At 45.5% G+C, this 462616-nt stretch overlaps 16 protein-coding genes across 28 annotated transcripts; 8 read left to right on the forward strand and 8 right to left on the reverse strand.

Moving 5' to 3' along the window:
- Positions 1-39593: 39593 nt before the first annotated feature.
- Positions 39594-170419, forward strand: LOC131103740 (uncharacterized). 3 transcript variants are annotated; one of them, XM_078797109.1, is made up of 14 exons: positions 39594-39755; positions 43421-43505; positions 43780-43808; positions 43885-44010; positions 44178-44355; positions 97705-97805; positions 103815-103893; positions 135184-135313; positions 159965-160062; positions 163062-163120; positions 163560-163673; positions 163778-163857; positions 168649-168913; positions 169897-170419. In XM_078797109.1, the coding sequence occupies exons 10-13, from the start codon at positions 163081-163083 to the stop codon at positions 168724-168726; spliced, it is 312 nt and encodes a 103-aa protein (XP_078653235.1). In that variant the 5' UTR covers positions 39594-39755; positions 43421-43505; positions 43780-43808; positions 43885-44010; positions 44178-44355; positions 97705-97805; positions 103815-103893; positions 135184-135313; positions 159965-160062; positions 163062-163080; the 3' UTR covers positions 168727-168913; positions 169897-170419. The 3 variants fall into 3 exon arrangements, with proteins under 3 accessions (XP_078653235.1, XP_078653236.1, XP_078653237.1); XM_078797110.1 differs by lacking the exons at positions 39594-39755; positions 43421-43505; positions 43780-43808 and having other exon boundaries at positions 43867-44010; XM_078797111.1 differs by lacking the exons at positions 39594-39755; positions 43421-43505; positions 43780-43808; ... (4 more) ...; positions 135184-135313; positions 159965-160062 and adding an exon at positions 160879-160952.
- Positions 82452-95968, reverse strand: LOC131103738 (neurexophilin-1). Its single transcript, XM_058050235.2, has 2 exons — positions 95636-95968; positions 82452-83240 (listed from the first exon to the last, which is right to left on the reverse strand). Exons 1-2 carry the CDS (start codon positions 95687-95689, stop codon positions 82467-82469), a joined length of 828 nt encoding a protein of 275 aa, XP_057906218.1. The 5' UTR covers positions 95690-95968; the 3' UTR covers positions 82452-82466.
- On the reverse strand, positions 141934-163666 carry ngfra (nerve growth factor receptor a (TNFR superfamily, member 16)). Of its 2 annotated transcripts, XM_058050234.2 has the most exons (6): positions 163368-163666; positions 161341-161506; positions 153253-153615; positions 146749-146992; positions 145701-145927; positions 141934-142442 (listed from the first exon to the last, which is right to left on the reverse strand). In XM_058050234.2, exons 1-6 carry the CDS (start codon positions 163404-163406, stop codon positions 142390-142392), a joined length of 1092 nt encoding a protein of 363 aa, XP_057906217.2. In that variant the 5' UTR covers positions 163407-163666; the 3' UTR covers positions 141934-142389. The 2 variants fall into 2 exon arrangements, with proteins under 2 accessions (XP_057906217.2, XP_078653233.1); XM_078797107.1 differs by lacking the exon at positions 163368-163666 and having other exon boundaries at positions 161341-161601.
- Positions 169567-173390, reverse strand: LOC131103453 (GTPase IMAP family member 8). The gene is made up of 5 exons (XM_058049745.2): positions 173366-173390; positions 172312-172974; positions 171398-172102; positions 170696-171295; positions 169567-170471 (listed from the first exon to the last, which is right to left on the reverse strand). The coding sequence occupies exons 1-5, from the start codon at positions 173388-173390 to the stop codon at positions 169855-169857; spliced, it is 2610 nt and encodes an 869-aa protein (XP_057905728.2). The 3' UTR covers positions 169567-169854.
- Positions 173391-175272: 1882 nt separating this feature from the next.
- LOC131103739 (migration and invasion enhancer 1-like) lies at positions 175273-176881 on the forward strand. Its single transcript, XM_058050236.2, has 4 exons — positions 175273-175437; positions 175598-175695; positions 175826-175902; positions 175996-176881. The coding sequence occupies exons 1-4, from the start codon at positions 175406-175408 to the stop codon at positions 176077-176079; spliced, it is 291 nt and encodes a 96-aa protein (XP_057906219.2). The 5' UTR covers positions 175273-175405; the 3' UTR covers positions 176080-176881.
- Positions 176882-178845: 1964 nt separating this feature from the next.
- On the forward strand, positions 178846-187010 carry slc4a1a (solute carrier family 4 member 1a (Diego blood group)). The gene is made up of 23 exons (XM_058049343.2): positions 178846-179025; positions 179486-179592; positions 179670-180126; positions 180672-180742; positions 180848-180903; positions 181695-181792; positions 181868-181914; positions 181989-182154; positions 182695-182830; positions 182910-182979; positions 183039-183081; positions 183156-183340; positions 183423-183630; positions 183706-183909; positions 183983-184131; positions 184205-184399; positions 184469-184714; positions 184786-184875; positions 185006-185172; positions 185244-185485; positions 185676-185845; positions 186096-186269; positions 186359-187010. Exons 4-23 carry the CDS (start codon positions 180716-180718, stop codon positions 186434-186436), a joined length of 2751 nt encoding a protein of 916 aa, XP_057905326.2. The 5' UTR covers positions 178846-179025; positions 179486-179592; positions 179670-180126; positions 180672-180715; the 3' UTR covers positions 186437-187010.
- Positions 187011-187439: 429 nt separating this feature from the next.
- On the forward strand, positions 187440-197225 carry ubtf (upstream binding transcription factor). Its single transcript, XM_058049344.2, has 22 exons — positions 187440-187967; positions 188456-188589; positions 190099-190155; positions 190316-190488; positions 190570-190653; positions 190979-191134; positions 191209-191273; positions 191351-191477; positions 191547-191657; positions 191832-191965; positions 192055-192196; positions 192271-192312; positions 192547-192657; positions 193152-193307; positions 193378-193515; positions 193590-193700; positions 193786-193877; positions 193954-194143; positions 194219-194266; positions 194345-194398; positions 195169-195306; positions 195388-197225. The coding sequence occupies exons 3-22, from the start codon at positions 190122-190124 to the stop codon at positions 195511-195513; spliced, it is 2232 nt and encodes a 743-aa protein (XP_057905327.2). The 5' UTR covers positions 187440-187967; positions 188456-188589; positions 190099-190121; the 3' UTR covers positions 195514-197225.
- A 316-nt stretch (positions 197226-197541) lies between these two features.
- atxn7l3a (ataxin 7 like 3a) lies at positions 197542-202670 on the forward strand. Of its 4 annotated transcripts, none has more exons than XM_058049457.2 (14): positions 197543-197821; positions 198262-198304; positions 198398-198497; positions 198575-198707; positions 198785-198956; positions 199040-199146; positions 199224-199246; positions 199330-199375; positions 199673-199710; positions 199795-199866; positions 200147-200190; positions 200539-200610; positions 201641-201780; positions 202011-202670. In XM_058049457.2, exons 3-14 carry the CDS (start codon positions 198447-198449, stop codon positions 202235-202237), a joined length of 1125 nt encoding a protein of 374 aa, XP_057905440.2. In that variant the 5' UTR covers positions 197543-197821; positions 198262-198304; positions 198398-198446; the 3' UTR covers positions 202238-202670. The 4 variants fall into 4 exon arrangements, with proteins under 4 accessions (XP_078653314.1, XP_057905440.2, XP_057905443.2 ...); XM_058049459.2 differs by lacking the exon at positions 197543-197821 and adding an exon at positions 197914-198048; XM_058049460.2 differs by lacking the exon at positions 200539-200610 and having other exon boundaries at positions 197544-197821.
- Positions 202671-203328: 658 nt separating this feature from the next.
- Positions 203329-205476, reverse strand: tmub2 (transmembrane and ubiquitin-like domain containing 2). The gene is made up of 3 exons (XM_058049461.2): positions 205369-205476; positions 204048-204630; positions 203329-203935 (listed from the first exon to the last, which is right to left on the reverse strand). The coding sequence occupies exons 2-3, from the start codon at positions 204611-204613 to the stop codon at positions 203545-203547; spliced, it is 957 nt and encodes a 318-aa protein (XP_057905444.2). The 5' UTR covers positions 204614-204630; positions 205369-205476; the 3' UTR covers positions 203329-203544.
- An 820-nt stretch (positions 205477-206296) lies between these two features.
- asb16 (ankyrin repeat and SOCS box containing 16) lies at positions 206297-208939 on the reverse strand. Its single transcript, XM_058049455.2, has 7 exons — positions 208711-208939; positions 208220-208554; positions 207884-208151; positions 207028-207436; positions 206884-206967; positions 206590-206703; positions 206297-206530 (listed from the first exon to the last, which is right to left on the reverse strand). Exons 2-7 carry the CDS (start codon positions 208542-208544, stop codon positions 206345-206347), a joined length of 1386 nt encoding a protein of 461 aa, XP_057905438.2. The 5' UTR covers positions 208545-208554; positions 208711-208939; the 3' UTR covers positions 206297-206344.
- A 193-nt stretch (positions 208940-209132) lies between these two features.
- Positions 209133-212465, forward strand: hrob (homologous recombination factor with OB-fold). Its single transcript, XM_058049452.2, has 10 exons — positions 209133-209313; positions 209473-209523; positions 209889-210899; positions 210963-211046; positions 211156-211290; positions 211370-211478; positions 211540-211625; positions 211710-211832; positions 211911-212049; positions 212118-212465. Exons 1-10 carry the CDS (start codon positions 209302-209304, stop codon positions 212168-212170), a joined length of 1803 nt encoding a protein of 600 aa, XP_057905435.2. The 5' UTR covers positions 209133-209301; the 3' UTR covers positions 212171-212465.
- A 1791-nt stretch (positions 212466-214256) lies between these two features.
- On the forward strand, positions 214257-368155 carry asic2 (acid-sensing (proton-gated) ion channel 2). Of its 3 annotated transcripts, none has more exons than XM_058048318.2 (11): positions 214257-214717; positions 214946-215566; positions 354227-354377; positions 357198-357325; positions 362793-362943; positions 363233-363289; positions 367006-367159; positions 367446-367537; positions 367611-367690; positions 367767-367835; positions 367912-368155. In XM_058048318.2, the coding sequence occupies exons 2-11, from the start codon at positions 214994-214996 to the stop codon at positions 368011-368013; spliced, it is 1557 nt and encodes a 518-aa protein (XP_057904301.2). In that variant the 5' UTR covers positions 214257-214717; positions 214946-214993; the 3' UTR covers positions 368014-368155. The 3 variants fall into 3 exon arrangements, with proteins under 3 accessions (XP_057904301.2, XP_078653648.1, XP_057904300.1); XM_078797522.1 differs by having other exon boundaries at positions 214263-214359; XM_058048317.2 differs by lacking the exons at positions 214257-214717; positions 214946-215566 and adding an exon at positions 302781-304429.
- Positions 368156-374296: 6141 nt separating this feature from the next.
- mpp3a (MAGUK p55 scaffold protein 3a) lies at positions 374297-383804 on the reverse strand. Of its 3 annotated transcripts, XM_078797518.1 has the most exons (20): positions 383697-383804; positions 382075-382138; positions 381771-381889; positions 381566-381643; positions 380983-381063; positions 380577-380714; positions 380426-380507; positions 380054-380139; positions 379918-379992; positions 379546-379742; positions 379221-379285; positions 378652-378672; positions 378246-378287; positions 377183-377248; positions 376667-376822; positions 376434-376514; positions 376268-376361; positions 376089-376197; positions 375867-375998; positions 374297-374689 (listed from the first exon to the last, which is right to left on the reverse strand). In XM_078797518.1, the coding sequence occupies exons 2-20, from the start codon at positions 382109-382111 to the stop codon at positions 374510-374512; spliced, it is 1839 nt and encodes a 612-aa protein (XP_078653644.1). In that variant the 5' UTR covers positions 382112-382138; positions 383697-383804; the 3' UTR covers positions 374297-374509. The 3 variants fall into 3 exon arrangements, with proteins under 3 accessions (XP_078653644.1, XP_078653645.1, XP_078653646.1); XM_078797519.1 differs by lacking the exon at positions 377183-377248; XM_078797520.1 differs by lacking the exons at positions 377183-377248; positions 378246-378287 and having other exon boundaries at positions 383697-383803.
- A 1948-nt stretch (positions 383805-385752) lies between these two features.
- Positions 385753-396456, reverse strand: LOC131102783 (uncharacterized). 2 transcript variants are annotated; one of them, XM_058048315.2, is made up of 14 exons: positions 396098-396456; positions 390488-391375; positions 390323-390427; positions 390152-390250; positions 389966-390075; positions 389843-389901; positions 389636-389769; positions 389417-389551; positions 388187-388229; positions 388084-388121; positions 387923-388010; positions 387529-387745; positions 386524-386556; positions 385753-386348 (listed from the first exon to the last, which is right to left on the reverse strand). In XM_058048315.2, the coding sequence occupies exons 1-14, from the start codon at positions 396147-396149 to the stop codon at positions 386220-386222; spliced, it is 2130 nt and encodes a 709-aa protein (XP_057904298.2). In that variant the 5' UTR covers positions 396150-396456; the 3' UTR covers positions 385753-386219. The 2 variants fall into 2 exon arrangements, with proteins under 2 accessions (XP_057904298.2, XP_057904299.2); XM_058048316.2 differs by lacking the exon at positions 386524-386556 and having other exon boundaries at positions 396098-396447.
- A 21875-nt stretch (positions 396457-418331) lies between these two features.
- Positions 418332-428421, reverse strand: LOC131102781 (zinc finger protein 281-like). Of its 2 annotated transcripts, none has more exons than XM_078797517.1 (7): positions 427491-428421; positions 425389-425795; positions 423502-423600; positions 421211-421334; positions 420734-420817; positions 420525-420643; positions 418332-420439 (listed from the first exon to the last, which is right to left on the reverse strand). In XM_078797517.1, the coding sequence occupies exons 2-7, from the start codon at positions 425758-425760 to the stop codon at positions 418964-418966; spliced, it is 2274 nt and encodes a 757-aa protein (XP_078653643.1). In that variant the 5' UTR covers positions 425761-425795; positions 427491-428421; the 3' UTR covers positions 418332-418963. The 2 variants fall into 2 exon arrangements, with proteins under 2 accessions (XP_078653643.1, XP_078653642.1); XM_078797516.1 differs by having other exon boundaries at positions 421211-421337.
- Positions 428422-430101: 1680 nt separating this feature from the next.
- On the forward strand, positions 430102-441072 carry kcnj19a (potassium inwardly rectifying channel subfamily J member 19a). The gene is made up of 3 exons (XM_058048321.2): positions 430102-431101; positions 438195-438411; positions 440312-441072. The coding sequence occupies exons 1-3, from the start codon at positions 430436-430438 to the stop codon at positions 440959-440961; spliced, it is 1533 nt and encodes a 510-aa protein (XP_057904304.2). The 5' UTR covers positions 430102-430435; the 3' UTR covers positions 440962-441072.
- The last annotated feature ends 21544 nt before the right edge of the window (positions 441073-462616 follow it).

The following is a 462616-nucleotide window of genomic DNA, read 5'->3' on the forward strand; positions in this document are numbered from 1 at the left end:
CACACCATCTCCCTTTTCCTGGTTGCAGATTTGATGAGCGCTCCACCAAGTGCCCCCCTCTCTCTCTCTCTCTCTCTCAACTCGGCTCGCCAAGACGGTCCGGCTGCGGATGCTGGAAAAGTTCCGACATGAGGCCAGCTGGCCCGGCGTGGATGCAGCGAGCGGAACAGATGTGTGCGGGACTTTGATGTAGGTGAGGCTTCTGGGCGTGCTCAGTCTGTCTCGCTTTTAATGAAGTAGAAGAAGGATGCCGAGAGACCGATGATGGGCTCTGAGTTTTAGGGACACTCAAAGACTGGACGAGACTGGACTGAACTAGAATGGACTGGACTGGACTGGACCAAAATACCAAGGTTGAAGATGAATTCATATACAGATGAATGAAGTACATGAAGTAGTAGTATACACAAAAATCATCCATCCTTATCCTCACTAGTGTTGTAGAGGTATGCTGGAGCCTATACCAGCTGACTTGGGTGACAGGTGAAAAACGAATTTTATCTATCCAATTAATCCCTTCCCGGAACCCAAAAGTATTTCCAAAAAATGTTAAAATCAGAAAAATACTAATAAAATAATCTGTAAAAAAATATCATATTGAAGAATAACATCAGCAAATATTCCTGCCAGGAAGTAATTTGAATACAATTTAATCCCTTCCAAGCTACTAAAAGTATGGAAAAAATACTTAAAATTAAACATAATAAAATTCATAAAATATAATTGTACAAGACAATAAAATATTTTCCAGAGAATTATAGCAAAATAATTCAATCCTCTTGAAGCGGCTCTCCCGTTCATCCTGTCAAGGTGGGATTCTGTACTCAGGTTTATTTAAAACATAAAAATAGCCCCCCATCATAGAAAGGCAAACCTTGCACTTTTGCATGGCAGTTAACTGTGCCCAAACATGGCCGCTGTTATGACTGGTTTTTCTTTACTGCTTATGTTTTCTTGTTATTATTATGCTAAAAGATTGGCTGTCAAAGAGCCTTTAAAAGCAGCGATGATGATGGCAGCCTGACTGACAAATGTTGGTTTTGCGTTTGGGTGAAGGTGAAGGGGAGAAGGAATTGCAAACAAGTGATGTTTGAAGTGAGGAGGAGAAGAAGAAGAAGAGCGGAGGTGACGGAGGATGAGGGCAACCTGCGGGGGAACGTCACGTTACATCAAGACCAAACTGACACCGGATCAGGTAAAGCAGAAGTTTCACCTTCTTCTCGGCCGCCATTCAAGCGCAAGCATCAGGTCTTAGTCAAAGAGCCGTCAGGCGACACGGGAGGAAGACGATACTAATGTCGTATGACCGTCTAAGCGTTGTGTCAGCCCTCCGCCGTATGTTTGCCGTACATCGCAAGAACGCTCTGTAAATAGCGAAACACACACACACACACACACACGTGTACGTTTACAGCACCTAATGGGTCCCTTAATGGCGCCATGATATCCGGATGTACTCCTCTCTGACCCGGCAGTGGCAGCCAATTTGCGGTGGCAAGCGCGTCCACCTCGTCGTTAGCTCTGATGTGATGCGGCAAGCAACTGTCACGCACACACACGTGCACGAAAAAAAGAAATAATAAATGAAAGCATGGCTGTCAGGAAGCGCCCCGCCCCCGCCTCCGCCTCCCCACCCCTCCCCTCGCTCACACCTGGCCGATCCACTTAATTGATGCCACTTCAGATCAGCCGAGAAGAGACGCGAAGGCGATGAGGGAATTAGCTGACATACAGGAAGTGACCCTGAAACGGATGATGTCATCACCCGACTGGAGGCTGGAATGAAGCAATCGTCCTTTCATTCCGCAGGAGACGCTCGGTGCTAAAAAACATCCCTGCCGTCATTTCATTCAGGACTGAAGCGCAGAACCTTTTCCATGGATGACCTGCTACTGCTGCTGCTGCTGGGAGATTTATTCAAATCAAATCTTTATTTATATCTACATAGACAAATCCTTACAAATGATTACAGATATAAGTTTATGCAACATCACTTTTAGACTTCACTTCATACCATGACGCGGCATCGCTGAGGATAGCCAATGGGGGGGGCACAGTGATGCGCCCAAATGAATTTTGGGAGGACGCCACTTTTCGGAGAAGCAATTTTTGTTTTCGTATTTTGAATGTTTTTTTTTGTCGTGAAAAGGGATGGAAATTTCTTCAAATCCTGTTTCATATTTGGATGTGTGATCCAAGATGGTGGAATCAAGTAGCGACGTCTCTGTTTTCATCTTTCCTTATTCCACAAGATTCAGCCGATCAAATGTAAAAAAATATGACACTTTTCCAAAACTTCCAAAACCGAATCATGCGAAAACTGGGGGCGTTCAAAAACGGAGGTTTAACTACCATTTTCATCAGGTATGGCCCCGCCTACAAATCCCCTTGGGAGCCATCACGCACTTTGCTTCAAGGCTCAAGGTACATTTAAGACAAAGTAAAAAGGAGTGAGGCTGCAGTGTGAATGCCAGGCCACTAGTGGGCGATGTTTGTAAAGAAACTCTGCATTTTCTCTGAAACGCTCTTACGGGAAAGTAAAACCATCACAACCACATGTTCATTTGCCAAATAGTGCGACTTAAACGGCCCCTTGGCCCCTTGACTCCGCCGCCGCCTCTTCTTCCTCGTCATCTGGCGTTTTTAACGTTCCTCCGTTCCCTTCCCTCGCAGCGGCAGACAGATGTGACAGCTGGTGGTCCATATGCGACAAGGCCTTTTAGATCTTTTACGCCTTAATTATTCCCCCGCCGCCGGCACAATATTGACATTTGAGGTTCTTAGCGCTCAGACCCGGGGAAAGCGGTACGGTGGCGGTTACGAGTCTCTCGGTAGCGAGCGCCGACAGGGTTGCATGGTAAGTGCGAAATAAAAAGCAGCGTTCACACATCAAGGGTGTTTACTGGCGAGGGGAGCTGAGTCACAGCTTCCGTTTTTATTTATTTGTATTCATCTTTACTGCAAAGGAGAATCCCTGCCAGGCTGCCGCTGATTAACGACTCAGCACGTCCAATTAATGAACGCAGCCTGCCCGTATACGACGCTCACGTCCTGTACCTTTACAGGGTTCCCTTTTAAAGACACCCGCATCCCACACACGAGTACGCCGTGTTTGGAGGACGCCTCGTTGCTTCATTAGCTAATTAGGTTGCTTTTTCCGTGCAATCAGGATTACCTCACAACCGCTTTTACAATTTGACACAAAGTTTGTCCAGGGGTGGATCATGGCGGAAGCACGAATCCATAACATTTGGGGGCAGATCTGTCAGATACAGTATCACACCTTTGTGGTGTAGTATTACTCATACAGATATAGTATTCTTCACTGGAGCCTCGTTATTACAGTATTTTCCGGAGTATACGTCACACTTTTTTTATAGGTTGGCTGTTCCTGCGACTTATACTCCAGAGCGACTTATAAATGAAAAAACTGTTTATGTTACATAAACACTAGACACCTTTTGTGTTCATGTTTATTTTTGTTTTGTTTATTTTTATATGTTAGCATATCTCACACCTATTCAGCATGTTCTCTATTCTTTTATTAATGTTAGAACTTGCCCTCCAAGATGGTATCATGTCTGTTTTGGTCAAGTAGTTTGTGAAATAAATTACCCGCAAAAAATACTACTTATACTCCAGTGCGACTTAGGTATGTTTTTTTCTACCTAAATATGCATTTTTGGCCTTGTGCGATTTATACTCCAGAGCGACTTATAGTCCAGAAAATACCGTATTAACACAATATATTTGATCCAAAAACTTTATCAATTAAAAAAAGTTATCATCCCAAACTTTTTCAGCACATATTCTGTAATTTATTTTTTTTTTTGCAATTTGTTTGTGCCGTATTTTCTGGACTATAAGTCGCACAAGGCCAAAAATGTATAATTAGGTAGAAAAAACTTAAAAACTAAAAACTCGCACTGGAGTATAAGTTGCATTTTACTTGACCAAAACAGACATTACGTCATCTTGGAAGGCAAGTTCTAACAATAAAAGAATAGAGAACAGGCTGAATAGGTGTAAGATATGCTAACATGCTAATGGTTATTCAGCTACACAAAAAATAAACATGAACACAAAAGGTGTCCAGTGTTGGAACATAAACAGTTTTTTCATTTATAAGTTGCTCTGGAGTATAAGTCGCAGGAACAGCCAACCTCTGAAAAAAAGTGTGACTTATAGTCCGGAAAATATGGTGTATATATATATATTTTTTTTTCTTCATGGAACAAAAGTGTTGCAAGGTACTTGGAATTGTGAAGTGCTCGTGAAGTAAGAAAGGCGTGCCCTTTAAGGGGTTAAGGAGTGATAATGTGAAAGGGCGTCTGATTATCACGGCCAATTAGACAAAAGGTGGGCCCTCGCCATGGCGACTCCCTTCAAAATGGCAGAGGAGGCGCCAAAGAGGAGGCGCGGCGCTCCAGCTTTGATAATGCCAGGCGGGCTGAGGAAGACGAGCTGATAAATTATAGCGAGGACCGGCGTCGGGTCACTTCAGCTGCTGATGCTTCCAGATTCACAGCATTGACGCCAAATGTCACCGCGGGCGCGTGTGAATGTGTGTGCGTGTGTGTGTGTGTCCGCGGTATGTGTGTGTTTATGGCTCTGCTTTATCAGTCTGGCATTTCTTGCACTTAGACGCCAGCGTAGCCGCAGCAGCAGCAGCAGCGGCGGCCATCTGATGCCCTCACAGAGGATTTAGAGACCGCCGAAACAGGAAGTAGAAAGCTTTGCAGGATAATGGGAGATATTTGTGTTTACTTTTACCAATAAAAGCAGCACCTCCGTCCCCTAACAGTGTCCAGGGAAGTGGACTGGACACTTTTGTATGCCGCTAATAAGCCGATACCAAAGTCCAGGATGCCATCGGAAACTGTTGCAGGGTCAAAGTAAAAGCCTTGTTAACCGTATGGGCACGGACCTTTTTTAGCTCAGGATAATAGCATTCAAGGTTTTTCCCATCTCGCGCCAGGAAGCTTTGTTTTCATGGAGTTAGCGAAGACTCTCACCAAGACTCTCCCAATGGAACCGAAAACTCCATTTGTTGACAAATCTGGAATGGGACAACATGAGGCCTCAAACTCTGATGGCCCCCTTGTCTTTCCCTGTCCATACCCACAAACTAGTTATTGTCAAGGCACATTTCAAAAAAAACAACAGATTTTCCAATCTCCTATTTGTCAGTGTCAGCAGTGCTTGGACACATCCTGACTCCCGGGAGAAACACTGACTGCGTTTCTGTCAAAGGAGCCAAAAGCCATGCCTCTTCTTGGAATACTTGAAACACCCTTTTGTATGGGTACTGCTTTTGAACACCCTTTTTTACCCCAAATAGGGTGACACTTTAACGTTCAAGTGTTACATTTTAAAGATCGTACAAGTGTAATAATAAGTGAAGCCATTGAACGCGAGTCGGTTGACATAAAAGCCAAAGACCAATCAAAACCAATGAACAGGTTTAGTTCTGGGTAAGAGATGGGGGTGAGGAACTCACAGTAGAGCCGCCCCTCCTTCACATGGAGGGGAGCCGGTTGAGTTGACTCGGGGTTCTGGTCCGGAACATTCAAAATGTTTAGTTCAAATTCAGACTTTAGGTTATATTGCATAATTATGACTTCTGTTTCGTTAGATTCCAACTTTGCTTCAATATTTTCATTTAATTCTTGTAAAATTTGGAATTTTTTTATTAACTCCATAAGGAAAAAGCCGAAAGAAACAAACAAACGAAATGATATATTTGGGATGTGCCACCCCCCCATTAGAGTTCTATATTTCCATTTCATTTCGACGTAAGCTAAGCACCGTTTGTTTTTGCAACTTTTGAGTGAGCCAAGGCGAGCCACCCTACGCAAGCTGAGCTACTACGCCTAACAATTGCACCGGGCTTTCATTTTCTGCATTTTTAAGCAATCCTTTCCTAAAAAGCCCCCCCCCCCCCAAACCCACAGCAGCGTGTAAAACACACTACATACACCCTGCAAATACGTTTCTACTTTTAAATTATGCATAATTAGCAATCCATGCAGTGTCTGCTCCACAGTGAGTCATTAGTACTTTTGGGTTTGGAAAGTTTCTGGGGTCCAAAAAAAATAAAATAAAATAAAAATATACGCTTTGACGCTTTTTGCTCATTTGCAGCCCTCCATGTTTAATGCAGTGAGATGTAAAGTATGGAAAAGGTGAGGAGATCACCTTAGGTTTGGAGGCAAAAAAATGCAATCTTTTATGAATTTAATGGGGGCATTTAAAATCTCCTTGTGTGTGTGTGTGTGTGTGTGTGTGTGTGTAAGGTGGTAATTGGGAAGCGGAGTGACGTCGGGGCACACGGAGGGGTAGCCCCTGTCGTATGGAGTGCAACCAGTGAGGAGAAGTGAACTTATTAGTGCAGCGATAGGTTTTTTTTTTTTTTCCTTCTTTTCCCACATGTTCTGCTGAAAAGAGCAAAGCGCCGTGTGCACCGTGAGCGCCCTGCACTCCTCCACTCCTCCACATGCCGCTGTCAGACCAAGACCATCATTCCATTGGCTACACGGACATGTTGTGCATCAATACCAACCTGACATGCTTCCACTAACAACACAGTGGACTGTTGTGGGGTGACGGCTCCAGTCAGAGTTGGTAGTATCTTATTATTAGCACGTACCGTGGGCCCCCCAAAATAGGGGACGGCCATGGGACCACATTTTGGACATCCCTGCTTTATGAGGTTTTACAATGTGGAATTCGACTAACCCAAACTTTGATGCGTTTTGTCAGCAACGGGATTTTCTTTGTATGACTGCTGATACCATAAACACTTTTTATTGGATCTTGGCTAACAAGATTAGCCAACAAGAAGCCAGAAGAACACGGTCAAGTCATTGTTTGTTCTACGCAAACCCGTTGACGGCCTAAGGTGTTGCCCGACACCCACGCACGCACGTGCATCAGACAAGCTTAAGATTGAGCTAAAGACGGACTTTGTTGTGGTGTTCTCGGGTGCTGCAGGCTAATTAGCGAGCGGTGTGCTCCCGGCTAAATGTGTTTGAAATCCACTTGGCTGGGGATAATTGAGCTGGAAATGTGTTACACGCCAATGTCACGCTGAAGGACGCGCATTTGTGTGTGGCTGTGAAATAAAACGGCCGCATCTTTGTCCGCACGTTGTTTGTCCGTGTTGTTTGCTGAGATTGAAGCATCAGCGTCCTCTTACGATAAGGATGTTGTCAGACTGCTTTTTAAAAAAAAAAAACAAAAAAAACTTTTCTCCTCGCTGCCGTAATTGCTTCAAGCCGGCGAGTAAACACTGCTAGCTTAAAAAAAAAAAACCACGGTGGTCCAAATATCTGAGAGCCGAGGGCCACGCGTGGCCGAGCGGGCCTTTCTAGTCTCACTTATTTCACTTTTTTGCACACATGTGGAGCCGAAAAACCTCCAAATTGATTCCAGCGCCTGTTATGAAAACTCATTTCCCCGCCCAGCTCGTGTACACGGACGCGCGCCTGAGACGGGACTCCCCCGAGAGTGAAAACAAGGTTGTTCTATTTGCATTTTAATTATAAAGCGCACGGTCGGGCGGGGTGCGGCGTCATCCATGGCTGCCTGGCCGGTGTCGCCTCCGGCTCGGTTCAGGTCAGACGTGTGACTGGCGGGTGGGGAGGCGGGTCATTCAGCCTTTACGCCGCCCCGCAGAGTCTGGCTTTTCTTTGAGATTTCTCCCTTTTTATTCCCATATGACGTACATGCGCCTTATCCTTCCCCGGGAAAAAGCTCTGGTACTTGAATGTAAAAGTTCTGTTGAGCTCGCCTATGCGGTCTAATCCCCCATTTTGGCAGTCGCTGCCATTCATTTATTCAGAAGAGCATAAAAATACCTTTTGCGTTTTACCTTTTGCTAAATCTAGCTCTAACGCCGGCTTTTCTCTCTGGAGAAGGACAGCAGAGACGAGCAGCTTCCCCCGCTCCTTCACGGCGAGGTGGCGTTCAGGAGCGCCTCGTGTATGACATGTTTAGAAAGTCAAATGAAGTGCACCCGTGAAACTCGCTTGCTTTGTAGCTTGATCCGGAAATGTCACCCCGAAGGCCAAGATGCCTTGGTTCTTCGTTTCATTCATTCATTTTCTACCGCTTTTTTCTCACGAGGGTCGCGGAGGTGCTGGAGCCTATCCCAGCCGTCTTCTAGCAAGATGCGGGGCGTTTCAGGGTAACTTCTCTTCCGAAATGGACTCCACTTAATTTCCTTCTGGAATAATTAGCATTATTTACAAGATTGGATTCAAATCAACAATGAAATCAGTTTTGTAGATCTTTCTAGATCTTCCAGAATCAGCACCTATTCCAACGGTATTTCCTTGGATTTCCAAAACTTTATTCCACCCACGGGCCGCCTCTGGGCACACCCACTGCGCTGTGATTGGTCACACTACGCGCTAACACGGTGAACTCTTCAGTGCAGTGGAGTGGCGGGAGGGCAGGTCTACGGCTTGTACCCGGGCACACCCATGTAAGGAACTTCTCTCAGGACTCAAAAGTGGAAAAAGCATCATTTGTATAATTTTCTCTTCATTATGTTTACCCTATAGGGGTGTTATTCCATGTCAAGAGAGCTCTAATGTTAAAAAAAGCATTTAGAGAGTGATGATCTTACTATAAAAACTTTATAAATTGACCATTTATGAATTTGCTTATCATGGTTGGGTCTGGATGCAATCAATGGTAAACGAGGGACGTAGCAGGTGTAGATGAAGGCGGGGTATGTTTACCGCGGAGAGGGTGGAAAGTCAAGAGGGCTGGCAGATGTTAGAAACAGACCTTTCCACGGAGTCACGCAGCCTGGTGTCGGAGCAAAGCTGCAATATTGGAGGATCAGTGAGGATGAGGAGGAAGGTGTGAAGGGGAAGGACCAAACATGGACTCAATCCTCTGGCGCTCTCGTCTCCGTGTGGTGAAATTTGAGGCGCCAGGGTTGAAGAATCACACGACACGAATCTCGGAGAAAGTCTTGCTAGATTGTAGCATGAAATGATCGCCGCCATGTGTGATGATTGCGTGTCTTTGTTTGACAGGAAGAGGTTCAATCCCTCTCATGGTCACATGCTCCTCCCCATGCCCTTTTATGGCAAAGCTGATGACATGGCGCTAGCATGACTTCCTTGGCAGTGCGGAGGCACATCGGATTCACGTACAGATTGGCGTCACGCTCAAAGGTGCGACACTCGGTGACGTGGTCTCAGCATGTCGTCGGTCTTTGTGCCGCTTTCAGCTCCTCGCCGCCTGTTGTTGGCGTCCAAGGTGACCCTGGGAACGCTGCGGTCCGTGTTTGCCGTGGCCGATGTTTGGGCAATGTGGCGCTGATGCCACTTTTAGTGTGGACTCTTGTGTCCGTCCTTTTTATTAATATTGCTGTCAAGAGAAAAAAAATACCATAAAGAAATATTAAAGAGTAAAAATGTATTTTTTTTCATAATTGTATGAGAAACAAGGGCCAATTTTAGGAAATTTAGGTTGGCTAAAAGCTATATTACAATGATAAAGTCAAAGTATTACAATATACGATAAAGACATCAGATGAAGAGCAAAAAATGTACAAACAAAAAGTTGCCATTCCAAAAAAAATACCATAAAGAAATATTAAAGACTAAAAATGTAATTTTTTTTCATAATTGTATGAGAAACAAGGACCAATTTTAGGAAATTTAGGTTGGCTAAAAGCTATATTACAATGATAAAGTCAAAGTATTACAATATACAATAAAGACATCAGATTAAGAGCAAAAAATGTACAAACAAAAAGTTGCCATTCCCAAAAATAAATCAAAACAGAAAAAACAGTGCGTTTTTGTGGTGCGTTCAAGGACCGCTAAATCTTAAAACTCCCTCGTCTCTAATTACCCATATGCGTCTCTGCAAAGTGAAGAAAGTCCATTTGTAATACAAATAATACAAATACATATTTGTTGTCATTTTCATGTTTTTTACTGGCTTTGTTTCCCACAACGTCATTACTCTTACAGCGTCTATTCCAATGACGTAACGTGCAAATGCATCAAAGTGCTGGGGTGCACCTGAAGGGGTCGTAGGTGTGAACCTGACCGGTACGTGTACATGACCTGACTTGGCCTTTGATGATGCAAGTCTGCATTAAAAAAACACGCTGATGATGTCTCACTCCTCCAGATAATTAAGAACCAGGTAACCTGAGGTGATTTGCATTGCAAATGAGTGCAGCGTTCTTCTCCCTGTTTATTTGATTTAACTGTAAAATGCCACCAGTGGGTTTTTTTTTTTTTTTTGCTTATCTCAAACCGAGACGAGCATCTCCACTCTGCTTTCCCCAGATCCTCTAATAAAGAGAGAGGTCTCTCTCTCTCTTTCTCTCTCTCTCTTGCTTTTTAGCTGCGCTCCGTATTCTGTCACTTGGACCAACGGCAGATTTTTCTGGTGCGGAAACTTCTATCCCGCTCAGTTGGCCGCTAATTAGGCAGGCGAGTGGAAGTGCGGAATGTGCAGTTTGGGAGAGGGAAGTCTCAACCTGAGACCTGCTGATGACGGAGAGGATGCAACTGGCCAACATGAGAGATTTAGGCGGCTTTGAAGCTCCCGTGTGTGTGTGTGTGTGTGTGTGTGTGTGTGTGTGTGCTGTTTGTTTGTTCCAACCATATTTTCCCTTCCAGGAAGCCGCCGGTGTCGCCAAGGAAACGAAACGGGGGGGATAACGAGGGAGTTTTGGCATCTTGAGGATGCCAGCGTAGGAAAACATCTCTGACCTTACAAAGCTGTCAACACTGCATTTATGTTTGTGTGAATGGACAGACGGATGCGTGACGTGACAACCTAATGGGATGTGTGTGAGTAGGCGGCGGATGTATGGCGGCCTTAAGACAGGAGCAATGCAGTGTAGACTGTAAATGACATTTGTGGCGACCCCGACGGAAGACTTGTTTCTTTTATGGCTAATGGATGGTTTTGGTTAATGGCGGCCATTTGACACATATGTGCTTGTTGGGCTCTTATAGGTGTGAACCAGATTAGAGTTGGTTGTTGGTAGAGCGGTGTGTGAGAAATCTCAAGTCATTGTATTCTCAGGGCATTGTTGACACGTGGACTGTTCCTTTAATGATATCTACAGTATCGGGATCGATCAGGATCCATTTTAAGATTCTCTTACTGTTTTTTAAATGTTTTTTAAACGCCCTTGCACCTTCTTATTTATCTGATCTGCTTTTACCATATCAACCCTCCGGCACTGGCCTTTTAACAATACCAAAACCCACGGTGAGGCAGCATTTAGCCACTACGGCCCCCACCTGTGGAACAGCCTGCCGGAGGACTGCAGGACTCAGGACTAAGACCCACCTTTTTATTCAGGCTTTTAACTCATATTTTTAAACTTTTCTTATGTTTTTATCTTTCCAGTCCTATTTTATGCTTTTTGTTTTTAGCTTTTAACTCCAGTATTTTCTCAGGTGGGGGTCCTCCGCACTGGGGGCTGTGTCGGGTCTGCTGAGGGGGTGCCATCCTTGGGTCCCTTCGTTTGTGTGTGTGTGTGTGTCTAGTATGGAGGGAGGGGCTTTCTTAGTATTTGTTTTTTCCTTTTAATTGTGGTAATTGTTTTTAATTCTGTAAAGCATTTTGTGTTGCATGTCTTTGCGGGAAAAGTGCAATACAAATAAAGTTGATTTGATTTGATATAAAAATATGAGTGCAATTCCGACCTCGTCCGGGGTTTGAATGTTACACATTTTCCGTCAATTTTGATCACATTACGATGGATTAGCGAGGCGGAGCCAGCCAACGTATAATATCATTATTATTATTATTATAATTATTAATATTATTAATATTATTATCAGCAGATGTGGCTGACAGAAGGTCAGTTGGGATTGGTGGCAAATAACGGAAGGAAGGAAGGAAGGAAGGTCTTTCAAGTAGATTGAAAGAACATAAAATCCACGTAGAGATGGTGCATCTGTGTGTGTGTGTGTGTGTGTGTGTGAGGGCAGAGCGGCAGCTGGAGATGAAGTCTTGACCTTCACTCTGAGCCAAAGCAGCCCGGCTGGAATGAAAGAGCGGGCGTGATGCTGCGCTCCGCTTCTCTCCGCTTCTCCCACGTGCAGATGAAGAGAGGAGATCACAGCATCATCACAACGTTGTCTGTCATCCACGTAGCCGGACATGGCCGCAAACCAGCGGCGCCACCTTTGTTAAAGGTCCCACATGATGACATGTGAACAGCTGTGGCCGTAGGCAACCTCCTGATGCCGTTTTCATGATATCGTCTTACTTGTGTTGATGTGTGTGTGTGCACGGCTTGTTGACAAGCGTAGCGTTTGTTTAAGAAGAGTCTGGTTGTGGCAGGTTTGTCTGTCTGGAAAGGTGACGGCGTATCGCGGGATGTTTGTTCGGAGGCTGTGTGAAGTGCAGCCGCGGCGTGGCTGTTGAAAGATAAAGAGCGTCATTTGATGATGTCTTTGTTTCATCTCGCGCACGTCCTCGCAAAATTGTTGTGGCTTTCTTGTCGTCGCCCGCTTTTGTTGTCCGCATTTATTAAGATGAAAGCCTCAGGAAGGCTTGAAGTCGCAGATGAGCAAACAACACTTAGCCATACGTGCGCTGCAGGTAATATGTACATAAAGAGCCCGGAGCCGGCGCTTTCTTCTTCTTCTTCTCCCGCGTCGCTGGCCAGGCCGCCTTCGACCATGACAGTTACGTTACATACTACATCATGGCACAATGCAGTGTGCTGCAGAATTGCACATAAGACATCACACACTGCATTACACAAGAGCAGGCTGCATTACGTGTGTGTGTGTGTGTGTGTGTGTGTGTGTGTGTACACACCAACGGGGATGAAAGAACAATAAAAGAAGTGGTTTCATTTTGACACAATGCTAACGGCTGGCTCTAAAAGTGTCTGGGAGAGAGGCATGACTGCAGCCTCGGGTTCAAAGCTCCAAAATGTCTTCTGCCCAAATTAGACACAAATGCTTTTTTCAACATTTTAGAGAAACAAAAATAACATTTCAAAACACCGGACTTGTCATCGCGTCACTTCCTCACCTTTGAACAATTTAGACTTTTTGCGGTGATTGTTGTCTGGTGGAGTTTGCCTCACCGTAAGCGTGCCTGCACCGCATTTAATGAGGGGCGTCCAAAATGCTATGCACTGTAGCTACTGCCATCGAGGGCTCTTTAGGCCAGTGATTTTCAACCACTGTGCCGTGGCACACTAGTGTACATTGAGAAACCGTCAGGTGTGCCGTGAGGAATTATCCAATATCACTTTTTATAATTAACATTTATTAATATTATGGACCCAAATATTCCAATTGCATTTGCTTTATTTGCTCAAACGGAAAGAATTGAACAGGGATGGAATATTCCATTCCCCAATCCGATTGAGGTATCTTGTACCCGCTCAAACGGAAAGTTGTCAGGGTGCCTTCTTCTTCGTGTTTTTCTTCTTCTGTTGTTTATTGACGGTTGGCAAGCAGCTTTCTTGCAAGCAACGTTCTTCACTTTTAAAAATGGAGGCCAGCAATCGGCACTGGACTAAGCAAAGTTTGTTTTTGATTCAAACTAAATTTCAAGACTGGACAGACGAAAAACTGGCAATACGGAGTTATTCCAACAAGTGAAAGAAAAACTTGGGGAAGTCAAAGTCACGTGATGTTGATGTTTACGTTTTACTGGGCATGCCCTATTGACTATTCTGGTTGATTTTCACGGCGCATGTAGACAAGCGATCTTTGCTCTTGTTTTCACCTGTCAAAGTGACTCGTGTCGTTACTTCCTGTTTCACGTCCTCCTTGTTTTTGTCCTTTTTCCACGGCGCCGTACTGGAACTCTTTGGGATCTTCACCTGAATGCCCATAGCAGATCAGCTGCCGATATCAGTAATGCCGGGGAATATCGGTGTATATAGAATATTAATATCGAGCATCTTTAATTTTGGCTAACGCTACCGTAGATGAAAAGTAAGAATTAATTGAGCAGCGACGTGAGGCGCCGATATCTCCGTAGTTTTGATTGAAAAGCAAACACGGATTGACAGAGTGTCAAAGTTTCCAAATGAAAAAGTGACGTGTGACACCTGAGTCTCGGGCGTGTTGAACTTGGTAAATATTGAAGCCGAGGAGTGTGTCCAATACCCCCCGAGTGTGTCTAATAGTGTGAGCGCTTGATTGCCATACGGGCCGGCGCCCCCATCCCTTTTTAAGTCAATTTATAATTCCACGTAGCGTGGGGCAATTTTCATTTTAATTAAAAAAATAAAGTCCCCACCTTTTTAGGCGCCTCGTCGCGCTTGATGAATCGGAAATGAGCGCGCCTCTGAAATTCCGGCGTTTTTGGTTTTTAATTAGGTTGTGTTGGGAAAAGCAAACTTGAATGGGATTGAATTAGCGAGGAGCAGATGTGACTGCTTCCTGGTTATCAGGCGTTCTGCTGCCGCCGCCCCGCGGCACATCGTGCTGCACGGGGAGCAGCGAGGAAGAGGAGGAGGAGGTGTTTAAACGGGAGGTGTATCCTATGAAGGGGGGGGCGACACCCTCCTCCTTCCCAGTACCCCGTGGCGCAGTATGTGTAGAAGCAGTGTTGCCGACTGAGCTGGATTTAGCTAACATCCACAACACAACTGGGCGCCGCTTTCTGTTCCGTTAGCACCCTCAACCCTTGTTAGCTTCCTTGTTAGCTTCCTTGTTAGCTTCGTCTCTTTTTCTGGCATTTTTTCTCACTTGGTGCTTTTATTTTGTCACGCCCGTTTCCTGTTTTGGACTAAATGTATTACCTTTACTCTGTTTAGAGTTAGCTGGGGAGCGCACCTGTCTTGGCTTCATTAGGGTTGTAGTTCAGCTTCCTCGGGCTTTGATGAAACTTTTCTTGCTGTTTCCACCTCGTTTTATTTATTTTTATTTTTATTTATTTTAGTTTTATTGATTTATTTTTTTGGTACTTTACCTTTTTGGCAGCCATCGTTTTATCAAGACTTTATTGAACCTTGCCGTCGCCATGTCCTTGCATCCTGGGGTAATGAGACACCAAATAATCGCAAACTGTTTTTATTGCAAATGTTGATCCAAAATCAGAGGAGGTTATGCTAATTAGGTAATAAATGAGCGACTGCTAGCTCCTTCAAGGACAGCCAATCGCTCATCCTTAGTGAGGAAGTGGTGGTAGGAGTCGCAGATTCGGCGCTAACAAACTTGTGAGTTTGTGTATGAATGATGTTGTCCTCGGTGTTAAGATGGCGGAGGGGTGTAATAAACAGACATTTGACTTCCCTGCTCGGCCATTTGAGAGCGTCGCCCCCCCTCCCTCCCCCCTCCAAAAGAGCGCTGAGAAGCCTGCATGGCGAGTGAAATGAAGAGGATCTCATTTCCTTCATCGTCTCCGTGCTCGCGTCTCAAGGGGCTCTCAGCCGTAAATGGCGTGCGCTATGTCGCACGGCACAACTCCAATCTCCCCACAATCCCCCCGGGGGGAGCGGCGGGCCCTCCACTGTCACGCGCTCGGACTCGAATGCCGTCGCATCGGAGGCAGTTTTAGGGAGCGCTGTGCGATTGTGGCGGTAAAGATTGCTCTATTGGTTCCGGATCATTTAGAATCCAATTTCATTCAGGTCTGTGGCTACAAAAAAAAGGGCGGGCAAATAAAAACAAAGTGCCTTAATTAAGAAAAGCTGAGTGGCAGTGTAGTGTTTGTGGTGGCGGCGCCCCTCGATGCATCCCACCGGGGACATTTTGGTTCATGGCAGCGCCTTTCTCGTCTCAAGGATGAAGGATGAAGAGGAGGATGAGTAGATGTCCACATTGTGTACACGCCCACACGGGGAACACGACACACAACAATATGATACACTACACAATCACATAGTACACACTACCATACATGGCACATTTCACCGTACTGCATTTCAATATAATGCATTAAATACTAGACACTACACTACAGCATGGCACAGTATACTACACGGCATTACACTACACTACAGCATGATACATTATACTATGTGACATTGCACTACTGCATGATACATTATACTATGTGACATTACACTACACTACACTACTGCACTGTACCGTATACTACATGACATTACACTACACTACAGCATGATACATTATACTATGTGACACTACACTACTGCATGGTACATTATACTATGTGACATTACACTACACTACACTACTGCACTGTACCGTATACTACGTGACATTACACTACACTACAGCATGATACATTATACTATGTGACACTACACTACAGCATGATACATTATACTATGTGACACTACACTACTGCATGATACATTATACTATGTGACATTACACTACACGACTGCTTGATACATTATACTATGTGACACTACACTACACTACTGCACTGTATCGTATACTACACAACACTACACTACAGCATGGCACAGTATATTACACGGCATTACACTACACTACACTACAGCATGATACATTATACTATGTGACATTACAATACACTACTGCACTGTATCATATACTACACGGCATTACACTACACTACTGCACGATACATTATACTATGTGACATTACAGTACACTACTGCACTGTATCATATACTACATTACATTATACTATGTGACACTACACTACTGCACTGTACCATATACTACATGACATTACACTACACTACAGCATGATACATTATACTATGTGACACTACACTACTGCACTGTACCATATACTACACGACATTACACTACACTACAGCATGGCACAGTATACTACACGGCATTACACTACACTACTGCATGATACATTATTCTGTGTGACATTACACTACACTACAGCATGATACATTATACTATGTAACACTACACAACACTACTGCACCGTACCATATACTACACCACGTTACACTACATTACAGCATGGCACAGTATACTACACGACATTACACTACACTACTGCATGATACATTATACTATGTGACACTACACTACAGCATGGCACAGTATACTACACAACATTACGCTACACTACTGCACTGTACTGTATACTACACAACATTGCACTACGCTACTGCATGATACATTATCCTGTGTGACATTACGCTACAGCATTACACAGTATACGAGACTACACAACATTACACTACACTATTATACTAGAGTATATGATTGTACACTCCAGTACAGCATGACGCATGATACTTTACTACATCACACTACACTACAGCTTGAGACGCTATAGTACACTACATGACCTGAGATTCCACTACACTACACATGCATGAAGCATTATACTGTACTACGTGACATTACACTACAGCACTATACACTATACTACACTATGTGGCATCACACTGCACCACAGCATGATACACTACATATACTACAAAGTGGTAAAGCTGAGTGTACGTTATAGTGATGTGAAGTACGGAAGTACGCCCACTTAGACGATGTTCATTTCAGCAGCTGCTTTATTTGGTGAACGTTAGCCCCGGTACCAATGTGTACCCAAGTGTTGGGATGCTGTAGCGCTAATGGAGCTCTGCTATTGGTCCGTTTTTACCCAACCAGATAATATTGATGTTAGCAGAAAGGATGTCAATAGTCATGTTTGTGCTGACACCAGCTTATAGAGCGTTGTCTTCGATAGCCATTAGGTCTTCTTCTTCTCCGAGAGACGGCGGTGAGCGCGCATCGCTAATTGGACCACCACATCAATGTTTTTTTTTTTAAGGGGGTGGATGCTAGCACGCTGTGTGGGCGTTCAGTGGCGGTGGGTGTGACGCCTCCTTCAAAGTGCGAGTCATGAAGGCCAGATGTGTGACAGGCAGCCGAGTTGGTCTTGTGACGACCTTCTGGCGGCGGGCGCCAACTGCGCTCCTCTGACTAGAATATGGATGCACTGCTGCCCGCTTTGGAACACGCTGGCGTCGCTCCCGCTGTCTCTCTGCCTCGTCCCCGTCTGCAGCCCGACCCTTTTTTTTTTTTTTTTTTTCCTTCCCACTTTCACTCGTCACCTTCACTCCTTCTTTGGAAGGGTGAGAATGCTGGCTGCTTGCTGCCTGCAAAGCATCAAAGTGGAACTTATAGACCTGAAAATCTCTGCTCCTCATTGATTTGCATCTACTGGGCGAGCTTTCATGCTACAAGGCCAAGGATGTATTACATTTTCTATAGAAGAAAGTATCTGTACATACTGGAAGACTAATACTAGCATCCAAATTGCAGCAGCTCTTTAGTCCATTACAATACGGAGATGCTGCATTCAGGGTGTTCGTTATCCTCGCGCTTTAGCTTGCATATGCTGCTATTCCTTCTTTCCCCCCTCCGGCTTTTGCCATATTTTGCACATCACTTCCAGCTCTTGTTGGTATTCTGGCAGAGCGGTCGCCCCCCCACCCCATCCCCGCCAACCTCCCTCGCCATCTTGTCCCGGTTCAGCGCGAAAGCAAGCGCCAGGCTTCCAACCTGAGTTTGATTCTCTGCCAGCGTTGCTTCCTGATGCCCCTGCTGGAAATGACACACATGGCAGCACGTCACTGTCACCCCCCCCCCCCCCCCCCCTTGTTGCTGTCAAACTCACAGCGGATTCTCCGGTCATGCTGCCGAAGGCACCAGAGGAAGTCATCCTCAATATCTTGATGGTCTTAGCAAACACTTTTAAAGGCAGCTAAGATTTCTTAAAAGAAGACATTTCTTCACATTGAGTGTACCTGGCCACAGGGGGGCAGCGCCGAGCACAATTATTTAATTTTCCAAAGCAGCTGGGCTTTGAACAAGAGCGAATATGCCGTGTTTTGTGTATTTGCAAGCGTTTTGCACATCAGCTTGCTAGGGAGGGAATCGACTCCCAGGGCCTCCCGCATGAGCGCTGCTGGGAATAACCACACATGTGCTGCACTCGCCGCATCAATCCCCCTTTCCTCTGGCTTCCTGTTTGCTCACTCACTGGGGAGACTTGAACGCGTCGCTTAGATCCGCCTGCAGACTTGCTCGCGGTGGGATCGCCATCAGAGAAGGGACTGTATTACTGACCTGGTCCTCTTTTAAAGGAGCTCGACCTGACATTTGCTCACACTTTCGTCCCCCAGTGGGATCCAATGTCATTTTACAAAAACCTGAAATCAAGAGGGTAAAGACCCCTTGAACACAACGTCGCCGTCATTCACTTTGATTGACGTCCAGTGCAAGATGGCTGTAGCGGAGGTTAAATAAGTGCAATTATTATTTTAAAAAATATGACAATAAAGACTTTAGTTTTTAGGTTATTACTGGCTAGGGCAACAAGTGACACCCCCCCCCCCACCCCCTAAAAGAAGCCATGTAATGTGTTTTTCTTTGGGTATTACAGATAAAATGACCACAATCCCCAATCTGATTGTCTGGAAATGTGCAGGAATTATCCTCGCGTTATGAAAAACAAGGATGCTATCGCCGCCTTCAAATTGTCTGTGACGGCGGATTGTGCGGTGGGAGACGCTTTCTGTTTTGGTGCGTTTTCAGGGAATTTGTCTCCGCTCAATCCAATTATCACCGACGCATGTTTCACTCTGATATCTGGGACGTGGTCTTTGTGAGCGTCTCCGTGACGTCTGCCAAATCTATGAAAAGACCCGATTCGTTAATTACGGTGGGAACTTTGAAGTGAAAGCACACCCCCCCCCATCCCATTCCACCCCCCCACGGAAATACACCTTTAAGTTGCAGCTTGAATCACAAGAGCTCAGTCTGCTAGCATCGTATGTTTGGCGTTTTCCTTTGGCTTGGTTGTCACGGAAAATAAGCCGACTCCCTTCTTTTTACACTTTTCCCACGGGAGCAGACATGGATATGCATCCCACAAGGATTCCTAGCTGGTGAAAATTATACCCCCCTCCCTCCAATCCCTTCTGCTAACCTAATGTTGATGTTCTGCTTCCGTTTAGGACCAACTGTTGCAATACAAGTGTTATTATTAAATTCTCTCTTTTTTCTCTTCAATTGCCGTTGTGCAGTCATCACACAATCGAGGTTTAATCCCTAAATATGCAATCATATTGATTAGCTATAAAGTGTGTAGCTTCTCACCTCTAATGAATGATAATGGGAGAGGATCCATGAAGAAATAGAAATGGGAATCACGGTGTAACCTTTAGCCTGGTCAGGGTAGCACAAGCTAGCAAGGGTCGGGAAGTTTTGGCATTTTTAACTATTTTTTATATATAATATATATAACGCTGAATACTGCGTAGATAAATGTGGGCATGTGCGGGAATACGCTGCAACATTTCAACATTTTCATCAACATCTGCTTTAATTGTATTTTTACAGTGTGCTGCGGGCCAATAAAAAATAGCTGCAAATGGCCCCCAGACCGCAGTTTGACCACTCTGGCTTTAAGGTTATTAGTCTCCCCCGGTGGTGATTGTATCGCCTTCTAATGGACCGGCCAATGACACGTCCACTGCAGCCTGACGGAGCAAATCCACTTTTTTTTGTTGGTCTAATTAAAAGCCGAGCGGAGGCTGGAAGTCCTGGAAGTCCTGCAAAGGCAACTATCTCAGGTGTTTTCTCGCCTTTCTATGACAAGTAGCTTTAATTTGCTGTTCTCTGGGCAGCAGCTGTCACCCCCCCCCCCACGTGTAAGTCACGGTGCTGGATAGGTGGCGCTTCTTTTGTGTCTTGGCACAACACAACCCTTGCCACCGCTGTCACAGATAATTGGCACTGCATAAACACATGATAATTGGGCCGCTTTCATCCACACATTTTCTCACTTTGTGTGGCCAAGGAGCTGCGCTTCATGCTTATCACTCGTCTTTATGTAGCCCACGGAGTGAGACCGCCTTTTCTTTTCTTTTTTTTTTTTTTTTTCTCTTTTGCATCTGAAGTGTTAAAAGCTCCCCGCGGGCGCCACTTCCTGTTTCCACGCCCGTGACTCATAACAAACTTTGTCTTTCAGGCACATGCGGTCATTATGAAAGCGTCCAAATGTTTTTCCCCTCGTGTGTCTGTCATCCTTCTTCGCAGCCGCTGCCTATTAGCGTCGTCACCGCTATTGATTTATTGATACCATCACACAAAGACAACAAGCCCATGACAAAAGCTCTTATCCTGGGAAGGCGGTGCGCCGATGACCAGACGATGGTAAAATAACACAATTAATTAAAAATGTCTATTTCTCACAACATGACACACGGCTAGCTCCAACATCCCGATACCGTTCATGTTCTCCTCTTCTCTCTTCATTTACCATTGCTCACTCACGATATCATCCATGTTTAATTGAATGCTGAATCATGACTGTGCAGGATCTACTATATTGTTATTATCATTACTAATCACCGTACTAGTAGTAGTATCAACATTTTGTGTGTTCTGTGGCAGAAAAACATACATTTTGGACAAATTTGTGGGCTGTGTATGCTGAATTGTGACTGTGTGGGGCTCCACTGATCCACTGTATTATTATTAGTTACTATTATTATTATTAGTAGTAGTAGTAGCATTATTATTGTTAGTAGTAGTAGTAGTATCATCATTCAGTCTTTTGCTTTCTTTGGTAAAAACAGGCTCGGTGGTACGGCGGTCTAGTGGTTAGTGCGCAGACCTCACAGCTAGGAGACCAGGGTTCAATTCCACCCTCGGCCATCTCTGTGTGGAGTTTGCATGTTCTCCCCGTGCATGCGTGGGTTTTTTCCGGGTACTCCGGTTTCCTCCCACATTCCAAAAAAACATGCTAGGTTAATTAGCGACTCCAAATTGTCCATAGGTATGAATGTGAGTGTGAATGGTTGTTTGTCTATATGTGCCCTGTGATTGGCTGGCCACCCGTCCAGGAAAAAGCGGTAGAAAGGATCCAATGTATTGTTTTTATTGTTATTGTTTTGTTATAGTTTTATGGCATTGGCATCCACTGTGTACTGTATCGGTATGAAAAGCATACTTCTCCTCCTGGTTGAGTATTGCCTCATCTAATAAGACTGAATTATTTCATTTTCATCATTTTTGAATCATTGTGGTCGACTCTAAATGCTATTCAATGCTCAACATTTCAAGGCGTCATCTGCATTTCAAAAACGTTTGCACTCAGGATGCAGGAAAATGGTTTTCTTTGCTATGTTTTGTTTTTGAATCAGCATATGATTTGGGTTCATCGGCGAGTCGACCAGGATGTGTTCCGAGTAGGAAATATCCTGAATGCAGTAACAGAAAAAGTCAGTAGTATCGTCTTTGTAAGTGTCTTGTACACGCGTGCATGTCCGGTGTCAGCGCGGTGTTTTAGCCGTCATGCACCGTCAGGCCTCCGTGTCGGCCCGCCTCACGGCCACGCCGCCTGATTGTCATTCCGACGGCGCGCCCGCTCGCCTTCGCCTCCGTCTCCTCTGATCCGGAGCAGGCTGCTGCTCCTCATTCCACATTCCCCTGTTGTTTGCCGGCTGCAACACAGGGGGCAGCAGAGGTCAAGCGTCCTCTTTTCTCGCCTGGTCACGGAGGGCAGGCCGGCGGGTGTCGGGGTTGTGGGGATTGGGGGGGGGGTGAAGGCTCGCGGCTATGCTAATGCCTCACTTGTAATGCATGCGGCCATTAATGTTTCAAAAGCGTAGCGGCGGCTGTTTCAAACAATCCTAATTAACCCGGCGGGTACGCGGGAGGAACGTGTCTTGGAAGTTTTTATTTCAAGTCCTTCCAAGATGGCCGTCATGGCGCTTTGGTGGGAGGAGCTCTCCAGGTGTGTGTTTGCGGAGGCGTGTCTCGTTGGGACGGCGTTTTAGAGGATGAGGCGCTGGGGCTGAATGGGCGGCGGGAGACGCTCATGAGAGGGGGGAGGCGGGGTTCTCCTGGGTGGCCGCCCCCTCCTCTGTAAATATCTGGCACGCTTGGCTGAAGAACACGCCAGATGAGGAGGAACGTCATTTCAAGCACTACCACATGTCCCATGGTTTGAATCCCGGAAGCGCAGGCTCAGACATGTTTGACAAAAATACAAAAAGTTGAATAGAAGAAAGGTAACGTGTAAAAAGGTTGAGGAAAATTCACTTCTGGGTGTACCAAAAAAATATTACAAAAAATGCTCACCACTGGGGATAAGTCCAACAAAGCAAGAGTACAGGACAGCATACCTGAAAAGTGATTTTTTTTATATCTTATCAAGGGACATGGCCATAAAACATAATTGATTGCACTTTAGAGTAGTCAGTGTACAGCTGTTTTGTCCAAACAGGTGCCGATAACTGTGATAATTAGTGTGCACGAGTGCTGCATGCGCTCATGATTAAGGCGGAGATTGATAAGCATGGCGCTCGTACTTTGGACATGTTCTCTAGGAGTTGTACTCACTTGTGTTATTATTATTATTTAGCCAATAATTGCTGTGTGTTGACTCATTTCCAGTAAATATGTCCTGCAGTACAAGCCGTACACTGACTTCTCTAAAGTCTACTTCCTGGGGTGTTGTCCTTTGACAAAATATAATGAAGTCCTTGATGAAACGTGGGGGTTGTTCTCACATTTGGGAGCTACTTTAAGTATGTGCAGGTATGCTCCGACATGTGAGAAGAAGCAGAAGGAGGGGGGCATTGGGGTGGGTGTGTGTGTGGGGGGGGGGCAGCTGAGTACGCAGCCAGTTGAAGTCAGAAGTGGGAGGCAGCAGGAGATGAAAGAGGATGAGATTTGGGTTTGAATGGGAGATGAAGGGAGGGAGAAGAGAGGAAGCGGAGGAGATGACAGAGGATGAGGAGGGAGCGAGGAAGGGGAGAGGGAGAGGGTGGGCTCGGGGGTTCTCTCAGATGCAAGACGCGACCATCTGGACGAGAGCGACGCCAGGTCTCTGACAGTAAACACTGGGCCTGACGTTCGCACGCCGCAGAGGAAAGGACCGGCAAAAAGAGACTCGAACACACGTACCTTTCCTTGCGGAGCGCCGATAAGTGTTTTGGTGGGGTCACGCTCAGGGTGGGAAGGGACATAAAAGTGTTCACATCATGAATGCAACCAAAATATGATATTAGATATTATATATCACCTTCGGCAGCGGCGTCATATTGAGCGGGAACGTTGACTTCCACTCTTCTTCTGGGACTTCCTGACTTGGAGAGTTTGGCATCCTTTCATTTAAGGACGAAGGTTCACATACAGTTCAGGTTCATTAAGGTACAGGACTAGTACTACTAATCTGAGATACAGTTTAGAGTAGTCAGTGTACAGCTAGTCCAGAGATACAGGACTTGATACGGGATCCTCTCGGCTTTTTATCATGTTGGAAAACTACCATTCAGCCCAATGTCACAGTACAAGCTGGAATTCTTTCCCTTTGAAGAACCGCAGCTCCGCAGTGCTGGCAGCACTCAGACGGCACCAAACGATGAGGTTTTGTTGATTCTCATGCTGTCCCTCAGTAAGGTTCTCTGGAGCTTTGGCGTAATCATGACTCGGTGACTAACAAACGGTGGGTCAGGTCTGCAAGTCCACTTGGGGAGAACCACTAATTCAAATCCCGTCCCTCTTGAAAGGGAGTCTCCGAGACCAAGACCGGACCACGTCTGCAAGCATTTAATGAGGGAATGTAGACTTGTTGGTGTCTTTGCGAGCGACAACAGCTTCCACTCTTCTGGGAAGACTTTCTACAGGATTGAGGAGTGCGTCCGTGGGAATAGTCTTCCTTCTTTTCTGCCTTGCAGGCTGCAGCCAACCTCTCCTTGAGAGAAGGTGAGCTCATCGTGAGCTCGTGCTGCCGATGCGGTGGGATGCCGGGCGGCATCCTGGGAAATCTCCGCCAGTTTGCGTGGCGCTGCTTTTTGCCTGCGGGCGTGCGGAGACACCGCGGGGGTCACGAGTGTGGGAGACTGTTTTGACGGAGTCTTGGGAAAAGATCCAAGCTTGTCTCTTCGTCGTGATGAAAAAATAACAGCTGAAAAGTAGGAGTGGTCCATCTTCTTTGGTTTCTATCACCTTTTTGGTCTCGTCCGTGCAGGACCGTGCTAAGCTAATTAGAATAAATGAGGATGATATGAGGACCCAATATTAGTATATGAGGACTATATGAGGATGCCATGGTAGACGTGATGATGTAATGATATGAGGATCATGTTGTGATAGCCATATGATGATGTCATGAGAATATGAGAATCAAATAATGAGTAAAGGAGGATGCAAAGATGAGTTTATGAGGATATGAGGATATGAGGATCCAATAATCCAATATGCTATGTTAAATATGATATATTTGGATCCAAAAGTATGAGTATATACATAAGTATGATATGATATGAGACTCAAATATGAGAAAATGAGTATGTAGTGATGAGTATGAGGTTGTAATGATATGACGATACAATAGAATGATGAAACAAGGACGTAATGGTTGGATGATCCAATAATGGGAATATATGAGGATGCTATGATGATGTCATGATATGAGAATCAAAGTATAGGAGTGCATGAGGATGTCATGATATGAGTTACCCCCATTTTTGCTACTTCAGCAGAAGGGTGCCAATGATGATGATGTAATGATATGAGGATCATGTTGTGATAGCCATATGATGATGTAATGAGGATATGAGAATCAAATAATGAGTAAAGGAGGATGCAAAGATGAGTTTATGAGGATATGATGATATGAGGGTCCAATAATCCAATAATATACAGATGCTATATAGTAAATATGATATATTTGGATCCAAAAGTATGAGTATATACATAAGTATGATATGATATGAGACTCAAATATGAGAAAATGAGTATGTAGTGATGAGTATGAGGTTGTAATGATATGACGATACAATAGGATGTAATGGTTGGATGATCCAATAATGGGAGTATATGAGGATGCGATGATGATATCATGATATGAGAATCAGAGTATCGGAGTGCATGAGGATGTCATGAAATGAGTTACCCCCATTTTTGCTACTTCAGCAGAAGGGTGCCAAAAAGTGGTACGGTCCGTTTGGTACCCTCCATCCCTTTTAAAAATGGTGAAATTGTCATGGTGTGTTGATATGTGATGTTTTCTGTATGGCGGCGGCCTGGTGGCGAGCGCGCGGAGCAAGGAGGACAGCTGATGATGACAAGATTGGCATTGATTTTCCCCGCGTGCTTGCAAACACTCCCTAAATGGAGGAGCGGGCGTCTGATTCGCACATAAAATGGAGGCATGAGAAAGTGCTTTCAGGCGGTGCCATTTTTTCCCCCCTCCGTTGTCTTGTTCTTCTTCTACTGTCTTTCCGATTGTTTTATCTCCCGAACATGAATGCAATTTACTGTAATGCATCGCCGGCGCTTTTTCTTTCCTTGTCTTTCACCCCGGGAGGCGACGGCGGCACAACGAATGAGCGGGACGCCGGCGTTCATCTGTTTCCTCCACTCGCTCAGCGAGTGAGCGCTCCTGTCGGTTGGTAAGCACTTTGGCGGCTGACAGCGGCCATCCTTCACGGGGGCCTCGCCATATGCCGCGGCGCTGTCAGAGGAGACGGGGTGCAGATGCTCCAGCTGCTCCCTCCGTGCGCGCCCTCCACGTGCACACGCCAAATCACGGCCCGCCTCGTCTTATTTATTTGGATTCACCGTAAAGACGCTTGTTTGTCCTTGTCGCTCCACTGAAGCTAACATATTCATGCGGTGTTCGGTCCAATGCATGCTGGGAGATTTTGTTCACCTTTGACCCCACCTCCCTCGCCATGTTTGTCGCTGGAAATGTGGCTAAAACGGCAACGCGGATGAGTTGAATGTGACTTCACGGTGACCGCGCCGTTCTCATCTGATAAGCTGCTAACTCTGTCGTCGTCGCTTGGTCGCTAATTGTTGAAGAAAAGGGCGATAGAAGCCGTTGTTGTCGGCGCAGAACGCAATCATCACCATAATAATAACAGCGGACGGCCATTAACTGCTTTACAGCCGCACCACAATGGAGAAAACAGCTTGGCTGTAATGAATTAATCTTTTTTTAATCATTAGCTATTGTCCTCTGAGGAGAGCGTGTGCGCCGCCACTATTTTAAGATTCCTATCTTTCGCAGCGTTGGGAGTCAGGGTTTGTTTATCTGTGACGGGAATAAATGAGATGGGGCTGTAATTATTCTGCCGCTTTTTAATCAGATAGTGTACCTGGCCAGGCGGAAGAACCGCTTCATGACGTTGGTTCGCTCCAGCGGCGTCCTCCGCTGCGTACAGTGCAGCTTTGAAAGACACAGCTGTCAGATTTTTTACTTTATTAGAGCCCTCTGGACATGAAATAACACCCCTATAGGCGCTTTTTACGCTTACTGTTACTAATGGCACGGACAGGAAGTGAGTCTTAGTTAGGTTACTTCGCGGGTTGTGGGATTATTCGTACCTGGTTTGTTCTCCTGGCGATCAAATCTGGTGCTTGTGCGCCTCACCGAATGTTCCTGTAGCATCACTGACACCTAGTGACCAGTTTAGAGTAGTACATACTGTACCATCGTCTTTGAATGCGTCTTCTGCATGCCACGTATTTGTGTTTTAGTTCATTTAGGCATTTTTAGACTTGAAAATGCGCAATTTACGCCAAAAATACACATTTTCTTAACAATGCATATTTCTTGACTAAAAACAATAATAGTAAAAATAGTAAATAATAATAAAAATTCAAAGCGAGTGGCGAGGATATCGCTTCTCAGCAATTATCTGCGTGACTCCAAGTAATTATTTCTGAGGTGTGATATTACATACGCATTCCAGACGCTGTAGGCCCCTCCCCTCCCCAATACACACACCTCTTTCATACATAGCGCTTTACAAAATTTACAGTTAAATAATTTGAGACTGCGGACATGCTAAGCTAGCAAGGGTGCTGATATCAAATACCCGTATGATCCAATATCTCATTTTAACTTCCCTAAAAATAACATTATGAGTCGTGCTGATTGTCAGATGTCTTTGCGGCGTTGTTGACTGCAGTAGAAACCGCTCCAAAAAAAAAAAAAATGGGGGGGGGGGGGGATAAAAGATGCAGAGTCAGTAACAAAGATTGATGAGATATGAATGTGAACAGATGGCCCGCTTGGTGCATTATGGGTAAAATCCCCCAGCAGCCTCGCCCCTATAGCAGCGTGAGGCGAGAAGTCAGCGAAGAAACTGTGATAAACATTGCAGCCGAGGACTGGAAGTTCTGAATTCCTGGTTGTCTCAAATGCGGCATCACGTACAAGGCCATGCGGTAACATTGCTAATTATGTGTTAGCTATTAGCAGTTAGCTATTAGCTATCACTAATGTGGCGATGGGGAATCGTCCAAGTACAGTGCATGCTGACGAGTGTGTGTGTGTGTGTGTGTGTGTGTGTGTGTGCAGACAACTACAAGAGAAAAAAGTCACACAGGAAGTACGTTAAGTAGGAGTTAAGGTTATGAATTTCATTTGATGGGAGTTGTTATCTTTTGCGTGTTTAAAGTAACTGAGGCATGACTAAACAGCCGCCATCCATAAACAAACACACAACAAAAAGATTGATGCAATACAATAAATCATGCACGAGCCAATATCTGGCACGCGCCGCCCGGAGGGATGAGAGCGGAGCTTAGCGTCGATCCATCTTTCCCACCAAGTAACCACCAGGCAAGCGCTTAGGCTCACCCCGCACTCGTCCCGCTAAAGTTAATTACCACAACAAGCTATGATTGCGCTGATAGAAGCGCAATAATTCTTCATTATTCTTTTGCCTTTTTACCTCGTTCAGGCATCATCATCATCATCATCATCATCATCACGCTGCAAAGGAATCGGATCGTGGTTCTTTCTTCACCTCGCTCCGTTTGCCCATTTCATGAGGCATGAGTGTCATGAGTGTAGGAGCAATCAGGAGGATGACATTAGGATGATGACTAGACCTACTGGATATGATGATGCAATGATATGAGGAGCCACTAACATGAGTATATGAGAATGCAACAAGTATATGAGGACGTATGAGGATATTATCATCATGTAATCAACAAATATAACCATATGACTATGATTATGAGAATCCAATAATATGAGTATATTGGGGTATGATAAACATGCGCATATGAGGTTGCAGTGGTCTGAGGATCCAGTAATCTGAGTACATAAGGATGCACTGATGAGCATATGATGAAAAAAATGACATGAGGGTCCAGTGATATGAGTATATGAGGATAGAATGATGAAGATATCCAATAATAATAATAGTATATGAGAATGCAACAAGTATATGAGGATACTATGATCATGTAATGAACAAATATAACAAATATATGCTCATTGATGAGCATATGATGAAAAAAAATGACATGAGGATCCAATGATATGAATATGTAAGGATGCAGAGTTGAGGATATGATGATGTAACGATATGAGGATCCAATGATATGGATGGAATGATGAAGATATCCAATATTAATTGTATATGAGGATGCAACAAGTATATGAGGACGTATGAGGATACTATGATCAACCATATGACGATACAATGTTATGAGAATCCAATAATATGAGTATATTGGGATATGATAAAAATGCAGATATGAGGTTGCAGTAGTATGAGGATCCAATAATCCGAGTACATAAGGATACATTGATGAGCAAATGAGGAAATGATGAGGTAACAATAAAAACAGATCCAGAATGCATTGATGAGGACATGAGGATGTCATGATACTAATAGGTGAGGCTCCAGTGATAAGAGGATATGAGAATGCAAAGTTGTGGCAATCTAAAGATTTGAGTGTATGAGGATTTGATGCTGAGGATGCAACGCCATGAGGCCTGGGGGGGGCGAGGATCCCATGATATGAGGCTATGAGGTTGCATTGAAATTACAAGAAAAGGACGGGATGATCCAGTAGCTGAGGATGTGAGGACACAATAATGGAACACAATGCGGCTGCACGAGAATGTTCACAAGTGAGCTAAGGATCTAGGATGCAAGCCTACGAGGACGCAAGGAGGCGAGGACGTAACGATGAGAGGAGGTTGACAAAGAGCGAAGATGACAGTAATGGCGTGACGGGCGTCTAGCAAGCAGGTGCGCTCATTTCCTTTCTGGCTGGTTACGTCCAGGAATAATTGGCCGAGTTAGCGCCTAATTAGACCAGTTCTGCCACACGGCGTCTGAAGGCTCCGCCGTGCTAATTGGACTATTTATATAGAAATAACATGGACCCGCTCGCACCCGCTTCGCTTTCCAACTCCCTACTTTGCTTCCTTGTTTGTTCGCTCAGCGTGCTTCCTCATTGGTCATCTCTTACTGGACGTCTGTCCTTTCTTTGCGTCCATCTGTCCGTCCCCCTCCCGGGAACGTCTGATGGGATGCACGTCCTTCAGTCATGGCTCTGAACCGTGACTAATGGAGGCAGCTGCGGATGCAATGCTCGGAATGCCGCTTCCTTCACCAGTCACATTCCCTTTCCGTTTCCACCCAAACACTTTGCTCGCATTCGCTCCTGCCTTTGTGCGATGCCCATTCCTCCCCCTCTGTCGGCGTGCGGCCGCCCATCTGTATTCTCCGGAAGGTTTATTATCCATATATCTTCCCCTCGTTTCTCCCGCTGCCTTTTCACTTTTTATCATCCTTCCTTTTGTCTCTGCATCCCCTTCAGGCAAACACTCCAAGCTCCGTCAGGAGCAAACAAGAGTCCTTGACATTCAATTTCCTGCTTGCCTCGCACTTCTGCATTGTTCACGCCTTCTTTTCTGCCGCTCTTTTTGTGCTCGCTCAACGGATGGATGCGCGTGGTGTCAGGGTGTGGAGGATGAAGGCTTTTTATGTTTTTGGCTGCGATGCCGTGGCGTTGGGCTCTTGGACTCGATCTTATAGACGGTGCTCCCAAGTCTGGGATGAACGGTCATGGCGCCGGTCATCGGTTGTGGGGAGGAACCTTTACAATGAATTTGAATGATGATTCGCTTAATGTACACCATCCTGCTTTGGTTTAGGTACCTTAGGTGTGGAGACCTCATTCATTGGAACCAGTGACTTTGGTCCTTCACATGGTACCTTTGAAGAATCTCTGTAGTACCATTCACTCACCTGAAGAACATACCTGCAAGGTTTTGGTTGTCAATCTGGGTACTACCGGTAGTTGCTATATATAGATCACACATTTAGGTTCTTAGCTTCCATTAATAGTTGCCCAGACGTCAACATTGTCAACCACCTGCTCTGTTCCTTATGTATTGGTTAACCAAACCTTGGTCACCTTGATCATAAAGTTATACGGGTACAGTTCTCCAATATTCCGATCATCATGTCTCACGACGTCCATATTGCCATACAATGAACCAAAGAATGACTTCATGTTCATCTTTTCCATCCAAAAGGCTCCTTCAGTTCCAAATGTCTGGTAGAAACTCACGGCATTGAGTCGCGACTCAACTCTAGCCAAGTTTGAGCTGTCCTATCTGGTCTTTGAGCATGAAGTGATGAAGGCTGCTCGGATGATAGGCGAAGCCTCTTCTGCACGGGGGGCGAGTGGTTCGGAGCTAGGAGACCTGGGTTCAATCCCTGTGTGGAGTTTGCATGTTCTCCGCGGGTCTTCTCCGGTACTCCGGTTTCCTCCCACATTCCAAAAACATACTAGGTTAATTAGCGACTCCAAATTGTCCATGAATGTATGGTATGAATGTGAGTATGTGAGTGTGAATGGTTGTTTGTCTATATGTGCCCTGTGATTGGCTGGCCACCAGTCCAGGGTGGACTTCGCCTCTTGCCCAAAAGACAGCTGGGATAGGCTCCAAGCGGTAGAAAATGAATGAATGAATGAACGATTTTAAAATGGTTTCTTGTGAAATGCAAAGCTATTTTGCCTGGTAATTAGTGTGTTTGTGTGTGTGTGTGTGAGTGTGAGTGTGTGTGTGTGTGCAGCGAGTCCTGCGGTGAGATAAATGAGTCTAGTTGATATTGTCTGGAGCAGGTGGTGAAGACGGTAGGGAAGACGACACACACACACACACACACACACACACACAATGAAATGAGTAGCTTGTGTTTATTGAGTGTGCGGCGTTCCTGCATGCACAATATTTACCTGCGAGTGTGATGACTCCATGCTGAAAAGAGAATACACTAAAAGTTATCACGAGGACAAGAAGTGGACGATGTGTCCATGGTGATGAAGAAAGGTGGGGGAGCCCCCCCCGCCCTCCCGCCGCCCCCCCCTGCTGTTGTCCTGTTCCCACACACCATGTGGCACATTTCTAAAGCGCTAACACGACTGACGCACGTCCAACAAGTCCCTGCAGGCGAGGCATGTGACCTTTGACTTGGTGAAAGTTGTCGTCGCCATGGCGACGGTTGACAGTTGGTATTGAAACGCGTACATAGGCACGCACGCACGCGGAAGCCGTGTTCATGATGCTCTGCTGCGCTTTGTCCTTTGGTGATCCCTCTCCTGGTTCCCGTGACAACGCTCCTGTCTGTTAATCACCCAGGAGACCAAGGGACGAGTGTGTCAGGTGATCTGCGGAGCGACAGCACCAAGATGGCACGTTTCTCCAAAGAAAGCACCGAGATCTGATATGGACCATGACTGAGCAAGAACCTTATTCTTCTTGGATGGTGTCCAGCTCCACGATGGAGCCGAATAGGTACAGGGTTTTTTTTTATTGGCCCACGGTATATTCTAAAAAATACCATTTAAGAAGAAAACAAAATCTACAGTCATTTTACAAAAGTGTAGCCAGAATATCAAGAGAAAAAGTAAAAAAAAAAGTTTTTTTTAATTTGTAATATTATAATTACTCTGGGGAAAATGGAATATTCATGAAGAAAGTAGGTGGAAAATAAAAAAAACAGCTGGTTTACCCTTACTGTAAACCATGTCTGTAAATGACCTTTGACTGTACCATTACTTTTTTTTATTTTGTTTTTTTTTGACTGTACCATTACTGAGAACCCTGCTGTTTTGGGTGGGTTCCACCACAATGCAAAGACGGGGTGGGATTTAAACAGCACTGCGCCTGAACACGAGACTCCCACCAGGAAGCATGAAAACAAGCTAACCAAACAGAAACACAATGCATCCTTCACAATAAATGTCCCAGGAAATGGAGTATGCGCAAAAACACAACAAAGAACCAGCAAAACTAAACATCTCTCTAATTAAAAATCTGAATCAGGTGTGCTCCCAGCTACTACTAATTACAGTAAAGGTACTGCATACGGTGCCAGACAGGAAACAGAAATAACAAATAAAAGCACCAAACAGGAAGTAATTGTAGAATAGACAGAAACAAAACCGAGAGTTTAAACTGTCATGCCGAGTGTGCCGCAAACGTGGAAAAGGAAGCTTGTTTAGCTAGCGCCTCTCGCCCCCCCCTCCCGGTCCCATGTTTTCCTCACCCCCTCCCTCCTATTGCTTGCAGCAGTATGCTTTCAGAACAGTAGAGCCGCGTCACATAGATCCGCTCCGTGAGACCGAGTGCCGACTGACCTTGCCCACGTGTTCTCAAGACGGGATGAGAAATGGAACGAGGATAACAAGCGGTGACATCAATCAGCCTATCAGCCGTTGACGGCGGGTTAATAAGATGTTAATAAAACATCATCACCATGAAACATTTGTGGGACTTCCATCGCTGGTCAATTAAGCTGTCGTTAGCGCTAATTGATGAGCGCTTACCTCGAGCGGCTTTGATGAAACCATGAGATTGAGGATGAGGTCGGCTCCTTGGTGACCTTTGGGTGATGGCACCTTTAGATTTTCAACTCACAACTTGTTTCCTGTGTCTCAGACCCGTAGTCGTGGATTCTTAACCTGAGCGAGGTGGAAAGCAGGAGAATCCCAGGAACACGAAAACTGCAACCCCTGCTCCATGGTGAGTTCATGTTATGTTAGCATTAGCTGTGCCTCGTAGCATACTTAGCTACTTTGTGTGAGCCGATCATTTCATAAGAGACTTGCCTTAAAGGGCCGCCATGCCAACGTTGACCCAAATAATATCACAACGTGACCCCCCTTTTATTGTCGGATGTCAACAACTTTTTCGAGTGACGCTTCAGTCAAAGGTCAAAATCGGAATCATTTCTGTCACCGTCGTCTCATCACCGATGGACGTCACGTTGTTTGAAATGCGAGGAGTTAGCTGAAAAGTTAGCTGCTCCCTGTCAACAACACCAGCATTTTCCCCAAAGGAAGCCCGGGGGGGTAGTGGGGGGTGGGAGCGTCAGCCGCCGACTAACCCTCTCCTCGCGGGAGGAAATTGAGACGTTGTGATGATTGACGTCTGAGAGGTCGTCACGAGTGCGTCAGACGTAGACGTAGAACACACCTCCAACTTTTTTCTATAAACGCTCTGAGCTGACGGTCTCAGCGTTATCAAGAGAAACATGCTTTTAAAGTTTTAAGATGTGTAGTGAAGCCTGAGCTTATAAACAACATGGGCTCACGTAGGTCGGGGGAAGAGACTTCACTTCGGGACCCACGTTACTGTTACATCATCATTAAAAAGTCACTTCAGCATTAAAAAATCGCACTCTTTTGAAAAGAGTGTTTGATTCCGGGGCTTTAGGGACACGTGTTACTGTTAAAAAGTCACTTTAGTATAAAAAGTGGAGCTTTTATTAAAAAGCGTGCAAGTAAATGCCGCCGGTGAATGCCGGCGTTTTTGTGTCTGAGTGGGAATTGCTTTTGTGTGCTGTGTAAATGCACGACTTCAATAAAGTTGGCTGAATTTATTGTCCTGTTAGTGGCTGAAATAACAAGCCCCCCCTCGACCCCCCCCCCCCCCCCCGCCTATTTCCAAGAACTTTGTGTAGAAGCCGATAAATAATCCACAGAGGGAATGGCGAGGGAATCAAAAGAGTAAATAAGCTCAAATATTGCGCCAGGGTGAAGTCATGTGACCATCTGCATGTCACAGCGTTGGGGGGCGGGAGGATGGGGGGGGGGACCCAATTGGTTTCCTATTGATTGCAGCATTCATTAATGACTCTTTCCCGCTTGCCCGCACACTGCAGTGTTTCCTGCTGCCGGCTCATGATGGTCATCCGCCCGCACCCGGGCCCCAACCCGCCACCCCATACCAGCACAACTCTTCAGGGGCCGGGGAGTGAGGGGTACATTTTTTCATTCAATACCTTGTCTTATTTATGCACCTCATCTTCCACGGATTCCAATATGTTGCTTACCTTAATGAGCTACAGGGGGGGGGGGGGTCGAGCTATTGAGCCATCACAATGATGCCTTACATGATTATTTCCCCCCCCCCCAGCCAGCGGGCTAATTTGCGAGATAAGATGCTAATTGCTTTAGCTTCAGAGCCAGACGAAGATGTGCGGCTTTTTTTTCACGCGGCGCACACAAAAGGCTTGCTTTTCTTTTTATGCGCCCTTTGTGTCGCTCGTGTGGGCACGTGTGCGACGCGCAGGGCCCCTTTTCGCCTCGCACGCCCCCCCATCTGAGGGGAGATTGAACCCGGGAGATTTCCCCGTCATGTCAGCGGAATATTGATGCCCGCAGCGGCTCAAACAGGGAAATTATAACGCGCGGGGCCCGGGAAATGCATCTTAATTGCTGTTTAAGTGGGCGTCTTCATCAGAAGCAGAGAGACGGCGGGCCGCGTCCCAATACGAGGAGGCAGATGGATGGGTTATCAGTCCTCGGCAGCGCTTTGCAGACAAATGAGCTCATAAAGAAAGCGTCTAATGGAGCGCTGTGAATAGACACTGTAACTACACCACTCTTATTCTTGTTGTTTATGAACGCCTACGTCGGCAGCGCTGACGGAAGCCATGTTGTTTGTAGTCACGTGACTCCTCCATTGATTTGTCTTTGTGACCGTGAAATGCTACCGAGCAAAAGGACGTAAATGCGTTTCCTCATATGGTGGCCATGTCTTTGTTTACTCAACATCCGAGCATACCGGGCGCCCTTGGGCGCAGCTTGATGCGCGTGGATGGCTTGAGGCGGAATTGTACAGAAGAAATAGGAGAAATGGCGTCCTTGTGTTCCGATCAATAATGCTGACTATGTTATTGTTAATGTTGTGATTTTAGTGAATTCCGATTACATTCATTCATTTTCTACCGAGGGTCGCGGGGATGCTGGAGCCTATCCCAGCTGTCTTTGGACGAGAGGCGGGGTACACCCTGGACTGGTGGCCAGCCAATCACAGGGCACATATAGACAAACAACCATTCACACTCACATTCATACCTATGGCCAATTTGGAGTCGCTAATTAACCTAGCATGTTTTTGGAATGTGGGAGGAAACCGGAGTACCCGGAAAAAAACCCACGCATGCACGGGGAGAACATGCAAACTCCACACAGAGATGGCCGAGGGTGGAATTGAACCCTGGTCTAACCACTCGACCACCGTGCCGCCCAATTCCGATGACATAATTTAGGAATGTTATTCAAATTCATTGTCCTGTATTTTGTGGTTCTGGCTGATCTCTCATTCATTTTTAGATGTTTGCACGGTGGTGGAGTGGTTAGCATGACGTCCACCCAGTCAGGAGATGGGTGGTTCATTCAGTGGTTTTATTGAAGTCCGAGAAATATATTTCCTATTCTGTCCCGACGAGTAATACGGTGCGTTACTGTTTACTGCAGTATGCAATATTTCAGTACATCAGGACGCGATGATGTCATGCTGCTAGCTTAGCGACGCACTGTCAGGATTGACCCCCTCCAACTGGACATCCCTGAGGGACGCGGCAGGCAGTGATGCTGCAGAGATTTTATCGCCTCGCGTCATCTTTGTATTTTTTTTTTTTGGGTGAAAAAGCTTGTTTGTGTGCCGGCAGACTTCACACCCTCGTCGCTAATCTACCAAAATACGAGTCTATTCCTCGCAAGACGCGCATTATCTTCCCAAACAATCTCCATTTTTGTTTGCATTGTTGGGCCCGACGGTGACAATACCCAAATGTTGTTATCTGCATAAAAAGCAACTGTTGCGTGGCGCTCTCAGACTCTGCCTCCATTATGCGTCCGTGTTTACGCGGCTGTCGAGCGGGCCAGAGTTGACGCAAACGCGCTAAGCTGTCGCTGCACCCGGACTGACCCCCGCTAAGAAAAAAAACGCCGGCGGTCACCGCGGAGACGATAAAGCGCCGTCGTAATTGCTTTAGCGCTTTGTTGTGCCCGCGGGCGGCGGGGGAGAGTCGCAGGTTAGCGTGGCGGCCGAGACGCAGATAATGCCTACTTGGCGGGCTGGCTGAGCTAGGATTCATTCTCAGGTCTCATCTGGAAAGAATCAAATAAATGTAATAGAATGTATTTGTGGCGGGACGTGCTCTGACTGTACATGGCCGCCACGCGTCCCTGAACAAGGTGACTGACTCGGGCTCTGCATTTGAACATTCAAACAAAATGTCTGCAGGATTGCGTGACTTTAGCGACTTTCAGCTGACGTGTGTGTGTTCATGTGTGTTCGTGTGTGTGTGTTCTTCTCCTGCTCCCTAAAGCATGTGGAGATAAATGACGAGGAGCCAGATGTCCTCAAAGTGATGATCAGCCACATCTGAGCATGCGACGCCCCCGACCTGGACAAGATGGCCGACGACCCGCTGGTAGCAGCTGATGAGATCTCAGGTGTGTGTGTGTGTGTGTGTGTGTGTGCGTGAGAGTACATCTGTTCCCACACTAGGTGGACACTTGATGAGGTACCCCTGCACTCATTAGATCCAACAGAAGAAAGTCAACTCTTAGTTGATTATTATTATTATTATTATTATTATTATTATTATCCCAACTGGAAGGTTGTCGGTTCGATCCCCCATCCTCCTGTGATCGTGTGGAAGTATCCTTGGGCAAGATACTGACCCCCCTAGTTGCTCCTGATGCTGCGTCATGTGCAGGTCAATGTGCTAACAGTGTTAACTGTTAGCAGTGTTAAGAGTTAATTTTGCTAAGCTGCTTAGCTAGCACTTTCCATTTCATAGGAGCACATTCACCAAGTAGAAGTAGGAACGTTGGAAGTCAAAACGGCGTGACACAAAATGTTGTAAGATGAAGCACAATGACAGAAAATATCCGCATCCACAAAATATCTCAACCACCTAATGTTGTAAATATGAAACGTTGTAACACGAAACAAAATGCTGTTTCCTGAAATGTTCTAACTCGTAACGTAGTAACCACAAAAATCACCGCAAAGTAACATAAGTGTTGCAACCTAAAACGAATGCAATTTGAAGCATGCCCACGAATTATCGTAACCACAAATTGTTGTAACTTGAAGCATGCCCACGAATTATCGTAACCACAAATTGTTGTAACTTGAAGCATGCCCACGAATTATTGTAACCACAAATTGTTGTAACTTGAAGCATGCCCACGAATTATCGTAACCACAAATTGTTGTAACTTGAAGCATGCCCACGAATTATCGTAACCACAAATTGTTGTAACTTGAAGCATGCCCACGAATTATTGTAACCACAAATTGTTGTAACTTGAAGCATGCCCACGAATTATCGTAACCACAAATTGTTGTAACCTGAAGCATGCCCAGAATTATCGTAACCACAAATTATTGTAACCTGAAGCATGCCCACGAATTATCATAAACCACAAATTGTTGTAACTTGAAGCATGTCCAGAATTATCGTAACCAGAAATAGTTGTAACTGGAAATGTTGTAACTTGAAGCATGCCCAGAGTTATAACCACAAATTGTTGTCACTCAAAATGTTGTAACTTGAAGCATGCCCAGAGTTATCATAACCACAAATTGTTGTAACATGAAGCATGCCCAGAATTACCGTAACCACAAATTGTTGTAACTTGAAGAATGCCCAGAATTATCGTAACCACAAATTGTTGTAACATGAAGCATGCCCAGAATTACCGTAACCACAAATTGTTGTAACTTGACGCATGCCCAGAATAATCGCAACCACAAATTGTTGTAACTTGAAGCATGCCCAGAATTCTCATAACCACTAATTGTTGTAACTTGAAGCATGCCCAGAGTTATCATAACCACAAATTGTTGTAACTTGAAGCAGGCCCAGAATAATCGTAACCACAAATTGTTGTAACTTGAAGCATGCCCAGAATTCTCGTAACCACTAATTGTTGTAACTTGAAGCTTGCCCAGAGTTATCATAACCACAAATTGTTGTAACATGAAGCATGCCCAGAATTACCGTAACCACAAATTGTTGTAACTTGACGCATGCCCAGAATAATCGCAACCACAAATTGTTGTAACTTGAAGCATGCCCAGAATTTTCGTAACCACTAATTGTTGTAACTTGAAGCATGCCCAGAGTTATCATAACCACAAATTGTTGTAACTTGAAGCAGGCCCAGAGTTATCATAACCACAAATTGTTGTAACTTGAAGCATGCCCAGAATTATCATAACCACAAATTGTTGTAACTTGAAGCATGCCCAGAATTATCGTAACTACAAATTGTTGTAACTTGAAGCATGCCCAGAATTATCATAACCACAAATTGTTGTAACTTGAAGCATGCCCAGAATTATCATAACCACAAATTGTTGTAACTTGAAGCATGCCCAGAATTATCATAACCACAAATTGTTGTAACTCAAAGTGTTGTAACTTGAAACAAAGGTAACACAAACATGTTGTCACATGGTAACATGCAGATGGCATGTATTTGGTGAAACCTCTGGTTGAGGTTTATATACAGTATATTCTCTAATCAAATGCAGCAGAAACCGTGCAGCCCCCGCCCCTGCACCCCCACCTTCACCCCTGACGTGCCCCTCATTGAGTCGCCGTCCGTTTTGAATGGCGTCACACGGACACGTTTTGATGGCGCCTCTCTTTCCCTAATTCACTTTCACTGCTGCCTGGTCTTCATCCTCGCCGCACACAATGTGGACTTCATCCATTGGTGAGTTATGACACGCGCTGACATCATCCGTCTTCAGAAGGACTCACTTGGGCAAACTTCTCACACACACACACACACACACACACACACACACACACTTGGCGCACCATAAAAGGAAGTCATTAATTTTCAGTGGGCGCAATTTTTGTCTCCTGAGGAAATTTAATTAAATCCCCAGATCAGAGCATTTCGCTGGCGTATTCTATTGGGCCATTTAGCAATAAACCTCAGCTGCTCATGCTAATCATGCTCCAGCTAGGACGTCGCTCATTAGCATGGCGACGTACGGCCGCACATTTCACTGGTGGCTTGGAAGAAAAAGGCTAAATTCACAAAACATTCTATTTTATGTATCCCGGTCTACCTCACACTGGAATCGGGACTCATGACCTGTCAATCACAGCGCTGACACGTCACACCGACCAACCGTCGGAGTCTTCAGTCAAATGTAAACAAGACAAGTTGAGTCTACATGGAGCTAATCATGTATGAATTTTTGGCGTGTTCATCCGGTACCTGGCCAGTGGATGTCAAGATGCGGACCCGCGTCCCGACCTGAACCTTCTTATCAGGACGCTAAACTGCAAGGAAGCTGAGCTGATCATGACAGGAAAAAATCACCTTCTCTTTGTTCATTCATCTGGCCGCCACCTCCTCCTCCTCCTCTCCTCCTCCTCTCCTCCTCTTCCCCCCGTTACCGGAGAGCTGGTGCGCCTGAAGGTTGCTCACTGATGCAGATTCCAGCGCCTAATCCCGGTCATTAATTGTTGTTATGGCCGTTATGACAGTTTAATTTGCAACAGCGGCGTGGCGGCGCTGGCGAAATTGGCCACGGGGGACTTGTGGCCCGGCAAAGCATCATCACGCTGCCTCCCGCGGCGGACACGATCGACAGCAAAGACATCAAGAGAAAAAAAAAAAACAAATCAATTTGGAGGATGAACATAGAACAAGAGGCAACACGGGGGCGGAGCCAACAAACACACCCTCTCCATCCCATCGGAGACGTCTTCATACATTCGCCCTTTTTGGCATGGACGCAGACGCATCAGGAAGCTAAAATCCACGTTCGGATTCACCTCAGCTTCCTCATCCTGGAGGTGTGTTTGAACTCATCATCGGAAAACCCAGTTTATGCTTCACAACGTCACCGTCCATGTTGGAATCCCTTTTCCCTCTCAATGACCCACAGCTCCCCAAAGCCGGTAGCACTCATGCGTGCTGACAAAATTACTTTTTTCCTGTTCCGGAATGCAAATTGGTATCTACGCTGCATGCTATGCTATCATCATAACATTTTATTCCAAGAATATTCTGTTGGCCCTGCAACTGCCCCTGTGCCGCATGTTGAACACACCTGGTCCTTGTGTTTTTTTTTTTTTTTGTCTTTTCTTATTGAGATTTCCCAAATATCTCGCATGCATCCCAAAGACGGATATGGATGAAGGATTGCAATTATTCCCGCCGACTGGAGGTCAAAGGTTAAATCTAACAATCCAGCCTCCCTCCACGGCCGACCTCCTTGCTCCCTCTGCCTGCTGCCTCTCCACAGAGACCGGGTCTTAGGTCAGTGGTTGGTCCAGAGCTGACACACACACACACACACTTGTTTGCTTACACTGGATAAACATGACAAATGTCACTAAAGGCCAACCGGGGGTGTGCGTGATAGTGCAGCCCAGCACCCCGAGGGCATCGGGAGGGTGACGAGCACCACGGGGGGGTGGTCCACTGATGCAGGAGGCTGGAGGACGATGATGACCACAAGCAATTACGAGAAGATCACTGATGTGGAAGGCATCTATCATCGCCCGGATCTCTCTCTCTCGAGGACCTCCGACATCACCCGTGCATCCCAGACACATCCCGAAATCTTTCTTTTCTTCCATGTTTACTTCCTGTAGGAGGGAGACGATCACAGTTGTGCAAAGAAGCGATGCTAAGGCTAAGTAGAGAATGACAAGCGGCCCACTTGTTGCTGAGTGTTTGTTTGGTCCACACAAGACACAAAGTAAACAACGGCTCAGCCAGCTGCTTTGAGCCAGCCTTCACGTCTCATTTGCAGACGGACCCCAACAATTCTTAACGGCTTTAGTCAGTCAGCTCGATTGCTTGCACGTTTAAGTCAAAAATGATGCAGCTGGAGATTTTCCACAGGCCTCATAAGCTTCTAAAAAAATTCCAAACTCTACGCCTCCTCAGGACTAGACGCTACATAGACGCAGCCGAGTGTTGTTTTTCTGCAGATATGTTAGTTTGGTCTTGTTTTGCTGTCCCTTCCTCCCCGCCTCGCCTCCCCCATCATTCACTCCGCTTCCCAAAGAAGGGCGAAGACGTGGCGGGTCAACGCCGAGACGTCCCTGTGCTGCGCCTCCTGTCAATGTGCCACCACTGAGGAGGAGGAGGAGGAAGAACTGGCGGGACTACTCTTCCGTGCAGATCAACTCAAGATCTCTGGATTTTCCTTTTTTAGACACCGTGAAATAATATTCCCATTGTCATTTTATGTCTGTGTTTTTATGTTTTTTATGTTTATGTTTATGTTCCCAAGAAGGCAAGTAAATGGGTAAAACGCAGCAGGCTTCCAAGGTGGCCCGTTGTACAAAACTAGCATCGGTGGAAAAGTGGGACATGACATGACATGAGTTACCATGGAGATTTATTCTGTGACTTAGCCTGCTCCAGATCAGGCTACGGTCCAGGATCTCTTTAATCTCATCCCTCGTCCCAGTCAATAGTCACCATAAATGGACGCCAATAATTATCCCACTGCTTCGCCAATGTTATCGCATTCAGCTGCACCCACTGGCGTCATTTCAACATTGTCATCATTCATTTCAATCATTGTACATAAATCATCAGCAGAGCATTTATAGGGTCATTTACACATCCCAAATGAATACAGTCTGATGGAGTTCTATTTACACAGTTTCACCTACAAAATAAAAGGATCCATAATCAATTACAGTGCGACCCCTGTTGGTTAATGTTAATGTGTACTACATTACCCAGAAGCCTTCGGGCTCGAGGGGAACCGGAAACTTTACGTGCTGTGGATGCTACTAGCTAGTAATTGTGGTATGCTAATAAAGCCAACACACATAACATTAACTATTTCGATTTTAATTATGGCGATTCCAGCGTAACAGTAAGTGTGTCTTTGTTCACTACTTCCGACCAAAGTATTGCAAACCGTAAATACTTCGCCATTGTTTCTGTTTTTGTTATGCTGTCCGGAAGTTGCCTCTCTTTTATTGGCGCTTCTAAACCGCTGTGAGGAGTTCCGCTGTTGCGTCATGGATGGGCGGGGTCTATTTAAAGAAGCCGCGTACTAACGCTAATTAGGGAATTGGTTTCACCTGGTTTGAGTAATTAGCGTCTGCTCCTCTTGTGTTGGCCATTGTGGAAACCAGTTAAGCCGAGACGCTACTGCTTTGGGCTGCTTGAGCCCCCCCTTCTTGTCCTAGTGGTTTGTCCTGGATGTCTGAATCCCACCTGTACTGTTCACCCTGCTCCATGCAGGTAAAGAATCCACAACTAGTTAAATATACTAAACAAGCGACACTGATAGGTGGCTGCTAGTTTAGCACCGTCTTCATATGCTTCATATCATTGTGTTGATATTGTTAACTGATGTTAGTAATACCTGTTCATCGTCTGCCCAGGTGGAAACGCCCGGTAGTCTCAACACCTTCGATACCTGATGCCCCGCAATGAGCAGCAAGAAGGACCACAGCGAATGAAAATCAGGTACTCCATGAAACCCAGATGATTTATGACATGAAATGAATTGACTTCAGATAAAAGGACATGGAAACATCATGAGTGAGCTTTCAAGGTTCAAGGGTGGCTGCCGCTTTGACAAATACGCACTTGACTTCATTAAAACCGCATCTCAAGAACTCCTTGAGGAAATTTGTTTGTGTTTAAAAAAAACAAAAAAACAAAAACAGGATGAAAAGGATGGACTAATTAGATTCTCAAAAGGTCAAAATGACACATCAGCACTTCCTTTTTTTTCCAGAACTATGAGAGGACAAAGTTGGCAATGAAGTAAGTGATGGCATTTGTCTACGTAGAAAGGTCACAGCCTCCTGCTTGGCTGCTAATAGAACGTCTATTTGTGCAGAGCATCCATTACTTGAAATGAGTGTTTGCAGCAAGAACACCTTCCACTTTAGTGGGAACATGCTGCTCATAAAGGAGTGTCCTGTGATTCAACATGGAGAACCGAGGGTCCGACCCAGCCCGGCAAGTTATTGTTAAATATTCCTGTTAATAGTCCATAACGCATAAGCGTCTATGACGACTTCATAAATGTTCCAATTTCACGTCTATTTGTCAGCCTCTGTGAGAAGCCATTAGAGATACGCGGCCACGCATCCATCACGCTAACCCAAGTCATCCTCTGGTGTTTGACAGGTGAGGGGCGCTCGGGCCTTGGGGCGGAGGAATGGCGCGGAAACGGATGGATGGCGCTATGAAGAGTGATCGGGGTGTCACGGAGGCGCGTCGGGGGCCCCCGACAGATAGCGAATGAAGGAGCGACGACGGGGAGAGATCGCTCTCGTTTGGACTCAATTTGTCACGACCGACTGAGGTAAATCTTTAGAAGTTTTTTTTTTTTTTTTTTTTAAATCCAGACTTGATTTAGCCCTGATACTGTACCTGCTCCCACATGCCGTTTTTGGAGTTTCGTGGAGATTAAGGGATAGGCACAAACAAAGAAAGAATAATCCGCCCTGAACTGCATGCTAATATCGGATGCTGATATTAAAGGGAAAGGCACACACACACACACACACACACACACACACACACACACTGGGGCCGCTAATTGCTTTGTGTGCGCCAATCCGTCCTGAGAATGTGCCGGAGCGATATTGCGGTGCTGTGGGTGTTTGCGCCTCGTAACTGCAGACCAATGTGGCGGAGAAAGCTCATATATTAAGATAACCTCCAAACGGAATGGAATTGTATTTCCCTGGCGGTTCAAACGACGTCCGTGGTTGTAAACGGATAGCGGATGAGATTTGGCTTTAATGAAGCAAGACTTATTGTGCACAATGCAGCAGAGGACACGGCTGGAGGTGTGGGCTTGGTTCTGCTCCGGCGTGCACGTGTTGGAGTGTCCGGCGCCGCTACGGCGTGCCGCTTTGCCCGCTCATATATTCATATTTGGTTATTTTTTTGTCTGAACTATGATTTACGTGGGCCAAAATAATCATCCGTGGACCGTGGGATCGGTCCTCAAGGTTGAGTGTGTTTACGTGCGGGCGTGTAAGAGCGCCGTCTTCATCTGTTTATTAAAATGTGCCCTGCCGGCCTTCCCGTAATGAGACTTGTGCTGCTGCCGAGTGATGGAGTTGCATCGGGATGCTACTCATTAACAGATGGGAGGACGGGATGGAATGGGGGGGGGATGCCAGGTGATGCGAGAAGGACCAAGGTCACGTCTTAAGGCAGACGACAACAAACAGGTGGTGTCGCTAGGCGGCTGCCATTATCTGCACTGTGACTGATGCCGCCTGCAGAGCCAACATGGCGTCTTTAAGTCGGAAGTTGACCTTGTGGAGGGGTACCTGTTGTCGGGAATGTAAGATTTTCCTAGTTGAAATGATCCCAAATGAAGCACACGGCATATTTAAAAAATCGCATGCATGTGGAGTACAACAAATGAGTACATGTTGGCAGGTCTGCATTAACATTGGAAGTACTCCCCTGACAGTTCAACCTGGGGGGGGGGGAGGGGGATTCATTTAGAATATGCTTATGCTTAAAGGCCAATTTGCTTAAATATGCATTTTTTGGACTAATTTAACTGCATGGTGGAGGAGTGGTTAGCACGCAGGCCTCGCAGCTAGTAGACACGAGTTCAATTCCGGCCATCTCTGTATGGGTTTTTTCCGCGTACTCTGTTTCCTCCCACATTCCCAAAAACATGCTAGGTTAATTAGGGACTCCAAATTGTCCATAGGTATGAATGTGAGTGTGAATGGTTGTTTGTCTATATGTGCCCTGCGATTGGCTGGCCACCAGTCCAGGGTGTCATGATGGAGCAAAAGACACGGCTCCTTGAAGATGGCTGTGAAAGTGAGTCAACAAAACGATAAAATATTGACCATAACCTCCTTTTTAAAAAAAAAAAAAAAGTGCCCCAGCTTGAATGAATTTGGCCTGAGTGAGGTCCCCTGGGGAAACATCGATTGGGACCAAACATGGCGCTGCACCATTTGCCAGCCGCCCACTGCTAAAATGGAAGCCTTTCCTTGTGCAGCCTCGTTAAGCGTGATTCACGTCCTCGGCCGTCCCGCCTGCGTGCCGCTGAGTTAAAATTCGCCCTTTTTGAGTTTAGAGGCTCTGTTCTTATACAGTAGGGGGGGGGGCGAAAGGTTACGGTGCACTGAGACTCCCCACGGCCATGCCTTATTTATTTAGCCCTTTACCTCGTCTGCTGCTGGGAGCGACTGCACATTCATTGGCTACTTTTAATCGTCCTCATGTGATGTGTGTTAGGCTGCGCCATAAAACATGTATTTCCGCTCTTTTAGGTGCGCCCATAGAACCAAATCGGCATGATTCCCCATCAACGGTACGTGGTGTTAACATGTTCCACGGCTATAATCCTCCATCCTTCCTGTTTAAATGAAGCTGTGATGTTTTATGGAGCGAAAGCGCCGCAGTTAAGGTCACATTTAGGCACTAAAACATGACATTGGCCGTTGGCATCAGGAATTCCACTTCCTTCTACTCTGATGCTGCCTAATTTCCATTAGCGCCTTGGGGGAGGTAATATAAACTGTCTCGTCAATAAGGTGAAGCAACAATCTGACAAAAAATAAAGTCAAGTAATACGTTTTTAATTTTGGGCTGCACGGGGTCGAGTGGTTAGCGCGCAGACCTCACAGCTAGGAGACCAGGGTTCAATTCCACTCTCTGCCATCTCTGTGTGGAGTTTGCATGTTCTCCCCGTGCATGCGTGGGTTTTCTTCGGGTACTCCGGTTTCCTCCCACATCCCAAAAACATGCTAGGTTAATTAGCCACTCCAAATTGTCCATAGGTATGAATGTGAGTGTGAATGGTTGTTTGTCTATATGTGCCCTGTGATTGGCTGGCCACCAGTCCAGGGTGTACCCCTCCTCTCGCCCGAAGACAGCTGGGATAGGCTCCGGCACCCCCCGCGAACCTTGTGAGGATAAGCGGTAGAAAATGAATAATTATTTAAGCATTATTAGAGCCCTCTAGACATGAAATAACACCCCTATATTGACTCTTAAAATTGTGAATAAAATGAAATAAAACCCTTTTCAGGGCTTCACAAATGCTAGACCAGAGTTCAATTCCACCTTCGGCCGTCTCTGTGTGGAGTTTGCATGTTCTCCCTGTGCATGCTAACAAGTTAGCTTCCGATTGATTTGTTTGAAACTTGAGTGTTTCAAATGGAAAAGGGAAGGGCAAAGCGGGCCAAAATGTACCACTTCCACACGTGATGGGAGGGAAACTTTTTTTTTTTGACATGCCATGGCTGAGTCATGCAATGTTAATTCGCCAAGTCATTGTTTATTGCAAGCTAACAAGTTAGCTTCCGGTTGATTTGTTCAAAACTTGTGTTTCAAACAGAAAGGGGAAGGGCAAAGTGGGCCAAAATGTACCACTTCCACACGTGATGGGAGGGAAACTTTTTTTTTTGTTTGACATGCCATGCATGTATGTATGCATCTAAAATTTCCAAAGTCAGTCCAATGCTACTTATGGGAGTGAACAGGAAAAAAGACGGTATAAAGGTTGCTCTAAAGAGCTAACTGCGCTAACCCTGCTGCAAAGAGACCACCGTGACTGCAACAGGATTGCAACAAGATTGAACTTTTTCATATTTATTTAAAGATAAGCACACTCTCATCCACGTCATGTTTAAGGCCCCACAGAGATGAAGGCCACAGTGGTTTGGACCTCCAGGAACTCCACTAAGAGTGTTGAGTTGACTTCTAGGCCTTGACCTTGGCGTGCCTTTCCTGTCATTGGCTGCTGAAGGTTTTCCCTGAGGAGGCGTCTGACTTGGCATTCCTCTCGCCTCTGATAAATCCAATTTCCCCCCACGCTTTCTGTTCTTAACACCTCGGTTTGCGTGGCACCCATCCTCGCAACACCCCCACCCCCCACCCTCGTCTGCCTCCGAGATGATCTCTCCTTCTGCGCCCTCTCAGCGTCTGTCGTCGTTGGCCTTTTCTCTGCAGCTGAGCCGTCCCTCCCCGGAGCCTCCTTCATCTTCATTCAGTCGTCTTTGGCTCTTTTCTTCGCCCGTCTCGATGGCGGCGCAGGTCCAGTGAGGTGTAATTGGCTCGGGCTGCCGCTTTAATCTTTAGTCCGGCTGAAAATGTAAAGCGAAGCCCGGAGGCTTCCGGAGGCTTTACCTCTTCCTCCCCGCACGCGCTTTGCATATTCACCTTCCTCGGCGAGGGCCATATGCGTGCATCACATGACACTGGAGGAGCACGGACTCCCACGGCGCTACGCTCGGTCCGCGGTATTACGGCTCTCCGGGTGGCGTGTCGGCGAGATAATGTGCCTGGAGCTAATTGATTGGGGCTTGTAATTAGTGCTTAGCTGTCCCTGATTAATCACAGTACGCTACTTCCACAGTTATCTCCTCTTTGGGGCCCCGTGCCGTTTCATCACGTGTGACCCCCCCCCTCCCCTCCCCTAGCCGCTCCTGGGTCACAATCCGCTGTTTGTATTAGAGTATGGAAGCTTCCTTTAGCATTGTGTCTGAACACACTGAGTGGGTAAGACCAGTGGGGTCGGATGTTGGCAAGATGATTAGTACAGTCCTGTGGTCCCACGGTTATTTGGTGGGAAGGACAAAACGGCCCAAAATGTACCACTTCCACACGTGATGGGAGACATGCCATGGCTGAGTCATGCAATGTTAATTCGCCAACTCATTGTTTAGTGCAAGCTAACAAGAAACTTGAGTGTTTCAAACAGAAAGGGGAAGGACAAAGCGGCCCAAAATGTACCACTTCCACACGTGACGGGAGAGAAACTTTTTTTTGGACATGCCATGGCTGAGTCATGCAATGTTAATTCGCCAACTCATAGTATATTGTAAGCTAACAAGTTAGCTTCCGGTTGATTTGTTCGAAACTTGAGTGTTTCAAACGAAAAGGGGAAGGACAAAGCGGGCCAAAATGTACCACTTTTACACATGATGGGAGGGGAACTTTTTTTTTGAGTCATGTATCTAAAATTTCCAACATCAGTAGCTACTTACGGCAGCTTTGTGGCGTTTTTAGTGTTTCATAGCTTCATTACATTCCTATTTTTGGTGCCATAGCGACCTCTGACGCAATGGACGTTCATGTTGTTACGGTGGTAGCTTTCCTCCCGCTCCATTGTTTACACTCAGGAGCAGCTGTTAGCGTTGAGCACCCCTAGGCTACACACGATCGGCGATACGGAGGAGGAGAGGCTGCATAGCGGGAGTGAACGGGAAAAAAGACGGTATAAAGGTTGCTTTAAAGAGCTAACGGCGCTAACTCTGCTGCAAAGAGACCACCGTGACTGCAACAAGATTGAACTTTTTCATATTTATTTAAAGATAATACACTATTTTATTTCGGCGTATGAGCTATCAGATTGTTTACATTTTACTAAAACCTTGCACGATTATGATTTAGACTTTTGTCTAAATTCACTTTTGTGGACAAAATATTAGTTTAGTACATGCATGTATGGATATTCAACCTAAATACATCTCAATATGACTTTTGGTCTCTGAAATTTCCTGCATGGCGAGCGTGTTCCAGCCCGCATGTCAGGCCAGGTGGGGGTGGGCCACAAAATCTCTCATTTGGCGGGCGTGCACAGCAACGCCAGCGTGATGTATGAGGTCGCTCGCCCTTCAACAGGCTTTACTCCGCCCGCTCTCATCAGACGTGGCGCTAGCTCGCTCGCTCGCTCACACACACACACACACACACACACACACAGTGTGGCAAACACTCCCCAAAGGTCACGCTGAGGACTGTTGGTCCATCACTTAAGCCAGTCGCCATGAAATGGCCGTTAGCCGCCAGACGCATCTTTCTCTTCCCTGCTTATATTCCTCAAACGCAAACGGGAAGTCATCCCAAATCCCCATCACGCCTCAGCCCGGCGAGATTGTGTGTCAGCGCTCCTCTTCTCGAGTGGGTCGCACCAAAAAAAAATAAATAAGAAAGCATCAAAAGCCTCAAAGCTGCTTGTTTTGTTTTTATTTTATGTTCTCCTGCTTTTCCTTCTTGTCTTCCTTTTCCTTCGGCTTCCCGATTTCACACCCCCTGGGATTTGTCCTTAAAGTTTCTTTCTGTGGTTTTCTGCTGTGTGCTGCTGCCTCTGGAGGGGGGGTGCAGGTCGGGGTGGGTGAGGACCACTTATGTCTCCATGGGGGAGTAAATAAAAATATCTCTGCAGAGCTAATTAGTTGCTGCTTCTGTTGAACCTTGATGTCTCCTGTTCACTTTTGGACCAACAAAAAGGAATCGTTATTATTATTATAATAATTGTGGCCATATAAATACAAGTATATATTAGCTTGTTTTTTAAAATTAATTAAAATAGTCAGGCTGGGTTGGATGTGTAAAACGGAGCTTTGGCTTATGTTGGTCGTATAATTGATGTTCTTTCCGTCTTTTTTTTTTTTTTTAATGTGGGAGGGAAAAAAATGTAATCTCCTTTTGAATCCCGTCTTCATAACAAACAGCAGTAACCTCCCGCACGCCAGCGCGGTCGGGGAGAGAAAGTAGGTTGAAACGCTGGCAGCCGCGTGTCTGGCTGCTCCAGTGGGAATCCATTCACAGCTGATGACGTGAGGCGCATGATAAACAAGCGGCGGCGTGGGAGCGTTGATTATAATGAAGGACTTTGCACAAGGCACTCAGACGCTTCTCAGGATGGCGCGTGTCCAAAGGAAGAATTCATACTGTGACTTGGAGGGCCGCTTGTCTCCGCCGCCGTTCCTTGGCGAGGGAAAGATGCTCGGGCTGCTTGTGTGATCTGAAATCGGCATGGGTGACTTACTTGGCGGTGGGGGGGGGGTCACTCAGGGATGTTTTAACTGGAATGGGGGTGTATCATATGTATAATATCCACATCCTTCTTATATCGCTTTTGGCTGAGGTTGGGTAGAATCTGGCACATGGAATCATGGCGGTCAAACATCAACGCCATCGATGCCAGATTGAGTTCATTTAGTTGGTCTTTGTGCCTGATCGGAACTCAAACCGGATTGGATTTGGATTGTTTGGGTCAAAGTTGTCGGCTGACTGTGTACGTTAGCATACCTATGACTATTATGAATGGCCTCACAGCTAGGAGACCCGAGTTCAATTCCACCCTCTGCCATCTCTGTGTGGAGTTTGCATGTTCTCCCCGTGCATGCGTGGGTTTTCTCCGGGTACTCCGGTTTCCTCCCACATTCCGAAAACATGCTAGGTTAATTAGTGATGTTTGATTGGCATGAATGTGAGTGTGAATGGTTGTTTGTCTATATGTGCCCTGTGATTGGCTGGCCACCAGACCAGGGTGGAACCTGCATCTCGCCCCAAGACAGCTGGGATAGGCTCCAGCACCCTTGTGAGGATAAGCAGTAGAATATGAATGAATGAATAAATATTGTGAGCGGCTTGACCAGAAACGGTTGTATGGCGTCAAAACCAGAACGATATTGGTGCACACTGGGGGGGTCTGGGGTATTTACACGAGGACCAGGAACGACGTGAGGAATGCTGCCGCAGGCTTGTGATGAGCAGCGAGAGGAAGATATTAAACTTGAACCTTTTTTGTTAAAGTCAACCTTTTTGCCATCTGAGGTGGCCTCTCATGTAAATAAAGCCGGAGAAGGACGGAGGATGATTGGGTGAGCGGGCGACCCGCGGCAGTAGGAAGGCTTAGAGTGGTAAAATGTCAGTGAAATATCCACAGAAGATGGGTGCAACAAAGAAATCGAGAATTCACAAGCGACACCGTGGAAGATGAAACGGCGAGGCCGTGCAGGCCAGCGGCCATCTTCACGTGGTCGGTCAAGTGATGCTCTGCTGCCTTGGATGCAGATGAAGCTCCTCTGCAAACAAATGAATTCCAATTTCTTTTAATGCCAACCGACTGGAGCAGGACCTTCTTCAAATGAAGGAAAGAAAATCCTGAACTTGAGTATGAAGACCGTTCTTTCATATCCTGGCCACATTATCCTTGAGGGTTCATGCTCTGAAAGCTGTGAGCTTCTTAATCATACCGAGGTCCAAATGGAAGAAAGAAACTTATCATAAATACAACAATAGAGGAGGCAAGAATGGCTGCTTTTAATATGTTCACCTCCATCCTCCTCTTTTCATGCTAGCGAGAGGAAGCCATGTGCTCACATCTCATCTTCTCGGCTAAATGACGCTGCCATGAAAATTGTTTGCAGCCCTTTTTTTTTTTTTTTTGCTTCTCTCCTCCAGATGATGCTGCCTGGTTCTTTGGATGCACGACCGCTGTATTTGTTTGACTTTTGGAGTGTTTTTTTTAAACTAGTATGACATTAACCATGATAGTTGTGAAGATTTCTGCTTGTTTTGGACCCCTGCAGAGAAGATGGACATAAAGGAATAAAGGGGGGTGAAAAAAGACCAACTGTCTGTAGGAAGATACCACTGGATGCCATGAAAAGGTAGCATAGCAAGGCAATGAAGGGACTATGTACACTATGTACATACCAGTATGTATGAGCTACTTTACTGCACTAATAATAATAATAAACTTATTTATTTAGCATGCTGGTTCTCCAACTAATGATTATTCTTTAGTTGATTACGTTAAAGCTTGCCCGGATGAATGGAGTCGTTGGTTAGGCTTTAGTGGAATCAAACCCAAACATGCAGCATAGCAGAAAATGATTTAATTTCATTTGAACATGCATCAGATTACAATTGAATGCATCCCATAATCAGTTCCCAGTTCCACATGTCCAAAAGGAGTAGGAAGAAGCAAAGCTTATTAAATCATCTGGTACTTTTTACAATCACTGTTACATTTGTTCACTTCCTGCTTTCCTAATATAGTTGAAGGTTTTTTTGTGTGTTTTTTAATCACGTATCGAAGTATGAGGTGATATGACCATACAATGACATAATGGGTACCATAGTATATTGACAGTATCACCTCGTACTTCGGTACGTGACAAAAAAGAAAATAAATTAATAAAATAAAAAAAATATTCATTCATGAATGAATATTTTTTTATTTTATTTACATTTATTTTAATTTAAAATTATTCATGAATGAATGAATATTTTTTCATTTTATTAATTTATTTAAATCTTTTAAATATTTTTGTCACATACCGAAGTACGAGGTGATATGACCATATAGAAGTATTGGATAACATTTTTAGCCAATTGCTTATTTTTAGCCTTATGCATTATTTTAGCTGTTTGAAGATGAACTATATCAGCAAGTTTTTGTGATTTTAGAAATAAGGAGTTAGTATGTTCTCTGTAGGCGGCATTATGAATTATCCTTACTGACCTTTTTTTGCAGTACATTTAGCGAGTTAAGATTGCTTTTATATTAATGCTAACGTGTTTGACGGTTTGGGAGGCGGCAACTACAAAATAAAACCGGTCACTAAAGTTTTTTTTAAATGATGAAATTGGACATTGGTCCAGCCGCGTAGCGATGGTAGAGCATCACGTTGACAAAGTAGTCCGTTTGCGATGCTGTCATAGGAGCCCCCCCCCCCCCCTCAGTGCTTCGTCTTCAGTACTCTTGAGTGGAAGTGACCAATCTTCCTGGCGTCTGGACCTCAGCAGGAGGTCACTCACCAGGCCGCGAAGGTCATGGCACGCCACCGCCGCTAAAAAAGCGACGCACGGTCATCTCCACGCCGCTAATAGAATTAGCCGGCCATCTGTTTTGCCAGGCGTGCCAGGCCGGAACCCCTGCTAATTACATCCTAATGTCCCATTCGGCGGCAGCCGTGGCTTTAATATTCCCCCAGCAAACACTCCGGGGGCTGGCTCCAATAAAAGCAGGTGGCTGGAGACGCAGAGATGCAGAAACTCAAACCCACACGCGCTCTCTCCTAATGAAATAACAGCAGCTGAAAGTGTATCTCTTAGCCGAACTGGGAAATATGTTTTTGGAGGCTGAGCCATGTTGCCAGGCGACCGCTGCTGCTTGGAATGGCGGCTGCGTCTGCGGTGACAGACAGATGGAGGCAGGAAGGACGTGACGGAGCCAAAAGGCTGGAGATGCTGTCCAAATGTGTGTGCGTGTTTGGAAGCGGTCCTGGCAATGCTGTTGCAACCATGTTTGCGGTGAACACATCCGGGGAGGTGCCCCCCCCCCCCCGAATCAACATCGGCCACGACTGGTGCTCGTGTTGACAGAGCCTTCGTCAAGCATTATTTTACGCACTTTTCCGACTTTTGAGCATGAAAGCTACTGTACACTTTGTCAGTTCATGATAGCTATTTGGCAAAGTTTAGCCACTCACATTGGTTGATTGAATGTTTATCTGATTGTAGCCATGAATCATCTCCACTATTGCTAACCTACGTCTTGCTAATTGCAAACATTCCCTTCTAATGTGAGCGAGCTACACGGACCGTTTTGCGATCCCGGCGAAAACGGCGAAGGTGTAAATGAATATGAATACGAAAGTGGCGGATAGGAACGGGCTTTGGTCTGACGCCTGTCTGTAATTTCGGATTGCGGCACAAGCGGGAGGGGGTGTGGTGGATTAATTGACAAGTCTGATCCCCCCCCACACACACACACATTTGCATATTAATGAGTGTTTGTGGCAGGTGGCAAAGGAAGGAAGAAGTTTGATTTCTGTTATTTTTGGGATATTTACTGCTGTTGCGTGTGGCGAGCCGAGGTCAGTGTCTGCTTTTGCATCAATTTGCATTCATTTCCATGAGAATTATGAAACGTGGATTTGCTCCGCCTCCCTCCTTTTTATCGCTTGTCTCCGTTTCACTTTTTCTTATTACGGCTTAAAGCAGCTACAGTTTGATTCCTGAGCCGAAATAGGAACCTTTAAATGACTTAATAGATACGGCGTGAATGAGGAATGTTGCTACTTCATCACGGAAACGCCCGCAGGCGCTCGGATTTGCGGGAGACGTTGAAAGCGGGAACATTAGGGAAAGCCTCCACAAAGTGAAAAGTTGAGAGCGTGACCGATTAACCGACTCCACATTCGCATTTTTTTTTTTTTGCTTTGGTCTTCGCCCGAGGATATGGAATAAAACATTGTGAACTCCTCCCAATTAGGGCTTTATTCTGACTCTTTGAATTGTGTTGTGGGGAAAAAACTGCCTTGTCATCACCAGAGGCCTCATTTGTAAAACTACGCCGTTCCAATCCCCAAACAGAGCGTACTCGCAGTACGCACATCATTTGTCTATAAATAGCGTCGTTGGCGGTGAAACGTTTTTATGCGCATTTCAGTTTTTTGTGTGCAGCAATATTTCAGGTTCATATCTGATGTAAAATGGTGGAAGATGGGCACTGAAGAATGACCTTTGACCCCATCTAGTGTCCCTACTGTAGAGCAAAGTGTCGCTTCAGCATCCCCGGGGGGGGGTGGTTGTTTGTTCTTGGCGGCGTCCCGGGGTAAATCAGCGTCAGGTCGCCGTCGGGTCCTCCTGCTTTATGGGCCATGCGGACACAACATTAAGCTCGGCGCTCTTTTGTAAAGGTTGTCTGCCTCTTAAACGCCGTCGCCCCTTATTGATGCCTCGTCTCCGTCCCGGCCCCGCCCCGCCCCGCTCATCTCACGGCCAGAGATTTAAATTCACTTCTCCAACATGAGCTGTTTGTTATGTCAGGCAAAGCAGAAGTGGAGAGGAGGAATGAGGATGTGTGGAGGTTGGCTCCGGGAGTGGGATGACGGCCGTATATATCCCGGCGTGAAAGCGTCCAGCAAATGAATGTGTTCCTGTCTGAGATTGCAGCATCGCTCACGCCGTCACATGGCGCACACGCTAGCCGTCACGCCGGGAAAGGCGGATTCAGAGGCAACCTGCCAAAAAGAGAGCGCTCCTTTTTCGCAGATGACCATAACATTAGGTACACCTGTGCAGTCGGTCTTCATGACTAGTTACGTTTGCTGCCCCCCCCCCCACGGCTTTTTATATCACAATTCTTAGGAGTAGAAGAGTTTCCCCACGACAGGAGCTGCTTGGTAATTCTGCTGTTAACATGTTGAATGTTGAAGACTCAGTCCAAGGTCTATCCCCTTTCTCACCCAAGCCGCTGATGAGTGCTAATTGTGCTAACAGCAGGAGGCGGGCCGTCCTAAAAAGCGGATGTTGCCCACTGAGCCGAGGCTGGCACTGCCATCGCTCATAGCCCAAACCTCATGACCGCCCTCGTCTGTCGCTTTGGTCCAGCTGGACCAATATCAGCAATATCACCAGTATCATTAATATAACCAGTATCAGCAACATCAGCAGTATCACCAGTATCACTAATATCACCAGTATCGGCAGTATCACCGGTATTGGCAACATCACCAGTATCACCGGTATCACTAATATCACCAGTATCGGCAACATCAGCAGTATCGGCAACATCAGCAGTATCGGCAACATCAGCAGTGTCACCGGTATCACTAATATCACCAGTATCGGCAACATCAGCAGTATCGGCAACATCAGCAGTATCACCGGTATCACTAATATCACCAGTATTGGCAACATCACCGGTATCACTATCACCGGTATCGGCAACATTACCAGTATCACCAGTATCGGCAACAGCAGCAACATGACCAGTATCACTAATATCACCAGTATCGGCAACAGCGGCAACATGACCAGTATCACTAATATCACCAGTATCGGCAACAGCGGCAGCATGACCAGTATCACTAAAATCACCAGTATCGGCAACAGCGGCAACATGACCAGTATCAGTAATATCACCAGTATCGGCAACAGCGGCAACATGACCAGTATCAGTAATATCACCAGTATCTGCAACATCGGCAACATCACCAGTATCACTAATATCACCAGTATCGACAACATCGCCAGTATCACTAATATCACCAGTATCGGCAACATCGGCAACATCGGCAACATCCCAAGTATCCATAATATCACCAGTATCACTAATATCACCAGTATCGGCAGTATAAAGGAAATCTTCAATATGAAACACTCGATGAAGGTAATCATCATCAAACGTATTAGTGCACCAATCATCAACGTCACACTCTGTCTCCTCTCTGCTCCATTCTTGTGCTTGTGAGGCGTTCAGGCGCACTCGTAATTGTGAGTATTAGGTGCTGATTTGGCATGATTGGAAGAGGTGTGCCATGATCGGTCATGCATATATCCACTGCACCACTGAACCATTTGACAGTCATGTGATTGTAATAGGAATAAATATCAAGACTCTCAGCTGGGATAGGCTCCAGCATAGAGTGACCGTAGTGAGGCTAAGTGTGAGGCTTTCAATGGTCCAATCCCACGGCGTGCTTTCCTCGTAATGATGGCTACCAGCTTCCACACCAGGAATAGTCAGGACTAGTAAAACTGGGAATAATCCAGCAAGTCTGGGAAATTGGAACAATACGGCACAAGCAAAGGAGCCGCCTTAAGAACCGCTAAATGACCGTCCAAGACCGTGAGAGGTAGCGGAGGTCAAAGGTTGGATTAGTCCGTGGCCGTTCACATTTAATTGACTTATTCCATTTGGCCGCCGACTCAAATGGTAATCTTGGTGTTGGAAGGCATCAAGCAGAAGCTAAAGCTCTTCTCTATTTCATCCCGTTGGCTCGCCTGCTAAATCCTCTGCTAAGCTCCGTCCATCCCGTCATTCCCGTCATTCCCGTCCATCCTTCAGCTCCATTCTCCAGTTCTCACCTCGCCAAATCCTTTTTCCTTCTACGTGGCTCAGGACTTCACTGGACCTATGCATCCTGGGGCGTGTCCCCGCATGGCAGGTCAGACGCTTTGCTGCGATTCAATGACTAGCCCCCCGCCCCCCTGGCCCCCGACCCCCTTTTTTTTCCTATGACGAAGCACATTCTGTTCCAAATAGGATTTGGCAGGGGAAGGAAATGGCCGACCTGTTTCTTTCTTTGCTCTTGTCTATCGTTTCATCTCTCACCCCCCCCCCCCGGCCCCCCCATAAAACTCCTTGCATCAGCAGCATCCCAGCCCCGACCCCCGGCATTTGAATGTTTGACAATAAAACTCACATTTGTGCACAAAGAGCAATTTTTACTTCTTCACCATCAAAGCACTTAGAAACGAAGGAGTGATGGTGGAGGCCAAAGAACCTCTGAGAAACAAACCATAGACCTCGGATTTGGGTGGTGGATCAGATTGTATGACCTTTTTGCGGCATTTGGAGGAACTGCTCTACCTGCTCTGAGACGCCCTCCTCTGCAGCAGATGGCTAGCTCTGGATGGTGCAGGTGACAGATGCCTCCGTGACCTCCATCACGCCCCACGACCCGCCTCCAGCATCCTCTGACCCCAACCTGAACCTTCTTACTCCTCCTTCAGCCCCCAACACGCATACCTCCAACCTCTGCCTGCGTCTTGTGTGCCTCCCTCACTTTGGTGAACCGGGTTCCAGAACTTGGCCACCTCACGCCCCCCCACCAGTGGTGCCAGGCCTTCTGGATGGAGCAGATGGTTGGAGAGGGGTTGGCCTGGAAGAGACGTCCTATAACCTTGGATCCCGGCCAGACTCCATCAGACCTGCCTAATGGACCTATTCTAGTCCCACAAGGCATCGTCTCGTGTACTTTTTTTTTTTTTTTGGACTTTCTACTGTCATCCTGAGAAGTTCTTCTAATTATTTGGGTTCCTCAGAACTGAAAAGGTTCTCTTGGAGGACCACAGAGTAGTCAGACTCAGTTTTTTGGTCTGGAAGGTCCAGTTGGGATGGATTCAATGTCCAGAGATTACAATAACATGATTGATTGACAGGCACTTATTTTGGTTACCTGGTTGGACTTTGTGCCGGGGTCAGTACAAGTGGGCGACCCCACTCCACTACCCCCACGTGAATAAATAAAATGTTATCCAGCAGCCCCTATTTTCATGACTTGGTCTGGTCCAGAAGTCCTTTCCTGTGTTATATATTAATATCTTCCATTTTGATCCCGTCCCAAGCATCTCCATCTCCAATGCCCCCAAATGTGACATAATTACTGCGTTGGCTCAGATGACACTTTCATGTAATCACAAAGTATCTGTTTCCATAGTAACGCTTCCACTGTATGCGACTGGCTGTTTTGTATGTGGGTGCTTGTGTACACAAAACACAAAGCCAATCTCCACGCGCGGCTTAGGTTGATCCTTGGAAGTGCACGGCGTGATGGATGTGTCGGCCGGAGAAATAGATTGAGATGAAAGAACACGTGTCCCCGGAGGACCGACGTTTTCCACTTTAGCAGCCGGAGAATTCATGTCTGCGTGTCTTGAGTTTCCTTGTCCCGATGAAGTCTGAGCGGTAACGCCCGGCGGGTGTCCTCTGGGTTCCGAGTCCATACCGAGCGAGGAAACGGTCCCCGCTTCCCGTTACGGAAGTACTAACGACTATTGTGTAAAAATCATTTAAAACGGATGAATACCGCAGGGACGAACCCGATGAGCTCAGCCTAGTTTCCTTCATTTGCCTAGCAAGTCCAAACGGATTGTTGTTGTCGTCCCCCGACGCCGCTCCCCTCCAATCACCTCCCGTTATTAAATATTCAAATCTCCGCCGCAATCACTCTGTTTAGCGGAACGCCTGCGGGATCTCGCCGAGTCTATTAACGCGGAGATTATTGCCACGCTTTGTTTTTCTGGGGTCCTTGATTATGGCTGGGGTGCTACACACGTGTGGCCGTTATGTGTACTCTTTACATGCATCGGGATATTACATGCATCCATCGCTGCTGCTGGGACCGCCGCGCCCGTATGGGAAGCACACTCGCATACTTCATCTTTCTCGTCCCCTTTTGAGTGACGGGCTTCTTTAATGTAGCGGATTGTTTCTCATAGCATCTCTGGTGTCACGCTGCTTTCTAATAAGCACCGCTGTCATTTTTCACCGTGGAACGCCACCACCACTGCCGCCATATGTGTATGTGTGTGTGTGTGTGTACCCAGGAGTTGATGCTAATGGTAGATTTTACCTACATTTCCTCCTTTCCTCCCGTTCCTCGCCTCCAGTCCCAGCGGTGCAGCAGATATGAGCCCAGAGCAAACACAGGCCACTCTCATTAAGACACCAGTGCTGCTATTAAATTCGCTGTTATTAGAGAGGCCTGCTTTCATTTCACTGGCACAGCAAACCACAGACACCCACAGGACACTCGGGGCAAAGACTGGATTACACTCGCACACTCTGGTGTGTGTGTGTGTGTGTGTGTGTGTGTGTGTGTGTGCGTTTCCAGCGATAAAAGGGTTGTTTAAGCAAACGCCTTTGCGTCCTTCTCCAAGCGTGGAGAATGATGCATAGTCAAATATTGAATGCTATGCTAATGGTAGGATATTTTTATGATGAATGATTTAAGCACAATACTTACAAAATAGTCTCATTGTTTTGGTTTGCCTGCTTGGTCTGGAATAGGTATGGGCGGGTATAGGTATGCCCCAAAATCCACTTCTCTGTCATCATAAATTATGCTTTTGATAATTGTCTTGAAATTGTCGCTAATCAATATTAACATTTTTGAGACAATTCTGTCATTTTTCAAGGGTATTTAACATTGGAATTAGAATGTCAAGAGTTTTTAAATCAATTAAACAACATAATAAATAAAACGGCGATTAACAAAAATTTAAACACACCCCTTTTTATTCGGGCTAACAGAAGAATAAGAAACATTTGCATTTTAAGGCTCCACCTGATTGGTTCCTGCCGGCCTGTGACTGCCTGTGGGCGGGGCGGCCAGGTCGTATTTTGCACAAAATACGTGCTTTCACTGTTGAGTCCCCAAATACATCAAATAAAACACGATAAGAATGTTTACTACTACTAGACTACTGTTTGATATTTTTTTTTTTTAGATTTTACTGTTTTTAGCACGGTGGTCGAGTGGTTAGTGAGCAGACCTCAGAAGCTAGGAGACCAGGGTTCAATTCCACCCTCGGCCATCTCTGTGCGGAGTTTGCATGTTCTCCCCACGCATGCGTGGGATTTCTCCGGGTACTCCGGTTTCCTCCCACATTCCAAAAACATGCTAGGTTAATTAGCCACTCCAAATTGTCCATAGGTATGAATGTGAGTGTGAATGGTTGTTTGTCTATATGTGCCCTGTGATTGGCTGGCCACCAGTACAGGGTGTACCCCGCCTCTCGGAAGGCATCACCCAGGATGCGAGCGACCATTTGGCAAAGCAGTCTATACTGTGAACGCACCACAGGTGTCATGGTCGCCCGCACCAGCAAGAGTGTGAAAACGCAAACAAACATAATTAGGTTTGATTTACGGCTCCAGGCCTGCGCCATATTGGAGGTGGCGTTTTGCAAATGTAGCAGTGAATTTTTCATGAAAGCGCCGTGACCGACTCTGTAAAGCACAGCCGAGTGTTCAGCTGTGACCGAGACTCATTAGAGGAGCAGAGGGTCCGCTATGGTGCCGGGCTCTGCTGCTCATCCAGCGGGGGACCGGGGAATAAATGGGCGATGGGGGACCAGCTTTCGCCCTCATCAAAAAAAAAAAACCCTCCATCCTTTTATCCTTTTCTCTCTCGCCTCCGTCCTCTTCAGCGCGCCCCTTCCGTCTCTCAACAGGGGTTCATCAGCGCTGATTCGCTGGAGCCCATTATCGGGTCCTTGTCGTCCTCCCGCCCCGCCCCGGCCTGGCCCTCTTCACGACAACAACAACACGGAACCACTCGAGAGGGCTGCTGGCTTGATTGATGCTTATCACGGGATCGGTTGTTGACCCGTGTGGCCAGCCCCGCCCCTCGGCTGTCGGCGGCGGTCTGAGATGATGTTCAGCTAGTTGTCCTGGTCTCTCAGTTCCGCTACTCTTGCTACATCCGTCCATCGTACATCCATTCATCCATCCATATATTCTCTAGATCAGTCTGACATCTACAAGCCATCCCTACCTGGAACCCCAGCATCCAACGGTCCCATCTCCATCATGCTGATAAACCTTCGCCCATCTACCGGATGTCCTTGTCTGACCATCTACCATCTACTGTACGTCCTTGTCTGACCATCTACCATCTACCGGACGTCCTTGTCTGACCATCTACCATCTACCGGACGTCCTTGTCTGACCATCTACCATCTACCGGACGTCCTTGTCTGACCATCTACCATCTACCGGACGTCCTTGTCTGACCATCTACAATCTACTATACGTCCTTGTCTGACCATCTACTGTACGTCCTTGTGTGACCATCTACCATCTACTGTACGTCCTTGTCTGACCATCTACCATCTGCTGTACGTCCTTGTCTGACCATCTACTATACGTCCTTGTCTGACCATCTACTGTACGTCCTTGTCGGACCATCTACTGTACGTCCTTGTCGGACCATCTACCATCTACTGTACGTCCTTGTCTGACCATCTACTGTACGTCCTTGTCTGACCATCTACCATCTACTGTACGTCCTTGTCTGACCATCTACTATACGTCTTTGTCTGACCATCTACCATCTACCGGACGTCCTTGTCGGACCATCTACCGGACGTCCTTGTCGGACCATCTACCGGACGTCCTTGTCGGACCATCTACCGGATGTCCTTGTCGGACCATCTACCGGACGTCCTTGTCGGACCATCTACCATCCGTACATCCCAGTAATGTAAACATCCACCAGTCCCATTAGCACTTCATTCATTCACCCATCCTTCCATTCTCAGTCTGGTCTTGTTAGCCTATTCATCCTTTCATCCTTTCATCCACTCGTCCGCCTGTCCATCAGGGTGTTCTCCACTCATTCTGTTTTACCACACCATCCTTTATTTGGTCTCCACCCCCCCCCCCTTCGCGGCATCCTCCCAGCTTGTTGTCTTTCATGTGCTCTCTCCTCCTGCTCCTCGATCTCCTCCCACTAATATTTCCTTTTCCAATCACTACGTCTCGCACTCCTCTTCTTTTCGCTGGCCTCCTTTTTTTGGCGGCGTGCTGGGAGACAAACAAGCCAGAGGGATGCGGGAACACAAAGGCCATGTTGACGCACAAGAGGATGTGGCGTCTGAGAGGCCGAGGGCCCGCCTGGCGCTCAAATGAGAGAGGACGTCGCTCATTTCCAACTTCAAATTGCCTTGCTCTCGTTTCTGACCCTCGCTTAACGGGCTCATTGAGACCATTCATCGCCCCCGCTTACACACACACACACACACACACACACACGTGTGATAGGAAACAGTCAACAAAGCGTAAACACACGTTTTAATGCGGCTGTCTTTTGTGGCCTTGAGCGGCGCATGTGTTGGCGACTTAAATCTGTTAACACCCATTACAAAGATCAGGCGGCCATTTATATCCCGTGCCCTCTGGGCGGGACCTTGTCTCCATGGCTACAACATCGTGTTGACCGGCTATAAAAAAAGCTGAAAAATAATGGCTGCCCGGCAGGCACGGTGATTGATCGCGTTGGGTCGCTGGGGAGGGCTCCGAGAGTTGTGGATGTTCTTCAGCGCTCCTGAGACGTCTAGTTGACATTTCACCTCGCGGGCAGAGATGATGCCGCCGTTTTCCTCGCCGGCTCCTGTCAGGTCGGCTCGCGCTCGTATAACTTCATTACTTTTTAATGCGGCCGTAATTACTGCAGCAGGCTGTAATTGGACAGATATGAGGACAATAAAGGATGTCGGGACACAGAACAGGATTTTTAATCGTGGGTTAATGATATTTATTTTTGCCACGTGCTTCTTATCGTCTGATGCGGCGCAGGCTAAGTGCTGGCGAGTGAGACGGAGCTTTTTGTCGCAGCCCGGCAGCGAATTAACCCAGGATCAGATTAAGAGTCGTAAACGAAGTCGAGTCGAGCTCCTCTGGGCTCAGATTAGGCTCCACCTCTGAACAGAAGATAATGAATTTATATTTATCAGCTCCATTTGCCCCCCCCTCCCCCACCTCAATGCATATACCCCCTTGTGTGTTGGTGGGTGTAAACCGCCGGAATTGGAGATAAGAAACGGTGGCTGTAAACTGCAACAACATTCATTAAGATGTTGAGATATTGCATGCAGTACTTGTAGAACAATATCATTGCGCAACATATTCATATTCATATTTTACTCCAAATTGTGTATAGGTGGGAATACTGGTTTTAATGTACATGCACCAGTCCGCCTAGCTTTGTAAGTTAGAGCGCCGGGCTTGGCGTTCATGAGGAACAGGAAGTGGAAAGGAGAGTTGGTTTTATTCAAGGAGCAGATCTCCATCCGTCCATCCATTTTCCTCCGCTTATCCGGGTCCGGGTAGTAGGGAAGCTCAGACTTCCTGGTCCCCGGCCACCTCCTCCAGCTCCACCTGGAGGACACCAAGGCGTTCCCAGGCCAGCTACCATCTACTGAGCGTCTTTGTCGGACCATCTACCATCTACTGTCCATCTACCATCCCGTAATCCATAGACCCAACAGTCCCATCTGTACATCCTCGATGCACCAGTCCATCAGGTCTGACCCTCCCGCCTCCATCCATCCATCCCAGTAATGTAAACATCCACCAGTCCCATTAGCACTTCATTCATTCACCCATCCTTCCATTCTCAGTCTGGTCTTGTTAGCCTATTCATCCTTTCATCCTTTCATCCTTTCATCCACTCATCCGGGAAGTCTGGGCTTCCCCGGCCACCTCCTCCATCTCCACCGGGAGGACACCGAGGCGTTCCCAGGCCAGCTGTGAGACATAATCCCTCCAGCGTGTCCTAGATCTGCCCCGGGACCTTTTTCCCGGCTGGGCATCCCCGGAACTAGAACATGTCCGAACTAGATGCCCGAGCCACCTCAACTGACTCCTCTCCATGTGGAGGAGAAGCGGCTCTACTCTGAGTCACCCTCACGGATGACTGACTGAGCTCCTCACCCTAAGGAGCAGATCTGTCGAATACGAGTAAAAGTGGCACAATTAATCTCATTTTACCCGCTTTTTTTAAATTTCGCTAGCAGCAGCAGCAGGAGGGTAAATGAACGAGTTAACAAAGAAATACCCGCGAGTCCCGCTTCAGTAAAGAGCCGCTCTTCCACCTGTGGCGTGCATACTTAGTGATTGGAGATTGGCAGGCAAAAAGACAGCAGAGACGCCACGGCCGCTAGATTAATATCCTGCCGCGTGAGACGTTAATATCCTCTTTTCTGCCTTATTGTGTTAAAAAAAAAAATATATATATATATATAAAAATGGGCCTATGCTTACAGGCGAAGGATGGAAGAAAGGAGAATGACCTCCTCTGCCTCTTAAGTGCCGCAGTTCACACGGCCGCCGGTTCACCTTTCAACTTTTGCTTCTGTCCTCCACGGGTGTGATTGATTGGATCTGTGGATGCTTTTGCCACTCTGTGTGTGTGTGTGTGTGTGTGTGTGTGTGTGTAATGACACGCTTCTCAAAGTTCTATTTGATGAAATGAGAACGGCGCCGCCGCAGCCAATGAGAAAGCCGATCCGGCGCTCCTACCTGCAATATTATCAGGTAGGCAGATGATTATTACGGAAGCATCTCCGGGTCCACAACGCTCCGCGCCGCCTAATATTTGGTGGAAGCTCACAGGAGACTTAGGAGATGAGGAAGCAAGTGGACTGTGTAGGATGAGCTGCTTGACGCAGTCAATTGTAAACCATGAATAATTCCAAGACAATTGCTCATTATGCCGCACTCGGAATTCCAATCAAGGCGAAGCGGTATGAGCTGTTGCTTGGTTGTCACGGTTACCATTTCAACTCCATCCTATACAGGTAGGGGGTGTATGTTTTGGCGTGGAAGAGTTCAACCACAGGATGGATGCCATCATTCCAAGTCCAGACATAAAGGGGGGCGGAATTCCGGATCCCGGATGCCGGCGATACTTCATATCATCTTCATTATCCGTAGCAGTTTGTCTCCTTGTGTTTTCATTTCGCTTACACGGGCTTTTAAAGTGCTTGTTTTCCCATCGTGCAGCGGTTATTTTCCCAGCCGGGCTCCCTGGGAGTCATCCCGCCATTCCGCTCCGGCTGGATCATTAGTTAGCTGCCATTGTGAATCTTCTCCCTTATTAGGGATGCAGGAGGCTCCATGGCAGCCGGTGGCAAACACTCTATCAAAGCTCGGCCTTAATCGATCGGCCTCGCGCTCAGCCCGCTCCGGACCTCGTAGTGCCGGTCCGCCTCGCCGCTCTGACATCGTTTCTCTCATGCCCGCTCGTGCCGCCGCGATGGTGTCCCTCAAATGTCACAGCAAATGAGGCGGCCGCTTCCTCCTCCTCGTTTGTTTCCGCCACATTTCCAGCAGCGCCCGTCTACCGAGACGGGGATTTTTTTTCCTGACATTTTTTAATTTGGGAAAAGAAGAATGTCTTTAAAATTCAGGTGCTGGGAAGTAGCTATCCAGGGTGCTGATCCAGAGTAGTGTTTGGTCTGGCCGCTACTGAGTCTTACTCTTACTGAGTTCTTGTTCTTTTGTATACTCTCGTCATGCTAGAGGTACAGCGAGCCAGAATGAATGTGTGACCTATTCATGGACATTCTAAGTGCATTCCCAACATTCCCAGTGCATTCCAATATTAAGGCCAGTCCGAATATTGCGTGTGCTAAAAACATTCATTCATTCATTTTCTACCGCTTTTTCCTCACGAGGGTCGCAGGGGGTGCTGGAGCCTATCCCAGCTGTCTTTGGGCAGGAGGCGGGGTCCACCCTGGACTGGTGGCCAGCCAATCACAGGGCACATATAGACAAACAACCATTCACACTCACATTCATACCTATGAACAATTTGGAGTCGCTAATTAACCTAGCATGTTTTTGGAATGTGGGCGGAAACCGGAGTATCCGGAGAAAACCCACGCATGCAAACTCCACACAGAGATGGCAGAGTGTGGAATTGAACCCTGGTCTCCTAGCTGTGAGGTCTGCACACTAACCACTCGTCCGCCGTGCCGCCCGTGCTAAAACAGTAAATCTAAAAAAAATATCAAACAGCGTTCAAAGGTAGTCTACTAACGTTCTAAACATTCTTATCGTGTTTTATTTGATGTATTTGGGGACTCAACAGTGAAAGCACAGATTTTGTGCACAATACTACCTGGCCGCCCCGCCCAAAGGCCAATCAGGTGGAGCCTTAAAATGCAAATGTTTCTTATTCTTCTGTTATCCCGGATAAAAAGGGGCGTGTGTTTAGATTTTGTTAATTAATTGCTAAACTTTATTAGTAAAATGAAGTGGATTAACATACAAATTGATAATTATAGATAAGTACCAAGATAAATAAAATGTCTTACATATAAACTCACTCAAGCCTTTCCATCAGCGCTGCAGTCCTGGCAGGTGGGCTCCCCCGACGGCCCCTCACCTCGGGAGGCGTCGTTGGTGGGCTACCGGGCCCTTACAGGCCATTTTAAGCACGTCAATTAAGTCGGGATTTGTGCGGGACAGAAAGGACGTCGACGCCGCTACCCGCTCACGTTGCGACAAGTACTCGAAGAGCCATTGATCGGTCGAGCTGTTGGGCCCTCAGACGGATCGATGATGCCACTGGGCCGGGCCTGGTAGACGCTCATTTACCAGTTCCCATGGGAACCCCCCCCCCTCGCATCCCGCTGGAAATAACACCTCCAAACCTCTGCAAGCGGCTGCACTTTTACTGTATCAATCCTTGGGGACGTTTACTTTGGTGTCAAACAATAAACACTTTAATTGGGTGGAAAATCCCCGCCGTGCATCTTGGTTATTATTGGTTAACGTTTTTTTTTTTATCCGTGTCAGATGATAGAAGCGCTACGGCAAAATAATGAATTTCTTTTGATTAAAGTTCTCTCTTGGAGAAAGTGATCCAACTCTATTGATTTCCATTAAAATTCATCAAACTTCTCATAGTGGTGGAAGGTGCTGCATTTTTTTTTTTTTCCTATCTCGGTTTGAAATGACCAACCAATCGGCAGCAAAGAGAGGGAATCGCACCATTCATCAATCAACTCCGGGGCGCTGCGGTATCAGCTGCTAATAGTCTGAAGCATTGGCGGGGTATTGCAGGAGCCGTGAAAAGTTTAGAGCCGCATCTTCTGATTCATCAATCTCTCAGCCAATAGCGCCGTGTTGTCCCCGCGCTCCAGCCCCGAATTGTTTCAACCATCAATCTCGCCTCTATTAGATCGGCGCTGTCTGCTCGATGGCCATGTCGACGCCTTTGGAGTTATGACGGCGCGGCTGATGGAGACGCGTGGGGAGGTGGGGGGAGGATCGCCGCGAGCTTGAGGCTGGAGATGCTCTCGCCACGTGGATGATGGGAGGGGCGGCGGCGGCGGCGGGTGATTGCGTGTGTCATTTTGATGCTTTCGCACGGCCGTCTCGGTCCACGCCATCTCGTCGGCCATAAAGAGTCCAGCGAGGCCCTATGTTCCGGCCGTAAAACCGAATTAAAATATTAAATCTGCCAGGGCCTGTCTCGTAAATAAAGCCATATATTACTCCCCCCCATCCATAAAAGTGAAAAAGGGTGGAGGCATTTTAAGAGGAGGATCTGACGGCATCGGGACAATGCATCACCCCCCCCCTCCCCCCCCACCTGTGGACTGAGGTAATTACTCAGCGAGTGACGCCTTAGCTGCTCCTTAGACGATAGGTTTGGCTTTGTCCGGACTCATTTTGTGATGACGCTGCAGCGCTAGTAAAGTCCAGCAAAAGTTGATTTGTAGTAAAACTGGCAACCACAGTCATTATCGTACACGGACACGTGCTTTTCCCGTTCGCTGATCCACCACCTGCCGAATATTGTAAAGATCCCGTAGCGTCAAAGACTCGCCAGCCAATAAAAGGTTACGATATCCGTCTGCAGAACCATCGAGTCCTGGAACACTCACCGGGACTCAGATCCTGAAGCTTGGTCTCGATGGGTCTTCCAAAAGTTTTCGGAAAACTGACCTTTTTAAAATCACCTCCAAAATTATTATTTGAGACATGAAGACATACTTTCATGGAAGAAACTAAAGGTACCATTGGTTCTACAAATAGAGTGAGAACATAAATAGCTCATTAATCTCGTTAAGCGCTTTTAGCTAGCCATTTCTATGCTAGCTTTAGCTATAGCTATGGCATTGTACTGCCGCAAATTGTGCTTTTAGGCTTCCCTGTTGTCGTGTTCATTGTATCCCTCAGGTAACATATGTATATACCTGTAGTGGTACCAGCCAGTAAGTGCGTTATAAAGATACACAAACAGATAAAAAGTTCAGAATTCATCTAATGCGACGGGCACAGCGACATTTGTATTATTATTAACATTGTTCCGTTGATCAGATTGTTACGGGCATATTGATACCTTGCCACATCACACATGGCCGGCTAGCTAGCTAGCTAGCTTGATTTTGTAAAATTTCTATGTTCTATGTTGTGTCAAGTGTCAAGGTTAAACGTTGAAAGCGGACTGACTCTTTAACCATCGTATGTGTGGATGTGACCCCCCCCCCCCCTTACCCCCCTTCCAAAATGGATGTTCTGCAAACTGACGTTTCTGGAAGGCTCAGTGAGTTCCCCTGGCGGTGCGCTCCAGCGCTCCCTGAGATCAGAGCCATTAGCTTTAGCAGCTGCTAGGAATGTCGGGCCGGGTGTCCAGCTGCTCCATCCCGGTTCGGCTAATTGGCTGGCAGGTGGCCGGATGGTGGGCAGCGGGGGGCGGGGGGGGACGGGCGAGGTCTCCCTCCATCTTGGACATGAGACATCTCTCACATTAGCCTTATCTTCTCTACTCCGTCTACTTTGCCACGGGAGTCACGTTTTCATTTTTATGTCCGCTGAAACGTACTATTACTGTAGTACTACTGTAGTACTACTGTAGTACTTTGTTGTCCAATCATCTGGCAGTAAACATGCTGAAAGGCGGCCATACTTTGTTATTCTTGTGAGGGAAGTTGTATAACCAACGTAACCTTGGCCAGCCCGCTAGATGGATGGACCTCGGCGCCGCTTGGCACCGACTCTTCATTACGCTCGCCGACAATCCACGGGAGTCGGCCTTGAGATTCTCGTCCTGCCTCGTTGACGTCACGGCACTTCTCCTCTAGCTTCATCCTCCTCTTCCTCTCCCGGCCCTCTCTCTCCTCCCCGGCTTAATTAGGATGTGGGGGAGATGCTTGCCGCTCGAGTAAGCTCGCTATCAAATGATTAATTGCTACAGGGGGGATACAGCAGCTCGGGGGCCGCCATGGCCGGGGGACGGCAAGGTTGCAGGATGGTACAAAGCACCCTCAACCCCCCCCCATTTTCTCTCTTCATCTCTGTCTTGTTGCCTCTCCTGCACCTCTCCTTGTCGTTGCGTTGTAAACAAAAGCTCCTCGTCTGACCGACACGTGGCGGAGGTCCCGCCAGGGCTCTCCTCGGCTTTAATGAAGACAAATGGCCGATGGCGAACGGACGGCGTCGCCGACCAGCTGTTCATCGGCGCCATGATCATCGCCTACATGTAGTCATTAACGTGCCTCGCATTATGAGCCCCCGTTTTGATCTGAAGAGGTTTCGGCGTCACTCGGGTGCCGCCACGACCTCGTGTCGTACCGCGGCCGTGAGTAGCTCGCAAGATACGCCGGCCCCCGAATGAGGTCGGCCAGAGGGCAGAGGATCTATTACGTGATTGGTACACTGGCACCGCATCAAGCGGGGGCTTTGTCTGGACTCTAGATTTAGATTAATGGGTGGGTTGCTGCAAAAGTTTGTAATTAATAGCGGTGACCTGCAGGGGTGGCTGCTACTGCTGGAGCCTGACTGGAGGGGGCACGCCTCAATGACCCCCAAACCCTCAAACAAAGGAAGCATATTCAACTTTGCCGCCCAAAAGTGTTGACATGAAAGGTCATGGGTGGGCTGGGTAAGGGCATGCCAAGGCACCAGGGGGCAATCTGGAAGAAAGATTTCCAGATAAAGTATTTGGGGGACGGGGCGCCATGATGGAAGAACACCCACAGCCTTCTTCTTGCCCTCCTCCACCCTTTGTGCCGGAAAGCGTCGGCGTTCCCTCCCGGGATTATCACTTTCTCTCTCCATCCCCCGTCACCCCACAAGGCCGCCCTTCCCTCCCTCCATCATAGTGAGATGTCCGTCCAGGTGGGGGCCGGGGTCTCTTTGTCTGTGATGGATGGCCGACGCGCAGGAGGAGCGGCCGCCCTTAATAGACACGGCCGATTGAAACGTAGGGGAAGTAAATGTTAAGGGCCTCATAAAACATCCATTCCCCCGCCCCCCCCCCCCGCACTGGTCCTCGACCACCCTCAGTCCCCCTCCAGCCCCCACATCGCCTTATCAGTCACCTGCGTGTATTTGTCTTTCGGCGCCTCTGACGCGGATGTTTGCAGCTTGCAGTGGGGGGGGGGGGGGGGCACAAACGTTGAAGTTGTACATCAACTTCCAGGAGTGACCCGTCATGTTCCTCAAGCGAGCGTGGCCGCCCTTTGGCCCCGACCCCGGATAACGCTGGGTGGCTTGTACAGATGTTGCTAGGAGATTAGCTGGATTTATAACCGGCTGGCGGCAAACAAAGCAGCCGCGCAAGAGACGCCATCAATAAGCCGACTTCGTCCCGGTGTATTTGTGGGGGTCAGCTTTTAAAGCGGGGCCTCTGAACAACTCAAACCCCCCCCCCCCCACCCCCACCAGGTACTCGGGGCAAGAGAAGTCAAGGACAGTGGAGCCACAGCGCAGGCGGGAAAGTCAATTCCAAATTGAAGGGGAGGGTTTGCTGTTTGAAATGGAGCATTGACCCCGGCTATTATTTCTGTTGCCTGACAGCCCCCCCAGCCCCACCCGTAACCACCCCCCCCCCCCCCCCCCCCCCCCCGGGTAGCACAGTGATGTGTTGTGTGCATCTTCACAGGCTGACCCGAAATTGAAAACATCTCACAGAGATTCATGTTGGCATCTGACAAGACGAGCAGTAGCCCATCACGCGCCGCCATTTATCATTGGAATGCAGGGGGGGGCTCCGACACGCACCCCCCCACGCCATAATTGAAAGCCCAAATAGAAGTTATAGCGCCATGCGTGGATCATTAAGGTGAAGGTCGGCACATTACGGGGGCCGGTAAGGCGAATGGCACCTGCTCCCCGGCGTGTCGTCATTCCCTGATGGCTTCATTTCCCTGGCAAGGCGAGGGGGGCGGCTTCCAGGGGGGCGGCCTCCAGGGGGGCGGCCTGACGTTGAGCAACTTCAGAGAAGGAGTTGAGATTTGGAAAACCGACGACAACGATAAACGTTTTGTTGGATTAATTCCACTCTGACATTTAATACTGTTCTTTCATTGGATGTTGAATTACGGAAGAAGTGGTTGCATCCTTTCAATCCCAAGTATTCTTGGGAAAGTCATATTCCACCATTTTAAAGTGAAAAAATAAGCTCCCCACCATGCGGCCCCTCCCCAGTTAATAATTTTGTACATTTATTTAATGGAACTGTCCGTAGTGCTGCCATCTGTAGGTCCATTTAGAACAAAGGGGGTGGGCCTGGGGGTCCTTGGCAGCCCACGATACATTCAAAATCAGGGGTCTCCCCTGTAGACATGACAAAACACGACTATAGTCACATTTATACTTTTTTTATTTACAACATATTGCGCAACTGCAGGGTCTTGAGACACATGCTAACTCGCAAACTAGAGAGCTAGCAACCTAAACGGTAGCCTTAAAGTTATTTCCTTTAAACTTAAATAGCCAAAAACTTACCACTTCCACACGGATAGGGAGGATAACTATTAACAGTTATTTAACCTTTAACATGTACATTAATCAAATGTAATCATTTTTTCTGGGTACATGATACCATACAGCATCCATATCAAACTTTCCTCATTGGTTGTATTTACCCGAGTGGTGGTTGGGGGGGGGGGTGTTTGGACCACCCTGCTTTCAGAAGGATGGTCAATAGGGTTGGGGTCTCATGCGTCTCTGTCAACCATTAGTGGCGTCTTCCTGGCAAGCTGTCCTTGTTTGTTGCACTCCAGCTGAGATAAGACGTTGACAAGGAAGCAGCAGCAAATGAAGACAAATACGTTTTGCGCGGCGCTGAGTCGGCACTACTCGGGACTCGGAACACGGGGCGGATGATGGTGTGAAAACAAAAGACTTCCTGTGGTATCTTTGAGCAGGCAGCGCGGCTCGTTTGCTTGGCGTGTTTTATGGAGGAACGTTTTTATGTGGCGTCTTCGAGCTGGAACGCATCACTGGCGTGGATTCCGGACCACAAGGTCCTGCCAGTGTGCGGCCCGTTGGGATGGCGAGCGGAGCGGGGCATCGGTGCGAAGAACGTGCAAAGGGTTCTTTGAGGTCGACGGCGGCAAAATCCATCAGAGTGACGTTTTTGAAGGACAGCTTCCCGACCAGCGTCTCATCCCATCAACCCCTGGGCTCGGCCCTGTCTGGCCTCGGCGGGGGAACAGCTGCCCCCCCTCCCCTGGAGACCGCATGTTGCTTTGAAGGTTATGAAGTTTTAAAAAAAAAAAAAACCAAAGAAACATGGCGGCCACGGCGAGGTGGAGTTAAAGCTGCCTTTTTTGTTTCTGGTGTTCCCGCTTCCCTTTCATGGGCTGCTTGGATGAACACTCTCGCTCCCCTCTGAGGCGTTTGGCATAAACACTTCTCAGCTACATGAAAAGAGGAGAAACTGTAACATTTCACACCTCCATCACCCTAACGCACACGCCAACACGATGAAAGCACGCCAGGCCGCACGGGCTCACACACACCTAAGGGGGGAGGGGGGAGAACATGACGTCTCCAAAGGGCGCAACTGCCACGCGCTTTTCCTCATTCTTCATCTGATATTTTCCACAAAGAAATATTCCCACGCAAAAATTAATTAGTCATTAATCATTTAGGTGATGCTACAGGAAACGGACTTTCGCTTTGACCGACTGATGGCGAGCATTAAAGGTCTTCAACATGGTCACAGGATTGAACCAGCAACTCTTAGGGTCGGAGACGACCACCCTACCACCAGAGCCCCTTGGGCTTCACCCGGTCTCCCATTGGTGCAAAACCGTATGGATGCTTTGCTGTGGAAGAACAACATTGAGACTGTAAACCAGGGGTCTCAAACTCAATTTACCTGGGGTCTACTGGAGCAGGGCTAGGCCGCATCAGGTTTTCAAAAAAAAAAACGCATTTATTAAAAACAGAAAAATATACAAACTTTTTCAGCACTTTGGTTCCGATTTTCTACAATAAAAGCTCTGATAAAACATTCCACTGTTTTCTGCACAAAATAAAATGAAAAATAAACAAACAAATCAAGAATAAAGAAAATCAATCAGTAATAAATAAATATAATAATAATAATAAAACTGCAAATTATAAAAACTTAAGAAACCACATATAGTTGGTGGGTAGACAAATGATTTTTTTCAGATTAAAATGAACAAAGCATTATTAGAGCCCTGTAGACATGACAAAACACGACTATAGTCACATTTATACTCTTATTATTTACAACATATTGCGCAACTGCTGGGTCTTGAGACACATGCTAACTCGCAAACTAGAGAGCTAGCGACCTAAACGGTAGCTTCCAAGTTATTTCCTTGAAACTTAAATAGCCAAAAACTTACCACTTCCACACGGATAGGGAGGATAACTATTAACAGTTATTTAACCTTTAACATGAACATTAATCAAACGTAATCATTTTTTCTGGGTACATGATACCATACAGCATCCATATCAAACTTGACATTAAACTTTCATATCAAGGCGGGGGCCTCAAACTAGTGTCCTGCGGGCCACATTTGGCCCGCGGGCCGCATGTTTGAGACCCCTGCTTTAAACCTTGTCCTTCCACTTGTAGTGCCTAACCCTCGCCTCTAGGGGGCTCCAATGGTAAACATTACCAACTTTTCTATGGAAATATTGAATTTTTTGTGGTTTGTTTTGTTTTAAGTGCTATACACCAACAAAGACTGTATTATTAGTCGTGTGGGCAGTGTAGTTGTTGTCGCTTACAGGAGGTGACCCAATACTTTTGTTCTTGCCAGCTTCGGTAAAGAGTGCGGCGTCTTCATCGCGGCCTCCAGCCGATGTCGCCACATTGCAGGTCACACTGGCGTTTTCACATGGCGGGTGACGCACAGCACAGCTGGTGGCTTTGATGGAGTCCGGATCCGTCTAAGCAATTCTTGGTTTTCATCTTTTAAAAACTCTTTGGTTGGGCGTTGAGGCGCTGAAGCTGGTTGTGGGTGAATAGGTGCCATCTTTGGTAGTTCAGTCCTGTCTTCATGCCTCCTTCCGCCATGTTGCTGCCCGAGGGCCATCTGTGCTTTCTCGTCACCTCCGTGGGCTCCTGCTGCTTCCTCACCACCACGCTTTTGTGTTTTGTTTTGTTTTTGGCATCCAACTGATACACAGCACCTCAATGGCGTTATTTGAAATAGGCCAAAATAGGCCATTGCGTCTTTTTTTGTCCAAAACACATTGGTATTAACAACTGTGGCTGTAGGTAACCTCCCGATGTAGTACACATGATGGTGTATTGGTCCTGCGTTGGCATCACCTTATTTAATAATACAATGATACATTATAGCACGGGGCTGCACGGTGAATTAGTGGTTAGTACGCAGACCTCAGCTAGGAGACCAGGGTTCAATTCCATAGCTATGAATGTGTGTGAATGGTTGTTTGTCTATATGTGCCCTGTGATTGGCTGGCCACCAGTCCAGAGTGTACCTCGCCTCTCGCCTGAAGACAGCTGGGATAGGCTCCAACCCCCCCCGCGACCCCCCCCCCCCCCGCGACCCTTGTGAGGATAAGCGGTAGAAAATGAATGAGTTGTTTACTAGATTTATCACTTTTTGGACCGACTCTCCTGCAACGTCTTCTTATTCTCTATTCATTATAATGTGTTTTTGAGACATTATAGCACCACCTGCAGGACTGGAGTGGAAGAGCGACGACCTTGCACTTTCCTCCATTAGCATGCCGCTCCAGGAAAGCCGACACATCCACCTTTTTTTGGAATATTGGGATAAGGAATATGGAATATTCCACCCCGTAGTAAGGGGACGACTGCGACGGCTGTAATGTGAAAGAAGTAGAAGTATATTAGCATTGGGTGGCGGCGAGGTGAGCTATGATAAATGACATCCGGATGGAGGCGGTATCCAGGTAACAAAAGCTGGTAATCAGTTTCTGTACCCGCCGACACGAGCAGGAAGTAGATTCTTTTCATAACTGCGACGCCAAGCTTTACTTGACGTAAAACACACACACACTCAAGCAATAAATCCCTCATTAATGAGGACTAATTGTTCTTTGAGACGGATGCCGGTTTATTTAAACGGTCATTTTGGAGGCGGTGATGCGGGGATGGGATTGGACCTCCGCATCGTGGTGCAGGGGTACCTAATGATGTGGCCTGTGTGAGTCAGCAGGATGAGATATGCACCTTATTAATATGCTTTGGTGCCCTCTAGCATTCATACGCCTCGGAACGATTCATTTTTAAAGGTGGGGAAAAGTCCCCGAAAGTGCTTTCATGCAATAATGAGTCTGTGGAAGCTGGCACCATGCAGACTAATGAAACGTCCAGATGCGGGGTGACCTATCACGCCTTCATCATATTGGGGAAAGCGGCGGATTGGGGGTCGGGGTGGGGGGTGAAGCCAGGCGTTAACAGCTGCTCGTGGCGGTTTATGAATTCCACAACATGGCGGTAGCTGCATTTGGTTAGCATCCGGCGTCTTTATTTGTTTTATCTAAAGTGCTGTAAACCAACAATGACTTTATTCATCGTCGTGTGGGCAGTGTCGTTGTTTTCACTTACTGGAGGTGACCCAATACTTTTGTTGGGGAAAAAAAAGCTGCTTATGGTTTTTTATGAATTCCACAACATGGCGGTAGCTGCATTTGGTTAGCATCCGGCGTCTTTATTTGCCTCTGTATGCGACTTTATTCATAGTCGTGTGGGCAGTGTAGTTGTTTTCACTTACTGGAGGTGACCCAATACTTTTGTTGGGGAAAAAAACGCTGCTTATGGTTTTTTATGAATTCCACAACATGGCGGTAGCTGCATTTGGTTAGCATCCGGCGTCTTTATTTGCCTCTGTATGCGACTTTATTCATAGTCGTGTGGGCAGTGTAGTTGTTTTCACTTACTGGAGGTGACCCAATACTTTTGTTGGGGAAAAAAAACTGCTTATGGCGTTTTATGAATTCCACAACATGGCGGTAGCTGCATTTGGTTAGCATCCGGCGTCTTTATTTGCCTCTGTATGCGACTTTATTCATAGTCGTGTGGGCAGTGTAGTTGTTTTCACTTACTGGAGGTGACCCAATACTTTTGTTGGGGAAAAAAAAGCTGCTTATGGTTTTTTATGAATTCCACAACATGGCGGTAGCTGCATTTGGTTAGCATCCGACGTCTTTATTTGCCTCTGTATGCGACTTTATTCATAGTCGAGTGGGCAGTGTCGTTGTTTTCACTTACTGGAGGTGACCCAATACTTTTGTTGGGGGAAAAAAAACTGCTTATGGCGTTTTATGAATTCCACAACATGGCGGTAGCTGCATTTGGTTAGCATCCGGCGTCTTTATTTGCCTCTGTATGCGTTGGAAAAGCCTTGGTACGTTTGTTGTACTGTTGTTTACTAATTCCGGATGAGCGGTTTGCGTCCTGCCAGTATTCCAACACCGGAATAGCGTTGTGCAATATACTCAAGGGCCCTACCACCAGAGCCCCATGGGCTTCACCCAGTCTCCCATTGGTGCAAAACCGTATGGATGCTTTGCTGCTGCCACAACATTTGTTGGGGGGAAAAAAAAGCTGCTCATGACGTTTTATGAATTCCACAACATGGCAGTAGCTGCATTTGGTTAGCATCCGGCGTCTTTATTTGCCTCTGTATGCGTTGGAAAAACCGTGGTACGTTTGTCTTACTGTTGTTTACTAATTCCGGTTTGCATCCTGCCACTATTCCCACACCGGAATAGCTTTGTGTAATATACTCAAGGACAGGCAGGCCGACGTGTCCGGGTGGAGAGTGACCCGCCACCTCGGCGATATTACAAAAAGATGCCGAGCTGAGCAAATAATTCCCAAAGTGGATTAAATGCACGCGAGGTCGTTCCTCTGAATGTTTTTTTATGAGTCGCAAACTCATAAACTGATGAGCTCCTCTTTTTAATAAAACCTCCCATCATCGCCAGGCTTCGCCTTCAAAGGTGCGAGGAGGCAAAGCGCGGCGGCGGCGGCGGCGAGGCGGTCTGTTTGCGCGGGGATGATGCTGCCGAGTGCAATATCTGCCACGGGAGGCAAATAACGGCGTTATGGCCGCCTTGTTATTCAAAAGCCGAGCGCTAACAATGAGTCAGCGCCGTCCCTTCTGTCTTCTCCCACTCGTCTTCTCTCCTCCTGCATATTTTCTCCACTTCTCCCAGACGCTAGCTTCCACTTCAAGGTTACTTTTCCGTCATGTCAGGCTGTGCACGCTTGCCCCCCCTCCCTCTCCCCCCCTCCCACCGTGCAGCGACTGGTTATTTTCTCAATTGACTGCGGTCCAGCTCGCCATTACTCACGCCCAAATGCCCTTTTCCCTCCACGAGAGACAACTAAAAGCTTTGGAGTTGGCCGCGGCCGCCCTGCTCGCCGCCGCTGCCGCGCTCCGCTCCAATTAGATTCCTCTTCTGCATCTTTTGGCTTCCCTTTCATCATGTGCAGCGAGGTTATCCTCAGGCAGGCCTGGCGTTCCCAAACAAGGGAGGATAAGGACTTGGGAGGGCTGCACGCCGCCGCCGCCGCCGCCGCCGCCGCCGCCGCCGCCAGCCACGCCTTAATCGATCTTGTTTAAAGCAGAGCTGAACTCCTGTCTCAGATTTAATTAAGAAGTAAATTGAATTCAATGTCAGTTAGGCCGTAAAGCGACGGGGGATGCAACAAGAAAGGCAGAGGAGGAGGGGGGGGGCTAATTAGGAATTGTATTCCTGCTCCCCTCCAGTCGAAGCATTTCCTGCCTGCCCCCACCACCCCACCACCACCACCGCCCCCGTTTCTCTTCATGTTTATCTGCCTCAGCCCTTGGCAAACGGCGGCGTCACGGAAGAAGCCGAGACCGCCGGCTTCCCAACACAAGCAGGCCATTTTCCAGCAGCCGGGGAATGTTTTCAGCACTTTAATGTCGGAAAAGAAGCACAGTAAATGCCATCGTATCATCCGTACAGCATCATCATCATCATCGTCAGTCACATGACAGAGAAACAAAAAAAGAGCCCACATTTAAATACAACTTTATTCAGTCTTTATATATATTCATATATCTATTGATATTTCTATATGCATGTTAATAGTTACTATCCTTTGCTGAGGTGTTGCAGTCTTAAGGCCAAATAGATCCACCGGCGACAGGTCTGTTTAGTCACTACTCGTGGGCGGAGTCTAAGAAGGCAGAGTCTCAGAGGGGCGGAGCCTCGGCGGGAGGCTATTGCTGTTAAACGTAGCCCAGTGGAGGCGGGGCTACATCCCGGCACTAGCGCGTCCTGGTCGTAACTCAGCGATGCCAACATCGGGGAGGTGGGGCAGGAGGCGGGGTTTTGTGGTTCCTAGGGGGGCGTGCACTTTCCTTTCGATGAGATTCCCGACCCTCACAATCCGGGGTTTTATCTAAGATGCTTTGAACAGGACGAGACTTTGGGACCGCTTGTGCTTCCATGGTAAGATGGAGATAACGAGACAGGAAACGACAAGTTCCCGCAGCCGGCGTGCGCCGTTAAGCTCGTTGAGATTAGCTGGCTCGGCTCAGATGCTCACGAGAGAGTGGGCGGGACAGCGGCGAGGGAACGCGGTTCACGGGCGGGGTAAGGGAGGCACTGTGAGGTCGGGGTTGGGGGGGGGGTGTCAGAGGAACATGCAGACATCAGGTGGCGGGTGATGGACGCTAATGCACCGGTGCAGCGCTAGTCGAAGCTGGGGCTTTTATACCACCCCCACCCCTCGCCCCCAATCTGATGTGCACTTCTAACGACTATCTTGAGCCCGGACCCTGGCGTGACATTGCTGACCTCTGACCTCTCAACATTCATTGGATCACATTCGTGTTTTATGGTTTCATCCATTATGGGTACCCCCAAAAATGTGTGCTCCTTCCCTCACGTTGAAGTAGACGTTGGTCATTAAAATTACTTGCTTTAGAGCAGGGGTGGGCAAATATTTTGACTCGTGGGGGGGGGGCAGAACATATATTTAACACACACGCACTAATTTATGCTTACAATTTTCCTTGAATTATTTGTCTAGTTTTATCTGTAAAAGTGTCCCGTTTTTTAGGACCACTTTTAAACATCAGTTTTACACTTTTGTTGCTTTATTTTTATAAAATAAAATAAAATAAATAAGACATCCAACTTTGTTTGTAAAAAGTTGAAAAACATAGAAAGTAACTGGCGGGCCGGATTCATACACTTGGTGGGCTGCATGTGGCCCCCGGGCCGTAGTTTGCCCACCCTTGCTTTAGAGACTGGGAAGAAAAGCTGCAGTGCCCCCCCTCACCCCCCTCGTGTCACCAGTATGATACACGTGGTGTAGACGGCCAAACTGCTGTTTTACGGAAGCCATGCCCCCTCGTCAGGTCACATGACCAGAAGTGAGCTCTGGCAACAGGCCAACGTTGATTGACATCACTCACCCCCGTTTTTTTTTTTTTTTTTCCAAAATGACTCCCAAACGTAATTCCACTGTAGATGAGCATGTAGTTGTGTTCTTTCTTCTTCTACAGTTTGGTGTTCCGTCTGCGTGTACCCTACGGATTACATCGTTTTCACTCAGTGGTACGTTCCCATCTGAATGCAACTCTTTCCCAATCATTCCAAATTGGATTTTCCTGTTTTCTGACCAAACTAAAATGCCAGGAGGGCTTTTAATTCCAGCTAAAAGCCTTTTTTTTTTTGTTTATCTCACCCCTGGAACGCCAGGAGGGCATTTTTAGGGAGCAAACACGGCAAAGGACAAAAAGCTCCAGTCAGCACACCCAAATTTATTGGCTTCTTCCTGGATCCATGCATCATACTCGGCTTTTTATGCTGACACCCGGAACACAAAGCCCGCCTCCAAACTACTACCCCGTAAACAATGGAAGCCGTGTAACGCTGATAGAAGTCGGGCTAATTAAGAAACCGAGCAGTCAGGATGTCGGTTTCGACAGTAAAGCTCCGCTAATCAATAACGGCTCTGATGTGGATGGAATGAATGAGAAACGAGGCTAGCATCAAACACCCCCCCCCCCCCCAATTAGCAATTTCCTAATGATTAGGTTAATTTGTGCATCTTTTCTTCTTTGATGATGTCGGGAATGGGTGTCCGCCAATCGAGGCCGACGCTACGTTACCAATTAAAAGCTAGCGTACTCGGCCCGCTCGTCCACTGTGTCAAAGGTCAAGCTAATTGATGACTATTGTGACGCTATTGTTTACAAACGCAACACGAGACGGGCCAGCGGCGCCCGTTTATCCTAACCAGGGCGTTTAACTCCGACCGCGTCCGTTCCCGCATCCGCCGGCTTGATGTGGAGGAATGCAGCGCGTTCGGGGGAGGGGGGGGGGCTGAAAGCGTAATTACTTCTAACGCAGATTAAATGATACGCAATTATTATGATAATATTTTCATTTCTCTGCAATAACTGCAGCAAGCGGCGTGTTTGTCGGAAACAGTGAAAGTTATCAAGCCGTGAAATCAGGAATCCTGGCGGCAACAGAATGTAATCTTTTATCTTCCGCTACCGCCCCCCCCCCTCGTCCCCAAAAGACGGCACTGCAGTCTCCGCTGCATTACAACTTCAATTAAAAGATCTTGTTGGCTGTAAAATACTCAGTATGGTGTATTACATATGGAGATACTTCTTGTTTTCGTTTCTGGGCACCTGACCTGGGAAGGTTTACTCATCCAGACTCAATCAGGGAATCCGGGTGCCGGGTGGAAACCTCAAGTTCCTCAAGCAAACCTGTTTGGATTTGTAAATATCAGTTAGGGGTTCCGTGCCTTGCTCAAGGGTACATTGGCAATGCTCGGGAAAACCAATCCTAGTGTCAGGACCACTTCAGGTTCATTCGAAGGTTCTGACAGACCGAGGTAATGTTTAAGCCAGGAAAGTCCATATTTGGTAGGACCGGCTGTTTAACTACATGATGGCAGTTCTAATCGGGTTTGATCTGGTATTTTATCTTTGTGGTCTTCCCTCAACATCAACATCAACCTTATAGGCCGTAGACCATAGACCACGTCTCGGGACAACCGGAACTTTGTGTTTAGCTTTACATTCAACCGTTTGGACGGAAGTCAATAACGGAAAGAAGTTACGGTCTACACGCTGAAATATTTCCTAACTTCTTGACGCACACCGGAAGGACGAGGGACTCAATGGGGGGCAGACGGATTCGGTTTCAGGTAAGAACTTATGCAATGTCCTCTACCGGTCCACTCCACATGACTGTGGTGTGCATACTGGTGTTTTGGTTTTGCATATATATCGTTCCAATCTGCCTCCGGTCAGGCTACACAACGGCACCCCCCCCCCCTCACGCCGTCGCCGACACTCGCCTCCCCCAAAAGTCCGCTAACCCGACGGCAAGTAGGGCATCTCGTTGTGGTAGTTGTAGTCCGGGCAGACCTTCTGAACGAGGCGGTAGTCCGTGCTGTAAAAGGAAATGTAGATGCAGATGACTTTAAAAGGCTTGGAGCAGATCCAGGACACGTGGCTTTGGATCTGCTCCTGGAAGCAGGTCTTGGACGGGTCGTAGTTGCAAAGCGAGGTGCGCTTGCTGCGGTCCACCTTCTCGTAGTCCACGCGGCAGTTGAAGATCTTGGAGTCCTTCGGGTAGACCACGCTTTGGCGCTCCAGGTCAAACTCCACCGCCTTGACGGGCGGCACCAGGCTCACCGAGATGTTGCCCTGCCCCGTGGAGTTGTGGCGGAAGTAGACGCTGAACGTGCCGTTGCCGTGGTCTACGATCTTGCCGGTGATGAGCAGGTTCAGCCGCACCGTCTTGATGTTGGAGTAGAAATCTCCCCAGCCAAACATCTTCTTGAACTTGCCCGTCTTCACGATGGGCCGCCGCTTGACCCGGGAGCCCGACGTGTCGCTTTTGAGCAGGTCGCTGCCCAGCATCTCCCAGAATTCCTGTTTGGAAAACTCCTGCTTGGAGAAAGCCGCCGGCGAGCGGTAGGGCAGCTCCATGGAGGTGGCGTTGGCCGCCCGGCTTCTGCCGTGAAGCATCCAGCGGCTGAGAGGCGACAGGGGAGACTGGCCGCTGAGGAGCCCCACCGTCTTGGAGGGGTCTCCTGAGGCGCTCTTTGGGCTGGAGGGGTGCTCCTCCTGGCTTAGGGCCACCTGGAAAAAAATGGAAAACGTGGTTATTAGCAAGGGGGTAAGAAACCTGCTGTGAAAATGTATTAGAGCTTTAATCAATATTTAATTTACCGCCCCCCCCCTCCCGCGCTAGCGAGCGTGACATTTCATCAATGTATACAGTGTAGCGTGTATAACCGTTACAAACTTCACAGGTATTCCGCTTATTTCATTCTGGAATTAAAAAACAAACCCTCTCTGGTGTGAAAGTTATTCCCAGAGCGCACCTCTGGTAATGGAAAGCTGGAGATGCCGGAGGGATGGAGTCATCGATTCCAAACAAAAAACCCCAAACTGGTGAATTCAAGGTCCGCTGGCCTGGCGGTTGTTGGCGGTCGGATCGATAAATACGGGAGGGGGGGGGGGGGGTCTGGGGGGGCAGCAATGCTGTTAAACAATAAAGCAGCGCTATTAAGCTGCAAACGTGTTTGTCTCGCATCCATGAGGACAAAATCAAAATGGATGCAGTGACCGGCACTTGGAAATTCTCACTGCTCCGTAGCTTGGGTTTTTGGTTAAACTGAACTCTGGGGACGCAAACCTGAGGTTGTGATGGTTACTTCGTGTCGTGTACTCGTGGGAGTAGAGGACGTCTCTGTATGAGCATATTAGCAACCCACGGTAGACAATAGCTGGCTAAATATCGAGCCGCAACTGTCCCGATTGGCTAAGGGAGAACCCGGACGTCAACAATCTAGTTCCTGGCGTTTCCTGTTGTGCTCAATAGTCGCTAGCAAACTAGCTTAATATGTGAGCTGCTTGCTAACCGACAATAAAGAATAGAAGACGATGCTAACCGGCTAAATTAATCTAAATTAATCACAAACACATCGAATAATTGGGCTAAATTGGGCTAATAAAAGGGCTATTTTTGGAACCTACCCCCCCCCCCCCCACGATAAACCAAGGAACGCTGTATTCACATTTGGGAAGCTGAAACCAGAGGATATTTACATGTTTAAATCCACAAACATTGAAATAGATCATGAATTAATCATAGATTAATTCTTATCGATCAAATATATACTCCATCCTCCACAGCTGGGGGGGGCTGGTGGGTTGTTGTGCAACAGGATAAACTGTTGGCCACACACACACACACACACTCTGTGTTGGATGGACTATATGTTAGATCAACAATTAATCCATGATTAATTCACGATCCATTTCATCCACAGCTGGGGGGGTGGATTGTTGTGCAACAGGATAAACTGTTGGCCACAACAACCCATCACACCCCCCCCCCCCCCGCTGTGGAGGATGGACTATATGTTAGATCGACAATTAATCCATGATTAATTCATGATCCATTTCATCCACAGCTGGGGGGTGGTGGGTTGTGCAACAGGATAAACTGTTGGCCACAGCAACCCATCACCCCCCCACTCCCAGCTGTGGAGGATGGACTATATGTTAGATCGACAATTAATCCATGATTAATTCATGATCCGTTTCATTGTATGTGTATTTAAACGTGTAAATATCCTCTGATTTCCGTGCAACAGGTCTAAACGACACGTTTCTCCTTTCCTGGATAGAAACTCGTAGTTTAATCGTGCGTCATGAGGTGAAAGTGAAAGTACGGAGGCGCCGCCGCGTGTATTTAGAGCTCAGCAACTTTTAAAACAGCATAAAAAAAATAAAAAAAAAAACGTAATCCTGCCTCATTAACTCGCCGTGGCGCCGCGTCCTGCTTTTGTGCTATTAGCCACCGCTGAGTTGCGGCGGCGGCGGCGGCGGACGTGTTTGTGTGTTTGTTTGCTGGGAGAAAACTTTTGTGTTGGCGGTGGCGGCGGCCCCAGAAGGTCGCGTGAAGATCGTCTGAGGACGGAAGTTCTTACTCGCACTCATCTTAAAAGAAACAAACTTCAGGCTTTTTTTGAGGGGGCTTCTTAAGCAGCGTGGTGCGGCGCAGGGGAAGCCGTTTATTGCCTCAAAATATTTGGTTGGAGCATCAAAGAGATGTTAGAAGAGGGGCTGAGATGATGGAGGGGGGCGGGGGGGGCGAAAATACAAAAGAATTAAATCTAATGTCCAATTAGGACATGCAGTGTTTTAATTAAAGAGAAACCACATGCACGCCGCCTCGCACAAAGCTCATCAGATGTGCATTGGGGGGGTCCTGGGGGGCGGGACATCAGATGACAATGCTGTGTGCCCAGCAGGGTGAATGTGGGAGTAATGGTCGATTATTCTGCTGTAATCGTCTATTAACGGGTGGTTGGCCTCATGTGCCATCATCCTGGGGTCCTTTGGGATTAGGACACACACACACACACACACACACACACTTTGTGTCCATTTTCAGCCAACCCATGAGCAATGCAAATCCAAGCAGTGTGTTTGTAGTGTGTGTGTGTGCGTGTATGTGTGTAAACCCGCAGAGACGCCGCCGCCGCCGCCATGCATTATGCATGCGTGTCTGTCTCCGCTCTGTTCGTCGACTGTCCTGACAGCCGGGTCTTCCTCACGACTCGGGATTATTAACTCCCAACTCATTTTCATTCCGCTTCACTCCGGCTATTCAAGCCGCGCCGGATTTGTTCCCTCGCTCCGCAGTCAGTGGGAGGTATCGATTTTCCGTCTCAACCAAAACTCGGATTTTCCTCTCAGAACGCCGAGCGCCGCATTCCGACGACTTGCCAAGGCGAGGATTCCCGCTCGCGTGGTTGACCGTTTGGTCACAGATGAGAGGATTCCCATTTTTTTTTTTTTTTTTGCCCTTAATCTGGATTCCTGAGCTGCCAATCAAATGTCAAAATCTCGTTCATCGTGATTAATCGGTTCCAGACCCGACAGTGATAAGTGAATTTTTGAGGGGAAATAAATTTTGGACCTTCTAAATATGTTTTTTTAACATCATTACGGCGGTCTAGTGGTTAGCGCTCAGACCTCACAGCGAGGAGACAAGGGTTCAATTCCACCCTCGGCCATCTCTGTGTGGAGTTTGCATGTTCTCCCAGTGCATGCGTGGGTTTTCTCCGGGTACTCCGGTTTCCTCCCACATTCCAAAAACATGCTAGGTTAATTAGCCACTCCAAATTGTCCATAGTTATGAATGTGAGTGTGAATGGTTGTTTGTCTATATGTGCCCTGTGATTGGCTGGCCACCAGTCTTGGGTGTACCCCGCCTCACTCCCGAAGGCAGCTGGGATAGGCTCCAGCGACCCTCGAGAGGAAAAGCGGTAGAAAATGAATGAATGAATGAACATCATTAGAGACCTCTAGACATGAAATAGCACCCCTATAGTCACCTGGACACTCCTACTATGCAGTATAGTTGACATAATAAGAGAAAATAAGACTTGAAACAGTTTTATCTAGTCAACCAGTCACTGAGGTTTTAGGCCTGCGTGAAGGCCTCGCTGTACTGGGGCCGACCCGGCAAGTCGGAGCTGTAATATGAAGACTGCTTTTCCTCGGCTATGCCCTGGAACATCCGTTCCGGGCTCCGTCGGCGAGTGAATCGTGATGAGCTCCCAGCGTTTGGACTCGGAGTGTGAAGCGGCGAGCAAACAGTCTGGCAGTTAGCGTATTCTTGGTGGAAAAAGGGAGCCGTCCCTTCGCTCTCTCGCTCGCCGCCTCTTCATTAGCGTTGTGCTTTAGAGGCTGCGGGAGGGAAGTCAGCACGGCGCTGTTGCACGCACCATTTAAGCGTCTGGCGCGGCTGGAGGTGTCATATTCAGCCTGATTGCAAAAGACAAATGTTGGAATGAGCTCCACGCCGCGCTGAGGCAAGAAAAAAAAAAAAAGCATGTGCTGCAGGACGACGCGGTCGTTTCCTTCGACTGCATTTGAATAAGAAGCCGCTGCTTTTGTCTTTATGGTTCATTTGCAAGCCTTTGAAGACTTTGTGTCCCCGTGAAATGCTGAGTCATCGGTCGCTGAGGTCATGTGACACGTCTTTTGTTTTTTTTAGAATGGATATTATTGAATATTACAACAAGCTTTACATTTATGCGCCTTCCGGAAAGACTGCATAGCGTTACAACTTTTTCGCTACTTTGCATTTAAGTGGGGGGGGGGATGGGGGGGTATGAGGTTGTTGGATTTAACAATCCGTACGCGTTCTAACTTTTACTTGTGCAAGGTAAGCACAATTTGTGAATAAGATACATGCTCTTCCACCCCGGTCCTGTAGGTGGTACCACTAACTGCTGCACCTGGGGGGGCCCCAATGCAAGTGGACTATCTGTGCAAACACATAAAAAAAAATGATGACTTTGTTCCAGGCTGTTTTTTTTTTTTTGTCCAAATGCAAGTTAGTCACTCAGTGAACACCAGGCCGCCCCCAAGCCCCTCAACCGGGGGTCCTTCCTTTGCATCACAATCATAACATCTGGATGCTGATCTTGAGGGGACCACCGAAAGTGTTTGAACAAACGAGGGCACAAACTTTTATCTGGCATCGGCTAACCTTTGCATGCATCTGTTTAATATGTGTTATTATATGTATTATATAGTTAGCAGGCTGCACGGTGGAGAAGTGGGTAGTGCGCAGGCCTCACAGCTAGTAGACCCAAGTTCAATTCCACCCTGGTTTTCATGCTAGGTTAATTAGCGACTCCAAATCGTCCATGGGTATGAATGTGAGTGTGAATGGTTGTTTGTCTATATGTGCCCTGTGATTGGCTGGCCACCAGTCCAGGGTGTACCCCGCCTCTCACCCGAAGACAGCTGGGATAGGCTCCAGCACCCCCCGTGACCCTTGTGAGGATAAGCGGTACAAAATCAATGAGTTGTTTACTAAATGTATCACTTTTTGGACCGACCTTCCTGCAACGTCTTCTTATTCTCTGGCAGACTGGCGTTGAGTGTGTCAAAATAAATAAATAAATTGATTGTTTTGGAATTGAGATGCCTTATTTGTCTGGGAGGGTTCCTATCACACGGACACGGTCGTGGTTTAACATGCTAACACGTGGAGCTAATGAGTTTAGCAGCGTACGCGTGTGGCTAATGTAGCCGTCAAAGGAGGCGAGGAAGGGAAATGGGCGCATTGAGGCTGACAGTCAGGCCTGCGGAGAGCTCGGCGTGGCGTTGGGGGGGGCGGTTGGGCGGGCGCCGGTGCCGGGGAGTTCAATAAGCACTCGCTTGTCTCCTCTGTTGCGCTGAAATCTTCATCTCTAATACGACATCAATTTTTAATTAAAGAGCGGAGCGTCTCAGATGTCTTAAGTGTTCGCCGGTGCTCGCTTCGTCTTTCTTCCCGCTCCCGTCTGCACGCCTAATAAGCTCGCCGCGGGAGGCTCTGTTGTTCCGCCATTCAAGTCTGGAAATGCCTTTGCCCTTGCAGCTAATTCTTCTTCTCCATCGTGGAGACAAAGCGGAAGAGAAAAGGTAATTCTGCACCAAACATACCAATAATTTACTCATGTTTTTTTTTTTTTTTTTTTTTGAGAGGGGGGCCATCACTAGACCTTCCACGCTTGCCGCCTTTTTATTTGGCTTTCCTCTATGTGCTTCACGTGTGTGCGGTCCCTCGAGACGCCATTCTTTCTGCTCAGACCACACCGCCTGAATTGGCTATCACGCTTCTACATTATAAGATATCGACAAGTTGGCGGCGGCGGGGAAGGAGGAGGAGGAGGGGTCATCCCCCGAGGGGCGCCATCCCCCGAGGGGCGCCTCGCAAAGCACAAGCTGATGGCAAGGAGCTCTAAATGATGCTGCACCTGCCTGCTAACTGCTGAAAGCTATGTTGCATATACTTTAGAGAAGTCTGTGTACAGCTTGTATAGCATATAATGGTTGTTTGGCTATATGTGCCCTGTGATTGGCTGGGGACCGGTCTAGGGTGTACTCCACCTCACACCCGAAGGCAGCTGGGATGGGCTCCAGCGCCCCCCGCGACCCTCGTGAGGAAAAGCGGTAGAAAATGAATGAGCATCATTAGAGACCTCTAGACATGAAATAGAACCCCTATAGTCACCTGTACACTCCTACTATGCGGTATAGTTGACATAATAAGAGAAAATAAGACATAAAGCTAAGTTGGATATACTTTAGAGAAGTCTGTGTACAGCTTGTATAGCAGTGTGTACTGTCCACTGTTATTTCTATACAGCTGGCAACAATGAATGGCAAGAATGATGCACGAGTGCTGTCGCCGCAGAGGAGCTGCGGTTTATTGAAAGGAAATGATGAATTCCAGCACGCACTGTGACATTGTGACTAACACCACCGAGTCAGCAGATCTTCAGAATGTCACTGAGTTCGTGTTTCCCCTCATTGCACCGCAGCACTCGTGCAGCCCCAGGTCATGATGCTCTACCACCGCCAAGGTGGCAGATCTTCACAATGTCACCACAGGTTGGGGTTCATGCTTCTCTGAATAAATAGCCGATTCTCTGTGCCGGCAGCACTCGTGCTACCCACTTGGGATTTTGTATGATTAAAAGATGGACCGCATCTTTTGATCACTCGAGCGTCTTCCGAATATCCATTTCCGTTTTGTACAATCGGACTTCCTCTGCAGGAGCACAATGGCCGCTGTGAAGTGGACCGCGGAGGACGACTAAGGCGGACTTTTAAAATAATTGTCCTCCGTAGGCCGCTCTCCCGTACAGAAATCCCTCAGCTGGTCTAGAAGTCATCCATTCACTGAGTTTAGCCCCACTGTTTGATCCCCGTGGCTGTGCTCCGCTTTAATTGGAAAAGGCTCCCTTTGAGGCGGGCCCCGATGGCGCCGCTCACACCGCCTCGACGGCCGAGTGCTTCCTGTTTAGTGTTGTCGTCACAGGCGGCGACGCGCTCGCCGTGGTGTCGTTGGTGGTATAGCGGGAATGAAAAAGATCCGCAGTGGACGTTTGATATCCTCCAAGAGAGAGAGCGCGATTCATCGGGATTGCCTGGAGGCATTTTACACCCACTCCCCCCCCCCCCACCCCCCCCCCCTCCCGAGGCAGAGAGGCGTTGCACTCAGATTCACCCTTCGCTTTGCAACACGGCTTCAACGAGATGCCTCACCTGGACTCCGTAAATCATGACACCGCAACGTATCCATAAATAATTATTAATTATTAATTACCTATGAACACCCTGGAGGTGCGTTTTGTTAGGATGCTCATGGGGGGGGGGGGCGGTTGGAAGTACGATGTCTGTCAGTCATCCCTCGTTACTTCATGCTACGAATTGTGCAACTTCACTTTATCACAATGTACAATTTATAAATTATTAGTATGATAATATAATATTATTATGAGTATTATTACATTTATTATGTAAATATGTACATAGTTTTCCCATAAATTAAAATGACTAAATGACGTCCAATCCAAATGTAAGACTTCTGCCAAGCGCTATAGTCTCCCATATTGGGATTCAGCCCAAAATGATCTATATATTTTTGAAAATATTTGAAATTATTTTTAATAATTTTTTATTTTTAGTATTATTTTTACCATTTTTTTGCATAGATAGCAAAATCTATAAATTTTTTTTTAAACATTCCTGGATGCAGACGGTGATCCGCATCATTCCCAAAATGTAATCGGTCCTTCCATAGTCCATTTCTGACATTTCCTGAAAATTTCATCCAAATTTATACAAAACATTTCAAGTTATTTTTAGAACACAAACCACGAGGAAGCCAATGTTGAGTGTGATAGTTGTCTTATATATGTCTTATTTTTTCTTATTATATTAGGAGTGTAAAGGTAACTGTAGGGGTGTTATTTCATGTCGGGGAAGCTCTAATGTTAAACTCCTGTAGAAGGTTGCACGCAGGTAGTATGTGCTATCCAATTCATAAATAGTGGAAATTCACTTATCACAGTTGAGTTTTGAACCAATGAACCGTGATAAACGAGGGAATACTGTATTTTTTTTTTTTTGCTGATATCAGATCTGATATTGGATATCAATATCAGGACCAGTTTAATGAGTGGTTAGCATATTTTGCTGCCGTTTTGTTAGTTCATGTCTTTCCACTTTCTCATGCAGTCCAAATCATGATTATAATATGATAATGAGAGTTCCCATTTAGGAAATGACTCCATCTGTCCAATGATTGTGTGCTTGTAATGAACTCCCCATCCACTGTGCTCTTTAGCAAAGTAAACGACGTAGCGGCTATGATGATAGCCTTTACGCTAATGCGATCGGGCTAACGAGTACGAGGAACACGGATGTCCTCTTTTGCCCTTCGCTGTTCTTCCTCGACGCTTCACGCGGTCTTTCCAGGCGAGGGTGCCGACACCCGTCAGCACACTGACACCGAACTTGACTGGGTGTAAACGTCAGGTAAAAAAAAAGCTGGGTGTCGACCCCCCTGCTAGGGAGCCCGAGGCGGCCAGGAGTCAGCAGGTGGAGGCTCCACTCGGGGGAGGAAATGGGAAGGCAGGGTGGGCAGGGGGGGGTCAGCTCCATGGTGGTTGTGCATGACTCAGACAGTTTTAGCCTGCAGGCAGGAAGTCTCTATTAGAACAGCGGCAGACGAGCTCACATGCTGATTCTTCCTGGCGGTGGGACTGGATTTGGCTTGCGAGTCTTTTGAGAAGAGGAGGCGTAGATAAATGTCACTACAGTGTGCTGTGGGGCATGTGTGTGTGGGGGGGGGGGGGTCTGAATTGAGCAGGATTTTGTATTAATGGCATTCATATTGCAAAGAAAACCACTCAACCACTTGGGGAAGTGGGAAAGGGGGGGGGGCAGTTTATGCCAAACACCACCTACTTCGACTCACACATCAATTGCAGCTTAGGTTTACAACCTCTGCAGCCCCTTGTGGAACCCGACCACTCGGCCCCCCACGCACACCCCGGGGATGCATAGATAAGACTTAAGCAGCGCTAGCCGACGAGTTAAAAGCGTTGGAGTGAGGATTAACTCTCTCACGATGTCGCCGCCCCCCCCCCCCCGCCCCAGGCCAAATAATCTGAAGGGTTTGTGTTGCTAGCATGGTTGGTCCACGGTGCTGGTTTATTGTTTTTCCGGTTATTAAGGTTGACTTTTCCTGATGTAAACAAATAGAAATGACGTTCGATTCCATTGACCTGCAACAGGTAGCCGCGCTGTTACGACATAAGCCACAAGGTGGCGCAGTGGTTAAAAGTTCTCCGTACGACTCCTTGGAATCAAGGTGGAATTGTGTAACAGGAGAGGATCTCAAATGAAATGATATCGACAACATTGCGGTCTAATGTTGCTGCCCATTCACAGTCAATTAGCGCTAATATTGTAATGGGCTGTTATCAGGCAGGAAGCATATTTCTAAAGAAGGCATTAAAAAAGAGACGGCCAATGCCTCCATTCATCAAGCATAATGAAAAATAACACATTTTCATTCAAGTCGCACATTTTAAAAAGAGTATTTGGATGTGCGACCGGCACGCAGGTTCTAATGGAGGCAATTCAACATCATGCAGAATTTGATAGACGGGATGATTTATTAATACATTTCTCTCTTCCTTTTTATTTTAAACCAGCGAGGAACTCATTTGCAGCTTTTGCAAACAGTGGGACCAACAGAACAGTTTGTACCCCAGCCAAGCGCTATTTTCATCAGGAATCAAACCAGGCTTTAATTGAATTTGTTGGACTTGTTTGAGTTTATCACAAGTTGCAGCCACAGTTAAAAGATATATATTTTTGTGTTTTTTTTTGTGATAAATGAAACCATATTAAAAATATGCCTTGGTGGCTTTGAGGAGCGAGCGGAGCGACGGCGTGGATGGATGCAAAAAGCACATTAGAGGCATAAAACATTCAATGAAGTTGGCTTTCTGTACTTCCTTGCTGCAAGTTCACTTTGGGAAACTTTCGGTCGGGTGCCTCGGGTGTCGCCTGCAGGACTGCTATCTATATGTGGTGGCGGGTTGTCGGGGTGCATGACGTCTAATTTGCATAATTTGCTATTTTTATGCCGGGTTTTTGAACACGAATGAACATATGAATGTAGATTTGTCCCTCGATACTTTCACTGCTTCAGAATAGATTCATAAATGGATTATGCTTGAATAAAAAATATTAAAATGTAAGCAGATTAGAAGTATTTTACCCAAATTAAGGCTAATTTAATGGCTAAATGTAGTAAAATACACATAAAAATGATGATCTGTAGTATTCTACAGTGGTCACTAGGTGTCAGTAATGTTACTGTAGCATTGGGTGTTGAGACACACAAGCACCAGACTTGACTGCCGCCCTTTATTGTACCTTGGAATGATGTCACTAATCCCTAATATGGGATTAAACATGCTGTTGTTGTTTTTTTTGGCCTGTGGGGCAGTTTTACTTGAGCCCTCTGAACTCTGCCTAGCAACAAGTGTCTGTGTGATTTGGGGGGGGGGGGCAAGCAGTCGTTATCTTTGCAAAACATAGATAAATATGATTTTTCATGGTAATCTACTAAAAGGGTAAAAAAAGAACATAATCTCAAACTGCGTTCCTTTTTACTGGCAATGTCAGATAGAGGTCACGGCTCAGGTGAACACTTCCTTACGTTTCCTTTTCATTGCAGCACGGCGAGGCAGAGCCGTGCGACGCCGTCGGGACACACGACGCTTTAAAAAGTCCAAAAATCAAAGAGGATCATGTGTGGAGTTTGAGCGGGGATCACATGAAGCGGAACGCCGGGAGCGAGCGCCACTTAATTGTTCTCACGGGGGACGCCTCTTCCGATGGCGCACGTGTGTGGGCGGAGCTCCTGGTGTTGAAAGAAGAGCGTGATGCTCGTTGGCGTAAGATTTTGTTGTGTTACCACCAGTCCATCGTGACGCCACCGCCACTGAACATCAACCAACGTCAATGAAGGACATGGAATGAGGGTTCACTCTAGGCTTTGGTTTCAGCACTTTGGTGCGTTTGTTCCATAGAAGCGCATTGACGGTGGGTGGAGGCGGGGCCGCTAGCATACACACAGAGTGCGGAAAGGGAATGGATAGATTTCAATGTATGGGCGTACTGTAATGTTCAAATCTAATTTCAATTATCATTTTAGTAGCATGGATTTAGGTTGGGGAAACACTAATATTACTGGGATGAAATATAAATATTTGGAATAACATGGGAAGAAAATGTCAAAAAAATGGGAAATGGGAGAAATGGGAAAAAAAAATTCTCGGTGATAACGTGCCGCATCCAGTATCTCACAAAGCTGCCGTTATGTAGCGCCCCCGCCCTACACGGACCAAATCCACAAACAATGCAAAAATGTCCGTCACGGTTTTCCCAAATATTCAGGCGATGATGTTGATTGTTTTGGAATCAAACCCGATGTACGGACCAGCGGAATGATGAGCTCATGGCTTGTTGCCGCTCTAGGACGACCGCTTAAAGCGAATGAAGGCGCTCTCACACGGGGGGGGGGGGACGTCATGGCGCAGGTGTACCTAATGAAGCGTCCGGCGAGTGATAGCAGTTGCGGCCGTTTGCAGAAGGTCCCGGGAGGCGACTCGTAGCTTCCTGGGAATTTGGCGGCGTGGCGACAGAAAGTCGGAGGGAAAGATTGAATATTAAACGGGACGCTTTTTCTCTTTTTTTGTTAAAAGTTACATCATTCATTCATTACTGCATCATTTATCAATATCGGGGGGGGGGGTAATGAATTACCCATGATTCCCTGCTGGGGGGCTTCCTTCCACCCCCGTTTTCCATACACGGGGAGGGGAAAATAACAAAATAATGCCACAAGACGGGGAGAGTTTTAATCCTATTATCGCACCCCTGCCCCCCCCCCCCCCACTTTTGGACTCAGCGGGCGGTCTCCTGTACCACGATGGGGGGGCCCTGTACCGCAGCCAAGGGGTCAGGAAGGGGCGCCCCAGGACATCAAACACCCCCACCCCACCAACACTCTACTCTCACCTGAATATTTGCAAACCCCCTATCCCCCTCCTTCAAACCCCGCCCCCCCCCCCACCAACGCCGTAATGAGGCAGCCCAGCCGGCGGGCTTCCGAGCAGGAGGAGGATGTTTTCAACTTCCCTCGTGTGAATTAAAGAGCTGATTTGTCATGAAGGAAGCACACTTGCTTCTCTTTGTTGGTGGAGCTTGAACGGGGGGGGGGGCTGGCTGAGCCCCCCCCCCATCCCCCTCCATCGCCCCACGGAAGTCAGGTGTTCATTAAACACAAGAAGTGAATATGGTCTAAAAGTATGACATCATCATCATCACCTGCAGCCAGTGTGGTGAGTTTAAGTACATGGAAATGTTAAGGAAAAGCCAGCGTTTACTACTACTAATTACTACTAATGTGATGGGATGAGCCACCATCTTTGAAAGTTTGTATTATTGTTGTGGGAGGGGCTCCACTATAGTAAGTAATAAGTTAGTGGCAGAGGAAGTACATCTTCCTCTTTTTGGGTACTTGCCATTCTTTTCCATGTGTTGGATGTGTGTCATGTGACTTTGGCAGACCTGAGACGCGTCCTTACCAAACAAGCGGTTCCGTTGAGGAGCAGCAGGATGAAGCGGCGGTCGGGGCGCATCGTTCCCACGCGTCAAAATGCCACAACTCACCACCCCCCCCACTTCCTAATTTAAAAAACAACAACAAAAAAAAATATATAGAAACTCCTTGGTCTTCTTCAGGAACGCCGCCTTCTTCCTGCGACACCGGGTCCCTCCCGTGCGGCGCGGCGCGGTCCCATGTCCGATTTGGCCCACCTGGGCTTCCCGCCGCCTTTCGGTGTTTGTTCAGAGCTTTTTTTTTTTCCTAAAAAGTCCAATTACCTGCGGTGTGGGAATTCCATGTTATCATCCATGAAGGAGCAGTGTGGGGGGGTTGGGGGGGGCTGTGCGTGCATCCCAGCAAGGATGGAGGGATGATGGAGCTGCAGCCTCCTGCTCGGACTGAGCGCTGCTGAGCTTGAGAGGAGCCAGCACACGTTTTAACAACTCTCTCTCTCTCTCTCTCTCTCTCGCCCATCTCTCTCTCTCGCCCATCTCTCCCTCATCCTCTCTAGTCTCATTTCCCTCCACTCTCATCCTCCCCTCCCCTCCTCTTCCTCTTCCTCATGCCGCTCTCTTCTTCACCTACTTTCTCACGTTCATTCCAAATGCAACACACTGAACAGCGTCTGCTCTCCCGCCTCGGCTCTTTTCAAACATTCCTGACACCTCTCATCCAGCTCACGTCTCAGAGGACACTTGGCATCATGGTTGGTCACCATGGTTGGTTGTCATGGTTGGTCGTCATGGTTGGTCGTCATGGTTGGTCGTCATGGTTGGTCGTCATGGTTGGTCGTCATGGTTGGTCGTCATGGTTGGTCACCATGGTTGGTCGTCATGGTTGGTCTCCATGGTTGGTCTCCATGGTTGGTCTCCATGGTTGGTCGTCATGGTTGGTCGTCATGGTTGGTCACCATGGTTGGTCGTCATGGTTGGTCATCATGGTTGGTCGTCATGGTTGGTCGTCATGGTTGGTCACCATGGTTGGTCGTCATGGTTGGTCGTCATGGTTGGTCGTCATGGTTGGTCGTCATGGTTAGTCACCATGGTTGGTCGTCATGGTTGGTCGTCATGGTTGGTCGTCATGGTTGGTCTCCATGGTTGGTCTCCATGGTTGGTCTCCATGGTTGGTCTCCATGGTTGGTCGTCATGGTTGATCGTCATGGTTGGTCGTCATGGTTGGTCGTCATGGTTGGTCGTCATGGTTGGTCGTCATGGTTGGTCGTCATGGTTGGTCGTCATGGTTGGTCGCCATGGTTGGTTGCCATGGTTGGTCTCCATGGTTGGTCTCCATGGTTGGTCGTCATGGTTGGTCGTCATGGTTGGTCGTCATGGTTGGTCGTCATGGTTGGTCGTCATGGTTGGTCGCCATGGTTGGTCACCATGGTCGGTCGTCATGGTCGGTCTCCATGGTCGGTCTCCATGGTCGGTCTCCATGGTCGGTCACCATGGTCGGTCACCATGGTCGGTCACCATGGTCGGTCACCATGGTCGGTCACCATGGTCGGTCTCCATGGTTGCTCACCATGGTCGGTCTCCATGGTTGCTCTCCATGGTTGCTCACCATGGTTGCTCACCATGGTTGCTCACCATGGTTGCTCACCATGGTTGCTCACCATGGTTGGTCATGCCGCCCGTCTAAATGGAGTCATTGTCATCAGGGATGCTCATCGCTGGGAGGAAAATGGGAAGTAGTTTTATTTTGAAGGTGCAGGTAGCAAAATTTGGTTTTGGAATTTGAGAACCATTTGGTTTTTGTGGTTGGTGTTGGAAGTACATTTGATCCCCCCCCAAATGACGATCGATAGAATAGATGAATCAGTGTCACGGGCTAGTGCTCCCCCCACCCCCACCCCTTCGGCTGCTGGTTCATCCCAGGCGATCCAAGTTGGTCTATGTCATCCACGCTGCTTCAAGGACTCTCCATCATATATTAACCGGCGGTCACTTTGCTATTAATTCAGAGAAACTGTGGTGGTGCATTCAAGGACTGCTCGACAGTGTGAAATCTCAATGTTTCATGAAAAAAATTCATGTTTTTTTCTCCCCATAGTTTCTCCACAAAGCTGGAAGAACCTGACAAGATGATGACTGAAGATTCGGGGCCAACGAAGGACTCCATCGATCCAAAGAGGAGGCTTATTCACGTCTTTGGTAAGTCATCTTTCAACACGTTAAGGATCTTTGAGATGGTCAGAAGTCGGAACCTCCATAAAAGTCTTCCAAAACCATCCTCATGTTTACTCCTGTCTTGTAGCCGACGCTAATATGCAAGCTTTTCCTTTCCATGTGGGTTGCTGCCTCGCTTGACCCCGATGCAAGCGGACTTAATGCGGCCTTGATTATCAGAATCAGCATATTCTACGTATAAATGACTTCCCCAAAGTATAAACTGTCAATTTATGTATTGATTTGGCTTCTTCGGCTCAGTAGAAAGTTGACTGAAACCCTACTTGGGGGCGTCACAGGAGAAGAATATTATATTATGAGAATATTATTTTATTGGCATAAAAATGACACATGTGATCATACAGATCATTTTTTTTGGGGCCGGATCCTCAAACTGCGTCTTGCTTGGTAGCTTAGCTCCATCTGGAATTATTGCTAACTTTCACCTTTGGATTATAAATAAAATACTTATAATGATTGGATTAATCTGGATTAATCTAATCTAATATCACACCTCAGGAAGAGTCACACAGCGTTTATATAAAAGTATCGTATTAGTCCGCCATTTTATACTTGACTTTGTTCCCATACGGATTTTTGTGAAACGTACATAGATAGGTGGAATTGTTTGCAGTTTTTTCCAGATTCACCCCCCCCCCCCACCTCTACTTCCTCCACATAGATTATTTCTGCTGGTATTGAGGATGAAATGAAGTAGAATGCGTGACATTTGGTGATGTATCACGCCTGTCAGATTGCCATCAAAGGGTCTCGGAGGCGCCGTCTTGGCGGCATGAGGGGACATCGTAGTGCGGCGCTCGGCGGGCTGTGATTAATAAAGACCGCCCCTAATAACGCAGTTCATTAGCGGCAGGTTAGAGGAGCCAAGGCATCGCTACGCCGCGTCCGCTCGCTCTCCCAGTGGCTCCGTTGGCGCCTTGATTAGCGTCGCTGATGGCCTTTGTTTGGTCTCGTATCGTAGCGGCCGGGAGCGTGTGGCGCTTTGAACCGTCGGCTGCACAGAAGGATGCTCTTGTCTCCCATCAAAGCTTTTTGCACCTCACGGACGGGTGCAGGTGGGGGTTAACGGATGGGGGTTCAAAGGTTAATTGGCTCAGCAGAGGAAACGCTCAGGGACGCCACCCCTGGAGACCACGGCCGAGGGCTCGGGGTCACATACACGCTGCTGATGAAAGATGCCAATCATCTCCGCGGCCTTCCTCATCTTGGTACTTTTCCTCCTCTGCCTCCCCTGGTCCGATGCTAACAGAGGCTAAGCGTGTGTCGGAATAATTCCATCCCGGCTCTCGCCCGGCCCGGGATTCGGGGAGCTATTTGGGAGCGGAAACAGCACCCCATAAAGGGAGATGAGCTCCCCGGCCCGCAATTGGAGGCAAAAGCAACCATAATAAAAGGCCTTTTAAAACGCCTCACGTTCTTTCCACACCCCCCCCCCCACCCCACACACACATAATCATGAGGCCGTAACTCACACTGGGCGCCCTCCAGGGACCCGCACAGGCGGCGCATGCTAGTTTTCCGCTCACTTGCAAAAAGAGAGTATGTGTGTGTGGTTGCTTAGCCCCCATCTCACCCCCACCCACCCAATAATGTGAGGCCTCCGCATCAACTTATCGTAATCTCGTTTCACGTACCGTGATAAAGCGGGCGGCGCCGCGTTTTTGTCCTTTTCCTTTTCCAAGAAACGACAATGGTGCAGCATCATTGCGTTGCTCCACACGTAATCCAATCGGACACACTCTTCAATGGCTTTCAATGGCAGGCTGCCGGCCTGGAACACTGCCCTCTGGTGGCGTAAGGGAGACATGCACCCGGGCGGTGAAGGCGAGCAGAGGCTGCCATCTAGTGGCTGCTTCTGGCTCTGTAGTCAGTATTGAAAAGCATGTGTGTGGACATACTGTATACTCGATACTCAATACTGTATACTTGTAATATATATATATATATATATATATATATATATATATATATAATGCCTTAAGCCACACCCTTCCTCACTCTTCATCTAATATGCATTTAGTAGAAATTTAGTCGAAATTTTTTCTCATAAAATTGAGACTTTTTTTCTTGTGAGAATGCAACTTTTTTTTCTTCAAATATTTTGTCTTTATTGTCCAAAGATTACAGTTTTTTAACCATTCCTGCAGGTTTTTTTCAAAAATATACTAATTATTCCCATAATAGTTTGATTATTTAAGCCTTACTTTTTCCTTAATAAAATATTTTGTCTTTATTGTCGTAAGGTTACAGGTGTTTTTTTTTTGTTTTTTTACAATTTCTGCAGGTTTTTTTGAAAAATATATACCATTTATTTCCATAGTAGTTTGATTATTTAAGCCTTACTTTTTCCTTAAATTAATTTCCCTCAATTTACATATTTTTTCATTATTTTCTTTTGCACAATATTGTTTTCGTTTCTTTACTTCAAGTTAATGGTGGTAAAATGGGAAGGCACAGTAGAGACGTCATATTACGTTATATTTGTAAAATTACAGCTTGTTTTTGTTACATTAGGAATTTTTTCCACTGAATATTTTGACCGTATTCTTGGAAAATTGCTGCAGATTGTTCAATTTTTGCTGTTTTTAATAGTTATCTAAAATTATATATTTGCCATTTGCCAGTAACAAACATCTGCATAAGGTCCCAGGTACCCATACTTTAAATCCTGACGTGATTATCGGTGAACCGTCTGCCATGAGCCAGCTTAGGTGTACCTAATGAGGTGTTCATAGCTGCATGAGGATGCATGGTGCGATGGCAGCCACTAGAGGGTGCTGCAGCCAAGGGAAAGGAGCACAGCTAAGCTATGCCATGAATGTCACGTGCATCCATCCATTCAACTTGAGTCTGAGGAGGAGGAGGAGGAGTGGATTATTTCCAGACACACAGCCTGTTTTCATGCTAATGCTTTTTAGCTACACTTGTTATGACTGCAGGGGTGTGTGTGTGTGTGTGTGTGTGTGTGTGTGTGTAAGCACACGGCAATCCAATATACCTGCAGAACCCCGTCTTAATCAAGGCGCTGGCGAGATGTTGACTTCCAGTCTGCAGGCTGCAAAGATGGATGCTGTATTTTAGCATCTGTTTTGGATTCCCCCGACTTCTCCGCCGTTTTCCTTTTCCTCCTGCATCATCCCGTCTCGGCGCTTTTGGTGCTCAGTGTTTTTCCAGATAGCAGACCGTCACTGAGTCAGGGCTTGACGGGGGCCAAAGATCACTATCACATACAAAACCGCAGTTGTCGTCGTCACCGGAGAGCAAAGGAAGAGAAAACAGAAACCGACTGGAGGAGAAGTCGTCATTGGAACGTTTAAAGATCAAACACACGCAACCTTGGCTGCACACCAGGGATCTTCTAAAGCGACGCTCACCTCATGAACTTGAGACACGATAAACTAACAGTCGGATGAGCGCTGTGATGCTAAAGCGCTAACATCACTCTCATGTTCATAGCAACGTCATGCTAAGTTAACAGAGGAGGCGTTCAGGACAGGACAGCAGCCTGAGGCGTGGATCCGAGGTCGCCATGTTTGTTTGGGTTTAGGCCCCGGACACCTTGCAATGTTTGCCCTCCCCCTGACATTGGAAATAAACTATTCCCACAGCCCAGAGAGTCTCCTTCAGGGCTCCCTGCTGAGCTCTCCTCTGCTGTCAATCACACAATCACACACTTTCATCCAACCTTTGACCTCACGTACGCCTTTGGCGGGTCCTGGCGTAAACATTTGGTGGAGCCAAGCGTGACCGTGCGACACCTCCAGGGCTCCGGGGAAGTCGGTTCACCTTCGAGAACAATAACACCTTTACTTGCTTGTTGGGGGGGGGGGGTGACAAAGTAGCGTAAGTCTAAGGTTATCATCACTATTTATTTTATTCATTGGGGTTGGTGTTCCTTGGTTAGCATGTTGACACGAGAACATCTCAACAAGGTGGTGGGTGGGGGGGGGGGGTCGATGCAAGGTTTCTTCATTTGATCCGACTTGATGGAAATTTGTTTATCATGGTCGGGTGAGGAACCAATTAACTGTGATAAACGAAGGAATTCTGTATACTTTTATTTTGAAAAATTGAAATTAAATCTTACCATAATAATACATATTTCAAGACAAATCAGAAATGTATGATCACAAAAATAGCAACAAATTCCCCCTTAGATTGCACTTTTTTGCTAATTTTTCCAATTTTGCATTTGATTAAATTAAATAAAAAATAAACATAAATAAAATTAAAAAAATAAAAAATAATTTAAAAAAATATTTAAAAAATGCAAATTATATCAAAAAGGCAGGAGGTGAACAAATGTAACAGTTACTGATTGTAAAAGTGCCAGGGTGTACTCCGCCTGAGGCCCAAAGTCAGCTGGGATAGGCTCCAGCATACCCGCCCCCCTGGTGGGGATAAGATGGATGGGAATTCATCCAGTGATGTTGGGATATTTCCTCAGGATAATTCCGTCTGCGTTAGGACCCAGGAAGCGACAGCACCATCTTTGTGGTCTCCTCCAGATAAGATCATCTACCAAAGCATCTTCTTGGGTCGGGGTGCAGGTTACACCATCAAAGTGGAACCGCCATCAGAACCACCGGGTGGGTCAGCTGCCAGGATGGTGTCCGACTTCAAGGGGAGGTTTGGTGTGTTAGTGGGGGTGGGTGGGGGGGGGCATCATCCGCCATTGTTATGACGAGAGCGGCCGGCCTCAGGGGCTCAAAGGACAACGCCGCCTTTGAAGAGGGCGGGTTCCCGACTCGGGCCAATGGCGGAACCCCACCCGATGTCCACACTTCACATATGGACACCCCAGGAGGAACCACCCCTGGGAGCGCAACCTGATACACCCCCCCCCCTTGTAGCAGCCTGTCAGGCCCCCTGATGGAGACTTCCCATTGGTCCACACTGGACTGGAAGTCGGCGTGACCCCTCAGAGCCCCCCCACCCCACTCTCCCACCCCCACCCCCAAGGCTGGGATACGTCTCCTTTAAAACAGTGACAATTGGATTAGTGTCTTTCCAGCCCAGACTGCTTGGAAAGTAGATGCAGCGGGGTGGGGGCAGGCGATGGGGGGCCCCTGTACATCCTTATGTGTCTTCTTTAGCCCCCCCCAGACAAGTTTTGAAAACACCTTTTGCTTTATGACGTTCATTTCAAAGCACTCAAGGATGAGTCATGCTAGCTTCCTTTGCTGTCTTTACTGTTTATTTGTTAGCTTTAATCACACACACACACACACACACACACACACACACACCTCGGCGACAAGGTGTTTTATGGCATCTTCATCGTCTTCTTCTGTCTGAACTTTTACTTTTTGTCCTTCTTTCCTTTTCCTTGCTGTCCCTCCATGGCCCCCGGGCCTCCATTTAAAACCTATGGAGCCACCATGCTTGCTTTTGCTTACAGGAGTGGATCTACATGCGCTTCTAAGTACCCTGCAAGTGTGTGTGTGCGTGTGTGTGTGTGTGTGTGTGTGTGTGTGTGTGTGCGTGCGTGTGCGTGTGCGTGTGCGTCAGCATGCGGGGTTGCAGGTCGCAAATAGCACACAATGCCATCAGACAGAGCCAAGAGCCAAGTCCGCTTTAATGGCCGCCATAATTAAAAAAGCTTTTAGAGGAGGGTGTGCCACCAAAGGCGGGGTGGGGGGTGGTAGGATGACTGCCATCTCCAGCGTAAGGGACCCTGCCAAAATAATTCAAGGCGTGCGGGGGTAGGGGGGGTGAAAGGCAATAAATGTAATGTATTTTTACATTACTTTTATCCTCCTACTTTGGGAAAGTTGTTAAAAATACACTTCTGAAGGCGCACCAGCATCAGGGGGGGAAGGGGGGTCACAAGAAATTATGTGAAGTAGTGATGGGAATTTGGATTCGGTTCCTTTGGCTCAGCTCCCAAACAGTTCCTCCAATTATTTGTTATTTCTTACCAAAATAATGTAAACATATACTGTACTTATGTTTGTATCGCTTTGTTTACAGCCTAATCTGGTCGAGGCTGTAATCTCGTGGATCATCTAGCACCTAGCAACGACAGTCACGGATTTGAACCATCACTACGGTAAGTACACAGTGAACACAGTACGGTAAAACCTCGTTTATTGTGCTTAATTAGTCCCTGACCGTGATAAGTGAAAAAATCTTTATTAAATCATTAGAGCTCTCTCCTTCTGAAATAGCACCCCTATAGTCACGTTCACACTCCTGTTACCCAATATAGTAGTAGACATAAGATAAAATAAGACAGCTGAGTGTGTGTGTGTGTGTGTGTGTATGGGGGGGGTGCAGACTCATATATATCTTATGATAAAGCAATTACTGTAACATAATTGAAGTGTACCATTCCTAGTTGAGACTCGTGTCACACTTCTTATTACACTTAATCATGTTGAAATGTGGCTTCAAAGAGTGCCTGCATAGTCAGCAGGGTTTTATGATGGCCACAGTTTGACCCTGGAACTGAATATTTTCACTTCTGTTATTCACTATTAGGGGGGTGGTGGTGGGGGGGTGGGGGTGTTTGTAAATGATTAGAATTGAAAATGTTTGCGCATGATAGTAGTGTAAACGTTCCCCTGCTGGTGGTGGGGATAAAGGATTGTGATATGATGGCAACATGGGGTTTTATTTCAAATACATAACTCGGCCATGTTGACGCTTTTCCAGTTTAAATAAGAACCAGACACGTGAAATAACTTTGTTGCCATTTGTCTGTTGTTACCCCCCCCCCCCCTCGCCCCCCCCCCACATATCCCACACAAAAAGCTGCAATGAAAACATAAAGTATCATGTGTTGTGATGTTGTGCTCTACTGTGCGTTCCCATAAGAAAAGCCAAAGGGGGGGGGGGATTGGGGGTGGGGATGGGGGGGTGCTAGCTTGTCAGGAAATGGATGCTGTGTGCAAGTGCTTCAAGCTGCGTGTCTTCTGCTAATCCGGTATAAGAGAAGTCACCTGGAGGTCCCCGCCGTCTAAAGATGGATTCCTCCATCCTCATTTGCATGGACCGTATATATATATAAATATATAAATATAAATATGGAATATATTTATTCCACGCCGATGGGCCGTCCCGGATGCAACCACCTCGCGGGATAAGCTCCCTGATGCAAAGCAGCGTGGAAACAATTAGACTCGACTAACGGGGCCCCCGATGATACCGGAGTAATCTAAACATGCCGGTGAGCGTAAATATGGCAAAGAGCCGCGGGATGCGATGCTAATAAATCAGCGGTTAGCATGCGTCGGCAGGAGACGTCACACCAAGTCCTGTCATTACTCCAGCCTGCATGAGTCCTTCCACTCTGGCTTTTGTTTCCTGCTGCTGCTCTTTTTTGTTGTAATTGTCATTCAGCCGCCATGATGTCGTATTTTTACACGTTTCAAGCGAGCATCCACGATGCGCTCCGAGCGCCGCTTCATGCAAAGCAGGTGTGTGTGGGGTGGGGTGGGGTGAGGTGGGGTGGGGCGGGTAAGTGCATCCATCTCCACGTGTAGGCGCGCATGAGGTGTGTGGGATCATGTCAGCGTAAGCCTTGAAGCCACGCTAATCATTAGCAGGGCGCTAAAACGCTCCCAGGCTGTGAAAACATTGGAGAACACTTTTCATTTCCTACGCCTTCAACTGGAGCTGCAGCATCCTGGTCCCAAACCCCCCCATCCATGAGAGTCCACGATCCCACACACTCACAGGACTCCATAGCTGTGTTAGCGTGACCTCAGGGGTCACAGGCCAGGTCCGACCCCTGAGAGAACACCTAGCAGGCCCAGCAGAACCTCCAACCTCTACCACACAGAGGTTGACCTTCAGGTTGGTGTTAAAGAAAGGTCAAGGTCAAATGTACAGCAAGTTTGTCTCCACCTGGAATCTGACTCTCGTAGCCTCGTAACGTAAACGTAACGTAAACACGCTAAACAGCTCGTGTGAGGAAGTGCAGATGTAGAAGAAGACGCACACAAGATGGCGTCAAACTTGGTTTCAGTTAAGGTTGCCAGGTGGTCTTTGGGTGTGATATAACCCGTTTATGAGGGGCAACATATAGCGCCAAGTCCATGTACGTATTTGTAGTAGTACTGTAGTTATTGATGAAGTATCCAACCATTGTTGTCATCGGGATTCCGAGACTCCGTGTATTCGCTTGTGGATGACCATCGGAGACCGTCGAGTGGGTACGTATTGTAGCTTGAAAGCTCCCCACAGTTGATTGTTCCGCACCGTCGGATCTTTTTCGGAATTGTCACACAATTGCAATGATTCCAATCGTGGCCATTGACTTCCTTCCTGCGGGCCGCCATGCTGCTTTAGTGCTGACTTCCTGCTGGGAATGATTGTGCCGGAATGGCTTTTAATGCTTTCATTGACGCCGCAGCGCTTAAAGCCCAATGGAGCTAAGTGGACCCCCTGCTGGTGGAAGTGTGGAAGTGTTACAGGTCTCCAGGTCCAGGTCCAGGTCCAGGGGGAGGGTTCTCATGTTCAGGAGGAAAACAGACAAGCGCAGAATTGAGCAAGCAATGACAGTCTTAGGGTTACAAGGGAGATATTTATTTGACGTGGACGTGGTTCTGCCGAAACCTAATAGCACTTCAGGGTGTTTATTTACTCTGGGGGTCAGGAGGGGGGTGGATTGGGGGGGGGGGGGGGGGCGCCTGTGAACATGTCAAAAAAGGAGCACAGAAGCAGAGAGAAAATGAGACAAATGACACTTTCCAAAGTGTGAGGACTTTGGAGTTTGGATGGTGTTTGGAGTTTGCGGGAAAGGTGGCGCCGAGGACGCGTCCTCCAGCTGCCTCCTGGACCTCAACGTGACGCCGGCATCGGACCAGCACGCGGGCCAGCACGCGGGCCAGCACGCGGGCCAGCACGCGGGCCAGCACGCGGACCAGCACGCGGGCCAGCACGCGGGCCAACTCTGAGTCATTCTTGATCCAATCGGTGATCTCTGAGCTAACAAACAATTCCTACGACACGCTCCCAAATCTTGACTCATGTTCTTCCCGGTTCGCCTCCAGTAGATTTAATGACCACGTCGCCCACTCCAGTGTTTGTGGGGGGGCTGGGGGGCAGCAGTGGCCTTTGATTGTGGTGTAACTGCAGGGCTGTGGTGCCAATGATTAAAAGGCCCGAGCAGGTGACGCATGGAGGAGCCATGACTTGATGACGGATTGACGCTCGTGGTCGGCCACTTTTGAATCGCTGATTGCCTTCACGTCACACGCCAACAGGAAGTGACGCCGGCATCGTGAATCTTTTCTTAGGGTAGCTGTCTTCCTGGCTTAGCTTAGTTTGGCATTGCTTTTGCAACCACACATCACCAGTAGGGTCAAACGAGCTCGTTTGGTTGGTCAGGTTTGCTTCATATGGACAAAAAGAAGATGGCTGCCAATGTCGGCCTCCCTCTAGTGGACATAGGCGGCATTGCTGTACACCCGGCAGTCATAACCAATGAAATGTGTTATGAGAAAAGGTTGTTATTTTAAACTCATATTGATACTTATATATTATATATTTCATAGCTTTGGGTGTTAAGTTGCTGTGTGATGAGTGAGTCAGACCGACCTGCAATTTTTCATAGTTTGATTAGCTCATCATGAGTTGACTTTTGCCAAAGAAAGAGATACGGTTTCCTCAGCAGCAGCACAATATTTCAACAATTAAGAGTTACTGCTTTTTTAATAAGAATATCAATTAGCGTCGGATGTGCTGTAATATGACATTCTTACATAATCATAAACAAATATGAGCGGAGGCAAGATAGAAGCAGTTGTCATGGCGTCGCCGATCTCTCTACTTTAGAATATGCATCCCCCCACCTCTTCATCATCATCATCATCATGAAGCGTTTCCAGTCTGGTCACGCCCTCCGCCGCCATGATGGATCCTGGCTTTGATTGTGATCAAACGTGTCGTGTTCCCGCGGCGCCGGGATGGTTGGGATGGCTGAGTATCATCATCACCACATGTGATGAAGCAAATGATGCAGGAAGGTGGAGTTTGGGGGGGGGGGGGGCTGATTACTCTATCGGTGTATCTCAGCTCGCTTGTTGTCGTTTATTTTCACACCCGTTTACGCCGTCTACACTTTCACTCTCCTGTTTGCTTTTCCATCACTCCGGCTAAATGACCTTGACCGGGGGGGGCGGGGATGTGGGCGTGTGTGCCCGGGTGGCCTCGGCGAGGCGAGGCGAAGGGCGGGCTGTTGACGAGGTTTGTTTATGAAAGCGACTCTCGCTGTGATGGCCCACAGCAGCTGCAATTTGTCGCGCTAATGCCGTTAATTCGGCTCCTGGACATCGTCCTCGCCGTGACGCCTCGCAGGCTCCTGGCAGACGCGGGAGGAAATCATTTTTATTCATCAAGCAGAGCAGCGAGTGTTGAAAGTGCCGATACGTCTTCACGGATTGCAAAGAAATGCAGCAAGAAAGCAGCCACTTTGCATTAAAACCTTTCACTTTCTCGCTTACATTAGCGGGCAGGCGGCCAAAACCTCCAAAAATCATAATTTTGCATAGTTTTATATTCATAATTGGCTTGTTTTGTTGTTTGTGGAACATCTGACATTGTTTTGGTGGTGAACATCTGTGAGTGCGGTAGGTATCAGCATCGTGGAGTCTATTGTTGAAAGCGCCACATGCCACCATTGTGGTGTAAAGATCTTACCATGCAAAGCATCCAGAACCAGAATAGTTTGTGGACCGAGAGCGCCGTGGAGAACAAGATGTTTCCACTTTGCCCAGCTGTCTCCACTCTCCTGGCTCCACAGGCAGGAAGTTGTTGAAGGTAGTAGCATGCGTCTGCATGCTGATCGCCTCGCTCCCTAACTTTCCCTCTTGCGTTGTTTACTCTTGGATAATCATGATTGGCTGCTCCCATTACAGGGTTTCCTACATTGCTAGCCAAGCCGACCTCCATCCTTTAGGTACCTGAAGTATACTCCAACAGGAGGGTACCAAAACGTGGTGCAATGTCACCCAGACTTGCTATGATTATATGCTATTTTCTCCAAAACAAGTCCTCCATATACTTATCACCTGATTCAAATATCTGCTTGCTAAGTACAATAGTATTCCGTGTATTAATAAGGTATCGTTATTATCCTAGCATCAAACCACTACAAGCTAGGGACTTCTGTATATTTTAGCTTCCAGGGGAGTGGCTGCTGGAGTGCCCAGCATGCCTTGCGGGCACTTAAGTCACAAACTTTTGTAGAATGTGTGCTGCTTATGTTTTGCTCTGCATGGTGAGTAAGACTGTTGTGTTCAATGACAATGCGTAAAACATAAAGCCAAACCCTTAGCTAACGTTACCTAATGTTGCGGCTGACCTAATGTTGCGATGCGTGGGGCGAGCCGGTGCGGCGCAGGCGAAGGAAAGGTCAAGCAAAAGTCAAACTCCTCGTTATTTCCAGATTGAAGCTTTGTTGTTATTGCGGTGCGATGATGCTAACGTTATTGAAGTGTTTCCATTGTAGCCACATTCAGCCTTTCAGTCTTTCTTTTCCTTAAACACATCCCTGGGTCGTCGTGATTCGATATTTCGATTGCCCATGCGACCGCCGCTTGTGGTCCACGGGCTGATTTACATCCACTTCCTGTTTCTCTGTCTTGCAAACACTTGGAACAAAAGGACGTGTTCTGCTTTCTTTCAACAGCAGTGCTTTCGGTCCTTTTGTCCGAGCGGTGACTCATCTCATTTTTGTGAGGTGGTTGCATCTCTTTTACACACACACACACACACACACACACACACACACACACACACACACACTGTGGTTGTGGAGGACTGACAGGCTGACAATCAGTTGAGATCCGTCCAAGTCGGCAAGCTTTTGTGATTCTTGGTTGGAGACATGTCTAATGATGATGAATATAATTGGTCTACCGCATTACAGACTCCCCCTTGACCTTCCCAAACGCGAGATTTTTCTCATGAAGTGAAGCTTAGCGCTCGGTGTTGTTGGTTGCCATGGCGACTTCCTTAGACAAACAACAAAAAAAAAGTGCGCGATAGCCGAGCCTCCTCTGTTGACTTTGGCAATCACCATGTCGCGCTCATAATGTGGCCGCGTTTGACCTGTGACCCCCTCGCGTTCTGACAACACCCAACCCCTCACCCTCACCCCCACCGTCGCCCCCACCCTCACCCGTCCATGGCAGGTTGTTTTCCAGTTTCCTGTGAGAAATGTCGATGGAAGCGCGTGATAAAGCACATGTGTGTCTCATTAAAAGCGCTTCACCTCCATGTTATTTTATTTCCTTTCGATGCTGATTCAGTAGTGTCCAAAGCCCGGCTTGGGGGCCATTTGCTGCACTCAACTCGTTTTTGTTGGCCTGCGGCATTTAAAAACATTAATTAATTCAGAAGTTGCAAGGAAAGTCGTTAAAGTCGAGAATATAATAAAGTTTAAAATATAAAAAAATCAATAATAATTGTCTTTAACTTTAGCCAGGAGTCATTTTGTTTACATTCTGGAATACAAAAAGCTAATACCTCAACAACAAAGACTATAAAAATGTATTATTGGCTTGGTCGGCAAAGTCAATACAAAAGGACCAGCCCAAAATGCTCTATGCTCACAAAGTCATGACAAAAGAAATGCTGCAAACCTTTGACAGACGGTTTGAATTGCCTGAGAAAATGTCAAAAACGCCAATTCCGTCATTTTACAGCGTGAAACAAAGGAATATTAGCATTATGATATACTGCATTTTCATAGCATTAGTAGCCCCCCCACTGTGTTTCACTGCTCACATGCCGTGGTTTTATTTTTATAGCTGAAAAAAAACGAACATCCATGTCTAGTGCTAATTAGAGCGCAGCGCTAATCAAGTACAAAACCCGAGGTAAAGCGAGTAGCTAAAACTCCACGGGTGGTCCGCCATCTTATCTGTAAATCTCACCGAGCATCTGGGCGGCGTCGCGTTGCCACCGCAACCTTCTCAACGTTATTTGAAGGAACACGGCGTTGGCTTGAGGCGCTCATCCCTGATCCCAGAGGCGCCCACGTTCAAGACCCGGGCATGTCCTACGTATTTCTCATTTCTCTTCTTCATGACGGCGGTGTCGGGAGATGAAAGTCAGATCAGCAAACGCATGGGAGATGTTTTATGGGCATCTGCTGGGCATGTTGGAAAGAAAGTAAATAAGTACTTTATCATTCTGTGTACTTCTGTATCAGCAGGCTTGTAGCTTTGAATATTGGACTTCAAAACTTATACTCCCTTTTTTAGGTGTCCTCATTTTCAAGTACTTTTAGTGGTATTTACACACCCAAAAATGCACATTATGTCAAACCACACCTCAAAAAACACTCTTTTTAAAGACATTCTATCTCACTCTGTCACATGACTCTGTGGCGTTCTTCTGTGGTTTCACTCCCACAGGGGACCGAGCGGTCATGTGATTTCCCGGCCTGCGTGGGCGCTCATGCTTGTTAACTAAGATATTTTTCACCCCCCCCCCAAAACGCCGCTCCTGGCCTCCATGGCTGCCGGGGTGGGGGCGTGGCGTGGTAATTACCGGCGCCGCATCTCTCTCGTTAAGACTGCGGCGTTGGCCGTAAAGATCTGACGGCTCCTGCTCACACCTGCGTGAGCCGAGTCCATCGGTCAGCCGTTAGTCGTCGTCCTCATCAAAGATGAGGCTCCATCCGACACGTTGTTTCATTTTTCACGTTCTGAGCGTCCAATCAGTCAATCCGGGCTTTGCCGCCGCCGCCGACGCCTTGTTCCGCCCGTCAGGCTCACTTCATCCTTCATTTTCATAATCACAACTCCATAAGCGTCATGGCCGCCAGACTGCATCAATGAGGATCAATAAGGCGTTTTAGCCCAACATGATTCAACAAAAGCTTGTTAAAGCTCATTCCAGGCAGCCGCCCCTGAGGGAAGGTGCGTGGGGAGGGAGGGAACGGGGGGGGGGCGGACGTGCTTTTACCGCCCGATGTCGAGGAAACTAACATCATTATGATCAGAATAGGGCCGCCATTGACCCCCGTGCACGAGCCCATCACTTTTAAAAGAGGTAGGGCTGCTCTGGGGATGACCCCCGTCCCACTCCATGATGGATGGGGTGTGTCTGAGCGCTCCCAGCCCCCAAATGGCTCCAAACGAGGCCTGGGCGTCGAGCTGCGTTATTAACTTAGCCAGGAAAGAAGGCAGCGTAAATATGCTGGATGTGGACGCACTGGAGAAATAAAGTGTGTGTGTGTGTGTGTGTGTGTGGGTGGGGGGTCGGGGAGGGGGGTTGAATTGAATTTGTAACTAAAGCCAAGGTGCTGCCATCGATTGAGGTCCAACCTGCAGCTGTGCTAAATATGAAAGGACCATCGTTAGCATCCTGCTGTTCTTCCCTCTTAAAGGTACACATCAACATTTAAAGGGCCGCTGCATCATTTAGCATTTTTCATAAAATATTTTCTATGTTGTTTGAGTTTTGAAAGCAAACAATAACTTGTAATAATGACTTATAGTTCATGGCGAACTCAGTTCAGCCTCTGACATCATCAGAGTAATATCAATACACTAAACAAGATGGCGGGTGTGTGTGTCGCTTTAATGCTAATGAGCTATTGTGTACTTCATCCATGACCTACGAGAGGCCATTTATTGTATACGATGACGTAAGACCAAGGAGTGGGGGATGGGGGGACGCCAACATTGGCAATACCAGCACCGCTATCTGATGCTAAAGTGCTAACGTTACATTTAGCAGAAACTGCTAGATTAGAAACACAAAATGGAACTTTAAGATGTGTAGCGAAGCCTTTTTTGTTTTCCAATACTACCTGGGTGTTTGGACGGGACAGAACATGTTGAAGATACAGACATCAAGTGGCTTCCAAAGTATTTAATGGACGATGTCATGCTATCGCTAGCCCACTCCTCGCCATTCCCAGGACGGATAAGTTGAGAACAGAGACGATTGTTGCTGGCTTTTATTTATTTTTATGTGAAAGACGATCCGACCGCTTTGGATAATCGACTCCTTTTGCCTCCCCCGTCATCACATCTCTTTTGTGCCGGCCACTCGACATGTGTTCCACTCGGGAACGCCGTACCTCTCTGGACTCTTTATGGCTTCCATGTGCTCCGTGGAACCCCCACCCACCACATAGGGAGGGAACCGAACAACCCCAACGAAAAAGGCCTGCTGCACGTCCCACCCGTGGTCGTTTCACACAGGGAATATCACCAGGAATTCTCCATGGCAGGGTGGCCAGGATGCATCGCCTGCATGGTTGCCATGGTTGCCATGGTGCACTGCCGACCGACCGCAACTCGCATTTAGGATGAGTGGAAGGAATGGAGAGTTGAGGGAGGAGATCACTTTAGGGATTAATCTTTGATTTACAGTCAGGAAGTGAGGACCTAAAAAGGGGGCGGGGGGGTGCTTTGTTCCTGCCCCGGTCATGTGATTTACAGCCCGGCTGATCCGACGCAATCGCAACCTGGGAAAGACGTTTTCAGCCCCATCGCACGCTGTCAAGCGCCGCTGCCGTGATTTAGGCCGCACCGCCGCCGTGAAGGGAGGTAGAGGTGCCACCCCGACCCGGTCCGCCTGATATGGTTCAGTGCTGGGGGGGGGGGACCAGGATGGAGGTTTATTTTTACTGGAAGGACAGGTGCTGCCGATCCAAAGTGAAGGCTGTCGGAAAATAAACATGTACTTTGTCGCACACGTACTCCATCAGGGCCAGGAACGCCATTAAAGCCAATTAAAATTCCAGCAGCCCCCCCCCCCCTCTCGGCATTGACCCCACTCTAAACAGACAGTCGGATGAAAGCTGGGGGCCGCTAACGAGCTGAACAAATGAAATGGATTGCTCATTATTATATTGTAGTAGTTTTCTGTTAGCCTCCATACGAGGATTTAGACTTACTCCAAGGGTGGAGGGTCTCCAAACTATGGCTGTTTGTGGTCCGTGGTACATTATAAAGTATTGCTAGGTTAGCTAGTAAGATTTACTGAGTGGGACACAAATGTTGGCGCCGCTAGCACTGCTATGTGATGTGGAAGTGCTAACATTATACTCATTTTAACATGTTAGCTTAGCATAGACGTGGAAGAAAACTACAATGGTTGCAATTACAGCTCCATCTTCCCGAAGGTAAACAAACAAGTGAGGTAGATCTACGGACACTTTTGGTAGAACTTCATAAAGACTCGGGTTGCTTCTTCATGCTACACATGAAACCAGAATCATCTGTCAGTTGAAGAGCCGTGTTTGATCCCGATCCGGCTTCATTTTGTTGTCCCTTTTGGTTCTGATGTGCGGATTGGACCAGAACCCCCTGCAGGCCTGGCCTGTTGTCATGCGCGATTACAGCTAGCATCAACAAAAGTGTATTATTAGCCGCATCATCGCCATCGCCGGGAGGAACTCTCCGCAGGCCAGCAGCACCTGCTCGCTAATGACGGGTCAGACCCGGGTCGGATCCCAGCATCCCGACGTTCCGCTTGTCACTGGTTTAACCGCACCCTCGGAAGCAGAGGAGAGGAGTACACTGCTGCGGTCTGCCCAGGAAGTCCTTAAAGCAATTAGACCCCCCCCCCCAAGAAAGAAGTCACCTCCCAAGAAGAAAAGCAAAGTTGTCTTCCTTGGATTAAAACACTTGAATTGAATGAAGCGTGCCAGGGAGGCTCCCTAATGGCCGCCGCGCTTTTTTTATTCATAATATTCTATTAACCCCCCCGTCCCCTCGCCCCCCGTCCCCCCCACCACCCATCCATGTCCGCCCCTGCGCCTCTCCAAACCTCTGACTCATCTACTGCAGGCAGAAGTGGAGGAGGGGGGGGCAGCACCCAAGGGTGTTGGAGGGCGCGCACGACTCCGACCCCGAGCAGAGCGAGTCACGACGCCTTCATCATCATCATCATCATCATCATCATCACGCCTGCACCCTGCCGCTGTCCATCACCCAAGACAAATGAGGCGTCTTTGTGTCTCCGGATTGGGGGGGGGGGGCATGTCCCTTCATCCATCCACCCACCCACCATGGAGAAAATGGCAGAAAGTACCTTCTTCTTCCAGCGTAATTGACTCTTATCTCCTCCAAGAACAAAATGGCAGCCCATCCTTCCTCATAGCAGCTCTGAACCAATCACAGCAGAGGACAAATGGACGTCTCCTGGTCCCGCTCGTCTCATCCTGCGGGACATCTTGACCATCCCACTGGTCCCCACAGCCGGGGACGGATCAAAGGTTTATTGGGTGCCACTTTTACGGACATCGTGTTTGGTCTTTATTGGAATTAGTGGAGGTTAAAGGTCACATCAGCACCCGTCCTTCACTTTTTTCACACGTCTTTTCTTCTATATGGGGTAATAGGAATATGATGGTGACTGTAGGGGTGTTATTTCATGCCTAGACGTCTCTAATGTTGGTGTGTTCAGCAGTTAGTAACAGGTGTGTCTTGTCTTATTTTGTCTTATATCTCCTATACTGCATAATTGGAGTGTGAAGGTGACTATAGGGGTGTTATTTTATGTCTAGAGGTCTCTAATGTTGGTGTGTTCAGAAGTTAGTAACAGGTGTGTCTTGTGTCTTATTTTGTCTTATATCTGCTATACTGGGTAATTGGAGTGTGAAGGTGACTATAGGGGTGTTATTTTATGTCTAGAGGTCTCTAATGTTGGTGTGTTCAGAAGTTAGTAACAGGTGTGTCTTGTCTTATTTTGTCTTATATATCCTATACTGCATAATTGGAGTGTGAAGGTGACTATAGGGGTGTTATTTTATGTCTAGAGGTCTCTAATGTTGGTGTGTTCAGAAGTTAGTAACAGGTGTGTCTTGGGTCTTATTTTGTCTTATATCTGCTATACTGGATAATCGGAGTGTGAAGGTGACTATAGGGGTGTTATTTCATGTCTAGAGGCCTCTAATGTTGGTGTGTTCAGAAGGTGGTAACAGGTGTGTCTTATTTTGTCTTATATCTGCTATACTGGGCAATAGGAGTGTGCCAGTGACTATAGGGGTGTTATTTCATGTCTAGAGGTCTCTAATGTTGGTGTATTCAGAAGGTGGTAACAGGTGTGCCTTGTGTCTTATTTAGTCTTATATTTGCTACACTGGATAATCAGAGTGTGAAGGTGACTATAGGGGTGTTATTTCATGCCCAGAGGTCTCTAATGTTGGTGTATTCAGAAGGTGGTAACAGGTGTCTTGTCTTATTTTGTCTTATATCTGCTATACTGGGTAATCGGAGTGTGAAGGTGACTATAGGGGTGTTAGTTCATGTCTAGAGGTCTCCAATGTTGATGTGTTCAGACGTTAGTAACATGTGTGTCTTGTGTCTTATTGAAATGATCTCGGAGTAAACTTCTAGTATCATTAGAGTGTCATTGCGGGGCCGAGTTCCCTAGTTTAGTCACCCCAGTGTGTTGTATAACCAAGTTTACTTGTGATCGAAGTAATAAATATGAGGACTGTCTTTCATGAATAAAATGATATTTATGTTTGCTGGCTAGCTTAGCTTACCAGACAGCTGCACTGGCCAGAGTACATTTATTGTTTGTGATCCATCCAGCCATCCCCCGTGGATGTCCGAGCACTCCTTCCACTTGAATGTTCTACAGAGTATTGGTGTTCTGGAGAAGGCTTTTAAGTGGATTTCATATAGACGTTATATGATGGCTGAGAGGAAGGTGTTTCCTCTAATGGCTTCTATCAACCTACTACCGTTCATACAATAATGACCCTACACACACACACACACACACACACACGGCGTCCATGATGTTGTGCAGGTGGATTCCATTGCATTTATCGAGTGAAAACGTATCCAATGGGAAATGGGAATGGGAAAGCATCGAGGGACATTTTATGTTTTTAAAAAACATCTCCAAAATTGGGATGAGAGCACACACTCCACTTTTTGTGTTTGAGTGATCCTCAGATCTTTGAGAAGATGAATGCAAGTCCTCCTCCTCCTCCATTGTCCTTGAGTAGATAATAGCGTCCAGTACGTCCGCGATATAAAGACATCCAATTACTCCCACTATACAATAAGTAGCATCTTTATGAGTTATGTAATATAACACAATCATTGCATTGAGCAGCTCTGAGTTGAGATGTTCAGGTGTAACCATCTTCTCTATTCAGTCGCATTTAAGCGTTAACTGCACTGATTTTTACACAACGGGATGGCAGTTTTCCTTAATCCGTTCCAAAAGGTCAAATGTCAACCCAATTATTTAGTTTGGTGTTGAAAGTGGAAGCTGTAATCCAGTCCAACGTTGTTAGTCGCGAAGAGAATGCAGCGTCAGCATCTCCGTCAACATACGAATGAGCCGAGGATCATCCACGGACCGCCGTCACATTCACTTCATGTTTGACATTCCATGCGGGAATGAAAAGCAAATGTTCATCCCGGCCACTGTCACTGTAAAGACTGCACTAGCGCTGAACTTGTGAACGCTGGAAGTCCTGGATGAAGATCAAACGTCATTCCTTTCCGGGGGGGTTGGGAGACGGGGGCGATCTGCTCCCACGGCTCTTGGAAGCCTTTCGGGATGAAGAATCCGCCTCATTGGGTCCATATGGGAGTAATACGCGACACAGTTTTGAGAACCTCGCTGACCCCCACACCTCAATTCTCCGCCGAGGCCATGACCTTTACCCCCCTCCCGATCCCATGCGAGTGTTTTAAAGCGCTTTGGAGTGTGTAACGTCTTCAGGTGCGTCACGTAGACGGCGTGAAAATGAAAGACTCCCAGCTGTCCCGTCCCGTGTGGAAAAGCACACGTGAAGAGCGGGAACACCTGCTCGGGGCCGACTCAATGCACCTTTTGTCTTTTTGTTCCCGGAAGGAATTACGGAAAGAAATGGGACATTTGTCAAGGTGACTTAACGCTGAGATCCTTGGACAAAGCAACAGCCCAAATTAACTCGGAATCTTTCTGCTCATTCCAGAAGCCATTTAAATATGATATGCATATTTAGTTATTTATAGTTTAATGGCCCGGACGCCTTCCTGGTGAGGTGTTCCGGGAATGCCCAGCCGGGAAAAGGCCCCAAGGCAGACCTAGGACACACTGGAGGGATTATGTCTCACAGCTGGCCTGGGAACGCCTTGGTGTCCTCCCGGTGGAGCTGGAGGAAGGTGGCCGGGGACCGGGAAGTCTGGGCTTCCCGACTAAGACTGCTGCCCCCGCGACCCGGACCCGGATAAGCGGAGGAAAATGGATGGATGGATAGTTTAATGATGTATGTTCAGATCCTGATGCGTTCTTCGGTCTCTGGGTCACCAGAGCTAGCGTGCTACATGCTAAGGATCAATGTTTACAGTAACATGATTCCAATGTGTTGGCAATGTGACTGTACTTGGGAATCTAACATCACCCCTAAAGACCAAGGTAGTTCCTGACAAGTTCTTTGGGATACAAACTGTTTTGTCCGTTTGAATCGGCGAAACGGACCAACTTTCCCCCCGATGTTGTCTTGAGCGTTCAATCAAAGATGTCAGCTCTCGAGCGTCCACACATGTGGAACCAATCAAGTCACTCCAACTTGTCACTTCCTTCCTCTCGTATTTTCTCCACCGTGATGAAGAACCGATGCCTCCAAGTCCATCCTCCAATGCCCTTGCTTATTACTAAGGTCGCCTGAGGTCAATACTGAGCACCACGAGGACTCGTGGGCCAATGGCGAAGCCGGCATGACGTGCTAGGCTACGAGTCCAGAAGGAGCCGTGCTGGGTTTTCCACTGGAGCTTAACAAGGAAGGAAAGGCTCACAACTAATGGCTTGTTTACGCTCCTCGGATCCCTGGACTCGCGTAATTGGCTTCGGAGACAATCAATCAAAGTATCAATCAGCGGCCCCGCGGTTTAAGTAAACATATTAATCATTTTAACATCCCCAGGTTTGGGGCGTACCGGTCGGGTCACCCCGGGCGTCAGCGTTTGAGCAGGAAGTAGCCAGTTTTTGGTAGCGGAGGACATCTGTTTCAATGCGCTACTGGGTCCTTTATCCGCGGATCATGTCAAGGCTTAGTAGTGGGTCAATGTGGACCTCACAGGAACACACTGAGACCCAAACACGGAATCCTGGGATGGGAATATGTCTGCATGAAATCAAATCTTTGGGAGTCACAGTGGATTTGGGTCACATTCATCAATGGGAAGGACAGGGAACGTTCCTTTGCTACCACATCTGGGAATATCCTTTGTGGAGGGGTGTCATACCGACTTTTTAATGATGCGATTCCAGGAATTTACGATTACAATTGAATGCATCCCATAATCAGTTCCCAGTTCCACATGTCCAAAAGGAGTAGGTAGAAGCAAAGCTTATTAAATCCTACCCCTCCATCTGGTACTTTTACAATCAGTAACTGTTACATTTGTTCACTTCCTGCTTTCCATAATAAACATTTTGTTTTTATTTTTTAATAAGGTACCTCGTACCGAAGTACGAGGTGACATGACCATACAATGACATTGACAACGGCATTATGAATTATCCTTACTGGCCTTTTTTGCAGTACATTTAGTGAGTGAAGATTGCTTTTATAGTTTTTATTGATGCGATTCCAGGAATTTGTTTGTCATTGGGATGGCAGACATCAACTTTACAATCATACTCGGCATTGTTGATTATTTTCAAGATTATTTGCCCCATTTTTCCTGCCACTGCTACCTGACACGCTAGGAAGATGGAATCTTCATTTCTTTTCCGGCCTTGGCTTCGGTCTACGCTATTCCGAGTCCACGTGTTAGAAATTGTATTCTGCTTCCGAAGTGACGATGAGATGACCATCTCCATCCCGGGAGACCTTTTCAAATTGCAGTTTGCCCCCCCCCCCCTGGATGCGCCCGGCCTCTCACCAGTGGCCAGCTGGCCTCGGATGCCCACCTGGGATGATGAGGGTCGTGGATGATGGAAGGATGGAACTCGCTTTTGCCGTCACCGCCACAAACGCTTTCTCATTGTTGAAGTATGCAGCAGCTGAGGCTCGCCGGTGGTCCTCGAATAGCGACACAATCAACCCCCCCCACCCCCCCCCACCCCCGGAGACCTGCGTGCTGATTACCGTCATCTGTGAATTTCCAGGCCAATCTGTTGCCACGGAATGCCGCAGCTTGTTGCCTCCGTAATGGAGTGGAGGCTTGCACAGCGACCGTCTTCTTGCCCCTGCAGATCCAAGGGGGCCAGGGGGTGGGGGTGGGGGGGTTGAAAGGACACCTTGTGAAGTCTGGCACCTCACCAAGCTGCAGAGCTGAGAGTCCAGTAATTAGACCGAACCGCTCGGCTCACACGCACCTCCCGATGCCATTCCCACAGCCATCTCCGAGAGGCTTTACCAAACCCCCCCCCCCCCCCCCCCCCAACAAACGTGCACTTCACCGCCCTCTTCTCGGGTTGCTTTGACCCCAGCATGCTCGGATCCTTGAGAGGGCCGGCGGGCGCCGAAAGGGACGAATGAAACCCTGTCGTCACCTTCTCCTCCCTGTGAACCCAACACACTCCATCAACCCCCCCACCCCCCACCCCCGACAGCCGGTCCCAGTCCTCCCAACGTGCTGCCAAACACACGGCAGACACCCGGACAGGTGACCCCTGGCTGAGATACGCCGTATGCTGCTCACTCACAGGAAATAGAACACTCGGCGCTTTATTGGACTCTTAACGTGTCTGTTCATGGTGAGTTTACATCTTTATAAATAAACCGTAAATCTGAGTGCTTCTCTGTGGGACAGAACCAAAGTGGACGGTCCGCAGCCTAAAATACAACGACAGTAAACTTCCAAAGAGACCACGACCATGCCGTCACAACGCAATCAAAGCGAAAGAAAGATTGGCGTTTCTCGGTACAAATAGTTATGGTACGGTCCAAACATTAGCTCCATCTTCATTCTACTAAACTTAATTTCAAACGTCGACCGCCCAATGGGGACACGGACATTGACTGGCGTCTGGCAGGATCTACAGTGGAGCCTATCACAGCTGACTGGTGTTGGTTGCCGGCCAATAGCAGGTCTCATACCGTATATGACGCGTTCTCCGACCCTGCTCAGATCTTAACTAGGATCTTCTACGATATTTAGAACTTAGTGGTAATGAAATGCAAAATATAATAATAGTGATGATAATATGAATCTTGGATAATCTTTGGTTTTTTCTTCTTTGGTTTAATCCCGGATATCCCGGAACAACAATAATACTGAGCAAGAACAGGAATATGGAAATCTGTTTTGCTTCCAACATACACCCGCTCCAAGACGCTAGCTATAGTCAAGGGGTCAAATGGAACGTGATTGAACTACGTATTAACATGTAACGATCATGTGGTGTCCAACCATCACAACTGTTATTACGAGCATGAATGCTTTCAGTGGTAAGTTTGGGTCAAGGTCAGATCATCACCATCGTTATTGGTGCATAAGAAGACGACAGGTGGCGGCACGGCGGTCGAGTGGTTACCGCGCAGACCTCACAGCTAGGAGACCAGGGTTCAATTCCACCCTCTGTGTGGAGTTTGCATGCGTGGGTTTTCTCCGGGTACTCCAGTTTCCTCCCACATTCCAAAAAACATGCTAGGTTAATTAGCGACTCCAAATTGTCCATAGGTATGAATGTGAGTGTGAATGGTTGTTTGTCTATATGTGCCCTGGGATTGGCTGGCCACCAGTCCAGGGTGGACCCCGCCTCTCGCCCAAAGACTGCTGTGATAAGCGGTAGAAAGTGAGTGAACGAAAGTCTAAATGTGACTATAGGGGTGTTATTTCATGTCTAGAGGGCTCTAATAGTGTTAAAAGCCATATTTAGGAGGTTGTAAACACATTTTCGATGCTCTAACTAGTAAAATGAATGAATGAATGAATGAATGAATGAATGAAGGCGACAGCTTGAAGCTATACATGAAGTTGCAAAGGCCCGGTCGATGCTACTCTACTAGCTAGCTGTATGCTAGCTTTAATTTCATATTTTTATGATGTGGCGGTGATTGAGTTCTGAGTGCTCCTCGACTTTGTTTGATTCCCTTGTCAGGTCAGCAAGTTCGGAAAAGGTGCGATACGTAGTACAAAAAATGAACCTAACGTGCAGAACCCAGAGACACGTGCAAATTCCAGGCAGAGATGCCCAAATCGGGATTCAAATCCTGGTTCCCGTAGTTTATGGATGATCACGACACAGTGGTAACAGTAAGGTCGGCGTGATTGTCGGCTTCTTCTAAATTCCAGGAGCATTTCTCAGACTGAATAAGAGTATTTTGGGTGCGTGGTCGGGTTTGCGTTCCACTTGACGCCAGGAAGTGTCTGACAGCTCCTTTTTTTTTTTTTTTTTTTTTCCAGAGATACTCGGTAAAGGTTCTACTTATCATTTTCACACTTGAGTCCTGGCATGTTTTCACATATGTTCAAAAGAACGTCTTTGAGGGAAATAACGTTGAGGCCAACGTGTGACGAGCATGGACGTGTTGGAAGAAAAACAGCGTGTGTAAAATGAGAAGCAGACCTGCCCGAGTGAAATTTATATTAAGCAAACACCACCGATGAGCTTTTTGGTAGCCCGGCTGTAGGCGAGGGATGCTTATGGGGCCGACGTCCGTGGGTCACGATGACGATGAGGACCAGGAAGGTCTTTAAGGCCGTGGTAACCACAGGCTGCACGTTGGCATGTCTGCCACTTTTATAAGCCAATTATATCAACCTCGTCTTTAAAAGGCTCAACTGACGCCGGGAATTCTCTGCGGCATCTATAAAGTGGTCGGAATACCGAGGGGAAAAAAAAAAAATGTCCCGGCCTCTGACGTCATGGATGTGTGACGGCGTGATGGCGGTGATGGCGCCACACATTTGGAAAAACGCTTGGCTTGGCTTTCCTGCTTTTGGAAGTGCAAGGAAATGAAACGGAACAGCGTAGCGTTTAATAGAAACTTTATTTAAGTAACATTCTTTGGTATAGGACGGCCATGCGTGACCGGCGTCACGCATCAGCGGCCATCTTGGAGGTGTTATTCTCGGTTTTAACAAGACCGGAATCCGTGTGATTGAAAGCAGCAGCTTTCAATTGTGGCAACACAAAAACGTTGTCTAATTTAATACTAGGTATTATGCTAACGCTAATGATACCGTCCAACTCGGGAGTCAAAGATCCTCTATATGACGAGATCACTGCTGCTTTTTTAGGACGTACTACCAACACGCTAGTAAAAGACAGTCGACATGATAGGAGCGCTTTGGTTTTTGGGAATTTTGTCTCCAAAAATATCCTTGGTGAGGTTAGCGACCGCCCGTGCGGTAATCGATAATGTCGTTATCAATCATTCCCGAAGTGTGATGGCGTATCCAGTGACGGTGGATGCGGTTAGTCCAGCGTGGAAACCTTTCACGTTTCAAGTCATATTGACCTTTTTGTCAGACCCCCCCCCCCGATCATGACTCCCCGCTGAAAGAAGCGGCGCTCGCATCGATCCCATTCTTTTAAGTGTTTCCATAACCCCCCCTCCCCATCACTCGAAGCTGAACGGCGTCGGGCGTAATTCATGCGGACAGCACCTTCCTCATCTCCGAGTGTTGCCTTTCCTGGATTCCCGCACGGCAGAGAGCCTCTTCAGGGGCGGATTGAATTCTGCCCCTAATTGCATTTGCGTTCCTCTCCGTCTGCCATCATTTGCTTTTGGGAGAAAGAGTGGAAGCCCCGTACTCGCTTGACCTTCTTCTGGTGGCACGCTGGTCCCGAATGATGATTTGAATAAGCTTAGAAGATACATACACTCCTTGGAAATATCCGCATACTAAACACTAAGGTAATACACAAACGCTATACTGTGTTACTTGTGTACTTTAATCATAAATGCAGTGACTTTGTAGTTTTTTGCGTAGCCTTTACACTTTTCCAGATGACGCAAATGCACATTTCAGTGCGTTTCTATGACTTGTACTTTTTTTATTTCACTTTTATGGCTCGTCAGTGTGATGCCTGCTGCAGGTGTCATGTGATCACACACTTCCCTGAAAGTCTCCGCGGACGGTAAAGTTGCTATAAAGTGTGAAACGTCTGCATAAATCATCAACGAGTCCACGTGGGAGGTTTTTTTTTTGGGGTGGGGGGGTGAGTTTTATTCCCACTTTTGGCTGAAACATTCCTGCGACCTGGTGGGAGTCTTCCTCACATGACTTTACTAAATTCCTAATTTTAATATCATTTAAATCACATTTATTTTGTGCCTTATTTAAAATTTCAAGGGTTTAAAATGCCCACACACTTTGTGTGTGGCCAAGCATGTAGTGATATTGTGTGTGTGTGTGGGGGGGGGCGTAACCGCCCCTCCCCGCCCTCCCCACCGAATCAGAGAGCTAATTTAATCAGCCTGTTTGATTAACAAGGCAGTACAGCAGTAGCTCCTAAGACCCGCCCACCAAGTTGATGCTGATTAATAACCCCGGAGGATGCTGATCCCGGCCGAGTGGGCGGGGTTATGTAGATTAGAGCAGAGGCGGGCCAGGGAGGAAGTGACAACAAGTCATCCATCAGGCACAGCCTCCGCGTTTTATTTTCGTGTCCATTAGAAAGAAGAGAAGAATAGCATCACCCCACAGGGAACGTGGCTTGTATTTGTTGGTATTATATGACAATAAAGTACTGGAAAACATCTTTGAAGGCCCCGTAGGCATGTAGGGCTTCCATGTGGATGGTGTGGTCATTCATCTTCTCCATCGTCTTTGTATCTGTACCTTTTTAGCAGAACGTGTGGAGCTGAAGATCCACTCAAAGGAGTGAAGATGTGTCATCATCAAGATGTAGCATAAAAAAGTGACATTTTGGACACTAATTCTGTCTCCAAAATGCAGCGTTTTACGTCTTTTCCACCAAATGACGACTCCAGCGTGGATTTGCACTTTTTGGCTATAATGAAATCCACGTGTGGAAGTCACACGGAGAGAAAGGATGGAATAACATCGGAAGCAGTGTGAGCGTTCCTGCCTCATTTGCAGTGGAAACGCTCCATGGATTTTTAATAGTAGCGGCAAGTACTGCATTTATCATCATCATCATCATCATCTTATGGATCATGACACTTGCTGTGGAAAGTTGGAGGAAGTCTGCAACTTCACTTTTTTTTGTAAAAGTTGGGTGTACTTTTGATTTTCGGACTAGTTAGAGCGTCGAAAATGTGTTTACGACCTCCTAAATATGGCTTTTAAGACTATTAGAGCCCTCTAGACATGAAATAACACCCCTATAGTTACATTTTGACTTTCATTCATTCATTTTCTACCACTTTTCGTCGCGGGGGGTGCTGGAGCCTATCCCAGCTGTCTTCGGGCACGAGGCGGGGTACACCCTGGACTGGTGGCCAGCCAATCACAGGGCACATATAGACAAACAACCATTCACACTCACATGTGTGGAGTCGCTAATTAACCTTAGCATGTTTTTTTTTTGGAATATGGGAGGAAACCGGAGTACCCACGCATGCACAGGGAGAACATGCAAACTCCACACAGAGATGGCCGAGGGTGGAATTGAACTTGGGTCTCCCATTTGTGAAGCCTGTGTGCTAACCACTTTTCACACCGTGCAGCCCCTAAAAGGTTTTATTTCCTTTTATTTTCAAATTTGGGTAATAAGGGTTTAAAAGTCAATATAGGGGTGTTATTTCATGTCTAGAGGGCTCTAATAATGCTTAAATATTCATTCATTTTCTACCGCTTATCCACACGAGGGTCGCGGGGGTGCTGGAGCCTATCCCAGCTGTCTTTGTGCGAGAGGCAGGGTACGCCCAATCACAGGGCATATATAGACAAACAACCATTCACACTCACATTCATACCTATGGACAATTTGGAGTGGCTAATTAACCTAGCATGTTTTTGGAATGTGGGAGGAAACGGGGAGAACATGCAAACTCCACAGAGAGATGGCCGAGGGTGGGATTGGCTAGCTGTGAGGTCTCCGCGCTAACCACTCGACCACCGTGCCGCCCCATTTTCGGACATATAATGCTAAAAACAAACCAACGTTTACTTCATTTTCCTGATAATAAATACTGAAAACATCATTATCATCGTTTTTTTTATTTTTTATCAGTTTTTCAAATTGAATACCACAAGTCTGAAAGCTGGGTTCTTCAACCATTGGTTGCTTCCATGGCTTTCCACCAGCTAACACCTGCATCTTGTAAAAGTCAAATAAGCGCAATGAATTGAAGTGAAGCGTGCATCGCGTAGCTCCACAATCACATCTCATGTCCTATTAAGGTAAGTGTGCGTGGCAGTGAAAAGGTCGCTACAAGCCCTCCGAGGACGTGAATCCGACTCCTCTGGAAGGGAAAGCGTGATTAAAATCTCCCCCCACTTTGTTCCGCCCGCTATTCTAATCGCATAGTTTCCGACGTCGTAAATGTCCAATGCGGCCGAGAAGATCTGCCTTTGATAGATTAGCATTAGCGGTGCGAAGCTTTCAACTGCCGCGGGGGTCGATGCCCGGCCGCCCGTGGGGAGCAGCCGAGAAGTATTTAACCGTAAGAAACGGGAGAAACCACGCAGCTGCCGGACTGAGACGCTTGCCAGACATCGTTTCTATCTCGAAAGACGCACCTTGCATTTTACTGAAAAAAAATCCCAAAGCGGCGATCCGACCCACGACGTCCCGATGGAGTGCAGCTGTGTTGGCGCTGCAGCAGGTGGACGCCAATTAGCCTGCGAGGAACGTCCACCTGAACCCGGGTGACCTCCCTTTTTAAAGGGCCCCCGCTATAAAAAGTTACTTTTAGATGAAGCTGTAACAGTCCCCAATGTGTCCCCACAGAGCCTGTTTATGAGCACCTAACCTGAGAAATATGCACCCCCACCCAAATCCCCACCCCCCCCCATTTTTGGAGGCAAGTTATCGTCGCTCACCTTTTTCAAGTCTGACATCATGAAGGAAAAAGTTATTTTGGACTTGACGAGATGCAACCACCCCGCCTACCAGTTTGTAAAAAAAAAAAGGCTTCGCTACACATCTTAAAATCTGCCATCCGTCAGTCCATTACAGAGGTAGCAGCTTGAAGTTTGATTTAGTTTTTCTTTAGCCAACCCGCCAAACTGTCTTAAGTGAATTTTTCAGATGCATTGATTTGTGATGGCCTGCCACAGATACATTGGACCGCCACAGAAAAATGTCTTGGTAACTTTTATTTTTATTTAGATTTTGCTCACAAAATTCCTTATTTGTAATTTTTTGTTATATTTTTATAGTTGGCGTATTGAAAACCTTTTTACAACATTCAAAATAGTTTTCAACAGAGCCCTCTGGAAATGAAATAGCAACCCTATATTCACCTTTACGTTGCTATTACCCAATATAGTCGACATAACAGGAAGGAAGCTGAATAAGACATAAGGTCAAACAGTATGTTAGCATTGGGAGCATCAGATTGTCACAGACTACTTCCTGTGGTGGCTAATTTGCTTAATTTAGGTCAAAACAATTTGCATAAAAATGTATTTTTAAATTAATAGTAGGCCAGAGGCAACCACAAAACAGGTGTGATTTATTTTGAAAAACCGTGATGGAGTGTGTATGCGATGTCAAAAATGGATCAAGTTTAGAACAGCAACTAAACCAAACGGGTCTGATTAGCATTAAGCTACAGACGCTAGCGTGCGTCTGGGCTGCTTCCTGTAGCTGAAAGGCAAATATCATCCATCATGCTAATGTGTAGACCTGAGAGGTTGCTACTGTGGGTTTAGCGTGCTAGATGACCTTGGTGAGCTGCTCAGCCGCGTCTCGTTAGCGCCATTAATCCCGTCTCGTGTGTCCGCCGATGCCGTGCTGATTTACCGCGGCGACTCCAACGTCCTTGCGGGTCAAGGAGCCGCTGCGTTTTCCTGTGTGAATGAATGAAGGTCTTTTAGTGGGGTGCTCACTTTTGTCCCGCTTCCTGTCTATAGTTTTAGATGTATCAACATGGACGTTCTTGAAGAATCTTTGTGCATTTTGTTCCTTTTAGTCCAAAAGAAATGAGGATCTTGATGAGTTTCAGCTGTTCAGACCCAAAACCGGATCCTGCCAGTTTTTGGTCATTTCTTTCCAGACACGCGTTTGGATTTAATTCCATCAAGCAAGCTGTGGCGGCCATTATGCGGCTGTCAAATAAATATTTTATGATGATGAGATGGCTTATCTAAGTGGCTTTGCACTCTTGATAGTACAAGATGCACCGGCTCTTAAATGTTTAATATGTAGACGGCGTTTCACGGGGAAGGTTACACACAGGTGCTCCTGTTTGAGGCCGTAAAAGACGGAGCTGACAGCTGCGTCCGTTCTGGCCGCCGCCGTCCACTCGCTGACCCCGCTCGCCAGCGCCTCCATTAGCCGGAGCGCGCCGTAATTTCATTACATCAACGCTAATTGCGTTCACCGCATCCCAGCATGCACGGATGATGCGGGGCTGGTGCAGTGGGGTGGGGGGGTGGGCTTTTATTATAAAACAGATGCCGTCGTCCACGCCGCCACGCTTCCTGTGGCGCCGTGAGGCTGAGTGCAACGTGCAGGCGTCTGCAGTAAAGAGAACATCTCGAAATGTTTCTGTAGCGACGTGAACTCATCGCATTATGCTAGGTTAGCTTGGTCACTGAAGAAAAACAAACGACTGCACTGATCAGACGCATTGATTTGTGGCGGCCTGCCACAGTTACATTGTACCGCCACAGAAACATGTCTTGGTATCTTTTTTTTTTTTCGATTTTGCTCACAATCATATTATAATAGGACTTGTTACACCTCCGTCGTCCAGTACGAAAAATGTTTGTACCCCCCCCCCCCCTTTTCCTGGATCTTGATGATCCCCAAGACCTTTGGGGAATACTCTGTGGTATATGAGACAGAAGTAGTAACTTCCTGGAAGATGTGTGTCCAATTATATCTGGTGTAAAAGGAAGAAACAATAACATCATATTAACAGTAAAATATGGTGGTGGTAGTGTTATGGTCTGGGGCTGTTTTGCTGTTTTTATATATATTTTTTATTTTATAGTTGTTTTTCCCCCCTTAATAGTATGGATTTATGCTATTATGATTTTAGTAAATGATTTTAATTTTGCTCACAATCATATTATAATAGGACTTGTTACACCTCCGTCTATTTGATGCCTTACTCCAACGTCCAGTACGAAAAATGTTTGACCCCCCGGATCTTGATGATCCCCAAGACCTTTGGGGAATACTCTGTGGTCCATGAGACAGAAGTAGTAACTTCCTGGAAGATGTTTGTCCAATTATATCTGGTGTAAAAGGAAGAAACAATAACATCATATCAACAGTAAAATATGGTGGCGGTAGTGTGATGGTCTGGGGCTGTTTTGCTGTTTTTTATATATTTTTTTTTTATTTTATAGTTGTTTTTTCTTCTTAATAGTATGGATTTATGCTATTATGATTTTAATTAATGATGTTAACTTTATTCACGTGAAAATATTGCTGTTTTTTTCCGCCATTTTCTTGTTTTGTACTTTCAAAATGTGCCACGTGCCATAAAAAAGCAAACTAGAAAATGTTAAGGGTTAAATTAAGGGTAGAAAATACCATTAATAACGTTCACAGGGCTAGTAGAATGCTATTTGTTGACAAGTTTATGAACTTTTTATCAACGCATGCTTGTAGTTACAAGCGGCGCCGCAGTCTTCCAATCATATGGAGTTTTATTGTGCTGCCATTTCCTATCAGCGTAAATATTCATAGGTTCATCACCCCAGCACTTTTTTATCTGTGGATGCTGCAGTGGGAAATGTGTTTATCATCGACATTTATGACCGCGGATTTGATGTAAGGCTGAATGATGCTATGCGCCAAAAGCCTCGTCTCCCGCGGTCGAAGACGACACAAATCACCAGGAGTTTAGGCGGAAAAAGTCGGACAAATTGCCTCTGCAGCCGGTTTTCCTAAGTCACTTCCATTTCCGCATTAGACCCCATTTGAAGAAGACTCCTTTTTTAAAAGCTCCTTTCCAGCATTTTTGACGTTTTTTCCCGCAGCCCGGTTGGTCTCCGAGTGCCAGTTTAACTCCGACCATAAAACCTGTGAGTGTTTATGTTGCCGTTGCTCCTGCACAGCTGCTGCAACGCCGCGCTAATGGCTCCCAATAAACTGAAGCTCACACAAACAAGACCCAGGAGTGCTGTGGAGCAAAAAGACCCATTGATCCACGTTAAGACCACGGCGGCGTTAAAGATGGCCGCCGTGTCCACGTGGGCAGACGACCCCGACAGCCGCGTTTGCACATTTTTGATGCATTTTTTTTTTTTTAAAGCTTTGGCTTCCCTTGCATATTAATTTGCAACTTCATCCTTTTTTCATAAATCTCCAGGAAGAAATCTTGGAGTCGTGGCCTGGTTTTCCGAAGCGTTTGGCATCAACAAGCCAAAGACAGACAAAACAGTGTCTGTCTGTGCAGCCTGCGGTCAGATGGGCTGCAATTTCAGGAAAATGACTCATTATGGATGATAATAATAATATCATAGTACTGTAATATGCTCATCTGTTTTGTGGCGCTTGCATAATCGGCTATGACGCGTGTCCTTTTTAGCCAAACGGAAGCAAGAAACATTGAAAGCAAACTAAATATGTTTTAGAAATACTTTTTTTTTTTTTAATTTAGCATTGTCATAAGCAACATGGCGCTGTCTACGTGTTTTCGGATGGGCGGGGTAGTACCCGCTGCTGGTTGAAAAGACCAAAATAAGTCGCTAGATTTTTCTACTACTGTACATCTTCTTCTCTGGTAGACCGAGTGCATGTGAGGCGTTACTGCTATATGCTACATTCACAGGTAGTCCCGTTATAATGTGTTTAATAGATGGGATGCCCCCACGTCAATGAATGTATAGAAAAAAAACAGTTTTCACAGTTACAAAAAAACATCAACGTAACATTACTGTTGTTCATATTTGATCTCATCTATTTATTTTCCACATTATTATTATTATTATTTATTATTATTATTATTATTATTATACAGGAGCCAGGCAACAACATTTTGTTGGCAATTTCACTGCTGTGTTATTGTGCAATGACAATAAAGGAAGTCTATGTCTATGTCTAATGACTACTAATGAATACGACATATCCCAGTGTCTTTGAATGCATTTTTTGAATGAATATTCAACCACCAAACAGCATAATTTATTCATATCATTAGAAAAAATGAGTGTAAAGCGACAAAAATCAAAGAGACGGCTATTTTATCTCTGTTGCTATTATTTGTTTTGATCGTAAAGTGCCGCCATCATGGCTCAACTGCCGTTTAACGAGCATAACGAGCATAACGAGCAGCTCGTTTGGGACAGGTGTGCTAGTACGGGTCTCGGTCCAAGTACTCATCAGTTCCGATACGATGAAAGCGATCTCCAGGATCTGCACGTCGTATGCCAAGAGCTTGTTTTTAGCGGACTTAATTACTTTTACTGTATGGATTTCAAAATAAAGGCGTTTTTTCTGCAGGATTGTGTACAGAAAAGCCACAATGGAGCATTTCTTACAGATGAAAATTTGTTAGCATTCACACGGAATCAATCCTGCGCCCTCGTACAACAAAATCCTTTGCCGAGTCTTGAGGGTTCTTCACGGCCTGTCTTCAAGTTAATAGTTTAGGTGCTTTGGGTTCTGGCTCCTGCTAGCCAGCCTGACTGAGCACCTCTCAGGGCTCCAGTGGCACTGGAGTAAAAAATAGAGCGAAGATGGATGGCAGAGGCTAACATCTTCAGGCAGATGTGTTGATAAGGCCTCCCAAGGAAGGTGGGAAATTCACAAGCTCACCTCGCCATCCCATCATGTGCTCTTGGTAAACCCAGCATCTGTCAGACCTCCTCGCTCCAAACCTTGATTGATGATTCCATCTGGGAGTCAACACACTCGTGGCGTCCCCTCGTCACGCTGCGACTCCGCATTGTATTCCAAGCGTCCGTGACGTTGCCTCCAAACGTTACCTGAGATCTCCCCGCCAGCCATCAGCGGGCGGTGAACAGCCTGGTGATTTCTGGCCCGCTAACAGCTTGTAATTACTTTCAAACGCACGTCAACTTCTCAACACCGCCCACGTCTTCGCCGCTGCTGAAGCGGTGGACCTCTGATTGATGACTCGGAATTCGGCTCGCCTTCTTTGGGGCGGTCATCTCCAGTTTGCAGGCATCCTCCCGCAAACTTGACATCGACGGAGTTAACACGGCAAAACAATTGTATTGTATTTGTTGACATGTTGCATATGTAAACATCCAGTATGTCAATCTGGTGACAAAGATGACTCAACATGTGCTGTTTTTCCAAAACAAGCAGATTTGTGCTCCATCCTGTGCGGGCCTGGATCCCAGATGCGGAGCCATAAGGCTGATAAACAGTCTCTCAGAACAGCGCCAACAACCAGCTTTGGTTTGAGCCGGCAACATGAGAACCTGTTCTTCTAAAACAGACGGAGGAAGAATAGTCCAAACCTTGAGAGGTGGAAACAAGAACCAAAACCAACACGAAAAACACTGAAACCAGGAAGCGGTGAAATGAGAACACCCAGTTAGCATTCGCCAAGGTGACACCTTTACACCTGTACCTTTTTGAGGCGTGCTGGTACCTGACCGCATTGTTTATATCTCGAATGCCTGACTTTACAAGAAGCCACTGGTTCTAGTCGGCGTTCGAATAGCAGCATTTTGGACCAGATGGAAAGTTTTCAACGTTGGATGTTCTTGATAGAAATGTTCTAGTCGGCATTCGAGTCGCAGCATTTTGGACCAGCTGGAGAGTTTTCAACGTTGGATGTTCTTGATACAAATGGTCTTGTCTGCATTCGAGTAGCAGCATTTTGGACCAGCTGGAGAGTTGTCAACGTTGGATGTTCTTGATAGAAATGTTCTAGTCGGCGTTTGAGTAGCAGCATTTTCAACCAGCTGGAGAGTTTTCAACTTTGGATGTTCTTGATAGAAATGTTCTAGTCAGCGTTCGAGTAGCAGCATTTTGGACCGGCAGGAGAGTTTTCAACGTTGGATGTTCTTGATAGAAATGTTCTAGTCGGCGTTTGAGTAGCAGCATTTTGGACCAGCTGGAGAGTTTTTTAACATTGGATGTTCTTGATAGAAATGTTCTTGTCGGCATTCGAGTAGCAGCATTTTGGACCAGCCGGAGAGTTTTCAACGTTGAATGTTCTTGATAGAAATGTTCTAGTCGGCGTTCGAGTCGCAGCATTTTCAACCAGCTGGAGAGTTTTCAACGTTGGATGTTCTTGATAGAAATGTTCTAGTCAGCGTTCGAGTAGCAGCATTTTGGACCGGCAGGAGAGTTTTCAACGTTGGATGTTCTTGATAGAAATGTTCTAGTCGGCGTTTGAGTAGCAGCATTTTGGACCAGCCGGAGAGTTTTCAACGTTGAATGTTCTTGATAGAAATGTTCTAGTCGGCGTTCGAGTCGCAGCATTTTGGACCAGCTGGAGAGTTTTCAACGTCGGATGTTCTTGATAGAAATGATAGAATGCGTCTTCTGAATGCCTTATTGAGCGATGGCGATGGTAGATATTCCCCGGAGCGTGTGGATGGATGTTGGAGCCGGCCATTGGCGTCAGACGCTTCACTGACTGAACTTTTATTTATGTCTGAGTACCTTAACTTTTTTTACGATGTCCAGGTTGAACGTAGGCAACCTCACATTTCAGACTGCAGTAGATGGGATACCTACCAGACGTACGCAGGAAGCCTGACTCGTATTTAGGAAAAAATGCAGTGTGAACATAGCCTATGAGGGTTTTCTTAAAGCCAAAGTACCCAAGTTCCGCCGTGTGCGGTGTCTGGTCGTAATGGATCCCACCGCTGGTTTAATCACCACTTTGTGTCATTAAGAAGAGTCAGCAAACGGCGAGCGCTCATCAGAGGATTGGCGTGTAGAGCGAGTGAGTTATGAAATGCAGCCACGTCTCAGCAAACAATAAAAGGCAGCGTGGTTTTGTCCCAAAGTAATTATCCATTAGTTGTGTCCCGTGCAGGAGACTCTAAAATGCTTATGTGGGATTTTTGGCTTTTGCTGAAAGACATAATGGCCTCCGGTCAGCAAAATGGATATGACGGAGTAGGAATCAAGAGCACCTTCCATGCTGATCAACACGCATGCTATGCAACATACATGTCGTTAGGCTCTTTCATGTGTGTGTTGTGTGTTGCCGCACCAAACGAGCCTCATATTGGTAACATTTGTGGTTCTGCTCCGGTTCTAATGAGGTCAGCGGTGCACATGTGGAGCGAGCACATGTTCCTTTTTTTTGTTTTTTTTTTTTGGGACAGTTTGCAAAAGTGCAGAAACACTCTTCTTGGCAGGGGAAACTATTAGTGACAAAGCTGTTGGTTAAACACCATAAATGACTGGCTAGCTGGGGACGGTGGGGGGGGGGGGACTGCAAACATTCGACTTTCATTTCTCTGGATCGGAAGATGAAAACTCTGAAGCAAAGCACATTCCAGATGTCTGCCTTCAGAACCTTTCATTGTCGGATCAATCCAATAGGGAGGGCGGGGGGTGGTGGTTTAGCCGCTATATTTGCTCACAACACCAGGGTATAAACTAAACCCCCATAAGCCTTTGTTAGCATTTGATGGATAAACTGTTTAACTAAACAATGGGCAAAAGCGGTGGTAGCCATTAAGTTTCTCAAAAGAGCCAACAAACTGGGATGCCACAGGGATCAACGCTGGGAACGCTACAATTTCGTATTGTTGGTATTTTGGTTGGACATGGTTTTTTTTGTGTTAGGCAACATGGCTTAAAAATCCATATTGTGATATACAGTAATCCCTCGTTTATCACTGTAGTATGAGTCCTTATTTCTAAATATCTTTTCAACTGTATCAGACCCCTCTAGTCACTTTTACGCTCCTATTGTGGTGTCAGAGAATGAAAACCTGCAATAAAAGCCTGCTGTTCCAGCGGTCACATCTGGTGCTTGTGTGTCTCTAACATTACAAGTGGCCGATGTAGAATACTACCTATGATTGCAAAGTTTTTGAATGCGTCTTCTGAATGCTTTATTTGTATTTTTTTGTCAAGTCCCAGTTTTTGGTTTTCCTTTGTTTACTGTTTGGTGCTCTTAATTTGGGTTTCTGTTTCCTGTTTTGGGATTAATATTTTTAATTATTAGGTCATATTTAGCCCCAAAACTGTGTCATTTATTGATGCTAATAGAATATTACGGTATTTTATATTACGGAGAAGCATTTCAAAATGAACCGTGCTAGCTATAGCATGCTACATTACATAGAATGGAAAGCGCTATCGTGTACGTGATTGATATGTTTTATTTGGCCCATTCCCGTTGGGTATCGTTGGCAGGTTAATGGAAATCATGTCTTAATGGTGCGCCAGACAATTAAAACGGTTTTATTTTCATTGACAGTGTCCTGCTGTGCTTCCTTCCAACGCTTGCCAATCAACCGTGGTCTCTGTGGACGCGTGGACGCCATTGTTGTCCCTGAGCCCGCTGGGCCCTGACCCCCAGGCCGCCGTACTAATGGGCTGACCAACAGGTAGGGAAATGGATGCTGTTGCGTTTGGATGATGTTGCGGTACTTTGGTCCCCCATGCTATAAATGCTAATACATGCTAAGCCTGCTAGCATCGGCCGATATTTGACACAGGATCCCAGTTTGAGACCAGGTTATGTAATATATAGCATTTTTAATGTGGTGGACGGAGCTTGGTGAAAAGTGGTTCGCAGTCGTGGTCCTCAGAGTCCGGTCCCACATGTTCCACATCTTTGAAATGAACACATCACCGTCGGTCATCTGCTTCTGCTTTAGAAGCACTCGAGCGCTGGAACCGTGCCTCCAACATGACAGGCATGAATCACCAGGAATGTACCCATCTGAGGACTCGTAATGTCCGACATTAAAACTCCCTGTTATCCTATTTCGGAACAATTATACTCGCATTCTAACAGCGACGGCTAGCTTAGCTTTTTCGCTAAAAAGAAAAACTACTGTAGCTGCCTAGCTGACTTTTAAGATGTGTAGCGAAGCCATTTTTACGTAACCTCAGAAGGAAGTGCTTACATACGAGTTTTCCCGTGTAGGTGTGACACGGAACGCTGGAAGGGTGTTGAATAGCTTGGACGTGGAGTTTGTGTAGCAAAGGCGTCCCTCAGGGCTCTCAACTCAGCTGCTAAATGCTAAACGTTTGGAAGATATTTTGGGATACAAGAGGCTCAAGTTTCCACCAACCCGCACAAAAGTACTTTTCTGTGTTTCTGCGAGTTTCCGGAGCGATCGGGTCGCTGTGATAAATTAAAGCACGTGTGATTGATGACGTTCACACAGCTGGACGCCATCCTCTCCGTTTTTATTCCTCCAGCTCATGTTCTCCATCATTTCACTCACTTTACACCCCAAAATGAATCTTTGGATATAACTCTGTGGTGTAGAAATGAATCTGAAGCAATAAAAGACAATAAAAGATAAAAGACAAAAAATGTCCTGGGGTCAAAAGGCTTGGGACAACAATTAAAAATAATAATAATAATAATAACAAAACTGACACAGTTTTTCTGGCTCCAATATCTCGCCATGTTCATGCGTGTCATGGACACACAATGTGAGCGGTGATGGACTTTCATGTGGTTCCAACCTGGGGGGGGGGGGGTTGCAGGTTGTAACACGTACGCCATCTCTCTCTCGAACCGGCCCGAACATCTGCTAGCAGGTATGGGTGTTGTTGCCAGGGCAATAAGCACTTGGGGGGGTGTATTTGCTGTCAAAATGTTGAGATGATGTAGTGGTTGTAAGTGGTGGTGGGGGGGGGGGGGGGGGGGTCGGCATCCACTCAGAAATAAAAAAAAAAATCGAGGAATGAAAATCCATAGGATGAAAATACATAGGATGAAAATCATGCTGTAATAAGATGTAGCACGAAGGATGCAAAAAAAGCAACTAGCATCTTTGAGCTTGTTTCGCTCTTCTCGACGAGCAGCGGGGGCCACTGTGGGAGCCTCCCCCATCTAAAAAAATCTTTTTTTTACATGATTTTTTTCATGTCACCATAAATTCCCCAACAACTGTATCATGGTTGGAGCTCTGCGGGTGTCCACGTCACCTAGCATCTCCAGGCTAGCTCATTTGTCACTGCTCACCTCAATAAACGTCATCCAAAAACGGAGCTAGGCTTGTGTTACGTCTCGCTGAGGCCCCAATCGGAGCAGAAATTACACGATATAGTCCATGCTTTCATAATGAAAGCCACGTTTCCTCGCATGTCAGCTCCCCGGGTCTCCATGTTGTCACTAATGGAGAAGCAAATACGCTTCCATGATCCGTGGAGCTGCCATGTTGAAGTCTTGACGAGGACCTGCTGCGTATTATCACTCGCTCACGTTCGATAAGCGGCTAGCTAGGTTGGAGTGCTCGGGGCTGACACATTGATGAAGTGAGCGTGGAGGATCGGCAGAGGCGGACTGGATTACACGACGACGGACGTCTTGCTTCGGGACTTGATGCTGATGAGAAGTACTTGGGTTCTTTCCGTCCTCCGAGCTGACTAATAGTTTGTCAACGATGTCCTTTCACGCTTGCACACCTGAAGGAAGACGAGCTTGGACATCCAGGCTTAGCCGCCTGGAGATCCACAGGAGTCAGACTCCAATATTCCAGTCTCTTCCTAGACTATGAAGTTTTAAGGAAATCATCTGACCTGTGTTAAACCATGCCAACATTTCAGATAATCATTTTTGGTCATTTGGAAGTGAGCCGTGAAAGTTTTGGATGTTCTCTCAACGCTCGGTTTCAGAGTGTTTTTTTAATGCTGGCTTCTTGTGATGTCACAGTAAGCCAGGCTTCCTTATATGGGCACTCTCAGACGCAAGCTGTACAAGCTGAGTGGGACCAATCGCAGCGTAGTGGGCGTGCCCGGAAACGGGATGTGGGTGGAATCAAATCAAATGGACAGTTTTGGAAATATATCTGGAATAGGTGCGGATTCTGGAAGATCTAGAAGCTTTCTGTGCTGGTTATTGTGTGTAGCTGCTCTATAGGAGTCCACAACGCAAAAAAGGGCCGAAAATTAGCATAATAGGATTAGGATATGATTATTTAAACCCCATTCTGGCCACCCCATATTTGAATCATATCTGAAAAAAATAATAGATGTATAGAGTCATAGAAAAAAATGATTAGAATAATAATAATAATGTATAATTATGTATAATTAGGTTGCTATGGTGACTAGGTGACTTAGCTCTTGCACCGAGTTCAGTTTCACGTCTTTTGCGATGCAATGGCGTGTTTCCAGGAACCCGGACCCGTAACTTGCGTGTGTTGAATTCCAGTGGTAGTTAGCAGCGGAGTGCTACGCCGCCGCATCGCGCCCGGGAGCTGTTTCTAATATTTTGGTAGCCACTCAGCTCGGTTCTTGGAGAAGAAGCCATTTGGACGTCCACCATGTGAGGTCTGGAGCGACGCGAGCGGGGCCCCGTCACACGTGTTTGTCATTTGCGTTGCGGTCTGGACGCTGGATTCTTTCTCAGCCTCGGATTTGATTTGCATTTGCTGTGCTCTTATTTAAAAAAAAAAACAACAAATAGCATCCAGCCAAGAGAACATGGGAAAGAAAAACTGCTAATCCAACATTTTCATAGCGGGAACGCAACACTCGTATGAGACAGTGACCCAGACGCTGGCTGTGCAACAACCTCTTATTTTATTCTACATCATTTCATCAGTTTTTTTTTTTTTTTACGTTTTTGTTTCGAGTCAACTTTTGTCTTTTATATCAACTCTAAGAAATTCACATTTACACAAAGCATTTTACATTAGTAGCAAGTACAGCCCCCCCCCCAAACCGTTTAGGATTAATAACCGTGAGAGACAATCGTAGCACACTTCTGGCGTAGTCACGTGACCCCGGGTCATGTGATTATTGGCTTTCCATGTGAGTTTGGTAAAGTAAAAACCCAAATAATAGAATATAGCTGTGATGTGTTCATTCTGTGGCGTCCCCCTTGACTGACCCCGGACGTACCTGCCCCCCCCCTGTTTATAGTTGCCCATATTTGAACTTTGATGAACTAGCAGCTCTGCCAGTAAAATAACACAATTGCAGGTCTTCACTCCAGCACAATCTTCCACTATTGTTTTGGGGGGTTGCTGGAGGAAAGACCAAAAATTCCCTCATTTTCCAGAACGTTTGGCTTATTTTGGAATTCCCCTGGTGACAGGTATGCCCCTGGCTTTCATGATGTAAACAAAATGTTGGTTAGAAAAGCTGGCAAACGAGTCTTAAAAAAAAAGCGAAATGACAGGCACTGCGGTGTGCAATGGTCGACTAAGCTTGGAACAACAAAACAGCCAAGATGGCGAAGCCTGAAAACGAGCATATGAGCGTCCTTATTGCCTGGTTTGGTGTGGTGTCGCTCAGTCCGTAGGGCAGGGGTGTCCAAAGTGCCACCCGAGGGCCGCTTTTTAGCCCATATCTTATTTGAATTGGCCCTCGGTATATTCTTCGTTACATTCGTTAACAATGACATATTAGTACATATTACACTCGTTTGCTTTGTCACTGATAGATAACATGGATGTGGATGAGCTGTGGATTCCCATGAAAGTTTGCATGGGGGCGGGGGCGGGGGCCAAGGGCGATGCCGATCGCTTTTGGAGCAGATCCGGATCAAATCGTGAATTCAAAACTCAGCAGCATGCCGGCCTTCAGTTAGCAAAGATGTTAGTGATGAATATACTGCAGTTGACGCCGTCGTATTCCACGGAAGAACCGTTTGGACACTAGCCCCTTTCACACAGTCTGTAAGCCGGCATTTTTCCCCACCCCTTTGTCCAAGTCACGGTTGTGTATCAACAGCTGCGACGCAGAATGCACGGACCAAATGATGCTGCAAATATTCTGCCGTTGAAAGCTGAGTTTGGGCGGTAACAGAGGCGGGACGGCATCTGTGTAAAAGGGAAGGGCGCGAGTTGAACAATTCTCTGTTGTGTTGAAAATAATGGTTACCGTCATATGCGTCTAACGAGCTGATGGCACGGTGTCGGTGTAAAATGAACAGCTATTTTCCGATGCCGTCTGTGTGAAAGGGGCTCCTGAATGCAATAATTCTCTGTTGTGTTGAAAATAATGGTCACCGTCATATGCGTCTAACGAGCTGATGGCACGGTGGCGGGGTAAAATGCACAGCTATTTTGCGGTGCCGTCTGTGTGAAAGGGGCTCCTGAATGCAACAATTTTCTGTTGTGTTGAAAATAATGGTCACCGTCATATGCGTCTAACGAGCTGATGGTTTGTTTCGCGGTGTGAAAGTGCACACGGTGGCGAGGTAAAATGCACAGCTATTTTGCGGGGACGTCTGTGTGAAAGGGGTTCCTGAATGCAATAATTCTCTGTTGTGTTGAGAATAATGGTCACCGTCATATGCGTCTAACGAGCTGATGGTGTGTTCGCGGTGTGAAAGTGCACACGGTCGCAAGGTAAAATGCACAGCTATTTTGCCGGGCCGTCTGTGTGAAAGGGGCACCTGAATGCAGCTTAAGGCGCACCAGAAGGAGACATTCACATGCAGATGGTTTATAAGAAGCGATGCTTTTGTTGAGCGGTCAGTGGATAATTTTTTTTTTGGGGAGGGGGGGGGGGGGTAAAGCCACGTTCTCCCCTCATGCACCGTAACAGCTTCTGTTTGAATGTCACAGTCAGGATGTGGATGAATCACACCCACTCTGCCTCTCCACAGAAGCGTGAATCATAACATGTCACGTGCGAACACACACACACACACACACATTCTTGTTTTCCTCGGCTTCCATCATGCAGAATGAATCACTTTAGAAGAGAAAGGAGGACCAGAAGGTTGGATGTTGACTAACGTTTCTCCTTCTACTTCCTCAGCATTCATCAATTGAATAAAATCTCCCCGATGATCTTGCACTATTGTAAAAATATATAGCAGGTCACTTTCACGCTGCGTTTGAGGTCTTTGAAAGGTATTTATATGTCACAGGGGGAGGGGGGCGTGGGGGGGGATAAAAGGTGTCCATCCCTGTGAAGTGACTCTTCCATACAGGAAATGTCAGCAGCTGTAAACGCGGATAAGAGATCCAGAATGTCATGAGCTTCAAAGAGGCTGGTGCCCACACACACACACACACACACACACACACACACATAAACACACACACACGTGCGCCCAAACCATGAAGGATGCTGTCGCCGCCGGTAATTGCTACCTGTCAGTCACACTGACTCTCTAATGGCCACCGCGGTGACGTGAGCGCCAACGCGCTAGCGCCTCGGCCCTGTCCGTCAAACGAGACGGCGGCCACAGATCATGACGAGGGATTATCCCTTTGTGACAATAATCCCCATTTTTTGAAGCCCCCCCCCCCACACCGCCCTCCTGCAGGGGCTGTAGTGAGCTGTGGACTGTTGAAGTCAGAATGCGACGCTCTCAGCCTTGGCGTTTTTGTGTCCATGTTAGCATAATCATACCATAAGGGGGGGGTTCCTGTACCAGTTTACAGTACGCTGCCCCCTTACAGGTTGAATGTGTAAGAAGTGGCTTGTTTTGTCGTGTGGTGGACCCTCGGCAAATTAGCAAATTAGCTAATTAGGAAGTTAGCAAATTTGTAGCAACCTCTACATGCGCTTTAAAATGCTGACTAAGCAGTTTCCTCCTTATTACGTATTACAACATTGGTTCTCTTTCTGTTTTGTTGACGGTGTGAGAATCAGGTTTTCCTTTCCACTTTTTCAAGCACTCCAGATCATTATTAAATTGGTATATGAGTTTCCACATTTTAGGTAAATGAACCCCCACCCCCGCCAAATATAGAGGGTTCAAATATAGAAGCCTCCCTTTAATGGACTTTGTTGGCCGCAGTTCGTCTAAAGCGCCGCGGTGCGTTCAGGGTCAGCGCTGACGTCACCGCAGGCCGTCTGGAGGCCCTGCTTGCTTCGGCCGGCATCGAGTCACGGCGTGTGAGTCAGCGCTTTCGTCTCACGTTGCGCACGCAGCAAAGCCGCTGAGTCAGCCGAGCTTTGCTGCCACCGCAAAGTGAAAAGGCCGAAGGAGAAAGAAACGTTAAACGGCGTGAAAAGTGAAAGAAGACACCGTCCCCCCCACCCCACCCCACCCACCACGAAGAGGGCGGAGGCGGTCGCCTTGACCTTCCTGACAAATAACCAAAGGTAGAGCAGTGTGGCGTGACGCTCCTGGAGGAGGATGTGAAGGAAGGAGCGCGAGTCCACCTTCCAGGCACGGCTGTGTTTTCAAGGCTAGTCGTCGCGTTTGAGTTTAAGGGCAAAAAAAACGTAAAGCTCGCATTCAAAGTGTTGGCAGTTAGTAAGAAATGGTGGAATATTCCCTAAGATGCACTTGGATCATCTACAGTTGGTTACTGGGGGGGGGGGGGGGGCGATAAGAGTCCAGGCACATGGTTCTAGAGACTCTGCATGCAGGGATGAAGAGTCGGGGCGGGTCCAAAGGAGGTCCGGCTACTGGAAGTCTTTGGGACAATTCAGAAGTCTATGTGCCCCCCCCCCCCCTCCCCCTCCCGTCGAGAACCACCATTTTAGATCCCCGCTCTCCTCTCCGCCGTCTTCCTCGTCTTCTTCATCAGACTTCGGGGGGAGGCGTGACGGGCTGGGGGCCGCCGTCCACCCTCACCACTGCAATGAAAATATCAAAAAATGTTATATTATGGGAATAATTTTTTTTTAAATAATAATATTTTTAATAATATAATATATTTTTTAATAATATTTTTTAATAATATAAAAATAATTTTTACCAATTCTGACGAATATTCAGGAATTCACTTTTCCTCATATTTGTGTAATATGACTTTTTCCACAATATTATTATCTATATGCATTTTATTCATCAATCATGCGTCACTGTCACACCCAGTCACCCTCCAAAGTGCCTTCACTGACCTCGGGAATTTAGAAATACCGACCTAAATAACATTAATGACCCACAACCTGTTATTTAAAAAGAAAACTAGCATTGCCTGTCAAATAGCAAAATTGACCAGGGGAGGAGGGGGGGGGGTTTAGTTGAGCATTCTCATGGCTTTCAGGGACACTTTGATTCCTGAAGGGGGCGTTGTGCCATGTTGCAAGGCTGTTTTCAGACTGTCAAGGGGGGGGTAGGGGGCAGGAAGCTGTTTTTCCCACAAACCTCTTAACCTGCTGGCAACTGAGCCAACGCCATGGAAACATCTCAGGAATGAAGCGTCGACCCCCCCCCCCCTTCTCAAAAAAAAAAAAAAAACAGCCTGGTGGGTGTTTATCAATGCATGCTTGTGCCAAAGAAGACTTGCAAAGACCTTTATTTTGAAGGCAGCTTTTGTCCACTTTCATTCGTCCTCTTTATCACACCTGCCCCCCCCCCCCCCCCCCACACACATCCCCCTCCTCCAAGCCATCCCATTAAAGCCGACTCCCTGCAGTCTGTCCAATGAGGTCATAAAGCCAGAGTGGCAATCATGGCTGTGATGTCGCCACCATGACAATCGCCGTGGTCATAACAACAACATAGCGCCACGTTCAGGATCTCAGGACCAATAGACGCCGGGTGCCCTTAAATGCAACACTCCATCAAAGAAAAGCTTTGTAACGCACCGTTTCTTTCCCTCGTCTTTAAAATGGGAACATTCGGGAATCTCCAATTGGGCCGTGGAGACACAACAGAGCTTCCAATTGGGCTCGGGGAGAATAAAACAAACAATGCAGTACAGTAATGTTAAATTAAAGTACTACATCATGACCCCCCCACCCCCACCCCCACCCCCACCCCATCCCCGCAACGTGGTTCCGCTTTTAGACCTTTTCATTACAGCACTATCCCTTTTAACATCAGCATTTAGTCTGCGGCCCCTGCATGCTTTCATACTAATGGGATGGACGTTTCATCAAACGGCGGCCATGTTTGTTGTCGTGCGGCATCACACTCGGTCGTGACTCATCCTCGTAACGGCGACGACGCACTTTGTTACGTGACTCAGCGACACTCAAAGGCCACGGCGCAACTCGCTGATGAGATCCACTGCATAAACAACAGTTTGCTTTTACAAAGATAATAATTTTGATGGACGATGGGGGGGCCCGTCAGGAAGGGATTCATGTTCGAGCCCCAACTGACAGCCCATTAAATTAGCGGATTTTTACCCCAAAAATGATGCTTTTCTCTGATGGGATGGACATATATGTAGGTGGGAATACTTTAGGCGTGCCTAATGTTATGACCACTCTCGCCTGAGGTCAAATGTAGGACAAAGATGAGTGTTGGTGAAATTTTAAAGGCACTGAATGAATATTGTATGCGGCAGGGAGAGAGAGAGGGTTGCTTCTGTTTAATGGAGACGAGGCGAGCTGCACCCCCCCCCTCAACCCCCCAGTGATGACTCATGTGGGGGAATACCTTCTATGCACACATAAAGGTGTTTGCTCGATTCCCTCCTTTTCCACTGCAGCCTCTAACTATTATTTTTATGAGGAGTTAAGTCCGGCACACACCGACACGGCGACCCTGCAAGACTTCCACAACCGCAGCAGCGTGGGAGTTTTTTTTTTTAATGGCTTCCACTCACGCTAACGCCAATTAGCATGTGCTAAACACCACGGCCTGCGTCCCGTCGCCTGACACCCGCTAATGAGGCGCTCGGCTCAGGAGGATTAGGACGACGCGCATTATCGTAAACGAAGCGAGGCCGGCTGAGCTGCTTGGGATGAAAAGATCATATTCATGAGGCTCACAAAGCTTTGGCCAGAAATGATCTTTGGTGGCTGATCTTTTATCAGCTATTGTGGGACAAAGCATGGGAGCTGCGCTGATGAATGGGCTGACAGGTACCTGTAAAGAGATACCCGAGTGCTGCCAGCACAGGGGAGTTGTGGTGCATAGAGAAATAATTATAAAGCTAGACGAGTGGTGCAGATTGTGGCGGAGGGGAACGTGAATGCCAAGATGTACTGTGATATTTTGTGCATGAGCATGAGTGCATGCATCACTGTGCATGAGTGCTGGTTGCAGAGTTGCGGTTCATAGAGAAATAATTATAAACCTAGACGAGTGGTGCAGATTGTGGCGGAGGGGAACGTGAATGCCAAGATGTATTGTGATATTTTGTGCATGAGTGCATGCATCACTGTGCATGAGTGCTGGTTGCGGAGTTGCGGTTCATAGAGAAATAATTATAAAGCTAGACGAGTGGTGCAGATTGTCGCGGAGGGGAACATGAATGCCAAGATGTACTGTGATATTTTGTGCATGAGTGCATGCATCACTGTGCATGAGTGCTGGTTGCGGAGTTGCGGTTCATAGTGAAATAATTATAAAGCTAGACGAGGGGTGCAGATTGTGGCAGAGGGGAACGTGAATGCCAAGATGTACTGTGACATTATGTGACATGAGCATGAGTGCATGCATCACTGTGCATGAGTGCTGGTTGCGGAGTTGCGGTTCATAGAGAAATAATTATAAAGCTAGACGAGTGGTGCAGATTGTGGCGGAGGGGAACGTGAATGCCAAGATGTACTGTGATATTTTGTGCATGAGTGCATGCATCACTGTGCATGAGTGCTGGTTGCGGAGTTGCGGTTCATTGAAAACCTGAATTCCGACATTCAAACTGAGTAGTGAGTATAATTGTCTTGCCTACAGTCAAACACGGTGGCAGTGGTGGTGTCACATCTGGGGGCTGCACGAGTGCACTGTGGATAGCTTGATTAGCAGTACAAATGTACTACCTCTGAATATTAGTCACCATACAGCTGTTATTGCCTGAACAGCTGGCAACTCTACCAAGTGCGAATCTTACTCTCAATGAACCGCAGCTCTACCTGTGCTGGCGGCACTCGTGTAGCCCCAGACCACGGCAACTGTAGGCACACTGTACCGAGGCGTCCGTATTTGTATCTCACCTATCTGTTCCTGTGTGCGCGAGCGTGGGGGCGCGGCCTGGATGTCGGCCTGAGCCTGTTGTTGTTCCTGAAGACTCTGACTGTCCACCGAGATGCCGCTGTCGCTGTGCAGCTTCTCGCCCTCGGGCGTCACCGTCTGGTTGTTTGTCGCCTCCGCCGCCGCCGCTGCTGCTGCCGCCGCCGCACGATTGTTAGCCGCCTGTTTGTTCTGCTTGCAGCTGTTCCACCTGTGTAGAAATAAGAATGCTTTTCTATTGTCATATCTTATCAGGTTTGCTATGGTGGACTGTCAGGGAGCCATATTGTGACGAGGAGCCATATTTTGGGTCTGGTAGGGGTCCAAAACAGGCAAATAATACAGTGAGTCAAACGTAGTATAATAAGATTCTTTCACATCGAAGAGCTGTTTATTTGCGCTGTGTGTGGTGTTGTTGCAGCCATGGCAACCGTTCTCCTCACATTGCGGGTCATTTTTGTAACAAAATGAATAAATTGGGGCGCGCCTTGTATATAGGAAGCGTGTGACGTGTTGTTTTAGGGATCTAATCATGTTCATGTGAGGCTTGTTTGCCTGCGGCCATTTGCTTTTCCTTGTGCTTGTAATGTGTTTATGATGAAAAACATACAATTTGTGTGAATGGGTTCAATGTGGGAAGTGTGTGTGTGTGTGTGTGTGTGTGTGTGTGTATACATCTGCTTGTCTTCACAAGGACTCCAGTAAAATTAACACAATCAAATGTTTGGGTTGACTGCTAATAAATGTGTTGGCTCTACATTAAATAGTCATCATACTTGAGGAATATTGCACTGCGTGTGCCCCGCCCCCACCTGGCTCATAAAAGGAGCACTCGAGTCCCCCCTACCCCCAGATTCCAATCAATGTCTCTAACGGCCCTTCAAATGTGTTTGCGATGCTCCTCGTGTGTGCGTGTGACCTCTCTAATGCGTTTAGTGTCGTGATGGGTTTTTGTGTTAAAACTGAAAGGCTGATTCTGGGTCAGATCCTGCAGCCTGAGGCTACATTAGTCACCCTCTGGTTGCCACTGACCTCTTCAGAACAAGGCACACCCCCAGGCCCACCAGCGCCACGGCCGCCAGGACGGAGCAGGAGATGGGGATGAGGTTCTCGTTGAGGCCACGGCCGAGAAAGCGCGGCGAGCCGGCGCTGGAAGTGGTGGTTTCGTCAAGCGGCGGCGGGTCGGAGCCGTCGGGGAGGAAGTAGTTGGTGTAGACGGGGGACATGGGCTCCGTTTCGGAGGAGGTGGATGGGAAGTAGGTGGGCAGCAGAGGGTCTGCAAGATGAGAAGGAGGCGTGAGGTTGAAAATCAAACTGATGCAACAAATTAAAATTAAAATTAAAATTAAAATTAAAATTAAAATTAAAATTAAAATTAAAATTAAAATTAAATAATTAAAATTAAATAATTAAAATTAAATAATTAAAATTAAAATTAAATAATTAAAATTAGAATTAAATAATTAAAATTAGAATTAAATAATTAGAATTAATTAATTAAAATTAATTAATTCAAATTAATTAATTAAATTTAATTAATTAAAATTAATTAATTAAAATTAATTAATTAAATTTAATTTAAATTTAAAAAAAACATTTTTTTTAGGCAGGAAGTGAACAAATGTAACAGTTACTGATTGTAACAGTACCAGGTGGAGGGGTATGATTTAATAAACTTTGCTTCTTCCTACTCCTTTTGGACATGTGGAACTGTGAACTGATTATGGGATGCATTCAATTGTAATCTGATGCATGTTCAAATGAAATTAAACCATTACCAAAACTCATTTATGACCTTCTAAATATGTTTTTCTCCATTAGAGCCCCGTAGACATGAAATAGCACCCCTACAGTCACTTTTACACTTGTATTACCCAATATAGTACAGTATAGAACTCTTCCCTGGGGAGAAATCCTCTCAATGCGGAGGAGAATCGAGTCTACTCAGTTTTTCCCGGATGACGGTGCTTCTCACCGCTTCATAACGTTACGTTGCTCCTCCTCCTGCGCCTGCTAGCTCAACAACTTGAGGTTATTATGAATCACGCTATGTGACGTTCCTGGAATGTAATGCATGTCTTTTCAAGCAGCCCATAGAAGGGAATGCTGGAGTATTCCTGGTATTCCCAAAACCACAAGAAGATGTGACTTTTCTTGAGATGAAACATTGTAGTATCTTCAATGAGGGACTTTTTGGCAGCACATTAATGCCAGCTGTTTTGGAGTTCTGGTTCTGATGTTGGACAAAGGAAGTGTTTCTCAACATGCCCCCCCCACCACCACCACACACACACACACACACACACACACACACTGGTGTGTGATTGCAGCATGACATTAAGGGCCTATGGATCCATAGATGGTCCAAATGGAGTGGGGTGGGGGGGGGGGGGGGGGGGTCATCATTTGAGCTACTGGATGAGTCTGGTTCCTGTCATCTCAGCGTCGGGAGAGAAGAGTCATTTCATAAATTGTTCCGCTTTTTTTTTTTTCAGCCACTCAATTAATGACCGCAGTTTCCACAGTCCCGCAGCTCATCCAGTGTTCAAGTCCACTGCAGCAGAGCTGTCAGCTTGCTGGTGATTCCTTCCCCTTTAGGGCTCCGTCCTGCCAGAACCCTCCAGAACACGGAGGGGAGAATATGCAGCGGCGTGTCATTCCCAGCAGAGCGTCAGAGCTGCTCCTCATTAGCTCTGAGCCGGAGTGAGCGCGATTAACCCCGTGGAAACCCCCCCCCCCCCCCCCCCCCCTCAGAGGCTTCCTTCAAAGCCAACGAGTGTGACGTTCCGACCCCAACTCCTGACAGGTCGTTCCGCTTCACCGCTGTTTGGATCGATAGCGCAAGGCCCATTTAAATGAAATAAAGTTGAGTTTTATTCTGAAAATACAAACTCTGTTTCATCCATTAAGGAGGTGTGGCTTTCTCCAAACTAGCGTCCATTAGAGACGTTCATGTCAAACCAAATTAGGCAACATTCCCAGCTGTCTTGGGGCGAGAGGCGGGGCACACCCTGGACTGGTGGCCAGCCAATCACAGGGCACATATAGACAAACAACCATTCACACTCACATTCATACGTATGGACAATTTGGAGTCGGGTGGAATTGAACCCTGGTCTCCTAGCTGTGAGGTCTGCGCGCTAACCACTCTTTGGAATACATGCTAGCATGCGCTTTGACGAAGATAACCTCAACATGTTATGATCATGAGACAAATGGTCAGTGATTTATGGACAATTTGTCGCTAAGTCCCGCCCCCGTGTCCCTGCAAAGATGTTTTGGTTGGTGGCGGCCATGTTTTTCAACCATTCATTCATTCATTCATTTTCTACCGCTTTTCCTAACGAGGGTTGCAGGGGTGCTGGAGCCTATCCCAGCTGTCTTCGGGCGAGAGGCGGGGTACACCCTGGACTGGTGGCCAGCCAATCACAGGGCACATATAGACAAACAACCATTCACACTCACATTCATACGTATGGACAATTTGGAGTCGCTAATTAACCTAGCATGTTTTTGGAATGTGGGAGGAAACCGGAGTACCCGGAGAAAACCCACACATACACGGGGAGAACATGCAAACTCCACACGGAGATGGTCCGAGGGTGGAATTGAACCCTGGTTTCCTAGCTGTGAGGTCTGCGCCGGTTAACGGGTTGTACTAAACTTTGGAATACATGCTAGCATACGCTTTGACGCAGATACCCTCAACATGTTATGATCATGAGACAAATGGTCAGTGATTTATGGACAATTTGTCGCTAAGTCCCGCCCCCGTGCACCTGCAAAGATGTTTTGGTTGGTGGCGGCCATGTTTTTCAACCAATCTTTCCACATTTGGTGGTGATTGGACTAACCCCTTAAGTTACAGTGGGCATTTTTTTTAATAACAGCGCCACCATGTGGTTTATTTGTCTGAAAAATAACCGAGTTTCACCCTGTTGTGTACAGCGGTTCCGGGTTGGAGTTACATCGTAGGGGTGTCGTCATGTTTTCACATGACTCCAGCCTTGGTGGAGGTCTTGAGTGTATTTTTAGTCCTGGTGGTGTCCCATGAAGCACCAATGGGCTGATTCTCCATTGGATCCTGATGTTTGCTGGCCTCGCTAACAAACAATGGATGCTAAAATGTGCACTTGGTTAAGTGTCCTGTGATGTGGTCACCAGTGTCATCTGTCTTCGCTTGTGTTTTGTTCTCACGCTGCGATATTTACACACGGAAATACATACACCCTTGAGCAGACCGTGGGGGGGCACCAATGGACAGTTGCCCATGTGGACGTGGAGTACTTACAAAAACAGAAAGTGTTTGCTGGCGGTGATGGGGCATTCCTTCTTCCTCCGGCGGAGAGGATCGCTTTACCGAAACTGTTGGAGAATATCTTTCACAGACAGAACGGCACTGCTCAGGAATCATGCGCGCTTTCTATTTAAAGCCGCGCTATTGATCGGGAGCCGCCGAAAAGGAACACGCTGCGTGCACTTGGTGACCTTTTCCTGCGGCGTGTAGTCGGGTTTCCTCCGCTCCGCCGTACATCATCCCGCTAATGCACGGGCTATTAGCCAAAGCTAGCCTCGCAAATGGAATAAAGTGGAACTTGGACTTGTGTTAAATGTGTTTAGCCTTTTCTACTCGGTGCTTCCATGCACCTTCGACGTACGATAAAAGGCTCTTCCGGGATGTTGGCGTTTATTTCATTGGGAGAGGAATAACAGGCAATGTTTCAAATAGGGATGTCAAATTAAAGCATTAATTGCAATTAATTAATTTTTAATTAATTCCCACCCTCGGCCGTCTCTGTGTGGAGTTTGCATGTTTGCATGTTCTCCCCCCCTCCGGTTTCCTCCCACATTCCAAAAACATGCTAGGTTAATTAGCCACTCCAAATTGTCCAAATTGTGGTATGAATGTGAGTGTGAATGGTTGTTTGTCTAAATGTGCCCTGTGATTGGCTGACCACCAGTCCAGGGTGGACCCCGCCTCTTGCCCGAAGACAGCTGGGATAGCCTCCAGTACCCCCCTGCGACCCTTGTGAGTATAAGCAGTAGAAAATGAATGAATGAATTAATAGTAGTAATAATAGTTTTTTAATCATGTTTACAAAATTTTTTTATCCATTGGTGAGGGCAAGGTGAGGAGCGGAGAGTCATTTTTGTTATATATCTTCCATAATAGTATTATCAATTTAACTGAAAATGCCTCAAAGTGAGGTTGATGAGAGGTGATCAATCAAGATTAGATCAATTAATCATCAATGATTAATTAGTGATGAATTAGTAAATAGCATTAGTGAAGATTTTTACACCTTTTTAACTGCATTACAAAGTGTAAAAATAAGTTAACCACTGCTAATAGGAAAGCATGAATATAATAAGAGTTATGATGACTGCTAAATGTGATAAATATATAATAATATAATATATAATATATCTTCTTACGTATAGAAGTGTCAAATGACGTACGGTGACGCTGCCGTTGTACTGCTTTCAATAAGTGCGTTTTCTTCATGTAACTTCCTGTCTACAGCAAAAAACAACCTTAAAGGCGCGTTTTTGTCCCCAACAGGGAATTGTACAACCTTGGAGGTTCTGGACCTCAGAGATGTCCAGCTGACGTGCATAAGACGTCTTAATAGCGGCTTTCCAATGCGATGATGACCGAAATAGCCGCGTTCCTCCACGGCCTCGCTGGCGCTGCTTTTCCAAATTCACTGGTCTTTGGTGGCTTTGAAACAAAACCCAGCTTAGCCCAGCGAGGGAGCGGCGCGTTTATAAGCGGCGCGTTTATAAGCGGGGTGTGGACGGGAGGTCTTTTGTGGCGGCGGTCCACGTCTCCTCGCCCGCTTCGCCGATGAGACCGGCAACAATGACGTCTTTATCAGCGGCGAGAACACTCTCCCCTCTGTGGCTCATCAGGAGCATCCTACCAGGGAGTCGGGGAGGCGCTCTTTCTTTCCGGTGGGGTGTCGGGGGACTGGGTGGGGGGGGTTTCTGGGGGTGCTGATGAACAGAGAAGCTGCTGTCAAGTTTTCTAATTAGCTGTGGTCATTGAATGGATGCCCGCCAACGGGAGGAGGGGAGAGAGAGTCCTGGCAAGAAAAGAACACCTGCTGGCGGTGAGAGCGTGGACAAAAGTATTGAGACACGCCTCCGTCTCCATCGCTTCATCTGTCCATCACATGATTACGGCGCCAACGTTATGGCAGCACTTCAGGGAAGACAACGCAAAGTTGGTAAAGAGTTTGGTGCGGAAGAATGAGGGCAGGCCCAACATTAGTGACCTCTGAAGCCCCCACAGACACACCCCAACGGTGTGTCCAAAGTGTGGCCCCTGGGCCATTTGGAGCCTGTGACTTGGAATTGGCTCTAAAAATATAACAAAACTCAAATAAAAAAAATGCAAAAATGGGGAAAAAAACAGTAATTTTCCAAGAATTAAGTCAAAATATTAAGAGAAAAATTTTGTTAAATGTCCTAATTAAAAAAAACTTAAATATAAATATAAAATATTTTTATATATTTTATAATATATAATATAATATTTTTATATATTTTTTATTATATGTTTTTATGTATTTTTATATTATATATTTATATATATTTTTTATATATAAAATATAAAAAAGTATTTTTCATCTATATCCCAAAGCTGAGATGTAAAAGTATCAAAGCGGCCAAGTGGCGTCCTTCACTGTGCGGCCCGCCAAGGATGAAACATTCCCCTAATTGTCCACTTCCTGTTGCCGTCCCGATACTTGAGCCTCCACCATAGATCGTCGGTCCTCACAACGTGTTTGTGTGGCGGAAGTAGCCGTGTTGAGTGTGTTGCTAGAGGTCACTCAGCGAAACGCGAGCCCCGGTCCCAGGGCTCCCATGACGGCAATCGATCCATCATCGTCACGGAATTGCTTCAGAGCGCCATCCTCCTCGCCTTCATCCTTGGCTATGCTGTGATTGACAGCTGGAAGGATGCTTCGTCCGCCTTTTCGTCTGTCGTCCATTTTAAGGTGTGATAGTCTTTTTAACCAATTTGAAACGTGTCTCCATCTTGTATTGGAAGCACGTTAGCCTCCATTCTGTAGCGTGTTTTTAGCAGGGTACAAACGCTTGAATTCCATCCCACAGTAGAACTCCATGGCGTCCACTTTGAAGATGATTGGATGCCCCGTGGGCCTGATTTCATTTACGACTTGCACTGTGGTCCTTCTCCTCTTCGTCTTGGTGGGAGAGCAGCGCAGTCATTCTCCGGTCGTCTTTGACCCCTTTTTCACGCTAAAAGCCAGCCACTTCCTGCCATCTGAAGAGCCGACCTCTGACCTCAGTGCTTTCCGTCTGACACAGATATCTTATTCAGATGTGAGGACACGAGTAAACGTCGTATACGATGTTTGCTCATCCTCGGCTCAGCAGTCTGAGGGACGTTTGCTCCTTGTTTGGATCATATTATTTTTCATATTTATTCAATTGTACATGTTATTACTACATAGAATCATCATCTAATCTTACACTTCTAGTGTAAAAGTAATAGGGGGTACTTACTGTGGCAGACAGAGTCGCTGGTGGGGGTGCAGTGAGCCAGCTGGATCTCGGTCTCGTCGTCGCAGATGGTGCAAGGCAGGCAGGGGTCCAGGGAGCTCTCGCGGTCCGAGAAGGTGTAGTCCACGCACTCCTCGCACACGGTGTCGTGGTCGTGCTCGCAGTGCGCAAACACGCCCTGGCCGGCGGGGCACACGGTGCACGGCTCGCAGCGGCCCGACACGCCGTTGAAGTAGAAGTTGTAGCGGCACACGCAGATGGCGTCGTTGGAGTCCGTGCAGGGCGTCTCCATGCGCATGAGGCCCGTGCACTCCGTGCAGGGTTGGCACTCCTCCGTGTGGCTGTAGTTCTCGGAGAAGGTCTCGCCTGGAGAACAAGGATGCAGGGAAACCGTTTTTGGGTTTTTCTTTTTCAAAATATTTCTCCGTAATATTTTGACTTTATGCTGGTAACGTGACTTTTTCCGCAACCTAACTTTCCAAAAATTGTAACTTTATTCATGGTTTTGTTTGTTTTTCCAAATATTATGAGTTATGCTACTAAAATGATATTTTTGTCATATTATGACACTATTATCGTTAATTACAACATTTTTCAATATTTTATTTATTTCTTCACTCATCTATTTCTATAATATTTTGACTTTATGCTTGTAACATAACTTTTTCCGCAACCTAACATTCCAAAAAATGTAACTTTATTCATGGTTTTGTTTGTTTTTCCCAAATATTAGGACTTATGCTATTAAAATGATATTTTTATCATATTATGACACTATTATTGTTAATTCCAACATTTTTCCTCAATATGTTATTTATTTCTTTGGTAATCCATTTCCATAATATTTTGACTTTATGCTCATAACATAACTTTTTCCACATCCGAACTTTCCAAAAATGTTTACTTTATTCATGGTTTTGTTTGTTTCTTACAGTATTATGACATATGCTACTAAAATGATATTTTTGTCATATTATGACACCATTGTCGTTAATTACGAAATTTTTCCTCAATATTTTATTTATGTTATGTTTTTGAAAAAAAATGCATATTTCCTTTGATTTGGGGACTTCATTGAGTGCACACCATAAAACGGAAGGACTGATCCACCATTTCGAACGTCTGTGATGATATGAGTGAGTAGAGTCGTTTCCCTGCTACGTTGGCGGGTTTGTTTGAGGTAGCGGATGGCGGATGGCGGCTTTTGGCGGAGGAGATAAACATCAACTCTAATGGTATTAAGAGTGTTTATCGCGCTTTCATTAGAGCAGGAGGACGCATTGATCCACTCACCCCGACATCACGCAGCTCTTGTTTGACGAGCGAGTCAAAGGCTAGGCGATTATATCGATCCGCCATGTGTTTGCAAAGCCTTAAATACCAGGCGGCCGCTCGGTCGGGCGCTGGTGTTGTCGTCGTCGTGTAAGAATTGGCTTTTATTGTTGCGTACATAAGCTGACTCCGCTGGGAGTCATTGAATGCCCCAGAAGTCCAGCTTCGGAGAGTTGATGTTTGCTGGATTCTTCCTAATCCTCCAAATCAAGGAATCAGTCAATGAGCGTGTGGACCCCCCCCCTGCTTTTGAAAGGCCCTCGCTGTGTTCCCGGTGCACAAAGCGAGCTCCATAAAGGCATTCTTGCAGTCCACTGACAACTAAAACCTCTTCCACTCGGCCTGGAGTTCTAAAATGACAATCATTCGTCACCTCAAACGGTTGAGGGAGGCCCGTTTTAGAAGCGCTATTGATTTTTTTTTTGTCTTTGAAGGAGAATGAAAAGCTTATACGTGGCAACATAAAGAGACTAATTATCGCCTGCTGCTTTTCATCGGCTCGCCCGACTGAGAGGTTCACGCCTGCAAGAAATAACCTCCCTTGATTGTCGCACACGGGCTCCAGCGTACCCCCATGACCCCTACGACCCTGTCGGGATAAGCAGCCATCGAGGACGGATGCTGGTTTACTCTAATGGTGGACCTTATTTGTAACATGCTTAACTGTGGGACCAGTGAAGAACATCACGTTTACTTATACACAATACAGCATGTCCGAAAAGGAGTAGGAAGAACCCGAGTTTATTTAATCCTATAATAGAATTATGATGAGTGTATTTAGGATTCCTTATTTATGAAGGCAATATTTTAAATAGTCTTTTTAACATTAGAGACCTCAATACATTAAATAGCACCCCTATAGTCACCTTTCTCACTCATTAGTACGGGTATCTTGAGAAATTAAAATGTGAAAAAATTTCTTATTCAGAAAAAACTGTCTCGTGGGCACAAGGTCTGGGAGTATTTATTTTTTTAATGTGTAAAATATATCCAGAGAGGTCACAGTAAAAATATATTAGTTTGCTATTATAATATCTGCTGGTTATATTTATATTGGTATCAGTTATTCAATGGGATCAGATGACAAGAAAGCCAATATCTAATAAAACTTAAAACCGCTAGCCAAACTTGTGCCGCATGTTGGACACCCTTGGTCATAACGCCGTCTGAAGTGTTTGAATTTGCGCTTCCAGGCTGCAGCAGTGCAGTAAATCAGCGGCCGGTGTGTGTAACAGTACTAATAACGTGACAGCCTGCACATGCGCCTGTCAAGTTGATTAACAGCATTTAGGGGGTGTAGCGCCCCCCCCCCCCCGCCCCCGGTTCACCTACCACCCGCTCCCGCAGCTATGTTGTAGCACATGTTGGCACCCAGCGAGGCCGCTAACACCTTGTGAACAGCGCCGATGTTTCCAAGTCTGGGATCGTTTTACATGCTCAGGTAGGAAACAAGGAAAGGGAAAGAAACCGGAATAATCAGGAGCAGGGTGGTCCGGAAAGGTGTTACGGAAGTGTTGTTTACAGTGTGGAGCGGACCACACACCTTATGTTGATAAGTGACACCAATCCAAGGAACAAGTGATGGAATTCCTGAAAAAAAAAGCGCTAAGGAGGGAAGACCCTTTCACCCGTTAGCGCCATCAATAATGCAGCCTTGAGGATTCTCACAATTTCCTCTTTATGTTTGAAGCTTTTAGTTTGCGTTTGGACATTCCAACCTTTGTGCTGAGCGTGCAAAAATGCCCTTTTAAGCATAACGCTGTAACACTCCTATCAGCTATGCATTATGGTCATTTAACCCTTAGATGCACGAGTGACTGGACCCTAAACTCTTCCATAAGTGGGTCAAAAATGACCCATATTAGAATCAATGCTTTTTTATGCCAATTTTGCCATTTTGGTTAGGAATAATCATTTTTATGATATTTAGTATTATATTTAGGACCACACAAGAATGATTTCATGTTAGAAACGTCTTCATTTTTTACTTTTTTCCATCTTTGAAAAAGAAAATGACCCCTACAACAATAGAAAATGTGAGGATACATTGTGTGTTGCATAAAGTTAAAAATGTGAATGGCATGATATCAAAAATATGTTTTTTGAGGAATACCTGGAATATGAAATGATAACAATTTTTCATTATGAAGATATTTCAAGAAAACAACCTGACGGGTCATTTTTGACCCACTTATGGAAGGTTGGGGTAGTAACACAAAAACAAAAATTTCTTAAAATGTATAAAAGATAAGTTAAAAATGTGAACGGCATGATATCAAAAATATGTTTTTTGAGGAATACCTAGAATATGAAATGATAAAAAAAAATTAATTATGAAGATATTTCAAGAAAACAACCTGACCGAGTCATTTTTGACCCACTTATGCATCTAAGGGTTAAGAAAGTTTTCATGGTCTTAAAATTGTTGAAATCTGCAGACCCTCTTTCAAGCACGTTGTGCCTCACGCTACTGAGGTGTTCAAGTGCACTGCGTATTTGTAGTTGTAATGTCTGAGATAAATCTGTGCTTTTTCTCCTTTTGTTTTTTTTGTCCGGCCTTTTGGAACGGATCAAGGATGAAAACAGAGGTTCCACTCTAATTGCTGTCTCTCTCTTTTACTGCCCTGGTGGTGTTCGCTCATCCGTGAGGACCAGACTTGGAGGTTCAAGACCAGCCCTCATACTTGGACACTCCTGACCCCCGGTTTAAGTGTGGTCCATTTTCCTGGATGCAATCGCTCCTCCCATCAGTTGAACTGGTTGCATACGGGGCAGTGTGAACGCCAACCACTAGGGGCACTGCAGAAGCAGGTGGATCTTACCAGAGCCCCCAAGAAGTACTGTACGGGTATAAAGGGTGTTCTTCTATTTCGTCTTCTTGACCCCCCCTCCCACTCCACCCTTGAAGCTCTTAATCGCCACACTGACATGTCAGCTTTTTTCCAGAACGGCTAACACAGCCTAGCATGGTGGGGGTTGGCGGGGGGGATCCGACGAGGAGACGAGGCTGATGAATATTTCAACAGCGCTGACGCTGCCGCTTGATGAGCAGTAGGGGCGGTGTGATTGGGGGGGGGGGGGGTCTAGTGGGTTTCACCGACAGGAAGTGGGAATGATGTGCGGTAAGCAAAGATTCACCCGTGAAACAGGAAATGGATGTTCGCCACTTTGCAGGTCATCAATGATTTAGCCGTGCACTTCAACGACACGCTCAGGTGAGGTCGGCGGGACGGGGGGGGGGGGGGGGGTCATCTCGGCGTGCAAACCGGAAATTGGATGTAACCTCCCGGGGGGTGCGAGCAGCTTAATTGCTGCGGTAAGTAGTGTTCGTGCACGGCGCCGATACCGTAATTGTTGGCTGCGCGGTTTAATTAGCGGCAGCAGATTGAGCTGCGTTCATGTTCCACTATGCATGATGGATGACGAGCAGGCCCTGCCCTCAGGTGCCAGGCTCTCTCATAGCTTTTTCTCTGCTAACACAGCCGGTGAGTCATCACAGCAGGGAAGAGGAGGAGGAGGAGGAGGATGAAGAAGAGGAGGAAGAAGAGGGATCCGGAGAGAGAAATAAGAGCGTTCTGCCCGAAAGGGGATTTCAAAAGAAAGCAGGAGAACAAACAAAACATCATCGACTACGATTTACAGCCCCCAACAAAGCCAAACGATGCACGAGTGGTTTTAGAATAAAGACCAGACTGTTCAAGTTGATTCACAATGTGGACAGCCAGGTGGATGTCTTTCATTTTACCCAGGAGGGAAATTCAAAAGAATTTACTGCCTAGGTCAAAAGTGTTTGCATGGCTACTGACCAGCAGCAAAGAAAAAAAAAAACACATTACTGTTATATAAATGTTAGAATTACCGTACATCATTCGTAAGTCTTGTTAGATGGAATGTGCAGTGACATATTTTTAATTTTTAATTGCATTATAACAATCTTAATTCCAATCTTTTTTTTTTTTTTTTACATTTCCTGACGTCAGTAATTTAGTCAGGCACCTTGAAGGACAGCCGTGGGTCCTTTGACCAGGAAGTTGGTTCGGTGCTTGGACTACTGATGTCTTGATGACAATGTAAGTGGAAAAAAAAGCCGTTATATTATATATTTTTTACTCTTTTGTTTAGCTTTTTGTTATTTGTATCGTAACTTTATCAATGACAGTGTTTTATTAAAGCGGCAGCAGCGGCTAGGCTGCTAGCCAAGCTAATGCTAACCTAGCTTGTACACTGTACACACCCACCTTGGCCCAAACGTATTTGGCCATTTTTGTCTGTGTACATCACTACAATAGGTATGGAATCAAAATACTTTACATTTCATTGAAGTGTAACTTCCATTTAAGTGTTTTTTTGTGTAGGATATATCCATACCAAAATTCGTACAAAATGGTGTATAAAAGCACAGTACATTTTGTCCCAATACTTTTGGGTACACGTTTGTGTCGCTTCACTTCTGTGTATTAAGACATTATTATTATTATTCATTTCAAGTACTGTTTTTATTGAAATTAATCATATGTTTATACATTGTATTAAAATGTCATAGAATCTTTTTCGTGAATTTAATTTATTACCCAAATTATGACCCTGTGCTTCTGTAGAAATTGAATTTGTATTCTTTCCTGGCTTGCAGTAGTTTGACAAACCTTTTCATAAGAAGTCAGCCAAAGGAAGAAAAACATGCCAGAGTTTAAAGTCTGTTGTGGAAAAAGTTTTCAAGAATCTCTCATTCCTTTCAATTTAATAACATCCCTTGTGGTGAAATAAGAAACATCCAGCATTTTTGTTGTGTGTGTGTCAGAACACACACATACACACACACACACACTGCCGCAACACTGCAGAGCATCCCACCACACAATTGGTCTTGTCATAATTGGACGAGCGGCGTATCGTTGACCTTTACTGGCCACTTAGCGCTGTGACAAAGAAGCCTTGCTCGCTTCTCTCTGTCACAGTGTTGGCACGCGGCCCGGCTCGGCCCGGCTGCCTGCTTGCAGCACACTGAGGCGTGTCATGCGGTGTCAACAAAATGGAACCTTGCCTTATTTCCTCACGATATGACTTGTTTCGGCCTTTGTGGGTTGAAACATTTAAATATATGCATGAAAAAAGTCAATAATATAAGGAGTTTTTCCCACTCGGGTACTGAAGGGGATTCATTTCTTCAGCGTGACATCAGAGCTGACGCGTGGCTGCGCTCGTTTGTTTGACTTTGAAAGTGTTTGCAACGGCAGTCACAAAGTCAGCGTGGTGACTGATGCAACAATGCGCTTTTCTCATCATGCTGATGTTCTCCAAATATTCCCAAAGCTCAAAGTTACTTTGCGTTGAAATAAACTTCTTTGACGCTCATTCATTGACTAAAATTTGTGTCTTTTCCTAGCAGGTGTTGGGAACCTGGAAACCCTGAAGTGACAATACAGCAGAGGTGTTGGAACTTGTTCCACGGATGGTTCCATACAGAGAAATCAGGAGGATGCGGTAGGCCATGTTGATATTTTTACAGTCATCTTGTTTATCTCGGTTAATTTGTTCCATATTCAAATTTCCATGAAGTAGCTTTTAGATTAGAGCCCTCAGGACATGAAACAACACCCCTATAGTCGCCTTTACATTTGTATTACCCAATATAGTAGATACTATATAATCAGTGGAAATATATACATATTCAACCGCCTTTAAATGACGATGCACTCGTGTTACCAAATATAGTAGACGGAATAAGAGTAAACAAGCCACGTAAGACATAAAAACTTGAGTAGTTTCACAGTAAATGTGTTCCCCAGGGGATCTTGGTGAGGAGTCAAGTGCCTGTTTCACCAAACACTGACACCTAGTGGCCAATGTGAAATACAGTACATTTCTAATGCTTCTTCTGCTTTGTTTGTACAGTGTTTTACCTCATTTAGTTAGATCAGTCATTGCTTAAATATTATTAAGCTATTGTGACATATTTTTTTAATTTTATTCAAAAAATATATATAAATTTGAGCTTTTTTCATATTGATCCTTACATGTTTGTATGTTGTATGTTTCCCATACGTTTTCCCCTACCTGCATTTATTTACTGCGTACAGTAGATGGTATTGAAACTCTGCTCCTTAACACACCTCCTATCTCAAACGTGCTCTGCCAGAGAAGAAGACGTAGCAGGAGGGCTCAGTCGTGCCAGTTGAGCGATCATCAGACTTCTGCAGATGGTCTTTTTTTTTTTTTTAAGCCACCAACAACAAATCTAGCAACTTTTCCTGGTGTCATTGGATGACGAGCAGAGGTTCCTGCTGCCCCCCCCACCCCACCATCAAAAAGCACTTCCAGGGAGCTCCGTCTTGCTTGTGACATTAAAAAAATCCCAAAAAGAAGCGACAGAAAGAAGTTCATTAGCATTTTTAAATGTCATGATTTTTCTACATGCGGCATGGCCAATTATGTAAATTAACTTGTCCTTAGTTACCAATTCATCATATTTTGGACAACTGTATGCGTCTAATTTAGTGGGAGAAAGGGCCTTTTCTGTTGCCAGTGCACAAAGCAGGCGCCATGAAGGCCTGCTTGGATGAGTGTGGTGCGGTAGAACTGGAAAACAGTCCCAGTAAGTCTTCCCAGAAGCTGCCGCTGCAGCACAACTCCACGTTTTTTTTTTCACTTTTCCCTTCCCGTAGCCGTCCCAATACTTTTGTCCCTATGGCATACCAGCGGCAGTAAAACCAGCGGAACATCTGGGAGCAAAGGTTAAAGGTGAGAGGAGCAACGACTCACTGTCGAGGCACTGCGAGCAGACGGTCTGGGTGGCGCCGCACGGCCGGACCACGCCCTCCCCGGGGGGGCACTCCTTGCAGCACTCGCCGTCCTTGGTGTACTGGGCCGAGTCGCACGGAAGCTGCACCGCCCGCTCGCTCTTGGACGCCGCCGTCGTTAGCGTCACCTGGCGGCACGAGGGGGACACGCCCATGTCAGCGAATAGAAGAAGCAAATATGAAGTACAGTGAAAAAAAGATGGCTGCTGGCCGTACGTCATCATCATCATCATCATCATCGGAAGTTGCCTGAGTGGTCAAAACGTGTTTTGACTTTTTCTTTAGCTTTTGTGTTAAGAGGAAATCTGGTTAGCCCTCACTCAATAAAGCCTCATGTGTGTGTCCGATGGGGTCAAAGGTCGAATCAGTACAAACATTTGAATGTTGCGTATGGATGTAAGAACTGTGTTGATTATTAATAGCAGCTGGTGCGAGATGGAAGGGGGCCACAGGTTAAGTCCACTTCAGTGTCCTCCTCGCTTCCTTTCCACATCGACAACAACCAAGTGGTCACATGATCTGGCTAAGTCGTCCTGCTTTTGTATCCTCCCCGATTTCATGCTCAATTTGGGCCGGGTTTATTCTTCCCTAAATTGAATTGATGCGGCGTCATGGCCGCCCTTTAGGCCAGCTGTCACAACACTGTGCTTGGCAGCGCCGCACGCTCCTCGGAAACAGCTGCCTCCGAGCTCCATCCCGCCCGTCGTTCACCTGCACTTATCCTTTCATGAATAATATCCCGCTCCAGAGGTTCTGATCCGGAAGGGCCTGTCAGTGAGGAAAGCGTCGACCAAAGAGGCGCATGTTGGAAGGAGAAACGCCCATTAAGCGCTGCACCCTGACTCCTCCCCTAATTGCTCCCTTGTTGCAAGACAGCTGCCCACTTGGTGGCGGAGGCTACACACATGCTGTCAAATACTGGAGCGTGATTATTGCATCATTATTGCTCTTCAACTTAATGCAGCATTGGTCCTACAGTATCCAATAGGTAGACACAATTCACGGCCCTCCAGTCTAACTTTGGATGTTTTTTATCATAACCTATAGAAAGTGGTTTGATGGCGCTATCTGCAGGGGGAAAGTGTGCTGCAGCTTTGGACCCAGCAGAGGGCGCTGTCTGTCAAGTCAAATCATTCAACATTTTCCAACAGGAAGACCTTCTGACAAAATGTAATGTACACATGTATAACTGAACGTACCTTACTGGATACTGTAGTAATCTACGTCAATACATGAAAATGCAAATACAAGGCAGAAGAAGCGTTGTAGATGTGAATGTAGTACTGTGTTGTACATTGGCCACTAGGTGTCACTCAAGAAGGTGTCTATCTTCTATGTTGCTTATTCTCACATGGACATGCTGGAGCCTATCCCAGCTGACTATGGGCGAGAGGCGGGGTAGACAACCAACTCTGAAAGTCTTCCATTTGTTAAGAGTGAATCCTACTCAATGGAAATGCACTTATTGGGATCTGGTCAGGATCCAAATAGCAGTGATAAGCCAGTGATTACTGTAATGTAAACTTTCTTTGGTTGCTTCATTATGTTGTTTTTTTAATGTTTATTGAAAGTATTTACAATTTTTATATGAAAAAATACTTGTTGATTACATTGATCATCTGTGAATGATCCATTCCAGCCCGGGTGTAATGCATGCTAAATATGTGCTTATGTTTATTCCAGATCATGTCAACTATGCTGAATGGCTCCTTTTTTAATGAAGACAAGTTGCAAGAAGACGAGTGAGTCATCATAACATCACGCTGTGTGTACGAATGCGCTTCATCATTCAAGAAAGTAGTGTTCATCTGAAATATTAATACAAGGCATGCATTGCAATATCGGTGCATCTCTTCTTCATGTATTATTACTGTGCATTATTATGCATTAGTCATGTCATGTAAGAAAGTACTTTGATGACTGGAGTTCAGTCCACAAGAAGTCATTCAAGCACCAAAAAAAAAGATGATGAATAAAGTGCATACTTACAAGAGTGTACACTATCACAAGTGCCGGAAAGGAAGTCATCCTGGTAGTGAGGCTGTTGCGGAGGAGGAGGAGGAGTAGGCACCCACCCCCCAAAAAAAAGAAATTCCAAGAAGTGATAACAGGGAAAAGAAACAGCTATGTGGAGGTTCTCATTTCCATTTCAAATGTTTGTTTTTCTTGTCTTAATCAGAGCAAGTCCACTGCAGCATCACGCCACCCAGCCGGGACCTCCTGGACTGGACTCGACCATGAAGACACAAGAGGAGGAGAAGGAGGAGAGTGTCCTGTCCGATGTGAGGCTTGGAGGCAAGTGCAATGCAGAGGAGGAGGAGGAGGAGTGAGGGTCTGTCTTGCTCTCTCCCGCCCCCCTCTCTCGCTCTCTCTCACACTCTAACTCTCTCCTCCTGCAGGTGCAGACAAAGGTAATGAAGACACTGCAGTCACGACGAGCACCCCCTCCCCCATCATCATCATCATCATCATTGTGCAGGTAGGTAGCATCTACAGTCATTTTTACTCAATGCCAACTTTTTTTTATTCCCTTGACTGACGGCTTGGCTACTTTGGTCACGCCCCCTCGTCTCATGACGACTGTGCCATCAAAAGGTAAATACTTTCTTTTACAGGAGTGGAGCTATACATTCAAGGAGGGGGGGGGGGCAATAAATGACAGACACATATATATTCAGGCGCCAGCTGCCTGCATGATTGCCCCATGAGTTGATCATGTGATTGCTTGTAATGAATCTCCATCTGGTTAACATGCGCTGCAGAGCTTTGTAGTGCCGCTGACAGCCACAAGAGGGCGCCTCTGACACCGAGTTCTCACAGGGATGCCCAAACGGAGATTCGTACTCTTGTCTGACATGCAGTCCTTTTTTTAAAGAAATCCAAAAATGTAAAAAGGACAGTTAATGCTAGGTGTCATTTAGATATGATACAGTTATTCAAGTGTAAAATGTTCCAAATGTAAATCAATCAATCAAACGTAAATCAAGAGGTGAGAATTTAGTTTTTAACACCCCTACCCACTAAGCAAGGGGTGTCCAAACTTTTTCTATTTTGTGCCGCATAATGTCAAATCAAAGAGCATGTATTTTTTATATTTTTAATTTTGTAAAAAGGCTAAAAAAACATAGCTTTTGTGCTATTACTAGTTGTTAGTATCAGCATTTCAGGTTTGTCATCTGCAGTTTTGCTCCATTTATGTTTACAATGTTCCAAAAAAGCCGCCTCCCCCCAAAAAAAATTCCAAGATGTGTCCAACCCAGGCTGCATGGACTGTCCTCATCACGGACACCGCCTGTAAGGCCCCCCCATGGAGCGTGACAACAAAACACCCGCAGTCACAAAAAAATGACTCTGCTATTTTCTGCTGACACCCCCCCCCCCCCCCAACCACCCACCACCACCCTGCCGACAAGTAGCAGCAGCAGCACAGCGGCCACAGAGTGATTTAGTTTCACGGCTGAGATACTCTCTATTATTGATCCCGGCACACATCAATTTTCCCCCCCACCCACCCACTTCCTATGTCCTCCTTGGAGATCACGCCTGTGGCCTCTCTGAGTAACCTACAGCCACGTATTTACTTCCTGTGACCTCTACAACCTGACCAGGGCACCCCAATGCTCACTTGATTGGGGACGCCATCCAATCACACGCCTTTACAAATACGTTTGTTTTGGTGACACATTCCAGCGATGCCCACAGGAGCAATGGAATATATCTACAGCACTGGTGGCAGATGGTGTCATCGTCTCATTTGCATAACACGCCATGTCTGATGAGCGCTTTGAGGCCATGTCCACACAAACATGGATATTCCAAAAGCAAATATTTGTCTACTCTATTTTGCTTTTGTCCTTAAAAACGGAGCTAGTTTTCACTACCGTATTTTAAAGCAGTGGTTGTGGAATATTTTTTTTACTGTCATTTGAAATATTTATTTATCTGTAGCGTATATAACGTGAGGCCAGCACTTTCCCCGTGAATGTGTTTATATGTGGTGCGTTGAGAAGCAGCATTACGATGCCACCTACAGTATGGAGTTGGAACAACAGTCCCATTATAATGTGTTTAGGGCGAAGAGGTAGCGCCACATATTTACTAAAGCAAATGAATACATGGGAGATATGGAGATTGTGTACTTAATGAAGTGGCCTGCAAGTGTGTATTTAGGTCCCGAAAAGAAACGGTGCGTGCTCTGTTAGTCATGGTAAGCACATGCGTGTAAAATACGAGCTGCCAGTGCTTGGACACACAACCTGAAGAATTCCTTGGCGTGGAACATTGCAACATGAAGGAAGAGATTCCCACGTGATTGCAACACGCTAGGAGAGCTGCAGGTAACCGGAGAATTCCGGGGCCATGATCATTCCTCCATTAAAGGTCGCCGCGTGGATATAAAGCACAGATGTTGGGATCTTCAGCCAAAGTTCAGAGACAACAGGCTTCACCTGCTCTTTAGAGTCGGAGTGATCTGAGCACAATGTTAATGGATCACAGCAACTCCTCCCATCTTCTTCTTCTTCTTCTTCTTGGAGGCGACGGCATGCCGGGCACGCCGCCAGGGGATTGAACGGCGAGCCAAGGGAAGAAGAGCTCGCTCACCTGGGACGGGTTAGGCGTCGTCTGGGAGCCAGCGTTGGGAGGCGGAGATGCACTCAGCCGTGGAGAATGAATATCAAGCGTCAAACTTACAAGCTGGAAGCCGCAGGATGTTAGCCAGACCTGCAGGGCGGGGAGGGATAGTGATGGTGCTCTCCTGGCGGGGTGTCTTCACGTTGGCATATTCATGGCCGGGTTCCTGGACTCACTCGGCTCGGGTATCACCCCTTCAAAGAGACGGGATGAGAATGGATGCGGAATTCCAATGATCCCAGAATAAATGGCCTTGACTGCAGAATTATTATCCATATAGTCTTTCTCACGTGGCGTATTTATTTACAACCACATGGACGCCATGAACATCTTCATTTTATGCTTGGACCTTTGACCCACGCTTCTTATGGCCATCCTTCATGCTGCACTCGCCGCCAGAAATCAACTCCCTGGCTAATTAGTGCAGGTGAGTGATTCATGACCTGCAGGCAAGCGTCCCCCTTGGGTCATGTTCTCCTTCGGTGTTTACGAAGCTTTTACACTCAACGCCAAAAAAGCCTCAAATTCTAAGATGTTCAAAGTTTCCTCCTGGCCATATTTCTCCAACGGACATTCCGCAGTGAAGGAGCAAGGAGGCGATGACCTGCAGACAGAAAAAAAAAGAAAGAAGCGGCTGCTGATCCGTAGAGCAGATGTGCTCCTGGTTGGGGAGGGGGGGGGTCACTGAGCTGTAAATTTGGAATGGTGATGTTCTACAACGTGCTAATGGATGCTAATTGGCGCTACGTTAAAGGTCAACATTCAGCAGTTCAAAGCACGTTTGTCATCATGGTGCAGTTGCTTCATTTAATAGCTTTTATGGATGCGTGTTTTTTTTTTTTTGGAGCCCTGAACATTTGAGTTATTTTTATAGAGTGGCGTTACTGCCGCTACTGCTGCCGAACATCCAGATGAGACAGTTGAGGGACGTCCCTGGAGGGATTATATCCCACAACTGGCCTGGGAAGGCCTCGGCGTGAGGATTGGCCATCATTTGTTTATATGATAACATTAATAATAAAATATATGAAAATATAGACATAAATAAGAATAACATTAAAAAAACAGTTGATATAACAAAAACATCATGAAGAAGAGTTGAAGCAAGTTCACCAAACTCCCGATCTCATTCCACATCACTTCATTCTTCTCCTTCAGTCAATAACTGCCAGGTGGACCTTCTACATGGTTTTGGGACTTGGGATGGTTTTCTTCCACTCCAAAGTGATGCCTTTACGTGGACTGGGAAGAGAAAAGGCCCTTCCCACAACCTTGGAAGCATCCATTTGTCCATAATGTCTGGCTCATACCAAGAATAAGAACTGAGGGGATGTCCACTGTAGTTGAGTATTGACGTGGATCATATTGAATGGCATTGAGATGAAAACACGATCCTCTTCCTGCAGCAGTCGTTGACTTCCTGTCGCTTCCTCCAGCGCAGTCGATAAACATATGGGTTCATGAAGTGTCATTCATACGCATGGCCACTTCACTTCATTCTGCTGGGTTACGTGTGTACCATGGCCGCTCGTTAATCTGCTGGAAGTCCTCGACACGGACATAATAGACCCCCGCTGCGCATCTGCATGCGTGGCGCACCTCTGCTCTGAAATCCCAATTTGTAGTCATTCGCCGCCGTTTCTTCCGGCGTCTTTTCCCATTATCTCATTTTCCAGGCGGTGCGTGTGACTGGTTTTGTGCATGGCAAGCATGCCAATAAAGTTCGGGAATATATTTCTTATCTTCATCTAACAGCTGTTGATTCAAGAACCAATGAAGGTTACATTGATTCTTGCTATGAAATACACGACCGTCTTTGTGATGTATGCCACTTGTGCATGCTTGTATGTGTGTGATAACTGTAACATACAAAAAAATGCAATTATTATTTGACACGCTAAACACGCGTAGCTAGCCAAAGCCAAAACATGACTTAGAGGCACATTGAAAGTCACAATTGAGGAACATTTGTCATTGTTATTTAAGTGATTTGCACACAAAAATATTGAATAATAGACTAATATTTCTGAGTTTCAGACGTTCTAGAGCAAATGCAGCCCGTTTATGAGCTCAATCGGACTTAGTTTCTGCTGTTGGTAGCTTGTACGTACTTATGTATGTACAGTACGGTGTTTCACGACAATAACCGGGCATTAACTGGAGGCAGAAGATGATCAGAGAGAGGCTCTCCAAGGAGCAGACGCCGTTCCTTGACATTTTCCCACTCTTCAGACGTATGTAATGATTTAACACACATTGGCGGCAGAGACGCTGTTTGCTTCGTTTGGGTTAATTGTTTCCTGAACTTTGCCCTTTAGTGTTTCCCCCGTCAGCTCACCGTGGATGGATGGGCTTCCACGGCAGACATGGAGAAGGGGACGGGGGACGAGGGGGTATGTGTTGGCCAGGTGCTGGCAAAAAAAAGAAATAAATGGAGTTCATTTACTTTTGACACAAACCACACATGCATGCCGCTGGGGTGCAACTTTTGGACTTGGGGTGTCAGTCAGGGGTCCATAGATGCTAAAGAAATCCAATGTCGGCGACTATTTGCTCAGCTAAACTTCTCAGCTTTGTCTTCGAGATAACAAAGCAAATGAGTGTCATATATTTTAATATCATGAATTCTGTTTTTCAGATGCCAAGGGACAATAAATCTGGACTTTGGACACCCCTTGGAGGTGTTCCTGTGTCAGCCGTAAAACGCAGTGATTGACATTCTTCAGGGTTCAGAGTTTATGTGGCCTGCCGAGGTGCCGTGGAAGAGAGGAGGATGGATGTTTCCTTCCTTAAATCAACTCTCCCTTCCATCTTCTGCCACCAGGCAGGAGGAGGCATGAAGCCAGGGGGTCCCTCCGTGCCGCTAATGGAGACGGATATGGACTCGGCACCTCCGTGGGGACGTGAGTGAATTATTTCTTCTTCTCTCGCTCCAGGCAGCAGGACTACCCTAATGAGGCAGGCATGGGGGGGCGGGGGGCACGGGCCAATGGGATGATGGCCAGCAAGGAATAAGGAATAATAATACCGTCAAACAGTGGGAAGGATTTGGGATTTTACCCATGGAATGAGAATAATACACAGATGTTGACAGTTGTATTTAAATGAACATTAACACAAAACATTTTTCACTTGCTATTATATTTTTTTAGTTTTTGAAATGCATTCAGTTTATATTAAATTTATTATAATGTATTTCAAATCAAAACATTGCTGTGTGGGGTACCCAGTTAGCAATTGTGCTAAACTTTTTTTTTTATTCTAATTTAAAAAAACAATATTTTCACACAGTAGCAACATTTGTCTTTCTCCTGTGGGTAAAATAATGCAATAAATGCATATATAAAAAAAAAAAGTAATAAAAGTTGCACGAATTATGAACAACACAGCACTACATTAAATTGTCATATCAACTGAATACCTGTGAGCATTATTTATCCTTTTTATCTCCATTATATATTGTACAAGTACATCATTTGTAAATCTAAAGTCGTCAAATACAGATATTTTATTCCGACATCTTCATTCAAAAATGTCCATTCTGTGTGACACATTGACGGAGAGATAATGGTGGCTGTAATGGTGGTGAAAGTGGGCCCAGCTGTTCCACAATGATGTCCTGCCACAGTGGATGATGTTCAAGTGTGTCCACGTGTGTGCAAAGCTGTAGTCCGGTGGTGCAACAGCTCCCTCTTGTGGACGAGCGTGTGAAGGATGCCCACAGTTCCTCATTCATTCACAATATGTTTATTATTGTCATTATGCTGTTGTGCAGCACTGCTAGCTACAATAATAAACATATTGTTTTTGTATACAGCTCATGTATCAGGGCTGGCAGGTGTACCTAATGTTGTGACCTGGCGTTGCGTTTGCTTTTGCGTCTCAGGTCCTGTATGATCGTCCAGCTGAGCTCCAAACTCCTCCTCACCTCTGCCAGGTCCACCCGGATGTCCTCCAGGAGGTCCAGCTTGGAGAGTTTCTGATTGATGGATGAGAGAAGCTCACCCCCGACGCCGTTGTCGTTGTGCACCGTGGGGGCGGAGTCACATGACTGAGGCGGCGCCGTGACCTGCTCCCACAGCAGCTCAAAGTAGGAGTCAATGAAGGCCTCCAGCTCCTCCAGGCTGGCCCGGTCGCTCTGGAGGTCACTCTGGCTGCAGAGGGAGCACTCGAGGCCGGCACTCCCACCTGGAAGCATCCCGACGTGAGTGTGGGGCAGCACCAGGAGCATCGTGGGAGCGTGGAGCCACCCTGGAACGTTAACGGTTAACCTGTGGCCGCCTCCCGCCCTCAGCCTGTCTGCACTAGCGAGCATGGCGACCAAACGGGAAGCGGCGTTCCCGCTGTTCCACACGGCCAGATTAGTCCGTCCTCGTTCCCACCTCGTGTCCAAGAGCGCCACCTGTTTTTCATCCACTGCATGGCTGACTGATGGACGCGTGGAGGAATCACTGGCTGCCACTGCAACAACAGCAAGGTAAGGTGGGTGTGTGCATCATCGTTATTTATTATATAGAAATATTTATTATTTTTTATTCATGTATTAATTTTTTTATGAAAGATTGATATTTTTTAAATGTAAGACTGACTTTTGATGGACTGTCATGGAGATATTCATTTGATACCAGCACTAATGTTTTGTTTTAGCTAACATCAAAAGGTTAGAAACGTCGTTGCAGACTCACCGTCATGCAGAAGCTGCTGTCCTCCACCTGGCATCAAACACACGTCCTTCCTGCAGAGCGCGTCAGCGTGCGCAGTGGATGCCAGCATCTCCTCCACCCGCATCATCAGCTGGACGACCTGCCCGCCATCCTGGCGCCGCTTGTTGTCCAGCACGTGGTACCTGTTCCCACACTTCTCCACCAGCCTCCGCAGGGCCGCTCCCTCGCTCTCGATGCGTTGTTCGATGCCGCCGTCGCCCAGCCAGTCTCCGTGGCTGAACAGGACCAGAGCGCTGCGCCAGGCTGAGTCCCCGCCCCCGCGCTGCAGCTGAGCCTCCAGGGCGACGCCTCGGCTCTCTGAGAACGAGGAGCTGGCGTTGACCACCAGCAGCACGGCACAGGGCGTCCTCAGGAGGTCAGAGGTGATGCGGAAGCCGGCGGGCGTGTCCAGCACCGTCACTACCTTGTCACCGATCCTGCCTCGTTCCACGGCGCAGGAAGTGGTCTGGCGGTGGGCGGGGAAGCAGTCTCTGTTCAGGATGGTGTTTCCACAGCAGCTCTTGCCTGTTTTCTTGCCGCCAATCAACAGCAGCGTCACTTCTGTGAGGGGGCGGAGCTTCTCTGAAACATCAACAAACTGCTTTGGTGGTTGAAGGGACTGGTGCCGCTCCAGCAGGGACTGGACCAGCAGGTTTATAAACGATACAGAGTGGCCTGGCTCACCAAGTTGCATGCGGGCCGCCCTCCTCTGCTTCCCCCGCCTCGTCAGTCTGTCCTTGGCTCTCGTCATCTCGGCCATCATCGTCCTCTCCAGCTCATCCACATCTGCCCTCGCGACCTCGTGATGCCGGCCGCCACAGCCCGCCACCATCTCCTCGATCTTTCCCACCAGCTCCCTCACCTGGAAGCCGTCTCCTCGGGTCCTGCTGTTGAGGACGTGGTAGCGGTTCCCGCAGCGGTCCACCAGCCAGCGCAGAGGCTCGCCTTCGCTCTCGATGTGTCGCTCGCAGGTCGTGGCCCCCAGCCAGTCCCCGAAGCTGAACAGCACCATGACCCGACTCCAGATGTCCCGGCCCAGCAGCTCCAGGTGCTCCCTCGCCGCCCTCCTGTAGGTCTCGGAGAAGGCCCGGTCCACGCGGATCACCAGCAGGAAGGCGTGAGGACCGGGAGGACACAAGGACGGGCTGAGCTGGATTTGTCTCCTATCGAAGACGGCACTCTCGTCGCTGAAGTAGTTCATCCACCAGCCGGGGGTGTCCACCACCGTCACCTGTCTCCCGAACGCCACGCCTCTTCCCACCGCACAGCTGGACGTTCTCCCTGAGGACCGGTCCTCCCGGCCCAGGATGGTGTTAAGAGCTGACGTCTTTCCGGAACCTTTGGCTCCGAGCAGCACAATCCTGACATCCGGGAGAGGGCGCACCCGCTCTGGAAGGTACAGTCCTCACATTTCAGCAACATTCTAATAAGTAGTCAGTTAGTAGACCTCACAGGAAACATCAGCTAACCTTAACCATACTGTCCATTTGGAACTCTAACCCTGATCCTGGTCCTCAGCCCTGACCCCCAACATGGGAATTCTACCTTCTACTGAATATTTAAGACACAACACAGGTGAACCTAACGTCTCCTCTAACCTCTCATGATGGATCTCTGAGTCTTCATCATCAGAAGCCTGGCATGAGCCGCCTCCTCCACGCGGGTTTCCTCCTCCACGATGCCCCTGCAGACGCTCTCCGTCAGTTCAAACACTCGGTTTCCATTTTCAGTGACCAGTCTCTGGATGTTCTCCAGAAGCTCTGAGGCTCCATGTCCTCCGCTCAAGCTGAGGTATCTCTGTCCACACTTGCTCTTCAGCCAGCGTACCGCCGCCCCCTCCGGGACCTCCCGGGCCGCCTTGTCCATCGAGGTGAAGACCACCAGGCAGTGACTCCACACCCGCTCCCCCAGGAGACCCACATGCTCCTCCAGGGCCCGGCGACGCCTCTGAGTGAAGTCCAAGCTGGACTTGACCGTAATCAGGAAGACGTGCGGGCCTGGGCAGCACAGTGGGACGCTCGCCCGGATCTCCCTCCTCACCAGCCGGGTGGTCTCCTCTGCAGTGAAGTCGCACCACCAGCCGGGGGCGTCCACCACCGTCAGCCAGCATCTGCCCACCAGAGACAACCTCCTGGAGCAGGACGTCCTCTCCTTGGTGGCAAACTCCTCTTTGCCCAGGAGAAGGTTTCCTAAGGAGCTCTTCCCTGAGTTCCTGCCACCCAGGAGGACGATCTTTAACTGGGATGGACACCAGCCCTCGGCTGACATGGGAAAAACAGGAACTTGATTATTTGGATAATCATAGAAAATGGCGGCCACTAGATGGCGGTAGCGATCTTTACTAGCCAGTCGGGAAAGAAACTATAATTTAATGTTAATATTTAGCAAACATATCATTACATTGTAAACAATGATGAATGATAGAACTGAATTGTATTACAAAAGGGCAAACATGAATAAATAATAATAATAATAATAAATAATACTAAAATCCTCACAAACAAAGTATGCATGCAGGAACGAAGAAGAGGGTTAAAGTCATTTTAAATTGCTCAGCATGCCACAGCGACGACGGGTTTGGGTTTTCTTGGGATTTTTTTTTCCAAAGACAAAGCAAAAACAGATCACGCAGCAAACATAGCCCTGACTTACCTGCCGCCAGCTCACTGCTCGCCATCTTTTATGCTCAAAAACAACACAACATGGCTCCTTCTTTTCCTCTCTGGGAAACGTGAGCCACGCTCTGTGAAAAAGGAGTGACTGAAGACGTTTAACATTTTTATGTTTTTATGAGTCTGAAGGTCGTCCGTGCTGACGGATCAACCACACGCCACCTAGACGTGGACGCGTACTGCTTCATCTTGGCTTTTCCCCCATAAAAGTAGACTTTTTGATATTTAGTCTTATATTGTTATTAAGAAATATGTACATGAATGTGGAATCCCCTGCTGACTGTCATCAGGCCGACTTAGCTGATGAGTCAAGTGAGCATTTGGAGAATCTACTGATATTTCCTGAGTATTTCCAAGTACAATATAATCTGTTTATGGAATGTTAGCATATCTGCTGATGTGTATTTGCGGAATGCGGGGGAGGGTGTGGCCTAAGGAGCTCCCAAACCTCTATCAAGGTGTGCACAGTTAGGCCCATTCTTTTCCCTAGACCAGGGGTCAGCAACCCACGGCTCCAGAGCCCCACGTGGCTCTTCAGCCTCTTTGTTGTGGCTCCCTTCGCAATGCTCAAGTATTTAACACCCAAACTTGTTGGGGGCCACAGTAAACAACAAATGTAAACAGAGTTGAACAGAATTTTTATGTACATGTATTTTGAATAATTATTCTCTGAAATGCCCTTTTGGTCAGATATTTGAATTGTGTTGACATTATTTCCTACGGACAGAAATAGCTTTGGTTTTTCTACATTTTTGGGATGAGGTTTTCATCAATGATGGAAACCGAGATTCCACTTGCTAGGATCTTGTATTGGCCTCTTGATGTACTATGTTCTATGCGGAAAAAACAGCAAGTCATCTCAGCAGCTAGCATGACTGCTTCTGGCGAGGTCGTCATGCGGCGAATGGCCATGTTCCGCTTGAAATGGAATTCAATGCCAGCGTGTCAAAGGGAAGTCACACAGACTTCTAAACAAAAAAATTTATTTTGCTTTTAAGTAAAGTATCAAATCAGTATTTAAGTATCAAATCCCCACAATAACCACTTTTTTTCAACACATTTTCACGCTGATTGTGGTGTCGATTTGGTAGATTCCATTCCAGTGCAAAGGCATTCAAATTAGACTCAAGTAAGACTCGTTTTGTTGACAGCAAGCAAGCTGTCGATGGAATTGGGTTTTCAATGCGTGACTTTCAAACTAATTTCATGTCGACTGAGTGAAATTGTAAGTTGAGGAAAAGGGTGCAGTATTTTTCAATTAAGACGCATCACATGTTGCATTCATGACGTCGTTCAGACACATCAAACTGTCTGCTTTCAGGACACTTTGTGAATATTTTTATCCACGCTACACACACAAATGAAAGCATAGGCATTTCACAGCGATAAGCACGGCGATTATTTTTCCTTTCACAGATTAACAAGCGTGGATATCTCCAATCATGTACTAGACACACAAGGAATTCTATTGATGGCACCATGGTGATATTGACTGTTCTGAGAACTACTAAGGGATACCGTACAAATGGGACTGTGTCAAGGCTTAACTGGCATGATTTATTTCACATAGTGTGCATAATGTGGGTGCCAAATGTCATGGTTTTCATTGTTTTTCAAATTTTCCAATATGGTTTGTGCTTTTGTAGTTATTCCCCCATATCTATAAAGGATAATCAACATTCTTTTTTTTTTTTTTTAGTGTCACCTTTGAGCTACACTCGGCAAACGTCATACTTGTAAGCTAAAACATCGTTTTGATGTACTAACAAGAAAGTCTTTAGTGGCCTGAAAGACATAAAACAAATGTGACAAAGCGAGGAAATGTACAACTTCCGGTTGTGCTTTGTGAATACGGTGAAGCCCCCGTCACGTGACCTGTATTTGTGGTGCCATCGTGGCCCCGCCCACAGCCCCGCCCCTAACAGGACTCCTCTTATACACCAAGCTAAGCGGCTATTTGCATACTTTGCTAACACTGCGATTGCTGTGGTTGCCTCAACAACAACAAAAACAACAAAAGATGGGAGTGGTAACAATAAAAGTGGAATACTGGTAAGTGCTAACATTATCACACTCTTTATTTTGGCTCTGGGTTTATGTTTCTGACGTTTTTAGCCGGCGCTGCCGACTCATGGCATGCGTAGCTAATAGCTAAGCTAGCCTAGTGCCTTGTTTTAATTCGACGTGTTTTTTTGTTTTTCTTCACCTCCAGTGGCAACTGAGGCTACGGGCCCCGCTATCAGGAGCTCGCCCGGGTTGTCAAGGCCGAGTTTCCTGATGCGGAGGTGTCGGGCTTTGTGGGGAGGAGATGTAAGTAGAAAAACAGCTATTGTTATTAATGGTGGTGTTTCCTACGGTGGCCGGCTGGGGCGAGCATACCATAGCTTTACGTTCGCGTGACATAGTGCATACAAATTATGGTTTATGCTCCTTTTTCTAGCCAGCTTTGAGATTGTCATCAATGGGCAGCTGATTTTCTCCAAATTGGAGCTCGGAGGATTCCCCTACGAGGATGACGTAAGCAGCATCCACTTGAGAACATCTCAGTGAACATAGTTCAAGTTACTTGTTTAACCTGTTTACCTTTCTATGTGCCTTTTATATGCCCAGGTGTTGGGCACCATCCAGAAAGCATACGAGGGCCACTCCTTGCAGAAGATCACCAAGAGCCGCGCGCCCTGCGTCATCATGTAGCTGCGACGGAGTCCGCAGCGGAGAACCGGTGCAACTGGACGCGCTGCTCTGCGATCACGTGAGACGGGATGCTACGAGGTTATCACTACACTCTTACCTCCACGAGACGTCTCTTCTTCTGCTGCCGGCTCCTCTCTAAGCTCTTAACGCCGGAGCTCCAGGCTGCTTATGACTAGTGCAGCCACAAAGCTTAACGGCTGCGCTATGATGAATTCACGCCCGGATATTCTGTTTGCGTTAAGCGCGGCGACAAGGACAGGCAGCGAAGTCCAAGTGGCTCATTTTTGTTTTTGCATTCATCTCGTGCACTTCTATTTTGTTGAATGCAAGGTCAGTAAAAGCTTAAAGCGGATGTTTCTGTCACATTAATATGCATTTTTGTAATAACGGTTTTTCAGATACTGTGCATGAACTTGCACAGGTGCGATGCAAATAATTTCTAGATATACAACAACGGGCTTTGCGAATTATTTACTTCAGAATTTGGGTGTAATAACTGTCAATGAGAGTAAATTGCAATGCAGTACTTGGATGCAACCAGCAGAGGTGCTGTTGAGCTTGACCACAATAGGATTTTCATTTAAAGTAAACAATTTCTTTGATTTTATCTTATGAAACGCCCGTCTTTTCACTTTTTGTGTTTTACCAACACAACTACACGATTCCCGTGTTCCAAATTCCCAAGCAGCATCACCACCAGGAGCGCTCCTGGTGATCATAAGGCACTTTTCACCAATTTACTTTTATTTACTGTCCCAATGCTGATGTTGTTTTTTTAAATAAAGTCAGCCCTTTCAAGTTCTCTTGTGTTTACACTCTCTTCCTTTTTAAGAACGGTGTGTGCTCCCAGCAGACGGCAGCCTTAGCGACCGCCGTGTGTTCTGGTGTAAACATGTTTTTGTCTCACATCACCAAAGGCGTCAACAAGATGGGAGAAGTGTTGTTTTCCAAAAGTCATTCTGATTCTCTTAGGTTTGCCATCTTCATGGAAACAAAGCACCGCAGTCTCAGTCTCTAATCAGCACTATACTCACGCCGTTGCAATACACGGTAACCGACGCTAGGGGGCGGCAATTCACCAATGGCAGTCCAACCAATTGCAGTTGACAGATGGAATAAAAGCAACTATTAATATATTAAAATACATTTATTATTACAATATTAACATGAAATGTAAAACCATGGTTTCGTAAAGCACAAATGATGGAACGTGCTCTTTTACTGCTGTTTAAACTATTTGTTTTGACAAATACCCGTGCAGCCCCTTCTTGGAGAACATTAGTTGTGCAAAATACTGAAACCTTTACCACATGGACATTTGTCCCTAGATGATTCCAAAAGGTCGCATGAAGTTCTCCTTTAAAGATTTTAGTGTACCTTAGCTTCATCCTGAAAGTTAAATATTCCCAACTTGAGTGAGTTTAAACAGAGCAGTGTGTGTCTGCATCTTGGTGCATGGAGCGAGAAGATAGCCCCTAAAGCTGGTGATAACAAACCTGAAGCACAGTTGTCTTCAGCGGGGCCTCACTTGGCCCTCAAGTAGGGTGGTCCTTTATGCTCTGTGATGCTGTAAAGTTGCCACCGTCTTTGCAAGTTCATCCCCAGGCGGCAATAAAGTATGATGTGTTGATGGGTAATGATCTGGAGCTATGTCGTGCCTAGGCGACCTCATACTCATATTTACTGGCTTTGTAAAGGCCTCACTCAAAAGTAGAATTCTAATTTCATGTAAATGGCACTCCGGCTCCTCTCCCATCATCCTTGGATTGTATGTGACAAAGTTAAACATGGACTCACAACACTGCATAGACATGCAAGATAATATGGTAGTATAGTATATAGTATAGTATGGAGAGGAAATGAGCTAATATACTGTCAAATAATTGCTATAATACACATAAATGTGTGCATTTGTACAAATAGTGTCCTCAAGGATGTACGAAATTGTGAATTTCCATGTTAGGCTTTTAATTAGTATCATAAATTAAAACTCGAATGAAAATACGATTTAATATGAATATACTGTTTAAGAATATTGTTTAATATAATGCAATTAAAATACAAAGTAGGGTTGTCATACATTTACCATGATCCCTAGTCCTGCTAAAGATTAATTTGCATTTAATTTATTTTGTGAAGTTTAATATAAAACAATTTTATGTAAGACAGTTTGGAAGAGCATTATTTTTGAAATTAAAAAAATTGTTTAGACGCTAACATAACCGAAATACACAATGGAACAGAATCAACCGAAACAATGCAAAAAAATAGCAATAAAGAGATAATTCTCTGTGTGTTTGGATTGTGATAAAACGATGAAATGAAATGACTTCCGTAGTGGGCGGGGCTTAATTCAAGATGGCCGCCAAGCAAGAAAAAGTTGCTGAACGTGAAATTACGACTTCCTGCTGCCGGAGAAACAACAAAACTTGGGATTTTGGTACATATTCAACTCTTAAAGTGTCTCATCCAAACAGGTAACTACGGATAACGATATTTCTCCAAACATGGCTCACCATTAAGGTTCATTCAGCTCCAACATGAATATTGCTACTTTTTTAATGTTATTTTACATACATATCTTTGTTAGGCTTTCCCATCGTCCTCAATCGACCAAATAACGCCTTTAATTTGGCGATTTGGTGAATTTTGGGTGATTTTCACCACTTAATGAGCTGTTTTGTGTGTCACTTTTTTCTACGTTCGCCACTTCCTGTTTCCTTTTCCAGACTTCCTGAGTCCGCAGTAGCGTGGAACTAAAGTGACGCTGTTTCTTATGTATTGGTTGTGTTTAGCTACATTAGCATTAACAATTCAAAACTCCAATCACAATTTAAACATATTAAATGATTACGTCTCCATATCATTAGCACCGCTGACGTCAGAGGTCCTGTGAGCAGCACAAGACATCCACGCTGTTTGGCCGCCATGACAGTCTCATGTACAGTAAGTACTTTTTAATAATAAGTAGGACCGATGCGTGGAATGCAGGGCCTTTTCTGTGTGACTGATGCATTTTATAAGGTGGTCAGCTGCAAATAAACATAGCAACCAGTGAGGAAAATTTGTTTGCATGTGGTCTCACGCTAATAATAATAATTATTATGTGGCTTTTCTGGTGACATCATTGCATGGTTACTTGTTGCTAGGCAGATTTGGGCTGGATCATTTAATAAAGCCCAATACATGTGGTGGGAATGTACCTTATGCCAATCATATGCTAACTTGGCACCTCAGCACTGAATACTCAGCTGCCACATACAGTACAGAAAGAGCGAGGAGGGCTGGAAGGAACAGGAAGTCAATACAAATGTATTGATGAATTGTTCCAACATACAATACAACTTTATTTGTAAATGTTCTTGTCACAAAAGTGTATATTTCATTTTCTTTTATACTTATATAGGTATGGGTTGCACGAAATGTGTCATCCGGGGATCAAACATGTGCACATTTGGTCACGGGCCACATTCTTAACCACCCAGTAATGGTTGACGTGCGTCTCGTCAGCAGGTGAGGCCCATCGCTATGATAGAATATGACAGTTGAAGCTCATAGTTTTAATTGCTTATTTCTTTCATGTTTTACAGCGGCGTCGTCCTTGTGACTGGCGGTCCGCCATCCCCGTTTGGACCACGGACTCACCGAGACCACCGAGCACTGAGGTGGCACGGGATGAGTTGAGTTTGAGGGAATCCCTAACATGACGATGCAATAATTTACCCCTTTTCTACCCCCCCAGCGTGGCATGACTTGAATTCAGCACCTCAGACGACCAACCGTGAGGGCGGCGCTCGGGGATACCACCCCTTTCAAGGTGTCCATGAATGATAGCCCTGTTTTGCTCTCACGCAGGCCTTATCTACGCCCGCCCAGACGGGTCTTGGGCTACGGCGTTTTCTGGACTTGACGTACGTTTTGACGATGGGTGTTCCCGCTTCCTCGAGTTGGGTGTCGTCACGGTTTCTTCGCTTTCGGCTCATTTTCTTCACGCCGCCAACTCCGTGAGCGCCGTGCCGGACACCAGGTGGGAGTACCTGCATGCAGGTAAGGGGTGTGGCCTTTCCAGTACACTGCGGGGACAAAGGCGGATATTTGAAGGCATACAGCGAAGCCTTGATTGTAGGATAATGAAGTTTGACGCTTCTTCTGTAGATGTAACTACTTCAGATCTTAAGCGGCAACCTCAAATTGGAGATGATCGGAATTTGTTTTTTCGGAAACGTACCACTTTTCTGTAAATCTACTTGCTAAAAGTTCATTGTTTTTGTGTTTTGTTTTTATACATTCTCACTCGCAACAATATTGGGAAGATGCTAATTTTGTGTTATTGTAACCTTGTGCTAGCGTAGCTCGTCATTTGTGGACACACGCTAAGAAGAAGAGGGTGTAACCCAAAAGATAGAACACTCATAGTGGATGTTTTCAACGGCTGATTGATTATCTGTCCGCAGTCATGAGTCTGCACGCTAACACTTGGAGTCTTAGTCCGGTCTCCATTGTCTCTCCTGCTGTGTAAAATCCATTTCGACCGAGAACCCATGTCGGGAACCCAAATGTTGCATTCCAAAATGTCCCTCTTCCCTCCAAAGGGCATGTACAAAAGTAGCTGAGAGTGTCGACGCAGAAAGCACCCATGGAAAACACGTTCAGTTTTGACGAGGTTGGTGCCAAGCTTAACCAATGCCGCACTTGCATGTGGCCTCAAATGTCGGAAAATTCATTGAATGGCTAATTCCGACGTGAAATCCTTTGCCCTCCACTGCAGGCTTTGGACTTGTCATATGAAGACAATGATGCAGCCCTCCCCTCAGCACTGACAATGTGAGTCTTTATGTCACAACACATCATTAGATACCCTCCACGCTGTCTTTTCATGCTGTCAATCACCAGCTTTTTACCATCCCAGTATGACAAACATGTAGTGAAATCAGCTGCTTCTAAGACAGTTTCTTTAAAAATATATATTAATAAATATCTTCATTTTGACAACTTTTAAATACATATTTGTAAGGCTATTTTGAAGTGAAGGCTTTGGTTAGGTTAGGAGTGGCAAGTGCTGCCCCCTTATGGCCAAAAAAAAATCTTTGAATAATTACAGGGGCCCTCTGTAAGGATGACCTGCTGCCATCTTGCGGCCTAAAACTATTTCTGTATCAACACTGCCCTCTGGTGGCCAGAAAAATGATGGTATTATTTTTAAAATCAATACAATAAACATCCACCAAAAAAATGTCATTCCAAATTGTTGGGTTGGAGACATAATTGTCATAAAATTGTTTTATCGTGCAATTTTTATAATATCAAATATTTGACATTTATTTTTGAATTTATTTGAACATGCATACAAGTTAGTTAATACAATTTGCAGTTCCACGTATCCAAAAGGAGTAGGAAGAAGCAAATCTTATTTAATGCCATTTGTTTGACGTCAATAACAATACATGTATTGCAACTTTAATTATTATTTTTCAGCATACAGTTATTATCAGCCTCAATTTCTTTGAAATAAAAAGTGGATCTTGACTAAATAAGCGTTGGAAAAGGGTCCTAAGAAAAGTCAGAGGTTGAGCATTTGAGACCCCTGATCTAAAATGTTTCTCTCGCCCCGGCAGGACTCCAATAGACCTCCGCGGTGTGGAGATGGGGATGAAACCTGACGACGATGACGAAGCACCAGTAGAAACGTACAACATCCCCATGGATTCAGATGGTGAGTTAGTGCTCTCTCACCCCCTCTAGTGGCTCCCTGAAGCAACGCTAATGTTCCACCTGTGTCTTCAACCAGCCTTCCTCAACCTCAACACCAACGCCACCACCAGAGGCGACGCACAGGTCAGTTCTCCCCCCGGTTCTCTGACCCTCGTTCTCATTGTGTGGACTTAACGCACGGCCTGACCCCCCCCCAGGCGTACGTGGAGTTGAACGAGCTGCAAGGAAACACATGGCAGGAGACGGGCCGCTGGGTGGGCTACGAGGAGAACTTCAACGCCGCCACAGGGAAGTGGAGTTCTTCTCACGTGTCCTACCTGACCTTCAAGAGTCTCATCCAGCTACGCAAGACCATGAGCACAGGTGAGTTTGGAGGATTATTTCTTCTAAACAGTTGAAGTCACATGGGTTTGAAACCTTACTGGGGTTTGTGTATCTGTAGTGCTAATGCTAATGTTTATTGGAAGAATCGCTATTATGCACGTCATCCACTTTTTCGGGAATGGGGAAAAGCTGCAAGTAGTTGAGACTCGGAGAAAAATGTACGCTGTAACAAAAATTCCTTGAACCAAACGCTTCCCTTTACTCACGGTGCAACAAAAAGTCACATGGGAAATACGCAGTGTAACTGCACTACATGGACCTAAGTGGGTATCAAAGTAAACACTGCTACATTACCATACATTCAAAACGATACTATTTTATGCTAACATATAACCCACAAGGCATGCTGGGTAACTTGTTGGGGGCTTCCCACGTGTAGTAACGTAACACCAAGGAGTGGAACATATTCCATGAAGATAAACAAAATGATATAGAATAGAAAATAGTTGGCAGAGCTCCATGCTGCATTTTAAGATGTGTAGCGAAGCCTGTCACAACCGCGTCTGACCGTGTCTACAGGTGCCGTCATCTTCGACCTGAACGCCAGCAGTCTGTCCGCGGTGGCCGAGAAAGTGGCCGACGAGCTCCTCGGCAAGAACGAGATCCGATCCAGCGATCGGGACTCCGTGCTCAGAGCTCTCCTCATGAGACGCAGGTAGGAGACACCCCCGCCGACGTCCCTTTTTGAGTGGCGGTCCTTCTCCAAAGACGATGGTCTCTGTTTGTTCCTCCAGCCAAATTGGGGGGCCAGAGGTCACCCCCGCAGGAGACATCCAGATGCAGACTTTTTCAGTTTCTCAGAAGGTACGAGACATCATGCTGATGGTCTTCCACACCAAATACTGAACGTGTTGTGTTTGCAGAGAGACACCTCTGACAACATGGAGGCGTCCATCGTCCTCACGGGTATGACCTCAGCAAACGTTACAGTTGAAATGTTGGGATGTTGAAGCTAAATAAGAAAAGAATCTTCCCACAAGGTGTCTTGGAGATCCTGGAGAAGCCGGTGGTGGCTTTTGTTCGACTGAAGGACTCTGTGGTGATGGAGTCCACCCTGGAGTGTCCCGTTCCGGTCCGCTTTGTTTTTGTGCTGTTGGGTCCCAGCCAGAGTGGGGTGGACTACAGTGAGAGCGGGCGCGCCATGGGGGCTCTCATGGCCGACTGGGTGAGGGAGGAACAGGACCTGCCCGGTGCACGGTTCCGTCCCGGTCCCAGATGAGGTGAAGTTCTCACCGTCTGTTCTGTAGGTGTTCTGCTTGGAGGCTTTCCTGGCCGAGACTGACAAAGACCTGACCAACGCGATCGCCGACTTCATGGACTGCAGCATCGTCATCCCCCCCACCGAGATCCAGGACCAGGGTATGCTTGAGCCCATCATCAAGTTCCAGAAGAAGATGCTGCAGGAGAGACTCCGCCCCAACGACACCCGTCTCGCTTTTGGTGACCGGGTGAAAGGTAAGCGGTTTGCACGTTGAGATCATCTTCTGGACCTGATCATGCGTCCACCTGTCCACCTGTCCACCTGTCCAGTTGATAAAGCTCCAGAACCCCCAAGAGAAGACCCTCTGGCCCGCACCGGGATCCCCTTTGGGGGGATGGTGAAAGACATCAGCCGTCGGTACCGCCACTACATCAGCGACTACACGGACGGTCTTAACGCTCAGGTCCTGGCGGCGGTCATCTTCATCTACTTCGCCGCCCTGTCGCCGGCCATCACCTTTGGAGGTCTTCTAGGTAGAGCAGCGGGCCTGAACGCGTCCCGCACGAGACACACGGTGGTTTCATTCCCTTCCCTTCTTTGTCCTAGCCGACAAAACCGAGAGGATGATGGGCGTGTCGGAGCTGATGATCTCCACCAGCATCCAGGGTGTCATCTTCTGCATCATCGCCGCCCAGCCCGTCCTCGTCCTCGGCTTCTCTGGACCGCTTCTGCTCTTCGAGGAGGCCTTCTACGCCGTATGACGCTGCTCTGTGAGTCCCGTGTCGGGTTGGCGTGACTGACACGCATTCTCTGTCCGTTCCATGCTAGTTCTGCAAGTCTCAGGGCATCGAATACATAGTGGGACGCATCTGGGTGGGCATGTGGCTGGTGGTCATCGTGGTCATCATCGTGGCCGTGGAAGGCAGCTTCCTGGTGCGCTTCATCTCCCGCTTCACCCAGGAAATCTTTTCCATCCTCATCTCTCTCATCTTCATCTACGAGACCTTCTTTAAGCTCTTCAAGGTTCCCTCACCTCATTGCGACTTCCTCTTGTTCTTCCGACCCTCACCTCGAACTTCTTACCTCGCACAGATCTTCAAGGCCCACCCCTTGATTCTGAACTACCATAAGCTCAACGACTCTGCGGAAGACCCCTTCCACCATGGCGTCCCAAAGAATTCCGTCTTCAACGCCAGCAACGAGACCAGCCCTGAACCCACGGCGGCGATGAAGGCCTATCCCAACACCGCCCTGCTGTCCATGTGCCTCATGCTGGGATGCTTCTTCATCGCCTACTTCCTGCGCCTCTTCAAGAACGGCACCTTCCTGCCCGGCCCGGTAAGAAGCGACCCGGGATCGGGTCAGGTCTCCTGTCGCTCCCACTAAGATGGCGGCTGGTCTCTCCACAGCTGCGACGTTTGATCGGCGATTTCGGCGTCCCCATCGCTATTTTTGTCATGATTGCTGTGGACATCAACATTAAGGACACGTACACGCAGGTGAGTGACGCGTCCTGTATGACGTTGTCCCGCCCTTTTCGCTTAATGATGGCCGTCTTTTTCAACCAATCTTGCTCACATTTGACACACGTGCTTGGCAGTTACCTAAAACGGCGATTCGGTCTTGCAGAAACTTGTGGTGCCAAGAGGTGTCCAGGTGACCAACCCACAGGCCCGAGGCTGGTTTATCAACCCCATGGGAGAAAAGAAGCCCTTCCCCATCTGGATGATGGCCGCCTCCTGTGTCCCGGCGCTGCTCGTCTTCATCCTCATCTTCCTGGAGTCCCAGATCACCACGTGCGTGCGACAAACGAATCACACCGCGTTTTACGGCGACCGCCAAATTCCAACCATTCCTCCATCTGCAGGCTCATCATCAGCAAACCGGAAAGGAAGATGGTGAAAGGGTCCGGCTTCCATTTTGACTTGCTCCTCCTCGTCATCATGGGTGGCATCTCCTCCATATTTGGGGTGCCCTGGCTGAGTGCCGCTACCGTGCGCTCCGTCACCCACGCCAACGCGCTCACCGTCATGTCCAAGGGTCCCAAACCGGAGATAGAAAAGGTGGTGGAGCAGAGGATCAGCGGCATTCTGGTGGCCATCTTGGTTGGTAAGTAAACAAAGCAGGATGTCCATTTGTTTTTGTTTTTTTTTATCATGCTTTACTCTTCTTTAAAAGAAATCAACTTCACTCTTTTTTTAAATATTTTCTGTTTTTGTGGGTTTTTTGTTCAATTATAATTTTAGAATGTGTCAATCAAAACAGCCCCACTTTAACTTTGGTTTATGTTGGACTCCAGGTGTGTCTATTTACATGGAGCCCATCCTGAAGATGATCCCAATGACGGCCTTGTTTGGCATCTTCCTCTACATGGGTGTCACGTCCCTGAATGGCATCCAAATGTGGGATCGGATGCTTCTGTTGATCACGCCCAAGAAGTATTACCCATCGGATGCCTACGCCACAAGGGTACGCACCTCATAGGACAAAAGGGGGAGGGGAGTGATTCATTCAGAAATGGACAAATGACAAAAATTTATCTGTAATTTCTATTATTTTATTTAGCGGTTGGCCTCATTTTTAATTGTTCCGTAGGTCGACTTTGACTAAAAACATTTCTTTATAGACATGAATTCAGCATTTGAATTGCTGCTGTGTAAAACATGGAAAGTACTACTGTGAACATGACGCATTAGTGTTTTCTGTGCGTTGGCCACAGGTGACCCCCATGCGGATGCACATGTTCACCCTCATCCAGCTGGTGTGCCTGGCCGTCCTGTGGGTGGTGAAGATGAGCCCCTTCTCGCTGGCGCTGCCCTTCATCCTCCTCCTCACCGTGCCCCTGCGTATGGGGATGACCGGCACGCTCTTCACAACTTTGGAGATGAAATGTGTAAGTACATTTACTTCCCTGTGGGCGTCCATCTTGATTTTAAATATTAGCCTTTTATTCTTGTTAAGCACGTTTTGTTGGTGTTGCAGCTGGATGCGGATGATGCCAAGGTGAAGATTGAGGAGGATGTCGGGGAGGACGTGTACAATGAGTCTCCATTGCCTTGAACAAACACAAAAAAAGTTGCTTTTTAAGGTGAATTTAATTGTATGGAGAAAAATATGAGAATATTGGGTATCTTTACAAACAAAATGTTTGCTTATGTATTAATTTTGGAAGGTTGCTGTCGCTATCTCTTCTCAGTTCTCACATTATCCTTTCATGTAGCATTAGTTTGGGGATCATTTTGTTCACCTTTTTTTTTAGATATAGAATTTTCCTTGTGTGGATGTTTCTTTTTGAAATGTGAGGTCAAGTCATTTGAATGCATTACATGTCGAAGTCTAATGTGGTTTAAACTAATATTTTCATTCTCGTGCGTCAAGATGTCTGCCTTCTTTGGGTAAAATTCCCTCTTCTGTCGATATATTTAGCCTTGTATGAAGAGTTCAGTTCATGCTTATGAGATACTCTGAAGTGTGTGTGTGTGTGTGTGTGTGTTATTGCTTTTCATGAGACACAGTGGGAAAATACATTTAACTGGTGCTGTTTATTGAAAAATAAGAGAAAAACCTTTATACATATTCATTTGTCTGTGCCAAATCATGTTTATGCTTAGGATTTTAAAAATAAAACACTGCTATCAAATGTTATGGTGTTTTATTTACAAAAAAAATCACTACACAAACGGTGCACTTCTGCAATGTTCAATTACCGTACGTTTAATCATTGTCAAAGTTTGCTGACAAAACACAAACCATTTGAAAAGTTGCCCTGTGGGACGACTGGATGATGAATCAAACGTCACGTTCGCCTTCCAAAAGCTTAAATTACTCCAAATGTGAAATGCATATCAAAATTACAAATGAGCTACATTAGATATCCAACAGCAAGCGAACGCCTCACTATTTAAACAAGGCCCAACGCCTAGGAGCAGTTTGTTTTCCTCACCGGGCTGACACGATTGGACGGCCTGGGGTTCCGCCCACAAACACACAAGGTGGAGTTGGAAAAGGGAAAAAAAACATGCTGATCTAATATGAATCTGTCAAACAGCCTTCCACAATTTACAAAACGAGCATTCCTACGTGCAACGGCACAGAGACTCATTCAGTCACATAGTATAATCAACTTTAGTAGACAAGTGACATTAAAGTTAACTTTTAAAAATGACCAACGCCAACATATGTCCGTACAAGCATATAGCTTTCCAAATTTGTGGTTAGTCAAGCGGTGCGATCCGTGTTAACTCGAGGCGTGCGGGTCAGATGCAGTTGCCCGATCAAAGTGTGCCAACATCGGCGGAGGATCGGCCACTGTCGCCCCTCCAGATGTAAACGCGATGGCTCCGCTTGGGAAACAACGGCGGTCGTCGAACGCTCGGACAACATGGAGGACGTCTCGGCGTAGCGAAATGGTTGGGTGGGGAGTAGGAAGCTGCTACGCGTTGACTGGAGGGAGACGGCGAGTGAGATGGAGGCGGGGGAAGAATCATCTCTGCGGGGACTGGAGCCGAGGACCGACGGCGCAGTACTGGCGATCGTTCAACCCTCCCCTTCTTCCTCCACAACGACGCCGAAGCTCACGCCGTGCAGCAAGGTAAGCCAGCGGAGCACTCGCTGGGCTCCAACGCGACACGATTGCGCCATAAAAATCACAAACGAGCGACTAAATTCGCCAAAAGTAGGCATACATGTGTTTTTAGACGTGTGGAAACGCGGGTCGGTCGGAAGCCCCTTTGTACTTAGCTCGACAAGCAACGACGGTGGGAAGGGTACAGACGAGGGCGGCCATAGCCGTGCTTCTTCTGCGGCGGGCGGAAAGTTCTCGACACAAGGCCCGGAGGTAACGCTAAACGTTGTTGAAATTAAATTCAAACGGATGGGTCTTGAAAATCGCCTTCATAGAAACCCGTCGACCGAAGTTATATTTGGGTTACATTCGCGAAAGAGCGAGCGGTGCTTTCGGCGCCCAGACCTCCATGCGGCAGTTGGCAGAACAACCAGCCGCCCCTCTCGGTTAGCCATCAGGGATCTTGGTTTAATATCTCACCGCCCTCTCTCTCCCCCTCCTCTCTCACCGACCAGACCCGGACTACCGACCACCGAGCTCGAAGAACCCGCCTTCTAGACCTCGCTTGTGCTCTTTTTGGGAGCCCTCGTGGTTGAGATCTCTGCCCGTCATTTCGTCGCCGAGCAGTGCGCCATTGGACCTTGTCACGGTAGGTTTGAGCTGAAGCATGGCGGACCTCGAGCCTTGTGGCACCATGGAGCCTTCTCGGGCTTCGACGCTACCCTAAGTCCTTTCGAGTTCATCTTTCAAACGGCTTCGGTTTGTTACAGTAAACATACTGACTTTGTTTTAATGTAGCTTTCATATTTTATTTAAACGGTTTGTCTTTGTAGCTCCACTACCACGACGTTTGTTTATAATGTTAAAATGAATATATATAATATATATATTAGAATATAAACATCGTGGTAAACAATGCGAATTCTGTCCCCGAAACAAGGCACACATGTCGACCGTGTGGACTGTTTACATTTTGGGCTAAAATTGGAGCCCCATTCCCCCGAAAACAACCACGCTACATGTTGACTGAAACGCCGCCATTGGTCGTGAAAATGCCCCTAAACTCTTGGGTCGTATCTCCTATGTATGCGTTGTACTGTTTGTGTTATTTAGCCACGGAAAGTCCTAATTGATCCCGTTTGGCATGATGGCTACCATCCAAAGGTTCGGCGGTTCTGGGTCGCATAGTGGTGGTTCAGCTAAGCTAGCTAGCTAGCTAGCTAGCTGGAGCCATGAAGGACACGACGAACAACGAGCAGCCGCCATCATGGATGCACTCCTCGGCTACGCCTCGTTGGGGAATGTAGCACGTTTTTTCGCTTGAATTTCGAATAAAAACCACACACGTTGTTTTGAAACACCACAAAAGACAATTAGGAACGGTAAACGAGAATGTGTGTCAATTTCCCCCCGGCACAAGTCCACATTTTTAGGATTCGGGGGGCTGCAGTTTGGCACGGCGGAGCAAGAGCCACGACCATGAGGTGATGAGGCTCCGAGTGGCGCAGTTTTGACTGCAGTGCTTCCATGTCGCCATTGCTCCCCTTCCACGGAGCCCCAAAGCAGATCCCCGTGGTCAGCTGGTCGCCTACAGCTGCCTGTCCGTCCGCTCGCCTCCGCCTTCCGTGGATCCTCCCCAACCTCCGCTGCTCACACTCCAAATCCTCCATTAAGCGATCTCTGCTGGAAGAGAAAATGGTCGCCCTGGCTTGTCCGCGGATCCCATTACGGGGATGAAAGAGCCGTACAGAGACACGCCAAATTCCGCCTTTGTGGAATTAGCTCGACGGGCGGTGAGCTAGCAGTGCTACTAGTTAGCCCTCCGCTGTGTTATTTGAGATTGGAAGCCGTCACAAGCTATCACTGAGTCTCACCATGGAGCGTAAACGTTTAAGGGGCGGTGTAATGAATATAACCCATTATGTCGACACACATTCCGATTCCTCCCTTTTGGAATCGCGTTTATTTGGCCGTTTTATTTCCACTAACAACCTATAACAATTTACAATAAAAAAATTACATTTGTCGAAACATTTTATTTATTTGTGATTTGCATACATTATTGAACCACTCATGTCTGATTCTCATTGAAATGTGTTGTTTTTTGTGACATGCGAACATGATTTTTAGTAACTTTAGTTATTTATTTTTCCCCCAGATTCAAAAAGGTATCGCCCACAAATGAATGGAGACATGGAGACAACATGTGACATAGGTAATATTAGTTTGTTTTTGAACAAGTTACATCAGTAATAACCATCTTTACACAGTCTAAGCAATCACTATTTATGGAACATTTTCTACCAGTGCAAAAATGTGTGGATGACATACAGTATATATTTTTTTTTAACTTTTCCACCGTTTCCGTTCCTCAGCCTGGGCACAGGATGACCTCCTCCAGCTGCTGGAAGCCATGAAGGTGGCCCTGCCCCAAAAAGACCTGACCAAGTACAAGACGTCAGAGTCCCACCTGGACTGGCAGAAGGTGGCCTTCAATTCCTACACGGCCGAGATGTGCAAGCAGAAGTGGCAGGAGGTTTCTAAAGAGGTCGGCCAGTTGAATTTGATGCTCGAGAAACAAATGCAATACATTTGAGACTGAACGTTTCTTTTGTCTGCCTGTTCACAGATCCGTAAATTCAGAACCTTAACAGAGCTCATATTTGATGCTCAGGACTACATCAAGAACCCATACAAAGGCAAGAAAATAAAGGTAAGACAAAAGATCTTGTGTCACGAGATCCTGCAAGTTGTAGCCACCGTGGTAATGTCCAAGCAGAAGCTGTAGTAATTGTGCCCTTGATCAAACATGCTTAAGCTTGTCAGATCAATACATAAAACGTCCATGAAAACGTGGGCTAGTAGCATCTATATCACTTGTTATTTTTGAATTGTAATCATTTTTATGACAATTTTCACTTATTGTACTAATGCATTGTTTTGTGACTCGATAAAACTAAAAAGCCAATATGGTCTTGTCTCATGAGCCGAGTGTAGCGTGACATTCAACGACAATTGGGTCTCCTTTTGCCGCACAGAAACATCCGGATTTCCCCAAGAAGCCCCTGACGCCATACTTCCGCTTCTTCATGGAGAAGCGGGCCAAGTATGCAAAGTTGCACCCGGAGATGAGCAACTTGGATCTGACCAAGATCCTGTCCAAGAAGTACAGAGAGCTGCCCGACAAAAAAAAGGCAAGTCTTAGGCTTTGTTGTTGCAGCGGAAAGGATGCTAAGTTGTGTGGGTTTTTTTTTCGTCACCTTTCCAGAAAAAATATGTGGACGACTTCCTGCGGGACAAAGAGACATTTATGCACAGCATGATGAGGTTCAGGTGAGTTCATCTGGCATCATTGTGGTATCTAGCGTACATGTAGACGCTTCCCTTGACTCTGTGCTGTGTTCGTGCAGGGAAGAACACCCCGACCTTGTGGAGAGCATGACCAAGAAAAGCTCAAATGTCCCAGAGAAGCCAAAAACGCCCCAACAGCTGTGGTACACCCACGAGAAGAAGGCTTTCCTCAAAGGCCACCCGGATGTAAGTCTGTACATTTGGTACGTCGTTGATCTCGTCGGGCGCTCGCTGACCTTCAGTTTCATCTCCCAGGCCACCACCAAAGACATCAAGGACTGCCTGGGCAAACAGTGGACGCAGCTGTCAGACAAAAAGAGACTCAAGTGGATCGCCAAGTCGCTGGAGCAGCAGAAACTGTATGAGGTGAGATGGGAGACGTTGAAGAAACCCGACATTAGCTCCGACCACTTTCCACTCACCTTGCTTTATTTACTAGTGAATAACCGTTTTCAACACAGAGTTGAAAATGTAAAATAAATTAATAAAAATCAATAAATACACGCATTGTCATATAATTTCTGGCTTTGCTTCTTCCAGGGGACAATGCGAGAATACATCCAACAGCACCCGGAATTGAACCTGACCCAGGGGGATATCGTCAAGTCCACACTGACCAAAGCCGAGAGGCACCTGAAGGACAAATCTGATGGGCGTCCTGACAAACCTCCACCGTGAGTGCCCTGCCCCCTGCCCCCGCTCGGTGACCAGATTGGAAGGAGAGCAGGGGGGGGGGTTGCTCAACACTGGCTTGTGCTTGCAGGAACGGCTACTCCATGTTCTGCGCCGAGCTGATGTCCAGCATGAAAGACGTGCCCAGCACGGAGCGCATGGTGATGTGCAGCCAGCGGTGGAAGCTGCTCAAGCAGAACGAGAAGGACGCCTACCAGAAACGCTGTGAACAGGTGACTTGTTGCCGAGGATGAAATCAGTTCGCCAGCACCCGATCGGAGTATAACCGCCATGTTTCTCTCTGCAGAGGAAGAAGGAGTATGAAATAGAGATGAACAGATTCCTCAGCGTAAGTGTCTTTTCTTATTTAATCATTTTGATTTTTAGTTTATCTTTGACATTTTCCTTGACTTACCAGTGGAAATGACCTACAGCAGGTCTCTGATTGGCTGAAACGTGATGCTATTAAGGATTATAGTGGCCTCTGTCGCCTTGGCATGCACTTGGCCGCTTTCTCATGAGTTTAATTATAAAAGCTTAGTTGTTGGTGCCTTCACGGTTCTGTTCCCTCGTGCTTCTGCAGAGTTTGTCTGAGGAGGAGCAGCAGCGGGTCCTGGGCGAGGACAAGGTCGGCTTCAAGAGAGGCAGCGTGGCCAACAGCCCCGCATCCAAAAAGAAGAACTCTAAAGCTAAGGTACCCAAAAAAAACGGTGTTTCCCATGCATTAGACCTAGCTAGCTGTTGGCCGTGGCTAATGAACACATTATAACACGGCAGGTCTACTAGTGAATAAGAAGATGTAGCAGGAGGGCGCGGTGTTGCCATATTTAGCAACAATTTAGCAAGTATTCCGACCCCTCTAGATACTCTAGCAACAAATCCAGCCAGGAGACTTTTGGCGACTCTGACATGAACGCACAAATTGCTCTTCTCAACAAGAAGTGCTTCTGTGTGCCATCTGGAAACGGCTCAGTCTTGTTTGTGACATTTAAAAAAGGAAAAAACAAAGAGCTAATTTGTGGCTCCAAACATATTTCATGTTTTTTTGCTAATGTGCCACAGCCAATTATGCAAATTTGCCCATTACACCACCCGGTGCCAGCCAGCCACCACCACACATAGATTGCAGTCCTGTGGGGGAAACGGCATATTACTCAGATCTTCCCTTTCCCTGGTGTCTGCATACAGGTCACCCCAGAAAAACCCAAGAGGCCCATCTCCGCCATGTTCATCTTTTCGGAGGAGAAGCGCCCCAAACTGCACCAGGAGCGCCCAGATCTCTCCGACAGCGAGCTCACCAGGCTCCTGGCGCGCATGTGGAACGAGCTGCCGGACAAGAAGAAGGTACGCCGAGACCGCCGGGGTGTCGGGCCATTTTGCAAATGCGCTTTGGCTGATCCGCGATGTCGCGCAGGAGAAGTACAAACGACTGGAGGCCGTCCTGAAGGCGGAGTCGGAGAAGAAGGAGGATCGCAGTCTGCCGGACCCGCCCAAGACGGCGCAGGACATCTGGCAGCAGAGCGTCATCGGAGACTACCTGGCGAGATTTAAGGTGATCTTTTCGTTTCTCCACGTTATTCCTTGGAATACACGGCAATGCGGCTGACGAACTAACTCTATTTTTAGAACGACCGTCCAAAGGCCCAGAAAGCTATGGAAGCCACTTGGAGCACCATGGAGAAGAAGGAGAAGATCATGTGGATAAAAAAAGCAGCAGAGGACCAGAAACGATACGAGGTTGGTCTCGGCTCGCTAACCGTTGACTTGAGATGGTTTGCTCCGCCAGCGTCTAACCTTCTCGTCCTTGGTCCTGGTTCCACAGCGAGACCTGTGTGAGATGCGCTCGCCCGTCGCCACCGCCGTGGCCTCGGGGAAGAAGATGAAGTTTGAGGGCGAACCCAAGAAGCCGCCGTCGTGAGTTTTTGTGATTTGGCGTTCCTCCTCTGTGTGCTTGGCTCGCCTGACCTCCTCGCTGTGGTCGTGCTTTTAGGAACGGATATCAAAAGTTCTCCCAGGAGATGTTGTCCAACGGAGAGCTCAACCACCTCCCCATGAAGGAGAGGATGACGGAGATCGGCAGCCGCTGGCAGAGGTTACCCCTGAAGGACAAGGACCGCTACAAGAAGATCGCGGAGGAGATGCAGAGGCAGTACAAAGTGCTGCTGGAGCAGTGGCTTGCTGTGAGTGCTCGCACGTTCACAACATCTGCTGCTCAAAAACCAAACCATCTAACGTCTCTCGCCTTCTCCGATCAGAGCGTGTCTTCTCAAGTGAGGAACACGTACAAAGAATATAATTCTCAGGTGTGTAGCAACTCCTCCGTCTGTAAAAGGAGTTTGGGTGTCTGATGTATTTTAAAACGTTCCCACTTTGTGTTCCAGAAAAGGAAAAGTACGGCCAAACCAGGAGGACCCAAGGCCAAAGCCAAGAAATCCGTAAGTGTCTCCGAACTCGACTGTGGCTTTCAGAACACCTTTCCTAGATCCCTAGTAAAAGGATGGAATCCAACTTTATTGGTAAAGCACTTTACAACAACCGCAGGTGACCAAGGTATGGAGTAATAAATAAAAGCACACAAAGTCACAACGAGGTATATCTCAAATAAAATTACAAAATGATGATTTACATCATAAATATTAGCCCTACATTTGTATCATCTACATATTTAGATTCCTTGGCCGTGATAACATAGCGTTAGTAACTGGATTCCTAATGATATCAGTATTAGTTAGCATTTTCAGTATGTGGCTCCAACTCCATGGCTTTTGTTTTGGCATTATATAATGGTGCTTATGAAAATTCCAAAGGTCCCCTTTTTTTTCATACTCTTTATAATAGCATTTGGAATTATTCCATTATCTGGATTAGTCTTTTTTTTTTCTTTCCATGTACCATTTTCTGTGGAGTTAAATGCCCAAATGCTCCTATCTTACAATGTTAAAGAAACATTTTTTAAAAAATCCTGGATTGAGAAGGTGATCTGGATCACCCCCAAAACGTGATCAGGTCTCTCTGTCTGACAATTCCTGAAAATTCCATCCAAATCCAGCTATTTTGAACACAAACGGAAAAGGCTGGAAAAGAAAAAAGCTCCTTGGCAAGGGAAACAATGTGTTGTGCGCCCTCTGCTGGTTGCTTCATGTAGTGAACTCTTGTGATCCGCTTTGCATCAAGGCTCAGCCTGTCTGATTGTTGCTTCCCACAGGACACGGAGGAAGAGGAGGAGGAGGACGACGACGAAGATGACGACGACGACGAGGATCAGGACAGGGCTTCCTCCGACGGCGCCTCCTCCAGCGAGGATGAAGAGGAAGAGGAGGAGGAAGAAGATGATGAGAATGATGTAAGTGGCGTCTCTCTCTCTCTTTTTCGTCTACTCTCTTCCCACGTGACTCAAAGTTCTCCGCCGCTGTTTGCGTTGAAGAAGGAAGACGAAGAGGACGACGACGACGACGAAGACGACGACGAGGTGGAGGACAAAGAGAACAAGTCGGAAGACAGCAGCAGCGAGTCGAATTCGGGGGACTCGTCGGACAGCGAGTCGGACTGAAAGCGGGCGCGGCGTCGCCGTGGCGACAGACGGACTGAGCAGCGCTGAGCTGAGCCACAAGGGTCCATCCAGGGAGCTCTGCCACTGTGCCAACCCCCCCCCCTCTCTCTCACCACCTCCCACCACCAGAGGGCGCCCCTGCAAACGACTCCTCCCATTTCACATGCCCACTTTTTTTTTTTTTTTTTTTTTGTAACATTTTTCTCAGTTTTTGTCCAAAATCCCAAATTTAGTCCAGAGTTAACTCGAGAACTGCATCCCGCTGGTTTGGCGATGTTGCAAGCATTTTTTCCCCACCATCTTTTTTTGACAATTTACGGTTCAGAGTTTTAATGTGCCGAGCCTCCTGTTTCTTATTTTATTGTTGTGTGTGTGTGTGTGTGTGTATGAGCGGTGAACAGGCTTCTCAGAGCCAAAGAACATAACCAGGTGGGGGCGGGAGGGGGTGAGGCCGGGGGGGGGGGGGGGGGGCTGTGTGTGCGTGTATGAAATAATTGCACTCTTTAGAATGTCTACTTGTTCATACTTCTTTTCTCCCTTCTCTTCTTCTTCAAATTTGGATTTTATGGTTTCGTTCTTAAAGAGGTGGTATTTTTTCAGAAAAAAAAACCCAACAAGCCATGATGAATGTCTGTTTTTTTTTTTTTTTTTTTAAAGTCGCTGGAATATTCTGATTTTCTTCAGCCGTGTTCTCGTTTAAAAGCTGTTAGTGCCCATAAAGTTTGCAACCCCTCTCTTTTCACAAATTAACTTCATTTAGCGCCTGCTTTTTTTTTTTTTTTTTTTGGACACAACAGCCAATAAATGTTGCATAATTTCCACACTTTATTGATTAGAGTTGAAAAGAGAGTGTGTGCCTTGACATGGCTTCTTGTCAACAAAATCTACAAAAGGAAGCAGATTACACATTTTTCATAAAAAAAAAAGTTTAAGGGAGGGTGTTGAAACTCTGTATGGGCACTGCAAATATATTTTTATTTCATATGATGTGTCATAATACAGTGACACATTCAGTTATGTTTGTGTGAAACAATTCCTCTCGGTTTGCAAGTTTTTGACTTTTAAAACATTTTTTTTTGTTCTGTCCTGACAGAAATAAACCAGTTTGTTGTGCGAACACAGAGTTTGCAATGGAAGCTGTTATTTAAAAGAAGAAAAAAATGGATTCAAAGTTCAATTGTTGACCGGAAATCCTTATTCATTTAAGTGTTGTTGGTTGCCCCCCCGCCCAAAAATATGCACTTGCAGCAAATGTGTCCCTTTAGTGTGAGTCTGTGTGTATGTGCATATCACAGCAATATCATGAATGTACATACTGTCCATTTTTTTCCTGCTTTGCTGTGATTGGTTACCTACACACACACACACACACACATTCATTAAAGTGTCTGGCTGTAAAAGGGAGCAGAGGTGCCAGTGGAGTTGGGTTAGGGGGGGAGAACAACTTGTATTTTTTCTTGTAAATACTGTTTTAAGTTTGTATGGAGTGCTTCATGTTTTGTTTATATTTTCATTTGGCAAATTCTCACTTGCGACCTCTTGCGTTGTTGTCCTGTCGGTCGCTTGTTTTTTTTCCTTCAAAAGAGCAAAAGCTTTACAAGGTTTGTACTGCTGATCATTTCACAAAAAGAAATTTGATGTTTTCTATAGCTGAGGGTGTTCTTATGTACTTGTAGTTCAAGTATTTGGGCAAATAAAAAAACAATCTTGGACAGTTAACTTGTGCTTTGTTTGAATGTCTCTACACTAATTTGGTCATTAAAGGAGTATTAGTGCTTGGAAGAATTAGTTTCTCTTAAATAACTGATTTTTTTTACAATATTTGAAATCTATACTCTTAATTTCTATTAAGAAACCTTATGTTACATGTCATGTTACACAATTCTAACTATGTCGTAGATCAAGAAACTATATTAATAGCGCAACAAAAAAAGGCGTATGTCCTCGTCAGGCTTCCGTAGTGTGATCATTTTTTTACATAAGTACCAACATCCTCTGCTACGCCCCCTTTAAAACACGAAAAATACGAATGCCCGTGAACGTAACCGGAAGTGTGTGGTTGTTCGGCGCCGTTAATTGGTCGAGCACTGCTGCATGGCGTGCCTCGCGACTGTTCCGCAGGCTCGCGACGCTGGTTGGTTTGCGCAACAAAACAAAAGACAACAATTTGGACTTCTTTCCTTTTTTCTTTTATTCTTTATTCCCGTTTTTTATGTGACAACCACCGCAATGGACGTCCGCGGAGCTTTGTCGCAGTGACGCCGTCATGTCTCAGCCCGGTTCCGAGTCCGCGGTCCATGACGACGAGGTAAAAGGAAACCAAAATAAAATGTGATGTCACTGCCACGGCCACGCGCACCGTTTTTTTCTACGCTTGTGCCGCGCGCCCGTGACTGCTATGTGTGGCTATAGCTAGCAGGTGTTTGCTAGCAAGCTGCTGTTAGTTCTTCTTGGCGTTGGCGATGCTGTTCTCTTTTAATGCTCACAATAACCACAAAATTGTTATCGAAAGCATGTTGACAGTCCACACCACATGTCAGTACAGTTTATCAATTATGATGTATACTTCCGACAACTAATAGCCAGCTAGCTCGTAAATATCCACGCAAATTGAAACATCCGTTTGTTTTTACTGTAGTCAACTGTTAGCACTCAATACTACAGTACACAGTATTCAAAAATAATACATCAAACTGGACATAGTTGTCTTTTTTTGGATCTCAATAGATGTGAATTTGTCCTCCACAGGATGAAGAGAGACATGCATCTGCTGCTCACTACTAATTTCAAAGTGAGTAACTTGAAGTTGTGATGGATAGATGATGGATGGATGGATGGATGGATGATGAGTTTAACTGTGTGGCTTTTTCGTTGGAATCTGCAGGTCAGCATTTCATTGCCTCACCATCAATATTTACCAGACAGATTTGCAAATGAAAATGGAGGATATGGCCCTTTCAGGCCCAGACAACACCAGGCTGGAGGTGATACATGTACATATACGTATACGTGTAGAAATGATATATTTTATTGATGTTAAACTTTATGTATTGTGTTGCAGGCTTTGGTCCATGACGTCTACTCTGAGCTGGTGGAGGACGCCTGTTTGGGCCTTTGTTTTGAGGTGCATCGAGCCGTGAAGCACGGCTATTTCTTCCTTGATGAAACTGACCCGGAGAGCACAAAGGAATTTGGTTAGTCCTGCCTTTGATCATTTTCCAGGCACTCTTTTATTGTTGGTAATAAATGTGTTGTGTCTTTCATTTTGTAGAGATTGTGGATCAGCCGGGGCTGGACATATTTGGACAAGTGTATAATCAGTGGAAGAACAAAGAGTGCGAGTGTCCCAACTGCAAGCGACTCATTGCGGCCTCTCGATTTGCCCCCCACCTGGAGAAATGTCTTGGCATGGGACGCAACAGCAGTCGCATCGCCAGCCGCAGGTGGGCACGACACGATACGACACCTCACTCTGAACACTGAGCTGGGTGTTTGATCCCTTTCTCCGGGTTTCATGCTTTGACAGGTTGGCCAGCAACAACAACAACAACAACGTCAGCAAGTCGGAGAGTGACCAGGAAGACAACGATGACCTCAACGACAACGACTGGTCGTACGGCGCCGAGAAGAAATGTGAGTGACTCGTTTAAAAAAACAAACAAAACGAGTGCAGCATCACACTGATGACTTTTTCTGTTTTCTGATTGCAGCCAAGAAGAAGAAGTCAGATAAGGTTGTCTTACTCGTTTTCTCCTTAAAAAAAAACAAAACAATAACAATGCTGTTTTCTTATGTCTTTTTTTTTTGCCTGTGCAGAATCAAAATTCACCACGGCGATCCAAATCTCTTAAACATAAAAATGGTGGGTTCCTATACTATTACTGCCTGTTACTATGAGGAATAATTCCTGCTGATAGTGTTTCCCACAGGCTTGCAATTCATCTGTGGCAGTGGGCGTGAGTGTTAGATGACACTATTGTCTCATTTACATAATTGTAAAACTGACAAATTGTACTATTTTTTTCTCCAAAATGAAACGGCGAATGAGAGAATGCATCATTTCATGCACGCTACGTTGAAAAATGCTGGCTCTGATGGGAGTCAGTGGGAGGTTTGATAAATGATGAATGATAAATAATTTAATGTATGATTTTGACAGGTGAGCTCGGAACCGGCGTCAGCTCCGAAGCTTTCAAGGTGACGCCTCTCTCTTGTCATCGTCACCTTTCGTGTTTACTGTAAACGCTTGTGGATTCTGACCGCTCTGTGTCTGCCTTTCAGTACAACAACTACAACGCCGGCATCAGCTACGAAAGTCTCGCGCCTGAGGAAGTGAGATCGTTGTTGACAACGGTGAGGTTCAGGTGCAAAAGTCTGCTTGCGCCACTTTTAATTTGTGTGACTTAATGGCATCATTGCATTGGGAATCACAAAGTGTATTACATGAGGTCCAGATTTGGCTCCTTAAGTACCAGAGATGCACAGCAGTGTGCCTGGCTCCACTACAAGGGCTACTTAAGGAAGCCTATGGAGTGGGAATGCAATGAAAAAGGCTACTGAAGCGTATTCGTACTGCCGTGTGGTGGAAAGGAGGCTGTGTTACTGTGGATTCAAGTGGTCTATCTGTGTGCAGCAATGCGGCGTGATCTCTGAACACACCAAGAAGATGTGCACCAGGTATGTACTATACATACACACACACACGTGTACAGTGACCTAGTGTGTGTCTGATCCTCAGTTTGACCTTGGGGTTTAACCTTGGCGCCAAGGTGAAATGTCATGGTGGAAAGTGAAAGTCCGCCATGGCTTTCCTTTCCAGCATGCAAGGTCCTGTTGTGTTGGAACAAAGTGGCCAATGATCCATTGGCCACCATCAATGGAATGGCAAAAAATGGCTGCAGATGTACGCACCCCCCCCCCCCCCCTCCCCCCACGGCAACGACCGCCAGTCTGCCAGTCAGGGATGTGTAACGTCACCTTGTGTCCCCTCCTCCCCTACCCTACCCTCCCCTCCCCTCCCACCAGGTCTCAGCGATGTCCCCAGCACACGGACGAACAGAGGAGGGCCGTCAGGGTGTTCCTCCTGGGGCCGTCCGCGTGAGTGTGCCCCCCAATCCTCCATCCTTTACCCTCCCATCCCCACATGTCTGCTTCACTAATGTGCATATGTGTGTGTGTGTTGTCATGGGGATTGTGCTCAGTGGCGCCCTCTTCTGTCTGTGATAGTTACCTTACAGCCACCGCCACCGTCTTTTCACGGCAATCCCTCCCAACTGCCGGCCCCCGGGCCCAATCCATCACATGAATGATATCAGATGGGCCGGTTCCCCAACATTAGTGATAACGGACACATGAATGATATCAGTTTGACCAAATCTGACGCATGAATGTTATCAGATTAGCCCAATGTGAATGAAATCAGATGGGCTTAATCCAACACATGAATGATATCACTTTGATGGACTCCAACACATGGATGATATCAGTTTAATGGAATCCAACACATGAATGATATCACTTTGATGGAATCAACACATGAATGATATCACTTTGATGGAATCAACACATGGATGATATCACTTTGATGGAATCCAACACATGGATGATATCACTTTGATGATATCACTTTGATGGAATCCAACACATGGATGATATCACTTTGATGGAATCCAACACATGGATGATATCACTTTGATGGAATCCAACACATGGATGATATCACTTTGATGGAATCCAACACATGGATGATATCACTTTGATGGAATCAACACATGGATGATATCACTTTGATGGAATCCAACACATGGATGATATCACTTTGATGGAATCCAACACATGGATGATATCACTTTGATGGAATCCAACACCTGGATGATATCACTTTGATGGAATCCAACACATGGATGATATCACTTTGATGGAATCCAACACATGGATGATATCACCGGTGTTCTTCCAGTAGTTCCTTAATAACAGCAAAGTGACATGAAATGCAATGCGATGACATTTATTCCCAAAATAAGACGTTAAGGATGAGGATGTATCTGACGGATGCTAAATATGAGTGAGAGCTAAGTGGCACTCACTTATAGAAGGAAGTCATCATGTAATGGTTTTCCTGTCCCAGGTCATGCCTTCCCGACGCCGACACCGCGATGGAGAGTGAGACCTTTGACCTTGCCGACAGCGGCCAGAGCCTGATCAGCCGCCTGCAGTGGGAAGACTCCCCGGATATTTCCCCCACCGACTCCGCCTCATCCAGAGCCAGTAAGGAACTTATCGCCATCACGTGTTTGAGTCATCCTTTTTTCAATACATGACATTTGATATTCAAGAGTAGGTCACACATCATTTTCCTAAATTCACTACTGTTCTTAGTGTCTTTTCCAGTGTTGACTTTCTTCAGGTTTCTGATTGGCTAACTCGTCCGTATAGCTCTACAGAGCATATTAGTCATTAGTAGTTGTCTTTTTAACAGTGTTGTTCCTTATTTTCAGGCACAAACCACTCAGACCCTCGGAGGCCCAAGAAGAAGAAGCGTTGCTCTCTGGCTTTGACCAGCGGAGGCGGAGCTGAAGCAGGAAGTGGAAGCCTGACAGGAGGAGGAGGAGGAGGAGGAGGAGGAGGCAGCTCTCAGAGCAACATCAGCAGCTTGACCAGCAAAAAAAAGAGACCCAAACTTTCCGCACCTTCTATTTCGAGCATCTACGACGACTTAAACTAAGAGTTTGGACAGATGATGCATTCAGGTGATGTCCCCCCCCCCCCTGTTTTGGGCACAGTTGGTGAGCGCCGCAAGATGTGACCGTGTGCATGTAGGTCACGCACAATCACGTTGACACATTCCTCTGCTGCTTCATCATCGCCTATTTAGTAACTCTGTTTTTCTATGCGGCATTTCCTCACACAACCTAGCATCCTTGAATGTGACAAGTTTGCAAACTTCTTTTTGTGTACTTTGTGTTAAGAGATGTGTAGTAGCCGTTATGGATCCTAATGGTCTTACGTGACATTTTGTTTTTGCACATTTGATGTTCTGGTAGATGGCGGCGGAGAGCAGTGTGCACTGTAAACAAAGATAAGCTCATTTGCATCAACCTCAAAACTGGATTAAGACACTCTTGATTTCCTTTGAAATATAATTGTATATATTTTTATAGTCCTGTGCAGTTTTGTAATGTCATTGGAGATCAGGTCTAGTGATGTGCACTAACTAGAAATGTCGTAAAAAAAATGTCATTAGTGACATATAGTACTGTTGTGCGTACTGTTGTTTAGAAATAAACCAAGACCGGGACGTATTTTTAAAATGATTTTAATTGGAGATGTCACTAAAGTCCAGGACTCCTCCAAATGTCTTTTTTTTTTTATTATTTTCCAAGTGCCGGATGGAGTTTGGTCAGATTCATTCATTCATTCTTGGTTTTATTTACACATTGTACAGACAGGTGACAACTCACAGGAAACACAACCCTAAGAAATTGCACACGTGAGCCACTCTGCTCTAGTTTGTCTTCACATTAGTCTTCTCTTGTCTTATGTTAAATTAATTTCTATACAATCATTATTTTTGAACATTTTTCAGCTTCATCAACCTGATTGAAACAAGCTGAGATTCCTGCACCCCCCCCCCAAAAAAGACACAAAGAACCACACAGCGGAAAGCAAAACATTTGGATGGAGAGATGAGTGTACCATGCCGCCGCCCCCGCCGCTAGAAGACACAAAATGACAAACTTCAGTCCGGCTGTCGGGGAGGTTCATGTTTTTGCTGCCGTTTGACTACTTCAGTGGGATGAGGTGAAGCTTCCTGGCCAAGGAGGAATCAATCAAATGCACGTGGAAATCTGCATTGTTTTGACGACACTGTGCAATAGGCCATTTAATATTTTTAATGTATGATCATTAATATCTATGAAGATGTCGATCCAAATGAGGAATATTTAGGCATTGGCAGAAGTCTACACATTCTACACATTCAGCTGTGGTGTTCATTTGACTTCCAGAGTTCTCCCCTTCCCGCCCTCCTCCTCAGCGGCTGTGCATCCCAAAAATGAGGAAGCTAAAGAAGACTGTGACCCCCACCAGGGAGATGGTGGCAGGAGCGGTGAAAAACTGCCTGTAGTTGATGCGGAAGTACCAAACCACTGCGAGTATCACCACAAAGATGGGCACCACCAGGCTGCCCGTGCTGACGGCCACGCCCGCCGCTCTCCAGCCTCCCGAGACCGCCCCGGCTCCGGGCCCGGCCCTGGCCTGAGCCCCCGCGTCGGGGCTGCTGTCGTGCAGTGCCTGGGAGACGTGGCAGTGGATGACGCTGTTGTGAGTAATGTTCAGAGAGAGCAGCGTTCTCTTGGGGTCCTGCAGCAGCTGGCCTCGATAGATCAGCTTGATTTGGTGCTCCCGTCCAGAGAAGTACTTACTATGCCAGAGAATACAAGATTAACGATCCTGCTAATTTGAGGATTATTGGTAAAAATACATTTCCTGAACTTTAAACGTATTTGGAATACGTTTGTTGTGTTGGTACCAACCTTTTGAGTTGCGCCACGGTGTCGTGCGGCTTAACCACAGCCACCTCTTCTGTGTCGTTTAAAAACTTGAGTCGTACAGAAATGGAGGATGCCGCTATTTCCTTGACACTCTTTTTATATTCCTCCTCCAGCTCCTCGTCTTCGCCGTAATCCTCTTCCTCTTCGTCTGAAGCGTTACCTCTCCCAGCCTGGGGGGCTTTACTCCGAATGTCCAACAGAGCGTCTGTCCTCACCCCCTCGGTGCCCGTTTCCTCCACCGCCCCCTCGCCGTCGCCCCTCTCGTCGCCTTCGTCGGGCTTGTTGTCCTGCGGCGGCGCCGGGCTGGTCTGCTCGGGGGCGTCCGCGCCGGGGGGGCCTCCGCCGCCGTAGCTGTCATCGCCGCCTAGGCCAATGAGGGACGCATGAGCCCCCACGGTGAGGATGGTGCCCAGGATGTGGTCCCCGCGCTCGGCGACGTGGGTGGAGAGCCAGGCCAGGACGAGGGCCAAGACCAGGAGGAGAGCGCCCCCTGCCGCCGTCACCTCGCCCCCTATCCCGTCCAACATGGTCAGTGCACACACTGCCATCTGTCTGTCCTCCACACCTGAGCACAAAGACCAGACACATTAACACAGTTGATAGCCGGATTTTTGAAATGATAATAATGCTCACTTTTGATTGACGGTGTCAGACAGCTATCAATTACCTTTTTATGATTATGCTTTCATCTGTGTAGGTTTTGGTGTCGCTATAAGTGCAGATGTACCTATCCCAGTGTCATTAAGTACATACACACAACTTGTTTACACGATGACAACTTTAATGGCAGTAAGAAGCTAATTAGGGGTAAAGTACACACATCCTATTTGCGTGACACGTCACAATCCCTGTCATGGTCTTACATGGACTGGTCCAACGTAGAGTATAAAAATACATTCAACAAACCGTTCTAGAATAACAGGCAGGTACTCCAGTCTAACGCGGCTAAGTCTCCCGATTAGCAACAGTGGGACTTTCGTCAGTTACGTCAACTAGCGACGCTATTCACGGAACAGCTGTTTACTTTAGCTTAAGACTTTTATATCCAAGCTACCAGCAAGACACCAAATGTTGACATAAAAGCTCGTCTTGTGTGCTGTGATGCTAAACGATGACGCCTCTTCTCGACCTGACTAATAGTTAGCAAGTTTAGCTAGCCTGCGAGCTAGTGTGCACAACTAAGCTTAACAAAAAAAGCAGCTCTTTCGGCTCTTATGTGCTATTTCTTCAATCATAACGTCACTCATCAATTGATATATTATGGTTTAACGTGTGTGGTAGTCAATATGTCAACTATTCTTACCGTCCAGACGTGAAATCAGAGCATGTTTGAAGACGAGCCTCGATGCTAGCTGCTAGTGGCTACTTCCTGGAACCAAAAAAAAACAATACATTAGGTAGGGAGCTGGTGTGACGTCATCACCAGCCAGCCGCTCAACACCTTAAGCACATCATAACAACGAATTTAAACACTTTTATTGGTAATATTTTTACAATAAATGGGGCGATGTCACAAACTAAAATTGAAGAACCCAATACTCCGATTCATGCGAGTTAAGATTGGAATGTCAAATTAATTCAAATGAAAATTCATCCAACATGAACAATCCCATAATAACATGTTCAGACTGGTTATATCTTTAAATCAGACAGAAATCTTGCTCTGTTTATGTGCAGTGTTGGGCAAATTAAAAAGTATCGTTACAAGTTCCTTTCCCCCATTTGGTGGAAGGTTTTCTTCATAAATATTGCGCAATTATTTTGAAAAACCTTCAGGTGAAATCATAGTCCTGAGATTACAGGAGGGCTGAGCTCATGGATTGCAATTTTATACTACAATGAAACACTAGAGGGCGGTATTTTCAAACAAAAACACCCTACTGTTACTGACTTGCTGGCTGTGCACTTTTAATGCTAAATAACCCACCATGGGGCCAAAGAAAGATTTACAATAAATTCCACCCAGTCTTTACTTAGAATGATTGTGTGTGGTTTTATGCATGTATTATATGTATTATAAATGTATTTTTGTTCATATTTCTGGGTGTCTGTAAGAGATATATTGGATTTATATTTGATGATTGGCTCAGTATCTTTTGGAAAGAATTAATAACAAACTGAGGTACACCTGTGGAGATAAACAACTTTTGTTGTTTGTTTTTTGAACGTTTTTATTTGCAGGGTATCTGACCCAAAAGGCGGTGAAAGTGCCAATATGACACGCTGGGGAAGCCAAACAAGTTTTAAAAACAAAATCGCAGAAAAACTGAGTCAAGATTTCAGTGGAGAGTCCCGTCGTTGTGCAGCAGCAGGTAATCCTTCAGGCAGCCGGGAATGTCCAAGCCACTCACTTTTGAGTGGCACAGCGCCCCGAAATGTCGCCGCAAAGTGCAGCGACACAGATGCTGCAGAGAGCGAGGCTGACCGCTGCGTTGACGCACCAAGTCGAAGAAGCTTGGGTGTCCCTGCGAGAAAGTACGGGGGTTGACAAAAGGTCACGGAGACGTGATAGAGAAGGAGTCACCTGGTATATCTCCCGGGACACCCCGCCGTCCATCCAGTCGCACGGGGGGATGGACGGGTACGAGTTGAGTATCACCTCCAATGTGGCAGCAGAGAGAACGCACGACCTCAGCATCTGTGCACGTGGAAGTACATGCATCAAATATTCAAATATTACAGAAGACTTCAATTAGCTTAATTGAAAAACAGACTAAATTGTCTTTGGAAACCAAAATGGACTCTGGGTTTGTCAAAGTGATCTGTGTGGACCAAAGGTATGCAATATTGCTTTTGTGAAGGACTTTTCATTGCCAACCTTTGTTGCAACGGGCTTGGCTCCGTGGTTGAGGAGGATACGAACCACATCTTCAGGATGCTGGTCTACGTAGTCTTCCACCACCTTAAGAGGACAAGAAGTGTTTATCTTGCGTCTTTTAAGACGACGCATGTGATGTCGTACCTGTAGGACACAGTCCATGGGCATGTATCCTGCACAGTTGCTAACACCCGCCTCGGCTCCATGCTGCAGAAGAATCTCCACAATCTCGGGGCAGCAGTTGGCGCAGGCGTTGTGCAGCGGCGTGTGCAGCTTCTTGCCCGCCGTGTGCGGGTCGGCCCCCGCGTGGAGCAGACTCTGTACAACGCGCCGGTAGCGCCCCGCCTCGGACGGCCTCTCGGCCTTGGAGCACGCCGCGTTCAGTGGGGTTTCTCCTTCCCGGTTTGTGGCCAAGACATCGGCTCCGCGGGCGAGCAGGAGATCCACGTGGTCGTCCAGGCCCCGCAGGGCGGCCACGTGCAGCGGAGTCAGCCTGGAGTCCTTGGTCCTCACGTTGACCTCGGCGCCACCGTCTAGAAGCAGCTTTGCACACCTGGATGAGACAGACATGCTAGTTACATCTTGGAATGTTGTGCCTTTTACACAGAACCCACTAAAACGGGGCAGTCATAGTCCTATAGTCATATTGCTTTTCACACAGCATCCCACAATCGGTGTGATCTTTCCAGTCTGGTCCGAGAATTACAGAGTACCCTTCCACACAGTTGCCATCCTGCCTCTGTTCTGGCTCTGATACTATCTCAGAATGTGGAGGGTTGCTGGGTCAACTCTATACAGAAGTACAACCTAGCGGGCAGCAACAGAGGCAGGATGGTGCCTGTGTGTAAGAAAGCCGGGACAGGACAGTGAAGTCTCAGTTACGGCAACATCCAGTCCTGCTGGGTTCTGTGTAAAAGGCAAAGGCGGATAAATGCTGGATCGTGTAGCTAACATGTTGATGTATCTGTCCAAGTATGAAGCTGGCGGAGCATCGACTCACTGGAACGACAGAGGCGAGGTGCACAGGTGAAGAGGAGCGCTGCCGTCCAGAGCCAACACCTGAGGATCTGCTCCATGAGAGAGCAGCAGCTGCACGCAGACGCCGTGGCCCCCCGCGCAAGCGTCATGGAGCGCGGTGCTGCCCCCGGGGTCGTCATTGACCTCGGCCCCACGGAACAGGAGCTCCTCCACGCACGCCGCGTGTCCTCGTCCGGCAGCCAGTCGCAAGGCGGACGTCTGCTTCACCCTGGAGCTCATGGTCCACATGCCTGGCGGAGGAGGAAGCAGCGCGGTGAGAGGAACACCCAACGCAGAAGTAGCATGAGGAACGTCCTACCCATCTCTGGGGCCCACACCATCTCCTCATGTACCGTCTCCATCAGGGCGTTGACCATGGCGGGGTCCTTGAGAACGGCGTACACGCCCTTCATGTCTCCACACATGAAAGTGTTATGGATGGCCGGGTCTCGGCATCGGGCCTGAGGAGGGGGGGCTCTGACCTCCTGGAGGCGCCGCTGCCTGGGGGCTCTCGGCAGAGGGGCCCTGCTCATGGCTCTCCTGCGGGCCAAAGCTTGCCGTGCATCCTCCCAGTCCTGGAACTCCTGCTCCAGCCTCAGGGAGCGCAGGGTGGTGGTGGTGAAGGGGAACGTGTTCTTTGACATGGCGCTTTCACTTCATGGAGGACACATGGAGAACACCATACACAAAAGACAAGAAGAAAGTGTTATTTTGCTGTTCCATCGAAGCGGCAATGTGTTTACTAACTTGCCCGGGCAGGTGAATCTCGGAAGAGGAGCCTAAAAATGTTTCCCAACAGGTTTGGCTCACCCTTCAGTGGAGGAGTTGAACGCAGTAGCAGGTTTCAACTGAGAGGTTTCATCATTAAAACCGCCGTTGTCCTTTTGTCTTGCTTGATCTTACACTTGGGGGTCGAACACAGTCGTCGACGTTCTAAACGCAAATTCAGAACCAGTTATTAATAGATGGTGGTGTAAACAGATACTTGTCATTCCCAAAAATGACCAACAGGTGGCAGTGTTGAGTTTACATTGCACCAACTGACATGTTAACGGATATGATAAAACTCTTGGATGAAAGCGAGTTATTTTTAGCTAGCTATTTTTAGCTAGTTGTTTTTACTTGCGTACAAAATAAGTAGAGTTAGATAAAAAAAAAGGTTCTTACATTTTTTTTAAGGTTTCAACAAAGCAGCGGGTCGCTCCACTTCCGCATTGTCTGGGAACTCACGTTCTACGTCATCACGTTTGAACGTGAATCGCGGGCTCAAGCATCGACGACAGAGCTCTTTCTTCGACAACTACTACTTTCTGACGGACAACAGACGTTTAAAAGACAAAACAGTCAGATTGATTGTCATCGGATGGCTTTGGACGTCGTTTGCACTGATCGTGGTGTCTCATGCCTGCCATGGTAAGCACGTTAGCCTCCCGTGGAAGTTAGCATTCTAACGTGACTTCCGGTGCAGTGTTTTTCATTAGCATATGAGACTAAAATGTTATTTGCTAAAACATTATTTGTTAAACAAGCTTGGCGGGGAGACTCCTTTGGTTTATTTTGATTATTTTACAGAGCTGCAAATTGAGTGGGCTGTTCAGCATTGGGGAGGACTTTGACGATGAGGTGAGACGCCAACACACCTGATGCCAACTGTTAATCATCTTTGCTACAAAACGTTCGAGATGTTGGGCTTTCTGGTGACATTTCAGGGTGAAAATGCACTCTAAAAAGGTATATGGACGTTCGTTACAGAGTTTGAAGAGTGGAGTTAGAGGCTTGCATTAAGGTCGTCAATGGAGGGCTCACTTTGTGTCATGTGCCCGCCTTAAACCGTTCCCCCTGCACCTATGTGTCCCCTTTAAAACGTTCCCCTTTCAGCCAGTGTTAACTAGGAACTTTTGTTTCTATAATGGATAGTCAGAAGTTAATGAGCTAATTTGCCTTTAAACTACTCAAAACCTCAGTTGTTGTTGTTGTTTGTGTGGCAGGACCTGCTGGCTTCAGAGTGGTCCCTCCCACAGGGCGCCCCTTCTGGGGGCCTCAGAGAGTCCGGTACAAAGCACCTCCAGCCAAGCGGAGCGAGACCAGCATCCCTCCGTCCTTGCTCAGCATCAAGTGCCTCCTCTGAAACTGTTGCTCCGAGTCTGAGGAAGCTCTCCTCCATCGCTCAGGCTCACCCCCCCAAGCCAAATGTACCCGAGTCTGTCTTGGTTTTGGGCTCGGGTGTGCAGCAGAAGCCTTTGGTGGCCCAAGATGACTTTGACGATTGGGATGTGGATCTGGCAGACTTGGAGGAGTGTGATCGTCAGATGGGGTTCTTAGCCCCTGGCCCCCCCGTCAAAGCGCTGCAGCCTCCAACCAGCGGAGAGACCCAAATAAAGTCCGTCTCGACATCCGGTCCGAGTGCAGCTCCTTTGACCCCCCAACCTGGACCTCCACAGAGACCTGCATCTTACCTTAATGCCACTTTGTCCTCCCCGGCACCCAGCCTGCTCCCGAGGACCCTCAACAGTTCTCATCAGGCAGCTCGGGCCACCCCAGGACTATCGACCCACCTGTCCCCGCCACAGAGTCCTGCTGTGTTCGCCGGTCTCACTGCCTCCATATCATCCCCTGGCCCCCTTCCAAGGACCCTCAACAAGGCAGCCACTCCAGGCACCTGGTCCCGGCCGGCCCCACCACAGAGTCCTGCTGTTTTCCCAGGTCTTACCGTGTCTTCTCCATCCCCTGGCCTGCTTTCTAGGACCCTTCACAAGCCTCCTCAGGCAGCCACCCCGGGTCCCTCATCCCGCCCGGTGCGTGGCCTCTTTGAGACCATTTCGCCCCCGTCGTCATCCCCTGCCCTCAGCCCCCACCCTCTCAGCACGCCGGTTCTCACCAATCGCTTGGTCCAGCTGGTGTCGGCTTCCAGCAAGGTGCCCAGGAAGAGTCCTCGCGCCGAGCCTCATCAGCCCAGGACGCGACGCTTCCCGGGCCCGGCGGGACTCCTCCCACAGCAGGTTGTCCTTCGTGGTCCGTTCCTCTCAGGAAACGAACCTGATGTTTTTGTTCCACTTTTTCAGGCTCACAGTCAAAGTCTGGATGAGGTCGTCGTGTCTGTTCCTCAGATTCCCGCTCACGGCGTGAAGGCACGCCTTCCAGGTCATGTATGTAATACTCTTATGTACGTTTTACGTGCAGTCATACCACAAATGTGACTTTAAAGCAGTACTTCTCAAGTATGTACCATGATACATACGTGCTGTGATCCCAAAGGTCGGCAGCTCCCAGGCCGAGGATGAGGAGTTCAGCGCCGGCGCCTGGGCGGCGATGAAGGCGGAGATGGGCTTGGACGAGCGGAACCCCTCCTGCTTCCTGCGCTCCCACAGCGTGGTCATGGTGCTCCGCAAGGTCCTCCCTCCCGCCGAAGCTCCGTGTCACGAGTGCCCTCGCCGTGTTTGATTTTAGATTTGCCCCCGCATTCCCGCAGGCCGCCCTGAAGCAGCTGTCCAAGAACAAAGTGCCAAACATGGCCGTCCTCCTGAAGAGCATCACCCACACGCACGCCGACGCCAAGGCCGTGTTCAAAGATCCAACGGGTGCGCATTGCTCTCTCACGACTGTTTTATTTTTTACTTGTCTCCGTGTTCTTGTCTGAAGGCGAGATGCAGGGCACGGTGCATCGGCGGCTGGTGGAGGAGCGCCTGGGAGATCTGAAGGTCGGCGCCGTGCTGCTGCTGAAACGAGTGAGCCCCCCTCCACCCCCGTTCCTCGGTAGCGTACCCCCAGCCCACACGGGGCCAAACTGAACAACCGAACTTTGCTTGCAGGTGAGCGTGTTCTCCCCCTCCCATCGGAACCATTACCTCAACGTCACGCCCAACAACCTGCTCAGGATCTACTCGCCAGACGGAGCCTGTCGGTCCGCGGCTCGGCCCCCCGCGTTGGTGCCGGTGGGCCACAAAAACATATTTTAACCTGACATCCGCACGTGGAGACGTCAGCTGTACTCAATAAACATCTCCATCCAGGACACGATGGCGTCGCCACCCAGTGTCCCGAAGGAGCACGTGTCTCGCATGCAGCTGGTGTTCGACGAGGACGACGACGATGGCGGCGACCGAGACCCTCACATAGAAGGAGTCCAGCAGGATTCAGGCTGGGACGCAGGTGAGCATCTCCCGTTTCCTAAACATCCAGGACGCCATGTTTGCTCACGGCGTCTTTGTTTTTTGTAGATGACCTGGATGAGCTGCTGGGTGCGCTCCCCGAGGACGCCTACAGTCCATGACGCCAACTGACCCGCAAACGCCGCTGATACTTCATCATGCTTCCTATGGATATCATGTTGGAGATGAGACAAAATGTATTTTTTTTTTTTGGGATAAGAATATAAAGATCATTCCATAAATAATAATTATTCAGTACGTCTGTAAAAAGCAACGCTCCTGTAATACAGATGATCCTGGTGTGTTCGAGTGCCGTGGTGATTTTCATTCATTGTTGCGCCTCGCTGACCTTTTTAAAAGGTCACCAGCAGGTGTGACAGAAGGTGTTGATTGACGCTGTGGCCATTTTGTAACATGTTTTCACCGCTGGGGGGCAGCCTTCGCTTGGCATCCCATCATGTCCTGATTGGGGGGGGTCAGCACCAGAGTGTAGGAACAGATGTAACGTTCAGTGTCCTACTGATTATATATATATATATATATATATATATAAAATAGAAAGCAAACAAAACAGGTTGCACGCCATGCAGGGTGCTTGTACGTGCTAAAAGGTGCTTGTACCATTCAGTCTAACTAAGAGTGGACACCCGCCAAGAACAGAGCCGCCATCTTGGGTTGAAAGGTGTTAAAGGCCAATATCATGTCCGTTTGGCCTTCAATCAGCAGGTAATAATACGCTACCTCTACTTACATATCTAAATGACCTCCATCATGGCGGCTTCGTCGTCCCATAATCACTCTTGAGTGAGGTGGCACATGATTGGCCGATAAGCAGATTGGGGCGGGGCTAACCTGAAGCAGCCACACCCGTGTATCATGCCGTGATCACTCGGCGTGGTCGATACTGCCAATTGTGTTACCGCTTCGATATCAAGTACATCCGGTGCCAGTATTACCGATGACATTTTTATTTTTTACTTGCATTTTTTAATCAATAACCCTAGCAATATTTAACACTAGAATATAACGATATTTACAAAATGATACAATTATTAAATTTGATGACATCCACTTGTTTAGCAAAAGAAGCTGTGTTGGTTTCGGTTCCTCCGGCAGCAGGTGATTTCATTGAGCTCCCGGCGTCGACCTGAACCAGGTGAGGCCGCTTTGGTGGCGGACTGGAAGGGGAAGCTGCAGCGTCTCGGTCCTGCGTGGCGTGAGTGCCGTGAGTCCGACACCCCCGAAAAGTCTCTTCATTTGAAGGCAAACAAGCCCAAACACAGACGCTTAGACGCTGACAGCCACAGAAGACCAGAGGAGATGATTCCCACGCCGGGCTGTGGAGTTCCTACCGGAAGTAAGTGAAAACTGGCTCGTTAGGAGGAAGAAAAGTAGAAAGTTTGTGTTTTAGAAGCTGACGATACACTAAATAATTGTCTTAAGGATCTCTTCTTCACTCGGACATTCATATTTTCCACGGGTTTTTGTAGCGAATGTACATTCCACATGTTATTCGTGTTAACCTACTAATTGTGTTTAATTAGCAAAATGACCCCCAGCTGCGTCAGTTTGCACCATGCTAGTTTTGTGCTAATTGACGACGTGGCGTGCAAAGTAAACGCATTTTGTTTAGCTCATTAAAAAGTGATTTCCGAATGAAGATGTTGCAAAGTTGTTTTAATCAGCTTGACGTGTAAAAGCTGTGTTTATATTTGTGGCTATTGTCACAGTTGAAGTCATTGGGGCCTAACTGAACGTTGGCGCCCCCTGTTGCTTTGGCAGACGCATGACAGCCTGCGAACGGCTTTAATGTGGACTAAGTGCGTGCTTTTAATGTGAAAAACCACAAATAAATGAAAACGAACTTGCTAATTTTGACAGCCGGTCTTTTAGTTTGTTACCTCCAGACCTCTGTAGAACAGCAGGAAGGGAGTGAGACCTTCTCGGTCATCAGTTTGTCTCATTGGGTGGAGGCGGGGCCGCTAGCATACATAGCATATTTTTTTGTTTCATGTCCTCTCGTGTAACCTCTGACCTCTCTCTCTCTCGCCCGCACTTCCATGCCATCTCTTCTTCCGTCTTATTTGGTCCACCCCCTCGCGCCCCCCCGCCTGACCAACATCACGCTGCCGGCCGCCGCTCCTCACTTCTGCTTCACTTGCCATGACACCCCCCCCCCTTCACCCCCTCCCTCGCTCCCTCGCCATCCATCCGCCACTGTTCTCCCCTCCGCCATCCGTCCATCTTTCCATCCGTCTGTCAGTCCGCGTCTTGGCCGCCTTCCTGCTTCTTCCTTCGCCGTCGATCCGAGGTGATGTGAGCGGGAGGGAGTGAACGTATCCAGCTTTCTTCCTCCCCTCTTTCTCTCTCTCTCTCTCTCTCTCTCTCTCTCTCTCGTTCCCTCGCTCGCTCTCACGGTGCGAGCATGTTGTTAGGCGCCGCCACAGATGAGCTGGAAAGAGGAGTGGAAGCGGATGTATCTGGACCCAGCAAGACGGGAGGAGTTTGGATCGGCGCACGCGACTAAACAGTGGCTCTGATCATCAACAGATCTTTCTCTCTGTCGCTCTCTCACTCCCTCTTGCTCTCTCTCTCTCTTTCTCTCTCTCTCTCTCTCACACACACACTTTCACCCTCCGGATGTCTCCTCGCTAGGCTGAGCTGGAAAGGTGCAGAGGCTCGCCGTTAGCTGAGCATGGAACCTGGGGAGCTTGTGTGTGTGTGTGTGTGTGTGTGTCAGCTTTGGTGGTTCCCAGTGAGACCCCCCCCCCTTGCACCCCCGGCTGTGGGTCTTTGTTGTCAATGAGTGAGGACAGAAGTGTGTGAGGACGGGTTCTTTTCTTTCCTACTTTCCAAGTGTCGCTTCCGCAAGTAATCCCCACATGTTTCCCGTGCAGGAGGCGAGCGAGCGCCGGCGGCCCGCTGGCGAAGGCGGCGGAGCCCTGATGATGGACCTGAAGGAGAGCTGCGGCAGCCGGGGGGGCAGCCAGGAGAGCCTGCACCCCAGCTCCTGCCAGGCCTTCGCGCACAGCAGCACCCTGCACGGCCTCCGCTTCGTCTTCCCGTACGGCCACGGCACGGGTCGGCGCCTGCTGTGGGCGGCGGCGCTGCTGGCCTGCCTGGCCCTGCTGGCCCTGGAGAGCGCCGAGCGTCTGGCCTACTTCCTGTCCTTCCCTCACGTGACCAGCGTGGACGCGGTGGTGTCCGGCAGCCTGGTGTTCCCCGCCGTGACCATCTGTAACCTCAACACGTACCGCTTCAGCCGGCTGACGCGCAACGACCTGTACCACGCCGGCGAGCTGCTGGCGCTGCTGGACGTGCACCTCGCCATCCCGCAGCCGCACCTGGCCGAGCCCGACGTGCTGGCTTTCCTGCGGGAGAAGGCCAACTTCACCGCCTACAAGCCCAAGGTCTTCAGCATGAAGGAGTTCGTGGAGCGCGTCGGACACGACCTCAACGAGATGATGCTCTACTGCCGTTTCCAAGGCCAGGAGTGCGGACGCGCCGACTTCCAAACCGTGAGTCAACGCTCAAATGTCAGCTGGGGGCTGTCTGGGGACGTTTGTGGCGCCTCGTCGGCCGCCGTGGATTTCTTCTGGTGATGTGCTGATTTATGCTGCTTGGTTCCTCACGCTTGGGAGTTCGCTTCTCATTACGTTGCCTCGCTGCTTCTAGAAGTACGCACACACGCACACGTCTGTCAATCACAGCCTGCGGAGGAATGATCTTTAAGGTCTGCGTGTTTCTTCTAAGACACTTGTTGCGCTCGGTCTGATTGGTAACCATGACTCAGCATCTTGATTGCCTTTTGTTCACGTTTCTACCAAGAGCGGGTCAAGACCGGGTACTTTGCCGGCTATGCACGGGTCTAAACGGCTCTAAGCCGGGCTGTTTGTCCTTTTTTGGATCCAAGGCCTTTTGAAAGATGTTCCTGTCGGCGTGGAGTTGATGATCTGCCGTCCATCATCCCTCGTTCATCATCCCTCGTTCAGGGCAGGTCATTGGTTCCAGACTTGACTGTGATTGAGAAATGAAATATTTTGGCATTTGGGAGCATAGAAAACCTGTTTATGACCTTCTACATAGTTTTATGCATTAGAGCCCTCTAGACATGATATAACACCCCTATAGTCACCTCTATACCATTACCCAATATAGCAGGCATGGAAGACTTGTACTCGTGTGTTGCTGTAAATGTGTTCCAGTGCTAGGGGAGCTGAGTGGGGGCTGGACAGGAAGTGGAAGGAAGTTATTATTATTATTATTATTATTGCCTTTTGCGAAATACTTCCAACCTGCAATAAAATGCTGTTGTCTAAATGCTAAATTGGAGCTAGGCAGGGATGCTCGATACGTGGCTCATGTGATGGCTTACGGTCTTAGGTCGCCCCCCCCCCTACTGGTCATTAAAGAGAAGGCTTGGTCTTATCACTGTTAGCCTGTGTAGCATCCAGCCGGCCCCCTTTAAACTCCCACTGGCGGCCATCTTGGATGTTGCGGTCGCCATTGAAAGGCCCTCTGCTGGAGCCTCACGTGGTCTCACCCCGCTCTTAGTGGGCGGGGAACCACGAAAATTCCGTTGTTGACTTTAATTCGGACAACATTCCTTACTGTGACACTAATTAACACGGTGATGCTATTACATGGCAACCTTTGACCTCACCCTTGACAGAGGGCGGGACTTTGTGCTCCGCCTCCCCGGTTGTTTGTAAGCCCGCCGCAATCACGTCAGCTCCAGATGGATGTACTTCATCAATGGCGCCGCGTTGGCGTTAACGTGACGCTTTCGCATCCCGGCAGACGTGACATCTGAGACAGGAAGTGCTGCCGCCGCCACCAGCGAGACCTGTGCTTGTTTAATCTGCTTAGAGGAGATGATGCTGGCGTGTAGCCCACACACACACACACACACACACACACACACACACACACACACACGCCGTGATGATGATGATGATGATGATGATGATGGTGGTGGTAAACACCAAAGCGACGTTGATTTAGCTTGTTTGCTCTGGATTACTTTGATTCATTGACTGCTTGGTGGCTATGCTAGCAGCTCACATGCTATTGAAGTGGCGTCTGCTAGCATGAGGTCATGTTCATGACGCTGTCGTCCCTCACCTCTTTCACTCTTGGGGGGGGGGGGGGGGGTCATAGATATTAAATCAGGCTTTGTGGTTGAGTACAGCTTATTAGTCAGCTAATTTAACTCATTTTTTTTTACAAGTTTTAGTATTTTCAAGCATAAAAATGGCTAACTGAAATAATGATGTGTGGTATCCTACATTGGTCACTAGGTGTCAGTAATGAGGTCCTAGCCCCTAAGGAAGTACTGTACAGGGACTGGAAATGGGAAAAGAACAAGGAGCTGTCCAGGTGCTGAAGTGTCTTATATTGGCTTCAATCTTTAGAGAGCTCCAATAATAATCACTGTGGGGTGTGGAACCAATGAACCTTGATAAACGTGGGAATACTGCAGTACTGTATAGTACTTCTAATACTCCCTGGAGATTCGTATCTGCTGGTAGTGGGATGAACTCCTGCTCCACCGTGACCCCGGTGAGGATAAAGGGGAGTGACTTTATCTGAAGAGACGTGCTTGCGGCAGCTCCGCATGGGGGGGACCGGCGGCAACTCCGCATGGGGGACCGGCAGCCCCATATGGGAGACCAGCCCCGTGTCCATGTTTTGACTTGTAGTGTGACATCCCGCACTCGTGTCAGGACAATGTGCGTTCCATTCGTCAACAACGTGATGTTTGTGTCGGCCATGACTTTTCCCCACAAGGCTGAAGTTGTTTTTTATGTTTGTGTCACCTCGGTCTTTTGGAACGGGGAAACTGCTATCTGTAATCCAGGGAAATTATGAGAATAATAATAATAAAAAAAAATAATAATGGGTGTAATTGCAGCCAGACTGTTCTATGCTAGGATTTAAAATGACAGTAAATATCAACCTTGTATCCATTGTTACCATGGTGATGCCGGAGATGCAAACAAGATGATCCGTACATGATGGCCGCCCCACGTGATCGGCCGGTGTCGCCTTCATATCCTGGTGGAGCTCCTTTTTTTTTTTTTTTTTTTTTTTTTTTTTGGGACAAGTCCTGATCGCTGCGTCAGTTTAAATACCTGCCATCCAACATGTGGGTGCCCCCACCGCCGCCACCCCCCGCTCCCCTTCTGCATGTGATTCGTGTCTGTTCCGCCTTCCTGGTGCTCGCCGCCACTCTCTGCTGTCGTCCATTATTCAGAGAGTGTCTGCTTGGATGTCACACATTCAAATGTGCTCCAAAAAAGCTCCTCCATCGTCCATCGTGCCGCCATGGTAGCGTTGGGCGACGCGACCTTGGCTTATAGCACAATATTTTTATAGCACGCTAGCGGTTTGAGATGTTTGACCAAAATATGGTAATTAAATACTAAACATGCTGACTCATCATCAGTGCAAGCCTGGACTTTGTTGTCCAGATAGAAAATGATGATGGTGGGGGGTTGGACTTATGCATGTTTTCTTATTTTAACATCCATTTTGTTGCCCAATTGTTTAGCTAGCGATCAGTGACTATTTTTTTTTTTCAAGATTTGACCCTTGACCCTTTAGCATGTCCAGGATATGGCCGAGAACATATTTCAAGTATGGCTGCTGTCGTCATCTGGTTGAATTTAGTATTCCTCATGTACTACACCCCCACCCCCATCCCCAGCCCCAATGAGAGAGCTTGCTAATATGCTAATATAGTTTGCCTCGTCATGTACAGGAAGTGACAGACAGGTGGCAGTAGAAATGTGATGAAGCATGACTGCTGCTTCATTACAGCAAAGTCATGTCATGCACTATTCATTCTTCAGTCGTGTGTGTGTGTGTGTGTATCCCCTCTGGTGCTTGTGTGTTCATTTCCTTGTGCGAGTTCTCATTATTTGTTATGAAGCGAAAAAACAACATAAGCAGAAAAATGTTATCAATGACGTTTCCTACTCTTGTAACGTATGCCATATGACGGCCCCCCCCATGTGAATTTTCATGTTTGGTTTCAGCACAAAGCCTGGCTTGGCTGAGCTGCTTTGTTCTGCTTGTATGCTAGCACTGGAATTATTACTACTACTACTAATAATACTACTACTATTACTATGATTGACTATATCTAACATAAAAATTAACTTCCTGTCACGTTGGTGCCAATCTAGGCTGAGAAAGGATGGTCAGGACAGCTGACGGTCGAAGCCCCCCCTCCATCAGTAAATAGAAAATGTCCATTTTTGCTTGTGTTTTGTTGCACGTTGCCAGGTGTATTTATCACGGCAAATTGTTGTTTTTGGAAAGGTGAGCAAGCTTACTCCCTCGGCAAACTTCGTCTTCAAGGTCGGCAGCACTGCCTCAGGAATAATCGATAGGTTTTTGATCCAAGTCAATCATGTTCCTCGGCCGGACATTAAACGCGGCCGTAGAGGCCCGCCCGGTGGAGTTTAACAGCATCTTTTACACGCTCTTTACGTCTCTGATGGGAGCCCCCGCAAGGACTGAAAGTCTACATGAAAGTCTTTTTATCTCCTTCCGTTTATGGGAGTCCATTTGTCAAGCACTGCAGCATCTTTTATAAAAGGGATGCGATGCAGCCTCTTGGTCGGGAGTCGAACACACGCAACAAAACCGCATGTGCTCCGCGCGCCGCCTTTGTTAGCCTAACCCAAGCGTGTCGAATCACAGCTTCTGGTACACGGCGTGGAATTGTCCTGCTGGGTAAATGGAAGGTGAGGCGGTGGCAGACTGCGGGGACGGGGCGGACGGCGGGGGGGTCGTCCGTATGCCCGGTACACGGGAAGGCTTTTAGCCGCGGACGCCTCTGACAGAAACCTTGTCTAAGAATAGTCGGGGGTGCAGACATGTTGTCCACGGTGTTCGTACACATGTCTTGGCGTCTTCCTGTTTTGCAGTTGCGGTTAGCTTAGCATCGTGTATTCTCATTGAAGCCCCCCCTCCCCTCGACATGTTTGTTGCCAGATTCGCTGCCAGATCGGCAATGCGGGGAATGATTCGGAACACCTAACAACATCATTGATTTTTTAGAAAGTGTCTTTTCCTGAGTAAATGAGCCGTTCCCCTCCCGTTCTCCCGTTCACCCCCAGCTGAGGGGGGGAGGGTGTTTGCACTGGGAATGTGCTGACGACGCTCCTCTCCTGAGTGCTGTCACGAGGAAACTCCTCGGTCTCGTCGACGTAGAGTCTCCCTAAGTCACCCGAGACTTCTTTTCAAAATAAGAGAACCCTAAAGGGGGAATTTCTATGAAAAAATTGATCCGCATTAACTTCATTATATTCATTCATTCATTTTCTACCGCTTTTTCCTCACGAGGGTCGCGGGGGATGCTGGAGCCTATCCCAGCTGTCTATGGGCGAGAGGCATTGTACACCCTGGACTGGTGGCCAGCCAATCACAGGGCACGTATAGACAAACAACCATTCACACTCACATTCATACCAATGGACAATTTGGAGTGGCTAATTAACCTAGCATGTTTTTGGAATGTGGGAGGAAACCGGAGTACCCGGAGAAAACCCATGCATGCACGACACTTGGCCAAGTTTGTGGAGCGCCATAGTGCCCCCCCCCCCCCCCCCCCCCCCATAGGGTGATTTACAAATATTCCTTGACCATAAAAACATACCATGGAAGGGTTTGGATGACTTCAAGAATGCTAACTTTAGCATGCTAACATCTTACATAATAGCAATACATGTGCTTACCTTTTGGAAATGCTTGAAACCTTTTGAAAATTTTCAGAATGTTAATATAATTAACTTTGTATTCATAAAACATGTAAAAAAATGGTAGTGTGTTAGCATGTTAACACAATGTTAGCATGCCAACATGTTACCATAATGCATGGGCGGAACATGCAAACTCCACACAGAGATGGCCGAGGGTCTAATTGAACCCTGGTCTCCCAGCTGTGACGTCTGCGCGCTAACCACTAGACCGCCGTGCCGCCCGACTTCATTATATGTCAAAGAAAAATGAATTTGTTGGCTCCAAATACAAGTTGACGATACTACGGGAAGGAGAAGGAGACAAATCAATACAACCTCAATCTCAAACTGAAACAAAGTATGTGAGACTACAATAGTCAGACTCGCATGCCCAGACACCCAAGGTTATTTGAATCGGGTGTTAAGCATGTGGAGGACTTGTTTTGCCAGTCGTGTGACGTTAATGTGCATCTTGGCAGAGATAATTTCTAAGTTTTTGCATAATTGGAACTAATTAGTCCAATGTATTGGAATAATGGAGCCCGTGAATAATAAGCATATTTTCCTGACAGCAGTCTGGCATGGTAAATTGAACCTGGATCCCAGCTGTATTGTAAAGCTAAATGTAAATAGAGTTGAAAGAGGTTTGGTCATTTATACAGTCTGTATGGTATCGTATAGTCCAATAAACGATAACGGATGGTTGCCAAGGCGACAGCCCTGGTCCACAATGGACTACAGTAGAGTATCCTTGCCGAGTTGTGATGCCGGACTTGGATTCCTCCTCCTGCTTTTTTGACGCTGAGAATTAAAGCCGACGTTCACCATCCAGAGGCTGGAATATGAAAGGTATAAATATAAATGCAGTACACAGCCGCCGTGGGACTTCACGTTTATTGGGATGATATTTTAATGTGTTGAAAGCGACTCCAGAGTGCTGTTAAGTGACTCGCCGAGGAGCGGCGGCGGCGGCAGGCCGCAGGCGAACCCGCGACTCTTTGTTGTGATTATCCGGGAATACGAGGGGAGCGCCGCAGGAAGCGAGATGCCATCTTCAATGTGCAACGGCGACCGTTCGCTTTGTTTGGCGGCACTTTGTGATGCAAATTACCTCAAACGGCCGCCATGCACTCTGCTAATCTGATAATCAATTTAAAAAAAATTTTTTTGAGACAAAACACGCACGACTGCTGCGTTTGGTCATCGGCCTTCAGTTCTTGTCATGTACTTTTTTGGCTGGAAGATGGCTTTGAGGGAGGCGGGCTATTTTTGACAGCACATCAGTGACCTAGATAAACACACCCGCCATCCTTCATTGTGCGACGCACACACACACACACACACACACACACAACACTGCGCTAGCTTGTCATAACAACATGTTGACTCGGAGCCTTCCGCTGCCTTTATCGAGAGGACAATCCGCCGATCTGTGACGCCTCTTCCAGTCCCGTCTTAGCTCGAGACATTATTAGCGGCAGCTCGACGCGTCTGTCGGAAGCAAAAATGAAAGATTCATTAACTCTCTAATTCGTCAACAACTGTTTGGGTGTTGGTGTCGTGTTTGGATTTAAAAATGTAAACCCTCAGATTCCATCCCCGTAAATGTGAATATTAATATTTATTGTGTTTTTGGTAAAAAAAAAATATTCATCAGCTTTGACTTTGGGAACCGGGGAAGGACGCTTTGCTTTCATGATTTATTGCGGACCAAACTACAGTTTGTTTGCTTCATATTAATTTAGTCCGTCGAGGGCAGTGGTGTCCACGTTTTTACCCACATACGGTAAAATGAAAGGACAGGGGTGGGGGGGGCCCTGTGATAGTTAGCATTCTGTAGCAATAAGCAATAAAAAACATCTTTGTGTTGTCTTAAAGGTGACCGTCTATTGTTGCTTTTTTTAAAAATTTCAATTATTTTACTGCTAATTTTTCTTGCTCTTTTTGTTTCCCTTAATTTACAAATTTTGCTAAATTTACAAAATATGCCAGAGAACTATTTATTACACGGGCCTCAAATGGCCCCCGGGCCACACTTTAGACACCCCTGATCTCGGGGGGCCTAACGTGACATGATTACTGGACTGGGGTCCCTCGGAGTCTTGTACTCTTAACGGCTGTGAAATGGAGTCTAGGAGTCTGGAGGACGGTTCACAGTTGACTAAAACCAGCAATGCCAATGCCAGCACTGGAGAGAGCGCCGGCTAAAATCCAGTATGGTAGCCTCCCTTGTCCACTTGTTTGGTAATTTATAGTCAATCTAACCACGTCTCAGATGAAAAAAGTGGCGCAGATAACAACAGTGTGCATCTTTTTCAAGCATAATATAACAGTGGAAAATATTCCATTCCTAACAAATTGATGGCGACAAATGTAATTTGAAACCCTGCTTACTACCACTTCAAGCACCACAAATGAATGCTTGGCAAACACTGGATGGACATACTAGCGTGGCGTGAATAAGATGAAAAAATAGCATAAACCATGCAATAAACGGCGCATGTTTTGCCTGTGTGACTTGGCTAACTTTCTGTAGTCATTTTGTAGTCCCGCTAGCGGCCCCATTATTCATCAAAAAGTCCATCCTTTGCAAGCTCTGCATGGTAGAAACGCTCCAAGACCTATTGGTCCCGCTGATGTGTGAGGATGGGAAGGTTAACAGGCGCCCGGTGTGTCCAATTAGGCGGAGATGGAGGAGGCAGACGGGTGACTGATGGAGTGAGAGACTCCGTAACGAGATGCTAATTAGCAGATACATTGCCGGCCAGTGTTGGTGGCCCCGGCCGCATGTAAACGCCGCAATTAGCCGTAACCACGTCCCATTTACTTTTATATGTCTTTATCTTAGTCACCTTGCTCTCACGGCCCCCCCGTGTCCCCCCCCCTTTTTTCCTGTGTGTACTTCTGCTGTGTGCAGTGGGGATTAATCACGCTGCTAAGTGACCACGCCGGATGACGGCGATGCTGTGAGGTGCGCCGGCACAAATCCCATCATGCTGACGCTTCCTGAAGGCGTGCGGCATTGATGCCCATTCATCTTCCCAACACCTGGCCTCTCCTGCGGGAAGACTGGAGGAGCTGAAACGTTCCTCTCCAGCTCTGCTCCTGTGTTTACGTTGTTGGGGAAAAGCTACATTTGTGGGATTAGCAAAACAGGGCGGGGTAACAGGGTAGGGTAACAGTATGGGCAGGGGGCAAAATCATGTTAATTGTGTCCGGTGTGCACACAGCTTTAAGCTGTCATTTCAACATTAAACTTTGGGCCGCAAGTTTGAGACCCCTGCACTACATCTTACCCCAGTAAACACATCTGCATGAGGATGGCCCACGTTCATGAAGGCATCATCATCATCACCACCTGGTCGGCCTTGGTAGGACACCCTTGGGACCTGCAGGGAAACTGGTCTGTGGAGTTGATGGGGGTCTGGCAGGGGTGTGCACGAGTGCCGCCGCCGCCTGCAGGAGGGTGCACGAGTGCCGCCGCCTGCAGGAGGGTGCACGAGTGCCGCCGCCGCCTGCAGGAGGGTGCACGAGTGCCGCCGCCGCCTGCAGGAGGGTGCACGAGTGCCGCCGCCGCCTGCAGGAGGGTGCACGAGTGCCGCCGCCGCCTGCAGGAGGGTGCACGAGTGCCGCCGCCGCCTGCAGGAGGGTGCACGAGTGCCGCTGCCGCCGCCTGCAGGAGGGTGCACGAGTGCCGCCGCCGCCGCCTGCAGGAGGGTGCACGAGTGCCGCCGCCGGCAGGGGTGTGCACGAGTGCCGCCGCCGCCGGCAGGGGTGTGCACGAGTGCCGCCGCCGCCGGCAGGGGTGTGCACGAGTGCCGCCGCCGCCGGCAGGGGTGTGCACGAGTGCCGCCGCCACCGGCAGGGGTGTGCACGAGTGCCGCCGCCACCTGCAGGAGGGTGCACGAGTGCCGCCGCCTGCACGAGTGTGTGCATGATCCAGCATGTGCGCTCATGTGTTGCACGGCGTGAGTCTCGTCCCGAGTGGGACGCTGGCCCGCTGATGTCCGATCCCATCACTCTCAAGCCCCCCCGCAGTCGGACCCAGAAAGATGGATGGTGTGTGTGTGTGTGTGTGTTAATGTAAGTAAGACACGTCCGTTTCAAGATGAACAACACAACTGTCCGTTCTGCACTTTTATGAACTCTTCTCTTTTAATGAGGATGTCAAGTAGACAAATTCCATTTTCCAGGTTGGGATTTTATGTGGGCAATTAGCCGAAGCACGGTGGCATTTCTCTGCCCTTAATGACTCGGCGCTTTGGCTTCGTTTTGAAGTGAATTAGAATCCATCATGGATCTCAGATGCTGGGAAAATGTGACAAGGAAAAAGTCTTCACTTCTGCTGCTGCTTCTTTAAATGTCAGGGGCCGCCCAAGTGGGGTGGCGGCATCGCCTTTTAGAGCCATAGCTGCTTTCATTTTGCTATTTGGCGGTCCTGATTGATCGGTGGCGGGCACGCATTGCCTAAATGAAGCAGTTTCGAGCATAAAACTTGAACTAAAATACAAATATACGGTATTCAGAAGATTAATTCATGCTATGTAGTATTCCACACTGGTCACTAGGTGGCAGTAATGTTACAGTAAGGAGACAATATAGCCACAGTAGGAAGTACAACAAACTCTCCTAATGCTAACGTCTGAGTCTCTTATGTCTTTTTTTTTCTGTTATGTCTACTCCATCGGGTAATAGGAATGTAATGGTGACTATAGGGGTGCTGTTTAGGTCTGTAAGACTCTAATGTTAAAGCGTACTTTAGAAGGTCGTAACCAACTTTTCTACGCTATATGAAAATATATTTGTGAATAAGGAATAAAAATGAAGACATTTGCTTTAATTAGTGCGTCAGAAAAGGTATAGACCTGACAGGGGTGGGGGGGGACTTAAATCTGGCGCTGTATAGAAAATCCAATTTCAAATAAAATGAACTTTTTCGGGGTGGGGGGGGCAATATAATTGGTAAACATTGAAATGAGCGAGTAAAGCGATGACAAAACGGCGCATCGCTGTCTATAATCTAACACAACAACGTAATTAAACCCCGAATGGAAGCCACGTTGCTCATGTTTCATATTATATTGCATATTTAACGAGAAAGTCCTGAATGTTGCTGCCTGTCTTCATCTCGGGGGGGGAATGAGGAGAGAATATTTCTTCGTCAAACTCAAAGAATGGCCTCAAACCCGAAGCTTCTTCACAAAGGCGGCATCTCATTCTCCAGTCCATGAATAATCAATACCTTTTGTCCGAGGTAGTCCGGGAGCCCAATAATCCATCTTCCCAGGAACATTTGACCATTCGGGGGATTCTAATTTGACTTCTGCAATGAGACGTTTTACTGCTTTTTTTTTTTTTATAAACGAAAACGGCAACCTTCTCCATCTCGGAGCCTCCCAGGGCTTCCTGACACATCCACTCGGCGTGTCACTCTCTAACTCCTTAGACCGCATCCATTATTCACAGCTGGATCCCCCAGGCCGCGTCCACCCGGGCCACCGGTGTTAACGAGTGGCGCCGCAAAGCAATCGGGGCTGGACTGCCAAGGTCCTTTCCAAGTCCTCCTTGTGGTCTCGCAGGACTCATTTGTGGGCGGGATGGAAAGGCACCGATTGTCCAATTCCGAGGTTTGTGATGTTTAGCCACAATTTCTCAAGCTAACAAGCAATGTCTGTTCATCGGATGCTTCTTGGTTACATCGGGTGTCCAAAATGCGGCCCGCAGCACGTTCTGAAAATATTTAACAAGAAAAAGTGAAAAAATGGGAGTTTGAATCCAGGTTTGGGCATCTGTGTGGAAGTGGTCCATAGGTGTGAATGGCTGTTTGTGGATATGTGCCCCGCCAATGGTTGCCCCCCGGTCCCGGGTGCACCCCGCCCCTTGCCCCAAATGTAGATCAACTTCTGTGTTGTCTATGCTATTATTATAATAATAATAATTATTATTATTATTATAATTCCCACAAATGCACCACATGGTGATGTTATGAAACGCTACACTTTTTGACTTGAAATTTCTCCCTCAGCTCAATGCGCTCCACAAAACACCCGCTCTAACTCAACGATGTTTCGCCCAATCGCTAACCAAATCTGGTAGGCAGCTTCAGCGGCCTGACGAGCACGCTTGTGTGAAATTTGAGCGAGATAGCTTAAGGAAGAATATGGCCGCCATGGAGAGGAAGGGGCGGGACCTGGCAAGGAAAAGTCTATTGGGACTTGAACGTCTGTGTAGTGATTGGCCACTGTCATGTCAAACCCAGATGTATCCAGATTGGATTCAGATTGCACATTTGGAGGCGATTTAAAAAAAAAAAAAAAAATCAATGTTCTCGCTTGGATTTGTTTGTGCTCATGTGGAGTTTAATAACTTTTACGTGGATGTGATATTTTCTATTGTTATTAGATATTAAATGTATTTTTGTGCAGGCAACGGAACAGGAATTTGATCCGTTGGCCTCAGCGGAGGACACGGCTTTTATTAAGTCCCCCCCCGCACCCCAAAGAAGCCGGCTTGGAGAAACTTGTGGCGGCGTGTTAGCTCCACACCATATTGCTTTTTCCCCAACTTAAACAAAAGACATGAATTATTCATGTTCCCGCCTGCCGGGTACTTATTAAGAAGTAGTATTTCTAAGTGTTGTGGTGACTGAGCTTCAATGTGTGTGTAAGGATTCATGCATATGGATTATGTTGCACAATTGGACTTGGGTACTTTTCTGTTGCCTCTAGCAGCCGAGTACTTCACTGACTTAGTCCAGTCCAGTTTAAAATTTTTTTATTTTTTTTTACAATTTTTCAGTGAATTGCGGGACGGTCCCTAAGGATGATGGAGGAGACCATGAGGCCAATTTGAAAGGAAGTCGTGTACAAACAGCCCAAGTGACCCAGGTGTAGCGGTGTGAAATCGAACAAGGATGAGAATATGATGATAGGAAGACGGTCCCCGAAAGTTTGGCTTCCGGCACAGCCGTAACGCCGGAGCATTTTCTCTCATTTGGCGCCTCTCTGATCACGCGCTTTAGCTCACTTGCTGCTTTTTCTTCTTCCCCCATAAAGGCGAATGCCTGCTGCCGCTTCTGTTTTTAATCCCATCAAGTTGCATTTATTAAAAACAGAAAAATGAACTTTGCTTTGGTTCCGATTTTCTACAAGAAAAGCTCTGATAAAACATTCCACTGTTCTCAAATATCTTACTTTTTATTTTTCTACACAAAATAAGATCAAGAATAAAGAAAATCAATCAATCAATAATAAATAAATATAATAATAATAATAATAAAAACTTAAGAAACCACATATAGTTGGTGGGTAGACAAATGATTTTTTTCAGATTAAAATGAACAAAGCATTATTAGAGCCCTGTAGACATGACAAAACACGACTATAGTCACATTTATACTCTTTTTATTTACAACTTATTGCGCAACTGCAGGGTCTTGAGACACATGCTAACTCGCAAACTAGAGAGCTAGCGACCTAAACGGTAGCCTTCAAGTTATTTCCTTTCAACTTAAATAGACAAAAACTTACCACTTCCACACGGATAGGGAGGATAACTATTAACAGTTATTTAACCTTTAACATGAACATTAATCAAACGTAATATTTTTTTTCTGGGTACATGATACCATACAGCATCCATATCAAACTTGACATTAAACTTTCATATCAAGGCGGGGGCCTCAAACGAGTGTCCTGCGGGCCACATTTGGCCCGCGTGTTTGAGACCCCCGGCCTAGTGGAATAAAACTGAATCCCTGGTGCAAGTAGGCGTTTGTAAAGGTTAAGTATTTTTACTCCGTGTCATGGCGCCTTGTCGGCGTGCCAGCGCCGCAAACGAAGCGAATCATTTCCATTCCCTCCTAATCACAATTGGCATTCATGAACATGTCTGGACTGGGAAAAAAAAGTCTTCACGTCTAATCAGCTTAATGGGCGCAAAAAGGAACAAACACGAGATGCCGGTTTTTGCAGCGCGGGTAATGACAGTTTAGCGCCGCATGCTCAAATTAAGCCACCCCGCCCCCTCGCCCCTGTTAGGTGGTCTTATGTGTGCTCCGGATTGTGGGATGGTGGGATGTTCCTTGGATTAGCCTTTTTGCTGTTTTTGCTAATTTTCATGCTAGCCTTGCTTAGACTTGTGACCTTGATGTTGCGTTGTTATGTTTCCATGTACAAAGTAGACATCTTGGAGGAACACTGATCATTAGCATTAAAGCTACAGACTCACAAGACGGTGCGTTTCCAGTCCAAATCCCAGCATAAAGGCTAACACGGTGTGTACGACGCGGTTGGAAATCCCAATAAAAAGATCAAAGATGATATTTCTACATTATTTTACCGGCTTTGACATTGATGGAAAGCTCATCTCTTCCTCCTAAAAACGCAGCGCGGCAGCCGCTTAGAAAGGTCTGAAGCGCTAATACACGTGTCAAAGCCTTTTAAGCGGGCCAACGCCGCTTCTCCCGACACGTTAATAACTCACTTCGGCGGCCGCGACTACTCCGGGCTCATCACTTCGCCGCGATTTCAAGTTTGGACTTTGGTGAAGCTCATTTGGGCAAGCCGAGTAATTAATTAGCGGGCTCTTGCTTTAGGGAGTAGCGGCTCCCTGGCGTGGTCTGTCATGTTTTTGCGAGGTCTCTTTCAAGCTGCACTTGCCTCTCAGCAAATCCCTTCACTGGATAGAAAAATATGCAAATGTAGCAGCTCTGAAGTTTCTACATATTCATATGAAGGGACGCAAAAGAAAGCAAGGTTTGGGTTTGGCGGTGTTCTCGACCATCCGTTCCAGAAAGTCGGACTCCAACCCAAATTATTTTTTTCTTTTAACCAGAAACAATTCTAAATGCGTATTGTAGAAATCCTCCTGAGGACTCTAAGACTGATTGCCCTCCTACCCTCAGGGAGGCGCTATAGGGGCTTACGGACAAGAACCACCAGGTTCAGGAACAGCTTTTTCCCAACAGCTGTCTCCTTGTTGAACTCTGCCCCCCCCCAATCACTTCATTGCACTACTTCATTGCACTACTGTACGTATTACTGTAATATCTGTTGCATTCAAAGATCATACTGTTTATAATTTATATAATCTGCAATAGCCATATTATAGTCATTTATATCCATATTATAGTCATAGCCTGTTATAGTTTTTTTTTACATAGATCTGTCCATTTTTTTCTACATTTACTTACTACTAAGGTACTTATAAAATTGCATTTCTGGTTGGATGCTAACTGCATTTTGTTGCCCTGTACCAGTAACATGAGCAATAACGATAAAGTTGAATCTAATTTAATCTAATCTAATCTAAAGTGGTTTTCGAATAGAGGATAAGGGAATCTCAAAGAACCAAATCACAGAATGAGAACCAGATTATTCATTCCTGACCACAATACCTAACACAGACATCCGGGCTTATCTGCAGTCCCTGTATGCCAACAAGTAAGCGGGTCTTATTACAGTGCAGCTGCAAAAAAAGCACCCTTCTTTTCCCTGCCCGGTCTTTTATATACTCACGGCTGGAGTTTGCATGTTCTCCCCGTGTATGCGTGGGTTTTCTCCGGGTACTCCGGTTTCCTCCCACATTCCAAAAACATGCTAGGTTAATTAGCGACTCCAAATTGTCCATAGGTATGAATGTGAGTGTGAATGGTTGTTTGTCTATATGTGCCCTGTGAGAGGCTTACTTTCCCTGCCCGGTCTTTTATACACTCAGGGCTGGAGTCCTGAGGCTGGAGTCCTGGACCAATCAGCTTTCGCCACTGCCCTTGCTTGAACCGCTTTCATGGTGTTTCTGCTTTAGTTTCTTTCCTTTGCAGGGGCATCAGGGCATCTGGAACATTCTGGTTTTCCTTTGTTGCAAAGCAAGCTGTTATATGCGTACTCCATGTTCCCACCTTAACCGTCAGATGTCACGTTAGTCCTCTTTTTTTGTGTGTGGGTGCGTGTATCCTTTATATCCAAAGTATCTTTTGTATTTGTGAGACTATGTGTTTGCATTTTATCTTTAGCTAGCAAAATTGAGCAAATACCTTCAAGTATAAGGGATACGTTCTTCAAAAATTTTAGTCAGCCAAGCCCCATGGATGTTTTCGGGGTCGCATGTGGTTAAAAGCCCCCTCCCTCCGACCCCACTTGAGCTGAACAGTGCCGTACCGGTTTGACACGGCGTGACGTTTCTGTAGGTCGCTGCCCTTGCGCTGAAACTCACGCTGTTCTTCGGCTGTACGACTCGGGGATCGACACGTGACCCCCGGCAACTTTTGGCCAGCGGCTCTTCTGGCTGATTGGGAAGTCTGGTGGACACGCGGCAACACACTTGATTAGCTGCACACACACACACACGCACACACACACGCACACACACACGCACCACAGTGGGCATGACGGGAGAAAGCAAACCGACGAGACCAACGAGCAAGTCCGCAGCAGGAGAAATCTCACCAGCTCAACACGGCATCAATAATTCAACAGCCGCTGGCGTGAGGAGCAGCACAAAGAGGGGAGCGACAGACGGGAAGAAACCAGGAAGAAAAGAAATCCGTGATAAAAGCGAAGGACTGACAGATACAAAATGTCTCCTAATGTAATTATTAGAGGTGGCCCACGGGAGGTGTGTGGGGGGGGGGGGGGCGGATACTCCCACATCTGTGCTCATCATATTTCTATCCTGGGAGGACGTTGGCCTCTGTGCAGGATCTGGTTTGCTATTAGGACGAATCACTCTGCTTTAATTAGCCCCCCCTCGACCCCCCCACCCAAAACCTCACATCTGTACAAACAAACAAACAAAGATCTGACCGCTGTTTTCTTTGGATCTTATTCCCTTTCATGTGGATTTTCACTTCCAGTGGATGGATGCACGGATGGATGGATGGATGGATGGACGTGAATTCAAGCGGACGAAGATGAGAAAGTCATGTCATCACGATGTTCATGATGGAGCACACTGCTCTAGCTCCGCCCATTAGCATGCCTGCTAGCTACAATGGAAGACTCCCAAAAGACTTTGGTACGGAACGCTGGCCGTCCCTAATTGAACCGAATTGGGACTACTGTAGCATCTCCCATACGTTTATTTAGATTTAGCATAACAATTGAATTTTTAGAAAATAAATATCCTTATTTTTTTCTCCGGGTACTCCAGTTTCCTCCCACATTCCAAAAACATGCTAGGTTAATTAGCGACTCCAAAATTTCCATACGTATGAATGTGAGTGTGAATGGTTGTTTGTCTATATGTGCCTTGTGATTGGCTGGCCACCAGTCCAGAGTGTACCCCGCCTCTTGCCCAAAGACAGCTGGGATAGGCTCCAGCACCCCGACGACCCACGTGAGGATAAGCGGTAGAAAATGAATGAATATTTAAGCATTATTAGAGCCCTCTAGACATGAAATAACACCCCTATATTGACTTATAACTCTTATTACCCAAATTTGTAAATAAAATGAAATAAAACCTTTTTAGGGGCTTCACAAATGGGACACCCGAGTTTAATTCCACCTTCGGCTATCTCTGTGTGGAGTTTGCATGTTCTCCCCGTGTATGCGTGGGTTTTCTCCGGGTACTCCGGTTTCCTCCCACATTCCAAAAACATGCTAGGTTAATTAGCGACTCCAAAATTTCCATAGGTATGAATGTGAGTGTGAATGGTTGTTTGTCTATATGTGCCCTGTGATTGGCTGGCCACCAGTCCAAGGTGTACCGCGCCTCTCGCCCCAAGACAGCTGGGATAGGCTCCAGCATGCCCACAACCCTCATAAGGAAAAGCAGTAGAAAATGAATGAATGAAAATGCATTTTAACCAAATAATGGGACTTCCTTTGTAGCTTGTTGTTACATCTCCAAACAGTAGAGGGCATCATAAGCGTCTTTATGACTTATAACCATAACTATAACTCATATGTTCGTCAATGGACATGTAATGTACAGTGTATATGTTCCGCTCTGTTTTGGATAATGCATCATATTTGAGCTTTTCTTCATGGAATATTTTACTGTTATGAAGAAGTGCAGACATGTTGCATTACTTATCCAAAATGGAGTGGAACATATTCCATTCCTAACCGTGCAATGGCTTCCTGTGAGAATGTGAACTGGTCCTGTCGGGGGGGCCCCTGGTTTGGCGTGGAGAAAAGCGACACGTTGTCCGCTGTGCTTCTCTCGGGAGTTTATCCCGCTAAAGATCAGGGAAGTGGTCCGGAAGTGCAGATGAAAGGTGGACGAGCAGGAAAGCGTGGAGGAAATGAGCTCACCCGAGAGGCGCCTTGTCCGTCCCTTCTCTTATCGTGGCGATTGTCTTTGCCTCCCGCGTCGGCGGTCCTGCCGCTAATCGTCTTGTTTCTCCTTGTTTTCCCTTCCTCGTGTCGTCGCCTTCATCTTTTATTTAGTCGGCTGCGGCCTCCACCTCCATGCCTATTTATTGCCTAACTTTCACTGCCCCGGTGATTTATAAGCACTCGGAGCTCTTATTTCTGCCAGGGAGTGGAACCTCTGCACCCCCCTCTGGCATGACTGATGATTGGGGCTCGCTGGATGTACGTTGACGTGAATTGCAAAGACATTATATTGCGGTAACGGGATGTATTTTGCATCCTTCAATCCATCATCGTTTATCAGGCGCAAATATGAAAGCACGAGTTCCTTATTCGGATCGGCCAAATATGCCCTGCTCTACCCCTCCATGGACTAGTAGGTACAAATAATTATCTCCTCATGAAAAGGACAGAGACAAAGGGCAGACTCACATGCCCAGACACCTGAGGACTTGAATTCGGTAATAAACATGACCCAGAAAATGACTTTTTTATACGTTGTCCAAGCTTCTTCCTATGGAAGTCGACCCTCGGTGTCCGTATCGACTTATTCAAGTGAGAGATACCACCCCGCCAGAGTCCCACAGCAGTAAATCAAACTCACCCACAGGAGTCAGCAAAGTGATTGTTCAGGAAGTTGGCCGGCTCGGACAGGAGCGATCACTCCTCTCCATAAAAGCATCATTTACTGCAGGAAAAACGCCAGATTTCTTTCCGCTATCCCGAGCCCGCACGTCACCGAGCGACCGCGCTCATCTCTGCGTTCATAAATAAGGATGAGCTCCTCTCGGCCGCCGTGGCACGTCGATAAGCAATAAACGCTCCATAAAAGTTGATTTGCCGGAGCCTTAATGGCGTCTGTTTGCCGCTGCAGGTGTCGCTGTGTTGGGTTTGGGAAGGTGGCGGGAAAGGAAGAGACCAGGAACCCGAACCACCCTGAGACCGGTGCTCGTTACTACTGGTCTCAGCCTCATTAAATCAAATGGAGCTGTTGGTTCTTTTCACTGACGCCACGGGCGTCCATTTGGGGCCCGCAGCTGTTTTGGTATCAAATAGGCGTCTCCCAATGACGGCATTGTAAGCTAGCTGAAATTAACTAATTTTCTTGTGTTCTAATGCACAGAAAAGGGAAAGAAATATGTGTTCATGTTGCACATAGGGATTGGGAATGATGGGCAAAGTTTTTTGCATGTACAATTGAGCACAACCTGAAAAGGTCTGTTCTCTTAAAGCTACAGCACACGCTTGGACCATGCAAGCTCCATTGGTCGTTCCCGAGCTAAATGTGTCGATGGAGCACACGGTCGGCTGGGGAGACAACACGCCAAGCTTTTATGTCAAGAACGGGGAGAGAAGCTGTAATTGGAAACTTCCTGATCTCCAGATATTATTCTACATTTTCATCAAATGTGATATTTTCACTTGACGGCTGCTTTTAATGAGTTCCTCTGCAGAGATATGAACTTTCAGTTCCGCGTCTACGCTAGCTGTCATGTTGCACCAAAAACTGATATGCTAAAATGTGGTTTCTCACAGGGCTGCCATCTATTTGTGGCTGTCACGTACTCTAATTTGTTGACCATGAGGCATTTGGAAAGAGTAGCAAATATTATTTTTCTTTAATGCCACAAATATATCTGCCATTTTTGAGTGGTTTTAAATGGAGGGGGGGGGGGCATTTTAAGCATTTTTTGTGAACTAAATGAAGCAAATAAGGCATGCAGCTAGGGGTGTTATTTCACGCCTGGAGGGCTCTAATCAGGTTTTCAGTGAACAGTGATGAATGAGGGATCGCTGAACTAAATAGTTCTAAATAAACACCAATCCCTCTTGCTACGTCATCTTATTCTCTGGCAGACCAGGTGCGTTATAATGTCTTTATGAGCAAATGGGTTTGTGGCGGTCCACATTTATTTGTGGCAGGCCAAGACAAAAGACCAAAGAGAGTAGCCTCATGGCCGGGCGGCGTAACGGTGGGGCATGGCTGGCCTCGGGAAGCATGGCGTGCCGCAGGTTTACACCCTCCCTGTCATTTATGGTGCTCCACGTTGGCGTTTTTATTTATTTGTTATAACCGAGGTGTGAATCAAGTTGGCCTCCTATCTGATGCTGCAGCTTCCTGGGAGGTGATCACCCGCCTTCATCTTCTTCATCTCGCTCTAACTTCATCTTTATCCTCCTCCATCTCAGCCTTGAGCAGCAGTGGGAGACGCACGGGCTGCTTCCCCAATCTCCTGCCACCCCCCCCCCCCCCCCCCGGGGGATTTTCACGCTGGAATTGTGGAGCAACGACTTCTCTCTTTCCCTTCCATCTCCATCTTTCTTTATTACACCCCCGCTCCGCAGCCAGGCTGGCGCTGACCTCATCAGGTGGCGGAGAAAATAAGCCAGTTTCTCAAATGGGGACCTCCACTTTAGAGCCACTTTACAGAAGACAGGAAGTAGAAAGACAGGAAGTAGCAAGACAGGAAGTAGAAAGACAGGAGGTCCTTGGCCTATGGACGACTCCGTGGAAGTGTTAGTCGGGGAAGGGGACTTCCTATGGTGGAGATTGATGGTTCCCCCTTTCAATAGCTCATTCCGCAGATTCTTCCCACCCTTTTTGAGGGCCCCCCACTCCTGATGTCCGGGGTTGCATGTCCCCTCTTAAGGGATTTCCACTCCTGATGGCCGAGGTCACTCGTCCCCACTTAAGGGCCCCCCACTCCTGATGGCCAGGCTTGTTCGTCTCCCCTTAAGGGCCCCCACTCCTGATGTCCGGGGTTGCCTGTCCCCTCTTAAGGGATTTCCACTCCTGATGGCCGAGGTCGCTCGTCCCCTTTTAAGGGCCCCCCCACTCCTGATGGGCACGGTTGCTCGTCCCCTTTTAAGGGCCTCCCACTCCTGATGGCCGGGGTTGCTTGTCCCCTCTTAAGGCCCCCCCACACCTGATGGCCGAGGTTGCCTGTCCCCTCTTAAGGGCCCCCCACACCTGATGGCATGGTTGCTCGTCCTCTCTGAAGGGCCCCCACTCCTGATGGCCGTGGTTGCTCGTCCCCTTTTAAGGGCCCCCCCACTCCTGATGGGCACGGTTGCTCGTCCCCTTTTAAGGGCCTCCCACTCCTGATGGCCGGGGTTGCTTGTCCCCTCTTAAGGCCCCCCCACACCTGATGGCCGAGGTTGCCTGTCCCCTCTTAAGGGTCCCCCACTCCTGATGTCTGGCGTTGCTCGTTCCCTCTTAAGGGCCCCCTACTCCTGATGGCCGTGGTTTCCTGTTTCTTCTTAAGGGCCCCCACTCCTGATGGCCGTGGTTTCCTGTTTCTTCTTAAGGGCCCCCACTCCTGATGGCCGTGGTTTCCTGTTTCTTCTTAAGGGCCCCCACTCCTGATGGCCGTGGTTTCCTGTTTCTTCTTAAGGGCCCCCACTCCTGATGGCCGTGGTTTCCTGTTTCTTCTTAAGGGCCCCCACTCCTGATGGCCGTGGTTTCCTGTTTCTTCTTAAGGGCCCCCACTCCTGATGGCCGTGGTTTCCTGTTTCTTCTTAAGGGCCCCCACTCCTGATGGCCGGGGTTTCCTGTTTCTTCTTAAGGGCCCCCACTCCTGATGGCCGGGGTTGCTTGTCCCCTCTTAAGGGCCCCCCACTCCTGATGTCTGGCATTGCTCGTTCCCTCCTAAGGGCCCCCTACTCCTGATGTCCGGGGTTGATTGTCCCCTCTTGAGGCCCCCCACCCCTGATGTCCGAGGTTGCCTGTCCCCTCTTAAGGGCCTCCTACTCCTGATGTCCGGGGTTGCCTATCCCCTCTGAGGGCCCCCCACTCATGATGGCTGAGGTTGCCTGTACCTTCTTAAGGGCCCCCCACTCCTGATTCTGGGGTTGCTCGTTCCCTCTTAAGGGATTCCCACTCCTGATGACCGAGGTTGCTTGTCCCCTTTTAAGGGCCCCCCACTCCTGATGTCCAGGGTTGCCCGTCGCCTCTTAAGGGCCCCCCACTCCTGATGGAGCAGCATCTTCATCCCTCATGGTGGTCCCGTGTGGCTCGGCGTGAGCTCATGTTGACGGCGCTTCTCCGCTTTCACTTTCCTTTTCTTGGATGCGGCGCCATCAAGAGTACACCAAACTACTTTTCTTTTTGTGGCGTATGAATCATTCATGGGGGGGTGTACGTGCTAACGTGGGGATTGCCTGTATAGCATCCTCACAATGATGCTCCGACTCCAACAGGATGCTCGCTTCCATCTTCCTGCCTCCCTTGCCCCCCCCCATATCCCACTACACCCCCCTCTCTAATCTGCACATGTTGCACAGCATCATGCAGCACGGCTAGAAATGGGAGATGAATGCGGAAGGCTGCTGGGGGAAAAAAAAAAAAAACCCTGCAAGTTGTGTTGTTCTCCCGCTCGGGCGTAGATGTGTTCTCATTACACACTGCTGCCCGTGAGGCGTAGTCCTGATTGCCGCTCCTCACTGCCAAAGAGGCAGACGAGGAAAATAAAGCCAAACATTTGCATAAGAGTGAAAACAGCACCGAACATATTGCTTTACTTTGCCCGTTTAATGAGTTTTTTTCCCCATTTTTTGGTATGGAAATATCACCGCTTCCATGATAAAATAGTCATTTCTTTGACTGATGCGTTGCGCAACACAATTAATACCCTTAATTGCATAGTTAGCTCAGGCTAAATTTTCTGACTTATTGGAAGCAGCTTCGGTTCATATGTGAAGGCCCTCAGAGGTGCTAAGACGTGTGGGAGTGTTGCTGAAACACCAACTCGTTATTTACGTTGCTGCTCATTATGCGGTCATAAATGCATAATGTGTGGAAGTGGTTCCATGTGTGAATGCGTGTATAAATAATGTATCGTATGTTGCTGTTTTATTACATGCGTTTGCAGATATGTGCAGTAAAAATAACATTTGCGCATGTATTATTTACGTACTAAATGCACCAAGGCGGAATGGCATTCATCAACTGGCTAAGTCTTGCCGCTAACGAGACGTCGTCTCAATCATTGTTATGTTATTATTATGCTGACAGTTTTTGCGTATGAAGCATAAAGTCCCGCCGCGTGTAAATCAGTCATACTTTGGAGTTGTTCACAAAGGATAAGCAATTCATGTTTTGCGACTCCCTGCGGAGAGCCGGGACTCGGAACTGCTGGCGCTTTTATTTGTCTTGCTGCAGCAGCTGACACGTTTATGCTAAGCTACGTAAAGTCCATTGAGAATAAACATTGCAATTCTTTGTTTCTTGTGTTGCTGCCGTCATCGGTATTAATGACTTTTATGCTAGTAAATAATTCTTGCTTTATTCGCCGGCTCAACTTTTCCTCTTAAGTTTACTACAAATTGATCCGTAAAGTAAAATCATCATTTTGTCAATGGGATTGCTCCACGCATTCGTAGGAGACGGAAGTGATGATTCATAAATTTTATTTTAAAGAACGGTCAAGATGACTGCATTGCAATTGCTCCTCCTGTTACATTGAACCAACTTTCAGAATGGACTACAAATTAGCCTACAAATGAAGATTTGTCATTTAAGTAATGCAATCGCTCCTCTTCCCCAGTGAAGTGTAACTAACCTTCTACAAATTAGCCCGCAAAGTCATTTCATTTATGCAATCCCTCCTCCACAGTTCCATTTAACGCACTTTCAGAATAAGAAAACCAAACAGTAAACTAAAGATGCATCCTTTTAATGAATGCAATCGCTCCTCCAGACTGATTTTAAAGAAATTATAAATGCAACCATGTGGAGTGGTTATTGCAATCGCTCCTCTAGAGTTGCATTTAACTAGCATAAAAGGAAATTAGCCCACAAAATGTACATCAAAACGCATCATCTTGTGATTGCGATTGCTCCTCTGCACGCTGATGAATTGTAATGGAACCATATAGAGATGCCAATCGCTCCTCCACAGTTCCATTTAACGCACTTTCAGAATGAGAAGCCCAAACAGTAAAATAAAGATGCGTCCTTTAATGAATGCAATCGCTCCTCCAGACAGATTTAAAGAAATTTTAAATGCAACCATGTGGAGTGGTTATTGCAATCGCTCCTCTAGTGTTGCATTTAACTAGCATAAAAGGAAATTAGCCCACAAAGTCATTTAATTTATGCAATCGCTCCTCCAGACATATTTAAAGAAATTATAAATGCAACCATGTGGAGTGGTTATTGCAATCGCTCCTCTAGAGTTGCATTTAACTAGCATAAAAGGAAATTAGCCCACAAAATGTACATCAAAACGCATCATCTTGTGATTGCGATTGCTCCTCTGCACGCTGATGAATTGTAATGGAAACCATATAGACACGGCAATCGCTCCTCCACAGTTCCATTTAACGCACTTCCATAATAAGAAAACCAAACGGTAAAATAAAGATGCGTCCTTTAATGAATGCAATCGCTCCTCCAGACAGATTTAAAGAAATTTTAAATGCAACCATGTGGAGTGGTTATTGCAATCGCTCCTCTAGTGTTGCATTTAACTAGCATAAAAGGAAATTAGCCCACAAAGTCATTTAATTTATGCAATCGCTCCTCCAGACATATTTAAAGAAATTATAAATGCAACCATGTGGAGTGGTTATTGCAATCGCTCCTCTAGAGTTGCATTTAACTAGCATAAAAGGAAATTAGCCCACAAAATGTACATCAAAACGCATCATCTTGTGATTGCGATTGCTCCTCTGCACGCTGATGAATTGTAATGGAAACCATATAAACACGGCAATCGCTCCTCCACAGTTCCATTTAACGCACTTTCATAATAAGAAAACCAAACGGTAAAATAAAGATGCGTCCTTTAATGAATGCAATCGCTCCTCCAGACAGATTTAGAGAAATTTTAAATGCAACCATGTGGAGTGGGTATTGCAATCGCTCCTCTAGAGTTGCATTTAACTAGCATAAAAGGAAATTAGCCCACAAAATTCACATCAAAACGCATCATCTCGTGATTACGATCGCTCCTCCGCATGCTGATGAATTGTAATGGAAACCATATTAATTACTTCCAACATAACTCCATCATACAGTTAGCGTACTGGCATCCTTGATTTCAAACTTTGTTATTGTTGTTATATCAGGGAGTGAGAAATAATTCCAGTTGAAAGGATTTTGGAATGCCGGCAGTGTCTTCCTGCGAATGCGAAGGAAACGGGCTGAAAGGTTTCTAAAATGCGTTGTTGAGGTGCAGGAGGGGACGCTGAGCGACGGCGTTTGTGCGGCGGTGTGAGGATGCCGTTCACGTACTCCAACTTTCAGGGAGGATAATTTCATCTCAAAGAGGAGAAGGAAGATGGAGTGTTGTTTACCCTCGCTCGCAGATTTATTGGACGATTTCTGCTTTTTTTTTTTCCTCCAAATGATGGATGGCATCGCTTCAGTCCCTTTTCCAACAATTCCTGCTAAAAAGCATTTGATTTTATTATACGCCACGTTTAAGAGCCTCGTCGTGGCCGTCTTTGTTGTACTGTCAGGAATCAAACCGCATTTCTTTATTTGCCTTAAGTGTGTTTATCTGCAGTAGACCAACAAGTACACACATCCACACGTACACACCTGACGAGGAACTACACAATAAGTTGTGTGAGGAAGTAAGGATGCATTTTAGTGATTTGTTTGGGAAATGGGACGCAGTGGGATGGTATATTTAGAAGGGGGGGGGGGGGGGGGGTTGCCGCTTTTTTTTTTTTTGTCGTGTGTGTGTGTGTGTGTGTGTGTTGCTTAGCAACTCCTTGGCCTTCGTGAGGAGATACGAATCAAAGTGCAAAACGAACGACTCAAAAAACACAACTACAAGGAAAATTGTTTTGGAATGGCTTGTTTTTCCAGAAGCGTCATTCTTCCTGTGTGTGTGTGTGTGTGTGTGTGTCTGCGCAGAGAAGTTGCTTAGCAACTCCTTGGCCTTCGTGAGATAAAGTGCAAAACGAACGACTCGAAAAACACAACTACAAGGAAAATTGTTTTGGAATGGCTTGCTTTTCCAGAAGCGTCATTCTTCCTGTGTGTGTGTGTGTGTGTGTTTGTGCAGAGAAGTTGCTTAGCAACTCCTTGGCCTTCGTAAGGAGATACGAATCAAAGTGCAAAACGAACGACTCGAAAAAACAAACCTACAAGGAAAATTGTTTTGGAATGGCTTGTTTTTCCAGAAGCGTCATTCTTCCTGTGTGTGTGTGTGTGTGTGTTTGTGCAGAGAAGTTGCTTAGCAACTCCTTGGCCTTCGTGAGGAGATACGAATCAAAGTGCAAAATGAACGACTCGGAAAAACACACCTACAAGGAAAATTGTTTTGGAATGGCTTGTTTTTCCAGAAGCGTCATTCTTCCTGTGTGTGTGTGTGTGTGTGTGTTTGTGCAGAGAAGTTGCTTAGCAACTCCTTGGCCTTCGTAAGGAGATACGAATCAAAGTGCAAAACGAACGACTCGAAAAAACAAACCTACAAGGAAAATTGTTTTGGAATGGCTTGTTTTTCCAGAAGCGTCATTCTTCCTGTGTGTGTGTGTGTGTGTTTGTGCAGAGAAGTTGCTTAGCAACTCCTTGGCCTTCGTGAGGAGATACGAATCAAAGTGCAAAATGAACGACTCGGAAAAACACACCTACAAGGAAAATTGTTTTGGAATGGCTTGTTTTTCCAGAAGCGTCATTCTTCCAGAGTGTGTGTGTGTGTGTGTGTGTGTGTGTCTGCGCAGAGAAGTTGCTTAGCAACTCTTTGGCCTTCGTGAGATAAAGTGCAAAACGAACGACTCGAAAAACACAACTACAAGGAAAATTGTTTTGGAATGGCTTGTTTTTCCAGAAGCGTCATTCTTCCTGTGTGTGTGTGTGTGTGTGTGTGTCTGCGCAGAGAAGTTGCTTAGCAACTCCTTGGCCTTCGTGAGATAAAGTGCAAAACAAATGACTCGAAAAAAACAAACCTACAAGGAAAATTGTTTTGGAATGACTTGTTTTTCCAGAAGCGTCATTCTTCCTGTGTGTGTGTGTGTGTGTGTGTGTGTGGGAGGTTGCACACGTGAAAAGGCCCGAGCCCACATTCATCCATGCTGCTTCCACCGCGGCGGCGCCGCACACGTTCCATCTGCAACGATTAGCCTCAATTGTGGCGACTCCTATTTTTAGCTGACCTAGCAAGCTCACTGGTCGTCAACTCGACTAGCTTGCACATTTATTATTCTTAGAATAATTCTTGTTGTTATTCACCTGTGCCTTTCACACAGAACCCAGCAAAAACGTGGAGGCAGGCAGATCAATCCTGATTGATCTGATTGTTTTTGAAATATATTGTACAGATATTTTAATGTTTGTCACCCCTGTCCATACGTATTGGTATGATCATTGGTACGTCCTTGTATTTATGTGGTACCTCGGCGGTCCCAAAAGGACTGCAATCTATCTGTGGTGACCGTAAGGGTTGTTGGATGACATAATTAAATTTGCACAAGTGGCCATGACGCTTAGCTTTAAAAAAAAAAAAAATGAGGGGGGGTCTCTAGGACAGTTTACAATTGAATTCAAACATGAGTAGTCGCAAGAGAGAGCGATTAACGGCCAATCAATTTTTATTGCTTTGGGTATGTTAGGATGTTGGGCACCAATCGGTCGCCAGGTCGAGATTCCAATGGCGGCATACATACTAACTTCCTGTGTGCATCTTTTCCAAGCAAAAGGTTTTAAGCCTCTGTGGTAAATAAAAATAAACGTTGTGTAGTTTAGACACCAAGGTCTCGGAAAGTCTAATAACCACAAGAAAATACAACTTCTGAGTTTCTATCTCAGTGAGTGAAGAGGCCAAAAGGGAAATAAAAGAGAATCCATACGTACGTTTGCCTTTGGTGTGTGTGTGTGTGTGTGTGTGTGTGTGTGTGCGTGTGTGCGCAGAGCAAGCCTGTTGAATTGAGGTGTTGTGTGATTGCGATATTGCTGCAATGCGACAGTGCTTTAAAAAAAAAAAAAAAAGACATTTTACGTCTTTTGATGGCTTTAATCACATTTTGGGCTGATCAGCAACGTTTGATGTAAAATGTCTTTCTGCAGACTTTTGGAGTCTGACACGGATCGCCGACGTTGGGGTCGGGGGTTAGGAAAATGACACACCATGTCTGCTACATTTACTAGCCTTACGCTCACAGGAGCACAGCGGTCCCAAACACACCAGCAGACCCTTTTATCATCATCATCATCATAGTCATCATCATCTGCTGCATGTTCCAGCAACACAATCACGTTAAAATACTGCTTTAGCTAGTTCTGACTTGAAACTTCTCATACCTGACTAAAACACAACCACCAAATTTGGTATATTTGGCCACCGTTAAGCCCAACGTCTTTGCTTGGCGATCAGGATGCATACGCCAACGCTGTACCATAAAGGTGTCAAACATGGCCCCCGGGCCGCACTTTGGAAACCCCTTTTCTGAGACCAATTACCGTATTTTCCGGACCATATGTCACACTTTTTTTCATAGGTTGGCTGTTCCTGCGACTTAGAAATGAAAGAACTTATTTTTGTCTTGTGTGACTTATACTCCGAAGCGACTTATGTATGTTTTTTTTCTACCTAGTTATGTATTTTTGTCTTTGTGCGATTTATATTCCAGTGTGACTTATGTATGTTTTTTTTCTACCTAATTATGAATTTTGGCTTTCTGCGTCTTTACTTCAGTGCGACTTATGTATGTTTTTTTCCGACCTAATTATATATTTTTGGCTTTGTGCGTCTTATACTCCGGAGCGACTTATGTATGTTTTTTTTCCACCTAATTATGTATTTTTGGCTTTGTGCGACTTATACTCCAGAGCGACTTATGTATGTTTTTTTTCTACCTAATTATGTATTTTTGGCTTTGTGCCACTTATACTCCAGTGTGACTTATGTACGTTTTTTTTCTACCTAATTCAGTATTTTTGGCTTTGTGCGACTTATACTCCAGTGCGACTTATGTATGTTTTTTTCGACCTAATTATGTATTTTTGGCTTTTTGCAACTTATACTCCAGTGCGACTTATGTATGTTTTTTTCTACCTAATTATATATTTTTGGCTTTGTGCGTCTTATACTCCGGAACGACTTATGTATGTTTTTTCTACATAATTATGTATTTTTGACCTTTTGCGACTTATTCTCCGGTGCGACTTATGTATGTTTTTTTTTTTTTACCTAATTATATATTTTTGGCATTGTGCGTCTTATACTCCGGAGCGACTTATGTATGTTTTTTTTTTTTTACCTAATTATATATTTTTGGCATTGTGCGTCTTATACTCCGGAGCGACTTATGTATGTTTTTTCTACCTAATTATGTATTTTTGGCTTTGTGTGACTTATACTCCGGAGCAACTTATGTATGTTTTTTCTACCTAATTATGTATTTTTGGCTTTGTGCGACTTATACTCCAGTGCGACTTATGTATGTTTTTTCTACCTAATTATGTATTGTTGGCTTTGTGCCACTTATACTCTGGAGCGACTTATGTATGTTTTTTCTACCTAATTATGTATTTTTGGCTTTTTGCGACTTATAGTCCATAAAATACGGTACTTGATGACTCAAGCTTTGATTGGTCGACCGCACTGTAAAGTCCAGCAATGTCTTTTGTTCTGGTTTTGTTGGGATAATTCCAATACTTACGTCTGAGCATTTGTCCGAGTGTAAACATGTCTGGCTTGCATCTTTAACTCTGCATCCTCCTGTGTTGGTGTGCTGCTCTTCTTCCGTCCCCAAGGCCTATATGGACTACGTAGGTCAGCCATAGCGAGAGTGCATGCAGGTCAGAGCCCAGGGCCTTTTAGGAGTTCTAATCGCATCAACACTCGTTTCTTCTTTCCATGCTAGCAGGTAGCGCGGCTAGCGCGGCCTAAAGGGAACTCAGACGAAGTCCATACTGTCTGCCTTCAGTCATCAGAGCTCTTCTTCCTCCAAATGATGGCAGTCAGATGCAAGTTTACCAAAGCAGGAGAACAAAAGCCTCTTTGGGGACATTCTGTAACTGACACTTGACTGTGATGCAACTCGTCTGCAACCGTTGGCGGATTCCAAGCGCGGTATGGCGTGTTCATGCAATGTACTTGTTTGTGTCATGTAGCCGACGCCATGTCTGATCTGTTACGGCCTGCCTGCGTCACGACATCCCGGCTGCGGAGCGATGCGTGGCCGCGGCCTCGCTGATTGCGGACGCTGATATTTGAAAGCGTTTGAACCGGTTTGAAAGTTTTTTTTTTTTTTTTTTTTTAGATGTGATCTGGCAACCCTGCTTGAGAAAGACTTTGAGGCAAACCATGACTGATGTATCTATCTCTGGAGCTGCAGCACTTTCTGCTTCTTGCTTGTTCCTTCCTGGCTGCTGTTTGATGTGACACACTTGAACTGGGATTACCTCAACCCTCGTTTTCCCGCCCTGATGCTCGGCTGATTCGCTCTCAATCGCCGCTATTAATAACCATCCATTTTTCATGGAGGAGATCCTTACGTTCAAGGATGCCATCTTTGTCCTTGATGATGGTTGCAGCGTCGCTTAGCATGACGTTGATGTTGGAGGAAGCAAGCATCATGAGATGCACACGGCATACAGAGAGGTTCCGACGCAGGTTCGAACCCGTTTGATGAGCTCAACAGATGGCAGCTAATTAGCAAAGACGTTGTGTAAAGGATGCCATATTTGGTGTGTGTGTGTGTGTGTGTGTTTTAACAAAATGTGCTCAGGTTAATCTTCATATAGTCTTTGATTTTATTTCCCCCGACCAGAACAAAGGCACATCCAGTCATTTTTTTTACGACAGGCTTTGGCCGTGCTGTCATAGCTAGCTTACTGCCGCATTATGTTAAGCTTTGGATGTGATGCTGTCATCATGACACACACACACACACACACACACACACACACACAGTGAAATGACATTATAAAGGACATTAGATGCATTCACGGGAGCGGAGCTTTTATCCTTTCGAGGCAGCCAGACGGACTGCGGGGGCGCATGATGATGGCTCGTTTGGTGGGAAAATGCCAGGTAGAAAGCCCCCTGAAAGCTATAAATCATACCCGTCTCAAACTTGCGGCCCGCGGGCCAAATGCGGCCCGTGGGATGCCAGTTTGAGGCCCCCCATCTTGCGTTGTGATTAATCCCCAAATGTTTGATCCCAATAGAGCAGGGGTCTCAAACACGCGGCCCGCGGGCTAAATGTGGCCCGCAGGACACTAGTTTGAGGCCCCCGCCTTGATATGAAAGTTTAATGTTAGTGCGGCCCGTGGAAGTTTGGTATCATGAACACTGAAATGATAGCTTTGTGCACGCCGGACACAATTGACGTGATTTTTTTCAGATGTAGCGATGCTAACTAATGCTAATTGGGTAAAAGGGTTAAGTTTCATTAATGTTCATGTTAAAGGTTAAGGTTATCTGACAAAAAAAAATTCTCTACCCACCTACTATATGTGGTTTATTAGTTTTTATTATTTGCTATTATTTGATTTATTTTCTTTATTAGCATTGAAGACAGTTTTTTATTAATTTTTTTCTGTTTTCAATAAATATGCCAGCACTGGAGAGAGCGATTAGCCAAGGTTTAGCAAAGTTGAATAAATGTATTTTATTTTATTCTGTGTGGTAGATGACTAGGTTGCCATACTAAAACAGAGTGGGGAAAATATTCCATTCCGAACACGAGTCTCACTCATCCTAGAAAATTGGAATTGACAGCTTTGAGGTTGGAATGAATTGCTTTTGTCGTTTAGCAGGACACAATTGACGCAATTTTTTTCAGATGTAGCGATGCTAACTTGCTAATTGGACATTAATTGGACAATAAATAATATTATTTTATTTATGTATTACTGATTGATTTATTTTCTTTATTAGCATTGAAGACAGTTTTTTTTTTTTTTTTTTTTTACTGTTTTTAATAAATGTTTTTGTTTTTTTTTTTGAGTTTGAGACCCCTGCGTTAGAGTGTGCCTTGCTCATGGATTCAATGTATTGATCCCGAAACTGTGTGTTTTGGTTTTTACTGCATTTCATTAAAGTATTTGCAACTGTATGAACAAAAATCCTGACCGAGCAAAGTGCAACCGCTAACCAGACCGACCTTTTGTGGCGACTGAGGATCCATTTGTCATCCACATTTGTGTGTGTGTGTAAATAAAGTTGTGGAGACCTTCACACCAGCAGCTGCAGGAGACAAGTGATGGATGGATGGATGGATGGAGCGGATGATGGAACCAAGTTTGTTTTGTTTTTTTTTGTTTGTTTGACAATAAGCGGCGGTGAAAGCTGTTCAGCCTCCGCCTGCATCTGTTTGTTTCCTTCAGCGACGATAATTCCGATGCTAACTGTGCTCCATGCAAGTGTTTTCACAGGAAATGGCTTTGGCAGAGATGTAACACCCTCGCTTGTTTCTGCAGTAGGATGTGTAAAGATGGATGAATGGTCGGAAGTACGTAGCCTGGAAACCAAATAGAAGGATGCTGGAATGTCTTCCATTGCATTTTGTGCACGACCCGCAGGGGGCGCCACATATGTCATTTATAGTCATGGCCTGTCTTATTTTGAGGGCGCTTAGACCAAATGGACCACATGGTGGCGCTGTGATTAATCCCCAAATGTTTGATCCCAATAGAGCAGGGGTCTCAAAGATGCGGCCCGCGGGCCAAATGTGGCCCGCAGGACACTAGTTTGAGGCCCCCGCCTTGATATGAAAGTTTAATGTTAAGTTTGATATGGATGCTGTATGGTATCATGTACCCAGAAAAAAAATATTACATTTGATTAATGTTCATGTTAAAGGTTAAATAACTGTTAATAGTTATCCTCCCTATCCGTGTGGAAGTGGTAAGTTTTTGGCTTTTTTTAAGTTTAAAGGAAACAACTTGGAGGCTACCGTTTAGGTCGCTAGCTCTCTAGTTTGCGAGTTAGCATGTGTCAATTTAAGCAAGATCGGTCGGATGAATTCTAAATGTTCCTAGTTGAAAGAATGAGGTGCTTTTTCTTGTAAATAAAAATGATCTCATCTGGCCACCTTTTTATTAATTTGACCTTTCCTTTTCATTTGCTGCAACCCGAGCAAAAAAAATCCAATCTCTCTGTCGTTACTAAATCATCCTGAGTGCTTTTCATTGACGCCAATTTAGATTTGTTTCTCAACCTTTTTTTCTTTTCCTTTTCCTCGCACTGGGCTGTGCCGCCTTTTGATGCTGCGGAGCTACATATTGGATTGGACTCCATCAAGCTCACAGAAGATTACAGTGGAGATAAGAGGAGGGGAACACTGATTATACTTGCTGTCCGTCACACCGAAGGGCAGAAAGTGGGAAGGCCTTGTTGTTGTTGTTGGTGCACTTACCGGGAACGCTGTTCTTGTTGGAGACATGTGATGCAGCCTGATGAGGATGAATGGATGAATAAAGGACAGGGACGATGACTGGGAAAGGAAAGGGAAATAATTTCAAATTTAGACCGTCATGGAACTACCAGTTATTCTGTTTTTCATGGCAAATATCCCTTTTGACACTGTGGGCTTTGTGGAATTGATAGGTTTTACTAAAAAAAATACCTTTTTAGTTACCAGGCACTTTTGTCCCTCAAGTCATGCTGTTCCACAGTTGGATACCACCTATTGTTTGGTAAAAAAAAAGCATATTAAATCAAATGTCAGATTTTTTTGCTTAAGTTAAGCATTTGAATGGCTAAATTAACAAAAAATACAAAAAAAAAGTATTCAAATTGTGAATGTAGTATTCCAAATTGGCCACTAGGTGTCAGTAATTGGCCAGTGAGACACACGAGCACCAGGTCTCTGCTGGAACAGGCTTTTATTGCATGTTTAAATTCTCACAACAGGCACAGTAATAATAATAATAATAATAATAATAATTTTTTTTTGGGACCTAACCCAAAAACTGCATGTACTGCATCACACCAACCCAAGACTTTCATGACTTAAATAGTTTATTTTCTCTTGTCTATTATACTATTATATAGGAGTGTAGAGTTGACTGTGGGGGTGTTATGTCATGTCGAGAGGGCTCTAATGAGGGTCAGGTCTGGAACCACCTCACCTGCCATCAAGAAAGGGATGTATACAGTATGTAACAGAGTACTTGATGTCTGCACAAAGCAAAAATGTATATTTTTTTACAGGGAAGTCAGCTGTGAAATGAGTCTCAGGGTCTCGAGGACAGTTTACAATTCCAACAGGAGTCGATACAAGCAGTTGCAATGCCAGCACCGGAGAGAGCGATTAGCCAAGGTTTAGCAAAGTTGAATAAATTAATTTTATTTGATTTATTCTGTGTGGTAGATGACTACGTTGCCATACTAAAACAGAGTGGGGAAAATATTCCATTCCGAACACGGGTCTGTTTCATCGAAAAAAAATTGGAATCGACAGCTTTCATGTTCCATTTGAGGTTGGAATGAAATGCTTTTGTTGTTTAGCAGGTGATTGGTGATGAGACAGCGCCTTATTCTTTGGCTTTTGGGGGGGGGGGACTGGGGTGTTTCAGTGTTTTGTTGAGTAACTTGGGTGTCTTTCCATCTTTTTAAATGTTTTTTTTTTAGCCTCCCCATCTGTCTTTAAATGGAAACGTCCTTCTTGTTCCCCGACTGTTAGTAAATGTTCCATTGACGCGAGGGAGACATGAGGAAAATGTGACGACGCCGATTGTACGTGTGAAAGAAATCGTCCTTCAGGGCTTCAAAGGCTCGGCCAATCACAGGTTGGCTTTGCCTTTTGTTTTTTGAAATGGACCGTCTTCAATTTGACACGGTCCTGCTGCGACAAAACAAAGCTCCATCACTCCTCTTCCTCCTCCTCCTCCTCCTCTTCGACTACTTCACCACACACACACGCGCTTCAGCTTTAATTGCCTTCCCGCCGCCCTGGAAGCCGAATAATTGCCTCGCACCGTCTGCCTTGTTCATCGCCCACATGCGGTTTCTTGTGTTTTTTAAGCTTGGCGGCCAACGTGCGCCAATGTTTTGCGCGTTGCGAGGCGACTCCGACTCCAGCAGAAAGGTCAGCTTGTTCTTTCCGAGCCTCATTGCGGCAACACGAGACAACAGGACCCGGGATCAGGGAGTCCTCTGGGGGTGTTAGTACAGACATATGTACTAACTCGTACTACGATTCCAAAGTACCAAGGGCGTACCCACAGGAACAGGAAGTACTACTAATTACCAATGCATTAGTATATAGCGCTGCGGCAATTCATCGATGAACTGATGATTGAATACACGAGGAACATGAAGGACGTTTCTGTATCTTCTGGCCAAATTCATTACTTCCTGGAAAAAGCGAAGTTCCCAATTTTAAAGTACAAAGTAGCGGGTGTCAATCAGCATAAACAATAACAAATTTCTGCAAAGCAATTTGAGTAGAGCAGCAACATTCAATCCATCATCCAATTAATTGACAATTATTTGTATTTAATTACATTTTTTTCTCCAATGTACATATCCTGACTGCAGCTTCTGACGTGAAGATTTTAGAATGTCCTCGGTTGTCGTGTTTCCGTTGTTATTTTGTAATTAAATTATTTTTCAGAACAATAAAAAACAGCCCCGTACCGCAAATGGCCCCAGGGCCACACTTTGGACACCATTCGTCTAGTCTAGGGTTTTAACAGACGACTCGACTCATTGAAAGGAGAAGCTTTGTGATGGTTTGGCGACTGAAATAAAGTTTGGTTGCACCACCAGATGGAAGTACGCAGGCCGTGTGGAGCGTTGGGGAAATGGCGGCGTTTTAGTGTCGCTCGTCCCGAAGCACCAGGAGGGAATCCTGTTTGATTTGGACTGATGTGTTGTTGGTCGTGCCTGTGATTGCATATGCCCCCCCCCCGTCCCCCCGCCTGCGTGCTTTGTCTTCCTGCAAGAAGTGAGGCCCTTCCCATGCTGGCTCCAAGGTTGAGGCGTCTGCAGTATTTACCGCCTGGAAATCCGACGTGGCCTGGCCTGGCCTGGCCTGGCCTGGCCTGGCCGGGCACACAGACGTTTGTCTGTTGGAGACACTGAGGCTTAGAAGGCGACAGGAAGCGCCAACACGCTGACAAACCCATTCCGTCACCCTTGCACGCTGCACGAACTGTAACAGCGGCGCGGCGGCAGAGCGAATACGACGCTCCTAAAGGAGCTTAGGAACAGCGAGAACGCCGACAACCTCCCACGGTCCACGTCGGCGTCAGAGGATGAGATGGACTTATTGGCTTTACATGCAGGAAATGCCAGATAACACGTTTCCATGTCCCGCGGTTGCATTTGGAATTGGCAGCGGGACACGGAACGCCTTGGAAGATGAAAACGATGCGTGTCGTCCGCCACACGTTGACTGAAAGCATTCGGACGCAATATTCGTTCATACTCTGTGGATTTTGGATGATGGATGACATAAATTCTTAAATTCTAAATGCTTTCAGGGACCTGTGTAAATGCTTCTAAATACATAGTTCCTTACTACTCATACCATTTTAGGGATTATTGATATTTCTATTGATTTAGTTGACTTTCTCTTAATTTCTGGGGTGCCCGTAATTGCGCCCGGGGTGCCCGTAATTGCGCCCGGGGTGCCCGTAATTGCGCCCGGGGTGCCCGTAATCGCGCCCGGGGTGCCCGTAATCGCGCCCGGGGTGCCCGTAATCGCGCCCGGGGTGCCCGTAATCGCGCCCGGGGTGGCCGTAATCGCGCCCGGGGTGGCCGTAATCGCGCCCGGGGTGCCCGTAAGCGCGCCCGGGGTGCCCGTAAGCGCGCCCGGGGTGCCCGTAATCGCGCCCGGGGTGCCCGTAATCGCGCCCGGGGTGCCCGTAATCGCGCCCGGGGTGGCCGTAATCGCGCCCGGGGTGGCCGTAATCGCGCCCGGGGTGCCCGTAAGCGCGCCCGGGGTGCCCGTAAGCGCGCCCGGGGTGCCCGTAAGCGCGCCCGGGGTGCCCGTAAGCGCGCCCGGAATCGCGCCCGTAAGCGCGCCCGGAATCGCGCCCGGGGTGCCCGGAAGCGCGCCCGGGGTGGCAATACTGCCCATAAAGATTTGACACATTGAAACTCAACTAAACTTTTGTGTTGCAGCTCATGAAGCGCATCCAATGTTTAATCTTAATGCTCATTAATTATTCATTCATTTTATTTTTACATCATGCCGAGGGCCAATTAAAAAAAAAACAAAAAAAGAAAGAGTTGCAGGCAGAAAGTTGCCCCCAGGCTGCACTTTGGGCCCCCCCCCTGCTTTGTGTGAGTTTACCCTCACTGCTTATAATTTGCTGTATGAAAAAAAAAATTAACATAATAGGAGTACTGTGACTCCTATTTCTTTACTGATGTGGGACGCCATGTTGGTATGCAGAGATGTGATAGAAGGATTTGGTGGTGTTCTTCTTGGGGGGGGGGCTGTTTGCTTCAGCATCAGGTTCTTCAGGTACTTTTAGTTTTGATATTTGACGAGAAGACGGCTTTCCAAACCCCAAAACCACGTAGTACGGACGGAGAGGAAATGACAGCCGATCCGAACAACAAAGATGGAAGCGCTCCGGTCGGTGCTGCCAGATGCAACTACCCGTTTTTTTCTGCTGGAGAAAAGGTGCGTGGAGGTCCTGGAACTTTTTCTCAAACCTCCTCTTCGCTCTGCTGGTTTTCTTCCCCCCCACGCCGCCGGCCTGTCGCTCTCGATGTGCGTGACGTTAATGTGATCCAGCAGGACCGCGGACACGAGGGGAGCGCCAGGGACTGCGGTATTAGTCCTCGGTCGTCTCCTCCGTGAAGGCAGACAAAGATGTTGCTGCACTTTGCAACCGAGGTGGAGAAGGACAGCAGCAGTCACACGGTGTGTAGTTCACATACACCTCGTAGATTATTGTTCCTCAAGTGTGCATCCTTGAATGGATGCACCAAGCAAGGTGTATTGGACTTCATTGACTGTACATTAAAGGGACAATGCTCCGAAGACGACAACAGCAAGAGTACAGTCGCAGGTCTGACAGACTGATCTGCGCGGGGCCTACTATTCAGGGCGGCTATGGCTGCAGGGATCAGGCTTTTCCCCAGACGGGGCCTCCTGGACTTAATTGTTCTGCAGCTTCACCCTGAAGTGGGATAGTGGATAGTGGATAGTGGATAGTGGATAGTGGATAGTGGATAGTGGATAGTGGATAGTGGGATAGGAATGGATGTAGCGGATGGAATGGATGCATATCATGTTATTGGCGATGCGAAAAATGGACCTGTTTGATTCCCTCAGGTTGGGTGGCCTGAAATGTATTTTTTTTTATTTAATAATAATTTTGTGCTGTAAATTTAATTGAATAAAAATGGCATATTTTGGAATTAACTTTCTTAACTAAAGTCAGTTTTGCTAAAATAGTGTTGCAAATTTGTTCTTCCAAACGTCACACGGTAATCCCACGCCACACTGCGGTTTGAATGTAATCACGTTTAAAAAAAAAAAAAATTAATTCATAAACAATGTTTTTTTTTTGGTTGAGAATAACCTATTAGTCAAAAATATGCTTTTTTAAAAGCAAATTATTTCTACCTAAATGTCAGTTTCAAGCATACAATACAAATATTATGCATTCAAGGAAGTAGTATTGTGTATGTAGTATATTTGCTCGGTGTCAGTAATTACATGGATAAGGCGGTAGCCACCGCAGGAAAAAAAAAAAAAAAAAAGTCTGTCTAATGTGACTATAGGGGTGTTATGTCATGTCTAGAGGGCTCTAATGTGTAAATAACTATTCGGAATGCTGTAAACAGGTTTTCTAAGCTCTAACTACAAAAGTATTCCATTATTATTCCGAAATTCACTTATAGTTGGTCCGAAACCGGAGGAGGGATTATTCCATCCACTTCTACCGGTCGCTGATTGTTGCCGTCTTGTAAAGACTCTTGTGGTCTTGAGTTGTAATGAAAACAGATGAACTTTCAAACTTAGCAAACTAAGACTCGGGGGCGAGTGCAGGCCAGCCGGGGCCAGGAGACGGGGGGGTCCAACTTGGTGTGAAAAAGGCAGTTGATTGCTTCATGCTAGCGTGTCACGGGACTGAGCTGTGCAAATTACACCCTGCGGTGTTTGCGGTGGCGGAGTTGCATACATGCGGGGTTCACGGGGGGGTCGCCGGCAGATGCAGGAAAAGTGCAGGCGGACGCCTGGAGAAGACGCTAAACCTGCCTGCTCATGTTTGAATCATCTCGGAGCGACCAGCAGCTCTCCATCATTCATAACGTATGGCAGGATGTGTTCATAAATGCAGGAGGTCTCCATCTGCACTTCCTGTCACGCTTTCTTGACGGCTGCTCCTGATGCTCCGGACCATCCGTCCTCCAACGTATCCAAATCTGAATATTGACAAGTTCACAGCTAGCTAGCTAGCTAGGAATGATTTAAAATGTTTTGAAAGTTTGCTTCAAGCATTTTTCAAAGTGTATTGTAAATTGGATTGTTTTGTGGTTGAATACAGCCTATTAATTATTTTTTTTAATTTATTTAATAATTAAATAATTAATTTTAAAAATTAGAATTAAAAATACATATTTAAGCAATTTATTTTTGAATATTTTAAAGCATATAATTAGCCAAACAATGTAAAATAAAAATCAAAGGCATTCAGAAGACCCATTCAAAGACATAATATTCTGTAATATTCGCCACTGTCACGCTCCTGTAATGTTGGCTGAGACACACAAGCACCAGACTTGATGGCCTGAATAACGGCTTCGAATGATCTCACAATAGGCACAGTAATGCCTATGATTGGCTACTGTTAGCCAAGCTAAAACCCAACTGTGAGCCCCCGCCATCACTTCCTGTCTACCCCCTGCTCCCTTAGTACCGGAACACTTTTACCTCAAGTGTTATTTGTCTTATTTTCCTCTTATGTCTACTGTATTGGGAAATAGGAGTGTAAAAGTGACTATAGGGGTGTTATGTCATGTCTAGAGGGCTCTAATGCTGGTGAATTTACAAGGGGTGCTGTATGAAAATGTATGTGAACAGGAATCATACGCGTACTTCACCACTATTCCAACAACTGACGGTAGTTCAGAGCTGATGACGGGAGCACGTCGACAATCGTTGACATGACAGATCCCGGGTCAGCTAGGAGCGCCACAGAAGAATCACAGCTATGTCTATTACATAATGACTGATTAGAAATCTCCTATAGAAGATGCGTCCTGTGTGTACTTCCTGTTTACTGAGCAAGCAGTGGAATGGTTTCTCTTCCTGGATGACTTCTCCGTGACCCAAATGCTGCAAACTTACTGGGATTGGATCGTTCCTGACGGGATTACGCCCAAACGGTCCAACAAAGGAGATCAACCAGCAGAGTAAGACGTGCTTGTGTCCATTAGAGGCTTTTGTTATTGAACGTCTTTCAAGACCAAATGTGGCTGATGCATACAAAAGTGGGCTTAGCGTAGAAAAGACAAATAGTTACATAACGAGCAAAGCAGAACCAATCATATTACAGGGATTATGGGATTTGGCCGCCAAAGCAGAACACAAATAACGTCCGCGGAGGCGTCGCCTCCGTGTGTGTGATGTGGCTTTAGTGGGAGCGGAGAGTTCCCGGCACGTGGTGTTGGTCCAATGGTGTGGTCCTGGGGGCGTTCCCACGCTGTCAAAATGCCATCGCTGGAAATTTCACCATCGCTCATTTAATGGCTGCAGCGGTTGCCCTTTAAATATCGAACCGACGTCCTCGCCGTCGCCGCTCAACTCCATCAGACGGCTTCACCTTCAGTTCAACAAAGCTTGTGTGTGTTACGTTGGTGTACGCACATCGTGAAGAGGCGGGATCTAATGCTAACGGCACGTCGGCGCCCTGTAGGACCGCCCCTTTAATGCTAACCGCTACATTTCCAAAAGAATGAAACAGACTCAAAGTCGTTTTAATGCATGGCATTGCTCTCAATGCCAAAGTGTGTCTATATTGTATTACCACTTATTTTTTCATTTCTAGTATATAGCGTAAAAGTGACTATAGGGGTGTTATATCATGTCTAGAAGGCTCTAATGCTAAAAACCATATTTAGGTTTTCTCTGCTGTAACTAAATCCATCTGACGGCTTCACCTTCAGTTGAACAAAGCTTGTGTGTGTTTACGTTGGTGTACGCACATCGTGAAGAGGCGGGATCTATTGCTAACGGCACGTTGGCGCCCTGGAGGACCGCCCCTTTAATGCTAACCACCACATTTCCAAAAGAACTAAACCTACTCAGTCGTTTCTCTCAATGCCAAAGTGTGTCCATATTGTCTTATTTCTTTTTTTCTCGTATCTAGTATAAAAAAGTGACTATAGGGGTGTTATGTCATGCAGAGAAGGCTCTAATGCTAAAAACCATATTTAGGTTTTCTCTGCTGTAACTAAATCCATCTGACGGCTTACCCTTCAGTTCAACAAAGCTTGTGTGTGTTACGTTAGTGTACGCACATCGTGAAGAGGCGGGATCTAATGCTAACGGTACGTCGGCGCCCTGTAGTACCGCCCCTTTAATGCCACATTTCCAAAAGAACGAAACTGACTCAGTCGTTTCTCTCAGTGCCAAAGTTTGTCTATATTGTCTTATTTCTTCTTTTCTCATATCTAGTATAAAAAGGTGACTATAGGGGTGTTATGTCATGTCTACAAGGCTCTAATGTTAAAAACCATATTTAGGTTTTCTCTGCTGTAACGGAATCCTTCTGATGGCTTACCCTTCCACATTCCGTGGGTGGGTCAAAGGATCTGGGTCTGGTGCTTGTGTGTTCTGTGAGTGACGTCAATTGCCTCCCTGCTCAGGCTGCTCAGCACATCATCAGTTTACAATGTTTGTTTTTATTAATGGGGAAATCAATAAAGACTACCGAGGTAATTGCTCAATTAGAGGGTGTTTTGCCCCCAGGGTGGCACCGGCGTACTTTTAAATGAATTGGCCTTGTATTAAAAAGCACTTTTTAATCAGAGGCAGGACGTCTATCAAGCCTAAAACACACACACACACTCCGACGTCCCATTAAAGGTCAACAACACTCCTGCTTCTCATTCTGCTGCCATTCAATTACTATTCTTAGAAGACATCGCCCGTTTTTATCGCTGCTGCTGGATGTGATTTAGGCTGATGGATGGCGGGCCAACATGCAGCAGCAGCAGCAGGAGCAGCAACGCGGGATATTTAGCACTTGGAGAGACTTCTCGGAGACAACGAGCGTGCAGGGAAATAAGTTGAGCAGCCAGCATCTGCGCCGTGAGCCGTAAAACAGTCCTGCGACATCTGGACGCCTTCAAAGTCCTCCCGGCCTTAACAACACTCCCAAAAACCCGGCAAACAGAATTCCTCTTTGCTTATCTGGCGGCCCTTCTTTCCCGCCTGGCCTCCCTTGGCCGGATTCTGCGTTGTATTGCTTTATTTTATTATTTTTTTTTTTAGAGTGCCATGCGTGATTTGATGTGAGCCGCGTTCCCGAAGGTGCGGCGCTCCGTGATTCATTCATCATTTTGCATCGGTGAAAACAGGGAATTGTGAATTCTTGCTATCAAGAGTCTGCAGAAATCGAATAAACGGAGCTGAAACCTTGCTCTCTTCGAGCTGCGATGCTGACATAATGGTCTGTGGGGGGGCCAGGCAGATTTAAGAGACCCCCGGCATTGCTATACTATGCTGTGTGTGTGTGTGGGGGGGGCGCGGGGCGGAGGGGAGTGGAGTGGAGTGGACCCAGCTCACAATGATGAACCACTTTGCGAGTCAGCAACATCATCACTTCAGCACTGTGACGCAAATCCTTCTCCTCTTCCCGAGGGGGGGGCAATAATTTAGAGAGGACATGGAAGGATGGATATTCACTCTCCTGCATTTCAACCAGATTTTCCTTTAGTGGGTTTTGTTAGTAATACAGTCTTGGTGGGTGGAGGCGGGGCTGCTAGCATACACACAGAAGAGTGTAGCCTCATGAATAGCAACGCAAGGTAAATTTAGTCTAAATTACACTTTGAGTATTAAATATTCGGCGGTATGTGGAGATGGGAATTCCCGTTCCAAGCGTCCGGAAGTTTGGCGTAGACTTGTTGCGGACTCGGTGTTTAATTGTCTGGCGTCCGTCTCACGAAGGGAGGGTGTGCAAACGTTTGCGTGATGAGATGTGATGCGCAGTCAAGTGGAGCGCCTTCACCACCTTCAGGCTCCGTTTCCTGTCGAGGTTTAGCGCCGACGACGTCGCACCCGTTGGTGTGGATGGAAATGGGAACTGTCACCGTGCCGAGAGGAGGAAGACGAGAGGAGGAAGACGAGAGGAGCAAGACGTCCCTCCTTGACGCTCACGTGATTGATGCCTCTGTCTCGCTTCCGAGACTATCGCGGCTCCCTTCAGCGTCTTGAGGAAAATCCGGCAAGACAGAAGAGAGCCGCAAGCTTTTCCCAAATTCCTGATTTTTTTTTGTGTTCTGGTCTTCAGCAAAGGTCAAGGCTGGAAGTGGAAGCACAAAGCTCTCCTTCAGCATCCAGCGCTTTTCGGTCGTGAGACTGCGAGCAGAGCAAATGTTTGACAAAAGCGAGCCTCATCATTTATTCATGCGTACGCCGTATGGCGCTCACGGCGGCTCTCACGGTCTTCGAGGGTTTTCTCCGGCCCGGCGCTTCGCTTCGCTGCAGTCGGAACGTAAAGAATCTCTCGGCCTCGGCGTGGCATGTTTCATCCTCAAACGATGTCTTTGTGTCACACGCACCGAAAGGCGTTGAAGTGGCGAGTGTTTCGGCAGGAAGCGAAGGTTGGAGGTGCGGGTGCGACGCTGTTATTGACTCAGCGCCTGCTTCACGCCTGCGGGAGTGATGGATGGTTCCTATTAAGGTGCGGAGGCAATTAAACAGAAAAAAAAAAAAAGACACAATTCTCATCTGTAATCACTCGCCGCTGCAGAGTAAAAGTAGGAGAAGCAAGGCTGCTTATTTGTTGCTAAGCTCTCTTTTTTTCATCAGGCGTCTGTCTTGCAGACCTCTTTGGGAATCGGTCAGGGGATTCTTTCAAGAAAACCGCTCAACATAGTGGCATATTCATGCAAAGTAAATAATCAGTACTCAATACTGGACCCAATGATACCATAAGATAAGATAAAATGTGCCTTTATTCGTCCCTCAGTGGGGTAATTTGCATAGTACAGAATCAGTTAAGCAGTACAAAATACACAATATAGAAAAATGAACAATATAAACAACCCAGATATTAATAAAATCAACAGTTTTACCCAGTTATATACAAATACATTCATTCATTCATTTTCACGAGGGTCGCCGGGGGGTGCTGGAGCCTATCCCAGCTGTCTTGGGGCGAGAGGCGGGGTACACCCTGGACTGGTGGCCAGCCAATCACAGGGCACATATAGACAAACAACCATTCACACTCACATTCATACTTATGGACAATTTGGAGTCGCTAATTAACCTAGCATGTTTTTTTGGAATGTGGGAGGAAACCGGAGTACCCGGAGAAGGGTGGAATTGAACCCTAGTCTCCGAGCTGTGAGGTCTGCGCGCTAACCACTCGACCGCCGTGCCGCCGGAAAAATAACATTTTGCATCTTAAGGAGGTTCAAAATGGAGCTTCAAAATGCTAATAAAAATGTGCAATTAAGTGATTGCCATCCATTCCCAAATGTTCTCTGTTAGCTTTAGGTCAAGGGAACACCCAGGATGGTCCAACGGAGTTAGCTTATTCCTTTAGAAGAAGCCCTTTGTCAGTGTTGTCTCTGTTGTCACTACCACACAGACTTCTCCACTTATCCAGCTGACGCCCCTGCGCAACCTGGAGCGCCATATAGTTCCATTCCATCATGCCAGTAACATTAGAAGCCATGGTGACCGCCGAGGTTCCATTATTGTGGTGTAAAGTGAAAGTACCGAGCCATTGTTGCCCATTTTAAAGATGGCAGCCTTGGGTTTGACAGACTTTAAGAACGAAAGGAGCGCTGCACGTCAGGTTTTGGAAGGCGCATGAGTGCATATTGCAATCTTTGCCCTCCATAGATGATTGGACATTTTCCAGCGATATCGCCCTGAGCCAGACGCCTGTTCTACGGGCGAAGTGCTCGTTTGATCAGGTGCTCAGCCGTGCACGGAAGCGGGAGTGGGAGTGGGAGTGGGGGTTGTTACCTTGGGAACACAATATTCTCCTAATCTTGCTGCCGGATGCCGCTGTGCTAAATTTTCAGCAATTTGTGGTGTCTTGTTGTGTTTGTGCTGTCGGGAGGTGATGAGGACACTTCAGAGCCTCCATGATGGCCTGATTGCTTGCTGCCGCAGCGACGGCAAATAGAATCATTGGCGCCCTGCGTGGAAACTCTTATTAACGTGGACTGGATGTGATAGGAAGCAATAACGCGGCGAGAGATACAGTAAGTCACAAAAGTGAGTAAAGTCCTCACTTTTAAAAAAAATGTATATCTCGTCGCTACTGTGGCGACTCCGTAATCAGGAAAAAAGCCAAACGAAAACAAACTATTGGAAGTAAACATGGCTGCCCTATGGAGTAGTCAGTGTACAGCCTGTATAGCAGGATGGGTTCACTATCCTTTCAAATTGGCGTAATGTGTAGTTGCTTTATGTGCGCTGGCCTCTATCTGCCACCAGAGGGAGCCAAAGGAGCCCAGAAGGAGGCTGATATCATCGCAGAACCCTGGCAGCAAAATGCATGATGGGATGAAGTTTAAAATAGCTAGTACCTATTGGTATTTGCCTTGTATATTTCTTACCTAGGCTTTGAGTGTCAAGTTGCTGTGTGATGAATTTAATGGTCTTTGTAAGGTGACACTGTCAGTTAGTAAGTGATGACCTCCTGGGATTTCCTATGTTATGACAAACTTATTGTAGTTTTTTTTTTCATAGCTCACGTTTGGCTCCTCCCCTTTCATGCGACATTTTGTTGGCAATTTCGCTGCTGTGTTATTGTGCAATGACAATAAAGGAAGTCTATGTCTATCTACAGAGTAGTCAGTGTACAGCCTGTATAGCAGTATGGGTTCACTATCCTTTCAAATTGCTTCCTGTTTGGCGTGTAGTTGTGTGTAGTTGCTTTGTGTGCGCTGGCCTCTATCTGCCACCAGAGGGAGCCAAAGGAGCCCAGAGGGAGGCTGATATCATCGCAGAACCCTGGCAGCAAAATGCATGATGGGATGAAGTTTAAAATAGCTAGTACCTATTGGTATTTGCCTTGTATATTTCTTACCTAGGCTTTGAGTGTCAAGTTGCTGTGTGATGAATTTAATGGTCTTTGTAAGGTGACACTGTCAGTTAGTAAGTGATGACCTCCTGGGATTTCCTATGTTATGACAAACTTATTGTAGTTTTTTTTTTTCATAGCTCACGTTTGGCTCCTCCCCTTTCATGCGACATTTTGTTGGCAATTTCACTGCTGTGTTATTGTGCAATGACAATAAAGGAAGTCTATGTCTATCTATAGAGTAGTCAGTGTACAGCGTGTTTAGCAGTATGGGTTCACTATCCTTTCAAATCGCTTCCTGTTTGGCGTAATGTGTTAGTTGCTTTATGTGCGCTGGCCTATGTCTGCCACCAGAGGGAGGCTGATATCATTGCAGACCCCTGGCAGCAAAATGCATGATGGGATGAAGTTTAAAATAGCTAGTACCTATTGGTATTTTCCTTGTATATTTCTTACCTAGGCTTTGACTGTTAAGTTGCTGTGTGATGAATTTAATTTGTGCCACAATATGCCATATGACGTGGGTGTGTGTGACTTGTTGATCTTTTTCTCAAAATTTAGACCATTTTCTATACCGCTTATCCACATTAGGGTTACGGGTATGCTGGAGCCTATCACAGCCGACTTCAGAAATGCTGAAATGTGCATACATTTTTAAATAATAAGGTTAAAACCATGGGACTCATCTAGGAAATACATTTGGGATAGCGAGGCCCCCCCTTGACTGACATCACGCCCCCCCCCCCTCCCGACATATTGAGCTTGCTGCTTTGTGGCGCCCGCAGAAACAAACGATATGATCTCATTTCTATGCCACCATATTATGGGATGGAGAGGAAGTAGCTGATGCTTGCTTTTGTAGTCTTTGATGTTGAACTGGATGCAGAGATGCTGTTTGGGCTCCCTCTTGGATATCATCGTAAACGGAAACATTGGCTTTATTTTCCCAATCGGGATATTGGAGGCTTAATGAGACTTCTTTTTCTTGTAAATCCGACCTTCTATTTTTTTATTTTTTATTGCTTCTTTCCTCCGTGCTCCTCAAGCTGATAAATAAAGTTTTATTTAAGTATTATTATGGCTTAGCCATAACTTTTATACAACTTACCTACTTCATTTTTAGTTCAAGCTAAATGTTTTCTTTCTCTTTCTCCTTTGGGTGGTGTGTTGGACGTCCTCGGTGCCGGTGTTCCTCGTCGTCGTCGTCGTCTACCTCGCTTCACCGCCTCCCCTCTGACTCGCTGCTTTTAGGTAAGTGCTGTTTTTAAACCATTACTCACTGCCTGCATCCCGGCCCCTGTTGCATTCTGGGATGGATGCTTTTGTGGCTGTAGCCTCGCACATTGCCTTGTTAAATACTTTATTCTTATCATTACTATGGGATGGGATGCGGCGGTGATCGGTCTTGGCCTGCCCCACGCATACCGGGCGAGTCTTTTCCGCCATTTTGGCTGCCGTGAACTCATCACACTGCGTCACTTGTTTGTTCTTTAAAATGCCGTATCGAATGAAAGCTCGCTACCCCCACCAGATAATTGTCTTGGCAGGTAAGTGCCACACGGCGGACATGTTTGTTTTTGTTTTGTCATGCCTTTGCAGTCTGAAGGGAGATAGGTGGAGGACCCTGAACTGCACACAGGGACCGCAGGAGTGCAGTAGTACTAGTACTAGTACTAGTGATCGGCAGTATAAAAATACATATAAAATGCCAAACCTATCTGTGGTGGTCCACATGCATCTGTGGCGGGATCGCAGGGCTGCAGTAGTACTAGTACTAGTACTAGTGATCGGCAGTATAAAAATACATATAAAATGCCAAACCTATCTGTGGTGGTCCACATGTATCTGTGGCGGGATCGCAGGGCTGCAGTAGTATGAGTACTAGTACTAGTACTAGTGATCGTCAATATAAAAATACATATAAAATGCCAAGCCTATCTGTGGTGGTCCACATGTATCTGTGGCGGGATCGCAGGGCTGCAGTAGTACTAGTACTAGTAATCGGCAGTATAAATATACATATAAAATGCCAAACCTATCAGTGGTGGTCCACATGTATCTGTGGCGGGATCGCAGGGCTGCAGTAGTACTAGTACTAGTGATCGGCAGTATAAAAATACATATAAAATGCCAAACCTATCTGTGGTGGTCCACATGTATCTGTGGCGGGATCGCAGGGCTGCCGTAGTACTAGTACTAGTGATCGGCAGTATAAAAATACATATAAAATGCCAAACCTATCTGTGGTGGTCCACATGTATCTGTGGCGGGATCGCAGGGCTGCAGTAGTACTAGTACTAGTAATCGGCAGTATAAATATACATATAAAATGCCAAACCTATCAGTGGTGGTCCACATGTATCTGTGGCGGGATCGCAGGGCTGCAGTAGTACTAGTACTAGTAATCGGCAGTATAAATATACATATAAAATGCCAAACCTATCAGTGGTGGTCCACATGTATCTGTGGCGGGATCGCAGGGCTGCAGTAGTACTAGTACTAGTAATCGGCAGTATAAATATACATATAAAATGCCAAACCTATCAGTGGTGGTCCACATGTATCTGTGGCGGGATCGCAGGGCTGCAGTAGTACTAGTACTAGTGATCGGCAGTATAAAAATACATATAAAATGCCAAACCTATCTGTGGTGGTCCACATGTATCTGTGGCGGGATTGCGGGGCTGCAGTAGTACTAGTACTAGTAATCGGCAGTATAAAAATACATATAAAATGCCAAACCTATCAGTGGTGGTCCACATGTATCTGTGGCGGGATCGCAGGGCTGCAGTAGTACTAGTACTAGTGATCGGCAGTATAAAAATACATATAAAATGCCAAACCTATCTGTGGTGGTCCACATGTATCTGTGGCGGGATCGCGGGGCTGCAGTAGTACTAGTACTAGTACTAGTACTAGTGATCGGCAGTATAAAAATACATATAAAATGCCAAACCTATCTGTGGTGGTCCACATGTATCTGTGGCGGGATCGCAGGCTGCAGTAGTGCTAGTACTAGTGATCGGCAGTATAAAAATACATATAAAATGCCAAACCTATCTGTGGTGGTCCACATGTATCTGTGGCGGGATCGCAGGGCTGCAGTAGTACTAGTACTTGTGATTGGCAGTATAAAAATACATATAAAATGCCAAACCTATCTGTGGTGGTCCACATGTATCTGTGGCGGGCCGCCACAAATAAATGTATAAATGGGAAACTGACTGAAAGTGTGATACAAGTGTTAGGATGGACTATTGATTATTGTTGATAAGCATGTTGTGATAAAAACAGAAGGGGGGGGGGGGTTCATTAGCGTCAGCTTTAAAAAATCCTTTTTACCTAAGAGTTAAGTGAATATGTAGTTCACATTTGTGAGTATCAAATTTTGCCGTAAGGTTTTTCATCATTCTCCAAGAGAGCAGTGGGGGTGAATGAGGTGAGGGAGAATAAAATAAACGAAGTCCTTGCACAGAATCAGAAGAGACGGAGAGGTGAGCATCGCCCTGCAGTCTTCTTCTTCTTCTATTTTTTGAAAAGCCTTTTTCTAGCTTTTTTTTTTTTTTTTTTGCTGGTGAGTGACTATTTGTGATGCAGCCAACGTGGTTCAGCTTGTTTGCTTGCACGCACATCCTCCCGCAGACCGCATCGCGTCCCACTGCTCCCCCTGGTGGTTGGTGAGGAGATAATATAGCTTATAACTGCTCTTCCCTAAACCTCCACTTGATGGCGCAGTTTAGTCGAGAGTGAGACGTCAGCCGCTGTCGGCGTGCGTGTCTGCTCCCTATTCATTCCTGACTGTAAACATTTGCTCTCCTCCTCGCTTGCGGTGTGATCACTCATCGTGTAAGCTACTCTATCGCTTATGCAAAACATGCCATCAAATGGCTCGGGTTTGACACTTGAACAGCGTCGAGTGGCGCCGGAGTAGTCGTCCTTCATGCAAATCAACGCATTTGTAGTCTGTGCTACTTGGCAGCTTGGAAGAGATGCTGCTGCCAAGGATGCTGGGAGGTCCGCTCCGACGTTAAAGGGAACATATCTCATCATTTGCAAATGCAGACGTGCATTTCAACCAACAGCATTTTTTTCACCATTAATGATTTGGAGTGCATGAGAAAGTATCTCTTTGACCACATGGTCATTTCTAAACAAGCATATTGCAACACAGCAGCCATATTTTGCATTTAGTTTGTTTTTGTTTTACCCTCATCTGCATGCTCTTTAAAGCTGCTGGACGCTTCAAATGCAGAGACGGCCATCTTGTGCAGAGTTTGCATTACTCCGTTTTCCTCCCACATTCCTAAATCATGCTAGGTTAATTAGCGACTCCAAATTGACTTGAACTGGTTCCATCCGCAGGGTATTTCTACATTGGTTCCACATATCAATTCAAGGGTTGTGGGGGTGCTGGAGCCTATCCCAGCTGTCTTTCGACGAGAGGCGGGGTACACCCTGGACTGGTGGCCAGCCAATCACAGGGCACATATAGACAAACAACCATTCACACTCACATTCATACCTATGGAAATTTTGGAGTCGCTAATTAACCTAGCATGTTTTTGGAATGTGGGAGGAAACCGGAGTACCCGGAGAAAACCCATGCATGCACGGCGCTTGGCCAAGTTTGTGGGGCACCATAGCCCCCCCCCCCCAATATTGTGATTTACACAAATATTCCTTGACCATAAAAACATACCATGGAAGGGTTTTAATGACTTCAAGAATGCTAACTTTAGCATGCTAACACCTTACATAATAGCAATACGTGTGCTTACCTTTTGGAAATACTTGAAATCTTTTGAAAATTGTCAGAATGTTAATATAATTAACTTTGTATTCATAAAACATGTAAAAAAATGGTAGTGTGTTAGCATGTTAACACAATGTTAGCATGCCAACATGTTACCATAATGTTAGGGGGGAGAACATGCAAACTCCACACAGGAGATAGCCGAGGGTGGAATTGAACCCTGGTCCTCCTAGCTGTGTCACCCGCCGTGCAGCCCCCATATCAATTCAGAGATATGAAATTCCGGTTGACTGACGTTGCTTCATGTTGTTGCCTTTGTTTTCCTGCTACCTTACTTTATTGAAATAGCTGCTGTCATGCCCCCCCCACCCCGTCCCCCCCGAGAGCTGCTAACGATTCAACACAAGACATCTCAGACGTGAGCTTTGAGACATTTATCAGGTCGCCGCCGCAGCAAAGTTCACCTGAGACTTATCTTCATGCAGCGGCAGAAGGGGAATTATGTTGTCAAAAGTGACTGTGAGGGGGGGATAAAGTCCACCCGGTGTGGCTTCCAGACAGCCTATTCCTGCGTTTTCCTTTGGCGGTGGGGCCGCCGCATGGATGAGCACCCTGACCTTTCCTTTCTGAAAGACTTTAAAATGTTGTCACACGGGCTGAATGCTGAAAAGAAGCAGCGATGACACAGTACGCCATAGTCACGGGTTGCCAGATAGGCGTCAGCTGCAGGAATAGCAGCTGGATGGGAGAAGCTGAGGAAAAGAGGCGGGAAGTGTTGCGGTAGGAAATTAGAAAATAGACACTCTTTAGTCTTTTCGGATGGAAACATGCCCCCCCCATTACGAAAGGGATGGGATTAACGGACAAGTTGGTGAATTCTCTTATCTTATGTCCTGATTGGTGACAAAGCCGGAAAGAGTTGGGAAAAAGTCTTGACTGCAACTTCACACTCTGGAACGACTTAAATTCCTGGGAATACTTTAATCACTTCTGCACTTCCTGGAAAAAAAAGACATGAAAGCTATCCTGACCAACACGTAAAATAACTGTCCTATGTTGGAATATCGTCCCGTTGCATAACGATGGTCCTGTTTATCTCCAGTTAGCACATACGCTATTGCTAGCAGCTAATGTTGTTCAGGCTGTGGGGAAAAACCCTTTTATCTTTATTACAGAAAGTGGTCCGTTTAGATTTATGATGTCATAAAAAGCTCATTTTTTTCCATCGCAGATGAACATTTGCTTTATGTTGCCGTCGGCGGATTTTTTTTGCACATGCTGGAAAACGATAAAACGTCCGCGTGGGGCTTGAAAGGCGCACAAAGTGATAAGAAGTAGATGTCACAATGTAAAACGCACAAATGCACAAACAAGGAACATCTTTCTTTCATCTGTTTTCATCATCGGGACCACTGAGAGGCTTTTAGTGTCGTAGAAGCGGAGCCGCCATGAATGGACCGCCGGACTACTCAAAGTTTCGCTCCTTTTTCTTCCCACTCCTTCAAACCAAGCATTGGTTCTAAGCATTCTATCTATCGTATCTCCATAGGTAGTACCTAATACTTTATTCATCCCCATGGGGAAATTTGCATGTTCCAGAATACTTCATAGAAGTAAAAGTAACATGATTAAAAGACACAGTAAATTGACTTTAAGGTACAGAAAGTACTTAAATAAACAGTTCTACGTCTTCTTCGTAATTGGGTATATCACTTGTTCGGGTTTCTTATTCATTTTGGCTGGTTCCGCTTCTCATCGCAAAAAAAAAAATACATAAAAAATAAACAAAAATAAATTAAAAATACATTAAAAATACATTAAAAATGCATTAAAAATACATTAAAAATAAACAAAAATGAATAATAAATAAATAAAAATAAATTAACAATAAATTAAAAATAAGTTAAAAATAAATTAAAAATAATAAAGGTAATGTCAAATCAGAGCTCTTCCTGCTAACAAAAATACATGAAAAATAAATTAAAAATAAATAAAAAAACATAAAAAATAAACAATAATAAATAATAAATAAATAAAAATAGTAAAGAATAAATGTAAAAAAAATAATAAATACAAAATAAATACAAAATAATAAAGGTAATGTAAAATCAGACCTCTTCCTGCTAACAAAAATAAATAAAAAATAAATAATAAATAAATAAAAAGTAAATAAAAAATAAATAAAAAAACATAAAAAAACATAAAAAATAAACAACAATAAATAAAAATCAAAAAAATAAATAAATAAATAAATAAAAAATAATAAAGGTAATGTAAAATCAGACCTCTTCCTGCTAACAAAATAAATAAAAAATAAATAATAAATAAATAAAAAGTAAATAAAAAATAAATAAAAAACATAAAAAAACATAAAAAAAACATAAAAAAACATAAAAAATAAACAACAATAAATAAAAAATAAATAAAAAATAAATAAAAAATAATAAAGGTAATGTAAAATCAGACCTCTTCCTGCTAACATAAAGTGCCAGCTTAGCTCTCTGCTGGTCTTTATTTGATTAGCGTACCCTTTTTCACGTCTTTGCGCGTTACACTCAATCGCCTGTGGTTTCTTCCCCCCGTGTCGCTTTGTTGGGGGTCCGGGCCTCGGCAGCACGCTACATGAAATTGATTGAGTTTCCCTGCCAATTCATTAACTCCTGACTTCATCAGTCACTCTTTCATTTGCATCATTGGCTTGTTTCCTTCTAATGGAATCATGACGGGGAATCACATTGTCCTTGTTTTCCTTGCTTCCTCTTCCTGCTTGATGGAAATCCAACGCGATGATGAAATACTTCTTACCTGTAGAATTTAATTCAAGACGTGAATATTAATTAGGAATATTGAGCAACAACTTCCTGATTAAAAACAACACATTTCTCCGAGGAGCCATGCACCAAAAGCGGAGCGTGACGCAGTGGAGTGGAGCGTGGAGTGTGTGGAGCGTGGAGTGTGTTGATGTTGTTGTGTGTTCTGCAGGAGCAGATCTGTCCTGATGCGTGTGGATTAAGTCCAGCGGCGCCGGTCTCCTCGTAGAGACGGGCCTTTGCCCGGGAACGCTGAGAGGAGATAACTGTGAGCTGTTGGGAACGTTGAGTTTGTGATGGTTGTAGCAGCGGGTGGGGAGGAGGGGGCCCCAGCTGCTTTTTCTTGATTTGTGGTTTAAATTTGGTCACACACACACACACACACACACACAGAGAAGCATTGCTTTGGTTTTTCGCTAAGCCGCAACGCTCCTAAATCAATAGAAGCTTTCTGTGAAGTAAACTCTGGCAAATAAAGGCTACACATGAAGATTCAAACACTCGGAATATTTGGCCCTCGGGTCCTGAAGATGCTCCCACCAGTGGGTCGGCTTTGCTCGTATTCGTGGGCTGCTGTAGATCAATCAGGTTGTTGGCTTGGGGACCCGAGTGACCCCCCCCATCCCTCTGGACCCCCGCTGTGGCCAACGAATGGAGATGAACACAGTTTGCCGGAGGATTGTTCACTTTCCTGATGACCTTGAGCAAGGGCAGTACACAGTTGCTCCATGTTTGGAGCGAGTAACCCTTTGTGTGGAAGTGGTTTTTGCATTTATTGACACATTATGTTTATTAAAGTGCAAAGCTGACTATAGCGCCGTCCTCCCATTCCGTCATTCCCTAGCTTAAATCCTTATCCTGCTGTGGGTTGAGGTGTGGAAAAAGGTGGACTGAGATTGCCTCAGGGGACGTCTGTGAAGGATGGAAGGAGAACAAAATAGTCGTAGCATTGCTAACTCGATGTTCCGCTTTGCTTTGATCAGATTGGTGCAAGGCCAACCCCGCCCACCTGCGATTGAAGCCTTCTTTGGCTTAAAGCAGTACTTTTTGGTTTAAATACAATACAGCAAAACCTTGGTTTTCATCGTTGATTAGTGGATTCCTGCACGGTTCGCAAACGGACTCCAGGATGATGACCCTGGACGGGTACCTTGTGTTGTCTTTTCAGTTGAGTTGAGTCCAGCCCTCCAACGTGACTCCAAAGTGGGCCAGATGAAATCAGATTGCCGAGGAGCTCCAAGCCCAGTGAGGGTCAAACAGGACGTGCCGCCCCCGGGGCAAGGCACCTGCTCTGCCAAAACCTTCTCAGAGGTGTCCATGCACACACACTGCGCTCTAATTTATTCACCCATCCGTGCTTCCGCTCGCGCCTCCTCGGCGGAGCAGCGAACACGAGGCAAATACGGCGCTACTCCACGGGAACGGCGGCGACGCTCGGAAAAGCATGACATGAGTGCACGTCCTGCGGCGTTGGCGTCCTGCTTATTATACGAGCGCAATAAGCGGCGGTGTGCGGCACCGCCTGCCGGGCACCGCAGGTTATGGTCTCGAACTTTATTGCTTTACTTTGTCTTCTTTGGCACAATGAGCAGCGACTCTGACAGAAGCTAACGCTGAACTGTCACAGCACGCCCACCGCCGCCGCCGCCGTTGAGGTCTCACATCAGCCGTTAATGTGGCGAGATGAACCTTCAACGCCATCCGGGCGCCGTGCTCCAGGTTCTACTCCATCATGGGAGAGGGTCTCTGTCTGAAGCTTCTCACCTGCCGGGGATGTTTTGTTTGAGGCGGGACTCCAGGCTACATGTCAGGAACAGAGTGTGATGTCGCCTCGCCGCCAAATTATTCCTAATAAAGCGTCTATGTGCATTTTAAAAAGATGCTTTCAAGCGAATTCGTTGGGGTTTTTTTGCGCATGAAAACACATCGAGTGTGTGGCCCGTCCTGGGGGCGGACGTCTCTGCTTGTGAGAAAATGCCGAGGGAAGCTTCACACTTGCAAGAGGCGAGAAGTGAACGGAGGTGTTTGGCGTCCCAAGAGGTGGCGCACCGGTTACAAGTGTTTCCATTTGTGGCTTGAAAAGCTTTGAAACATCGGGTACTCCCATTTCGCCCGCTCGGTCGAGCGAGAGAGAGAGAGAGGCAGTCGGGATGCCGATTAGGAACTTTATTGTTGGCTTTCTCACAATCTTTTGTGATAACGTTTTCGACCCTTGAATGCAGCATTTGGCGATCTCTTGATGTTTGCATGGGAAGATGGGTAATGGTAATGGTTTAATTTCATTTGAACATGCATCAGATTACAATTGAATGCATCACATAATCAGTTCACAGTTCCACATGTCCAAAAGGAGTAGGAAGAAGCAAAGCTTATTAAATCCTACCCCTTCATCTGGTACTTTTATAATCACTAACTGTTACATTTGTTCACTTCCTGCTTTCCATTATACAGTTTAAGGTTTTTGGGGTTTTTTTTGGCTTTCTCACAATCTTTTTGAAACAATTGTGATAACGTTTTCGCTTCTGCAAGACCCTTGAATGCAGCGTTTGGAGATCTCTTGATGTTTGCATGGGACGATGGTAATGGCAATGGTTTAATTTCATTTGAACATACATCAGATTAGGAGAAAAGGAGTAGTAAGAAGCAAAGCTTATTAAATCCTACCCCTTCATCTGGTACTTTTACAATCACTAACTGTTACATTTGTTCACTTCCTGCTTTCCATAACACGGTTTAAGGTTTTTTTTTGTTTTTGTTTTTGTTTTTGGCTTTCTCACAATCTTTTTGAAACAATTGTGATAACGTTTTCGCTTCTGCAAGACCCTTGAATGCAGCATTTGGCGATCTCTTGATGTTTGCATGGGACGATGGTAATGGTTTAATTTCATTTGAACATACATCAGATTAGGTGAAAAGGAGTAGGAAGAAGCAAAGCTTATTAAATTCTACCCCTCCATCTGGTACTTTTACAATCAGTATCTGTTACATTTGTTCACTTCCTGCTTTCCATAATACAGTTTAAGGTTTGTTTTTGTTTTGTTTTGGGTTTTTTTTGGCTTTCTCACAATCTTTTTGAAACAATTGTGATAACGTTTTGCAAGACCCTTGAATGCAGCGTTTGGAGATCGATAGAATGAACTCCAGGGGGCGGAGTCACCCCCCCGCCCCCATTGCCGGGAACTACCTGTTGACCACCTTCTTATTTATGTTGTCTCATTTTATTCCACGGCTCCTCTCGGAAGTCATTAACGGCAGCCATTACTGTCGGAATGACTTGTCAGACCGGAGTCAGGGAAACTGCAGCCGGACGGCAGAATAAACGGGAACGTCGCCAGACTCCTGGTGCGAGTACGCGGTTCTAGAAGTCCCATGTTGATGATCCAAGGGTAGGACTCCTCGTCCCCCCCCTGGCTTCTAAAAGCCGGGAACTAATAGAAATATTAAGGGAATGGTCGTAGGTCATTGTTGTACATTGATGGTCTCCACAGTGGACGGAATTTTCACTCTGTGGGGTACTTAAGAGTCCGCTGTGCCCCCGCTGCCCCCTTTAAAATAATGGCAAAAACTGAATGGCTTGACATTCAACAGTAGTGGAAAATGAGCACTTCAAATTGCTCCTTATCTCGTTTTTTTTTTTTTTTTTTTTGTAGCCGCTCATTAAAGTTGATTCAAAGTCATCCTGACTGGAGAAAATGCCGAGGATGGGCGGTGGGCGGCGTGCCTGAGTGGCTCCGCTCAGCGTGGGGGACCAGACGGAAATCTACTTGGGCAGGAGAAACGTGGCCGACATGTCGGATTGGCCGCCTCTGCGACCAGGAATCATCAAAAGGGAAGTTTGGTCCAAATGGAGATAGGTTGGCCTTGGGGGAGGTCTTCTTTTTCTAGAGTCTTTATGGCAGCGATACTCACCTGGCGCCCCGCGGTCCAAAACCAAAACCACATCACACTGGCATGTAAACGCCGGACCAAACTTGGGAGTGACTAACATTAAGAAAAACCGCAGAGCACTCTCTTCAAATTGAGGATCTTTGTTTGAAAAACAGCTGTCATACATACGTATATAGGATCTTTGACTCCCTTTAAAAATAGCTGGGCGCTCTTATAAGTCATAAGGATCTTGGCGAGACAGGGATCCTGTCATGTAGAACATCTTTGACGGGTGTTTAAAGAGCACAGAGCTCCTGTCATATCAAGGATCTTTGACTTGTGTTTCTTGGAGATGGTCCTGAATGCAGCAAACTGTTCCTGTTCTATACAGGATCTCTAACATCCGGAACGGTGGGGGGGGAAATAGCTGGCCACTCCTGTCATATAGAGGATCTTTGACTAGCATCCTTGAAAAGCTGGGCTCTCGTCATTTTAGAGGATCTTTGAGAGATGTTTGTTCCTCAAACACAGCATAGTGCTGCAGACCATATAGATGATCTTTGACTAGCGTCATTATCAACAGCATAGACCTACTGTCATGTTGAGGCTCTTTGAATTGTTGTTGGAGAATGAATACAGCAATGTCCTCCTGTCATATCAAGGATCTTTGACTTGTGTTTCTTGGAGATGGTCCTGAATGCAGCAAATTGTTCCTGTTCTATAGAGGATCTCTAATGTCCTGAAGGGGAAAAAAGCTGGCCACTCCTGTCATATAGAGGATCTTTGAGAGATGTTTGTTCCTCAAACACGGCACAGTGCTTCTGACCATATAGATGATCTTTGACAAGCGTCATTATCAACAGCATAGACCTCCTGTCATGTTGAGGCTCTTTGAATTGTTGTTGAATGAATACAGCAAAGTGCTCCTGTCGCATAGAGGATCTTTGATGAGTGTTTTAACAGTAGGTTCATAAACAGCTGAGCACTCTTGTATGGAGGAATGTTGACAAATATTTTTGTAGGAGGTCCTCAAAAACGGCACAGGGATCCTGTTATTTAGAGCAGGGGATGACTCGGATTAATCTAGTTAATCGTCTGAAGCTATCTCTGTGAAAGGTTGTATTGAATGTCGTGCTTTCCTGAGTGAGGTGTGTGTGTGTGTGTTTGTGTAATATGTACTGTATCTATTCATGTATTGTGTATTGCTCATGAAGAGTTCAGGGTCACAGGTAAATCCGGCTGTTGCGTACAGGAAGAGAATAAAGTCACGCGTCATGGAGCACACAAAGCCACCCCGTTTGCGACATGGCCAACAGCCCAAAGCAGCCAAAGTTGAGACTGTGATGCGGTGTGCCGTTATCTTGGCCGTCGCCATGGCGCCACCGTAGCATACAGACTCTCATTACCGTGGCAAGATAATGAGTGGCAATATGATGCTTTCAAGGTGCGTGCGTGGGCGCGACACCGTGTCGCATTTTACAAGCCGCCGCTTGCCTCGACCTCCGTGGGAGCGATGAGCATGCACGCGCTTGGAAGACGGGTGTTAATTACACGCCGCCATCCGCTGTCACGTAACGGAGGAGCGGCGTGGCGTTTGGCTTTGTTGTTCCTTCACTTATTAGCGAAAGCAGGATGGCACAACATGAACAGCTTGACTCATTCGTGCTGCTTTTGCTTCGTCTCAACTTTTTCCAGCCGGGGGGACGCAGAACGGAAAAAATGAAAGGATGCAACTTGGTCACTTTGATATTTTATCCAGCCACGCTTGTCGATACGCTAAGACGTTACCAATATTTCAAGATTTTGTGTACGTGAAATGCTACTAAGTCACATTTTTACTTATTAGTGTTAATTTATTCTGACACTTTCCTTATTTGTTTACAACTTTTTTCTTTAATATTTTGACTTTAGTCTATACTATGTGCCGGGATAGGCTCCAGCACCCACCGCAACCCGAGTGAGGAAAAGGCGGTAGAAAATGAATGAATGAATTTTGACTTTATTCTTAGAAAATTAAAGCTTCTTCCCAGTGTTTTCATTATTTTCTATTTTTTGTATTTTTTTTGTAAATGTACTTGTAATTATGACTTCATACCCATAATATTTATGGTGTTCTTGTTAAAATAATTTCTCAAATATTTCAGCTTATATTATTTTTTCGTGATAAATTATTATGAAAATTATTATATTTTAAAATATTTTGACTTCATTTCATGTTCCCAAAATTCCATCTTCATTCTTTTTACGCATCAAACAACCTTACATTTTTTTTTGTAAATTTTTTCGTGATAAATTATTATGAAAATTATTATATTTTTAAATATTTTGACTTCATTTCATGTCCCCAAATTCCATCTTCATTCTTTTTACGCATAAAACAACCCTAAATTTTTTTTTGTAAATTTTTTCGTGATAAATTATTATGAAAATTATTATATATTAAAATATTTTGACTTCATTTCATGTTCCCAAAATTCCATCTTCATTCTTTTTACGCATAAAACAACCTTATATTTTTTTTTCTAAATTTTTTCGTGATAAATTATTATGAAAATTATTATATATTAAAATATTTTGACTTCATTTCATGTTCCCCAAATTCCATCTTCATTCTTTTTACGCATAAAACAACCTTATAATATTGTCAAATTGAATGTAAACGTTTGTTTCAGGTGACTGAAGGTTCATAGCATCTAGCATCCAGCATCACCGGGGAGAGGAGGGGGTGGGGGGGTGGGGGGGGCTATTCATACATGCATATTCCTACATTCATATTTCTACATCTCGTCATTAAAAAGCTCGTGAAGCAGAGCATCTGAAAGGCCGAGACAAAGATTTCTCTTTTCTACTCAAGTCGCACAAAAACCGCTGGTTCAAAAGCTGCCATGATGAGAACAGCTAAGCCCCGAATTTGCACAGCCGTGCTGCTCCGACTGTAATTCTGTATTCTATCTCTTAATCTGTTTATGAATATTTCAGCAAGATTGCAGCGTGGATGTGTGTCTCCTAGAACAGACAAGACTCGTTAGCCTGGATCTTTTTTTTTGCATTTGCTTTTGTTCTTGTGCGGGTGAAGCTTCCCATGCACACGTTGGGATGGGGGGGGGGTCTTATATCCGTGAATCCTGATGCCAAAGTGTACAAGATGGGTACATATCCAACTGGTATGTGTTGTGCAAAAGTTTAGCGGGTTTGCTTGAAAAACATGGCCGCCATGCAGCTACAGATTGACTGTCGTTTGTCTGTTCATACAACATTAATGGTGTTTGTATTACATGTAAAAGAGCATGTTTCTCAAAGTATTTTGACCACAACTTATACCAGGAAGGGTGAAAATCTGCCAAAATGTGCACCCCTCTAGTGTCGTATGCGCTGTTATTTTTCTGCCCCCCCCCCTCCACACTGTGACGCTGTTATTCCACCCCAAAGTTTAGACCCTTGTTACTCGGATTGACTTTAATTTATGTCTCACACAGCCTGGTGTAACTTTCCAGTGTTTGGCCAAATGGCCATGAAATTTGGTACGTACGCTTAGAAGAGTGACGGGCACCTGTGTGTAAAATTTGAGCAAGATTGGTTGAGAAACATGGCGGCCATGGCGCTAAATGTCTTAGTAACTAATTGTCCATCAATGTTAGAATAAAATGTTGATAATAAAATATAATGTTAGTTATCACCCTTATATCCATTTGCTTAGAAAATAGAAAGTGTTTGAATGTGCTGAAGAAGGACCCCCCAGGTCCTGGAGGTGCCTGGATGCGCCAACAGCAACCCTGCAAGATGTTCATGTTAATCCTGCAAGAATGTGTCAAGATAAGAACTCATAAAACAATAAAAGTAATTACTCTCACATATATATATACACACACATAGAAGAAGATAATAATAATAAATCAAAAGAGAGGAGTGTGAACTGCGTATTCAGAGTGGCGCGGCATGTCACTGGGTATGTGGTTTCACGATCCTTGCTGCGAGTAACTTTGAATATTATTATTATTATTATTATATCTGTATTTCTGTATTTAAGTGTTTTTCAAGTGTCACAGGAGTTTGAACCTGACAATCATTGAACATCAGTATAACGATCCACAACCAATAGGGGGGGCCACAAGTTGGATTTACACCCATGGGGTGTCTTAATCTCCAAGTTGAACTAGGATGGATTTTCAATTTGTGCTAGAAAACTTAGCCGACTCTAACTTGGGGCTTTTTGGCTGCGTTGCCCCATAATTTGGTACAGCCATTTTAGGGACTGATAAGTGCATGTGTGTAAAATTGCAGCAAGATTGGTTGAAGAACATGGCTATAATGCAGCGGAACGTCTAATAGAAGTGTGCATTCCATGTTTTACTGATATTTCTGGGCATGCCTGCAATGCTAGCATCCACCCACTGATTTTTCAAGAGTGTGTCACTGTCCAATTAGTTGATGTGGCAGACGTTCAGGAATCGGCTGTCTCTCCGCTAACAGTCTGCATTTGGAGAGGGCAAAACGAGGGACAGAAGAAGCGAAGAATGGGACGAAGGAAGGAACCGCGCGGTTCAATGCCAGCAGATGATTTGCGGTCAGAAAAGAACAATAAATAGTTGGCCCGAGTTGGTCTTCTTTTCTGCTCCGTGAGGAATTGTGCTGCACGCGTGTTTGTGTTGTGCAGCCCGGAGACATTTTATGCCGGCGTTGGCGTGCGACGGGCGGCGAGGGAGGAAGGGAGGGAGGGAGGGAGTGCGAGCGGAGGTGAGATGTGTGCTCCTGAAGCGCCATCTCATCAGCGGATGGAGCGTTTGACGAGGTGGCTGCACATCAGCACGCTGATGAACCGTGACGAGGCCGAGTCCGCTCCCGGCTGCCCACATTGTTGGAGACATGTCGGCACTTTTCCAACATGGCGTTCCTCGCACGCGTTGCGTAAATACTTGATTTGGGCCAAAGTATCGAAACTGACATCGGAAGAAAGCGCGGCGGTGCTGCACACTTTGTTGCTCCAAACGTGTTTCTGTGGGAATTGATTAAACGTCTCATTTTATAGCATTTTCATCCATTTTATTGGGCATCTTGTCCAAAATCTAACAGTAATGCTGGAATGTAGAGTTTAATGGCGCTTTTAGTTTTGTGCGTCTGTGGCTTTAATGCTAATTAACTTTAATGCTAATTTTTACATATAAATATGTTACGTTTTTTTTTTTTTTTTTTTTAAACATTCATTTTCTACCGCTTATCCTCACAAGGGTCGCGCGGGGGTGCTGGAGCCTATCCCAGCTGTCTTTGGGCTGGACTGGTGGCCAGCCAATCACAGGGCACATATAGACAAACAACCATTCACACTCACATTCATACCTATGGACAATTTGGAGTTGCTAATTAACCTAGCATGTTTTTGGAATGTGGGAGTTGAGGATTGGAATTGAACTCTGGTCTCCTAGCTGTGAGGTCTGTGTGCTAACCACTCGTCCACCGTGCAGCCCCTAGTTTTAGTTTATTTTTAGTTTATTTTAGTTTTATTTTTGTTTATAGAAAACATCCAAAGCACAACCAACCAAAATCAATCCAAATAAAAATACATATGTATATATATTTATATATATAAACATATATAAAATATTCAAAAGGGAGTAGAAAGAAGTCCAAACTTATCTAGTCCGCCCCCCCCCCCCCACAGACCACCCAGATTCCAACCTCATCCCAACAAAAACAGATATTATTTCTTATCCACACAGAAAAAAAACCCTATCTAGACATTGGGCGGACACCAAATGCTAACATGCTAACAGCAACATCAAGCTTTGTAATCTTATTGGTTGAAGGAAAATGGATGAAACTTACAACAGCCACATCTGTACATCTGTACGAGTGATCCACCAATAATTGGCCGAGCTGATATCGTTAGCTAACACTCGGCATTTTGACACATCTGCATAAGAGATAAATTTTAGCTGGAACGCAGCTGAGAGGAGCGTGGATCAAGCTAGCTTAGTTTAGCAGATGTTGCTCGCCTTTATCAGATTGCTTGGACTGGCAAGGTTCTTTGGCCCCATGGCAGGTTATTTTGCAGGACAAACAGCCATGCAAACCCCAATCATGGATATTAGAAAGCGTTTTTCCTTCATCCTGATCTTCTTAAAGCGGGAATTGTCGGTCTATTGTGCCAGCTAACTCCCTTCTTCCGTTTGGGAGCACAGGCCCGTGCCGCCCCCCCCCCCCCCCACTCCCCCCCCCCACCCCCCACAAGGGTTTTGTGTATTTTCAGGCAGCTGACCCGCTTTGGCGCTGCCTGGGAGAGGAAATGTCAGCTCCAGCCAGACTGCGGGGGGGGGAAGATGTCGAGCTTGTCACAGTCGCCGGGATGAGTTTGTGATGCTGCGTCAGTATGACTCCAAGAGCGAAGACCGGGTGGACGGGAGGGACGTGTATAATGTAGGTTGATTGAAGGGTGGCGCCGGATCGTCCAAACACAGGAAGAAGTGGCCCCCACCGCCGCCGCCGCCGCCGCCGCTCGCTAATAACGGTTATTTGTGTTGACACGTGGAAATCACCACCTGTGGCAGTCTTGCTCTTTCCTGATTGTGATGTTTTCCATTTTGTTGTTCCTGCCGGCGCTTCTTCCGAGAGCTCTTATCAGGGAGCAGCAAGCGGCGCCGACGTCCCGCTCCGACCACCCGTTTGTCTGTTTCGTGTCGCCGCTGATAAACTCGTCAACGTCAGTCTCCGCCGCGTCTTCTTTGACGCCAACATTTTGGTCATCATTTGCGTTCCCACTCGCTCAGCCGGCAGAGACTCCGTCTGATTGGATGAACTTATTAACTCGCAAGGCCAGAGCGCGGATACTTCAAATGACGGATTCCTATGAATACTTCCAGCACTTTCCCAAGCCGGAAACTTTGCCGGAGGGATAGCCGATACTGTGTTGGTATCATACCGGATCAGTATCACCGATACTAGTACTTTTACTTGGATATTTGTATTTAAATACACAATCCTACCTCAAGTTGAGAATAACAAATAAAAATAAACAAGTCATGCGTCAAGTGTGAAGAAAAAGATAAATGTCGCCGTACAGACTTCGGGATGTTTTTGTTTCGGGTAAAATAAAAAGCCGGCTTTTTTTTTTTATTTGTCTTGATGTTGCGTCGGGCGCGTCCTCGGGGAGCGATATCAGGCGGGATGTTTGACAAATGAGAGGCGCCTCCGTTTATCAGCGACGGCGTCTCTCGGCAGGGGAATGTTGAAGGTGTGTGGTGGTGGATGATGGTGGGGGAGGGGGGGGCAAACGCGCCCCAGCGTGGCGCCAACTGTTTACATTTCAACAGTCAAATGAAAGATTTTGTCTTTGTTTAGATGTTTTCCGTCCCGTGGAGGCCATCTTCATTCCAACACATCAACATGTGGATGGAATGTCGATATTTGAGATTTTTCCCGACAGCTACATTTCCCACTCGGATGAAATAATGCCGCACGGAGCGCCACGACATTCCAAGTGTGGGCTGTGTTGGTGCACGGTGGGAGGGGCCAGCGTGTTAAAATTTGATGCTGATGTTGCTGGATGGCTCCTCCAAAATGTTGTTAGTCATTGTGTGTTTGTGAGCTATTTCAAGGAGGGGGGGCTTTTTATTTTTTGTATTTTTTTTGGCCTGCAGAGGCTGTGAAGCATGAAAGCGTGGAGTGATGAGTGTGTGCGGTGAAAGGCCGCTCTATTAGCGGTCCGCTTCCAGCCTGCTGGGTCCGCTCGCTGCTGCCAAGCGACATTATTATTGTTGCGTTGGCTGTTTATTAGGCTGCGGCGTGACGCAAAAACGACTTCACTGATTTCCAGGAAAGTTTGTGCGGCGGCGTGGGCTAACAAGGAAAACATTACTCATTTGTTTTTCACATTTGGCAGCTCGGAAAAGTCACGTTTTTCTCATTTTGGTACCAAAGTGGAGGTGTGGATCATGCAAATAGAAATAGTCAGTTCCGGGGTCAAGCTGTGGCCATCATAAAACATTTTCTGACATAAAGACTGTTCATGATGCTACAGTTTGTGCTGTTTTTAAAGATAATAGAAATGTCATTGTGCATCTGATACCACTGTATTTTACCACTGGTGTACCCAGCATGCTTTGCAGGCACTGTGTCCATACATGTATGATTGCTGTTAGCTCTTAGTTGTGAAGCGACTTCCAAATGAAAGAGCGTCTTCTTTCTCCCATGCGACTAATGAGCGCCGCCGCATCGCCATGGCGACCCGAATTGATGCATGGCTCACATGGTGGCATCCAACGCCGCCACTTTGGAGGCATATTTTGAAAAGAAAAGCGCTTTGAGAGATGGACGGAGCCGCTGAGACTTGGTGATGAAATTCCACAAAGGAGAGAAGTCAGTCCGGTCCACGGGGGGTGCGGCCTCAGCTGATGTAAGAGATGTAATTTGGACGTGAAAGTACCCCCCCCTCAGTCAAGCCAGCGTGTCCATAAGCGGCCTCTGGACTCTTGGTGACTTTCGTTACTTTACTCTCAGATATAACGCAACCCCCTCGTCTTATGTGTCGTTTTGGCGACCAGTTCGCGTCCATCTCGCTGATGATACACGCCAGGCATGCTAGGACGTCTTAGCGAAGGTTGTTTGTTTTCGTTTTTTCCTAATAGGTCATCAGCAGAGTTGTGAAAATATGAATAATTTTCATAATAATGTAATATTATTATTAGTGTAATATTAGAAAAAGTGAGGCAATTTTAGTAGCATGAAGTTGAAATATTTATTATTTAATTTTTAATATTTTAATATTATTGTAACATTATGAAAAAAACTAACAAAACAGTAGTTGTCATTTTGTCTGTTTTGAGCTTTGAGCTCCCTTTTGCTAAGCAGAGCAATCGTAGATCCCCATGGAGATATGGAGGAGGAGAGGCTGCATAGCGGGATTATTAATATTTTAATAATATTATTATCGTAATATTATGAAAAAAACTAACAAAACAGTAAAGTTTTAATTTGGTTGTTAGCTTTGAGCTCCCTTTTTCTATGCAGAGCAATCGTAGATCCCCCACGGAGATATGGAGGAGGAGAGGCTGCATAGCGGGATTATTAATATTTTAATAATATTATTATCGTAATATTGTGAAAAAAACTAACAAAACAGTAAAGTTTTAATTTGGTTGTTAGCTTTGAGCTCCCTTTTTCTACGCAGAGCAATCGTAGATCCCCCACAGGGATATGGAGGAGGAGAGGCTGCATAGCGGGGGTGAACAGCAAAAAAGACAGTATAAAGGTTCCTGGTTTACCACATGTTTACCGTCTGTCGTCATGGGGAACGTGAGACGGAAGCGCTAATGCACTTTTAGCTCTATTTTTCATGTTTATTTTGGTTTAATTTTATGTCCGCAATGTGCCACGGGCCCAAAATCCTAATCCCTGGGCCGCACTTTGGACACCCCTGCATTCAAGCAGGTTGGCGGTGTTGGTTTCCAACAAATCGGGAGGTTTAATCTCGTCTCTCAGCGTCGGCTTCATTAAATCTCCTCTTTAAATCCGCTGGAAGATCATAAACTATAAAAAAAATCAAATAGATGTTGGCATTTTGCTGAAAGCTTTTATTGAAAGGTTGGTTGGAGTCCGCCACAGATGGCTGATCATTTTTAATTAATTCTCCGCTTGAAATTAATTAGTGTGTCCAAAGACAAATAGTTTACACAGGCTTTGCACCGCTGCAGTTTGTTAGCAAGCCGCACTGACAGCTGGGTTTAATGAGGGCGAGCGGGGGTGTTCGCCGGCGCTCCGACCCCCCCGGCCTCTCATCTTCTGTCAGGTCAGCGGGCCGTCATGTTGGCCCCCGCTCCCTCTCGCCTTTTTCTTTTTCGCCAGACGTCAAAGCGCCGTGCGTGTTGGCCGGCGTCATCTCACGACACAAACGCGCTTTCACGTTGGCCGCGACCTTCTGCTCTCTGATGTCTTCTTCTCTTTCAACATGGCCGCTTCCATCCAGCAACATCCAAGTGCTGCAAAGATGAGATGAAATAATCAAAGCTACAATTTACTGCAACTCAATCCAACCTGAACACTGTTGTATCCGCCCCTGCCATTGGCTGGCGACCGGTCACTCACAGGCGGCTGGGATAGGCTCCAGCAGGACCCAAGTGAGGGTGGCTGGGTGCTTCCAACTGGTGCCGGATATTTTGGTCCAAGTCTGGCTCCAAAGTCCTGAAGCGTTTATTTTATTTTTTCAAAATGATTGATTACCTGGTTGTCAAATTCTGACGACAGATGAGTAATCTTCAAAAATAAAAGCACCAGGCAAAATATTATTTAAAGGGGAACTGCACTTTTTTTTTTTTTAATTTTGCCCATCATTCCCAATAGTGCGAGAAAACAAGTTAATATGAGCTAGCTAATAATGGACATCATAGGAAATATTTATTTTGATGCTATAGCCCTCACAAAAATAAAAGCACCAGGCAAAAATATTATTTAAAGGGGAACTGCACTTTTTTTTTTTTTATTTTGCCCATCATTCCCAATAGTGCGAAAAAACAAGTTAATATAAGCTAGCTAACAATGGACATCTTAGGAAATGCTTATTTTGATGCTATAGCCCTCACAAAAATAACTCAAAACAGCAACAGCGTTATATTTACATAACTGACTTGTATATCAACCAAGCTACGGCAATATTATTATCGTAGCAGCTAACATGAAAAAATATTTTTAACTAGCGGACACAACAGGATGCCTCGCTAGCGCTCATCGCAGCATCATTCACACACTGAACAGTTTATACGTAGCTCTCATTTTCGCTACAACGAGATGCTCGTTTGGCGTCCGCATTACCTTACGTGCTGGAAGACACAGCCATCCAAATGATTGAATTAGCATAAATAGGATTGGGAATGTTGGGTAGAATTCCTCAAAAAGAAATAGTTGATAACATTATTCGAGTCCTCTAGTCATGACATTAGCCATGTTAGCATCAGACGTTTCTTAAGCGTGGCTTTCTACAACAATCTGAACAACAAGTACACTTGAAATCAGTCATGTGACCATCCAGTTATCACGTTGTTTGCCGTTACTTTTCCGGCTGAGTTGATGAACACCCCCGCCACCCCCCCCCCCAACCCCCTTCCGCCTCCTTGGCCTCGGCACCTGTCTCCATCGCTGTCGCTGTCTTTTGTCTGGGGTGGCTTTGCATCGGTCAGCCATGTGTGAAATTAAAGCCGCTGCCGCCATCTTGCCCTCCCTCGCCCCCCCCCCCCCCCCCTTCTCATGCGGACTGGATGAAATTACACAAGCGCCCTCGGATTGTTTTGTTTGTGTTGTACTTGTGACGGGTGGATGAAGGTGTTAGCTGAGACGTACGCAGGTGGACGTCGAGTCTACCTGGATGCAACGTTAAAGAGCAGTCATGTGACGTGCAGGTGACGATGTCTGCTTAGTCGTCACTGAGGATGGCGATGGAGGTGTCTGCAGAGGAAAGCATTTCCTGTCTGTCTTCCCGTCTTAATCCTGCTTCACAGCAGCTCGCAGGAGGCCTCTGAGTCAACGCCGTGCATCCAAAGTTTGGAAATATCATTTCAAGTCCAAATTTAACGGAAAATAACGGAAAATAATTGAATGGAAAAGTAGCATGACATTTCAATATTACATAAAGATGGTATTATTTTCAAGACGTAATATTCTGAAAAGCAAACAAAACAATTTTTGGTCAAATTAGGTTGCAAAAAAAGTTATGAGAATTAAGTCAAAATATTAGAAGAAAAGTATATTCTAAACAGAAAAACGCTGCCTTTGTAGGAAAATAAATGTAAATAAAATGTTATATGAGGAAAAACATTATTTTTTGTAGATTTGAAATATTTAAAAAATATATTTAAAAAATCTATTTTTTAGAAAGTCACAATCATTATTTTTTTAATAAAAAAAAAAAGTTGCAATTATGAGAAACAAATTAAAGTATTTTTTTTTATTAGGTTGGGGGGAAACTTATAACAGAATGGGAATAAAGTCATAATATTACAAAAATATAACTTGAAAATACCGAAGTGGCCATTGCATCCTTTTATCTTTTTTTATTCATTTTAATTTTTTGTTATGGTTTAAGGAGTAGACGCCTGACTACGCCTGACCCCTGCAGTGCCCCCATTCCCAACCGAAACATCCAACCTGGAAACATGTACTGTGACCCCCCCCCCATAGTTCCCGAAGTTATGAGAATAATTTCAAAATATTAGAAGAAAAATGTTTTTAAATAAGCATATTGTAAACAGAAAAATGCTGCCATTGTAGGAAAATAAATGTAAATAAAATGTTACATGAGCAAAAACATTATTTTTTGTAGATTTTAAATATAAAAAAAATATTTTTAGAAAGTCGCAATTATGAGAAACAAATTAAAGTTTTTTTTTAAATAAGGTTGGGGAAAACTTATAACAGAATGTGAATAAAGTCATAATATTACAAAAAACTTCAAAATACCAAAGTGGCCATTGCATCCTTTTACGCCTGACGCCTGCAGTGCCCCCATTCCCAAATGAAACATCCAACCTGGAAACTGGAAAATGTACTGTGACCCCTCCAACCACCCCAATAGGCCGTCCCCACAAAATCGGACCCGAACTACAAGTCCGTGCATTCATTAGCGAAAAGCCGCGTCCCAAAACTTTTGGCCAGTATAAACAGCGCCGCTCCCGTTGGCCTGGCTTGTCTTGCCGGTGGCTCGATGCCGAGTACAAAAGGCGCTAATAGCAAATGTATGACACTGTCAGGAAATTAATAGCTTTGGACTCAAACACTTTGCCACGTGATGAATGTTTAATTTTATCATCCGTCACCTTTCACTGCCTGCTTCATTTCTCACTTTTGCTCTGCGATTATCAACCGTTTGTGTGTGTGTGTGTGTGTGTGTGTGTGTGTGTGTGAGTGACGCTAAATAAGAAGACGTCTTTGTATAATATTCAACACCAGGCTCCTTGGCTAATAAACAAACCAGGGCATCAGCAGTTATGAATAACCTTGTTTTGATGTAACAAACACAAATCAGACATTTGTACCTCTAGAACTGTTCTTCGTTACCTCGCTTAGCATTTGGGGGAACCAAAAACCTCAGAAAGTGTGTTGCATCTTTGCATGATGATGATGATGACGGGGACGATCTCCAGGCTTTTTGACTGCCGAGCGGCCGTCAGCTTCTCACTCCAAAAGGCGTCCAACTGAGCAGAAAAGTGGCACTCTGACTGGCGGGCCCATCAGCGTGTACGGTAATTAGCTCCTCGGCTCTCCGCACATTAGCCGCGCGACGCGTCGCCAACGACCGCCGCTGGCGCGCTCCCAAACTCCTCCACGGGGAGTTTGGATCAAAAGCGGATAAAGTGGAAGAGTAAATTGTGCAAACGCATCAGGCTTTGATGATGTTTGACCTCCAATGTTCTGCCATGGTGCCGGTCGGGTATTTGTCAGCCATATTGGAAGCGTCAAAATTGACGTCGGAGTTTAGTAGTTTAGTAGGATTCAGTTTTTGTGTCTGTAGCTTTAATTCTGATTCTGTTTTTTAAAAAGCTAAGTTATGCTAAGGTGCTAACATTACAGCAACATCATGCTAGGTTAGCTTGTCAGCCCAAAGAAAGATGATCAAAATCCAGGAATTGATTGACAGACGGTTTTGAGACGTGTAGCAAAGTCTACACTTTGGTTTTTCCTTCATGGCGTCATGAAAAGCCTCACTCTAAAAAGCTAAGTGATGCTAAAGTGCTAATATTACAGCAACATCATGCTAGGTTAGCTTGTCAGCCCGAAGAAAGATGATCAAAATCCAGGAATTGATTGACATGACAGACGGTTTTGAGACGTGTAGCAAAGTCTACACTTTGGTTTTTCCTTCATGGCGTCATGAAAAGCCTCACTCTAAAAAGCTAAGTGATGCTAAAGTGCTAATATTACAGCAACATCATGCTAGGTTAGCTTGTCAGCCCGAAGAAAGATGATCAAAATCCAGGAATTGATTGACATGACAGACAGTTTTGAGACGTGTAGCAAAGTCTACACTTTGGTTTTTCCTTCATGGCGTCATGAAAAGCCTCACTCTAAAAAGCTAAGTGATGCTAAAGTGCTAATATTACAGCAACATCATGCTAGGTTAGCTTGTCAGCCCGAAGAAAGATGATCAAAATCCAGGAATTGATTGACATGACAGACGGTTTTGAGACGTGTATCAAAGTCTACACTTTGGTTTTTCCTTCATGGCGTCATGAAAAGCTTCACTCTAAAAAGCTAAGTGATGCTAAAGTGCTAATATTACAGCAACATCATGCTAGCTTAGCTTGTCGGCTGAAGAAAGATGATCAAAATCCAGGAATTGATTGACATGACAGACGGTTTTGAGACGTGTAGCAAAGTCTACACTTTGTTTTTTCCTTCATGGCGTCATGAAAAGCTTCACTCTAAAAAGCTAAGTGATGCTAAAGTGCTAATATTACAGCAACATCATGCTAGCTTAGCTTGTCAGCCCGAAGAAAGATGATCAAAGTCCAGGAATTGATTGACAGACGGTTTTGAGACGTGTAGCAAAGTCTACACTTTGGTTTTTCCTTCATGGCGTCATGAAAAGCCTCACTCTAAAAAGCTAAGTGATGCTAAAGTGCTAATATTACAGCAACATCATGCTAGGTTAGCTTGTCAGCCCGAAGAAAGATGATCAAAGTCCAGGAATTGATTGACATGACAGACGGTTTTGAGACGTGTAGCAAAGCCTACACTTTGGTTTTTCCGTCATGGCGTCATGAAAAACTTCACTCTAAAAAGCTAAGTGATGCTAAAGTGCTAATATTACAGCAACATCATGCTAGGTTAGCTTGTCAGCCCGAAGAAAGATGATCAAAGTCCAGGAATTGATTGACATGACAGACGGTTTTGAGACGTGTAGCAAAGCCTACACTTTGGTTTTTCCGTCATGGCGTCATGAAAAACTTCACTCTAAAAAGCGAGGGAGATGATAATGATGATTTTTCTCACGTTTGCCGCCCATAAGCAAGCTCTACGGAGTATTGTGTTTATTATTCCGCACTCTCTCCGCCGTGTACTTCTCCATGCCGCCGACGTGTAAGTGGACTTAAGCTAGCGGCGTGACGCCATGCTTGAAAAGACAGAATATGAAAGTAATTACTGGAAGGTTTTTCTCTTTAGCTTTCAGCATCTTCTCAGACGTTCCAGTTGATTTAACATTGGGAATGTGTTCTTGGCTTCGGGGGCTGCCTTGTGCTTACAGTAATTAACTTGTGTGATGTTTCGGTGCCCAAAGGACTAATTGGAACTCCTTACTTATTTAATGAAAAATGATATTTCCACACCGTGGGGACGTCCACAGCTCGAGGCCCTCGGATTTGGAGGGTTCTAACGAGACATGAGGGATTCCCTGGTACTCTGAAACAAACATGGCTGACACTCCAGGATCGGCGCCTTACTTCCACCTGGTGCTGTCAGCTGTCGATCAGCCAGCGGAGAAACCTCTAGATGATGATCCCCGTGTTGATGATTAGTGTCATGATATAGAAGTGTCTTCAGCGAGGCACAAACCAGCCGTGGCGTCCTCATCCTGTGGACCAGGCTTTGGGAGGAAGAATCGCTAGAAACTAGTCTCTGGAAGCATATCAAAGCTGCCGCATGTCAAGGTGTGGAACGTACACACACGCATCATTAAGATGGCTAAATAGCTATTAGCATTCTTCTTCTTCTAAGGGAATCTTAAAGAACCAAATTATAGAATGAGAACCAGATTATTTATTCCTGACAACAATACCCAATACAGATGCCCGGGCTTATCTGCAGTCCCTGTATGCCTACAAGTAAGCGGGTCTTTTTGTGTGAGTGCATGTAGAAGTATCTTTTGTCTCTATTTGTGAGACTTAGTTTTTATCTTTAGCTAGCAAATACCTTCACTAGTAAATGCAAACGATTGCAATGCCAGCGCTGGAGAGAGTGGTCAGCCTACCCAGCCAAGGTCTAGCGAGGTCCGAGCTCTTTCTAAAATGAATGAGTTCCTCTTCCTCGTGTGCCTGCCGTGGGGGCGGTCCCAATGGTCGGCAAACTTCCCGTTAACGGTTTGCTGGTGTGTTGGTCTGATCATGACTCAGGGGCTTGACGTCTCGGCCAGGCTTCACTTAGCAACGCGTCCATTTCGGGGGTTGGATCTACATCCTTGGGATTCAGGACTTCCTGGAATAGCCTGACTCCTAGACTTTGATCTTGGAATGAATAAAGTAACTTTCCGGGAAATTCTCGAATTCTACAATCTATAGGTTAAGTGTTTTTCAATCAGGCAAACAGGTAGCCCAGTTTGGGCTATGCTAGTTTATCCTGCAAGAGTAGCTAGCATGTTATAATTGTAAAGTACAAATTCCCGTGCATGCGTGGGTTTTTTTCCGGGTACTACGGTTTCCTCCCGCATTCCAAAAACATGCTAGGTTAATCGGCGACTCCAAATTGTCCATAGGTGTGAATGTGAGTGTGAATGGTTGTTTGATTATATGTGCCCTGTGATTGGCTGGCCACCAGTCCAGGGTGTCTCGCCCCAAGACAGCTGGGATAGGCTCCAGCAACCCTCGTGAGGATAAGCGGTAATGAATGAATGAATGAATGAATATATTGTAACTAATATGTTAATTCAGTATTTATTACTAAAATGTAAATGAATCCGTTGTCTGTTCCTCTCCATCTTCCAGCAGCAATGGCGCCTTAATTAAAGCTATCTGTGTTTTCCCTGCCAATCAAATATTCCAGTCCAGCTGTAATCTCTCTCACTCGGACTCGAACTGAAATCCTCACTGGATGAGGCGGATTACCGGAAGCCTTAAATAGCCGCTATATGAGAACTTGCATGTGTGGAGCCAAGCGCAAGGACATCCGACGCCATCACCCCCCCCCCCCAAACCCCCACCTTTAAGATGCAAAGCAACACGGACGGATGAATGAGCGAATGAATCTCAGGTGCAATTTCACACGGCGCACAAAGACGTGTGCTCACATGTGAAGAGATTATGCTAATCCACTCACTTTCATCCTCCCGGATGGATCCCCGCTCGGCGGGAGGCATTACCATAACATCTACACCCAGGCCTTGATTATGCCGGGGGGCTGATATGTGCTCTAGCTTCCTATTTACTGTCCCACCCTTCATTCACTGCACGTTGCTCTCCGATAACGCCACCATGAGCATGATTTAGCCATCAAATACAACTACACATTTCATGTAATATGATAATATATACTTCAAAAAAGCAAAATAAGTGCTTAAAAGTACAAATGCACTATTTTATTGCTTATTTTTGTGCTTTTTTTACATCAACCTTTTGGGTGATTTATGGTGGTGTGGCCACAGCAGCACCCGCTGCTCGTTGAGAAGAGCAACACGCGTGTTAGATATTAAAGCAGTGGCGCCCAAACTTCTTCCATACTGAAAAATCCCAAAACGCGAGAGGTAAAAAAAAAATTTTTTTTTTTGCTATTTTTGTCTCATGCTAGCTTCATTAGCGACATTCCAAATTGTCCATAGTTATGAATGTGAGTGTGAATGGTTGTTTGTCTAAATGTGCACTGTGATTGGCTGGCCACCAATCCAGAGTGTACCCCGCCTCTCGCCCGAAGTCAGCTGGGATAGGCTCCAGCATAGTCAACAGAGACCCAAGAAGGGTGTGAATATCGGTTAAATATCCCTATCTTTATAGCGACATCTTGCAGCGTATGAGAGGCCATCTACGGTCATCAATCTGCGGTTGTGGTTCAGTCTGGAGGAGCCATACTTGGCCCTTATCGTGCCGGAAAGGCAGTTTCTACTTCACAAATTCATTTCCCCTCAATTAACCAGAGCTCCCCAGTGTGGGCAGCACTCTTGCACACTACCACCACCATGTTTTACTATTATTTTTTTTTGTCCAGTACGTCTGTAATGCCATATAAGCTGTACATTGACTACTCTCAAGTACTATGTGCAACTTTACTGTCTGTGAAAAGTGACTTTTTGTGATAGAGAATATGCTGTAGGCATTTTAATGTTAAGTGCTTTTTTTTTTTGAAGGAGAATATTAATAGATGTTTTTCCTCTTTTGTCGCTTCCACTCAGCTTCAACTTGTCATCCTTTTCCCGACACCATGATTACAGTCAGGAGGCCGTGGACGTGTCATCTGAGATAGAAAGCAGTCCAAACATGTGGAATACAATCCATCATATGAAGTAATCCAAGATATCGGGGTCTATCAGCTCAGCTTTGATCCCTGTGGGCGGGTGGGTGTTTGGAGGAGAGACCCGTGAGGCTGCAAAAAAAAAAAAAAAAAAAACTCCCACTCTTTCTCTGCGGGATTCTACTTCCCCAAAAATGTGACACGCTAATTAACTGCAAAGTGCCTGCTGAAGGAAACGTTTGACTCTTTTCAAATCCTGTCATTTGCTATCATAAACATTTTGGTCTCAGCCTCTCTCACTCCGGCAGCATTTCATCAACACTTGGCGCTCCTTTGTCTTCCCCGTTTAATCCTATTTGGAGTTAGCATCCCTGGGAGGACGCGAGGCCGCGCATCCAGTGTGGAGGTGATTTATTGACGTTGTTAACTGATACGTCAGCATGGGCCCCCCGGCCAAGCTTGGCGGTGCCTCAACAGCATGATGCAGTGATTGGACGCCAGAGAAAGGAAGTATGGATTTACTATAAGCACGGCAACTTGGGATGAAAGCCGGACTCGTTACACGTGTCGTTATTGTACCATGTGCTTGTCTGTGCTGATGCTCAGGAAGAACAACACAGTTGAGTGGGCAAACTAAGTGTTTGATTCCCGGCTTTTGCACCATTCAACAAGAATAAACTCATTTTATTTAATGACTTTATTATTATTTAATCGAATTTATTATTATTATTATTATTTTATTTAATATAATAATTATTTACATCTTCACATTTAATTTTCTTACATTTTGTCAATGAAATTTCAATGTATTTAAAAAAATGTTAGCATAATAATGTTGACATGCTAATTGTTAATATGCTAACACCTAACATAACACTGTCTACACACGTTTATACCCATGAAAGTGGTTTTAAAATGCTAATATACTGTTAACATGTAAACACCTAAAATTTAAACACTGTTAAATAGCAAAAAAACATGCTAATGTTGGCATGCTAGCAATGCTAGATTTTAAAAGCTATCTTTTAGCATGCTAACACCAAGTATAGTAGCGCTAAGTATATGTGTAAGTTTATACATATAAAAAAGTGCTATGTTAACATTAGCATACTAATAGTGTTGACATTATTATTGACATTATTTTTTTATTATTTATTATTATACGTTAGCCAGGCAACGACATTTCGTTGGCAATTTCACTGCTGTGTTGTTGTACAATGACAATAAAGAAAGTCTATCTGACATGCTAACTGTGAGCATGCTAACACCTAACATTAAAAAAAACTTTGAAAAGACAGAAACAAAAAACCCTAACAAGCTAATTTTGGCATTTCCTGATGTCCTGAGCGGTTAGCAATGAAGGTAATCAATGAAGTGGGGTTCGATTCCAGCCTTTCTCGACGTAACCTTTGCGAACCAGAGGTTGCATTTCTATGAATATTGTTGCGTTTATGCGGGCTTGTGTTAATGGTTGCTGCTGCCGTCTGCTTACACGGCGTTTGTCTCCTTTGTGTCTTCGGGCAAAGTCACCAGTAAATGTCCAAGTGATGGTTCGTTTTCCTCCATGTCAACAGACATTTGGTTGACTCGAGCTAAGCTAAAGGCTCATTGAGAAACATGTTGTAGTTTTTTTGGTTGCACGGCGTCGGTGTTGATGTTCACCTTGAGCAAAGCTTTGCCTCACACCGATAAGCGTGACCTTTTGAAGGCGTGAGAGGAGAGGGTGAGAAGAGACGTGGATTATCGTACGTGGTAAAGATTGGATTGTGCAAAATTCGAGCAAATGTCTCGCGGCTTGGATTCACCAAGAACTCGAGACGGGTCGTTCCGCGCCGCGCCGCGCCGTCGCCTCACCTTCTCCACTCTTGACGGATTGTTACATCCGGAATTGATGTGGGAGTATCTCCGCGTAAATGCCAGCGCCATCACTCAGAGCGAAGGTCCGTGTTTCAAGGTGACCTTTTTTTTTTTTTTTTTTTACACACTCGCGTCTCAACGTCTTCCTCCACGTCTTCATCCTCGTACATATCGACACGGTACTTCGCGACCACGAGTTTATGAACTTTGAATGTCAAGGCCAATTGCAGTTGGAGCACAGTAATCCTTTGGAGCCCTCCGGACAAGAAATAGCACCCCTATAGTCAGCACACATAGACTCACACATGTTAACATTGGCAGAGTTTGTTCCTGTTTTTTTTTTTTTTTTTTTGCAACCGGTACTTCCTGTGGTGGCTATTGTCTCATCAATGTAACATTACTGACCCCTAGTGACCACTCTTTGAATACTTTGTATTTGAATTTGACTTCATAAAGCCATTTTTATGCTTGAAAAAGCTTCATTTTGCTGTAATGTGTATATTTTTAGGAACAGGCCAAATTCCACCACACAACGGTGATGTATTATGTATGTTTTTAGAAAAATAGTGCGAGTAAAGCGGCGGAATTCCAAGCGTGAAGCGATGAGGGATCGCTGCACAGAAACATTAAAAAGATGCCAAGCTCATTTTGATAGTTTTTCTGTTAGTTTTTTTTACTCTTCTTGTTCATTTGTATTTTTAGAAAGTGCCGCGGGCCAATAAAAATGATACCCCTGAGGTGTGTACTTTTCAGAACAACATGTCATCATCTCCTGGAGCTGATTCCCTCTTTCCTGCTTTTATTCTCCTTTTTGTGCTTTTGTGTTTTTCTCTTGTTTCCACCTCCCATGGTGACTTTATTTGTTGGCTTCGATGTACCGCCTTTCCAGCTGTGGTACTTTTCTACTTTGTACTGTTTTTGTCATTTTGCACTGTAAGCTTAATTAGACAATTTTTTTTCTGCATCTTGGGGTTCCGGCCATAACAGAACGTGACACATAGAAAAACAAAATACACAAGCATCCAGTTGACTGACTATGTCTTGAAGACTGCAGCAAATCCTTCAAGACATAATCATATTTCCTAGCATACACCTAGCATGATAGCACATAGTCTTTGTGTTTATAGGTATCATTTTATACCTGCCAAAGCCAATTGCAGTTGGAGCATAGTAAACTTGTTTACATCCTTTGGAGCCCTCCGGACAAGAAATAACACCCCTATAGTCAGCACACATGGACTCACACATGTTAACATTGGCAGAGTTTTTTCCCGTTTATTTATTTATTATTTTTTTGGCAACCGGTACTTCCTGTGTTGGCTATTGTCTCATCAATGTAACATTACTGACCCCTAGTGACCACTCTTTGGTCATTAATTAACAATTAACCTTTAGCATATTAGCATTGCATTGCAAAAGTTATGCCATTTTTTACCATCGCTAACTAGTATTACTAACTAGTATTACTAGTATAACTAGTATTACTAGTATTACTAGTTAGCATTGTTAGCATGCTAACATTAGCATATTAACAATTAATTTGATATATAATTTTATACCTATAATAACATTCATTAATTGTTAATATGCTAATGTTAGCATGCTAACAATGCTAACTAGTAATACTAGTTAGCGATGGTAAAAAATGGCATAACTTTTGCATGCTAATGTTAGCATGCTAGCAATGCTAATGTTAGCATGCTAGCAATGCTAAAAAATGGCATAACTTTTGCATATTACAATGCTAATATGCTAAAGGTTAGCATACAAGCTTGAGAAAAACAGCCTGTTGATTAGTTTTACATATTCGGTCCGAAATCCTACTTTTAACCGCCATAAACGAGGGATGACTGTAAACGGTAGCATGTGATTGGCGAGACCGTAGACCTCCACCAAGGCCCAGTTCTGCTGATTGGGGTTGAGCGCAGGAAATGCTCGGCAGTCGGCAGCGCACCTTTGTCACGTCGACACTCTATCCGTTCTACGGTGCCACGAGGGCTGGGGTGCCGACACGTCTCACCTGATGCGGTACACGGAAGGACGAGGACGATGATGATGGGCTCCCAACTAAAATGCAAATTGTCAATTAGTTCCAGTCAGATGAGACCGGAAGAGTAAGTCGAGTTCATCTTTAATTCATGACGGCACAAGGCCAGTCTTCCTTCCTCCTGTATCGTGCTAAAAAGAAACACATCCGAAGTCGTGTCAACACGCCCACGGGGGAAACTTGACAGCCTTCATGTCCTCTTTTGGCCTGAAACTGTCCCGTTTAGAGTCTTGACAAGTTTAAAAATAAAAAAAAGTGAAAATAAACCTCAAAATGCAGTTCAACAACTCCTCAATCAAATGGTGCTTTCATGGTCACGAGAGAGTTGTTGTGCCCGTCGGCGGGCATGCCTCCCCCAAAGATGGTCTCATTCCACAGGAGGAATGGCCACAAGCGAGCTGTGTTGCCACCCGACAGGCAAACTGATGCAACTCAGTATGAACCACCCCAGGGACTTAAACAGGAAACTCCACACATAACATTTTAGAAGTGAAAAAGCCTTTTGGATTACCGAATGAAACATACATATAAATATTAATAATATCAGAATTGGCAAGTTGCAATACTTAATTTTTCCCTGTGTGGCATTGGCTAAAAATGGTATGAACCCTGCAGTCCCCCCCACCCATCCACTTTCCATAATGACTAACATTAACATGATGAATGACGTCGGGATGCACCGCTAATTAGTTGGTCGCAGGCGTCATCGGCAGGTAGGAAAACCTCGTGGTGAGTTCACTGGCAGGGTTGTCAAGGAGAGGAAGATGGGGATGGGGGGGGTAAAAAGGGCAGCAACGTGTTACAGGATGCGACTGGAGCGCCGCCAAACTGCCAGCGAGTCTTTAAGCGGTGTCAGCCGGGTGGGATCAGTCCTTTTAACAAGACCTGATGGCCGCTGTGGAAGTCCGGCTGTGGATTGGAAGGGATTTAGTCGGAATATACAAGTCGCACGCTGTTTTTATACCACGTTCATAATATTAATATTTCATTATGAGAGGATTAATCACGCACTCGTATTTTCAGGACCTGCAAAGAGCAAATCTGCCGGTACGGTTGGCGTGTTGGCACATTGAGCGAGGGGCGCCATGATTGGACGTAATTAGGGGGAGATTCCTCTGGCTCGCTACGAGACACAAGAGACCTCAATATTTGATGAAGCTGCCGGACGTTTTCATAACCTTGCCGGGAATGGCACATGTTCTTATTCGGTGTTGCGTGCGTGCATGTTTTTGTACGCATTTTCACCCTGGAATTTTTTTGCATTTTTTTTCAGTCTCTGTAGCAGGAAGTACAACTCCCAAAAAAAATACTTCATCCTTATGAATAACTAACGGGAATGCCATAAAATCTGGTGAGATTAAAATGTGACAGGATGTTTAGTTCAGAAGAAAAGTGTCATGGGCATCAGGCCTGGGATGCTAATAAGTAAGTTCGATTCCCATGTGCATGCGTGTCTGTTTTCCTTGTCTCCCACCTCCAAAACGGGCGTTTCTTCCATAGCACGGTGGCATAAACGGAGTGAGCCCTCCTGTCAGTCATACAGGAGCTTTGTATCCTTGGATGGAGGCGGGGCCGCTAGCATACACACTGAGTGTTAAAAATATGGTTTATTCAACTATTGTCTTGCCTTCTTCTCATAGAAGGAACGATTAATTAAAAAAACGATTAATTTCCTAGTCAATTAATCTGAAATTATTTTTTTAAAATTCAAGTAATGGCCCTACACCAGGGGTGTCCAAAGTGTGGCCAAGGGCCATTTGTGGACCGCCACAATTTATTTTTTTTAAGCGCACCGTTGATGGCGATCCCTGTAAATAAACACATATAATTTGCAACATTTTCACTTCAAAGAAAAAGTATTTCATAAATGACAAACGAAATGCAAAAATCTGAAATCAGAGGGGTGTCCAAAGTGTGGCCAAGGGCCATTTGTGGACCGCCACAATTTATTTTTTTAAGAGCACCATTGATGGCGATCCCTGTAAATAAACCGATTATAATTTACAACATTTTCACTTCAAAGAAAAAGTATTTCATAAATGACGAAGAAAATTTAAAAAATCTGAAATCAGAGGGGTGTCCAAAGTGTGGCCAAGGGCCATTTGTGGACCGCCACAATTTTTTTTTTTTTTTAAGCGCACCGTTGATGGCGATCCCTGTAAATAAACACATATAATTTGCAACATTTTCACTTCAAAGAAAAAGTATTTCATAAATGACGAAGAAAATTCAAAAATCTGAAATCAGAGGGGTGTCCAAAGTGTGGCCAAGGGCCATTTGTGGACCGCCACAATTTATTTTTTTAAGAGCACCTTTGATGGCGATCCCTGTAAATAAACAGATATAATTTGCAACATTTTCACTTCAAAGAAAAAGTATTTCATAAATGACGAAGAAAATTAAAAAAATCTGAAATCAGAGGGGTGTCCAAAGTGTGGCCAAGGGCCATTTGTGGACCGCCACAATTTATTTTTTTAAGACCACCGTTGATGGCGATCCCTGTAAATAAACACATATAATTTGCAACATTTTCACTTCAAAGAAAAAGTATTTCATAAATGACAAACAAAATGCAAAAATCTGAAATCAGAGGGGTGTCCAAAGTGTGGCCAAGGGCCATTTGTGGACCGCCACAATTTTTTTTTTAAGCGCACCGTTGATGGCGATCCCTGTAAATAAACCGATTATAATTTGCAACATTTTCACTTCAAAGAAAAAGTATTTCATAAATGACAAACGAAATGCAAAAATCTGAAATCAGAGGGGTGTCCAAAGTGTGGCCAAGGGCCATTTGTGGACCGCCACAATTTAATTTTTTAAGAGCACCTTTGATGGCGATCCCTGTAAATAAACACATATAATTTGTAACATTTCCACTTCAAAGAAACAGTATTTCATAAATGACAAACGAAATTCAAAAATCTGAAATCAGAGTATAATTTTGTTTTGAAATGGGGAAAAAAAATGAATAGAATAAATGAAAATCCATACCACGAGAGCGAGTTGGCATCGCCCGCTCTCTGCTGGAGGCTGAAAACGCTGTTGACCGCAGTGGGGTTTTTGCTGCGAGTGGCGTCAGCCTCTGCCCTTTTCCTGCTCTCGGCGCTGCATTCTAAAAGCAGAATGAATTGCCTCCTCCGCCACTGAGATTATGAAAAACTTTACAGTCACAACGAGTACACCGTCGGGTCCAAAAGGGCAACCTCTGAAATATTTGATCTGCAGAATAAACTACTTTTTTTGTCCGTTCAGCATTCTTACAAAGCTGTGGCGGCGCATTTTCAAGTATTGGTGGCTGACCGCTGGGTGGGAGGGGCCAGCAAATGTCAAATAATGCTTGATTACTGATCCCCAGTGGGAAAATTACAGAACACTCACAAGTGTAAAAGGAAGCTAACCACCCTCAAAAACTGAACTATCTATTAGAACTGCGCTTACTTCCTGTAATTTCCCTCCATCCATGTCCACTTATTCCAAAAAGCATGAGGTGCTTCCGGTGTTTAGCCGGCCGGAACACGACGCTTCCAGGCCGGTCTCCAGCAATGTGAAGCACCCATCAATCATCTTCACGTTCATGGTTGCCATCAAGTGTTTATTTCCTCACCTGGAAAGAAGAGCAAGTGTGAAGTCCTGACGGTGAGGAATGATTTCCTCATAAAGATTCTCCTTTGTCTCCCGTCGGCCCCACCTGAGCTTCCACAGCCGCTTGTATCCGTGTGACTCATCATCACCACCATCATCATCATCATCATCATCGTCGTCGTCGCACAAGTGCGCTCGTACGCAATCATTGTTTGTCTCCGCTGTGCGATTAAGTGCTTGAGAAGGCACCCTCCTTCCGAAAAACACTCACGGCCTCATTAGCATGCCTGCATGAATGTTTAATTGCGGTTTTATTTTTGGGCCCGCTCTCCCCTGACCGCCGCGCTTGACCCTGCGTGGCCTGTCACGGCGGCCGCGTGCACCGAATCACGCCACGGCATGTTACGTAATCATTGGACGTCTGGCTTCATTACGTTTCCTTGACGTCGCCGCTTTGCAAATTGGATCATTTGGGGTGCTTGTGTGTGTGTGTGTGTGTGTGTGTGTGTGTGTGTGTGTGAAAGTAGCATGTAGTATATTTGATTCGATTAGCATTTGACATTTGGATTCAGTTTTTATTTATTTTTTTATTTTTTTATATCTTTGTACCTGTGCTGGCCATGAATTGTGTGTGTGTGTGTGTGTGTGTGTGTGTGTGTGTGTACGCGCATGCCTGCCTGGACTTTTAAAGCACTTTTAAAATGATATTTCATCCAAGTGCAAACTAAGTTGAAGATTTTGGAAAAAAATATGACAATAGTTCAAATATTATGGGAATAAAGTCATAATTGTGAGATGATCATTAACGATCAAAAACGATTTAACGATTAAATTAAATTTGAAATAGTTGGTCATTTAAAAAAAACATAAGAAAATGGAAAACAGCTATAATTTAGTAAAGTCAAAATATTAAATATAAAAAATATTAAATATTAAAAATATTAAAATATTTTATTGAGGAAAAAAGAACAATAAACTCATAAGGAAAGGTCATTTTAGGAGCATAGAGTTAAAATATTACAGAAATAAGTATGATTAAAACAAAAAGTCATTATGAGACACAAGGAAAAGCCAAATTAGCAAAAAATAGTTTGGGGACAAAGTTACAATACTGTGGGAATAAAGTCATAACATTACACAGACAATGTCCACAGATTTAAGAAAAAGTTGAAATATTGAAAAAAACAGCATCAAAATTGGGGGACAAAAAGGCAGTGATTGTAATGAGCGAGTGAGGTGATGGTAATGAGCGAGTGTGGTGATGGTAATGAGCGAGTGATGGTGATGGTAATGAGCGAGTGATGGTGATGGTAATGAGCGAGTGATGGTGATGGTAATGAGCGAGTGATGGTGATGGTAATGAGCGAGTGAGGTGATGGTAATGAGCGAGTGAGGTGATGGTAATGAGCGAGCGTGTGATGGTAATGAGCGAGCGTGTGATGGTAATGAGCGAGCGTGTGATGGTAATGAGCGAGCGTGTGATGGTAATGAGCGAGTGAGGTGATGGTAATGAGCGAGTGTGGTGATGGTAATGAGCGAGTGATGGTGATGGTAATGAGCGAGTGAGGTGATGGTAATGAGCGAGCGTGTGATGGTAATGAGCGAGCGTGTGATGGTAATGAGCGAGTGAGGTGATGGTAATGAGCGAGTGTGGTGATGGTAATGAGCGAGTGATGGTGATGGTAATGAGCGAGTGAGGTGATGGTAATGAGCGAGTGAGGTGATGGTAATGAGCGAGCGTGTGATGGTAATGAGCGAGCGTGTGATGGTAATGAGCGAGCGTGTGATGGTAATGAGCGAGCGTGTGATGGTAATGAGCGAGCGTGTGATGGTAATGAGCGAGTGAGGTGATGGTAATGAGCGAGTGAGGTGATGAGCGAGCGAGTGATGGTAATGAGCGAGCGAGTGATGGTAATGAGCGAGTGAGGTGATGGTAATGAGCGAGTGAGGTGATGGTAATGAGCGAGTGAGGTGATGGTAATGAGCGAGTGAGGTGATGGTAATGAGCAGGTGATTGTAATGAGCGGGTGACTGTGATGAGCGAGTGATAGTAATTCACCAATCACAAAGCTGAGACGCATTGTTTTCTTGAAATCTCCGTATATAATGTCTTGGCAAATTGACATGTGTAAATATCAAAGTGGCAAAGTTGCATCCTTTCACGTTTCACTACTTTTTTTTACTCTTTGCAAATGCGTCAATCAAGCCAATTATGCAAATGCACCAATTCCGCCTTTTCCCTGCCTCCTGTTATCCTGGGAGAAACACTGAAACGCAGTCAAAGAAATTGTGTGCGCTCATCTGGGATGGTCAATTCAAGTCATTGTGGTCGTCCAATCAGGTGTCGGCATCCACGAGCGGCCATGCTACATGCGGTGCGGGCATTGCTGGGGCGTATTTGGTTTGATGCACATCACATTAGTCGCCATTGACCCAACAGTGCTGCATTTTTCATGTGTATTTGTCCTGAGAGGCATACATTGATATGCAGAGTGGATGCTAGTGCTAACAGCCCTCAGCATAAATATGTATTGTGTGGTACTGGTGCTGGAGGTATATGTTATGGTTCCCTGTCAGAGCCTCGGTGTAGTCGCTAGCACTGTTTGCCCGAGGTCATACGGGCTCGGGGGTTGTGAACACGCACCCGTGCGTGCGCCTGCATCGCAAACAGTGCGGCGTCGTTTTCTCTCTCTCTCTCTCTCTCTCTCGTTTCATCATCATCGCTGTCAGCCGCGTCGGCGGCGTGAATGAGCTGTTCAGAGAGGCTTTGTCCGGCACCATCTACCATCTACCATCTACAACATCATCTACCATCTACCATGCGTTGACTGGAAATGACTTTGTTTATTGGCAAAAGATGTGTGATGCATATTTTTTTTAAAAATCATGTGGACAAGCACCTCAGACTGGGGGGGGGGGTTGTTCTCCCTTATGTTATCATAGCAAAGCAACACGAGGCCCTCTGCTGGCTGCCTGAGCTAGCTCCATTAAATACATTTTTATGGAGAATAATCCATAAGACATTATGAAATAATTTTAAATGATGAATGGATGGAATATTTTGTTGATGAGTTTGTGTAACCTTACAGGACTCTGTAGTATTGTGTACACACAAAAACTTTGCTGGGATTTTTTTTTTTTTTTTGGCAATTTCGGATCACTGGGAACGGATCACTGTATGGAAGCAATGTAATACCTTACTATCACCCGCTCATTACTATCACCCGCTCATTACTATCACCCGCTCATTACTATCACCGGCTCATTACTATCACCCGCTCATTACTATCACCGGCTCATTACTATCACCGGCTCATTACTATCACCGGCTCATTACTATCACCCGCTCATTACTATCACCGACTCATTACTATCACCCGCTCATTACTATCACCCGCTCATTACTATCACCCGCTCATTACTATCACCCGCTCATTACCATCACTCGCTCATTACCATCACTCGCTCATTACCATCACCCGCTCATTACTATCACTCCCTTTTTGGTTTTTCCCCCAATTTTGATGCTGTTTTTTTCAATATTTCAACTTTTTCTTAAATCTTTGGACATTGTCTGTGTAATGTTATGACTTTATTCCTACAGTATTGTAACTTTGTCCCCAAACTATTTTTTGCTAATTTGGCTTTTCCTCGTGTCTCATAATGACTTTTTGTTTTAATCTTATTTTTTCTGTAATATTTTAACTCTATGCTCCTAAAATGACCTTTTCTTATGAGTTATTATTTTTTTGCATTAGAATATTTTAATATTTTTTATATTTAATATTTTTTAAATATTTCATATTTTGACTTCACTAAATTATAGCTGTTTTTCCATTTTCTTATGTTTTTTTTTAATGACCAACTATTTCAAATTTAATCTTGTAAATGATGGCGGCACGGCGGTCTAGTGGTTAGCGCGCAGACCTCACAGCTAGGAAACCAGGGTTCAATTCCACCCTCGGCCATCTCTGTGTGGAGTTTCCTCCCACATTCCAAAAACATGCTAGGTTAATTGGCGACTCCAAATTGTCCATAGGTATGAATGTGAGTGTGAATGGTTGTTTGTCTATATGTGCCCTGTGATTGGCTGGCGACCAGTCCAGGGGGTACCCCGCCTCATGCCCAAAGACAGCCGAAGAAAGCGTGTACCGATTTTTGCGGTTATTTGTAAAAACATCCTAAAGTCTTGTGAGAAATTTCAAGTCAATGAAACTTTGGGGTTTAATAATAGCGCCCCCATGTGGTGTATTTGTGTGAAGATAATAGCAAGGCATCACAGTAGGGGTGCGGGTTTTGGACACACTTTTGTCCTTTTATGTGCAAGATGTGCCCACACCGGGTGTCCTCATTTTTCCACACGACTGTATGCGAGCAACAAAACAGGAAGAGGGAGGAGGACCGGAGCCAAACGCGAGGGGACGCAAACCTGCAAGGCGGGGTGGCGAAACAGGAGGGGGAGGGAGGGAGGGAAGTGGTTCCAAGCGGTGAGCGGGAACACGCGCCAGATGAAGCCCGCAAGGACGCAGCAGCAGGAGGAAGACGAGCGAGAAGAATTGGGAAGAGGCGAGCGGACGATGGCGGAGGAAGAGCGTGCGAAGACAAGTTGATGGATTTGATTCCCAGAGTATTTTTAGCAGGAATCGCGACTCTTTGAAACGAAGAGGGAAAACTTGGCGGGAAGACGGACGGAGCGCATCATCCCTGCTGTGTTTTGGTCTTACCCCTCAGGACAAGACCGTCCCCCCTTCTCTCAGTCCATGTGTTAGCATGTTTGTTTGCCGGCTAAATCTGCTCAGGGGCGGCGGTGGGGGTTGAGGACAGGCGAGCACGTGGAAGTCAAGGTGGTCGGAGCGAGCCAGCGAAGCGGGGGTCCAGACTACCAATGAGCCGCCTCCGCGAGTCCAATTAAAGCCGCTCGTCATCCTGCCGACGATCCGATCGCCGGCTTGAAAGGCAGAGACGCTCAGACGGAACTAAGAGGAAGACGAAAGGACAAGCGAGAGTCTGTGATGCGTTCCGGTCGGCAGCCTCCGCTCTCGTCTCGTTGATTTAATTACATTCTCATCTCACGTTTGGACACCTCCCTCATTCCGCCCCCCCTTCATTCTTTTCTTTTCTGCAAGCCCTCTGTGGTTTGTATTCCGTCCCTCCTTCCCTCCCTCCTTTTTTGCGTCGCGCACCGTCTCATCCTCTCTTGCTCTCTGTCACACAAACTGCGGTGGGAGCTCGCCTCGCAGCCTCCTCGTTCGGAGCAGTTTTTCTTTCTGCTGAGTCGGACCATCGGCGGCGTCTCGGATCAGGATAGCGACAAAGATGACCAACAAGTCCCTTGTGCCGAGTTAACCGCCGTAAAGATATCAGAGGGCGTCTTCCCGACCAGCACCCGGGTGTGGATTACAGGAGTGGATTTGCCCTGGAGCTTCATGTGGGCCCCAGCCCCCGAGGTCGGGCTGGGAAATGAAGCCGTTCCCGTGGTTGTAGCAGCACTGTGGGCGGCCATGGCCCAAGAGGGGCGCTGTCTCCGGCGGGGATCCCCGGCTGTAACCAGAAGGGGCGGCGACGGGCGTCCCGCCAGGCCGAGCGTCGCTCGGGTCACTTCCACTCTGTTGTCAAGGACACGCCTCCACGGCCTGAGGCAAGTTTGCGTCCCCGGTGGCTCTGTGGGCCGCCGGGTCTTCTGGCTGCTGGCCTTCTGCACCTCCCTCGGGTTCCTTCTGTCCTGGTCGTCCAACCGCCTGCTCCACTGGCTCTCTTTCCCGACTTACACACGGGTCCACACCGAGTGGGCCAAAGAACTGGCCTTCCCCGTGGTCACCATCTGCAACAACAACCCCATCCGCCTCTACAAGCTCACCAAGAGCGACTTGTACTTTGCCGGCCACTGGTTGGGCCTGCTGCTGGCCAACCGGACCGTCAGGCCCATGGTGCTGGACTTGCTCCAGGAGGACCGCCTGGCCTGGTTCGGGAAGCTTTCGGACTTCCGCCTCTTTCTGCCTCCCAGGAACTTCGAAGGCACCAACTTGGAGTTTATGGACCGACTGAGCCACCAGCTGGAGGACATGCTGCTCTCCTGCAAGTACCGAGGAGAACCCTGCGGTGCTCACAACTTCTCCTCCGTAAGTCCGCTTTGCTCGCCGGTTTTTACTTCCTGTTGGAGCTCATCGTTAAAGCTCTGTGGCGCGGAACAATCAGCATTTTAGTTAAAGCCTTGGATGAAAGGCGGAGTCAAATAAGAAAATAATAGTTTTGATCTCATGATTGATCTCACGTCATGACGTTAGGGACCGGTTCTTCAGATGAACGCATCCACAGATACGGAAGTGTTCCAGGTGTTTCATCACGCCTCAGACGTGTAAGTCCCCCAGTACTCGGACTACCGCTAAAGCGCCTGAAGGAAAAAAACTAAAGTTTGACCCCGTGTGGGTGTTGCCGGTCTTTGCACTTTGGTCCTGCTGTGCGCTCGCTGCTTTTAAAGCCCACCAGGTCCTCCATCATCATCATCATCATCATCATCATCATCATCAGCCTACTGCTGAAAGAGTCGACTAACAACCGCGCTATCCGTCCATTAGCAAGCTTTTCAACGAGACGCGTGTTGGCGAGACGAAAGAAAGCGAGGCTCAGTCATTGTTGAGGTTTACTTTACCGGGCTGTGCTCCAACGTTGGCGAGGTTGGGAAGAAAAGAGCTCAGGTGTTTACATAACAAGCGTGGACTTTTTGTATATAGCGGAAGACTGGAACCACGTTCCCACTCTTGCGTCATCATGTTTGGTTGCAAACGTGAGAACGGGAGATGCCTTTTAATTTGTCCCACAGGGGGACATTTCAACATCGCTTATGAAGAAACCAATGTGGAGCATCTCAGGAGCTTGTTTTGGTTTGTCCTGGCTTCAATTAGCGAGTGGATCACAGCCACAGTGACCCCCTTCCCTTCTTCCATCTCTGCTTAGTAAGGTTCTTGATGCTCCTAATGGGGCCTATGTGGTTTGGCTAATCTCATTAGCAAAGACTCCTGCAGGCCTTTTCATTACGGCTACATTTCTAACTCCTCCACTCCCAGACCAAAGAAGGTTCCATGCACATTATCTCCATCCCATCATCCTCCACCGAGCCTACCTTGCAGCAACAATCTACTGTAAGACGCCAGAAGAAAAAGAGGCTTTTGGCGGATCGATAAATCTATTTGCGCTCAGTTCTTCTCCCACCTCGCCACTGCTGATGCACTCACATTGTCTTTACGCCGGGGGATTGAACCAGAGTGGGAGGAGTGCAGCAAAAGGCCAAGCAAACACTGCCGCCCCGCCTCCACCCCACCCCAAGCGTGCACCGAGATCATCGGCGATCGCTAATCAAATAACCGCAAACCTCATCTCTTTTCTCTTCCTGTTCCAGGATTGGACGTGACCAATTTAACCGTCGAGCCCCCCCAATCACAGGCTCGGCAGCGCATGGAGGGAAGCGTTTAGCCGGGGGTCCGTAACATAGCGGCTCTATCTATGCAGAAATCTAATAACTGTGAAGTCGCAATGTTGTTTAGCGAGAGCAACTTAAGGTGCTACACAAGGTGTGTGTTTGTGTGTGTGTGTGTTTCTGTGTGTGTGTGTGTGTGTGGTTTCTATTATGACTCACCCAGGGAGAGTTCTATGCTTGTTATTTAAGCCTGGTGTTTTATTGAAAATGCTACAATCAATTGTTCCCTGTTTAGCGTCAAAGGACTGATTCCTGCTTGCAGACACGGACGGACGGACGGGCGTGGCGCTTTTAGATACGCCGCACACGGAGCGCCACCACGGGGATGCTCGGCAAAGTCCAAAGTAGACGAGGAGGTTGTTTAGATTGCCTTATCAAAAAGTCGGATCCGCTCGTAGCCGTTCCCACAACGCCAACAACATCCGAGGATTTACCTCCTTGGCTTTCCTGACCACGTGCGAGATGGCTGGAGACGCCAGGAGAGGAGGAGGCCAGCTCCTCAAGCTTCACAGGGGTTCTTCTAAACCAGGGGTCGGCAACCTTTACTATCAAAAGAGCCATTTTTATTCCCTCGATCACTAAAGAAAAATAGACTGGAGCCGCAGAACATGATGTAAAAACATCTATGTAGATAAATTTAAAATGTAGATTAATTTAGATTAATTTAGATAATTTAGATTAATTTAGATTAATTTTTTTATCTAACAAGTTTTAACAGCAGAATACAATAAATTGATGTGTGATGGATGCCAACTCATTGGGTCATGATAGTATCATCTTGATTAAACCTCAAAAGACGCCTGAAGAAATGGGCAGCCAATTGCGAGTCTCCAAAGATTTTGATTGACTGCCAGATTTGGAGGGAAAAAGTAGTTCAGAGGAGAAAAAGTCTTTTTTTTTGTTGTTGCAAAAAATCATTACAAAGATGCGTATATTCCCCCCCCCCCCAAAAATACTTGAGCGTTGCAAAGGGAGCCACAACAAAGAGGCTTAAGAGCCACATGCGGCTCTGGAGCTGTGGGTTGCTGACCCCTGTTCTAAACTGATGGGGTTTATGTTCTGGGGTTTTGTTCCTGGGGAACAATTACCGCTGGGTTCCATATTGTAGTGAAATCAGTTTGGTATTTTTCCGTCTAAAAAAAAAAAAAAAGACCAATAGCGCATGCTAACGATGTGGTCTTGAATCCAAAGTGCTTCCTTGTTAGCCTCACAAGTTGCGACAAAGCATGCTCGTTGTTATTGTACAGCGTTTCCTACTTCTTAGAAGCGGCTGGAATCCAATCTTCTTCCGACTCGTTGGGATAATTGCTGCTTCGATTGATTTTGAATAATTGCTGACTCGACATGGCTGCCGTAGTCCGGTCCCTGCTAGCGCCGTTCTGATTGGATCCCATCCAATCTTTCAGCGATCTAATGCTACGTTATCAAAATCGGCTACATTAGCTTGAAAATAACACAAACGTCATGAAGGATGTTTTTTGAGTTTGCGCACACCAACACTCGTATTACCAAAAATGGTAGACATATTCCACGTAAATAAGGCATAACATAGACCCCCCCCCCCAGCTAGCATTGGAAGAGTTCTGTGGATGGCCTACTGTACTACCTGTGGTGGCTCGTGTCTCATTAATGGAACATTACTGGCCTCTAGTGACCAAAGTAGCTTACCACATATTGTGTCTTTGAATGCAACTTCTGAATGCTGTAAGTTCAGGCCAAGGTGAAGTCAAAAAAAATTTTGCCCCCAAATTTTTTTTTTTTACGAATAAGCTATAATCAACCATAAAATTACCATTACCAAAATGAAAATTACCATTACCATAAAATGGTGCTTTAGGACTTTAAGATCTTGAAGGTCGCCTGGCTCAAAGGTAACTGTTTTTGGTCGCAGTTCTCGCCTGGTTTTGAATGTTTAATGAGTCTCCTTCAAGGGCACACGGTGGCTCCTCGCAAGTTATCTCAAGAGCTTTGTGTTTACTCCATCCCCGCTTTGAAAGAATAACAAGTCAGGGCGATAGGCGCACCGCCGGCGCACCACGCGCTCTTGGCTTTAAGAGCATCATCTTATTTAGCGGCCGTAATGAAGGTCTGCTCTGCTCGTGTTTGTGGCTGCTGACCTTTTCAGCGGAAGTGTGCGGGGTGGGACCGGGCGGTATCGATCCGGACTGGAGTAAACACAAGTGGGCTTCAGCAGGCAAGCGCTGCTATCTCATTAACGCAGGTGCCCCCCGCTCCCCCGAACCCCCGGCCCCATTCAATTTGCCACTTGTGAATTAACTACACGAGTGCTTTCCCCAGCCGCCGCGCACCCGGCTTGTTTGAAAACGCTTTTAATTGGCCACAGCAGTGTCCTGGCACGGCCCCCACAGGGGCGTCACCCCAATAGCAAAGCCTCGAACGGCGATCGTGGTTATTATTCATCGAAGCGCCACGCTGCACAAAACGTCGTATGCTCCCACGGATATCTCAGCACGATCGGGACTCTTGTGTTCAATCGCTCCCAATTTGTATCCGTGACCTTGAGTCCCCTGGAGGCTCGTCTCCTTCAAACACGCGTACCAGGGCGGACATATTTACAGTACAGCGCCAAACGCCCACCAGCTGAATCTTTATTCACTTTCAGGCCTTCAGGCGGCAAAACACCCACACTGTTTGTTGCCAGGAAGCGTGGAGGAAGTCGCAGTCGCCATATCACAAATACTCTCAGCTTCCTGGTGGGAAGACCCATGCTGTCGCAGGGAGTGTTTCCAACAAGGAATACTAGTGGATAGTACAACAAAGAATAGTAGTGGTGTTCAAAGTGTGGCCCGGGGCGACATTTTCAGACTGTGAATTATTATTATTATTATTTTTCTATCAATTCTTGACGGATTTTAAAGTATGATTAAACAAGAAAATATAAAAAGAGCAGTCATTTGAGTAGGATAAAGTAGAAATATTAGAAGTCAGAATAAAAAAATTCTAGCATTATACAAAACATTTTGAGCAAAACGTAATACGATTAGGAAGAAAAATAGAATTTTCACAAAAAAATTCTGCAATAATTTTAAAAATTGAATTTTTTTTTTGTGGAAACACCACTTTGTACAACATCAGGCTTTGCTACACATCTTAAAATGCAGGCTGGTGCTCTGCCAACTATCTGTCCATTGCGACGGACAGCCATGTAGCATTGCCGAGCTATGCTAATGCTAATTACTTTCTCTGGTAGCTAATTATATTTGTACAAAGGAGTAATTCTGGTGCTAATTAATTAGCTTTTTGGGGAAAGTAACTGGTAATTACAACTAATTGCTTCTTTAAAGTGTTTTGGCTAACATTGGTGACGTAGGGTATCTGCTACGTAGGATAGAGTTATAGTGATAGTAATAATAATAATCCCTCATTTATCATGGATAATTGTTTCAAACTCGACCGTGACATGTGAACATCCACCAAGTTTGATTCCTTATTTAGAAATTGAATGTTTTTGTCGTTTTTAGCGCATAGGAAACCTATTTACAACTTTTTAAATACACTATTAGAGCCCTCTAGACATGAACTAGCACCCCTATAGTCACCTTTACACTTGTATTACCCAAATAAGAAATGAATCTATTTTTGAAAAGGTGACGTAGAATTCAAAGTGGTGAGGGCCGACTTGACGTATAAAATTAGCATTAGCAAATTTAGCATTAAAGCTAAAGTGTGTTCCCAGCACTACTAAATGCACTTTTAAATGTTTAAATTCCAACTTTTGAAGATCCAAAGTTGGTGAAAAGTCTCATCGTAGGGAAGCCTTAAAGTCAAGTATGAAGGGTGCGAAAGCAGCGTTTAAGGCCCTAAAAGCAGACGGCAGACTGCAGTCCCATTTATGCGCCCCGCCTGAAGCGCCATTTATCTTTAATATTGCTTCTGGGAGAATTTGTCAGACCGGACCGGGTGATGTCAGCGTGTTTTTCTGCTGTTATTGTTGTTATTGGTGGGGGGGGTCACCGTGTTCAAGAGATGAGACAAATGGGTGTAACCGTCTCCCATCACCCGCCTGTTGTCCTCACGTTATGTGGTGACGGCGCCCGCGGCGACGCTCACGTGCGCATTGCGATGCAATTAGAGTGTGTAAAGAGCGATGCCTCCGACTCGTCTCTTGTGGCAACTTCACATTAATTGAAGCACATGAAAGCTCCGCCGTGCACAGATTGGCTTTCGTCAAAGTTTTTCCCTCTCCTGAGTGTTTGGAAACGAGCCAGGAACATCGTTGACACTCTGAAGCCGAGATCGGGGAAAAAATGACTTGGAGTATTTATTCCAGCTTATTCCGGATGACTTCAACTTGCTGTTTAGAAGGGAGGATGCGGAGGTCAAGCGGCGACAGTACATTATCTTCCCAGCACACCCCTCTCTGTCGTATGCGTTACTGATAAGCACACAAAGCATCATGGCGTCGCCGCCTTCGCCGCCATTGCCGCCGCCGCTGCACTTTTATCTTGCCTGGCTTACGGTTTCACGTGCTGGCAACGCGCCTGCTGGCTGCGTATTGCGCTATCTGTCAAAAACAAGAAGTGCTTCCCTGGCTTCCCTTCCTTTCCCCGACTCCAAATCAAAGGTGGCGTCAAGGTGAGAGAAGATTACAGCAACCTTTTCCAGCCTTGCTCTTCCTTTTGCCGTGCCCTGCCCCCCCCATATTAGGCCCGAAAAGATTTTGATTTTAGTGCTTTACTTCCTTTTGAGTTCCCTCTTTTTATCCGTCGTGTTAGTTGGAACCCAGACCTAAATTCTAGGTCAAGCTGTTTCCACAGCGGAGCTCAAACCAAGCTGATAACGACAATGTGGAGCTGTCCATCAGCACCCGGATTTACTGTCGTTTCAGATTTTCAGTCAATTTCAATGTCGCACTTGTGGGTGGAAATTTTACACGTAACTTTATTTGGCTATTTTGTGCACGGTGGCACGGTGGGGGTCCAGGAGCGCCCCCCTCCCAACCTGATGGCGGCTGGTTGGATCGACCCATTTCTCAGTTATTCCAACCTTTTATTCCACATTTCGGATCAGATTCAGCATTCCCACACAATTCCTACTGGCATTGCTTTGTGTAGATCGCGGGGGGGGGGCGCATTGATTTAAGAAAATTGACGGGGGGGCCAGACTATATATGTATTTTACACGTAACAGTCCACCTGGAATTATTATGTCTGTAAAAGTGTAATGTAGTGTAGTATTATTATTATTATTATTATTATTATTATGTGCTTGTATCACTTTTTTCAGGATCAAATAACGGAAATTAATTAAATTAATGAATTAAACGGCTACTTCACCCAACAAAAGGTTGGCTCAAGCCGTGATGCCAGGTTGTTAAGTTTAAATAAAATACCTTTGGAAAGAACCGGCGGGCCATATTCAAACACTTGGCGGGCCAGATGTGGCCCCCGTGCCGTAGTTTTCCCACCCCTGATCTAGCTTATTTACATTAGTCAACTGATACCTCCTGTAGCGTAAGATAAGACGTTTTAGGTCGTCTGATGAACACTAGCGCAGACGTGTGCTAATGGGAACAAATGGGAACGTCGCTTCCGAAGCAAATTGGAAGAGGTTGGAATCTCCATCCGTTGGGTGACTGTATGTTTAAAATAATCTGATCCAGTATGCACTCCCTCATCCTGGGAATTGGGCAAAGCTTGAATATTTCATTTCTGCATGAAAGGCGGAGAGGAGGCTTGTCTTATTCCGTGGAGGGTGTAGAGGTGTCACAGAGGAGGAAGCCGAGGTGGAAGGAAACTTAAAGTAAACAAAGAGGAGGCAGCACGGGGAGGGGCGGGGGGCAGAGGAGATGGGGGGGCGACATTTAAGGCAAGGAAACACGGCGCCTCGCCGCACTTTAACTTGAACAAAGCAGCGAGAGAAACCTGGATGAGATGTTGAGCTCCTGTCAATAATTGATCACGCTCAACATCTCGCTGTAGTCGTCGTCTTGCAAGGCGCTCACGTTTATGAATAATGGAGGGGGATGGGCGGGGGTGTGTGTGTGTGGGGGGGGGCAACTCACAGCGATACTTTCAATCGGCTCGCAAACACACAATAATCATTTCCACATTGCTACAGCCGACGTTTGTTTTGACATGGCATCCCTATCTTGTCTTTACAACGCCACAAGATAAGGAAACAGGAAGCCGCCATCAAACACTGGAATATGGAATATGGAATATGGAATATGCAACCGCTACAGGGAAACTAGACCCTGTGGGTTGTGCTCTAAATGCTTTAAGACATGCTAGCATACAAGGAATCCACAAATGCTCGATGTTTACCTGCATTCAATATTTTGCTTGTCCTTTCTGCTTATGGCGGCCATCTTTTTTTTATAGATCTTGGTCATAATTCATAACTATGAAAAGGTGCGTACCAAATCGGGTGCTGTTTTGTCCCAAGACCTTTAAGTTACAGTTGGTATTTTATAAATACTAACGCGTCAGAAATTAGAAGTTAATCCAATTTAAGGCGGACCCCTGGTGGGCCGTGATGGTACTGCAGGTGCTACTGCATTTTTGCAAATATTTTTTTTAAAATGATTTTTATTGTAAAATATTTATTGCACGATTTAAAAAAAACATTTGTAGGCCTAAGTAATAATTATTAATAATAATAATTATTATTAACGATTGAGTGTTATTGACCTGTCAAAATATTTTAGGAACCTTATACAGTTTATGATTGGAACGTAGCTCTCTGGTCATCATGGCAGTCTTGAATGCTTATGTTATGCTTAGTTATGAAAAGTATGAGTATTAATATTTAATAATATTATTATAATATTTAATAATTAATTACATTAAAAGTTTGGGCTTCCTTTATCCCCCTGCTTTCATTGAAATCCTGAATCTTTATAATAATAAAATAATAATAAAAAAAATAATAAAGATAATAATGATGCTAATATAATAATATATAATACAATAATATAATATAATATTATTTTATTATAAAATAATATTTTATATTATTATTATTATTATAAGTTAATGACTATTAACTTAAAATAATAATAATAACATTATTATTATTTTTATAATAAAAATAATAATGCTATTATTATTATTTTTATAATAAAAATAATAATAATGTTATTATTATTTTAAGTTAATAGTCATTAAATTATTGATTAATTATATAAGTATAGTAATAATAATTTATTATTATTAAGTGCTCTGACAACGCAGCATTTCTTCTATTTACTGTTTATAGGACAAAGGTGGGCCGCGGTCATTTTTTTTATTATTTTCAAGTGGGCCCTGAGTTGGTAAAATTTTGGACCCCCTGCAGTAGGGGATCATGTTTGGACTTACTTCCCCCCCCCTTTTATGTGCAGCCGTTCAGGACAGTTGCTTCCACACACAACCGCAGTTAGCAAGCTAGCAGGTTAGCAGGTTCAAAGTCGTCATTCAGTCTAGTCTGCCCATCAGCCTCAACTTCTAATGTCCCATTTGCAAACTTTCTGCTTGTTTTTCTTTTTTATTTGCATGCTGATGTTTGCAGTCTGGAGTTAAATTGCGTCCCCCTTTAGCGGCGCGTGGAGCGCTCTTGTTATTCATGACTCATGGAAGTGTGTGTGCTCTCGCTCTCGCTCTCGAGCTGAGAGAGCAAAAGCCCAACAAATATGTTGTCGTTCCGGCTCAAACGACACCCCGGACCCTCCCGTGTTGTCTCCCCGTCTTCACGCTCTCCAGTCAAATTGCACTCCAAGAGATGGCGGCGTGCAACATTTGCGAGATGGATGCCGACGCAGAGTGATTCCCCGGCACTTGGAAGCTCGTCTGCATTGTAACTTTGCACAGGTGGCGCTAGCTCATTACTCCGTGGTCCCATGGGTGTCTTTAGCGGGCGTGGGGAAGTATGGACCCCCCCCTTGTTAGCACGTCTTCTGCTGTACCATGCAATACTTGTGTGGGTCAACAAGACATGTGGGAGGATGTAATGCAGGGAAACCAGGAAGTGAAACGGCGAAACAAGCTAGCTGGCGAGTAAAAGCAAAGACGGGACTCCTGAGTAGTCGGGGCAGACGTACTTGACTATAAAAGTGAAGCATGGAGGCTGTGCTCTACAAGCAAATGAGCTGGAATCCACCAGGTTTGGTCTGTGTCGTGCTGCTTTGACATTTGTGTGGGAAGAGCAACATTTGCCCCCCCCAGAGGTTGCTGAGAAGGTCATGGAGCCAGATGTTGGAGGCACTGACTCATCGGTAGGAGTCTTTCCTCCCTGCAAGCTCATTTTCACTTCCATGGTGATGGCTTTCCTTTTCTTTGGCACACAGGCAGCACGAGGCAAACACTGGACTCCAGTTTCACGGACTCGCATGTACTCGACCAAGACTTTAGTTTCACTTGCTCACGGGTTGACAAACACTGGAGTTTCACATTGACTCATGATTTGACCAAGACTCGAGTTTCAGCGACTCAGGGTTGCTCGACAAAGACTCGGCTTTCACTGACTCAGTTTGCCGAAGTCTCGAGTTTCACTCATTCAAAGGCACTCGATGAAGACTCAAGTTTGACTGACTCACAGGTTGACAAAGAATCAAGTTTGACCGACTCACAAGTTGACAAAGACTCAGGTTTGACTGACTCGCAGGTTGACAAAGACTCAAGTTTGACTGACTCACAGGTTGACAGAGACTCAAGTTTGACTGACTCACAGGCACTCGACGAAGACTCAAATTTGACCGACTCACAGGTTGACAAAGACTCAAGTTTGACTGACTCACAGGTTGACAAAGACTCAAGTTTGACCGACTCACAGGTTGACAAAGACTCAAGTTTGACCGACTCACAGGTTGACAAAGAGTCAAGTTTGACCGACTCACAGGTTGACAAAGAGTCAAGTTTGACCGACTCACAGGTTGACAAAGACTCAAGTTTGACTGACTCACAGGTTGACAAAGACTCAAGTTTGACTGACTCACAGGTTGACAAAGACTCAAGTTTGACTGACTGACTCACAGGCACTCGACAAAGACTCAAGTTTGACTGACTCACAGGCACTCGACGAAGACTCAACTTTGACCGACTCACAGGCACTCGACGAAGACTCAAATTTGACCGACTCACAGGTTGACGAAGACTCAAATTTGACCGACTCACAGGTTGACAAAGACTCAAGTTTGACTGAGTCACAGGTTGACAAAGACTCATGTTTGACTGACTCACAGGTTGACAAAGACTCAGATTTGACTGACTCACAGGTTGACAAAGAGTCAAGTTTGACCGACTCACAGGTTGACAAAGAGTCAAGTTTGACCGACTCACAGGTTGACAAAGACTCAAGTTTGACTGACTCATGACTCCTCATCATTGACTCGAGTTTCACTGACTCCCGTGCTGACCATGCTTCAAATTTCACCGAGTCTCGGGTACTCGACAAAGACTCAAGTCTCACTGACTCACTTTCTGCGTGTGTGCTTTGTGATGAGTGAGTGAGATTGAGGCAAACATTGCATTCTTGTTTTGGCCTATTTGTCTGCTAGCCTGTAACGTTATTACATTAATAATCAATTTGTTGAATTTTTTTAAATATTTTGTAGCTCATGCTAGACGGCAAACTTCATAGAAAATGAATAAAACCCCTCCCAGCATTTTGCTTTGACGTTATTTAGCCAGATTTTGGAAAGATTGTGATATCCCAATGGGGGGGCTAGCTCCGCCCCTCATCATGTATTCCTGGGATGAGGAGCAAACCATGTGAATAATTAACATCAACAGATTGGATTCTCACGGCGTCTGTTCGTGCTTTCACCCGGCCGCTCGGTTTCCAGAGTCCGGCAACCTATCAAACGCCATGCTGAGTTGTCGTGGTAACGCTCCAGGTGGTTGGACACCTTCCCTGCGTGCCGCGCTGACACTTTGTCCCTCGCTAATTCCGTCCAAATATTCCTCTGCACGTCAGCTGCCAGGACGTGACGGGGCGCCCCCCCCCCCCCCCCCACTCTCTGGGGAGGTGTCCGTCCTGTCCGCCTTTGACTTTGAGTGGAGTCCATCTGCCACCGCTCACCGCTTCCTTTTGATTTGGATGTGAAACAGAAGGATTACAGACGCCAGCTTTGATAGTTGCTTTGCTTTTTCCCAGCATGCCCTGGACTTGGGGTGCGGAGCTCTGCATACATAATAATAATTAATATTATTATTATTAATAATAATTAATACTGCCAATAATAACAATTATTATTATTATTATTATTAATTATTATTAATAATAATAATTATTTATTATTATTATTATTAATAGTAATTATTATTATTATTAACTGTTCTATTTTTTCTATCTTTCACTCTTGACTAATAATAATACGCCACAATCTACCACCAAACATCAGTCTATTAATTATTAAAAAATCACGATCATGCAATAATCAATGTGTGATATTGCGAGGACCCCCCTCCCCCCCTTTTTTTATTGATCCATTTTAATGCCTGATTTAGCTAAAGGTATATTTGTTGACAAATATTATAATACATATTTCAAGACAAATCTGAAATTTATGACCACAAAAATAGCAATTTTTTTCCCCCTTAGATTGCACTTTTTTGCTAATTTTTCCAATGTAGCATTTGACTAAATTAAATTAAAAAAATTTAATGTAAAAAATATACAAAATAAAAAAAAAATGTAAATTATATCAGAAAGGCAGGAAGTGAACAAATATAACAGTTATAGATTGTAAAAGTACCAGATGGAGGGGTAGGATTTAATAAGCTGTGCTTCTTCCTACTCCTTTTGGACATGTGGAACTGGGAACTGATTATGTGATGCATTCAATTGTAATCTGATGCATGTTGAAATGAAATTAAACCATTACCATAAATCATTACTTTATTGTTGATGATGCATTTCCTCGGGAATCTAACCTTGACTAGAACTACGACCGTCACAGTGTAGGAACTCCAGATTGTGTTGGCATGTTTTTTTTGCAGAATCAAACGCTGACTTTTCCATTTATTAATTTTTTTCAAATTCCCCTTTCATGATTAAAAATCAGAATTAAAATATTTCTGTAATCAGATATTGTTTCTGCTTCAATTGGGCGACCGCGTTAGGCTTGGCGGATATCGATTTGTGTGTGTGGGGTTGCGTAGCCAGCCGCTGCAAAACGACACGTTGCTTTTAATTACACCATCTTTGTGTCGCAGGTGACGGCGGCCGCGTGCGTTGTCGGCGATTAATGAGTCTGACAATGAATGGCGGTTCTGAGCTGTGATTGAAGATTGACAGTGCGGTGCCGCCATCGGTGTACTGTATAGAACACTGTATACTGAATACTATACTATACTATACTGAATACTGTATAGAACATGCATGTTCTAGAATGGAGCCGGCGCTGCTTCGTTCGATGTGCCACTCAACCAGGCTTCAAACCCCACAGACGAGTGGAAACGCGGAGAGAGGATAACGGCGCTAACTAATGGAGCGTCGCGCGTACAGCACGCTGTTGCATAATTAGCTAAAGCTGCACACGTTAATATTTCATGTCGTGTTCAGATGGGTAGGGGATTTTTGAAAGGCCCGTTGGGATGCTTTGTTTCTCTGCATGTCAGTGAATGGAGCACAACCAGCGTGGCTGCTGATGTCAACACAATCCGCTTGGATTCCTGTTTTCTGTTGTTTGGTTCCAGTATTTGGTGTAATAAGCTACCAATCACTAATATGGTACTCACCCCTGCTACCACCAACTCGGTATTAAAAGGAAACCAGCTAACAATTGCCCAACTGTGGCTCTAATTAATTATGTACATATACATGGATTAGCATTTGATTATGTATTAGCATCCACGCTATGGAAAAAGCAACAGATCAGCTCCTTTCCTCTTCCTACCTGAGCTGAGGTTCCACACTCGGGTTGCCAAAGACCGACTTAACCAACTTTCAATTTGATGGACTCCAGTTTCACTGACTCGCATGTGCTCGCCGAAGACTTGAGTTTCACTCGCTCACGGGTTGACACAAACTGGAGATTCACGCTGACTCTCGATTTGACCAAGACTCGAGTTTCAGCGACTCAGGGTTGCTCGACTCAGCTAAGACTCTGACTCAGTTTGTGAAAGACTCGAGTTTCACTCATTCAAAGACTCAAGTTTGACTGACTCACAGGTCGACAAAGACTCAGGTTTGACTGACTCACAGGTCGACAAAGACTCAGGTTTGACTGACTCACAGGTTGACAACACTCAGGTTTGAACGACTCACAGGTTGACAAAGACTCAGGTTTGAACAACTCACAGGTTGACAAAGACTCAGGTTTTAACGACTCACAGGTTGACAAAGACTCAAGTTTGACTGACTGACTCACAGGTTGACAAAGACTCAAGTTTGACTAACTCACAGGTTGACAAAGACTCAAGTTTGACTGACTGACTCACAGGTTGACAAAGACTCAAGTTTGACTGACTCACAGGTTGACAAAGACTCAAGTTTGACTGACTCTCAGGTTGACAAAGACTCAAGTTTGACTGACTGACTCACAGGTTGACAAAGACTCAAGTTTGACTGACTGACTCACAGGTTGACAAAGACTCAAGTTTGACTGACTCACAGGTTGACAAAGACTCAAGTTTGACTGACTGACTCACAGGTTGACAAAGACTCAAGTTTGACTGACTCACAGGTTGACAAAGACTCAAGTTTGACTGACTCTCAGGTTGACAAAGACTCAAGTTTGACTGACTGACTCACAGGTTGACAAAGACTCAAGTTTGACTGACTCACAGGTTGACAAAGACTCAAGTTTGACTGACTCACAGGTTGACAAAGACTCAAGTTTGACTGACTGACTCACAGGTTGACAAAGACTCAAGTTTGACTGACTGACTCACAGGTTGACAAAGACTCAAGTTTGACTGACTCACAGGTTGACAAAGACTCAAGTTTGACTGGCTCACAGGTGCTCGCCAAAGACTCAGGTTTCACCGACTCACGACTCCTCATCATTAACTCGAGTTTCACTGACTCTCGTGCTGAACAAGCCTCAAATTTCACCGAGTCTGGGTTACTCGACAAAGACTCGAGTCTCACTGACTCACTTTCTGCGTGTGTACTTTGTGATGAGTGAGTCTCGTAAATGGTAGTGCCTGATTGACTTCAATGACCGACTCCTGAGAAGCCGAATGAGTAAAAGGATTCGTGTTTTCATTGTGGTTTTGTATGGGAAAAATCCAATTTGTTTTGTTCGGACCTTCTTTGACTTGGATTCATCCATTTTTCATCTTCTGTCTGCTCTCCCTACAGCGTGTTGGTTAGCGGGAGCTAGCTGGAGCTAATCACTGATTAGCTTACGTGCAGACACGTGTCAGGCTGTTTCCGTTTAGACGAGCGGGTAAATAAACACGGAGGATATGCACGCTCACACGCGGGTGTTTGACGGCATTACCCCCCCCTCTCAGTCGAGGCTAATTAAACATTTAATCTGGTTGCAGCAGCGCATCCTTCAAGCGGCGAGCATGTAAATGACGCATATTTCAAAGCGCCGATGCCTGTTGCTTCACCGATCAGCACTGACTGCACATAGCGCCACCTCGCTTTGGGTCTCACGAACGTGGGACGTCTCTTAGTCCTCGTACGGGTCCTTCGCCAGACTGTTATTATAAAACTTGGAGTCGAACAGCTGCAGCAGAAATGCAAAAAAAAAAAACAAATCTCAGGAGAGATGAAAGGGCACCGCAGCACAACATCTGCCGACCAAGTCCGACTCCTCAGCAACATGGCCGACACAGCCAAGCCACTCGCTCGTCAAATTAGCAGAATTGACCAGCTTTCTGTTTGTCATAATAAACGCCAACCCTAACCCTAAGAGAAAATAGCAGACATATTTGGCAATGAAGGCATGTGTGTTTCCTTATACAGTCGTCCCTCGTTTATCACAGTTAATTGCTTCCAAACCCGACAGTGATAAGTGAATTTCAGCAAAGTAGCGTTCCTAATTTTTTAAACTGAATATTTTTGTACTTGGAGCATAGAAAACCAGTTTGAGACCTTCTAAATGTTTTTTTTTGGCACTATTAGAGCCCTCCAGACATAAAATAGCATCCCTATAGTCGCTTTTTACGCTTGTATAAATAACAGGTCTTAAACATAAATGCGATATTAGTCCATGTTAGCATTGACTGTTGCACTCTCCATACTGCTAACCTCGCTAACACTCAGAAAACTATACAGTACTTTCACTTTCACTTTGCCAGGTGGACCCAAAGTCAGACATTGTACTGCATTAAATATGTTCTCAGGGATTTCTTTTTGTATTTTTATTCATTTAGTCGTTTTTATCATTTAATTTGGGCAAGAATATGTACATAATATGTTGCTAATACATGCATAATAATAATAATTCAACCACAAAAGTGATTGTGAATTATTTTTTTGAAGAACCGCAATAGAAGAAAATGTGATGATGGTGGATTTCATGGTCTTTAGAAGACTTTATCGCCGCATCTTTTCCATGAGCACATTTTCACTTTCACTTTTATTCATTTTATCTGGAGTGCTCCTGCTCAAGCGTGAAATTTCTACTTTGGTTGTTTATTATTTGGGGATTTTCCTGGATTATCCCGGAGACCCACAAAACCCCAGCATGAACATATCAGGAATTTCGGAATCACGTGCGTCATAAAGCCCCTTAAACTAAACGTTTTTTTTTTTTTTTTTTCATGGTCGGTGTCCTGTTTGGAGCGTGATAAAGCAGCTTTAGCGTCGCATTTGTGCCGCCGTGTCTCTGCACGGCTACGACCTTTTGTCTCCTCCACGTCGCCGATCCGCCCGAGTGGCGACACGGACGCATCCAGCCGTGCCGGCACATCTTTGATTCTCCGAGGCGGGCCCGTGTTGACCCCTCCGCTTGCATTTTTAAACGCTTGCAGACAAGCTTTCCTTAAAGGACATTTTGGAGGAAACACGGCGCTCGGTCAGCCTGGTCGGGACCGTCATGCAAGGTCGAGTCTTGCTTGGAATCGAACTCGATGCTGTTTTCATCCGTCCTTAAAAAGTCGGACTGACTTTGAAGATTATTTGCTGTCTTTATCTCTGACTGTTTTAGAATTTTAAGATGTGTAGTGAAGCCTGGAAACCCAAATAAAAAGATTGTTGTCACATTTCGGTGGTCTACCGATGACACGTGACTGATTCCCGATTCCCCATCCCGCCTCATGAAGTGTTTGGCGGTGAAGTGAGCCGTCACGATCATACTTGACTTGCTGCTAGCTGTAGCATTTTGGCTAAGAGTACACAAATGTCCCCAAGGATGTCCATTTTTGAGCCTGATGAGGGTGTCGCACTTCCTGTGAGTCTTGAATCAGTCATCCGGCCCCGCAGCCACGTCTCTCTTTGATTGTCGCCACCTTTCAACGCGGTCCAGGAGCGTCACCGGGGACCACGATGCCGGCCAATTAGAATCTCATCTGTGTTAAAGCCACGGATGACAAATCTAGTCATCGGTGTGTGTGTGTGTGTGTGTGTGTGTGTGTGTGTGTGTGTGTGTGTGCGTTTTGCATGCCGGACAGGCGCTTTACTTTGCTAGCTGGAGCATGTGACCTTCTGTATAGACGACATCGTCACGCACACACACACGCAAGGTCGACAAGCGCGTCGCAGGCGGGTTTGATTGCTGATGCGTGCAGACTCGTGCAGCCTCGTGTCAGCTCTCATTCTCTCATGAGGACAAAACCAGGCCAAGCTGTCATGGCGCTCATTTCCATTTTGACACGTCTAGCTCGCTATTTACAATTGTTGGGAATAGAACAACTCATTGTCATATGTATTTGTAAAAAAAAAAAAATTAATTAAATGATTAAAAATATAATAATTTGCAAGTAATTTTGAACTATTTTTTATATTTTATTATTTATTATAATTATAAAAAAAAACAAAAATTATTATAGGATAAAAGCTTTTAAACACTACATATTTAGTGTAGCAATTCTGAATAATATGGAAATAAATTTGCATATTAAATATAATTTTGAACAATTTTATTGTTTTTTTTATATTTTATTATTTATTATAATTATTTTAAAAAACAAAAATTATTATAGGATAAAAGCTTTTAAACACTACATATTTAGTGTACCAATTCTGAATAATATGGAAATAAATTTGCATATTAAATATAATTTTGAACTATTTTATTGTTTTTTTATATTTATTTATTATAATTATTTAAAAAAAACAGAAATTATTATAGGATAAAAGCTTTTAAACACTACATATTTAGTGTACCAATTCTGAATAATATGGAAATAAATTTGCATATTAAATATATATTTTTTAAATTCACTTATATTTGATTTTGTGTATTACATTATTTTTTTTATCAATTAAAAAGTACACTTCTGAAAGTACAATTCTGAATAATATGGAAATAAATTTGCATATTAAGTATATTTTTTTTTAATTCACTTATATTTGATTTTGTGTATTACATTATTTTTTTATCAATTAAAAAGTACACTTAAAAATACAGTTATCTAGCTAGCTATCAAGGATTATAAACGCAGTATTAACTTTTTTTTAAAAAGTATTTCTCCAACAATGAACACTTGAACACAATACTGAAAGTATTCCAGAGAATGACATAAAATATGTAATGAAGTATTTCTACATAGTAGTATATGTAGTATTTCTACATGTACAGCATGTGAAGCAGTGATTGGGGCAGATTGTAAAGTATGATCACGCCCATTTTTGTGTAAACGTTGTCTAATTGAGTGAGTGGCGGTCAGAAGAGAAAACCGTGCTCGTGTTAAAAAGCTAAAAAAAAAAAAAAAACAAAAAAAACATGCCGCAGCGTTTGAGCTTGACTTTTGGGAAGTCTTAAAATAGTCCGTGGCCTCAGAGCTCATCATTATCATCTCTCCTCCGCTGACTCCACTTCTCTCTCGCCGCCCATCATCATCACCGCATCCCGCCTCTCCCTCCGTCTCTCCTCGTCCCGCCGCCGCCGACATGTGATTTATTTATTTATTTATTTATTCCCTCCGTAACGTCGTCGTCTTCACAAGAGCACCATTCAGAACGATGTCGGGTCACCGGGGTCATCCGGTGCATGTGTGGGTGGGTTAAAGGTGCTTTTAGCGTACCGCCGTATCGGCAGTGTGTGGAAAAAGAGGGTAAAAAAAGATGGCAGCACACGGTAAATATGCAGCAAAGCCGCCTCGGCCTGGCCTCCTTATCGGGAGTCTGAGAGGCAGTGACTTATTTATTTTGTCCTCCCATTTCGCAGCTGTCACCGTGTCACGGCGGCAAAGTAAAGAGGGGGGGGGGGGAATGAGCGAGGAGGAGAGGATTTGAATAGGACAGCCAGATGGGGGCGGGACTTGCCTTGACGGCGCTCGTCGACCCGCTGAAAGCCTCTTGGCACGGGAACACGACACACGGCGGCACAGAAAATAATTGTGGCGTCCGACGGTGAGCTCACTTGGGAAGACACTCTTCCGCCTCTTCTTGCCTGCCCCCCTCCAGGTGTGAGCCCACAATGGTGTATTATTCAGCATATCAGTCTTATATCACGGCTACAAATTGTCCATCCTGTGATTGGCGGGGGACCTCGCCCCACGACAAAAACTACAGTACTCTGAACTTGCGTTAGTACTGTTATGATACGTTATGATATGATACGTATTTTCACCTGATACGCCACCTTCAAGTACTCCCAAAAGGGGAGAAAAATATACTCGTATGTATGGAAACTTCTGGTCCACCACCTTGTTCACCATCGCTCTTTAAACCATTATAATGGGACCGTCTGGGGGAGTAGCTGAGTAGTCGATGGCGTCATAACGTAGCTTCTTGTGAAGCCCCTAAAAGGTTTTATTTCATTTTATTTACAAATTTGGGTAATAAGAGTTTAAAAGTCAATATAGGGGTGTTATTTCATGTCTAGAGGGCTCTAATAATGCTTAAATATTCATTCATTTTCTACCGCTTATCCTCACGAGGGTCGCGGGGGGTGCTGGAGCCTATCCCAGCTGTCTTCAGGTCAGAGGCAGGATACACCCTGGACTGGCGGCCAGCCAATCACAGGGCACATATAGACAAACAACCATTCACACTCACATTCATACCTATGGACAATTTGGAGTGGCTAATTAACCTAGCATGTTTTTGGAATGTGGGAGGAAACCGGAGTACCCGGAGAAAACCCACGCATACACGGGGAGAACATGCAAACTCCACACAGAGATGGCCGAAGGTGGAATTGAACTCGGGTCTCCTATTTGTGAAGCCCCTAAAAAGGTTTTATTTCATTTTATTTACAAATTTGGGTAATAAGAGTTTAAAAGTCAATATAGGGGTGTTATTTCATGTCTAGAGGGCTCTAATAATGCTTAAATATTCATTCATTTTCTACCGCTTATCCACACGAGGGTCGCGGGGAGAACTCCACACAGAGATGGCTGAGGGTGGGATTGAACTCGGGTCTCCTAGCTGTGAGGTCTGCGCGCTAACCACTCGACCACTGTGCAGCCCATCAAATAACCAAATTGATTAAAAAAAAAAAAGCTACCGAAACCATCAAAAGCCATGATGCCAGGTTGTATGTTAAGTTTGGCGGGCCGTATTTAAGCACTTGGTGGGCCGGATGTGGCCCCCGGGATGTAGTTTGCCTACCCCTGCTTTAGAATGAAAATGTGGCGGCGGCGGCGGGGGCGGCGGCGGCGGCGGCGGCGGCGGCGGCGGCGGCGGCGGCGGCGGCGGCGGCGGCGGCGGCGGCGGGGGGGCGGCGGCGGCGCCTCACATGCAAAAAAAACCAAACTTCCAGGTATATTGAATTGGAATATGGCCTGTGTCTAATTTCTCTGTCTGGAACTCATTAAGAGCTTCGTGCCGCTCGGCTCGCTTTGTGCTGATGGAACAACATGGCCGACAAGCACCGCTTGCACCCACAATGCTGAATCAGCACCCTGACACGCATCTTTTCGTTTTTTTTATCTTTCATTTTCTCTTGTGCTCTTATCGTTATCATTCTTTACTGTTCATAACTAAAGTAGTTATTGCATAAACTGTATTTTCCAGCGCTGCACAGTTAACGACTATTCCAGGAAGCGGGTCTTGGGGGGGGGGGGGGGGGCTAAGCACACGTTTCAGGCTCTAATCTACACGGAAACGGCGTTCAGCAGCTGGTCATTTCCATTTGGGCTAGCAATACGCTACGCTAAAAACGATCCCGATGATGTAATTGATGATGTAATTCGGCTTTGGCATCAACGGTATTTACCGCAGTGCTGTGAAGTTTAACACCTGAAACTCCTGTTGTGTTGAAAGCGATTGGCGCGGTCGGACAAGCCGTTTATACGCTCTAAAATCTCTCATCCAAAGCTATTTACTACCTAATGGACCCCCCCAACCCCCCCCCCCCCCCCCCCCTTCGTGATCTCTCACAGTTCCGTCCTAAAAGGCTCGTTAGCGGCGGGCGGGGATCGTGAAATCCGACATCAACCCTGCAAGGCCAGAAGAGAAGCGCTTTTAAAGCCGACGAGCCGTCGTTTCGGGTCCCGTGACCCGAAGCGGGCCGAGTCCATTACCTTTTGCGTTGCGGAGGGTTTTGGTGGCATTAGCCGGGATGTTCTCGTGGCGCTCGCCGTCTTTAAACGGATCAGCAGTTCCATCAGCCAGCATGGAAGCTTCTTAGCGGCCTTCACTTCCTTCAACTTTTTTTTTTTTTTCCCAAAAAAGCAAATGATGCGTGTTAGGATGTTTCAAGGCGGCACCATTTCCTGAAAATTACATCCCCTTAAAGTTTTTAAGAGCAGATTTAGCTGTGGGGATGCCGCTGTTCGATTCCAGACTTCGGCAGGTAACAGCCCGTGAGTCATTATGTAGTAAAAGATACAAAAGAGGGCTGCCAGTGGTTAGCGTGCAGACCTCACAGCTTGGAGACCCGAGTTCGATTCCACCCTCAGCCATCTGTAGGGAGTTTGCATGCATGCGTGGGCCGCTGTTCGATTCCAGACTTTTGCAGGTAACAGCCCGAGTGATTATGCATTTAAAGATACAAAGGAGGGCTGCACGGTGGTCCAGTGGTTAGCGTGCCGACCTCACAGCTAGGAGACCCGAGTTCGATTCCACCCTCAGCCATCTGTATGGAGTTTGCATGCATGCGTGGGCCGCTGTTCGATTCCAGACTTCTGCAGGTAACAGCCTGTGATTGATTATGCAGTAAAATATACAAGAGAGGGCTGCACGGTGTTCCAGCGGTTAGCGTGCAGACCTCACAGCTTGGAGACACAAGTTCGATTCCACCCTCAGCCATCTGTGTGGAGTTTGCATGCATGCGTGGGCCGCTGTTCGATTCCAGACTTTTGCAGGTAACAGCCTGTGAGTCATTATGCAGTTAAAGATACAAAAGATGGCTGCACGGTGCATAAGTGGTTACCGCACAGACCTCACCGCTAGGAGACCTGAGTTCGATTCCACCCTCAGCCATCTGTGTGGAGTTTGCATGCATGCGTGGGCCGCTGTTCGATTCCAGACCTCTGCAGGTAACAGCCCGTGAGTGATTATGCAGTTAAAGATACAAAAGACGGCTGCACGGTGCTTAAGTGGTTACCGCACAGACCTCACCGCTAGGAGACCTGAGTTCGATTCCACCCTCAGCCATCTGTGTGGAGTTTGCATGCATGCGTGGGCCGCTGTTCGATTCCAGACCTCTGCAGGTAACAGCCTGTGAGTGATTATGCAGTAAAAGATACAAAAGACGGCTGCACGGTGCGTAAGTGGTTACCGCACAGACCTCACTGCCTAGAGACCAGAGTTCGATTCCACCCTCTGCCATCTGCGTGGAGTTTGCATGCATGCGTGCTGGTATCACATGATGATGATGTTTACGTTTTACTGGGCATGCCTCATTGACTATTCTGTTGGATTATAGCGGCGCATGTAAACAAGAGATTGGAATATTCCTTTCCATGTATACTAGTTTTGGGAAAAGTCATTCGGAAAGAGAAAAACTATAGGGGTGCTATTTCACATATAGAGGGCTCTAATAACTCTATTTAGAATGTTGTTTTCTATGTTCTTAACTATGTAAATATTCAATTTATACAGGAAATAAGGAATCCTACTTTGTGGAAATTCACTAACCAAGGTCGGGTCTGGAACCTACCATAATTACCATCATTTCTGGGTGCACCCGGATATAAGCCACACCCATTTAAAGAGTAAAAGAAGTTAGGGGAGGCTTTAAAGAGAATTTATGAGGGATGATGCACGGGCGTGTCTGATGTTGGCGAGCCGCATCTGACAAACGTACGAGTAGTTTATGACACAAGAATCCCTGCTGGCTTCTCCGGCATCGTTTTTGCTCTTCCAAGGCCGTCGTTGCATTGATCTTCCTGCAGGGTCAAACATACGCCAACATATTCAATAACTGGGAATTCATTCACAGAAGCTTTTCCTGAACTTTATTATTCTTATTTGTTGGTCTCTCCTGCTGTCCTGCATATGATGAATAATATTTCACAACCCAGCGTTTTTCCACACCTGGCCCATGCAGCATCCAGGATCTTGCATTGAACATCCAGCAAGTTTGCACGTCATTTTTATTGATGTTAATAGGTGTTTTTACGTTAGTCTCAAAACCCGAAATAGTCACTAGATTTGATGGCTAAAGTCGGTTTTGTGGCTTCACCCTTTTCAAAAATATATTAATCCATAATTCATTGTTTTGCAATTCCATATGGCCTATAACATTATGTATATTTAAGCAATTTTCAAAATTATAAATGTCTAAATGAAGTGAAATACAGTATAAGACGCTGTGATATGCAGTACTCTGCACTGCTCACTAGGCGTCAGTAATGTTACTGTAATGTGAGGCGACTTGATCACCGCAACAACAGGCTTTTATTGCAAGCCGTTTGTCAGAGGGAAGACATTTATAGCAACACACATCAAGACAAGTCTTATTATGTCTACTGTATTGAGTAATCGGAGCGTAAAAGTCGCTATAGGGGTGTTATTTCATGTGTGGAGGGCTCTAATGTTAAAGTCTATTTAGAAGGTTGTAAACAGGTTTTCTATGTTAACTAGGAATAACCTGCTTTGCATAAATTGATTAATCGCGGTCGGGTCTAGAGCCAATTAACTGCGATAACGAGGGACTACTGTACTTCCCATGTGCCGTCACACCCCACACCCCACACCCCACACCCACTCTGTATGCGTCTCCCCAAGTTTAGTCATAATAGGAAGTCAACTTCCAAGTTGGTCCAAATGAGGCGCCTTCCGAGCTACAGCAAAGCCGTTTCTTTTCCCGCTGCGCCGCCGTCAAAGACGGGAAGCAGTTTGTCTGCCAGAGATGACACCAGGAAAAACTAGCACATCATCACAAAGTTATGCAAATGTTTGATGCCGGCCTGCCTCAGATACCGCTTCTTATTATTTCTCTGCTGGAAGCTTCTGTTGTAGCCGGTCTTGGCTTTGGTTACGTTCTGTCTTCCTCACGTCTGACTTCCTAGTCGCCGCCGCCACCACCCACGCCCACACGTAAAAGCTTTCATTAGCGATGTCAGAGATGTTGTGACTTTTAATGTTACACTCCTTTGGTACGCCGTCTTCCTGGTTAAACTTTGCTTGCTGGTTTTGGCTTCTTCTGGTTTATTTTGAGCTCCTCACTCATGGTTATGGAGGGGAGCATTACCTTTGATGCTAACGTGGAGCAACCTTCCTCTTCCTTCTACAAAATCTACGTATGTAATATTAGACTTTTTATATGCAACGGATGCTAATAAAAACCTGGTTTATTTTCTTCCCTGGGCAGCAAACCTGACTGTAAGAAAAGGTGATTTACTATCTGTAATTAATAACCATGCTTCATATTCACAGAATTTGTGAGGCTTGAGGCTTACCTATCCCATAATAATAAACACTAACCACCAGCGGAGCCACATAAATAATCTTAATGAAGCAATAAAAAGCATCATAGAACCCCTCTTAGTCCAGCTAATCGACTCATTAGCGCCGCCGTGATGGAATATCTGCGTTTGGAAGCGCTGGCTGAAGGTCACGCCGCACGGCGCTGACAGCCCCGTGGCGCCCCCTATGGCTTGTGCTTATAGTAAGACATGCTAGCTACACCAATACGTACGTCCTTGAAGGCATCACAGCCTCATCCATCATAATGAAAAATACAAAGTGGAGAAATTGAAATTGAGAAATTGTTACATTTGCACATTTCCTGATCTCCTCTCGGCATAAGTGCGCATCCGAGCCTGCCGTCTGAGTGCACTTCACTAAGTGCACTGGGTCCGATGAACTGCAGCTACATTTGGCAACAAGACAAACACAAGATGTTTTTATGCTCTGAATGGATGAATAAACGTTACCTGGGTATTGGATATCCAAGCTTAACAGGCACAATAATTATGTCGCCGTAACCCACGCCACTTCCTGTCCCCACCCCCAGAACGCATTTACAGCAACACACCCAAGCATTGGTTTGATTTAAGTTTTAAATGTCTTGTTTTTTCTTCTATATTGGGTAATAGGAGTGTAAATGTGACTATAGGGGTGCTATTTCACATATAGAGGGCTCTAATAACTCTATTTAGAAGGTTGTTTTCTATGTTCTTAGCTATGTAAATATTCAATTTATACAGGAAATAAGGTATCACTATCAATAAATTCACTAACCAAGGGCGGGTCTGGAAACTACCATAATTACCAGAATTTCTGGGTGCACCCGGATATAAGCCACACCCATTTAAAGAGTAAAAAGGATCAGTACTTATATACTGTAGGCTGCACCTGTCACATTTTTGAAAAAACTGTTAACGAAATGAATGTTTTTGTCAAAATGGTGCGTTTAATACGGCTGGTTAAACAATAGTCTACCAGAAGAGTCATTCATCAGTGTCTTTATCTTCCTCCAGACTCATAATTCCTTTGTCACACACTTTGTCAGGCTCCCTCGCTCGCGCTCTCTCTCTTTCATTGCCGCTGTGTCACTTCTGTCTCGCGGCAAATTAGCCCTTGAGCTTATGCTGTCCTATTAATCACGCAAGTAGTCCGGCCTTTCCAAAGCCGATCCGAGTCGATGATGGTGGATTTTTTTTTTTTTTTGACTTGAGCCAATGTTGCCTGGAACTGGGAAGCTGCGTCACATGCGTTCTTTTGTGTATTCCATGATGAGGGCCAGTGCATGAAAGATTAAAACGTGACCTTAATTATTCACGTAATAAATGAAAATGCTAATTGCTAACGCTAATTTTCCTTAATTTTCATTAACTTGCCACATGCTTGCGTACAAGTATAGCAACAAGTCATAGCAGTTGTGTTTGATGTGCGTTAAGAAGCTACGTGATGATGCCATCTACTACTCAGCTACTCCCCCAGACAGTCCCGTTATAATGGTTTAAAGAGCAATGGTGAACAGGTGGTGGACCCCTTTTGGGAGTACTTGAAGGTGGCGTATCAGGTGAAAGAAAGAGGTGTGTGTTCCTTAAAACAATGGCATGAACGGAGTGAGCCCTTTTGTCCGTCATACAGCCTCCATCTGGGTGGGTGGAGGCGGGGCTGCTACCATACACACAGTGTTGTGTAGTAGAATTTTTTTTTTTATTAAAAGTATTGAAATTTGGTCTCCCAATCTGGTCTACGGTCTCATGTCGTGAACTGTGTTATTCTTCTTCGGCTGGTGGCCTTCGTGCAGCCTTGTCTTCCAAACGGACTCGCTGACCTGCAAGACTTAATCACCTGCCAGGTAGCTCTGACAGGTCCCGACGCCAGCCTTTATTATTATTATTATTATTATTATTATTATTATTATTATTATTATTCATCAGGAACTTGACTAGTTGAAACGATTGAATTATGATCTCGTGGTTCCGCTGCTATAATGGCTCATTTTCAAAGCTCCTTCACTTCCCTTGGCGTGTTTTTCTTCTCCGTGTGCGACGTGGACGTTATTCCTTAGTGACAACTGCCGGCTACACCTTCTTCCTCTTAAATGATGTCCTTCATTAAAAACACGTAAAGAAAGCACGCAGAGGTGTGAGTTTAATAGTCAGGCGTATATTTACTTCCTCGTGATGTTTGGAGGCGTGCGTCTCGGTGGTCCCGCCTCTCCCCTCCTCTTAGGCTTTCTTAATTTCCCTCACAAGATGAATAAACTATATCTGTATATCTGTCTATCTCGCTAGCTAGATAGATCCAATAGATCCACAGCCAGCAGCAGATAAAAGATGCGAGCAGACGTCTAATTAAAGCCGGAGATGAAAACCTGAGAGACGGGAGTGATTATGAAAGCAACCCGGTGTGGGAGATCATATTCCATGCAACAACACTGAATATTTACCAGGAATATTTACCAAGCCGAGCAGGAGCGGCTTTACATGCGGACGTGACGCTGGTTGAATTCCAAGTTGGGTGGCAGCGTCGGCGTTATAAAGGCTTCATTAGCTCTACAGGTCGTTTTCATTTCAATGGCCACACGGGGGGGGGGGGCGTCGTGGAATAAAATGATTCATTAGACTCAACGCAAACAAACACAACACTGAATGGATGTAAAACTGCACATTTTGTAATAGCCTTTTATTGTGGCCAGCCTGCTAATACTACTGTCTAATTATCTTCCTATACCACAGCTGAGAGGTAGATGAATTATGAATGCTCATTTTCTTAATAAGGTTTCCTTATTTATAAATGGAATATGGCTGCACGGTGGGCGAGTGGTTAGCGCGCAGACCTCACAGCAAGGAGACCTGGGTTCAGTTCCACCCTCGGCCATTTCTGTGTGGAGTTTGCATGTTCTCCCTACTGTGCATGCGTGGGTTTTGCTAGGTTAATTAGCCACTCCAAATTGTCCATAGGTATGAATGTGAGTGTGAATGGTTGTTTGTCTATATGTGCCCTGTGATTGGCTGGCCAACAGTCCAGGGTGTAGGGTCCTGCCTCTCGCCCAGCACCCCCCCGCGACCCTCGTGAGGATAAGCGGTAGAAAATGAATAAATGGAATATTTTCATAGTTACAGCACACAACGTTCCCAATACGCTTTTAACATTATTAGAGCTCTCTAGACATGAAATAACACCCCTATAGGCATCTTTGCACTCCTATTACCCAATATAGTCGATGTATACAACATGACTCATTCTTACATGTGATTGCTGCAGACGTGTTCTGGTGCTCGGGGGAGCCGAGTCGGGGGTGGACAGGAAGTGACGTAGTGAGTTCAGAGTTGGGTTTTATTTTGATGCAGTAGTTTGTGTTTTCATGTTAGGGATTGCAAGAAAAGCTTGTCGTTTGGGCGATCAAATCCGGTGCTCGTCTCACCCAACATGACACCTGTCACATTACTGCCACCTAGTGGCCAGTGGAGAATATTATTTTGAGTTCATCGTGAAAAGTTTGATGGATTTGTTGCTTATTTTGGTATTTAAAGTCCTTGAACTCCACATAGAGATGGCTTAGGATGGAATTGAACTTGGGTCTTTGGGCTGTGAGGCCTGCTTGCTAAACACTCCTCCACCGTGCAGCCTGGTATGAGTATGTGCAACTGCTAAATTAGGGTCACGACCCTACACAGCCATGTTGTTTGCACCCGAGAGCGCATTGATGAAGTTTCCCGTGTTGACACCCGATTTATGAGAGTCCCACCATTTGGGACTTTTGGGACTTGGGAATGTTCACCCGGGGGATGGGGGGGGGGTTAATTAGCACAGCACCTCTAGTTGTGGATACATGTACGTGCTTTTTCTTTTCAAAGGCCACCAATTAAGCTAAAAAGCTAAAGTGCAGCAGTTTTTGCTGAGTCAGGCACGTCCTAAGTAGTAATGATATGAAATAGCCCGAGGCTTTTTAGAAGGAACATTTTTGTCCATTTTGGTCTTTTTCTTCTCCTTTTTCTTTATTGTCATCCTCTGTTGTAGAGGAGAGTGCTTGGCCACACACACACCCCCCCCCCCCCCCCATCACCTAATGGGGGTGTAATATATGCAGATTGCTGAGGTCCTATGTTCCTAAATGAGCGGTTTAACCCGCGACTTTGTTCCTGAGAGAAAATCAATCATCTCCTTAATGAGAGCTCAATGAAATGACCTAAATCACTCGTCCTCTTCATTTGCTTTGACCGTCTCGTCTTTGCTTCACGTTTGGTTCCACCCTTTTCTCCGTCAACCCCCCCCCGTCCCCCCCTCTCCAATGCTTTTTAATCAAAACCATCATTCAAAGTATTACAACCCTTCCCGGTATTCACTTCTCAGAAATGACAAGCGTGTTCTTATCTTCTCTCAATGTTCACCTCCTTTTCGAGTTTTTTTTCTTCTTGCTTCCCGAGGAGGACAGCAGCAGCTCTGACAGCAGCCTCGGGCAGCGGCCGAGGAATCAAACCGTGTCCTCCGAGGCTTCCGTCCAAACAGTCGAATCAATCCTGTGGCTGGCAACACGGCCGTAACATAACGACAGCCTCATAAATGTCCTCATTTTTAATATCAGTACATCAACAACCGTCATGTACTTTCCTGTGGCTGTAGGAAACCTCCTGGTGTGCAATAACTCACCAGGCTTGAAGTGGATCTATCTCTACCAGTTCTTTTTGACTGATATTACAACATTGGTTGTGTTGCTGCTGTGTGACCATGTGACCATCTCAATGATCATGTGATCAAAGTGAGCTAGGTTGAGTTTTCACATTTAGTCATTTAACTGCCCCTTCCTGTTTTGGTTGTAGGTAAATAAACGGCTGGGTTAATCCGAGTTAATCCAAGTTAATCCAAGTTGATGCTGTTTGGCTGTGATTACACTGCAAGGTAATCATTTCACGTTGACATTTTCTTACACGTCTTCCAGGTGAAGTTTGAAATGTCAAGAACATTTCTAGCGGGAGGGGAAATGAGATGGAGAAGGAAAATAAATGATGTGTAATTTTGAAGAACCTCACCGGCACACCTGCCAACGTGCCAACCTGCCAACGTGCCAACGTGCCAACGTGCCAGCGTGTCAGCGCCCCGCCTGCGACCAAGAAGGTCCGCTGTTTGACAAGACTTTATGATGGGAACGTGTGGAGGCAGCGCGGAGGGAAGGCACGCACGCCGGTGCTACCATCCCGTGTGATGAGGGCGCACGAGGCTACGTGTTAGCATACTCCTCAACCAACTCTGGGAGGACTTGACTTGCACGTCAAACATGCATAGGCTCTTATTTTGAAAGCCTTCGTCGTGCCAACGGAACACTGAATGTTGGGATAATGATGGATGGATGGATGGATGGATTAATGGGTTGGTAGATTTCTGGATGGATGGATGCATCTGATGGATTCATGGATGGAATCATGATGGATTCATGGAATGATGATGGGTTCATGGATGGAATGATGATGGATTCATTGAATGATGATGGATTCACAGATGGAATGATGATGGATTCATGGAATGATGATTGATTCACAGATGGAATTATGTTGGATTCATGGAATTATGTTGGATTCATGGAATGATGATGGATTTGCAGATGGAATTATGTTGGATTCATGTATGCATCTGATGGTTTCATGGAATTATGTTGGATTCATGTATGCATCTGATGGTTTCATGGAATTATATTGGATTCATGGAATGATGATGGGTTCATGGATGGAATGATGATGGATTAATTGAAGGATGATGGATTCACAGATGGAATGATGATGGATTCATGGATTCACAGATGGAATTATGTTGGATTCATGGAATTATGTTGGATTCATGGAATGATGATGGATTTGCAAATGGAATTATGATGGATTCATGTATGCATCTGATGGTTTCATGGAATTATATTGGATTCATGGAATGATGATGGATTCACGGATGGAATTATGATGGATTCATGGAATGATGATGGATTCATGTATGCATCTTATGGTTTCATGGAATTATGTTGGATTCATGGAATGATGATGGATTCACGGATTGGAATGATGATGGATTCATGTATGCATCTGATGGTTTCATGGAATTATGTTGGATTCATGGAATGATGATGGATTCACGGATTGGAATGATGATGGATTCATGTATGCATCTGATGGTTTCATGGAATGATGATGGATTCATGGAATGATGATGGATTCATGTATGCATCTGATGGTTTCATGGAATGATGATGGATTCATGGAATGATGATGGATTCATGTATGCATCTGATGGTTTCGTGGAATGATGATGGATTCATGTATGCATCTGATGGATTCATGGAATGATGATGGATTCATGTATGCATCTGATGGTTTCGTGGAATGATGATGGATTCATGGAATGATGATGGATTCATGGAATGATGATGGATTCATGGGTGGATGAATGGCTGAATAGATTAGTTAGCATGATGGAACCAAGTGGGAACCCTGTGACTTGCTAGCTGCATGTAGCGACCATAGAAATAATAATCATCATCATCATCATCATCATCATTAAAGGGCTGACATCAGAGCGATCTGATTGGATGCTTTAGTGCGTCTTTTGATGTCTCTTTGATCTCTTTGAGGAAATAAGTGCACGATTCCCATCCCTCCATGAGCGTCTTTGCCAAGTACATTTCCCGAGGCTGATGGCGATCCAGAGATGATATTGTGGCTAAAAGCAGAAATATAATGGCTGCTGGAAGATGGACCTGCTGCACGATGAGCACCGCGTTTGATTCCTTTTGTGTCGCTGTGCTGAAAGCCATCGCGGCTCGCCATTGTCATCCGTGGCCACACAGGAAGAGGCTCGGGTGGGGGGTGGAGGCTAAGTCTTATCAGAGTGAAATGTCAATGACACCGCTAGCCGCCGCCCCCCCCGCTGTCTCCTCCCGGGAGACGACTCCACTTATTGACATTCACCGGTCAGGACTTATCACAGCCAAAGATCACAATTAAGAAGGGACAGCTTCTGCCTTTGTCGTCTCGTTTGGACTTTAATGAGACATTTCTTGATCCATGTGGGGGGGGGGGCAGACTCACTTGACACCGCTTGACAGCTTTGCATTGACGTCCTATTGGAGGGTCATCACACAGACCTAGCACGGCCCTTTTCACCCGAGCTACGTAGAGATACACCACATAGATGACACGCCAGGAGGAAGGAGAGGCGTGAAGATGCCATTTCAACGCTTCATGTTTGACGGAGATTCTCCGCTCATGTCATCACGTGCTCAGATAATAGTCACGCATGCACGGTCGTCAAGACGTTCCACATCCACATCATTATCTTCTGGGATGGCTTTCCCACAATGCATTGCATCAAGACCTTGTAGAGTGCTACCACGTGGGCATGCTTATCTTTGTATCAGGACAAAAAGATCCTCTATAAGACGGGAGCACTCTGCTGTGTTTAAGGACCTACTGCAAAAGTACTAGTCAAAGATCCTTTGTTGCAGCAGTGCTCTGCTGTGTTTAAGGACCCACGGCAAAAACGCGAGTCAAAGATGAAAGGAGCTAAAGATCCTCAATGTGATGGGGGTGCTCTGCAAGTCAAAGATCTTCTACATGACGGGAGTGGTCTGCTGTTTTTAAGAACCTACCGAAAAAACGCTAGTTAAAGACCCTCAATATGAAATGAGAGCTTTGCTGTTTTTAGGGAAATTCATCTAGTCCAAGAGCCTCTCTATATGACAGCAGCAGTTTATTTTTTTTGACCTAATGCTAGTCCAAGATCCTCTATACAACCGGTTATCTCTGCTGTTTTTAATGTTTCACTACTTGTCCAAGAACCTCTATATGACAGCAGCAGTTTATTTTTATGGACCTATTGCTAGTACAAGATCCTTTATGTGGTATGACGGATACACGTTGCTGTTTTTAAGAACCTACTGCTAGTCCAAGATCATCTACATGACACGAGCGTTCTGCTGTTTTTAAGAACCTACCGCAAAAACACTAGTTAAAGACCCTCAATATGAAAGGAGAGCTTTGCATCTAGTCCAAGAGCCTCTCTATGACAGCAGCAGTTTATTTTTATGGACCTATTGCTAGTACAAGATCCTTTATATGGCATGACAGGAATACTTTGCTGTTTTTAAGAACCGACTGCTAGTCCAAGATCATCTATACGACACAAGCGATCTGCTGTTTTTAAGAACCTACTGCTAGTCCAAGATCATCTATACGACACAAGCGATCCGCTGTTTTTAAGAACCTACTTCAAAAAAACTAGTCAAAGACCCTCAATATGAAATGAGAGTTTTGCTGTTTTTCTTAGGGAAATACATCTAGTCCAAGATCCTCTATACAACCGGTTATCTCTGCTGTTTGTAATGTTCCACTACTCGTCCAAGAGCCTCTATATGACAGCAGCAGTTTATTTTTATGGACCTATTGCTAGTACAAGATCCCTTATGTGGTATGACGGATACACGTTGCTGTTTTTAAGAACCTACTGCTAGTCCAAGATCATCTACATGACACGAGCGTTCTGCTGTTTTTAAGAACCTACCGCAAAAACACTAGTTAAAGACCCTCAATATGAAAGGAGAGCTTTGCATCTAGTCCAAGAGCCTCTCTATGACAGCAGCAGTTTATTTTTATGGACCTATTGCTAGTACAAGATCCTTTATATGGCATGACAGGAATACTTTGCTGTTTTTAAGAACCGACTGCTAGTCCAAGATCATCTACATGACATGAGCGTTCTGCTGTTTTTAAGAACCTACTTCAAAAACACTAGTTAAAGACCCTCAATATGAAAGGAGAGCTTTGCTGTTTTTAGGGAAATGCATCTAGTCCAAGATCCTTTATACAACCGGTTGTCTCTGCTGTTTGTAATGTTCCACTACTCGTCCAAGAGCCTCTATATAACGGCAGCAGTTTATTTTTTAAGAACCTACTGCTAGTCCAAGATCCTTTATGTGGTATAACGGGAACACTTTGCTGTTTTTAAGAACCGACTGCGAGTCCAAGATCATCTATATGACTTAAGGATTCTGCGGTTTTTAAGAACCCACTTCAAAAATTCTTGTCAAAGATCCTTCAGATGACATGGACATGGTCACTGTGCTGCAGGTGAAGGTGTTAGAGTTTGGGCGGATGGCAGCGGGCTAATTAAAAGTCAATTATGTTCTCTTTAAAGCCGGGATGGATCAGGGAGGTGAGAAACTCCCCAAGCTCATTAAGGAGAATCACACCGTCTCCTCACACCTCCCACCGGCCCTCCACCTGTCTCCTCCACCGCCACCGCCACCATCACGTAAACGAGACACTGAAACTGCTTCTGGCAGAAAGTTCTGTTTGCTTGACGCAGTCGATGTTGGATTGATTCCCCCAATGTTCCCATCCCGCCCCCCGCCTGCCCCCACTGGGTAGCAATAAAAAGCACGTCATCAGCATCGCTGACAACTTCATGCTGCTCTTTTTCGTCCCTCAAGTCGTTAAAGACGACACGTTTCCCCGGGTTCCGCTCTGCAAGATAATTAAGTCTGTGACCTTCGTCCAAACGCTTCCAACATGGAAGCCATCCAAAACCAAAAACACCTCCAAATGAATTATACGGGGAAAACATTCCAGGATCAAGGATTCATGGAATGATGATGGATTCATGGATGGAATGATGATGGATTTATGGATGGAATGATGATGGATTCATGAATGGAATGATGATGGATTCATGGAATGATGATGGATTCATGGAATGATAATGGATTTATGGCTGGAATGATGATGGATTCATGGATGCATCTGATGGATTCATGGATGCATCTGATGGATTCATGGATGCATCTGATGGATTCATGGATGGAATGATGACAGATTCATGGCTGGAATGATGATGCATTCATGGCATTATGATGGATTCATGGATGGAATGATGCTGGTTTCATGGATACATCTAATGGATGCATCTGATGGATTCATGGATGGAATCATGATGGATTAATGGATGCATCTGATGGATTCATGGATGCATCTGATGGATTCATGGATGGAATGATGATGGATTCATGGATGCATCTGATGGATTCATGGATGGAATGATGATGGATTCATGGATGGAATGATGATGGATTCATGGATGGAATGATGATGATTCATGGATGGAATGATGATGATTCATGGATGGAATGATGATGGATTCATGGATGGAATGATGATGATTCATGGATGGCATGATGATGGATTCATGGATGGCATGATGATGGATTCATGGATGGCATGATGATGGATTCATGGATGGAATGATGATGGATTCATGGATGGAATGATGATGGATTCATGGATGGAATGATGATGGATTCATGGATGGAATGATGATGATTCATGGATGGAATGATGATGGATTCATGGATGGAATGATGATGGATTCATGGATGGAATGATGATGATTCATGGATGGAATGATGATGGATTCATGGTTGGAATGATGATGGATTCATGGATGGCATGATGATGATTCATGGCTGGAATGATGATGGATTCATGGATGGAATGATGATGGATTCATGGATGGAATGATGATGGATTCATGGATGGAATGATGATGGATTCATGGATGCAAGCCAGTGCATGAAGAAATGATGAAAAATGGATTCCTGGGCACAGCATTAACTCCCTTAGAAAATCCATGCCAGCTCCAAGTGTTGAAAAATGAAAAGATATTCCAGTCAGCCTGCTCTTTGATATTTAGTATGAAAGGAAAAAAAGGAATGTTATGCGAGTGCTTCCGTGTGGGAGCCGCCATCCCGTTTGTCTTTCATTCTTTCCCGTCCGTGCCGGCTTGGCTGGGCAACGCCAAGGTGAAGCCAAGCGAGGTGACACCATATTTTCATATTTGGAATGCAGAATGAACGTGCCGTCTCTATTAAGACGAGACGGAATGATCCGCTGACACGCTCCGACGACGCTCGCTGGCTGTGAAATCCGATTGCGGTAATAATAGCGGTAATAATAATTGCTCTTCAATATTATGTCACAGTCATTACTCCCGGGAATAATTGCAACGCATGGCTTCCATTCACCGCATTCGTGCTTACTTCCTTTTTTTTGCTGCGTTGAAATGCCAACTATTAATAACGAGCACGACCTCCCGTCACATCCTCCTCATAAAAACACGCCGCCAGTATCACACGGCGTATGAGTGACATTTCTCCCAGTTATTGAATTGTCACAATGATGGCGTTTGGGTGTGCTTTCATTTCCTGTTCCCGGGATAACTGATTGTGCCCTTAAGGGAGTGGAGTTGTGTATTATGGGATGTGGCACGTACTCCAATGGGGACACCGTGTATAGATGTACCGATAGAAAGCTGAAAAAGCGGGAGTCGTGCACGGAAACGGTTTGTTTACGTTTTAGGCCACAAGTCAGGTTGGACTTTGGGAAAAAACGATGGCCATTTTCCGCCTCTTATTTGATATTCTACGGATTTTTCAACGGTTTCCAACTGGATTGATGGCATTGATGGATCCTGGTTAGCGGCTGCCCTAGTTCCCGCTAACGTGGAGCCTAGCTTCCCAGTAAGCTGCTCCCTCAGCTCGCAAGTACAGCTGGGAAACTGCAATCTTTCCGGCGATGAAAGGCTGGCATGAAAGTACCCCCCCTACTGAGCTACGGAAGTGAGAAGCAGAGCGTTGTAGGGTCTGCGCACTTCCTGCGCGTCACAGAAACAGGAAAGCTTCTGCACTAAAGACGTTTTGCCGTCCTCCTCCTCCTCGTGCCGACTCCCCGGACAATTAGCTGGAGCGTGAGAGCGACGCCCCAACTGGGGGGGGGCAAGCGACTTGTTTATTGATGAAGGCTGAGCGCCCTGCCGTCAGCTGGAGGAGGTCTGATGCATGATTCATATAATAGCCTCTTGTAATGGTTGTTTTACCGCAAGTACCTGTTTTACACACGAATGGATGCTGTGACTTTACTTCCTTTTCGCCCGACACCGGAAAAGCATCCGCTCCTGGAAAGGCTTTAAAAATGTATCCGCCTTTTTGGCTGCTGAATGATGGATGGTCCAACGCTAATTGCTTTGTTTCTGCTCTTTTACACAAAAGTTTGTCATGATGCTGCCTCGCTAGCTAAACCTCAATCAGCACTCACATAGAAGCCCGTAAAACCAGTCGGTTTAAGATGTGTAGCGAAGCCTGCCTTTTTGTGAGAAAAATCCTTTCCTTCAAAAGAAAATGTTCTCTCTGAAAATGGAGATTTGTGTCAGGAACAGAACGCCATTAAAAAGTCACTTTTGCATAATAAGTCCTGTAATTTTCAGTCTTTCTTTGCTATTTTTTTTTCTATTAAAGCTGAGATAAATTGGACAGAATAATCTCTCGGCTTTTTTTCGTTGAGCACAATTTGTTCCAGAGTGTCGTCTCTAGTCCGGGAGCCGTGATAATAGGATGAGATGGCTTTGAGGGTAACAATGGCCGATGCTATCCTCTCAGGCCGCCATCGCCAGGCGCATCCACGTTTGGCACGCAGGTCAAGGACGGGATTGACGGCGCTTCAAACACGCTAGTAGGTAACCCTACTAGAACATCCTCCTTTTCTTCCTCCTCCTGATCTGTCGCCTGGAGTGGAGATGTCAAGAAGACGGTAATGAGCTCTGTAGGCTGTGCAGACATCCTCAGCAGCGCTGCTTTGTTTGGGGGCTTTCAATGCTGGGGGGGGGACTCACCATGAGTTGTATTTTAGCACCACTGGAAGGAAACCATGTTATGTTTGCATTTTGAGGTTTGACACGGAGTTGATGATGGGGGGTGTTGGGGGCTCAGCGTTTGATGATTAGACAAGTGGCCAGCAGAGGTGCTGTTGGTGCAAACTATCAACCAACCAACCTACCAAACTACCAGCCAACCTACCAAACTACCAACCAACCTAACCAAACTACCAACCAACCTAACCAAACTACCAACCTACCAACCTACCAACCTACCAACCAACCTAACCAAACTACCAACCAACCTACCAAACTACCAACCTACCAACCAACCTACCAAACTACCAACCTACCAACCAAACTACCAACCTACCAAAATACCAACCTACCAACCAACCTACCAAAATACCAAACTACCAACCTACCAAAATACCAACCTACCAAACTACCAACCAACCTACCAAAATACCAACCAACCTCCCAAACTACCAACCTACCAACCTACCAACCAAACTACCAACCTACCAACCAACCTACCAACCAAACTACCCAACCTACCTACCAAACTACTAACCTACCAACCAACCATTCCTCCTCGGTTCATCTCCAACACCTTGTCTCCATTATTCAAGTCATCCATTAGACTTAGACCGGGCGTGTCCAAACTGCAGGCCTGGAGCCATTTGTGGTCCGCAGCTTTTTTCTTACGGGCCCTTGGCACATTCTTAGAATATAATTTAGCAAGAAAACTAAAAGAAAAACCAAAAAAAATCGAAACATCAGCAGTCATTTTACAAGAATAAAGTCAAAATATTGAGACAAAAAAGTTGTAAATGAGGAAATGTCATTTTAGTAGCATAAATTTGAAATATTAAAGATTAATAAATATTAGGATAAATAAAATATTATGAAAAATAAAATTAAATGAATAAATTATATAAGATAAATATTAATTTTAATTATTATTTCAGTTGCACAAAATGTTATGAATAAATAATAAAGTGAAAATATTATGGAATTAAGTCATAATTCTGGGAAGTTGAAAGTTGAAATGTTGTCAAGTTAAAAGAATAGAAATTAAACAATAGATGAATAATTTTTTTTTTTAATAAATGTATTCTCACAATAGGAAAAAGTCAACTCTATGCTAGTAAAATATTTTAGTACTTAAAAAAATATATTTTTTATCAGTCATAATGAGAAAGTTTAATTGCTGAAAATGAGTCCCGTTATAATGTGTTCATGAGCAAGGTGAGCGGGTCTCTTTTACGGCCGCGTAGGGAAGCGCTGCCCTTAAATGTTGCGTTGTCGTATCTCTCATTCCGTGGTCAAAAGTCAAACCGACTCGCCGTTAATCGACTCGTCGGGGGTTCAGAGGTCAGCGCATGAGCGTGCACGCCGGAAGTTAGCATGAAAAGAAAATGACCTTTGACCTCCATTAGCATCTGTGCGTGTCTGTCGGCTGAGGAGGCGTGACCTCTCCTCCCACGCAGGGGCGGCGTGCAACACGTTGGCGTGCAGGCGAAAGGTGAAGCTTGCCTGCTAGCTTTTATTTAACACGCTGTCAACGCCACCCGCCGAAGGTGGATTATTCCTCCTGAAAGGGAACGCCGGCTTTGTTTGTTTTTTGTTTTTTTTGCTCCAGAAAGCCCAAAATGGAGGCAGCAGTGGACACAAAGAGGAATCCTCTGCTTGGTGTCGCTCTGCCGTGTTTAGCTACAAAGCAAAGAAATCGAGCTTCTTTTCGATTTATGTGGAGTCGCTAACGCGGGCATCAATCGCCCCTCCACATCGACGTACACAAAGTATTATTATGGTCTGTTAAAATGGGATTTTCCGATTGCACACACCACTGTCGACTGGAACCTAGTATTTAAAGTACTCTAAAAAAAGTATTCTTAAACATACTCCAAGTATTATACATTGGAAAATTGAATCAGAGTTAGGACGCCATGGACTGTACGGAGTCGGAATGCCAACTTTGTCCCGTGTTTATGAGCCGGGGCCAAAACTATAAAGCAATCTCCATATTTTGAACGTGAAACTAAAAGCGGCCTTTGTGCTTTTATGCTAAATAAAAACTAAAGCAGACAACAACAGCGCTGCAATGAAATGGGATGCAAAGCCTCTTCCATATGACATTTCTCCGAGCGGCGTTCGTCTTTTGTCGTTTGCGTCCCAGAAGAAGACGCGTCTCCTTCATCCCATTTGCTCCTCCTGCCAGGCGGAACATCGCATGAAAAGGAAGTGAAGAGAAAATTGAAATTTTAACGCCGAGACTCTCGGAGCACCGAGTTCTCTTTTTATTTTATTTTTTTTTGCTACGGCGACGTTGTGTTATTATTTGGCAAATGGATTCCCGTTCCGAGCGGAAGCGGATGGAAAACAAAGATGAATTTATGCGAGGAGAAAGGAAGGAGGAATAGTCTTGTAGTTGCTCGGCTTCCTCCCCCACAGCGCCCCCACTTCAACGACTTCCTTGTGTTGGTTCCAGTTCCAAACGACTCTGATTCCTTGTGTTGGTTCCAGTTCCTAACGACTCAGTTTGCTTGTGTTGGTTCGGGTTCCAAACGACTCTGATTCCTTGTGTTGGTTCCAGTTTCAAACGACTCTGATTCCTTTTGTTGGTTCCGGTTCCTAACGACTCTGATTCCTTGTGTTGGTTCCAGTTCCTAACGACTCAGTTTTCTTGTGTTGGTTCCAGTTCCAAACGACTGTGATTCCTTGTGTTGGTTCCAGTTCCTAACGACTCTGATTTCTTGTGTTGGTTCCAGTTTCAAACTACTCTGATTCCTTGTGTTGGCTCCAGTTTCTAACGACTCTGATTCCTTGTGTTGGTTCCAGTTCCAAACGACTCGGATTCCTTTTGTTGGTTCCAGTTCCAAACGACTCTGATTCCTTTTGTTGGTTCCAGTTCCAAACGACTCTGATTCCTTTTGTTGGTTCCAGTTCCTAACGACTCAGTTTGCTTGTGTTGGTTCCAGTTCCAAACGACTCTGATTCCTTGTGTTGGTGCCAGTTTCTAACGACTCTGATTCCTTGTGTTGGTTCCAGTTCCAAACGACTCTGATTCCTTGTGTTGGTTCCAGTTCCTAACGACTCAGTTTGCTTGTGTTGGTTCCAGTTCCAAACGACTCTGATTCCTTGTGTTGGTTCCAGTTCCAAACGACTCTGATTCCTTGTGTTGGTTCCAGTTCCAAACAACTCTGATTCCTTGTGTTGGTGCCAGTTTCTAACGATTCTGATTCCTTGTGTTGGTTCCAGTTCCTTACGATTCTGATTCCTTGTGTTGGTTCCAGTTCCTAACTATTCTCGATATCAAGAAGCGGATGGAAAACAAAGATGAATTTATGCGAGGAGAAAGGAAGGAGGAATAGTCTTGTCGTTGCTCGGCTTCCTCCCCCACAGCGCCCCCAGCAGTTGGAGAGGCTGCACTGCAGCAGGGATGAATAATGCATACGGTAGACAAACGCAGTGTGACTCCTTCAGGTCATCATGGCGGCGGCGTGCACGCCACAGGCCGTCCCTGCTGGCAACTTAATGAACACGACGCTCGGGCGCACCGTACCTCACGTCACCTCTGAAAACAAATTCCGCCTCGCCGGCGAGTTTTATGGAAGCTGTTTATCCCGCCGCCCCTCGCCCGCCTCCACCCTTGCACCAGTCAGCCAGATCTATTTTATGATAAGTCTTTGACTTTACAAGGCAACTTTACTACGCCGCAACTGTACACAAAGGCAGCACGGCTCATATGTATTCATGCGCTGGAAGATTAGGAGAATAAAGCCAGGATGAGCTGAGGTCAGGATGAGCTGAACTTGATCAGCAGCTCCCTAAAAGATGACAGGACGGGATTCCGTCGCTAGGGAATGATGAGAAGGATGCTCGCGATGGAATAAAGATCATTCCTGGTGGAAAATCCTCGGAATTAACGGTGATGGCCTTCCCAAACCATATTGGTTGGGCATCCTTTCAACTTGAACGACTCTGATTCCTTGTGTTGGTTCCATTTCCAAACGACTCTGATTCCTTGTGTTGGTTCCATTTCCAAACGACTCTGATTTCTTGTGTTGGTTCCAGTTCCAAACGACTCAGTTTCCTTGTGTTGGTTCCAGTTTCAAACTACTCTGACTCCTTGTGTTGGTTCCAGTTTCAAACTACTCTGACTCCTTGTGTTGGTTCCAGTCCCAAACGACTCTGATTCCTTGTGTTGGTTCCAGTTTCTAACGACTCTGATTCCTTGTGTTGGTTCCAGTTCCAAACGACTCAGTTTGCTTGTGTTGGTTCCAGTTCCAAACGACTCTGATTCCTTCTGTTGGTTCCAGTTCCAAACGACTCTGATTCCTTCTGTTGGTTCCAGTCCCAAACGACTCTGATTCCTTGTGTTGGTTCCAGTTTCTAACGACTCTGATTCCTTGTGTTGGTTCCAGTTCCAAACGACTCAGTTTGCTTGTGTTGGTTCCAGTTCCAAACGACTCTGATTCCTTCTGTTGGTTCCAGTCCCAAACGACTCTGATTCCTTGTGTTGGTTCCAGTTTCTAACGACTCTGATTCCTTGTGTTGGTTTCAGTTCCTTACGATTCTGATTCCTTGTGTTGGTTCCAGTTCCAAACGACTCAGTTTGCTTGTCTTGGTTCCAGTTCCAAACGACTCAGTTTGCTTGTGTTGGTTCCAGTTTCAAACTACTCTGACTCCTTGTGTTGGTTCCAGTCCCAAACGACTCTGATTCCTTGTGTTGGTTCCAGTTTCTAACGACTCTGATTCCTTGTGTTGGTTCCAGTTCCAAACGACTCAGTTTGCTTGTGTTGGTTCCAGTTCCAAACGACTCTGATTCCTTCTGTTGGTTCCAGTTCCAAACGACTCTGATTCCTTCTGTTGGTTCCAGTCCCAAACGACTCTGATTCCTTGTGTTGGTTCCAGTTTCTAACGACTCTGATTCCTTGTGTTGGTTCCAGTTCCAAACGACTCAGTTTGCTTGTGTTGGTTCCAGTTCCAAACGACTCTGATTCCTTCTGTTGGTTCCAGTCCCAAACGACTCTGATTCCTTGTGTTGGTTCCAGTTTCTAACGACTCTGATTCCTTGTGTTGGTTTCAGTTCCTTACGATTCTGATTCCTTGTGTTGGTTCCAGTTCCAAACGACTCAGTTTGCTTGTCTTGGTTCCAGTTCCAAACGACTCAGTTTGCTTGTGTTGGTTCCAGTTCTTAACGACTCAGTTTGCTTGTGTTGGTTCCAGTTTCAAACTACTCTGACTCCTTGTGTTGGTTCCAGTCCCAAACGACTCTGATTCCTTGTGTTGGTTCCAGTTCCAAACGACTCAGTTTCCTTGTGTTGGTTCCAGTTTCAAACTACTCTGACTCCTTGTGTTGGTTCCAGTCCCAAACGACTCTGATTCCTTGTGTTGGTTCCAGTTTCTAACGACTCTGACTCCTTGTGTTGGTTCCAGTTCCTAACGACTCTGATTCCTTGCGTTGGTTCCAGTTTCAAACGACTCTGATTCCTTGCGTTGGTTCCAGTTCCTAACGATTCTCGATGTCAATGAATCATAACTCTTTATGGACTATGAAATTCTCCAAAACATTGAGGTTGAATAGAAGTGTTATGTCATTCCTTTTTATGTCATGTTTTTGTGGAAATTTTGAGAGGTTCTCACACCCCGCCCCCTTTTTAAGGGATTTAGGCGTAGAAGACGAGTACTGTTTAAACGTATTCATAAGTCTGACAAGCTGCAAATGCAGGATAGGATTCCTAATTGAAATGGCGTAATAACGCAACAACGAGGGCGCTTTTAGAACGGAGTCTCCTGTAACAATATCCTTTTTCCTTTATGCCATCATGAGCCTCATCCCTGAGAAGGGAAAAAGAACACTCGGTCCATCTGTTGTTGCACAGGTCCATCTGTTCCGTAGATCCATCTTCTCCATCGGACATTAGCGTCCGCGCTGATGTGTCTGGTCTAATGAGCGATTAACAGAGATGTGAGTCATCGCCTTCTTTTTTTAGAAGACATTTCTACTCGTTTATTTGAATGAATGTACATCTTGTAAATAAGCAGCGGGCGTAAAAGTGCACGTGATGATGGATGGCTGGCGTGTCAGCATCTCTTTAAGACGACATTTTAAGATACGCAAAAGTTTTCTGGGTCATTATTTGGTTGTAGAGAAAGTAAATTATTAGGATGCCGACAGAGAGTGATGCTTTATTCTTGTAATGAGACTGCTACCTGCTGGTGTTGCTATGGCGATTGCACCGGATAGCATTGCCATTGTTCAAGAAAAGAGGAATTCAAGGCCGAATAATATAAAACACGGGAGCCGTGTACTAGAACACTGGTGTCCACATACACATATAAGACCTGTCTTGGTTCCAGTTCCAAACGACTCAGATGCCTTGTGTTGGTTCCAGTTCCAAACGACTCTGATTCCTTGTGTTGGTTCCAGTTCCCAACAACTCAGATGCCTTGTGTTGGTTCCAGTTCCAAACGACTCTGATTCCTTGTGTTGGTTCCAGTTCCAAACGACTCTGATTCCTTGCGTTGGTTCCAGTTCCAAACGACTCTGATTCCTTGTGTTGGTTCCAGTTCCAAACGACTCTGATTCCTTGTGTTGGTTCCAGTTCCAAACGACTCTGATTCCTTGTGTTGGTTCCACTTCCAAACGACTCTGATTCCTTGCGTTGGTTCCAGTTCCAAACGACTCTGATTCCTTGCGTTGGTTCCAGTTCCAAACGACTCTGATTCCTTGTGTTGGTTCCAGTTCCAAACGACTCTGATTCCTTGTGTTGGTTCCAATTCCAAACGACTCTGATTCCTTGTGTTGGTTCCAGTTCCAAACGACTCTGTTTCCTTGTGTTGGTTCCAGTTTCTAACGACTCAGATTCTTTGTGTTGGTTCCAGTTCCTAACGACTCTGATTCCTTGTGTTGGTTCCAGTTCCAAATGACTCTGATTCCTTGTGTTGGTTCCAGTTCCAAACGACTCTGATTCCTTGCGTTGGTTCCAGTTCCAAACGACTCTGATTCCTTGTGTTGGTTCCAGTTTCTAACGACTCAGATTCTTTGTGTTGGTTCCAGTTCCTAACGACTCTGATTCCTTGTGTTGGTTCCAGTTCCAAACGACTCTGATTCCTTGGGCCGTGTACTAGAACATTGGTGTCCACATACACATATGAGACCTTAAAGATGCTAAAAGTTGGGATTTGAACATCTTATGGACGCCAAGGTGGTAAAAACGTATAAAGATGTGACGCTACGGGTGTTTGTAAGCAGCTAACGCTAATAAATAATGTTTTAATAACGTCTACGTTCCAGCGTGACGTGTGAAGGCGCTCTCCCGGTGCGTTCAAGTGCCTCCAGTGAACATGTGAGCTCCACCAGCTTGAGCGCCTTCCACCCGGCGCTTTTCATTCGCTCCTTTTGAGGCATGAATTTTCATCTGTGCGTCACTGGCTCGGGTCTCGGCGAGCCAAAAATGGACAAAGCGGCCATCTTAATGAAGTCTTACAGGCGACCGCGGTTTTATTACACGCTGGCTCTCAGTGGGGGAGCGTAACTTGGGAAAAAGCAGCGCCATTAAACTCGGCTGAGGTGATCAATCACACGGCAAATAAGAGTCATTTTGCGCCGATGTGAAATAATAACAGGAGGAATATGAATGACTGAAAAGGCAATTTTGCAGCCGTGGTCATGTGATCGCCAGGCTTTCACTATTGGATGTCAAAGCAACATGAGCATCGTTTGTCATTGATATCCTTGCCGGAACCTCTTCTGGTTCTCCTCGCTGGAAGAACCAATCACCAAACACTAACTCTAATATTGACGAAACGTACAGCAACAAATACGCTTTAAATTGGCGATACAGGAAGTGGGAGAGGCACTGTGTGTGTTAAAAACAACAATTATTGGAATGCTACAAATGGTAAACAAGCACTTGAGTTCTCCGAGTGGGGGAGAAAAAAAAAACATGGAAGAACATTGGCTTGTCGTGGTAAAGTAAACAGGTGAACGCATCATGGGGCAAATTATCGTAACAGTCTTGAGCGTCGCCGCTTCTCATCGGCGATAGATAACATCAGCTCATTATTCTTACTGATGGATTCCAATACCACGGCGGCGTTTTTTTTTTTTTTTACGCTTCTTTAACCGGATTGTCGTCGCGCGGTAAATCATTAGTCATTGACTTATTGACTTTTGTCAGTGCTAACCAATTATGTGAGTGTGTAGGGAAAGTACAAAGACCCCGGTGCTTTGACAAGTAGAGCCATGCGCTGCGGGCTTTCATATGATTAACAGGTAATAGGCTGCATTTCTCCTGCAGTGTTGCTTATTTCACCTTCTTAGGTATGCTGAGGGTACGCTAAAGGAAAGCTCAGGGTCTTCTCGTGGAAACCTTTTTGTTTATCCTCGGCAAAAAAGTGTAAAGAAAGGTCCCCAGATACGCCTTTGTTGTGTTGTTGTTGCTTTAGAGAGCAGAGGCACGCAAAAGTTGGGGCTTTTCATGACTTTTCATGAAGGAAAAAGGTCCTTCCTTCAGGGGATGGATGTAAAAGGCTTCTCTACACATCTTAAATCCCTCAGTCAGTTGGATCCGTTTTTGTTTTTCAGCGACTATGCTAACCGAGCAGGACGTTGCTGTTTCAATAATTTTCATTTTCTACCGCTTATCCTCACGAGGGTCGCAGGGGGTGCTGGAGCCTATCCCAGCTGTCTTCGGGAGGCGTGTACACCCTGGACTGGTAGCCAGCCAATCACAGGGCACATATAGACAAACAACCATTCACACTCACATTCATACCTATGGACAATTTGGAGTCGCTAATTAACCTAGCATGTTTTTGGAATGTGGGAGGAACATGCATACTTCACACAGAGATGGCCGAGTGTGGAATTGAACTGTGGTATCCTTGCTGTGAAGGCTACGTGCCAATCACTTGCAACCGTGCAGCCCATGATGGGAATAATCGATTTCCAAACTCATATTGGTACTTATTTGTATATTTCTTATTATTCATTCATTCATTTATTTTCTACCGCTTATCCTCCCGAGGGTCACGCGGGGTGCTGGAGCCTACCCCAACTGTCTTCGGGCGAGAGGCGGGGTACACCCTGGACTGGTGGCCAGCCAATCGCAGGGCACATATAGACAAACAACCATTCACACTCACATTCATACCTATGGACAATTTGGAGTCGCTAATTAACCTAGCATGTTTTTGGAATGTGGGAGGAACATGCATACTTCAGACAGAGATGGCCGAGTGTGGAATTGAACTCGGGTATCCTTGCTGTGAAGCCTACGTGCCAACCATTTTGTCCACCGTGCAGCCCATGATGGGAATAATTGATTTCCAAACTCATATTGGTACTTATTTGTATATTTCTTAATATTAATTCATTTTCTACCGCTTATCCTCACGAGGGTCACGGGGGGTGCTGGAGCCTACCCCAGCTGTCTTCAGGCAAGAGGCGGGGGGTACACCCTGGACTGGCGGCCAGCCAATCACAGGGCACATATAGACAAACAACCATTCACACTCACATTCATACCTATGGACAATTTGGAGTCGCTAATTAACCTAGCATGTTTTTGGAATGTGGGAGGAAACCGGAGTACCCAGAGAAAACCCACACATGCACGGGGAGAACATGCATCTATTTCCAAATCTCATATTGGTACTTCTTTGTATATTTCTTATTATTCATTCATTCATTCATTCATTTTCTACCGCTTATCCTCACGAGGGTCACGGGGGGTGCTGGAGCCTACCCCAGCTGTCTTCGGGCAAGAGGCGGGGGGTACACCCTGGACTGGCGGCCAGCCAATCACAGGGCACATATAGACAAACAACCATTCACACTCACATTCATACCTATGGACAATTTGGAGTCGCTAATTAACCTAGCATGTTTTTTTGGAATGTGGGAGGAAACCGGAGTACCCGGAGAAAACCCACGCATGCACAGGGAGAACATGCAGAGATGGCCGAGAGTGGGATTGAACTTCTAGCTGTGAGGTCTGCGCGCTAACCACACGACTGCCGTGCAGCCCCTTTAGCTAATTTAGCTAAGTTGCTAATTAGTTTTGATTAATTTGCTTTTTACTGGCAAGTTGTTGTATGTGATCTATTACACCCGGTTACAGTGTACAAAAAGCGGATAAAGTACACAATAGTACACACTGTCGGGGGGGGGGGGCGAAAAACACAGCTCATTAGCATTAAAGCTACAGACACACCAAACACAGTCTAAACAGTCTAAATTCCAGCTAACACAGTTCCAGTACAATATTGCGGCACCTCAGACGCATTTATAATTACTGAATAATAATAAAAATAACAATACACAAACGCATTTACTATGCTAATATGCCCCCTGGTGGCTGCTAGCGGAGTGGGAAATGATACGTATTATTGTTATTTTGATTGGATGCTTAGCAATGATGCCTCGACACGGTGGCCACATTCGGAAGAAAAATCTATCCAATATGTGGGAAAAAAGTGTTTGGATGGAGGAAAAGAATAGCGGAAAAGCCGTCTTTTGGGAGGCGCACATGTTTTTCCTTAATTGAGTTGGAATCCACTGAGAAATGCCAACGTTATTACTGACTGTTAAACAGCTTTTCCTGCCGAATAGCGGTGCCATTTGCTCTCCCTAATCCCCCCCCCCCCACACACCCTCACCTTGTCAGCCAATAGCACCAGCGAGGGTGAACGACATCGCAAGAGAATGCAGTCATTTGGACAGAAAAACATCCTCATTCTGGAGAATAACCCCCCCAAAAAAAACCACATCCTGCGCCCACGGAGCAGGAACGATGGCGCCATTAATATTTATTATCCGCCGTTATTTGCTGCATCAGTCGGGAGCGTCACCGTTTCCGGGATGAGGTGTGAGCCAACTTCACCGTCCCGATTGTGCGCTTCACCTGCGCCATTAGCGATTCAATCAATCACGGCCGCGTCGATTTAAAAAAAAAAAGGGGAGTTTGCGCGTACGGAGATGGATCATCCCATTGGTGAAAATCCATCCTAAAAGCTAAGCAAAGCAGGACCTCTGCCCTTCATCTTGTAGCTTCCAGCGGCAGGAAGGAGGACAATCGATCAATGAGCAAACCACACGGGCGTCTTTGTGTCAAATATCGAGCACGCCGAACGTCTTCGCCATGCCCATCATTGTGTAGTGCTGCTCAATAACGGCAGCCTGCTGTTCGATTTCATTAGTCATGTGACAACATGACATGAGACATAACATTACTTAGGAATATATTTATCGTATATTTCTTATCTATTAGTTACTATTAGGATATTATAATCATTATGTTTCTTTGTGTATGGACCAGTATAATAAATGTGATGTAGTTTGAGAACAGCACATAGCGCCGCGTAATGTTCCTTTCCTGCTACTTATGTGTGTGCTTATATGTTCTATTGTGTCTGAACATGAGCAGCATTTCCCACTAATTGGAATAAGTGGCCTCATTTTCTCCCTTCTTCTCAAATGAGTTCTGTCCTTGTTAGCAAACGAGGTGGGCGGGGGCTGGCAGAGGCCTCCGACAGACGCTCGGTGTGCTGCACGCAAGGGACACACACACACACACACACACACACACACAAACACACACACTATATACTTTAAATGTGACGGCTTTTTCAAAGAGGCATTAAAGTGATAAAGTACACAAGCTATTGAAAGTCTTCACTCTGTGATTTCCCCGCCGCTCTCGTGTACGTTTGCGTGTCTGCCAACAGCAGCAAATATGAGACATCAATTTAGATGTTTTAAAAAAAAAAAAAAAAAACGGAATCTTTTATTTCAGCGGGAGGAGCCAACAACAACATGGCCGCACTTTGTTTATTTCTCCGTCTCCATCACTTCCTTTCCATCAGTCACTGTGGCAGCACAGTCGATTATGATGGTTGCTATTCATGAGTGGGGACCTCACGACTGCAGGCACACCGCGCACACACACACACACGTACACACACACGTACACACACACGTACAGCAGCCTCTGTGCTGAATGTATTATTTATAAATACCTTCAAGGTGTTAGGTTGCTACCTGTGAGCTGCTACTTTAGCATCGACATTAGGAATGGAAGTCTTGCTTGTCGACATACTGGCGTGTGTGTGTGTGTGTTCTTGTTCTGTGATCCTTGTGGTGCTTTTAATGCCTTGGCCCCCTAATGGAAGATTAGTAATTGCTTTTCAGGGCTTTAATTTGTCTTCTAGTGTGTATTTGTTTAAAAAAAAAAAAAAAACAAGTCGCTAGCCAGCATGAGCTACGTAATTAGAACGGCGTCGTAACAGCGAGGGACAGCGTGTCGCTCATCGGGGAATTAATCGGCCACCAGTGAAAGGTGAATAATTGATACGGCTATAAAAGTGGCTATTTTGGCGACACGGCTCCCCGCCTCCTCCCCTCCAAGACCACCTCCTGCTAGCTTGACGCTCATAATTTGACAGTTGTAATTATTTGATTAGATTTAGCTCCACCATCGCTCCCCTTCTCTCGTCAATTGCCGTTGTTCTTACACTTGTGAAACACATTCCATGTATGAAATGTACAGCTAATCAATGCTAATGCTAATGCTAATGCTGATGTGGATAGACCCTAGCCTTCTCCGGGGAAAGTTAGTTATTTCTGGTGAGCTGATTCATTTATTCATTTGACTTGTTTAAATGACAGATATAACTGTAAAAACAAAAAAATAAATACAATGCTGGCTTTTCCTGTCTATGGAAGCACAGCAGTGACAAGCACCTTCCGTCCTTCTGACCATCAAATAATTTGTTCTTCTAGCACATCATTCTGATATTACTGTATCTTAGCATGAATGCTATTTGTTCAAATCAATTGTCGCCTGGTACTCTCTGCAGTTGACGCTTGACGCTCTGGTGTCCTTGGCAGGTGTTCACCAGGTACGGCAAGTGCTACATGTTCAACGCGGCCGAGGACGGCAAGTCGCTGCGCACCACCATGAAGGGCGGCACGGGGAACGGCCTGGAGATCATGCTGGACATCCAGCAGGACGAGTACCTGCCGGTGTGGGGGGACACAGGTGGGTGTCACACACGCCAACCGCTACTTCCTTTTGACAATCCTTTATTGTTTCATTGTTTCATGGTGGGAACAGCAGGGATTGGCTGACTGCTAATAATAATAATAATAATAAACTATATGATGAAATAGTAGAAAAGTAGTGGTACTAGTAGGGGGCCACAAAAGGAGTCTGGGTGAGGCTGAGCCACATCAAGTGACTGCATTGTCAAGAAACTGGAAGCTGTCACAAGCCTGAGCTATGAGAGGCCGTAAGTTTTTTTTTTTTATTAAAAAAAAACATTCATCAAAATGAAATATGAAAGCGTTGACAAACAGGCACTTCACTTGTTTTCTATTCGGGCAAGCAGGCGCCAAAAGACGACTTGCAATGGGCTTGTCACCACATCAGAAATGGCAGCAGGTCGTTACTCAACATGGCAGTCTGGAAATAAGAACATCACACAGCGACTTAACACCACCACACAAACGCACTGTTGGTGGAAAATAACAAAACTCTGAGCATTTTTTTTCAGAATGGTGCCGCAAGGCATGCTGGGAGTAGGGCTTCACTCAAGTCACAGATTGTTTTTGTCTTCCCAGCATGCTTTGCGGCACCATTCTGAAAAAAGTTTTGTTATTTTCCACCAACAGTGCGTTTGTGTGGTGGTGTTAAGTCGCTGTGTGATGTATAAAAATGTGTTACCCCCCCCATAGCAGTGTTAGTTGCCCTGTGAGTTTTTGTTTACTCGTTAAATGTTGTGCTGTCATTTGTGGGTCTGCATGGTGATTGTAGTTGTGTTCTGCTTGCCCAATTTAAATGCCTCGTCCTTTAAGCAAGCTAAAGTGGGATCTCCCCACGGAGGAGAAGTATAGTTAGAACTAGTTAGAACTAACCCTAACCTTGCTGGATTAGGATTAGGACTAATATAAGGAATAATAATCATATCAATAGATCTGGTAATAATAAAAAAATAGCTCTCGAAAAAAAAACATCCAATGAGGCGAGTTTTAGGCACTAATTATTTAGTTTTTTTCCACATGTCCCCATGACAAGTGGTGCCCCCCATCCCCCCGACCCCGCCCGCCCACCCTTAGGGGCCTTGGTTGTAGAAGAAGTAAGAAGTCGAGATTTCTCAAAGTTGTATTTGTTCACACTTGCATCCATGAAGGAGAGCCCTCCCTTTCATGGGAAAGAGGATGGCTCGGTTGCCATGGAGACTCATCCAGCAATCATTCCCGTGATGAGCGCCGTTTCCCCAAAAAACACGACCACCAACTGTTGCCTCCGTTCCCTGCCATCAACGCCGTCGCCGCCGCCTCCAAAGCTTTCACTTCAAAGACATCACTTTGCTCGGCAGCATACGCGCCACGTCGCTGCTCTCTTTTCCAACTCCATATTTAGCATTAGCGCCAAGTCCCGCCTTGACGTCACCTGACGTTTGAGTGACGCGTCCTCGCTGAGAATCGTCAGCGCTTCCTCATGATGAAGGCAGCAGAGCTGTCAACAACTTGATCACATCAGAGGCTGCATGCTGCTCATCACACAGCTTCCATTTTGGTTTTTCATCCCCCCCAACCAAAAAAAAAAATCTTCCAAAGCAGTGGATGACTTTCACGCTCTATTTTTAGCCCCCTCATCATTGATGGGGCGGCTCGGCACGCACGGAATGAAAAGTAATGAACAGCAAAACAAATCTCTGCTCTCTGAGGAAGGAATATTGGATCAGCTTTTTTATGTTTAATGTGATTTTTGGGGGCTTTTAATGTGCTATTATTCACTCGCTGGTGCTTTTGATTTTGTTCTGATCATTACCATGTACTAAGAAGAAAAAAACACCTTCTCTTCACTTCAAAAGATCATTTATTTAGCCTAATTGATTTTTTTCCCCATTTCTATCCACATCAAAACTCTCACTAATTCACTGACATGATGTTGCCTTCAGCTTTTTAAGAATTAAACTACAGGAATCTTTTTTTTAATCTACAACAATTCTTAAGTAGTAGAAGTTTTGTTAAGTTTAAACAGAAATATTGCAATCTCCTGTCTACATGCACCGCTATAATCAAACGTAATAGTCAGTGGGGCATGCGCAGTAAAACGTAAACAACATCACGTGATCCATCGAAGATGGCGGACGAGAGTGTGATTACCGCGGTTGTTGGGACAGTTGCTACGCTTTTACGCAGTTTTCCAGTCTTGCAATTCCGTTCAGTTCTTTTAAAGTTTGTATCAAAAACGAACTTTCCGCTTTCCGCTCGCCGCCATTTTCAAAACCTGCTTGCGCTGAAAGAACGCACCCTGACAACTTTCCGATGCCTCAATCGGATTGGGAAAATGAATATTCCACCCCGGGAATCCGATTATATATTCATTCGGATTGGCACTTTTCTTTCGGAATGAGGTGTGTACAAAGATTCTTTCCGTTTGAGCAAATAACCCGAATGGAATTGGAATATTTGGGTCCATGTAAACATGGCTACTTATTCATAAGTAGTGAAATGTAACTTGAAAAGTTAGCTAGCAACTTTTTTAGCACGTCAGGTAGGTACTTGATTTCCCAAATAAAAGGGTGAACTCATCATGACAGCTGCTGCTTTTGAGGGGCTCCAAAGATCATATGAAATATTTCTTTCCAATTTCCCTTCTTGCTGATGACACAGATGGACATTGTTTCTTTTTGTCTTATGTGAATTCATCCAAGCTGTCACCATAGCAACGGCAGCCAACTGATGAAACGGCTCCCATCGCTGTTTTTCTTCCACATTTCGCTCTGATTCAAAACTTCTTAACCTTTTCACAGAGGAACGCTTTAACTCGTCGGAGGTGTGTTGTTTGCAGAGGACACGGCGTTTGAGGCGGGGGTGCGAGTCCAGATCCACAGCCAGGCGGAGCCCCCGTTTGTGCACGAGCTGGGCTTCGGCGTGGCGCCCGGCTTCCAGACCTTTGTCGCCACGCAGGAACAGCGGGTAGGTCTTCTAATGTGCATGCTTGCCGTCTAACGCCTCACACAACCTTGACCTTCACCAGGCCGTTTTCCTCCTAAAGGTCCCTGTTTTGCGTCTGTAGCTTTAATGCTAATGAGCTACATTGATGCTGCAATGCTAGCATTATGTTTGAACGGCTACACCATTAAGACGTGTAGTGAAGCCTGTTTGTTTAGAAATGCTGCTCATGTACGCGGGGTGGTCAGAAGTGGTATCACGCCCACGAGGAAGGATGTTTTCCCGCTGTGATGTCATGAAGAGCTTCAACTTGAAAAGTGGAACTTTTTCATGGAAATCCAAAAGTGGGCAATTTCATTTTAAGCGACGCGTCAAATGTCGGCCATCTTGACCTCGGTGTTGGCTTTATTGCGGTTTCTTTCCTGAGTGTTTTGAAGTGAATGCTTTCGAAATAAACGTTGGCGAGCTCAGACTTGATAGCTTCGTCCTTGTCCAGCTCCGTCATCGTATCTCGGCTCAAAGCGCGCAAAAACATCGCTTTCGACCTCGCCACGGCGCCCGTCTTCAAACTTCCTTTGATGTTATGTCCCGGTGGAGCCAAAGCGAGTGTGAAAAATGATTAATGGAGTCAGACTGGTGGACAAAAAAGGTTTCATTGAAGCAAAGCCGCGTTTTATAACGCAACAGAAAGTCATTTTTGTCAAGGTGACGCAACAAATGACAGAAAGAGACCAAACAAGGCGAGACTAATGCTTTCCTCCGGCCAACAAATCAGCTTGTAAAGCTGACTGGTCCACAACAGCAACAACCGCCGGGCTTCTAATTAGCGCCGGGTCAAAGAACGTTAGCATTAGCAGCTGTGGCTGTCGGCTACCCGTTGTTGTAGTTTTTATTACCCCCAGTAGCCGCACTTGAAGTTTCATGAGTGGTCAGCATCCGACGGCTTTGTCTACCTCTGCATGCGCTTTAAAATGTCGCCATGTTTTTCATCACATTGCCAACTCATTTGTGCCTTTAATGCTAATGACTGTGCTCCTTAGCAACATTACAACATTGGCTCTGTTGCTGCTATGGTGGAATCCACTTTCTCAGCAAAGATACATTCTTATATTCTACAACTTATTTTGGTCACTTTTGAAAGTTAACAAATATTTTGATTACATATTTATATCCGTCTAAAATAACCCATGTACATATCTAGCTCTGCATGGGCTTTAAAATGTCACCAGTTGGTTTACAGTCATTAGCATCTTTAATGCAGATGACTGAGCAGTTTGCTGCTTACCACAATTACAACATTGGTTCTGTTGGTGCTGTGGTGGGAAAAAGACTGTGCACTTTCTCATGCACTCCAAATTATTATGAAAATGATCATATGCTAAACGATCTGAACAAAAAATCCACATTTCAGTTTTGGTATTAGCTGACAGAGCCCACCCATCTATTTCCTTTGCCCATTACCCTCGCTGGGGTCATGGAGGTATGCTGGAGCCTATCCCAGATGAGTTTAGGCCAATCGCAGAGCTGACAAAGCCAATTAGTCCAACATCTAATCATATATAATATAAAATAACTGATAATAATAATAATAATACAAGAAGCCGCAGCCCAAAAATGCCCTGTTGGAGACCCTTGATTGACATTACATCATAAAAATCCACTAATATTAATAGTCTTATCACCATCTAGAGTTGTGTAATCTTGTATTAGGAATGAAATATTAATGCTGGGATGTCAAGTCACGTTAAATCAGCATCAAACTGCCATTAATGTGAACATTAAAATCACATTAAACTTTATTCACACGCTCAAATCGCCTCAAATCAGATTGCATTCAAGACTGCTGGGAATTTGGAAATACCCCCACTTGAGGCCTCACATGTAAACAATAAACGTGGTTGACGGCTGTGACGAGATCATGTGACTGATACGGGTCAGGTGGTTCCTTCTTCTGACACTCGGTCATGTGGACGTCAGGACGTGAGCTTGGCATGCCGGCGTCTCCTCCGTCATCCTCTTTGAGTAATGAGCCTCCAGGGTTTGTGTCGCTGCTCATTCATCAGCCCACTTTTCTGACTGGCAGGCTAAAGACTAACTCCTCCCTCTGACTCGTCTGCTGCGTCTCGCCCGTCTCGGCCAGCACGCACTGCGGTGAAAAAGCAGTAAATTTAGCTGCACTCATTAATGAATGCAGCGCTACATCCAGTGTGAGGAGAACTTTCTGCTGAGGGAAGCTCCCACCTGTGTCCTCAGGAAACCTGGGGGGGGGGGGCTTGCACATACATAATATACTATAGCAGACCCCCACCTATTTGCGGCTTTCTTTTGCCTCTTTAAATTGTGAATGATTATTTTTTTTATAATAAATTAAATAGAAAGAGTTTTGATGGCGCTATCTGCAGGGGAAGAGTGCCATCTCACCGATCAATGCAGCAGGAAGACGTGACAGACTTTAGGGGAGGCATAAGCGATTTTAAATGGCAAATGAATTTTACCGTGTGCATTCTTTTTGGAATATCACAAACAAGACGGAGCTGCCTGTGGGGGCCCTAGGTGGGGGAGGGGCCCACAGCAGCACCCGCTGCTCGTTGAGAAGAGTGATCCAAAAGTCTGTTCAATAGATGAAAAGGAGAATATTGAGGGGCAACACCTATCCCTCTTGCTACATCTTCTTATTAAGTGTGCAAGTGTCGGCAAAGATTGTATTTGTGGCCTGCCATTTGCTTTGGTTTTTGGAATGCAACCCCCCCCCCACCCCCACCAATAGCAGAAGTCTGCTGTGATAATAACAACTGTCATCGTGAGTGAAGTCATTCGCCTGCCGAGAGGCAAAGATCAGGGCATAATGCGCCCTCACATTACCAACATGATGGTCCTTTCGTGTTCATTGAGGTCAAGCCGGCCACGCTACGTGAAAAACAAAGAGCCTTTTTTGTTGGTGGGATCCCACAACTTGCCGAGCGAAGAGTAAAGCCTGCTTAAAGCTTCCCTCCACTTGAGCGAGGCGATGAAATATTGATGAACTTGACGATGTCAAGCGGAGCGAAAACTCTGCCTCTTATTAAACAGACCAAAGGTACGACACTGCATGAAACTCGCTTCAAATTATAGTAAAATCCTTGTTTGGCACACTTAATTGGTTCCAGACCCCAACCTGACGAGTACGTGAATTTAACAGGTTTGCACATTAGAGCCCTCCAGGCATGAAATAACACCCCTATATTTACATTTGTACTCGTATTACTTGAAAATAAGGCATAAAAGATGTACATAAATATGATATAGACTCACATGGTAGCGTTTGAAGAGTTCCTTGTTCCAGTTTTACTTTTGCTTCCTGCGCAGTACTTCCTGTGGTGTGGCGGCCGTCAATGTAACATTACCGGCACCTAACCAGTGTAGCATACGCTAAGACTTTACAATGAGGTACACAACATTACAGTAGTTATAGAGGAAGGAACCTACCCAAGCCCAACCACTACTCATTAGTTTACTTCCTCAATAACTACTGTATTTGTGTACCTTGTTGTAAAGTGAGAACACTACATACTGTATCATCAAATGAATGCGTCTTCTGAATGCCTTATTTGTAGTTTACTGCATTTAGCCATTTTTATTTAGGAGAAAAATACTTAAATAAATAATTTTTTATTTTATTAATTAATTATTTATTTACTTAAATAAATAAATAAATAAATAAAATACTGAAATATGCATATTTTGGAGTAGTTATAGCTGGTTATTCTGCTACGAAACCTCAAATATTTATTCATGTTTTTGAAAAACTTTGATAAAGTGAAGCTAGCATATGTTAGCAATAGCGTGTAAAAAGAAGGTTTCTATTACTCGGTTATGAATGAAACTGAATGAGTCGGAGAATCAGCCACTATGGTCCCCGGGGAGATTAGCTCCTGCAAGGTGACAGGAAAGGTTACGGATTGCCGAGGAGGAGGCGGTAGAGTGTCTGCTGGGATGTTCACGGTTTCCTTATCGCCGTCGCAGCACGCCAGAGCACGCCACACAAACGTGCAATAGTCCCACACTTGGCTGCTTTTAGGGAGGAGAATGCGGGGATGTTGGAACAACTTGTGCTCGTCTGTCCTGATAGCCCAGACAAGATTTAAGAGGGGCCCCCAAGAACCTGTCTTGGCCCACTTTCACCTGGCACCGTGCTGCCTGGCCGGGTCCAAAACGCGTTGTTCTTGGCGCGCTCGTGCATTTCCATGACAGTGGAGGCAATCTGGGAAGAGGAGACAGTCGCAGACCTCGGTGGTCCCGCGGAACACGACAGCATGTCGGTTTGTTTTTTCTTTGTACGCCGTTGGCAGGCACTCGGCGCTGCGGTTGACGACACTAAGGATTATTCTTACACGGAACGCCAACACAATCTTCCAGAAGGGTGATTGGCATTTTTGGGTCTCAAAACGTTTCCCATCGAAACAGCAAGAGGCAAGGGATAAAATATGACTTTACAGATGTCACCATTGTCCAACCTCATCCTTGCATGTCCATCATAGCAGCACAGTATTATTTTATTTATTTTATTTATTTTATTTATTTTATTTATTTTATTTATTTTATTTATTTTATTTTTTTTATTTTTTTTATTTTTTTATTTTTATTTATTAATAGTCAGCCCTCACCATACTACTCTAGCCTTCATCACAAATAATAATTATAAGTATAATTAAATGATTAAAATACAATATCCAAAAATTCATCCAGAGCTAAAACAAGACTAAAAGCGGGGCGGGGCGCAGCCGTCAGGAATAAAAAGTTAGACATTAAATGTACTTAATGGTGACTGGTTCATGGTGGGCATATTAAAATGTATTCAAATGTAAGTCATGTGATTATTCTGGCCACTAGGTGGCAGTAATGTTACATGTATGAGACATCCATCCTTATTACGTTACCCTACCTTGCTCTCCTTGCAGAGTTTTAAAAAAAAAATGTTCCATTCCCACTTATCGTCCTGCATCCCAAACCTCGGATATCGGCACCCCGATATAAGCAGTCGATTCCAGACTCTGCCGTTGCACGTCTATCCAGCAGCGACCAGATCGAGCCCAATTTCTAACAAAGTAGCATGTGATGATTCCCGTGGTGGCACGGAACTGGCAATTCGGAACTGGAAACTCCTGAGGGACGCCAAGAAGTCATCAACTGTAACAGAAAAGAGCTGCTGAGTTTAAACGGGTTTAAACGCGTCATTGAGCATCTTGAACGTCACTATATTACGCCTGGCTACCACTCCATTGTGGACATTGTGGATAGAACTCACATGATCAAGCCTTTTCTAGTACTCCGCACTACAAAATGAGTAATAAAAGTACATATGTTGGATCAATATGAATTATGAATTATGTAATATCAGTATTGTATCAGGACAACATAAGAAAGATTGTGTAATGATACCAGTTTTCTCCTTTGCCCGCCACGTGTTCTATTACGTCCCGCTGACCCCCTCCCGCCTCCTGTCCACCCGCAGCTGACCTACCTGCCTCCCCCGTGGGGAGAGTGCGAGTCCAAGGCTCTGGAGTCGGGCTTCTTCCAGGTGTACAGCGTGACCGCCTGCAGGATCGACTGCGAGACGCGCTACATCGTGGAGAACTGCAACTGCAGGATGGTGCACATGCCCGGTAGGCCCGCTCACACCCGGGACGCTACGTTACCCTTCGTTACACTGACTCCTGCTGCTGCTGGCACTTTGGAAAATAAATGCTTCATACGTCCATAACGGCCCACAATGCTCCATTCTGTCCATCGGCGCCAAAAAGCTCATGTAAAAAGCGTTTAGGATGGAGGAACACAATAACACGTAATAGATTAGCACATTTAAAGACATTGTTGTTGTCCTTGTCGAATTAGCATGAATTAGCTCCACTTTCCACTCCATTTATATCAATGTGCTCTCTTCAATCCTTCTAGGTGACGCCTCGTACTGCACCCCCGAGCAGTACAAAGACTGCGCTGAGCCCGCCCTTGGTGAGTACAAAACACACCATATTGGCGTCGCCATTAGGTAATGGTTCAATGTCATTTGAACATGCATCAGATGACAATTGAATGCATCACATAATCAGTTCCCAGTTCCACATGTCCAAAAGGAGTAGGAAGAAGCAAAGCTTATTAAATGCTACCCCTCCATCTGGTACTTTTACAATCGGTAACTGTTGCATTTGTTCACTTCCTGCTTTCCTAATATAGTTTAAGGTTTTTTTTGTTTTTTTTTTTGTCACATACCGAAGTACTAGGTGATATAAGCTGATTTTATCGACGGAATGGATATTCGTGACGTTGATATTTATCTGATTATATCTTGTATATTATTTAAAGAGCATTGATTACCGTAATGACCGCACAAAAAAGACCATGGAATTCATTGGAATTATTGAAATAGTTGAAGAATTAGGGTGATTATTTAAAAAAAAATCATTGCCAACTCCAGATTTTGATGTTTTGGAAAAGTGGTGTGGAAGTGTCTGAACAAGCCCACAGGCTGTGTGGGTTGGATGTTGGCCTTTAGCACAGCCGAGTGTCAGAATTATGAGATTCTCTATCTTAATTACATTTTTTTTTTTCTTTGATCGATTGACTTCCTGATATTGCGCACACACGGCGAGATGCAACCAATCAGAGGCCGAGCTCAGGTTCCAACAAGAGCAGATAAAGAACGGTGCTCCTTCTGTGAAGATCTCCATGATGCGCTTTGTCTTTCAAGCATGTCTTTAAATGGAGATGTGGTTTTTCATAAGATACGGACGACCTTTTGTGTGTGTTTTTTTTGTCCTCCCACACACCCTCGGCCTGCAGAGAATAAATTCAGCTAAGTGAGCGAAAGAGAGAGAGAGAGAGGTGTACATAAAATGCAGCCAGAGGCGAGGAAACTTTCCGGCCATAAACTTCCACGGCGTCCACACCACACGACCCGACGCTGCAGGATTGAAGGAGCGTCTCCTAATTGGCCTCATGTTTGCCGCGCCGGATCTCTGCATGCAAATCAAGCTCAAGTCGCTGCCAATTTGTTTAAGCTAGCCCTCAACAGTTCCGACTTTCCTCCTCTGAATAACAACAAAAGGAAAAAAAAAAAAAAAAAAAAAAGCACGCCTGGCTCCTCAAGTTGTTGGCGGAGATTAAAGGTGTCCTTTTAAAATGATGACAGCTTCGTGTTGTTGTCGGGGAACACGTTCTTCTTCAACTCGTCGGGACTTGAAAGTTTGGAGGAAACTTTGAAGACTCGGAGTGATTAAAACCGACAGGCTCTTGTAATTTGTGTTATTTATTACCGCTGAGAAGAGACGGCGTGACACGGCAGTCTTATCATAATTCAGAAAAACAGAAGAAAGCGGGAGAGGGGGGCCCTGGCGTATCCACCTTTTTCTTCATTCCAATGCAAAAATCTATTGAAATCACTTTTAATCATGAATAATGAAGGTTTCATTTCATTTTGGGAATACAGTATTCCCTGTTTATTGGCATGAATTGGTTCCGGACCCGACAAAGAAGGATTCCTTGTTTGTAAATGCACTTTTTAATACCATTAGAGCCCTCCCGACATGACATAACATCCCTATAGTCACAGTGATGTTGCGAGTTTAAAAGGTAACAAGATTTCTCGTTGCCGCTAGAGTGAGCCCTCGTGTCACTCACAGTCTTTGTCTCAATGGGGAGAGGCGGGGCAACTAGCATACACTCAGAGTGCAGAAGAGTGTCGTATATTAGAAATGAAACAAAATTTCCTCTGACGTTGTGAAGCAGAAACTGTCAGTTTTCCAACGCGAGGAGTCTAAAGGCGGCAGCACGCATGAGTGCCGCCGACAATGGAGAATTGCGGTTCATTAATTGGATATATTGGCAGTGTGGATTAGTTCACTGTGAGTTGTACTCACTATTTCGACAATTATGGCTCGTTTAGATGTCGATGGTAGTCGCTACTGCTATATTATATATTTATTATATTATATATGAATACATGATGAAATAAACCTACTGCAGCACTCGTGCACCCTGCCATGCGTGACTGCACGTCGATTCCTCTCTCCGCTTGTGTTGCCAGATATTTAGACAACAATGGCCGTCTCAGTCGTTATCAATGGATAGTAAATCCAAGCCGCCCACTGAGGTGTATTTCTGTACAGTAAATGTTCCACTGGGGGGAGCGGGGGGGGACAAAGGAGTCATTTAGAATGAATGAATGTGCCTGAGGTCGGTGTGTTTGCGGCCAAGGTCGCCTCTCGCTGTAGCCATATTGGATTGTGGCGTTCTGGGAAGATATTCCCATTTCCGTGGCATAGCTTCCCCATCCCGCTCATACTTTCAAACAGGTTTACGGCATCGCAGCAGAGGACATAATCCTCGGTGAAATGAAAGATGGCGCATGCAGGGCTTGGGGATTTGTCAGGGAGGAGAGCAGTGAAGGAGTCGGAGTGGATGTCACATCTTTGAAAAGCTCTCATTTCCGTGAGAGCGAGATGCTCTTCTGGAGTTTTGATGAAATACATTTTCCTTTGACGTGGAGTCGCCGGTGAAGAGCGGGGTTGACCTCCGCGCCAGAATAGCAGCAATCAGGCTTATTGTCGTCGTTGGATAGACGTCAGACGTCTGCCATTGACCTTCACACGAGAAGCTCACACTCATCAAGGAAGCGGCGGCGAACATTTGTGTTCAGGCTAGCAGGTTAGCGTTTAAAAAGCAAACTATATAAGTATTTTGTTAAGGTGGACATGGACGCCTTAAATCTCTCCATAGTGTAAGTCGCTAGCATGTTTACACACATTTACCTCCATGCTTAGACAGTCTTTCAAATACGAAAAAAACAAATCCTTTTCAGAGTAAAACTGAAATTAATTTAACGATTAGTAAAATAAAATGTGTTGTTATCCCAGGATAAATAAAGATCAAAAAAGTTTTTAATTAGCAAAGATAAGCTCTCACGGAGCAGTACGATGCACAAAAAGCATAAAAATGCCAAGTCGAACTAGCAAGGAAAGGACAATAAAACCAGGAAACGACTAACAAAGACATTATTAGAGCCCACTAGACATGGCATAACACCCCTATAGTCACCTTTACACTCCTATTACACAATATAATAGACATAATTAAAAAAATAAGACCTGTTTTAGACTCACATATGTTAGCATTGGGAGAGTTCTTTGTTTACTTCCACTTCCTGTTTGGTACTTCCTGTGGTGGCTATTCTCTCATCCATGTAACATGACTGACACAGAGTGTCCAGTGTAGAATACTAAATATTACATGTTACTTCTGACATTCTGTGTTTTTACTTTATCAATTGTTGTACAGTACATAAACCAAAAATATGTAAACTATGCTTGAATGTGTATTAAAAAATAATAATAATAGGCCATATTCAAACACAAAACAGCAATGATTTATTAATTAATACACTTTAGAAAATACATGGTTGCATAACACAAGGCCAAAATTAGTAGATTGTAAAATGGTGATGCCATATTCAAATGTTGTAAAATTCAATGTTTGGTTTCCATGAAATAAATTGAGCATAATTATATTTAATAACTGGGGAAAGAAATGTTATATTGACAGCGAGATCACATTCTCCTTTGTGTCCATCATCGTCATCTCACCCCGCCCACTTTTCCATCCGTCCGTCATGACATTTCCGTAACACATTTCATCATCATTATCATCATCATCATCATCATTGTGGCGTCAAGCTAAGCTGTCGGCGGCGGAGAGCAGCAGCTGCATGTGCAGGACGCCGTGCAACGTGACGCGCTACAACAAGGAGCTGTCCATGGTCAAAATTCCCAGCAAGACGTCGGCGCGCTACTTGCAGAAGAAGTTCAACAAATCCGAGAAGTACATCTCGTAAGTCCGCACCACCTCTTTGTTTACATGAGGAATATTACACAATAGTGTCTCGTGTTAGGATGTAACTGCTAATTATTAAGCTAATAAAATACATGAAGGTTAGGTTAGCGTGCATGCCCTCTAGTGGCTACAAGCAGCAAGTAACTTAAGTAATACTAAAAAATAATTAGTTGTAGTGACTAGTTGCGTAAAGTCATTTCACGTATTTTGAGCAACTGTTTAGTCAAAAAAAAAATACAAACAAAGTATTAGTATATTGTATTCATGTATTATCCTTTTGCAGGGACAACATTTTGGTGTTGGACGTGTTTTTCGAGGCTCTCAACTACGAGACCATCGAGCAAAAGAAAGCCTACGAGGTGGCAGGCCTGCTAGGTACGTAACATCTTTTATCGGTGAACCGTCAGAACACGATACATGACGCACGGCGCCCCCCCCCCCCCCGCAGGTGACATCGGGGGCCAGATGGGCCTCTTTATCGGCGCCAGCATCCTCACCATCCTGGAGCTCTTTGACTACGCCTACGAGGTCAGTCCAGTCCTGTCTAGTCCTGTCCTGTCCTGTGGTACTGTATGTGACTTTGTCGGACTCTTGGGATCCTCAGGTGTTGCGAGACCGACTACTGGACCTGCTGAGTCCAGAGGATGAGGAGGAGGGTCGCAGGGGAGACGTGGTAAGAGCGCCCCCTTGCGTACTGAACAGTTAACGACTAATCAGCTTTTATTGTGGTGATTGTTTTCCTGCTTTAGACTTCCTGCGATCCGGTTGCCAACCACTCCGAGTCCATCAGCCACAGTGTAGCCGTCCCTCTGCAGACCACCTTGGGCACCTTGGAGGAGATCGCCTGCTGAGGCCCCGCCCCGCCTCCTCCGAGGCTGCCTCATACGGCAAACGCCGCGTCCTCTGTTGGGACATTGCCGCAGGATGCAAACAAGGACGACGGGGGCACTCAATCACGCCACCGCTTCTTGAGGCCCTAAAACTGTTGGCTTGGGGGGTTTTGGGGCGGGGGGCTTTACCCCCCCCCTAAGTACTGTCCATTAGTGGCTGTCTGCCACATGGACGCAGTGGAGGGATGCTGAGCTGGCGTTTATCACTCTTAATGTGTCGGATCTTTTAAGCGCAGTGCTGGTGCCGCCCTCTTCTGGACGCCCCGGGCGGCGGGGGCCCTCATCTGGAATGTACAGCTTGAACTCTGATCCCATTTCAGCTCCAAAACACCACCAATGTTACATCCTTCAAAGCAGTAAACTTCACCTCTGATGGTTTGATTTGAAAAGAGAGCGGCTAAGAAGGATCTTTGAAGGGATGTCACACTCCCGCTGTTATTTAAGGGGCAAAGGTTGAGTGTTTTATGGTGGCATATCTGCGTCTGGATTTATTTTCGTGGCACAGGGTGGCGGAGCGTGATTTGGTTCAGCGCACCCGCAGTGAGCAGCATCGTGGCCTCTGATGTGCAGTCCGGTGGGCCCTGAAGAGGCCTTGATTTGGTTTAAGCCTCTCACGCCTTTTCTCCTCCCTTTTTGCCACTTGCACCAAAGGGAGGGGGACGTCCGGCGCTGTGCCGGACTGCGCTGCTCATGAAAATTGCGCTGGCCCCACCCTGTTGGCCCCGGTCTACGGAAATAGAGCCCCTGGTGTTTTGTCCATCAACCAAAAGATGCCAAACCAACGGAAGACAATTTGTCCCAAACATCTCAGCAGAATGCTTTTTGTACTTTTTTGTAATTATGCTGTGAAATAATAAATGTTTGTGCCCCCCCCCCCCCCCCCCCCCCGCTCCCCCACCCCCACCACTTGGACACAAAGAGTTGGTGTCACCTAACAGACGGGGGGGGGCATTTTGAACTTGTTGAATGTCAAGGACACAATTTGGGATGCAGCAGCGTGTGGAATATTTGTGATTATTTTCATTTTTTTTAAAATTCCGTGATCATCCCGACATGATCGGCATGATCAGCTCGCTCGCTCGCAACGAAAACCTCACTGGACTTTTTAGCTTTTTGTTTTACGATAAATTCTGATTTTCCCCGTCTGCGCTTCAAAGCCGCCGTCTTCGTGTTCCGTGTCATTCCCAAACGCAAACACGCTTCCTTCTCCTCCTCCTGCTCCTCCTCCTCCTTCTGCTCCTCCTCGTCCACGTCCTCCCTGGGCAGCGCCAAAAAAAATCATTGTGTGTTTTCAGTGTGAAACCATTAAATGAATTTGTTGTTTTGCACTCCGCTCTTCTTCTTTTTCTTCTTCTTCTTCTTCAACAAGCTGGAATTGCCTAACACTGCCGGATCAAAAAAGCCGCAACCCCCCCCAAAAACACCCGCCCGCTTGACAGAAATGCTGCAAGTTGACGGCAAGCGCGAGCACCAGACCTGAGGGATCCAACCTGTTTGTGTTGTTTTGTTCTTTTGCAACCTCATTTTTACAGGCAACAAATGCAATAAAAATGGCGCTTTTCATTCCGCCATCTTTCTTCTGGCCATCCCCATCGTGTCTTAAAAAAACGGATGTCCCTCAGGTCTGTACCCCAGGGAGCCTGGCTGGGTTTGTGTACATTTGCAGCATTTTTTGTTGTGACGAAATTCACAGTCGGGCGGCACGGTGATCTAGTGGTTAGCGCGCAGACCTCACAGATAGGAGACCAGGGTTCAATTCCACCCTCGGCCATCTCTGTGTGGAGTTTGCATGTGTGGGTTTTCTCCGGGTACTCCGGTTTCCTCCCACATTCCAAAAACATGCTAGGTTAATTAGCCACTCCAAATTGTCCATAGGTATGAATGTGAGTGTGAATGGTTGTTTGTCTATATGTGCCCTGTGATTTAAAGAAATATTTGCATCACATTTCCATATGAAAGTGTAAAAAGAAGTGCAGCGTTGCTCATCCCGATGCATGATGTCGATTTGAGCGTTTTTGTAACTTCGCAATCAATTTCTCTCCCTCCCCTCCCACCATCAAGTTTTTGGGAAAATTCAAATTTCATGACCCGAAAGGTCCCGCCGTGTTGTAGCAAACTAAAGTCTGACTTCTGCTCTCTGGTGTCAGGAGCTCCTTCAGGCGGCAGCTGTTCCGTCTCGCTTCCTTTAGCACATTTTTACAGCCTCCAAAGGTTCCTGCGGGGTCAGCCATAGTGCATCCGCCACTGCGTAAACACGCTGAAGGTGCTTGGCGCTTGATACACGCACACACAGTTGTTGTCGTCAAGTGTGACGCTCGTGTGCTTTGGAAACCAAGAACACAGTCGGAAGGATTCATTTGAAGAGATTCTCACCGTGCAAAATAACTCCTGAATTTTACACTTGTAGGACGGCTGAAGTGTTCAAGTAAGAAGTGAAATATACACGGTGGACGAGTGGTTAGCCTGATGGAGATGTGGAAGATCTGGGTTCCAATCTCTGCGTGGAGTTATTATCCGGGGCACTCCGGTTTCCTCCCACATTCCAAAAACGTGTGAATGGTTGTGCCCAGTTTAGGGCAAAGTCAGCTGGGATAGGCTCCAGCATTGCCTGTGACCAGTGGCGTCACTAGGCCTATTTTGGGGGGGACTTCAGCCCCCCCTAAATAATTTGATGTTTTTAATTTATTTATGTATTTTTAAAAAATTGCAAAAAAATTATCAATTAATTATTATGAATTATATAATAGGGCAAAAATAGGAGTTAAAATAAATATGCATTAATAGTCATTAATATTCAGTAATATTAATAATATTAATTATATAATTTATAATCTACTAATTACTACTACTAGTAGTAGTAGTAGTAGTAGTAATAATCAGAATAATAATAATGATAGTAATAATAATAGGCAAATTAATAATATGATTATTATATAGTATATATTATTTATTATTTTAATATTATATATAATATATATATATATCCCGGTTCTTGTTCGTTATGTGTTTTTTGGACAGGAGGGTTCACTCTGCATTGGTTTCAGCACCGTTCTCCACAGAACAACGGCACGAACGGACCGAGCCCTTTTGTCAGTTATACAGTCTCTTTGTCTTGGTGGGTGGAGACGGGGCTGCTAGCATACGCACAGTGAGGAGCAATGCATAGGTTGCAATACATTTTGTTCATTGTTTCTTAAAAGTAATGTTAAGGTCTCTTTGCGCCCCCCCCCCCTAAGAGTTGAATGGGGGTAAATGTGAGGATCCACTACACCGAAGTGTAAAACTGCAGTCTTCATTGAAACGCTACATTGTATTGTCCGCCTTCAACCTCCATCGATAATGCATCTCTCCATCTTACAAAGGCAATATTTCTCTCCTTTTCATTCCATTGAAAGAGTGGAGGATTATAGAGAACGTGTGGCTGCTCCATCACGTTTGAAAGGTTTTTGGTTTTGTTGCAAACAACAGATGTCTCGGCCTTCTCGTGTCCCCAACCACGTCTTAATGGATTGCATGAGACCGCATGAGACCACATGACAGCTCTTACCTGCAGCACGGCGAGCTTTACTGCTTAAAAGGGATTATTTGCACTTCCAGCACACGGCTATAACCTTGTTGTTGCTTTTTGATGCAACACAATAATGCAGGAATGTGTCATAATAAAGAGGGATGTCTAAAAATGAGTTTATGGCGCCCAATCGCTAACATGACCCAAACACATTTACAGAACACTTTTGACCCTTGCAACAAATTTGCTTACCAGAAACGGCTGTAAAAATGTGTTCATATTTTTTCCTACTTTAAAGTTATCAATCTTTTAAATATTTTACAATCACTATTTTTTTTTAATAAAAACAAATTTAAAAAGCTGAAGTACACAATCTCTCACTCAGTAACATTCAGTAACAAAGCAGCCCTGCATTGTAATATGTACAAGTTGCTGAGTGCTTTCAATGGGGGAGAGTGGCGCCATCTGGTGGACAAATTATAAACAGAAGGCCATGGCACAACTTCAAATGCCAACACTACATTAGTGTGGGATTAAAAATATATATTTTTTAATGACTATTTATTTGGTATTTGTTTTTTGTAGCCATTTTAGGTGCATTTAAGGAACAGATGACAATTTCAAAATTACCAAATTTAGCCAGGAAGAAAGTGTTAATTCATAAATAACAAAAATTCAGTACAATTACATAACCACACAATATAACCAACTAATCATTTGGTTGTCAAAGTAATTTACACCCTCAGTACAGTTATTCTCATTTTTATCTATTTTTAAACTATTTTGTGGCTGCTGTTGACAAGGAATCGGCCACTTTCAACGTGTATAGCCACTCCAGATATTATGTAAAATAGCAAAACACTAGGAAGCCATTTAAACAAGCAAATTAATAAACAAGAAAATGCGACACAACGGCAATTAATTTTCATTACTCACATGATTTATTATTATTATTTTAGCAGGTCACTTCATGTTTCCAAGCTTCTATTATCTGTAAAATGCTAACTTGTGTTCCAATGTGTTGCCGGGTAACTAGCATAGAGGTGACGATGCCCCAAGAGGAAGTCAATCCAGGTCTGAAAGGAAGTGTTTGTGGTGATGTCATATGTTGTGTTTGATGTCCCCTAGAAGTGTGGTGCTTCATCCCTGCCAGAAGAGCAACAGATGATGGATAACACGCCAACATCTGGGGGTGAGGAAACCCACGTCCTTCACCTCACCTTCACTTTCCACCACCAAACTCCTGCTGTATGTTTGAGTAAATATTAGTATTATTTTAGTATAATTAGGACAACAATAAAAGACAATTTGAGGTCACTGCACATCAGGACTTGATTTTCTCTTCTTGCACTGAGAGCTTTCACATGCCGCTCTAGTGCCCCCTTGTGGTGGCTTTATACCATGACTAGAAAAATAAGAATTACAATAATAATAATAATACAGAACAGATTGCATCACATTTGTAGTGCAATCATTATTATCTGTGAGCTATCATCCATCCATCCGTTTTGTGTACCTCTTTATCTTCACAAGGGTCTCGGTGGTATGCTGGAGCCTATCCCAGCTGACCTTGGGCGAGAGGCGGGGTACACCCTGTGCTGGTGGGCACCCGCACATAAACGACCATTCTAGGTGAGCTGTAATCATCAAAGCTATTAAAGTGTGTAATTGTTGTTTGCACCAAATGTAACCAAAATATGAGTTGGTGGCCCCCGGCCAGTGAATTTTTTTTGGCGAGGTCAACGTTGAGAAGAGAGATGCTCAACATATTTCACGCTCAAATGAACAGACATTTCACACGGGAACCATTTAACGAGTTCCCGCATTAAAGTGTCATTAAGAGATGAAGTTGTGTTAGCTTCAGTCTGCCGACCTCAGACGTCTTTTCACAGCATATTTCCCGTCTACGTGAGGACGTTAGTGACTTTATGTCCTGCCAGGGCTCCATAAATCATCTGTTTGAGTCCGTAGCTACACCCATTCATGCGTAGGAAGACAAAAATCCACTAAAGTCAATTTTTGCTGTGTTTCATTTCTTAAAAGTCCATCAATGTTATGTTACTTTTCTTTAATTTTGTTTTTTTTTTTTTTAGCGAGCAAACTCAAACGCAACCTTAACGAGTTTTTTATTATGGCACTTTTTACATGACACCTTCCAAATTCCTTGGTGGGGGGGGGGGTGTACAGCACTCAGCAGACCAAATAAAGCATCCAATGTAGTCGAGGTTACATTTTTTTTTTTTTTTTAGACAATTCTCATACCAAGCTAACATTCTCATTAGCGGGTTATTTCTGCAGCGTTTTTATTGCAGCCATGAGTTCATCTTGAAATGACGTAATCATAAAAAAAACAAAATTCTAACAAGCAGTGCTGTCGACGTCATTGACAATGTTTTTTTTTAGTCTTTAAATGGAATGTATTTTTTTAATCCAAATAGTCTTGCAAAAACTTGTGAAACTAAAAAACAAACAAACGCTTTCAGTCAATTAGCAGTTAGCTTTCACCCGTTGTCCGTGTGTTCAAGTCAAATGTGGAACAAAAACCGAGGTGCAGGCTCCGAGGGGATGGGAGGTAAACCGGTTGCAACAAAGTGCTACGAGATGATTCGTTGGCACAGGAGGGGTCACATGTACATTATTTACACAATCACACGCTAGCTAAACAAGCTGCCGTCATGCACTTTTGGAAAAATAAACTTCTGGCATTCCTTCGAGTATTTAGTAAGTTTGTGTTTGTTTTCCAGGAAGCATTCGGTGAGGTCGTAAAGTATAAACATGCTACGAGGTGGACTCCGAGAGGAGTCACGGTAAAGCTTGACTGAGTGATCCTCCCGCTGGAGTGGTCCAGCGGCGAGCAGTGGAAGATGATCCTCTTCCTTCTGGAGTCCCGGATCCGTCGCTTAGAGGCTCGGTTTGGAAGATGGCGTTGATGCGTTGATATTTCAGGTTTTAGGTCCGAACCCAGCTGACGGGCACCCAGAAAGATTCACGCTCCAGTCTTTCTAGGATACTCCTCAGCTCCGTGCAGGCGCTGGCTGAGTCCTCCTTGATCAGGACCCTGTCCACCAGGTGTCCGTACTGATGATCCATCTGGATGGCCGACTGACGCATCTCCTGAAGGTCCTCATCCTGTTAAGGGACATCATGAGCTTATTTGCATCCTAAGCTGTCTTTCAGAATCCGCTAAACTACCTGAGACCTCCGCTACCAAGGGATCGGGAACTGCTGATCTCCATTGTCCTGGACTGATTATTCCAACAGATTAGGGTCGGTCTACTCAAGGAATCCCTAGAACCACTTGTATCTGAATCTATTTTTTAGAGGCCACTCAAATACCTTGGAATTTCGACCTGATCAGTCCAACAGATTAGGGTCGGTCTACTCAAGGAAACCCTAGAACTCTAGAATCTATTGTTTAGAGGCCACTCAACTACCTCGGGATCTCGACCTGATCAGTCCAACAGATTAGGGTCGGTCTACTCAAGGAAACTCTAGAATCTATTGTTTAGAGGCCACTCAACTACCTCGGGATCTCGACCTGATCAGTCCAACAGATTAGGGTTGGTCTACTCAAGGAATCCCTAGAACCGCTTGTATCCGAATGTATTTTTTAGGGGCCACTCAACTACCTCAGGATCTCTACCTGATCAGTCCAACAGATTAGGATCGGTCTACTCAAGGAATATCTAGAACCACTTGTATCCGAATCTATTTTTTAGAGGCCACTCACTACCTCGGGATCTCTACCTGATCAGTCCAACAGATTAGGGTCAGTCTACTCAAGGAAACCCTAGAACCACTTGTATCCGAATCTATTTTTTAGGGGCCACTCAACTACCTCGGGATCTCTACCTGATCAGTCCAACAGATTAGGGTCGGTCTACTCAAGGAAACCCTAGAACCACTTGTATCCGAATCTATTTTTCATAGGCTACTCAACTACCTCGGGATCTCTACCTGATCAGTCCAACAGATTAGGGTTGGTCTACTCAAGGAATCCCTAGAACTACTTGTATCCGAACTCAACTACCTTGGGATCTCGACCTGATCAGTCCAACAGATTAGGGTCAGTCTACTCAATGAAACCCTAGAACCGCTTGTATCCGAATCTATTTTTCATAGGCCACTCAACTACCTCGGGATCTCTACCTGATCAGTCCAACAGATTAGGGTCGGTCTACTCAAGGGATCCCTGGAAATGTCAGAATCAGTTGGGACCACCTCATCTCTAAGTCTGAGTCTTAGGACAAGAAACCTCTCAATCTCCAAGGGTATCTTATTTCCGAATGAAAAAGCCTCCACTCACCGTGACTCTGCCTTGCTCCGCCCCCCCTGGCGAGCTGGCGGCCGTGGCACGTCGCCGTCTGTTCTCAGGGACCCGTGGTTTGACAAAAACAACGTAAGGCTTGAACTCTGCCGTCCTCAGCCTCTTCAGGGCCTGGAGAGTGGTGGAATGATCAGAACAAGCGATGCCGGTGATGGTAACCATGGTGATGGTGAAAGGATGCTCACGGTCCTTCACTGTTACCTCAGGCTGAACGTCTACGACACACATCTTGTTCTTGGCCTGCACTGAGCGGATGGCCTCGATGCTGGTGCCATACTGGTTCTCCTTGTACTCCCCGTGTTCTATGAACCTGAAGGAGTATCAGCCGACCTGTTAGCAAAACCTCCTGAGTCTACATTCAGGAAGGAGGAGACACTGACTTGTTGTTGAGGACGTCCACGTCAAACTGCTGCTTGGTGACAAAGTGATACTCCACTCCTTCCTTCTCATGGGCTTTCTTGGGCCTGGTGGTATCTGCAGGACCACAAACAACCCGTTGAAGATCTCGCTATCTTGTCATTCAGTGTAAAGTCGTGTAGGACTCACGTGGAACCGCCACCGCGTAGCGATGTGGGTTCTCTGCGATCACCCGCTGTTTGAGTTCATTGATTCGAGCTCCAAGAGAACCTTTAAGGAAACAAATAAAATACACAACTGCTAAGGTTCCATGGTACGGACGCGGATCTAATGTTTGGGTTGAGACAGTAGATGTAAATTCTTTCTGTAGTTCTGTTCTGTAGTCCTCTTTGTCGAATTCCACTACTGTGTACTTCCCTTACCGATCAGAACCACCAGTCGGGGTCTCTCATTGGGGCGCTGTTGGTAGCGTGTCACCTCCTCGTAGGTCAGGAAGTCCGAGTCTCCCAGATCGGAACCGTCGCTTGAGGACCCTTGCCGGTCTTTCCGACTCAAGCGGAAACTCCTGCGTAGACCAGCTATGGTGGATTTGGATGACAGGAGTAGAAACGGTAAGATGATCTCAGTAGGATTCTTTATGTCTCTAATTTGATTTGATTAGCACATTGCAAAAGAATCAGATGAATGCAGAAAGGTGTAAAACTTTGATTTTAATGAAAAACTGAGACCAACCGTTGATGTTCATGCATTAGGACCAATGAATGTAAAGTACTCACTGCTATGTTTTAATTATCATGTCTGACAGTGAACGTTGATCCCATTATCCAAAAACTACTGGCTTAATGTGGTTTATCCTATGGCGACACATGCACAGGCGACAGTGCTGAGGCGCCTTGCCACAGTGGACTACCCCCGAGGGAACGAGCCGGCCACTGTACCTGAATAAAACTCCCAGGAAAACACCTGGCCACAGGAGGGCGCCACTGCCTTACACTTAGGAGAGACTACAAGTGGTGTTAGAGCGTCACCCCGACCGGCCTTCACGTGCACACCCAGGTGAACGAGCAGCTTTGAGTGCGGGAGTTCCTCGTGGGGGTTGGGGTTCAGGGGAAAAGGGTCAGGGTTTAGATGCAGGCAGGGGAGGGGTGAGAGGTCGGGGAGTGTACGGCTCCAAGCAGAGTGCTGGATGTGGTGGATCATCATGTTGTTGAAGTTATAGCGGCTGTGGTTAGATTCCCAGTGCGAGCATTCCAGCAGGAGGAGCACATGGGCCATGTTTGGCTGAGGATGGGGAGGATTGAACAACGTGTATCCGTACCTTCAAAGTCCAACTCTTCAAAACGACTCCTCACATAGCAGGAGTAACCTTACGGTATTGACCCAAATATAAAATATACAGTAAGACCGCTCTTTTTCAGACTTGTTTCTAGGGAAGTCAATATGTCCAATTTCCATAGAACAACACGAGGAACCTGACGCTACTTTTCGTGACTATTCTCTTCAGGATCGTGGACCACGCTGCTGACTTTCAGATGTTTCACTTCTGCAACCCCGGGGCTACAAAACAGAAAACCATCTGATTTACCAACAACTTACTGTAACAGTAACCAATTGGAAACTAGCCTCGGGCCACATTTCCACCAAGCGGTCCAGTCGGGTCGGAGGCATCTGCTACATAAAGTATCATCTTAGCAACATGGCGAGAACAAGAGGTAGGCCACACAGTAAACAATGGCGGCCATATTTCCATTCTCTAACGGTACAAGTGGGTTATTTGACAGATTTTGTGTGTCCTGCTTGGTGGAATGTCGGCATTTGCACATCCGTGACTCCATCCTCAACCGTGACATAGAAGTCAACCCTACAGCCAAACATCGGACCCCGGGCCTGAAGCGTCCAGGGAACCGGCGGAACACAAGCCAAGGACAGCCATGACAGTCGGAGAGCAAGAGAGAGGATGTTGTGGTGATGGAGGATAGCAAAGGTGTGCGATGCTCTCACCTATGTACTGTCCATTGAAATAGCCCTCACAGTCACAGTCGTCTGCAGGGAGGCAAGCAGGGACAAGAAGAAGGGGTGGGTCAGCACAGGGTAGAAATGTTCTGTGGAGGTCTTGTCGAAAGGGGGCGGGGCTTGGAGAGCGGAAGGACTAAGGTGATAATGATGGAAAAAAGTAATCTGGAAAGATGGAGGGATGAGAAACCCAAACGATTCAGCCCAAAACATGAAAGCTCATCGACAACCGGACTTTTCGAGAAGACGTGATGTTGCCTTTTTACCGCCTGTGGCATCTCTATTTCGAAAGTGGGGAGCAATTAAGCAAGAATAGCGACGATGCGCCCATGCAAACATGCCTGCGTGTGTGTGTGTGTGTGTGTGTGTGTGTGTCGTCGGCAGTCCTACTCACCCTTATCACACGCTTGGTCAACTGCAAGACAAGCAGACAGAGTTCAAAATCGTACTTTTTATTTGCGTATGAGTATGTGACGAAAAAGAAGATTTAGAGACGCTAAGGATTAAAGCAGACATAAAAGTCACTAATGGGAAAAAGCGAGGGGGCCCTGCTGTGGGCTGGAGGGGAATTAAGCTAGCCGGGTGGGAGAGGAGTCTCCCTGCAGGGGGGAAGGGGGGGTCGACTGCCATGTTACTAAGCCGTGGTGCCTAATCGGATCGCTCGCAGCTTACATATTGCAGAGAACTCCCCCGCCCCCGCCCCTAACCCTAAATATGGACCTACCCCTCGCCTACCTGGTTGCATGCATGCCAACATGGAGCTTGAAAGTAAAAAGCATATTGTTGAGGACTTAATCTGTCGGCGGGGGGACATTAATCCATATCTGCACCCCCCCACCTCGTGTGTAAAAACATGTCCGCCAGCAGAAGAGAGAACATCCCACAGTGCTAATGAATAAACGTCATGCTAACGAGTTAGCAGAGGAAGACACTGAAGGTCGGGAAAAACAAGCAGGAACTTACAGGCTGGCGTTTTGGGGGATTTGGGATTCGGGAGCGTGCCTACTTTCATCCTGTAGGCCAGGCGCCTGGTGACGTCCAGGACAAGGGAAGAGAAGAAGAAAAGATGGGGGTCAGTCAACAAGGTGCCTCTTTGTCTAAGGAGATTATTATTATAAAATATTGGGTGAATTGTCTTTTGTGGGGGGGGGGGCGCGAATACCAAATAAGTGGGGACCTACTGGACGTTACTACTAAAGGGGAAACCAGGGATCAAACCGGTAACTTCCCAGTTGCGAGACAACCACTGCGTCCGCATGGGGGGGGGGGGAGTTCTGGTTCCTCTCACCTCTCCTGGAACTGCTTAGACGGGACCAGCCCAGCCCGCAGGTTGCTGTCACCCACCCGCTTGGCCTGCCACCACGTGGGGTCGTCCTGGGTGACCACCTGCAGAATGTCGCCCCGCTTGAAGGGGAGTCCCGCTTCCTGGCAAGGAGTGGCCTTGTCCTCTAAGGGGATGTAGTCGAACAAGGCTCTGACGTAGACCTGGAGGGATGGACCAGACATTAGGGTTGGTGTCCTACTTGAGGAGCCCACCCTATGCGGTCTCCAGACACGACTCCTTGGCTACATTATTAGCTTTACTAGCATCCTATAGAGTATTTGAAGGGATTTTAGCCGTGCATTTGTGTGCCGAGTCTTGGACTTGGACTTGGCTCACCTTGCTCTCCCGCAGTCTGTCCTCCTCTTTAACAGCAGGAATGATCTTGAGCGTGATGGACCCCTGCGACTGAGACTGCAGATCATATTAAAATATGATCTTTGCGCCGCTATTGTACGTTTTGGATGCGACTCACCAGCAGCTGACTGATCTCATCTGGTCTCTTGTGGATCACCGAGATGCCGTTGACTTCCCTGAGTTCATCTCCGACGTGGACCAAACCTGCCAGTCGGAGCAAAGTAAAGTCTGTGATGGATTTATTCTGATATCTCCGCTGACGTCTCTGAGCCGCAGGAACAACAAGGAATCCAAGACGCTGACAACTGATCAATACTCTAGTCTGATTGCCTGGACACAGACTATGAATAAGAGAGTACATGTGGCTGATGTTTCCATGGTAACGACTGTCAGAATGCCTTCACTGCCATCACCGTGGTTACATACGTATCATTGTATCGCTACTTCAAATAAGCAAACAATGGATGCGGAGAACGTAAGCGCGACATACCGCTTCGATCTGCGGCGCCTCCTCTCATGATGCGAGCCACGATGACGGCCCCGGTCACGTCGTCTCGCCTGATGGTGGCGCCCTGGTGCAGGAAGCTAGGTAAATATAACTAATACATGTTTACACCTCGCTTCTACCACCGCCACCTTACCAGAGGCTCCTTGTTCTTCACCAGACGCACTATCTTCACCGACTCCTCCTCCAGTTCGTCCTCGTAGTCGTCCGGCAACGGCGGCAGAACGGGATCGAAACTTTTCTGAGCGACGGTGTCGTGTACAGAAAGAAGGGCCTGACGGGATGTGACAGATGGAGCAGCTTCAGGTACATAGCTTCATTCATTGTTAAATTACAAGCATATCAAAGATGGACGGCGTTCCTCAGGGATCAATTCTAGGTCCCATCTTTTTGGCATCCACTCGATGCCAGTGACACTTTTCTCTCCAATATTCTGCTTTTACAAAGATAATAATGGCCACTTTTGATTGACACCATCAATGATGTATTCATACCAGAAAGTCAAAGTTATTAGCATATTAGCATCAAATGTGTTTGCTCACCTTCAGATGCGGCGACATGAGCAGGTGCACCAGCTCCCTCTCCTCCGAGCTCATGGCTCTGCTCTGCAGCTCGTCCGCCACCTGTCCGTCACACACACATCACGCACACGTGAGGATACCCGCCAACAGCAGCTTCCTGCCGAGCCCACTCAGGACGAGTGGCGAGCGGCCGAGGTCAGCACTTTTGCCTTCCTCCAGCCGAGGCAGCAGGATGTCGGCTTTTGATGAGATGAGCCTCGGCATGAGTCAGCACTTTTTATTTTTTTTTAAAGCAGCTATCGCCTCTTGTAATGGAGTCCATTACAAGAGCCGGACAACTTTTTCCAAATTTTATACAGCTGATATTGTCATACGCTTATTTATTAGACACGGTAATTCTTCATGATGAAATTGTCAGATTCGATATTTTGTGGCATATCTCTATGAAAGGCACTCCTTCCTGTTGACAGCTTTTGGGGGAAATTGTGCAATTGGTAAAAATTTTTTAAAATTTGGCATAAATGTACACTGTCGTATCAAACCAGTTGAATCCAGATCTGATCCAGATTGTGAAACAGTGTAAATCCAACATAGAAATCCTTACGTCTTCAGCCAGAGAAGAAACACTGTGGAGGACAGGAGTTGGACTTTGTCTCTCGTACTGTCTCAGCCTCTCGTGGATCTGCAGCACAAACCCAATTTTGGTCTTTAAAAAAAGCACCTGAACCAAAAGGTTCCTGATCCCTTCCCGCTGAAAGAGGCAGAGGAACCGGAGTAGCAAGCCGCCTTGTCATAATGTTGTCCCTCACCTTCATCAGGTACCCCAAGCTCCTCTCGCTGAAAACGTCCTTGAGGAACACCATGTCCTCCTTATGATTTGCGTCGGGACGCAGCTGCGAGGTCAGCAGGGCCAGCGTCTCGTGGAGCCCTGCCAAGTGGAGAACATTCATTTTATTAACAAGTTCTCCACCAATAACCAGGTTTCCCAACAACGCTGGGGGTGGTCACGCATCACCAGAGACATAAACAGGCAGACTCCACATCTTCGAGTCAACCTGAGAATCTACCCAGACAATACGAAGTGATGGAGGACTCCAGCAGAAGCGGTCTCACCTGCTCCTGCCGTCAGGACCGGCATGGCTTCTTTCATGGGTCAGCCAGGCGAGGAGGAGAAAACCTGGCAGGAACGGGAGAGAGGTTACTTTACTTCCACTACGTCCATCTGAAGTCCAAATGAAATATGGACAGAGAAGCTGTCTTGGAATCCAGACAAGACGCCCGGAGCGCCAGAAGTCCACGTCAGCGCTCCACAAATAGACTCAGACATGACACTTTCTGGGTGGCGTTCCAACAAAAATGACGTTCTGCTGATGAAATCTCATTAGGAGCTTAGCGGCGGATCACACAAACATGATGGAGCTCACCAGTCTGCTGATTGGACGCCACCTTTTTTCATTTGGACGAAAAAGTCCACAACATCATGGTTTCAAATATGGACTCATACGCTGCGCACGAGTGCGGGATCAGCACCAAATATGACACCCTCGTAGATAAGCGCCGCCTGCGTTAAGATTCTCCCTTATTGTGTCCACTTCATGTGTCCCGATACTTTTGTCTGTTGACAATCACGACGCAGCGACAAACCAGCTGATCTTCCACATGCTGTGCCGAGTCGTGAGTAATACAACACAACAGAGCATCTGCTGCTTCTTATGACGCCATCTTGTCGGGTCAACCATCGAGCTGTTCGTTCATTCTCCAGAGCAGGGTCTCTTAGAAAGACAACATGGAGGCATATCTAGAATCAATCTTTTTGGAATTCATTTAAACGTATACAAGGACCCAGGGTGTTCCTCAGGGGTCAATCTTGGGTCCGCTGTTACATGCTTTGCTGCAAGCTGATGTATAGGAACATTGAACATTGACTCAGGCCATGCAACACACGCAAAACCGATATCGAATGATATCGAGTTGACAGTCTGGGCTTTTAGCTCGACGGCTAGTGCTTTCGGGCTGGACCAGGCTGGACCAAGCGGCTTATAGAGTCACAATAATCCACTGTAATCTAATGTTTAAGAAGAATATTTCACATTTTAGCATAGCTAAGCTTTTGTTATGATATTTTAGTTGGTGTTCCTCAAGGATCCCTTCGAGGTCCACTATCGTGTCATTGATCGCCGGGGGTTTGAGTGGCGTTCCAGTGTACCGTTTGTACCCAGAATTTTGAAAATGTCATTTGTGGTGTCATCATGCTGATAGCTAATGTTTGGGTTAGCTTACTTAGCGACACAAGACAGTCCCGCCATGCTAGCACAGGCTAGCAGGAAGTGAGATGTTATTTTGGAGGCGGACTGTCAACATTCTATCACACAGCAATGAAGCTATTCCGCTGACTTGTTTACGCCGGCACAAAGCCGCCATCATCATCATCATCATCACAAGGAGGGCGTGGTTGCACCCCACGGTGACGGAAGGAAACCAGTTCTATTATGTTAGCGTCTTACTTCCTCGTGTGTCAGTGAGAGCATCAGGATGCTAACAAACCCCCTCCCCATCCCCCGCTCCCTTTCTGCAGTATCACACCGCGCCGCTCCTCCAAGCCGCGGCAGATGGAGGGACAAAAAAAAAAGGGAAAACAGAAGCAGGATGGAGGGATAAAGGAGCGTACCATCTGCCGGCCGACAGCTCATGTTGTTAAAAAGACCAACGTGGAACCCGGAGAAAGCATCGCTTACCTTCTTGTCTCTTCTCACGACGACTGCAGCCACTCTTCCTCCTCCAGCCTCCTCCTCCTCCTCCTCCTCTGGCTGCTGTGCTCACAAACCTGCTGCTGCCTCCCCTAGAAGACACCCCCCCATGAACCTCCCTTACACCCCTCCCTCCATCGCTGCCTCTTTCAGCCCCGCCCCTCCTGTCTGCTGTGTGTGTGTGGTTCAGGCTAGCAATCCTTAACCAGATTGACAGCAGCACTTTTTTTATTCTCCGGCTGTCACCATGGAAACAGGAAGAAGGTGTCACCCTCGTGATGTCATCACTCGTTAGCAGAGCGCTGACCCGAACTGGCACCAGTGTGACCTTTGAACTCTGTGTGTAGTCATGCGTATACCAACTCAGCAGGGTTCTTAAGAGTTTGACGTAGCAGCGGCGGCGGCGGAGGCGCTGGTAGCATGATGGCAGCAATGACGCGCTAATCCATGGCTCTTTGGTGCAAGTCTGGATAAAAATGGACATGAAGGAACAATCAGAGGTCCGTGTTCTAATGATCCGTTTGTATCATGTACTAAAAAAAAAATAATTATAATTAATCCAATTAAATATTGAATTATTAATATGTACTTTAAAAAATTAAATTGTGCAATAGTATACTATATTAAATATTACAATTTTTTTTGCATGTAAGCAAATTTTTCCCAAATATTTCCATAATAGATAATGCTACTAATAATTCCAGTATTTATTAATATTGCTACAATTGAAGATATTCATTCTGATGATGTCATCACCAAACAGCTAATTGGATTGGTCGCTCCTCTGCCCCGCCTCTTTGTACACACACAGTCCATATGTCAATGACAGGTCTCACACACACACATTGATATGGTAATTGTGTGTGTGTGTGAGGCATCATGTGTGTGCATGAAGACATGCTTTGTTTCTTTTTTCACTGAAATTCTCAGCTCAACAAAACACAGATATAAATATATATCATTTTAGTTTTCTGTTTGTGCACTTATTATTGTTGTATTTCATTGATATCATTTTGATATACCATTTTAATAAGCCATCTCCCAATTGTGTCATTTTCCCCCTCATTTAAACAGAGGCGGTGAAGCATCTACGGCCGGTGGCTAAGATGTGGAGATTAAACAGGTGAGAAGCACTCGTGCTCACTCTCTAATGTTATTTTCTCATTGAAAGGCATCCCGGTGATGTCATGCAGCAAGAGGATGAGGAGCGAGATGAAGGCGAGGCGAGTGATGTGGTTACGTGAAACCAAAGGCTGCTGGGAAATGTTTCATAATTGCACTTGATGCACTTGACTGACTGCTGCAGAGCTGCATTAGCCAAAGTCAATTACAGCTAATAGGAGGAAGAGGAGGAGGAGGAAGGGGGGGCAATGTCTGCATTCTTACAGCTCAGGTTGATTTCACTGCAGGGGTGTCCAAAGTGGGGCACCGTTGAAGTATAGGCATGGTATATACCTGAAGGCACATATAGGCACTATATAGGCATGGTACATAGTATAGAAGAAGGCACATATAGGCAAGTTGATTATTAGTTGTGATGTGTGTGTGTGGTGTTATGATGTATTAAGTGTGTGTATGCGATACCATAATGATGTAATACGGGTCTGGTCTGAAGGTTCTTCCAAGTCTGCGGTTTGTTCATGTGGTTCGATGCTCATCGGATTGATTTCCTCTCTATGGCACCTCTGTTGGCTCTGATGACACTGAAGCCATGAGATGTGATACGGAAGACGACTGGAAGTAGTGGACCCCCCCGCCCTCATCAGACAATGTGGTATAGTCTTTTTTTTTCTATGATGTTTTTGTATGTGATTAAGAGTATTGGGAGAAAAGTGGCTGGTTGCTAACTCGGGAAAACACTGCCCCCTAGGCTTTCGGCAGGGAATTGCAAGTGATGAGCCTTATGTCATTCTGTACGTTCCAGATTAACGCAGATTGAAGGCAGATTGCCCCCCCCCCAAAAAAAAAAAATCCAGTTGCAAAGGCGACAAGGATCTTTTTTAGAGTATGTACGGGTGCACGTGTAGAAACTGAATAAGGCGGCTTTTGTGTTTAAATTAATTTATTCATATTTACAAAAACCACCTGTACAGGTTTTATAAAAGCACACCGTCTCAAGACGCCCAAAGCGTGAAGAACAGACGAGTGATAGTTGGCACATCCGTGAGCAACGCGACTCTTGTTAGTCAACCAAAACCTCAAAAAGCTTTCATCAAGTGCTGGAATTCAAAACAAGCGTATCCCTTTTCTAGAAGAATCTAGAAGAAGGGACCAGCCCTTTTTGTCTTAATGGAGATGATTTTGTCTAACAAAAAGTCCTAACGATTGCGGAGAAGAAGCACAATTGGAACATTGTCAAGGCTACAGAAAGATTTCACCACGCCAGCGACCGTCGTGTTTAGCGTCACACGTCGTCGTCTCTTTGGCGGTGCTTCCTCACGGCGTCATCATCGTCCTCTTTGATTGGAGAAGAAAACAAAAAGTTTCAAGTGTCCACAAGGGGGAGCCGCTTCAGTTTTTCTTGTCATCTCCCGGCAGGAAGTAGGGGTTCTCGTGGCCTGGGACCAGATACGAGTAGCGGGAAGGGTTTTTGTCTTTGAAGGTCTTCATGGTGTCCGGGTTGAGGTCGTATGAACCCGACTGAAAAGTGAGTCAAAGCAGTTGTTAGTCAAACACACACACACACACACACACACACACACACGAATGTACAGGACTAGCTAGACAGACGCGCCCACGCGGCTGAGAGCCCGCCACCATTTTAGGAGCACACCAGACCAGCAGGAGGAAGAGTGGAAAAGCCAACAAGCCTTACCTTCTTCCATCCTGTCTGCTTCAGCTGAAGCCCCTAAAGCGACACATTGGTGGTCAGGAGAAAGCAGGGAGTATGGGCGGGAAACTTAAGTGGTGAGCTAACTAGCTAGCTAGCACTACACACGATGCTAGTATTCAAACGCATGTGTTGCGAGTTAAATGTGGACTAAGGATGGGCAGTGGGGGACGTTTACTTCATGACTGGTCAGAAAGGGGACGTTTACTTCATGACCGGTCAGAAAAAATGTGTTTATCTCCTCAACCTATGATTGTGTGCTAGCTAGCTACCTTGACGTTAGCGGCCCTGTTTACACAAATGGAAAGGTGTGAGGCTCCAGGCTAAACAACTTTGTTCAAAAGGACATAGGCTTTTCATTTTTTTAAATGAATGTATTCATTAATTTATCTAAAAAATATTTAAATTAAAAAATTAAAAATATATAAATATTCTTTGTGGCTCCCTCTGCTGGTTGTAACTAAGTGGTGAGCTAACTAGCTAGCTAGCACTACACACGATGCTCGTATTCAAACGCATGTGTTGCGAGTTAAATGTGGACTAAGGATGGCCATTGGGGGACGTTTACTTCATGACTGGTCAGAAAGGGGACGTTTACTTCATGACTGGTCAGAAAGGGGACGTTTACTTCATGACTGGTCAGAAAAAATATGTTATCTCCTCAACCCATGATTGTGTGCTAGCTAGCCTCCTTGACGTTAGCGGCCCTGTTTACACAAATGGAAAGGTGTGAGGCTCCAGGCTGAACAATTTTGTTCAAATTTTTTAAATGAATATATTCATTCATTCATCTAAAAAATATTTTAATTTAAAAGTTAAAAATATATAATTATTCTTTGTGGCTCCCTCTGCTGGTTGTAGTTTGCCTCACAACGTAGTGACGACATAATGTCATTTAATACTCTACAAAAGTCTTGCTAAAAATAATTTATAATGCCCATCCCTAATGTGGACAAATTGATTGATTGATATTACAGGAGTGACGCTCACCACGCCGTTGGTGTGACGCTTTCTGTCCACCAAGGCACGAGTGCTGCCCGCCTCCACCATCTCCAAGGAGGGCGGCATCGCATCCCAGGTGGTGGTGGCGGCGGCGGTCGCGGAGGCGCGGGGAAGGGGCGTGATGTCAGAGGGCCACGGCTTGGTCAGTTCGCCCGCCGGGTATGGACTACTCGTGCTGTTGCTGGGGTCGCCTCGACACCGCCGCCTGGTGAACACACAGAGAAGGTACATATTTACGTTTTCTTAAGCGTATGTATAAATATTCCAACTCATGGGAGTTTATTTGCAATGAGGAGGCAGTGCCCCCGGCTGGTGTTGAAATGAACTACAACTAGTTGAACAGGCTGATGAAATACAAAACACTGAGTTTCAATGTGCTCACCAGCAGCAGTATGACAGCAGAGCCACGGTGAGGATGAGTAAAATCCCTCCTAGGACGCAGGAGACCACCACCACTGCCAGCAGGGATGCTGCAAGACCACACATTCTAACCTCACAACTTTTCCCAGGTTGCAGAAGGAATAAAAATCAAACATAACTCACAGTCGCTGCAGTTGAAGCCTCCGTAGCCAAAGGCACATCTAGAAGAAGAAAAATATGTCCAAATGTTGCACACTCTGTGTAAACCCGAAATGGGAGTACTCACTTCTTGCAGGTGTTGTCCACCGCCTGCTGTCCACTTGGACATGCTGCACACACAAAACAACACACCATCATCATGATCTGCACTAAGGCCGTAAAGTCTTTTCTGTGAGAGCTCTTTAGGATCAGGCGTGTTTATGCTTCGTCCACTTGTCTCCATGGCAACCATAATAAACGTAGAATCGGCACCAGAGAGCTCTCCAATGCTCACTCTCGCTGTCCTGCTGCAACGTTTGACTGAGCGGCGTGCACAGTCCTAAGAGTAATGATCATGATCTTATAATTTAGTGGCTTTAATAAGTGGAGCGCCCCGCCACGTCACGCTGATAAAACACTGGTCGTACATCTAAGAAAGAATAGCTTTATTCATTCCTTTGTCGTAAAAGTCAGCGAGTTGAATAATTCTCTCAAGAATGTCTTTGTGAACAGTGCGCTTTATTGACAAACGTCACACGGGAGGATAAATATCTCATTTCTATGCAGGTTTACATTTTGGTGCTCATTCAAATTAGCATTATTGGGTTCATTCATTCATTCATTCATTTTCTACCGCTTTTCCTCACGAGGGTCGCGTGGGGTGCTGGAGCCTATCCCAGCTGTTTTCGGGGCAAGAGGCGGGGTACACTCTGGACTGGATGCCAGCCAATCACAGGGCAGCATTATTGGGTGAGTACTCTTAATAAATAAATACGGTAATCCCTCGTTTATTGCAGTTAATTGTTTCCAGACCCAACAGTGATAAGTCAATTACTGCAAAGTACGATTACTTGTGTATAAATGGAATATTTACCAAATGAACTATTTTTTTTACATCATTAGAGCCTTAGTCACCTTTACACTTCTATTACCCAATATGGTAGACATAATATAAGACATATTATATACTCACATACACTAGCGATAGGTGAGTTCCTTCTTGTTCTTTTACTTGCTGTTCTGTACGGTACGTCCCGCAGTTGCTAGTGTCTAATCAATGTGGCATTACTGACAACTCGTAACCGATCATCATTCATTTAGTTGTTATAATATTTAAAAACTCTCAATTTAGGCAAAAAAATATTTATAACATTGGCATTTTTGACTAACATTTCTAACCATAGGTCGCCACAACCACAAATATATTTTAATATTATTTATATTATTATAAATATTTAAATATATTTCGGAAAAATCATGAGAGTGAAGCTGTGAACTTCATGAGGTTGGACTATTTCCACATAGTGTTAAGATTTACCTTTGCAGCTGGTATTGGAGTAGACGGTGGCGACGTAGCCATCTTTGCAGGAACAACTGACCAACCCGTTGGCGCTGGTGCACGCCGCGGTGGCGGCATCACAGGGAAATGGCGCCTGCCCACACAGGTCTGTGCCTAAATCGGGTCAAAAGACACGGCACGTGTGAGAGGAAAGTGTACAAAGACAAGCGAGTAACGGCTTTATTAGCGTTAGCTGACTGATAAATGCAGCGTTGAGCAGCAGTCCTTGTGAGCTGCCGGCGATGGCCTCCTTGATGGTCTGCTCAACCAACTGCTGAGAGGTAGCCATGTTGGCAAAGATGTTGTTTACCGTCGCTATCACGCTTCCTGGTCTGCGGGGAACACATAATGGTGACGTGTTTTCACAAGATAGAGTATATTATTTGGACGGGGAAACAAACTCACTGGAGCTGCACCACGTCTGAGCGTATGTAGTCCGGCAGACCAGCAAAAGTCCCGGCGAGCTGCAAAGGAATTATTTTCATCAATTCCTGAAATGTTTCTGTTTTGCGTGACGTGTGAGCTAACCGCTGTGGAGATGTTCTCTGCCGTGTTCTGGAAAGCTTGTGAGGACCTGTTGAACATGTCGTTGGTGAAATCCAAGGAGCGCAGATGGAGCTGTCCAGGAAACACCTGACCTGACGGTGACCGAGAAGAAAACAAGATAAGACTCGCAGCCTCGTGACGGGACATTTTCCTTCAAGTCCTCTTTACTGCGTGTGCAGCTGCCGTCCACCAGGAAGCTTCCGGAGAGACACTGGCAGGTGCTGTTCAGGCAGACACTTTCCAGAGGACACGGCTTGGCGGGACAAACTAAGGGAAAAGATGACCGTGCATTCAAAGTTCTGTTGGAAAACTCCACCAATTGGACCAAAAGCTACACACCTACGACGGGACCCTGCGTGGGGACAGGCGGAACTTCAGTGGTGGGTGAGGTTAGGATCACCTGACTTGTGGCTTCTTGGCTGGTTACTCCCGTTTGACCTGTCACTGGAGCGTTCAAGAACATGTCAGTCCCAAGACAAAGCAAACTAAGGACTTGAGATGTACCTTCTGTTGTTGTGGCGGCGGGTGAAGAAGGTCCGGCTGAGACGGTTATCATTTCTGTTGTGGTGGATGTCTCTGCAGGGTTTGAAGAGGTTAGGACCGTTGTGGCTGTAGTCGGGTTGAGGATTTCTGCAGTTGTTGTGTCGTCGTTGGACGGAGCAGAGGTTGTCATCCAGGTTGTTGCAGTGTCCTCCATGACGGTCGTCATGGCGTCGGTGTTGTCGGTCCATGCAGCCGTCGTTATGGAGGTTGTGTCATTGACTGTCAGGACGGCTGTTGTTGGGCCCAAGCTTGTATAGTCGATGGTCGAATCGACTGTTGCCATCGAGGCTGTCACATCGGTTGGACCCGTCGTCATGGTTGATGTAGTGACAGCAGCTGACGTCATTGAGCTTATATCGTCGTTGGCTGGACTCGTCATTAAAGTTGTGTCGTCATCGGTCGGACCCATTGATGTTGTGCTGGTAATGGTTGTTGTTTGATCCTCAGTCTGACCGGTTGTCAGGGTCGTCGCAATCCAAGTGGTATCTTTGTCGTCCATAGTGGCGGTTGTAAAGTGTGTGACTGTTGTTTCGGTTAGACTGCCGCTGTCTGTCGGGTCGGGAGGGCGGGTCGTCATGTTGCCGTCTGGGCTTGTTGACATCGGGGCGCCACTCGTGGTGTCATTGCTGCTCTTAGTCGCTGTGCTGCTTGGCTCAGAGAAGGTGGTCTCTACGTGAGCTTGGGTGGCCGTCGTGTCGGCAACAGCATTCGTGGGTGGAGAAACTGTCAAAGCTGAGGACGGTGTCCAAGGTGTGTTGTCGCTGAATGAACCAGCGGTTGTGTATGCGTCATCGGCGGATCCTCCCTCAGCTGTCACAGTGGAGCTGTCAAGATCTATCCCTGCCGTTCCTGCAGTCAAAATAAAGATGGGGAATCATGTTCATGGTGTTCTGCTTGATAAGACAACCAACAGACGACTTTGAGTAAAGAACAAGGTACAGTTTGTTGGGATAGCGCTGTTGTTTTTGGACCATCATAGTTAAGAGTTCAAAGACTTCCTCTACGCACACGGCGTGATATGATGTCAAACAGATTACAAAGGACATGTTATCGCTCTTATCGTCTGACATTTAAATAATCAGGACTCAGGAGGGATTGGATGCACAAGACGACAATGAAGACCATCAGGATCTGGCAATGATCCGCTTTCTTGACGCCGGTTGTTAGCTGACGTCTGTTCCCATTTAAGTTTACGGGGCAACACACGGAAGTTGTAGGGTGGCCCGGGGAGGACTCGGACTGGCGGGAGGTCTTTGAGCGTCAGTCGTTCAGCTTTCAGAGCCTCTCAACCAGCGAGGGAACATGTTAGTGGCATCCAGATGGGGGCGGCGGACGGACGCCTTATGTAAACACTTTGAGAAAGCCGATGGCGCTATCAGCTGCTGCTGGACCTCACTTGATTATTTTCTGTGTACAGGAACTTTGCCGTGCTTGGATTCGGAGAAGAAAGTTGACTTTAATGGACGATGTGTACATAAACGCACCCACAATACGACACTCAACAATGACAAATGGGGAAGTTAATAGTATCAGGTGACGTGTTGAAGGGGTGAACACACTGCTGTGTCATTTGATGACGCGCTTGTCTAGGTTGCGACTTAGAGGCGGCGCGCTAATCTTGCATTGGATGACCAGTGATGGAGATTAAGGAAAAACCTCCTCAATCAGATCCAGCCGTGCTTGTGTTCATTAGCCCTACATTACAGTCCATACAAACAATCACAGAAGGCTTTCTCAGCAACACAATTGCTTCCTAGCATGGGGGGTGTGGGGGCGGAGAGGTTGAAGGTCAAGTAAAAATGTCATGCTGAGACTCCTTTCTACATTCTTTCCACTCTCAAGAGTTTTGAATCTAGTTTGCTCAAAACAAAAGACATTTTGTCCAAAATCCTATTACGTGTGTCAGGTTTTCCAGGTGTCAAGTTGTTGTTGTTGCCATGGTACCAATCATACGTACAAGTATGTACAAGGTTAGTCCACAGTGGGAAATCCCACAATTGATTAGTACGGGAGGCTGTTGTCGTTGCTATGGTAACGTGGTCTTAAGGAAATGTGACATGAGCAAACATTGGCGTGTCTGTGCCAGGGTGAGTTTATCAGCACCTTTCATCACCATATAATTGTCACGGAGGAAACATTTAGTGTGTATTCATCTCGCTGTGCGGCTGCTGTAATAAAAGCGCAGTGCCTGAGAGGAAGCAGGCCCGATTAAATATCGCAATATGGTAGTGTTGTAGGGAGGCCAAAAATACTTCAATTGCAAAAACACAAAATATTCAACTTATTGTAACAGTTTGTGTCACTGCTGTACAGTTCTCAAAATGTAATTATGTGTGTGTGTGTATATACTAATCACAATACTTCACTGTACTTCACAGTACAGATTATATTGTATAGTAAAGAATACCCTTAATGTGTAGTGTGAAATGACACGTTTTTTATTATTGCTGTTATCATATGCAATATTTGGGTAAAGTTGAAATAACTGATGTATTGCTATAAATTGTAGTTTACATGTTCATGTAGTACACATTTATACTAATATATTTAATTTAGGAAAATATATATAATCATATTGTATGTACATATCAATTGAGTAAGTCTTTTTTGAGGAAATTATTACAATGATCAAATGACCCATTTTCTTTTGGTGCATAAATGAATACAAATACTGGACATAAGTGTTACACGGTAATAGTGATTAAAGATTAAATAAAATGAAAATGCAAATAAAATAGTCCATTCAAACAGGAGTAGAAAGCGGTTAGTGTTTCATTGCCTTGCTGAAGTAATTAAGAGTGGAGTGTCTTGTCACTGAGGACTTATCCCGCAGCAGGATTATCCCCCGCAGACACAAAAGGGATGACCGGGTCTAAGGTCGCCTGCAAAAACACGTACAGGAGGATGCGGATCGGAAGGTCCGGCTTTACCCACAATGCATTTTGGCCTTCCAGCCTCTTTAGCACCCCAGTGTGTCGCCATGGAGATGTCTGCTTCCAGCTGTCAAACGGCCGACACGTGAGCGCAGAGAAGGCAAGTCTGCGTTTTTGCCCTTCAGGGGTTTTGGGGGTTTTTTTTGCCACTGAAGTCCTCATCTTGCTGGAGGCAATGTCACGTCTGCTTCCGCCGCTCATGACTGGAACGCCTTGTCAGGGGTGATGATGAAGACGCACGTGGACCATTGGTGGACACATGACAGCTACAGCAGCCTAAAGGCTTTTTACAACATTTACAACATACATGTTGTAGTTCTTCCACACCAGACTCTGCATGCCTTTATGGACGTACGGAATCAAGATTCAGGGACAAGCTGATGATGGATAAAGGAATGGACTCCATGCCGTCTAATGAGAGCAAACAGGTTCTCCATGCTGCCATTTAAAGGTCTACCCTCCCCTTAAAGCCACTTCATAAAAGGCTGGTTGACGCCAGACGACCACAAACATCGTTTTCAACTGCTGTCCTGCAGAGAGTCACATGACACATCCTTATGTCAAAGACACCAGTGGAGAGGCACAAATATACAAGCACATCTCTTTTGATTCCAGGGTACTATGTTTTCATCGGACTGCTTTGGATCAACCGCCATGTTTATGTGAGTGTGCATTTAATGCAAATGCTTTTGTCAGGCTACACCGGGTTGTGATGAACGTCGTTTGGAAAATCAGAATAGATTTGCAGTAAAACTGTGGATTAGTCACAATAGTGCATGTCATGCTGTATGATTAGACAAAGCAATGTTTCTATGGACTTGGACTCTGAACTCAGTCAGCACAAATACACTTGCCACTGACAACCGGCCAATTACCTGAAACTGAGGGTACCCACCAGGGGCCAGGAGGACCTCTTTGATATCTTTCAATTTACTTTTTCAATTTGAAGTCAGTATTACATCTTTTAATCATTCTTCTGTCTTACGTTTGGGTGAGTGGCGCCTGTGTGAGCAAACACTTGTTAGATTCTCTCACGGCAACAGATGGCTCAGTCGCGCGGCCTCTGCCCATATCATATCCAATTAAAGCTCGGCCAGCCAGCACGCGCTTTTCCAGCGCGCCGTGAACACGTAGCAACCTCCTGCACGCTGTCCACAACAACACGCATGACATGTACAAAGCCTCATGTCAGCCATGGAGGAAGTCATGAAGGCCAGGGGAAGATGACAGAGAGGAACAGGAAGTGAAGAAGGCACAATGGCCTTTTAAGAAAAGGTTGACATGAAGCCAGACTGCATGTCTGAGGACGTCACCACTTCAAATCCGCCCGGTCGCACTCAAGACCGTGAAGCCTCCAAGGCCGTCTGGACCTGCTCCGCACGAGCACGCATGTGACAAGAAGGGGAACGCCGCAAACAGGCCACGCCCTGCAGCATATGACCATCCCTCTTTTTTCCACACTTGTGACCAAGCGCCTTTTGAAGGGTACCAAAAATTTAAAAAGCCGGAATACATGTACTTGCGTACAGTACTGATGGAATTTCACCTGCTTGTTTCCACTAAGAGGTACTAGATAGCGCCTGCAGCTAAATCAATGTCGGAAGTATGGTACACAAACTTTCAGATTTCACCAAAAACAACTGATTTTGGCCCCCCAACCCAGTTTGGTACGCTTCTGCACACCATTCTTTGGACGGGCTTATACAGGGTACCAAAAATAACTGATGTCTACCAGTTTTTGGCACCCCTCACTTAGGTTCCCTGATGCAGTTGTACGGCAGCCAGTCTTGTTTCCAGTAAGTAGCACACTTCAATACGCTACAGGGTACCAAAGTAACTCGTGTACTCATTTTTGGCTCCCTGCTGTTATGTTCTGCGGTGGTATCAATGAAATGCAGTACTGGAGTTCGATATTGGAGCTCTGAGGCCTGTTTCCACTTGACAGCACACTATTTTGTTTTTTCCAGTGTAAAATCTTACAGGGTACCAAAATAACCTTTCATGACAGGTTTCTGACTTCCTAGTTATACAAACAAGTGTTTTGACTTTGTCATGTAACTAAATAAGAATGCATGGTCCAATGTTATTTTGTGTATAAAGTGTGATATTAGGTCAAAACATGTGATAAGTTACAGTCAAGGTCACGCAAGCTTGATAATTTAAGAGCTGCAAGACAGCAGAACTGTGTGGACTCTACCTGCCCAAAGATGACAGGTTGTAATGAGGAAAATACTGAATATTGAAAAAATAAGTATATTGGAATAATGGGTTCAAAAGAGTTGAATTGGCACATTGCATTACAATAAACTCTGATTTAATTAGTATTAAAATGTGTGCTGAAAACTCCTATGAAATATTATGATGGGATGTCAGGATGATGCAATAAAAGCTGATTAAAGTAAAACGTTCTTTAAAAGGGTTACACTTTAATGTACTTTACAACTTTAATCTATTTGCGTTTATAGTTGAAAAGGTTTTAAAGTACGTCCTTTAATGTGGTATTTCATATTACTTTGAACTGCTTTATATAGTACAGTACTGCTTTATATAATTTAAAATAATCTTAAACGTTTATAAACTAATAACTAACAACATGCTAAAGAGCTTTAGTCGACATAGAGCCAACAAGTTAACTCACCCATGACGGCGACAGACAGCAAAATAAAGCTACTCAGACCGCGTAGAAGCATGGCTCCGGTTCTGGTGCTTGCTAAGTGAGGTACCGGCGTGTAACGGTCCCTGCGGGCCGGGGTGGGGTTCTTGTTGGCCGGGTTGAGACTGCTCGGAGGCTGCTTGTTGGCTGGATGGCTGCTGGATGGCCGCTACAGGTGCTTCACTCCCACTGAGGCAGCATTAAAGGCTTTGCTCTCGCTCCTCCCATTGGACCGTCTCCACTGTCAATCATCATTAACAGTGGAAGACCCCGCCCCTTGCTCCGTCCTGCCAAATGGCGCTGGGGCACACAAAAAAGCTACTGTACAATCAAGTTCTATTTTTAAGCGATTGTTTGCTCTCTTTCTCTGGGGCTCACGCAGCGATGCCGGGAAGGGAGGCCCACAAACTCCTGAGCCATACCACCGTCAAGGAAAAGCCGTTTTACAACAAAACGACCCAATAAATCAGTGGTAGGCAACCCCTCTTAACCGGCTAGCTAGTTGCTTCTGTGGACATAATATTAGGAACGCATGCGCATTATAAACACAGTCAATCAAATCATAAATGCTCACCAACATCACTGTATCAGACTGAGAGCAGTTTCTAATATATCTACCATTTTAATCTGGATATAAAAATGTATTTTTAAAGCCAAGTGGTCTTGAGTTTTGGGGTGCATTCATACTTTTTGGACATTTTTGGCCCAGTTCAGACTATATTCCATTTGCTCTGCTAGCATGTTTCATTATAAATGTGGACGCAAATGTGGAGTCCAACTCTCCCGATTTCTCCTGGAAACGCTATTTAAGAGTTTCAAAGTAGTTTAGTCTTTACACTAGGGAACGCCTGAACTTGGATTTTTAATTTTATTTTTTGTACAAGATATTTTTCCAAAAGCAAGTCATTAAAAGAAATGTGTCTACTGTTGTCAGTATTATATTGCATTGTGTATTTTCTTTAGTTGTGAAGTGTTTTCCTTGAGCCTATCAGCAGCGCTATTCTATCTGGAGCCCAGTGATTAAGATAAGTTCATCTCGATAAAGCAGCGACAAAGGAGGAATAACCTTATGCTCTCTCTGAAGGAATTCCACTCATAGTTTTGTGATACCGTCGTGTTTACCGAGTGGGTCTCCAAAGATGTACGCTAAGGGTCAGAAAAGACAAAGTGTAGCTTTATGCCATCAACAAATCTGTGAACATTGAACAATGTGAACAATTATTTTCTGTTATGCCCCCTTCAGGGACAACAACAGGGGAGAACCCAAGAGGGACCGTTTGGGTTTTCTGACATGAAGTTGAGTGACATCCCCAGCAGCGGCGTACTACATCAACAGTGACGTACTCCTCACTTGGTCCTGTGAGCCCAGTTCTGGTTGGATTCCAGCGATGAGAGACATAGTTCATGGTTACTGGGGTACCCAAGTACAGAGTTTGGCTTCTCAAAGCAATGTGTGTTTGAAAGAGTATGTGACAAAAATACCATCTTGAAAAAAAAATCACACCTCAGCCATCTTGTTTTGGTATGTTTTGTAGCAGATAAAGATGCGAGGGTGGCGTCTACAACTGGACTCACGGGACCCAAGTACGGGGTAAGTCGACGTTGACGTACTACACTGCTGATACACCTTAATACTGAAAAAGGATTTTCAAGCATAAATGAAGTACAAATAACAGGCATTCAGAAGATGCATTCAAAGATGTCATATGTAGTTTTCTACACTGGTCACTAGGTGTCAGTAATGTTCGATGAGACACTTTTATTGCGGTTTAAATGATCTCACAACAAGCACAAGTCCCTAACATGGGCTACTGTTGTGGCCGTAAACAACACAAAGCTCTAACGATGAAAATATTCACTTTATTTCATTTATTACACAAAGAAATTCACTTCTCACAGTCCAGCCTGGAGCCAATTAAGGGTGATAAACGAGAATCCACACCAATATTAATTTTTGGGTCCTTCCGTTTTATATTTACATTGGCCATTTTTCTTGATAAATAGTCAAAGTGAGTCTTTGTGTTAAGATTTTCTTTTGAATAGTGTGATAACATCATTTTATTTTTAGTAGTTAATCAGTGGAGTACTGCAGTGGTATTTCATGAAGAATGAATATGAATGTTTGACTAAGGAGTGTATGAAGAGAAATTAATGTTTTATTTTTCCTTGTTTGACTTCTTACGTTGGGCTTTGGGGGATAAAAGGCTCACGACATCGCTCTTATCTCGCTCAAACACGCAGCTGGCTTTCGCCATTTTTCACTTTCTCTTCTTGTTGTTGTCTCAGCCTTAGCAACCAGGACCACTTTAAACCCTGCCTTTGTTTGTTAGCACATAACACTTTTTGATTTACACAGATCTCATTACAAAGCTAGAAAAGTTGAAATAATTTTTAAAAATCCTCAATTTTTGAAATGAAATATTTTTTTTATAGGTGAAGAAATGTAAAGTTAACTTTTGTTTATTTTACGATAGCAGTCAGACATGTGTCTAGGTCAAATAGCATGAAGAAAATTTTAATAAACTTGAAAAAACATAGTAAATATTATTGTTATATTACTAAACCAAGTAAAAAATATATTTATTTTTCAATGCAAATATATATATATATAACACTTTAACATGTGTGTGTTTATTTAAATATATATAAAATAGATATTTCCTGGTTTTATTTCCAATATGTATTCATTTTATAATATGGTTATGTCTCCGTCAAATAGCATTAAAATGTGTCTGTTAAAAATAAATGAATTGTAACATTTGACAAGGAACTATATTTGATAAGACCCAAGAAAGTTAGTCATTCTAAAATGTATAATTATATTACAAAAATAAAATAAAAGACAGTAAAACATAATAAAGATATAAATGTTTCTTTGATTTATGAAACGAATCAAGTAAAAAAACAAAACAACAAATTTCCTTTTTGGTCACATCGATGAGGCATTTCTTCTCCCTGCGCTCATGAAGCTTATCATGTGACTCACACAGAAAGTATAAATTTTCCATAAAATCAACACTCAAAGTGATGATGATGGTAAATACCGTAGTCGTGTCATGTTAACGCGGGCTTCCGTATTTGACTTTGGAGGGTGCGGACCACCAAAGGACATTGTGTCCACCTGGTGAGCTCAGGTATTTTCATTGAGGAGAAACAGACACTCATTTCCCTTTCCCTTCGCAATTTACAGAAGTAATTTCATTCCTCAATGCAACAAAAAAGCGGAAATAAATCATGTGGCAGCTACAGGTCCTGGTCGGTTGGTTTACTTTTTTTAACAATGTTGCACTGTACAAAAATGACGTAGTATAATTGAAAATAGTGGATACAAATGAAGAGTTTACTTCTCACTTCTTTTTTTGAACTTTTTGGGTCCTTCTGGGACCCCCGATGAGTGTGTGAGAGGTGTCCAGTTGATTTCGGCGCAGGAAAGTGCATTTTCAGCAAGTTGAAAAAATGAAAAAAACAACATAGGTTTTTTGTCAAAATCACCAAATTCAAACACTGGCATTTTATGCCGTTTTTGGGTGCTTCTCAGGCCCCTAATGCGTGTGTGTGAGGTTTCCCGTGTTTTTTTTACTAGAAAAGTGCATTTTCAGCAAGTTGAAAAAATGGAAAAAAACGCCATACTAACTTACGTTTTTTGTCAAAATCACCAAATTCAAACACTGGCATTTTATGCCGTTTTTGGGTGCTTATCAGGCCCCTAATGCGTGTGTGTGAGGTTTCCCGTGTTTTTTTTACTAGAAAAGTGCATTTTCAGCAAGTTGGAAAAAATTGAAAAAAACGGCATACTAACCCCTTACGTTTTTTGTCAAAATCACCAAATTCAAACACTGGCATTTTATGCCGTTTTTGGGTGCTTCGCAGGCCCCTAATGCGTGTGTGTGAGGTTTCCCGTGTTTTTTTTACTAGAAAAGTGCATTTTCAGCAAGTTGAAAAAATTGAAAAAAACGCCATACTAACCCCTTATGTTTTTTGTCAAAATCACCAAATTCAAACACTGGCATTTTATGCCGTTTTTGGGTGCTTCGCAGGCCCCTAATGCGCGTGTGTGAGGTTTCCCGTGTTTTTTTTACTATAAAAGTGCATTTTCAGCAAGTTGAAAAAATTGAAAAAAACGCCATACTAACCCCTTACGTTTTTTGTCAAAATCACCAAATTCAAACACTGGCATTTTATGCCGTTTTTGGGTGCTTCTCAGGCCCCTAATGCGCGTGTGTGAGGTTTCCTGTGTTTTTTTTACTAGAAAAGTGCATTTTCAGCAAGTTGAAAAAATTGAAAAAAAACGCCATACTAACCCCTTACTTTTTTTGTCAAAATCACCAAATTCAAACACTGGCATTTTATGCCGTTTTTGGGTGCTTCTCAGGCCCCTAATGCGCGTGTGTGAGGTTTCCCATGTTTTTTTAACTAGAAAAGTGCATTTTCAGCAAGTTGAAAAAATTGAAAAAAACGCCATACTAACCCCTTACGTTTTTTGTCAAAATCACCAAATTCAAACACTGGCATTTTATGCCGTTTTTGGGTGCTTCTCAGGCCCCTAATGCGCGTGTGTGAGGTTTCCTGTGTTTTTTTTACTAGAAAAGTGCATTTTCAGCAAGTTGAAAAAATTGAAAAAAACGCCATACTAACCCCTTACGTTTTTTGTCAAAATCACCAAATTCAAACACTGGCCTTTTATGCCGTTTTTGGGTGCTTCTCAGGCCCCTAATGCGCGTGTGTGAGGTTTCCTGTGTTTTTTTTACTTGAAAAGTGCATTTTCAGCAAGTTGAAAAAATTGAAAAAAAACGCCATACTAACCCCTTACGTTTTTTGTCAAAATCACTAAATTCAAACACTGGCATTTTATGCCGTTTTTGGGTGCTTCTCAGGCCCCTAATGCGCGTGTGTGAGGTTTCCTGTGTTTTTTTTACTAGAAAAGTGCATTTTCAGCAAGTTGAAAAAATTGAAAAAAAAACGCCATACTAACCCCTTACGTTTTTTGTCAAAATCACCAAATTCAAACACTGGCATTTTATGCCGTTTTTGGGTGCTTCGCAGGCCCCTAATGCGTGTGTGTGAGGTTTCCCGTGTTTTTTTTACTATAAAAGTGCATTTTCAGCAAGTTGAAAAAATGGAAAAAAACGCCATACTAACCCCTTACGTTTTTTGTCAAAATCACCAAATTCAAACACTGGCATTTTATGCCATTTTTGGGTGCTTCTCAGGCCCCTAATGCGCGTGTGTGAGGTTTCCCGTGTTTTTTTTACTATAAAAGTGCATTTTCAGCAAGTTGAAAAAATTGAAAAAAACGCCATACTAACCCCTTACGTTTTTTGTCAAAATCACCAAATTCAAACACTGGCATTTTATGCCATTTTTGGGTGCTTCTCAGGCCCCTAATGCGCGTGTGTGAGGTTTCCTGTGTTTTTTTTACTTGAAAAGTGCATTTTCAGCAAGTTGAAAAAATTGAAAAAAAACGCCATACTAACCCCTTACGTTTTTTGTCAAAATCACTAAATTCAAACACTGGCATTTTATGCCGTTTTTGGGTGCTTCTCAGGCCCCTAATGCGCGTGTGTGAGGTTTCCTGTGTTTTTTTTACTAGAAAAGTGCATTTTCAGCAAGTTGAAAAAATTGAAAAAAAACGCCATACTAACCCCTTACGTTTTTTGTCAAAATCGCTAAATTCAAACACTGGCATTTTATGCCGTTTTTGGGTGCTTCTCAGGCCCCTAATGCGCGTGTGTGAGGTTTCCCGTGTTTTTTTTACTAGAAAAGTGCATTTTCAGCAAGTTGAAAAAATTGAAAAAAAACGCCATACTAACCCCTTACGTTTTTTGTCAAAATCACCAAATTCAAACACTGGCATTTTATGCCGTTTTTGGGTGCTTCTCAGGCCCCTAATGCGCGTGTGTGAGGTTTCCCGTGTTTTTTTAACTATAAAAGTGCATTTTCAGCAAGTTGAAAAAATTGAAAAAAACGCCATACTAACCCCTTACGTTTTTTGTCAAAATCACCAAATTCAAACACTGGCATTTTATGCCGTTTTTGGGTGCTTCTCAGGCCCCTAATGCGCGTGTGTGAGGTTTCCCGTGTTTTTTTAACTATAAAAGTGCATTTTCAGCAAGTTGAAAAAATTGAAAAAAACGCCATACTAACCCCTTACGTTTTTTGTCAAAATCACCAAATTCAAACACTGGCATTTTATGCCGTTTTTGGGTGCTTCTCAGGCCCCTAATGCGCGTGTGTGAGGTTTCCTGTGTTTTTTTTACTAGAAAAGTGCATTTTCAGCAAGTTGAAAAAATTGAAAAAAACGCCATACTAACCCCTTACGTTTTTTGTCAAAATCACCAAATTCAAACACTGGCATTTTATGCCGTTTTTGGGTGCTTCTCAGGCCCCTAATGCGCGTGTGTGAGGTTTCCTGTGTTTTTTTTACTAGAAAAGTGCATTTTCAGCAAGTTGAAAAAATTGAAAAAAACGCCATACTAACCCCTTACGTTTTTTGTCAAAATCACCAAATTCAAACACTGGCATTTTATGCCGTTTTTGGGTGCTTCGCAGGCCCCTAATGCGCGTGTGTGAGGTTTCCTGTGTTTTTTTTACTAGAAAAGTGCATTTTCAGCAAGTTGAAAAAATTGAAAAAAACACCATACTAACCCCTTACGTTTTTTGTCAAAATCACCAAATTCAAACACTGGCATTTTATGCCGTTTTTGGGTGCTTCGCAGGCCCCTAATGCGCGTGTGTGAGGTTTCCCGTGTTTTTTTTACTATAAAAGTGCATTTTCAGCAAGTTGAAAAAATTGAAAAAAACGCCATACTAACCCCTTACGTTTTTTGTCAAAATCACCAAATTCAAACACTGGCATTTTATGCCGTTTTTGGGTGCTTCTCAGGCCCCTAATGCGCGTGTTTAGGTTTCCTGTGTTTTTTTTACTAGAAAAGTGCATTTTCAGCAAGTTGAAAAAATTGAAAAAAAACGCCATACTAACCCCTTACGTTTTTTGTCAAAATCACCAAATTCAAACACTGGCATTTTATGCCGTTTTTGGGTGCTTCTAAGGCCCCTAATGCGTGTGTGTGAGATTTCCCGTGTTTTTTTTACTAGAAAAGTGCATTTTCAGCAAGTTGAAAAAATTGAAAAAAACGCCATACTAACCCCTTACGTTTTTTGTCAAAATCACCAAATTCAAACACTGGCATTTTATGCCGTTTTTGGGTGCTTCTCAGGCCCCTAATGCGCGTGTGTGAGGTTTCCTGTGTTTTTTTTACTAGAAAAGTGCATTTTCAGCAAGTTGAAAAAATTGAAAAAAACGCCATACTAACCCCTTACGTTTTTTGTCAAAATCACCAAATTCAAACACTGGCATTTTATGCCGTTTTTGGGTGCTTCTCAGGCCCCTAATGCGCGTGTGTGAGGTTTCCTGTGTTTTTTTTACTAGAAAAGTGCATTTTCAGCAAGTTGAAAAAATTGAAAAAAAACGCCATACTAACCCCTTACGTTTTTTGTCAAAATCACTAAATTCAAACACTGGCATTTTATGCCGTTTTTGGGTGCTTCTCAGGCCCCTAATGCGCGTGTGTGAGGTTTCCCGTGTTTTTTTAACTAGAAAAGTGCATTTTCAGCAATTTGAAAAAATTGAAAAAAACGCCATACTAACCCCTTACGTTTTTTGTCAAAATCACCAAATTCAAACACTGGCATTTTATGCCGTTTTTGGGTGCTTCTCAGGCCCCTAATGCGCGTGTGTGAGGTTTCCCGTGTTTTTTTAACTATAAAAGTGCATTTTCAGCAAGTTGAAAAAATTGAAAAAAACGCCATACTAACCCCTTACGTTTTTTGTCAAAATCACCAAATTCAAACACTGGCCTTTTATGCCGTTTTTGGGTGCTTCGCAGGCCCCTAATGCGCGTGTGTGAGGTTTCCTGTGTTTTTTTTACTAGAAAAGTGCATTTTCAGCAAGTTGAAAAAATTGAAAAAAACGCCATACTAACCCCTTACGTTTTTTGTCAAAATCACCAAATTCAAACACTGGCATTTTATGCCGTTTTTGGGTGCTTCGCAGGCCCCTAATGCACGTGTGTGAGGTTTCCCGTGTTTTTTTTACTAGAAAAGTGCATTTTCAGCAAGTTGAAAAAATTGAAAAAAACGCCATACTAACCCCTTACGTTTTTTGTCAAAATCACCAAATTCAAACACTGGCATTTTATGCCATTTTTGGGTGCTTCTCAGGCCCCTAATGCGCGTGTGTGAGGTTTCCTGTGTTTTTTTTACTTGAAAAGTGCATTTTCAGCAAGTTGAAAAAATTGAAAAAAACGCCATACTAACCCCTTACGTTTTTTGTCAAAATCACCAAATTCAAACACTGGCATTTTATGCCGTTTTTGGGTGCTTCTCAGGCCCCTAATGCGCGTGTGTGAGGTTTCCTGTGTTTTTTTTACTAGAAAAGTGCATTTTCAGCAAGTTGAAAAAATTGAAAAAAAACGCCATACTAACCCCTTACGTTTTTTGTCAAAATCACCAAATTCAAACACTGGCATTTTATGCCGTTTTTGGGTGCTTCTCAGGCCCCTAATGCGCGTGTGTGAGGTTTCCTGTGTTTTTTTAACTAGAAAAGTGCATTTTCAGCAAGTTGAAAAAATTGAAAAAAACGCCATACTAACCCCTTACGTTTTTTGTCAAAATCACCAAATTCAAACACTGGCATTTTATGCCGTTTTTGGGTGCTTCTCAGGCCCCTAATGCGCGTGTGTGAGGTTTCCTGTGTTTTTTTAACTAGAAAAGTGCATTTTCAGCAAGTTGAAAAAATTGAAAAAAACGCCATACTAACCCCTTACGTTTTTTGTCAAAATCACCAAATTCAAACACTGGCATTTTATGCCGTTTTTGGGTGCTTCTCAGGCCCCTAATGCGCGTGTGTGAGGTTTCCTGTGTTTTTTTTATTAGAAAAGTGCATTTTCAGCAAGTTGAAAAAATTGAAAAAAACGCCATACTAACCCCTTACGTTTTTTGTCAAAATCACCAAATTCAAACACTGGCATTTTATGCCGTTTTTGGGTGCTTCGCAGGCCCCTAATGCGCGTGTGTGAGGTTTCCCGTGTTTTTTTTACTATAAAAGTGCATTTTCAGCAAGTTGAAAAAATTGAAAAAAACGCCATACTAACCCCTTACGTTTTTTGTCAAAATCACCAAATTCAAACACTGGCATTTTATGCCGTTTTTGGGTGCTTCTCAGGCCCCTAATGCGCGTGTGTGAGGTTTCCCGTGTTTTTTTAACTATAAAAGTGCATTTTCAGCAAGTGGAAAAAATTGAAAAAAACGCCATACTAACCCCTTACGTTTTTTGTCAAAATCACCAAATTCAAACACTGGCATTTTATGCCGTTTTTGGGTGCTTCGCAGGCCCCTAATGCGCGTGCGTGAGGTTTCCTGTGTTTTTTTTACTAGAAAAGTGCATTTTCAGCAAGTTGAAAAAATTGAAAAAAACGCCATACTAACCCCTTACGTTTTTTGTCAAAATCACCAAATTCAAACACTGGCATTTTATGCCGTTTTTGGGTGCTTCTCAGGCCCCTAATGCGCGTGTGTGAGGTTTCCTGTGTTTTTTTTACTAGAAAAGTGCATTTTCAGCAAGTTGAAAAAATTGAAAAAAACGCCATACTAACCCCTTACGTTTTTTGTCAAAATCACCAAATTCAAACACTGGCATTTTATGCCGTTTTTGGGTGCTTCTCAGGCCCCTAATGCGCGTGTGTGAGGTTTCCTGTGTTTTTTTTACTAGAAAAGTGCATTTTCAGCAAGTTGAAAAAATTGAAAAAAACGCCATACTAACCCCTTACGTTTTTTGTCAAAATCACCAAATTCAAACACTGGCATTTTATGCCGTTTTTGGGTGCTTCGCAGGCCCCTAATGCGCGTGTGTGAGGTTTCCCGTGTTTTTTTTACTATAAAAGTGCATTTTCAGCAAGTTGAAAAAATTGAAAAAAACGCCATACTAACCCCCTTACGTTTTTTGTCAAAATCACCAAATTCAAACACTGGCATTTTATGCCGTTTTTGGGTGCTTCTCAGGCCCCTAATGCGCGTGTGTGAGGTTTCCCGTGTTTTTTTAACTATAAAAGTGCATTTTCAGCAAGTTGAAAAAATTGAAAAAAACGCCATACTAACCCCTTACGTTTTTTGTCAAAATCACCAAATTCAAACACTGGCATTTTATGCCGTTTTTGGGTGCTTCTCAGGCCCCTAATGCGCGTGTGTGAGGTTTCCTGTGTTTTTTTTACTAGAAAAGTGCATTTTCAGCAAGTTGAAAAAATTGAAAAAAACGCCATACTAACCCCTTACGTTTTTTGTCAAAATCACCAAATTCAAACACTGGCATTTTATGCCGTTTTTGGGTGCTTCTCAGGCCCCTAATGCGCGTGTGTGAGGTATCCTGTGTTTTTTTTACTAGAAAAGTGCATTTTCAGCAAGTTGAAAAAATTGAAAAAAACGCCATACTAACCCCTTACGTTTTTTGTCAAAATCACCAAATTCAAACACTGGCCTTTTATGCCGTTTTTGGGTGCTTCGCAGGCCCCTAATGCGCGTGTGTGAGGTTTCCTGTGTTTTTTTTACTAGAAAAGTGCATTTTCAGCAAGTTGAAAAAATTGAAAAAAACGCCATACTAACCCCTTACGTTTTTTGTCAAAATCACCAAATTCAAACACTGGCATTTTATGCCGTTTTTGGGTGCTTCTCAGGCCCCTAATGCGCGTGTGTGAGGTTTCCCGTGTTTTTTTTACTATAAAAGTGCATTTTCAGCAAGTTGAAAAAATTGAAAAAAACGCCATACTAACCCCTTACGTTTTTTGTCAAAATCACCAAATTCAAACACTGGCATTTTATGCCGTTTTTGGGTGCTTCTCAGGCCCCTAATGCGCGTGTGTGAGGTTTCCCGTGTTTTTTTAACTAGAAAAGTGCATTTTCAGCAAGTTGAAAAAATTGAAAAAAACGGCATACTAACCCCTTACGTTTTTTGTCAAAATCACCAAATTCAAACACTGGCATTTTATGCCGTTTTTGGGTGCTTCTCAGGCCCCTAATGCGCGTGTGTGAGGTTTCCTGTGTTTTTTTTACTAGAAAAGTGCATTTTCAGCAAGTTGAAAAAATTGAAAAAAACGCCATACTAACCCCTTACGTTTTTTGTCAAAATCACCAAATTCAAACACTGGCATTTTATGCCGTTTTTGGGTGCTTCGCAGGCCCCTAATGCGCGTGTGTGAGGTTTCCCGTGTTTTTTTTACTATAAAAGTGCATTTTCAGCAAGTTGAAAAAATTGAAAAAAACGCCATACTAACCCCTTACGTTTTTTGTCAAAATCACCAAATTCAAACACTGGCATTTTATGCCGTTTTTGGGTGCTTCTCAGGCCCCTAATGCGCGTGTGTGAGGTTTCCTGTGTTTTTTTTACTAGAAAAGTGCATTTTCAGCAAGTTGAAAAAATTGAAAAAAACGCCATACTAACCCCTTACGTTTTTTGTCAAAATCACCAAATTCAAACACTGGCCTTTTATGCCGTTTTTGGGTGCTTCGCAGGCCCCTAATGCGCGTGTGTGAGGTTTCCTGTGTTTTTTTTACTAGAAAAGTGCATTTTCAGCAAGTTGAAAAAATTGAAAAAAACGCCATACTAACCCCTTACGTTTTTTGTCAAAATCACCAAATTCAAACACTGGCATTTTATGCCGTTTTTGGGTGCTTCTCAGGCCCCTAATGCGCGTGTGTGAGGTTTCCTGTGTTTTTTTTACTAGAAAAGTGCATTTTCAGCAAGTTGAAAAAATTGAAAAAAACGCCATACTAACCCCTTACGTTTTTTGTCAAAATCACCAAATTCAAACACTGGCATTTTATGCCGTTTTTGGGTGCTTCGCAGGCCCCTAATGCGCGTGTGTGAGGTTTCCCGTGTTTTTTTTACTATAAAAGTGCATTTTCAGCAAGTTGAAAAAATTGAAAAAAACGCCATACTAACCCCTTACGTTTTTTGTCAAAATCACCAAATTCAAACACTGGCCTTTTATGCCGTTTTTGGGTGCTTCTCAGGCCCCTAATGCGCGTGTGTGAGGTTTCCCGTGTTTTTTTAACTATAAAAGTGCATTTTCAGCAAGTTGAAAAAATTGAAAAAAACGCCATACTAACCCCTTACGTTTTTTGTCAAAATCACCAAATTCAAACACTGGCATTTTATGCCGTTTTTGGGTGCTTCTCAGGCCCCTAATGCGCGTGTGTGAGGTTTCCTGTGGTTTTTTTACTAGAAAAGTGCATTTTCAGCAAGTTGAAAAAATTGAAAAAAACGCCATACTAACCCCTTACGTTTTTTGTCAAAATCACCAAATTCAAACACTGGCCTTTTATGCCGTTTTTGGGTGCTTCGCAGGCCCCTAATGCGCGTGTGTGAGGTTTCCTGTGTTTTTTTTACTAGAAAAGTGCATTTTCAGCAAGTTGAAAAAATTGAAAAAAACGCCATACTAACCCCTTACGTTTTTTGTCAAAATCACCAAATTCAAACACTGGCATTTTATGCCGTTTTTGGGTGCTTCTCAGGCCCCTAATGCGCGTGTGTGAGGTTTCCCGTGTTTTTTTTACTATAAAAGTGCATTTTCAGCAAGTTGAAAAAATTGAAAAAAACGCCATACTAACCCCTTACGTTTTTTGTCAAAATCACCAAATTCAAACACTGGCATTTTATGCCGTTTTTGGGTGCTTCTCAGGCCCCTAATGCGCGTGTGTGAGGTTTCCCGTGTTTTTTTAACTAGAAAAGTGCATTTTCAGCAAGTTGAAAAAATTGAAAAAAACGGCATACTAACCCCTTACGTTTTTTGTCAAAATCACCAAATTCAAACACTGGCATTTTATGCCGTTTTTGGGTGCTTCTCAGGCCCCTAATGCGCGTGTGTGAGGTTTCCTGTGTTTTTTTTACTAGAAAAGTGCATTTTCAGCAAGTTGAAAAAATTGAAAAAAACGCCATACTAACCCCTTACGTTTTTTGTCAAAATCACCAAATTCAAACACTGGCATTTTATGCCGTTTTTGGGTGCTTCGCAGGCCCCTAATGCGCGTGTGTGAGGTTTCCCGTGTTTTTTTTACTATAAAAGTGCATTTTCAGCAAGTTGAAAAAATTGAAAAAAACGCCATACTAACCCCTTACGTTTTTTGTCAAAATCACCAAATTCAAACACTGGCATTTTATGCCGTTTTTGGGTGCTTCTCAGGCCCCTAATGCGCGTGTGTGAGGTTTCCTGTGTTTTTTTTACTAGAAAAGTGCATTTTCAGCAAGTTGAAAAAATTGAAAAAAACGCCATACTAACCCCTTACGTTTTTTGTCAAAATCACCAAATTCAAACACTGGCCTTTTATGCCGTTTTTGGGTGCTTCGCAGGCCCCTAATGCGCGTGTGTGAGGTTTCCTGTGTTTTTTTTACTAGAAAAGTGCATTTTCAGCAAGTTGAAAAAATTGAAAAAAACGCCATACTAACCCCTTACGTTTTTTGTCAAAATCACCAAATTCAAACACTGGCATTTTATGCCGTTTTTGGGTGCTTCTCAGGCCCCTAATGCGCGTGTGTGAGGTTTCCTGTGTTTTTTTTACTAGAAAAGTGCATTTTCAGCAAGTTGAAAAAATTGAAAAAAACGCCATACTAACCCCTTACGTTTTTTGTCAAAATCACCAAATTCAAACACTGGCATTTTATGCCGTTTTTGGGTGCTTCGCAGGCCCCTAATGCGCGTGTGTGAGGTTTCCCGTGTTTTTTTTACTATAAAAGTGCATTTTCAGCAAGTTGAAAAAATTGAAAAAAACGCCATACTAACCCCTTACGTTTTTTGTCAAAATCACTAAATTCAAACACTGGCCTTTTATGCCGTTTTTGGGTGCTTCTCAGGCCCCTAATGCGCGTGTGTGAGGTTTCCTGTGGTTTTTTTACTAGAAAAGTGCATTTTCAGCAAGTTGAAAAAATTGAAAAAAACGCCATACTAACCCCTTACGTTTTTTGTCAAAATCACCAAATTCAAACACTGGCATTTTATGCCGTTTTTGGGTGCTTCGCAGGCCCCTAATGCGCGTGTGTGAGGTTTCCTGTGGTTTTTTTACTAGAAAAGTGCATTTTCAGCAAGTTGAAAAAATTGAAAAAAACGCCATACTAACCCCTTACGTTTTTTGTCAAAATCACCAAATTCAAACACTGGCATTTTATGCCGTTTTTGGGTGCTTCTCAGGCCCCTAATGCGCGTGTGTGAGGTTTCCTGTGGTTTTTTTACTAGAAAAGTGCATTTTCAGCAAGTTGAAAAAATTGAAAAAAACGCCATACTAACCCCTTACGTTTTTTGTCAAAATCACCAAATTCAAACACTGGCCTTTTATGCCGTTTTTGGGTGCTTCGCAGGCCCCTAATGCGCGTGTGTGAGGTTTCCTGTGTTTTTTTTACTAGAAAAGTGCATTTTCAGCAAGTTGAAAAAATTGAAAAAAACGCCATACTAACCCCTTACGTTTTTTGTCAAAATCACCAAATTCAAACACTGGCATTTTATGCCGTTTTTGGGTGCTTCGCAGGCCCCTAATGCGCGTGTGTGAGGTTTCCTGTGTTTTTTTTACTAGAAAAGTGCATTTTCAGCAAGTTGAAAAAATTGAAAAAAACGCCATACTAACCCCTTACGTTTTTTGTCAAAATCACCAAATTCAAACACTGGCATTTTATGCCGTTTTTGGGTGCTTCTCAGGCCCCTAATGCGCGTGTGTGAGGTTTCCCGTGTTTTTTTAACTAGAAAAGTGCATTTTCAGCAAGTTGAAAAAATTGAAAAAAACGCCATACTAACCCCTTACGTTTTTTGTCAAAATCACCAAATTCAAACACTGGCATTTTATGCCGTTTTTGGGTGCTTCTCAGGCCCCTAATGCGCGTGTGTGAGGTTTCCTGTGTTTTTTTTACTAGAAAAGTGCATTTTCAGCAAGTTGAAAAAATTGAAAAAAACGCCATACTAACCCCTTACGTTTTTTGTCAAAATCACCAAATTCAAACACTGGCATTTTATGCCGTTTTTGGGTGCTTCTCAGGCCCCTAATGCGCGTGTGTGAGGTATCCTGTGTTTTTTTTACTAGAAAAGTGCATTTTCAGCAAGTTGAAAAAATTGAAAAAAACGCCATACTAACCCCTTACGTTTTTTGTCAAAATCACCAAATTCAAACACTGGCCTTTTATGCCGTTTTTGGGTGCTTCGCAGGCCCCTAATGCGCGTGTGTGAGGTTTCCTGTGTTTTTTTTACTAGAAAAGTGCATTTTCAGCAAGTTGAAAAAATTGAAAAAAACGCCATACTAACCCCTTACGTTTTTTGTCAAAATCACCAAATTCAAACACTGGCATTTTATGCCGTTTTTGGGTGCTTCTCAGGCCCCTAATGCGCGTGTGTGAGGTTTCCCGTGTTTTTTTTACTATAAAAGTGCATTTTCAGCAAGTTGAAAAAATTGAAAAAAACGCCATACTAACCCCTTACGTTTTTTGTCAAAATCACCAAATTCAAACACTGGCATTTTATGCCGTTTTTGGGTGCTTCTCAGGCCCCTAATGCGCGTGTGTGAGGTTTCCCGTGTTTTTTTAACTAGAAAAGTGCATTTTCAGCAAGTTGAAAAAATTGAAAAAAACGGCATACTAACCCCTTACGTTTTTTGTCAAAATCACCAAATTCAAACACTGGCATTTTATGCCGTTTTTGGGTGCTTCTCAGGCCCCTAATGCGCGTGTGTGAGGTTTCCTGTGTTTTTTTTACTAGAAAAGTGCATTTTCAGCAAGTTGAAAAAATTGAAAAAAACGCCATACTAACCCCTTACGTTTTTTGTCAAAATCACCAAATTCAAACACTGGCATTTTATGCCGTTTTTGGGTGCTTCGCAGGCCCCTAATGCGCGTGTGTGAGGTTTCCCGTGTTTTTTTTACTATAAAAGTGCATTTTCAGCAAGTTGAAAAAATTGAAAAAAACGCCATACTAACCCCTTACGTTTTTTGTCAAAATCACCAAATTCAAACACTGGCATTTTATGCCGTTTTTGGGTGCTTCTCAGGCCCCTAATGCGCGTGTGTGAGGTTTCCTGTGTTTTTTTTACTAGAAAAGTGCATTTTCAGCAAGTTGAAAAAATTGAAAAAAACGCCATACTAACCCCTTACGTTTTTTGTCAAAATCACCAAATTCAAACACTGGCCTTTTATGCCGTTTTTGGGTGCTTCGCAGGCCCCTAATGCGCGTGTGTGAGGTTTCCTGTGTTTTTTTTACTAGAAAAGTGCATTTTCAGCAAGTTGAAAAAATTGAAAAAAACGCCATACTAACCCCTTACGTTTTTTGTCAAAATCACCAAATTCAAACACTGGCATTTTATGCCGTTTTTGGGTGCTTCTCAGGCCCCTAATGCGCGTGTGTGAGGTTTCCTGTGTTTTTTTTACTAGAAAAGTGCATTTTCAGCAAGTTGAAAAAATTGAAAAAAACGCCATACTAACCCCTTACGTTTTTTGTCAAAATCACCAAATTCAAACACTGGCATTTTATGCCGTTTTTGGGTGCTTCGCAGGCCCCTAATGCGCGTGTGTGAGGTTTCCCGTGTTTTTTTTACTATAAAAGTGCATTTTCAGCAAGTTGAAAAAATTGAAAAAAACGCCATACTAACCCCTTACGTTTTTTGTCAAAATCACCAAATTCAAACACTGGCCTTTTATGCCGTTTTTGGGTGCTTCTCAGGCCCCTAATGCGCGTGTGTGAGGTTTCCCGTGTTTTTTTAACTATAAAAGTGCATTTTCAGCAAGTTGAAAAAATTGAAAAAAACGCCATACTAACCCCTTACGTTTTTTGTCAAAATCACCAAATTCAAACACTGGCATTTTATGCCGTTTTTGGGTGCTTCTCAGGCCCCTAATGCGCGTGTGTGAGGTTTCCTGTGGTTTTTTTACTAGAAAAGTGCATTTTCAGCAAGTTGAAAAAATTGAAAAAAACGCCATACTAACCCCTTACGTTTTTTGTCAAAATCACCAAATTCAAACACTGGCCTTTTATGCCGTTTTTGGGTGCTTCGCAGGCCCCTAATGCGCGTGTGTGAGGTTTCCTGTGTTTTTTTTACTAGAAAAGTGCATTTTCAGCAAGTTGAAAAAATTGAAAAAAACGCCATACTAACCCCTTACGTTTTTTGTCAAAATCACCAAATTCAAACACTGGCATTTTATGCCGTTTTTGGGTGCTTCTCAGGCCCCTAATGCGCGTGTGTGAGGTTTCCCGTGTTTTTTTTACTATAAAAGTGCATTTTCAGCAAGTTGAAAAAATTGAAAAAAACGCCATACTAACCCCTTACGTTTTTTGTCAAAATCACCAAATTCAAACACTGGCATTTTATGCCGTTTTTGGGTGCTTCTCAGGCCCCTAATGCGCGTGTGTGAGGTTTCCCGTGTTTTTTTAACTAGAAAAGTGCATTTTCAGCAAGTTGAAAAAATTGAAAAAAACGGCATACTAACCCCTTACGTTTTTTGTCAAAATCACCAAATTCAAACACTGGCATTTTATGCCGTTTTTGGGTGCTTCTCAGGCCCCTAATGCGCGTGTGTGAGGTTTCCTGTGTTTTTTTTACTAGAAAAGTGCATTTTCAGCAAGTTGAAAAAATTGAAAAAAACGCCATACTAACCCCTTACGTTTTTTGTCAAAATCACCAAATTCAAACACTGGCATTTTATGCCGTTTTTGGGTGCTTCGCAGGCCCCTAATGCGCGTGTGTGAGGTTTCCCGTGTTTTTTTTACTATAAAAGTGCATTTTCAGCAAGTTGAAAAAATTGAAAAAAACGCCATACTAACCCCTTACGTTTTTTGTCAAAATCACCAAATTCAAACACTGGCATTTTATGCCGTTTTTGGGTGCTTCTCAGGCCCCTAATGCGCGTGTGTGAGGTTTCCTGTGTTTTTTTTACTAGAAAAGTGCATTTTCAGCAAGTTGAAAAAATTGAAAAAAACGCCATACTAACCCCTTACGTTTTTTGTCAAAATCACCAAATTCAAACACTGGCCTTTTATGCCGTTTTTGGGTGCTTCGCAGGCCCCTAATGCGCGTGTGTGAGGTTTCCTGTGTTTTTTTTACTAGAAAAGTGCATTTTCAGCAAGTTGAAAAAATTGAAAAAAACGCCATACTAACCCCTTACGTTTTTTGTCAAAATCACCAAATTCAAACACTGGCATTTTATGCCGTTTTTGGGTGCTTCTCAGGCCCCTAATGCGCGTGTGTGAGGTTTCCTGTGTTTTTTTTACTAGAAAAGTGCATTTTCAGCAAGTTGAAAAAATTGAAAAAAACGCCATACTAACCCCTTACGTTTTTTGTCAAAATCACCAAATTCAAACACTGGCATTTTATGCCGTTTTTGGGTGCTTCGCAGGCCCCTAATGCGCGTGTGTGAGGTTTCCCGTGTTTTTTTTACTATAAAAGTGCATTTTCAGCAAGTTGAAAAAATTGAAAAAAACGCCATACTAACCCCTTACGTTTTTTGTCAAAATCACTAAATTCAAACACTGGCCTTTTATGCCGTTTTTGGGTGCTTCTCAGGCCCCTAATGCGCGTGTGTGAGGTTTCCCGTGTTTTTTTAACTATAAAAGTGCATTTTCAGCAAGTTGAAAAAATTGAAAAAAACGCCATACTAACCCCTTACGTTTTTTGTCAAAATCACCAAATTCAAACACTGGCATTTTATGCCGTTTTTGGGTGCTTCTCAGGCCCCTAATGCGCGTGTGTGAGGTTTCCTGTGGTTTTTTTACTAGAAAAGTGCATTTTCAGCAAGTTGAAAAAATTGAAAAAAACGCCATACTAACCCCTTACGTTTTTTGTCAAAATCACCAAATTCAAACACTGGCCTTTTATGCCGTTTTTGGGTGCTTCGCAGGCCCCTAATGCGCGTGTGTGAGGTTTCCTGTGTTTTTTTTACTAGAAAAGTGCATTTTCAGCAAGTTGAAAAAATTGAAAAAAACGCCATACTAACCCCTTACGTTTTTTGTCAAAATCACCAAATTCAAACACTGGCATTTTATGCCGTTTTTGGGTGCTTCGCAGGCCCCTAATGCGCGTGTGTGAGGTTTCCTGTGTTTTTTTTACTAGAAAAGTGCATTTTCAGCAAGTTGAAAAAATTGAAAAAAACGCCATACTAACCCCTTACGTTTTTTGTCAAAATCACCAAATTCAAACACTGGCATTTTATGCCGTTTTTGGGTGCTTCTCAGGCCCCTAATGCGCGTGTGTGAGGTTTCCCGTGTTTTTTTAACTAGAAAAGTGCATTTTCAGCAAGTTGAAAAAATTGAAAAAAACGGCATACTAACCCCTTACGTTTTTTGTCAAAATCACCAAATTCAAACACTGGCATTTTATGCCGTTTTTGGGTGCTTCTCAGGCCCCTAATGCGCGTGTGTGAGGTTTCCTGTGTTTTTTTTACTAGAAAAGTGCATTTTCAGCAAGTTGAAAAAATTGAAAAAAACGCCATACTAACCCCTTACGTTTTTTGTCAAAATCACCAAATTCAAACACTGGCCTTTTATGCCGTTTTTGGGTGCTTCTCAGGCCCCCAATGCGCGTGTGTGAGGTTTCCCGTGTTTTTTTTACTATAAAAGTGCATTTTCAGCAAGTTGAAAAAAATGAAAAAAAACGACTTACCTTTTTTTGCAAAAATGAACACCACTCCCAAGTGGCATTTTTTGCACTTTTTGGATCCTTCTGGGACTCCCGATGAGTGTGTGGAAGGTTTCCACTTGATTTCGGAGCAGAAAAGTTCATGTACGTGAGTATACACATGTATGTATGTATGTATGTAGTACGTACATAATTACGTACTACATACATACATGCACTTACCTTAACATTCGTACATTCGATAGGTAGAAACAGAGAAAAGTGCAAACTACCAGTATTTCAGTATTCCAGCATTTTTTTATTATTTTGTCCCTAATCACTTTTAAACATATTCCATTGGACAGGTACAGAAAAATCATCAGTTACAAAATCTTGTGGTTGTAAAATAACGTCCATAAAAATCAACTTAGTGTTCATCATGATATTATTTCATTGGAAGTAGTGTTACTAAGGCTTGTAAACAATAAGAGATGAGGACAGTGAACACTGATTGGCCTTTAAATGTCCTCTTCCGTACAAAAATAGTCCACATTTGTAGAAATCGCTTCTTTGCATTTCCAAGATATGAGGTATATATACGAGGCAGACCCCCCCCCCCAGCAGCCACAAGCAAAGGGGGGGTCAGCGCAGTCACGTCCATGGAAGACAGTGTTTTTTTTTTGAAAGGCATAAATACATTTATTATAAAAGCGTCCAAATGACATCTAACATCGACTGAGCCAATTATGAAGTCTCCACTTTGCTCCGTGATGTCTTGGAAAAAAGACCAAATGCATACAAGTCATTTTTTTCTTGTCATCACAAACACATTTTTGCATCAAATTCAACAGGAAACGTCCAACTAAAACAACTAAGAGGGTCTCAATGACATGTACAACATCCCCATTTAAAGACCAAACGCCCCTCCTGCCCCCCCCCCCCCACCGCCTCCCGAAATGTAAGAGAAAAATAGCAGATAAAAACCACCTTTAACAACAACAAAAAAAGCTCATTTGTGACGTTTGAGCTCGGGGGCTCAAAGTGCTAATTGGAGGCTTTGAAATGCGCATGACTACCAACAAGCGTTAGGACCACACTCAAAATACCAATACCATAGATACCAATGATTCATCGACGAGCCAATTGATCCGCAACTGTTTGATTTCCTTGGTCACCCATGAAAGCTGACCTATTATCTTTGTGTTTTAGATACTGAATGGGAGACGGTTTTTCCACTCTACCAGGTCGGACACGCCACGGCTGACTTCAGGCGGTGTTAAGGTAAAGTCATGTAAGCTAATGCTACATATGGCCTGTATGTTTTAATAATAGAACTTTTTCATTTCTGGAAAAAAAAAGGCAAATAGCGAGGGAGTGATAATCGAATTGTGATGTTTGGCGACTGTACCGTGGGAAGACTTACTTAATTTTGCAAGAATAAAGCTGTAAAATGAGAGAAAATGTACAGCAAAAATGTAGCAAAGTTAGTATTTTATGAAAGTTCTAATAAGTTGTAAAATATACAGTATTTTATTTCCATGAGAAAAACTCAACTGTACAAAAATGTTAACTTTTAGCCAAGAGAAAAAGTTGTAAAACTAAAAGAAAAAAAAAGATTAGTGTTTTGTCAACTACAAGAATAAAGCTTTAAAATATTACTAAGCTTAAAAAGAACTTTGTACTTTAAATAGGTTGCAGCGCTATTACAAGTTAAGTCAAGTTATGAGTTGCATTGACAAAAAAACAGATAAGTACTAGAACTACCTTACGAGAAAGCGATCAAGAAAACAACAAAAGGAATAGTTAGAACCTTGCCAAAAATAGTAATAATTCTAAAGCTTAATATGACAAAAAAATAAAAGTTGCATAAATAGTTGTCATTTTCCGAGTGTTCTGCGTAGACGAGACTTAGCTTTACTTTTGAATAAAGTAGTGGAAACTCTATGTTACACTCTGTGTGTATGCTAGCGGGCCCCGCCTTCACCCACTGAGACAAAGACTATGGCTGACAAAAGGGCTCACTCCTTTCATGCCGTTGTTCTACGGAACAAACGTGGCAAGGTGCTCCTCTTTGGAGGCTGGAGATGAGGTAAAGAGGCATGCCCATCATCAAACAAAATCATCCAGTTCATTTTCATTTATTGTAAAATTGCAACTTGTTTTAATTTGACTGTGTTGTCTTTGCAGTGTGGCCCTAACGCCCCCCCCCCCCACCCCCCCAGTAGAGGAGACCTGACAAAGAAGCAGAGCGCAGGTAAGAAAGTTTAAGACCATTTTATTGCTGTCCAACAGCACCCCCTGTTGGTCAAAAAAAAGCTCTGATGTAATTTCAAGGAAAACTGCACTTTTGGAATTTTGATTCCCAATTCGGACTTGACCTGAGCTGTCTGCTTTTATCTGTTTTGATATCTTTAAAACACACAGAAAAGACAGCCATACAGTCATGGAAGGGAGCATTAGACCACCCTTGGTGCTTCAGGTTCTTGATCCATTTTCATTCCTGGTCCAATTAGAAGTACATTTGTTTAGACCGATAGAACAAAATAGCTCATTAGCGTTTAATTTAAGAGACATTAAATGTCATGTAAATTACATGGTCTTGATAATAACTTCAGTTCTTAACATTCTAATGAGCTATTTTTATTATTTTTGTCCAAGCAAAGGTACCTTTAGTTGGAGCAGAAACTGAAGCAACAAAGTGGTCTAAGTCTTTTTTCCATGACTGTGTTCATGTAGGATGGAAAAATTCCCAAAAAGATGTTTTCCTTAATCAGTACTAAGAACATTTATTTGCCTCCTGTTTTCTATTCCATCTGTAAGCTACGTATGTATTTCTTCTATGTTTATAAATATATAGATGGGTCATATACGGCCCTTATTAATAGGAAAGCTGCGTTTCACATTGAGTACCGTAATCTCTATATCGCCAAGTAGAAAGTGTTTTCAGTGTTCACACTCATTCAGCATGTCAGCAACTTCCTGTTTCCTGAGTAATACTTGCAACACATTTTTTTGCCCCCCCCCCTTGATCGCTCAAACAAGTCAGCTTGCTGGTGGCACATACAAATAATAACAATAAAAATAATACTAATACTACATTGACAAGCACTTAATTTAAAAAAATATTTATAGATATTGTCCTTGTGAAGACAAACAGCTTAGGAAGAATTCAAATAAAAATGTCCCATAAAAAAACCAGCTAATACCTTTAAGGACAATGTGGTCTCATCGGAAGCTTTGGCTGGTCGGCGTTTTAGGAGCCGAGCTGGTCGGCTCGCCGACGTCCGACAGTAAGGTGCTGTACCCTGAGAACTCTGACACGGGGGTCCTTATCCGGTGCTCGGCGTCCGAGTCGGCGGCGTAGCACAAGCCACGCTCTTCCGATTTGAACTGAGAGCCAAAAGCCTGAGCAAAGTTTTCTATCTGGTAGGTGGCCTTGGAGGGGGGCAGCTGGAAGACGGCGGTCTTGGCGGCTTCCTTGTGGCTGCTGAGGTCAGACGGGCTGATCTGGTAGGAGGAAGGCGGAGTGGAGGAGTGCTGCTTCTCCATCTGCTCGCTGAGCTCCTGCGAGGGGGCGAGCTGCTGGTGAGGTGGTGGGGGGGCGTCCAGGCTGCTCAGGTGGAAGACGTGCTGCGGCGAGGAGCCCGCCAGCATGGCAAAGTGCGCCTTTGGCACGGAGGGGGCGAAGCCGCACTCCAGGGGCGTCGTGGTGTAGATGTTCTTGTCAGAGTAGAGGGGGCTCACCGTGTGGGCCGTGGTGAAGACTCCGGAGGAAGCGGGGCCGGGCCCGAGGGGGAAGCCGCCCGTGTGGCTGGTGCGCTCCAGAGCCTGCAGCAGGAAGCGCGAGTACTCGTTCATCACGGCGGTCTTGTCCCCGGACGGGCTGGGGGCATCGGCATCAGGGGGGGTGAGTTCCACATGTTGTTCGCCGATGTCAAAGTGGATGTCATGGTGGGAGCCGTCTGGCTTTTGGCTGTAGTGGTCCAGCAGGCTTTGCAGCACCTCATCGGGGATCCCGGACTTGTCCAGACTGAGTGGGGTGTCGGCGTCCATCATGGTGGACACGGTGCCCTGGATGACAGCGGGATGTGAGGACAACAGCCCCACGTCGTATTCGCTGCCACTTCCCACTCCCACCGCGGGCCCCGATGATGTCACGCTGTGGGGGCCGTGAAGGTAGCGCCGCTTCTTGAGGAATTGCATGGCGTCGTCATAGTTACTGCTGGTGGCGCCGCCCACTTTGGCACCATTGGCATGCATGAGGCCCAGACCGTGATCCACGTCGGCCCCGCTCTGCTCCAACACATCTGCCTTGCCACCTTTGTCCGCACCTTTACGGGGGGCCTTCTTGAAGGCCATCTTTGGGGCACGGCCGTGGTGTTGCATACTGGGGCCTGGCTCGGTGGACGAGGACACCGTCTGGTTCTCCACGGCGTACTCGTGAATGCTGTACGCTCCAGACACGGCGCCGGGAACATGGGGCACTCTCAGCGTCCCTCCGTCTCCCTTCTTCTTCTTTCGGGGTGCTCCCTCTCCGGGATTCTTGGAGCGTCCTCTTTTTCTGCCAGAGTTTCCCTGAGTGATTCCGTAGCTGCCCAAGTCCACACATCCCATGTCCATCATGCTGGGATCCAGGCCCTTCCTTAACGCTTCTCCACAGGTTCGCTTGTGCTTCAGCAGGCGGTCCGTCCTAGAAAAATACTGAAGCACAAACACGAGGCTAAAGAACGCTACAGCTGGACGTCGGCGCCATAAGAAGCAGGAAGTAGACGAGGAGGTCACAAACCTGTTGGCAGGTCTCGCATCTGTACGGCTTCTCTCCGCTGTGCGTGCGCTTGTGTCTCTCCATGTGGTACTTCTGGATGAAGCGCATGTTGCACTGGTCGCAGCTGAACGGCTTCTCTCCTGGGGGGGGTTCAACAGGAAGGAGGAAACCGTGTCAGACATCTTTTGGGTCAGCGGGGGGTGGGGGGATGCTTAGGGGTGACGACTCACCGCTGTGGATCTTCTCGTGCCGTTGGAGGAGGTACTTTTGGATGAAGCTCATGTTACATTGGCTGCACCTGAAGGGTCTCTCACCTGCAAGAAGGACAACACAATAAAAAGCCAACATGAATTATTATTTTGACTTTATCTTCCTAATGTGAATGTATTTTTATTTTGTAAATGAATATTTACCATTAAATGTTGTGAATAATAAAGGAGCATCAAGTGTGTCTATGGAGTGACATCATGTGACCTGCAGCTAATCAATCATTGGCATCGATGCACAAGCAGTTGTGAGCCCCTCGCCATTATCACGTAGAGGCAAATCGTTGTAGCGTGTTGTACAAATCGGAGCAATTACATGGAATGAGTGAACTATAAAGGTTATGCTAGCAATCATGTAGCGCAATAAACCGCATTAGCCTGATAACAGCAAACATAAATGGGAGTGTCGGGCGCTATTCACGTATTGACGGCGGCCGCTACCTGTGTGAATGAGGACGTGTCTGCGGAGGTGATAGGAACTCCTGAAGGCGGCGCTGCAGTGCTCGCAGATGTGAGGCTTGCTTCCCGGAGACAAGCTGCCGCCATCCGCATCCAGCAGCATGGACTGCTGGGGAGGAAGAGGAGACATTCCATCATGAAGAACATGTTCTGTTACCAAAATGACCGACATTAGCGCTTTAAAATAATACTCTAAAGGACAAGTGATATATGATCCACAAGAAAAATGGAGTTGACTTTTACCTTTAGCTTTTTGTGACGACACAAAAGGGCTACGATTGATGATGACAACCGCAGAACCAAGTATGTAACATAACACAAGCACAGAACCGGGTATGTAACGTAACTCTAGCACAGAACCAGGTATGTAACGTAACTCTAGCACAGAACCAGGTATGTAACGTAACACAAGCACAGAACCAGGTATGTAACGTAACTCTAGCACAGAACCAGGTATGTAACGTAACTCTAGCACAGAACCAGGTATGTAACGTAACTCTAGCACAGAACCAGGTATGTAACGTAACTCTAGCACAGAACCAGGTATGTAACGTAACTCTAGCACAGAACCAGGCATGTAACGTAACTCTAGCACAGAACCAGGCATGTAACGTAACTCTAGCACAGAACCAGGCATGTAACGTAACTCTAGCACAGAACCAGGCATGTAACGTAACACAAGCACAGAACCAGGTATGTAACGTAACACAAGCACAGAACCAGGTATGTAACGTAACACAAGCACAGAACCAGGTATGTAACGTAACACAAGCACAGAACCAGGTATGTAACGTAACACAAGCACAGAACCAGGTATGTAACGTAACAAGCACAGAACCAGGTATGCAACGTAAGAAGCACAGAACCAGGTATGTAACGTAACACCAGCACAGAACCAGGTATGTAACGTAACACCAGCACAGAACCAGGTATGTAACGTAACACAAGCACAGAACCAGGTATGTAACGTAACACAAGCACAGAACCAGGTATGTAACGTAACACAAGCACAGAACCAGGTATGTAACGTAACACAAGCACAGAACCAGGTATGTAACGTAACACAAGCACAGAACCAGGTATGTAACGTAACACCAGCACAGAACCAGGTATGTAACGTAACACAAGCACAGAACCAGGTATGTAACGTAACACAAGCACAGAACCAGGTATGTAACGTAACACAAGCACAGAACCAGGTATGTAACGTAACTCTAGCACAGAACCAGGTATGTAACGTAACACAAGCACAGAACCAGGTATGTAACGTAACACAAGCACAGAACCAGGTATGTAACGTAACACAAGCACAGAACCAGGTATGTAACGTAAGAAGCACAGAACCAGGTATGTAACGTAACACAAGCACAGAACCAGGTATGTAACGTAACACAAGCACAGAACCAGGTATGTAACGTAAGAAGCACAGAACCAGGTATGTAACGTAACACAAGCACAGAACCAGGTATGTAACGTAACACAAGCAGCACACACATTGCCATCCTACTATAAGGATATAAACCGGCTTGGCTAAATATTCAATGTTATTTAAAACATTGCCTGTAAAGTTCAAAAGGCCACAGCTTGACCCTGGAACAGATTATTTCTGCTGTTACTATGAATAAATTGTAGGTGTTTATTAGGGGTGTAACGATTCATTCCCTATATGGATGTATCAATTTATATTCCTATGATCCAAGTTTCCATTCCACGTGATGCATATTGATCCAACATGATTTAAAAGACGATGGATTGCACCAATACTAGGAAATAAAGAATAAATAATAAACAAATATTTTTTTAATAAAGATGTTAAACGTTACATGTTTAATTTGGTCTAAATTGATCGCAAAGATGACGTCTTGTAAAGGTGACTTATAAGTCACAGTGTGTCTGTGGAAATATGAGCGTAGATGAGCAACTCTGGAATGATTATTAAAAGGAAGCGTTACACCCCCAACTTTTGACCGCTAAATGGAATTTTAGCATATTTTTTTGACAGATTTTCAACCGAATTCCTCTCAGCCTGCAAAGTGCAAGTTGACAGTTGGCTGCTATCCCGCCACATTGATTGGGGACGAGTCCTTCACAAAAACGGGGAGGGTGGAGACTGGATGACAGTTAAGCCGCCCGTTAGTTATTGTCCCATCACATTGTGCTGAAAATAGCTTCAGATGTTTAAAAATTTTAAATAAAAAACCACTAAATTGTGTCTTTTACAAGCTATATAAAATAGATAATACATGATTAAAAAAGGAGCACGGCAAACCAACCTTCTCGCTACGTTTCTTCCGAGGTCTGCCCTCCTGTCCGTCCCCATTCGACCTTCGACCTTTCCTCCCAGCAGGCTCCTTTCCCAACTGACCCGGCAGCTGTGAGGATGACAAAAGGGAGACGCCGTGAGAGCGAGGCGGTGCATGGAAATGCTTTCATTGACGGGCGTGCGGCCTTTAAATGGACGCGTACGCACATAAAACACGTGCTGGTGTAAACAACGCGCAGTCGATAAATTGGATGAGATGCGCTCGCGGAGGGAAAAGCACGACAAGCAACGGCCTAAATTTACAGCCCTCCTGTGGATACGTGACCTACAATTCACTTTGAGAGCTTTTTTTTGTGGGATTATGTCCAAAGAAATAAAGCGGCGGTCCACCTCTGATCAAGTCCCGGGAGCAGAAGTGGACTTGAAGGTGTCGTTGCGGACGATCCAGCACTTCTAGCGATGGCTGAATCTATCCCACACCTGCTAGCGACATCAAGCGTAGGGTTTCCATTTTTTTGAAATGTATCCATTAAAGCCATGTGTGCGGACTACTAATCCACATTAGGCGACCTCGGCGGCCCGCCTATTGTCACGAGGGCGCGCTTGTGTTTGAATGAGCACAAAAGACGTCTGCAATGAAGTGCGAGCTCAAACAAGACAGCTGTGTCCTCGCCAAGACGTTTTCATTCACGCTGAGCAGCCGTGACATCATCTGCCAAGAGGGGAGGGGGCCGGGGGGGGGCATTTACATTTTGTACGGCGAGCCGTCGGTAGATTTACTTTGCCGTGACGGTTTTGATGCGAGCTCCTCCCCTGCACGTTTCCTGTCTGCGGCTCCTCCCACTGGCGAATATTAATGTGCTTTTTGTGTCATGGCGGTGTTCACGGGTCGCAACATTACGTTTGTTCATCATATAGCCTGCATTACCACACAACTTTTACTCCTTATTTACTTATTTTTATATTATATATATTATATTATATATTTATATTATATTTATATTATTTATTTATATTATTATTTTTTGTTACAAATTTGAACAAGCTATCTACACACTATTAGTTTTTATTTTTTGAGACACTGACTAGCGTTAAACAAAAGTAATAATTACCAAAACTAATTAAATAATTAATAAGCTCAGAAGTTGTTTTTTTTTTTTTTTTAAAGGAACAAGGAACTCTTCCAATGCTAACAAGATTTCATTTTGTCCTCTATTTTGGATAATATGAGCATAAAAGTGACTATAGGGGTGTTATTTCATGTGTAGAGGGCTCTAATAATGTTAAAAAAAATTAAAATATGTTTTTAAAAAAATAGTCAAATACAGGTCACATGACCTGCGGTGTGAACATATATCTGATTTATAAAAAGGAATCTTACTGTACTGTATAGTACAGTACATTAAGGTACTGTTCATAAATATTGCTTATGAATATTACTGCTACTAGTCAGACAGCTGGCATCTCGGTGTGTTATCAACGCAAACAATGTCCAGCATGAACGAAAGAACAAAGACGAGCGCCACGCTAGACCTAGCTTAGCTTCCCAAGGCTGCCAGTCAACATTCTACTTTTGTGTGTTCAGCGTCTCCCACGGGACCGCAATCTATTTCTGGTTGTGGTTTACACGACATCTTCATATCATTTGCATAATTTTCAATGACAGAGAGGAATATGTTTGTGGGAGAGACAAAAAAAGGAGTACATAAAAGCGTGGAAAAAAAACATCTTATAAAATACAACTGAACTTTCTACTGGCTCACTCCGTGCCATTGTTCTATGGTGCTGAAACCAACGCAGCAGAAGATGCGAGCGTCTTCGGAGTTGTAACGACAAGCTACGTTGACAGACCGCACCTAATGTAAACGACGGGTGTTGCGTCATCACAGGTACTCACGTTGGCCATGTTGAGCTCGTGCACCAGCAGGTTCTGGTTGTTGCTGACCGTCAGCTCCAGCAGCTCCGTGCTCTTTCCCAGCCCTCCCGGGTACAGCGGCAGGCGGTAATCGTGCTCCGACACCTTCTCCTGCTTGATGCCGAGAGCGTGGACGTAGTCTCCCACGCCGCCTCCGCCGTTCAGGGAGCCGGCGATGCAGTCGGGCGAGTCCCGCTCTTTCTTCAGGATCATCTCCTGAGGCGGCAGGCGGGTGAAGCTGGCGACCGGCGGCAGGTGGCTGAACATGATCATGCCGGGGCCGAAGCTGGAGTCCATGCCGCCGCCGTTGGAGCGTAGGAAGTCGTTGCCTAGCTTGTCTTGGATGATATTCATGGCGGGGTGACTACGGCGTGCCGATCGGTGTCATCCTGCAAGAGATCGATGCACAGCAAATGATGAGCTGACGTGAGCGGCCATCTATACAATCATGGCTGAGATTATGAATTGTCTCGCCGCCGGCCCGCTTACGTGGATTACGCAGTCATGATCTGCGGGTCAATAAAAGGGTTACACGGTCTGGCTCAGCGCCTCGCATACAGAATATATTCCGGCTTTTACTGCGACAACATTACGCGTGAGAGGATTGGCGTTTGGATGTTAATCTGCGCCGTGTCTCCGTCTGACCCAGTCATCCTATTTGAATGAGATTATATGCCAATGAGCGTGTACACACGCAGCGTGCACAAACAAAAGTGTGATCACACGGCTGCGGCCATTGTGGCACATTGTGGATCCCCCCCAAAAAAACATTTCATTCAATTACAAAACAACTAAATTGTATTGACAAGTGTATTTAAATGGTGAATAATAAGTTTAGAGCAGCATGTGACATGCTTCAAGATAAATGGCTGAAATAAATTTATGTGAATAAATAAGTATACTTTTTTTGCTTGTTAGAAAATTAAGAGACACCCGTGATTTAAAGGCATAGGACGTTTTTGCAGTTTATTTGCTGATTGGAGCAAAAAAAAAAGTATTTCATAGTCCACTTATCATACTTTGGAGTTTATTTTAAAGAAAATGTAAGCCATGATTATAAAGTATGAAATTGAATTAAATATTCTATAGAATATGAAAGTTTTCCAAGCTATTTAAACTTGTATCTGTTTACACGCGCACATTCACTCACACTTTATGCACTGATTGTACCATATTGATACACAAGTATTAATAATACATATACTTATAACTTATAATACATATAGCTTGTGTATTTTAATCGTGTTTTATTTAACCTTAATTTGTGTTTTAATTTTAACTGCTGTCTCTGTAGCAAAGACACCTCCTGCCAGGCATCAATAGATATCCAATCGATAAAATCGATAAAAGATCTATCATAAAACATCCAACACATCCAGCTTTTGGCTAGACTAATTCCAGAAGTCAACTTTACACTTTCTGTGGAATTCAAAGTAATAAATCTTTTAGGAAATGATGTCAAATATGCCATGATATTTAGCTAGCAATTAGCAAGCTTGGCTAGCTATGTCTAGGGGCCGTAGGAACGGGGGGGGCTTCTTTGTGATGCCAGGGAATAATTAATGTATTATAAGAACCGCACATAACCTCAACAACCACGTCGAAACATTTCCCGAAAAATAAACGTTTAAGAAAAAAATATGTGATATTAGAAACGGGTTATTTTGCTAGTTTTTTCTTTTAGTTGAGACAACATTTAGACGACGACAAACAATGATCGAGCGCCAACAAACAACAACAACTAGCGTACAGTGTTTGGTATCAATATTAAAAAAAACATTAAATACAAATGAGAATTTATTTTCATATTTACTGTTTTCGTCCGAGCGAGCGAGCGGCTTGGTTCCCGAAGGGAAGGTGATGGAGCGCCAAGAGAGGCATGACCCACAACAAAACTCCCCAGCGAACAATGATGCTCGTCTGCTAGCTTAGCGAGCTAGCGTTAGCGGCAGCCTGGAAGCCAGGCAGCCATCCAGGCAGGCAGGCAGTCCGCCGCTTTGTCGTCTTGTCCCGCACCGCAAGTTTGGACTTCCACGCCGAACCGGTTGTGGCCGAACTTCCCCCCCACCTAGAGTGTCGCTTACCGCTGCATGACCACACGCCGCTCCTCTGGCCGGGATAAATCGCTCTCTGCGGTCCGTTTCCCCCGAAAATCTAAAGGCAAAACATTGTCCTGCTGCAGCTGCTGGGGTCTTCCATCTTGGCTCGGCGCGGTGCATTGTGGGTTCTACCAGCGCACACACACACACACACACTCACACGCACGCGCACATCCCAACATTGATTTGTTGTAGTGTACAACTTTTGGGGGTCAAACATACAAAAACTACGCAGTATGTAGCTTTGCTAACATGAATAAAAGACTAAACTTCTTACAATCATGATAGTATTTCTTCTTACCCACAATGAAATATTACTAGCTTGATTGAGGAACATGAAATATGAAACATTAATGTATGGGAAACACTGCCTACTTTGCACTAAATGTTTCAATGCTACACTAAAGAGGTCCCACATGAAGACACATTAGGTAAATATTATGAAGCTATGACCGACTACTCCTGATATTACATACATATTAGTACCAGGTATGGCGTTTTGTAGCATATTTTTAACAGCTAAAATACAGTATAATAGATTCAGAAGATGTCCCGCATGGTGTGTGTGTGTGTGTGTGTGTGTGTGTGTGTGCATCTAAAAGACCCCCCCACTCCTAATTGCTTTTGCTAATGAAGTCATTAATTCTGAAAGGAGAGCATCAATGAACATTAGAGAGTAGAGATATGTAAAAATATAAATATTGTATATAAAAGACTGTGTGCACTTTTACCCTGCTTCTTCCATACAGTATACATAAAACTACTGCATATACATTGTATGTGTAAATATATAGAGTATGACTTTAAACACGCTGCAGCGTACTTTGCTAGTAAAGTTGAAGGTGACCTCTGTGAGACAAAGACGTTTGTATTTTAGCATCTGCAAGAGCATCCACAAGTAAAAGTCAGTGTGGAGCTCAACTTTTTCTCAACGCCACAATGATGATGGTGATGATGATGAGCAGGATGTGAAGGTCAAAGCCTGCTTCGCTATACGGACGTGTGACAGAGACGTGAGGGTACCTTTCCCAAAGTGAAGGAGACAAAGGCGTCATTGTCCCGCGGTGGAATCTGTGCTAAAGTGTATCATATGACGCCCGGGCTGATCAATTCAAAGGCGTCATTAATAATTCAGTCTGGGCGGCCACCCTTTGTCCCCCCCCTCCCCATCCTCGCTTGAATGCATCCCGGTCTGACAAACAAAGCAGGTGGATGTTCAAACATCTTCGGCCACAGCACTGATTCAGCCAACACACTAACAGATGGCGGTCGTGGTCGTCTACGCTCTAATCCTCCTCTCCGCTGAGGATCAGAAGTCCCTCTTGTTGAGGCAGGGGTCTCTCTGTGAGGGGGCTTTATTTGTCTTGTGGCGGGGAGGACGCCACCGTGGACTTGTCAACCAATTCCTTCACTCATAGAGTACAATATAACCCAAAGCGCTAACCCCAACATGAACCATTAATGAAAACCAACCGATGGTCAATGATAGGGTTAGAATGGTTGCATCTAAATATAGAAAAATTACAATGAAATAACATTTAAATGTCATGAAATTAGCCCTGTGATTGGCTGTACCCCGCCTCTCGCCCGGAGACAACTGGGATAGGCTCCAGCACCTCCGCGACCCTCCTGAAGATAAGCGGTAGAAAATGAATAAATGAAGTCATGAAATTAAATATAATGGAAAAAGCCCATTATACTGGTGTATTGTTATAAATAATCATGATTAAAATAATTATAATACTGCAAAAAACAGAAAAAAAAATTAAAAAATAATTTCAATAATGTAATAATTAATTCTGCGACTAAAACTGTATTGTGTCGGTATTTTAACGGGTAAGAGCTTTATCGTAGTACTCGTAGACGTAGAGTACAATATGGACCAAAGCGCTAACCCCAACATGAACCATTAGAGCTTAAACCTAACACCAAAGGCTAACCGTTGACCCTAAACACAACAGTAACCCAAAATCTTGACTAATAAAGTTTCCCTTGGGGGCGGGGGGCATGACAGAAATAATTGAAAAGACACTAACCACTAACCCTAACATTAACCATTACACCCAACACCAACCAGTCATTAGCCTAATCCTATTGTAATGGATGCCAGCCATACTACTAACCCTAACGCTAATGTTAGCCTCTAATCCTAACCCTCCAAACCCTAACCCTAAATCCTAACTTTAACCCCAACCACTAACCTAAAACCACTAAAGTTAGCCTCTGAAGCTACCCACTAATGTTAAGGTAATGCTGATGTAGAGCTGTACTGTAGTTAGATAGGACAAAGCCAAGTTACATGCACTTAGGGCATCTCACCGCCAGAGGGCGCCCTCTGACTTACTGCCTGTCTGTAGTTGGCGCGCTGGTCCATTCATTTAAAGGATACAAAAGCCAATTAAAAGAGCACAAGGTAGAGTCGAATGGACTGAGGGATTAGTCAGTTAAGTAGACGACATCATTTCGAGCGCACACTGATGACACGAACCAAATTAACACAACTAAATGGCGCACACACAACCCTCCTCCCTTTCGCTCCTATTAAACACAAAGGTGGTCATGCGTAAATCTCCCCTCCTCTCTCTCTCTCTCTCGTACACACACGCACACGCACACACCTCCTCCACAGCCAGGAGCAAACGTGGTGAGTGCGCCACGGCTCAAAGCGCACATCTTGTGGGCTCTCCGCGTCCAACCTGAGCCTCACGCCAACTGGAATCATCTCGGATTGATTTTAAAGTGATTCGGATCATAATTCGGATTTAAAGCACAAGTAAAGCTGTTTCCACAACATCAAGAGGAAGAGCTCTGCGCGCCAAAGTGACCATGGTGACTTTTACGCACTGCAGGTAACAAGTTCGGAGGCAAAAAAAAAAAACAAGCAAAATTATGGATTATTTGCTCACCTTTTAACGCGGAGTGGAGATCCAATGGCGACACTTCGAAGGAAATTCGGCGAGGACTACCAGGTGGTCAACACGAACCGGGCCAGCGCCTTCTCGGCACCGGTGAAGAAGAAGCGTCAGCGCTTCGTGGAGAAGAACGGCCGCTGCAACGTGCAGCACGGGAACCTGGGGGGCGAGACCAGCCGCTACCTGTCCGACCTCTTCACCACCCTGGTGGACCTCAAGTGGCGCTGGAACCTGCTCATTTTCATCCTGACCTACACCGTGGCCTGGCTGGTGATGGCGTCCATGTGGTGGATCATCGCCTACATCAGGGGGGACCTCAACCACGGCCACGACGCCTCCTACACCCCCTGCGTGGCCAACGTGTACAACTTCCCCTCCGCGTTCCTATTCTTCATCGAGACCGAGGCCACCATCGGCTACGGCTACCGCTATATCACGGAGAAGTGTCCGGAGGGCATCATCCTCTTCCTCTTCCAGTCGCTGCTGGGCTCCATCGTGGACGCCTTCCTCATCGGCTGCATGTTCATCAAGATGTCGCAGCCCAAGAAGCGCGCCGAGACGCTGATGTTCAGCCAGGACGCCGTCATCTCGCAACGGGACGGCAAGCTGTGCCTCATGTTCCGGGTAGGCAACCTGAGGAACAGCCACATGGTGTCCGCGCAGATACGCTGCAAGCTCATCAAGGTGGGTCCTCCGAGACGAACCCCCCCACCCCCCTGCACTCCTAGAACTTTACCAATCAAAACCAACTGATGGTCAATGATAGGGTTAGAATGGTTGCATCTCGAAAAATGACAATGAAATAACATTTAAATGTCATGAAATTAGCCCTGTGATTGGCTGTACCGCGCCACTCGCCCGAAGACAGCTGGGATAGGCTCCAGCACCCCCGCGACCCCCTTGTGAGGAAAAAGCGGTAGAAAATGAGAGAGTGAAACGAATGAATGAAATTAGCCCTGTGATTGGCTGGCCACCAGTCCAGGGTGTACCCCGCCTCTCGCCCGAAGACAGCTGGGATAGGCTCCAGCCCTCGTGAGGATAAGCGATAGAAAATGAATAAATGAATGAAGTCATGAAATTAAATATAATGGAAAAAGCCCATTATACTGGTGTATTGTTATAAGTAATCATGACTATAATAATTATAATACTGCAAAAAACATATCTAAAAAAACTACAAAAATAATTTCAATAATGTAATTAATTGTGCGACTAAAACTGTATTGTGTCTGTATTTTAACGGGTACCACAAGAGAATGTGCACATTGATAAGAGCTTTGAATGACGGAAATACTGTACCTTGGATTGATACTGTATACATTTACATAGTATACTGTATGCAAGTACAGTGCCAGTCAAAAGTTTGGACACAAGCTCCCATTGAACAGCATGAGAAAGTGCGTCTAAACTTTTGACTTATACCTTATGTCATTTATATTCAGCAAACGTTAAAAAAACACCCTATAATATTTGCTTCAGAATCTCCAGATCTGATCCAGATTGACCCTTTCACAGCAAAAGCGGTTCCATGGCGGCTTCCATACTCGTAGACTCGCTTTTGCACTGAAAGAAGGAAATCTGCTGTACCCAAGTACCGGTCGGGCAAAGGTACATGTCTTTTATTGTCCAGAATAGAGTACATATGCTACATATTGCATGTGTTGTTAGTGTTTAAGTAGCATGTAGCAAGCAGCTGTCAGTGCACGGCCTCCTGCGGGCTTTTGTCAAACCAAACATGGCTTATGGCGTCGTTATCGCAATCCATCAGCTGCAGCGGCGGCAGGTGCCCGATAAGAGCGGCGGTGTGCGAGTGTGTGTTGTTTGTGTGCCGCTCGGGTAGGTGTGAAGCCGGGATAGAGTAGAGTTGGCCTATGTGAGAGGAGCACGGAGTAGCGTGGAGTCAGTAAAAGTGCTCTCCTGGGGAGGCGGCGCTAAGCGGGAAGTGTATTTACGGCAGTTGGAAATTGGCTTCTTTTTTTCTTTGGCGGCGTGCTTTACCTTTTCGTACTGATGTCGGATATTAGTGAGTGGGATGACAGGATTTCATGTGAACAATAAACGCTTTTTTTAAACTTTAATAATGATTTAGAGTGCATGAGAAAGTGTAAAGGAAAACATAGCTCTTTGACCACGTGGTCTTTCATTAACACATGCATTATTTTAAAGCGCATGCAGAGGTATATAAAGCTGCTGGATGCTGACCGCTCACCTAGGCCATTTTAAAAGAGTACATGAGTAGTTTGCCTGCCGCTAATTAGAGACCGGTGGTCGCCATTGTAGACCACGTACTCATCAACTCTTCCGTTAATGAAATCCATGTGCATACGTGATGTGTGCACGTACAAATTGGAATGTTAGGCCTTTTTTCCGTACGTGAACCATTCCAGTTGTGTTGCCTATGCGTCAGCTTGCTGCAGCAGATCTGCGTGAGCGGCGGTGCGGAAAATGACCACAAAGAGCCACAAGATAGACCGACTCCTCTTTCAATTATCATAATTGAGTTCCTTTCCATTACATCCATGTTGGACGTGCAAAACGGGCCGTAAAGAAGACAAACAGCATTAGCCGTAAGGTGCTTTTTTTTTTTTTTTTTTATGCCGTGTACACAAACACACACACGCACGCACGTGTGTAGTGCAGCGTCAGGCGGCTTAATGATGTGTGCAGGAGAAAAAGAGGCACAGAGCAAAGGCTTTTTTTTTTCCACATTTACAAGCACGCAGAAAGCGAGCGGCCCCGTGAAGTACAATCACACGCTTTTACGCTGACGTGCCCCCCCTCATGAGACGCGGCCAGAAGCTCTCGGCATCTTAATCAGACCTCATCACTTTGTGGACACAACATTAAGTACAATTTTGGGTGCAAATAATTAATATTTTCATTATTTTACTCCAAAATTAGGCTGCAGAAAACATCTCATTCACTCCTATGTGAATAATCATAATAATACTGGTCAAATGTCCACACTAGACACATACCGGCAAACAATTCACTGCTAATGTTTTTTCATCCTTCATCATCAGTCCTTGAATGCACCGTGGTTGTGCGCTGAGACGCAAATATGAAACTCACACAGTCAAACCTCGCTTTTTGTGTGATTTGGCTTTCGTACAATATTGAACGCACTGTTGCGCTGTACTGTATTGAGGGTGGCTGTTAAATAACCCGCCACGGGGCCAAAGAAAGTTCCAATACGATTGCATTCAATCTTGCCAGGACGTATTGGAAGTCGTTTTCTGCATGTAAATCTATCATTTTTGTCTATAAAAAGTATTTTTAAATATCCTGGACTAATTGGGAGTTACATGGGAAAACCTGTTCCAGTCTTTGTCAGAAATTCAGAACAAATGAACGGACTGTGTTGCAAGTGAAGAGTGGCAATTGAAGAGATAAGGGTGCGGGGGGTCCTGCAGGGGAATCTAATCTAATAATTGCAACAGTCGCTTTTATTGCAAATGTTGATAGGAAATCGGAGGAGAAGGCGTGTTTGGAGGGGGAGGAGCAAGCCGTGTGTCAAAAGTAGACATTTTTATGGCCGTCACCGTGAGCTTTTGAGAAGGTCAAACCAATAGAAGTCCAAGAAGTCTCAGTAATAAATAAATCTGACTGCCACGCTGCAGCTGTTGGTTTGCTGCAGCACTAACACAGATGATATCAAAGATGATGCTCTCCATTTATTGGCAGAATCATCACATTTTGCAGTCCCTGTGCTGAGGTGTTGGTGGTGCTGTTGAGCTGCTACCCAATCGACGCTTTTTACTCTTGCATTGGATCTGGTTACTTTGTGCCCACGCTGATGCATGTGGCGCTGATGAGTGTTTTTCTATACAGCGGCTGGGAATGTATGCTGGATCTCCAAACTGCAGCATCCCGCCTGGGACGACTGAGGGCAAAAAGGTTGGCCTTTAATAAAGCTGATAGCTATCTGTTAATAAAACCGATTGATGGGCGGCGATTGCAAGTCGGGATACCACCCCCCCCCCCAGTCAATGCTTTGAAGTGGGGGGCTTGAAGCAGAAATGACCTCTGCGGCAGACGGCCGCCATGGAAAAGCACATTTCATTGGAGCACCTATGGCTGGGCTACACGCAGAAACAAATGCACCAAATCATCTCCGAATCATCCTGTTATGACGGTTATGTCACAAGTGTAAAAATAAGTGAAGCACTGTCAACAGTAAAGGTAGAAATAATGCAGAGAAACACCTGGCAGCATTACAAGTGTAAAAATAAGTTAATGGGTCACTTTTGACGGCAGTAATGAAGGCGTATAGAAGCGGCACGCCACAGACACATCCTCGGCAGGTCCTGTTTAACATGCTTGACTGTTGTGCAAGTGTAAAAAGAAGTTAAGCTCCGTCGTTCCCTTGGCTAACGAGTCAGGTGTGGCAATGCTGGGGGTCTTCCTGTTCTGAAAGAGTGTCTTCCTGTCATCAAAAAAAAACAAACAACAAAAAAAAGAGGACGCTTCTACTGATCGTCTAAGTGTGAAACAATGGCGGCTGTTTGGACAGGAAGTTGTCGGCGTGCCGCTGACGCCGCGGTGGATAATTAGCGCCTGACAGCAAAGACGGAGGAGGCAGGCCGACGGGAGCTGTCACAAAGTCCCTCGGCGAGCGGATGAAGCGCAGCCTCGCGTGCTGCACCGCCGTCCGCAGGGGGGGGGGGGGGCTTTCCTGGCGGAACACGCGGGTCCGGGAGGCAAGTCTGGCGTCACCGGGGAGGTTGAGGATAGAAGGATTTACGTTTGCATCGTATGAGCCGCCTTGTTTCATCTCCCCGGAGCTTTGAAGAAGTGGCACCAAAAACAGAAAGCCCTTTCATTTCTTGATGGATTTTCTTTTCTGCTAACAGAGATTGAGTTATGAAGCCGAGGACCGGGGGGGGGGGGGGGGGGGGGGGGCAGTGGAGATGATAGAGAAGCACTGATTAGATGCTAGAAGTCTGAATGAACGTGCGAGCTGAGCGGAATGCTGATCCTGCAGCCGAGACAATGAAGTCGGTCGCAGGTGACGAGAACATTGATGAGCTGGTTACTTTCATCCAAATGTGACTGAGCAGTGAGCTGAAAGCAGTGAGCTGAAAGCAAGCAGAGAACCAATAACCCTGCTTTCATGATCTTCAAGGTCCCATCAATTTGAAATGTACCTGCGACAATCGTGTATTGGAGGCGTCTGGTCTTCAAAGTACTTTTAGTAAGCTCTACCCTGCTGGGAACGCAGCCTTATGGAGGTGTCTCCTGCAAGGAGTGATATTCTGCACTTCGTTTACTTTTTACAAATACACTCTATAACTCTGTCTGGTGCAGTGAGTCTCAATTATTGTTTGTCATGCCCCCCCCCGGGGGGGGCTGTCAACTAGGGGAAGGAGGAGGCGGCACTTCTGGAGAGGAGAAGGAAGCCGCAAACAAGAGAATAAAAGAGAGTAACAACGCAGTATGTGACATTACTCCCATGTAATATTAAAACTTTTACCGCAACCTCATTCATTCATTCATTCATTCATTTTGTACCGCTTATTCTCACGAGGGTCGCTGGGGCGTGCTGGAGCCTATCCCAGCTGGGGTACACCCTGGACTGGTGGCCAGCCAATCACAGGGCACATATAGACAAACAACCATTCACACTCACAATTTGAAGTCACCAATTAACCTAGCATGTTTTTGGAATGTGGGAGGAAACCGGAGTACCCGTGGAAAACCCACGCATGCACGGGAAGAACATGCAAACTCCACACAGAGATGGCCGAGGGTGGAATTGAACTCGGGTCTCCTAGCTGTGTGGCCTGCGTGCTAACCACTCAACAACCTAATTTTTCTTTATTCTTTGTTTTGTTTGTTTAATATGCTTTTTCCCCTTTTCTGACCTATAAATGTAGTTAGAATGTATTCTCGTTCCCATCCCCCACTTCCTTATATGGGCGTTGCCGGGTACAAGCTGAGTGGGACCAATCACAGCGGAGTGGGCGTGCCCGGAGGTTGGAATAAATTAAAACTGACCGTTCCTCCCACATTCCAAAAACATGCTAGGTTAATTGGCGACTCCAAATTGTCCATAGGTATGAATGTGAGTGTGAATGGTTGTTTGCCTATATGTGCCCTGTGATTGGCTGGCCACCAGTCCAGGCTGGGATAGGCTCCAGCACCCTCTGCGACCCTCGTGAGGATAAGCGGTAGAAAATGAATGAATGAATAAAACTGATCCAAGGATATAGATGGAATAGGTGCAGATTCTGGAAGATGTAGAAAGCTTTACGTGCGGGTTATTGTGTTTAGCTGCGCAGCAGGGAACCTCTGACAGTAACGGTGACTGATGCACACTGGCTAGCAAAAGTAAGCTAGCAAAAGGGTTGGTCTGGCTTGATTTGAGATGTTGACCAGATAGACTTGTCGCCATGACGATCCTCATGCGTCGGGGAGAAACACGGGCTCACTTGCGGACTTGACTGTCGGAGAACGCCAGCTGTCGCCCGGCACGGTCGTGTTTGCATACACTCATCCGTCTTTTTTAACGTGACGCGACAAACGGCAGACAGAGTGTCGGCGTCCCTGAGCTAGGAAGATGGAGCTAAGGTGCCACGGCGGACTTTACAAGCCGCTAAGTACCTGACAAGCCAATGTCGGCCTCCTGACACCGGAGCGGCTCAGACAGGAAGCCCGCCGGAGCATCTCATTCATATTCAATTGGAAATCGCTGTTTACACGCGTTTCACGCCGTGGGCTCTCGGGGGGGGGGGGGGGCAGGGCAATGTCAGGGAGAGGTCGTGCGTGGTTGTGACTCTGCTGTGGCTTCAGCGCCGGTCCGGGTGATGGAACTAGACGTGCAGAAACAAGTCCACGGAATCCTACATAAGAGGGATACATGCCGGTGACACATGCGGGAATATGACACCGCAGGTGGCGGAATGATGACACGTAGCGAGTGAATTTTCCATGGGAAGGCGTCATTCAAGTTAAACCGACTCAGTATTAAGGTTCGGTCCAAACCAGCATCTCAGTCTTTAATCTCAAGTCAAGTCTAATGTCAGGACGTACAAGTCCAAGTCTAGTCCAAAGATTCCTTTTAGGGTGTGATCATCTGTCTCCATGATGATGATGACGAGCTTTGTAATGATGAGTGTGGGAATATTGTGGGAATTCTGGGCTGTTTTTGTGGCAAGAACAAGACACGCGGAATGAAAACAAAGGATGCTACAAAATGAGTTGTTATGATAAATGTTATGTTGGCTTGTGTGGCGTCATTCCAGGAAGAACGAGGAGAAGAAAACACTGTGGGAAATGAGAACCTCAGCCAAGGAGATGGACTAATTAGTGAGACGTGCTAATGAGATGCAATATGCATATTTTGGCAAGAGGGATTCGAAACAAGTGTTGTCATTTTGAAAAACAACAACAAACACTTCAGAGACAAGACTTGGTTTTGGATTGGATCTTGCGTGAGACGAGAAAGACGCTTTGTCTCTTATTAGTTTATTCATTTCAAAATTCAAACTATTTCAAGATTGTTCTTGTAATTATTTTATTCCCTTAGTTTGACTTTATTAGCTAAATTAGAGATAACTTTGCAAAAAAACATTTTCATAATATTATGACTTTATGAGTTCTTTTGTTTTTATTTCTAGTGAGATTAAAACTTTTTTTCCTCATAATATATATATATATATTTTTCTCATAATATTTTGACTTTATACGTCTCCATTTGCATGCCAGTGAAAAACAATCCAATCCGAGCAACAACATTCACATTGTGGTTCACCTAACCTGCAATACGTCCTTCCAGTCCCGCCAGACCCCCGAAGGCGAGTTCCTGCCCCTGGACCAGTGTGAGCTGGATGTGGGCTTCGGGACGGGAGCGGACCAGCTCTTCCTGGTCTCCCCTCTCACCATCTGCCACGAAATCAACCCCAAGAGCCCCTTTTTCGACCTGTCCCAGCGCTCCCTGACCAGCGAGCAGTTTGAGATCGTGGTGATCCTGGAAGGCATCGTGGAGACCACCGGTAGGCCGGCCCGCTTCTTTCTTGCTCTCAATCTAAATGGAAATATGAACATTAGTCCGCATTACATTCCCGTCTGATAGACACTTGAGACCTAGACGCTGAAATCTCATTTGGCCGGCGCCTTCCTGGCTCGGCGTATTAGAGGAACGTGGAAAGGTAGGAATGGCGGCCACACGTGAAAACGATGCTCTGATTAAATTACAGCGGATGTTTCATGACAGCACAATAGCTTGATGCTTTGCTTCCACGCAGGAGAAGCGGCGTGCGTCACTTTGACTAATGAGCGCAGGCTTTTAGTCCGACTTCCACTGCATTTTCCTCGTTTTGTCAGGCCACACCGAGCCATAAGTGCGCAGGCGGCCATGTTGGGCCAAAAGGCGGACTCCGCTCGGCATATTTAACGCAGGACTCACACAAATAAATCCCGCCTCCCTTTTTCTTCGCTCCATGGGAGATAACGCTCACTTAGGCAGCGCTAGAGGACACAGCACAGCGCTCAATAGGCTTAGGAGATTTAAAAAGAGGGAGGTGGCGGGGGGCCGGGGCGGGGGCGGGGGCGGGCAGGCCACAGGGTCTGTGTTGTGTTGATAGTGCCATTAAAACCTGGCTGCAGTGTGAAGTTTATGGCTGCGCTACAGATTCTATTGAGTACACCTTAGACTTTAAAGAAATATCTTTTTAACGATGAGCCAATTCAGGAAACAATACAAGCAGTTGATGTTTGCTAAATACAAGTATGAAGAGTCTTGAACCAGTCATGATGTGCTATATATATCACTATATTGACAGTTACTATGGTAACCATTATGTCATTGGATGGTCATATCACCTCGTACTTCGGTACGAGGTACATTATTAAAAAAAAAAAAAAACAAACAAAAAAAAACCTTAAACTGTATTATGGAAAGCAGGAAGTGAACAAATGTAACAGTTACCGATTGTAAAAGTACCAGATGGAGGGGTAGGATTTAATAAGCTTTGCTTCTTCCTACTCCTTTTGGACATGAGGAACTGGGAACTGATTATGTGATGCATTCAATTGTCATCTGATGCATATTCATACGCAAATGAAATAAAACCATTACCATTTTACTTTATGCTGATAATCATAATCTTTTTACCATTTTATTCTCATGAAATTAAAACTCTTTTCTCTTAATATGTTGATTTGTTGTGAAAAATAATTTGATTTTTGTTGTTTTTGAGTTATAATTGACAGCCGTGGGCCTCATACAGCCCCTGGGCCCCACTTTGGACATCCCGTGTTCGATTCCAGGCAAGAGTTGCATCAGGAGTGTAAACTATTTATGCTGTGGCGACCTCTAACAGGGAATAAATGTATGAGACGCTATGCGCAACTGACACCTGTCAGTCAAAATGTCATATAAGTGCACCTTAGCTTGTCGGGAGAGTAGCAGGCATTTATTTTCATGGCTGACATGACACGTAGGCTGCACACCGAGTGGACAGTAAGCCTCTCCAGCGTGCGGACATTCACACCACAGTGCAGCAGCCGACTGATGATTAAAAGTCATACTTTTGGCTTGAAAAATAAAATGAAAGAAAAAGGAAAAAATAAAAAATAAAGACCTTTTTCCCCCGTGCATGAGCCTGGAATAGTAACATGCGATGACATAACAACCAAAGGACGGGACCGAACTCCTACTCCCGAGCCGAGCATGGTAGCCTGGCACTTAGTGTTTATTGATTGTGAAGCGAGCCCACAACCAAACGGTAAAAACGGTTAGGAAAAATGACTCCATGATCGCCGAGCTCACGCGCAGAAAAAGCACATGATGGTCAATCTAGAGGGAACTCCTGTTCAATGCCGAGATCAGCTGCATTGCATCATATGGACCAGCGTATTATGTAACTGTATTGACCTGCATATAATTCGTAGGTATGACCTGCCAGGCGAGGACCTCGTACACCGAAGATGAGGTCCTGTGGGGCCATCGATTCCTGCCGGTGATGTCCCTGGAGGAGGGCTTTTTCAGAGTGGACTACTCCCAATTCCACAGCACATTCGAAGTCCCCACCCCGTCTTACAGCGTCAAAGAACACGAAGGCAACAACTCCCCACCTTCGCCTCTTTCCACGCCGGCGCTAACCGAGAGCCACGGCGCGCGGCACGACCGCGTGGTCTCCATGGAGTGCATCAACGTCTCGGACGACAGAGGCCGCCTCGGAGGCGCCGGGAGCCGGCTCCCGAGCAAGCTGCAGCGCATCAGCTCGTCCGGCAAGGAGGACCTGCAGAGGAAGGTGCTGATGCTGAGCTCGCAGCACTCGGAGAAGGCGTGCAGCACCGGCGACCTGCCGCTCAAGCTGCAGCGCCTCGGGTCCTCCTCGGGGCCCGAGGACGAGAACCGGCTGCAGCTCAAGGTGGGCTTCGAGCCCATGACCCAGTCCACCGGGGACCTGTACCAGCACAGCCTCATGCCTACCCTGCCCCCGGTGCCGGTCCCCATGCGCAGCCCACTGCTGTCAGCCGGCAGGAGGCCGGAGGACAACCTGCCGGCCAAACTACGCAAGATGAACGCCGACCGCTGATGGGTCTCTTTGCCGGGATGTTTTATTGCACAGATGGACCACTCTGCATGTAAATCAGCACTTGTTAGAAAATCTTAGTTTTATCTATGAATAAATTATATTCCGCTCTTTGCTCCGTCTGGTTCATTGTGTGTGACGCTGCATTATCGGGTCGGGCGCCACCAAGTCATCCAAAAAGCACAAAGCGGTCTAATAGGCTGCTGTTAATTGCATCATTTTGTTCCCCTCCACAAGCGCCACTCCATGCAGGGCCTTTCACAGCCTCTGTGAGAGGAGAGGATAATGGGCAGAACCGCTGGCGGCTTTTTGCTTGTTTTGTTGGATTGTTTTGTTTTTGTTTTTTTTTTTTAAAAAGGGTTTTTTGTTGATGAATGGAGGCTGATGATAAAAATGTCAAAACGTGGCTGCACATTGGGGGGGGGGTAGTGAGATGGTGTCAAACACACTCTGCTGACATGAACACACGGGTGTCCAAACCTTGGATGGACGCACCACTGTGGTAGCTAAGTGGAAGGAATATATAAACCGTTTTGTCATGTGGATTTATTCTTAAAATGAATTTCCTTGCGGTAATATTAAAATTTTTGCAAAATAACCCCCAAGTTTCATTTCTCATATTATGACGACTTTAGAAAATAAGCTGTTTTCTTCTTTAAACTTTTATTTTTTTAATTTATTTTATTTTATGTATAATTAATTAATGTATATATTTTTTACTTTAATAATTACACTGTTTTTTTTCCTCCTAATGTTATGATTTTATTCTATTCCGACTGTTTTCTGTATCATGTTCTTGTTTAATTGTATTTTTAGAATGTGCCACGGGCCAATCGAAAAATAGCTGTGGGCCACAAATGGCCACCGGGCCACACTTTGGCATCAATGCAGCATCACTGTCCGGTCTGCACCAGGACTGACTAGACTGTCCTGAAGTGGTCGTTAGAGCCAAGACCGGCACCAAGTGTGACGTAATTTCATTTCCACTCAAGGGGCCAATAAAGTGTCCTATAGCTATATTTCCATAGCTCCCATTGCCAAGGACGTAATAGAAGAAATAAAGACTACGTGGCGGGCAGGGAATTAGCATTTTGTTAGCACTAAGACCACCTAAGGCACCAATCAATGCCCCGGCAGGCTTTTTCCTGCTTTAACTGCACACTTGGAGAGAAAAAGGCTTCCCCACTCATTAGGGAGCTGCAGCTTTGAACGCCCACTCACTCACTCACTGCAAAGCGCTTCCATACCTCGGCCCGTTCATTCACGAGGCGTTTGCTGCGTGTGGGGCGCCAGCTTACAGTCAGGAAAAGTAGGGTGACCATATTTTTGTTATTCAGAAAGCAGGACATTTCAATACATTTCAAGTATGGGTTCTCTGACGGAAAAATTGCCATACTATTAAATAGAATATACAGTCATATGATTGGTTTATGTGGACATGACTATAGTTAACCTAGTCGGTTTGCTCTATACTGTGTCGGTCCACGGAATCAAGTGCCAACCAAAGCAGCCGATGTGTTGCTGGCTGACTGTGTGTGCCAAAGCTGAGGTTACGTAAACCAAAGATACGAATTTCAAAATAGAACGACAAAATAACCTGTGGTCAAACGCTTGTTAAGTTTTGGAAGGTAACCAATATTTTCAGCATAGTTGCAAGAACGTGCTTTTTCTTTGGCCTTTTACAACTTTTTGGCAACCGACGACAAGGCGTGTCCCGGGACAACAACAGGAAGTAACCATAGAAACAATTCATTCATTTTCTACGGCTTATCCTCACGAGGGTCGCGGGGGGTGCTGGAGCCTATCCCAGCTGTCTTCGGACGAGAGGCGGGGTACACCCCTGGACTGGTGGCCAGCCAATCACAGGGCACATATAGACAAACAACCATTCACACTCACATTCATACCTATGGACAATTTAGAGGAAACCGGAGTCTCCGGAGAAAACCCACGCATGCACGGAGAGAACATGCAAACTCCACACTGAGATGGCCGAGGGTGGGATTGAACTCGGGTCTCCTAGCTGTGAGGCCTGCACGCTTAACCACGATAGAAACAATGATTAGTCTAAAAGCCAATTTTTAGTATACTTGAGACTTATTTGGATTTTCCAGCCCTGTCAGTTAACATTCACGACTAGAATGATGCTAAAAGTTTTCAAACAACTTTCACCTTTTACCTGAACGACCCCGATGCCTCGACACGTTAAAAATACCCGGGACATGAATACTTGATGCCGCCTCAAATTCATCCACTAATGCTTTAATGTCCAATTTGGATGAAAATAACGGTGTAAGAAAGTAGAGTACATTAATAGCTCAGTGCTTCTCTACAGACAGGAAGGCTGTTTTTTTTTTTTTTTTTTTTTAAATGTGTGCACAGTGACTGCACGGCTCAATGGGCCGCCAAAAAGGAAGTGAGCCTCAGCGAGCCACAAAAAAAGAAACACACACACAAACAAAAACACAGATGCTGCGGCCGTCAATCAAAAAGCAAGCCGCCTTCACCGTAGCAACCTGGGATTGTTGCTGCCTGGTGTCAGCGACGCAGGCGCTTGTGCGGCTCCGATGAAGATGATGATCTATTAGCGTGTCCTCTAACGTGATGGATTCCTACACGCGTTAAAGGATTTAGCGGAAAATTTAAAAAAAAAGATAAAATGTATCATCCTTTGTAGGGCTTTTTTGCCCTTAAGGAACTACTGCAAAAACACTAGTCAAAGATCCTCTATTTGACAGGAGCACTTTGCTGTCTTTAAGGACCTACTGCAAAAACACAAGTCAAAGATCCTCTATTTGACAGGAGCACTCTGCTGTCTTCAAGGACCTACTGCAAAAACACTAGTCAAAGATCCTCTATTTGATAGGAGCACTCTGCTGTCTTCAAGGATCAGCTGCAAAAACACTCCTCAAAGATCCTGTATATATGAGCGGAGTGCTCTGCTGTTTTTAAGGACCAACTGCAAACATGCTAGTCAAAGATCCTTTATATGACAGGCGCATTGTGCGGTTTTCAAGGCTTGACCACATAAACCCCAGTCAAAAATCCTCTATATAACAGGAGTCCTGCTCTGTTTTCAAGGCCCTGTTAGAAAAACACAGGTCAAAGATCCTCTATATGAAAAGACACCCTGCTGTGTTTAGTTCTGGCGCCCTCGGGGGGACACGCCGTCCCTCTCCTTCATGTCTCCATCTAATACAACCGGGCTAAAGATCAGAGGAGCGATCAAGCGTCGGAAATCGGATGCTGCAGGGCTGGGCTAATCGGTGTGAGGACATCCGGTGTCCATCAGAAGTTGGGTGACCTCTTGGTGCCTCCCGAGGAACCACCAGCATTCATCACGCCGGCGCGAGTGCACCACTCTCCATCCCCAGATCCTCCAAGACATCTCAGCCCGACAGCGGGACGCGTTTCTCCTTTGAAAGATTCGCTCTCATAAGATGATCACCCGCTTTTCCACCATCAAAGGCGAGGTCTTCAACATCTGTCTTCACAGGAGGCGAGAAGGCCTCGTGGGTCTGAGGTATAACATTTTCAGATGAACACCTGCTTGCCTTTGAGCTGCTTTTTGGTATTCGCTTGGAGCCCGAGGCGTCAAACAGGGCGGATGACATCCAAAAATAACACCAATGAAACATTTCTCGTCAGCTGGGGAGGGCCAAGATGACGGAAGGCGAGGAAACAAACATCAGATGGTCTTCGCTATTGACGTCAGAAAGATAAAAGACGGCGATACGTAAGGTGTCAAACTGATTATCCAACTGGTGGAGACGCAATCGAAGGCTGTGTGTCCATCGGCGCAGTGCCGTACTTCCGTGTACACATCTTGAGTGTGCACACTTATGCACTTACACATTTTGAGTGTACACACTTATGCACTTACACATTTTGAGTGTATACACTTATGCACTTACACATTTTGAGTGTGCACACTCATGTACTTACACATTTTGAGTGTGCACACCTATGTACTTACACATTTTGAGTGTGCACACCTATGTACTTCTGCATTTTGAGTGTGCACACATTTTGAGTGTGCACACTTATGTACTGACACATTTTGGGTGTGCACACTTATGCACCTACACATTTTGAGTGTGCACACTTATGTACCGACACATTTTTAGTACGCACACTTATGTACTTACACATTTTGAGTGCGCACACTTATGTACTTACACATTTTGAGTGCGCACACTTATGTACTTACACATTTTGAGTGCGCACACTTATGTACTTACACATTTTGAGTGCGCACACTTATGTACTTACACATTTTGAGTGCGCACACTTATGTACTTACACATTTTGAGTGCGCACACTTATGTACTTACACATTTTGAGTGCGCACACTTATGTACTTACACATTTTGAGTGCGCACACTTATGTACTTACACATTTTGAGTGTGCACACTTATGTACTTACACATTTTGAGTGTGCACACTTATGTACTTACACATTTTGAGTGCATCACACCAGCGAATGGCAAAAGCCAGGAACTGGTGTGGCCGTAAAAACACACCTGATTTCGCATCAACATTTGCAGTAAAAGTGGCTGTTGTAATGATTAGAACCCTCCCCCTCTCTCTTCAATTGCCACTGTTCTCTACCAACACAGTCCAGTGCTTAGTCTTAAATACTTATATACACTTATTGAGCACATTTCAGGTAGAATAAGTACAGCTACTCACCACTCGTCAGTGATTGTGCAAGATGATCCAAGAACAGATGGAATCAGAGTCACGGTGTCCGGTGTTGCCAGTCGCAGCACACAACTGTGGTGCGTTCAAGGTCCGTGGAGCAGTGCGAAATCTCAATGCTTGACAAAAAAAAAGAGTGAAGCATAAAGACAAATGAGACCACACTCATTGGTACAAAAGTACCACTAATAGTCATAGCAGCTGTAAGGACAGGTGCACTTTTGTTTGACCCAACAATGAAAAGTTGACGGAAGGCTGGTTGTCATGGTTACAGCAATAATAGGAAGAGAAAAACCAACAGGAGCAGCGATAGTAAACAAGGTTGTAAAGACGCCGAATGCTAGTCTTCTTTTATTTACGGCCAATGAGTACTGTCCTGTCTGTGTGTGATGTGATGTAATAACACACAGACACACACAGACACACACAGCGGGCCGTCCACTGTCCACTCTGCATGTGCACTCAGCATCCATAAAGAACAGCCTGGAGTGTCTAACCTGTAAACAGGAGTAATGGCTTTTCCGTGTTTCATTTCTCGACTCGCTTTCTACTTCTTTTTGCTTGCGCTTGTGCCACGCTCGTGTTTTCCCGCCGACATTGTGCCGGATGAGCACTTTAGCCTCTCTGGACAAATCGCTCGTCTGGCGCTACCTCTGCTGTGAAATTGTACTTGTCACATGCGGGCGTGCGCGCAGACGAAATACGATGGCGCCAAACCTAAAACGCACACACACTTTGACATGAGACGCTCGGCTGCACAGTGGAGTGAGGAGACACCCGACCTACACCATCACCACCTCGCTCCAACTTTCTTTCACATTTATTATCCGGCATCTGGAACCTTCCAAACACACAAAAAACCCTAAAAAATACCCATTTGTCAGTATTTTGTCAGTATACAGTATTGTACTGATAAACCATGCAGTTACATAACATCATGTCTTCCTGCTGGAAAATGTTGACTGAGTTCACTTTTAAATGTTAAAATGTTAAAAGAAATGAAATTAATTCATCTAGATTTACAGCTACAAAATAAATCAATCAATAAATAAAAACCGGCTGATGCACATAAACTACAGTTCCCATGATGCCTACAGTGCCGAAAGTTTGATGAGATATAGAAATACCACAGCATCTGCTTGGACTGCTCGGACTGCAGAAGCAAATTTTTTTTTCGGAGCAAATGAGTGATGTTGGGAACACAAAGTCTAGGTAGCATTGCAAGGTTTATAGTGTGTGCCTTTTTGAGTAAATATTACAACACGGACACCATTTTCCAACATAAAAACCTTGTGTTGTGTACAAGGAGATGTTAGCCGTCATTCCACAAGGCATTGAACATTTTGGGTGCTGAAGTCAGTAAAAAACACACAATGCACCAGTCACCCGCGCGCCTTAAACACTGCTATGATTATCCAGCAATGATGTGTGATATTTTGCTTTATGCGGTCTGTCATGGCTTTGTGTGTGCTCAGGTTGGAGACCCCCGCGTCAGCGCGCCTCCATTACAGCCCTTCTGCAGTGGAAGGAGTGAGCGGAACGGACAAAGACAATAAAGCGAGGCGCTATCTTTAAGCGCCACACTTCTCCGTTTGCTCCATTAAGAAGAACAAAGCAACTATTTCGTCTCCGTCCACGCCACGCAGACATAATTGGAAATTTCCTCAGACCTAAATTGCATTTGTTCTTTCGGCCTCCCAGTGCTACGCTGCTCTGCCCGCCCCCGCGGCCAACGAAGGCTACGTGGGAAATAACTCCTCGCCGGCCGCTAATGGTCATTGCCGCATAGGCTGAGCGCCACAAAGAGGATGAGGACATTAATTCCACGGTGATGGGTGCCGCCGCCTTAAATATTAGACCAATTTCTCGCAGTGTAAGCGGTGTGGGGGGGGGTGATTAAGAAAGCACCAAATGATCCATTCATTATGTTTGCATTGTGTTATTGCCGCAGGGCCTCTGGTGCTACTTGACGCTAAGTTGCACGGCACGACACTTCATTTCTTCAGCTCAGGAAAGAGGCTCAATTGTAACTTTAAAAGTGATACATCCGTACTAGTCCTGGGAATATAGTTCACACTCCGGTCTAATAGTGGGCACCGTGTCATCATGCGAGGCATTTACGATGTTTCCTAGCCGGTCTACTCAAGGCTGCACAGCAAACCCGCACAAGAGAACATTGAACATCTCATCTGTCAGAGATATTCCAAACTTTTACAGTGACATGTGAACACACCGCTCAATAAACGCCTGTTGAGTTTGAATACAAAAAATAATTTCATCTGGATGACGGAAGCAATCACTTTAGTTGCAGGAAACAACCTGCAACACAACCTAATTTTCTAAAAAAAAAATGCAAATGTATACATTTTTTTGTTCTGTTCACTATTTCAACTTTATGCTTCAAAAAGTATTTTTTCTCATTGTATTATGACTTTATACGCATAAAACAACTTTCTGTTATGATCTTATTCTAATTTATAATTCTAATTCTTATTCTATTCTCATAAGATTCCTGTTTCCCCCCCCCCCCACTTTTCTTGTTTTAATTTTTGTTGCTTACATTTTTCATTTAGAATGAGCAGAGGGCTAATAAAAAATAAAATAAAATTTAAAAAATTAAAAACTAATAAAAAATAGCCACATTTGTCACGCATGAATGATGGTAGTTAAATGGAGAAGTGGATTGTAATTTCAGCTCGAAGTGTCATTTTTATTGCAAATGTTAATCCAAAATTGGAGCAGAAGGCGTTCACAAAAAATGTTATATCCTGAGTTTTTTGTGGATAAAAATGCAGCACAACATTGATTAAAAGCTTCCGGGAAAAAGCATCCAGAAGCATAAAGGCGCTCTTTTACTAATAAAACTGTACAAAAAGGCCTTGTTGGTAATTGGAGGTGAAACGTTCCCCTGACGGCATTTAGCTACTCTTTGTAATTAATGAATATTAATGACACGTATTACAGTCCCTCGCCACTGGTGCTCAGATAAACAAGCACCTCTTTAAAAAGCACACACACACACGCACGCGAAGCGCTACTGTATACGTATATCTCAATTATTATTATTTTGGGCTGTTACAGACTTGAAAACATTTGCAGTCTGACAGTCAGATGGCTCTCCAGACGATTCCCGTTTCTCCCGCCGCCCATTCTGTACGTTGGTATGCACAAACACAAACACGAGGTCCCGAGATGAGGATGAGGAGCAATCCATACTCTTTCTTAGCAATCAGGCGGCGGGAAGCAGACAGAAGAAGAGAGATGCTGTCTGCTCACACAGTCTCTTCAGCTAATGAAGTGCTTTTTTTTTTTTTTTTTAAAGCTCTGTTCCCGTCAAAGGAGCACACAGTCAGCACAGAATGTGGGGAAAGTCACATTTTGGAGGCTCGTCTGCAGCAATGTCACGGGCCATCTGCTGACTAGCACCTCATGGATGCTTTCTTCCAGGACCTTCTGTCCCTTACAATAATTGAGACGCACTATCTCCCCAGTCAATGATTAGCATTAGTTACATTTTCGAGGTGTTTAATGGGATGGGAAATGAATTTAGAGCGGTGCTTCTTTATTCTAACAATGTTAATATAGCCATGAAGCGACGGCTTGGTAATAAAAAACCTTGTGGCCTTAATGCCGGTCTGGGATGAGCCCACAGACTCTGGCTGATGACGACTAATTAATGATGAATAAATATGACTGCTGTCAGCTCGTGTTTGTGCGCCACTAACTGTCGTCAGCGTGCTGTCATCTGTTTAAAAAAAAAAAAAAAAAAAGGTTAGTGAGCGGAGCCGGAGCACAAACAAGCTGGAATGAATTTCAATGTTTGAATCATCTCACGGCGTTAACGGAATGACATTTGGGAATTTTAGCCTCTATTTGGTTACCATTAAGGAACACTGGAGCTGCTCCTCCCGGCTGCACGTAATGGTTCTCATTTGCAGCAGCAACAGCGGGGGAACCGCTCAGGCAAGAAAAAGCAATAAAAGGCCCAGCGTGCACTTCCTGTTCACGGGGAAATAATCACAGTGTCTTCAAATCATTTGTCACATCTTCAGGTGGTCTGCAAAGAGATGAAAGTCGTCACTATTTTTCCAACCATGCTTTTCACTACAACTGGGAGTGCTTTCACACAGACATACTGGAATGTAATGGCGGAAAACTCCATTCCTGTGAACGACTCCAGTTCTTACCAGTGAAACTACTCGTGAGTCAATGAAACTAGAATCTTGGTTCAGTACCCGTGAGTCAATGAATGGTGAGTCTTTGGCCAGCATCCGCGAGTCGGTGAAATTCTGAGTCTTCATTGAGAACCAGAGTCTGTTTTGATTCTTATTTGAGTACCTGTGAGTCAAAGTCGAGTATTTAAACTGTACCCATGAGTCAATGAAATTTGAGTCTTTGTCGAGCACCCTTGAGTCGGTGAAATGCAAGTCTTTGTCAAGCACCCGTCAGTCAGCAAAACACAATTCTTGAGTCTGTGAAACTCGAGTCAGTAAAACACAAGTCTCCTTTCAGTACCTGCAAGTCAATGAAATTTGAGTCTTTGTCGAGCACCCTTGAGTCGGTGAAATTTGAGTCTTTGTCAAGCAACCGTAAGTCAGCAAAACACAATTCTTGAGTCTGTGAAACTCGAGTCATCATCGAGCACCGGTGAGTCAGTAAAACACAAGTCTCCTTTTCAGTACCTGCGAGTCAATAAAAGTTGAGCCTTCGTCGAGCACCCGTGATTCAGTGAAACTTGACTTTTCGTTTAGTTTCTGTGAGTCAGTGAGTCTTCAAACTGTACCCATGAGTCAATGAAATTTGTGTCTTTTGTCGAGCACCCTTGAGTCGGTGAAATTTGAGTCTTTGTCAAGCAACCTAGAGTCTGTGAAACTCGGGTCATCATCGAGCACCCGTGAGTCAGTAAAACACGAGTCAATGAAAGTTGAGCCTTCATCCATTCAGTGAAACTTGAGTTTTTGTTTAGTACCTGTGAGTCATTGAGAGTCTTTGTCGAGCACCTGTGATTCAGTGAAACACGAGTTTGGGACAGGAAGTGGAAAGGATCACATATCACGTTTCCGACCCGCAAAAGTTGTTCCTGTTTCCATCAACATAAAATGTAGTATTTTCTATGAGAAGTGGTTGGTTTATGTCGACATAAATGTCTTCCAGGTTCCACAAAGCACTCCTGGCAGTTTGCTGAAGATGCCTTGATAATTGTGGCCACTTTTGCTGAAATACATGAATAAGACGGCAAATAAGCAACATTGCAGCCATGGAAAGTGGTCCACATGTAGTCTAGGTGGTTTCCAATGGCAGAGGTTGCAACAATCTCATTATTGTGCTCTTCCTGTGCATTGAGCATGTTTGTGTAGTGCAGGAAATTGCATTTCTTCCATTCCAAGTCAGAGAGGGACTAGCGTGAATGACATTACTTGGAAAAATGCTATGCGGTGAGACCTGAGCTTTAAAAAGGTACGAAACTACTGCATTCACTTTCCATTGTGCTAACTCTGAGCAATTAGCCAACGTCAGAGCTGTAATAATAATAGCTATTTTTCCGGTTTTTAACAATTAGAATTTAATTCAGGTGGGCGCTTGTTTGATCCTGACGTGTCACTTTTTGCTGTTTGGACGGCATTATGCGAGAAGAAAAGGCTGCACTAAATGAAAAGCAATTCATCATGTGTGTCGCTGCCTGGGAGCACTTCAGTGAGCATGCGCCTCGAGCATTAATTAGACTTTGACGCGTACAAACGACGGCGCCAGAAGAAAGCCGCTCTTTTAATTACAAACGGTCTATTATTTTCCAGCCTGCAAATCCCTCAAGTTATTTGTTACCACACATACCCAGACATATTTATTCGATCACACGCGTTTTATAGATTAACGAGAGGTTTAGTATCCAAGGAAAAAAAGCATTACTGTCTCGCACAAGTTTGGATCAGTCGCTTCGTAATCTTTGACAAGAGGATGGCTAGAAAACTAATCTAAACCTGTGAGGACTGAACGAAACTCTACAGATCGGTGGAAAATTGTCTCGGTGTGATGTGTGAGCGTCCTCCGCGTCCCTGAGCGCCCACGTAGCAATCATCTGTCAACACCTTCACAGAGATGCAGCGGTGTAACGTGTGCTATTAACAGCAACCCCCCTCCCTTGCGTCCCGAGTTGGGATACGTCCCGGATGAGTGTTGGGAAGGACACAAGACAAGAGGTCGTCTACAAAGTGAGCAATTATAAATGAAGGGCTTTTTGTCCAGAATCTTAAAAGTCAGAATAAATGCGAGACAGATTCTTATACGGTGATAAGACACGAAAGAGAACTCGGCCAAAAGGGAGCCGAGCGACGGCGCCAAGACGAAAGAAATCCTCTGGCCACATGAAATGAAGTGTTTACTGGCGTGTGGAGGACACCAGTCAGTGGACATGACCTCATTAAAACTAAGCCTACAGTCAATCAGACTGGAGTCGTTCGGCGGCACAGACTGGGAGAGCAGTCAAGACAAACACCGCACAGCTTACGGCCAAAAAGCGGTGGCGTATTAAAGTTCCGTCAACCCAAGACGACGCAGGTGTTAAAATCAAATATCAACATCAGTGGGGGGTGGGGGGGGGGGGGGGGGGACACATAACACTCACCTGCCGTTAGAGCAGTTGGACGCATGAAAAAGTAACCAGAGCTGACTTCATCCATGTTGTCAGATATTAGATGCGCAATGCCGTGCAGATTAGCTTTACGATCAACTCCTCATTTTCATCCCTGTGGTTGTCTTCCGCACTGGAAAAGGGCATTGCAAGGGAGGGAGACCACTTCGCTACTTTCTTTTCACTGTACATGTCATAGGGGCAGATCCTTTCACATGCTCAAGGACACCATCTTTCTCCTTGATGATGATTATCGGTTGGCATTTCGCCGCTTATGTCTAATTTCTCTTCACTTTCACTTTCCTTGGGAGACATAAAGGGAAAAAGTTAACAAAGAAAAGTCACCTTGTCCTTTTTGTACAGCATTAACAATTTAAAACACAAATCATCATTTGAGGATGTGAGTGTTTTTACATATAGATATATAAGTGTGTGTGTGTATGTGTTTTTAGGGTAGTGCAAGTTACGCGTATAACAACCACTGCTGCAAATGAAATCAGCACTGAAAAGTCAACAAGTTTGTTTTCTGTTGAATAAGCTTGAAATACACGTTATAACGTCGCTTTGAATGTGGACGAAAGGTGAAAACGTAAACACACACACACAGCATTCACACTCCTTTTTGTCCTCTGAAGACGCAGACCGGGGAGAACGGAATGTGCCGACACCGATAGGTGAGTGAGTATGGAGTAAAATATGATGAAAGACTCGATTAATAGAAAAGGTCAATTCGCATTATCTCCGTCACCGCAGACCTTGGAGCTTTTGCTTCATTCTGCGCCCGTAATGAAGCCCATCTCACTGGGTCTTGTTGCCTCTCCTCCTGCTGCTACGGTGACGAGTGCCGCGGAGGGTAGGAAGCTTTACGAGCGTCGTCACACACCATTCCCGCAGAAAACTGCTTGGCGGGATCCCTCTGAGAAATGTTGTGCATTTCCAATTCACAGCTGTCAGTGAAGTGTGGGAAAGAAAATGGAAACACATTGGAGCGTCTCATCAGAGACCTGGGGATCGCTCTATATTTTGAAACGGCACGGCCAAAGTCGCCTCTTCATCAATTAATTAAACAATTAGAAGTTGGACTAGGCCGCTTTGGGAGCCCCGAACCTCTGGACTGACACTGGAAACGGCAGTGGCCATAACTACATTTAGGCTAGCAGCGGGAGATCGGGTTCTCGTGTCCGCCCCCCGTCGCCGCATCTCTCCACGCGTGGCACTTAAATAAGCAGCAAAAAGGTCAGCCAAGCGCCGACGACCGGTCAGGGTTTTACAAGCGTGCCAAGAGGCCCGGAGGTGTCCGCTCAGGCCAACGTCCCCTCAGGCTCAGCGCCCTGAAAAGGTCTCCGCCCTCGGAGGGATTTGCCATATTAAAATTCAGCGCCCTGGACCGCCTGAGAGCAGCTGAGGCCCTGATGGAGCTGTGAGTGGGACCGACGTCTCTTCATGTCTCTTTTGCATACGATCAGCAACATCCAGGCTGCCAATCAAACAGCCGCAACCAGCACATGTCTCACTCCGAGAGGCAAAAGCGTCCACCTCTGCAGGAGCAGAATGTGAGTTCCTCCCCGGGGTTAATAGCAGCAATGAAAAGTTGAAGGTGTAAATTACAACTGAACAGCACCCATGTATACACACCTCCACCCCCGTCTTAACCTCCGCTGACCCCTGACCCCTTCTCCAGGGGGGCTACCGGCATGAATGACGAGGAGATGACAGGTTCCGGATGTCATTTGCTTGCCACATCGCGACTAAATGGAAAAAAGAGAGCGGACATGTAAGAGTAGTAGCTTGATGGACAGTACTGATTTCTTATTCATGGATTTCTCGTCAGATAAAACCTACAAGGAATATCTCCTCGGAGGAAATCGATGGCCACACTCGGGCTTTTTACGGGATGTTGTTATCAGACACGTCCGTTACTTTCACATACGTCGTTCATTTTGTCAAACACAACTGGCCAAGTTTCCTACATGGTTTCGTTTCAGATACGTGATGGGGTTGGCCTTGTTAAACGGCCAACGTTTTTTGTTCATGTTGGGTTTTGCACTCGGCTGCAACGTCTTTTTCGGATTGCTGTTGGACAGACGTGCTCGAGAAAAGACTGGAATTGACCGCTCGCATGCCAGTGCAAGCCGATATAATCTGTGTTGTGCTGATATTGGACCAGTTCATCATAGCACCGGTCTCTCCTTCTGCAAGGCTGATTGGACCAGGCGTGTAACATGATTAGCATTTTGTTCCCCAAACTGCAAATGAACCGAGCCGTCACCTCAGGACAGAGTCGCGTAGCGAGCCGCGATTATGGCGTCGACATAAAAGGAGTCAATGCAAAGCATACTTGCACGCTCTCCTAGTCAGGATTCAGAAAAGTGTTTGGTCCTGCATGCAAGCGATAAAGCAAAGCCCGTATTTGCATGATGAAACTTAGATGAGCGTCACAAACACAAAAGCATGAGGACAATTCCGGGATTGGAAGGCGAGCTTCCAGAAAGGAACGATACCTCACTGAAAGCATCCACCAAGGATTTATCTGCGCGGCGTCGGGGATTATCGCTGTTGTGAGGACGTGTCCTGTTGGCGTTTTAGACGTGCGGCGCTCGGGAGGCACAGAATGAATAATTCTCTTCTTGACCTTACAACATCACGCCGTACGGTTTGCTCAGCCCCGCCTCTCGGCCTCTGGTAAATGTTGGCATTAGCATTTTGGCATTTGCACTGTTTGAGCGCTGCGCCCGCGCGGCTCGGTCGGAGAGTGCAGGCGAGAGAGCGCGCGCCGGGTCGTCGGGTGCCGAAGAGCTCAGTGTTGCATGAGTAACAAGAGGGCAAAGATCTGAAACGTCAGAAACATCTACAATGTGCCCTTTTCCCAGGGTCACAATCTCACTTTTCACTGATCTCATTACGCGCCGTGGCATTTCATTAGGCGGGGGCCATCATAAAGTGCCATTATCTGGTCAGCTGATGGAGTCCTCGCAGCCTTGCAGGCCCGCCTGCCAAGAATGATGGCTCGTCTCATTCATACTGCAGTACGGAAGCAGGGGAACTTCAAAACCAGGCTCTTTATCGTCTCGCTCGCTTTCAGTCAGAACCTTTGATGAATCTACCAGCGTTAACAATTCAATATGGCTTCAATAGAGTTATATATTTGCCAAGTGTGGGCTCCTCCGGGGGCTGAAGAGGAATTCAATACGGTGTGACGTCTCCTAAGCAGCGCTCTCCAGGGAGCTCCTCGTGGCGGCGGCGTAGGCGTAGAGGTGTGACCTCTCAACCCCTATAAGAGCGAGTGTGTGTGGGGGGGGGGGAGGGGGGGCAGCAGCATTAATTAACCTAATTACAATTGCTGCGCGCCGTAGCATTACGTTATGGGCTCGGGTGTTGAAGTACGGAAAGGTCGGCCGCGAATTCCTGCCTACTTGGACTAGCAGAGGCTATTGAAGACCACCAGCAGCACTTCAGCAACATGCTTGGATTCATTTAGCAGGGGGGCTAAAAAGACTTTTAAAGCCCAGTTATGAGCGACAGATCACAAAGACGGCATAAAGTAATGCTGAAAAATAATAGATATCCGACGCTGTATTATCAACCGACTTTATGATGCAATGAAGGCGGGTAAAAGATGGACTACTGGATGTGTTAGTCAACAGGCTGCTCTAACAGGATGCTAGTGTGGCTAACATTTGTCCCACTCCTGTGTGATGTCATGGCATCTATTACATTGGAGTGCAGAGTTCTAGTACACACTAGCGCTTCTTAGCCTTAAAGATACAGATAGGTGTGTTCCCTGCAGGGCTTAATGAAGCACTTTTACGCTAAATTCCAGTATAAAAGCTAACAATTCCAGCACGTTATTGGTGCATTTCAAATGTGTACCTTGAGGGGAAACTATTAAAATGTATTTAATCTAATGGGATTTCTGCACAAGCACAAAGACCACTGATGCTCGAGTCCTCCTTCAGAGACAAAAAGCCCTAATTGCCTCTCCTGTCATGCAGCAGCCTCATCATACCCGATTGCCAATTAGGGACTTTAATTAACAATGACGCCTCCTTCCGGCGATGCTAACGGACTGTGATGAGAGCTCACACTTCAACCTGCAGCAGCCGTGGCTATTACGTTAGCGCCTGTAGCGCGGTAGTGGGGCTAAGGATGGAGAATCGACTCCACGGGTGATACGGGTCGCACAACGAGTGGACCAATGAGAGGCCATGAAAGTTAGCAACAGTGTGGACATTATCAAGCAGTGCAGCTGCAGACGCCGAGTAAATTTATTTGTAAGATTGTATCCGTATCTTTTAGCCCGAGTCATTAAAAACGAGCCCTGGCTGCAAGTCCCGCCCGGGCCGTTGGCGCCGCGGTTGATAGCGGGGACCGTGCTCTGTGGGCTGTCGCCATTTATCACATGCGGCGCTGATAAATGAAGGTGAGAGAAAAGGCGGAGATGGAGATTAAACATATGAAATTTGCCCTCTGGAGCAGGGAGACGCCTGGACTCCTCTGTGCAATCGTGGGACATGTCACGCTTTCCACGTAGCGACCTGTGACCTCGCTTGTGCCACACACACACACACACACACACACACACGAACACACTGCAAGATAAGTCCACACTGGAAAAAGTGGATAAAGCACACAATAGCTCTTCTTGGAGACCGTTTATCACAAACAGAGGGCCTTCACACGGCGGGGCTCGAACCTGAACAAATGAGGCTTACAAACATGATGCAAGACCGAAGCCAACACGTTACAAACTCCAGTCAGCATTTGTGCTACAAAGTAGAATGACGTGTTGGATGGAGTGTTAGTGTCAGTGTCCGAGAGGCGAGACGTGAGGAGGAGGAGGTGTGAATGGAAGACATGGCTCCAGATAGGAGGTGTCAATGAAGGAGCGTCACATGGTGGAGGAAGAGGGGCGGGGGGCTCGCTGGTAGGTTGGGACCCGGCGGCTCCCGTTGGCGGGCGGAGAAGAGACGGAATTGTCTGGAATGAGGCATTCCATGCGTGGCTTTTTATGCTGGTTTGAATAATTGAAGTGTTAATCTAAGGAACACAAAGATGTGGATCAACGCACCTCGACGTCTGTGACGTATTCAAAATGTCATCCTCATCTGACAATCAAACTAAGCCTTTATCTCTACCGTGCAAGCCACTCAAGTGGAACATTCCTGCGCTATGCCCTGCTGGCGGTCTGACAGGCTGCGGTGTGAAAGACATCAATAATACAGTATATAAATATCAGCCCCCGCTACATAAAGACTCTGGATCCTATGTAAACTAATTACAAAGTCAATACTCGCCGAGTCGCTAAGCTGGCAACACTGATCCCTCCTGCTACATCTTATTCTCCAGCAGACCTGCCATCTACTGTACGGAGTTGGAACAACAGGCTATGTTTATGACAGTCCCGTCATAATGTGGTTATGAGTGCGTGCCAAGCCACTGAAGTGGAACATTCCTGCGCTATGCCCTGCTGGCGGTCTGACAGGCTGCGGTGTGAAAGACTACATCAATAATACAGTATGTAAATATCAGCCCCGGCTACATAAAGACCCTGGATCCTATGTAAACGAATTACAAAGTCAATACTTGCCGAGTCGCTAAGCTGGCAACACTGATCCCTCCTGCTACGTCTTATTCTCCAGCAGACCTGCCATCTAATACGGTATATAAATATCAGCATGGCTACATAAAGATGCTGGATCCTATGTAAAGTACGTAAGTATAAGCGAGTATAAGTCGCTCAGGGCAAAAAATACATAATTAGGTAAAAAAAACATACATAAGTCGCACTGGAGTATAAGTCTCATTTTTTGCGGGTAATTTATTTTTCATACTACTTGACCAAAACAGACATTACGTCATCTTGGAAGGCAAGTTCTACCAATAAAAGAAGAGAGAACAGGATGAATAGGTGTATAGATATGCTAACACAATGGTTATTCAGCTACACAAAAAATAAACATGAACAGAAAAGGTGTCCAGTGTTTATGTAACATAAACAGTTTTTTCATTTGGAGTATAAGTCGCAGGAACAGCCAACCTATGAAAAAAAGTGCGACTTATAGTCCGGAAAATACGGTAATTACAAAGTGAATGAGTCGCTAAGCTGACAACACTGATCGCTCCTGCTACGTCTTATTCTCCAGCAGACGGAGTTGGAACGGCTATGTTCACAGACAGTCCCGTCATAATGTGGCTATGAGTGCGGGCCAAGCACAAAGATGAGGACCGAGCGTCTTTAGCCAATTTGCATTTTACAAATTAGCAGCGGTTAAGTTCTCTTCTACACGACAGCTGAAGTGTGCGGAATGCATGACGCCGACTTACCATCTGGAGAGATCATTTCTCCTCATCAGCTTGCGCCCGTCGTCCCGATAAACGCTGCCTCCTCACACGGAACACACTTGAAGTAACAGATACATCAGCAGCGAGCTGCTAAATGGAGAAAAGATAGGAGAACATTTGCCTGCAGTCAGCACCGAACACTTCAAGTGAGAAGCAACATGGACGAGCACTCAAATGTTAGATTTTACAAGAAAAAGCGTGAGGGGAAGGAAAGTAAACATAACAGTCAAAACAAACATACATAGTCAGTCAACACATCATTGATCTTTGAAATGCAATCACAGTTATGGCGGTCCTGTCCGACCCATGACCGCTTTTGTGTGCAGCTGAATGTCCAACGTGGGACTGGGACTCGGCTAATAGAATTGCTTGTGTACCAGATCGTAATCAGGCCGCAGCTTTAGCACGCAGACAGCAGGCCCATGCATCACCCAGCCTGACATCACAAGAACCATGACACTTTGACTTTTTTTTTTTTGTAACCCAGCCGATAAAGGAGCGCCACGCCTGCTCCCGCTCTCAAAAACCCTCAGTGATGTAAATATGCAAATCCACGTGAGTCACACTCTTCACAATCAGGCCCGATGTCACATACTCGGGGTCACTGGTGGAGGATTGTCATTATTATAAATGCCAGGCTGATTGGAGGAGGCTCCAAAGGAATGAGCACCCGCGTTTGTATGCTGCTGGACTTTAATTTCCTCATGCAAAGTGAATATCAAGCAAATATTTTTTTGAGATTAAAGCGCGACAATATTTCTTGTTTCGATTAAATCCGCCTCATAAGAACAGGGCAAGGAGAAGGCAATCAGATTGACGTACGGCATCACTACCGCGAATGATAAGACATAACAAGTGGCAGTGTGCGAGGCAGGATTAGAACTGCACATTAAGTTGCTTTACGCACACTATAAACCTTGCAATCCCGGCACCGGCGGCTGCCGTGTAGCACCGGAGTCGTCAATCATTAACGTTAATATCCAAGCAGAAGCTGCGATAATTTTACTTTTGATCAAATTGACTTAAGATTTGTCAGCTCAAAACACGACTTCTATCGAAACATGTGATAGCATGTGCTCTAAAATTGATTCTCAAATTAGAATAAATACATGGTACCATACAGCACCATATTACAGTACATCCAATGATGTTAGCATTATTAACTTGGATGATGTCATTTGTGATGTAATTCAGGGCGCCGTAAAAAGGCCTAAATAAAATAAAACAGTACGTTAGCTGTGCTGATAAGAGCAAAGAGCACATTGGGGCCATGTTCTTTGTTCTGCGCGCTCGGCGTCCACACCAAATGTACAGGAAATGTTTGTTGTCGGGGCGTCGTCCCTAGCAACGGCGCGTCCATATGCTCGGCATTAGTTTGCACAGTCATTACAAAGCTCTCCATCCTGTGTGATCACACTGTTGTCTCAGTGGCGGCATCCCCCCCAACCCCCCCACCCCGGGTGCCTTTCATCTCTATCGTCACGGGAACAGAAGCCGCAGGGGAGAGATGGTCGGCAGGAAATGAGGAGAGTGACAAGATAAGAGGCGGCGTTCATCTGTATCCGTTCCCTGGCAACCGGCGGGAGCAGCTGGGGATGACTAAGGAAAAGGTAACTGCCGATGCTTTGTCTTATTACTTATAGTCACTTTCTTCCCAGCCAGACGTAAGTAACGCTATCTCGCCATCCGTCCCCGCGGCGGCCGTGCAGAGTCGACTCTTCAGCGTGCTTCTCCCGGAGCGCGACGGGGAGGAAGCGCAGACCCCGTCTCTCACGGCACTTTATAGCTCGGCACATCAGCACCGGCTGATAAAATGTTATTAAAGCGGCCGTCCCGCTTCTCCTAATGAAACTTGACGGCAACATTTCTAATCTGCCAGACTTCGGGGATGATGAAAAAGTGAGCAAGGCGCTGGGGGAATGAAGCAAGTTGAAGTTGAAATAAGCACCGAACAAAAAAGAAAGTGGAATCTCTCAGTGAGCATAAATGGTCCTGCTGGGATGAAGTGGCCTGCTTCGCACATCTGTTTGGAAATGTTCTTCCTGGTTTCTTCTCCAACAACATCTTTGGTCCTGACTCAGGCTTAGTGCGGGGTCACTCAACTGGCAACCCGAGGGCCAAATCCAACACAAACGCTAACAGTAGCCCCTTAAAAAGAGACGAGATAGGTCCTTAAAAGTGTTATATCCAGCAGTGGCCCCCATTTTTTGAACCACGGTTCCCATAAATCTCAGTGGGACATATTTTTTATCATTGCACCTGAAAGCTTCACTGTACTGGTCCCGTGGGCGGGGCCAAAACGGGCTGCGTCCTAGTAGTTCGAGACCCCCGACAGAGGATTCGTTGACTAGCCTTGTTTGCAGTAGGTTATTAAAAACAGCACAGCACGCCTGTCACGGAAAGGATCTTTGACTGGGGATTTTGGAGTAGGTCCTTTCAAGACCGCACAGAGCTCCAGTCATATAGAAGCAGAGCACTCCTGGTATATAGATGATCTTTGGCTAACATTTTCCTCATAGGTCCTTAAAAACAGCACAGCACTCCTGGTGTATAGATAATCTTTGGCTAATATTTACCCCGAAGGTCCTTAAAAACAGCAGCGCACTCCTGGCGTATAGATGATCTTTGGCTAACATTTTTCCCGTAGGTCCTTAAAATGAGCAGAGCACTCCTGGGATATAGATGATCTTTGGCTAACATTTTCCGCGTAGGTCCTTAAAAACAGCAGAGCACTCCTGGCATATAGATGATCTTTGGCTAACATTTTTCCCAAAGGTCTTAAAAACAGCACAGCACTCCTGGTATATAGATGATCTTTGGCTAACATTTTCCCCGTAGGTCCTTAAAATGAGCAGAGCACTCCTGGCATATAGATGATCTTTGACTCACAAACGCCACGCCAATGTGATGACGGCCAGAGGAGTTGCGCCACGGTGGAGGTCTGACCTTTTCAACAGCAAAATTCCAAAGATGTTTTTGACAGTCAAATTGATCCACAATGAAGTCCCAGCGGGGAACGTCCACACAAACGGCAGATTCCCACATTGGGGGCTTTCAAAGAAAAAGGGCTTGTGAACAAGGAGACGCTGAGTGCAAACACTGACCTTCAGTGCTTTGCTCTGTCGAAAGCATCACGCAGTTGGCGAGCACGAGACATATTTGACATTTAGCTCGCCATTGTCCCTTCGCTGTGCCATCGCCGACACAAACCAACAAGCTAAGGAGGCAGAAGCAGCGTCCAAACACCTCTAATGAAGACTTCCATAAAATGTTCCAATTCCACCTCTGCCAAGATTAGCGGTTCAACGGCAGTGGTAAATAAATACACGCACTCGCTAACCGGTCACATGTGTGCCTGGAAAATGACCTCTGACCTCCGTGTTAGCGCGTGAAAGCCGGGATGTTTAGCACGGCCGTGGGGCAGGAAGCCAGGAAGTCAGACAGGCTGTCAGCCCCCATCAGCTGCTGCTCATCTGTGATTCAGCAGCGCACGCAGCGGGGGGCGGGGCAACGGGCGTCCGCTGGGGTCACGTCCGCTGCCGGCGTGCAGGACCCTACGCTCATACAAGTGGAAGAACAACTTTGACATGAGTAACGACATGCAACATACATGGCCTTTTTGGGCTGGCAAATGCCCCCCCTCCGCCCCCCGGGGGCCGCACTTTGGACACCCCTGGCTTACTGCTTTCCAGCAAATGAAATAAAGATGCCCTTGTGTGATTTCTTACATAAGTGTGCTTTGAGCAGCCCAAAGGGTGACATTCGTTTTGATAAACATGCCCAAATAATGGAAGCTCTTAAATTCTATGAGTAGTGACAGCTCCGTGACTGGCAGACACGGCTGCCTTTCCCCGTCCTTTACGCTCATTCTTGCTCATCGGTGTCAGGCCCGTTCTCCCACATCACTAATATTTATTCCCACGGTAGGAGGACATGGATGTTTACAGTGGCGTCCATCACAGGTGGCGAGCAAACACCCTGGAGGC

This window comes from Doryrhamphus excisus, linkage group LG16 (assembly GCF_037039965.1).
Source record: "Doryrhamphus excisus strain RoL-2023G ecotype Guam linkage group LG16, RoL_Dexc_Guam_v1.1, whole genome shotgun sequence".
Classification (NCBI taxonomy): Eukaryota; Metazoa; Chordata; class Actinopteri; order Syngnathiformes; family Syngnathidae; genus Doryrhamphus; species Doryrhamphus excisus.

Bases quoted from the DNA above. Each gene is read 5' to 3' on its own strand.
- LOC131102783 (XM_058048315.2), bottom strand. From the start codon at position 396,149: ATGCTTCTACGCGGTCTGAGTAGCTTTATTTTGCTGTCTGTCGCCGTC. The intron at 390,251-390,322 runs GTGTGTAGCTTT...CTTTTCCCTTAG, and splicing joins CACGCAGGGTCCCGTCGTAG to TTTGTCCCGCCAAGCCGTGT. The intron at 386,349-386,523 runs GTAAGGCTTGTT...CTCACTTTTCAG, and splicing joins AGCAGACAGGATGGAAGAAG to TCGGGTTCATACGACCTCAA.
- kcnj19a (XM_058048321.2), top strand. From the start codon at position 430,436: ATGGCGACACTTCGAAGGAAATTCGGCGAGGACTACCAGGTGGTCAAC. The intron at 431,102-438,194 runs GTGGGTCCTCCG...ACGTCCTTCCAG, and splicing joins TACGCTGCAAGCTCATCAAG to TCCCGCCAGACCCCCGAAGG. The intron at 438,412-440,311 runs GTAGGCCGGCCC...TATAATTCGTAG, and splicing joins AGGCATCGTGGAGACCACCG to GTATGACCTGCCAGGCGAGG.
- ngfra (XM_078797107.1), bottom strand. From the start codon at position 161,599: ATGACGTACGGCCAGCAGCCATCTTTTTTTCACTGTACTTCATATTTG. The intron at 153,616-161,340 runs GTGAGTCGTTGC...CTTGTTCTCCAG, and splicing joins CTGCTCGCAGTGCCTCGACA to GCGAGACCTTCTCCGAGAAC. The intron at 145,928-146,748 runs GTCAGTGGCAAC...ATTTCTACACAG, and splicing joins GTGTGCCTTGTTCTGAAGAG to GTGGAACAGCTGCAAGCAGA.
- asic2 (XM_058048317.2), top strand. From the start codon at position 303,737: ATGTGGGCCCCAGCCCCCGAGGTCGGGCTGGGAAATGAAGCCGTTCCC. The intron at 354,378-357,197 runs GTGGGTGTCACA...TGTTGTTTGCAG, and splicing joins GCCGGTGTGGGGGGACACAG to AGGACACGGCGTTTGAGGCG. The intron at 367,691-367,766 runs GTCAGTCCAGTC...TGGGATCCTCAG, and splicing joins TCTTTGACTACGCCTACGAG to GTGTTGCGAGACCGACTACT.
- LOC131103740 (XM_078797109.1), top strand. From the start codon at position 163,081: ATGGCTCCTTTTTTAATGAAGACAAGTTGCAAGAAGACGA. The intron at 163,674-163,777 runs GCAAGTGCAATG...CTCCTCCTGCAG, and splicing joins GTCCGATGTGAGGCTTGGAG to GTGCAGACAAAGGTAATGAA. The intron at 163,858-168,648 runs GTAGGTAGCATC...TCTGTTTTTCAG, and splicing joins TCATCATCATCATTGTGCAG to ATGCCAAGGGACAATAAATC.
- asb16 (XM_058049455.2), bottom strand. From the start codon at position 208,544: ATGTCAAAGAACACGTTCCCCTTCACCACCACCACCCTGCGCTCCCTG. The intron at 208,152-208,219 runs GTAGGACGTTCC...CTCCTCCGCCAG, and splicing joins GGTGTGGGCCCCAGAGATGG to GCATGTGGACCATGAGCTCC. The intron at 206,968-207,027 runs GTACGACATCAC...TGTCCTCTTAAG, and splicing joins CCATGGACTGTGTCCTACAG to GTGGTGGAAGACTACGTAGA.
- LOC131103738 (XM_058050235.2), bottom strand. From the start codon at position 95,689: ATGCGCCCCGACCGCCGCTTCATCCTGCTGCTCCTCAACGGAACCGCT. The intron at 83,241-95,635 runs GTAAGGACGCGT...ATTTTTTTCCAG, and splicing joins TCAACGGAACCGCTTGTTTG to GTGGCCCTAAGCCAGGAGGA.
- mpp3a (XM_078797518.1), bottom strand. From the start codon at position 382,111: ATGAAAGAAGCCATGCCGGTCCTGACGGCAGGAGCAG. The intron at 380,508-380,576 runs GTAAGGTGGCGG...TTCCTGCACCAG, and splicing joins TGAAGAACAAGGAGCCTCTG to GGCGCCACCATCAGGCGAGA. The intron at 378,288-378,651 runs GTGAGTAGGACT...GCCTCCCTGCAG, and splicing joins TGACCAAGCGTGTGATAAGG to ACGACTGTGACTGTGAGGGC.
- LOC131102781 (XM_078797516.1), bottom strand. From the start codon at position 425,760: ATGAATATCATCCAAGACAAGCTAGGCAACGACTTCCTACGCTCCAAC. The intron at 423,601-425,388 runs GTGAGTACCTGT...TCATCCTCACAG, and splicing joins ACGAGCTCAACATGGCCAAC to CTGCCGGGTCAGTTGGGAAA. The intron at 421,338-423,501 runs GTTGGTTTGCCG...CTTCCTCCCCAG, and splicing joins GGAAGAAACGTAGCGAGAAG to CAGTCCATGCTGCTGGATGC.
- ubtf (XM_058049344.2), top strand. From the start codon at position 190,122: ATGAATGGAGACATGGAGACAACATGTGACATAG. The intron at 190,654-190,978 runs GTAAGACAAAAG...TTTGCCGCACAG, and splicing joins ACAAAGGCAAGAAAATAAAG to AAACATCCGGATTTCCCCAA. The intron at 191,658-191,831 runs GTGAGATGGGAG...TGCTTCTTCCAG, and splicing joins AGCAGCAGAAACTGTATGAG to GGGACAATGCGAGAATACAT.
- slc4a1a (XM_058049343.2), top strand. From the start codon at position 180,716: ATGGAAAACACGTTCAGTTTTGACGAG. The intron at 182,831-182,909 runs GTAGGAGACACC...TTGTTCCTCCAG, and splicing joins GCTCTCCTCATGAGACGCAG to CCAAATTGGGGGGCCAGAGG. The intron at 183,910-183,982 runs GTAGAGCAGCGG...TCTTTGTCCTAG, and splicing joins CACCTTTGGAGGTCTTCTAG to CCGACAAAACCGAGAGGATG.
- tmub2 (XM_058049461.2), bottom strand. From the start codon at position 204,613: ATGGCAGTGTGTGCACTGACCATGTTGGACGGGATAGGGGGCGAGGTG. The intron at 203,936-204,047 runs GTTGGTACCAAC...TCTCTGGCATAG, and splicing joins ACCGTGGCGCAACTCAAAAG to TAAGTACTTCTCTGGACGGG.
- atxn7l3a (XM_058049457.2), top strand. From the start codon at position 198,447: ATGAAAATGGAGGATATGGCCCTTTCAGGCCCAGACAACACCAGGCTG. The intron at 198,957-199,039 runs GTGGGCACGACA...ATGCTTTGACAG, and splicing joins AGTCGCATCGCCAGCCGCAG to GTTGGCCAGCAACAACAACA. The intron at 199,147-199,223 runs GTGAGTGACTCG...TTCTGATTGCAG, and splicing joins GTACGGCGCCGAGAAGAAAT to CCAAGAAGAAGAAGTCAGAT.
- LOC131103453 (XM_058049745.2), bottom strand. From the start codon at position 173,390: ATGGCGAGCAGTGAGCTGGCGGCAG. The intron at 172,103-172,311 runs GTTAGAGGAGAC...TGTACCTTCCAG, and splicing joins TCAGAGATCCATCATGAGAG to AGCGGGTGCGCCCTCTCCCG. The intron at 170,472-170,695 runs GTGAGTCTGCAA...CTGTTGTTGCAG, and splicing joins ACAGCAGCTTCTGCATGACG to TGGCAGCCAGTGATTCCTCC.
- hrob (XM_058049452.2), top strand. The intron at 211,047-211,155 runs GTATGTAATACT...GTGATCCCAAAG, and splicing joins AGGCACGCCTTCCAGGTCAT to GTCGGCAGCTCCCAGGCCGA. The intron at 211,626-211,709 runs GTGAGCCCCCCT...CTTTGCTTGCAG, and splicing joins CCGTGCTGCTGCTGAAACGA to GTGAGCGTGTTCTCCCCCTC.